We start from the raw sequence: 515,763 nt of genomic DNA on the forward strand, positions 1-515,763 counted from the left end.
CTCCCCCGTGGAGGCAGGAAGGGTTAGAAGTCAAAAAGTCTGTCCAACTGGAAGGGCTGGAGAGGAAAGTTTAAGGGGCTGGAGGAGGCGGGAACGGCTTCCCAGAGCTAGGAGCTGCGTAGGGAGCTAGAGAGTCAAGGCCAGATGAAGACCCAGAGGTCTGGAGGGGCGGCTGACCTCTCCCCCTAGGCTTCGGCCGACAGGGGGCGCTGTGACCTCCTCCGCGCCCTGCTAGCTGGATTCCTAGCTGCTTTCCGCTGCTGTAGTGTAATGCGCGCTTGTCTTTCCCCTCCACGGTGCTCAGGTGCCCGCTGGTCCCGCGGAGCACCGCCGTCTCCCTTCCTCTTAGGGGTCCCGGGTTCAGCCCCTTGCCTGGATCAAACTGGGCAGGGGCTTAGTCTGTGGAATGAATGGATGAAGGAACGAATGAATGAAAATGAACGAATGAATGAATGAAAAGGATTCGTCCCACAGAGCTCCGCGTCTCCGCGCGCCCCCGACATGCGGATGCCAAAGGTGCCGGGGGTCGGATGCGACGCCCGCGCCCTGCTGAAGTGGGGGCGGCGGGGACCTTCTGGCCAGCTGGCTGCAGGGCGGGAACTGCCCAAACGCAGTTCCCAGCTTCACCCGGTTTCCGCGGCGCCCCTGCTCATTCGGGGCTGCCTTACTCCCCGGTCTCCAACAGCCTCGCTCTCGTAGATTCACCCGGGCTCCGCCAGACCCCCCACACTCCCTGGACTCCCCAGGTCCCCACCTCTAGCCAGGCGGGAGGCGGGAGACTGCCACCTCTCCCGCCCCCGCAGGCCACCCCCCCCCCCCCCCGCCTCCATCCCCGGCTGCGGCGGCCGCCACCGCTGCCAGCGCGTCCCGCCGACTGCCGCAAACCTGGGCTCAGGGAAAGGGGGTCAGCGCGGCGAGGGCGCGGGGAGCAGGTCCGGGAGGGGAGGGGAGGGGAGGGCGCGGAGGAGGCGAAGGGGGAGCGCGCCGAGGGGCGAGGCGCGGAGGAGGGACCGAAGGGGAGGGGAGAGGCGGGGGAGAGAGAGGGGAGGGGACACTAGGCGAGGGGGCGGGGAGCCGAGGCGGGGAGCTGCGCGGACCGAAGGGGAGGCGGCGGGGACGCCGGGCGGCTGCGGGTCCGGCTGAGTCGGGAAGCGGCGGCCGGACCAGCCCGGGCCGGGGAGAGCGGGAGCCCGCGGGGCCGGGCTGGGCTGCGGGGCCGGGGAGCGCGGAGCCGGGCACCTCGGCGCCGGGCAGCGACACGGGAACCCGGCCGCCCAGCCCGCGCCGCCCCAGCCCTCAACCGCCGGCCGGCCCCTCTGGGATGTCCCAGGGACCCAGGCGTCCGGGACGGTGACCGAGCGAGCCCGAGGATGGGACGGCGCCCGCAGCTCCGGCTCGTCAAGGTAAGAGCGAGCGGGTCAGCCCTGGAGAGCGGGCGTCCCCAGCCCCCGGACCGGCGCGGGGCGCGGGTGGGCTGTGGGTGTGATGGGGGTCACCGGGGAAGGCTGTGCACACACAGGTCCCTCTCTCTGGACCTCTGGAGCCGGCGTGGCGGGGGCGGGGAGGACTCAAGTGAAAAAAGACATCATTGTGGCGAAGCTGCGGGGCTGTTGGCGGAGGAGGGGGTCCGCCCACCCGGGCAACCGGCTCTGTGCGGAGAATCGCTTTAGGCTCTGGGAGTGAAACTTGGTTCCATCTCCCACCCTCCCATGCAGACCCCGACCCCGGGTCGGGAGGCTCCGGAGATGGGTTCCTCGCGGACCCCAGCACGCTCTCAGCAGCCCCCCCACCTCTCCGCACGCCCCCGCCCTGGTTCTTGGGAGCTCCTTCCTGCCCCTTCCCCTGCTCGTTAAGCTGCGAGTCTGGGGAGATAAATGTCCCCCGTGTCTCCCGGCCTTTGATCAATATCGCAGTCTCCGGGGAGGAGACAGTGCATCCGGCTGCGGTTACAGTTGCTGCGCGGCGGCGGGCCGGCGGGAGCACCTCGCTCGCTCCCCGAGCCTTTGCACTCGGGGTCCCTGCGCCGTGCGGCTGGCGGCTCCTGCTTCTCCCGCTCCGGCCCTGTGGCGATGCGATTCCGGCGCCCGGAGTTTAGAAAAGTCGTCCGATAGCATGACCAGCGTTTGCCGGCTCAAGTTCGGGGGCGACGGGGCTGCCCGAGGGCGGCGTAGGCCGGGGAAAGGCTGGGGGTGTCGTCAGGCCGGCCCGCGGGTAGTGACAGCCGCCACTTCAGTGCCCAGGGCTTCCCAAAGCGGTTCGGCTCGCCGGGTGTAGGCGCGTAAGCAGCCGCCGGAGGGAGAGGTGGGTGGGCCTCGGCACCGCTGCCGGGGAGCCCAGCTCTCGCCGGAGGATCCCGACTCCGCAGGGTCCGTGTGGACGGCCTGGGCTACAAATGCAGACAACACCAGCTTGACTGGGTTCAGAGCATTTAAAAGCGATTACATTGAAAAGAATTGAATGGATTTGGGGGAGGGGTGCGGGTTGACTGAATTTCAGTTTTCTAGCAGTAATTAAACCAACTCTAGGTATACCAGCTCCCAAGTGGTTCCAGTTCAGCCAAATTCTTTAAATGTAACAGCGGCCAGGGCAGAGACGTTACCAGTTACCCAAGCTTCTTCTCCATCCTCTCCCTCCCCTCCCAAATATTTATAAGTTGTTTTTAAAAACTGCTGAGGGTCGGGCTGCTTGAACCCATGTCCCCTCCTCCACCCATTAACTGAGGACGAGCGGTGAACCCAGAGATTATTTTCTGGGTGATCAAGACTGGGGGAGGAAGGTAGGAAGAAAAATACCCAGAGAGGTTGAATAGATGGCATTGAATGGGAATATTTTCCGAAAGGCTAGTGTGTACCCAACCTTGCTCTGAATTCACAAATCATTAAACTGAATTGGCTCTTTTAAATGGATTCAGAGAACTGAACTGTAGGTTTGGGGTTTTTTGTGTAGTTTTTGTGTTGCTTTGTTTTTTAAGTTTACGTGGTAATAGCCGAATGTTCTTTCTCCGGCCTTTCTTAGAATCCTGTGTAATTCTCTGCTTAGAATTGTCACGTTTTCCTAAAAGAACAATTTTTTTTTTTTCTGTTGTTATGTGTGTGTTTTTCTTACTAGATGGTGAGATGTGTATGCCCTTTATGTCTGGCCTAATGAACGCAGTAGGTGTTCAATAAATACCGAATGAGGGAGAGGCAGCGAATGAATGGCCAGCTAATGCTCATTTCAGTCAAATAATTACTTGTTCCTTCTATTTATGTAGCACGTACAACTTGCGGGACATTGTTCTACCTGCTTTGCAAATATTAAGTTACTTAGTCTGCTTAACAGCCCTGGGAAGTAGGGATTATTACCGAGGCACAGAGAGGCTAAGTAGCTTGTTCAAGGTCGCACAGCCAGTGAGCGGTGGAACAAAAACTCAAACCTAGGCACTGTTGTTCTAAGGGTTTGTTTTGTTAGCTTTTATCAGCAAATGTTCTAAGCCACTTAAATCTCATCCTAGACCTCTGCCAGATGAGAACCCAGATAGTTCTGTCAGTCTGTAATTATTATATTTTTATTGTTGCTATTTTTTTAAGCAGGCTCCATGCCCAACATGGGGCTAGAATGCACGATCTTGAGATTAAGAGTCGCATGCTCTGGGGGCCTGGGTGGCTCAGTCAGTTGAGTGTCCGACTTCAGCTCAGGTCATGATCTCATGGTTCATGAGTTCGAGCCCCGCGTCGGGCTCTGTGCTGACGCCTCAGAGCCTGGAGCCTGGAGCCTGCTTGGGATTCTGTGTCTCCCTCTTTCTCTGCCCCTCCCCCACTCATGCTCTGTCTCTGTCTCAAAAATAAATAAACATCAAAAAAAAAAAAACAAAAAAAAGAGTCGCATGCTCTACCGACTGAGCCAGTTAGGTGCCCCTAGTTCTGTCAGTTTGAATTTAGGGGAATTCATCCAGAATCCAGTTTGGTCCCCAACAAGTCAGCCAGTGTTGGGAAAGGACCACTCTGGGACCCTTATTGTGGGCTGAGCACTGCCCTGGCTACAGAGAACTGGGGGGAGAGTGTGTGGGGAGAGTGTGTGCAGGTGAATGTGTGTGGATGCAAAGGAGGGGACAGGTGAAATATTGTCTCTGCCTCCAGGGGAGAGGGGGATCGAGCACCTCTGGGTTACCCACCCACCAGCTGCAGCTCCTTGCAGGGAGACCCAAGTGTGGCTCTAAGAGGTGGGCTCTGGGAGTGTGAGGGTGAGTTCTTCTTATGTTTTAATGTTTATTTATTTTTGGGAGAGAGAGGAAGGAGAAGGGGCAGTGAGAGGAGGACAGAGGATCCGAAGAGGGTTCTGTGCTGACATCGCGGAGCCCGATGCAGGGCTCGAACCCATAAACCGCAAGATCATGACCTGAGCCGAAGTCAGAGGCTCTACTCACCGAGCCACCCAGGGGCCTCAAAGAGAGTGAGTTCTGAAAAGGCTGCTGGTTTTATTGCTACTGTTCTTGTCTTAAGAGCAATCTCACAACGCAAGACAAAGTCTGGAAACCAGAAGGGACAATTATTACCCCCTCACCCTCCTAACACAGCTACTGCTATCATTTTTGAGATAATCCCTGTAGGCCCTTTCTCAAGTGCAGGTTTGGGCACCGCTGTGGCCATCGGGCGCACCCCGTCACTTACTGTGTCACAGCGCAAGTCTGGCCCATCCTATTCTGGAGCCTCCAGAGGGAGCTTGTCAACATCTGCCTGCTGCTTATGAGTGGATATACCTTGGATCCCTATACTGGCGCACATTTGGATCATTTCCAAATTCTTTCTTTGACAGGTAATCTGGAGCCAGTTTTTGAGGGAGGCATTGGCAGAAGGGCAAACAAGTGAGCCCAGGGCGGGGCCACAGGCTGCCTTGCTGGGTGGGGACAATTGGGCTGGCCACAAACGAGGTGCAAAGGAGGAGAGTGGGGCTGAAAGCCAGGCTAGGACATTTGGATTCGATACGAATCTCTAGGGAGGGGTCTGTCCAGTTCCCAAGGAGGATACAGACCCGTGGAAAAGCAGAGGCTGTGAGGATCAGCCCAAGTGGAAAATCCGTTTCTCACCCTCTCTGACATTTGCTCCTTGGACAGCGTCAGCAGCCAGCGGGGTTCAGCTGCACAGAAGGAGTTTGGAGGGTCCAAGGGACCCTTTGGCAGCATCCCCAGTGCCCATGACGCGTGCTGAACCCATAGACCCGAGCCCTGACCATGGTGTGGCCGGAAGGAAGGCGTTAGGCACAGGGGCTGGTCATGCAGCAGTTACGGGGTGGAAAGACCATCAGCCTGGGATTTGGCAAATCTGACTTCGGTCTCAGTTGTGCCTCTAATCAGCTGTGTGACTTAAGGTAGGTCACCGTCCCTCTCTGAGCCGTGCTTTCCCTGTCTATAAACAGGGGTATTGCACTCGATTCCCGGGTACCTTTCATGTCTCTGTGAAAGATCTGTGTCCAAACACTCCTTAGGGCCATGACCTTACATGGGAAAAGTGGGGTGCAGCAGATTCAGTTCCCAGCTCTGTTCCTCCCCAGCTATGGGACCTTGGTACTTGGTATTTGGGCTCAGTACCCTGTATAAACTTGAGTATCCATCCCTGGCTATGAAATGGAGGCAATACCTAACTCAGAAGGTTGAGGTAAGGGTGAGAGAGTTCCCGCATGGAAACCCCCTGGGGTAGCACCTGGTACAGAGTTTGTTTTCAGAAACAGGTGCAAGGATTGCTTGCATTTCAGATCAAATGGGATCATGCAGGAAAAGCAACTTGGAGGAAGAGCTCTTGGGCGTTGCTCAATACGTAGCATTTTTGCGTCTTTCCCTTTCCACAGCACTGAGCCTCCCAACCCACCGCATAGAGTAGGCATTTCACAAATGTTTGTTGACGGGATGGATGGCGTTTTTGTTGCTCCTTCCGGTTTACCACTGCGCGATCACAGTGGACGCCTTGCTGTTCCCCCGAGAGGCAGATGTCGTATCAAAACCACCCTAGCAGAAAATCCATCTCTGATGCAGAAAAGAGTGGAACCGCCCCTGAAGGACACTATTTTAAAAAGGAAGGAACGGAGGAATGGAGGAAGGGAGACAACTCGCAACAAATAGCCAATAGAGCACCCCAGTGATTTAGAGGATCCTTGAGAGTAGAGCCTTGGCTCGTGAAACTCTAGCCCCTTTGCTGTGACCGGAGGCGAGCTGGCTGGCAGCAGGTGACCTGGAGCCTTTCTTGTGTCCTCCTCTGTGCAGAGCGGGGTGGGGTGACCTCTCCCAGCTCTGACTCTCCCCTAACCAACGACGGCATCGACAAAAGGAAGCGTGAGTCCATTTTGGAGCTAAGGCCGAGTCTCCGTTTTAGCTACAGGTTTACATTCAAAGAATGAATTTGTTAATTACAAATGACCCCTGTCTGCTTAGAGTCTCAGAGTCCCTTGGAACTAACATCACCCAGTCCTTTTTCAGTGCTTGTCTTCAGGCTTGCTCTCGGTCAGCCCTCCCTCACTGCCCCCCAGTGTGGCAGCCAGCATCTTCTCTCACAGGTGGGAACATCCCGTGAAGCAGACGGGGGCTCCAGGCAAGTAAGGTCATCTCTCTGAACCCCAGTTTCGTCATCTGTAAAAAGGGAGAAAAGAGTACCCACTTTATGGGATTAATCACCATGATTTCGTGAGATGTCAGGGGTGAAATTCAGCACAAATGTAGTGTCTGGCATATAGTAAGTGCTTAATAAATATTCACGATAGTAGTCACTTAATAAATCTTGCCAAATTTTATTAATCCAAAGAGGACCATCGAAGGAGGGGTGAGGAAATGGGAGGTGGAGGAAGGAGTGCTTGGCAGTGGAGAATCTTCCCCCTGCCCCAGAGTCCTTTTCGCAGTCCCCCGGGGAGAAGGGACGGGGTCACCTGCTGTCAGCTGAGGGCAAAGGTCAAAGGAAATCAGCTCTCTGAACATCTGACATATGTGAAGGAATTTGATAATAAAAGTAGAGGCACGTGGGGAGGATAATACCAAATGATTAACTCACTGATGCAAACAATGATTTTGAAAACAACTAGCTGGAACCTATTAAGCCACAGATTATTAACCTTTTCAGAGTAAGTGGTGTCTACTTCGGCAAAATGGAGAGAAGACAGGTGGGGAGGACCGGAGGGAGGAAGCTTGGGGAGCGTAGACGTAAGCTTCCTTTTCTGTGAAATGGCCACGTTGAGATGCGTTTCTGGGAGACAGGTCCCGTGTCCACAGAGCTGCCGACTCAAAGGCTCAAGCCAGACGTGTTCTTTGGCAACTGTCCGTGCAGCAGCCGTGAAGCTGTTTCAGGGACAAATGAAGATATTGCCAGTGCCCTTCCTGCCCTATAAACACAGGTGATTTCATGATCCCACCTTGGCCCTGCTGCGACCCCCCCCCCCCCCCTCCCCCCCCGTGAGGTGCTTAGAGGAGAGCTTCGTGGGGTAGCCCCCCCTCCACCTTCCATCGGTTCCGACCTCCAGCCAATCTGGTGGTGAGCCAGGGCGCCTAGGTCAGAGTCCAGGACAGAAACTGGCCAGACTGGTCCAGCTGCTTCCATAGCTTTGTTCTAGGCTGTCAGACTACAATTTGGAGTGTTCAGAGGTGGTGGGGCTATCCTGAGGCACAGTGGGAGACTTAGGGGACCTTTGGGACAATGTTCTGCCCAGTGTGTTTGGCAGGTACCCGGAGGCTAGGGCAAAAGATGGCTGCGACATTTCATTTACGGCAGGGACTTTCTTCGCTTTGATCCGTATTTCCCCAGCCTCCTTGGCAGGGTGTGGGAAGGGCTCAGGGGTTTCCAGAGGTGCCAGCCCTGACACTGCGAGGATAGAGCCGGGTGGGGAGAGGAAAGGAGGCCAAGGATGTGGGGCTGGGCTATGCAGCCTGGAGGAGGCAGCTGGGTCCAGAAGGGGGTTGGCTACTCAGGGAGAGGGTCGAGGAGAAAGCTAAGGCACAGTCCTCCGGGGTCCAGGCCTCCTGCACGGGGGGCCCCCAATCCCACTCACAGAAGCAAAGACCCAGCAGGCCATGGGCCTGCTCAGGATGGACAATTGTATTATTACATAAGATGTGGGCATGCGGACAGACAGCGAGGGAGAGGCAGACAGAGAGACAGAAACTAAAGGTGATGCAGAGGTGAGTACCTCTTGAGCCAGAGGTGCTGGCTCAAGTTGGCACAAGAGAGAGAGAGAGAGAGAGAGATCAGGACCAGAAGGGCCTGGAGGACAGAGGAGGGAGGAAGAGAGAAGGAGAGGGAGAAAGAGGTGGTAGCACGAAAAAGGACCTGTGTGTCATTTTTGGCCGTTCTGGCTTTGTACTTTCTCCGTAGCGCCCAAGAGAATGTGTGCCCTGCTTTGGAGGCCAGAGATAGCATTTCCCCTCTTCGTTTCTTCCAAGAACTACCACTCCACCCCATCGCTAGCCTTCCCGGGGAGCAGGGATGCTCTGAGGCTGAGGCTCGCTGTGTGGAGGCTGCGGATGAGTGTGCGCAGACAGGAGTGCTCCCCTCCCCCTCACCAGCCTCCCGCTGCCCCCCCCCCCCCCGCTCCCCGGCCCCTGGGCTGAGTTCTCCTCCCCAAGTTCAGAAGGAACACAGCCTGCTGCCTTTGTGGTCCCAACTGATTACACACGCAGTCTGTCTGTCTATCTTGAGCCACTTTTGCATCATTTGCAATAGCGTGCGCCCACCTGCTACCCCCTCAGATGGTCACACCCCGGCCTGTCTTCTCTAAGCGCAGTCAAACCCGTGAGGTGCATGGCACCCACCAGCTCGAGGCCAGGGCCAGAGGACTGACTCCCAGAGGAGCAGCCGGGCACCCGGGGGCTGTGGGTTCAGCAGTGGACGGTCACTCTCCGTGGTCACCCCCTGGGCCACACGTGCCTGGCTGGGAGGCTGAGAGGCTGGCCCTTGGACAGAGGCCTGTGTCCTAGGCTTGGCCTGCGCCCCTGCTCTCCCCCCTCTTCCTGCCCTTTCTCTCCACTTCACCCCACTTCTCTTGGCCGGATGCCTCTGTGCCAGGGCTCACACCCATGACCCCATGGGGTCCTCCTGTCCCTCTCTAGAGGTGAAAGAATCAGACGCTCCCAGCAGCCATCGATCCTCTGTCCCTCCGCCTCGGTCACACTGCCCCCTCCCCCCAGCCAGAATACTCATGTCTAACTGCCACCCTGCCTTTGGCCATGCTTCTGCCCCCCAGTCTCTGCACCAATCCTATGTGACACGTCTACCAAAGTCGTCTTGAACTATCCCTACCCCCTCTTCCAGGAAGCCCTCCAGTCGAAGTACATCTCTCACTGGTTGTTCCTGTGCTTCTGCTGGGTCTTCTCCTTCCTCTCGTGCATGGTGGGCTCTCAGACAACAGGGGCCCTCCTCCCACAGATGCTCCACACGTTCACTAGCCAGACCCCACACGGACCCCTGGTCACTCACATCCCCTGAGCCCCTGTTCCCGCCGTAGATTGGGAGCTGTCAGGGCCGGAGGAGTCTCTTAAATTAAAATAAAAACAAAGGTCTCCGGCACCTAGTCCAGTGCTCCACGCACACACGGCGCATCATGGATGTGGAATTTAGGCGAGGGGTCTCCCTGATCCTGCCTCCTGCTGCAAGAGTGTCTGTGCTCGCAGAGGTGCTGTAGCGACAGGAGACACAGAAATGACAAGCTAGACAGATTCCTCTGCTTCTGCGTGTGGATTTGTGACTCAATGGCTTATCCAGCCCTACGCTGTCAGTGCCACTTAGTAACATTGAGCAATTCCGGCCCTGCCCGGTGTCCCAGCCCGGTCCCCATAGCACTGGGGGCATCTGTCCACATGAGAAAGCAAGGGCATCACTTTGCATCATGAGGGTCTGGGCAGGGTCAGTGGGAGACATTGCTAGAGGGAGATTTGGGGCTGGGCTGAGGACAAAGGTGCAAGAAACTTCTCGGAACCTGGGGTCTTCATTTTTTTTTTAATATTTATTTATTTTTGAGAGAGAGACAGAGTGTGAGCAGGGGAGGTGCAGAGAGAGAAGGAGACACAGAATCCGAAGCAGGCTCCAGGCTCTGAGCTATCAGCACAGAGCCCGACGCGGGGCTCAAACCCATGAACCGCGAGATCATGACCTGAGCTGAAGTCTGACGTTTAACCAACTTGAGCCACCCAGGCACCCCCTGCGGTCTTCAGACAGCAGGGCACTTAGGTCCTCAAGCCGGGGCTGGGGAGGAGGCGTGGTGGCGGCCCAGGTCTCCCTCCACATCCCTGCCCTGGTTCTGCTGGTAACGAGGCAGGAACAGCCAGGGAACACAGACGTGGGCAGAGGACTCGGGAGGAAGGTAGTGGGTCCATTCTTGGCTCCCTCCAGGGGATCCCGTCTCTCAGTCCAGATCCTAACCCCTCCATTCCCTATGGGTGGGGGGCAATCTTTGGTGTTATTCCCTCCAGTTTGCTGGGCCCCGAGAGCTGTGCCACGATGGCTGCAGCCAGGCTGTGAAACGCGAGGCACACGCACACCCCCGAGAAGCGAGCAGCCCCAAGAGGCAGCACTGACCCTAACGCTGAGGCGGTAGGTGCCCACCAGGTGCCACCTCCTGGGCAAGTCACGCCACCTCGCCAGGCTTGGTCCTCATCTGGACCATGAGCGAAAATAAAAGGAAACGCCTCTGTGCTGAGGGGCCCATCCCCAACCAGACTCCCTGGGTGAGACCCCCCCCCACCCCCACTTCTTCCGGGAAGGCCCCTCACCCCAGCCTCTGCTGCCCTGGATGCTGGCCCCAACCACGGAGCCTCCTCCAGGGGGCCTCCCGGATAAGCCGGCCTCCATCAGCTCTCCTCCAGCTAAGGCAGGGCTTCTCAAACGGGCTCCAGGGAAGGACCACGTGGATTTTTCCAGTCTGTGGCGGACTGGCACCTGGTCATCCTGCAAGTGATGACCGTGCGGCCTGCACCACCCGACTGCCCTGGAGAGGTGGACATCAGAGCTGGTCTAACCCTGTTGTTCAAGGAGATCAGTCTTGTGACGACACGCAGGGATATCACAGCAAGGACAATTCACATCGGGGTTCCCAAATGCTTACTCTCGGGGATAGTCTGCAGCTAGGCACCCATGCGGACCACCGTTTGAGTAGCACTGGTCTCAAGGCCTCCCCTGGAGCCAGAATATATGGCCTGGAATCCGTGGTTCGCTTTTCATGGGAGCCTGGCGGCCGGCCGGCCTTGCTCCGCACCTGTGCACCTCCTGCCGTCAGGACTCAGCGACAGGGCCAGAGCGGCTCTTTCGGGGGCAGCAGTGGCTGGGGGCCTGAGGCAGCAAGAGCTCGTGGCCAGGAGGGCAGAATCCTTCCGCTTCCTCGGAGCCCTTACCCCTGGCAATTCTGTGCGGGCCCCTTCCTCCTCCTGGTTTTCACTCATTAAGCTGCACCTTGTCACTAAGGTCGGGGGAAGACTCATGACCTTGAGTGGTCGCAGTGCTCTGGGGAGACAAGGGAGGTCCTTCCTCTGTGGTGGGCTCACCCCAGTGCTCACAGAAATCAGCCCCACGTTGGCTCTAGGCCTTGGCCCCGGGTTGCCCAAGATAAGGGAGCCTGAAGTCTCCCTTGCTCCAGGGCCCGGCTCTGCCTCCTGCCTCCGAGATGCCGGCCCTGGGGACAGGCTGCTCCAGAGCCCAGGCTGGGCCAGCCCGGCCTGCCTATTTGGGGGAAGAGGCGGCCACACGATGCCGTCCCTGGGCGGCTCACTTCCCTGCATTGGCTGCACCGCGGGCAGGCACTTCCTGCTTCGGCTTTGCACCTCCCATGCATACCCCGGCCTGGAGAAGCCGACTGGGCAGCACGAGCAGGGAGGTGAGGGACCTCCTGTCTGCCCAGCTGGCCAGGCACCCCCATTCCCGAAGGACCCCGGCCTCCAGCCTGAGGCCAGGAGTTTCATAAATGACTGGTCCAAGGTCCCCCACGGGGCATTTGCTGGATGGAGTGAGATCAAGGCCTCTTTTTGTCTTACAGACCTGCCTCCCTTGTTCTCCCATTCTTCCCAGGGTCCCCTCCCCACACACCCCCCTCCCCACCACCTGCTTTCCCCCCGCTCCCAGCTTCCATGATGGGCTGGCAGGTGCATGTTTTCGGATCCGGGAGGACGCTGCAAAACCCTCCAGCCCCCGGTTTCCAAACCTCAGCACTGTTGACATTTGGGGCCAGGCCATTCTTTGCCGTGGGGGCTGCCCCCCTGCATTTGAGGGTATAGAGCAGCCTCCCCAGCCTCTAGCCACTAAGCGCCAATAGCACTCCTCCAGCTGTGGCAACCGAAAACGTCTACAGACATGTTTCATGGGGGACAAAAATTGCCCCCAGCTGAGAACCACTGGGTTAGTTCAGTTACCCTCACTTCTGGTGAATCACTTGGTGAGCATTAAATAATAGACTCCTGAGTTTCCCCTCAGATCTGCTGAACCTGACTTCCTGGGGTGAAGCCTGAGACACAGAATTTTCTACCTCCCAGATGCCAAGGACTGTCTGGAAACCTCGGATTTCATCTAATTTGCTCCTTTTACAGGCAAAGAAACAGACGGGGCCATTTTCTATCTCATGGATGAGTATATAGTTATTCCTAATCGCTGCCGTAAATGACCCTGCTCGATGGGGTTCGGTGGTCAAGGAGCCCCTTGAAACCAGCCCCTCACGGCCTTAGAAGGCAGCTGCTTCTCCAGAAAACCCAGCCTCAAAACCTTTAGCCGTTTTCTAATAGGACCTGATTTCCACACGTCAGATGATTTCACTCTGCCTTCCCGGCCCTCTTCACATCCCTTTTAAGACGCGGCTTCTCAAAGGATATCCCCTTTTTGCCGACCCCGAAATCCTCCTTGCTTTACTCTTGTCGCAGAGCAGGCTGAGCCGAGGAGGACACAGCTGGTAGTGACACCTGTGTTGCCGGTGACTTCACACACTGTCCCCAGCAGCTCAGCTCCGTCTCCCAGAGGAGCAGCTGCCTCTCCCACGCCCTAAGGGGTGGTTTCCCAGTGTCTGGGAGCCACTCACGGCTTCCAAGAGCAAGGGGCCGGATCAGAGCCCCATCCAGGTTCCACTTCTCTCTGAGAACCAAACTTAACCCTTCCTGAGTCCCCTGACAGCGTCTGACTGCCACTGCCAGCTCTTGGGAAGCCAGGCTGTGGCCCCGAGCCAGAGATCAAGAGGCAAAGGAAACCTATACCTCTTCTTCTGGAGGATGTATGCTGGGGGGAGGGGTGGGGAGTAGGGAAGGAGGCAGGACCGTCAGGGAAACAGGCTGTCCTGGCCAGGGGTCCAATCCTGGCATGGAACACGGCTCCTATCCCAGGCCCTCCGCTCACTGTGGTAAACAACCTTGAGCAAGTTACCAACTGTGCACGCATCAGTTTGTCATCTGTGCAGTGGGAAGAGAATAAAGGCTCCACCTCTTGGGGTCCAGAAGGATTAAAAGGGAAAAATGAGAGTCTGGCACCGTGCAAGCCTTCAGTAAAAGCTAGCGATTAGAGGAAAGGAAGAAGGAAGAAAGGGAGTAGGGAGGGAGATGGAAGGAAGGAGGGAAGGAAGGAAGGAGGGAAGGAGGGAAGGAAGGAAGGAGGGAAGGAGGGAAGGAAGGAAAGAAGGAGGGAAGGAAGGAGGGAAGGAAGGGAAATGGAGACTCGTGAAGACTAAGAGAGCTGGGGAGGTTGAGACCAGGACAGAGAGGGGACGGTGGGTGGGAGGGGGCAGGGAGGATGAGAGGCATGAGCTGTGGGAAAATACTAATGAGTGGATCTAAGGGGGAATCCTACCAAGAGAGGGTGAGAACGAAGGCAGAAGCAGCAGAAAAGGAGAGCAGACGGGGATGGGACCGGTGCCGTGTTCCGGGCGCCGCCGCCCCCCCACCTCCCTTCCCTGTGCCCAGCGAATCCCCACCACACACGTTCACAGGTGGATGCTGGCGGCTAGGAACAGAGCACCGGTGCAAAGCGGGTGCGCCTGCCCTGGGTGGTCCCGGGGGACCAGTCCAGGAACTTCCGGACAGGAGGGCCAAGTCAGGAAGGAAGCCACTTGCACCAAGTCAATAATGGTTCTCATAACCGATCGTTAACGGCGTACCATGTGTTCGGCCCCAGGCTGTTTTAAATGCACCCTGTTGTTGAATCTCTTCAAGAGCTTTAGGGTGTAACTATTTCATCCTTATTAGCCCCATTCATAGACGGGGAAACTGAGGCTCAGAGAAGTTAAGTCACCCAAGGTCACACAGGAAGGAAGGGGCAGATAAAAGATTCCCATGTGGAATTTTCTGGCGCTGGAGTTGGAGATCTGATTTCTACTCTCCCGTATGTCCTGAAGGCAGAGCATATTCGGACCTGGAAAGGAATGTAGGGAACACACCGCCCTCCTCATTTGACAGATGAGGAAACCGAGGCAGGAAAGGGGGCAGGGGAATGACTTGTCCATGGAACAAGTTCGCCAGAGTCAGAACAGGATCTCAGCCCTGCACTGCCCACCCCAAAATGTTTTTGCCTTCAGAGCACCCCTCTAAGGAACTAAGAGCTGAGCGTCCAAGAGAGAGCTCCTCGCGGCTAGAGGAAAAGATGCTGGCGAACGGGAAATAGGAAATGTCCTGGTGGGGATAATTACAGGACCTCGTGGTCAAAGGAGACAGAGTAAAAACCCGCCTGTTCATTCATTCAGTCAGTCAGTCATTTATTCGTTCAATGCATAGTGGGACCTACTCTGTGCCAGGCCCCCCCGTGGGTACAAAGTCAGCCAAACAGAGACCCTGCCCTCGGGGTGCTTATAATCCAATGGCCAGTATACCTGGAATCTTTGGAAGGGTCTGTGTACATCCAGAGCTGGGGTCTTGTAGGTCCTTGCTGCCCCTGGGGTGGGTGAAGCAGGCACCCAGTGCTTTCGGCTGTGCTGAGAGAAGCAGCAAGGGGAGGGGGCAGGGCATACCTTGAGCCCAGGACCCCAGGGAGAAGGCGTGGGGGTGAGGAACACCCCAGAAATCCCCCCTCCCTGATCTGTAGGCAGGAGATTTTCCTTTCCATTTTTTCCTCTCTGCACAACAGCAATTTCAGTTAATTAAATGTAACAATAAATTATTTCTCGTCTGCCTAAAATAATCTTTCCCAACCCACCCACTTTTGGGGAAACACACAGGCTCTTTGCCTTGAGGTGGGGACAGGCTGTGGCTGTTACAAAAAGAGGCTGTCGTGGGAGGACCTGGCCGGGGCAGGATGGGGAGCGGAGGCTGCTGAGGGGGCAAAGGCCCTGGGCAGTCACGAGGGCCGAGAAAGGGCACGTGGCCTCACTGTCCTTTGTTCCAAGTCTATTTTTACCCCGGCTGGTGTCCAGAGCACCTCTGCGTGGATCAGAAAATGCACCCCGGAGGGTCTCAGTTCTGCTCGTGCACAGCCTGCAATTCTAGCTCCCGGTGATCCCTCTGTTTGGCACCTCTGTGCAGGGCGGAAACCACAATTGCACGTGGGCCCTGCCTCTCCCCACCACCATCACTCTGTGTCTGTAGATCTATGCCCTGTAGGCACAGACCTGCCTCTGAAGAGTTGCCTGGGCATATGTTTTGCTTCTACAAACCAGATCCCAGTTTTTAAATGCAACAGGGGAGCTAGCTTTTTAAAGGAATCCTGATTTATGACCTTCCTCTTTTTCACATTTAGATTTTCTTCTCTTGGCTTTACTTAAAACAGGCAGCACCTTGCAAACCAGTTACCTGATAAGAGGCTAATATCTAAAAAAAGATAAGGAATGTGTCCAACTCACTAGCAAAAAAAACCAAAAAAAAAAACAAAGAACAAAAAACAAAACAAAACAAACAAACACAAATAATCCAATTAAAAATGGACAAAGGACCTGAATAGGCATTTTTCCAAAGAAGGTATTGAAATGGCCAGCAGGTGCATGAAAAGGTGCTCACTCATCATCAGGGAAATGCTAATCAAAGCCACAGTGAGGTATCGCCTTCTAGAATAAGTACTATCAAAAAAGAAGTAACAACTATTGGCGAGGATGCGGAGGGCAAGGAACCTCCATACACTGTCGCTGGGAATGTAAATTGGGTCCGCCGCTGTGGAAAACAGTATGGAGGTTCCTCAAAAAATTAAAAATAGAGCTTTTGTATGAGCCAAGAATTCCACTTTCTGGATGCATATCTAAAGGAAATGAAATCATTATCTCTAAGATCTGTGCCCCCCCCCATGCTCATGGCAGCATTATTTACAATAGTGGAGACGTGGAAACAGCCTAAGTGTCCATTGAATGAATGGATAAAGACATTATCATCTATATATATATAGAGAGAGAGGCTTGTGTTAGTTCAACTCTCTCCATAATCAAGGAAGATTCTGAGGCCCAGAGTGACCGAATTATGGACTCGGTCCATGGACACACGCAGAGAACTTTAAGTTTCAGAAGTGATCTCTCTCTCTGTTTTCCCCCAAGTGGCCTACCTCCCTGGGGTACAGGTAGGAAAGACCGCATTGCCTAGAGGCCCAGGTGACTCACCCAAAGTCACAAAATCAGGGGCAGGACTGGGCTCAGAACTCAGCAGAAGCAGGAGGGATCCTGTGGAGGGATCACTCTGGAATATGGCTATGGCTTTGTCCCTGGCCCCTAAAAGAGGTTTTCCTGGGGGCCATCCCAAGCCCAGCATCAGAGGTAGTCATGAGGGTGGCGGGGGGGTGGGGGGGGTGGGAGGCAGGCCCTTCTCCTTGCTTTTCATGAACTCCTGGGTGGTGGGGGCAACCCCCCCCCCCCCCCCCCCCCGCACCTCCAGGCCACCCCTCTTCTCCCTCCAGTGGCCCTTCCGGACCCTCCCTAAAAGGTTAATCACCCAATCATCCCATCAAAGGAAATTGCACTTTTGTGCCTTAAAGAGCGAATTGAGCTTCGGCAGCATAGTTATTTATGGTCTCTAATAAGCATTTCTGGGTGTGATTAACCTTTATGCCAGAGTCACACTGGGAATTGGGATGGCAGCTTCAATTCCAGCCACTGCGCTGGCCTGGGGGTGGGACACGGGCAGCAGCTGTCAGACTCCCACCCCCCACCCTCCCTCTCTGAGAGCCCCTGCACCCTTCCCTCTCCTCTGCCCATCCCTTCTTTCCATGCCCTGCCCTGATCTGGGCCATCCGCCTTCCTCCAGCTACTACCCGCTTGAAAATCAGACCCAGGTGGCCTGCCCCCTGGATCCTGGCCCCCACCCAGCTGCTAAAAACAGCTCTAGGACCTTGCGTTCTACTATAAACCCCTATAAAATAGAGAGCATGAGACCTGCCCCGCATGCTTTCCTTGGAACAGTGCTCCTTCCTGTCAGGGACCCACTGGGTCCTTGGACAGTCATGCTGTAAATCCAGCGGCAACGCACCCTTGGCCTTCTCAGATTTAATGTCCAAGGTTTGGCTCCTTGGTGAGTGGAGGAATTTGTCACTGAGGCACAGGTTTTATTTGGGGCCTTGGAGCTGCCGGGCTTCTGTACAGAAGCGAGGCATCACCTAGTGAGTGAGCCTAGCACTCCGCCAGCTTCAGGTTCCTGGTGCCATTTTTGGTTTTCTCTACCACCTGTCGGGAAATAGTAAACCTCCTAAAGTCCTAAACACTCGGCTTGTCAGAAATGGTTCTGAAAGGAGAGCCAGCAGCTAGAGTTAATGACCGAGGGGAGAAGCTAGCAGAGCGGCCCCAGAAAGTGGCGGTCCTAGGCCAAAATCACTTTTGGTCCCATTTGGTGGAGGGCTGGGCCTCTGATGTGACCTCACCCACCGTAAGCTCTGGCTATGTATTTTGGGTGGCAGACCTCCCTGAGCAGTGGAGGGAGCTCTCTCTGTGCCCTCCCTGGGAAAATGGCTGTCAAGACCCACAACACGGTGCATTTAATTACAGGGTTTCACAACTCCTTGTGTTGCTCGTGGACCCCAGATTAAGAACTCACAGCCTTAGGGGCGCCTGGGTGCTCAGTCAGTTAAGCCTCCAACGCTCGATTGTGGCTCAGGTCATGATCTCGCGGCTTGTGGGTTCGAGCCCCGCGTCAGGCTCTGTGCTGACAGCTCAGAGCCTGGAGCCTGCTTCGGATTCTGGGTCTCCCTCTCTCTCTGCCCCTCCCCTGCTTGCACATGCTCTCTCTCTCTCTCAAAAAAAATAAAAATAAAAATAAATAAAAGTTAAGAAACAAAAGGGGCGCCTGGGTGGCTCAGTCGGTTGAGTGTCCGACTTCGGCTCAGGTCATGATCTCGCAGTCTGTGAGTTCGAGCCCCGCGTCAGGCTCTGTGCTGACAGCTCAAAGCCTGGAGCCTGCTTCTGATTCTGTGTCTCCCTCTCTCTCTGCCCCCCTGCCCCACACACGCTCTGTCTCTGTCTCTGTCTCTCAAAAATAAAGAAACATTAAAAAAAATTTAAAAGAAAAGAACTCTCAGCCTTGGAAGGAAACAAACAGTATCCTGGAAATTCTGGGGGCCTGTTCCTCTCATGCAATAATTACTTGTGGATGGAGCTAGAAATCTGGTGAATGTTGAAGAGGAGATCAATGTGTGTGTGTGTGGGGGGGGGGAGAAATACACAGGAAAACTCTGGAAGTGTTCATGGAAGTGGATTGAGGAATGAGCTAGAAGCCTTTACAGACCCTTCCTCAGAGAAAAACGTGGCACAGGCACCGATTCTGTACAGAGCCGACCTTTCCCGAGAGGAGAGGGTGATTCAGGAATTTTAAGAAGCGTTTTTTTCTTTGCATGGTGCAAACCCTGTTGGTAGAAAATGCCTTTGGGAGCCATCACCTGCGAGGAAATGGAAGGACTGGGGTTACAGGCAGCCAGCCAAGGACAGGCTAGCCCTTTGTCCTTTGCACGGCATGTGGTCTGGTTTCGTGATGAATCTGGATTCACTCTGCTCCTCCGTGAACCCTAGGACATAAAGGTGCTAAGCTAAGACCTTCCTGCCTATGTATTTGCCATTAATCAGAACCAAGGGGAGTAAGTGCTTTGGAGCGTGGTGATTCCGGGCATTGAGGACCAGCCAGAGGTTCGTGACAGTGGTGAGCACCTGGGTTCAGCGCATGCGCAGGGGGACATGGGCACATCGACAGGGGACTGAGTTGCTTTGCTTTGGAGTGCTGGGGAAGGAGCTGCCACGGGGAGGGTTCCGGAACTGGCTTTCCGGGACTGCGGGGCTCACGAGGTGAGGCGGTGGGCCAGAAGGGGGGGTGCGCGGGCCAAGAAATGCAGGGTCAAAGGTGCGTGGACAGTAGCGGGATCCCGCGGCTGGGCAGGGACAAGTGATTCAATGTGGCTAGAACACGGTGTACTTTCGAGGGGGGTCTGAAAGACCACGGCACGAGCACAAAGCACGGCTTCAGGATTAGAAGGACTATGGTGGAATGTCTGGTGGCAGGGCTGCTACTTTCAAATAGGGGGTTTCCAGTTTCTTTAAGTGGCCTGCGACTGGGGCCTCACTTCCATTGTGTGTGTGTGTGTGTGTATGTGTGTGTGTGTGTGTGTGTGTGTGTGTGTGTGTGTGTGTTGGAGGTGGAGACAGAAAGAGAGAGAGAGAGAGAGCGCTGGGTCCCTGCTGCCTGTGCTGAGCTGAGGACAGGGTTCGTCAGTGAGGACACTGCTGTTTGCTTAGCTAGCGAGAGCCGCTGGCTGGCCTAGTGGCTCCCTCCTCTCTCTCTCTCCTTCTGCGTTTTCATTTGGAAAACGAGGGTAAAGATAGTTCCCCATCTCTCTGGGGACTGCGAAGTTTAATTACTGATTAATAAGGTGTTGGAAGTTCCTTGGGGCCAGACAGATGAATGGGTTTGTTCTAATCACTCCCAAGTCCTAAGAGCCAGTTAACTGAGCGTCCCGAGTGCTGGGCACAGACCGGGGGCGGGGGGGTACAGGGCTGGGGGTGTGCTTGTTAGCCTGGAGCTTGGCCCAGCAAGAACAGAAAGACCCCCATGATGTGACGGAGTGTGACAGGAGTCCAGCAAGGGACTGGAATAAACAAGGCTCAATAAGGACACAGCGATGAGGGGACATGTGGGTGAACCATTAGGCCAAGAGGGGGCTTCCTGCAGGAGGTTGGGGGCAGGACAGACTCCAACCAGAAGTGGGGAGCATTCGATTCCATGTTGGGATGGAAGGTAGGAGTGAAGGGAGCAGAGCCCGCCTCTATCATGAGACAGGAGTGGGGAGGAGCAGGTCCCAGGGCAGGTGGGTGGCACTAATGGGGGGGCAGGGTGGGAGCGGATATTCATGGCTAGTGAGTAGGGAAGGCTCGCTTCTGGGAAAGGGCAGGTCAGGTTGCTTCTGAGGACTGGGGGAAGGTCCTGAGGTTCGAAAGGGTGAGTGGGGAGGAGTCCAAGGGAAGGGAAGATATACAACATGGGGAGGGATGGGATAGGGGGTGTCCAGCTTGGGGAGCTCAGGGCAGGGCCGGGACTTGGGTGAGGCGAATGAGTCATTCTCCCCAAGCACAAAATATAAGGGTGTCCAAAATCTCATAATCATGATAAACAATATTTTAATATTATCACTGATTTTCCCTTTTACCCCAAGCTCCAATACGCCCAGACTGTTACTGAGTTTGTCTTTTTAAAAAAGTTTTTGAGGGGCGCCTGGGTGGGTCAGTCGGTTAAGCATCCAACTCTTGATTCGGGCTCAGGTCATGATCTCACGGTCGTGAGATCAAGCCCCGTGTCAGACTCCATGCTGAGTGTGGAGCCTGTGTGAGACTCTCTCCCCCCTTCCCACCCCTCCCCCTCTCATTCTCTCTCAAAATAAATGAATAAACATTGAAAGAAATTTAAAAAGGCAGACAGAGCTTTGCTGGACCTCGGCACCCACGTCCAACAGATGGAAGGAGGAGGCTGGTTACAAGGCCCGCCCCCCACCCCCAGCCCTCAATGTGCTTCTTAATACCCTTGAAAATCAAGTCCCAGGGGAGACAACTGCCTTGCCACTAACCGATGACTCAATAACAATCAACGTGACCTGTTGAGTGCCTGTTGTAGACCTGAAACACAGTGTAGTGTCAGCACATTTGAATGCAGTGAACAGAGGACTTCTCTATACACACTGCCTCATGGGAACCTGGGAGGGAGGGCCATTTACAGGTGAGGAAACCGAGGCCCAGAGAGGCCAAGTAACCTGCCCCTGGCAACACAGGGCTGGATGCCATGTCTCTTTTGACGCTAAATCCATGGGAGGGTGGTGGCCTCAAAGGGGACGCAATGATGGTGGGAAGGTGCTAGTTGAAGGGGCAGCCCTGCTGGTGTGGGGCCCATGCCACTCTCCTCCCAAGTGACCTAAATTCTGGAATCAGAGTGACAGGGAGCCCCCGGGGAGGATAAGGGGCAAAAGTTCTCCCTGGAATAAGGCAGGCCCCCTTTCCAGACACAAGTACCCCTTCACTCAGTTTCCTCATCTGCAAACGGGGACAGCCATGCCGGCCCCAGGGAGAGTTAAGTACCATGGCAGATGTAAAAGGGCTCCGTGAACCTGGAGGCACAATTTGTAGCGACTGGTAATTAGCTGGGTGGGTATGAGAGCCTGAAGCAGCTCGTTAAACTGGGCCCGACCGCCTGCAGCCCGGGAGGGAGGCCGGCAGGTGCACTATTAAAGAATATCTGTGAGCCCCCGAGTGCTCAGCAGGCGGGTGTGAGTGTGTGAGTGTGTGTGTGTGTGTGCGCGTGTGTTGGGACACAGTTGGGTCATCCTTGGGATCCCATGGGGATGGAGGTGGCTGCCCCGGGCACAGCCTCAGTGAATGTCAGGGAGAAGGTTCACCATTGTCCTGGGAACTTGGGCTCCCGCTCTTGTTACCAGCCTCCCTTCCAAGCCCTTCCAGGCACAGATGACATGGGGGCAGGGGGAGGGCAAGGTGGGATGGGGTGTCTGGGAAGAGACATGCAGGAGACAGAAGCGAGGGGAAGCAGGAAGCTCACGGCACGGTCTCACCCTGTCCCTCGTCTCCCTGTGTCCACAGGCCCTTCTCCTCCTGGGGCTGAACGCCATCTCCGCCTCCTTCCAGGACCAGCCCTGCGAGAGCCTGTCCCTGGCCAGCAATATCTCCGGTGAGTCCCCCTCCCCTGATCCTGCAAGATCCCAGGTCACCACAGCCCCCCCACCCCCTCCCCGCCCCCGGGTCCCCCAGGGCCTGCACACAGAGCCATGCCCTAAGGCAGGGGCAGCAGAGGGATTTCCTCTCCAGAGCTGCCCGCAATTTGTCAGGTCTCCGCAGAGCACTGTGGGAGGAGCGTGCTAAAGTTGGCGTCAGTAGGGTGGGAAGGAGAGCTGCGGTGAGATCACAGCATCTACCATGGGCACAGGAGGGTCCTGTGGCAAGTGCGCCACGCGGTTATCTCCCCGGCTCTGGGGTGGGCCACAGGGGAAGTCGCCCCAGCCCTCGCCGTGAGAACCAACAGAGCGGAGGGCTGGGCGGTGACTCAGGCACCCGCGAGGAAGTCAAGGCTGCTCTTCTGTGCTGCTAAAAATGCCCAAAGCGCAATACTGTAGGGTGCTAGCTACACGCCAGGTACTGTTGGAGGCGTTTGAGATACGTTACCCCCATTTTCACTTACACCTAAGGAAACTGAGGCTCAGAGAAAAACGAGTAAGTCCCAGAGCCAGGATTTGAGCCTAGGCGGCCTGGCTCCCAGATACACTTTTTAACCCCGTGCTCTATGCCTCCTCAGTAGAAACTACTGCATAATTGCAGATATTACTAATGACTTGTATACACACACCATTGACAAAGCCCTTTGGGATGATTATCTTACTTCTCACAAGAGTTTAAGACTCGGCATTTGTATAGGTGAGGAGACTGATGCACGGGAGAGCCAGGTCTTTGGTTTCTGAGGCCACGTCTTTGCCAGCTTCGGGTGTGGGCCCCTCACCCTCGCCCCGGCCACTCTAACCAGGGTCCTGGGGGTGCTGCTGCCCATGAAGGTGAGGGGGGCCCCTGCACCCGAGGGTCTTTGGGAGGCTCGCTGTTCTTTGGTGACTCCGTTTCCTCTTCAGGTCTCCCCTTGATTCAACCCAACTCATTAATTGAGCAGCTACTGTGTCCCGGGCCCCATGCAAGGCATGAGAGGGACAAAAAGGGGCTCACGGTCTGGTCTGGGAGTCAGGCCCACATCACATGTACTATGGAGCAAAACGCAAGGGGCATGCTGGCGGGGAGGTGGACACTGTGCACCAGCCGGGAAGCAGAAGGCATTGGTTTCCGATCCTGGGCCTGCGGGGAGAGGAGGCTTCCACACCTTGGAGCGGCTGCCTCCTGGCCTGCTGGTCTCTTACTGTGGGGGGAGCCTGGGGAGGGGAGAGGAAGAGCACTGGGCTTGGAGAAGGCTAACTGGGTCCATGCTTAAAGTGGCACCGTCCTGTCCTTCTGCCCCAGGGACCCTTCTAGTAGCCACAGAAATGAGCATGCCCTTGACCCCCTTGGGCCTCACTTTGCCCAGACTGTAAAGTCAGGGAGTGGTGTAACTCCCAAGGATCTGTAACAATTAAATGCACTAAGTTTTGTGGCAATATGTCACAAACTATAGAGAGCCTACCACTACCGGGTATTATTTTTTTTAAGTTTATTTATTTTTTGAGAGAAAGAGACAGCGCGTGAGTGGGTGAGGGGCAGGGAGAGAGGGAGACGCAGAATCGGAAGCAGGCTCCAGGCTCTGAGCTCTCAGCACAGAGCCTGACATGGGGCGCGAACTCATGAGCGGTGAGATCATGACCTGAGCTGAAGTCGGATGCTTAACCAGCTGAGCCACCCAGGCTCCCCACTACTGAGTATTATTTATTATCGTTGGTAACACGAGCAGGCTTTTGAAAGTGCTTACTGTATAGCTGGCATTGAGCCATGAATTCCTCTCTACGAGGAAGGTGGCAGGGAGGATAGACCGGGGGTGGTATGAATCCAGGAAGGCTTCCTGAAGGAGTAGGTTTCACAGTGAGTCTCTGAGAGACTGCGTGAGCCGGCAGAGAAGAGCCAATGCTCTGAGCCAAAGCTAGAGTTGACTGAAGACCAGCAGGTGGGTTTGGTGGAATGAGACGGGAAGAGGAAGCCTGGGGAGGTTCCGGGAGCCCGGAGCATCTGGCTGTAAAAGTTGGCTAAGCTAGGCCATGGGGGAGAGGAACATTCTTGAGCAAGAGCCTGGAGTTCTAGCAAAGAGAGACAGGGAGGGAAGAGACCAGGCTGAGTCTGAGATGAAAGGTCCTGCCCACAGCTCCCCGTGCACTGGGGCCAGGTCAGCCCCCATTAACCTGCTTGTTGTGCCCTGGAGGAGTGACATCTCTGAGCCCACGCTGGTGTCACCTGTCCTGGGAGGCAACAGGCCATGATGAATATCGTTCATTCCCCAGTGATTTGTACTCTGTGCCCCTACCCTCAGCCCAGCCCAGCCTGGCTGGCTTCATGGCATATAATCCATCACCCTCCACAACAGCCTCTGATAACAAGCTATTTATCTTCCAGTGCCAAGACCTACCCAGACCGATGGGCACTGGTAGAGACAGATGGTGAGGGTGGGGTGGAGGGACCAGGACAGATGGATGGGCGTCTGGCCGGGGAGGCTGGCACTGAGCTGGGGCCTTTGGGGGTCCTCTCACACGCCAGGAGCAGGGAGAGGGTGGGTCCCCAGGGCCAAAGCTCATCATAGACTTGGCAACTCATAAAATCATGGCATGAAAGTGGCAATGCCAGAAAGTAATAGAATTATTGACTAGTGACATCGGAGACAAATGAAATGATATTGTTGACAAGGATCCAGGGTCATCAGTTCCTATCCCGTCTTAAGGTCCTGAACATTAACAATAATTAACGATAGCTTATGGTTATTTAGTGCCTACTATGTGTCAGACCCCATTCTGAGTACTTCAATCTCATTCAGTCATCACAACAGTATTGTCAGGAAGTATTTTATCCTCATTTTATGGAAGAGGAACCTAAGGCTCAGAGAGGTTAAGTCACTTGCCCAAGCACACACAGTTACTCAGCCGTAGCCCCAAGATTTGAACCCAATGGGCTGCCCCGTATGTGGCTACCCGGAGAACCACGGTGCCCAGGGCCCGGGGTGGTCGGTCATCTGAGTGTGCAGAGTCACCCCTGCAGTTTCCCATACCCATAGTGGGTTTACACACAGCCCCCGATTTCCCTCAGGACCTACAATGCGCCTGGCACTGTACTAGGAGCCGGGAATGCAAAAATGGAGAGCCTGCAAACCCACGGGACAGGAGGCTCCCGCCCACTTGTCCTGATGAATCGCATACCCTGCGGAGGTATCTTTCTGTTCTGTCCAGCCCAAAACAAGGCAGCCCAACCGCAAGGCGGCCGAAACAACACCAGGACTCTCTGCCTGCCCTCTGCCACCTTCCCCGTGCTGGCTGACCCGGGCGAAACCCCTGCACATTCATCCTGACTGCGCCTTCCTCTGAATGGACGAGCATGTGTGTTTCAGAGGCTTCCCGTGGGCCGCCCGGCTGCTCCCACTCTGGCGAGCCTTGGCCGAGTCCCTCTCTTGAGCTTAGACCTCACAACAGCGGGGCTGTCGCTAAGTGCCCACCTACTGTGGTTCATTCAGAAGCCGCTGATGGGAAGACCCAAAATAACTGGGGACAAGAACCAGATTCAGGTTACCTTCTGAAGGTATCTAGGATCTGCTGAGCGCTTTTGGACCCTGAGCCTGCTGGGAGAGGAATTATGTAATGGGGGGGGGGGGGGCGGAACCCGCACCCGATTGTGCACAAGCATTAAGTAGGCCACCTTCAAAGGGTTCTCATCTGTTGTTATAACAGGCCCCCCAGGACCCTGATTCAGCAGGGATTTTGTCAGAGGCAGGGAGGAGCCCCCCACATGGTTCCTTTCCCCTCTTCCCTCCATTTGCATGGATTTGGGGAAGTCTGACCGCAGTGCTCCAGTGAGTATCGGAGGGTGCATGTGTGGGGGTGGAGGAAGATGCAGGAAAGTTTTGTGCATTACTTTAGCCGGCTTAGCTCCACCCCTGCCTCCAGAACAAAACTCTGAAGGGATCTGGCTGCCTCAGGAAGGGGTGAGCCACCAAGTTACAGGAATGTTAACACTCCAGACATGCCAAGTACACGCTAGCCTCAGGGCCTCTGTGTTTGCTGTTACTTCTAACTAGAACACTCTTCCCCCAGATGTGCACATGGCTCCCTCTCTCTCTTCCTGTAGGTCTGTCTGCCTAAATGTTGGCACCAAATTAAAATAGCTGTCCTGGCCGTCTTTATCTCCTTGTCCTGCTTGCTTTTTCTTCATAGCATTTCTCACTGCTTCACAGATATGTCTGTCTATCTGTCTGTCTGTTTGCCGCACCCCCTACCTCCCACCCCCAACTAAGAGCAGGGCACTTAGTTTATTCATTACTGTATTCTCAGCCCCTAAAACAGGTACTGTGTCCCCAGCTCCTAGAAAACTTCTTAGATGGTCGGTCAAAACTTGTTGAATAAAGAGCAAAATCATCGTTCCTCCCCATCTATAACTTAATTGGCCAGGAGGGGCGTCCTGGGACAGGACGGTGTGGGGAGGAGTTGACTTAAAATAATAGCTCAGGCTTCCTGCACCTGGCTATTTGCAAGGCTGGGTTACTCCGGTCCAAACCGCTCCTCACCCCAGAACTATGATATCCAAACGGGAAAACACCCGCCAGGAAAGCAGGAGGGATTGGGCGTTTGTGCCAGCGGGACCTGGAGGGGACATTGGCTCAAGAATCAGAGTCCAACAGCCCTATGTAGGCCCGTGTAGCCCCCATGCTGAGTGACACAGAAACTTCCCTTCCTTCCTTCTCCTAGGAGATCCACTCCCTCCCCGTCCCCAGCACCTCTGGAATTACTTCTCCCTGTACCTTTTCCTCCTGGCTTTCTGTCTGCCTTTCCCTGTTTTGCTCCCAGTGTCGTTGTCTCCTATTTCCTCTCTCCCCGCTCTCCGTCCCCACTTGCTCCCACCCCTCCTCCCCCCCTTTCCTTCCCTTCAAGCGGTTAAAAGGATTGAATTAGCGGCGTGAATTTCCCGAAGCACCCTTCACACTGCAGGGTACACAGCAGTGTTCAACAAATGTTGCTTCCCCTGCCCGCCAAGTCCTACACACCCTTCCTTGGAGGCCCGGGCTCTGCCCGATCCTCAGGGACCACGTGTCCGCAGAGCGGTGAGCTGGAATCCCTGCGTGAGCCACCAAGGGCTGTGGCCCCAAGGAGGTAGAGCACTTTGCGGGAAGGCTGAAAGTCTGCTGTGCCAGGTTCCGCGCCTGAGGCCCTATTCGGCGCCTCCTCCTACCCTCGACCTCTGGGTCCCCGCCTCTCCTCTTCCAGCCTCCCTTTCCTCCTCTTTTACTGCCTATCCCTTCGTCCCTCCCCAGCAACCACAAGGCCAATCCCCTTAATTCTCCTGCAGGGGTCTCCCAGCCTGAGCCCCGCCGCCGCTCCTGATTGGCCTTGTGCATCTGACCCCGCCCCGTCTGGCCACGCCCCCAAGCCACCCTCGGGCCCAGTTCGGGGGGGGGGGGGGGGGGGGCCCGCTGGTAGGCTGGGTGGTGGCTTCTCTTCTTCCTTCTTGCAGCCTCTCCTTACCTTTCTTCCCGATTCGCACAGACGTTCATTCCCTCTAGGATTTTCTGGGCTCTTCATGTAAAGGTCATGTCCCCCGCCTTCTGTGAGCTGCAGGGAGGAGGCAGGGAGAGAGAGTGGGAGAGAGGCCCTGAGCAAGCAGGGGCCAGAGATGGTGCAACCAAATGCTATGAGGGCCAGTGACCCAGACCGGGGACCTCTGTGGTGCAGTGGGAAGAGCCCTGGGCAGGTGTCAACAGCCAGTGTTCAAACCTTGCTTCTGCTTCCCAGTGTTTGTGGAACTCTGCATAAACAGTTTGACTGCTCGGGCCCCGGTTTCCTTCCCTGGGAAACGGAATGAGCACTCGTGTTAGCAGGCGGTGTGAGACCTGTAGTAGGTGCTACCGACTCCTAATCTATACCAGACTAGGGGCAAATAATGTCTGCTGTGTCCACTTCCACCGCATACCTCCCCACCAGCTGTGGAAGGGGCAGGGCTCTGGCCATTGGCTGGTACCTGGTCCTCGAGGTCAGAAGGGCCATCTGCCTAGTAGCCAGTTTCTGCCTTGGCTCTAGTCTGGCCCCGGCTGTGGCTCGTGTCCAGTCCTGCCTGCCCTCTGTTCTTTGCCAAAAGGGCTCCGGGGAAATGGCCAAGGCAGAAGAGAGAAGGACAGGGAGGGGGGTAGGATCTAGACCTTACACTGAGAGAGCACATTAGACGAGTTCCAGATGCTGCCACACGTGACATTCCATTTAGTGTCCCCCGTGCCCAGCTCAGGAGACACTGCGAATGAATGAGTGGGTGAGTGAAGGAACAACTGTCCGAGGAAGGTACAATGGTGTCGTTAAATCGGAGGGTATATGCAAAGTACCTGGCAGGTGCCTGGAGAACACAGCCCTCAAAAACGTTGCTCCCTTCCCTGCTGTCTCCTTGACTTTCTCCCCTCCCCTTATTGGCACAAAATGTGGCGTAGAAAGAATACGTGGGTTGGCGTCGAAAACACCCAGCTACGTTTCTTGGTTCTTTCGCTCATTGACTCATGACTTCGAGCAAGTCCCTTAGCTTCCCTGTGCCTCAGTTTCCTCATCTGTAAAAAGGGACTAAGGACATGGCAGGGTGGATGAGGATCAATGAAATAGACGAAGACGGGCCTTGAAAAGGCAGAGCATGGGGCGCCTGGGTGGCGCAGTCGGTTAAGCGTCCGACTTCAGCCAGGTCACCATCTCGCGGTCCGTGAGTTCGAGCCCCGTGTCGGGCTCTGGGCTGATGGCTCAGAGCCTGGAGCCTGTTTCCGATTCTGTGTCTCCCTCTCTCTCTGCCCCTCGCCCGTTCATGTTCTGTCTCTCTCTGTCCCAAAAATAAATAAACGTTGAAAAGGCAGAGCATGGCCCATGATATTATCCCTCCCTCCCCATGGCCACTTGCCTCCAGCTTCCCCCTCCTCTAGGCTCAGCACTATAGGCACGACCCAGGAGAGATTAAAATCTCAACCTGCTTTCCTCACTCCCCTCCCCGTCCCCCTCCCCAGCAACCACTCACAGAGGCTCTACTGTGGCACAACACCAAGGCTTGGCCTGGCCCGCCATCTCCTCGTGTCCAGTCAGCCCCGATGCAGACTTCTTCCTCTTTCAATTAAACCACTTGGCCTCAAGGCCTCTGTCCCTAAGCCCTGATTCATAGGAACGCCTCTGAATAGCTTCGATGAGCAAGAAACACCAGCAGTGGGTACGAGTGCCGCTCAGGAGTGCTAAAGGACACCACCCTAACCCAGGCTGTTTCCTGAGAGACTGAGTTGCAGGCTAATCTGAGGAGGAGATGATGGCAGGTGGGCCCAGCCAGAGCTTGGCAGCTGCCGACGCCTGGCCCTGAAGAGGCTGCCCTTGCGTTGGTTCACGGCTCTCCCTGGTTTGCCCGTGCCTTCTTGTGCCAGTCTCCAGAGTTATTAACCCCCTCCCATCAGGATGGGCACACTGGCTCTCAACAGGACTGGTGTGCCAACCTTATGTGGAAGAGGGCATCAAAAGGCAGAGAAGGAAGGGACAGCGTCAGGAGGGGTGCGAGGACCACCCTCGGCCCAGCCTCCACCCACTAGAGACCAAAAGCCTTCCTACTCATTCCAGAAGCATTACTGTGGCCCAGCTCTGCCCCAACAGACGCACATACATACACACACGCGCACGCTCCTCTCCAAAAAGCTCTTCAACAAAGGGAAAATATTGGGAAGGGGGTTTTGACGTGCGTTTTTGAGTCACAGACCTCTTTGAGAATCTAGTGAAGGCCACGGTCCCTTTCCCAATTAAGATGCATGTATACACCAATTTTTTTTTTTCATTTAATTTCAGAGTCTCTACAAACCCTTAAAGCTTCCAGTAGAGAAGACCTTCAAGGGTCTTGATGGCTGAGATTAAGAATTTCTGATCAGATCCAACTTCTTAATTTCACTCTAAAGACACGAAGGCTTAGAGAGAGCAAGCGACAGGCCTGTGGTCACACAGCAAATTAGTGGCAGAGCCCAGTCAAAAGCCGGTGTTCCAGGCTACTTCCCACTCCGGGAGGTGGTGTCTCCTTCCATTTTCTCCCCATAGTTCCCTTCTCGATCAGTCCTCTCTTAGGGCCCCACACAGTCTAGAGCACAAACACTATGCATTCAGTAAGTGTGGTTATCAGGCCAGGGAGAAGCTGGGCCAACTTCGGAGCCAGAGCAGATGTGATTTGGTTCCGTACATGTGTGAGGGGGCTAGATCAAGGTTCCGGGCTGTTCCAGACTGTGAAGTCTCGGAGGTCCAATCTATACCAAATGAGGGGCCAAGAGAAGTGTCTTCAGGCTACAGAGCAGCAGAGCTGAAGCATCTCCAGCATTTTTTCTAAATGCCAGCCAAGACCTCAGCTTTTAACACCACCTTCAACTGTCTCTGTTCCTCCTCTACTCTAGAACCCACACTGGCTCCCTAGTGTCATAGCATCAAATTCAGATTGCTTTCCCTGATGTCTCCCCTGCATAGGGTGAGCTCATCTCTACACTGGGGTCATTGCTCCCATCTTGTTCCCAGTTGATGGGTGAGTGTGGGCAGGTGGGATAGGACACCGGAGTAGGGATCTTGCTCTGCCTCACCAGCTGTCTCTGCCCCCCAGGACTGCAATGCAATGCATCCGTGGACCTCATTGGCACCTGCTGGCCCCGGAGCCCTGCGGGGCAGCTGGTGGTTCGACCCTGCCCTGCCTATTTCTACGGTGTCCGCTACAACACCACAAGTAAGGAAGCCTCTGGAGGGCGGGCCATCTGCCGAGGTGGGACAGGATGGGAAGAGCTTGGGACTTGTTGGGGGGGAGGGGGGATAATAACGATAATGGCAATACCATAATACCTCTCATGGATACAACCACCATTTACCAAAGGCCAGCTCTGTGCTCTTTATTGCTAATTCCCATACTATCCCTGGAAGATGCTATATATAACTATACAGTTTTCATCATATACCGAGGCCTCCAAGGCTCAGAGAGGTTAGGGGACTTCCCCAAGTTCACCAGCTGGTAAGAGGTGAAGCTGGAGCTGGCCTGCACGTCTGTGTGACACTTTCTTCTGCAGTTGACAGACTGGGTTAGTTGGGATAAGCCTATCACAACCCTATGAGGTAGGGCAGGAATCTCCAGAATAGCCCCAACTTTGAGCTCAGAGAGGTTAGGAGGTCTGTCCAGGGCCCTGCAGACCAAACCCCTGCAGGGGGCTCAGTTTTAGGTCCACAGGCAGGGCGTTTGGCCTAGCATGCAAGCCCACAGGTCTGCTGGGAGTGGGGGAGAACTGCCCAGGGTCTGTTGGATACTCGATCCCCATGTAAACACCTCGCTACCCTGAGGCCCTGAGCCTCCACCTCCAGGCTTTGCAGCAACTTGCTACCCTACCTGTCACCCTCAGAACTAATTTGCTCTCCCCTGCCAATGACTCACAGCTCCTGCTTATCAGGAGGACAGCAGCTGTGGGCCAGGGGCCCTGTCCCATCTGAGGGGAGGGTGGGGGTCCCTAGGGGTGGGTTCTTGGGGCTGGTGAGCCTGAGCTCAGAGGCCCACGGGGGCACCGAGGGTGACCACAAACACCAGGTGGTTCACTCGGAGACTTGCCATGTGACCTTAACACATTTTCCCCCTCTTACGGCCCTTGGCCCCTGGTCTGACGATGGAGAAGGCTGGATAGCATGGCTTCTAAGACTTTGTTCAGCTCAGAACTCCCACATTCCTCCTTCTGCCCCCTCTCCTTTACCAGCTACATAAAGGGGTTAGGGTTGGTGGCTGCAACCAAGGAGGGGTGGGAAGTCCCTGGGGAGGCTTCCAGTTAGGGCGGGGAGCCAGTCCACACAGCTTCACGTGTCTGCAACCACATCTCGGACCCTGAGAGTAGAAAGACTGAGTGGGTGCGAGAAGTGTGGGTAGGGGGAAGGGCAGAAGGACCTGAGAAGAGAGCTCGGGGCTCGAGCTCGAGGCTCGGAGCCTAAAATTTAGTAGGGCCCATTTCACAATTAGGAAACTGAGGCAGAGGCTGACAGCCGTCTGAGGTCACAAAGCGCCAGGCAGGGCCACGGCTCCACTCACAATGCCACAATGCCCAGTCCTTCCGGAGCTCCCAGGAAGGAGGCGGCACTGGGGCTGGTGCGTGGTGGGGACAGGGAGGCTGCTTCCAGGGAGAGAGAGGCCCTTCTGTGTCTCCACAGTTGCCAGATCCTTCAACTTCACCTCCAAAGTGATTTTCACGTCCAAGACTACTTTCCCTCCATCGCCGGGGCCATGGCCCCAGTCCAAGCATCTAACCCTGTCACACCCTTGCTTGGAGTCGAGCCTTCTGCGGCTCTCCATTGCCTCCATGGTCAAGTCCACACTCCTGAGTGGGGCCGGCCAGGCTCTCTGTGGCTACAGTCCTGCCACTCCCCATGAGCTCCGTCCACTCCTGTCTCCAAGGTGACTTGGCGTGACCCCAATAAAGGCGTTGGTGCCTGGGCACGTGCTGCTTGATTAGCCAGCCCTGCCTCAAGTGGAAGCCGGGAGTCCTGGGTTCTAGCCCCAGCTCCGCCCGTAACTGGGCCTCAGTTTCTCCACCTGCAGGATGGGAGGGAGGTTTGAGTGAGGTGCTCTCTCTGCTCCCTTGCTCTTCCCTCTCTGATCCCAGGAGAGGAGCTGGGCGATGGTCCCTGGACGTGGAGGCGGGGCCGGAAGACTCCCCCAGCGCCAGAAAGATGAGGAATACGCCCGTGTAATCAGCAGTGACCGGGAACCCAGAATTGTACCTAATCGTTAGGCCCTAATTAATTCATTTGCTGATGAGGCACTGCCAGGACTTCCAAACCTTTTCCGAAATGCCCTTCCTCCTGCTGTATCTGATCTTCAAAGGGATGGGAAGCTTTTCCAAAAATAATCCATTTTCCCAAGACTCTCTGGGAGGACTGCTCAGCTCAGCAATTAAAGACAAGGAGGTCGCCTCCTCCCTGGCAACGACTCGCTGCGTGTTTCTTTTCAGGATCACCTCCTCCCTTCCCGCCAAAGCCTGCTCCCTCCGGATAACCTGTCCTGAGAGGGCTCCAGGCTGCCCCCCTCCCCGCCGCCGACACGCGGGGTGCCAAGGGGGAGCTTGAGTCAAGGAGGCATCTCTGTAACCCCAGCCAGTACCCACTCTGATAGGGATCAGTGACATGTCCTGAATCTCACAGAAGGTTATACGAGCAATAGTTCCGAGACAATAATAATGAAAATAATAGCTCACACTACGAGCCGGGTAGACCCCAAGCACTCGGCACATGTTACCTAAAAATGCTCGCTCAACCATCGAGGCAGGCGCCCTTGTGAAGTTTGCTCCTCTCTTGCAGATAAGGAAGCTGAGAGGTTGTGTGGCTTGCCCAAGGTCACGCAGTTAGGAAGGAGTGGTGCCAGGATTTGAACCGAGGCGGCCTGGGTTAAGAGCCATGCTCTTGCTTAAAGCAAGACCCCATCCCTGTCTCCCCTCCCCCACCCGCATGCCTCTGCCAACCCGATCTCTGCCCAAAGTCCCTTCCTTTGCAGACACCCCAGAGCAGCCTGTGGTCCCAGGCACATCCGGTCCGTGGCAGACACACTGGATTCCCCCTGGTTCCTCGCCTCCTTCCAGACCTTCCTGAAATCCTAGTCGCTGCGCCCTCAGCCCTCTGGTTGCTTATCCCTCATTTAGCAATTAGGAGAGAATCAGCAGCTCCTTCGCCAACTCTGCCCAAGGGCTCAGCTCAGCTGGGTAGGGAAGCTGGGCAGAGCTTGAAAAATGCATTTAGCTTCATTTCCCCACTGGCATGCAGAGCCCAGAGGGAGCACTTTAGAGAGACCTCAGCCTTGTGGTCCTGAAGGCCAGACCATGGCGCCCTCTTTCTGGGAGACAGGCACATCTCCCCCCCGCCCCCCACCGCCCACCCCATCATCTCACTCTTGTCCCGCTGCTGTCAGGCTTCAGCTCAGATCACAAGGCTGCTCCCCATCTCTTTAGAAGGTGACAGGTTCCGGGCCACAGTCCAGTGTGGTGGCTGCACAGACCCCCACACCTCCCGGGGCTGCCCTCCTGCCTTTTCCTCCAAGTGCTACGTGCCAGGCTGGGAGCTGGTTGTAGTGGATCCTGTGAGGGCCACCACCCGTGACATCCCCCAGCACACTCCTGCCACCTGTCACTTTCTGTCCTAAGAGGCCTTCACCTTGGAGGAGCCCACCACATGACCCTCCAGCATAAATCCTGCTGTAGAGCAACGTCACCACGAGGACCTTCCCCAACACCTGCTCTGCGAGCCCCACCCCATGTGAAACGTTTCTCAGAAGGGCACCTACCACATAATCTGTTGCCATATAAGGCCTTGCAAGGGGACAGCCACAGTAAGCTGGTCAAGCCTGCCCGTGGGCCAGTCCCGTGAACATGATCATGGCAACCTGGGTGGGCAGAGCCTTGGTCCCACAGGCGGGCACTGGGGCCTTCACTGAGCCCCCAATGGGGCCGGTGGGCAGAAAGGCAGGTGGCTTCTCTCCTCAACTTCAACCCCAGAGCCCCCAGCAAGCAGGCCCTTGTGTTGGCCCAGATGGATGGATAGATGGACAGCCCAATAGACAGATGCCTGGGTTGCTCTTTGGGAGAGGAGCCCACGCATCACTCTGTCTCTCTCTCCTTTTTCCAGACAACGGCTACCGGGAGTGCCTGGCCAATGGCAGCTGGGCCGCCCGTGTGAACTACTCGGAATGTCAGGAGATCCTCAGTGGGGAGGTGAGTCTGCCCGTGTAGAGGGTGGGTCAGGCCCCAGCTCAGATCTGGGTCTGCTGCACGGGCACCCGACCCGTTGAGTGGCCATCTCCAGGGGAGGGGAGCCAAGAGGGCAGCCACCGGCTCTGACACAGATGAGTTGGGTCCTTGTTCCTTCCTTCCTTCCGTCTGCATGCACTGGGACAGCTTTTCCTCCGTTCTTCACACCGCCCACCTGAGCTGCACATCCAGGTCCAGCCGGGGGGAGGGAAGTGGGGTCAGGAAACATAGTTGGGCCAGAAGAATTGGGTTTGTGGGGTGGGGGAGAAGACCACTCAGCCTCGTGGGGAGCTCCTTACCTGGTGCCCAGTAGAGGAAGTGGAAGGAAAGGAGGCAGGGCTCACGGGCAAAAAGCCGGGTCAGCACACCTCTTGGAGCCCAGCTCACGCCCACAGCGGGATGCTGCGGGGGAGGCAGCGAAGGCAAGGCATCTTCAGCCCCCTGTTGCATCCCACCTTGACCTGCGGGTCTGCAAAGCCTGAGGCGGATGATGTGTCTCCAACTGTAGGTCGGGTGGCCAGCCTCCCAGCCTAAAACAAATAACCCTCCCCCACCCATGAGGGGCAGGCGTCTGTCACCTTCTTGAACCTGAGCAAAGGTGGACAGCACAGCGGCTCCCAGCCTCCCCCCTGCGTTGGAGCCCCCCAAACGTCAGGAGAAGTTCATGGTCCACCCAAATCCCTCCTGCTCGAATTTAAGCCCGGTCCTTCTAGTTGGCTACCCTGTGGCTCCCACCCCGTCTGCCATGACAGGGGTCTGTCTCCCCCTCTCCACCAGTGGGTGACTGAGCCTCACCAAGTCCCAGCTTCCTGATCTGTGAAAGGGGCGGGGGTAATACAGTGTCTGCCCCCTGGTAGATGTCTGCCTGCGTCTTGGCCTTTGGAGGGCGCTCCATCCACCTGCCACCCTTCTGCCTCTCCTCTCACCTGGGGTGAGGGGGGTGGGGGGGTCATTGGTGAGGAGACCGGTAACACAGCCACCCCTACCTCTGGTTACGGACTTGTTGGGAACAACCCCCCCCCCCCCCCCCCCCCCCGCTTTCCCCGGCAGCTCCTGCTGGCCGGGTTGCCTGGCATTCTGGGTAATCAATTAATTTAATTACTGAAAATGCCATTCCCTTCTGCCAGCCTCTCGCCTCGCCAGACCCCTCCCCGCTCTCAAGACGCACCCCCCACCCCCCATCCACTCCCAAGCTATGGAGAAGAGGAAGAGAAAAGTCTCCAATTAATGGAGCAGCAGGCTTCTCACTCTGGGCCTGGGGCTAAGCCCTAATTAAGCACCAGCACCCTAGGGGATTGCAGATAATGGATTTGCAGAAGGTCTGTCTGTGAAGTGGGGCTTGCGAGGGCTCCCAGAGGCCAGGCCAGGGAGGAGACGGCCTACAGCCACCACCACCAGGGGACGAGCTCCCAACTAGTCCGTGGCCCAACCTGGGGCAGTGGCACTGACCACCCCCCACCAGTGCCACCCTGCACTGGCCCCCGCTTTCCACACCAGCAGCCCCCGGACACTGTCTCCCTTCACTGCAGTGACATCCTCCCCCCCACTGCCCAGACTCATCCCCCCTCCCATGACACTTGTACACAATCTGCTCCCCTCCCCCACACTCTACTGAGCTGGGGAGCCTGGTCCTTGGGGCACATCGTGAGGTGACATGAAAGGGATTCTGGGGTGTAGGCTTGTGGGCTGGGGCTCACTGCTCACAGCGATGCTAGTTGGACCAGAACTTCTGAAACGCTTAAGAATCACTGGGGCTTCTTGCTAAAACGAGGATTCAGACGTCTGACAGGGCTTCAGATTCTGTGTCTTCAGATTCCTGCAAGCTCCTGGGTGATGCTGGTGTCGCTGGTCTGGGGACCCCACTTGGAGGAACAAGGGGCTGGAGTGCCCACCGGTGGGGTGAGGGAGTAGCTTGGAAACCTGCTGGTGAGGAGGAGCCACAGAGCAGGACGGCCCGGGGGCGGGAGAGACACCAGGGCTGGGATACTGGACAAGAGCAGCGGGGACCCGGCAGGGAGGATGCACTGAGTCATCCTGAACAGGCATCGGGACAGGTCTGACGCTGCCACCGTTGGGGACAAGGTGTGTCTTGCAGAGTCTGGTGGAAGTCGGCCGGGCGCTCGTTACTTACTGGATTCTGGTCACTGAGGGTGCGGTGGAGGGGCCGCTGCCCTAGGGCCACACTGTGCCACCTTCCTCAGGGCACCAGCCGGCCCTAGGTCTCCAAGGGGAACAGGGACAGGGTGCTGGTCAGGTGCCCAGGGACTGGCTGTGTCCGTTGTCCTTCAGGTATCCTGGCCGCTTCTGCAGTTAATGGTGGCTATCTCCCAGGTGTCATTGGGGTCCCTTGAAGTATCACTAGACATCTCAGGATATTGCTGGCCGTTCTCTGTGGGTGTCATTGACCACGTCTCAGTATTCCTGACCATGTCGAAGGGTGTCCAGCTGTCTCTTGAGCGGCTGGTAGGTCTCCTGGTAATGCTGGCCATCTCTTGGGGTGGCCCTGCCGTGTCTCAGGCAGTCTCCTTGGGCTCTCTGCCCTGTCACCTCACAGGCTGCCCTTTCTCAGGCTGCATCAGGCTGGTGTGGCAGGAGGCAGCACAGGGCCTTGTAGCCGGAGGAGTCACCCAGAGGCGGCCCCCATGAATGGTTTGGCCCAGTTTTCATCCTCGGGGGAGTAAACCTCTCATTAGCCCCTCCGAGGGTCCTGGGCGTCTGTTTTCGGTCCCTGCTTGTCTCCCGGAAAGGCACCATGGGGTAGAGGGGAGGAGAGGTCTCTAAGGCGACCTGGATTCCCATTGCTGGCCAGGCAGCTTGGGCTGATCACGCAGCCTCTTCAGCTGGAGAAACAGAGACAGAAGGACAGCCTCAGAGGGCCACTGTGAGAAAGGAAAGCAGTGACATCTGTAAAGCACCTGGCACAGTGCCCAGCACACAGTAGGTGCTTAATAAATCCCACTCATCCCTCCTCCAACCAAACGACCCAGGGTCAACCTGCTGTGGGGGTCCAGGGGCGAGTGTGGCTGATGGCAGGTGGCGGTGAAGGGGTTCCCTGCATGTCCTGTTCATGCTGCCCACCTGGGCAAGTGAGCAAAGCTGGGGCGTCATGCCGTTCTAGCTCCACAGGTACTGTTATCACCCAGGGGCTTCGCCGCACGGATTTGTGGGAAATTTTTTTTAATTTTTTTTTAACGTTTATTTATTTTTGAGACAGAGAGAGACAGAGCATGAGTGGGGGAGGGTCAGAGAGAGAGGGAGACACAGAATCCGAAACAGGCTCCAGGCTCCGAGCTCTCAGCACACAGCCCGACGTGGGGCTCGAACTCACGGACCGCGAGATCGTGACCTGAGCCGAAGTCGGACGCTCAACCCACTGAGCCACCCAGGCGCCCCTGATTTGTGGGAAATTTAATGAAAGGAAATTAAGTACAAGCTCCAGACAGGCTGCATGTGTGCATATCTTCTGGAGTCTCTGGGTTTGGCTCTATGCCAGACTCTCAGAGACCCTTCCCATCTGCACGGTGCCAACAGATACCCTCTCTCCCACTTCTCTGTCTGCCCCCGCCTCTCTGTTGTCTGTCCCCATTTATACCTCAGTGGGTCTCAACCCTTCTGAGCTTGAGCCGCTAATGTGGTTTCCTGCCATGTTCCAAACCAGCCCCTTAGAACAGAGCTTCCTGGGCCTTCCGGACCTCAGAGGTTTTCAGTGAGGACGTGCCTTCAGGAGGGGTGTGGTGGGCTCTGGGAAGAGCAGGGGAGGGAGGGCTCGGCCTCTTCTCGGGTGCCTGCTAGGTGGCCGGCTGCAGAGGTACATCCTTTGTTCTTGGGTGAGTGAGTTTGGGCCTCAGTTTCCTCATCTGGAAAGTGAGTAGGGCTGGACTCGATCCCTTAGGACCAGCTCTGATGCCCATGGATTCTGGAATTCCGACAGGAAGGTCTGTGGAGAGCCAGGAGCTCTTCAGTAGCTCTAAAAGGTTGAACGTGACCTTTGTGAACTTACTCATGGCCTGGCCCCACCCCAGGACCCAAGAAGGGGAGGGGAGGGAGGTGCTAACAGGGACCCCCTCACACCCCCGCCCTTTGCAAAGCCGGTTGCTTTTCAACAAAATTTGTCCTTCCTTCACACAGTTATGGAGCTCTACCGTGTGCCCCTCTCGGGACCCAGGAAAGGGTGAAGAGGGGCTTTGCTCTTGGGGGGCAGAATCTGCATAGAGCTGGGCAATGGGGACCACCAGTCCCCCATTATGGCATGGGGCCCACATCTGCAGTCTCAGCACCTTGCCAGTCTGGTTAAGAGATGGTTTGAGGCTGAGGGACCTTGAATGAGTCAACATACTTCTAGGCCTGTTTTTCTGCAAAATAAGGTATAGACTCCCTTCCAGCTCCTCTACATGGTGGCCTTAACAGGTTGAGGAGACAAGAGATACGAAAACACTCTGGACGTGGAAAGGCTTCATGCCTCAGGGAGCTTACTTACTCCGGAAAGAAGAGACCACAGCACTTCTCAGCTTCCTTTATTTTATGCAGTGGTAACACTGAGGCGGGGGGTTAGGGGGGGCTTCATTATAATCCCGGGAAGGGGTCCCATTCATTCCCAGCAGACCCCCTGGACCAGGGGTAGGACCTGGAAAGTGCGTTATGGAGCCTAGAGAGTTCTTATGGTCTGTAATGATTCTGTGGATGCAACTGCCCTTCCTTCCGTGGCCACTAGGGGTAGGTTCCCTCCGCGAGGAGGGATTCTGGGTAATCAAAGAGATGATGGCTCAACTTAGAAGAGGAGGAGGGGCGCCTGGGTGGCTCAGTCAGTGAAAGTGTCTGTCTCTTGATCTCACAGTTCATGAGTTCAAGCCCCACGTGGATCTCTGTGCTGATGGTGCAGGGCCTGCTTGAGATTCTGTCTCTTCTTCTCTCTGCCCCTCCCCTGCTTGTGCTCTCTCTCTCTCTCCCTAATAAATAAACTTAATAAACTTTAAAAAAAAAAAGAAATGGATGAGGAAAAAAGTCCTAGAGGGTTGGTGTCCGTGCCCAAGAGGGTCACCTGGGGATCGAACAGAATGGAACCGTGAGGGCTGTGCACACGTCTTCATTTACGTGGAGCAGGGAACCCTGTGTGATGTGGAGACCCGAGTTAGCTGGGATTTGTCTAACAGCATGGAGCAGTGGGCAGAGCATGGGATTCAGGGACAGATAGACAGACACAGTCTCAAACTGGACGGCCCTGCTCCAGGGCCATGCTTGACCATAGTCAGGGCTCAGGAAGGCGAATAACTATTATCATTATCAACCCTGTCTCAGCCACCTAAGGGGGCTATCCTCACGTGTCCAGTGGGTGCAGGGGTGCAGCTATGTGGGAGCCTCACGTCTGTCCCTCTCTCCTACCTCAGAAGAAAAGCAAGGTACACTACCATGTCGCTGTCATCATCAACTACCTGGGCCACTGCGTCTCTCTGGTGGCCCTCCTGGTGGCCTTTGTCCTCTTTCTGCGGCTCAGGTGAGAAAGACTCAGTGCTGGCCCCAGGCCCTGAGCAGGGTACAGAAGTAAGATGCCGGAGGGCCGGCACTGGGCAGGGAGCACTGGGCGCCCTGCCCCCTCTCCTCGGTGGGAGGTGGTGACAGATACGGGAGCCCCAGGTCTCTTGGAGCCTCTGGCAGGGTCATTTCTGCCCCCCCCCCCCAGCCCAGTAACTGCTACGGGGCTCACCTTAGGCCACCCACACCCTTGCCAAAATGCACCCATTTGGGAGGCCAGGAAGGTGGAGGCCTTTGAGCTTGGACTTGCCTGGGTCCAGAACTACTGCCAAGGACGCAGGTGGCAATGCCAGGCAGGTCTGTGCCAGGAATGGGGGCAGGAGCAGGAGCTGAGCATCAGGCCTGAAGGCTCAGAGGGAGTCATCCCACTGGAAACCTCTTATGTTTTGTGTTTTCTGACCCGGGAGCTGCGGGGAGGGGAGGGGGCCATGGGAGGCACCCCCTTCAGCAGCCCCGGGTCCCTGGAGCACTGGCAGTGTGGCCAGCTCCGCCACCAAGCTTAGGTCTGGGTGGGTCTCAGGTCGGAAGGGCCCTGGGGGCATCCAGAGGGCCCCTGCCGCCACCTCCTGGTATGACACAGCCGGTCAGCCCTGCCCTCGCTTTCCCCATCCATACGCCTGGGCTGGAGTGACGCTGGCGGCCTGTCCCTCATCTCTCCTTTCCTCCCCTGGTTCCTGGCACCCCCCCCTCCCCTGCTGCCCCCCAGGAGCATCCGGTGCCTGCGAAACATCATCCATTGGAACCTCGTCTCGGCCTTCATCCTGCGCAATGCCACGTGGTTTGTGGTCCAGCTCACCATGAGCCCCGAAGTCCACCAGAGCAATGTGGTGTGTCCTGGGGGGGCAGGCCCACGGTCAGGGGAAGGGTCTGGGTGGGACTGCCCTGGTGGGAAAGGGGCCCAGTAAAACAGGAGCGGTTCCCTGGGCAGGGGCGGCGGGGGGGGGGGGGGGGGGGGGGGGTTGAATTTGGCCGATAGGAGGCGCCAAGCCCAGGGTGGGGTGCCGCCGCTGCCACACCCCTGTCCCCCATCTCAGTGTCATCTCTGGGTGGGGGTGGGGCGGCAGGGCTGGTGCAGGTTGGTGACAGCCGCCTACAACTACTTCCACGTGACCAACTTCTTCTGGATGTTCGGGGAGGGCTGCTACCTGCACACGGCCATCGTGCTCACCTACTCCAGCGACCGGCTGCGCAAGTGGATGTTCATCTGCATCGGCTGGGGTGAGCGCACAGGCCCCCTGCCCCAGCCGGGCTCCCCGCTCCTCACCCAGATCTGGCCAGCTGGCTGGGGCAGGGGGGAGCTGGGAGACCGGAGCCAGGTCAGGGCAGTGGGGTGAGCACCATTTGGGGATGGGGGGCAGCAGGAACACCCTGAAGGAGGCATGCTGGGCAAGTGAGTATGAGCTCGACCCTGGGGAACCCCTGCCCACTTCTAGACCCTGGGCTGCCCTGGGGTCCTCCAGCCCTGCGTCCTCCAGACCCCACCGATGGGCTCTGTGACAGCCAGTCTCTCCCCAGGTGTGCCTTTCCCCATCATCGTGGCCTGGGCCATTGGGAAGCTGTACTACGACAATGAGAAGTGAGTCACCTCCTGCCCTTCGCTGCCCTCAGGGCCCCCTGAGCCCCGAGGTCCAGTCTCCTGGCCCAGCTCTGCCTGACATTCCCCGAGGACCTTCGGCCACATCACCTGCCCAGTCAGGGTCATTATTCATCCATACAGGGAGAGTGCTGGGGGCTGGACTCAGTCCGAGGATCCCTAGCAGTGCTGTGCTCTAGGTGAGGCTGGATGGGTAAATTCAGGCTCCTGTATCCGTCTTGCGATTTCACGCCATATAGAACAGCATAAGTGTCCCTGGAAGTCTCTGGAGTCAGATTGCCCAGGTTCTGAATCATGGACCCGTCATTAAGTAGTTATATGGCCTTGGGCTAGTTATTCCAGCGTGCCTCAGTTTCCTCATTTGTAAAATGGGCATCCTAACAACAGTGCCTCCCGCAAAGGGTTTTTGTGGGGATGACACGAGTTCCTGTATATGGAAGCATTTAGAATAATGTCTGACACTAAAAATATTAAGACTTGTTTTACAAAAGATTCCATGGGTTTTGTAGAAATTAATCTTGATGATCTCATAGGGTCCTTCCAGCCTCCAGCTCTGACGTCCTGAGATGACTTTGGTCTCGGGTGTTCCCAGTTGCCCCTGAAAATTAGACTTCTGCTGCAGTGATTCTCAGCCTTGGCTCATGTTGGAATCATCCAGGAAGCTTTAAAAAGTCCGAACGCCCAGGCTTGACCTCCCAAGGGTGGGACGCTTACATCTGGTGGTGGTCTGGAGTGTGAGCACCAGGAATTTTAGGGGCTAAGATTGAGAGTCACTGAGAGAGAGAGGCAGAAAATATGGTTATAGACAGCCTGGGAGGTGCCAGCACCTTCCATGCCAAAGCATTCTCAGGGGCCCATTGTCTGAGTGGGGTTCCAGCTGATCTCCATCACAATGACAAGTCCCCCCTCCGCCCTCCTAGAGGGGAGGGGGCCGCCCACAACCTCACTGGGCTGGACAAGGAGCCTGGAAAATGATACTCATATTTACCAGGCTGATCCTTCCTGACTCCGCCCGGCGGGCTCTCCCTTCGTTGGCACAGCGGGCAGGGTGGGGGCCCGGGCCGGGAGAGCGGCCAGCTGCAGACACCGCTGGGGGGCCTGGCAGTAACGCTCCGGATGTTGGGGTCCGGCGCAGGAGCATCGTAAACCCTGGGCGATGGTGCCTGTGCCTGCAGGTGGGCAAGTGATTACAGGCGAGGACAGGAAGACCCAGGGTGTGTGAGTCTGCGTCTTGGGGGAAAAAGGACGCCTGGCTTAAGAAAGTCGGTCTGAGTGGCTCTGGAGCGCCATCTGGTGGTAAGGTGCTGACACTGCAGCAGAAGGGATCCAGGTGTGAGACGCCGGAAAGAATTTGTAGACCCTGGGGTTAAGGTCTAGACCTGGCCCCAGACGGCTTGCATTTGGTCTCCCTGGTGTCTTTCGAAACCTTGAGTTTGTTTCAAACCTTTAAAAGGTCAAGAGGTTTCACATAAAAATCTCAGCGTCTGGTTTATGGAAGCATCATGAGATCCAGGCACCGTGGGTCTGTATACCCTGGGGGCCGTTGTCTCTGCACAAGGACATGGGACTTCCCATGTGCCCCATCCCCCACCCCCCAAGAGATTTCTGGAGGGACATTCAAGAAGATGAAAAGCGGTTCTGCCTCTCCAGCAGGTGGAGCCTGTGGAATCTCTGCCTTGAGGCTGCAATTAAACAGATTCGGAGGTCATTAGCTATTGGGGAACCACTGCGTGACAGGGGCAGAGAACCACTAGTCAGTGGGCTTGTGCCAGAGCCACAGTGGGGACAGAGGGGACCAGTGGTGTGCTGAGCCCTTGCCTGTGCCGCTCTGTGCTCTGGTCCACAATTGCCCTCCCTGCCACATTGCGTGTATCCAGCTTTACATCTCATAATAGCGTGGTGTCCATTCTGCAGATGGAATAACTGAGGCACCGTGGTGGAATCTTGACCTTCTGCCAGGGTTGGAATCGAGGCACCCAGATCCTGACTTCTGGCCCCAGTCCTGCCCTGGCCAAGCACCGCCCCTCCCCATACCACCGAACCGGACCCAGAGGGCCTCCCCCCTTACCTTCTCTCTGTGGCTTTCTAGGTGCTGGTTTGGCAAAAGGCCTGGGGTATACACTGACTACATCTACCAGGGCCCCATGATCTTGGTCCTGCTGGTAAGAACCTGGGGGGGGGGGGCAGGAGAGAAGGGTGCCTCCTGTGGACTGACAGGGTCCCCGTGCCTAGAGGCGGGGGCACGGGGCCAGGAATGTGTAAGCATGAACGAAGGTGGAGGGAGAGAAGCAGGGGCACCAAGAGCAGACTTGAGACAGCCGAGGCCCTGCCCCGTCCACCCGCCCTCCCCCCAACATTTTGCACACACACACAGACACGCCCACACCATCCCACCGTGTGCTCAAATTACAGATCAATTTTATCTTCCTTTTCAACATCGTCCGCATTCTCATGACCAAACTCCGGGCGTCCACCACATCTGAGACCATTCAGTACAGGTAACCCGGCCCGCCTCCCTCCCCCAATCCTGGGGGCTTCAGAGAGCCAGCCTCTGACCCAGGGTCTCCCCCCAACAGGTCTGACAGTCCCTCCCAAAACCCCGGCTCCCCGTCTCAGACATTCCTGGGAACCCGGCACCCTGCCCCCAGACCCAGCCCTCTTCACCACCCGTCCCGGGATGGGCTGTGACTCTGGGCCTCCCCACCCCGCCTCACCTCAGGAAGGCTGTGAAGGCCACTCTGGTGCTGCTTCCCCTCCTGGGCATCACGTACATGCTGTTCTTTGTGAACCCCGGGGAGGACGAGGTCTCCCGGGTCGTCTTCATCTACTTCAACTCCTTCCTAGAATCCTTCCAGGTACCACCGCCCGCCCCTCGCTCTGGCCCTGGCTGTCCCCCGACCTCCTGCGGTGGGGATTCTTCCAGGCAGGGCTCTGGAGGGGCAGGAGGCTCTGGAGAGGAAGGGGGTGGTGGCCTGGAGGTTGGGTGGGGCCACACCTGCCGCAGGCCCTTGACCCACCTTCTCTGTCCACCCCAGGGGTTCTTCGTGTCTGTATTCTACTGTTTCCTCAACAGTGAGGTAAGGACGCCGGGGTCCCAGAGCTCAGGACGGAGGGGGGCCTGTTGGGACCCGAGATTGTCTGCAGCCCCCTCCTGCCCTCCACGTGCCAGCCATTTCTTCCCCGCCCCTGGGTCCCTAATGGGGATGCTGCAGGGAGCCGCAGGAGGGTCCCCGCCACCTGCCCACTCTGCTCCTGGAGTGACAAGCCCACTCCTTTGCCCCCATAGGCATTTGATACAGCCAAGGCTTCAGCCTCATCAATGAGTCTATGAAAAGGCTTGTTGAAACCAGGAAGGGCTGAGCTCTTGGGCAGGGCGTGCATGCATGCTGAAGGTAGGAACTCTTCACGGCAAAGGCCATATGACGCCTTCGTGCGGATGAGCAAAGGGCACCCCTCCTCTAACAAATCTGCAAATAAACAACATTGGCGATGTGAATGTCACCACCTCCCGGGTGGCCCGTGCATTTCACACCTGCATCCCGAGCACCTGTGGACCCATCACACGTACAGCTGCTTGTGGCAGCCGGAAAGGAGGGGTGGGACCTAAGACCCGGGCTCGGACATCATGCTCCGCTTCGTGCCCACAGGTCCGCTCTGCCGTCCGGAAGAGGTGGCACCGATGGCAGGACAAGCACTCGATCCGCGCCCGCGTGGCCCGCGCCATGTCCATCCCCACCTCCCCGACCCGTGTCAGCTTCCACAGTATCAAGCCGTCCACGGCCGTCTGAGCTCGAGGGCCGGGGAGGGGAAGACGGTCTCCAGGCTCAGCCAGCCGCCCTGTCTGTGGAGGGGATCAGTGCCTTTCCACACCCTGCACCCCCAGAAGCATCTGGCACGGGCATCCTGGGGGGGGGGTCCCCCCTCGCTGAACCCCCAGCTGAGCGGGAGTTCAGCCTATGAGAGCAGACCCAGTCTGGGCCAGGGGATGACAGGAAATAGCCTATAAAGACTGGGCCGGTCCCACGGCTCCTGGCTCCCCCTTGCCCCAGGCCCCCCTGGAGGCGACATCAAAATGGAGTAGAAGTGGCCAGGTGGAAATCCAAAGTAGCACACGGGTCCCTCCAAAAGGTGTCTTCTCCCACGGCACAAGATGTCAGCCCACTGGAGACCTGGGGCCTGTCCTAGCTGCCAGGGGCATCATGGGAAACTCTTGTGACAGCATCCCAACCACCATGATGGCACCTCTGGGTGTTGGCAATGCCTTCCAATACCGATGGGAACCAAGGCAGAAGCCCTGGCGATGTCATTATAGATCAGGTGACATCATCAGGCAAACGGCCGCGCCACTAGAATCCTCCCCAGCCACCGAAACTTCATCTGGCCCTGTGGCACTTCCAGCAGAAAAGCCCTGCCTTGCTGCCTTGCACCGTTGGAACTTTACTGCCCCGCAGGCCACTCAGGCTCCCCCTCCTTGGCCACACATAATATTTGCACCCTGATTTCTGCACCTCCTGTCCCTGGTGTCTCCCCCTCTGTGGAAAGACGGGGGGGGGAGGGTGACCGCGTGGCTGGTGAGCAAGAGCCAGGGTGTGCCCCAGCCAAAGCCAGTCTCCTCATCAGGGGACCGAGGCTACTCAGGGCCACCCTGCCACTGGCTTCAGTGGTCTGGCCCTGGGGACAGCCTCTCTGCTGGTCACAGGGAGTTTGTGGCCCCCAGATGTCCTCTGGGGCATCATGATTAGCTAAGCAAAGATAGAAGGGGCAGGGCACTTGGCCTCTCTCTGCCTGAGCATCCTGGAGCAGGACAAGTGACTCTAGGGGCAACCAGCCAGCCCCCACTGGACCCTCCCGTGTCTAGAGGTACCGGGCCACTAGAGCAGGGCTTTGGGAGATAAGGGTGTCAGCTGTGAGGGCATGGCTGCTGTAAATAATAATATTTATCTTTTCTACCAGCATTTGTGAAGGTCTGGACTGTGCGGGGGTGGGTGGGAAGGGCGCAGCAGAGAAACGGAGGCCACTTTGCAGTCTTCGGGGCCACTGTGGGGCTGGGAAACCTGATACCACTCACACCCATCAGGCTGGGGTGTTAGGTGCCGCTGGGGGCACGGGTCAGCGGAGCCCAGCCGATAAGGACGCCTCTTCAAAGGGGTGAGTCATAGGGAGAGAAGGGCCATGGGTGAGCAGTGCTGGCCAAGGACACCATGGATGGGACGGGGGCCACGGAGACAGTTTGAGCAAGAGTATGGCAAGGATACCAGACAGGAATGTGTCCCAGCCCCAAGGCAGCAGGAAGTAGAGTTAGGGAGGCCTTGACTGTCCCGGAAACAGACCCAGAGACAAGGTTCCCGGAACCAACTCAGGGAAGGGGGGCACAGGCAGTAGGTGTGGGCATGAGGCCAGGAAAGGGAGGCAGCGGGAAGGGGGCGATGGCCACACCACAGCCACCGCTGCAGGCGGCTGGAACGTAATCCTGCTGCAGAAGCGTGGGGAGCCGGAGTGGGGCGCACCCGCCTTCAGCCATCCAAGGGGCCGTCTGGGAGGAAGGCTGCTCCCTGGGGGTGCTAATCTCCCTGCACTGCCCCCAGCCTCACAGCCACACAGGCCGCAAGACCAGGACCGAAGGCCCAGACAGAGCGGTGTGTGGGAGCCACAGCCTGCACTACCAGGGCAGGGGAGGGGGTCCCACACAGGCTCTCCACCAGCCTGGGGCTTGCTTCTGGGTCTCCAGCCAGGGACGCTGGGAGGGGACCAGGGCAGCAGGACGGAGATAGGGTGACAGCTTCCAGAGCAACGGAGGGGGGGTTGGTGAGAGAGAAGCCCTGGAGAGGGACGCGCCTACCAGGAGGGACCAGAAGCGCCTGCTGAGTGTCACAGGGCCATAACTGAGGCACCTTTCTCCACTCTGCCTTTCACCCAATGAGGTGAGAGAGCAAGGCTTCTCCTACACAAGTCAGGCTGTGGGGACGGGCACTTCCCAAGGACGGAGGAGCCCGGGAGGAGTGGGGGACATCGTCAGGGGGTTGCATGGACCAGAGGTCCGGAGGGGCCAAGCTGGGGCAGCGCCCTCTCTCCTGCTTGAGCCTCCTGGTTGCGGTGGCTGATGGTGCCCTCTGAGCTCTTGCTGTGCACTCAGCACCCCAAGACGCGGGCCAGCAAACAACTGCAAGGCCCAGAGCAGAGGACACCTCCAAGAGGAGGCTGATAGTCCCCAAAGAAGCTGCCTGCAGGGTCCCTGAGCAGGCAGGGCCTGGTCCAGATGAGCCTCAAGACGCCTCCCATTCAGAGACTGTAAGGGAGGAGGGGCCACCTGGAGCAGGTGCCCAGAGTTTAACCCTTCCCAGCCCACGGCCCCGGGGGTCCAGGGTGAGGGCAGGACCCCAGATAGGGTTTCTGAGGGTCACTGTGCCCTGAGGTTCAGCTTGTGGGCTGGGTGAGTGGGAGTGTGACGGACCAACAGACACACACGTGGCTTCACTGGGGGAGAGGCCGGCAGCTGCAGCGTGGGGGTCACTGTGGGGCAGGCCCCTCGCTCAAGCCTGGAAGAACTTCTCCACACCACACCCAGAGGCGGTCTTCCCCTCAGGTACTCGACGCGAGCCCATTTCTCCTTGGGACCCTCCTTCATGGGCACAGAGCACCAGTGGAGGAAAAACGCACCGTGGGGTTTTGGTTTTCTGGTTCCTGCTCCTCCGCCTCTGAGTATGACATGACCCCTTCCCTGAGGTCCTCAGTTCCCCCCCAACCCCACCCCCAGGCCTCCTCAGTCCTTCTGCTGTGCTGGGGTCAGATGCCCTGGGATAGGACTGGGGAGAGAAGCAGATGTGGGAAACACACGCGTTAGGGAGGAAAGGGGGTTTTAGAATCCAAATAATAATACCTTAATTGTGGGCATTTGTAAATTTGCAATCTGCAAAATCCTTTATAATATTTATTATCTAATCTTCAAGTGACTCACAGAGGCAGGAATCATCCCATTTTACAGCCAAGGGAACCGAGGCCTGGTGATTCCTCTGAGATCAAAGGTCCTCTGGGTCCACGTCCAGGGTTCTTTCCACGCCTTCAGGTGACTGAAGTTACTGGGCTTGGGCTTCAGGAGGCCAGGACAGATAGAGCAACTCTGGGAGGGGCACGGTGGGGTGGGGGTTGGTGAGCAGGAGGCCTCAGGGCTTCAGATGGTCTGGCTGGAGATAAGTCCCAGGTGAGGAAGGGACCAGCCCAAAGATGCCACAGCCGATGTCCAGCTGCTGAGCTCAGCTGGGTGGGAGTAGTGAGGATTCTGTACATCCACCCTGATTCCCAGCAGGCCCTTCCCACCTTCCCAACATTCACCATCCCTCCACTCCCTAAAATGATACTTAACTGCAGCCCAGGCCACCAGAAGCTTCTGTGGGTCTCCCTGCACCCACCCAGGCTCTGCTCAGTCCATGCAAGGGGTTCACTGGCCTCCAGCTCAAGGATCTCTCAGGATCATTTCATCGGGCCCGACTTCAAACTCAACTACCCACCCTCAGTCCAAACCGAAGCTGGCTTCTGCATTCCAACGCCAGCAATGTTATCATGGACTGAGTGTCTACTGGGTGCCTCTCACTTGTTGACCTCACCTACGCTTCATACCACCCTGTGAGCCAGGGGCTGTTACCCCCATTTAACAGATGGGGAAAGTGAGGCACGGAGAGGTTACAAGACCTGCCCCAGAGCACCCGGCAGTGGCATGTGAGCCCGGGCTGGCCCCGCTCAGCTTCTACCTTGTTCTGCCCACATGCAGAAGGAGTTCTTTGCCCCTCTGATACCCTCCCTGGGAAAATTCCTCAGTGTCCTTAATTTGTGGACAAACAGCACGCAGACACAAAGCCAGATGTCAGAGCTGGCACCTGCAAAGCACGGGCATCAGGTGGCCCACTCCCGAACCCAGCCTGGCCTCCAGGCTGGCCACAGGCTGCCAGCCTCCCTGTCCCTGTGTTATCCCAGAGCATCACTTCCTATCTTGACCTCTGACAGCCCACAATCTCTGTAGATCCTGCCGGTCGGGCTCAGGCCCAAGACTGGCCTGCACCATGTGTATTTTTCAAAGCTTTAGGTGTGTCGGAAGCATCAGTGAGATCATCTTTTGGAGAGAACTCCAGAGACCACCTTCAGTCACCAGATTGCCACCCACTCACTCCCCCTGCCCTTCCAAGGGGTCCTGGAAAGATGGCTGCCGCCCAACCTCCTTGCCCACTGGGCCAAGGCAGGTGGGGACAGAAGCAAGGGTGAGGGCCATATGCTCAGGGCCTCAAGAGGAGACTGGGAAAATGCAGCCGGCACCCCGCTAGGGTGGGGGATGACATGGAGGGAGACCTGTGGGTGCTCCTATCTCTTGCCTTCATTACTGGGGGAGTCGAGGAGGGAGCACTATCTCTAGAACATGCAGCTAGGACAGCACTGGGCCAGGAAGCGAGGGCAGTGAGTGGGCCAGGTAAGCTGGGCTCCTACCCCACCCTTCCTGAGCAGCCACACCGGGCTAAGGCCCACTATGCCCTTGCTGCCCCAAGCGGATGAAGATAAATGCTCCAGGTGTCCCCTAGGTCCTCTAAACAGAAGGCAGAGACATTGCCCCTGGCCTACCCTGGACTGTGACCTTGAGATCCCAGGCCGTAAGAAGAGCAGCAGGGAGGGGGCAGAAGCTACGGACACAGAGGATGCCCTCAAGGAAAGGGATGGAATCTGGAGGGGGTGGGTGCTGCTGTAGCTTGTGTGATGGCACCTACCAGGGCATTGGTGCAGGCCACTGTCTGGGCACCAAGCAGCCGCAGAGAAGAACACCTCCAGGGCTGTGGGGGCGGGGGGGGGGGGTGGTCTTTGGGTGCAGAGATTGGATAGACACTTCAGTGAGCCAGGTCCTAGGAAGAGCCTCAGAGGGAATGAGCCTAAAGAGAATCCTTTGAGCCCAGGGCACCAGGAGCCCAAGGGAAGGGAAGGAGCCTACATTTCTGAACCCCAAATCAGGGCACAGACTGGTCTAGTTCCAGAACTGTGTCATCACCCCAGTGGGAACCCCATTCCCATTCAGCTGTCACCCCCCATACCACCTTCCTAGCCTCTGCCACCGCGAACCTGTTTTCTGTCTCTGTAGATTTCTGTATTCTGGAGATTTCATAAAAGTAGAATCATACAATATTTCTCTTTTTGTGTCTGGTTGCTTTCACTTAGCACAAGTTTTTTTTAACATTTATTCATTTTTTTGAGAGCCAGAGAGAGAGTGTGAGTGGGGGAGGGGCAGAGAGAGAGAGGGAGACACAGAATCCCAAGCAGGTTCCAGGCTCTGAGCTGTCAGCACAGAGCCCGACGCGGGGCTCGAACCCACGAACCGCGAGATCATGACCTGAGCCAAAGGCGGCCGCTTCACTGACTGAGCCACCCAGGCGCCCCAGCATAATGTTTTCAAGGTCCATCCATATCACGGCACGTATCAGAACTTCATTCCTTTTTATGGCTGAATAATAGAGAGACCTCGCTCTATCCATTTATCCATTGGAGGACATTTGGGTCCTTTCCACCTATCCCAAGCTGCTGTGAATGGTCCTGCTGTGAACATTCACATGCAAGTTTGTTTGGTTGTTTGTTTGTTTTGAATACCTGTTCTCAGTCCTGTTGTTATATACCCCAGGGCTGGAATTGCTGGGTCGTATGGTAACTCTACGCGCTTCGTTTACTGAGGACCCGCCAAACCGCTTTCTAAGGCCGCTGCGTCTCCCACTCCACCAGCAACGTTAAGAGACTTCCAATTTCTCCGCATCTTCGCCTGAACTTGTTACCATCTGCGTTTTTAACCAGAGTCACCAGGGGTGCTGGTCGTTGACTTTTAAGAGACTCAAGACTCCCTATGTTGGGAGAGCAGAGCCCTGAGCGAGGGTCTGAGCTGAACATCAGGAGCTGGGGGCCTGCAGCCCTCAGAAAGAGGCTGGCTGGCCCTGCCGTGCTCGGACCTGGGTGCTGGGGTGCAGAGAGGTCCTGCTTCCCTAACTGCCCCTGAGCGACGGGAGCCCACGAAGGAGAAGCTAGCAGCCTCCCTACCCCGCCCCCCATCCCTGGGCCCTGCCGCGTGTCCCCGAACCAGCTGGGGTACGCTCACCAGTCTACTGGCTTTGTTCCCTAATGTATTTCTGACAGTTCCCTTGTCACGGAAATTACTGTTTATAATCGAATTAAATGTTGTCGCAATGGATGAAACGGAATGGCACAAACAAGGAGAAATGTTGTCGCTCATGAAAATTCCGTTGAAAGACACGATCTGAGTCACACAATCAGCTGTCGACTCAGGTGGCGGTGAGACAAATGTAAAGAAATGCCTGGGTGGGAGGAGCCTGACAGAGTCCACGTGATTCTAGTTGCCGACCACTTTGCGAGGTCCTCTCAGGCTGCCCTCCACCCCCAAAGAACCCAAAGCTGGATGTTGGGGACGGTGTCTCATCAGCATGGATTTCACAAGGAAGGCGACTTAGAACTCCAGGGGACGGACCCATAATCAAAGCAGACGCCTTCAGAAGATCAGTGACTGTGCACCTTGTGAAAGTTAAAATAAAATGTGCTTCATGGGTCAAACTGTGTTCCCCAAAATGTTCTAAACCCCAGGGCCTACCAACGTGACTTTATTGGGAAGTAGGGTCTTTGCAGATGTGATTACATTAACATAAAGTCATCGGATGGGCCCCAATATAGCACGAGGGAGAATGCCGTGTGACCAGAGGCAGAGATGGGAGTAATATGGATTGCCAGCCACCACCCAGATGAGGAAGGGGTGAGGAAAGGGTCCTACCCAGAGTCTGAGAGGGAGCATGGCCCTGCTGACACCTTGATTTTGGACTTTGTCTCAGTCAGCTTGGGCTGTATAACAAATACCATAGACTGGGTGGCTTAAACAACAAGCACAATTTTATCCGGTTCAGGGAGGTTGGGAAGTGTGAGGTCAAGGTGCCAGCTGAGTGGGTTCCCCTTGAGAGCACTGTTCCTGGTTTGCAGACAGCCGCCGTCACACCGTATCCTCCCGTCACCTCTCTTGTGTCTCTTGTGAAACCAATCCCATTCCTGAGGGCTCCACCCTGATGACATCGTTACCTTCCAAATGCGTCACCTCCGAATACTAAATGTAAAGTATGGAGGTGACTTTTTAAGGAGTCCCCTCTTCAAGTGATTTTTTTTTTCAGCAAATCCATTGCTACCCAGTCCCAATCATCTGGGACAAGTGGGCTGACCACTGTCCCCTGAGCACACTGCTCAGAGCACAGCAGGGGTAGCCAGAAGCTCCATCACCCCACAGCCTGGATTTCAATCTTGTCTCTATCACCCATGTGTCACCTTGGAAAAGTCTCTTCACTGCCCCGCGCCTTGGTCCCTTCTACTGAAAAACAGGGTCAATTATAGGGGTGCCTAGGTGGCTCGGTAAGTTAAGAGTCCAACTTCGGCTCAGGTCATGATCTCACAGTTCAAGAGTTCGAGCCCCACGTCAGGCTCTCTGCTGTCAGCACAGAGCCCGCTTCGGATCCTCTGTCACCCTCTCTCTGCACTGTGCATGTGCTCTCTCTTTCTCTCTCTCAAAAATAAACATTTAAAAAGAAAGAGAGAGAGAAGAAAGACAGGGTCATTCATTCACACATCCCACACATTTTCTGAGCATCATTTGCTACTCCAGAATCTGAGAGCAGCAGAAAGATAGACAATGTCCCTGTCCTCATGGAACTCGACCAGGGAAAGACAGAAAGTAAACAAGGAAATGCACAAACAAAATCTTGAGTTGTGGTAGTGAAAGCTAACAAGTGGGCCTGCTTGCTCCTGGCCATGGTGGTGGAGATAACGTTGGAGCCAAGGCCTGAAGGATGAGAACAAGCAGCAGGTGAGGCTTCCGGCCCGGGGGCAGAGCCGGGTAGCTCCCTGGACAAGGGAGGTGTGAGCAGGGGGGGCTGGATCTGAGGGCGGGGGGCTGGGGCCTGTGGGGTGGGCTTCTCTGAGCTCAGGTTTCCTCATCCATGAAATGGGAATGTTCAGGTAAGTTTAAGCTGCTGTAACAGAGAGATCCACAAGAAGCCAATGGCCCAAGGAAGGTAATGTATCTCACAGTGAACGTCCCCCCCTCCACACACTGTTCCATGTAGACATCCGGGGTCCCAGTTCCTTTCCTTCCTCTCTTTCTGTCCCTTAGGACAATTCCTCCTCTCCATAGTCAATGGCCTGCCCATGACTGGCTTGTGAGAAGGGAAGGGACAAACAAGGAGCCTCATGGTCTCTGTTCAGGCTTCTGAAGGGCTCCCATCATTTCTGCTCAATTCCATTGGCAAGAACTTGACCACATGGCCATTCCTAACTCCAAGGGAGGCTAGAAATGAAATTCTGGTCATGTGTCAATACAAAGAGGCATGGACTTTGAAGGACAGCATGCAGCCTCAGGCCGGTCGGATATAGCAATACCTCTTTGCAAGGGCCCACTGAGTACAGATAAAGTATCTGGCACTTAGTAACTGCTCAATAAAAGTCTGCAATAGCTTCAGAAACTCTCTGCTCAATGTCCTCATTTCTTGGCCGCTGAAGAAACAGGTGCAGAGAGAAGAGGCATCTGCCCAGTCACCCAGTCAGTGAGGGGCCAAGTTGGTCCAGACTTTGTGTCTGGGATCCTCCATCCCATCCTCCCACCTCGTATTTCAGATTACCTGACCCAGACCCACCAGGGACTGAGCAGAGTGGGGACCCAGGTGACCTCTCTGCGGGAGGCAGTGTTAGGGAACAGGATCCTGAGAGGGACCCCGTGCTCCAAAGCACCACCCTGAGCCCGGGCTGCACCGCTTTGTGACTAGGTAGGTGGGGCCCGGGTTGGTTTCCCAGACAGGAGGCAGGGCTGCTCTATGACAGAGGGCCACACCCACCCCCTGGGAGAGGGGACCCCGCTGGGAGCCGCTGCCACGTTGGGATGCAGCAGTAGGTGGCTGAGGAGGATGGCGTTCCTGGGATTCTTTCTCCTCCTCCTCCTCCTCCTCCTCACCAACACCGCTGCCCGGGGGGAGTATGGCGTGGTCCACGTGGTGTCAGAAAATTGGAGCAAGGACTACTGCATCCTGTTCAGCTCCGACTATGTCACCCTGCCCCGGGACCTGCACCACGCCCCACTCCTGCCCCTGCACGATGGTACCATGGCACCCTGGTGCCCAGGCAAGGACTCCTCCCGCCAGGTCCGGCCCGGCGCCCCCCGCCGGCGGCCCCTCCGCCACACCACCGCCATGGTCATGAGGGGCAACTGCAGCTTCTACGCCAAGGGCTGGCTGGCTCAGGGCCAAGGCGCCCACGGGCTGCTCATCGTGAGCCGGGTCAACGGCCAGCAGTGTTCAGACACCACCCCGGCGCCCCAGGACCCCCACCAGCCCCTGCCCGGCCTCACCATCCCCGTGGCCGTGCTCCGCTACAACGACATGCTCGACATCCTCCGCCACACCCACGGCAGCGCCGAGGTCCGCGTGGCCCTGTATGCGCCCCCGGAGCCCGTCCTCGACTACAACATGGTGATCACCTTCATCCTGGCCGTGGGCACCGTGGCCGCTGGCGGCTACTGGGCCGGCCTGACCGAGGCTGACCGGCTGCAGCGGCGCCGGGCCCGGGGGGGAGGGGGGCCCGGCGGTCACCACCGGCAGGAAGCAGTGGCCGCCCCGCGGGGACAGGAGGAGGAAGACGAGGGCGCGCCGGTGGACTTCACGCCGGCCATGACGGGCGCGGTGGTCACCATGTCCTGCTCCATCATGCTGCTCCTCTACTTCTTCTACGACTGCTTTGTCTACGTCATGATCGCCGTCTTCGGCCTGGGGGCGGGCACCGGCCTCTACAGCTGCCTGGCCCCCCTGGTGCGCCACCTGCCCCTGCAGCAATACCGCTGGCCCCTGCCTGGCCACCGCGCCTGCCTGCAGCTGCCCCTGCTGCTGCTGGGCGGCCTGTGCGCGGCGGTGACCGTCCTCTGGATCGCCCACCGGAACGAGGACAGCTGGGCGTGGCTCCTGCAGGACGCGCTGGGCGTGGCCTACTGCCTTTTGGTCCTGCGGCGCGTGCGGCTGCCCACGCTCAGGAACTGTGCCTCTTTCCTGCTGGCCCTGCTGGCCTTCGATGTCTTCTTTGTCTTCGTCACGCCCCTCCTCACCAGGACCGGTGAGAGCATCATGGTGGGGGTGGCGGCGGGCCCGGTAGATTCCGTGAGCCGCGAGAGGCTGCCCATGGTGCTCAAAGTGCCCTGGCTGAGCTTCTCATCCTTGACCTTGTGTGACCAGCCCTTCTCCATCCTCGGCTTCGGTGACATTGTGGTCCCTGGCTTTCTGGTGGCCTACTGTCACCGCTTTGATGTGCAAGTCCGTTCCCGCCAGGTCTACTTTGTGGCCTGCACGGCGGCCTATGCCGCGGGCCTGCTGGTCACTTTTGTCGCCATGGTCCTCATGCAGATGGGCCAGCCCGCCCTGTTGTACCTGGTGTCCAGCACCCTGCTCACCAGCCTGGCCGTGGCCGCCTGTCGCCAAGAGCTCGCCCTCTTCTGGACAGGCCAGGGCAGAGCTAAGACACCCGCCCAGGCTGTGGCCGGGCTGCGTGGCGCCCCTTCATTTGGCTCCGCGCAGAAGCGGGAGGATACGGCAGACGTCCACACAGCCAGCAAGTTTGAGGGGGCCGCCAGCCACCTGGCAGGGAACTCAGACACCAACCTTGAAGAGGACACAGCCGAGATTGCCACCATATCCGAGGATGAAGCCGCTGGTCCGGATGGCCACAGCGATAGCTCCAAGGGCTGGAGCGATGCCAGCCTGGACACTGACGAATTTCCTCGTGCCTCCCCTGGGGCCTCGGAGGAGCTGATTCCTCTGATGCCACCGATGCCATTGCCCTCAGAGCCGGGCCACGTGCAGGCCCAGGCCCACGACGCCGGCCTGCCCTGGACGGGGCTCCACGAGAGGAAGGGCTTGAAGGTAAAGGAGAGCATGTCGACCCAGGCTCCCTTGTGAACCAGCACCCGGAGACACGTGCCTCTAGAAGGTCCGGCAGAATACCTCAGAGCAAAGCCACACGCGGTCAAAAGGAAATCAGGGCATTAAAGATATTCCGTGTCTACCCAACAGAGCTCCATTTTTTGCTGGGACTGTAAGAAAGCAGTGGCCACAGAGTAAGTCCATGTAAGGCCTGGAGGGTTCTTGGGAGAGGTGCCAACCCCAAATCGTGCAGAGTGGGAAACAGGCTCAGAGAGGGCACAGGACTCACACGAAGTTACTCGGCAAGGCCAGGATTTGCTCCCAGGGCTTACTGGGCAGTGACTTCCCCTCTCCCCCACTGCCCACCCTCCACGCCAGAGCCTCGGCTCCTCAGCTTGGTGGACAGGTCCCATCCCTCATCACCTATCTTTTCCTCATGGTCGGGTCCAACTGAACCATTACTGCTCCTCGACCACACCCCTGGCTCCCATACTTCCCTCACCGACTCTGGACATGGACCAATCCCTCTGGCTTCAGCAGTTCCATATTCAAGATGGGACTTATAATACCATATCTACCTGGAGGCAGAGGCATAAACAAGATGACCTCTTGAGTACCCCCGTGGTTTTTTAGGCTGGATGGTGCGGTTATATGTTGCTTAAGCAGAGGAAACAAACCCGGGGGTCAGGAAGGCCTCCTGGAGGAGTCTATGTTGGAGGTGAGGGAATCATATCCACAGAGGCAGTGTGGTCCAACGGTTAGGGTTCTTGAACCAGCTGTCCCCCCAGAAATTCCAACTCTGCCACTGACCCACAGTGTGTCACTGAGCAAGTGATTTAATCTCTTAGGGGCATGGTCTCCTCATCCGTAAAATGGGATAATAATAACAACTCTACTTATCATAGGATTTGGGGAAGGTTGGAATAGTTGGCTTATGTCAGGTGACTGACATAATGCTTTATGAATGTTCATTCTGTTTCTATTACTCTCCTAAATCCAATGCCCACAAGCCTTTGAGTTCTGGCCACAACTTCCCCCCCAAGCCCTCCACACCCTGCACCCCTGCCCTACCTCCTCGGGTCAGGGAGTGCACACCAGACCCCCCCACACCCATCCTCCCCCAGTAGGGTTCCCCCACCTGGAACTTCCTGCTCCTCCCACCCCCAGGATTGGGACTGGCTGGCTCCTTCTTCTTCCAGTCCCATTTCAAATGCCCCCCCCCCACAGGGAGACTTTCTTTGAAGACCCTTTCTAAAGAAAGCCCAGCCTCAGTCACTCTCCCCTACACCTGCTTACTAGTTTTCTCATCTCCCCCAGTCCAGCATCAGCTTCATGAGGGCAGGGACCACTCTGTCTTGTTCATCCAGGTGGTTCCAGAGCCCAGAACAGGGATGGTATGTCGTTAGGCGCTTCATTTGTTTGTTGGAGGAATGGAGGAATGGATGAATGAATGAGTGAACAAATGAACGAACGAATGAATGAGGGGCTGATCCAGCATGAACTATGGAGGAAAAGGGGACAAGGTGGAGAAGGCCCCACCGTGCAGGCCACCTCCCTGGGCTCCTACAGGGCCTTGGTCAGTGTGGCGATGGGACTCTGAGGGGCTGGCTGGGCCCTGGGTATGCAGGGGTGCAGGTAACAGGCATCTCGAAGAAAGCCCCCTCACTGACCCCTCCGCAAACGGCACCTGAAGGCCCGAGCCGGACAAGGGCAGAGCGTGGAGTCTGGGCCAGGACACTGACCGGCCGAGCTGGCAGCTCCTCCCACTGGAGCCGGCAGCCATCTGGCCCGGACAGAGGGGCCTCCACAGGCCCTGGCTCACCCCCAGCCCAAGCAGCCTCCCCACTGCTGCCCTGCGTCACTGGGCCTCCCAGGGGTGGGCTACATCCCTGCACCAGGCCTGGTGGGGAGGGCTCTCAGCCCCCTCGCCCCCAGAGCGGGGGACAAAGGACCTGTCTCCCAGGAAGCTGTGGTCAGGGAGGGGCCTGCGCAGTGGGTGTCCCCATGGCGGGGCCTACGCCTACCTCCAAGAGGAAGATTCTCAAGGGGAGGGTCTGGGGGGGGAGGCCCCACCCTCCATCCACGTCTGAACTGGACTCAGGGAAGGGCGAGTCGGACTCTGTCCTCACGGCCCGACCCGGCAGAGGCAAGCATTCAGAGGACACGCTGTCTAGACAATGGGAAGAATAATACGATCTACCTAGGGGCTGCGGTGAGCACAAACCATACGGGTCAGGGGCTGAGCCTGGGCCCCAGAAATCTTGTAAGTGCTGCTCCTCTGGTGGCCCACGGGCCTCTGCTCCCGCCTTGACCCCAGAGCCAACGTCTCCTTTTAACTGTGGGCTCTGCCTCACTTTGCCGGTCTGCTTCCCAGAGACTGGGTTGAAGCCAGGTGGCCGGACCAAGCCGCCACCTGTCAGAGGTGCCCAGAGCTGGCAGCCCCCCTCCCCCAGAGGGCCACAGGATGCTTCACATGTGCACACACACACCTGAACACGCGTGAAGATATGCGCACACGTCCATACAGGGCCCTCGGATACACATGCATATACACACACGTACTTCCACACGCATGTGTGGGCCCGGTACTGGGCCCTCGCACATACCTGTGCACACATGTGCACCTGGGCTGTGACCTGTTGCTGCTGTTCCCTTCCGACGCAGCCCTTCCCCACCAGGCCCGCCTGGGGCCTGAGGGAGTGAGGGTGCTGATGCCTGGACTTCCCACCCCAGAGGGCAGGGCGGCCCTTTCCTGGTGAGGCAGACATTGCAATGCGATGCTCAGACGCCCCTTCAAGGAGGGCTTGTGGTCGACAGCGCCCTCTAGGGGCCGTCTCCTCATTCCGGCCCAGATTGCTTTGCAGGAAGATGGGAGACTCGGAGGGCCAGCTCATGACCAAGCAAGACAGCGGTGCCAGGGCTTGGACATCTGCCCCCAAGCCCCGCTACCCCGGCAGAGATGGAGGCAGGCCTGCCTCCTTGTTTGACGGCCCCGCCCCGCCTGCTTCCTCTGATTCCTTGGCATTCCTGACTCCGTCTTAGCATCTGCTTCTGGGAGAGCTCCACCTGTGACAGGTGGAGCCTAAGACGGGGCCAGGGCAGAAACCAGCTTCCTGAGGCCACATGCAGGGCTCCAGGTGGCCGAGGCCTGGCGCCGGGGCCGTGCTTTGCTCGGGCTACCCAGCCTTTCTCTTTGTGGCCTCATTTAATCCCGGCAAGAACCCCATGAGGTGAATAGTGGCAGCCTTGGCCTTTTTGAGTTAATGAAGAGTTTGGTGCCCTTCTGGATTCCCTGGAGAGTGAGAACCAGCAAGGACCCATGAGGTGCTCTAATCCATAGATGAGGAAAGGAAAGCCCAGAGAGGGTCAGGACCTACCCAAGGTCACACAGCAATGGGATAGCAGAAATAGAACACAACTCTGGTCTTCTACCTCCCAGCGCAACAGCTGGGGCCAGCTTCATGCCTCAACACCCCTTCCTGCACACATCCTGGTGTGCAAAGCATTCTTCTTCCAGGAGAACTCGGGGTCTACTCAGCCCTCTACCCTGTGCCTCTCAGGAGGTACAGCCCTCCATTCTCCCTGAGGAGTAGTTGTGCGTGTTGAGAAGGAAGGTTTGTGATTCAGGGTGAAGCGTCTCCTCAACCAGCGCAGGAGGACACAGCTAGACTCTGGGTCACTGAGACCTCAAAGCTCAGCACGGCTATGCGCTCACCCCGTGACACGGAACAACCAAGGCCACCCCTCTGCGCCTCAATACCCTCGTCTGTAAAACGGTTTTTGCTAAGACTTACCTTGCAGGTTTGTTATAAAGATTAAATGGGGTGAGGTAGGGTATAAACAGCTAACATCTGCCAAGCACTGACAACAGACTAGGCATACACATTATCGCATTACAAGAAACCAGGTTTTAGAGCAGAAATCTCTAGGACAGCACTTAAATGCCCCCACATGCCATCTTTCCCAAATCAGCTTATAGTTCCTCAGGATTGAGCTCCCAGAAATGGAGACATCCTCTTCTTTTGGTCGCTCCTTCCAGGCCCAGTGGGATGTGGTGGGTGGGCAGGTGAACAAGGACACCTCCAGCAAGCCAGGCAGGTGGGTCCCTTTGTAGTTAGATGGAAGCAAGGAAGGTTCTGTGCCTTTTTTTCCAGCAATGCTGAATTTTAAGCGCTTTTGTGCTGCCACCTGCTGGTCAGTAAGATAAGAGCAGGCGGGCTCACACCCTAAGGGCCAGGGAGGGGCATTCCATTAGGGAACTTTGGAATAACCACAATTAGGGATGATATTCCAAAAATATATACTAACCTACTCATCAGCAGAGTTCTGAAGCTCCTCGGGCCCAGGGGTAACGCTTTAGAAGCTTGTTGTGAGAAGGTGGAGGTGTCCTGGAGAAGGGTCTGAGAGTATTTTGATATTTTATGAAATGAAAAAGCTCCAGCACAGCACCGCTGAATGTCCTTAATGCTTGGAGATGGTTCACGCTCTGAGGCTCATCCCCTCTCATAGAACCAGGCCAGCGTGGGGCGCCTGGGTGGCTCAGTCGGTTGAGCGTCATGATCTTGGGGATCGACTCCGGTCATGATCTTGGGGTTTGTGAGTTTGAGCCCCACATCAGGCTTGCTGCTGTCAGCCTGTCAGTGCAGAACCCGCATCAGATCCTCTGTTCACCTCTCTTTGCCCCTCCCCCGCTTCCACTCTCCCCAAAAGAAATAATTAGAAGAAGAAGAAGGAGAAGAAGAAGAAGAAGAAGAAGAAGAAGAAGAAGAAGAATCAGGCCACCATGAAGACGTGTTTGTGGCCGCCAGCACGTAGACCATTGTTGGGAGATTGGACTCCGTATGGGCCTCCCACCCTGAGGCCAGACCTCATCCTTCTTCTTGGAGGCCCATAGATGCCCTTCCCACACACACCTGAGCAATTATTCATTTTGTTTGGGAACACATCCGTGCTCACCACTGGTTCACTTTCCAAATGCTTAGTTTTATCTTTAGGAGTAACTCTTCCCAGGACTTAGCCTCTCGCCTCTAGGACTGCCAACAAGAGCTCCACCAGGCATGGAAGTCTGCGCCCACCTGGGATCGGGAGACATGGTCTCGGAAAGATCCCAGGAAGGGAAGCTGGAAAGGGAAACTGAGGCTGCTGCTGGGAGACCCTTGGGCTGCTAGAATTCTGGGGTATTCTGAGAAATGCCTTTCAGTAGCTTCCCCCAGCCTTTTAGGGACTTGAATAGTAGAGAAGATTGGCAGGGAAAAAGGTGTGTGAGGTCTGAGTGAGAGTGTTAGCAGAGCCTCCAGACATCTTCCAGAGCTCTCCAGAACTGAGGACAGAGAGAGAAAGCAGCCTGCCTGAGGTCACAGAGCAAGCCAGTGACAAAGGCAACCAGGAACCTGGAAACTCACCCAAGAATCCTTCATAAACAGGAGACCCTTGCTGGAATGCAAATGCTTGCCTCTCAGGGACTGCTTCCTGCAGCCCAATGTCCCCCACATACTCGGTCTTCTTAAAGCAGGAAGCCCCTGAGTCCAAAGAGAAAAGAATTACTCTGGGAAAAATCTCGGGCCCCTCATAACCCAGCCTGGGCAAAGCCTCACCGTGCCTGCAGTTCTGACCCAGTCAGTGAAGTGAACTTTGGCAGGAAGGGCAGGTCTCCTGAGAATCCTGGCCGGTCACAGCTCAGGATCTCCTCCAGGCCATCCACTGCTGCAGCCAAGAGAGTGTAAGCCAAGGGCGGGTCTGATCTCCACCCAACCTTGCTTAATCCTTAAAGCTGACTGTGGTCAATTGAATAATGTCCCTCCAATAGGTATCAATATCCTAGTCCCTGGAACCTGTGAATGCTCCCCTCCATGAAGTGGGGGGGGGGGGGGGGGGGGGGAGGGGGAGAGGAGGACTTTGCAGATGTGATTAAGCTAAGGATCCTGAGATGAGAAGATTATCCTGTATTATCTGAGCAGGCCCTGAGTGTAATCACAGGAGTCCTAATATGAAAGAAGCTGAGAAGTATTGCACGCAGAAGTGGCTTGGGCACTGTGATGCTGGAGGCAAAGATGAGAATGATGTAGCCACACGCCGAGGAACACCAGCAGCCACCAGAAGCTGGAAAAAGGAAAGAACCAGTTCCCCTCCATAGCCTCCAGAAGGGGCACGAGCCTGCTGACCCCTTGATTTCAGCTGGGGGATACTGACTTCAGACTTCTGGCTTCCAGAACTGTGAAAGAATAAGCATCTGTTGTTTTAAGCCGCCGGCCTTGTGGTAATTTGTTACAACAGCCACAGGAAATTCATATGTACTGGTCCACAAACATCCCTCACACAGGCGCCTATGTACCCAGCACTGTGCTTGAAAATGAAACATTTTACAGAACAGAGGAGACAAAGAAGCAATAAAACAGCAAAACTCCCAGTCTGTGTGTTTCTTTCTGCAGAGGAGAGCCAAGCACAGGGGAAGTCAGTGAGGGAGAGGCAGGGATTGGGGTATGAGTTACCATTCTCAGGGCAGACTCCAGGGACTTCTTTCTATTGTTATATTATTGCACTCTGGAGAAAAAGTAGAAAGGACAGGAGAGTAGGGGGGAAACACAATCACTGTTAAAATTTTGGTATATTTCCATCCAGTCATTTTTTTTTTTCCTTTCAGAGGTTTTAGTGTGTTTCACTTACATAGTTACCATCAAACTGGATATACACATTGGATATATGCAACATTTACATAGTTGCAATCACATCGGACATGCGGTCAAATTGGATATACATAGTTACAATCAAATATGCATACCAATATACATTGGTATTTTGCTATAAATATTCTATGTAACCCTTGAACCTTTATTTGGAGCAGGTTATGTAGTATTCTATAGCAGATATAACCACATAGACTTTATATTCTCTTATGGATGTTTGATCTGTTTCTTACAGCCCTATGAAGAATATTTTTGGCTGCAAATTACTTTATATATTTGAGAAGGTGTCTGTAAGATAGATCTAGCCATTTTATTTCTGGGAAACTAGGGATACGAAAACCTTTGAAGGTTGTCATTCATTTTGCTGAATTACTTCCCAAATCATATTTGTGACAATTCATCCTCTGTGTATGCTGTAAAGTAGGGAAGTGATCATTTTACCACACCCTCACCAGCATCTTTGTTAATTTGATATAATGAGAAACAGCATCTCTTTAAATTTGCATATCTCTGATTAGTAGTGAGGTTAGATCTCTATTTCCTTATTCTGGTTTATTAATGGAATACTCTCCATTCCGGGGCTTACCGCGGAGTCTGACCAGTTACCACTTCCTATTGATTCGGCACTAGGAAAATCTCTAGAATCCATTTTCTCATTCCCATTTTTACAAACTTATTTGAAGACGTCACCTCTCACCTGGGCCATTGGGATCTTTGTTACAGAAAAGAGAACAATTGTTCTTTGTCACGTCCCTCCAGCTGAAAGACTTCAGATGCCTCTCTACTGCCTGTCAAACCAACCCCCAGCTTCTCAGTCTGGTGTTGAAAACCAGCCACAACCAGGTTTCTCTGCCAGCCAACTTTGCCTCCTACCAGCCTCCAGCCTCTGTGTGTGTGTGGTTCCCTGTACACGCTTATTCTCACTACATGCCTCTGCCCCGCTGTTCCACTCACTTGGAATGTGTTTCTTCCACCCTCCTCTGACTCCTGTGTACACAGTATCCACTGAGATCCAGTCCACGCTCCCCAACACCCCTGTGCAGGGCCCTGTCCAAGGTCCTGGAGATGAGCAGTCACAGGATGTATAGTTCCTGACTCAGAGGGTTTTACCGCCAAAAAGCAGGTGGAAGAGGGCACAGATACATTCTCACTAATTAGGAGCCTTTTGGCTTTAAGAAGTATGTGTCTACTCAAAATATCTCATACAAAAAGAAGAACTTATTGGAAGGATATGAGATTTCTCAGGACACAAGGGCCACCAGCTCAATTGGGCCTCTGGGGAATTATAAATTAGAAAGCTGTCAGAAAGCAAAGCTGCCCTCTCTGCCTCCCAGGGCTGCATGGTTTCTGGGTATCCACTTCCTCCCCGCTCCTCCCTGAGCCAACTGCCTCTGTACATGCATTTTGCTCTTGGCCCACTGTGGTACTTACTGGCCCCAACTCTGGGGTACTGGCCTCGATCATGGTCTCTTGGCCCAGGGATCACCACCAATGGGCAATGGTTTCTATTAAGACACCACTCAGAATCTCAAGGGGGAAAAAAAGTATGTATTAGATTTACTCTATTTGGGCAGGGTCCTGTCCTTGGCTGTTGGTGAGCCCATGGGTCCTTCACTCGGGTGCATACCCCTGGCTTAATTAGCTGTGGCTAGAGATGAAGGGCAGGGGGAGCAGGGTCAGATGGTAAAAAGGGTTATCAGAATCTGAATTTTAACAAGGCCCCCAGGTTGTTCATGCGTTTATGAAAGTCTCAGGAGCACTGCCATAGAGCAGCAGCTACCTGTATGATCTCTGATCCATCACCTGGGAACTCACCAGAAAGACGAATTCTGAGGTCCTTCCCCAGGCCCTGGAGAAGGTCTGGGAAGGAGCTGAATGTTTCACACAGGTGCTGTAAGCAAGTTCCATTCCCTGCCCTCCATTTGCTACAGAGAAAATTCCCATCTTCTTTCCATGATGAAGAGTCAGTGTCTTGCTCTCCACCTGTCACCTGTGGGTCTGCCAAAGAGAAACCACCCCACAGCTGCTCTATATAAATGTAACACATTGGCTCCATTCATACTGGTCAGAGGCATGTCACCTCTCCCTGTGGCCCTCACTTTCCTATTCAGGCAGCAAAAGGGCCAATGATGTCTATTGTCCCTTCAAGGATCATGGGTTTTAGTGTCCTGGTTGGTTCCCCCCTGTGTTAGTATCATGTGGTTGCTGTGACAAATGCCACAAACTGAGAAGCTTAAAACCACAGCCTGGAGGCCAGATGTCTGGAATTCAGGTATCAGTATAGCTGTTCTCCCTCTGAAGGCTCTAGGAGAACCTTTCCTTCCCTCTTCCAGCTCTGGTGACTCCAGCCGTTTCTTGGCCTGTGGCCACATCTAACTCCAGTCTCTGTCTCCATCTTCACATGGCCTTCTCCTCTTCTCCTCATATCCCTCTGACTTTCTCTCATGAGTGCACCTGTCGTTAGATTTAGGGACCACCTGGGTCACCCAGGATGATTTTAACTGGAGATTCTTAACTAATTATCTCCACAAAGACCCCTTTTCCAAATAACATCACATTCACAGGTTCTGGGTAGACGTGTATTTTGGGGAGGCCGCCATTCAAAACACTACACCATCCTCCCTTCCAAATGTTTGGGACCAGACTAGGGGCAAATGGTACCCCTGTCTGATCTCCATCTTTGTCTAGAATAACTGCAAATGACAAGATTTCTCGTTAGCCCCATATTAGAGCCAGAGGGAAAAGAATTTCAAAGAAACAAGGCACAGCCCCTCTTCTCAAGGCACCAGTGGTCGGGTGGGACCAGAAGGGCCAAGAGGGATGACACTGTTGCACCCCTGACCATGGCAGTGCCCACCCTGGCCCCTATCTCCTGTCAGTTTCTGGAGCTCTGGCTGGAGGGTGAGAGAATGCCCTGGGAGGAAGTCAGAGCATCCTGGATAGCATTCTGGGAATGGCGGGACCCCCAGCACTCCCAGTTCTGCCTGTGCAGGAGGTATTATGATCGCCAGAACGGCAATTAAGGAAGGGATAATCCGCCAAATGGTGATTCTTGGGCCTCGGCAGCCAACATTCTTTGTAGTCTGTCTCAGGGCCAAGGAAGAGGAGACTTTCCAGAAAGTGAGCTGGTCCAGAAAAGGCCCATCCCAGATGGCTGCTAATGTCATTAGTCCAGTAATGCTGAGTGAAACGAATGAGCTAGCCTGGCCCCACTGTGCTTCTCTGAGGGATGCTGATAAGAACATGATCTCCCAGGTAGGGACCACCAAGCATGGGACCAAGGAAGGGAGAGACAGGAGAACTGAGGACAGGGTGTTCATGTTGGGAAGAGGGAATCAGGTCAGACTCGGGTTCTCTTCCCAGCTTGGTTACGAATGAGTTGGGTGAGCTTGGAAGTGTTCTTAAATACAGAACCTCTACACATCATTAGAAAAAGACAAACAATCCAACAGGATATAAGATGGGCAAAGAATTTGAGCAAGCATTTTACAGAAGAAACACAGATGGCCAAAATACATATGAAAACATGTTCAATCTCTCTAGTAATTAGGGAAGCAAAACCGAAAACGACCAGAACATGAGTGGTAAAGTGGGTGACATCTGAATAAAAGTTGAAGTTTAGTTAATAGAACCGAACCGGCATTCATGTCCTAGTTTTGATCACTGTGTTAGGGCTACATAAAATGCTAACATTAGAAGAAGCTGGATGCAGGGTCTCTGAGAACTCTGTTGTCACAACTTTTCTGTTAGCCTAAACTTTTTTGCCAAATAGAAAGGTAAATAAGAACTACCAGAACAACGATGACAGAAAAGAGAGAGAGGTCACTGTCTACCCAACAGAGCGGCAAGAATTACAAAGATTAGAGGGGCGCCTGGGTGGCGCAGTCGGTTAAGCGTCCGACTTCAGCCAGGTCACGATCTCGCGGTCCGGGAGTTCGAGCCCCGCGTCGGGCTCTGGGCTGATGGCTTAGAGCCTGGAGCCTGTTTCCGATTCTGTGTCTCCCTCTCTCTCTCTGCCCCTCCCCCGTTCATGCTCTGTCTCTCTGTCCCCAAAATAAATAAACGTTGAAAAAAAAAAAAAAAAAAGTTCGCTTAAAAAAAAAAAAAAAAAAAGAATTACAAAGATTAGAAAGATCCAGAGCTGGAGGTGGTACTGAGGAGGAGCCGGCTGCATCGCGCACCTTGGGTGGGAGTGTGATTTGATACAATTGTTTTGGAGGACACTTGGGCAGTATCGGTTACAATGTCATTTTGCGTGCCCCTTGACCCAGGAATTCCAGAGCTTACGATTTACCCGACCACAATCTTTCTACTTGTGTTCAAAAAGACATGTCCAAAGGCATTTGCCACAGCCCTATTTGTAGTAACCAAGAGCAACCTAAATGCCCAGAGGAAATGCACAACACAGGAAAGGTTAAACGATACACTGCATCTAGCCCTGAAATATTACATAGCAAGTAAAAAAGAACGCAACGCATCCACATGAACAAAAAGGAAAAAGCTTACAAAGCAAAAAAAAAAAAAAAAAAAAAAGAAAGAAAGAAAGAAAGAAAAGTATAATCTCACTGGGGCACCTGGGTGACTCAGTTGGTTAAGCATCCAGCTTCGGCTCAGGTCATGATCTCACAGTTCATGGGTTCACATCCCGCATCCAGCTCTGTGCTGGCAGCTCAGAACCTAAAGCCTGCTTCAGATTCTGTGTCTCCCTCTCTATCTGCCCCTCCCCTGCTCATTCTCTCTCTCTCTCTCTGTCTCAAAAATAAATAAAACATTTTTAATTTTTTTTTTTAAAGTACAATCTCAGAGCACCTGGGTGACTCAGTCGGTTGAGTGAGCATCCGACTTCGGCTCAGGTCATGATCTCACAGCTTGTGGGTTTGAGCCCTGCATCAGGCTCTGTGCTGACCACTTGCTCGGAGCCTGGAGCCTGCTTCAGATTCTTTGTCTCCTTCTCTCTCTGCCCCTCCCCCGCTCACACGTTGTCTCACTCTGTTTCTCAAAAATAAATAAATATAAAAAATAAATTTTTTTAAAGTGTAATCTCACTGATGCAAAGGAAAAGCACAAATAAAACCACACATGCCTAAATGCGTGTATAACAAATGTGTCCACCACCCCCAAAAGCTAGGAAAGATACCCTCCCGACTGGCCCAAGTTTCCTCTGGAGAGGCCGGAGGGAAAGAGATTCTTCTGGAGAGGCCGGAGGGAAAGAGATTGGGGCACGCAGGGTGGGTAGGGTGGTGCCAAAGGGGACTTTTACTTTTTTTGTATTCTTTGCATTTTTAACAATAAGGCTTTCACGTATTACTTGTGCAGTTTTTTACAATGTTTTTAAACCAGTGCTAACCTTCTCTGACCTGCAGTTTCCTTATCTTTAAAATAAAGGAGGTGGTATTACAGTGTTACGTGTCAATTTTATCTCAAATTTTAAAGATTCAATTGATTAATTAATTAATTTAATTTAATAACTGTGTTGGGTCAGGGCCCAACCTCTTGGGTTGCTTCCAGCTCCGAATGTCTCTAACTTGAAGCTGGGCTGTGTCCACACCGTCCCCTCCGCACCCTGCCCACACCCCCTTCTCTGTAGTCCCCACACTTGCCAGCTTATTCCTGACTTAAGGCTTTCGAGCTTGCCGTGTCTCCCAGATGGCACGCTCTGCCCCCATCTTCACAGCTGGCTCCTTCTGGTTATTTAGAGCTCAGCGTAACGGTCACCTCCTTGGGGCGGCCTCAAGGTAGCAGTGGGGAAGGAGGGAAAGGCAGGGCCAGATCAGAGGGGACTGGCGGACCAGGGGAAGGAGTGAGGATCTCAGCCTCAGGTGGGTGGGAAGTCGGGAGGGATTGGGTACTGGAGGGGCAGGGTGAGGGGAAGAGGGTGGGATGACGCAAGGCTGCCTCCACAGCTCATCACAGCTGAAAGTCTGTCTCGTTCATTTTTGCGGGCAGAACGTTGGACATAAGGTAGAACCTGTCCTTGAGCAATTGGAGGTCATTTCAAGGTAAACAGAGCTGGAAGAGGAGGGGAGCGTCAGAGTGAATCTATTTCAAGTGAGTTTCCTGTTAATGTTGGTTTATACTCCTCTGTAGCACAGTGTTTTTCCGTCTCCTGGACAGTAATGGCCCTCCTCAATTCACTTAAGACTTAAAGTATCCTGTTTTGACCTCTTCTCAGATCCTGTTCTCAAAAATGTCTTTCAACACAATGGCACGTCATCTCTTCTTGCCTCTCTACTTCTTCCCCTGACCACTGTTTTCCACTCATCCTCTTTTCCCCAAACTTCCTAAGATTTTGGCCATTTCTCCATCCCCCTCCCCTTCCGTCTTTCCCCACTTACCAAGACTGAGATTCTTTGCCCTTCCATAAATTCTCTTCCCAGAGGCATTTTGTTGCTGGTCCTGCCCACCCTTCCAGAGTGGTCATTGGGCTGGACACACCTTCCATCGATTTGGCTCCACGCACATTTCCAAGGCTGGCTTCCGTAGGCTGAACGCACAGAAAAGCTTCCGGAACTTCCTCCTCCTTCTTTCTCATCCACAAGCCCAGCCTCATGAGTTGTAAATGGTTACCTGCAACTTGCTTGGGTAGAGAGGGGGGGCTGTGGGTTCAGCTGCAGGGAGGGCAAGGGAAGGTCCGGGCAGGGACTCAGACCCTATCAGGCCTCTCCCCATCTTGTTCCTGCTTCTCTCAGAGGCACTTTCTCCATGAGACTAGAGCCCTGGAAGGGGTGGAGAGGAAGGGAGCATCTTCTCCCAGTTACAGCTAGACGGAGTCCTGGGGTCAGCCCAGTTTGGATCACAAACCCACTTGCACAGACAGAGAGGTGGACACCATTATAAAGGACCCCATCAGAACCACATGGTTCAAACGGACAAAAGGGATATTTCTCTCTTTTTTAAAAATGTGTGTTTATTCTTGACAGACAGGGAGACAGAGCACGGGCGGGGAGGGGCAGAGAGACAGAGGGAGACGCAGAATCCGAAGCAGGCTCCAGGCTCCGAGCTGTCAGCCCAGAGCTCAACGCAGGGCTCGAACTCACAAACCGTGAGATCATGACCTGGGCCTAAGTCTGACGTTTAACTGACTGAGCCACCCAGGCGCCCCCAGGCGGATATTTCTTCTAAAGAAGAGGACATACATCTCCAAGAAAAGGGGAGAGACTCCTAGGCAGACAAAACAGGAGGTGTCCACATTCTCCCATGTCTAGCCCACGGCCTGGCCTCCCTGTATATGAAGACTGATTCTTTAACAGGCAGACAGACCTTGAGAGACTGGCTGGGACCACTGGTTGTTCTTGCTGTCCCTCCTTGAGCAGCTGCTGCCCTCTGTAGCACAAGCCCAGAGTGCACTGGCTCCCGATTCCATCAGCCCCCAGCTCAAGGCATTCATTTCCAAGGCATCCTGGATGCTGCCAAACCTGATTTTTTTTTTTTTTTTCAGCAGCCAGTCTAACTGGAAGAAAGTTATTTTAGATGTTAAAATGTCAGATTTGGAAGGTCGGTTGTGTCAGAAAATGCCTCATTTGTGTACAAAGGATGGGCCCATGCTTCCCTCCAGGATGCTGCCTTTCCTTTTTTTTTTTTTAATTTTTTTTTTTTTTAACATTTATATTTGAGACAGAGAGAGACAGAGCATGAATGGGGGAGGGTCAGAGAGAGGGAGACACAGAATCCGAAACAGGCTCCAGGCTCCGAGCTGTCAGCACAGAGCCCGACGCGGGGCTCGAACCCACGGACCGCGAGATCGTGACCTGAGCTGAAGTCGGCTGCTTAACCGACTGAGCCACCCAGGCGCCCCAGGATGCTGCCTTTCAAAGAATCAGATTTTTTTTTTTTTTAAGAGCTAAGAGACCCCCGGAGGTCATCTATTCCAATCCCTTTATTTACAAAAGAGGCAACAAGCACAGAGAAGTTGAGCATTTTGCCCAGTTCGAACAGCTTGATAGTGGCATTGGCGATTAGGAATCTTAAAAACGAATCGACACTAAGGGTCTCCACCTGATGATGTTTGCACACACAAATAGGACGATGAAAATGATCTCGGACAGACCTGCCTCACTTTTTTTCTTTAGGTTTAAAGTTTAAGCCATAGATTTTTTTTTTTAAAGAAGTTCCTACTTTCTTTTTCTTTTTTTAACGTTTATTTATTTTTGAGACAGAGAGAGACAGAGCATGAACAGGGGAGGGGCAGAGAGAGAGGGAGACACAGAATCGGAAGAAGGCTCCAGGCTTTGAGCCATCAGCCCAGAGCCCGACGCGGGGCTCAAACTCACGGACCGCAAGATAGTGACCTAAGCTGAAGTCGGACGTTTAACCGACTGAGCCACCCAGGCGCCCCTTTAGATTTTTTTTTTAATTACATGAATACTGAATCTAATTTTTCTCATCTACAAAATGCTTTATCTTTACGTGCCTTTGATTTTCAGTGGGCAATGGATCTTAGCTTTACATTTCCCTGCCCTTTGCCTTCTACTTGGGAGTTCAGGGACATGGGAGCAAACACTTCAGGGCCCCAAGGGGATTGGGGCAGAAGAATTCTTTGTAAAAGAGTCGCTTCCGTCACTGGTCCACTCTTTCCGGTTTATCTAGTTTGGTCTTCACATGTGTCTTCCTTAAAGAGACACACTCCCCTGTATTTATCACGTTCAGTGTCATTTTTCTTCTTTAGTCTGTTCATAATTTTGATTCCATGTCCCAAACCAAAAGTCACTGGCCCAACTTGCAAGAGAAAGCAGTTATTGTGGATGAACAAGCAAAGCACTGGGCCCTGAGATGCTATTGTTACACACAAAAGCCCCTCTATGACTTTGTGAGAGTCAATCTCCCACATCACACAGCACGAGAAAAAGGGCACTCACTGTGCTCACGCTCTGTTTAACCCTCCCGAATTTGTAAACAACTGAAACATAACACAAACAAGTTTTTTTTTTTTTTTAGCTTGCTCGTGTTTTTAACTCAATAAACTGTTTGTTAATTAACTTCACGAGCTTTTCTTTTTAACCCCAGATTATGTCTGCATGAATGAACTCCACGGGCTGGTTTGAATCGGATGGTTTCTTTGAATACGGCTGATTTCTGTGTTTGTGCCTTGTAACAGTCAGGATGGGCGAGACTGCGGTGGAATAACAAAAAAACCCCCAAGTATCCATGGCTTACCAGAGTTTGTTTTCTGCTCAGGTTACATGTCTCGTGAGGATCTTGTTACAACAAGGATCTTACAACAAGATCCTCACGCAGAGATCCTGATGGAGGGAGGTTGCATCTTGTGACGAGCTTCCACACTCACCTCAGCAGGTGGCGAGAGCTCTGGAGGAACTTTCACCAGCAATCGAATGTTCCAGCCCGGAAGTGACATCTGTCACCTCCCTTTACAACTCATTGGTCTGAAATAGCCCTATGACCCCATGCAACCACTGGGCACTGTGCCACCAAGAGCGCCACACAGACCTCACCCCCCCTCCCCCAACACACACACACATCCCTCACAAGAATCCCATCTTTATACTGGGTCCAGGTAAATGCCTTTCTGGGGACAGCCCAGTGCCAAATCAATTGGTCAAACATTTAAGTACTAATTATGAGGAATTTCTAGTAGGTTTTTAGACAACCAAAGTCATAGAAATTCTTCACCTAATTTTATGGTATATAAGTTGTACCTCAATATTAAAAAAAAAAAAAATTCACCTGCTCCTCCCCGGGGTTGGTGGTGGTGGAGGGGAAGTCAGAGGGGTACGATGACATCTAGTGGGTAGAGGCCAGGGATGCTGCCATATACCCCACATGGCTCAGGACAGGCCCCACAGCAAATGCTCACATGGTCCAAAAGTGGATTCGCTGAGAAATCACACCTCCAGGTAGAAGGCACACAGGAGCATCCATGAGACAGCCTGTGGCCGAGCCTGGCATAGGGTGGTGACCAGATCCCACTTTTGATAACTAATTACAAGTGGCCTCAACTCTCCCAATATGAGTAGCCCTCCCTCTCCAGTGGTGACAACACAAAATGTCTCCAGACAGCGTCATAAGTCCCCAAGGGCAGAATCTCCCCCAGTAGGGAACCCTGATCAGAAACAACACCAACCTTTGTTAACAGCACCATTTCAGCTGTGCTGCAGAGGAACCCTGGGCCGGGAACTGTAAGACTTGCCTTTAAATCCAACTCTGCCTTGGGGCGCCTGGGTGGCTCAGTCGGTGAAGCATCCAACTTCGGCTCAGGTCATGATCTCGCAGTCCTGAGTTCCAGCCCCGTGTCGGGCTCTGTGCTGACAGCTCAGAGTCTGGAGCCTGCTTTGGGTTCTGTGTCTCCCTCTCTCTCGGCCCCTCCCCTGGCTCATACTCCGTCTCTCTCTCTCTCTCTCTCTCTCAAAAAAAAATAATAATTAAAAAAAATTAAAAATAAATAACTAAATCCAGCTCTACCTTTATATCACTCAGTGGCTTCCCTCTTGGGGCCCCAGCTTCCCTCTCTGTAAAATGAGAGGATTGATCAAGACAATTCCTAAAGTGGATTCAGAACTTCTAGAAGGCTCTAGGGTTTGGGTTCTGGAATTTTTCATTCCAGCATCGTTCCAGGCATAGCCTCACCCTCTCCCCCAAAACAATAGTGGGGGGATGATTTCAGCTGCACAGTAGCACTGTCCAGATGAAAAGAGGCGGGGGCCGTGGGGGACCGCAGAGCGTGGAAGGCCAGCAGCCAGTGGAGAAAGAGAAAGATGGGGAAACGCATCAGCAGTGGAGCTACGGGATGCATCAAAGTCATTTCCTGGGCTGACCCTGGGCTGATCCTGGGCTGACCCCATTAAAAAGCCACCTGGGACCCAAGGAATAGACAAGACGAGAAGGGGCTGGTAAAAGATTTTTGGAGAAGAAGTTAAGAGGATAAATAGCGAGCTCTGTACACAGAGAAAGGAGCAATGCACCTGAGTGGGAGGGAAGTGTGTGTGTTCGTGTGCGTGCACGCCCGTCTCTGCTGTATCCTTACTAATGGCAAGAGAAATTGGACAGTTTCAATTCAGCTTGAATCTGCCTGTAAGCTTTAAAGAAAATCATGATCACAGGATTATTAGATTTGCTGATCTCTTATTGGCCTCCTGACTCTTGTTCAGCTCCAATCAAGACAGGCATGAGACAAGGAAAGGGAGAGGGGTGCCCTCTGTTCCTTGCCAGCCACATTTCCTCCTGGTCCATCTCAGAATCCAATAAAGCCAGCAAAACTTGAAAGGGAGTGAGAGGTATTTAATAAACGGCTGTTCAGTCTGAACAATGATTCAGGGCTTTTAGAAAGCTGGAAGAAACAAGCCAGATGGCCTTTTTCACTCTAGATCCCCTAAAAAGGGCATATATATATATATATATATATATATATATATATATATATATATTTTTTTTTTTTTTTTTCTTTGTGTTAGGTTTGTACTTGTTTGGGTTTTTTGTTTGTGTTTTTTTTTTTTCCAGATGCATGAACAGTTTTTTGGATTGCGAATAAACTGAGCTCCCAGGCTGTCCTATATCCACAGTCAGCACCTGTTTCTTAGAAATATCTCACCCAGTTGTTCCTTTATCCATTCAGTCTGCCAGCCACTCACTCATCAGCTGTTTCTGAAGCACCTGCTGTGTGTCAAGTACTGTGTTATGGGCTGAGGGTACAGAAAGGAAGAGAATTCAGCCCTGGCCTCCCAGAGCACCGCACTCAGATAGACACAGGCATGTGCACAAGCAATCACACCCCAGTGTGGTCAATGGGACATCTGGGCAACACCTGGCCCTGAAAGGGAGGGCTCAGGGGAGCTAAGTCTTGAAGGACAAGTAAGAGTTATTTTTGCAGAGGGGCGCCTGGGTGGCTCAGTCGGTTAAGCGTCCAACTTCGGCTCAGGTCGTGATCTCGCGGTCCGTGAGTTCGAGCCCCGCGTCGGGCTCTGTGCTGACAGCTCAGAGCCTGGAGCCTATTTCAGATTCTGTGTCTCCCTCTCTCTGACCCTCCCCCATTCATGCTCTGTCTCTCTCTGTCTCAAAAATAAATAAAGGTTAAAAAAAATAAAAAAAAAAAAGAGTTATTTTTGCAGAGATGAGAGATGGATCCAGGCTCACGAAAGGCATAAAAGCAAGAGAAAGTGTGGTGATTCATTGAACCATAGAGAGTGTATTGTAATTGGACGGTAATGTTCAGACAGGAGATGGTCAGGCCACCCCACGTCTATGGTGCCCAGGAGCTCTGCCCTGGGCCTCTGTCCCCGGTTACCAAACTGTGGTTCCCATTACTCACTTTCCCATTATTCACGGTAGCTATGTTCTCGAAAGTCGCCATGCACACTGGACTAGCAAATATCAAGCCATACTGCCTGTAGGGGAAATACAGGCTTAGGATCTTACAGACCTCTGGTCACAATGTTCTCATCAGATGGATAACACGTACCCCGGTTTTACACGTGTCTCTGTTTTTTTTAATTTATTTTTTATTTTTTAACTTTTTATTATTTATTTATTTATTTATTTTTAACTTTGTTAACGTTTATTTTATTTTTGGGACAGAGAGAGACAGAGCATGAACGGGGGAGGGGCAGAGAGAGAGGGAGACACAGAATCGGAAGCAGGCTCCAGGCTCTGAGCCATCAGCCCAGAGCCCGACGCGGGGCTCAAACTCACAGACCGCGAGATAGTGACCTGAGCTGAAGTCGGACGTTTAACCGACTGCGCCACCCAGGCGCCCCTATTTTTTAACTTTTTAAAAATTTATTGTTGAGACACAGAGCACAAGTGGGGCAAGGGCAGAGAGAAAGAGACACAGAATCCAAAGCAGGCTCCAGGCTCTGAGCTGTCAGCACAGAGCCCGATGCGGGGCTCGAACCCACGAACCGTGAGATCGTGACCCAAGCCAAAGTCAGATGCTTAACCGGCTGAGCTGCCCAGGTGCTCCCATGTGTCTCTGTTTTAAAACACCTTATTTAATACATATGGATTCATTAATGTTGAGCTCATGGCCAACAGCTCATACCTGAATGATGCTTGCCTAACATACATAGTTTCTTGGTGAGGCACGTCACAGCCTTCCTGTGCTTACAAACACTAGACAACACTTCAGCGTCATGTTTGAGGGCCATTTTAAATGGCGAAATCACCAACAAGTAAACACAAAAATGCAAAAAGTGTGGCACCAGACTATGAAAAGACACTTGTTTACAGTGTGCGAGCTGGAAGGAGAAGGCAGAGCATTGCCTTGTTTGACCTCAGCTGGGAACGTGCCCAGTTGGGCCCATCACATTTTTTTGCCACTCTGCCCATGTCCGTGAATGACTGCAAAATGGCGCGACTATTGATTTTGGGGTTACAAATACATTCCAGAGAGTAGGCAAATTGACAAATCTGGAATCGTGAATAAGACGGATTGTCTGTATTTCCAAAACGTAAATACAGACCTCTAAATTCTTGGAACTGCCAATGACCACTTACTCAACAGAATATTTTGATTCTCTTCATTTTGATTTTTCCAGTAATACAGGAGAAAGGCATGAGCGAGTGTAGGGCTCTCTATCAATTTAAGACTAAAGATCTGGGAACTCATGTAAAGCAACATTACACTAGAGCAGTGTTTAGAACAGACCATCGTGTGTCATTCTAGAAGGGCAGCCTGTCAGAGGGTGACATTCTCTGATGCCAGGGAAACCAGACTACTTAACCTGCAGAATCATTCCCGACTGGAGCAAAGGAGAGTGTCTCAGAGCCCCAGAGGTCTTCTCTATTATGTCAACTGTCAGCAACCACGTTGTCTGTATTCATATATGGAGGAGCACCAGGAAATCACAGCATCGTTGGGCCCGTTGCTGTCAGGAATGCGACAGGCTTTGCCCAGCAATGTTTTAAGAACAGTCTGGGCAGCCTGGTGCTTCAGAATTTTCTGGAATGAAGTGATAAATACATTCCCAGGAACCCTGCCAGGGAGATTATTTATTTGAAATGCTAGACACAGGACTAATAGGTTTTACTTACTATTTTCAAATACAGGTAGTCTCTTATATAGGAAAAAAAAATGCTGTAGAAACAGTACCCTCAGTTTAATCTCCTAGCTGACCCACTGATGTCATCAGGGACTTTTCTTTATCATTAAAGAGTATATGTCATTATTTAGGATTTGATCTTTAAAGGATGTGTGCTACTAACTGCCTAGCTGATATTTAATGCCAATTTTTTTACATTTCCCCAATTAAAAATTTTTTTTTTATTTTAGGGGGAGAATGAGCATGTGCATGCAAGTGGGAGAGAGGGTCAGAGGGAGAGAGAGAGACAGAGACAGAGAGAGACAATCTTAAGCAGGCTCCATACTCAGCACAGAGCCTGACGTGGGGCCCGATCCCATGACCTTGGGATCATGACCTGAGCCAAAATCAGGAGTCGGACATTCAACAGACTGAGCCACCCAGGCCAGGTGCCCCTGCATTTCCCCAATTTTTTAAATGTAATTTAGTAGACAATAGATTTTATTTTTTCAAGTAAGTTTAGGTTCACAGCAAAACTGAGTAGAAATTACGGAGTTTCCATTTGCCCCCCATTTGCCCCAACACATGGCCTTGCTCACTATCAACATACGGCATCAGAGTGGTACCTTTGTCACACCCCACGAACCTAGTTGACACATCATTATCACCCAAGTCCACAGTCTACATTAGGATTCACTCTCCATGTTGTCCATTCTGTGAGCTTTGACAACCACACAATGATACGTACCTACCATCATAGGATCATAGAGAATAGTTCACGGTTTTAAAAATCCTCTGTGCTCTACTCTTCCCTGCCCCCCAACCCTGCCACCCACCCACCCACCCACCCACACAGCCACTGACCTTTTACTGTCTCCGTTGTTTGGCCTTTTCCAGAATGTCATATAGTTGGAATCAGTATGTAGCCTTTTCAAATTGGCTAACCCTGAATGTGTAAGATCAAAGTTAATAAGACACTTGCAAATTGCCATGCTGTGAGCGGCTTGAGGTCTTGGTCATAGGTGTCTTAGATGTTGAAAGCATGAATGGATGTGTCTCCAATTAAAAAAAAAAAAAAAGGCAAGCAGATTCTCCAATTAAAAAAAAAAAACTCAGAACACTAATAATAATCACTAGTAGTACTTAACAACTTAGTATTACTTGGGAAAAGAAATGATGATGATATTTTCTCTGAATAAAGAACAGCTTGTAAAACCTAAGGTACAAATGTCAAACTGTGTCTCTCTCCCTCTCCCTTTCTCCACAGATGATAGATGGAGAAAGGCAGAGGGAGAATGAGATTTGATTCAGATCTTAAAATCCTAACTATATCCTCCATAGAGTGGGAACTTTCCAAATGATGGCATGGTTTAAGTGAAAGGAATTTCTGCTCAGCTTTTTCAAGTTTTGTGTTTGGCGTCCTCTCTGAGCATTCCCCAAATTACCTGACACTCCCCTAGGGCTGGGTTATCCAGAGTGTCTGAGCAAAGCCAAATATAAGGAGAGGATGAGCTCACGGATCCGTTATGCCCTGTCCCTATTTCTAGCCCCCAGAATCATCTTTGCTTTTTTGACAATAGAGCTGCACTGCTGAGTCATGTGTAACCTACACCTTCGTCTGAAGTTCCTCCTGCTTCCTGCCGGAACCCCGGGGAGCATAGCAAGGAGCCATGGCCTCAGCAAGGAAATGGAGGGAAGGAGAGGTGATTAGAGGCATTTGGGAAATATAAAGACAGATAGGAAAACTTGAGCCTAAACAGTAAGTGGTGAGAGGTACGTCCAGAGCAATTAAAACATGGATCTGCCTCACTTTACATAACTAAGGTGTTTATAAATTTACATGTAAATCAACCTGCATTCTAACTGCAACTGGGGGAACTGACATTTAGGCAAATCTGGTGATGGTGCCTTCTGTACTGTGATGTATTTGTCTGTCAATATCCACTTTCCAATTTAGCTGTAGTATATTGATAGTTCCCTATGTTGGCTTTGAGAGAGGACTGTAGGTGTCTCAACAAAACACCTCGCCTAGCAGACAATTAGGCAGGACAAATACATTTGAGGCTGGGTATATAGCCCATGAATCTGGGCCTTTGGCTTTATATCGAAAATAAAGACACGTTGGTCTTGAAAGCTGTCACATGTCTCAAAAGCAAATGTCTTGTTATAAAAAATGTTTTCGGGGGGTTCCTGGGTGGCTCAGTCGGTTAAGCATCGACTCAGGTCATGACCTCAGGGTTCATGAGTTTGTGCTGTCAGCACAGAGCCTGCTTCATATCTTCTGTCCCCCTCTCTCAGTCCCTCCCCCACGCATGTTCTCTCTCTCTCTCTTTCTCTCTCTCTCTCTCTCTCTCTCTCTCAAAAATAAATAAAAACACAGGGTGCCTGAGTGGCTCAGCCAGCTAAGCGATTAAGTGTCTGACTTTGGCTCAGGTCATGATCTCGTTGTTTGTGAGTTTGAGCCCTGCTTCCGGCTCTGTGCTGACAGCTTGGAACCTGGAGCCTGCTTCAGATTCTGTGTCTCCCTCTCTCTGCCCCTCCTCCGCTGGCACTCTGTCTCTCACTCTCTCTCAAAAATAAAATGAACATTAAAAAAATATTTTTAATAAGCAAAAACATTAAAAAACATTTAAAAAATAAAAATAAAAATGTTTTCAGGACACTATTTCAAAAAGAAAGAATGGGTTGCTCATTCAGAGGAATTACCAAGTGAGATGGCCTCCTTGCATTATTGTGGTTATTAATTGATACCCCCTCCTCCCCCTGGAGCTGATATTAATCGGCTCACAAGGCCCTCTCTAATAAAGACTACATTTCCCAGGCTCACCGGCAGCTTTGCAAGGCCATGTGAAAATCCCGGCCTGCAGGATGTTAACGAGAATGTCATATGTGACTTGCAGAAAATATCCTCAAAGGATAGAGATGTTCTCATCTTTATTTCTTCCTCCTTTCTGGGGATGTGATGTTTGGAGTTTAAGCAGCCATTTTGGACTCTGGGGGAGTGAAGGGTTTCAGGACAGCTCCCGCTCCCACTCCATCCCCAAATGTGCCACTTTGGCATATGGATTATTTTGAGCTGAAGGCACTTGAGACCCTGTAGGCTCAAGAGAAACGTTTTATCCTCCCTTACCTACATAGAAGAATCTAAATTGGGGTTCTTTCCCAGAATAGGGGTTATTAGCAGAGATAAATTGTATCTGAGTGACCCATCTGTAATGGCAGGGCAAACATCTAATTACCAAATATCTGCTCTTATTGTCCTGTGAAGTGCTTTTCTTTCCTCTGAAACCCCAGACCCCCTACCCCTTTCTGTTTAGTTCAGAATGACATATATACCTCATTTTACCTGACCTGTCTTGGGAACTTCCATGTCTACCTGGATTCCCCACATGCATGTAAATTGATATTCTGCTGTTAATCTGTCTCATGTCAAGTTGATTCTTAGTCCAGCTAAAAGGACCTTTGAGGTGACAGGAATTTTGCTGCCCAAAAGGAGTGTGCTAAGGATGATAGAGAAACCAAACCGATGGACATGGGCTCCAGGAAGGTTTTAGAATTTTTTTTTTTTAAGTTTATGTATTTATTTATTTTGAGAGAGAGTGTGAGCACGAGTGGGAATGGGCAGAAAGAGAGGGAGAGAGAGAATCCTAAGCAGGATCCGCACGGTCAGCATAGAGCCCAGCGAGGGGCTCAATCTCACCAACAGTGAGACCATGACCTGAGACTAAATCAAGAGTCATCAAGAGCTGGACGCTTAACTGGCTGAGCCACCCAGGGACCCAAGGTCTTGGAACTTCTAAATCAGCCTTTGACTCCTCTTTGTGGACTTCCATGTAAGAGAGAAATAAAATTTTCTCTTATTTAAACCACTGTTGTGCTGCATTTTTTTGTCCGAGCTAAATCTCAGACTGACCCAGTCATAAAGAAAATGATCATTTCATCTCATTGTAGACTTTATTTAATTCAATTAAATGGACTTATTAAGCCCCTCTCTACATAGAAAAAGAAGATAGGGGTTGTTAGCTTGAAAGGGGAAAAGCTCGTCTTTATTTTTACAACCTTTACTGGAATTTTAACATATCAGTACTGAATGTAGTATTAACAGTACCTGCGACTTTGTCATTAATAGATATATATTTTTTAATTATTTATTTTTGAGAGAGAGAGAGAGAGAGAGAGATACAGAGCACAAGTAGGGTAGGGGCAGAGAGACAGGGAAACATAGAATCGGAAGCAGGCCCCAGGCTCTGAGCTGTCAGTGCAGAGCCCAACGCAGGGCTTGAACCCTCGAATGGTGAGATCACAACCTGAGCCAAAGTCAGATGCTTAACCGACTGAGCCACCCAGGTGCCCCGATAGAAAGATATCCAATGATGCCTTCTCTCTTTGGAACTTAATTTGAAATTTGGCTGTCATCTTTCTCTAGTTATCTACTACCTACCACAAGGTCCGCTGACATAGTCACATGTGTGAGAATCTTATGATAGACCAAGTTCAGGTTCTTTTCCCAAGGGTCTTTTTCATCCCGAATATAAGTCAAGATGTGCATGGCAGAAACTTCCACCCTAATCCTTTCTCTTCTTCTTGGGTACACAACTCTTCTACATTTGTTGGTGTGCCTTGCAGCTAGGGGTGGCCACGTGATTAAATTACAACACTGTGATTAGACGCTAAATTACAAATGTGATTAGACGCTATGTCCAGCCTCTAAGACAGCCAGTGTGCTTCCTCCATTTGCTCCTTCTCCTTCTGCCAACTGGACCCAGCACACCATGACCCAGCCTCAAGCCACACAACAAGACTCTAAGGAATGGCAGAGACTCAAGATGCAGGGAGTCTGGGTTCCTGGGCCTCATGTGGAGAAGGCCACCCACCGACCTGAAACACTGCCCCCTAGGCTGCGAGGGAAGTGCTGTTTGAGCCATTACATTCTGGGGTCTGTTTATCACAACAGTTTAGCCTACCTTGACTGAAATAGTATATGAATAGATTCGGTAGCAGACTGCCAAAATTCTTTTTTTTTTTTTTTAAATTTTTTTTTCAACGTTTATTTATTTTTGGGACAGAGAGAGACAGAGCATGAACGGGCGAGGGGCAGAGAGAGAGGGAGACACAGAATCGGAAACAGGCTCCAGGCTCTGAGCCATCAGCCCAGAGCCCGACGCGGGGCTCGAACTCCCGGACCGCGAGATCGTGACCTGGCTGAAGTCGGACGCTTAACCGACTGTGCCACCCAGGCGCCCCCAGACTGCCAAAATTCTATGCGTATCTGGAGCTCAGTTCCAGTCCCACGTGGGACACTATTACACAAAGAAATTGAAGTCCAGAGAAGTTAATGAATTTACCTAAATCATACAAGATGGCTAAGATTAGGACCTAACTCTTCTGAAACCTAATCCCTATGTCATTCCACCTTCTATGGTTCTGTAGGGTGGGCATAGAATGCTGAATGTGGCCATGAGATTTCTTTTTTGTTGTTGTTAGGTTTATTTATTTATTTATTTATTTATTTATTTCTGAGAGAGAGAGAGAGAGAGAGAGAGAGAGAGACAGAGTGCATGAGCAGGGGAGGGGCAGAGACAATCCCAAGCAGGCTCTGCACTGTCAGCGGGGAGCCCAATGTGGGGCTCAACCCCACGAACCATGAGCTCGGCACCCAAGCTGAAATCAAGAGTCAGACGCTCGATGGACTGAGCCACCCAGGTCCCCTGTGGCCATGAGATTTCTATTTCAGCAAGAGGGAAGGGCAGGGAGAAAGGGACGGGATGTATTTCTTGGCCTGAATTAGTCAGCCATTAGCTACCTATGGTGATTAAATTACCTGGAAAGAATACCGACTCCACATCATATACAGTTAAATGACAGAATGACAGATCTGTTTAGGGTTGTTTTGAGCACTCATTACTTCGGTTCAACGTAGACAAATGTGATCATTCAGTATCTTGGCACCACAGTGTCATCAGGCCCCTGTCAGTTCACAATTACCTAAATCTTAAAGGAAACAGGAAATTTGAGTGAGGATGACTGTTAATTTGACTGTTACATTTTATTTTACGTATAGAAATAAAATCATGTGTAGCAAAAGCATTGATAACGAACATGATGATAAAATGGCCACTATTTGTTGGCTCTGCATGTGGAACTTTACCCATATGCACACACACACACACACACACTGTGTAAGAATATATATATATATATATATATATATATATATATATATAAATTATATAGATTTTTATAAAGAAATGTATATATAAGAGTATATATTCTCATTAAAAATTTTTTTTAATGTTTAATTTTTTATTTTTGAAAGAGAGAGACAGAACATGAGCAGGGGAGGGGCAGAGGGAGAGGGAGACACAGAATTCGAAGTAGGGTCCACAGTCTGAGCTGTCAGTATGGAGCCCAATGCGGGCCTCGAACTCACAAACTGTGAGATCATGACCTGAGCCGAAGTCAGTCGCTTAACCGACAGAGCCACCCAGGTGCCCCTATATATATAGATTCTCATTGAATTTCTGTATCATCAGCTTTGCTGTGATGACAGGTCTCAAAATCTCAGTGATTCACACGATAAATGTGCATTTCTTACTCATGTTATATGTACTTCCTTGTGTGTTTTTTCCATTCTGGGACCTAGGCTGAAGGTGCAGCTCTACAGGACATGCCATTCTGGTGGTGAAAGAAAGAGCAAAAGTAGTAGAAAGTTGCAATGACTCTTAAAGCTTCTTCTGGGACAAATTTACATAATGTCCATTAATTCTAGTAGCCAAAAACCATCAAATGGCCGAGTCAAACATCAATGGGGAAATAGAAGGCAGAGGCAGTGCAGATCACACAGTAACAGGTAAGGACATATAATAAACCCCATACAGGAAAAAGGGAAAGAAAACAATTGGCGACAATAACACAACTTCAGTGCTACAAGAGAGCTATTAATTCCACTCCCCTCTTCACTTTGGGAAAGATGAGTAACTCTTCTAAGCTCCTTCTAGGGGTTGGAAATATCCCTTACAGTTAGGGTGACTAAGGGAGGCTTTGGTAAAATTTGAGCTAAGGTTTGAAGGTTACCTAGGACATTGGGGGCGGGGTGGGGAGAAAGGGGAGGGGAGAAAGAGCAAGGACTTTGTTAGGCAAAGGAAAACCCCAGAGTAGAGGTGGGGAAATGCCAAACAAGATCTGTTTGCCACAGAGTAAAGAAAACTGGAGAGACATGGGCTCCTTGAATAATGGGAATTGAAGGCTAAGGAGTTTAATTTCATTTAGGGGGCAGTTAGAAAACTTTAGATATTTTTGAGCAAGAGAGCACCATGATTGAAATGATTGCTTTTAAAGACTGATCTGATTAGGGGGTGCAGGGTGGGCTATACAGGGAGAAACAGAGCAGGGAGACCAGTAAGGTGACTACATTTCCAGAAACAAAGTAGCAGCGTTGAACTAGGATGGTAGCAGTTGCAACAACAAAAAGGTCAGTTCTGGAGACTCAGAACCAGTGGTTTAAGAAATTAGCGCCCCCCCCCCCATCATCTACCAGTGCTCCTAATAACAACATATTAATCTTGTGTGAATAAAGCATTTTTAACAGCCTACTTTTTGTATTAATGTGTAATATACACTATTGGGCTTTTAAGAAGAAAATATAAGTGCTATGTGAATTAAAGCTTCAAGACAAGTTCCCATACCCCTAGTACAAGATGGTTGTCACCCAAGCCCCGAACATATAAAGCCCCCCTCTGCCGGGGAAGGGGGGGCGTTAAATTAAATGTTGGATAGACCAAATAAGGCCAAACAAAGTCGGGGGACTGGGGGACCGGATGAATAAAAGCCACTGGTCAGTTTCAATTTGAGGTGTGCTATCCAGGTGAGAGTCTCCAGCAGGCATTTGGGAAATTCAGACCCTAAGCTCTACTTACAGTATAATGGTGTTCCAACAAACAAGATAAAAATAACTGTGTATGTGAAAATGCTTTGCAACGTGGTAAGCGCCATTGGAAACTTCATCTAATTTAAAATTTTATTCTAGGATCCAGGTTATGTAAATAATAGACTTGAGTACTCCTTATTTAAAAAAAAAAAAAACCCAACACTACTGTATTACAACTACATTAGCCTGTTTAAAATTTTTTTAATGTTTATAATTTATTTTTGAGAGGCACAGAGACAGAGCATGAGCGGGGGAGGGGCAGAGAGGCAGACACACAGAATCCGAAGCAGGCTCCAGGCTGAATTAGCCTGTTTAAAATGGATTTACTAGGAATTCACGTTGGTCAGTAACAAAAAAGGCGGAAAGAAGGCAGGTAGAAAGGAAGCGGACTCAGGGAAACAAATCTCCAACGAGGGAGACCATTTCAGGGAAACTCGGGGGGTCGGAATGCCCGGCCAGAGAAAAGCAGGGCGAGCCCAGGGGGAGGCCTTGAGGTCCAGGCTGGACGGACTGGGGAGCTACGTGGAAACACGCCCAGGACATTTCTGAAATAGGACATCACCCCCCCCCCCCCCGGGACAGGAAGAATAAGGGGCAGCGGATCTGGGGACGGAGCACCAGCCCCTTGGCGAACCCAGGGGGCAACCGAGTGACTCTCCCAAGGGCGGAGACCCCCTCAGACAAGACAAAGGCTCCAGCCGCGGGAGGAGACCCAAGGTGCGCGTGCGCCACAGAACGCGCGTGCGCTTGGCGGCCAGCGCCGCGGCCCGAGGTGCGGGGGGGGAAGGGAGACAAGGGAAGGGAGGCGTCAACAGGAGTGAGCCAGGCGGCGGGGGAGGGCCGAGTGGTGGGGCGCTCTCGCGCGCCCACTGGTGGCCGGAGGAGAGAACGCCCACGGAGCGCTCGATGCCCACCCCTCCCTTGGGGAGGCTCGCGCTCCCGCTGCTCGCGCCTGCGCCGCCCGTCGGCCTCGGGAGCGCGCCCTCTCCCTGGTGCGCGCGCTCGCAACCTCCGCCACCCACCAGCTCCGGCACCAGCAGCAGCAGCGCCGCCGCCGCCGCCGCCCACCTTCTGCCGCGGCCACCACAGCCACTTTCTCCTCTCTTTCCTCTACTGTCCTCGCCCTCTGTCGACTATCAGGTAAGCGCGTAGCTCCTAAATCTGCCTCCCCGTCCGCCCCCTTGCATCCCCATGCTGCCAGCTCCTCGCCCCCTGCGCAGAGATGGGTTTCATGAGGTAAGCATAGGTCCGAGGCAACAGCGGGGGCCCCTCCTTGCGCCCTGTGCGCCCTGGAGCTGGGACCGGGGCGTCTTGGAAAGAGGACCCATGCAAGGGATGCACCTACGCGTGTGTGTGTGTGTGTGTGTGTGTGTGTGTGTGTGTGTATGCGTGTGTATGTGTGCTGAGGGGGGTGTCCATGCGACAGCCGGCAGAGGTTGAGCGCGAAGGGTGGGGCGCGGATGGTGGTGACCTGGGGGAGGGGGCTGCTGTGCACTCTGGATCGTCACCTTTTGCCGCAATGGGCGTGTGTCTATGTGTGTGTGTGTGTTGGGGGTGTCCAATGACGACCCCCGAAACCGAACCTGTAATCCAATTTCTCTGCTTCGGTTTGCTATAAGCCCTTCAGGAAGGTATGGATCCGGTTCTAGAAAAGATGACTCCCTGCCTGCCCCTCCCTACACCTCCCCGGCAGCAATTCCATTGGGGCTTTCGCTGCCCCTGATTTAAGGCGGTGGCCCACCCCCCCCCCGTTTTCCTCCTTCAAAAACCCGCAGGGGACATTTGGGGGCTGGGAGTGGAATCGGGGAGATGGGGAGGGGTCCAGGCGCTGTCACTTTAGTCGCCCTTCCCCCTGCGCGCTCCTGGCACCGAGACGCGAGCAGCGCCGTGCCCGAGAGAAGGTAGTGCGCGGATCCCGATGTGGAGGCTCGGAAAGGCGAAAGGCTGGAGTCACCTGGCCTTGCAATGTGGAAAGACTCGGCATCGGCGGATCCCCGCTCGCTCGCGCTAGCAGCCGCAGCCCCGCACAGACGCGCGCGGGGGCTGCAGGTGCATTTCGGGGCGGGCCCCTTTCTCTGCGCTCTGCGCCTGGCGTCCAGCGTGTGCGCTCCCTGTCGGAGGCGCGGGGCTGGCGCGCAGGGCTCGCCCCTCACTGCGGCAGTGGGTGTGGACCCGGGTGGGCAAGGAGGGGGGAGGAGTAGGCTGTGCCTCCTCCCACTCCCACCCCTGCTTTTTTTCCCCTCCAAACGCGAGGTGCCATCTTTTTGCGGCGTGTCACGTCTTTACGGTTCCGTGCCAAGCCGGGTGGCTGGGCTTTGGAGGACAGGGCGAGGACTGTAATTAAAGGGGGAGAGGGGTCATCAGAGCTGGAATCTTGGTGTTTTGCTGTGGGCTTGAGCTCTGGGGGCGTTCACCCGGAATCTTTCTCGGGGACTAGCTGCTTTGTTTGTAGGGCTTACGTGATCTGCGTTGCCAGCCCTAGTTTTTTGGCTCTTATCGATGAGGGTGTTTAACCAAGGCTCCCGCCCCTCCCCCTATTTTCCGCCCCTCATTTTCGAGCCCTTTGTTAGATCTCGGGCTTGCTGGGGTCAAGGAACTCGAGTCACAGCCCCGAGGGCATGCCTGGAACGGGCGTGACCCCGCGCGGCCCCCTCCTGGAGCCGGGCCGCGCGCCAGGAAGCGTCCACCGAGCCGAGGGGCTGGGATTGGAGGTCTCCGAGATCTCTGCGGGTGGCCGCGGGGGGACCCTCTGCGGGGTCCCTACACCCCAAGAGGCCTGGGAGGGGCCACACTCCACCAGGCTGCCCACCAAGGGGCACCGGCGACACTCAGGAGGTGGCGGGGACAGCGCGCAGTCGGAGACCCTCTCCGCTTCATGCCCTGTTGCTTCTCACGCGGGAGAATGTGAGGAGGGGGCAAAAGGGTTCGTCGGGTGCTTCGGGCCACACCCATTTTTTCCAGAGGTGACTGGGGGAAGGGGGCACGGAGGGGAGGTTGCTATGGAAACCACACGCGTCCCGAGAAAGGACCCTGGGGCGTGGCCCCGCCCCTTCCCAGCAGAGATTGAGAACCCTAGGGACTGGCGAGGCCGCGGCCCCTCCATCTTCCGGAGGCGGCAGGAGGGAGACCCCCTCCCCTCGACACACACACACACAACCCTGACTGAGCCGGTGGCTCTTCCTCATTGGCCTCCGGCGGCCGCAGCCACCCAAATCAGCGTCCCTCATGTATTTTTTATTATTGTGGCCGAATATTATTTTGGAAACGTGCGAGATTTTAACTTAAAAGCCCGAGTTCACCGCGACCCTTGAAACGAAGCGGGGGAGTGGGGAGCGGGAAAGGGGAGCACGGGCCTCCGGCAAAGGAGTCCGAGCCTCGCTCTCCTGCGAAGAGCCTCGTCCGCCCGGTTTTCTGGTTAATTCTATCGCTGAAAACTGATGCGGGGGCGCAGTTCCGAGAGGGATGAGCATCTCTGAAACCGAATCATCCACACGAGCTGCACAGATTGATCTGAATGTCCTGGAAATGGCCCGGCTCAGGGTCGAGAGTCCACCTGGGGCCAGGCCGAACCTTCCCGCTGTGGCGTCGGAGATCGGAGCCCGGGTAGTGCCCGGCCTCCCTGCAGAGTTGGGTCCGCCCCGGGCGGGTTGCAGTAGAGGCTCAAGGATCGCTTCCAGGCTCTTCTCGGCTCGCCCCCCTCCACCTCCTCCACCCCCGCTAACTTAGAGCTGGGCTCGGAATTCTGGTTGTTTGCAGAGCGAGGGTCTCGTAGCCGCCCTGAGAACTGGTAGTCCATGGCCAAGGTTGCCCAGGGCGGACCCCGGGCGGAGAGGTCGCCTCCTGTCGGTTGGGGGAAAGGGAGCTTTGCGGGGAGCGAGCACATTTAGCTCAATGCTTAGGAACAAAGCGCAGTCCAGACGTCCGTGATTTTGCTCCATTTTGAAATGTGTTGGCGCTTTGGTGGGGCTGTCGGTAGGCAAGGCCTGGGGGGCTGCTAACGGAGGAAATATCGGGGCCAGGGGCTGGGTGTTCATGCGCAGATCGGGAAACACCATCCCAGCTCTGAGCGCGGCTCTGAGCGTGCTTGAACTAAACGGCTTCCCCACCCCGGGATCTCAAGGGATGCAGCATGTGTGCCCACGCTGCGACAGGAAATGTCCATGCACCGATCCGAGGGCCATCGACTCCTGTCCCCAATCCCCATCCGGCGGGAGCTCCTTTACGTCCCGGGAGACCTCACTTAGCCTCTGGCACCCAGGAACCTTCAGGCCCCGGCTCCAGCTGGGCTGAGTTGGGATGGATGATGGAACCTGCGACAGCGGCCTGGCTCTCCAAGCCACCTTGCCTGTGCTCAAGCGGGTGGTTTTTGTTTTTTGTTTTTTGTTTTTTGTTTTTTTATCCCCATCCCTTCAAATGACATGTCCATAATTAATTAAGGTATTATTTTGCATTTTATGATGCTGCTTAGGTTTGCTAGGGAAGAATTGCTTATCCATTCCTCCATCCCCAAACTGTCTCTCTAAACAATAAACAAATTACCACCCCACCCCACCCCCATCCCAGTGCCTGGTCTGGAGTGACTCCTGGAGCTGATCAATTCCTTGATCAGTAGTTGCTTCTGTAACGGGTTGTGTTTACTGCAGTAACCTGGCTTGACTCTTGGGGTTGCCTTTGGATAGTTTGCAGGAGAGTTTTGTTGGCTTTGCTGTTTTTTGGACGAGTGACAGTCCATGACTGTGTGTGCCTGCCCTACACAGACCTCGTCTGCACCTGCCCTTGATGGAAGGGCGTGGCTTTTAACTGGTTTCTGGTATTAGGCTCAGCATCCTTGACAGGAACAAAAGAAATGGATTATTCCCATAAATTGCAAGAAGAAAACTTAGAATCAGTTAAACTGAGAAGGGTCAGATCTATTCCATTTGGAGAAGAGCTCCTTCTACTGAACATGACCTTTGACCCCCATGCCCTTTGAGGGCAGTGCCAGCCTGGAGGTATGACAGGATTGTGGTGCCCTTTGTTTAGGTTGGATTTCCTTTCTGCCCTTTTAACATCAGTTCATGAAGCCCATTTGTTGACCACTTTAAGAAATTGTGTTTTATTCCCCCTTCCTTCAGCATTTATGTATATGGTCTGAGTGGCTTCACAGCTTGTGTGTGTGAAAGGATGTTAGTTTTCTAGTGAAACGTGTAATAGTTTTCCAACTAGATAGTTTTGTCCTTACTCCACCTTGAAAAAAGAATCACTCAAAAACAAATAAAAACATGCCCAGGGGCTTAATACAGTGCTGGACATCCAATAGGTATTTGGTCCATACCCATGTAACAAATCAATGGGTAAAATGGGAAAATGCAGGTCAAAAAGGTGGCAAAGAGAAAGTAGAATGGGAGGGGGGTGCCTATTCAAGGTCATGGCATCAGGAAGGTTTGGGAACAAATCCAGTCCAGTTTGTCCCTTGCTCAGTGTCCAAATGGCACCCCTCAACCTGCTTCTGCCCTTTGGTGCACCTCCACACCCTCCCTCCCCTGCTTCCGAGCCACCCCCCTTCTCGGTACAGCACTTCCCGGCTCATGTCACCCTCGTTGTCCAGAAGAGTGCTGAAGAGGGAGGGAGGGAGAGAAACCACACAATACTGCCCTGCCATCTCTGGGACTGTAGGTGCTCCCGGTACCCGAGGTCAGAAGGACGGAGGTGGGAAACCCCATCGGCCTCTGCCGCTCCCCGTCCTCCCACCCAGCCCTTTTCATGATCCCGCTTCAAAAACTGCCCTCCGACACCTCTACACCCCCAGAAATATCCACCTGACTAGTCACCCCTAACTCACCACCCTAGGTGCTTCTGCCAGTGCCTTGCAGGAACACTCGCATGGAGGGGCACCTGAGCAAGTGTTGCAAGGAGAAGACTCCTGCCTCACCAACCGGGCTGCAGCAGAGAGAGAAACCTGATCTTCCAGCCGGGACTCTCCGCTGTTTTCCTGTAAAACAGTGGGTCTCAGCTCCTGGGGCCATTGACATTTCTAGAGACATTTTTTATTTTCACAGCTCGGGAAGAGTTGTGGCATCTAGTGGGTAGAGGCCAGGAATGTTGCCAAAGGTCCTGCAAGCCACAGGACAGTCTGCCACATCAAAAAGTATCCGACCCCAAATGTCACTAGTACTTGAAACATTGTTACTCTGGTCCTCTTAACGTGGCAGCTTATGTTCCTCAAGTGCCTTTAAGGAGGCACTGTTCTAAGTGCTCCCCAGAGATGATCTCATTTAGTCCTCACGGCAGCCCCCTTTGGTAGTAGGTGCTGTTACTGTCTCTGTTACATATGGAGAAACTGACGTACAGAGAGGTTTAGTAACTCACTAAAGGTCACACAGCCAGGGAATGGTAGAGCTGGGATGTCTGACACTAGCCACCTCCCCTTCTCAGCTACACGTGGCTTTAACAGGCCTTCGTGGGCTAGCCTGGAAACCCAAGCGTGCTCTGTAACATTGACCCAGTGAGAGTATTCAAGTTCCAGAGCCACTGATTCACAAAATGAGCTTTTGAGAGAGTCTCTAATTGGAACACGATCTAAAGCTCACAATTTCTGATCTAGCCTTGACACGTGGAGCAAGGGATTTCACTCAGCCTCTGTGCCTCTGTTTATAAAACAAAGAGAAAATATCCCAGGGACCTTAAACCCAGGAAGCCCCAAACCCAGGTTTTCAAGACCGCTCTATCATACAAAAGAGCAGCTGGGTCTGATTGACTCAGAGGAGGCTAGAAATCAAGACTGGGGGCTCATGACATAGATTCCGCTATGGCCAGGGTCAAATCACTGAAGTTTTAGGGACGGCAGATTCTCATCTTAGGTCCTGCCCTGTGACAGATTGAAGCTTTGGCACCAACCAGTGGGACCAGCTCTGAGCCTGTGGCTGTGAGTTGAGTTGGGTGGGCGTGGAAAGGGCCTCATGCAAGAATCTCGGGGCTCCCTTGGCAAAGGTGCTTCCTGCTTCTTGCTTCCTGGGGCCCAAGCTCTGCAGGAAGTATTCCTTTATACTGTGACATAGAGGGACTGCCTAGAATCCTTCATCCCCAGGATTCACTGCCCCTCCACCCTGGGAGAAGTTTGGAGGCCACTGTAATCCCACAGCCTCCCCTGTACCCTGTGTGGGCAGTCAGACATATACCATACCCGTCGGTCTCACCCCAATTACCTCGCCAGAAGGGTTACTGTCCAAGAATGCGTTTCCTTCTCCAGGCGCCATGTTCCTGCCACCTCCAGGTTCCTTTTCTGCACAGATGGACTCTGCCTGAGTGTGGGGAAGCAGTGTGAGGCCAGCTCGGATGGGTTTTGAGCTTTTTGAGTTCTCTGATTCGGAAGCATTCTGCAGGTGTGCACCTATGTGGGCTAGAATCGGCTTCCACAAAATACAAATTTGAATGACTTCCAGGTGGATTATCTGAATTTGTTTTTGCTTTGTTGACATTTTAACGGGTTCTGTACTTGCTCCAATCAGGGACGCTATTGAAAGAATCCCCTCAAAATGTATTTTGTGCCTCAGCTGTTGAAGGAAGGTTTGTGAATACCTTGTAGGCAGACACCGTTTCTTCCTCAACAGGCCCTCAGTTCAGGGCACTGTCCGGCGGCAGAGAGAGGTATCACATTTGGTCAGTTGTTTAAGGGTGTGGACTCTGATCAGACCTCTTGGGTGCAAATCCCGGCTCCCCCACTCACTGTGGGACCCAAGCTGTGTTGTCCCCCAAGGATTTGGTGTTGTCCCCAAACTGGGGTATGCCAGTACCTATCTCACTGGTTGCTGTGAGGTTTAAAAGGGGGTGGGGGGTGATGCAGTGCTTAGCCCAGGGCTTGGCACCTAGTAAATTGCTCAGTGAATGGTCTCAAGGGCAGCAGCTTCTGGATCAACGCTGGTGACTGGATGAATGTTCAAAGGCATCTACCGACCCTAGTGATGGAATCCTTGTAACAGATAAATTGTTACACTGAGTAAGGCTCGAACTACAAGTAGGCAACTGCCCAGCTACCCCTGGAGCCAGGCTGGAAGTGGGTTCCCCGACTTCACACACACCCGTGTTTAAATGTGCAGACAGAACTCTTGCCACAGGCAAGCAGAATGACTTGTCATCTGTTGTCCGTGCTTCTGTCCTCTTCCTTCCTGAAATCCACTCCACGCCAGGAATAGACTGTGTAATCAACATGCCAGCCTGAGCCGGACCACGCCCTCCCACCATCCCGGGAACGGTGACCTGGCTTAGCTAACGCACAGGGTTCAGAGCTCTTACTTGTAACTCACTGAATAAAAAGTGAGCGAGGATGGGCTTGGGAAGGTAATGGAAGGCAGTGGAGGAGATGATTTACAGATGCGTTGAACTTGGTAAACTGGTAAGCAGGCTTCATGGTCAAGCAGGAAATGTTAAACAAAACAAAATGGACATGTTCTGAATCCAGGGAACTCCCAAGCCTCTGATAAGCATGTTCATATCTGAATTACTAAATCTGGTTTAACAAGCCTTCTTATCTATGAAACGAAAACTGAGGGTCATAATACGTTAGTTTTTCAAAGCCATTACATCAGAAAAACCATTACAAAATGATGCTCTTGGTGTTTGGATCAGCTGGTTGGAATTTCTTGTCTTTTTTTTTACCTAAGCCACACTCATAATACGTTGGTTAGGACTTCAGATTTTAGCTCCTTGGAAAAAGGGCTTACACTACAGAGGAATCTGAATGCAGAATCTCTCTAGCATTTTACTATTTTGTTCACAGTCTGTAACATTTTGTTTGACAGTAAAAAATTACTCATCTTTTTTTTTAATCTTTATTTATTTATTTTGAGAGAGAGAGAGAGACTGCACTCGAGGGGCGGGGGAGGGGCAGAGGGAGAGAATCCCAAGCAGGCTCTGCAGCAGTATCAGCAGGGAGCCAGATTCGGGGCTTGAACTCATGAACTGTGGGACCATGACCTGAGCCGAAATCAAGAGTCAGACACTTAACAGACTGAGCCACACAAGCGCCTCCAGAATTACTCATCTTTTTTTAAATTTCTTAAAAAAAAATTTTTTTTTTTAATGTTTATTTATTTTTGAGAGAGAGAGACACCGTGAGCTGTGGAGGGGCAGAGAGAGAGGGAGACACAGAGTGGGAAGCAGACTCCAGACTCTGAGCTGTCAGCACAGAGTCCCACACGGGATGCGAGGCTCAAACTTGGGGCTCAAATTCATGAACTGCGAGATCACGACCTGAGCCGAAGTTGGACTCTTAACCAACTGAGCCACCCAGGTGCCCCCAGAATTACTCATCTTTATGAAATTTTTCCAAAGCCTTCAACTGGATTTTCCTAAAACAAGTTAATGGTTTTAAGAGTTTGTCTTTCATTTTGCACTTGAATCTCATTAGCTTGCATCTTATTTAAATGACGGAGTTATTGTAACAAGTGTGAAAGATTGGCTGTGGTAGGAGGAGGCCTTGGCTGTGGACATCAGGCCCTGTGGACCCAGCCGTGAATATTTACAGTCCTTCCTTCCTGCTTCTTGCATGGTGACAGCTAGGACAGGACCTACTGTGGAGACTTTGGTATTAAGTGAATGGTGGGCAGTCCCCCACCCTCTCCCCCCATCTTTTCCCTGCCCACCAGGACTAGCTCAGCACTTTGAGTCCATTCACATAGAATCCTGGTTTAAGGGAGTGTTGCAAAACTCTCCCCATCAAACTCAAAATAAACGTAAATCCCTCTTACTATATTAATTCTCCATAGTGAAGGAATTTTAGATCAAGGTCCAACAATTAAAAACCATTGTAAATCAGCACGTTAGAATTAAATCTGAGGCTGGTGAAAATAGTGTTCCATTCATGGTCCTTCCTTTGCTCTTGTCCGCTGTCCTGCTCAATCAGGCATCCAATAGAAGAGGGACACAATTATCTCTGGTCCCAGCTTCTGGTTTTCCTACCCACCTGTGGCCTGGTTTTCTATATTTCGAGGAAGGCTGGATGATGTTGTTTTAGGATTAGTCTGCAGTTGTAGCACAGAAAGGCCAGGATCATCTGGCCACTTTCATCTATATGCCCTCCTCCCCAGGACACCAAGGGGATTAGAAGACCCCTGGGTCCATAATTGCTGTCATGTGATCTCTAGCAGACACATAATGCCAAGAAGGAAGTGCTGGGAAAGACTAATTCATTGAAACGTGGAACTGTTTCCCTCCTCCATGGCAAAGGACCTGAGTTAGGACCAGTGTTCTAAATTGTGTGTCAGCCGAATTGTCCTGGACCAAGTCCAGTGCAGCCATATATTTGAAGGTCATTTCAGAGATGCTTTTTTCCAAACCATTATCTTAACTCACGCTCCCTCTCACAGCCTACCCCTCAAAAAAGAGGCTTATTGGATAATTAATAATCTAAAACCAAGTGCTTTCATGCCCAAGGGAAGTTGACAATGTAAAAAATCTCTTTGGTTTAAAGTATATAGACATATACATATTATAATTGTATATTTAACTGTGAATATTCACTCCCTTATTTGTTGTATGTCTAGACTTTATATATTGGGTTTGCCGAACACCTGAACAGCTTTCAACTTTAGTATTAGTAACGCATCCGAATTTAAGTCAAGGTATATTGGGGCACCTGGGTGGCTCAGTCAGTTAAGTGTTTGACTTCAGCTCAGCTTATGATCTCTCTGTTCGTGGGTTCTTACCCCGCATCGGGCTCTGTGCTGACAACTCAGAGCCTGGAGCCTGCTTCAGATTCTGTGTCTCACGCTCTCTCTGCCCCTCCCTCACTCATGTGTGCTTGCTCTCTCTCTCTCTCTCTCAAAAATAAATAAACATTAAAAAAAATTTTTTTTTAAGTCGAGGTATGTTAATAAGCCAAGCAAAGGATGTATATACAAGTAAGATAGTTGTATATACTTTGCTGTATTGGGGTTCGGTAATAATTGTGGTGTAGATTCATGTGAACCTGTCCCTTTCAAAGTTGCCCGTTGCCAAGAATAGCAGTTTGGAAGTCACCAGCCTTTCTGCCATCCACTTTTGTCTTGTCTTTTCCTTAAGAATAGGGAAATTCCACACTGATCCCAACCCACATGCAGCAGCTGAGTTTCAGCTGGTGCTGTCACCACAAGCCCAGTTTAGAAATGAAGGATTTCGCAGAACATCCCTAAATCCGCTTGAATAAAGAAGCTATCGGTGACAGACTCACCTGAACCTGCTTTAACCCTATTTAATCTTTCCCCAGGGTTAATCCTGTGGGATGTGCCTCCTGGGCATCTCTACTGGGTTCAGTTCTGCCTCCTGTCGTTCTGAAGTCCCTCCCTTTTTAACACTGCAGGGAGTGATGGCTGCACTCTGTTCCCTGCAGAGTGTTAATAAAGACTGAATAAATTGAAATAAATCCCTTTCAGTGTCACTAAAGTGCTATAAATAATTATGAACCAATGCTTGATGCCTGATGGGAAATGCACGGGAAAAAAATTTTTTTTAACTGGCAGGATTCATGTTATAAGTTGACAATCTGGGCCAAGTGAAAAAGAACTTAAAAAAAAAAAAGATCTCCTTATCATTTATTGCTGGCAAAAATGAATTCCAGAAGTTAACCATCACCTCATTTTGTTATCACCCGCTGCGTGGGCTTGCCAAACCCTGAATTTAATTGCAGCCTTTCCTACTTACCAACTGAGAGACTTGTGGGGAAGTTAAAGATTTCCTGTACCTCCATTTTTGTATCTGTAAAATGGGGATTGTGCAGTCCCCCAGCCCCAAGTGGATGATAATGTGGGCTCCCTTCTCACTGGGTAGTTGCAGAACTGAAATAAAACCATCTATGAGAATTCATTTGAGCTTCTCAGAAGACAGGTCCCACAGGGAGTGGGGATCCCTCCCGGGAGCCAGAGTCAGGCGCCAGACCTGATGTCTCTTGTGGGTTGAGTGGAGCCTGATGCCTGAAATAGTACACCTGCTGCCCCCTTGCCCCCCTCTTGCGGGCCAGACGGTGCAGGCTCATTCCCAGGGGTGAGCACCCGTCAGCAGGGCCTGCGCCCAGGATGGATGGACAGGCAGCTGCAGTCTAGCCTGTACAGGTCGTATCTGTCCCCCTCTTCCCAGAGGAGGCCTAAAGCCAGGGTGCGGGACAGGACAGTGGGTGGAAGTGCCCGTAGCATAACCTCAGGTGATATCCTGCCCTTGCCAGTGCCGACTTCTCTGGAGAGGGGCTGGAGCTTTCCTGACACCCCCAGATGGAACGTCCTAGGAGCCCTTCCATTTTCCCTGGAGGTTTTCAGTTTCCTCCTAATCAGACAGGGACTTGGTACAGAACCTTCTATTTCTAATGAGGCCTGGGAGCAGCCTCTTCCGGCTACCGGGTGGTTAGCCCGGGTCGGGAACCGATTAAGGCAAGAGTGATTGAATTAAAGGTTGGAGTTGACAAGGGGGGGTAATATTCCGTTGGCTCTTTGGTGGCAAGAAGCTCGGTGAAGTCTCATTCATGGAAGCACTTGCTCTTGGGATTTGAATTGACTGGAGCTGGGCTGCCGTCTAGCTGTCTTTGCCCAGGGAACGGAGAAACCCGGTTTCTCAGGCGTGTGCATGGTGGGTAGTATTTCAGGGCAGGTGTGTAACCCCAGCCCGACTTCCCTACTTCAGACCAACTTAATGCACTGCCTACGGGTCCAGATTGGTCTTATTGTATGAAGATGCTGATAATAACGGTACTAGCCAGTTGCATTTATTTTACTAAAAACATTGCCTTATTTAACCCTCACTACACAACCCCCGCCCTCTGAGGCAGGGATTATCATCCCCATTTTGCAGGGCAGCAGACTGAGGCCCAGAGAGATCTCGGCCGGGGACACAGCCAGATCACACTTCTCTGCAGCTCCTGTGCCTCCTGCCTTCAGTGCCTCCCCTCTGGGTCCGCTCTCCAGGCCAACAGGCATGTCTTTAGTGCTAATGACCAGAGAAACTGTGCCCTCCAGCCTCCCTGAATGGGTCGTATGTAACCTGAGCCTGGAGAAGGTATCTTAAACCGAAAGCTAGCCTCTAAACTGGGCTGTTGTTTCATGTTGCCGGTGACGGCAGAACCAAATTTAGTGTCGTGGGCAGGTCGACAGTTATCAAACAGAACAGCTCGTTTTTCTTCCAGTTCACATAAAGCATGAAAAATCTCCACCCCTGCCACACTTCCGTGGAGGGGTATGTGTGACCCAAGGCTGGCACAGGTGGCCAGGAGGGGTCCGGTGTGTAAACTCAGGGGAGATGACATTCAGGTTCCCGGGCAGTGTCTACAGGGAGAAATTTCATTGAAAGTGGGCATTTTCCCTGGACCAGGCAGACGGCTGTTGTTAGGAAAAAGGGTCAAGGTGGGAGGGAGGATGGGTTGCAATACCCAGCCTCCTGGTGTACCGTCTGATCCCCTTCATACAACCATCCACTTGATTTCCCCCATGTCTACACCACTGTGGTTCATGCTCTAGGACCAGGAAAAGGGGGAGTGATGGGGAACAGAAAAGGGGGGCTCACACAGATGGGGTTGGGTCACACATATTACATATTTAGAATTTGCAACCTCACCAGGTACTTTTAATGGTATTGAAATACATTTCCCACAGCCACTCTTGTATCTGCAACAAGCTATTTCTCAGTTCTGTTCTTGCCTCCCACCTACTCCGCCAATTTGTTTTAAGTTTATTTTTTTTATTTGGGGGGGAGGGGCAGAGAGTTGGGGGAGGGGCAGAGAGAGAGGAAGAGAGAGAGAATCCCAAGCAGGCTCCACACTGTCAGTGCAGAGCCCAATGGAGGGGCTCAAATTCACGCACCATGAGATCATGACCTGAGTCAAAATCAGGAGTCAGATGTTCAACCAACTGAGCCACCCAGGCGCCCTCCCCAAGTTTTCTTGTTTTTTTTTTAAATCCACTGGCTATAAAGGCAACCCTATACCATATGTGAGATCCCACCCTAGTTTCTGTTTTGTTGGATTTTTCTGGGGGGAAAGACAGAGCAGTAATCATTTCAGTCTACAAATTTTATTCAGGGTGAGTAATACAAGTTGCTCTTCAAGAAAATTCTTAAAAGCACCCCAAAATGGGGCCACCTGGAAGAACACTGCCAGTCTTAGCACTGAGCACAGGCCTGCTTAGCTCTCGTGGACCCGGGTGGGAGCTGCAGGTTTGCACACAGCCCTGGAAGCAAAGTCAGGAGCATGGGGACACTGGGCAGAGGGCAGCTCTCCTGGTCGCCCTTTGGACAGGCCAGAGTGTGCTGGCTGCATCTGTGCCTCTGGGTGCAGGGACCTCATCATCAAAGGCTATGGCCACATAATAGACACCAGAACTTCCAGTAGAACAGACCCTGTCCCCCGTGGGCCCAAGTTTGCAAAGAACACTTAGGATGATGAGGCTTTCTGTATGCCCTAATATCTTTCTAGTTTGGACTAATTAGGGAATGGTCAGTCTCATTTAAAAACCTGAGTTACCGGGCGCCTGGGTGGCGCAGTCGGTTGAGCATCCGACTTCAGCCAGGTCACGATCTCGCGGTCTGGGAGTTCGAGCCCCGCGTCGGGCTCTGGGCTGATGGCTCAGAGCCTGGAGCCTGTTTCCGATTCTGTGTCTCCCTCTCTCTCTGCCCCTCCCCCGTTCAAGCTCTGTCTCTCTCTGTCCCAAAAATAAATAAACGTTGAAAAAAAAATTAAAAAACAAAAACAAAAACAAAAACAAAAAACCTGAGTTACTTTAACACTCTTATCTAGGTATTTGGGAGAGGGAAGTACCGTAGGAACATTTTTTAACACATAGGCATGAGGAAGAGCTCACGTCTGGGTGGCCTATGTGATGTGATGTCAGGACTCCCCATTCCCCAAATTGCTAATAAGCAGATAGTACTTTACAGTTGATATGATCTCATTTAGTTCTCTCTTTTTTTTTAACGTTTATTTATTATTTTTGAGAGACAGGGAGTGAGCAGGGGAGGGGTAGAGAGAGAGGAAGATAAAATATGAAGCAGGCTGGAGGCTCCGAGCTGTCAGCATTGAACCCGACACAGGGCTCAAACTCACGAACCATGAGATCATGACCTGAGCTGAAGTGGGACACTTAACCACTAAGCCACCCAGGTGCCCCAGATCTTATTTAGTTCTTGATGTGAGCCTGTAAAAATTCTTTTCCCCTTCACAAATCATGAAACTGAGGTTCAGGGAGGTTAAGTGGGGTTCAGGAAAGCTAAGTGGTACTTCAGATCACATGGCTAGTTTTAGACCAACAGGGGATTTGAACCCAGGACTTCTGCTTCTCAAGAGCAGGCCTCACCCCTGGCTTTTCCGTCCGTGGCTCTCCACTGTTTTAGCCTGAGGGATCCTACCAACTGCCAGTTCCTGAGTAGAGGGTAGGGGAGAGGAGACCTCACTGCTTCCCACACCCCTCCCCAGGACAAAAAAAAAGTTTTATATATGTATGTATATATGTGTGTGTGTGTGTGTATATGTGTGTGTGTGTGTATATATGTGTGTGTGTGTGTGTATATACACACACACATATATACATACATATATACATACATATACGTATATATATACATACATATATACATACATACATATATATACATATATATACATATGGCAGTGACCTGGAATTTTAGCCTGAGGATTTGTACATTATGATAAATAAACGAAAAGATTGCTTTTCCTTCTTAAAAAAAAAAAAAGTCTATTCGGCATAAGATATGTTTGGTGTGTGGTCATAATTTGTGTCCCCCCAAAAGTGCTCCCTGCACCCCAGCAGTGGGGAGCAAGGAGCAGTGCAGGTGAAGGGAGAAGATGAAGGTCCAAGTCACCCCGCTTTGGGCCATACTGGTAGGGATGCCCTGATGGTTTGCTTCGTGGTCATCACCCACATTTCCAGGGATGCGGAAGACCCGGAAAGAGGGGAAAACCTCCATGGTGTTAACACAGACCTGCCTAAGTAACACATCCTGTAATACAAGTTTTTTTTCATAACTAAAGGCTAAAAGTGGTTGCTAGAATTTAAAGGTAATTAGTAAATTAATGGGGTTTCTCTCTATATGACTAGCTTCAAAGCAAATTGATTAAAACCCTCCTCCTTCACATTACTTCACATTACTTGGTGTCCATTATTTGGTGTTTAATTTCCACAACGTTATCTCATTCCACTTTTTTTGGGCTTCCCCCAGGGAATGAGGCTCCCTAACACATCCATCTGTTGGCCAATGTTTTGTTCATCTTTGTATCCTCAGTGCCTAGCACATGAATTCTGTGCACGTGGCACAGAATAAAGGCTCGGTAATTGTTTGGTGAATGAATGAATGGATGAGGGAGTGAATTCAGTACTGATGAAAACCTAAGGCCTTTCTTTTATTTTTTGAGTATTTTTTAAGTTTATTTATTTATTTTGAGAGAGAGAAAGAGCAAGCGAGGGAGGGGCAGAGACAGAGGGAAGGAGAGAATCCCAAGCAGGCTCCGTACTGTCAGCACAGAGCCCAATGCAGGGCTTGAACTCACAAACCGTGAGATCATGACCTGAGCTGAAACCAAGAGTCTGATGCTTAACCGACTGAGTCACCCGGGCACCCCAAAACTTAAGGCCTTTCTTAAAGAGACTTGCAGGTATGTAACTCATATATTTGTGAGTGACGTGCCACTTTATGATTTTAATACCCAATCATTTTATATCAAAACAATTCTGGGGCACCTGGCTGGCTCAGTTGGTGGAGCGAGCATGCAACTCTTTTTTTTTTTTTTTTTTGGTAGTTTTCATGTTTTTATTTAAATTGCGGTTAATTAATATATAGTGTAATATTAGTTTCAGGAATAGAATTTAGTGGTTCATCACTTACATACAACACCCAGTGCTCATCACAAGTGCCCTCCTTAATACCCATCACTCATTTAACCCAGGAGTGTGCAATTCTTGATCTTGGGGTTGTGAGTTCGAGCCCCTCATTGGGTGTAGAGATTACTTAAAAATTAAATCTTTAACAACAACAAAACAATTCCAACACTATTTTTTCTCTTAATGCTTTCACACAAATGACCTGGAGTGGGGGGGGGTACAGGTCAGCATTTTGAGTGTTAAAAGGGGAAATATGTACACTACTTGCCAGAATCTTTTAAAAAGCTAAGACTTTGTATTGGTCTAAGCCTTGAGATTCTCCCGAAAACCCGAATGAGCCCTGCTTCAAAGACCAAAGATGTTGATGGGCAGGACTGGGTGTGAGGCCTGGTCCCTAAGCTCATACTGGGAGGGGTGGTGAGCAGGTGAAGGTGAGCCACTTAAGTCCCTGCCTCCTGGGGAGAGGCTCAGGCCCAGGGAGGGCTGTCAGAATTAGCGAATTAAAACCCTGGATGCCTGGTTAAATTTGGACTTCAGATAAACAACAGTTTTTGTGTTGTTTTTTTTTAGTATAAGTGTGATGGGCTACATAAATGCTCCCCAAGGATATCGGATCCCAATTCCCAGAACCTGTGACTATGATCTTTGCAGATCTTTGCAGATGTCATTCAGTGAGGGATCTTGAGGAGAGATTCTACTGCATTGTCTGGGCGGGTGGTAAATGCAGTCACTTGTGTCCTTACAAGAAGGAGGCAGGGAGACGAGAAGACCCTGTGATTGATGATGGAGGCACAGGTTGGAGCGACGTGGAGTGATGTCGATTGCAGCAGCCATCAGGAGACGGAAGAGGGAAACAAAGGATGTTCTCCTAGAACTTCCGGTAGGAGGGAGACCTTGCCAACACCATGATTTTGTCCCAATGATCTGATTTTGGAACTCTGGCCTCCACAACAGTGACAGAATAAATACCTATTGCTTTAAGCCACTCAGTCTGCAATTTATTGCAGTGGCTCCAGAAAACTCACACACAAAGTATGTCTCACGCAGTCTTTGGGACATACTTACATTTAAACAGTTGTTGTTTATCCAAAGTTCAGATTTAACTGGTTGCCCTCTATTTTATCTGGCAACCCTGATTGCCAGGGCCAAAGAAAGGGGCTTTAGTAATTTGCAGGGAAGCTGGTTGAGGCTCTCAGGAAGTGGACATCCTTACACTAGGAGTCTTTGTGAGCATTTGTGAACACAGTTCCACTGAACCCATTTGAACTTTACTCTGGACAAAAAAAGGGGGGGCAATTAGATAGGTGTTAATGATTTATTCTTTCAACATTCACTTGAGCAACTTCCTATAAAGCAGCAGCTCTGTGTGAGGGCGGAGGGGTAGGACATGAATTGATCCAATACCTGATGAATCCTGCCAGATAAATCCCGTGAAATATTGATAACACCCGAGCTCGGGTGATTCCACGGCACGTTTCTGATACTTGAGCTGCCCCTGGGAGTCCCGCACCCTTCCTGCGGGGTGGCGGGGCCCACGCAGAACCCGGGCGGTCCCCGGGCCCTCGGGTTGTGAATCCTGCTCGCAGAATCCACATTGTTAGAGCTTTAAGGGACCTTGGGTCATCCAGAACAAGCAGGGGGTCCTGGGACACCTCAGAATTGCCCCAGACATCTTACCAAAATACCAAGCCTGGGAAAAGAGAAAAACAGATAGTTTACAGGAAAAAAGCAAGAAAAAAAAAAAAAAAGGTGGGGACTGAAAAGATGCTCGACTTCACCGGTTATAAAGGACCGCTGATAAAGCCACAGAGAGATGCCACTGTCCCGTGGATCAGGTAGCAGAGATCCGGAGGGGAGGTAACCCTGCAGCCGGCTGGTGCATGCTGTCACCTCCTCTGGAGAGAAATGTGGCTGATCCATCAGATGCCTTTTGACAGAGCATTGCCACTTCTAAGAATTTATCCTCGGTATGTGAGCAAAGGCATCTGTGGGAGGATGCACTGGGGAGCCGTCTGTTATGCAAAAGTCTGGAAATAATGGATATGGAACTGGTTAATTAAAGTGTGGTCCCCCCCATCCGACCGAAATGCACTGCTGTGGTCGACAAGGAGGAGCTGTTCTGTGTTCCCGCTTGAATAAAAAAGAGGGAGAATGCCTGTCAATGAGGCTGTGTATGTGGAGTCTGGCTGGGAAGAAAATGAAAATCAGGTTTCGATGTAGCCTCTGGGGAGAGAGATTGTGGGTGCTGGCAGGGAACGTCATTGTCACTCACTCTGAACTCTTTTCAACTGTTGATGTTTTACATCGTGTGTATTTTTTTTAAGCTAAATTCATAGATATGCTCAGGCTCATATTTATGCTCACTTCAGACGGATGAAAATATCTGGAAGGAGGGTTCTTTCAAAGGCCCCCCCAGGGGAAGCTGACAGGCATGACATCCCTGGTGGAAAAACTCTTCATCCTCTAATTTCAGAGAGATGGAACCTCTGTGACATTTGTGGGCTAGCCTGGGCGCATCACTGTCTTCGACGAAGGGCCTTCCGGATGAGTTACAGGAATCCGACTTACCAGGAGCACACACACTGTGGGGTGTGTGTGTGTGTGTGTGTGTGCAGCATATCTGAAGTGTGTAATTGAACACACAGAGCACCTGCTGGAGCACTCCCTTGTGATAGAGGTGGATGGGGCAGGAGGACAGGGGAGGTGAGCTACTGTGTTATTTAAGTGCCCAAGCCTTGTTGTGCTTTGGGACAACCCAAACTAGCCCCACGAGCCACCCTGGTCCCCAGAGTGCCTAGTAGCCTGCTTTCCAGGTGAGCCGCCCATGGATGAGTTCTCTGGGGCGAGGCTGGATGATGCACCACTTTACAATTTTCGTGCCCAATCCTTTTATATCAAAAACAACTTCAGTGCTGTTTTCTATCTTCTTGCTTTCACACAAATGACCTCATCTTCCCTCTGCTAGCCAGGTGGCACTTACTGTTTGGAAGGGGGGAAAAAAACGGAAGCTGCCATTCTAGAACCTCAGCAGTGGGGACAAAGGTGAGGGGCTTTCTGGCCGCAGCCCTGCCTCAGGGGACCTGGCACCGCGGCCTGTCTCCCGTGGAGTAACTTTCATGAGCAGCTCCACACTCTGCTCCAAGGCCTTGCCAGAGTCCCTCCAGAATCCCCCATGTTCCTCGAAGGACATAGAATGCGGCCCCGAGACCCTGCTCTTTGGGGTCTCCTGCACCCAGAGAAGCAGAAAGACACTTCTAGTCTCCTCTTTTGGGTACAACAGAGCAATTCTCAGAGACATTCCAATCCTCAGAGGGCCTCATTTCAGTTTTAATTACCGTGTTGTCCGTTGGCTCTCTCCAGAGAGGCTGACAGGCACAGCCACGGCTAGAAGTTCGTGCCCCCCAGCCCTGAGCATCTCCCACTGTTTGTTAGTTAAGGGTCACTCTGCTTGGCCTGTAGGACCCTGAACTCTCAGAACCGTGGAGGTGGAAGGACCCCCAGGGGCCACCTGGTCCCAGCAACTAGCCACTGCCCAGACCTCCCCTGCTGCCTTCCTGACAGAAGTGCTCTCATGATGGCCTCTGTTGACGATGGCTTGTGGCCTCTGTCACACGATGAGATGGGCGGGGGGGGGGGGGGGGCATGGAGGGAGGACGAAGAAGGGGCCAGCAGGTGGAAGTGTTGGGAGGTGCCCCAGATGTGTGACATCCTTAGAATGGATCACCACTTTCCCTTCAGTGCCTTTTTTCCTTCTCAAGGGACCTTTCCCCCCACACGTCTCCTGCTCTCTGAGGTTATACTGAGAAAAATCCACAGAGGTGCCAGTGCAAGGTGTTAAGGCCCACGAGTTTGGCATTTTAACAGAAGCCAGAGCCTCTTGAGAAATGAGGTAACAGCCCAAAGAGGGAAAGTGACCTCCCCAGAGCCACACAGCACGTCCATGGCAAATCTCAGCTAGCACAGGTCTCCTTCCTCCCCTTGCACATCCCCTCCCAGGCTCCATGTGGCTTCCCCGGCAATGGCTGGAGTGCCAGAGGGGGACTCTCAGACCCACCTGGCCAGTCGTGGCGTCACCTTTCGCTACAGCAGCCAGGCTGAACTGGCTTTACTCCTTTTGAAAGGAGAAGCATACACCCTGCTTAAAAACGCCTGCTAATTTTCCTAGAGAAAGTCCACAATTCCTGGAGGATGCCTGGGTGTCCCAGGTGGAATGGCTTTCCCCTCTGGTGTGCTTAAATAACAGAAGCAACATTTGTTGCTGGAAAATATCCATTAGGTTAATGAGATTTTTCTGCCCACGGAGATGAAGCACTTCCCAGTAGTGGGCATGCTGCGGTCGGACACGTCGCGGTGTGAACAAGAACTTCAGAACCGCCATTCCATTCCGCCCACCCACGTGGTAAGCCCCGCGAGTGGAGTGGGCTCATTCATTTTTCTGTCCACTTTGGCCATTTGCTCCCTTGCTGTCTCCTGGAGTCACCTTCCTGTCATTTCCAAAGTCTGTGCATCCCCTGTTAGCACCAAAGCTGCTCTGGAGGCTCCTGGAAGGTCAGCCCTCCCTGCACCTGCCTGGCCTATTCTTAGCAGCTCAGTTTTCCCCAAGTATTGTTTCAGTCATTTATCGTTACCATGTCTTACTCAAGAAACGGACATGAGATGCTATTTATTTACCTACTTCTTCCCGCCCTCCTGAATTGCAGATGAGGTGTGGTGGCAAGGGTGCACGCCTGGGAGGAGGGCACACCAGGCTTGACGCTTGGCTGTCCCCTCCTGGCTGTGTGACGTTGAGTAAGTAGCTTGACCTCTCTGAGCCTGGTTCCACATCTGAAAAATGGGAATACTAGCACCTCTCTCTCCGGGCTGTGGTAAGGAGTGGCAATGATTCATATAAATGACGGGGCACAGTGAGCGACCAGCCCTTAGTTACACTCCTGAACACCTACCGTGATAATCTGCAAACATGCCCCTGTGTTATTAAGCTCTCGGAGGCCAGGTTGTGGAACTGAAGATGGGTTACAGAGGGACTGTCACTTTCTACCTTCTGCACTGCATATTTTCCCAAATCCAATAGGTCTGTATTTCTTTTGTGTGTGTGTGTGCGGCTAAAAATTTATCATATTAGTAATGATTCTCATTATCAAAACTTCCAACAGCAGCATGAATTACTTTCATAATCAAAAAGAAGTATTTTGAAAAAAATTTTGAAAATTTTTGAAAAAATTCACCTCAGTGACTCCATTTTCCACTCTTCTGGTGTTTTTGAGTCTTTGCTGCTCTGTCCACCTTCCAGCTCCGTCTGACCTGTCCAGCCCTGCCTGTCATCACCTCTCCACCCTCACCCCAGCCACGTTCCCCTCCACCCGGGCAAGGTGGAACTGGAGGAAAGGGCTGCCCCTGCTGCCCTCCTCCCAATGCACCCTCACCCCTGCTGAGGCCAGAGCCCCTCATCCTGGCCCCTCACCTGCCCCTACTCTGGGGAGGACCCTGGAGGTTTCCTCAGACCCGGTGCAGAGAGCTCCGCTCGGGTTAGTTCCTGTGGCCGCACTCACAGACGAGCTTGTGGGAACCTGTGGGTTCTAACCAGAGCTGGCTCTTAATTACTCTGCCTTGTTCGCGTTTCTTCCCTTCCCTTCCCTTTACCCCCGTCCTCCACTTCTGGGCTCTAGCGGAGGTCAGTGGGCTCACAGCTCAGAAAGATTCAAAGGTCTCAAGGTGGGCCTGGCAGCTCAAAGCTGCTGAGGTCTATCGCAGACATAGACTCTGTTACTAGGCCTCTGTGGGCTAGCCTGGGCACCTGGCTGCCTTAGACCAGAGAACCTTCCAGATGGGCTGTAGGTAGAAAATGCAGGTGCTGGAAGTGTTTTTCCTGGGCTCTATATGCACCTGCAATGCACATGCTTTGTACAGATCCTAGGCCTCCTGTTTTTGTTTTTGTTTTTGTTTGTTTCGGTGATGGATTGGGCTTTCCCCCAAGCCCTCTGCTCTCCTGTGCCCTGACGCTGTTGACCAGCTGCCTGGCTGGAGTTCACAATAGCAACAAAACAAAAACAGTAATGACTAAACAGTCATCACTGTATCGCCCCACTGAATTTGCAGATTCTATCCATTTTTTCACCGGGGGAAACTGAGGCTCAGGGTGGCTAGGTAACCTTCCCGTGGTCCCTCAGCCCTTAGGGGCGATGCTCAGCAGTACAGTGGCCCCTTCCTCCTCCTCTGCCTGGAGGACACTCCAGCCTGAGCATTGCTGCCTCAAGGGGCTTCCTCTCCCCAGGCTGTATACCTCCTGCCTGGCTCTCCAGCACTGGGCCTGATTTCAGGGGCTCAGCTCTGCCCCCCTGACCTTTCTCTGTCCTTCAAGGACACCAGACTGGAGTGCTCTGGCAAAGTATGGGGTGGCTGCACAGGGCACGTCACCTGCAAATGCCTCCCAGTGCCTGGAAGTCCACAGACACACTCCTCAGCTCCCCACCAACCCGCAGAGGACATATCTGAAGTCCTGAGACAGTGGGGCGGCTCCACAGGGAATGTGAGCTGCAGACCTCAGCAGTTAGAGAGACAGCTGACTGGCGACACGGAGCCTTCATCGCATCTGCCCCTCATCTGCTGTTTAGCACCTGGCACACTGTGGATACTTAATACTAATTAAATTCATAATGAACGTCAAAAAGGCCAGCATGGGGTAAATGTATGCATCTTTGCACAATAGTTCTACAGCGTGATGAATGAGCCATTAATGGTTAATAAGGGATAAATGTGAATGTGGGAAAATCTGATTGCAAAGGAGTTTCCTCTTTCCTCCCCTCCCCAGATTTTTAAATGAAAATGTAGGATAATTTCCCTTTGGTTGTCCTTGTAGTAGGATTTATGATGAAAAGAACAGGGACAAGAACTTTTACGTGCTTCTCCGTATAGACTTGGGCACAAATTTGGAGTGTTTCTCAGTCGGTGAGAACCAGCGCAGAACAGGCCGTGGGGAGTCTTCTCTTCCGGAATGGACAACCAGTGTCCCTTGCAGGAAAGTCCTCTTCTCCAGACCCAGAGCTGATGCCCTGGCATCCGTTTTGGGAGTGTGTCCTGTAAGACAAACTGGGTCAGCTGGGTCAGAGCATGGAGGCCGCTTACTCTTCTCAGTGCACACCAGCCAGCTCTGAGAGTTCAGGACACTCAGCCCTCCTTCCCGTAACAACCCCCTCTGGGCAGCGCCTGGGTGGCTTAGTCGGGGAAGCACCGAACTTTAGCTCAGGTCATGACCGTGTCGGGCTCTGTGCTGACAGCTCAGAGCCTGGAGCCTGCTTCGGATTCTCTGTCTCCCTCTTTCTCTGCCCCTCCTCTGCTCGCACTCTGTCTCTTGTCTGTCTCTCAAAAATAAATAAAAACATTAAAACGAAAAAAAGCAACCCCCTCTGGACGGAAGACCTTGGAGGAAGCACTGTGCCTGGCCTGGGGTCACTGGGCTTGGAGGGAAATCAGAGGGGGTTCATGATTGCTTAGGTAAGTGGGTGACAGTGAATTGCTTGGTGCCCCGAGGGACAAGGTGTGAAGAGCCCAGACAAGAAGCAGGTCACCAAATGCCCACACAGGAGTGGCACTCGGGAGGCCTCAGCCAATGATAGTGTCGTGTGGGAGTGTGGCTCCAGTATGGCTAGATCATTCCAACTTCTCGAGATAAATCAGAAATTGTACTTTGGAGGAAGATATCAGGGCACGTGGCTGGCTCAGTCAGTAGAGCATGTGACTCTTGATCTTGGGATTGTGAGTTCAAGACCCACGTTGGGGGTGGAGATTACCTAGAAATAAAATCTTAAAAAGAAAAAAATATCCACTCTCTTAGCAACTTTAACAAAAAGGAGAAGAAGAAGAAGAAGAAGAAGAAGAAGAAGAAGAAGAAGAAGAGGAGGAGGAAGAAGGGCACCTGGGTGGCTCAGTCAATTAAGCATCTGACTTCAGCTCAGGTCATGATCTTACAGTTCATGGGTTCAAGCCCCTCTTCAAGCTCTGTGCTGACAACTCAGAGCCTGGAGCCTGCTTCAGATTCTCTCTCTCTCTCTCTCTCTCTCTCTCTCTCTCTGCCCCTCTCCCACTCAAGCTCTCTCTATCTCTCAAAAATGAATAAATGTCAAAAAAGAAATTGTATTTCAATTGAATGTCACCATTTTCAAGTGTGAGTTACTAACTTAGAAGATTTAAACTAATATACTTATGGGATGTTTGTCTGGTTTAAACTGTATCTGGAAGGATTCAAGCTAGACAGCAGGAAGAACTTCCTGAGATGGGGATTTTGAGAGCTTGGGAGAAGCATATCATATGGTCCTGCTCCTGCCAGTTTGGAATTGGGGTGACAACCAGGAGTCGCTTATGGAAAGTCATTTCCAAAGGAGTGACAGCAGATCCCACTGCAGAGTGCTGGGGCTGGGAACTGCCTTCATCTCTGTGGCAGAGGCCAGCCCTTTGTCTACTTTGGGATATTCTGGTGCCATCCTATTGGAAGGGAGGAGCAGGGACTGAAGATTCCCCTTAAGGAGGTCCAAAGCACCTGAGCCCATGACCCTCAGCAAATGGTTTTTGCTGACGGATACTCCGAGTCCTGTCTCTGGTCAATATCATGACTGGCCCTGGACGACTCAGCCTCCCGATCCGAAGGCCTTATGTTTTGCTCTTCAAGGGTTCCATTGATCTGATACTTGTTGGTTGCTGTCTTTTAACGAAGGGACGTTTTATCAAAACTCCCAGCCAAGGTGTCTAAAAGTTCTAAAAACGTTCAGCACGTCCAGTTGAAGGCCTACTATGTGCCAGGCACTAGGCTACTTGGAACCACTCAGTCCTGGCCCATGAGAAACTGAGTCTGGCTAGGGAAGAAACACACACACACACACACACACACACACACACAGGGGTTTTATAAGTTAGTTTTATATGTATGGTAAAGGTGTTATTATGTTGAGGCATCTTGACATACTGTTCTCTTACAAGAGAGGACGCCTGGAGCAGGTGTTACCTGAAGGCTTCTCTCCAGCATTGGTTGTCCTCTATCATGACTCAGGGATTTTCACTGAGCATGGGATGGGAATGTGTCTCAGAGATGAGAATGATGTTGGGACTGGGTCCCCACCAGGATGTCAGACCAGGCTAGGACTGGTCCCCAGAGCCATCAGAAGAGAATTGTCCCTCTGTGGCCGATTTAGCCCAGAAGTCCCATAGTGTTTACTCTTGAGACAGCTCCAGGGGACAGGCAGCTGGATGTGGTCTGACTGTCGCAGCTTTGCTTATGGGCACTGAGGGAATGCTGGGGGCCAGCCTACCTCCAGGGCTCTGTGTGATTCTGTTTTCCTCTCATAAAAGGGAATCTTAGTTTTTCTCATTAAAATCTTCTCTCACCTCTGCAGCACCTAAGGAAACCGCAGCTGTTCATTGACTCAGCCACTGTCACCACCGCGTGGAACCTTGACCTACCCACTTTAGTCTTTAGGAATAGTCCCCTTCTTGAATGATACAAACCGGTGAGGAAGTGGAACTCCACTCTCACTTCTGGGAAACAACTTGTCCTACAGTTCTTCTCACATGGCAGTGAGCTTTTACGCACACACTCGAGCCAAATGCCTGGGTTCAAATCCCAGCCCTGCTATGTTCTAGCTGTACGTATGAGCTTGGGCAGGTTGCTCGACCTCTCTGTGCCTGAGTTTCCTTATTTATAAAATTGGTGTAAAAATAACAATACCCACCTCATAGGGCTGTGAAAAGAATTCAGTGAATTTGGGTTTATAATGTGCTTAGAAAAGAGACTTGCACATAGCAAGTGGTAGCTGAGTGTTTGGATTTAAAAGATCCTTCAGTACATTCTCTGGAATTCACAAGTCCCCTTTTTTGCATTTCACAACTAAGCCCTGTCTGCCTTGAAATCCAGGGTGAGACAGGCCTATGCAAATCTGCAGGAAGAGGAGAGAGAACACCCCCCGCCCCGCCCCAGTCCTTGACAGTGACCTCAGGACATAGCCGTGGCCCCATCAAGTGTGCAAAGTCTGGAATCTCCAAAGCCCATTCAGATGCCGGTGCAAGGCCACATGAGCTTCAGTCACCTGTGACTCTGAAGGCTCCTTTGCTCAGTCCATCCTCACTAGCAAGGGTCACGGGGAGTGGAGGAGGGCGTATCGACTCCCAAATATGGGAGAGTGGTGGGCTGGCTTCCCAGCCTCCTCCCCTCTGTTCTTCTCTTGCCTGTTCATCCATTCCTTCCTCTTTGAAGGCAAAAAACACCAAAAAGCAAAAACAAAAACAAAACAAAACAAAACACAGTGCCCAAGGCAGGGGAGAAGGGCCCCAGAGCTCCATGACCTCACAGACCTGGCTTTTCTGCCGGGGTGACTGTGATGTCATGCCCTCCCTCCCTCCCTGGCCACGCAGCCCCTGGGGCCCGCAGGACAGATGCATCAGTTCCATCCCTCCCGTAGACCTTTGTGCACCCATAGCCCCCTTGCAGCCCCCGCTCAGCCCATCTCTGCCCGTAGGGGCTGCTCCTGCCGGTTTAGAATCCAAGTAACAATCAGGAGTCGCTTATGGAAAATCATCCCAATGGAGTGACAGCACGTCCCACTGCTGGGCCTGGGAACTGCCTTCATCTCTGTGGCAGAGGTCCGCTCTTTGTCCACCGGCTCCTGGGCAGAGAAGCAGCTGCGAGAGCCCTCCCTGTTTCCTTAGGTAATGTTGCTGCCCTTCCCTGGGCAACACTTGGGGACCGGCACTTCATAACACACCCAGTGTCCCCCCTGCATCTTCCTAGCTGCCTGGATTTTGGAATTGAATCAGATCGAGACTGGCCTGCAGAGGAGGCCGATCTCCAGACCTCAGTGCAAGAGGGGGTCAGATTTTCCTAGGAAAACTTGCTGCGTTGTATGTGGGTGAATTTAATTTTGACTCCTGCACACCCCATTAGTGCCTTTCATCCCATGATGCCTTGCTCTTTCTTTTCCTTCTCTCTCCTTGTCCCTTGTGTTGGACATGTGATAGGAGTGCAGACATACATGTTTGCAGATTTGTTTATTCATGCAGTGACCATTTCAATGCCTGCCGTGGGCCAGGCAGAACGAGAAGCTCTGAGAGGTGGGGATCCTCCCCTCCAGGGCCGCACCTCCCTCTGCCTGCGGCCCTTGGTCCCTGCCCCCGTTCAGAGATAGCATTTACTCAAGTCTGCCCCCATAGGATGCTAGTGGCAGGAGGCAGTTTGGCAGGATGTATAGAGAGGCTTAAAAATACTGCTATCCAGGGGTGCCTGGCTGGCCATCCTAGCTGGCTCCTCCTCTTCCAGCCAGATTGTTCTTTTTTTTTTTAATTTTTTTTCAACGTTTATTTATTTTTGGGACAGAGAGAGACAGAGCATGAACGGGGGAGGGGCAGAGAGAGAGGGAGACACAGAATCGGAAACAGGCTCCAGGCTCTGAGCCATCAGCCCAGAGCCCGACGCGGGGCTCGAACTCACGGACCGCGAGATCGTGACCTGGCTGAAGTCGGACGCTTAACCGACTGCGCCACCCAGGCGCCCCTAGCCAGATTGTTCTTAAAGCATCCTCAACACCAGTGGCACCTCCACATTCTCCCAACGTGCCCACCCTCCTAGCTGAATCCAGGCTGGACTCGGCCCTTATTCTTTCTACTATAATCTCTGTATCAGTCAGCAAGGCCAGGATGATGCTGCAGTGACAAACAAGTCCCAAATTCCAGTAGCTTCACACATCAGGCGACACTGCTTCTGTCATCTTCCAGCCTTATGGGTCATCTTTTAGGTGATTGAAAATTTTCTGCAGCCTCCTGCCTTGGGGCCTTTGCATCTCGTCTCCCCTCTGTGTGGACTGTTCTTCCCTGCCACTCTCTTCACCTTGCTAACTTACCCATATCCCTCAGGCCTCTGCATAAACATCGCTTCCTCAGGGAAGTTTTCTCCCACCCCCCAGGCCACCCAGGTGCCCCTTCTATGCTCCTGTGATCTTCTGGCCTTTCTTGTGACACTTGTCTCACTTGATTGTCCACTGTCTCCCTCAATGGTGCCTTCACAAGGGCAAGGACGTGTCCGTGTCACTCAGGGCTGTGGCCCCAGCACCTGCACCCTGGTTGCCAACCTAACTACACATGAGATTCATCTGAGGAGCTTTTAAAACATGATGCCCAGGCCCTACCCCAGGCCAGTTGAATCCTAATCACTAGGGTGGGTCCAGACATTAGCAGGTATATTTTTGAAGCACTGTAGGGAATCCTCTGCTCAGTTGGTTGAGCATCTGACTCGATTTCAGCTCAGGTTATGATCCCAGAGTCATGGGATTGAGCCCCGTGTCAGGCTCCATGCTCCATGAGGAGCCTACTTAAGATTATCTCTCCCTTTGCCCCTCTTCCCCCACTCTCTAAAATAAAACAAACAAAAAAACCAGGATGGGAAAGATATTTTCCTAGGTAACAATATGTTAATTTCATATTTCACTTCAGCCAAGCTTTATTATGCACCTTACATGGGGCAGGCTCAGTGCCTGGGAAGGGTATGATTATACCCATTGTACAGACCAGGAAAGTTACTGTAGGTGGGTGGGGCACAAATAAGCAGTAAAGGATTGCAATAAATATTAGCTCCACCATCAGTCAAAAACAAAACCTCCATTACTTTTTAAATCACTGCTTAGGCCTTTCTTCTTTCCTTATTACTCTCTCCTACCTGCCATCCGGTCCCCTTACTTCTAAGTACAGAGGGTTAGGATGACTTATTCTTCATTACCCACAGTTTGCATGTGTTTATTAAAAAGTTTTTATGTTTATTTATTTTATTTTCAGAGAGAGAGAACATGAGTGGGGAGAGGGAGAGGGAGAGGGAGAGAATCCTAAGCAGGTTCCATACTGTCAGCACGGAGCCTGACGTGGGGCTAGATCCCATGACCGTGAGATCGTGACCCGAGCCGAAATCAAGAGTCGGACGCCCAACTGACTGAACCACCCAGGCACCCTGCACGTGTTTATTTAAATGTCAGGAATACCTGGCCATTGTCGGCTGCTACAGATCTCTGAAGCACACACTCCCAGGGGAACTGGTAATGGGTGTCCAGCCCCTGCTGGCAAGCTGTCCACCCTCTGGCAAGCTAAGTTCCTTTCTGGAAAAAGTGTGGTGTACTCTGCATAGAGAAATCCCTGTGCCTGACCACCAAGGCAGCCCTGAGGCAGGGCAGGCAGACGGGCGCCTAAGCCCCATGAGGCTTTGGCTCTGTCCCTGGAGAGTATTTTATGTCATTGTTGAAAACTACGTAGGAGAGCTGAGATGGTCTCAGGTATCAGAAGACAGACACAATTTTGCTTCATCTCAGCACAGCCTTTAAAGGTGGGGTTACAGTGTCACATTACAAATGAGGAAACTGAGGCTCAGAATGGTTAAGTCACTTGCCCAAGATCACACAGCCAGTAAATTGCAGAATCAGAATTTGAACCCAGGTCTTTCATCTTCAAAGCCTGTGTTCTTTCCATTTCCCTCTGGTCAATTTTTTTAATTTCCAAGATCGGACTCTTCCTCTTTTCGGGACACCTGCCTCCTGTCCCTAGAAAAACGTACATACTGTTAGAAGCTTTTCTGGCATGAGCCCACTCCAAATTCGCTTAATTTTGCTTTGTCATGCCTGCCCGGTTCCCCCCGCTGGGAGACCGGGAAGTAGGTCATGGCTACAGGGAGCACATGCTCTGGCTGCTGTGAGGGTGGCCTCTGGTTTCGAGGCTGGGCAAGGGCCAGACCCCAATGCAGCACCACCCTCTGTGGGCCCTGCTCAGGTTTCTCATCCCTGGCCCTGAGAAGTCTTCATGAACCTTCACATCGTTGAGTTTTACATGGAGTATTGCACATTAGCAGGGAAATTGATGGTTCAGGGAAAAATTAACCTTCATTCTCTTGCAGATCTGTGGATGGTTGAGCCTGGCTGATTGTGGAAGGGGTTGGCTCACCCATCACAAGCCACTTTGCAGAATGGTGGTATGAGCTGCTAGGCACCTTGTCACTTCACTTTCCCCTCCTTTATATCACAGAATGATCTTCAGAAATAACCATGAAATGAAATGATAGTAATAATGGCCAGAAAAGAAACAGAAGGAAGAAAATGTTTCTCTGACAGAACTCCATACATATAATTATGCCACAATTACAAAAAAGAAAAGTAAATATTATGGTACCAAATAGGACAAAAAGCACAAGTACTTATTAAACTGTTATTATATCTACGGAGGTTTGATTGTTGGTTGCAGCCTGATATAATGATAATTTATGTAAATCACTGTTCAGTTACTAATAAGTGAATTTTCATGAAAGTGAGACATCTACAGAAGTTGCCTGTAATTTAGCAACCACTAAATCATACCACGGAGGTACTGCTTTACTGCTTAATTTTTTTAGTTTTAAACACGATAACTCAACAATTAAAAAAGAAGACGTTTCCATTTGAAATATATTATTCAGACTCAGTAAAATATATCACGTGTGAGTAAAAGTTGTACTTACCAAGCACAAATATTACACTTGGCAGTTCACACTCAGTGTCGCTCTTTTAAATTTTAAACACAAATAAAAATCTCCATGTGGCCCCACGAAAGGACAGCATTAAAGTAAGTCAGCTCCTAGGCGGCCGAACTACCTTGGTTCATGCTTACAACCTACTTCCTAAATGCAGGAACGTGCTGTCTCACTAAGACTGAAGCCACAAATGGTGCCCGAAGCAAGCTCACAATTCTGAACTGTTAAGAACTTTCTCTTGCAACAACCGTGTGGAGCCAACTCCACATATGTTGGGGCCAATTATGTACCTGGGAGTTCTCCAAGTGACTTCTATGGAGAAAACCAGGTTTCCTAAAGGGTACGTTTTTTTTAAAGTGCTAATGTAAACCTTACATACGTGTTATTAACACTCACCGGCAATGACACCGATTGTTTATAACTTAGAGACCAAGAACACATTTTTGAGGAGGAGTATTTTAGCACAAATACCGTTTAGGATTGTAGGCACATGACGCTCATAAAACCAGGCTGGCTGTTAGTCGGTTTTATTATTGATTTTGGATTCTCTACAGACAGTCCACCCCTTTATTACCTTGCCGTGTGGCAGCCACTTTCTCCACCTCACCCTTGGTCCCCACATTGTACTCCAGCCCCTTGTCCTGGTGGAGCCAAAGGGAGATTATAGAACTTTGCGGACAGTCCTCCTAGGACTGAGGAAACTGAGGCAAAGCCTTGTTTGTTCGGGGAAGATAAGGCCACTTGCCAGATCCCAGGTCCCTTGACCTTCTTCCTGGACAGGAAGAAGCCACTCTGGCTTGAGGGTTCCCTCTCCCAGTGCTCTCAAGTGTATCTGCACCTTAAAATGTCTTCTTGTGGAACTTTTGCTCTGTTATATTTACTGCCTTAAAAAAAAAAAAAAAAAACAAAAACGAATAGATAAACCAGAACAGGTTAGGTTTGAGAAGATTGAAGTGAGCAATGGGTTTGAACTACATTCCTGCGGGTTTTTCTTAGGAGGAATGATCTCTCCAGCCATTCACAATCAATTGACTGAATTCAGAAAAAGGCTTCCATTTGTTGTTTACACTTTGCATTATTGGTTTGTTTCCTTAAAATACAATCATTAGTGGTCATTAGAATATTTAAAAGGAGTGTGTTGGACCTAAATGATGCATGAATTTATTCTTCTTTTCCGAGAGTAGTTTATACTGTGGGTTTTTTTTTTTTTTAATTTTTTTTTTCAACGTTTATTTATTTTTGGGACAGAGAGAGACAGAGCGTGAACGGGGGAGGGGCAGAGAGAGAGGGAGACACAGAATTGGAAACAGGCTCCAGGCTCTGAGCCATCAGCCCAGAGCCCGACACGGGGCTCGAACTCACGGACCGCGAGATCGTGACCTGGCTGAAGTCGGACGCTTAACCGACTGCGCCACCCAGGCGCCCCTATACTGTGGGTTTTAAATTAATTTAAAAGAACACTTTTCTTGGACAGTTGCCCAAACGATACCATCAGCCATACAGTTGAGAGTGTGCCCCCTGCTGGTGCTTCGGTCACTAGACTTTTGCTGGCTGACCGCCATTGGCTAGAAACTGGTCAGCCTAGGAGCAGGCAGGGACTTGAGCATGTGACCACGCTGTTGTAAAGTCATCAGTTCTCTGGAGAATGGAAACCTGCTTTCTGGCACCATGTGCCTCCATCTGCTCTAGGAGGCTGATTTCTTGTCTTCCTTTGCTGTCGACTAGCTGGGTGTCTTTGGGCAACTTGCGTAGCTTCTCTGTTGCCTCATCTGCAGAGTCAAATAACCTTCTTACCAGACAGAAGGTGGACTCTGAGCGGAACGCCTTTTTGAGTTTCTCTCCTCCTAGAAGGACCTCTGATCCTTCAAGCTGTTTAACAACCACAGGTTAATAATTGGGAAAAGCAAAGGGAACACTTCTGTTCAGATAAGCATGCACATTTTTGTCCTCTGGCTGGACAGTGACTGTGGAAGGAACTGCCTGCAGTTACAGCCTTCTAGGGCAGACGTCTCTGGAGAGGGCTGCTGTATCCAGGAGCCTGTCACTGGCATTTGAAAATTGACTGTGGTCGGTCTGCTGACTCTGACAGCTAATGGTGTACTGAGAATTATCCCTCCAAAGAGGCCTTTCCATTGCCTCAGGAGACGCCAGGCATCCCCTCCTGGGTGCTGTGATGCTGCCTCCTCCCTCAGTCCCCACCCCATCTGTTCCCCTCTTCTTCCCTCCCCAAGCCCTCCTTCCCCTCGCAAGGCTTTATGCTGCTGCAACCTTTTCTAATGAGGAAGCTCTGGCCAGGACCTCTTCAAGCTTAATTATGTAACCTGCCACTGCTTCTGGTTCAAGGATCACCCTTGAAAGGCGGTCAGAGGTGGGCACACGGCCAGGGCCAGTTTACTTACCCCCCGGAACTCAGGCAGTGCAGGAATTTGCACTCTGCAAGAATGAGCAGCTCCACTACCAGCCCCGGAACCAAACCTGCAGGAAGAACGCTCTTCATTCCTTGTTAATTTCCAGCAAACAGGACCGTCACAGAGAGAGCTTGTTGGCTGCTCTGGCTGCACAGGGAACTGTTCTCCTGGACGTTGGCTCGGGGCCTTTAGCTGGCGCCTGGCCTTAAGTCTCTCTGATCTGGGCTTCTCCAAAACGTCTTGCCTCTCAACCATCACCCTCTTGACCAGAGGTGCCCCTTTGCCTGGAGATGATCCCTTTGCCTGATAATGACCCTGTCACCACCCTCTCCAGCCAAGAAGAAGGGGTTTGTTGCTCTGGGCCTGCTCTCCTTTCAAGTCTTAGCCCAAGTTCGCCATACTTAGCTCACAGAATCAGACTCTTGGGGGACAAGCCAATCTGCCTTCTCTCTTCTGGTCTGAGACTGTGGTTATCTTTTTGTCTTCCCTCCCAAACCGCATCTGAGAGAGCAGGGAGCACACTGTCCATCCCTTTGTCCAGCCTGGAGCCTCTGCACGTGGTAGGCAGCATTCCGAGAATGGAGTTGCCCATGGAGGTCGCTTTGCTCTGAAACTATCCCTGTGTCGTTCAGTATTTGTATATGTTTCTCCTTGGCCAGACTGAATACACCAAAGGGCAGGAACCACATCTGCTCCTTTTTCTGGGTCTCTGGTGGGGGCTGGTACGTGCCTTCCCCATAATCTGCTTGCTGACCTAGTCCCTGCAGTCCCCCCAGCTGCTCAGCCAAGGCCAGGCCACTGGGGTTGCTCTGTCCTGTTTATATCATCCTCTCCCTGCCTGGCCTGTTCTGCTGTCCATAAGGTATCCTGGGGCCGCCTTCCGTAATGGAGGGCATGTGTGCACAGGCATGGGCATGGTACCCCACCACACACACATACACACAGCCTCTAAGCACAGCATCAGTAATGCATGTGTGCACAGAAAGCTGCTATAAACTTCAGTACACAGCTGACATGCCTCAATCAGCCCCCAAGCCTCCCTCCACGGTGTGGTGATTGACGAGCCTCTCACTTAGGAGCCCATTTCTCTCTGCCTGTTAATAATAGATGCTTCCTACAACCTCAGTGTGGCTGCTTTGATTTAAAAGTGATCTTAACCGAAGAGACTAACGGGTGGGTCTGAACTTGCGCCTTTTAAGCACAAAGCATTACTCTTAATTAACAGGATTCTATCCTTTGATTAGGAAAAGGCCCTCCCCCCCATCACATCATTAGCTACCCACATCTGGACAGCTCCCAAAGCAGACTCCTGTTTTGAACTAAGCCCAGGTGTGTTCGCGGAACACCCAGAACGCTGTGAGAGCCACGAGTGCCATTTCAGCACACAGAATATGCAAGCCTGGGGCTGTGTGGCAATCAGTGTGAGAAGCCCGGAGGGGTGACTCCCACCCCATTTCCTCCCACCTGGGAGAAGAGGTCTCTTCCATACACCTCACCATTCACAGTGGGAAAAGATCCCTCCTCCTACAAGGGCCCACTCCTAGTCTGCAGATACATACGGGGTATGAGAGCACATTGGTTAGCTGTCATCAGTGCAGTTCCTGGGTCAGACTCCCCACCTGATTTATTTCCTTCCTCCACCACAGACCAAGGGGCAATGTACTACTTTGTTTGTGGCCCCTCCAATGGACGGTGCAGAGGCTGGGGCCATAGAAGGGCCAGAGGTGTGGGGAGGAGCTCTCTTGCACCTCTGGCCTGCTCCCCAACTCTGCTGGCATATGGGAGAGAAGGGAGGAGGGGGCCCGGCAGGGCAGGTGGAGAGCCACCATTCTGGGGCTCTCCTGGTGCTCAGTGGGACAGAGCAAGCCCTGTGGGCTTTTTGCATCATTAAGCTTGAGTGGAGGAAGGCCATGCCGTCGAATAGAAACTGATTTGGAGGCAAGCAGACTTCTTCACACCCAGGCTTTGCCACTGTAGCAGGGGGAGCCTCAGACAAGTGCCTTAACCTCTTGGAGATTCAGAGCCGTCAACAATGGCGCTGTTAATACCTACCTCACTGGAGGGTGGGGGAGACCGAGGTGTGGCACGTACTTCAGGGTCTCCCATGATGCCGGCACATGGCAGATGTGCTGTCCCAGTCCATTTCTTTCCTTCCTTTCCCCCAAATCCAGTTGTCGTTAAAGTACCAGTCCATATGAGTGAGCAGACTTACTTGTCTGTTTGCTTCGGTAACTGACTGCTACCAGCGTAGTGCCTTAAACCAACACAGACGTTTATCTGACGGTTCTGGAGGTCAGAAGCCTGACGCAGCTCTCACTGGGCTAAAATCAAGGTGTCGACGGCACTGCACACCTTTCTGGAGAATCTAGGGGAGGTTTGCTTTCTTGCCGTTCCCAGCTCCTGGAGCTGTTTACATTTCTTGGCTCATGGCCCCATCCATCTTCAAAGCTGGTGACGACCAGCTGAGTCTTTCTCATGTCACATGGCTCTGACGCAGACTCTCCTCCCTCCATCTCCCACGTAGAAGGACCCTTGCGATTACACTGGGCCCACCCAGATAATCTAGGGTCAGCGCTCTATTTTAAGCTCAGCTGGGCGACAATCTTAATTCCATCTACCTTCTTACTTCCCTTTTGCCATGTAAAGTTAACAGATCCGTAGGTTCCGGGGGTTAGGACATTGAACTTCTTTGAGAGGCCATTCTTGCCTACCACATTAACTAAAGGCAAATGCATAGTTTTACTTAAGAGAAAAAGATTTAATAATTAATCTTTTCAAACCAGATCTGGAAGACGTGGGGTAAGTATCTTTTTTTTTTAGTTTTTTTAATGTTTATTTATTTTTGAGAGAGAGAGAGAGAGCAGAGGAGGGGCAGAGAGAGAGAAGGAGACACAGAATCTGAAGCAGGCTCCAGGCTCTGAGCTGTCAGCACAGAGCCGATGCAGGGCTCGAACCCATGAACCTCGAGATCATGACCTGAGCCGAAGTTGGTCAGAGTTGGAGTCGGTGGCTTAACTGACTGAGCCACCCAGGTGCCCCTAGGGATAAGTATCTAAATTAGGATACAAATAATCCAAATTATACTTGATAATACCTTTGGTCACATTGTACTTTTTTTTTTTTAACGAGGTTTTTCTAAGTAAAATCAGTTCCGTTTGTATCCTGTTACAACATCTTAACTAATTTTATATTTTTTTCACCTAAAACAAGCCTTTAATCACTGGCTTCAGGTGTTTAGACACTCTTGATCCCTTGGATATTACTTACAAGTGCACATTTCATGGCTCCCTGGAAAATGCTGTCCACACAGTAAGCCACAAGAATGAAAAGGAAATCACAGAGCTGTTTAATCATAAACAGTCTTCTACATGGTTTCTAATTACTCTGCTCTTTGTCTTGAACTGAGAACTGTGGGTGACAGGGTGACAAGTTCTTAGATAATCATATGATGTGGCTTCATCCTGAGCCCCCAGGCACCCAGTGACAGAGCATCTACTCCCAAAATGTCTCCAGGGCCACATGTGAGAAGAGCTGTGGACTTCATGCATGGCCTGCATTGGTGACAGCTTCTCTTGACATGACATGTTCCCTCTGAGCATATTTCGGATTCTGATGTCCTTATCTCTCTTCAGTAAAAAGAAGCAAGTTCAGTGATCTGTACGCAGTGAACTTACCTTGTCGTATTTTCGTTCGTTGTTGGTGTAGCCTGAAGGAATCAGATCATTTCTCTCCTCCCTGACGGGAAACACAGATTGATGTCCTAGAATTGTGACGGGGATTCAAAGAGAACAGTGAAAAGTAAAATCTATGACTTGGGCAAAGATAGCCTGTATAGCAAAGACGTGGTATTTTTTAAGTAAACAGAATAGCATCTGACCTGTAGTATCAAACACATGGGTTTGATGTTATGGAAAACAGTGGTTTTCTATCTTACTTGGGGTATCCTCATTGAAATGTCCCCCTGACTTAGGTTTGTATCCTGGCTTCAGTGCTGACTAGCTGTGTGACCTTGGGCAAGTCACTTCACCTCTCTGTGCCATAGAGGGGCTCTTTCTTTCCATCCTTCTTCCTTCCTTCCTTTCTTTTTTAAAATTTTCTTTAACATTTATTTATTTTTTAGAGAGACAGAGACAGAGTGCCAGCTGGGGAGGGGCAGAGAGGGGGAGACACAGAATCCGAAGCAGGCTCCAGGCTCCGAGCTGTCAGCACAGAGCCCAACGCGGGGCTCGAACTCGCGAGCTGTGAGATCATGACCTGAGCCTAAGTCGGCCACTTAACCGACTGAGCCAGCCAGGCATCCTGAGGGCCTCTTTTTTAAGGTCCATTCCAAGCTTGAGAACCCAGAATTATATGAATCTGTCCTAGCCAAGCAGGGGCTCCCGGACAAATGCCTGGAGAACAAGGTCTGCTTTGGGGGGAGGGGGAGAAGGAACAAAAATAGGAGAGACCTTGATGACAAAGATGACAAACTTAAGGTCATTCCTGGTTAGCCCGACACCCAGCCGACATAGCAGTTATATCCCATTCATTTTGGTCACTTGAGGTTTACAAAGGGGTGGGGGAGATTTTGAGTTCCTTCCCCGATCACGATCACAGGGGAGCATTCTCTCCTGGGGGCTGTCAGAGGTATGGCTGTTAGGGGGCTGGGTGGCCCCTACGAGGGAACAGGCTGGCTGTCAGGTTTGCAAGACAGCATGAGCTGTGAGCTTGGGAAGTGCTAGCAGTTCATGTTGCCCCATCTCCCCCCTCCATCCCACCAACACCCATCTCCCTGCCCCCCACCCTCATTGGTTCGCCAGTTTAGTGAGGACCTTCTCTGGGCCGGGTGTGGGCCAAGCGCTGAAGCCACGGTGGTGAAGAAGGTGGCACGGCCCTCCCACCCTCAGGACATTAACCCTCCTGGACCAGTGCCAAGCAACCAGAGAATCACAACACCGTGCAACAGGCGTTTACTGGGCACACTTGAGGGCGTCTGGCGGAGCCAGGAAGGGCTTCTAGAGCTTGAGTGGGAGTTAGCCAGACGCAGGGGAGGGCAAGTAGAAGAGGGCTTTCCTGGCTGGGAGACGAGCACGCACAAAGGCCCGGACATGAGAGAGAGTGGCGTGGTGAGGGCGGCACATGCCGTTTGACAAAGTGTGCCGTGTGGCCTTAAGTGCACATTCTTTCCTACGTCGGTCTGTGAAGGTACATGGAGGACCTAGCCCGTATACCGAGCACCGCACTAAGAACTGAGCTGTTTACCGTGGTTTAAAAAGACAAGTGCAGGAGTCTCCACCCTCAGAGAACCTCTAATGGGGAGTCTAACGGGGTACAATTAGAGTATGAGGGGACAAGTATGATGGTGAACGCTGGACCAAATGTGGAGTGGAGGGAGGGCAGGGAGGTCATAGGATCCCTACCTGTGTCTCAGGAACGTGGAGGTTTCCAGCTTAATCCCACAGATGTGGGGTCAGGGACATGTGTGGTGAAGGCTTCAGAAGTGAGGGCGTCGTGGTGTTTCCCCTTCCCCAAGACACCGGACGTGTGTGTGTGTGTGTGTGTGTGTGTGTGCACGTGCGTGCACGAGCCCCTCCCCAGCGATCCCTGCCTCTGTCGGCATCTGCACACCCTGAGCTTTGGGAGGACAAGATGGTGAATACAGCCCGGGCCTGATGGCTCGGAGGGCCCATCAGAGGCCCGCCATCCATCTCTGTGGCAAAACAGCCTTCCGGGTGAACAGCCTGTTTCTTCCCATCCATTTTCCCTCCTTTCCCTGCGCGTAGCCAGTTCTGTGTTTTAATGGATGTGACCTTGCGCCTCCCCCGCAAAGGTATCTTCACCTGCCACTCCCTGCTGGCCCACCCACCTGGGGCGGTGCCCTGTGGCCCAGCGTTTTTTCCTGGGCCACCCCTCTGCACTGTGGGGAGCCACAACCCCCGCTCCGACCAAGGCCAGGACCTCTGCTCTTCCCACAGAAGAAGTGAAAGCTTCTGAGATGGTACAAACATTGCAAAGCCACCTCTGTGGTTTGTTTTATCACAGAAAAACTTGCCCCGGGGGTTGGATCTGAGCCAAAGCCAGACTGCCCAGAAGAGAAGAGGTTTGTGTGCAAGCGTCTTAATCTCAGACGGTCCTCGGAGTGAACCACTTTCGAGCCGTTCAGGCCCAGGGCTCCAACTCCCCGCCCACAGCAGAAGGGCATCTGTATTTTTCGATTTAGGAAAAGAAAATAAGCTTAATTTCGAGCCTCTTTTGCAATGTTTTAAAAACATCTTTATTAAGATAATAACTCACAGACCATAAAATTTGCCTATTGAAAGTTACACTTCAGTGGTTTACGGTATTCCTTTAAGATGTTGATGCTGATGGTAATTCCTGAGACCCTGGGAAGACCCAACAGCAGCTCAGATACAGGCAGGGGAGACAGCACTGAGTCACATGAATGCCTCCCGCTTATGACCAACAGGCGTTCAGGGTCTCCCCTTGGCTTACACCCCCAAGGTATGGTGTTTCCTCATTTTCCATGTAGAATTTATTTCCCATTATGTGTCTAAGTTTTTTGTACTTCTTTCTTGCTTCACGCTGATAACATGGAGTCATACGCATTAAGTGCGTACCTCAGGGGCACCCAGGTGGCTTAGTCAGTTACGTGTCTGACTTTGGCTCAGGTCATGATCTCACAGTTCGTGGGTTTGAGCCCTGTGTCAGGCTCTGTGCTGACAGCTCAGAGCCTGCTTGGGATTCTCTCTCTCTCTCTCTCTCTCTCTCTCTCTCTCTCAAAAATAAACATTAAAAAAAAAAGTGTCCCTGAAAGACTACACATCAGCTGTTAGCAAACCCGACCCCTTGGTCTTCCTCCCAGCATTGATTAGCCTTTCCCATCCAGGGGTCCCCACTGGCCCTATAGGCCTTCACCCCTGTCAGGTGCCTTTGGTGGTGCTTCTACGGCCTCAAGTCAGAGCCCCACATGCACATGTCACCCTCAACAGCCTCTGTCTCCGTGATCGATCACAAAGTGGCCCCGATGCCTAGAATCAATGTTAAGTGTCTTCCAGCCTTGCCCGTGGCTGCAGGCAATTCGTGATATTTGAATCGAAGGAGAAGTGCACTGTGGGAAAATCCTTGGCTGTTACAAGGATGGGTTGCATTGCCAAAATGGGATGGTATTTATTGCTTCTTATCAGATTATAAACCTAATATATGTCTATAAAACAGTATAATAAAACACAAATGTAGGGGTGCCTGGGTGGCCCAGTCGGTTAAGCGTCCGACTTCAGCTCAGGTCACCATCGCACAGTTCGTGGGTTTGAGCCGCGCACCAGGCTCGCTGCTGTCAGTGCAGAGCTGGGAGCCTGCTTCAGATTCTGTGTTTCCTTCTCTCTCTGCCCTTCCCCTACTCACGCTCTGTCTCTCAAAAATAAATAAATGTTAAAAAAAAATAAAAAATAAAAAATAAAACACAAATGTAGACCAATGAGAGAAAGTCTCCCTAATTCCACTTCCCTTTCCAGAGAAAACCTCTGTTCAGCACATAGCCTTTAGGACTTCTTGTATGCATATATGTGTGTGTGTGTGTGTGTGTGATTTTTGTTGTTGGTGTTTGTAAAAATTCTGCACAAGCACATTTCTAAAGCTACTTTTTTTTACGTGGTATTACAAGGTGGAATTCTCTCCATGCCTCTGTGTTCCTCTCCCCCATCCCTCTTACAAAGGAGTCAGCTTCATGCAGGGTGCTCCAGGACACGATTTTGGCCCTGTCTCCAGGCGTCACGGGACCAGGGGATGATCTCACTGGGTACGCCATCTGCCCTGGCTGGCCAGAGGCTGCATCGGGAGGGCCAAGGGGGCACCACGTGTCGTTAGATCTAAAGTGGGGTGGGGCTCTGTGCCCTGTGAAGACTGTTTAGTCTGAAAATACAAACAGGATACAGAAAGGTTTGGCTAAATTAATGGGTGATAAGGTTGTCATGATAATAACCATAGGTGGAGCTTACGTAGTGTTGTCCAGGAGCCAGTGATGGTCCTAAGCACCTGACACATTAACTCACTTAAACCCCACATTTTATGGACAAGGCAGTGGAGGCTCTGAGAGGTTGAGTGACTCATCCAAGGCCACCCAGCTGGTAAGTGGCAGCCTGGCCTTAGTGTGTGTGCTTGTGCTTGACGCCCCTGTACCACACTGTCGTTGACTCTGGCCCTGATGCCGTGTCAGGGCACCTTTGTCAAGGGAGGAAGTCAGGGATGGCGCGCCTGCCCAGGTGTGGCATTTCTAGCGTGTGGTTCTTGCACCCTTCTGGGATGGCGCTGAGCTCAGGCTGCTCATTACTGAGGGACAACTGCTAATTAGCAACAGCCTCCCGCCACCTTCCTCTCCCCCGCGTCTTTCAGAGATGTCCTCAGACTCAAGAAGTAGAGATGAAAACATCGTAAAAACGACTGCCTTTCCTCCTTCATTCTTCTCTTGCCTCCCTTTCTTCTCTGTGGCTCCCATCTAATGAAATGTCCCGGCAAACTCCGGCCTCCCACCCCACCCCTGGGCCCTGCTCCCGGCAAGCTGAGACTTGGTGCCGCAGGGGTTCGCACGCCCTCTCTGAGCCTGTCCGTCATTGTCGGGGCACCTGCATGGGGAGGAGTGGGGGCACAGACCCCCTCATTCTACTTTTGACATTTACCTTCTCTCCACTACTTCTGAGACCTTTCCGGAAGGCCTCCCTCGTTCTTCCTCTTCTCCCCGGGCTGCCCCGATGCTGCCTCTCCCCTCTTTGGGCCGTTATTCCCCCTCCTTCAGGGCAGAGGCACGGCCCAAGGCCCTCACATTGGCCCCTTATCTTATCCCTTCAGGCTAAGCCTCCTCTTTCTCGTCTTCAGGTACCTTCTCCTGTTCATAACTCACCTGTCATGACAACAGCATCTTACATGAGTCCAGAACAGTTAACTAAAGTGCTCTCTCTCAGGCATGTTTCCATTGACCTTCACAGCCACCCTGTGAGACAGGTATCATCATGCCCATGTTCCAAATGAAGAAGCCGTGGTACCGAGAGGGCAAATGACTGGCCCAGTGTCAACCAGCTAGTGGTCCCTACTCAGCCTCGAGCCCAGGGCTTTTGACTCCACACCAGGTGTCCTTTCCACCCAAATCCATGGAGAGCTCTCAGCTGAGAACAAGGGTCCCTCAGGAAGATTGGAGCTGATGCCTGCATCTCAGAAGCCATGGGCTCAGGGAGTCCAGCCATTCATTCAACTGATCAGGTTGGACTCAGTGTGTGTCACAAAAGGAGTTGGGGTTGAGCGGCCTCTAGGTGCACCTGTCGGGGAGACACAAAGATAGCATCTTAAGATCAGGAGACCTTGCTTCATGGAGAGCCCCAGGGAGGGCGGCGAAGCAAAGCATCCTCCAGGCTCACATTTGGGCTTAGAGTAGAGGGGGCAGGGTGGAGGCTGCCTCCCCAAACCCTGCTGTGAGGGTGAGGCTGGGCAGTGTTCTCAAAGTGCCTTGAGAAGGGGGCAGCCAGAGTGCCATCCATCAGTGCCAGTAATGGCTAATGGTGCAGCAGGTGCATTTCAGAACCCATGATGCTCTTTGGCACATGGCCCCAGGGTGCCTCTGAGAGGCTTCCTGGCACCCGAGGCGCTGCTGAGGCAAGAGCCTGACTGAGGAGTCCCATTCATCAGATGTGGCCACGTCTTCCTGTCTGAGACGCCACTCTACCCTGCCTGGGGTCAGTTCTGGTGCTCAATACCAGCCGACTTCCCATTCCTGAGCTGAGCTTTCCAGCAAATGGCCACACACCAGACTCTGTCCCCAGCTCTGCCACGATTTCTAGGTCCATTGGAGGTCCCTCAGCCTCAGCCTCTCTGTGTCTCAGTTTCCCCAGCTGCAAAATGGAGCTAAGATTGGACGGGTGCACCTCGCAAAGGTGTAGTTGGGGCGGTTCCTCCTACATTAGGACTGTGCAGTGGAGCTTCATGGTTCCTGGTGGAGGTCTCCAGAGACCCACCCAATGTCACATGCACCCAATGTCACACGCACCCTAGGACTACACATTCAAAGCCACATGCGGCCTCCCCTACTCCCCAGCCTGAGCAACTGAGCCTCAATACATAAAAGGGAGATAAGATAATAACGTTCCCTACTTCACATAGGTTGTGGGGAGGATTAAATGAGATAAAAATGTGTAAACAGTGCCTGACTCTAGAAATACCCGTTCTTCCTAAGGGATGATTATGGATGGCTAAAAAAAGTGGGGGGGGGGGTCAAAGTTTCCCCCACCTCAGCACTTTTTAAGTGTAATCTTGTGTTGGTTTGTAGACTGTTTGCTGCCTGTTGGAGCTGGGAGGCAGACACAGCTGTGATGCTACAGATTATATCCACTAAAGATCAACCAGAAATAAAGCTTATTAATACAGCATATTAAGTGAATAAAATAGGCTATAGAGCATAGTCTCATTTAGGGAAAATTCTATGTGTGCACAGAAGAGGTGTCCGCGAGGAAGTTCCCTAACAATGTTAAAAGTGGTTATTTGCTTTACTCTTTCACATTCTTGTATTTAACTTTTTAATGATGACTATGAATCACTTTTATAAAACAGTGCATTCTCTCTCTCTCTCTCTCTCTCTTTCTCTCTCTCTCTCTCTCTAAAGATTGAGTGGTTTTCCCAAGAAAAACAGGTTTTTTTGCTCTGATTTTCTTGGCTGACATCAGAAGAAACTCTTCCTTTTCCATTTGGTGCTCTGAGTTCAGGGGATTCATCTCAGGTAGAATTAAAGTGGTGGCCAGGGACATTGGCAGTTCCTGAACAGGACAGAGCCTCAGCAGCCTGTCTCTACCACCCATCAGGATGTCACACGACAGCACTGTCCTCATTGAAGTCTGATCAAAAACTTACCAGAAAGGGGGTTGGAGGGAAAGAGACTGTGTTTCTGTAAACAAAGGCCACCCAAGCCTGACACATCACCCAGCCAGATGTTACAGCCCCATTTCACTATACCAGCCGTTACAAAGGAGGAGAGAAGGCTTTAGTGAGCAAAATAAAATGAAATAAAACAGAAGCCTTAAGCTTAACACTAGAACTGTCCTCTCAGACACAATCTGTGAATTTTCTTACGATGGTGGACATTAGCCAGCTGACATCAGCCATGACACATTGTGTGTGCACAGCAGCACCACCACCCCCCAAAAAGCAGCCTTCATTCATGCTTTCATACAACTGTTGATTGTTCTCTTTGGATGGACGCCCAGGATTATTCCATTTTCTTCTTACCAACCTAAGTCTTCCCTCACTGTGAGCTCCTTTATCCTCTCTCCTCTTAAATTGGCAGTTATGCTTAAAATCTGGGTATTTTTTACTATTGTTCAAATTTAGTTCTAGAACATTCTGTGGCACACTGTGCTATGATGTGACCATGAGCTCACATTTTAGCGCTTCTCTGAGGGAGGAGCCATGTCGTCTTACCCTCCTGCAAGTGAGGACTTCCCTGTGCCTGTCTCTGTGCTGGGCACCACCCATGAGGGGCAGGGGAGGTGAAGGCGACACAAAAGGAGACGCGGCCCCTCAGACCCTCACAGTTGGGACTGGCTGTTAGTGAAGGGCCTCTGAAGCATCATGGTTGCCAGGAGTCAGCCTGAAGGGCGCGTTGATTTAAGCCCTTGAGACTCTTTCTCTTCCTTTGGGTACGGTTGGCTCCTTGCTTCTTGAGTAGAGGGATTTCCTAATGACCTGGGACCCAGACTTCACCTCACTCAACCCATGAGATGGGGATGCATTGCCCTTTCACTAATCTCTGTGTCTTAAAGTAAAACCGTTGGACCATAAGCACTAAAGAATAGAGTGTAAATACAAAGAGGAAATTTTCTTTTAAAAAATTGTTTACTTTAATTTTTAGGAGTTTATTTATTTATTTTGAGAGACAGCACAAGAGGGGGAGGGACAGAGAGAGAAGGAGAGAAGGAGAGAGAATTCCAAGCAGGCAATGTGCTATCAGCCTGATGCAGGGCTTGAACTCACAAACGGTGAGATCATGACCTGAGCCGAGATCAAGAGGCAGACACTTAACTGACTGAGCCACCCAGGCACCCCCCTAAAGAGGCAATTTTCAAGGGAAGTGAAAGGTTTAATTTAGTTGAGCAAGTGTCCTGGTATTCCTAATCTGGTATTTCAATCACTACTGTATTTAGTCTCCGTTAACAGACCGCTTAAGGAGGTGAGACTCCGTGTCAGGCCACCTGGGCTTTGAACCCTGACTCCATTACATGCCTGCTCTGAGACCTTAGGCAACTTACTCAACCTCCCTGTGCCTTAATTTCCCCATCTGCAGAAGTAGGCGTAATAATAGAGACGGGTGTATGAATTAAATAAGTCAATACCTGGAGACGCTTGAAACACGGCTCCTGTCATTATGAGGAATCCTGTTTTCCACCCTAGTGCACTGGCTCCTTCCTGATGGTACAAAAAAGGGACCAGAGCAAAGGAAAAATGGGATGCAGGAGCCAAAAATAACCTTGAGGAACAAAGTTCACTGGAAGGTTATTTTTAGATTCTAGATTATCTCTACCTGATCTTTCAGCTATCTGAGAGAAGAGGTCCACTTAGGGTATTTGTTTTTTTAATGGCAGCTTTATTGAAATACCTACGGTGCCGTGAAATTCCCCCTTTAAAATGTACAATTCAGTGTTTTCAGCATATTTGCAAAATTGTGCATTGTCACCACTCTCTAATGGCAGTGTGGGATTTTTAAGCCGAGGGGGTCCAGGGGCTATCACCCTTTGTCTGAACGGAGCCAGGGAACAGGACGGGCGATTCCGCTTTCCGCTGAGTCACAGCAGGCACCCCGGCGGGGCCTGCGGTCATTGCTCCGGGAGAAGCCCGCCGCCCGCCAAGGCGTCTGCTGCCCCCTAGCGAGGCTGCTGCTTGGCCTGAAATACCCCTGCCCTTGAGGTTCGCTCGCGGAGGTGAGATTCAGACTCTCAAAGCTCGGTTGGGATTGGGTAGTGAGTCTGCCAGCCCTGAGCACGGAGAGCCAGGGTTGCCCTCCGCTCTTACTCCAGCCCGGACAGCGTCATTTCGCCCAGTCCTGGAGGGGAGGAGAAAAGGGTTGTGCTCTTTAGACTGTTGGGAAGGCACCAGTAGGAACCAGTAAGATGTAGTAGCCTCGAGATGGGTTTTATCATCAAAAGATCAAAGTTCAGACCCTGCTCTGCCCCTTGCTTGCTGTGTGACCCTCAACAGGTTACAGAACCTCTGAGCCTGCTTTCTCGTCCAGGGAGTGGAGACAATGATTCCTCTCATGAGGTGGTTGTATTACAGAGAAACTCTCCCTCTCTCTGAAGCCCCTGTGACTGGCTTATAGACAGGGCTCACATAAATAGATGCTATTAATACTCCAAAGCTGCCACAAGGGTGTCCAGTGTGGCCCTGGCTTATCCAAGGAGCTTTCTAGAACCTGAGTTGCTGATGACCAAACTGCATTGCTGTGGGTAAGAAAATGAGGAAGAATAGGAAGGATGGCAGTAGGCGCAGGAAGGCCATTTCGTCTTCCTCTACATCGGGTGAAGACTACCCTAGGTCAGAAGAAACCTACAGACCCCCGGGGGAACCGTACAGGAGGAAAGACCTGGGTGGGGAGCGGAAGGAGGCATCAGAACTGCCAGGAGTCCACGTCCCAGAGGGCAGCAGGGCTGAGGGAGCGGTATTCAAATCTAAGTAAGGTCCCAGGCTGCCTCAGTGGTCTTGGGCAAGTCATTTAGTCTCTGGGGGCCCTTTACCTGTCTCGGATTTGGGTCCTGCCCACCTCTCAGGTTTGTAGCGAGCCTCAATGTCGTCATGGAGAAATGTCCAGGAAAACAGCAGATGAGCTCCAAATAGTGAGCAGGGCCCCCTGGCGGTGTTTCAGACGTCACCTTTCATCTGGACTAGGTGCCTGGGGTTCCCTCATCCACCACCGGACACCTCAAAGGGCAGCCTAGGAGGCTCAGAAAACAAAGGTACCTCTTCAGGTAAGCTGCATAGAAGACGTGAATTCTGCCGGGCAGAAAATTTGCTCCGTCTTGCGGCCTGCGGAGACCCTATTCTTTGGGAGCAAAAGGGACCCGGGGTCTCACCTACACATCCCTGTGCCCCATGGGGGCCCAGCCTTGGTGAAATGAGGAAGAAGTTGAAGATTTCCTGGGGGGCCCTGCCCTTCTCTTTCTTCTACCATCCCCCCTTCCTGCCCACACCTTTTTCCTCCCTCCACCCCAATTTCACCATTATCCGATAAAAGTCACAATAAAAATTCCATGTTAGCTTGTTTCCGAACTTGTAATTTATTAAAAGACTGCAAGTATCCATCAAAGGATAAATGGGTAAACACAATGTGTTATGTCCGTACAACGGAATCTTATTAAGGAATGAAGCCCCAGCGCGAGCCACAACATGAAGGAGTCCTGAAAACATTAGGCTAAGTGGAAGAAACCTGTCACAAAAAGGCCACATATTAAATGATTTCAGTTATCTGGAATATCCAACAAGGGTAATCCATGGAGACAGAAAGCAGATTGGTGCCTGGCAGGGGGTGGGGGTAGGGGGTTCAAGAGAAACCACTTCATGGGCACAGGGTTTCTTTTTGGGGTGATGAAAATGTTCCCAAGCTAGTAAGAGATGATGGTTGCACAACACTGTGAATGTACTAAATGCCACTGGATTGTTCACTTTAAAATGGTTAATTTTGGGGGTGCCTGGGTGGCTCAGTCGGTTCAGCATCTGACTTCGGCTCAGGTCATGATCTTGTGGTTCGTGAGCTCAAGCCCTGCGTCGGGCTCTGTGCTGACAGCTCAGAGCCTGGAGCCTGGAGCCTGCTTTGGATTCTGTGTGTGTGTGTGTGTGTGTGTGTGTGTGTGTGTGTGTCTCTCTCTCTGTCCCTCCCCCGCTTGCATTCTGTTTCTCTCTCTGTTAAAAATAAACATTAAAAAAAATTAAAATATATATATATATATAATCGTTAATTTTCGGTTGCGTGACTTTCTCCTCAATCAAAAGAAAAAAGGAAAAAAAGACTGAGTAACCACAGCCCTGATTGGATTCAGGGATTCTGGGATTCTCTTTCTCCTTCTCTTGCTGCGCCTCCCTCTCTCTCTCAAAATAAATCAACTTAAAAAAAAAAAAAAGTGGCCCTTTTTAGTTTCCAGGCTTAACTCAACTTTTGTGCCTTTCCTACAATTTCTTCCCTACCTCCCACCCCACTGCCCTTAAGTCAGTGCCGGGGAAAACAAGAGGTAGAAAATGAGGGCGGGGGTGGTGGGGTGGTGGGAATTGGTTGATTTAGAAGAATAAGAAAGCAGAGTGCAGCCTTAAGAAAACAGCTCCCAGTGTGTTTATTTTCCTGTCTGTGTGTCCCTCTTAGATTACAGGGATCCGTGGGGTGGTGACCATGTCTCGTCTGGGCTGTGTACCCACCTCGGGGGTTGTGCTTATTTTTGTGTTTTCCGTCTGCTGTCCTTGGCTGCAGGTCTTAGGGCTGGGATGTGTGGCGGTACCATTTATTGGAAGAAGAGAACTTTAGTCAGCGAGCCCGTCTGTGCAGGGCATAAGTGGAAGGTGGGCTTTGGGACTTCTCGACTTAGCCGGGAGCTGAATGTGGCGAGCTGTAGTGCGTATGGGTCCCTGGTGTCTCACGCCTCCCAGGCTCCTTTGAAAGAACCGCTTTCTCTAAAACCTGTGATTTTAAAATATCAGCAACAGGAGCACCTGGGTGGCTCAGTCGGTTGAGTGTCCGGCTTCAGCTTGATGATGGCTCACTATCTGACGGTTCGTGGGTTTGAGCCCCGCATGGGGCTCTCTGCTGTCAGTGCAAAGCCTGCTTCAGATCCTCTGTCTCCCTCTCTCTCTGCCCCTCCCCCACGCTCTCTCTCAAAAATAAATAAACAATAAACATTAAAATATGAGCAGCCACTGAATTGGGGGCAAACTGACCTCAAGAGTAGGGAAAAGAGTAGAATGCCCTCCCTCACCCTTGCATTCTTCTCCTGCAAACCCTGCTGAATCCTTCCAGCTTCTTTTCACAAGCTCATTGATGAGAGATTTTCTGCTAAGAGATCACATCTGTCTGATCGAGGCCCAGAAAATGCTTCTCCCGTTTATTCCCCTGGAGACGTCGAGGGGAACCCATCACTTCGGGGCCAGTTCCAGCATTGGAACGGTGGCCTGGTCACCTCCACTGAGGAAACCCAGAGGCCTTCATGAGTCATCAGCACGATGAGGGCAAGGGTCCTGTTCACAAAGGCAGCACAAAGGACAGCAAGACGTCGAGAGTGAGCTCAGCACCAGAAAAATGCAAATGACACCCCCCTACCTCCACCCAGAGAGATTTGGGAACCGGAATAATTGGGAAGACACACACTATGCTTTTGGGTAGGAACGCTAAATATTCTGAAGAGAGCAATTGTTATCATTTTGGCACAAAATATAAGCCCAAAATCCCAATGGAATTTTGAGAATTTGAGAAAAAATGTTCTAAAGGACACCTGGCAGAGAAAACATGCAAGAAGGTCAAACAGGGGCACTTGGGAGGCTCAGTTGGTTGTATCCGACTTCGGCTCAGGTCACGATCTCACGGCTTGTGAGTTTGAGCCTCGCGTCAGGCTCTGTGCTGACAGCTCAGAGCCTGGAGCCTGCTTCGGATTCTGTGTCTCCCCCTCTCTCTGCCCCTCCCCTGCTCACGCTCTGTGTCTCTCTGTCTCTCAATAATAAATAAATATTAAAAAAAAGAAAAAAAGAGGAAACCAATACATCAGAGTTTTACTTGTATACCTCCATCCACCATGTTTCAGGAGGGGAAGCTTGGTCATTGAAAGGAATTGATCAAACCTAAAGAGCAAAACCATGAAGCTCAACTTCTCAGCCTTCCCTAAATCTTTAGCTGCAGGTTGAACAAGGTGCCCTGAGCTGGCTGGCCTGGCTCACCTGGGCCAGTGTCTCTAGCCAGTCTGGGAGGCCTTGAGCTTCTGGGGCGATCCCACCGCTCCAGGGTGAGGCATCTGGTGACTCAGCCAGATGGAGTGACTCATGGACCAGTCTTGGGGATGAGCCATTGGGCGGTGACCGGGGACGCTCCGAGAGGCTCCACCAGGGAGGAAGATGCTATTTCCTAGAGCTGAGTGGGGAGCAGTAGTTTTCTCAGATAATGGAACTAGTCCCTCTTAGAAGAGGGGTTCTGATGTTTGGGGGCTAAGGGAAACAGACCATTAGGATAGAGGTCCTGCTAAGCTCATTCTTTAAAAAAAAAAAAAAAAAAAGAATTCATTTTGGGGGCACCTGGGTGGCTCAGTGGTTAAGAGTCTGACTTCGGCTCAGGTCATGATCTCATGGTTGGTGAGTTTGGGCTGTGCACTCTCTCTCTCTCTCTCAAAATAAATAACATTAAAAAAAATAATAATAGCATAAGTAATTTAAAAGAACAATATCGGGGCACCTGGCTGGCTCAGTCACTAGAGCATGTGACTCTTGATCTCGGAGTCATGAATTCAAGCCCCATGTTAAGCGTAGAGATCACCTAAAAATAAAATGTTTAAAAGGAAGATAACAAAAAGAGGAGACTCAAATTACAGAGATAAAGATGAAAAAAAATGGAATAAGCCGAAGTAGGATGGATGAACCAGAACAAAATGGCATACTCAAAAATCTAGAATTCACAGTTATGAATTACTTTTAAAATAAAGCACTAAATATTCTCAATAAAGATGAGAACAGAGTATGAGCAAATGACTTTCTAGTGCGTTCTGTGGACGTGAAGTACTGTCTCCTGCTGGGGCTCTAGGGGGCGATGTGTGCATGTGTGTGCATGGTGCTGTTAGGGATTTCTAAGCCCGACCCCCAAGAACGCACACCCGAGAGGTCTGGTGGGGGACCCTGAGGTGAGTGGAGGCCCAGCCCTGACCTCCGGGGGGGCAGGCTGGACAAGGGTCAAGAGTCGGTTTGCCTCGCTGTTGCCTCGTGATGGAATGATCCCATTGCGTCTCTGTGCGTCATTTTCCTCACTTGCTGATGGCGCCCCTCTCCTGATGGGCCTTACATTTTAATGGGAAGAAAAATAAATAAGTAAGCAAGCTACTGGTGGGCAGCATTTGTATTTTAATGAAGTGGAAAGAGTGCTGGGCATCACGAGCCAGGCCCGGGAACCTGCCCACCTGGTGGTTCTGAGTTATGAAGTGATGTGATGCAGGTGAATTAAAAGTGCACATACGCATAACGGGCAAGGCGGATGAGGTTGAGCATCCCTCGGGGAGGGGATGGGGGCGGGGATCTGTCTGCCCCCGGGAGGTGGGCCCTCTCTCCCCGCCCCCACCCCCATCCCCCTAGCGCTTCGGCCCCTCAGCCCAGCTAGCCCGTCCTCATCCTCCCATCTCCCTTCCCCAGGTGGGCCTTGACCCAGGATGGCTGAACCCCGCCAGGACTTCACCGTGATGGATGATCATGCTGGGACGTACGGGACGGGGGAGAGGAAAGACCTCCCCTCTCAGGGGAGCTACACCCTAATGCAAGACCACGAGGGTGACGTGGACCAGGGCTTGAAAGGTGAGTGCGCAGCCACGCATGCGCAACAGGTGCCTGGGGGGCGGGGCGGGGTTGGCGTGGGTGGGCGGCCGCCAACCTGCTTGCTCAGGAAGGGGCTGGCCCGAAACAACAAGCTCTTGAAAGGAATTTTAAATACTTGATTGTGTCAGTAGAGTGAAGCCTCATAATTTGAAAGGGCCAAGATAACTCAAAATGTGAGGCCGTTTGAAAACGTACCCTTCCAAAGAAGAGTCTGACACGTGTGTGGACAGTGGCATGACAAAGATTGCAAGGGGCCTGTCAGTCTGATTAATACCCGGTGCTCTCTTGAGTCTTTAGCCCAATCTATTCACCTTTAGATCAGCAGCATTCATGAACATGAAAAATACTGGGCTTTGCATCTTATTTTTATCTCCTCCTTAAGAGCCTGTCTGGGCCCTCTTTCAGCAAGGTCAGCGCTGAGATTCCTGCTGTGCCTATACTAACAAACTGGATCCTCTAAACCTCTAAATATTCTTTTTTTATTTTTAAGTTTAGTTATTTATTTTCAGAGAGAGAGAGAGCGCAAGAGTGCACGAGTGGGGGAGGGGCATAAAGAGAGAGGGAGAGGGAGAGAATGCCACACAGGCTCCTTGCTGTCAGCGCAGAGCCCGACACAGGGCTTGAACTGATGAACTGTGAGATCGTGACCTGAGACGGGCCCTTAACCGACTGAGCCACCCGGGCGCCCCTAAACCCCTGGATATTCTATAATACAGTCTTTGGGCCAAGTTTTCTCGACCTCCTCCTCTCCCCCACCAAACACCTGTGTTTCATGTCCACGGAGTTTGGGGAGTCCCGTGGAGGGCACCAAGCCCTCTCTCCTGCTTCTCATGCTGTCCTCTCTGTCATTTTGCCAAGTGATACCCAGTGTAAGAAGACCTCCATTCCTGCCCTCCAGACCCGTTACTGAGGAGACAAAATAGCAAACAGCCTGCTATTCTCTTTCAGTGCTAAAAATAATAAAAATACTTTGCACCCTGAGGTGTGGAGCAGTGGCTGGAGGCGGTGGGGCTCCAAAGTGGGAAGGGTGCTCTTCTGGGTGCATCTGTCTGGGAAGGTTCCCTGCAGGAGGTAGGGTCACCAGGAGGACCCCTGGGTTGGGGAAGCACGAGGAATGATAGTCCCTGCTCGCAGGACTCATTGTGGGGCCTGGTTTCAAAGGCGACTTCTGTCTCTCCGTTGAAGCAGAGAGCGTAGGAGTCAGAGGAACCTGGGAATCAGACAGGTGGGCTCCTGGCTGGTAGAGGAAGAGTGGATATACTGTCCTGGGGAGCTCAGAGGCTGCCCTCTGGCCTTCTTGGGGCCTCCCAGCCCCAGGTGCTGGGGGAGGGGAGTGGGGGGAAATACCCACACCAGCCAAGTGTCCCAGGGGGCCAGATCTGCCCTCTGGGTGTCAGGCTCCAAATGGTGGTGAGAAATGTACGTCCTTACCTCTCCCAGGCCATAGCCTGGCTCCAGCCAGAGCTGCTAAGGTGCAGCTCCCATGGAGGGCAGTGAGGGAATCTGCTTTCTCCTTTGAGTCCTGCTGGGTGCCCTTCCTCCCTTTGTCCCCCACTCCGTTCCCCCCACCCCCGCACCCCGTCTCCTCCTCTCCCACGGTCTCCTTTTCCTCCTTCCCTCTTTCCCTTCTTGCCTTGATTTTCTTTCCCCTGCTGTCCCCCTCCACCCCCGTGGCTCTACAGCCCCTTCCCATTTTCTCTCCCCACCCCGACCCCAGCCATGTGGAATGAAGGGTACTGGCCCCCAGGACCTCAATCCCAAAGGTTAGTGGCACGCCGCTTTCTCCCTGCAGCCCTACCTGGCTGAGGCAGCTTCGGTTGGGAGCCAGAATTTGCCTTGTTCCCTGATCCCCTGATCCCCTGATCCCCTGACCCCTTGACCCCCCCTCATTGGGGCCCTGAGAGCTCCTTCTTCTGAGGACCTGAGCCCACACATCCACGTGCAAGTCTCTGTTCTGTGTCATGAGGACCATTGCCGCTTCCACAGTCAAGTGTCCCAATTTGGGTGATAAAGTTTATGGCCACCCTGCTTATAAGGGAACTTCCTTAAAATGGTAATTGGGGCATTTTTCTAGAACTCTAGGATTGCAAAGGCCTTCACCACCAGCGTCTCAGGCGATGCTCACAACAACTGCTGAGGGCAGATGTCACTTTCCCCGGTTGACAGATGACAAGCGGAGTTTCCTCTCTGAGGTCAAGGGCTGATATGCGGTGCTGCCCCATCAGAGGGACGTCTTCAGCTCCTTGTCATCTGTTTTGCCCCTTGTCACTCAGCAAGGTCCCCTTGGAACTTCCGTTATTAAACCCTCATGGGTGGAATCCAACTTAGAATTCTGCCTGGTGTGAATTATGCCAGTGACATTCTGTTTAGGGTAGGCTGGTATTAAAAATTAAATTTAAAATACATACAGCGTTGCAACAAATATACCTAATAGTATAGGATGTTAATAACTGGGGAAACTTGGTGTAGGGTATATTCTCTGTAGTAGCTTTGTAATTTTTTTTCTATAAATCTAAAACTGTTCTTAAGTAAAAAGTTCGTTAAAAAAAAAGGGAAAAAAAGTGTTTTTTACCATTCATATTTTTGGGGGGAGAAATGAAATTCAATTTGTAAAGTTAGAACGAGTTTACAAGTTATTTTGTGTCTCAGAGTTGTCTAAGGTATGTTTGCTAAAACTGCTCAATTCTTTAACATAAAACACGATCGGAAGTTCTGTGCTAAAACAAATATATGATATATGATGTGTGTGTGTGTGTGTGTATGTGTGTGTGTGTGTGCAGATTTTAAGTTGCTAGCCTTTTTGTCACTGCTGTGAAAGGGAAACATTTGTAGATAGTTTGCTTACCTAAAGAGTATACTTCCCAAGAAAGCAAGTGATACTTAAGAGATTTCCATCACTCCCATCAAATTTGTTCTTGCTTCTAAGGATTTAGGAGTGATTTCTATATGGGGCGTGAGCGGTATAACTTGGCAGAAGCTGTGTCACTTTACTAGCAACATTTTAGATAAGTGACAGACTATTTGGAATCATGACAAGAAACCACGTATAAAATACTAGAACAAAGAGTATCTGTGTGGAGGCTCAAAGTTGGACAAGGACTGGATACAGCCAAGAGCCTCCAGGTGGGTGAGGTGACAGGTGGTTAACTGATAGAGGAGTGCACCCTAAGGAATTAAAAGGTGTTTAAGGGTTAACTTGTTAGATCTTCCAGCTAAGACGTTCGGAAAAGGCTTCTTCCTCCTCCTTTCTGTCCCTCCAAGAAATTTAATAAGGCTAATTCTAATGATAAGGATGGCAGGCTCCAGGACAGAGTGGGGGAGGGGCTGCTTGGGGGACAAGCATGCTTGGGGCGCTCTCCATATGCTCTTGTGCTCTGACAGTCAAGCCTGGTTAGTAATAACAAGACCCAGCACACAGTCTGCAGATGCTTTCTCGCCATTTGTCCAAAGCCTTCTGGAGGCAGTTTGCAGGTTTGTGTAAGCCCCAGGACCAGGGAGCTGTGGGTGTGCTGGAAATCTGTTTAGAATCGGTCCTTCTTTGGCCGGACGGTCGCCCCCAGGGCTGGGTATCCACTGGCGGCATTTTAGCAGCGGGTGTCGGATCTCTCAGTGCAGTGGAACACCGCTTGCCCTTTGTCGTCTTGGGGTTCTGCTTTGTACACAGGCCAGCCCCGCAGACCCTGCCCTCACCCCCAGGTGGAGTGGCTTTCCCGGGCTCCACCAGAGCCTCCTTGGCTTCGGATTCTGAAAGGGCAGTTGTCTCCGTAGGTAACTGTGGCTGACGTTTCAGGTGCGACTCCAGTCCTGCTGGTCAGTACTTGGAGATCTTTCTAGGAAACGAGCTGGGTGAAGCCCAGACACACGATCCGACGTCCAGTTAGAAGGCACTGCGTCTGCCCTTTTCAGAGGAAGGAGTTGGATCGGACTGGGTTTCCAGGCGTTCTGCTTGTCGCCGATGAAGGGTTGCGCTCTCCCATGAGCCTCTCGGTCAGGAAAGACACAGCAGCGGGCTTGGTAGTGTCGGCTGCCCTTTTGTCGGCATGAGGCCGAGTCTCTGATGAAACCGCGGGCTGGTTAAAAGGCAGTTTCGCCTCTTGTCCGGGAACGAGCACCTGCATCTTGGCCTGATGACCCTGCTGTGGGGACACCGTCGTGTCGGGATGGGGGTGGGATTGGTCCCCCTTGTGACTTTATCACGTGGCCACGCCCCATCCATCTGGGTCCCGCGCTGGGTGGTTTTCGGCTCCGAAGGACACTGCTCCCCATTTCCTCCTGCAGTCGGAAGGAGGGGTGGGGAGCGGCAGCCGTTCTGAGGGGCTCATTGTGTATGTTCCAGAGTCTCCCCTGCAGACCCCCGCTGATGATGGATCTGAGGAACCGGGCTCTGAAACCTCGGATGCTAAGAGCACGCCGACGGCAGAAGGTGGGCCCTCCTCTCCTTGCCTCACTGAGACAGCGCCTCCGTGCCTCCAGCCTGCGCTTAGCCGTGCTTTGAGCCCCGCGTGCTACCCTTCCCAGCTGCGTCCGCTGCTGCCTCTCCCGCTGGCTGACGGCCATGCTTGTTCGGTGCTTTGCAGGATGGGCTCAGGCCCGGGAATGTCACGGGAGCCAAGCCCTGCTTAGGTGCCTCGCTCTCCGGTGCCGTGTTTGGGCCCCTTCATCGTGTGTGTGCTTTGAGGCAACCGCGTTTGGAGAGGCCGGGTCTGTGGCCGAGCGGGGCCCGAGCAGAGCTCCACAAAGCCCCTGCTCCATGGCAGCTGTCCCCCCACCCCACACTCCTTCAGAAGCCCCCGCCCCCCTTCCTCTTCTCTCATGAGCCACCAGGTCCCAGTGCAGCCATTTGGGTGAGAAAGGGGGCGGGTCGGTGCACATCTCCAAGCTCATACTTTGGGACTGATCTGGTCTAGTATCCTTCATTTCTTGGGCTCTCGGCATGGTCCAGGGCTCTGGACCTTGGCCGAGGTGTGCATTCCAGCACGCCTTCTGACCTGTCCTCTCTAGACGTTTGGTGTCTAGGTTATTATAAAGCTCCTCATGTATTTCCTGAAGAGCTCCTTGGTCCTGATTTTGACCACCTTTTCTTGCTTCCCTTCTGAGTCAGTCAACACTGCATTTGGTTTTAGGTAATGGAAAACCAAACTAGCTGGGGCCTAGATATGAAGAGGTTTGTTGGTCTCACTTAATAACATGTCTGGATGGCAGCAGGTCTCCAGCGTGATCAGTGCTCTTCTGTCTTTATCTTCTGCCATCTGTAATGGTTGGATTATTGCCTCGTGGTTACAAGATGGCTGCTGCACTTCCAAGCATCACATCTGCCTTCCAAGCAAGAGGAAAGTAGCAAAGCCTGGCTAAAGGGGCCCTGAAATCAAATGTGTTTCCTTTTTATTAGGAAAGCAGTTTTCCTGCAAGCCCCGCCTAGCCGACTTCCGCTTATGTCTCATTGGCCAGAGCTGAGTCTCATGGCCACGCCTGGCTGTAAGGGGGAGGCCGGAATACGGAGCGTTTTGCTTTCCAGACTCATAAGTAGGAGAAATCAAGGGATAAGGGCATTGAGAATGGCTCTTAAGTAACCAGTCTGAGGTATCTGCCCTTCCATCCCCCCCCATTCATCCCCAGGGAGGTTCATGGTTCTCTTCTCAGTACTCTCCTCCTCCTGGCTCTGCCCATGACTTTGGAGGCTGTCACAAGACGAGAACGTGTCCCGGCATCTCCCCAAGTGTCCACCTTTGAATGAATTGAGAAAGTGCCTGCCAATTGCTTGGTGTAAGGGACCATCTGTGGGGGAGAAAGTAGGTGTGGCCCTGCTCCCCCCCCCCCATGCCCCCCCCTCCCCCCAGGTTCTCAGCCTAGTGAAGAGAATACCCAGGCCAAGGGCTCTTTGTGCTTCTTCTTAGAGCTGCTGATGCAAGACATTTCCCGCTGATCTGGTTAGGACAGTTTTGCAAGTTGCTACCTCCCTGAGGTCGTCAAATACTAATGCCAGACTTCATAGCAGCCTCCCAAATCATGGTTGTCAGTGGCCCCATCAACATTATTCTGGAAGGATCTTCCAACCAAGTCTTGCTGCACTCTGGATCCTGTACATGTGTGGGCCCCGAGAGTTTCCACTCCCTCCCCACGAGGAAGGGGACTCTGCTGGGGCTGGGCTTGGCCAGGCGGCTCCGCCTGCTCCCGAGACGACCGTGATTAAAATGGATTCCATTTGACTAAATTGACTCGGACTCTTGGAAAGCTTTCAAAGCTGACAACTCCTTATGTCTGCCTGGAACAGCCTGGGAGTATGCCAGGGCACTGCTTGGGGAGGACTGCTGAATTGGAAGGTGCTCACCTTGATGAGAGGCTGACAGCAGCTCCTGGTGGTGGGTTTTTAACTGTGGCCTCTGCTCTGCAGGTGGACCATCTGTTAAGCCTGTTGTCAAGCACCCAGCTCTGGATGGGACCAGCCTGTTCATTGCCACCTGGGGGAGTCTGTGCTTTTAACCGTGAGTCACGGACTCACAGGGCAGGGGGCTTAGAGCTGGACGAGAACTTGAAGGTCACCTGGCCATGATATTCCCATTTTGCAGATGAGGAAACTGAGGCCCAAAGGGCAAAGGTCTTGCTCAAAGCCTCACGGCCATCTGATTTTAGACATTTCCTCTTTAAAACACCTGGGCCCGTCCCCGGCAGTCTCTTCTGCTGCAGCATCCACACGGAGGCTGTCCCCGGCAGATGGCCTGGGCATCTCATGAGGTGGTGCCACCAAGCAAGATATTCATGTGCTTCCTGGGGAAACATCAGGCAGGGGCGCGGCTCTGGGTGTTGCTTTGTGGTGTTGCTTTTTGCATGCCGCCGAGTCCCCTCCTGCCTCCCCGCCCCTGCCTGCTCCCACTCGAGAAGTAAGGTGAGGGGCTTGGCCTGGCTTTCCTAGCCTCCTTAAGGCGACTCTCGGTTTCCAGACGCGACAGCGCCCTTAGTGGATGAGGGAGCTCCCGGCGAGCAGGCGGCCGCTCAGCCCCACACGGAGATCCCAGAAGGAACCACAGGTGAGGGTGACTCACGTGGCTGGGTGGAGGCGGCCCTGGCCGGGTGCCCGGCTGCCCTGCAAGGGGGAGTGGGTGCGAATAGGGGTTATGCTGTCTCCCAGCGAGGCAGCAACGTGGGAGGACTCCCGGTTTCTGGGAATCTTGGGTCATTCCAATCTTGGTGCCTTGATGGCCGATGGCTTCCGTGGCTGCCCGCCAGCCTCCCAGAGGAGGGAGGATCTTCTGGATTCCGTCCAGCTTCTCCCTCCATCTCAACCGGCACATCAGCTCCAAGCTCTCTGCAGGGTCCTCCGAGGCAGGCTGGTGGCAGATCACCCCTGGACTCAGTCCACCTTCCTGCTGGGGCTCTGCCCAGTGACAGGGTCACCTCCTAACAGACAGTTTACCGCCTGGGGCACCCAAGCGTGTGGCAAGGTCTCATGACTGACCCACGCCTTTGGAGGATCTTAATGGGATAGCCCCTAGGGAGCTCAGCAGTGTGACCTAGCATCCATTTGTAGAACTAGCTTTTTCAACGTATCTGCATCAAAGAGGCGTGACGAGACTGTCCTGTCAGCACAGATGATGGGGGTCGCACAGATGATGGGGGTCGCGCAGACAGGGCACCTACCAGAAATGGTGGTGGCCTCCAGCCCCCTGGGACCCTTAGGAAACGGCTCGCTGAGCCCAGAGCTCTGGCCGCCGTCCCCCTCTGGTAATGTTCTTTGTGCTTATGTAAATGCTCAGCTGTTGGCTTCTGGATTGGGAGGGCACTGAAGAAGATGTGCAGAAGAGTTCCAGACAGGATGTCACCAGCACTGGAGAATGGGGAAAACGTCCCCAGACAGGAGTCTTGTTTCCTTCCTGAAGACGGTGCTCACAGCAGCTTTTTGGGAAACGGCAGCTTTTTGTCGGGGCTCCATTTGTTGAGAACCCCCATGCAGAGGTCCAGCGGCAACCGCCCCCTCCCTCCACTTGTCAGAACTGTTTCTGCTTTGTGAGTTGGTCTTTTGAGATGGATGGAGGCGTATTCTTGAAGCTGGATGGCCCTCGTCCTTGACAGTGAAGGTCGTTTGAAGGCTGAACAACGATGAGCTCTTGGATAACCTGATTTTTGTACCCCACCCCCACCCCTGTGCCTGTATTGTTTACTCAGTGGGAGAGCCCTTCCCCTCCAGGGTGAAAACTGTAGCCCGCTTCTGACTTTTTCATCACTGCTAGGCGATCAAAAGTACTTTAGTCTCGTCGCAAAACACCGTTTGAGACTGCTGGTTAGAATGTCTGGTCCCATCCAGTAGCCCAAGCTCATTCAGGGTTGCAGCCCCCCACTTTGGGGCTGGGGAGGTGGAGGGGACGGGAGGCAGGAAAGTTCGTCCTGGATCAGCACTACTGTGCGCGGCTTCACCCTCTCTGCAGCGTTTAACGTCGACTCTTTCTTTTGTGGGCACCTGTTTGGAATCCTTCCAGACTCCTCCATCCCAGTCATCCCCCAAAGGTCCCTCCCTCTGCCCTTGATTCCAGCAGGCACTTTGCTCTCTTCAGCCCCTTGGAATCTGAAGATCCCCTCCAGCCTTCTGCTGAAGTTGGCTTGCTTCTATTGGCAGCCCACCGGCCATGGTCCAAGGCGCCTCCACGCTGCTGCCTCCCTGTGTCCATATCGGGTCTGTGGGAAACACAAGGGCATGCTTTGCCCAAGCAAACTTGGCGTGTGCAGACTGACCACAGGGCTGCAGCCACACCCTTTGCTCCGCCCCCAAAGCGGGGCCAGCCCATCTCTCCTCTGGTTTTCCCAGGTGGGATTCTGACAGCGGTCCGCCGTGTCGCTAACCACAGGGGATACACACCAAGTGTCTCCGAGTGGTGCCTTGAAACCCTCCCTTTGGGGCTGAGGTGGGTGGTGGCCATGCAGCCCGTCCTCCACGCTCCCAAGCCACCCTCTCCACACTTTACATCCTCAACGAGATAGGGAGGATTTAGATTCGGTGGGGGAGGTTTTCAGCTGTTGACCTGGATGATGTGTAACCTAGTTTCATCCTTGGTTAGGTGTCTTACATTCTTGAAACTTCTCCTTTGAGGCCTACTGGGGATGCAGCATGGCCGCCCCACAGCAGGAATCCCTGCCTTGCTGGGATGGGAGCCCCTGCCTCTTGGGGCTTCAGGGATGCGGAAAGCCCGTGTAGCGATGTGATGGCCCAGCCACGGCCACACACCCTACCTCCTCCCTTTGGCCTCTCTGAGCACCTCCCTTGCTGGGAACTGGGGAGTGAGGGGGCGTCAGGGTTATCAGCAGCCTCCAGTGTCTGACACGCACCGGGGCCAGGATATTGCAATTCTGCACCCGCGTGTGAGTGCAGTGACCTCCCAGTGCCACAGCAGTGATGTCATTCCCATGTGTCCCCCACCCCCTTCCCCGTGTTCTCCGTCTCCAGGACTCTATGCCACTTAGCTGGACCTGCTGTCACTCTGAACCTTTCTACCACAGCCTCGTCAGAAACTCAGACAAAATCTGTGCTTGAAGCTGTCATTGTTTGACCTCGTGGGTGGCACAGTGTCAGCTTGCGGGGGCCCGAGAGCAAGGTCATGTTTATGATCTGGTGGTTGGGGAGCCCACTGCCAGTCCCCTCACGGCCCTCACTGCCGCTGTTTTGGGACAGCCAGCGGGCCAGTGTTTATAAGGCCATCATGCAGCTGTCCAGCGACCCAGAGAATCTTTCTTTTCCCTCCTCCATGCCCTCCACGGCAGGCCTGAGCTGGTGACTTGGCATTTCTGTTTTAGGCGTGAAATCGTAACCATCTCAGGTCTGGGAGAAAAGACTCGTGGCCCAGCCAGCAACTTGTAGGCATTTCTTAGGGGTGGTGGTTTCCCTGTCTCCATCCATCAGGGCATGCATGTTGGTTCTTCTGGCATCATGAGGCAAGTGCACGTCAATGTGTGCACCAGCTTGCTTTATAAACTCTCTTCTACGCAATTGTATCTGTTGTCCTGGAGCAATGTCCTGATTTTTCACGGCGCAGAAATTGGCATTGCGGTAAAGCTTACTGATTTTGTCACTGTTGATGATGTGATCTTCTTCATTTGGGGTGAGCCCAAGACACCCTAGACGCTGCTCACTCCCGGCCTCCTCCTAACCAGGTGGCAATTACTCCTGGCAGGTGGTTACAGGGGTTTGCCCAGTAGTTTGGAGAAAAGAAACTGCACAGCTGTGGGGCACTTCCCATACGCCCGGCATCTCACTGAACACAGTCATTCAAATTCTCGTTTTCACCCTCACCGTCGTCCTCCGAGACAAGCCGTTTTCATCACCTTGGGGGGTCTAGGTGAGGAAACAGAGGCTCCGAGAGGTTAAGTAAATGGCGGTGGCTGGATGCGAACCCCAGCCTGACTCCACAGCCCACGCCTAGTGCTTTCCTGCACCCTGAGCGCCCCCAGAGCACTGGCTGGGGCTGGGAGTGCACCTGCCGCTCGGTGGTGGTTCCCGTGGTGATGGTTGAGCAGTAAACTGCTTCTCTGACCTCACCCACCCTGCGTGTCTTTGTTGAGTGGGGCACTCGGGACCCTGGGCCCACTGTGGAGAAGGTCTTTCCTACAGGATCATGGTCACCTGCAAAGTGTGTGGGTACGGTGGGGTTCATTTAATAACCTGCTTTTGTAGACATCCCCAGCAATAATATTTGCAAAAAGCCAGAGGTTCAGCCCCTTGGTACTTACTCATAAGATGTGCCTTTCCTGAATGTTTTCAGAAAAATACTGGAAGATGTAAAGAACTTGGTTTCTGGCAAACAATAACTGTTTTTGCTTATATCTTCTTCATTTGTTGACACATAAACCAGCTGAAGAAGCAGGCATTGGAGACACCCCCAACCTGGAAGACCAAGCCGCCGGACATGTGACTCAAGGTCAGTGGGCTAGAATCGCCTACCACAACCTGGGGGTCAGGAGAAGGGAGATGGCAGCATTCAGATGGGCTCTACCCTGCAAAGAAAACTCGCACCTGGGCCCTAATTCATGGGTCCAGGAGGTTCTTATCAAAGATGGGCTAATCAGACATAGAAAGAACTCTAGACACACACACACACACACACACACACACACACACACACCTCTTTTTTTTTTTTTTTTTCCTAACACTGTTTCTGAGTTATTCCTAAGGTATTTAGTGTCCTGAGAGAGGCTGGCCCTGTCCAGCCTGGGGAGTCAAGAAAGAGTGTCCAACAGAAACTCACATGTGAATGATAGGTGATTTTCTCCTCAGGCTGCCCTCTGGCCCTGTCCCAGGAGCAAGGCCTCAACCATATCTCCACCAAGCAATTTCTTTTTAACTTTCTTCTGTGCAACATTCAGACCTTATTATGATTTTCTTCTCAGGAACCAAAACTGTGTTCAAGGAAACCAACTTTCTGTAATCATTTAGCCCAAATGTTTTAAGAACTTAATTTTATATTAAAGATTCCTTATCAGGGTGCCTGGGTGGCTCAGTGGGTTAAGCATCCGACTTCAGCTCAGGTTATGATCTCGCAGTCTGTGAGTTCGAGCCCACATCGGGATCTGTGCTGACAGCTCAGAGCCTGGAGCTTACTTCAGATTCTGTGTCTCCCTCTCTCTCTGCCCCCACTCACTCTCTCTCTCTCTAAAATAAATAAACATTAAAAAAAACTTAAAAAGAAAAAATTCCTTATCTCAGGAAATAGAGACCTCTGATATAATATGGCACTGAGTTCATTTTCTATCACCTGCTGCATCGATGAACTGGAGAGTCTACTGTATCATGTGGAACTTTCTAGACTGCCAGAGAGCTAGAAAGACACTTTTTTTCTCTCCAGAAAGTGATACGGGATTTGTCCAACATCTAGTGCTGGCATTGGGGCCATCTGGCTTTAGGAAGACTCTGGGCCCAAAGAAGTGTTTCATTGAGGGTTGTTGGTGTTTTTTTAATGTGTATTTATTTTTGAGAGAGTGACAGGGCATGAGCAGGGGAGGGGCAGAGAAAGACAGAATCTGAAGCAGGCTCCAGGCTCTGGCGGGCTCCAGGGCCGAGCTGTCAGCACAGAGCTCGAACCCATGAGCCATGATATCATGATCTGAGCCAAAGTCGGACACTTAACCCCCTGAGCCACCCAGGCGCCCGTTCATTGCCCCATAGTGGGCTAACTTCATTTCGCATAGCATGGAGAGGTGTGTTTTCACTCTTAGACTCACAGAGAGCTTCAGAAAATATTAGAAGGGATAATCAGTGTAAGGAAGAACCCCAGTCTGTGTGTTAAATAACTAGAACCCTGCCACCTGTTTCTTTCAGGTCATGATTTTCAGGCTTAGGTGAAATGAGAGGCTTTTATAACCACTGGATATGACCATTTATTTCCATAGAAGTGGATTTGAGTTTTTTCTACAAATATTTATTACAGGCTAGGTCTTCATGTCCCTGCAACATATTCCATGCAATGAAAAGATCAGGCCAACATCTTTTGTGGAAACTTTGTTTTCATGCTCACTCAAATTTTTAAAAAAAATTTTTAAATGTTTATTTATTTTTGAGAGACAGACAGAATGTGAGAAGGGGGGGAGGGGCAGAGAGAGGGAGACACAGAATCTGAAGCAGGCTCCAGGCTCTGAGCTGTCAGCATAGAGCTCGACACAGGGCTCAAACCCATGAACCTCGAAGTCATGACCTGAGCCAAAGTGAGATGTTTAACCAGCTGAGCCACTCAGGTGCGCCCCTGTGCTCACTCAATTTTTACATTTTTTTCCCATCAGTGGCCTAGAATCATGTAGCTATAAAGATGAACACCAGGTAGGCATTTGCAGTGGGAAGTTGGCACCAGATCTGGAAAACGTGGAGGTTTCTACCTCTGATCCTAAGGAGGACTTGATTAGGACTGCTGGTCCAAATTGATGAGCCCTGTTCCCTCCAGCGAAATCGGACATGCTCGTGATCCACAAACACACTTTATTTGCTAAAGGCCTGTAGTCAATTTTCAGATTTAGAAAGAGCCATCTAACAAAAGCATAGTTATTACATCTTACCCTTGCAGTTTCTGCTGCAGAAAGAAGGCCTCTGGTAGCCCATGTTCATGAATACCTGCCAGACAAGGACATTTTAGGATGGCACTACAGGAAGCAGAGTGTCAGATAAGGGAAGGCCTTACCCATGTCCTGTCACACGGAGGGGTAGACCTTTCTCCTGTGTCATGAAGACCAGGCCTCCTGACAGGGATGTGGGGGGAAAGTTTATCCAGAGTCCTGAGGCCTGCACACTGTTTGCCCAATATTGTTTACCTTGGACCACCCCCCCCACCCCCCCGCTGCAAGATGATTGCTATGTTTATTACTTACTGAGCACTTCATAGTATTCTAGGAACTGAATACAGTATTCTCCCAGCCTCACTCCTTCCTCCAGAAATATAGTTGCACGATGATCGGTTCAGTCAATACACACACACGGTACAATCAAATATTGATGACTTTTCAAGACGTGTTCACTATTTGTGTTTGGGGGCCTTTTTCTCTTTTTTTTTAATGTTCATTTATTTTGAGAGAGAGAGCACGTGAATGGAGGAAGGTCAGAGATAGAGGGGGAGAGAGAGAGAGAGAGAGAGAGAGAGAGAGAGAGAGAGAGACTCCCAAGCAGGCTCCAAGCACTGTCAGCACGGAGCCCGATTTGGGGCTCAATCCCATGAACCATGAGATCGTGACCTGAGCGGAAACCAAGAGTCAGACGCGCAACCGACTGAGCCACCCAGGCACCCCCCTCCTTGGTCTCTTTTTTAATGAAGGTCATTCCAGGTCTTACAGTCTTTTAGAGAACAGTAACGTCCTGACCGAGAGCAACTTCTAGAAAGCTCTCGGAGGAAAGCCTTTTCCAGAAGGCAAGGATGCATGGCTCGTCTGGGAGGTGGGAAGACTAGCATTTGCCTCAGCCTCTGGTCTGTTGAGCTGGTTGGTTGCTGAGAAGCCATGGTGCTGAGGCACCTGCTCAGGTTGTCTGGTCCCTGCGTCTCTGTCATTTGGGCTCTTCTTCCCAGCGGCTGACCAACAGTCCCAGTGAGGTGCTGCAGACCCTGCAGAAAGCAGAAATGAGCCTATTTTCCTGATAGCAGTTCACCAGGCAGCATTCCGTCGTTGGTCATCGCTATGTGGCAGGCACCGTGGTTGATGGCAGGAACAGGAAATGAATGAGATCGTGATCACGAGGCCCTGGTGTCAGGGTAGGGGTGGAGGCGAGCCAACAGGCAGCTACAGACTCTGCCCGGGTGGGGAGAGAAGACGGGCACGTGTTAGCCGTGCGTCCACAACCGCACATGGATTCTCCACCACCCTCCCCTCAGCTCTTCCAGCCCCCTGAATCTTTGGGGTTCTAGGTTTCGTTTAGAGGAATTGTATGGGTTGTCCTGCTGGAACCATATGGGAGGATTAAAGGGTGGGAATTTAAAAAAAAAAAAAAGGATGTTTATTAGGAGTACCACAGAGCATGCCTCTCCTGTCCTTAGTACACGGTCAGGTTCTTTAAGGAGTGTTCGCGTGAACGCCACCGGGATGAGCCAGAAAGGGTGACGTGACCTCCACCAACCGCCAGCTGTGTGACCATGTGAATGCGGTGGTCTCACGGGCTGGCGATGTCTTTGTCACGCAGGACCCTTTACGGCCACAGTGGTCTGCTGCACCTTATGCAAAAGGCCCGTACTTGACCCATGAGCCAGATAAATCTGAATTGTGCTTCTGTGTATAGGAACCTTACGGTTCCTGATGACGATAAATTTTGGATTTTCCAAATCTATCAGAGCGTGGAGCTTGAGGCTGGGTTGGTTTAGGGGCACCCGCTGGTTTCATTTTGCAAAAGGGGGAAACACAGAGAGAGGGAGAAAAAAGAGATCCTTGGGGCACTCAAGCCAGGTCCTATCTAGAGGCCAGAATCTTCAGGAAGCTCAGTGTCCCTGGAGAGAAGGAGAAGCTTCTGTGGCCTAGTGGATTCAGCACAAGGCAGCCCTGGATGCTGACGTGCTCCGAGGCCACCCAGAGCCGGTGACAGAGGGATAATGCTGGTGCCAGCGGGGCCGTAGAGGTCACCAGGTCCAGCACCCCTATTGCAGATGAGAAAACTGAGGCGCAGAGAGGGGAGGTGCTCACCCAGTGTCACCCAATGAGTCAGTGTTAGGTAAGCCAATAGAGCTTTCATTCTGAGCAAAGGAAAACAACAAAGATGAGCCCAGAGCCCGCCTTCCTCGTTCTTTGTTAGTTGGCCTCGTGATGCTGTTTAAACGTCCTTTTCTTATTTCAAGAGCGCGTTCCTTCTCTTAAACAATTAATGCATCCTTGCCAACCATTTGCCATTGCTGCCTCTTCAAACCCAGAGGAGTTGAGAGTTTCCAGCCAGCAGAGGGAGGTACCTTCGAGGCCCTTGGCCAATGTGTTTAGCTCTCAGGATCAGCCTGACCACGGCAGAGAAGCTTCCGGGGCCTCCGTGCTGCCTGTGGGGGAGAAACAGCCAGAGGCCCCTGTGGTCTCCCACCATTCCCAGCATCATCCCATCTGCCAACCGCCTTCGCCAACAGGTGGCCCTCAGGAGCCCCACCAGGAGTGGGGACCAAAACCAGGGGATGGGGTCGAGGGGGGTCTGGCCTTTCCGAAGCCCGCCTCCCCTGGATATCTCCAGACGGAGCCTGGGAGTGTCAAGGCTGTGCAGGAGATCCTCCTTGGGGAGCCAGGGCACCAGAGAGGCGAGGCCGCCGACCTGGGCACCCCAGGTCTGCCCCGCCAGTACGCGCCCGGGGCCCCCATCCTGCCTCATGGCCCAAGGGAGGCCACACACCAGCCTTCAGGGACAGAACCAGAGGACACAGAGGGAAGTCGTCATGACGCGGAGCTACTGGAGTACCAGCTTGTGGGAGATCTGCGCCAGGAGGGGCCCCCTCTGAAGGGGGACCATGGCAAAGAGAGGCGGGGGGGCAAGGATGTCGATGAAGACCGCGATGTGGACGAGTCCTCGCCCCAGGACTCCCCTCGCTCCCACGTCGCCCCAGGTCTGCAGAGCTCCCCAGTCCGAGGCGGGCCACCCCCCCAGACAGTTTCCAGAGGAGCCACTGGCTTGTCCGGCTTCGCAGCTGAGGGTGCCATCCGCCTCCCTGTCGATTTCCTCTCCCAAGTTTCCACAGAGATCGAGGCCTCAGAGCCCCCCGGGCCCGGTTCAGGGCCCACGGCGGAAGGGCAGGACACGCCCCCCGGGTTCACCTTCCACGTGGAAATCAAAGCCAACGTGCAGAAGGAACAGGCACGTTCAGAGGTGGATTTGGAAGGGGCTGCACTTCCCGGCCCCCCTGGAGAGGAGCAAGAGCCCCAGGGCCCTTCTGAGGGAGAGGACACAAAAAAGTCGGACCTTCCAGAACCGTCCGAAAAGCAGCCTGCAGCTGTTCTGCCAGGGAAGCCCATCAGCCGGGTGCCTCAACTCAAAGGTCTGTGTCTTGGGCTCCTTCGCTCCTTCCTGGTGACCTCGTGTGCCACCCAGGCTGCGGGCACTGCCACCAAGCTTCCGGCCCTTCCTTGAGTCCTGCTGCTTCCGAGGTTCCCAGAGAGAACCACTCAACCGACCAGCCGGGCACTGCTGCGCACCCTCCCGTGGCCTCCTCCTGCCCCTCAGGCTCTGGTAGCACGTGCTGCTCTCACGCTTGCCCGCCATGTTGCATGTCACCAACACCCGCCCGGCGCTTTCCGCCCCGTTCGTTTCTCTGGCCACTTGAATTACAACGGTCCTCCAGCCCCCAGCTGGTCGGTGTGCCGCCCTCCCCAGGGCGGATGACAGCCGGTTCACTTGTGTGCCCTAAATTCATTGTCTAGAACCCTCCCAGCCCTTCCAAGGGGGCATAAGGAGCCCCGCTCTGCAAATGAGGCAAGTGAGGCTCAGAGAGGGAACGTAACTTGCTGAGGGCCACCAAGCAGTAAGTGACAGAGCCACATTGACAATCTGGGCGGGTCTGCTGTGCACGTCACACTCTTCCCTGGTCAGCACAGCACCTTCTGGAAGGTTCTCCGAGCCCAGAGACACAGAGGCCGTGAGCCTGGCCTGTGCTGCTCTTGTCAGCGGACAACACATCACATACAGCACACGACACACGTATGAGGATTTGGGGGCAGCCGAGAGCCTGTGCTGAGCCTTCGGTTTAACAGCCCCCACCCCTGCCCGCCCTGCCTTGCGGCAGGGGAGACAATGAGCAGAAACAAACATTCCTGTCCCGAATCTCCTCCTCCCCCGCCCTCGGCAGAGCCCGGGGAACCCTGTGCTGGGATTGCAGGGGCCTCAGCCCCAGCCCACTCTACCAGAGCAGCCCTTGGGGAGCCGGAGAGGTGGGAGGGGAGGTTCCCCCATGTTGGGGTCTCTGTGTCCTGTCAGGAAGACGAGGAGGCCAGAGGAGGCCTCCAGGCTACAAGTTGGGCGCATTCATACCTTTAGGACCTCTCGCGTGTTTGGAGGGCCCAGAAATGGGTGTTACTTGAGCCATCCATTGCAAACCTCTATTCGATTTTTATTAGATTTTACTTGTCAAGAGAACTTAGAAATGTTGTAGATAAAGGAACCTGTATTAAAGTTGAAGGCCAAAAAAAGAAATCATATATCTTATTTTAAAATACCCTAAATTCCAAAATACTAGGGGACAAATACCTGTGATGCGGCAGATTATAAGAGCGTTTCCTGAAATGGTGTTTTATGAACACTGGCTATCGATAGATGTATCCAGGGGAAAAAGAGTTCCATGGTCCAATTAGTCTGGGAAAAACAGGCTAAGCCAAGTGAAGCGAGGTTTGCTGCTGCAGGACTTGTCAGAACCTTTAATATTCAGTTGCACATTATGACCCTCTGAGAAAGATACAGAGTATGGATTTCCCAAATTTATGTGATCCCACCTGCTAACATCTCCTGGAAGAGGACCCGTTCAGTAGCACCCGATTTGGGAAGTGCATATCTAGCAGCTGCTTTTGTTGTGACATGGTGGCCGTGGTTGATTTGGGCAAAAGATGTGAATCCAGTCTACCTGGGTCTCTTATGAAAACGCATATTCCTAAGCCCCACCTTACACTTACGAGTCTTGGGTGGGCCCAGGAATCTGTGTTTTTTCAACCTGTCCCAGTGGTGCTGCTGAGCAGTACGTTGTGCAAATCTCTGGGCTAGATCATCAGTTCGGGTCACTCTAGAAATCCAGGCTCCAGTAGCCAGTGTGAACCTCCAAGAGACCCCATTGGCCTTTTGGCAGGGGGAATATGATATTGAAACCAAAGATGAAAATCTATCCTCAATTGTCAACAAAGAACGTCAACCGAAGGAAAAGATGGGTTAGAGATGGTGCTGGTGGACCTGTGGTTTCACCAAGGGGTGCGGCTTTTACACACAGAAGCCGGCAGTGTTTTGTTTCCAAACTCCAGAATTGATCTGCTAAGCTGTTCGACAGTGACTAGTTTGTAGCTAATTTGGGAAAATGGCAAGGATGTCCATTGGACAATGGAAATTTTCCTCCCCTTGGGAGGGTCTGTAGGTGGCAGTAAGACCTTCCCGGGCTGGTGTGGAGTGGGCTTGTCAGGGGGCAGCTGGGGCTGGCGACTGTAGCCTCCCTAGTGAGGGACAGGCTCTGGGCAGACAACTCACTTACCCTGAACCTTGGGTGCCAGCATGAGTGTCGGGGGGGGGGGGTCCTACAGAAGGTCGGAGCATAGCTGAGCTTCCCCATCTGTGGCCCTGGGGCCTCCAAATGCCCCTCCTTGGCATGGAGGTGGTCCCCGCTGGAGGAGGTTGACCCTGGCTAAGACAGGAAAGGAGCCCGTGAGATGGGTCTGCGCTGTCTCCGATCCTGATTTGCCCCCGTGTCCGCGTGTGCCTGGAACAAGTTTTCACTGCGCCCCCTCTGCATGTCCCCACCCTCGGCCAGCCTGCTCCAAGCAATGACCCCAGTGTGCTGTGTTGATACTAACAACGAGAGACAGATTGAAGGGGAAAGAAAATCAACTGAATGCCCACCAAGCCCAGCTGAACCAAACACGTTGCACTGATCCCGAGAAATCAGCGTTGACTACGTCCGGCTCTTTCTGGGAGCTGTGCAAATGGGGGTAACTTACATTCTCATTTTGTATCTTATCAGCTCGCATGGTCAGTAAAGGCAGAGATGGGACGGGAGCTGATGACAAAAAAGCCAAGGTAAGCTGATGAAACCGTGAGCCTCTGCCAACATCCAGTTTATCGAGAAGCCGTGCTTATCTGAATTAATTTCTATATGTAACACGCGCAGAGCATCTGCCGCGGAAGGATGACTGTCATTAAAAGTGCTTTGTAGTTTCATGCAAACTTTTCAAGTTCCAGCATTTATCCATTTTGATGCTTCTGCCAGGGAAGGGCGGTTGGCAGGTTCATGAGTAAGAGCTCCTAACTGCAATGCCATTAGCAGAATTGAAATGCGATGTTCACAGTAAACGAAGATACGTTTGAATTTTCTGCAGTAAAGTTTGAATCTTACACTACCCACTGCAGATCTAGGATCAGCAAACATATATGTACACACACACACACACACACACACACACACACATTTAAGGTGTATAGAGAATATCATTTACTCAGGTGGCTGAGGGAGTGTTGATCAAGGAAGTGACCTCTCACCTAAGGTGGAGGGTTCTGGAAAAGCCCAAGAAAAGAGGACCAGTGAGGTAGGCCGTGAAGGAAAGGTAAAGGAGGGCTGCCGAGGCAGAGGTGGAAGCAGCATTCTGAGGAGCGGGAACAGCACAGCAAAACCCGGAAGCATGAGGAAATGATGCATGCTTTCAGAACTCTAAGCAGATGGGTTGGTTGATTGGTGTGGAGTGCCAGGAGGGGCTGACGACGCTGGGAAGGATAGTCGAGGAGGGAAACGCGATACACGCCCCTAAATGCTAAGTGGACACGTGGTGCAGTAGACGCCATCTTGAAATCTTGCCATGGGGCCAGTTTGACGTAAGCTTTGGTCGGTCTTCAGAAACCAACCCGAGGAACCGTGAATGAAGCTCCTGCTCCCACCAAAAATGCATCCACGGCCATGCTGGCTTTCTCAGGGCTTTCTGTCAGTTGTAGTTTCCTCCCTTAATGACTTTGCATCCTGGAAAATTCTTCTGTCACTGGACAGTAAGGTTTCCCCAAGAAAATCCCCCTGTGGCTCTAGGTGAAGACCTAGTTTTCTTAAAGGCATCCAAAATTTCCAGTATAAATTCTGCCTGAAGCGTCTGGGTCCTAACTTGTCCCAGAGCCTCGATGGGGTCTTCAGATGCCGAGTGTAGCCCTAGGAGTTGGGTGGCATGTGTTTTGCCTGCCCTGTAGGAAGTCAGGGTTTGCCATCACCAGACCCCCTGATGAGGCAGCTGGGAGCTACCCTAGGCCGTAGCTGTTAGGCAGTCGTGATGCACATTAGGGGAATCCCAGCCTCATGCGTGCATGCCTTCCTTTCTTCATGCATTTGCACACTTGGGTAAGACATCCCCGCCCTGGACACCGAAGGGTCAGTTCTTTCAGGAACCTTGGCCAGGTGGGGAGTGCTGTTGGCAGAAGGGGGCTTGTGCAGCTGGAGAAGGAGGAATACCCACCCGCAACCTTCCTTGTCACCAGCTCCAGGACCTCGGCCTGTGTCCCTCCCCCCACACCTTTCCCCACCCCTCAGGCCTCCTCCTCACCATGGCTGGCTGGCACAGAGGGCCTCAGCCATTTGGGGGGATGGGGGTCCAAGGCCAATGAGGAAACACAACCAAGAAGCCTAATGAAGTCTGTGGTCAGGACCCTGCTTGGTAGTTCTGACTTCCTCTCTGAAACACATCTGGACTAGGCCTCTGGGTTTTATGCCTGAAGGTGTGACCCCTCCTCCTCCAAGCTCACCTCCTCCAGGCGACCAAGCTTCCCAGTCAGAGTACCCCAGAGCCAGTTAGGACAAGCAATCGTCAATCAGTTTCCCTGTCCTCCAAGGGGCAGCTCCGTCCGTGAGGTCATCTGCTCCACTGACCAGGCTGTATCCTTAGGTAGAGTGTGTTCAAGAGTGAACACTGGCCAGATGAAGATTCGCCAGATAGTGTTAAGATACGTTTTGTTTGAGACGTTAATCAGAAAGTGTGTGTGTGTGTGTGTGTGTGTGTGTGTGTGTGACCTGAGGTATGAGACAGAATCTTTAAGACTTGGAGCAAGCACAGTCGTGATTTTAGCAAGCATGATACTCTCAGTGTGGCAGAAGGCGGCCAAGGATTAGCAGGCCGGCATGAGTTCCTCACCTGGAATTTAGCAGAAAGTGGGGCCCTTCTGACCTATGACACATTGGGGATGTTTTCTTGAAAAACACCCTAAGAACCATATGCTTTGGCAATCTCCATTAACTCTTTGGGCATGAAACACCTTTAAACCAGTGGTCTCCAAAGTGGGGGTGGTGGGGGGCGGCCCAAGAAGATCCAATGGACTAAAGAACATTCTAGAACTCCCATTGGGTTTTTTTTTTCCTCTTCTCGTTTAAAAGTTCTGTCATACATACGTTTTTAAATATACATCCTATGTTGGCATCATAGTATACATATTTCACCTATAAATAAGTATGAGGACGTTAGGGTGTGTGGCTGCTTTCTGTTCTTAGGGACGAGAAGGGTGGATAAGGGTACGTGATCCACACAGTTTGGAGATCACTGCTTTAAACCATGACCTGCCATGTTTATTTTTAGTTACTGTCCTTTTTCAGTTTGTTCCCCTCCCCCATGTGCTGACTTTTATTTTGATTTTATTTATGTTTATGTTTAAGACATCCACACCTTCCTCTGCTAAAACCCTGAAAAATAGGCCTTGCCTTAGCCCCAAACGCCCCACTCCTGGTAGCTCAGACCCTTTGATCAAACCCTCCAGCCCTGCCGTGTGCCCAGAGTCATCTTCCTCTCCTAAACACGTCTCTTCTGTCACACCCCGAACTGGCAGTTCTGGAGCAAAGGAGATGAAAGTCAAGGTAAGGAAACCGCCTTTGAAAAGAATCAGGCTGCTCTCATATGGTTTTCAGATGTGTGTTGTTTTTAGCCACAAAGACCTTCCTTTGGATAAACTCTTACCTGGAAGCACCGTGTAGAGCAAAGACAAGTCTGGTTGAAAGGGGAAAGGGGGGCGTGGCACCATTTATCTCCGCTTCCGTTAGTCCCTCAGAGCAGCCCCCACAGCACCCCATGGGACCCTGATTTGAAAATCCCCGCCCTTTGGCACTGGAGAGAGCTTCCAGATTGCCCTCATTTGGGTTGGACACAGCAATGCCTGTCCCACAAGGTCACTCCTCTGCCGAACCATCTTGTGGTCTTTGGTGAATGTCCGTTTCTTTTTTGAGTTTGCGTTATGTGTCAAGGTCAAAGCCAGTAACTGCCTGCAGTCAGCAGGCTGTGCCTGGGGGCTCTGGACCTTTGGCCGGTGGGCTGATTGGTGCTGGTGTTCACCCCGCCAAAGGCTCTCAGCACACTCAGGAGTCACTGAAACCTGAGGGCTGTTTGGGAGAGAAGAAAACAATGACCTAGCTCTGTTAGCGCTCGAGGTCAGGTTCATCGGTGTCTCCGCGGCTCTCTGGTGAAACCAACCACCATCAGTCAGATAAATAAATCCCTACAGAGAATCAGAAAGTGGCTGTCCATATAGGAGTGTCCTGCCCATGATGGGCCCTGGGTGGATAAAGAGCTTGATCCTCACTATAAGCCCTGTTGTGTTTTTTATGGAACACATTAGCACAACTCATGCTGATGCCTGTTGTGGAAAATGGTAGTCAGGGCATGTGGCGTTTGGGTGGGGCTGTGGGTTGGTGTACCGGCAAACCCATGAGACTGTAGAAGACATTTGTCGCATCCTAGTAGGCGAAGGGTCGTTTTGGATCTTAGCCTCATTTTGAATCGAGGAGGTTGAGTGGGACTGGCACTGACTCTAGGTGATAGTAACCTTCCCCGATCGTAAAAACCACTGTGCCGTGCTTCGGTTCACAGGGGGCGGACGGTAAAGCTGGAACGAAGATCGCCACACCCCGGGGAGCGGCCCCTCCAGGCCAGAAAGGCCAGGCCAATGCCACCAGGATTCCAGCGAAAACCACGCCCTCCCCAAAGACCCCACCGGGCACCGGTAAGAAGAACATTCTGGAATCCACGTCAGGGGCAGCTGTCAGCATGTGCCCTCCTCCTCTCCGAAGGCCCCTGACAGTTAGCCACTTCTGGTAGCTGACGGGCACCTACAGTTCACTAACCGCCAGATGGCTCATTTTCTTTGTAATCCTTTTGACAATTTTCCAAGGTAGATCATTGAATCCCCACTTTTGATCAGTGAAGAAATCAAGACCCTAAGAATTTGTATGAATAAGTCTAAGCAGCTCACTTTAAGCATGAGGAGAATGCAGCCGTGTGATTAACAGTGGCAGGATGGGACACCTGGGTGGCTCAGTCGGTTGGGCGTCCGACTTCGGCTCAGGTCATGATCTCACGGTCTGTGAGTTTGAGCCCCGCGTCGGGCTCTGTGCTGTCAGTTCAGAGCCTGGAGCCTGCTTTGGATTCTGTGTCTCCCTCTCTCTCTGCCCCTCCTGCACTCACGCTCTGTCTCTACCAAAAAATGAATAAACGTCAAAAAAAATTAAAAAAATAAAACAGTGGCAGGAAAAGAGATTGGCTGAGGTTCTCTAACCCCCAAGTCCCGGGCCCCCAGGAGGTGTTTTTCAGCCCCCTAGTGAGACGAGTGGCTCCGTGTCTCTGGATAGGTCACTATGGGTGACCTCACATTGGGTGTGGCCCTTGCACACTTGAACTTGCTGGGAGTGGGCCCTTTGGCAGAGCACCTGCCCGCTGCCCGATCCCCTGTGCCCGTGTGAGTAAACCCAGTTAGTTTGGGGAACCAGGCAGGGAGCGATTCCACTCCTGCTCCTAGTGGTGCTATAAAGTGTAGAGTTGCCTTCTTTGGGGGATGGGAGACAGCCGGGCTCTCCCACAGCCCCCGGGGGTCTGTCCCAGGCAACTGGGTTTAGATTCTGCACAACTCAAGGGGCATCTGGCCTGTGTTGGCTTTAAGGAGGTGCTCAGGGGCCTGTGGATGTTGTACGGGTCTCGAGAGGCCTGGACTAGTCAGTGGTCTCTCCGCCCTGCGCTGGCCCAGGCAGGGAGCTCGGAGCCCTCGGTGTGTGTGTGTTTTTGCTGTGGTGTTTGCCTGCTTTGCCCTGGGGTGGTGCCTAAGAGGACGGCTGCTCATTAACACGCATTGGTTGTTTCTCCTTGGATGTAATTCATTTGATAACAAGGGTAATTCACAGAATTGTGATTGGATTTTGAAAGTGATTTTGATCCTGCTTTTCTTTACTTGGCCTTAAGCTAGTTGACTCACACAGCTGGGAACATGCATTTCTCTTCCGGTCTTACCTGCTTTTGGGTGGCAGCTTCCTGGTGCGCACATCTCCCCTGCGGGCCACCTCACCCTGTCTCCTGCCAGTCGGGACCCCTGCTCCCTGAACACATTCCCTGCCCGGCTCGCTTCCGCCGTCTGGCCTGGCTGGGCATGGCTGGTGCCTACAGACAGCATGAAGAGCTCACTGAGGCCCTGTTTAAGCTTCATTATAATGAGTCTTCCTGTGGATTTTTCTTTTTAAGCTACCAAGCAAGTGCAGAGAAAACCACCCCCTGCAGGGGCAAAATCTGAGCGAGGTAATTCTGAGGCCGCTTTGAGTGCCCCGTGGGGCACTTTGCTTTTCGTGTGTGGCCATTTGCTGGCTTAGGTTTTTAGAGCGGAGGGGAGAGGACCTGCTTCTGAAACGTGCATTTCCCACGTTGAACCTGAACGCAGAACCGTCAGAACTCCTGCTCCTCGTGTGTGGCATATGCAGACGTGTCTGTCTGATGGGGCTTTTTATTCCTGCGTGTTCTCGTTTACTCCAGCTGAGGCTTTGGTGGGGGCAGGGAGCATGTGTCTCCAGCTGCTGGTGGGTGCTGGAAGCTTGGACCAAGGTTTAGGTGTGAAATTCCTGCGGGCATTTATTAAACACACATGTATTAAACACTCCCCCCTGTTACTACATCCAGCCTTCAAATCAGCACTGTGGGCTGTGACCGCTCTCCCCATTTTCCAGATGGGAATACAGGCTTAGGAGGCTGAGTGGTTTGCCCACAATGTGCAATTACGTGGCGCAGAAAGGGTTTGTAACTAACACCAAGCCCAGTGATCAGCCTGTGTGCCTGGAGGCTGGGTTGGGGGGCGGGGGGCGGGACAGGGGGCTGAACCTGGAGCGGAGGCCCTGTCTGTTGTTTCCCCATGTGGAAAAGGAGGAAAAAAAAGCTTCATCTGTCCTGTTACCAGAGCTTGATGACATTAGGAACATCCAACAGATGTGGAAATTCAAACTCAAAAAAATGGGGGTGGCTGTCCTCTTGATGGGAGAAGTCGCCTTTTTGCTGCCACATGATGCTTCCAACCAAGAGCCATCCTTCTCCAGGCTGGAGCCTACAGGTCCCTGTTTGGTACAGAAGGTTCCTGGCGCAAGGGGCCAAGGGATCTGGGAAGCTTGGAGGCGGCCGTAGAGCCCAGACACCCCCAAAGCTGAGGGGAGCCGGGCCCTCACACCGGCACAGCATTCAGCCCCGTGGCTGTCAGACTCCATTGTGCTCAGGAGTCCCCAGGGAGCTTGGGGGGCACCTGCGTGGGTGGCTCACTGGGTTGAGCGTCCCACTTCAGTTCAGGTCATGATCTCATGGTTCACGAGTTCAAACCCCATGTGCGGCCCTGTGCTGACAGCTCAGAGCCTGGAGCCTGCTTCGGATTCTGTCTCCCTCTCTCTGCCCCTCCCCCGCGAGTGGGGGCTCTCTCTGTCTCTCAAAAATAACCAAACATTAACAAAAAAGAAGAAGAAGAAGAAGGAATTCTCCTGGGAGCTTGGGAAGAACCCATAGTACAGGCCTTCAGCCCAGGAGGCTCCGTCATGCCAGGTCTGGACGGGCCCAGGGATCTGCATCCTATGGGTCTCATTTCTGACTCGAGGCTCTGGACGTTCTGATGCAGGGGCCCCTGGGCCACACTTGGAGAAACACTGCTTCATGGGGCAGAGGGAATAGTAACTATGGAGTGGACAGGGGCATGGGAAGTGCAGGGGGGAAGCTGCTGGGGAGCCCGGGACTGAGTCTGTCGGGGAGAGAACAGTCCCAGCAGCCTTCCTAAAAGTTTGCAAAGGCGCAGGGATCACTGCGCATGGGCGCAGCGGGGGAGGGAGCTGTTGGGGAGGGCACGGCGGCACGAGGCAGCGTGGCTTGTCTGGAGAGCTAGAGACGGGTGGCCACGAAGCAGGCGTACATTCGTCGACCCCACTCACCACAGAGGAGTCGGGGAGTGTGCGCAGGGGCCTGCTGGGATAGAGGCCTTGAACTTGCTGAACAGCTTAGAAGCCACCCAGTGGGCAAAGGGTCTAACAGACCCAGACAAGGGCACCCCCCTGGTCCTGTCACTGTGTCACCCTTACTCGGGGAAGGGCCATGTAGAATTGTGCTGGTTTTACAAAGCACATCTACAGGCATCTGTGCCTGGCGCCCCTCACTGCGGCATTATAATTCTCTCCCTGTTTGAGTCGAGACCCCTGAGCTCTGAGAGGGAACATGACTTCTCTGGGACCACACAGCGTGTTGGAATCTCTCTCTTGACTCCAGGGCCGTGGGGCAGAGATGGTCCCCTCGGGGAAGGCTACTGGGTGGTCCTTGGTGACCACTCTCTTGCTTCTCTGGGAAACAGGGAATCTCGGTCCCTAAGCAACAAGGCCCAGAGGAAGAGACATTTCTCTAGAAATGAGAGCAAGGACAGCCTCCTGCTGGTTTAGCTGAGCTTCTGGCCTTGTTCCCACCTGCCTAACTGGCTCTGAGTCTGGGAGTGGGCCCTCAGGACAGGCAGCCCCCCCCTACCCCGGGCCTTTGCTGGCTCCCACCCACCCCAAGCACTGGGCTCACCCCCTCCTCTCTCTCCAGGTGAATCTGGGAAATCTGGGGATCGCAGCGGCTACAGCAGCCCCGGCTCCCCGGGCACCCCCGGCAGCCGCTCCCGCACCCCGTCCCTGCCGACCCCGCCGACCCGGGAGCCCAAGAAGGTGGCGGTGGTCCGCACTCCACCCAAGTCGCCATCTTCAGCCAAGAGCCGCCTGCAGACGGCCCCCGTCCCCATGCCAGACCTGAAGAATGTCAGATCCAAGATCGGCTCCACCGAAAACCTGAAGCACCAGCCAGGAGGCGGGAAGGTAAGGGCGCTCAGAGGCCGGCTGGGTGTGTGCCCATCCCAGGACAACCAGGAGAAGGTGTGTGGGTGCCCCCCACAGTGACTCTCACCTCACATGGCACCCCAGTCCCTCTCGGATCTCTTCAAGGAAAGACGGCACGTCATGGTTCCATTCTGTTTGGGCGTCCCCACCAAGCCGTGAGTGCTCTCCCTGCTCAGGGGAGAGAAAGTACTGGTTCTTTCCTTTCCTGTTTGGGCCTCTGCTGACGGGACAGTATCTGAGACGACAAGGGTTGGTTGTCTCTCCATGGGGTAAAGCCTGGGCGTTCTCAAAGTGGAGGCACCCGCAGAGGTTCCCCAACCTTATATTTAGAACATGATGCAAGCAGTCTACAGGTGAGTGCCTCTGGCATTCGTTAGACGTTAGGTTAGGTTTCTCTCAAATCCTCAGTTCTGAGGAAATTTGGGGTGCCGTTTGGAACAAGCAATTCCTCAGAGCCGGTGGGCGCTCATGAAATCTTTGGGTTTCCTAAAGGTGGAGAGACGTGAGCGTCCAAGGGCGTGAGGTGGTGGGAGATAGGGACTGACCTGGACCCCCTTCCTCCTCTTCATGTCCCTGCCCCCCCCATTGTATGAGTGTCCTAAGGCTGACGTAGAAAATACCACAGACTGGGCAGCTTATATAACAGAGGTTTATTTCCTCACAGTTCCGGAGGCCAGAATACCACGATCAAGGTTATCAGCAGGACCAGTGTTTTATGAGGTCTCTGCTTGGCTTGTGGATGTGGCCGCCTTCTCGTGTCCTCACGTGGTCTTTTCTCTGGTGCCTCTGTGTCCCAGTCTCTCCTTCCTGGAAGGACACCAGTCATACTGGATAGGGGCCCACCTCTTTAAAGACGTCATCTCCAAATACAGTCGCGTTCTGAGGCACTGTGAGTTAAGACATCAGCATATGAATTTTGGGGGCCACGGGTCGGCCCGCAACAGCCTGTCTCCCCCTCCAGCACCAGGAAGGGGAGTGGAGAAGGGAGAATAGGTGGCGTGGATGGGGGACAGAGGACCACGACTCCGCTCTTAGGAGCACAGATGTGCTTGGCCTCCTGGGCTTGGGCCGTCTTGGGGGGCGACGAGCCTCTGGCTGTGCTGGGGGGAGCATTACGGCATCTGGAACCAATGTTTCCCTTCTAGTTAGAACCATGTGCCTCCCCCACAGCGGGGGCCTTTGCAGTATTGACGTTATTTATCGCTCGTGGCTGGCGTCTGGGTCACCGTGAGGGGAGGGCGTCTCAGCGCTTTCTGTCCATGTTGGTGCCTTAATTGAAACCCTGTGCCTTGGTCCCCATGGAGCCTCAGGACCTCTCCCTGGCCTTTCCCATCCCGGGGCTGTAGAGTCCTGCCCAGTTGGGAGGCCTGGGTGCCTCCTGGGGTAAAGCCCTGGGTCTCATGGCCACTGGTCTTTGGTCCACAGAGTTGGCCTTGTTTACTTCCCGTGTTTACTTTTCTGCAGTGTTTGCCTTGGCTGCTCCTTGTAAACATGCCCATCTCCTTCCAGAAGGGGCTGGAAGCTGGGGCAGCCGGGGTGTTGACTTGAAGTTGGCCCCTCCGGGAGGTTCTCGGCAGAGGGATCTGCAGGAATAGTGTTTCCGAGGTGGTGGGGTGTTGGCCACTGGTGGTCGCACAGGCCCCTCAGCACCGACAGTGTCTGGTGTGTGTGCCCTATTCTCACGACATAAAGTGGCCGTTTGCTCCTCGCTTTGAAAAAGGAAAAACAAAAGTGACCGTTTGCTCCTCGCTTTGAAAAAGGAAAAACAGGGGCGCCTGGGTGGCGCAGTCGGTTAAGCGGCCGACTTCAGCCAGGTCACGATCTCGCGGTCCGGGAGTTCGAGCCCCGCGTCGGGCTCTGGGCTGATGGCTCGGAGCCTGGAGCCTGTTTCCGATTCTGTGTCTCCCTCTCTCTCTGCCCCTCCCCCGTTCATGCTCTGTCTCTCTCTGTCCCAAAAATAAAATAAATAAACGTTGAAAAAAAAAATTAAAAAAAAAAAAAAAGAAAAAGGAAAAACAAAACACCCGCACGGCCAGTCCTGCACCTACAAGAAGATGGTGGCTGTGACCAGCATTTCACAATGACTCGTCACTGAAAGAGAGAAACTGTCACCATCAGCATCTCCAGCCCGAGGGCTGTCACACAGCAGCAAACACTCACTTCTTCCTGCTGGCCCCAGGCTGCACCTGCATCAGCCCAGGCTGTACCCCCACCAGCTCAGGCTGCACCCCCACCAGCCCTGAGTTCCTCCGACATCAGCTTGGAAAGCGTGGGTGCTCCTGGCCTGGCTCCAGCAGTTCTGCAGAGAACTCGGGGCCGGGGCTGAGCATGTCCCACTGGAGACCCTTCCAGGGCCGGAATCTGCCCCTTGCACCCAGGACTGCCCCGTCTGTGGGGGAAGAGGAGTCCAGTGGAAGAGAGCCAGCAACCAATGCTCAGCGTGGAAATGCTCCCAATTTGGGGCGCAGGCACAAAGCTGTCCACGTCTACCGAAGGGTTAAAGGGGAGAGGGCAACTATCCAGGACTCTTTGGGGGAGGAGGCAGGAAAGTGGCAAAGGGAGGAGTAACAGCTTCTCTTAAATCCCATGGAAAACCCAGAAAATTTTCTGAAACAAAGAAACCTTCAGCCATGACAAAGAGCAACACTAATCTCCCGGGGAAATGAAGGGAAAAGAAACAGGAAAGAAGAAGGCACATGGGATCCACAGAGAAGGCCATTAAAAGGCCCCGACTGCAGGTCTCCTGAGGTCTCCTTGAGACCTTTGGGGGCCCTGTGGTGTCCCACAGTGTCCTGCATGCAGCAAGTTCTGTGGGTGTTTATGCTGCAAAAGGGTCAGCGCTGTGAGTCTGAAGAACAACGCAGCTCCCTGCATAGATGCTCACACCGAAGGAGGAGGTAAAGGGTTCAGTTTGCAAACCTGCAGAGACTGAAAACCGCAGAGGATTGATGTAAATCCGTGGTTGGAAAAAAAATGCAAAACACCTGTTTACTGCTCTGTACTTCGCTCTGTTTTCACGATTTGCTGTTGTGAGCAGGTATTACTTGAAGAGTCCGGAGTGAAATTATTTTTTTTAACGTTTATTTATTGAGAGAGAGCGTGTGCGTGAGAGCACAGGCCCGGGAGAGGCAGACAGAGAGGGAGACACAGAATCTGAAGCAGGTTCCAGGCTCTGAGCTGTCAGCACAGAGCCTGACACGGGGCTCAAACTCACGGACCGTGAGATCGTGACCTGAGCTGAAGTCGGACACTCCATGGACTGAGCCACCCAGTCGTCCCAGAACGAAATTATTTTTGAAATCGCAGATAAGCACTTGGCCACTTTAACAGAACCAGCTGAATCCACCAGGGGCTGGGGGAGAAGGGAAGGCAGGCCAGCCACGCAGACAAGCATACAGCTCCCTGGGGGAGCAGCCCTTCCGCCTGACTGCTAGAGGATCACCTGAGGGCCGGGGGGTGGGTTGTTTGAAAAATCTTGGTGCCAGAGCCTTCCCCCGGCCCATTAGGATCTCCCGGAGAGTCTTCCCAGATGTTCCCAATGTGCAAGCTGAGGCCCAGTGTCCCCAAATTCTTATCCTGCTGGCCTCTGGCCTCAACCCCCACTACTAGGGTCTCCTGCGTACCCTGGATCTGATGGCCGGTTTTTCCTCTTTCAGTCCTTGACCCTGTTTTCAGATTCCCTCCACCTGCCTCAGTAGGCTCGTTCCCCACCCAGGCCAGCCCCTGTGTCCTGCAGCCCTGCCCTGGGTTTGTCCCAGCCCTGTTTGTCCCAGCCCACATTAAAAGAAAAACAGAAGGACATAGAAAGTCCATGTAACTGAAAGGGGAAATTTTTAAATACCAGGAATTAAATTAAACCCACACCACTGAGGGTCCCCCACACTAAGGGTCCCCCACACCACTGAGGGTCCCCCACAGTGAGGGTTGAGGGTCACCACACTGAGGGTCACTTGACCAGCATCACTGAGGGTCACCTGTGTTATGGACTGTCCCCCGCAATGTGATATGTCACCAGCAAGTCAGACAAGACAGGACAGGCCCGTTTTGGAACCATCGTTGGTCTTTGAGTGCCAGGCACATGGGCCGAAGGAAGACAGTGAGAAACTACACCCTGGAGATGTTCAGACCAAAAGCAGAATAAAACTAGAAGTCACAGGGCTGGGGTGGCCAGGGGCACATGGGTTTAGGCTGGAGTTTTGTTCCTTTACACAAGAGCTAAGGGGGGTTGCCAGCCGATAGAGGGAGGTCCCTGCTGGGTCTGCGGTGAACCAGCTGGGAGTTTGCCCTGACAGGACAGGAGAGGACAGAGGAGGAGGAGGGCACTGCCCGCAGGGAGCCAGCCTCAGGCTCCATGGTCAGTGGGTCCTGGGGACTGAGGTTGGGAGAATCAGAGTTGAACAACCGGGCGGGTGAGGGCCCAGCAAGGTTAAGGCAACGCCGCGGAGAGCCCTCAGCAGCCCTTCTGTGTCAGTGGGAAGCACAGGGGCCCCAGGGACCGCCCAGGGTGGGAGAGGAGGAGCTCACTCAGGGCCAAGGCTGCCTGCTCCGGAGAACCAAGGCAGTGCCCGTGGCTGCCAAGGGTGGGAAAGGATTACAAAGTCATGGCGGGAAAAGGGCACGGGGGCCCAAACATGGGGTGGTCTGGTTGGTTCTGAGCAGGTGGAGCTAAAGTCACGTTCTCTGAGGATGTTCAGGCCAGTGGCTGGGATCGGCCAGGCAGGACCGAAACCTGCAGGAGCTGAAGGGCCTTGAAAGCCTTGGGCTGCAATATTCCAGGCAACCACAAGATGACGACAGAATGCTGTGTCTGTCTCCATCCTGGAGAACTGAAGTCTGTATCTTTAACATTCATTATAGTCAGTGACAAAGTCCCAGTTCTCATTTTAAAAAGCAGACACGTCTAGGGGTGCCTGGGTGGCTCAGTCCGTTAAGCGTCCGACTTCGGCTGAGGTCATCATCTCACAGTTCATGGGTTCGGGCCCCACCTCGGGCTCTGTGCTGACAGCTGAGAGCCTGGAGCCTGCTTCAGATTCTGTCTCCCTCTCTCTCTGCCCCTCCCCAGCTCATACTCTGTGTCTCTGTCTCTCAAAAAATGAAATGTTAAAAAAATTAAAAAATAAAAAACAAAACAGACACGTCAGACCTTTACATGGAGTAAATTAAGTCAATTTGTACCTGGGGTAGTCTGCCTCTCCTGGGTCAGGGCCAGCTATAACTAAGCTAAACCTGAGCTAGGGTGCCAGGTCCTGCAGAACAGGGCTGGGACCCTCCCCTGGGACAGCCCTGCAATTTCCTGACCTTCTGGGCATCTCCCCCTGCACATGGCATCTTTCTGAACAATCTTGTATAAATCCCATCGTTTTGAAGATGCACTGGGTATGTTGACCCTAGTGGAGCCAAGATGGGCCCACCAAGCACCAGGCCATGCTGGAGACAGGCCTTTCCGGGGATAGCCAGTGGACACTGGGCCAGCCTGGGAGCTCCTGGGGGAGGACTGGGCCATCTGGAGCATCTTGAGAGCTCTGAGCTCAAACGGAATCAGATCAAGGCCCAGTGAGGGTTTGGGACAGCTTCATGTCCTTTAGTCACCCTCCACCCCAGCCTCTCCTCTAGGATCAAACCCTGACCACAGGAAATTCTCCCTTGACTGTGAGTCCCCGAGATCAAAATTTGGAGCCTCGAAAACATTGTTCTGTCCTTTGATGAGGATTTTCAGTGTCTGGCCAGGGCTGAGGGTCAATATCACACATATTGTTCTAGCTGAGAAATTAAGTTTCAGGATTTCAGTTTCGTAATGCCAACTCTTTTATCCCCCTTCTGTAAATCTAACATTCTGTAAAGGGTGTTGACTTAATTTGACGACTAACAGTAATTCAGGTCTGCTTCGTCTATTGCCAAATCCCACAAAAAAACTTGCTGCCCTTTTTTTCTTTTGGTGTGGGACTGGAATAAGAAAAAGCCACATTAAAAAAAAAATTGTATGTATATTGCAGATCTTATTATTGCTTAATGTCACTTGCTTCATTTGATGAATCTCTTTAAATGGATTAGTTCAGAAAATAACGTTACCTTCCTTGAAAAACTGGTTTTTATTGTCAGATAAGGAGAGTTAGGTAGCCCATCGAGTTTCCCTTTTTGCCTTGGCTTCCAGGAAGCTCAGAGTTCAATGTAATGATGTCTAATTGTCAGTCCTGATGACCTCTGCTTCTTTTACCATTATCCTTTTAATTTTGTTGTTTTGCTATTTCATGTGTTTGCGTGTGTTTTCTAATACTAAACAGCTCCAATTCCTTTGTGAAAGGCAAAGTCTGCTTCTGGGACTTATCCAGTGGAAAGTGATGAGTAAAAAATGATCCCCACAGAAGGAGTTCATGTCCCACTCCTTAAAATCTGAGGGTGGCCCGAAGGGATTCAAAGATACTATGCAGAGGGCGGCGGTAGCTCCTTAAGAAGCAGTGTGAGAAAGCCTGTTCCATTTGCTGCCCCAGCACAGGCCGGGGCCGAGGCACTGTCCCTGCAGCCCCTTGCTGGCAGGAGAGAATTTTGAGGCTCACAAGAGAGTGTTGTTTGTACTTGGTGTATGAGAACCCCGGCTTAAGGACCGCTGGGACGAAACTTTGTCGTCACGCAGGTAGGTAGGTAGCCTGTGGTTGTACCACTGACTTGAGAAGGTTGCTTAACCTCCCGGGGCCTCAAGTGGCCTCCTCGTCACTAAGTTAGGGGCACGGCAGGTGCGAAGGATGAGGTGGAGTTAGATATTCTCCCAACCCATTCACCCCAGATGAGGGTGGTGTTTACGTTAAAAAACAGAGAAGAGGGGCACCTGGGTGGCTCAGTCAGTTGCACGTCCCACTTGTGATCTCAGGCCATGATCTCACGGTTCCGGAGTTCGAGCCCCGCATCAGGCTCTGCACTGACAGGGCGGAGCCTGCTTGGGATTCTGTCTCCTTCTCTCTCTGCCCCTCCCCTGCTCGCAGTGCTCTGTCTCCTCCTCAAAATACATATACTTTAAAACAAACAACAGAGAAGAGAAGACAAAGGAAGACTTTGAATATATAAAGATGTAAACATTTGTAGGAAAAAAGTCACCTATGAGCAAAAAGGGGGCAAAGGAGCAACTCTGTAATAAAAAAAAATGCAGAATAAGCCAACGATGCAACCCCATTTATTTAAGTCAAAGAAAGCAGACCTATTCTTTACATGCCTGATGCTGGGAGCTGTGCAGTGAAACGGACTTTCTCAGCGGTGCTCACAGGGTAGAGTGACCCAGCCCCTTCAGGAAGCTGCTTGCAGAGGTGTACGGAGAATTTTTAGAGTATTTATTACTTTGACCCAGAAATTCTACTTCTGGGACTCTGCTATGAAATAATCCATAATATGGAAAGAGCTCCTTGCAGAAGGATATTTGTGGTGAGGCTGTTCCTGTTATTTAAAATGGAATCGATACAAATGTCTGATCACACAGATAACACAAAATGGAATAGAACCTATTATTTCTTAACAAAGTTTTTTAAATTTTTTTTTTTTTTTGAGAGAGAGAGAGAGAGAGAGAGACAGCACAAGCGGGGAAGGGGCAGAGAGAGAGGGAGACATAGAATCAATCCAAAGCAGCTCCAGGCTCTGAGCTGTCAGCATGGAGCCTGACGCAGGGCTCGAACCCATGAACCGTGAGATCATGACCTGAGTGGAAGTGAGACGCTTAACCGGCTGAGCCACCCAGGTGCCCAGAATAATCCTTCTGATGACTGTAGACAAGGCAGATGCTTAGCGGATGATGTTACTTGTTAAAGCAAGATACATTATTGTATGTAAGTAATTACCACCATTTATATGTACATGATGGTAGTTTTATTTATATATGTGTGATTTCAAGGGAATATCACAAAATGAAATTGTGGTTGTGGTAGGGTGGCAGGAAAACCGTTTTTTGCTTTGTTTAAACTATTTTTCAAAATCATAATGTTATGTTACTTTTCTAATGAAAAATACATAGTTTTTTATTTTATTTATTTTTATATTTTGAGAGAGAGAGAGAGAGAGAGCATGAGAGTAGGGGAGAAGGGCAGAGAGAGAAGGAGAGAGAGGATCCCAAGAATCCCAAGCAGGGTCCACACTGAGGCAGGGCTCGATCCCACGACCCTGGGATCATGAGCAGAGCTGAAATCAAGACCCAGACACTCAACCCACTGAGCCACCTAGGCTCCCCCATAGCTTTTTATTTTAAAGGAACATAAAAGAAAATGAAAAAGGGAGGTTAGGGGGCACCTGGGTGGCTCAGTGGGTTGAGTGTCTGACTTCAGCTCAAGTCATGATCTCACAGTCTGTGAGTTAGATCCCCACGCCGGGCTCTGTGCTGAGAGCTCAGAGCCTGGAGGCTGCTTCGGATTCTGTGTCTCCCTCTCTCTCTGCCCCTCCCCTGCTCGTGCTCTGTCTCTTTCTCTCTCTCAAAAAATAAACATTAAAAATTAAAAAAGAAAGAAAGAAAAAATGGGGGGTTAGATATGTGCTTACCAGGTTTTTAGATCCAGACCAGGAAAACGAAGGGAAAAGGATGGGGTCCGAGAGAAGATTACTCTGTTTTTATTCCGTCAGGCTAAGGACATCTCAAAATGCTAAATATGGTCTACTATCAATGTAATGTAATAACTAATAATTTAATAAAGGAAAGGCCATTTCCACACCAAAAAGTAGGATGGACAGAATTTTGCTATCACGTCCTCATTTCCCCATTTTGTGAGGACCTGTGGCACCCTTGATGGCTGACTGTGGCTCCTGGGTCAGAGTTTGGGACCCTTCTACCCGCAGGAGCCGGGCCAGGGCTCCGACCCCCAGCCACAGCCATCCTCACGGATCCTGCGTCTCTGGAGCAACGGCCCCCGCCTGGCCACGCTGAGATCTCGGTGCCATTGCCAGAGTTTCAGGGAGCCACGCTGGCTCTTACTCGGGAAATCCAGTTGGCCGCTGTTATCAGCGATGAATGGGAAACTAAGGCACAGTTTGCAAGCAGGGAGCGCCTGTGGGGCAAGACACCTGTGATAAAGAGGTTGCCCAGCCCCAGCAGAGGTAACGGGGAGGTCTCCTCTGTGCCATGGTCGTCTGTGCATTTCCATTGTTAGACAAATCGGGTAAAAAATCACTCACCGCTAAAACAGTGATATCCCCGCACCGCCTCCCTGGTGCCTGGAGAGAGAAGCCTCTTAGAAACACAGGGGTGGGGCGCCTGGGTGGCGCAGTCGGTTAAGCGTCCGACTTCAGCCAGGTCACGATCTCACGGTCCGTGAGTTCGAGCCCCGCGTCAGGCTCTGGGCTGATGGCTCAGAGCCTGGAGCCTGTTTCTGATTCTGTGTCTCCCTCTCTCTCTGCCCCTCCCCCGTTCATGCTCTGTCTCTCTGTGTCCCAAAAATAAATAAACGTTGAAAAAAAAAATTAAAAAAAAAAAAAAAGAAACACAGGGGGACCACAGCTTTCTGGACCACAGCTCCTCAGGAACATGTGCCCGCTTCCCTTTAAGCCCCTGGCGGCCTTGTGGACAAGGGCGAGCCGATGGATAGAAGGTCAGGCACCTACCCTGCCTTCCAGGTGCCAAAGCCCTCACATGGAGGGGTGTCTGGATCCGTCTTCTCCAGAGTCATCTGTGTCTCTTCCCCGTGATGGCAGCGATCCCCAAACCTCACCGTGCGGCCGAAGCACCAAGGGGAGACCGAGATTCTAATTCTAGGTCTGGGTGGGGTCTGGGATTAAAATAGAGGGAGATCTATCTGTATGTAATCGCAGTGCCCACAGGCTTGAGCACAGCCACAGAAAGGTCTCGCGAACGTTCTGGCGGGCCTGGTGGGTGTGCGAATGAGGACACAGATGGCACTTTTTATTCATTCATTTAAACACGTCATCGAGCACACCTCGCTCCGGCCCAGCCTGGCGGCCGCTCAGCTGCACTCTCCAGGCCTCAGATGTGCCCTCTGGGGGGCCTCCGTGGTACAGCCCTTTGGTGAAGGGAAGAGCTGCTGCCTCCCGGTGGCTGTGCTTTGCAAACCCAGCTCGGTGAGGTGGAGCCTGCCCCGCCCGCAGTCACTCACGGTTCCGGAACCGCCTTCCTGGGGGGGGGGGGGGGGGGTGCTGCCTGGAAGCTGTGACTCAGACCTCCTGCCCTCCACCTGGAGCCTGGTCCCCACCCTCAAGGCAGGAAGCGGAGTGTGTCAGGGCAGAGCAGGTGCGTCTGGGCGTGATGTGACATTCATCCTTTTTTCTGGCTGTCGAAGGTGCAGATAATTAATAAGAAGCTGGATCTTAGCAACGTCCAGTCCAAGTGTGGCTCAAAGGATAATATCAAACACGTGCCAGGAGGCGGCAGTGTGAGTATCGTCACACTTTCCCTGGGCCCGTTCCGTGGTTCTGGTTTGTAACAAGCGGCATGAGAATATACACTTGTGAGACATTGCAGAGAATAAACCGCCCTCGGGGGCAGAGTCTGTGCCCCCCAGGCTCCCTGCACCCGTGTCCACGGTTCTAGGAGGGGTGGGACCCCAGCACCTGTGGGGCCCCCGGCCTCTGCAGAACAGGAGGATGGCTGAGCCTCTCTCCGGCCCAAACCTGGAGGCCAGGTCCTCACGGCATAATACCCCGGGTCCACCCCACCCACCGCCCGGCACGGGCTCCTGGGAGCCCCGCCGCCCGTTTGAGGTTGGGAGGAAAGGGGCAGCGTCTGAGACTGGGCTCTGTCCCCTCGTCCCCCGTGGACGGACAGCCCTGTGGGCGGCTGGCACGTCCGTTCTGATGATCAGACGCGATGTTTTGCTGTCCTCACTCAGAGCAGGAAAAGTCCAGTCCCTGCTCGTGTTTGTCTCCTGCATCTGCGAGGGACGAGCAGGTCCCCAAGCCTCGGCTCAGGTGTAAAACCGGCCCCTCTCCTGGCAGAGACTTCAGGGGAAAAATAGCCCCCAAAAGTGCACAGGGGACCCTGCCTGCGGCGCTTGGGAGTTGACAGAGAAATGCTGCCTTGGAGCCTTTTACATTTGGCTCCCTCCAAATGTCGTGGGGACGCCTGGTGTCCCTAGTGGGGGAGTCCCTGAGGTTTGGGGCTGGCCTCCTCACCTCTCACCTACCCACTCCATCAGCTCTGCTGTTCCCCTCCCGGCCACTCCGTGGTCACTCACCGTGGGTACGGACTGGGCCTCCCGCGGCCGGGCCCCTCTTCTCTGCGGCCCCTACCCCAGCCTCTGGGTTGACTGGAAACCACATTTAAACACATCAAAGTGGGAGGGTCGAGCCCCTTTGAGGTCCACCCCCGGCTGGGGGGACGGTTTCTGAGAGCAGTGCCTTGCTCCTGGCTGGCAGCCAGGAGGGTGGCAGGGGGCGGGGGACAGTGGTAGCCCCAGGCGGGCTGTCTCTCCAGAACGTGCCCAGCCTGGGCCCGCACCTCTGCGCCCAGCCCCGAGGTTTATTCTTGCAATGTGAGTCTGTCTCCCGCCCTGAGCTGCATGGCGCTTCCGTAACGCTTCCTCACCAGTGTCTGCTCAGCGTTTTCCTCTGTGTCCCCAACCCTGCTCTCCTGTCCCGCTGCTACCAGAAGGAAGGGGAAGGTGTGAGGACCACCCCCCACCCTGGCCCACAACCGTGGGCTCCGCGCAGAGTGCTGGTTGCTGTGTTAGCTCCGCCTGGATCTCTGGTATCACTATTGCAGACCTTGGCTCTGGCCGGAGGAGCGAGGCCTGTTCTCTGGTTTAACTCCTGTCTGGTCGGCCGGCAGGAGGCTGTGCTGGTGGGGCCTGGGCTGTGGGGTCCAGAGGTAGCTTCAGGCGTGAGCTCGGGGCAGACGGTACATTCCCACTGCTGATGGCAGTGCCCAGGACATGAGGGGACTTCCTCGAGGGCACCTCCTGTGCTCCCGCCCTCTCTGCCCGCCTCCGGCTAACCTATGTGACCCGGCAAAGAGCCGCGGGATATCTCAGGCTGGCCCTGAGCATTGTCCTTGGAGCGTGGCCACTGCTGGTTTGCAGTAGGAACCTTCACAGGAAGCTCTTCTCCTGGTGGAAGGCGGCTGGGGGTTCTGGGCACCTAGCCAGGTGTTTTGGGGGCGCTAGACCCCTGGCCTGGGCCCTCCGGCCTCTGGCTTGTGGCCCTCCCTTCCCTAGCCTGGAGGGGATGTCCCAGCTGGCAGGCCCAGCTCCCTTGTCCACCTTGGGATCCTCCCTGCCTCCCGCGGGCTCTGGGCTCCACTCCAGGCCTGGCCTCCTCCCCCGCTCTGCCCCGGGGCCTCCACTCCTCCTGCCGCCCCTGCACTGGCTCCTACCCTCAGGCAGTCCTGTCCCCTCTGCCTCCTTCTGCACACCCTCCTCTCCCCAGGTTACCTCATCCGGGCTGAGGGGAAAGAGGGAAGTCTGGGTCACAGAATTTACTTCCCTCTCTCTCGTGCCAGGAGGAGCTCCCGTGGCCCCTTCCCTGCCTCTCAGCGCGCTGTCTCCCAGACCCTGTTCCCTCAGGACTGTTCACCCCCCGCCCGTCCACCTGCACGGGTGCCGGCTGCCACACCTGGGCTCTCCCCTTGCCTCACTCCACAGACACAGGCCAAGGGCGCCTGTTGGCCTCGGTCAACTCTCCATCAAGAAGTGGCAAACGCCAGCATGATTTTAATTAACTAAAATCATTTGGAATTGTTCCAGGTGATTTAGACAGAAGTAGATCTCCCTCCTTTTTTGTCTGGCTCTCTGGCTGGAGGCCATCTCTCTCCTGGGCAACTCCGGGCTCCCACTCCGTGGTGACTGGCCTCTTGTGGCCTCACACGGGTGGTTGCTGGAGGCCCTGGGAAGTGTCCCTCAGTGACCATCCAGGGACCCCCTCACAGACACGCCTTTCTAGAGGCTTCCTCCAGAAAACCCATCTGCCGATGCGGGGTTCCCTGTGGGCGATCCCATCCAGGGAGTCGGTTCTTGGGCTGAGATCGGTGGGGCGCTCAGCGGCTGTCGTTCCCCTCGGGAGGGTGGGCAGTGGGCAGTGCGGCCAAGCTGCGTGCTGGGCCCCGGGCCGGTTCTGAGCCCTGTGTGTGTCCGACCTGTGCTCCATCTCTCGGGGACTGACCTGCTGGGTCCTCTGTGCCGTCTGCCCGTCTCCTGCTGTCGCTTTGCTCCTTGAGCTCGAGAACCGAAATGTCCAGGACGCTGTGTTATCCAGGTGCCAGCGGGCTCTTACCTCCAAGCTGCCAAACCGCTCTGGGTGCTGCTTGCCGAAGGTCCCCGCACTTGCCGCGGTGCTGGGCTTTGTGGGAGCCTCTCCTGGGAGGAAGCGCCCCCACCGACCCCACTCTGCCCTCTCCTCTTTGAGGACCAGCAGATGTGGCTTTCTGGCTTGTCCAACAAGATTGTCCAAGTGCAGAACAAATGGATCCTATGGATCCCTCCTTTCTTTGTCCCCACCGAATGCAGTGTCACTTTCAGCTCAGGAAACAGTGACTCTTTTAAACGAACGGTGTGGGCCCTGCACAGTGACAAATACCCTTGTTTTCCCCCTGTGGGACCGAGGGCACTTCAATCCCACAGTCATTCTCTGAAGACCTACCTCCCCTGGGGCAGGGCTGGCAGAAATCCAACAACACATATTCCCACCATGACCGGGTGCCTTCCTCGCGGCGGACAGGAAACGCCGTCCAAGCAGGGCCTGGACTTACACGGCTGCTTTTCGTGGGGTTACACCCGTAATTAAATCATCCTGTTTTATTCTCTGTCTCTCCCTCGTCCTCTCCCGCCTCCAGGTGCAAATAGTGTACAAACCAGTGGACCTGAGCAAGGTGACCTCCAAGTGTGGCTCGCTAGGCAACATCCATCATAAGCCAGGTAGCCCTTGCAGAAGGCGGGGAAGGTGGTGGGGGGGGGAGGTGCGGGACGGGACTGGGTGGTGCCTTCTCCTAAAGTGGCTGGGAAGGATTGATGGGCTGGGCTGACGAGGGGAGCATCGAAGGTGGAACTTGCTGGGCCCTGGGAGGGGTGGCTCTCCCATCTCACTCCTGAGCAGGGCGCCATGGTGGCCAAGCCAACGTGACGAGGGGGGGCGGGTCCTAAGCCCTAACCTGGTTCTCCAAGCAGGCTGCACACAGAGCCTCTAGAGCTGGGGACAGGCCTGATCTGGCTCCCGAAGGCTGGCCTGTGGATGTTCCAGTTTGGTTCCCAGCCCACACAGGGGACACGTCACCGCCTGCGCCAGCCATTGCCAAACTCCGGCCGTGACTTTGTTTCGACAGTAAATGCCGTTGGAGCTCTGCCATGCTTCCCTCCCCGCTCCCCTTCCCACACCACAAGAAAATCAGAGCTATCTGGAGATCTCTCTGCGCTGATGGAAATGTTCTAGACCTGCTCCGTCCAGTGCGGTGGCCCCCAACCACACGTGGCTACTGAGCACTGAAAATGTGGCCAGCGCAGTGGACAAAATGAGCTAATTGTATTTAATTAAAATTTAAGTAGCCACATGGGGCTGGTGGCTACCGTATTGCCCAGCGTAGATCTAGATTCTAACTCTTGCCCGGGGGTCCAGAGTGGGGACTTCTGCCGTGGGCCCGGTTCAGAGCTGAATCCGCACTTGCTGAAGCATTCCTGTGGGGAGGGGAGACAAGGCTGGCAGAGATGTAGTCCGGATCGTCTCTCATCACGTTCTGGCTTCCCTTAGACTTGTTGTGGGAGTTTGGTCTCTCCCAGCGAAAACCATCCCTCAGCTGTGCCACCATTCACGCCATGAGCAGCTCTCTTGGGTGGCCTTATCCTTCCCCAGAAAGGAAGGATGTCTGTCTGTCTCCCTCTCTGGCCGCGTCTCCCACACTCGGGTGCGGCGCCTAGTGTCCGAGGAGGGGGAGGGGTCAGGGCCCTTCCTTCGTTAGGGTGCATTTTGCCATTTAGTTTCACTCCGAGGCCTTGCAGGGCTGTGGCTTTACAGGAAGTTGACCAAGAGAGACTTCACTCTTTGGAAGCCGACCACTTTAGAATTTAGAATCTTTTCTCCTACCCTGAGTTGTCATTGACCTTTGCATGAACTAAGGAGGAAGAATTTGTTGAGCAAATATTGATGCACACCTTGGTTAGAGAGCAAACTGTTGTCCAGCCCTTGGGAAGGGCTCTTACCTGTGCCCAGACTACCTTCTAAATGAAGGACCGTCTTGTCTACTCCGAAGGATTGGGGTCTACTTGGAATGGCTTGCTTAGCCCTCCTTCAAGGCCTGGTGCCCCCGTGTGTGTTGTGTTCCAGGAGGCGGCCAGGTGGAGGTAAAATCTGAGAAGCTGGACTTCAAGGACAGAGTCCAGTCGAAGATCGGGTCCCTGGATAACATCACCCACGTCCCTGGTGGAGGGAATAAAAAGGTAAAAGGGGGCGGGGTGGGGAGGAGGCTGCATTTAGACATGGCTGTTAATGGAGTGCGGTGCACGAATCTGGTCCGGTTTTCCAGAGAAGGAAAGCTGAGGGGCCTGAACTAATTGGCTTCCTGTGGATTCTCAGCGACCACCAGGACTCATCGGGTGAGCCACCTTCGCCGGCCATTGCTGTCACCTGGGAGCCTTGCCAGATTTGATGCCCAGACCCCACCTGGAGATTCTGATTGGTCTCAGGTGCAGCCTGGGCACCTGGAGTTTGTAAAGCCCCCAGGTGATGCTTTCATGCCCGGAAAGGTGAGCGCCGCTGTCCTCCGTGACGGCGGTCGGCCCTGTGGTTGGCAAGCGTCCACGGAAGGAAGTGGCCATCCATCCCCAAAGCCAACCCCAGCGCACCAGAACGAGTAAGGGGAGCGTAACCTGATTTTGTAAGTGGGTCACTAGGCAGTCAGAGCAAAACGGTGATGCTGAAATCCAGATTCCCGCAGAGCCCCTGCCTGTCGGTCACAGAATCGTCCACGGGGAAGGCTGCTGGACCCAGGGCCTCGGCGATCCGGGCAGTTTCTGGAGTCCTCGGGTCTCGCTGTGGGAGCTGGGGGAAGGGGAAGCCAGGGCTTGCGGCCCTGAGCAGGCTCCCTCCGGGCGCATCACAGGATGTGGTCTTATGGCTGTACTTCTTTGCTGCAGAAACGCAGCCAAAGCGCTCTCTGGGGGGTTCCCACCCACTCCAGCGGCCGTGAACTTCTGGAAGTGGCTCATTTTCCAGTTTGCAGTGCCCCCCAGCAGCTGACAGAGGGGTGCTGGAAGGAGAAGGGGTGTCCCAGAATGGGCACAGACTCTGAGACCCGACCCAGCGTGAGAAAGGGCACTGGCCAAAGTGGCCCAGCTGGTTGGAAGTGGCAGCCGTCACACCATTCATTCTGAATGGACATGCCCCGTGCCGCGTGTGAGGCCAAAGCCCAAGGGGGCGGTTCTGGAGAAGCACTGGCTGGTGTGGTCTTACTTAAAGCAGAGGCCGCAGACTGAGACCTCAGGACAGACCTGACCACAGACGAGCTCCCCAAAGGCCGGGGCGCGGAGGGCGGGGTACTCACGCCCTTGGATGGCCTTGCGCTCTCTGGCTCCCCGCAGCACCCCCTGTCACCCCCCCAGCCCCACCCCGGACAGCAGGGTGGACCCGGTTCCCCAGACTGGGCTTCCAAGGTGCAGAAATATCATCTCAGTGCCTGGTCGCTGGTAAAAGAGGGGCCGGGAGGCCGCGTGCTTCAAGGGAAGTGAGGCAGGGCCCAGTTCTCTGAGGTTGTGGAGAAGGTTCTCTGCAAAAGCCAGGTGGCTCTTCTAGCTTCTGTCACCTGACCGCCTCCCCGGTTTAAGGCCTGGGCATTGGCGATTCCCTGGGTGAAGGAAGGTCTCTGCCCATCTCTGGAAGCTTCTATGTCCTGAGCAAAGCTCTGGGCTTGACTCTGCTTGGAGTTGGGACCTGGGCAGGCCGGGCAAGTGCTCTCAGCTCGTTTCTCCCTCAGCAAAATGGGACCGAAATATCCACATCCCCGGGTGGTGCTGAAACCCAAAGGAGATGGTGTTCTGGAAGGTTCCTGGTACTTTGTAACCAGCTAAGAACATGACTCAGAGTCAAGCCAGAGTGTGAACTTCGGTTTTAACTCACCTCTGTGCTGGCTGAGAAAGGGTGGGCCTGGCCCTGCCCACCACTCAGAAGTCACTGTCCTGACCCCAGAGTGTCCCTGCCTGTCTAGTCCTCCACTTCCTCCTGTGATGGGCAGGAAGCTCTAACAAGCGGTGGAGTGCAGGACCCCCGTCTCCAGAGCGCCCTTCAGTTTGGGAGATTTGGGGACTTATACCCACGTCCAAGCCCCCCCCCCCCCCACCACAACGGGGGCTTCTCAGCCGGGGTCCACGGACTCCCGAGTCTGTGCAGAACGCTTGTGGGTCTCTGAGCGCCTGCCCGCTTGTGTCCATCTTTCTGGCTTCGCCAGATGCACAAAGGTCTTAGGACCCAAAAAAAGGAGAGAATTCCTGTCTGCCACTTCCAGGCTCAGCAGGAGCTCTTATAACTGCTCACATCTGCGACACAGGCTCTCTGAGGGTCGTGGGCATCCTCTGGAGCTAAGTACCTCTGGCCTCCTGGCCCTGTCATTGTTTCTCTCCTTGAAAAAGGACTTTATGGCACCATCGTTTCTAGCACACCTTCCAGGGCGGTTCACGCTTGCCGCCACCTCCAAAGTCCTCAGTCAAAGGCGAAGGGGAGGAGTGTGTGTGGCTCACGGCTGGACGGCAGTGACTCTGGGGATGTCCCTTAATCATCTCCAGCTTCTCCTTCATGCTTTACTTTGCAATTGGGTAATATTTTTTTTTAGAGAGAGGGCACCAGTAAGCGAGGGGCAGAGAGAGAGAGAGAAGCGGGGCCTCCCCCGGGCTCATGCGTTACCCGGAGCGGGGCTTGAGCTCACCCCATGGGTGACTCGAACTCGTGAACTGTGAGCTCATGACCTGAGCCGAAGTCAGATGCTTAATGACTGAGCCACCCAGGCGCCCCATGCAGTTTGATGATATCTATTAAGATAAAATGCACATGTCTTTTGACCTACCAGCCATTCCGCTCCTAGGATACGGTTACACGTGTGTGAAATGACGTGCACACAGGGCTATATTCATACACGGCGCCAAGGGACGCGGGTGGCTGGCAGGCAGGCGCTGGAGGACCCGCGCGCAGGTTTTCACTCCGGGACGGTGACCAGACCAGACCACGGTCACCGTGGGGGGCCAGCAGGACTTGCTCCCCTTCCTATGGCTTAATTCACCCCTCCTCCCCTCCCCCCCCCAACTACCTCCTCTCTCGCAGATCGAAACCCACAAGCTGACCTTCCGCGAGAACGCCAAAGCCAAGACAGACCACGGGGCGGAGATCGTGTACAAGTCGCCCGTGGTGTCCGGGGACACGTCTCCGCGGCACCTCAGCAACGTTTCCTCCACGGGCAGCATCGACATGGTAGACTCGCCCCAGCTCGCCACGCTAGCCGACGAAGTGTCCGCCTCCCTGGCCAAGCAGGGTTTGTGATCAGGCCCCCGGGGCGGTCAATAATCGTGGAGAGAAGAGAGAGAGTGTGGAAAAAAAAAGAATAATGATCTGGCCCTTCGCCCTCTGCCCTCCCCCAGCTGCTCCTCACAGATCGGTTAATCGGTTAATCACTTTAACCTGCTTTTGTTGCTCGGCCCTGGCTCGGGACTTCAAAATCAGTGACGGGAAAAAGAGCAAATTCCAGCTTTCCAAATTGATGGGTGGGCTGGCGATAATAAAATATTTTTAAAAACATTTAAAAAGACGACCACACCCACCATTTCCTTGGGCAATTACTTTTGATTCTTTTTTTTTCCCCCTCTGCCTAGAAGAGGGAGGAGAGGCTCTGCGAGCTGCTTCTGGGGAATCTCAAGGGACTGCGGGCGCCCCTGCTCTGCCCTGTCCTGGGGGTGTCACAGAGGCAGCGGCAGCAGCAACGGATTTGAAACCGGGTGCCATGTGGGAGCCGCGGGGGCGGATGTCAACTTTGTGGTGGGGGTTGGGGGAGGAGCCCCGGAGAGGCTGAGGCAGGGGAAGGGGGGGAGGGAGAAGGCAGAAGGGACAGTGTGGGAGTGGGTGATGGGGGGGGGCGGGGAGCCACTGCTCTCTGCCTGGAAGGACAGCGGGAAGGGCAGACCGCCTCGGCCGCCCACAGCTCGCTCGCGCCAGGCGGCCTCCCTGTGCTCGGTGGCCCGGGGTCCGCCGCGGGGCCCGTGTGCCACTGTCCCCGCGGGCGGCCCGTGGGAGAAAGGCTCCGGTTGGCGGGAGGAGGTGGTCGGTTGGCGGGAGGGGGGCACCCTGTGGATCGCTTCCTCGGAGAAGACTGACCTTGACGTCCCAAGCGCTGGCCTCTTTCTCCCTCCCCGCAGGGTGGGGGCCCCATGGAAAAACCCTGTTTTATTGAGTTCTGAAGGTTGGAACTGCAGCCACGATTTTGGCCACCTCACAGTTCTGGGACTTTAGGGCTAAACCAGTTCTCTTTGTAAGGACTCGTGCCTCTTGGGGGCATCCGCCTGTTCCCAAGCCTGGGCCTCTGGCATCCCTGGAGCGTGCTGGGGTCTGGGAGGTGGGTCCTGAGCCTCCTGTCCCTCCCGTGGCCACTGCAGCCACCTGTCCTCCCTCCCGCCACCATGCCCATGTGTCTGCTGTGCGGAGCCCAGTCACTGCCTGTCCCCCTCATGATGTCACACTGTCCCGAGTTCCCAGCCTCACCACGCCCCTTTCTCAGCACTGGACGTTGTTCAGACGCAGGAGGCACCTGCTCTCAAATAAAGGGGTGTCTGAGCGAAGGCAAAACCCAGGCACAAGGTGAGATCTCGGTCCCTTGGTTTAAGTTATAACTCACCCAACCGGTGTGTCCCCTCACAATGAACCTGATGACCGTACTCCCTCCCTTGCCCCCCACCTCTCCTCGCAGACGTGAGCCAGGGTGGGCTCAGCAATGACCCGGGATGTTTTGGCCTTGTTTCTACTTGGAGAGCCTTTTCCTCCCAGAAGGCCTGGTCCCCTTCCTGAGTTGAACTGGCAGCAGGTTGGCCGTCCTGGGTCCAGAGGTGGCAGCAGGTCAGGCAGGCAAGGCCCCTGGGGCAGGGCCACACTCTGTGCCCCGATTCCACCCGAGCTTGTGACTGCCGGCCTCTCCGAGGGCCCCGCCAGCGCTCAGCCCTGCATACCCCGGGAGGGGAGCACGCCCCCTCGGAAATGGTTCTTCCCCCCACCCCCCCGCCACCCCCCCCCCCCCCGTCCCAGCTGGAAGCAGTGCTGTCTGTCCTGCTGGAGCAGCTGAACATATACATAGACGTCACCTTTCCCTCCCCGTCTGCACCCTGTCGCGTTGTAGTCTGATTTGTCTGTTTATGCTTGGATTCACCAGAGTGACTTTGATAATGAAAAGGTTAAAAAAAAAAAAAAAAAAAAAAAGGACGCATGTATCTTGAAATGCTTGTGAAGAGGTTTCTAACCCACCCCACGGGGGTCCTAGATGTCTCTCCCTCCCACACGGGGGGCTTGGCTCCGGGTGGCCGGTGTGGCTCTACCCGGTCACAACCTCCTGATCTGAAAGGCTTCCGGGGCATCTGGGACCAGGTTCTGACATTGGAGAACCTTCAGCTTGGAGGAAGGCCCAGAGCACAGGACTGGGACAGGATCCTGGGGCAGAAGCTACGGCGCCCCCTTGCCGCCCGGCTGGGACTTCCCTTTGTTGGGGCAGAGAGAGGTGGATCTTGTGGCCGGCCTGGTCTGCAGCGAGGAGATGGCCCTCTCCGGTCACAGCCAGAAGCCCCCAGCAGCCATGAGGGTCTTACGACACCCTGTGTCACAAAAGAAAGGAACCCGGGACCAGCCGGGGAGAGGCCTGGGGTCCCACTGCAAGCTGTACCCCTGGAAGGGCAGCCCCAGCCTCCCCACCAAGCGCCCTCCAGCCACAGCAGGGCTTGGATGGACTGGCCGCCCCGGATGAGCCCCGGGGGCCCGCGCTGCCTGACTGCAGCAGGGTGACAAGTCAGGAGATGCCGTCCCCAGAGCCTTGGTGGGGACCCCCGCTGACCTTGCACAAGCCCCGTCTGCTGCCACAGGGAGAGGAGACAGCCTTTGTGGAAAATCGCCATTTTAAAGAAATTCAGCGACCTCAGGCCCAGTTCTGCCACTTCCGGTTTGGGCACCGTTTAAGGCACCCCTGCGGGCTGGTGGGCGTCCAGGGCCGCCTTTCTAGGGCTGGCGGCTTCATTTGCAGCTGGAGCTTTCCGTGCAAGGAGTCATCTGGGCCCAGAACTAACCCGCTGTGAGGCTCTCTGCCGCTTGGAGTCCCCAGCTGCCCTTAGAAGGGTTCTGAGGAAGGGAAGGGAACTGTGGTTCGGAGTTGGTAGCTCTTAGAGATGCGGCCCCGCAGCGTTGCCACGGACTCTGGCTGCGCCTCTGTCTGCACTTGCCCTACCTTATCCTGAGGGCCTTGCTCAGAGGGCTCCAGGATCTCCCTCGTCGGGGAGGGGGGCGGGGTGGGGACTGCTGGGGTCGGCCTAGAGATCACGGTCTAGGGTGACCAGGTCAGTGAGGCAGGGAGATTGCAAAGGGATGCTGGCTTGTGACCTTCAATGAGGACAATCCCCCCCTCCCCCCGCCACCACCAGGCTGGGCACTCTCGACCACCCCCTCCCCCCCCCCCCCCCCCGTTCCCCCGACGTCTGGTCCGCGTCCCCTGGGTGGGCTGTGCTGTGCGCCTGGTTCCTTCAAGCTCTCCACTCACTTATCCGTAGTTCTATTTAAACGGACTTCAACGCGGAGACTGTATCCTGCTTGCGATTGCTTGTCGTGCTTCTGGGGGGAGGGGGGAGGAACCTGTAAGATAGTTACCATGGGCAGAGGGAAGTCTTGGAGGGCAGCAACCACCGAGTAACCCTTTTCTTCGGACCACCCACGTTTGCTAGAGGTCCCTGGGGTCCCGCCAGCCGGCCCCGTCTCCTTCCCCGCCAGGGGCAGGCAGTGAGGCTTGGGGAGGAGTCTGGAGACAGAGCTGCCCCCTCACGGGGGTCCCCGGGCCCACAGCCCCGCCTACCGCAGACCCCGGCATCCTTCCATCTATCCAAGCCGCCGGAGCCTCCGCGCCACCTTTCCCACCTGCTGCTGCGGACGTGCAGCCTGTGCTAGCGGCTGCTGAGAGCTCTTCCTTCTTCCTTCCCCCCTCTTTTGTCTTTGTCCCCAAGTCAGGCCATCGGGTGGGGATGAGGGTGGAGGTGGAGGTGGTCAGCTCGCCACACCTGCAGACCTGTGGCTTCGAGACTTCTGGTTTCTCTTCAGCTCTGAAAAGGGTTACCCTGGGCACCGGCCCAGAGTCCCCCCTCCTAATGGACTTAGCCCCGTGAATTTGCAGTGTTGGGCAGGACAATCTCTGGCACTCGCAAGTCCCATGATTTCTTTGGTAATTTTGAGGGTGGGGGGAGGGACATGAAACCATCTTAGCTTAGCTTCCTGTCTGTGAACGTCCATATGATGTATTGTGTGTTTTAACAAACGATTTACACTGATTGTTGCTGTAAAAGTGAATTTGGAAATAAAGTTATTACTGATTAAGTAAGGTCTCTGTGCATGGATTCAAAGGACAAGAAAATGATTCAGGATGTACGATGTGCAAGTCCTTTCCTAACCTTAGAGAACTTCGCTCCCAGCAGGAAATGTCAAGGTTGCTAAAATCTCTCTCTGGGGCCTGCAGGTGCAGGAAGAGTTCTCAAGACTCGTTCATTTTCACTCGATTCTGATTCTGGTGCTGGGAGTCCGACCGGATCCAACTCAAAGAAAGGCCAGTACCCTTGTAGGTGGGCTTACAAGGCTGCACTCCCAACTCCAGAGTCTGTTAAGACCCACACCGGCATATTCAGAGGGGCCACGGCTGCAGCGGGTGTAGGAGATCTCGTTTGCTCCCAGAGGCCCGGGGCTGGAGCAGAACACTAGGCCCGCCAAGGCTTAGATTCCTTCCAGGCTTCCGGAGCCGCATTCCTCTCTCCTTCGGGTCCTCATTAGATTGGGGAAGGAGTCCGCTATGCGGAGATAGCAGATAGCCCCTAGCAATGCCACAAAGAAAACAAATACCAAACACTAGCCATATTAATTCCTGTTCTTTAGTAATTAGGTCAAGGTCCTAAGAAGGAGCCCTTCAATTTTCATACAAAGTTTCAAAATACCGGTTTTCTCCGCTTTCCCCCTTGTGCTCACTCCAGCCACTGCGGGCAGAAGCTTAAGCAGAGAAGGTCTTAAGTGCAGCCACAGACGCAGGAACAGGGCGGCCAGAGAGAAGGCTCCCTCACGACTCGGCGCTCATCGCCAGATGACTACCGTGGAAAAAGGGAATGAGGCCTGCCGGCGTCTTTCTCTCGTACATACAAAACCCAGCCCGTAGGCTCCTCAGAAGAACGATGCTACGAAGTATGTACATTCTCACTGACCCCAACCCCAGAAAAAGCGGTGAGAGGTGGGATCTCCCTGAGAGCAATTCAGAACAGTTCTAAGATGTCATACTGCTGGCCTCACTAGAGAAGGAACATCAAGAGGCAATGACCAATTGCTTACACCCAACAAAAAATTTATCTACACAGAGCCCCCTATACCCTGGGCACCCCTTACTGCCCCCCCACCCCGACTCCATCCTCTCCCTGGTGACCATCAGGTGGCCCTGCCAGGTGCCCAAGGACGGAACGGAGACTTCCCAAGGTTCAGAGCAAGTCCAGGGACCCAGAGAACTAACTGCTCCAGTGGGACAGGGTCCTAAGCTGCCACCCCCGACGTGGACCCGGTCCAATGTCAACAAAGGCCTGGCAACACAACGTTCTGTAACTTTTTTTTTTATTTTTTTCAATTTTTCCTTCCTTTTTTTTTTTTTAAGCACTAGTCTGTGCTTTGCGAACAGAATCAAGACATTAACAAAGATCAGCTTCTCTGAAGAAAAGCATTTCTATAGAACAAAGACAGCTACATGTTTCGCTGCCAATACACAGCTCAAAGCAGGAAAAGAAAATATTTACAAAATACAAGGTTTTTTTTTTTCCATTTTTGTTTTTGTTTTTTTTTTTTAACAATGCTAAAAGGGTTATTCAGAATTTTCAACCTTATAAATAGAAGAAGCACTTTATGCATAGGGATATGGTGCATTATTGTTTTTAAAGAAACAATGACAAACCCTTTAACTTGCAAACAGAATCAAAAAAAATCACTAATGTTGAAAATTGTGAAAAAACCCCAACCATTAAGCAGTTTGTCTACTATTTTATACGATTACAAAATGGCAACAAAAAAAAAATAAAAATAAAAATAAAGAAGTTCTTATTGCCCCCCCCTTTTGGTGATGTGATCATACATGAGACAGGCACGAGGTTGACCAAGGGGGGTGATGAGGGAGTGATGGGAACCACAGCTAGGACCAGACAACGTTCCACAGGCAAGGGGAGCATGGGAGAGGAAAGGCTGGACACCAACAGGGAAGTGCGTGTGGGGGAAATGGGACCAAATGAATCCACGACGACAGAATCCTAGAGGGGAGATGACTGCTCGCGTCCCTGACCCCCCAGTTTGCAGAGGAGTGGGAATGGAAGTAGCCCTAACCCCACCTTCACAGACGGGGGACACAGTTGGTAAAAACATCCCGGTGGAAGGCCTGGTGTGTGTGGGTGCGCGGGTGGCATCGGGGAGCAGAGAGGGAGCGCAAGGGGCGGGGCAGGGACCTGAGCAGCCGCAGTCACGTTACTGCAGTGGAGGAGTCAAAACAGAGAGGACCAAACGCAGCGGAAACCCAGACTAGGTCTCCAAGATCCGGATGACAAAGGGAAGCCGTTCTGTCGACTGAGAGTTCGGAACAGGTGGCGGTTATGGCCAAGGGGGACCCGGCCAGGAGGGCCAGAGCTGGGCCGGGCTGCCGATGGGAGGAGAGGAGAGGAGAAAGGGTGAGAGTCCAGAGTGTGCTGTTCTCCCCCTACCCTGACCTCAGGCGGCAACGCTGAGCGGGGAGCTTGCCATTCCCTCTGCCCATGTGGCTGTCCCACCCTGTCCACAGGTGCGGGGCGGGGGCGGGGGGGGGGGGGTGGTCACCTAACATCGCTAAGTCCAGTGATTCAACAGTGCGGAGGATGTGCCAGGACCAGGCCAGCAGGGTCTTATCCTGAACTTCTGTTTGCCAACTGGAGGAAGTGCTCAGGTGTGTGACAACAAAACATGGAAACCAAAACCAAACAAAACAAAAATCAAAACAAAACAAAAATACCAAAGTAGAATCTAAATTCCTTAAATTCACTAAAAACTGTGAAAATTTCCGGCATATGATGTTTGAATATCAAACGCAGAGATTTCTGAAGCTTTAATGCCAATAGTTAGTGAGTCTGTTTAGATTCTCGTATCCCGCTCATCTGTGAGTTGGACGCTGAGCTGTGACTGTTGTCGCCAAATGCCGACTCTTGAGGGGGACAACGGGGGGCGAGGTGGGGGCCACCTCTGCCTCTCGGCCAGTCTTGCTGCCTGAGGTGCGCCGAGTACAGCGGGCTGCCCGTTCCTGTGCATCCAGTTGGTCCTCACACTCCGTCTGGGGACTGTATGCCAAGGGGAAGGTTCGCCGTTCCCACGGCTGGACGGACTGTGGGGAGACAAACCGTCATGGTGAGAAGCTGGTTCCAGACTACGTTCCGCCCCAAGGCCCTGGCCCGAGACGCGTGGATTCAAGTCCATGACCCATCTCCAGACTTCCTGGAGCGGTCCAGGAAGAGCCCTTACAGAGCCGGCAGTTCCATGGCACCTTCAGAAGATCGATTTCAAGTGCAGCCCCTTGTCCCCTTTAAAATGGGGAGGGGAGGGGCGCCTGGGTGGCGCAGTCGGTTAAGCGTCCGACTTCAGCCAGGTCACGATCTCGCGGTCCGTGAGTTCGAGCCCCGCATCAGGCTCTGGGCTGATGGCTCGGAGCCTGGAGCCTGTTTCCGATTCTGTGTCTCCCTCTCTCTCTGCCCCTCCCCCGTTCATGCTCTGCCTCTCTCTGTCCCAAAAATAAATAAAAAACGTTGAAAAAAAATTAAAAAAAAATAAAATAAAATGGGGAGGGGAGTAAAAATAAATAAATAAAATAAAAGTAAAATAAAATGGGGAGGGGAGTCCTATGACGCAAACCCATCTTCAGCAGGGGCTGTCCCCCTCCCCTGCTCTATCTCCCCACCCTGCCAACCCCCACACAAAGGCCGTGCGTCCCTCACCTGTTCATCCAGCCCCAGCTCCGGTGTGGAACAGCGGGTGTCTTCACTGGCCAGGTGTCGTAGAGCATCCCGAGCCACAGGGGTGAGGGGCGCCGAGTGCAGTTCCGGGCTAATGGGGCTCCTTGGGGACTGACCGTGGGAGAACTCCGACAAAGAGTGGCTACTACTGACATCAGGGGAGGCGGGCTGGGGGGTGGAGGGGTTGGCACTGCCCAGCTGAGGGGTCGTCCGGCCATCTGATGACCTGTAAGACCTGTACACCAACGGGTGCAAATCTGAGTGCCTGGGTAATGGGGGATGACGCTCTATCTTGGGCGGATGGGGAGGAGGCGTGAAAAGGGCATCCCAACCAGAGGAGCCGAGGGAGATGGACACCCAACGGTTCTTTCCCAGAAACCACACGTCCTCTCGTTTCCTGCCACCACCATGTAGGGGGCGGGGTGGGCGGAGGGGGCACACAGGACAGTCGTAAGAGCCCTGTGTGCCCATCATCCCAAGAGAAGGCCACGGCTGAACAATGCCAGGGGCTACTCTCTGGCACAGTGCCCAGTGAATTCCCAGGAAAGGGAAAGCAGTCTAGACTTTGAAAACTGTAGTCAAGGGAAAAAAGGCAAAAACAAGAGCCCTAAATCTTTCTACTTGAGAATCCTGAGGGCTTCTGCCACTGTTACAATAAATGGAGACAGGATGGGTCAGTTCTTTTATGCACGACCACCACCCCCCGTTCCACTGTCCTAAGGAAGGTTACCCTGGGTGAGGCCTCCAAAGCTCCCCTGGTTAAATCACCACGACCCGCAAATGGCCTCCTCATGCCACAGACACTACACTTGGTCTTAGCCAAAAGGCCGAGAAGCGATGCGATCCTAATGCCACAGACAGCTGGCGCCCGGAGCCCAGGAGAGCATGAAAGTTTGCCACAACTGGACAGTCATCCAGAACTCAGCAAGGACCCAGCCACGGGACCACGTGCCCTCATCAGTTCCACCAAACACTAGGAACTTCTGCGCTCAGGGCCACTGCCAGTGGAGGAGTATGCAGAGCGCCTGTGGGGCAGTGGCAGTTCCACAGACACAGCGGCCAACTCCCTGCCCACCCTCCCTTCACAGGCCTGGCCACCTGAGCCTGCCCCATCACCTGCTGCCCCGCCGCTGGGGTGGCACACTCGTGGTCCACAACCACCGAGCCCTCTCCATCTCCTCACACTTGGCATGTAAGGCGGCGAAGGCTGCATCAGATAGATCCTCGACCTGCGAGAGAAAAGCTTCACTGATCCCCTCTCCCCTCCAGCAAGCCGAGTTTAAGTATGGGTGGATCAATTCTAGAACAAGCCCCAGCCCTTACTAGGCTCTTCCCCATCCGGACAGGAATGCAATGCGCTTGCACTTGACACCCATGGGTCTTGAGGCACTTGGGATGTGTGCACGTGTGTGTGTGTGCGCGCGCGCACGCATCTCCTAACAGAGAATGACCATGCTGTTACCTCCTCATTCTCCTCGTCAGGACTCCCCTTCAGAGACCGAAGATCGACCTCCCGCCAGCTGCAAAATCAAGAAGGGACAATTGTGAGGGCTAGGCAACCGGGGCAGAATTAGCGTGTCTGTGCAAAGAACGAGAGCTGGGCACCTGTGAACGACCCTGCCCTCTCACGGCTCGGCCTTGGTAGCCCCCAAGGCCTCTGAAAGAGGCTCCACACTCCAATGCCCCAACAGGACACAGGCTGGGAGACTGTGACAAACTCAAGCAAAGGGACTGTTTAGAGGGGACCACCGCTATTCAGTCCCAGCTGACTGCCACTCTGTGAGAGTGCCTGTACGGGGCTGCCCAATTTCTGAGTTGTCAACAAAGGCTAGAAACAAAGATTCATACGTGAAATCCTGCTTTGATGCCGACAACGAACTCCTCAGTGCTGTCAAACAAACATAGCTGCAGCCAGTTTGTGGCCTGTGGTCTGGCTGGTGCTCATATAATAGAGAACTGTATATAGAAACAATTTCACTCCTATCAGGTTAAGACTTTCTCTTAAGGAGAAGGCAAAACCTAAGGCTAGAACCCCAAGGTCTGTGACAAAAAGGGGAAAAGGCCAAGAACAGGAAGAAGAGGGAGAGGAGCCAATTATCTAGGGCCCCTACCTGGGGGTAAGGATTTCCTTGTATTGTAGTTTCTCTACACGAGTTGTTGCAGCAACAGACATCGGGATGACAATGTTGTTAATGTCGAATGAGCTCTCTCCCCTTCTCCTCCTCACTGGCTGCTGTAAGACGAAGGTAAGTTTAAAAGGGAGGCGCAATTTTGCAAACAGCAAATCATACACCTAAGACTTCAAACATTACTGGATCACCAGCCCCCAGGCACCTGGTCCTTGGGTGGGGGCCGGCCCTGCAGCAGCCACCGTCTACATCAAGGAGGTGATCTGCCACTACAAGGTCCTCAGGAGAAATGCGAGGTGGCCCTGAGGAGCACCTCCAGCTTTATGGGCTCACGCGGAAAAAGACTTCAGCTGAATTTTACAGGGTGGGCATCCTGGGGCCTCGAACCTAGTGCTGAGGTTCTGACTCCTCTGTATACACCTTTATCCCCTTCCTTTAAAGTCATCCTTTCTGTTTCCCCCGTTTATCTGTCACTCAGACCCATAGTGGCTCCTAATGCTTAACTGGGCCTAGTGAGGACTCTCCAGGTTAGAAATGCGAGTTCCCTTATCGGGAAAAGACCTCAGAGGACAGGTCCAGCTCAACAGATCCTCTAACCTTGGACATCACGATAGCCCTTCCTCCTTATAGATCTTGAACTCTTCAGCTAAGTCTGTACCCACCATGTGCTCAGCCTATGTGATTTCCCCCTCTTTCTGGCTGTTATTCTTGGGGAAGGGTGGAGAGCTTTCTAGCTCTACCAGTGGAGCTGAATGGAGGAAAATGCAGGAAGAGGACCTGGCTCCACAGTTTCTTGGAGAATGGAGATTTGCTTCTCCAGGAGGCTGAGAAGATCAAACTCTCAGGAAGAAAGAAGACTAACAAGGATCCACTATCAGAGGAGGAGGTGGGCACCCACAGCAGCCCGGAGGCCAGAGCAGGAGTAAAGCAGGGAGCCGGAAAACCTGGTTTCTTCCATGGAGGAAAAAGTCCACCAGCTGCTTGGGCCCAGATAACAAACACCCCACCCTGAAACAGACACCGGCAGCCGAGAGGGGCCGGAGGCAAACGGCAGGATGCCACACACGCTGCCATGGTGACAATACAGCTGGAAACACCCGAGAGGCTGCACTCAAACCCAAGCCCCAAGTGTGGTCAGCTCAGAGGGAAGGGGTTAGCGAACAGCAAGATGCGGAAGAAGCTGTTCCCTACAACTAACCCGTCTACTACTCTGTTCCTGGAGGGCGATACAGGATGAATTCATCCCATCATCTCGGGACATTCAGAGAATGTGGTTAAAGGCAGTATTTTCCGCGCCAGGATTTTGGCTGCGGTCACCTATGATCTCAGGTTACCACGATGTCTTTTCACCTCAACATCCTTCTCTATCAAATGAGAACAAACTGTCATCTGCCTCACAAATTTAGTGTAACTGGTTAACCAGGATGTTCAAAGACTTTTGTAAATCTTCCCTGGCTGAGTTCTGCAGCTAAGGATTAGTGACTTCATGCCCAAAACCCTCTGCCACTGTCCCATCTCTTTTAAAATTACACTTCCCACTACAAGAAGTGTACCTTAAGGAAGCCTCAAGAGATTGTTTTCCCTAAATCTTGGTCAAGAATGAATGTGAAGCTGGTGGAAACAGGTGTGTATATTCCCTGAATCTTGTGGGCCTGTTATTAGTAGCTTCAAGGGAAAGATATGGGAGTGGGCCCAAGACAGCACCCTCGGAGTCTGTCTTGTTATCAAGCTTTCTACTATGAAAAAACAAAAATGGTTCAATAGGCTTGAGTGCCCTCCTCCGCCAGGCACTCACTTGGTCTGACTTAACTACTGTCTCCCGTTTAGAGCCAGTGGTGCAGAACGGGTGATGGGGATGGAAAGTGGTTCCTCAGAAGCAAGGAGGAGGAGTGCGTTACCAGGCAAAAAGGGGGATGCGGGTCTGGGGCCCCTCCTCTATCAAATCAGAATCTTCAGAGATTTCCTCTTTTTTGACCACTGAGGTGATACTGAGGTATACACCGGCTTTTGGAAAGCCCGCCGTACCTACCTCCCCACCCCCAACTTTCTCCAGTGTCGTCTAGCTTCTCTACCTCATTTTCAGGATCTGGCCTACTATTCTTCTTACTACAAATAAATCCATATTCTTTGAAAACATTTGGCAGTGACAGCCTTAAGGGTGAGCACAGATACAAAATGTGTACTCAATAAGAAGAAAAACTGTCAAGTGATCCAGGCCTAAGTTAACATCCTCCAGACACAGGAGGGCTGGCCGGGTGAGTGAACACTGAAGTCCCCCCAAGAACTGGTCAAGAGTTCAAACTTGAGAATCAGAGACAGACTCTCTGTCTTTGAAATCCTCTGGTTGTCTGAGACCCTCTGAAGGATAATGGAGTTCGTGGTTAAGATACCACATACCTATTTAGACAAAACTTGTGGGTGTAGGAGGTGAAGAAGGGAGGAACGAAGAGGTCATTCGGAAAAAATTGTCTGACTTTTAAGAGCAAAGACAGAACAACAGGAGCCCGTTTTGTGGGCTTGGGAGTTTCTTGATGTCCACTCTAAAGGGGATCCAAAGCACCCACACAGGGGACCTCCGCGACGCCTGGCCTCAGGCTTGCACTTAAGAGCTGGCTGAGCGGTCAGACTGCCTCGGTTTGAACTGCATTTGTAAGCCTCACAAGTTGCCTCACTTTATGCAATTTACTTATTAACCTTAGAGAGCCTCAGTTTCCCTGCCTACAAAATGAGAATCCTCAATACCACTTACATCTCAAAGGGCACGATCAGAACTGAATGAGGTAACACAGGTAAAGCAGGCAGAACTGACACAATAAACGTCGTAGTTGCAGCATTTTATTATTACTATCACCACTGCTATTGTAACTACCACCTAAAGGGCCCTTCAGCAGGCACAGAGCAACTACAGGTGCATGTGTTCCAGGAGGCCCACACCAAGGAAGTCAAGTATCAGAAAGCAATCAGCGGGACCGTGTCTGCAACGGCCATGTGAGCAGCACTCAGGACAGAGCGTGGCGCCAGAAGAGCTGCCCGCCGCCCTGCGCGCACCATAGGAAGTACTGCAGGCAGGGCCCACTGCACCTGTAGTTCCGCTCTGGGGCCTGAGAAGCGAGGCTCTGCCTTCTCCCTCCCTTCCAGGAACCCTAACGTCAGGGCTGGTTCTCAGCGCTCCAGCTCCCCCTGCCCCCCAGCATAACGAAAACAAGGAAATGAAGTGCCTCCAACGCTCCTAAGTGTCTGTCCTCCATTCCTCCTCTCGTGGGAACTTCTCGGACCCACAGGATTAGAGCCGCGGCCCGGCGGAGTCCCATCTGAAACCCAGCCCCACAGACCTGGAACAGGCCCAGACCGCCTTCAGAGTCTGTCTCAGCATCAAGCTTCCTACTATGAGAAACAACTCAAGGAAAACAGGTCAAATACCACTACTGTGACAAAAAATGGCACATCACGGCGAGCCGAGTTCCCCCCAAATCCCACCTTCTACCTTGTCCTCCAGAGCCAGCCACTCGGTGAACCGTGGCTGCGGAGGGACTGTGCAGCCGAGCCCAAGGTACTTACAGACGTGCTGGCCGTAACCTGTGGGCTAGAGCTGGTGGGTGCCGAGGTGTCCGATGAGGTGGAGAGCTGTCGCACCAGGGGACTGTGCGGTGGATGTTGGGTGGCCGCCAAGTAGTTGGAACTGCTCATGTCCGTGTGATGCTTCAACACTGCAGAAGTCAACAAAAAAGGAATACGTGGCTACCTCAAACGGCTCTACTTCTAGCACAAGTTACAAATGCCAGCAATTCATAAAAGCAAAAATGCATTCTAAGCCTAGAGGATAAAAAGATGAAGCAAACTGGTTGACGGGAGGTAGGGGACCGGGCAGAGGTTGCTGTAGCAGTAAGAAGTGACCTGCACTTAGAAGCAGTAGGGTCCCTCTACTCTGCCTTCCTAGAAAGTGAAGGACAAAGCTGGGGGCAATTGAGAGATGCCCAGGCTGCCCCAGAAAGCCCTGAGCAGATGCAAATGCAGGTAGAGGTGCCGGGCCTGGCCCTACCTTCACTTCTCTCAGATGAATGGTCTCGCAATCTCATTTTGCTGTGGTTTGGGTCGTGCACAGGTGGCGGTGGGTTGAGCAAGCGCTCTGCTTTGGGCGCTGTCACTCGCTCCACCATAGGCACGGCCCCCACATCGTCTAAGTGCTGCCTGTGGGTCCTGTCAGGCCGGGTTTGGTGATGGGACAGCTCTGAAGAGGGGAACAGAAAAAGAGCTGTGAAATCTTCTCTCAATCTTTTCTTATTTGAGTTCCAAGCTCTTGAGTTCTCTCTAGGCCAATGATGGACACTCAGGGCAGCAGGAGAGTCCTCTGGGACCGAAGCTTCTAGCAAACAGCACAATGGCCAGGATAGGCCAGGCAGCCCACAGGGCCCTCAACCAGAGAAATCTGACACCAGCTACAGAAGACGGCCTGCCCACACATGGACCCAATGCCATGCCACTGCTAGCTGTTCCTCGAGCACTCTGGGTCCTGTCCCGAGATGCATGGTGTCTGGAATAGCTTTCAGAGTCCATCTGAGAACATCCGAGACAGGCAGAAGTAGACTGTGAGCTGAATTTGTATCGGTCAATTGCCTCTCCCAACCCCGACACACTGCCATAGCAAAACAGTAACGTTTATAAAGAATTATAAAGTAATTCTTTATAAAAGAATATAAAAGGAATAGAGAAGTAACTGGAGGAAGACTCTCTGGTCCTCTGAAACTTACTGGCTGTTGTTAGGAAGGAGTTGACCAACTTGTGCCTGTCTTTACGAGTTGGATCTGGCAGGCTGCCTGGCATGGGTGCTCTGTGCTTAAGTGAAAACTTTTTGGGAGGTTTGATTTTGTCAAAAGGCTTGTTCTGCCACTGAGATTTCAGCATGCTCTGGAAGTGCAGGCTTGTGGGAACATCTGTAAGGAACACGAAACACTGCGGGTTAGTCCAGACACCTGGCCTCTGGGCTCCTCTCTCAAGAAGAGAGGTGTGTTCACCAGTACCCTTGGCTCTCCAGTGGGCGGGGATCTACAGCACACCCTTCCTTTACGTGCCGAGTGGCACGATGACCCAGCGGGGCAAAAGCACTGTCATATGGAAGGTCTGTTGATCGGAACTTTACTGAAGGTTGTTTCTTTTCCTCACAAGCAAGTCACTTTTGCCTTTTATTTTCATGTTAAACGAACACCCCATCTAAAACACCTTCTGTTACACGGATGGAGTTTTCCTTGTTCACGTACTCTGCTAAGTTTGTTAAACTACTGGTGTGAAAGACTGATAAGCATCCCGTTTCTACCCTCCTGGAGACTAAAACATTAAAGCCTGATCCTACCAACACAGTTATTCAGGACATATTCATTCAAGAAATATTTATTGTCTGCTGAGTACTATACCCTCCTTCCTCCCTAGCTCCTCACCCCTCACCTAGGGATGATCTATTTTTTTACCTGATTAGTTAATATTCAGTATCATAAATCTCTTAAGCTTAACTGTGATTTTTTACCATTTTCTGATTCACCATTTCTCATACCTTTCCGTTTTCTTAGTTTCATTTATTTTCCTAACAATGGGGCTTTGAGCAATTTCTTTAGAAAAAATATTTCCAGAACTAAAACCATTTTTCTCTCAGACCTTTAAAGCTATTACTTCACTATATTCTAACACCCAGTGTTGCAGACAAGATGGAATCTTATTCTTCCTGAATAGTAGGCAGTCGCTTTTTCTTTTAAGCTTTGCAAAAAAACCCCAAAAACAAAAAACCTCATTGTGGTATTACACTGACTCTATAGGTCAATTTGGGGAGAAATGCCTTCTGTCTGCCATCAATTCCAAGCCTTTCAAGCCATCAATGTGGTGTATCTATCTATTTAGTTTTCTTTAATTCTCTCTCAGCAGGGTTTGGCAGTTTTCATTTTAGAGGTCTTATACCTAAGAGTTAATTTAAAATATGTATTTCATTTTGATGTAAGCACCGTTAAGCTCCTTTTTAAAAGACAAAACAGGTTCAGAAAGGTGAATTAACTGTTCAAGGTTACACACTTTAGTATTAGTTAACCAACATTCAAACTTAGGTTTGTATAACCCTAAAGCCCACACTCTTAGCCACTACACCATGAGACTATTCTTTGGCCCAGGGAATGGAGAGATTTAATTCTGAGGTGGAATGTGCTAATAGCAGCCAAACAGATTAGGAAAACTACTGAAGTTTTTAAAGATAATAAATATTTGCTATACGTCCAAGTAATGAGATACAGTCTGTGAGGACAGTGCTGTCTTCTGAAACTTTTTTGCATAATCATTCTTTCCCACACTTAAAAATTCACCTACTCCAACCGTTAAAAGACACAGATCAGCTTTCAGCAATTTCAAAGTTGGGAAGATCCCAACCAGGCCAAGGACATTGGCTCTCATGGTGTTCCCAGCCCTTCCACTCCTCCCTCAAGCCCCTCAATAAAATGGTTTGATTCCCCCTGCCTTCCCCAAAAAGGTCAAATGTTTAAACAAAAGAATTTCCTATTAATAAACAATCAAGAACTGAGTTAAGGTAATAGTGGCAAATATTTTTTACTCTAATTCAGAATGGTTAGGGAAAAGGGTGTGTAGGAAATAAAGCATTGTCTAGAGGCATTCTGAAAGCTGAGCTGAACTGGAATGCATAAAGGCCCCAGAAAGGGGAAAACACTTCCTCTATATCCCAGGACACCCCTTTGTCAACAGAAGAATTGGCAAAGTCTATATGATGGGACAACAAAAGCCTTGTGATTTCATTTTTTCCTTTTACTTTCCCCAGTCATTGCTCTCCCAAACCTGAAAATTAAGCCAGGATAAAAGGAGGTAGGGAAACGAGCAACCTGATTTATAATGCAAACAGCAACAGACTGGAAATAAGCAGGCCTGGAGTCAGGTCCTAATTCCAACACCGAGTTAGAAGGCAAAAACAAGAACCTACCACTTGGCTGCATTTAGCTTCATCTGTGAGAAGGGGCAGCAGGCCTAGAGCCGGGCAGGTGACATCCCAGCACACATACTCTAGCTCTCCCCTCCTCTGCTGCAGACAAAAGCTAAACAATCAGAATACTCTTTCCTACTGTATCCCAAGACCTCAGATCCATCTCAAAAAATGACTTAGTTAAACCCAGAAAACTGCTATGAATCCATTTGAGTAAGCACAGGAGAGGAATTTGTTACCGCTAGACCAGAATGACTACGTTTTGTTTTTTTTTTTTTTTTTTAGTGTTTATTCATTTTTGAGAGAATGCGACAGAGAGAGCGAGCGAGCAAGTGAGCGAGCACGTGAGCCAGGGAGGGGCAAAGAGAGAGGGAGACACAGAATCTGAGGCAGGCTCCAGGCTGTCAGCACAGAGCCCAGTGCAGGGCTCGATCTCAGGAACCGTGAGATCATGACCCGAGCCGAAGTCAGATACTTAACCAACTGAGCCACCCAGGCGCCCCCAGAGTCTCTCAGCTCTTAACATGTTATGTCAGACACTTCAGTTCCACACCTAATCCCCTTCCCTCACTTAAATGCTCTGAAGTAGAAGCTGCTGCAATGGGAGAATACCAATCTGAGCCCCAGAGTTGAAGTATTAAGCAGAATCGAGAGCAATTTCCCCTATAACCAACCCCACTGCATGGGCAGTTAGGGATAACAACAAACTGCTGGAAGGACTCAGGCTGCTATACTTTGCTAGAAGTTTACTGTGTGTTAACTGCTTTCATATAAGAGTGAACAGGAAGTCAGTTAAATCCCCCAGTCAATGAACAAAAATGATCTCTTAGGGACTGATGGTCTTAGTTCATGCTCTAAGTGGTTAAGTAACAACACCTGGGATCCACGTAAAGCTGAAGCCCTGAAATGGATTAGATATGCAGGACCTGAAAGTGAGCAAGGAAAGGGTATGAAACAGAAGAGAATACAACAGGGACTCATTTGGCCAGAGGACTTCACACATTTTGTACCTGTACAGGTAATTCTTCTGTGATGAAGAGAAGAGGGTGCAGATACTTGATTAGGTCAACAACAACAGGAAAACAGAAGTGTTAAGACAGGAAATAAGAAATAGAAGGAAACGAATACCATTTTAAGCTACTATTTCCTCAGACAAAATAAAAAGACTTTGACTTTACTCTCACCAGGGTCTGACATTCCAGGATTCACTTAACTGTTTTGCTCATTACTATCCACCATTTTCTCAAGCACATTTTCTAGGGTTGTTTTGTAATACTCCCTTCCTCCTCCTGCTGGTAAAACTGCGGTAGCCTTGTACATAGAGTCTTAGTAAGCTCTCTCACAACAGCACAGATCATCTGGCCAGCAGGTGGTGCTCTTATGAAGCCCAAACTCAAGTTAACATTCTTTCCTCCAAGGGTTTGTACATCCTCTACATTTCAAGCTAAGGATTAACTGGCTTGATTAAGTGGGGTGACAAGAATTCTATCATCCCTAACCACACTTAATGGGAATGTTGGAGGTGTGGTCAACAAGGGAGACAAGTCTAAAATGAAGAGGTGCAGGTGGTTCCCAACCTAACTACAAAGAAACTGGTGTGGAAACATTAGTAAGACTGCTTGAAAAGCCTGCCATCTTCTAGCTTCTAGACAACAGGCTGTAAAAGGGTGGCCCAGAGGTCAGGTCTGGTGCATGTATGTTTGACCCTCACAGTATTAGGCCGGCTGCTAAGTCTTCACAGTTACTTATTATTCTACACAATGATATATGGGGAATCTTGGAGGTGCTTCACATAGAATAATGGTGCCCTTTAGAGTTGGGCATATCTGTGGCCCTGAAAACCTTACCATGCTATTTGTTTGGATCAAAGCAAAAATATCCCAACAGGAACAATATTAGAAATGCTAACAGAGTTCCCCAGGTCAACCCACAGAAAGTCTAATTCATCCATAGGCAAATATGTTCACACATCCTCTTTACAGGCTCCTAAGGAGATTTAATGACTATCTCTCTTGTCTAAACTCCAATGTCATGGTTAGGAGTTGTGTGAGACAGGGAGAAAAAGAGATCGAAAAAGCATTTAAAGGCAGGCAGGAAAGCGAAGATGCTAAAAACCAGAGAAAGGTCTTTCTCCCTCAATGCTACCTCCAGTTGTTTGAAATGGGATGGAGTAGGAAGTGTAAGGGCAGCACTCAGATCTATAGATATGAACCAGTCAGAAGGAAAAGAAAGTGTTGAAAGGGAATGGGTTCCTCCAAGTAGAGATGTTGACTGAACAGGAGACATCACACAATTGAGTACATGTGATTGGGGGATGGGAAGGAAATTCACAACTGTATATGGTAATACTGTTGACAAAGAAAGATCACCATGTTTATAAACTGGTATGCAGGGAGTATGGAAGAGGCCTAATCGGAACCATAATATAACTATTGACTTCAGGCTTCCTTATTCAAATATGAGACAATACAATTCAGTACTGTGAATCCTGAGACAGTAACCCAAGAAACATTCCTAGGTCTTCCTGGTGGCTCTGTCTGCAGTTACAATCTAGAAATGGGTAGAAACCTGATTTCTCTTAATAACCCAGCTAGGAAGAAGCATGTTACATAGTGAAACAAAGGACAGGCAACAGATGACCCAAGTTTGAATTCTAGAACCATCTAAACTCATTAGCCATTTAGTCTGAAAAAGTACAACCTTTCTAAGCCTGTTTCTTGATCTCTCAAACTGAAGTTAACACCTTACAGGATTAGTGTGAGAAGCAGATAAAACTAGTATGAGAAAGGTGCTTTGTAAACCATAAAATGCTATACAAATAAAATCTTCAGTTACACGAGCTATAATCCAAATGCAAGAGAAGGTAAAAGCCAATGACCCTGGAATCTGAAGTACACAGGAAGACGTGTTAGTGTTTTCTACTCACTGTGTGCTAAAGTTTATTTACTGCTCTACCACTCCTGACCTAAATAAAACCCTGCCTAGCTTGCAAGCCATATGATTCAAGTTTTCTAAACATTTCTACTCTTATTAGAAGTCCTATCGCAACAGGAATATTAGATCATGCCCTTACAGTCAAGGGAGTTCTGATAACATGGCCTGGAGTAGTTACAGGATTTAGGTAGCCAAAAAATAATTCAGTCATTTGAAGAACACATAAAGAAAAGGGGATTATAGTAAACCAATGTTTGACCAACTATTAAATAGAAGAGGGCATTCTCTAGGATAGCTATCAGTCATGCTTATTTTTTATAAATAAAGTTTTATTGAAACACAGTCATGCCCATTTGTTTACATATTGTCAACGCTGCTTTTGTGCTATAGTGGCAGTCATATAGTTGCAACCCAGGTTATACAGAGGAAGTGTGTCCTGCAAAGTCTAAATTATTTAGCATCTGTCCCTTTAAGTAAATGTTTATAAACCATTCGTGCTAAATGCTTCTTTTTTTTTCATACCACCAAGTAAATCTTAAAATCCCACACTAATTCTGATTCCTCAGACTCCTATTTCAATTACCCTCCTTTCAAAAACTTGTACAGACTACCTTTGGGTGTTATGAAGGACAGAGTAGGGATAAAATACGGTTCCTTCTCTTTATGTACACACACCCTGGAAAGCCAGTCATGTAAGCACAGCGATACATACAGCCCCAGTAGGAAGACATTCTCTCAAAAGAGTGCTGCCCTTCCTACTTACACCATGGCACACACAGACAATGGACCAGGTTGCTTGTGGCTGGAAGCAACTGTCCTTAGGCCCACCCACAGCCACTTGAAAGGCTGGGGGGAAATCTCTCTCCTGGCAAGGTGCAATCTTTTAGTAGCACATTCTGGTCTGGCACATCTGCTGCACCCTATTTGCAAAAATTCTAAGGGACTCTGGTGAGTGAAATGGATTCTCTGGATGGCACGCGGGTTGTACCAGGATGTTGGCTGACTTTCTTTCACTTGAATCCTGTAAGTCTCAAGAAAACTTTGTATCCTGTGGCCTTTCTTACCATCTGGAAATGCTAGAACTGGGTGAACACAAGAGTCCAATTGGGAAAGGCGTTCCAACAGAGGGGCTTCGTAGTGAATTTCTGGGGGCACGGTGACGGTGCTGCCTGAGCCACACAGCGCACAGGAGGGGTTCACATCACAGCCAGAGCGCATTGTGCTGTTCCGGTGAACCTGCGAAAAGCCAAACAAAACACAATTCGTTGTCTGATACAAACCCAGCTCTCACTCGTTATCCCAAAGATTCAAAAGACACTTTCTAGATACCTGTATGACACTACTAACAGAAGTTTGATTCGTTTGTTAGAAGATTCCCTTTTTTGCACCCTAACCCTTCAAAGTAATGAACTTGTTTCTTCTTCAATGATGAAATCCAATTATTTGCAGCCCTAAGTGCTCATCTAGGTGCCAAACTTGTGAGCTTAAAGCTACTGGACATGACTTGCTTTCTTCAGCAATTTCATCCACCTAAGGGCCTGAATAACCAATCACACGGTCTCCTGTGCTTTTCACAACTCCTTCTGAAGACTTTAGGTAGTCTCAAACCAAATGACAAGTTTTCCAGGACTACACAGAACTCATTAGCTACTTTATTTAACCCAACCTAAGACCTACTGTTTTAAAGTTCGTGCCTGAATAATGAAAATAAATTTGGTATGGTGAGTGTTGACACCCGGAGTCTTTGTGTCAGATTATTAAATCCACGGGGACAAAAATTATTTCCATTAAACTTCCTCTGTACACACGTGGGTAGGATAAGAAATAACCTCTCCTGCTAAGTCCACAGCGAAATGAAATCTAAATCTTCAAAAGACTTAATTCTGTTTTTAAAAGGCGGGGGTTAAACAATTTTACGCTCTGAGAAAAATTTAGGTCATGCTGAATGCAGGATCCCTAGGCTCTCGTGTCAGGGTGAACAACTCCAGCATATGCCAAATCGTGATCTATGAAAAGTCATCTGGGCAGCATAGAGTCCTAGAAGAAAAGGACTTGCCTGTGGAACAGCACCATGAGAAGAGATGCTCTGAGCAAGGGTAGCATCAAAATTCTGTTAGCAAAAAGGCTGTAACAACTGTAAGAGCTGCATTTAGGTTCAGGACAAACATCTTTTTTTTCTTTTTTTTAATGTTTATTTTTGAGAACGAGAACAAGCAGGGGAGGGGCACAGAGAGAGCGGGAGACAGAGACTCTGAAGCAGGCTCCTCGCTGTCAGTGCAAAGCCCAACACGGGGCTTGAACCCGTGAACCATGAGATCATGACCTGAGCTGAAGTCGATGCTCAACCTACGCAGTCACTCAGGCGTCACTACATAGACATCTCTTGAAAGCTATTTGCCTTTACAGACATGTATAGGAGAAAGATAAATATGAGAACAATGCGGTCTTCATCAACATTCCCCAACCGCCTCCCCTTCTTGCAACCATGTACATGGGTGGCATGCAAAGAAGGGGCTGTGGGGGCACTTGGGTGGCTAAGTCGGTTGAGCGTCTGACTTCAGCTCAGGTCATTATCTCATGGTTGAGGAGTCTGTGTCCCGCATCGGGCTGTGTGCTAGCAGCTCAGAGTCTGGAGCCTGCTTCAAATTCTGTGTCTCTCTCTCTCTTTCTCTCTGCCCCTCCCCCACTCGTGTCTGTCTCTGTCTCAGAAATAAGCATTAAAAAAACTTTTTTAAAAACAACAACAAAAGGGGCTGTGAAGGTCAGACTGGGTAACTTGCACGAAAGTAAAAGAATTCTAATAAGCTGCAGTTGTAGATGCCACTGAAAGGGAATCATACCAACCAAGCATGATACTACTGTGTAGACAACATTAACTGGTACTGTTTTGGGAAAAAATATCCCTTGCACTCTGTTTAATCAGGGTTGGCTTTTGGAAGAGATAAAGAGGTAAAGAGAGAGAGTATATGTTGGCAGAGACAAAAACCACACACCACACTGTGGATGAATGGGAGGATTTAGGTAATTAGTTAGGATCTAAAAATTGTACCAAAACTTAAAACATTAAAAAGAGATGAGAAAAAGATACCAAAATCAAAATAACAAATCTTAAAATGGAGGTATGTTTTTTCCCTCATAAACTAACACACAACACCAATTATCTCTCTATATGAAAAATGAACATTTCATTTTATGGCTACAGTTCACCCTTGAGTCAACCAACAGCTAACAGATGAGGTATAGAGTAAAAAGAATATAGCAAGGATAACAAAGTAACACTAAAAGATTAAACCAAAGCTGAAATTGCCAAAAGAGGAAATACATGCTAGAAACAGCAAATTTAAGAGCTGTTCTTTGGGAGCTTTCCTTTTTTCTTCCTTCCTAAATCCACCTGAAGGGTGAGGTGGACAGGAACAGACAGATTAACTATAAGACTGGATTAATGAAGAGAAAAAGGAATAAATGCATATGTATAAGAACTCAAAAAAGCACTAGTTAAGTGAAAATCTGGAAACCATGTGTGTATATGTAATATGTGTGCACACTTATGCATTTCTATAATATTCAAATGTTACATATTTTTGTATTCCATCTAACAAGGGAATACCATACTCATGCCTATAAAAAGGTAGAGGCTCAGACAAGTGTATTTCCTTGGTGAAGTCTTTAAGAACATTAAAGAAGAGACAATCTTCTATTCAATTAAAATGGCTGATACTGACATAAAGAAATCATAATTCTATTGTCCTTTGAGAAAAATAAAATTCTAACAAAAATTTGACTAAAGTTTTGTGCACATATGTAATTTAAACATCAATCTCACTTTTGAACGAAAACCTGCGAAGTAAAATATTAATAAACACAAGCTAAAAGTATAAAAAATATCTTTAATACAATTTATTGAAAGATAAATTTTGAACTCTTTTGAAGGACGGTTTGGACAACTTTAAAATTACTTCATTCATGGGAATGCAAGCTGGTGCAGCCACTGTGGAAAACAGTATGGACCACTGTGTAAGGGTGAGTACTCTGGACTCTGAAAACAGTACGGAGGTTCCTCAAAAAACTAAAAATAGAACTACCCTAGGACCCAGCAATTGCACTAGTAGGTATTTATCCAAGGGATATAGGTTTGCTGTTTTGAAGTGGCACATGCACCCCCATGTTTATAGCAGCACTATCAACAATAGCCAAAGTATGGAAAGAGCCCAAATGTCCATCGATGGATGAATGGATAAAGAAGATGTGGTATATATATACAATGGAATATTACTCAGCAATCAAAAAGAATGAAATCTTGCCATTTGCAACTACGTGGATGGAACTGGAGGGTATTATGCGAAGTGAAATTAGAAAGACAAAAATCATATGACTTCACTCATATGAGGACTTTAAAAGACAAAACAGATGAACATAAGGGAAGGGAAACAAATATAATATAAAAACAGGGAGGGGGACAAAACAGAAGAGACTCATAAATATGGAGAACAAACAGAAGGTTACTGGAGAGGGGGTGGGAGAGGGAATGGGCTAAATGGGTTAAGGGGTACTAAGGAATCTACTCCTGAAATGATTGTTGCACTATATGCTAATTTGGATGTAAATTTAAAAAAATAAAAAATAAAATTACTTCATTCACACATGCTTTGCATAAATGCACAGCTAGAATTTACCCTACAGATATGCTTATTAACTACACAAAGACCCACATTCATAAATAAATAAGATGCTAAATTATATGCATGAACCTATTTATGTTTTTCTTTTTTTAATCACAATGTGTATTTTACAATAAGAAAACAAATTTTAAGGGGCGTCTGAGTGGCTCAGTCAGCTAAGCGTCTGACTTCTGCTCAGGCCATTCTCATGGTTCATGAGTTCAAGCCCCACACTGGCTTCTCTGCTCTCAGTACAGAGCCTGCTTCAGATTCTCTGTGTCCCTGTGTCTCTCTCAAAAATAAAATAAACATAAAAAAAAGAGTATTTTAATACTTAAAAAAAAAAAGAGAGAGAAATTAAAGAAAACAACAAATATAAATGACCAGGTGGAGATTTCTGAATATCAAGATTATTCAATATTAGTAAACCAATTAACACAATTTTATTTGTGTATTTAACTGCTCACTCAATACCTTCACAGCTATTATATAGGCACCTCAGTTCAAAACTGAACTCCTACTCTTCCCAATTTTTTGCTGCTCGGTCCTAAATCTTTGGACTCATCCTAAACTCCCTTCTTTTACGAAACCCCATTATCCAATCATGATGTAATCCTATGGTCTCCATCTTCTAAATGTATCTAGAATCCAATTGCTTTATATACCATCTCAATTGCAATCACCCTGATCTAAGTCAGTATCTGTTTTCGTATGAATTGTAAACTTTTTAAAAATGTTTGTTTATTTTTGAGAGTGGGGTGGGGGGCCGAGGGAGAGCAGAAAGAGGTGGAGATATAGAATCCGAAAGCAGGCTCCAGGCTCTGAGTTGTCAGCACAGAGCCTGACGTGGGGCTCAAACTCATGAACCGTGAGATCATGACCCGAGTCAAAGTCTGGTGCTTAACCGACTGAGCCACCCAGGCACCCCTGTTATATGAATTTCTTAAATAACTTCTAACTGGTCTTCCTGCTTGCCCCTCCTTCCAACTAATCAAAATACAGTAGTAGGTGTAACCTTGGCTTACCAGTCCTCAGCTCAAAATGCTCCAAAGGCTCGTCATTTCATGAGGAATAAGAGCCAAAGTTCTTGCAATGGTGCACACAAAAGCTTTATACCATCTGTCACCTCTATTGCCTCTCTGACCACATTTCCTTTTATTTCCCACTTCTCTCCTTGCTCAGTTCCTCTGACTGCTTTGCTATTTTCTCAATATGGCAGGCAAAATTCTAAATCACAGGCCTTTGCACTTGGCTCTTCTATTAGTTCCACTGTCATTCCTCTCACCTCAGGTCTTCTTAAAAATGGCTGTTATTTAGAAACATGTAAGTGAAAAAAAAAAGATTCTATTCTTGATTGTAACAATAAAAAATACTCTAGCTAAGCTTAAAACCTGTAAACACAAAGTTTTAAATTATTATTTATTTCTTTTGAGAGATCACAAGCGGGGGAGGGGCAGAGAGAGGGGGATAGCGGATCTGAAGCAGGCTCCATGCTGACAGGCTGACATCTGTGAGCCTGATGTGGGGCCTGAACGCACGAACTGCTAGATCATGACCTGAGCTGAAGTCGGATGCTCAATTGACTGAACCACCGAGGCGCCCCATAAACACAAAGCTTAATTTTTACAGCTATTAATAATCTATAAATTAACCTATAATTTTAAACTCAGTAGGTTTTGGTGGGGAAGGAGAAAGGCAAACAAGAGTTAAATAACCTTAAAAACTGCAACTGAAAGAATATATGCTTAAAGGGAAAAGTCCCCATAGAATTTCTGATAAGCAAAGATAGAGGGGAGTAATTTGCCCTACCACATATTAAAAGTATTTTAAAGTTACAGTAATTAAGATACAGAAAAGTTAAACACGAGAACTAGACCAAAGAATATATGACAGCTTACTGTGTAGCAAAGCGGATTATTTCCAAATGAATTAAAAAAAGAAAAAAAAAAAAAAAAAGGAAAAGATGACCAATGGAAAACTGTGCGTTAAGGACACTTCCACAGTCCAGGGATCACACAAGACTCCTACAGAAAACATGCCTTCCTTAACCCTTGCCCCAGATGAGCTCACTGTGAAAGATTACAAATCATACAAAACAGACTGATGTGATGCAGTCAGCAGATGCAAAAATGGGGAGAATCTGTCCTCAAGAAGCTAAAAATGGATTAATTTCTTAAAAGTAATTTCTGCATCCAACATGGAGTTCCAACTCACAGCCCTGAGATCAAGAGCTGAATGCTCTACTGACTGAGCCAGCCAGGTGCCCCTGGAAATGGAATAATTTGAAAGCAATTTTAAAATAAGTATATTAAAGTTGTTCAAAGAGATAAAGGAAGGAATAAACATCATAAAAGAACAGGAAAGGATGAAAAAAAAAAAAAAAGAAAAAGGATGTTTCTGAAAGTAACCACAAATTCTGAGTGAAAAGCACACACTCCAGTAAAAAACCAAAATACAAAAAAATCCAAACTGACAGGTTCGATAGTAAAGTAAATACAGCTGGAGAGAACCCTGATGACTAGGCGGAAGAGTCCAAGACGACAGAAATAAAACACAACAAGCCAGAGAGATGGAAATGGGAAGTGGACAAAGAAAGAGAGAATGGCAAGATCTATGACAATCTAATGATACAATACCGTATTAAAAAAGAGAGGAAAAGTTTAAAGAAATTAACAATTTTCAAATTTTCAAAACCCAAGACAGACAAGAACAGACAAGAACTGAGAATGAGGGTGTAAGCCAAGACCTTAAGTGGCTAAAAACTAATTCATACATCTAAATATACCCTTAATACTGCAAAACATAAAAACAAAACTGAAAGTAGGGAGTTGGGGAATTTAAATTACTAGAGAGAAGGTACAGATAAACTATAAAAGAAGGACAAACTGACATCAGAATTTTCATCAACAATAATAAATACTGGAAGGAAATGAAGTATCTTCAAACTGCTGAATATAAAAATTTTACATGCAGTTAAACCATCACTCAAGAATAAAGGCAATTTATAACTGTATATATTTACAAATACACATATGTAGGGGCACATGAGTGGCTTAGTTAAGTGTCCAACTTCAACTCCAGTCAAGATCTTGAGGTTCGTGGGTTTGAGCCTCACATCAGGCTCTGTGCTGACAGCCTAGAGCCTGGAAGGCGCTTTGTATTCTGTGTCTTCCTCTCTCTTCGCCCCTCCCCCGCTTGCACTAGCTTGCTCTCTCTCAAAAATAAACATTAAAAAATTTTTTTAAAAAAACAGCAACAAACAAACACACATATGTATACATTCAGACACAAAATAAAGACTGGCTTTACAACTCCTAGATCGCTGCTGGAAGGCTACTAAAGGAGGCGCTCAGCAAGAAGGATAGAGTGGGACGTAAGAAGCTCCAGAACAAATAAGAATGGCAAATGTGTTGGTAAATGTTAAGTATGAATTTACAGATGACTGATTTGGGTGGGGTTGAAATTCAAGGTAAAATATTAAAGATCAGTAATAGATGAGAAAAAAAGATGTTTTAAAAAGAGGCATTCTATGGGTGGAGGATGGGTATTAGGAGGGCATTTGTGATGAGCCCTGGGTGTTATATGTAAGTGATGAACTACTAAATTCTACTCCTGAAACCAATATTACACTATACTTTAGCAAACTAGAATTTAAATAAAAACTTGAAAATACAGACATAAATAGAGGAGTTCTAAAGTCCTCTTGTTCCAAAGTAGCAAGAAATGAAGATTCAAGTAACCCAACAGCAGAAAAGGCATAAAAACAAGGCAAAGAGAAGACTTAAAAAAAAATTATGGTGGGGCGCCTGGGTGGCGCAGTCGGTTAAGCGTCCGACTTCAGCCAGGTCACGATCTCACGGTCCGTGAGTTCGAGCCCCGCATTGGGCTCTGGGCTGATGGCTCAGAGCCTGGAGCCTGTTTCCGATTCTGTGTCTCCCTCTCTCTCTGCCCCTCCGCCGTTCATGCTCTGTCTCTCTCTGTCCCAAAAATAAATAAACGTTGAAAAAAAAAATTAAAAAAAAAATTATGGAAGAAAGATTCCAAATATAATAGTAATCAGAGTAAATGTAAATGTTTAATTCACCTCTTAAAAACACACCAAAAACAAATGGACACAGAAAAAGTGAAAACAAAGAGATGGAAAAAGGTGTATCTAGCAAGTACTTACCAAGATCCCTAATTAATTAATTAATTAATTTTTAAACGTTTATTTATTTTTGAGACAGAGAGACAGAGCATGAATGGGGGAGGGGCAGAGAGAGAGGGAGACACAGAATCGGAAGCAGGCTCCAGGCTCTGAGCCATCAGCCCAGGCGGGGCTCAAATTCATGGACCGCGAGATTGTGACCTGAGTCGAAGTTGGACGCCCAACCGACTGAGCCACCCAGGCGCCCCCCCAAGATCCCTATTTAAAGTAAAAGCATTGTTAAGAGACCAAAAGGGGAACAATATAATGATGAAAGGAAAGATGGCAAAGAAGAAATAACAACCATGAACTTGTATGTACCTAACCAGTCATCCTGGAACTATATCAATATATAGGCATTAAAAAAGAGGAGGAGGAGAAGAAATGGGAGGGAGGGAAATAAGAGAAGTTGTTTAAAAGTATAAATTTGTATTTTACTAGATAAAGAAGCCCTGGAGATCGAATACACAGTACAGTGATTATGGAGACAACACTACTGTATTATAAACATCAAATGTGCTAAGAGACTAGAATCTTAATTATTCCCACCACAAGGAAGAAATGATCATTGTGTGACATGATGGAGATGTTAGCTAAGGCTACAACTGGCAGGCACACTGCAATAGCAATGATCAAATCAACATGTTGTGTATCTTAAACTTATACAATATTACATACCAAATACATTGCAAAGACAAATAGAAAGCAGACCAAAGGACACAGAAGATACAAACACAATGATTAAGCCCAAACTAGAAGTTAAATTTAGAGCCGTGAAGTTAACAAACAGGTTATGGATATACTCACACCCAAACACTGTCTTTTTTAAGGAAATGTGGACTCTACAAAAGATGAACTGAAATTATGCCTACCAACACGGAGATCTTGAGAAGACAACAGTGAATTTTAAAAAACCCACCAAGTTGCAGAATATGTACACCATGATGGTATTTATATAAATTTTTTTATGAACGTTAAACTAAACAATACATACTGCATTTTGCTCATGGATACACAGATGTGTAGTAAAAACCTAAGTGCCTGAACTGGGAGTATACATACCAAATCCACCATAATGGTTACCTCTGGGGAAGGAAGCAGGTAGAGGAGATGACAGAAAATAAAAGAAACATTAATGTTTATTTTATTTTTCTTTTAAATATTAAAAAAAAAAAGTCAAGCTTAGTAACATTTAAGGTGGTTATGTACACAGATGTTTGTTACATCATTCTTTGTACTTTACAGAATTAAAAAAAAAAAAAAATAGGGAAGGAGGACATTAAATCTGGTAAATTTTTCCATACTCAGGGAATTGAAATTCTTCACACAATAAATTCAGTGGTGCAGAAGAGTTCCAGAAAATTGGCAGTGGGAGTAAAATGAAGTCCAACTATTTCTAACTACAGCACAGGTATGCTAAGTATGAAAAGTTGCTGAAACCCAGGAATTGAATTAGTAATAACACCTTTCCAGATTTAGAATTGAGAAAAAGATTCAACCATCACATGAGTAGCAGAGACAAGGCCCAATGGCCAGTGTACTGAGTAGAATAGTGCCCCTTACCCCAGACCCCATCCCAATCAATATTCATGCCCAACCAGAACCACAGAATGTGACCTTATTTGTAAACAGGATTTTGCAAATGTGATTAGTTTAACATGAAGTAATACTGAATATTAGTCTTAAATCCAACAACTGGTGTCTTTAATAAGACTATGTGGGAATGCCTGGGTGGCATCCGACTCTTAATTTCAGCTCAGGTCGTTATCTCATGGTTTATGGGATCGAGCCCCACGTCAGGTTCTGCACTGACAGTGCGGAGCCTGCTTGAGATTTTTTCTCTCCCTCTCTGCCTCTCCCCTACTCACACCCTCTCACTCACTCTCTCAAAATAAATAAATTAACATAAAAAAAAAGACCATGTGAAAACACAAAGACACAGGCACACCGGGAAGATGACTGTGTAAAGACAAACGCAGAGATAAGAGATATGCTGCCACAAGCCAAGGAACGCTAAGGACTGCTAGCAACCACTAGAAGCAGGAAGTGGCAAGAAAGGATTCTTCGTTAGAGAGCCTTCAGAGGTAGCAAGGGCTGCCACCTTGATTTCAAACTTCTAGCTTCCAGAACTAGGATGGGAAACACACCCAGCTACTAAATTTTTCTAGTCATAAACACAAAGTCTGGATAAATTGACTCATTTTTTAAGAATAATGAAAGAAAAAAATCCTCAGCATGGGGACGATGAGTAGAATACTGCAGAACAAGGGAAAAGGAAACAAATCTGAGAAATTCAGAAAAAACACACCCCTGGAAAACTGTTAAACAAGTTTGGTGAAACAATCAAACTTCCCACATCTCCAACAGAGTCAAAGACAACACAGGCTCTATGGCATGGAAACAGGGAAGATGAAAGGCAATAAGATGACATAAAAAGGAAATATAAAGTCTGAAAAGAAAAAAAAAAATCTTAACCACCCTTGGTAACAGAACTAGAACCTACCTAAGAGGTACTATAGGTCAGACTGACGATCTGGAGAATTAAAACAGGACGTGAGCAATAAACTTTTCTTTCTTTCTTTACACTATGGGAGAACCAAAGAGATGAAAACAATGACAGAAATGTTAACAGCTAACATCTGAATACTTATTATGTGCATTCAAACTAGTCCAATCACTTCCCACGTTTAATTTAATGATTACACTGAGGAGCAGGTAGTAAGAGCTAAACAAACAGGATAGAAAATAATACAGAGATAACTGGAATACTTTAGTTTGTACCTGTAAACTCAGGCGGACCACAAACCAAAGCTATAATAGAAGAAAACTTGATAGAGTGAGATAAAAAAAAAAACCGCAGCAATATCCATTGCAGTTTTGCAATGATGGAAATGTTCAATATTTATGTGACTTAAAGATGGTAGCGGCTAGTCACATGTGACTACTGAACACTTGAAATGTGGCTGTGCCACATTTTTTATCTTCATTTAAAATAGTCACATATGGCTACGGTAGCTACCAAACTGGACAGTACAGAGCAGAACTGGTTACCAATATAAAAGAATGACAATAAGATCATCTGAACTCTATGCCAAAACAAAACAACAAATAATCACCCCCACTGCCAAAAGACAGTGGAACAGTTTTAAGGGACAAAGGTTATGAGCTAAGAACCTGAAACACGGTCAAACTTGTTCTAATCCTGAAGAACTACAAATTCAAATTAAGAACTCAATAAATGGGTATATTAAGGTATAAAGAGAACTATCAATAAATAATGAAATGTTACAATCAAAATAAGCCTAAATAAGCCTTTAAGTCCAGTTTTAAAAATGAATATAAAATGGAAAACTTTTCTATTTAATAAAATCTCCATTAAAACCAAAGACTTTTGGGGCGCCTGGGTGGTGCAGTCGGTTAAGTGTCCGACTTCAGCCAGGTCACGATCTCGCAGTCCGTGAGTTCGAGCCCCGCGTCGGGCTCTGGGCTGATGGCTCAGAGCCTGGAGCCTGTTTCCGATTCTGTGTCTCCCTCTCTCTCTGCCCCTCCCCCGTTCATGCTCTGTCTCTCTCTATCCCAAAAATAAATAAACGTTGGAAAAAAAAAAAAAAATTAAAAAAAAAAAAAATGCCACCACCTAAATCTGCTTTTATGATGTTTCAAAAAACACACAGAAAACAAATGCTTAAAAGTAAACGGGGGAGAAAAATCCCATACTACATAACATTAGTATCAAGGAAAGTAGAATGTAAGGCAAAAACTACTGGAGACAGAAGCCATAAGTCACTAAGATATGACTGTAGAGAACCCCACACTAGACACCAATGACATTAAAACAAAAAACATAACAGACTACAAATACAAGCAGAAACTACACAAACCGTACTGTAACCAAATGCTATAAAAATTAGTAATTAAATAACAAAAGGTTGAAAAAGAAAAACCATTTAGAATTTGGAAACTCAATTTGTAACTCTTGGGAAAAAAACGCAAAAACTCAATGGCAACTTACAAATAGCAAAAAGAACACTTCACACATCAAAGGCTGTGGAATGCCATCCAAAAACTACACTCAGAAGAAAATTCAAAAAGTTAAGTGCTTTTATTATTACAGAAGAACAGAAAATAAATTAACCAAGCATTTGAATAAAAGCAGAGAGGAGGGGGAAAAAAAAATCAAGACCACAGGAAGCAGAAATTACCAGCAAATAACTGATCTTTGAAATGACCAATAAAACAGGAAAACTGCTGACAGGATTAATGAAGAAAGAGAAGACAAATATAATTAAGACTGAGAAATGGACATAACCACAGGTACCAAGGATTTAAAAATTAAGAATGCTTTCTATAAAATTCTGTATGACTTAATTTGAAAAATCTGATAAATGGACAATTTTCTGTACAATAAATAGGTGTTAGTCTCAGATGGTTTTTGACTTAAGTTCCAACAAATTTTAAAGAAACTGATACTTCCCAGAAAAATGTGTTAAAGCTTTCCAGAGCACAGCAAATGGCAAAGTATCCAAATTCATTTTAAGAAGCTACCCTACATCAAAGTTAATAGTGAACTTCTAAAAGGAATGACATGCCTCACTACAACCAACTATTTCTTAACACTGTTCTGAAGTGTATCTAGTCAAGTAAAAGGAGTAAGAAGTGTATAAAGAGGTATCACATTGCTTGCTGGTGACAGATAGACTATGTAGAAAATTAAAAATAATCAACCAGAACACAGAGTTCATAGAAGTGTTCAATTACAAAACTCAACAGCACTCATGAAATAACTCTAACAGAAAAGATCTCATTTGCATCACAAAATAACATGAATGTAGGAAATATGTAAGAATTGAATGAAGAGATAAGATACATACATGGAGAAATTCTGTTCCTTTAATACTATAAATTACATTAATTCTCTCTGAAGGAATTTCCATTAGAAACTCAATACAGTGCACATGAAAAATTCTAGTACCAAAGCTCTCTACTCGTCATTCTCTGTTAATCAGAGTATTAGTTCAAGCACTGAAAAAAATTCTTTTAGCTTGAGGACAGTTTACAAATAAAATATCAGAGCTTCAACTTCTATGTATTTTATCTCAGCCTTTCAAAATTTATTTTGTGTGTGTTTTATAATAAACTACAATTTTCCATATTGCACTCTTGCTCCTGCCCAAAAGTTCAACTAGTATTGAAAAGTTAGGCTTCCAAAATTTATCACAAGAAGCCCCTGTCAATAAAGAACATATTTTATTTGATACCAAATTACTCACTTTTAATACAAACTCCAAATCACTTTAGTTCTTTAGTTCTCATCCACAAATGTCACGACACTAGGCCTTAAGAGAATGTCCTACTGATATGTAATGTCCTGTTATGTCCTCAAGTGTGATACACGAGGAAGTGGTAGAGGACCACTTTAAAGAATCCAACTTTAAAATAAAACCCAGAGCAAACATTCCTACATAATTATCCTCCAACAGACTATAAAATTCCAAAATCACACCAGAACACTGTCAAATCGTCTGATAAGAAATGCTACCCCTATGTTTATAGCAGCATTATTTACAATAGCCAAATTATGGAAGCAGCCCAAATGTCCACTGACAGATGAACGGATAAAGAAGTGGTAAGTACACACACACACACGCACACATGCATATGGAATATTACTCAACTATAAAAAAAAGAAATCTTGCCATTTGCAACAACATGGATGGAGCTAGAGAGTATAATCCTAATAAGTGAAATGAGTCAGAGAAAGACAAATACCATATGATTTCACTCATATGTCGAATTTAAGAAACAAACCAGAGACACACCAAGAAACAGATTCTTAACTATACGGAACTGATGGTTACCGAAGGGGAGGTGGGTGGTGGAATGGGTGAAATGGGTGACAGGGATCAAGGAGGGTACTTGTCATGATGACCACTGGGTGATGTATGGAATTGTTACATCACTATATCGTTTACCTGAAACTAAGATAACATTGTATGTTAGCTATACTGGAATTAAAAAAAGTTGTATTGATCTCAAAAAAGAGATTAAAAAGAAATGCTATTAAGGCCAATCCAAAAATCTCAAGGCATGTTATTTTTTTCTTTTATAATACTATTCGTACTGGGACCCCTGGGTGGCTCCGTCAGTTAAGTGTCCAACTCTTGATGTCGGCTTAGGTCATGATCTCACTGTTATGAGATTGAGCCCTGCATTGAGCTCCATGCTGAGTGTAGAGCCTGCTTGGGATTGATTCATTCTCTCTCTCTCTGTCTCTGTCTCTCTGTCTCCCCCTCTCCCTCTCCCCAGCTCATGTGCACAAGCTCTCTCAAAATAAGTAAATAAGCATTAAAAAAATAGTATCTGTACTGTGATATACTTAATATACAAAATAACTTTACCTAACAAAATAAAAAGCAACCCTATATTGGCCCCACATTTCTTTTAAAACTTTTACTGATTTGAAATTTCAGTATATTAGAAACTAATGTTTTAGATTGAGCTATAACTATACCTCATAGAAGCAGCAGGATAGGAAATAAACATAGTGATAACAGGTTATAAAAATTTGTCACTTGAGTGTTTCTTCACTGGCCTAATTGCTAACATCTACCATACCAGACCCCCAAAAGTGATGAAATACATAATAAATAGCAATTAAGGGCAACTTGTTATCATATGTACTAATATTACAATAAAATCACAACAATAGGAAATAACCTCCACATTCTCCCCAGGCTTTACAGATTTCCATGGAAGATAACCCCACGCTCCCAATCTCAAAGCTCTCTGCCCTCCCAACTCTGATACTCACAACACCCTAGTGATTCTTCCTTAGGACTAGTTTTCAAAACTATTGCATCCTGAGAGCTTTGGAGCCTTCAGACTATTACTTCCACTAGGATTACTATTGTCACTAGTCTTTCTTTCTTTCAGACTCCAGTCTCTCTTATCGCCAATCTACTCCAAACATAACCTATCTGTACATTTATCTTTTACAAAAAAAAAACAGCTTATGATACTTCACTGCTCAAAACTCTAACCTAAAGTCAACAGTTTCGTCATTTAAAGCCTTTCATTATTTACTGACAGATTTCAATCCTGTTTATTTCCAACAAGTTCATCTTACTAAATCCTTTGTTGTAGTCACTGAATTTAAGATACTAATGACATAAAAACATACTTTTAGAGGCAAAAAGAAATGTGCTACTACACTAAAAGTACATCTCAGCTGTAAGATATATTGTAATTTCAGAAATGCTGGTAAAACTTGATAGAATAAAATTCCAGCTGTGATTCAACTAAGATGACTGCTCTGTAAAACTGAATGAGTTCCCTAAAGTGAGTTTTATATTTGGTTCTAGCGTGCACTAGAGATAATTTAAAATATGTAGATAAGCCAGTAACATTGACATTAAACATATGTTTTTTACATTCTCTACATGTAGATATACTAGTAACCATCTATCCTGCGTAGGTAGAAATGTGGTGGGAAGGGCAATAACAAGGGTAATTTGAGTTAATCCAGAGAGATGTAGTTCCTGTTTTATTAAAATTCTTTTTAAAAAAACTTGGAAGCAAATCTTATTAAAGTATGAACTCAATGCTGTTTAATAATATCAGAGAATGGCTTATCTGTTACCTTCTTTGCTATCTAGGCTCTGTCATTAGAAAGTAAGCTCCATGAAGGCAAGCACTTTGTTCACCAGTGAAACCACAAGAATACCTGGAGCACACTAGGGATTCAACACAGTGCTGAATAAATTTGCTTGGCAAATCCAGCACCTCAAAATGATAAAAGACAAGATGCCTGCTCAACAGCAAATATCACCAAGCAAGAAGACATAGTGAGCAATCAAGACAGAATGGCCTTTGCCTCCAACACTGGCAGAACTCCAGTATTTCTGCTACAACCAGCAAATGGTTTATTTCCTGAACTCAATTGGTTTCTTTTGTCTTATTTACCATGTAGCTTACTTTTGCAGGTCAGGATGACTGTGTTTTAGAAACCGACGCTTGGGGGCATCTGGGTGGCTCAGTCGGTTAAACATCTGACTTCTGCTCAGGTCATGATCTCATAGTTCAAGTCCCGCATCAGGCTCTGTGCTGACAGCTAGAGCCTGCTTTGGATTCTGGGTCTCCCTCTCTGCCCCTCCCCCACTCATGCTGTGTCTCAAAAATAAACACTAAAAAAGAAGGAGGAGGAGGAGGAGGAGGAAGAGGAGGAGGAGGAGGAAGAGGAGGAGGAGGAGGAAGAGGAGGAGGAGGAGGAAGAGGAGGAGGAGGAGGAAGAAGAAGAAGAAAGAAAAAGAAAAAGAAATAGAAACTGGTGCTGGAATCAAAGGGTCTTTCAGTATGCTTTGTATGTCTCTTCACAAGTACATTTGATTTTAGGCATGGACCAGAAGAAGCTATTGTCAAGAGCAGGGAAGGTTTGCTACCATACAGATAAAAAAGAATCCAGGAGGCCACCCTACACCACAGAAAATTTTTACAAAATCCCTAGATGTCATGACACAGTGAGACTAGCAAACTGCCCCGAGAAAGGACACTACTACCCCTTGAGATTTTTTTGTTTTTGTTTGGTTGAGGTTTTTTTGTTGTCAAAAGCATAGAGACATGATCAAAAACGACTTTCCTACATTTGACAGTAATATACAGTTTTCTTGCTTTCTCAATATCAACTCTTTAACCTCTGAGAAAAAAATTCTGACTTATAGGTCTATTCATAAAAAATTGAGACCACAAATGTCAATGTGAGAAACTTGCCAAATACTCTTCTCTTTTCTGTTATTTTGGTAATGCAGGCATTCTAAGGAACAGACATGAGAAAAATGGTACAATCCGATAGTTAATTTTTACTGTGCTTTCCTTAAAAACAAACAAAAAAGATAAAGGCAAGGTTATCGGGTCCAACTGCACACTATAACAAAACAAGCCAAGCACCGATAATCCACTGTCTAACCAGTAATGGTTCTGACAATTCTTTCCCCTCTTCTTATGTTATCACTTTTCTCATCAGCAAGTGTATTGTAATAGTTAGCTCTATCTTAACATTTCCCTTCAAATAAGTGATTTCTCCGCTCTCCTATACAGCAATATTGAGTTATCTAGAACGTTTCTCAACTGAAGCATTCAGTTCTCTTTAATGCTTTGAATACATCTCAACTCCTTGCCCCCTTTCTCTCCTGAACCCATTCCACTCCAAGCAGAATTTCGCTCTCCTCCCGTTAGCAAGACAGCTCACACGGACCTCGAACAACCCTAACCCTGCCATACACGATGGTCACTTCGCACCTTTCCTGTGCTGGGCCTGCCTGCGGCACCTCACACACCACCGCTTGTTCCTCACTGACCCACGTTCTTCATTCGTCTTCCATGTGCCTTACTCCCTTCAGTTTCCTTCCGCTTCACCAGTCACTCCTTCCCCGTCTCTTCCTTCCCCTGGCAAGGCCTCCAGGCCCCATTCCATCGGAGCTCCCGGGCAGTCCCTGTTTCCCTTCATCTGTTGCATTTTTCTCCCCAGCACTTAATGCTATAGGACTTACCATTATACCTAATTTATTATTTTCTGTCTCTACCCACTCGAGTATTTCAGGAGGGCAAACATTTTTATCTGTTTTTGTTTAGTGTTGTATTCCCAGAGCATAGAACAGACCCCGCTCACTGTAGGAGCTCAATAATATTTGTTGAATGAGTGAACACAAGTGCTAACAGTAACAGCCACTCTGTACCAGGAACGTATCAGCCAGACATCCCAATGAGCAAGTTACATACGTTTCATTTAACCCTCAAACCACCCGAAGAGGTCACTGAGGCCTGGGGCGAAGGGAAGGATACGGGGAGAGGAGTGTGGGGGTGGTAAACGTGCTCCAAATCACAAAGCTATTAAGTAGCAGTGTCATGATTCAAACCCAAGTTTATCCTCTTTAAAGGTAATGCTCTTAACCACTGCATGGTATGAATTTTACTGAAGTATTATTTCATCAGTTTTGGAATGAAGTCCAACTGTGCTATTTGAAGAGGCAGCAATCAAAAGTTTCCTACACTTGTTAACTGACCTCCATTCATTTAGTCACATTAATGTAAAAATTTTAAGAGAGACTCTTATTTGAAAGGAAAGCATGCCATTTTCAGTGATAACAGGACAAGTAGGAAGCACGTTACCCTCCTTCAAAGTGTTGATGGCAGCACTTAAACCTCTTCTTCCCCATTTCTATTAATAAGTTCAAGTCAGTGGTTTCCAAATCTGGCTGAAGAACCATCTAGGAGTTGTTTTTCTGAGAACAAGGGTCCCAGGCCCAACTTCAGAACCCAGTACTTTGTCAAGTTCCCCAGGAAACTTGGGTGGTTAGTGAAGTTTGGAAAACACTAGTTAAATGAACCAAAGTTGGCAAAAGACTAATAATTCTATCTGAGCATCTGGCTCACTGTTTAACAATGACCAAGTCTCAACAGTACTAACCTTCCTGGAAAGAGGAACGATGTTGTTGGGTCGAACAAGCCTTCGTTTCTTACAGCTCAGTACAGGACGTGTTCGGGCTGCCACACAGGTGCCATCAGTTGATGAAGAAACTAGATTCAGTCTTTGCTTTTTTTGTAATTGTTCCTCAGCATCAGAGATGTCACCTGGAATGTGGTCTGCCAAGATAGGCTGAAGACTATACAATGGGAAGGAAGAATATTCACGTCTCAGAAGACAAGGAAACAAAGCCTTTGATACCGTTTCAACCTCCTCTGCTTACACATGTTCACAGACACAAACAAGTTCTAGGACAGATGCACATCACTTCTTGATGCTGGTATCTGCTAATCTAAGTGAGTGAGTGAGTGTGTATGTGTGCATGTGCACGTGCATGCAGTGTCTGTGCTGATCTTTAAGACTCTTGGTGGACAACAACATCATGTCTGAATAGTGTAAGTCAGTAAGTGACAAATTCAGGTTCCAAGTGATAAAGTTCTCTTCTACAACAGAAGCATGAATGAAGAATTAGCTGTAGAAAACTGCAAGTGGTAAGAAAATGATTAATCCTGCAAATGTTAATGGGCTACCTAAGAAATAGTTCTTCTATAAAATTCGACTTTCAGGGATGTATACACATTGTTCACTTGTAGAGGGATTCCTTCAACTTTCATAAATACAGATTTACAAACACAGCCTTTAGGGATCTAATCTGTCCTAGAGTAAAAGATTTTATGTACATGCTTCTGAAGAATTCTACCAAGACTAGGACCAACCATAACGACTCACAATAACTGTAGGACCTTTTCTTTTTTCTCCATGGTGAGTTAATTTTAGGCTACAGTAAGTAAAAGGGAAACACATTAATATGCTAATTAAAATATACTTGCTACTGTAAGATGCATGCACAGTATTATTAAGCAATAAGGTTTCTGACTTTAAACCAGGGTTAGTCCTGGCTAGGGATAACTAAGAGTCCCAAATTCATCATTTACGAGCCTACTGAGCACAGGAAGTAGACACAAAACTTACGTGTTAATAACGCCATTGACAGGTCTCAATGCTCCACATGATTTAGTAGACAATGACTCTGAATGACCAGAGGCACCATGGTTTTCCAGGGGCTGAGAAACAGACTCGATCTAAATAAGGAGAAGAAAGTTAAAAATACATTATAACATTTAACCAACAGTATCCAGAATGAAAAGCAGCACCATTTCATCACTTAAATGAAACATCTAAAATTTCTGATATCAACTAAAAAAACTCGTATGAATGAGGAAAAAGAAAAATTAACTAGGAGAACTGGCTTTTGCTTTGGGGTGAAGAAGGGTAAGGAACCAAAATATTTTAACAGACTAATAGTAAGTGCCTACTTACAGACTAATAGTAAGTTCCATGATTACAGACTAATAGTAAGTTCCATGATTCCATGGAACAGAAGCTTAGCAAAATAATTACATAGTAACAAGAGTCTTCAACTAAGGGTCAGGAGGGAGGAGAGAATCCCAAGCAGGTTCCACAACCATGGGATCGTGAGATGAACCAAAATCAAGAGTCAGATGCCTAACCAACTGAGCCACCCAGGGGTCCCAAAACAAATTTATCTTTCTTATAAAAATCTGGGGGCGCCTGGGTGGCTTGGTCGGTTATGCGTCCGACTTCAGCCCAGGTCATGATCTCACGGTCCGTGAGTTCAAGCCCCGCGTCGGGCTCTGTGCTGACAGCTCAGAGCCTGGAGCCTGTTTCAGATTCTGTGTCTCCCTCTCTCTCTGCCCCTCCCCTGTTCATGCTCTCTCTCTGTCTCAAAAATAAATAAACGTTAAACATTTTTTTTAAATAAAAAAAAAAATCTGAAGAAAAAGCACAAGTCATCAATAATCACATGACCTACAGATAACTGCTGCAAACAGCCTATTTTTTCATGCCTACGTATACATATACATATATATACTTAAATGCCATAAATCTTCAGTGTGAATTTTACTGATTTGGGGGCAATTCAGTCCCCAAATTAAAACTGAAGGCAACAGAGAAAACATGATTTAGCACAGAAATGTTTGTCACAGATAAGGCAGCACACAGCAAGCAGTCAAGAGCATGAACCTCACAGAGGGAAATGTGCCTAGGTTCCAGTCCCAATCACACAAGCAGGCACTGAATAATCAGAGGACCGTGGGATATTCTATAATCACACTGAAATCCAAAAGCAGGGCCCTGGGGCAACTAGGTTCATCATTCATTCCCAAATGTAAAGCGCTTAAAATATTAACCCCATCCTCCAACAGCATTCCATCTGGAAAAAGAAAACCACAGCTCACAACACACGTAAATTTACTTAAAGCTTCTTAAATATCTTCACACTGCCTTAAGTAAAAGTAAACATTCTCTATCCTGCAGTCCAAAAGGCTGCAAAGACAGAGAGTGGAGATACATTAATAAACACTTTACAAATATTAAACCCACATACTAATTTAAGCTTGATCACTACTACTGCAGTGGTTTACATCATTAGTATTTTCAGGAAACTAACACATGACTCATATCTGTTTTCCAACGAGAAACTGTAAAAAGGATCAAAGAATTTAAAGGCTCTCCTATCCAGAAAGCAGGAGTTATTACTGAGCTTTCTTGAATTTTATGTGGTACATACATCCCACAGCCAGAAAGAAGAGAGCAGAAAAGCTGCAGTGTAGAGAATTTCTGTTAATTTCCCTTCTCCCAAAAGCAGAGGTTCAGGGGGTGACTTTTTGGGAGTTAAAAGTAGCAAGGAAGGTTAGAAGTGATTTCTTCCCTGACTGAAAGGGCTAGGTATATGGAAAAGAATTCAACTTTTATTCCTGGATCAAAATAAATTACTTTTTGACTTTATATGAATTAGTTCATGTTTCAAGCTCATCTCAATGATACTCAACATAATCTTGCTTAAAATCACCAAAATATTGCTGGCCCGTAAACAGTGTACCAGTCATTTCCATGAACTAGCAACATGGCCAGGAAATTGTGCTAAATAGGGAGCGGAATCTTCTGAAAATTCCACTTCCATCAAGTTAGTTAGCTAGGCTTCCATTTTTGCATATATAAAATGGGACTATTTTGTGCCTCACTTTCCTATGCCTCTATACTGAGGTTAAAATATATACAATTGTATGAAAATAATTTTGAATTATTTTTTAAGTTTGCATTTTATATATGTACATATATAAATATGTTTGTATTTTATATATGTATGGATATAAGTATGTTACCTCTACACTCAATGTGGGGCTCGAACTCACGACCCTGAAATTAAGAGTCACACGCTCTTCCGACAGAGCCAGCATGGCGCCCAAGACTTACTTACTTTGAAAAATTTCAACCAGCATAATGCCTAAGATTTATATTTACCTACACCACTGAAAACAGGCAGCTGGAATCTAAAGAAATAAAGTAACTGCAAAAGCAGTCATAAATTCTTATTATTCAACTTATTTATCCACAGTCCAATTTATCTTAATAGTCCTAATTAGTCATTAAAAAAATATATATGGTAGAGCAAATATTCCCCAGCCAGTATCTACCCCTTTATTCTCTATCTCAAAACCCTTGTTGGGCCAATGCACTATTCATTAAACCTGGTGACTGCAAAACTTCAAACAACAACAAAAAAAGAAGTTGTTCTTGCTTAACCAATGGTAGGAAGATAATACCTTGAACTGTTTAAAAAGAAATAGCAATAGTTTACATGTTTAGCATGCCTTTCTTCTGAGAAAGCATTTATCCTCTGACTTATCACTGTCACTCCACGAAGGAAGGAAAGGGTAACAGAACAAGGCTTATTTTACAAATTGAAACAAATAATGAAGTCATCTGTCAAAAGCCACAGAAGCAATATTTTGCTAAAACAAACAAGAGAACTTCAATTTCAAATATTCACCCAGTAATTACCTTTCCTGGAAGAAAAACAGGTATATAAGAAAATATACTTGTTACCTGCTCATTTGCACAAAAGAAAGGTAATCCAAAAACTAATGAAAATGGCCACCTAAAGGAAGTGGGAACAGAATGGAATGAATGGGAAAATGGGAACAAGGCAGTAGGAATGATGGTCTTTTGTACAGCTTGGATTCTTAGAACTATAGTAATGCTTCACATACTCAAAAATAATAATAAAGATCAATTATTGTGTTGGGAGAGAAAACATGGAATACCAGTATTAGAATAACTCTAAAGAGGTAACAAAAACTTAACTGCATTACAAAACAATTACATCTCACACTAAAAGGATAAGGAAAAAAAACTAATTTAAGTATAACTTCAGGAAATAGTATTTTGACTGCGTATTATAGGGCAAAGACATTGTACACAATATTGCACTCTGTTTAATAAATACATTTCTCACAAGGATAGAGATGGCAACTATGAAACTACTTTCTGTGATAAAAATGAGTATCAATGAGGAAGGCTGTGGTGTTGGACTGGTATTAATATGCACTTACAGTTTTTAACGTATATACAAATGGGTAAATAAACACTGATAAATGTGTATGCATGCATGCTTTAGCACACGTGTGTTTCCCAGCTTTGGCTGTTGGGAAGTCCCAGACGCAATGACACCAAGTAGCAATGAGCACAACTAGTACTCAGATCTTGGTTTCTAAACACTGTTGTCCAATAAAAAGAACCAGGGCTGGAGCAGGTAAAATACAGGATGAGTTCAGAATGTCTTCTGGTGCCTGAAAGTGAATACTCAATAACCGAGGGGAGCATGCTGAAAAGACACAGGAAACAATATGAAAGAGGCCTGGTACCAAAAATTGAGCATGAATGAATCATAAATAGGAACAGATTATAATCCATAAAATGAAATGAACCTATTCTGATATAAACATTACTGAATGACGGAATAAATACCTAAATAAATGAGGGAGAAAAGACAGCTCTTCCTAACAGAATTCCAATTAACAAATGTAGAAAACAGAAAAATCACCATTTAGTAAACACCACAGTAATAACTGTTGTGGGCAAAACCCACTGGTGGATGATAAAATTGTGGAATAAAGTATAATGAGCAACAGAATATTGCATAGTAACTCCCTAGGAGATACATTCATTACAAAGGGAAACATACTGACTTAACAGTGGGGAAGGCTGGTAGGCACCACCTCAACCAAGGGAAAAAAGGTATCACCAACCAACATCATGTACCCCCAATATGGTGCACTGAGAAGGGCACAGTAGCACTTCTGCGGTGTTCCTTACAAGTGCGCAAGCTCTAATAATGAGAAAACGTCAGATGACTCTAACTGAGGGAATATTACACGAAATAACAGACCAGTATTTCTGTATTAAGGCCATGAAAGACGACAAAGACTGAGGAACAATCACAGACTAAGAGGAGATTTAAAGAGACAGGACAACTAAATGCAGTTATGATTGTGGACCCTCTCCTCCTGCTCCCCCTGCCAAAAACATTAGTGAGAAAACAAGTGAAATTTGAATAAAATCTGAATAGTACTCTGTCAATGTTAATTCCAGGTTTTGGTCTTTGTACAATGGTAGTTCAAGTTAACAACACTATGGGAAGCTGGGTAAAGGATATGTGGAGACTATGTGCTACTTCTGTAACTTTTCTGTAAGTTTAAAATCTTTTTTTTAAAGTTTAAAAAAAGAATGAAGAAAAGTTTATCCAGCATTAATAAAGCAAATTTCATTCATACCCAAATGTGGCATCAATCTACAGCTTCCTGTCACCTACAGGATAAAGTATACAGTTCACTAAGATAAACACAAAATCCATCATGAATTGGCCCCATCATCCAACAGTCCATCAAAGAAAAGTATCTGTAGTTCCTCTATCACACCAGGCTCTCTCAAACCTCTTTCATATCCTACATGCAGTACCCTCCCTGTAAAAACTCACTCTCAATACCATCCTTCAGCAAATGTACAAGGACTCAGTGCAAATACAGTACATCCTTCTCTATTACCTTTCCCGACCTCCCTTAGAAGTGAGAATTCTTGCCCCCCAGACTCCTCGGTTATAGGTCTGTTGTACCACCATGCAGCCCTCAAGGGAAGATACCTGGTTATGCTAATAGGTGTTTTCTAGACACACAGCACAGCCTGGAACAGCAAGCTTTTTACCAACCATTTATTATGGACCAAATACTGTTAGAAGCACATTGTACTTCCTCAATACTTAGTTATCAACAACTCCACCAAAGAGGTACAGAAACAGAGCCACTCCTACCTAAGGCCCTTGAGGGCAGATGTGTTAGGGAAATTTACACAGACTTTTAAAAAGTCACACATTGTATGTTCTGGGTAAGTGCTTCAAAATTAAATATAAATCCAAAGCCAAAGAGTGTGTGAACCCAAAGAGTGAATTGTAATGTAAACTATGGACCTTGGGTGACTGTGATATGTCACTGCAGGCTCATCAACTGTAACAAACGTACCACTCTGGTGGGGGATATTGACAACGGAGACTACCCGAAGCAGGCGTGCCATGCTGGGGCAGGGGGTATATTAAGACATCTCTATCTTCTGCTCAATTTTGCTATCAACCTTAAAATGCTGCCCCCAAAAATAGTCCTTTAATTTTAAAAAATCAAATACATTAATATTTCTGCTTCAAAAGGTATGCATAATTAAGAATGTAAAGTCTCATCAAGTTATCACTTCAGGTCAAATTTTGTCAACAAATGACCTGATGGAGACCTTAGGGAGAACCACTTCTGCTTCTCACAGATCTTTGGAGTTTGGAGATGCAGATAAAGGGATCTGGACCTGCAGTATTATTCCTACTTTGCACAAGAAGGGAAGTGTGGGTGTTGGGGAGGGTGGCGGGGGGAGGTAGAGTTCTACGAACATCAGTCAGGTCAAGTTGGCAGTGTTGTCTGGATCTTTTACACTCACATTTGTTGTTTAGTAATTCTGTCAATTACTGAGTTACAAGTGTGAAAATTTTGAAATATAATTATGGATTTGTCTATCCCTTTAATTTGCATATATTTTATGCTTCATGTATTTGAGGCATCCACCTTTATGACTCTTCTGTCTCCTTGGTGAAATGATCCCATTATCTAAAATGTCCTTCTTTATCTCTGGTAACTGTCTGAGAATTGTATCTCTGGTATTCCGGTCTTAAAAACGATTTGCTAATATTAATACACACATAGTAGCTTTCTTATGCTTACTGTTCATAAAGTAGATAGATCTTCCCCTGCTTTTCTTCCCCACTGATCTGAGTTTCCAACTGGTATTATTCACTTTCATCCTAAAGAAAGTTCTCTAACATTTCTTTCAGTGCACATACTCTGCCAACAGATTTTTCTCAATCTCATCTAAAAATGACTTTATTTCACCTTTATTTTTAAAGACTTTTTTTGGCACCGCTCCCTATTTTAATGATCCCATTCCACTATTTTCTGTCCTCCACTGTTTCAGAAAAGAAGTCACCAAACATTACCAATGTTCACTTATATGGAATGCATCTTTTGTCCCTCTGGCTACACGCAAGATTTTCTTCAGCATTCATTTTCACCATGTTGTATTTCTCCTGCTTACTATTTTTGGAGTTTCTTCAATCTGTAAATTTTTTTCATTTGAATATCCAGTCATTATTTCATCAGCTCCAGCCCCCCTACCTCCTCTGGAACTCGAATTATACATACTTACTGTTCCCCCAGCACTATGTTCATCTCTGAGCAGCTCTATGTTCAGTTTTTCTGTCTTCTGGTTGGATAATTCCCACTGATCTGTTATGTGTACGGATCCCTTCTTGTGTAAGTTTTCAATCTGCTGTTTAGTATACCAGTAAATTTTTTACTCGGATACTGTACTTTTCAATTCCACAATTTTTTTTTTTTTTTTCAACGTTTATTTATTTTTGGGATAGAGAGAGACAGAGCATGAACGGGGGAGGGGCAGAGAGAGAGGGAGACACAGAATGGGAAACAGGCTCCAGGCTCTGAGCCATCAGCCCAGAGCCTGACGCGGGGCTCGAACTCACGGACCGCGAGATCGTGACCTGGCTGAAGTCGGACGCTTAACCGACTGCGCCACCCAGGCGCCCCTCAATTCCACAATTTTATGTTCTACAAGTTCCACGTGATTTTTTTTTTTTCACCTCTTTGCTGATATTTCCCCATGTTTTTGCTACCTTTTACTTTAAATCTTCAAATATATTTCTATAAGTTTTATTAAATGTTTTTATTTGAGAGAGAGAGAGAGAGAGAGAGAGTTGGGGAGGGACAGAGAGAGAGAGAGGGAGACAGGATCTGAAGCAGGCTCTGTGCTGTGTGAGCGCAGAGCCCCATGTGAGGCTTGAACCCACGAAACGTGAGATCATGACCTGCACCGAAGTCAGAGGCTTAACTGACTGAGCCACCCAGGCACTCCTTCAAACATATTTCTATTTAATTCTACTATGAGCCATTTCAGGATCAGTTTCTATCATCTTCTTGCATGATACCGAACACAGTTTCCTGTTTATTGTATATGATATGTTACTCTGAATTCAGTTAAATTTCCCAGAAGCATGTTGATTTCTGCTCTAGTAGGCAAATTTCTAATTGGTTACATATCAAATGAACCTTGATTTTGTGTAACTAGTTTCAGGCTTTCACAGAAACCTATCAGGGTTTATTTGGGATTTCTTAATCCTATGGTGGGTGAGTTCCTTAGTCCTGGGAAAGTCTTTAACTCCTAAATCATGAGTCTTCTTTGGTTTCAGTATAAGGCCCTAGTCGAAGGTATTTATCAAGTCTTGCTGGAATTCAAACTCCAAATTCTGTTCTTTGCTGCAGCGGGCAATGACTACATTCTCTACTCTGCTCTTTCAGCCTACCAACTGCTGCTATCTACTTGGCTCTATCTAAACTCTACGGAACTCTGTGGATCAGGGGTTAAGTCAGTTGAAGGGTGAGAGTTACTTACACAGAATGTGGGACTAAGCCCTCCGCCCCCATGAGTCCCTCTCTGCCACTCCTCCCTCAGTTTCTAGCTACTTGGCAGCTATGACCTCCATCCTCTGACAATATGAAAGCTAAGGAGATGGTGGCTATCTAGTTGAGTCCAAAAAACCCTGTACCAACGGGACAGAGGAGGCCCTGTGAGAATATTTTGTCAGAAATTTTGTTGACTTTCTTTGGTAATTTTTAACTGTGTTCTTCCTACCTAGTAACAGGCATAGGTTCCAAGTTAGCTCTATTCACTGTTTAATTCTTAATTGGGGGAAAGGGGACTACTAATTATTCAAGAGAGTGAGTGGGAGGAGAAAGAAGGAAAGGGCATGTTTTAGAACATGGGAGAACTCTCAATAGCTTTAGACAATCCCCCTTTCCAGGAACACACCCTTTTTTGTTCAGAAGGCTTTTTATTTCATATCAGAATTTATTAGTGCAGCAGTTGACTTTATCAGCACCTGCAGATGCAAAGCCAGAGGCCCTTTGGTTTCTCTCTTCTGCCTACTCTTACCTTTCAAACTGCCTTTAGTAAGCAGTCAGATTGAAGTCTGTTTGCGTTAAGGGGCATTTTTCTAGGAGTTCCTCCCTTCTTCTACCTCAATACTCTACTCTGTGGCAGAAAAACAAAACTCACTCCATCTCAGGGAACATTTCCTGCTTGTCTCCATGGCTCAAAAAAGGCTCACTCGTGCATCCAGTCTCCCAAATCACTTAGTTTCTGCAATATCTGTACAACGCCCACAACCAAAGCAGATTATATATTGCGTCCATCAAAAAACACTCATTCAGGTTGGAAATAGGCAAAAAGATGAAAGTCCTTTCAGTATTAACACTTGAACATCATCTAACAAGTCCACTAAAGGGTCACAGGACTCTCGATGAATTACTTAAATTTGTATTACTTACTATTTATTTACACTGGATTAGGGCTTAGATGCCTTAAGTTGGATGTCTATTTTCAGAACACTGAGGAGTTAAAATTGATCTGTGTTTAGTTGAGAACATGACTCCAAAGGTAATGGCTTTATTATTCTTACAGGGTATTAGAAGTTTTGTAGGCTCCTGAGTAATCCTATTCTAGCACCCATCATTCTCACTGTCATCAGTAAGTTACACTGTATTTTTCTTTAGAATTTTGTCTAACTTCTTAAAACTTATTTTGACCGTTGAAAAATTTGCTTTGGCTTTTTCGTGAATTTCAGAAATGAAAATGCAAAAATGAACAACACAACAAAACAAATGCCTCTGATGTAATTATTTTTACACCACAAGTCTTCAAATGTTTTCTTGAAGGGAAGGAGGAATTAAAAAAAAAAAAAGGCAACAAATACTTCCATTTTGGAAAAAAATTGTTGATGTGCAGACGCAAAGAGACTAGCTGGTTTAACGCACGATTTCAAAAGCCAACACTCTAGCCTACCAAACACACTGCTGTCACGGGACTTCGGAATTTCTAACAAATGACTTAAATCAAGAAATACTAATATTCATAAAAGCCAAAGAGCTTCTGGGGCAAGAGGGGAGGGAAAAGTGAAAGAAACAAATAAAAAAGTGCTCTTGGGGATTCAGAAATTAAAGAAATTAATTTGGATGTTGAGAGAAATAGAAATAAAGGAAGAAATCATGGAAGAGGGAGACCTGAGCTAGGCTCTAAGGATACAGAAGATTACAGAAAACGACAGCTTCATCCTCATTACAGAACTAAAGAGGGTAACTCAGAGCACTTTCAACATCCTTTTGAGTTAAACCTCTAGTCCCACCTTTTCATCTTATGGTGGCCTTCTCAGAAAGGTTGTCTTTACTCTTCAAAGGTAGCAGAGCCACGTGCTCTCCCGACTCTCAGTAATACTCCATGATGCCTTACTTGCTCTAGCTGTAATGTCTTGAGTTAGGAACTGTTTTTTTTTTTTTTTTTTTTTAATTTTTTTTTTTCAACGTTTTTTTTTTTTTATTTTTGGGACAGAGATAGACAGAGCATGAACGGGGGAGGGGCAGAGAGAGAGGGAGACACAGAATCGGAAGCAGGCTGCAGGCTCCGAGCCATCAGCCCAGAGCCTGACGCGGGGCTCAAACTCACGGACCGCGAGATCGTGACCTGGCTGAAGTCGGACGCTTAACCGACTGCGCCACCCAGGCGCCCCGGAACTGCTTTTAAATTCAAGGTCAACTACAGAGCTGCAGGAGGGGACCTGTGCTGCTCTACTCAGGAATTCAGACCTTGAAATGTCAAAAGTGATAAAAGGGGACACAGTCCTCTTCCTTCAGCCAATGCCAGGATACCTGCCATACAGAATGAACTGTGTACTGATGCTACCCCCTGAATTCTCACTCACCTCCCCTTTTCTGTCTTTTACACTTACCAATTTATCATTCCCATGATCCGTCTTCACCTCAGAACTAAGTGGAAGAAATAAGTCTGTTGGTGTATGCTCCGGGGGAGGTGCCTCCCCAAGAACTATCAACCCCTGCAGGACAGAGAGAAAAGCAGCATAAGTGAGTGGTATTATAAGTCACAGATTTAATGAAGGAGTTACTATGACAAGGGTTAGGGACAGGGGACTGGTTTAGCAGAGGCCTCTTCCCTTCTTCTCCTAGGGTTCTGAAACAAAATACACTACACCAGCAGCTTTACTTTCCCAAGAGTTATTTCAACAAAAAGCCTAGCAGTAAGTAGCAATGAGTAAGGCCTAAGTCAGACCCAAACTTCCCCTTTTCTCCACCTGAATGCTGTGACCTACACAGCTTGTTACCTTTGGCATCTTTTTATTCACATCTTTCAGATCTGGAATCTTTATCAAAGTATGGTACTTTTACACTGTATTATTAACTAGACTAGACTATAAGAACAGCAGCAATGTAATTTTCTAGCTAACCTGATCACAGATGTGGCTTAAGCATTACTGTAAGTGCTACAAATATAAGTGATAAGTAAGCCAACTATTTGAGCAGCCAAAACTACTACAAAGGTGAACGGTCCAGTCCCTATATTACAAACCAAGAACTTAAAAAACAAAAAACTGTTCCAAAGGCACCTGTTTCTCATATGCATAAAAATCACCCCAGATTGGGTTCCTGCTCCACAATTTCAAAATCAGATCTTATGTTCATCCCAGGAAATAAAAAATGTAAAAAGAAATTTAAAACGACTCCACAAATCCTATCCATAGTCAGCAAGGGCCCAGCTTGGTAAAGGCAGAAATGAGCTTGCTGTGAAAAACAAACAAAAAGCCACACACATGAATCTCCCCATGAACTCCAATAGAGGTAACCAAAATCAAGTTCTGATACTGTGTAACAGAAAGACTGAGATGAAAGTAACGAGGGCTTTAAGTCTTTGGTTCTCCTTCTCTGATCCAGAAAATAAGGAGGGCGGACTGATAAGTATCTCTTAAAGGTAATTTTGTATTAGAATCACCTGGGGAAACTCATCAAGCTAATACTTGCCCAGTTTCAACATCAAATCTACTCAGAGTCCCTGGGGTTAGGGATGGGTATTCTACAGTTTTAAAAAACTCCACTGGTAAATCCTAAAGCAAGTTCTAAATTGAAACACACTAGAGTTGATCAGTCTTGACTCAGCATCAGGGTCCCCCAGTAAACATTCTAAAATATAGATTTTAGGGCCTAGAGATTTTGACTATTGATTTGAGCTCCCTAGCCATTATGACACAAGCTCTTATAGGCCAGTGAACCACATGATCCATCCAAGAGATGGATCCCTTTCCTGTCTAACTCAAAAATCTCTATGAAATAGGGGATGCAAAGAGATGAAATGGGGTAGGGGGAGGGCTGACATTAAGAAAGGACAATGGGGGCACCTGAGTGGCTCAGTCAGTTAAGCGTCCAACTTTGGTTCAGGTCATGATCTCACAGTCTGTGGGTTCGAGCCCTGAGTCGGGTTCTGTGCCGACAGCTCAGAGCCTGGAGCCTGCTTTGGATTCTGTGTGTGTGTGTGTGTGTGTGTGTCTCTCTCTCTCTCTCTGCCCCTCCCCAGCTCATGCTCTGTCTCTTGCTCTCTCAAAAATAAATAAGAAAGGACAATGGAATTCTACCTCAGTCCAAACACACACACACACACACACACACACACACACATCAAAAAACACACCCCACAATTTAAAAAATAAATATGAAAAATAAGTGTTACAACACCCTCCTGGCCCCGCCCAAAGGGAAGAGAAACAGCATTTACCTATCCTGGAATAAGACTATGACCCGCCCATGTAGAAAGTGAAGTGGAAACTCCACAGAAAAGGGGAGAAAGGTCATTAACTAATAATAAACAAGAAACATGTGCCCTAGACTTCAAAATGAAGTTATTCTAGCTATAAGAATTTCTGCCGCAAAGTACTTTGTCTCAATCACAAGCATAAAACAGATTTCATAAACTATTTGCAAGAGAAAGCTATCTTGCACACTTCCATTCTCAAAATACTGCATTCAATATCTTCCCTGCTTAAAAGCCCTGGTTACAATTATGCCAATCTCTATCCCCCAGAAAATGTCTGAATGTATACGAAGTTGTTATCACTGAGAGGTGGGGGTTATTACAATATAGTTACAAGTAAACAAATGCAATTAAAGATTACAATACTACCTGTTCTTATGTCCTTTGTTCATACTGGTTCTTGCCTTTAAAAAATATTTATCTATCCAAAATGTCATTCATCCTTTTTTTTGTTTATTTTTGAGAGAGACAGAGAGTGAATGGGGGAGGAGCAGAGAGAGGGGGAGAACAGAATCCAAAGTAGGCTCCAGGCTCTGAGCTGTCAGCAGAGAGCCCAACGAGGGGCTCAAGCTCACAAGCCGTGAGATCATGACTGAGCTGATGTTGGATACTTAACCAACCTTGCCACCCAAGTACCCCTGTCATTCATCCTTTCAAAGACCTTGTCAGATCCAAATCCCATCTCCAAGAAAATGTCCCTGGTTAACTGAGCCCTACTTGCTCTATCCACATTACCAGAGGTCCTAAAGTATTGTGATTGTCTTACGTTCTGTGTATCTGAATCTCATTTCCAGAGCAGAACCTTAGGTCAAAACATTCATTTTATTTATTGTTGCCTCAATTTGTTGTTGTTATTGTTTCAGTTTATTTTGAGAGAGTGAGAGAGAGTGTGAGTGGCGGAAGGGAAGAGGGATAATCCCAGGTAGGCTTCGCTATGTCAGCGCAGAAACCCTATGTGGGGCTTGATCTCACATATAGTGAGATCACGACCTAAGTGGAAATCAAGAGTCAGACGCTCAAGTGACTGAGCCACCCAGGCGCCCCAATTTGTTGCTTATTAACTAATGTTAAGCTCTTAAAGACTTAGACAAAATACATATATATCTGAATCCCATATTCCCTAGCAGAGTCATACACCAAGAATGGAAATATGTAACAATTATTTTTTGAGTTTTAGGTTAAAAGGTTTTTTCTTTGAATAGGAAAATATTAAGTTTATATTAATTATAGCCAGAAGCCTAAATAATCCAATTACCAGGTATAAAGTTACTCCCTCAATTTTTTTAGGTGAGAAGGTAAGTCAGGAATAACAGCCAATATTTTCCAAAGAGAAAACTTTTTCCTTAAACCCTAATTTCTTAAAATAAACACCTCTCTGAGAGACAACAAGGATACTCTCCTGAGACTTTATGAGACCTCGTAGGGCCCATTTATTCCCCATCATTTTACAGACCCAGAGAGGATGCAGGTTGAAGATCATGTCAACAGGCCAATCCATGGCAAAACTAAGGCTAATGGCTGGGTTAAACTACTGTTGTTTTTTTATTCATTCAAATCAAGCCATCAATTACCCATTTATCTACATTTGTTAGTTGCTGGGGATACAGGAAAGAAGGAGAGACCTATCCTTCCACCCCCACACCACCTGAACCCATCCCATAAAATGCTTACATTCTAATACTGGGGAAGACAGACAATGAACAAACAAGTAAGTAAATTTTATGCAGTACATTAGAAGATGTTAAATGCTAAAAATAAAGGGACAGTGTAAGGATTAAATGGGAGTGGGCACCTCAGTGCTATTACTGCACTCTACAATAGACAGAGCAAACTGGCAGAGGCCAAGGTAAAAAGACCAGGAGAGTCTCCCCATCCTTCTTCACTGCTCCCCGAGTCAGAACCAGGGTCATGCCCAAGCTGCCCAGGCCTAGCAAACTCCTATATAAGGATGAAAGGAATTGGGATGGGTTAGAGTTGCACGCAGTCTTAACGTAGCCTTATAAGTTATTTCTCTGTGGAAATGCAAAGCTGTCATGTATGTCAAAAAAAGGAAGAAAAAATTAATATGTACCAGAATTTAAAAAGGAAGGAATGGTAGAAGGAATTATGCTAAGCCTGATGACAAAACAGGGCAAAAGAAAGCAAGCAAAAAGGGAAGAACAGAAAAAAACTTAAAGTTGTAGACTTGGGTTAATTGCTTCTCTTTCACCAATTTTGTATAACAGAAGGAGTCAAAGTACAAGATTAAAAAACATCACCTCTTAACTTATAATACAGAATTAAGATGTAATTTCACCTACTTGCTCCCTTTTTCATTCTGAGTAGGTCAATGTCCCTTACCCATCTTAAGATAAAGCAGTGACCTCACTAATACATCAGCTCCACAAGAACCATCCTGGGCTACCACCCAGGCAAGACCCAGCTGTCCACAATGCCTTATAACCCCACTGAGATGGGAAGATAAACTGCTTAACATCACTTTTGAAGACAATGGTGTATTTCTAGGCTTCTGCTATTCCATTCAGCTCCTTTTCTATCCAGAAGCTTCAATGCTCTTCCACCTCTCATTCCCAATAATATGTCCATTTTTAGTTAGCAGCTGCTATGTAATTTCACAGATCAGTCAAGGAAGAGATAAAAGAAAAATGACATGTTTTGTATTAGACACAGATGTTGAAGACTGTGCTACGAGAAAGAAAGTCTCCTTCAGCAACAGAACCCATCTGGTCCCTGTGCTTTTCCCCCTCAGTTTTATGTAGCAGGTATGAAATTTCAATGAAATTAGACAGAAAATGCTCTGGACTCAGAAAAACTGCTCCAGGTTCAAATTTAGCTCTGCCTCTTACAAGCTTGTAAGCTGTAAGATTTGCTTTGTGCATTTAACATACATGAAGATACCCGTATACAGTACACACTCCAGGTACATACATTGTTTTCCTTTCTCACTTTAAGGCATGGGAGTTTTAAAATAACAAAACAAAACAAAACAAGCTCACTGAATATGAAAATTAAAATACAATAGTTGGGGAGCCTGGGTGGCTCAGTTGGCTGGGCATCCGACTCTTGAATTTGGCTCAGGTCAGGATCCCAGGGTCATGGGATAGAGTCCTGCACCAGGCTCTGACCTGAGCCTGGAGCCTGCTTCAGATTCTCTTGGTCTCTCCCTCTGTCCCTCCCCGGCCACCTCTCAAATTAAGGGCGGGGACGGTGGGAGTAAGTAGCAGAGTACAGAGGAACTCCTAAACACTATCTTTTCTCCAAAAAGCAAAAGGAAATCATGACTACCAAAGAAACTCTCAAGACTCTCTCAATCTGGAAGTTAACACTTAACTTCTAACAGAAGAGAAATTGGTAGTCAACTAGTGGTAGTTTTCAAATGCTTTCTTTTTTGGAATATGTTACTTTAAGAAAATTAACGTTAACATGCTACAAAGAAAATCTTTAGAAAGAAAAAGCCTCATCCCCTAATTCCCCAACCTAAGACAACCTACAATTGACCACCAAACCTGGATTCATCTCATGAAAAGGTCTGTACTACCCAGGCAATCCTGGCAAATCTTGGAGCAGGATGGGAAATGAAAACATCAATCCACTTTACTAAAACACAGGCAGTTAAAAACCTCCCATTTTAATAACTCAAAAAGTAGCCGAGCACTTGAAGCAACTGCCAACTTGAGCAACAGATGCTCACATCTCAGCTCTGTGATTACATGTTCACTTGACTATGAACAAACTGCTAACCTCTCTGACCCTCCACTGGTATACCTTTAAATTTGTAAGTAACAGTAAAATGCTTAGCACAGTGCCTGGCACATAGTAAATGCCCAACAACTTCTATTATTATAGTGATATGAAGACTAAATGCCTGTTACTTTATCTTCGGGGTAAATTTCATTGCTTATATGTCATACAGGCTTGAACAGTAGCCCCCCAAAATTTATATAACCCAGAACCTAAAAATGTGTCCTTATTTGGAAATAGGGTCTTTGTAGATATAATTGGGTTAAAATGAACCCTTTAGTGTGGGCCCTAAATCCCAGTATGACTGGTGTTCTTTTTTTTTTTTTTTTTTTTAATTTTTTTTTTCAACGTTTATTTATTTTTGGGACAGAGAGAGACAGAGCATGAACGGGAGAGGGGCAGAGAGAGAGGGAGACACAGAATCGGAAACAGGCTCCAGGCTCTGAGCCATCAGCCCAGAGCCCGACGCGGGGCTCGAACTCACGGACCGCGAGATCGTGACCTGGCTGAAGTCGGACGCTTAACCGACTGCGCCACCCAGGCGCCCCAACTGGTGTTCTTTTAAAAGGGAAGTGTGGACACAGACACACAGAGAGAAGACAGCCACGTGAGGACAGAGGAGGAAAGTGGAATGACGCAGCTATGAATGCAGGAACACCAAGAAACGCCAGCAATCACCAGAAGCTTAGGAAGAGGCAAGGAAGGCTCCTTCCTTAGACTCTTCAGAGGGAGCATGGCCTTCCTGACGCCTTGATCTCAGAATTCTAGCCTGCAAAACTGTGAGAAAATACATTTGTGTTGTTTTAAGTTTACTGCTCGATTTGTGCTTTTCTACAGCAGTCCCAAGAAACTAATACATTTGTTTTAAACAGACATTGTATAAATAAAGATATTTAATAAAGATGTCAATTTTCTTGAAATATTACTTATTAGGACATATTATTTATTAGGATCATCATTCAACTTTTACTCTTCCTGTCACAATTTTGTAGCATTGTGTATTCAGACTGCAGAGCAAGAAAATATAATCATGAATGCCTTATTTTACAGACCATGAAAACTGAGGATCAGAAAGGTTCAGTGGCTTTTCTTCCCAACCTCATATAGCTATATGGTAGCAGAGAGCACGAGAACCAAAGATTATCAAGTCCAAGCCTGGCATTTCTTTAATACATTATATTCTGAATAATGAAACTTTTGGATAGTCAATATATGTACAAAACCCCAGAATACTTTCCAGATATTTAGAAATACCTAACACTTTTGAAAGTTTCCTAAAACTGAACATAAAAGTACCCATGATGTGATTTAGCTAAAAATATTTATTATGGTATGCTTTGTAATATAATTAAAAAAAAATTTTTTTAATGTTTATTTATTTTTGACAGAGAGAGAGAGAGAGAGAGAGCGCGCGCGCGTGCACGCGCGCGCGCTCTCGCATGAGTGGGGGAGGGGCAGAGAGAGAGGGAGACAGAATCTGAAGCAGGCTCCAGGCTCCGAGTTGTCAGCACAGAGCCCAACGTGGGGCTCGAACCCACAGACCGTGAGATCATGACCTGAGCTGAAGTCAGACGCTCAACCGACTGAGCCACCCAGGTGCTCCTATAATTTTAATAACAGGCGTAATTAAAACCGCCACCAAAATAAGGTAACAGAATGTAGTCCTTAAAATGTTTCCCCCCAAAAAGCAACAAGAAGAGCACTCCAGGGGGATTTCTGGAATACAAACTTAGATGACGTGTGTGGGAGGCCGCAGACTTTTACTTCAAACTCATCACTGTACCTTGTCAGCTGGTTACTCTTTAACTTTTGGCCTACTAGTTAATTTAATGCATACAGTCCACAGTACAGCAGTTCTCTGGAGGTTTTGACCAGCACCAAGGTGGGAAAAAAAGTGTTGCGACACTTATTTTAGGAACAGTCAACTCTACATTTAGACCAGAGTCCAGTCATGGAGACTGGCTCAACTACCACAAAACTACCAGTGTCACTATCCAAGATAAAAGTTCTATGAGAAGAATCAGGACTCTGCAGATAGGAGGACACAGAAAAACCAAAATCTTGTAAGAATGTAAAATCCATGAAAGGAGGATTTTTATTTATCCCTGTGACCCCCTGTAATGAGATCAGTGCCTCGTACACAGTAGGCACTCACCTGTGTGCTAAACGGATGGCTTTTCCATGCACATTTATCCCTCAGTCAAACCCAAACTGAGTAAGGGACTTTTTTCTAAGTTGATTTTTAAGAAGAAAAACTACCACACTGTCACTATCAAAGAGAAAAGTTCTATGGTAAGAATCAGGACTCTGCAGATAGGAGGACACAAAAAACCAAAATCTCAAACACCAATGTCTAATTTCCCTGGAACAATCTTTCACAAAAAACCCTATTTTTCCTCAAGAAAGCAAGGGAAGCTTAGTGGTAAAACAGAAGTGCATCAAAGTAAAAAACCAAGATGAAATCCTAGGTCATCATCGCTTTTCCATAAATATAACAAATATGAGTTACATCAATGGCTTACATTATATAGTGTCTTTTTCTTATGTTTCCTATTAGCCCAAATATAGGAACTGTTTTGTTCTAAACACATGTTCAATTTAACATTAACTAACAGTGTTGTCTGCGCTATACTAAACAACATCAGGCCCTTAAACAAATTAAACCACTACAGCAGATCACATTAAACCATGCTCTTTGACACAGCTAAGAGTTATTGAGGGATGGGAAAAAAGGGATAATGGTAGTTTTTAACTGGTCTGAAAAAGACCAGACATTTATCTCTTACCTTATTAGCACGTATCTGCTTATAAATATCTGTTTGCTGCCGAATTCGATATTCCAAGTCAGAAACATGAGCCTGAAGCCAGTTCCAGCGGCTGACAATAGCTGCTCGGTCTGCAGCCCATCTCCACTCTGACCTGCGCCTCCTAAAAGGAAAGAAACTGAGTGAAATCCAAAAGTAGCAGTAAGATTTACAGCAAATGGGACAGGGAGGGTTTTAACATCTAAATGCCCGTATACCAACTGACTCTAGTACCAAGAAAAACCAAGACTCGTGTGTGTGTGTGTGTGTGTGTGTGTGTGTGTGTGTGTGTCAGAGGACACACGTGGAGGGCACTTCACATATAGATATTTCCCAAATTAACTAGTTCCAACTGTCTTCTAGTATCCTGATCCTGCATAAATTTCAGAGAAGAGAGAGAAATATTCTCAGGAGATTTCTCAGGAGACAGCGAAGTATTTTCTACTTTAACATAAGACATATAAACAATAAAGATTATCTACACAGCAAATCCAAAAGACACCGCATATTATTAAAGCTAAGAATTCTTAGAATGTAACAATTAAAACTGTTCAGATCATGATACAAAAACTTGAAGGGCTGCTATGTGCCGACATGTAGAAAATACTCATTTTTTTTAAAAAGCACTATTCACAACACCAACAAATGCTAATGCCATACACAAAAGATCTTTAGAATAGTAAAAGAATTTAATGAAATACTGTTTATTTTTATTAATTATTGTATCTATCAACATGACTAAATCTCAACAATATGGAATGGAAAAACTGTAAGAAAACTAAAAAAGAATAAACATAAAATAAGAACAGTTGCCAATACATAAACAGTAAGTATAAAAACATGCATAGAACTGACACTCAACAATTGAGGATTAAGGTCCTGAGAAGGGGAATGGAGAAGTCAGATTTTAGCTTGACCTATAATGTAATAATTGATTCTTCTTTAAAAACACGGGTGCCTCAGTCAGTTAAGTGCCTGACTTCGGTTCAGGTCATGATCTCACGGTTTGTGGGTTCGAGCCCCACATTGGGCTCTGTGCTGGTAGCATAGAGCCTGGAGCCTGCTTTGGATTCTGTGTCTCTCTGCACCGCCCCCCCCCCCCCCAATAAACATTTAAAAAAATTAAAAAATAAAAAAGGGGTACCCGTACCTGGGTGGCTCAGTTGGTTAAGTGTCCAACTCTTGATTTCTGCTCAGGTCATTATCTCACGGTGGTGAGACTGAGCCCCACAATGGCCTCTGTGCTGGGCATGGAACCTGCTTGGGATTCTCTCTCTTTCTCTCTCTCTCTCTCTCTCTCTCTCTCTCGTCCTCCAAATAAATAAACATTTAAAATAATAATAAAATAAAAACAAAAGTCTGGGACACCTGGCTGGCTCACTTGGAAGAGCATGCCATTCTTGATCTTGGTGTCATGAGTTCAAGCCCCATATTGGATGTAGAGATTACTTTAAGAAATAAAAAACTTAAAAAACACAATAAAAATAAAAACAAAAAGTCTGATAGAAATGACAACATTTTAACATTCCTTAAATATTAAAGCAGGTATATGGCACCTGGTATATTCTGTAATCAAAATATGTAATAATCCTCCACAAAATTCTTTTTCAACAAAGCAGCAGTCACTGACCACAGCCCCACCTCCAGTCAGGATATACATACTCATTACTAAAAATTTTAAGTGGCTATTAAGTGAACTTTCACAAAGTCTACTAATGGGGTAAAAAAACAGCATAATGTCAATAATAAAAGAGAATACATCTAACCGTGGTAGGGTTAGAAATGAGTTAATTCTTTTATTTATTATTATTATTTTTTTTTTTCAACGTTTTTTTTTTTATTTATTTTTGGGACAGAGAGAGACAGAGCATGAACGGGGGAGGGGCAGAGAGAGAGGGAGACACAGAATCGGAAACAGGCTCCAGGCTCTGAGCCATCAGCCCAGAGCCCGACGCGGGGCTCGAACTCACGGAGCGCGAGATCGTGACCTGGCTGAAGTCGGACGCTTAACCGACTGCGCCACCCAGGCGCCCCTATTTTTTAATGTCTCTTTCTTTCTGAGAGAGAGAGCGAGCACACAGGGGAGGGACAGAGGAAGAAAGGGACAGAGGATCTGAAGCAGGCTCTGTGTTGACAGCAGACAGTCTGATGCGGGGCTCGAACTCACAAACCACGAGATCATGACCTGAGCCGAAGTCAGATGCTTAACCAACTGAACCAACTGAGCCACCTAGGTGTCCCAGAAATGAGTTCTTAATTACACCATTATAATTAAGACCAAGGACAGCAATGGTATTTTACTAACTTTTATTTTATATGGTCCAAAATAAGCCACTCAGGCCAATCACTGTCATAAAGTATTATCCAATTATTTCTCTTTCAGAAAGAAGGTATTTTATAGTACCTAATATTGACGGAATCAGTATATGATGTAAAGATACTTTTTTAAAAAGTATAATTATCTGGATTAATGTTGGCTGCAGGTCTAGTTCTAGCTCAAGTTCAGGAAAGAACCTCAAGAGGTAAAGTATAACCACTTGAGGATCATTCCTGAACTATAAAAATGTCCTCCCTTTTCTAAGAGGCAAGGCTAGTTAACCTGCAGAGCCACTTTCGAACTCTCACTCCTCTACAAGATTCACCCCCTTCCTATCTGGCAAAATCTCTTGGTTTTACAAATCATTCATTCCTGAAGCTACCACAGCACCAAATGCCCATGTACCATATCACCAATGGGCTACTCCAAAAACCTCCTCAGCTACTACTCCTAATGTAAGTCATACACTTCTTTTCCTAAATAAACTCCCCTCAAACCTCATTTCTTCCATCACTTTTATGTGTAAGGAACCGTACAGTTCTTGTGGCTTCTTTTCAAATCTTAAGCTTTCAAGAAAACAAAGTGTAAGGGGAGTCAAATATTGTAAAAGACAGCAATTCAAAGACAAAAAGTGATTAAAAAAACTAACACAACACCCATTTAATGCCAGTTTATTCACAAATTTATTTTAACTGACAGTGGCTAGCCAAAACAAAACCCTAATGTTGAAAGTTAAAGCAAAAGAAAGAATGACTTCTTGGCAAATTTACAGCACTTCCTCCTTAGTCACTCTTGGTGGACAAAGAATCCTGGCAGTCTCTCCCAATGTTCCTGAACTTAGCTCATAACGCTTCTCATGACAGTGTTTCAGGACACCAAGCACTCTAAATTGGCAGAAAAGATGAAACCTATTTGTTATCTCTGAATTTAGATACATCTTAACCAAAAGATTTCTTTTTTTTTTTTTTTTCTTTCTTGTCTGATGTCAAGGCGGGGCGGGGAGGAGAGATAATAAACCCAAACACTTTTAAATCTGTTTGAAAGCCTGAGAATATAAAAGGAAAAGAAAATTACTTAAAACATTTCAGTTCATAAGAACTTTGATGAGTAAGTACTATTTTTCTTTGATATTAAGGAATAGCCCTTCTAAATTTTCCTAAGGTCAAAACTAACAAGCCTGCTATATAAGTATTTTCCTAAATATCAATAATAAACTGAGTCTCCTAGTAAGATTTTTTGGAAATTGGCTAATAAATTAAAGATAGGCAGCATTAAGGGAATACTGAAATTCCCAAATTATGAACAGGTTTCATTCTACAAATACACTTGTCATATGACAGTTTAGAACTGGAAGGGATTTTCAATAGGAAGTTGTCACAGTATTATAACATAATTAATGAAAAATGGAAAACCTTACCCCAAATGTCCAAAAAGTATCTTGTGTTTAAAATATCAGCAATAGGGGAGCCTGGGTGGCTCAACTGGTTAAGCTTCCGACTTCGGCTCAGGTCATGATCTCGCGGTCTGTGAGTTCAAGCCCCGCGTCAGGCTCTTTGCTGACAGCTCAGAGCCTGGAGCCTGCTTCTGATTCTGTGTCTCCCTCTATCTGCCCCTTCCCCACTCATGCTCTGTCTCCCTCTCAAAAATAAATAAACTTTAAAAATGAGAAGAGAAGAGAAAGAAGAGAAGAGAAGAGAAGAGAAGAGAAGAGAAAATAAAATAAAATAAAATAAAATAAAATAAAATAAAATACCAGCAATATGGGCAAAAGCTAAACTGTTAGCAAAGGTGAGAGAGGTACACAGTTAACGAGTCAGAGGTAGCTATGAAGACGTTACCACACTCCAGTGATAGAGGAGAACATAAAACATTATTGCAAGAGTAAGATCTTCACATCTTTTTTTTCCCCCCGTTTCAGACACAACATGCCACAGAATCTCAGTTTACCAGGGGTAGAGGTGGATTTCCCAATATTCGAAATGTAAATTTATTACTCTGATAACTTACAGATTAAAAACAAGAGGCATCGATTTAGTATCAGTCATACAAACTTCAAAGAAGAGCACATAACTAAGGTTGCAGAGTGATGATTATTCAATGAACTGGTTTTTACTGTAGTCCTTACAAATGATGAATAAAAAGATATGGATTCCAAAACAGAGGAGTCTTTCAATTCTTTCTTGTTGCTTATTCTGTGCTAACAATTAGTGAAATAATTGTTTTAACTGTGTTATCTGTGCAGGACACTGGAATTTTTTTAATTTAATGTTTATTTATTTAAGCAGGGAGAGGGAGTGGGGGGGGAGGGAGAGAGAGAGAGAGAGAGGGAGAGAGAGAGAGGGAGAGGGAGAGAGGGAGAGGGAGAGAGGGAGAGAGAGAGGGAGAGAGAGAGGGAGAGAGAGGGAGAATGAATATTCCAAGCAGGCTCCATGCTCAGCAGAGCCTGATATGGGGCTTGATCCAAAAACTGTGAGATCACAACCTGAGCCTATATCAAGAGTTGGACGCTCAACCAATTGAGCCACCCAGGTGCCCCCTAAAATGCCTCCCAATCTATTATTCTGCTGTGTGCTTTACTCCAGTTTATATAAAAATATCTGTCTGTAAATACCAGGCTACTATCTGAGTGGGAATTCATTTTAACTCATATTTTGCCACTTGCTTTTATAAGCATTTTATGGTAAATTTACTTTGTCGCCACGTGCCGTATAAAAAAAATCTATTAAAATTTTACACTCTGGATTGATTTTTGGTTACATAAATGCAGGAAGATACAGTGCCAATATTTCCTTTGGTAATACCACATGAATAATATATTTAATGTTGCCAGCTATGTACCAGTATTTATTTGTATAAAACTATACATGCTGTATAGATTTCTTTTTTAGCTATGTGAATTTATACTTTAATGGTTCTTTTTAGTGGGTTAGAAGAATATTACCACATATCCAGAATTTAGGATGATTAATAGGATCCAAGAGTATAGAATATTTATGGTACTTACTTGAACAAAAAGTCATTTCCTCTAAAAAAGCTCTTTTATTTATAAACACTTTGAAACTACACAATGGGAAAGCACTTGAAAATTTAGGGTTCAGCTTACATGTTGGCCAATACGGAAAACGAAAAAGTGAGTTTTGTTTTTAATTTTTTAAAAATCATCTTGAATGGTGATTTTAATGGAAATGTTTCATTAGAAGAGGAGAAACAGATCAACACAGGGACTTTTATGTAAGGAGGCTTAACCTCTCTTAAATGTGGCAACCAAGCTCCTCCTATTTTTACTACAAATTAGGAATTATACATTGAATCCTCAAAAGGTATCACTGAAAAAAACCTCTCCCATTGCACCAGAAGAGGTAATGATCTGAATCAACTCAGAGGTGGTTACTAACTTTGCTTTAAAAAAAAAAAATAAATAAATAAAAAATTAAGGAATGCAATTTCAGCTAACAGAGAAAAGATAAGAATTTGCAATACTATGCCCCTTACCATACCCGCTGCTAACTTACTGTCAATGAGTTCGACAAAAGAGGTTACTAATATAACAACTCTTTCTATTTGATAAACCCTATCTTCAATGCCTACAGGAGAGCAACAGCAGTGGTAGATACCTCCTTTTTCTCAAAAATAAACTAAAGCAAAAGCTGACTTATCTGAAAGTAACACTAAAGCTAGGCACTGAATCATGTCATACTTGACTTAGTACAGTCTTAAATGAAATCACTTCTTTCTAGACAAAGACGGAAAATGTGTAAATCCAGCAGAACAATGCTGGTGGGTGATACTTTTCCCTGATCCAGAATTAAAATTTTTTTTCATTAAATAATCATGAACATGCTAGAAAGACCTGTAATCCCATCTTTGATTCTATTTCATTTCTATTTCCAGTTCTTTCACCTATATAAAAAAAAGTTCTAGTACCAAATTATAAGTAAAAATGACTGCCCACAGCAAGCCACATAGTACTATGTTCAAAAACTGGCACCTAAATTATTTCATAGAGTTATGTGCTATTTCCAAGAATGCAAGAAAATCTAAGACACCTACATTCTGAATCTCCAGGTTCTTTAGATGACTTATAAAACGAATAAAGTAAAATTCAGATGATCACTGAACACACAGAATATACAGTTCCTAGATTCACAGTATCCAGGGCAAGAGTCAGGATCACAAGAATAGAAAATCTTGACATTATTGAGAGCCATATTTAAAAAATGTATATACAATGATTCACTACCTAGTTCAAAAGCAGTATGAAACCAACAGGGGAAAGAGCAGGAACACAGGTTAAAAGCAAGTTCTCACTTTTATTTACTTTATGTGAACCTAAACATGAAAACTGGCCTCTGGAAATAACTGCAACATCTGCCTCACAGGAATGTGGCATTCATAAAATGATAAAATCCTAACTGCAAAGTACAATGTGTGTATTAGAAAAGATTAAATAAACATAACTTTGAATTTCAACTCTGTCTCGTAAAAGATACAAAAGAAGGGAAAAGAGAAATAAGGAAATCTCAAAGAGGCAGACAAATATAGGAAACAGAGGTTTTCAGTTAGCAGAATTCTGAATTTGAGTGTTTGGCTTCAGAGTCATCCAAAGGAAGCTCCACTCTACACAGCAAAACTAAAGTGCAGTTTCCCTTGAATAACAACACGGAGTTAGGGATGCCAAAACTAACTAACTAACTAACTAACTAACTAACTAACTAACTAACTAACTGCCTTCTAATGACCGGAAGCTTCACCGATAACAACAGTCAATTAATAGACATTTTGCATGTTATGTGTATTATATACTGTATTCTTCCAATGAAGCTAGAGACAATATTAAGAAAACCATAAGGAAGAGAAAATACATTTATAGTACTGTATTCATAGAAAAAAAATCCACGTACAGTGGACCCTCCCAGTTCAAACACATGTTGTTTCAAGATTCAACTGTAGTTCATTAGAACAGACCACTGTATTCAGCGACAACTTCAATGACATTAGCCTCTGCCCAAATATACAGAGATGGAGGAAATAAAGTACAGAGGGAGGGGGGCAGTCTACCATCAAATATCTTTCATGTTTTAGCTGTAAAATAAAAAACTTAGAGAAGAATGGGCTAAGAAACGGTTTGTATCTGTCATTCTAACTGGTTATTACAGTTTTCTAGAGAGGTTTGTGGTAGTAATAGGAAATAAATGTACCAGACCAATTCTAAACTGCCAATTCATCCTGATAAAGACTCTGGGGGTTGAACATTTACACTTGACCCTTTTGTCCTACGGCCTAAACCAGATTACCTCTGAAACTGAAAGGAGATTTGTGTATTTTGGCATATTATTTCAGCCAAACTATCAACGATCACAAACTCTTCCTCCTCCTCCCAATGCCATTTGATAAATATTTAAGCACCTATTATTTACTGCCAGGGATTGTACTAGGTGCTGGGGATACAGTAATAACAAACAAGAACTGTGGCTCATTAAGCTTAGAGTTTAATGGGCAAGACAATATTAATAAACAGATAATCATGCAAAATGTTAAGAGATTATAACTATGACATCAGATCTAGAAGATGTCTCTGTGTTATAAACATTTAACCTAAGCTCCAAAGAATAAATCAGGACTTGGACAGGCAAACTTACTGTGGACGAAAGGTCTCAGGGGTGGTGAGGGGAATGTGGGGAGGTGTAGAAGATACTGAGGGCTGTGGTGTGTCTTAACAAGAAACAACATGTATACAAGATTGTGCAGCTGGAGCTTAGACAGTGAACAAGGGGAAGAATGCACTGGAGTTGTTGACACTGGTTATGGGTAGGTGGGGCCAGATCCACAAAACTCTGTAATCTATGTCAATTTTATGAAACAGTATTAAGCAGTCTTGGTCTTGTCCTATGTTCTTACATTTATCTTGGACTCTTTTTAAATGAAAAATTTCAAATACAAGCTAATGGATAATGAATTCCCACATAACCATCAACTAACTTCAAGAATTATTAACTTTTTGCCAATCCTATCTCATCTATAACATTTATCCCTCATCTCCATAATTCTCAAGTAATCCCCACTATCAGATCATTACACCTGTGTATATCTCCACATGTAGCTCTAAAAGGTAAATTCACTTAAAATATAGTATACTATATACTACACTATATATACATACACACATAATACCATACCATGTATCATATATTTGTAGTATAATATGCTATAAACTTTCATAATTTGAAAAACAGGAACTCCTTAATGTCAAATATCCTGTACTGTCTCAATTGGTTTGTCCAAATCAAAGACAAGTAAGATCCACACTGCATTTGGTTAATGCATCTCAAATTTGGAACAGATTTCTTCTTTTTCTCCTTGCAATTTATTTGTAGAAAAAACAGATCTGTCCTTTTAAGGGACAAAAAGTGGATTTTACTGATTGTTATCCTTGTCACAAAGCCCACACTTTTGAACTTTATAAACTCAATCTTTAAACTACTTTAAGTTTGTTATTTAGTGTTTATTTAGTACAGATCAAATTATTGGTGCTTTCGAACATTTCATTTTTACATGTTTAAGACTGAGGTGTGCTAAAACACACCCAACCTTTAGAGATTTAAGTACTCCAAACTCTTCTCAATGCCCATTTCTCAGGCTTTTTATTAATCATGGTAACACACACATAATATATAATTCTGCCATGCACAGTAAAAACAAAAAATGTAACAATTCTTCAGCAGAGCCCCTAGCAGCACTCAGATCAATCTGTTTGTCACATTCAATTAAGTCTCCAACCTGACAATATCCAGGTGCATCTTTTATGCCTAAAACTCACCTTCCTCTGGGGACATCTTTCCTGACAAACTTTAGCTTGGAATTGATTACTTTGTATTCTTCAAGCTTAGTGTGACCCTCTTCTTTTGTTATTTATGTGTTCTATATTTCCAAGTCATGTCATGAAGACCTTGATCGGCCTTCAACTAGATTATCCATGCCTCTTTATCGGCACTACCTACCATATGGTTTTAACTGTAGATCAATTTTCAATGATTATCTGTCTGCATACATGTAGTTTACAAATAAGAACTTCCAGGAAATCTAAAACATATGAGACTTATTCAGGCAATGGCTTGTCCTGCTTAATTTTCAAACTGTAAAAAACAAAACAAAACAAAAACCACAAAAAACCTCACCTAACTGAAGCTTGAAAGACCCAGAATGCCTTTGACACACTGAAGTATTCCAATGGAGAAAGAGCATGACAAAGAAGGATGGAAGTGGCTTATAGTTCCTCTTGGCTGGCTGTAGGACTAGACAGAATCTGAGCGTGAAGATTCAGAACAAAACACTGGCCTAGTTACGGTGTCTTTTTCAGAGAATGGGACTCTGTTATGTTTCAAGAATAAAGCAAAATGACAAAGTTAATACTGAAAGACTCTCAGTTATTCAAAAACTGCTACCCCAGAGTGGCTACTCCAGAGTGAACCAATCAATTTTCTGTCTACTTTTCTGCCTATGGAGTCTACTATTTTAGAGTGGATTCCATTTTAGAACCTTTCAAAAATCAAACTGAGGTTAGAATATTCCTAAACAGTTAAATAAACCCACTTGTTCAAGAGCTCATAAATTAAAGTATTAAGAGTAGCTATTTTTTGATCTAGCTCACTCACCTAAGCAGGAGACTGACAAGGAGCATATCTTACAATTTAAAAGTACTTATTGTAAGCAGCAGGGGACTTAGAAACTTCTCATAAACATCACAATAAAGACTGAAAGGGAAACAATCCTATCTTCAGCATTTCCCAACACCCCAGCCCTGGGAGTTAAAGTGGAGGATGACAGGCACTTCTTATTCCATGGGGGACAGTTTGCTTCTGATTATCTCTAAAACAATGAAAATCTATGGATTCAGCCTCACAGAGTAACTATATAATAACAGAACTCCTATAGGGAAATGTTTTTAATCCTCACTTTAATAACAAAATAGAGCCTGTTAGAAAGAATATAGTGTATGGAGTTAGTAAATGCTAAATTCCAAATCCTGGCGCTACCATTTAGCTAGCTAGCTATAATCACTGAGCCAGGTATGGAAATATGAAAGAGCCAACATTCCTATCAATGCTCAATGTCCAGGAATGATGTTCCAACTTCAGTGTGTATAAGAACTATCGGAGAGTTAAAATGAGTCCCAGGGACTTGCATGAAAAGAAGCCTCTTGGATAGTTCTCAGGCAAGAAATGTGCAAGACCATACTTTCAGAAACATAACTCAGAGCTACTGAGGTTCAGAAATGAAAGGATTCATCTTAAAGAACATGAAGTTGAATCAAAAATCAATTTGTTAGTTAACTTAACAGTTCTTAAAATAGAAGAACTTCTGGTCCAGGAGAGATGGTATGGACTCTTCTTCCAGCACATCCCTGCAAAAAACACAGCTAGAAGCCCTGGAAATAACCCAAGAGGCAACCAAATTTTCGAAAAGCTCTGAAAAGTGGGAAAAGGAAGAGGAACTGGTTAGGGACTTCAAGACTAGAACAAGAGTGTGACATCGCATCTAAAAACTCCCATTCAATCAAAGGTAACCCTGGCCTAGAATTTCCTAACTTCCGGCCTAGCAACAAAAGTGGCCCAGAAAGGCTCATCACTCCTCTGGATGGAATAGGAATACCAACCCCACCCCCAACCGTATCAGGCAAGCTCTGCAGCAACAGAAAAGGGGAAGGATCAGGAGGTCAGCAAACAATACGAGGCCAGGGGAAAACATTATTACACTTCTCTCTTTACTTTTTACAACAAAGACTCATTATGTCTAATCTCTCTCCTCCCATTCTCTCTTAAATCCAAGTTTTCACCCCCACTAACTGCACTGAAACTGCTATTCAAGGTCACCAATGACCTCCACTGTCCTAAATCCAATTCTCGGTCCTTATCACCCAAACTATCAGCAGCATCTAACACAGGTGATCACTCATCAAAATATTTTCTTCATTTGTGTTTCAAGACATCATATTAACCTGATTTTTCTCCTGCCTTTTTCAATTCTTTTTAAGACTCCAACTGCCCACAACTCTAAACCTTTCTACACTCACTTCCTAGGGGACCTTATCAAATATCATAGCTTTAAGTATTGTCTACATTTCTAACTCTCAAATTCTTACTGCTAGCCAGGACTGCTCCCCTGAATTCCAGATTGCTGTATACACCTGCCAACTCAACACCAGCACCTGAATGTCTAAGAAGCATCTCAATCTTACTATTCAAAACTGATACTCCTTCTTCCCCATCCTTTATACCTTTCCAAACATGCTTCAATTGGATTGATGTGTCTAGGTGAAAAACCTTGGTGTTATCCTTGACTTCAAACCCCTTACCCCGTCTTATCTCTCTCACAGACACCTCCTCCTTCCCCCAACACACACACATCCAGTCCATCAGCCAATTTTACTGGAACTATCTTCAAAATATATCCAGTATTCGCCAATACTTTTTTGTCACCTCGCCATCACTACTTTGGTCCAAACAGCCTAGATTATTGCCAATTGGTCTGGCTCTCATCCTTGACCAAATTCATCTATTCAGTGTTAATATAGCAGCCAGAACACTGTTGTACAAAAGGTAAGTTAGAAGACGCCACTCCTCTCCCCAAAATCAATTCTTGTTGCTTCCCATCTGTCAAAATGACCAAAGACCAAAAACCAAAACCACTAAAAACTCCCAAGTCCTTACAATGACCTGTATGGCCCCAAATGGTCATGCACCACCTACTACCACCCCTCCCTGCTAGCTCACTGGCGTCATCTCCTACTCTCCTGGCTCATTCCACGTAGTCACTGCTTTTACTACTGTTCACTGAACTTGCCAGGTTAGCTATCAACCACAGGGCCTTTTAATTGCCATCCCCAAGCAGACATCCTCACTTTCTTCAGGTCTTTTCCTCACAAGTCACTTCCATGAAGACTTTCCTTTATTGCCCTATCTTAAAACTGCAAGCGTTCACCCTTCCCCAAACACGTAATTCTCTCTCCTTTTCATCCCTCCTCCTGTAAAATATTTTCATTATCTATCTTATTTGTTTCCCCCCACTAGAACCCCTTCTGGAAGAGTAGGGACTTTTGTTTACTAGCACATCCTTGGTGTCTTGAACAATGCCTGGCACGGAGTTGGTAGTCCAATACGTGTAGAAAGGAAGGAGGAAAACAGGAAGGTAAAGAGGGGAGGAGACAGGTTAGAACTGTGGTCCTAACTTTTCCTTATGATACATAAAAACCAAAGTAATCCTTGAGTGAAGCTAACCTACTTTCTCATTTGGTGCCAACTGACCTCCACAGCCTGGGACATAACTCTGTCCTCTCCTGACCAAAATGGGTGACAAAGTATCACAAAATGAAAACTGCCAGCGAGGTATCTGACCCATATTAACACCAACAGTACACCACTTGAATGGATGCTTACTGAGGGGATTATAAATCTTCTAGATGCTTTTACAAGGAAGACCAACTTCTCACATTTCAGTTCCCACACTCTTTCAAACGGTTTCCTATCGAGTTAGCATCATGAACTGTAGGACATACATAAAATATTCTAAGTTTCCTTCATTTTGAACATTCTTCCACATGACTTGAAAATTATTTTGTCAGGTTCTTCTTTACCACATACTATATAAATCTACTCCCTGCCCACCCCACCCCACCTTCAAACCCTGAAGAATTAATCTTTAATGACCTAGTCAGCCCTCAGAGATCAAACCAACCTGCAGTAAAGAATGATTAAAGGCACATGGGGTGCCTGGGTCGCTCAGTCGATTAAGCATCCAACTTCAGCTTAGGTCATGATCTTGCGGTTCATGGGTTCGAGCCCGGCGTCAAGGCTCTGTGCTGACAGCTCAGAATGGGAAGCCTGCTTCAGATTCTGTGTCTCCCTCTCTCTCTGCCCCTCCCTGCCCCCTCAAAAATAAATAAAAACATTTAAGAAAAAAAAGAATGACTGAAGGCACAGAGAAAGACACTTTCACTGTCTTAATAATTGAGAGATATCAGTAAGCAGTATTAATGAGCACAATGCACGAGCATACAGTAAGTGCTCAAGAAATGGTAGATGCTGCTGCCCTTCCTAAGTTCTGACTACCAGGCCTGGCTGACTGACTAAGCTACCACAAGATGCTCTATGCCCTTCTATCTAATGACAAGCATTTGTTTTTGCAAATGTGTAGTCCTTAAACACACTTGAGAAACAGGAACGTGACACCAAGTATCTTCTGCATATGGAGGACTGGAAGATGATGAGGGAAAGAGATTCACAGACAGATTATCCTGTAGTGGTCCCTCGCTGAAAAAAAAAGTGGATGATACACTCACCACCAATTCAGGATCACTGACAAGTAACCACAATACCTGTTCATCTTAACTCATTAAGAACCTGTTCTTGTAATACTCACAAAAACAAAAACAAAATAAACCTAAGCACACAGGAAAAATCTTCTTTGTGCTCCTAGAATAATGGCAATATAGTTATGTTAGAGTCTCTGATTTTCAACTGGTCTGAGAAAAAGCAGTGATCACATAATAAGGAGCTCTTACGGTTTACTTCATTTTACTATTTCTTCTTAAGTAACAGAAATTATAAAAATCACAAATATGGTACTTACTATGTACAAAACACTGCATATCACATATATTAATTCATGTAATTTAAAGACTCTCTCAAATAGGTATTATCATCACCCCACTATACAATGAGGAATTTAAGAAAATTAATGCAAAAAGGTGGAAGTAATTTGTCCAAGCTCATACTGCTAAGAATCTGAAGAGCTTCTCAGTTGGTTAAGTGTCCAACTTTAGCTCAGGTCATGATCTCCTGGGTTCGTGAGTTTGAGCCCCACATTGGGTTGTCTGCTGTCTGCACAGAGCCCTCTTTGGATCCTCTGTCCCCACCACCTCTCTGCCCCTCCCTCACACTTTCCTTCTCTCTCACTCTCAAAAACAAATAAACTTAAAAACAAAACAACAACAAAAAAAAGACTCTGAAGAGCCAGGACACGACTTAGGCACCCAGGCCCAGAGTTCCTATTCTTAACAGCTGGGATAATATAAACTTAAGAGAGTATCATTGCCAAATTAACTTTTTCAGAAATGAAGTCAAAAAGGGGGAGTGTGCTTAACTCACTAAGAAAAGGCTCTTATAACAAAATTCTTTCCCTTAGTTATAAGACTCATACAGACTCTGTAAGTCTTAAGATTTTGATGAAGTTATGATGCCAAGTCTAAATCTAAATCACTCTCTCAAAGTGCCAAAAAATTTAAAACCAAAAGAAACCTCAGAGATTATCTCTAAGCATCTCAATTTTTTAAATGGTCAAAATGAAACCAAAATGGGTCCCAACAGAGTGAGTCAAAAATCAATTTCCTGTCAGTCAAGCTCTTAAAGCAAGTTATCAGAAAAAGATGCTCAGAAGAGTTTGGCATGCCAACATGAGCTTAAAATTACATTCTGGGGGCACCTACGTGGCTCAGTCGGTTAAGCATCTGACTTCGGCTCAGATCATGATCTCACAATTTGTGAGTTTGAGCCCCACATTAGGCTCTGTGCTGACAGCTCAGAGCCTGGAGCATGCTTTGGATTCTGTGTCTCCCTGCACCACCCCCTCTCTCCCCCTACCTGCTCACACTCTCTTTTTCAAAAATAAACAAACATTAAAAAAAAAAATTTTTTTTTAAATTACATTCTGATTTGGGGTGCCTGGATGGCTCAGTCAATTAAGCATCCAACTCTGGCTCAGGTCATGATCTCACGGTTTATGAGTGTGAGCCCCATGTCGGGGTCTGTGCTGACAGCTCGGAGCCTGGAGCCTGCTTCGGATTCTGTGTCTCCCTCTCTCTCTACCTCTCCCCCACTCACGCTCTCTGTCTCAAAAATATGTTTATTAACATGTTTGTTAACATTTAAAAAACTTACATTCTGATTTTAAAAATTATTTTGGCTTCTTTAACTAATTGGCACTGGTAACTAGGACTCAAATGTCATCTCTTAAAAATTTAACAACCACAAGGGAAGGGAAGCAAAAATAATACAAAAACAGGGAGGGGGACAAAAACAAAACAGACTCTTAAATATGGAGAACAAACAGAGGGTTACTGGAGGGGTTGTGGGAGGGGGGAAGGGCTATATGGGTAAGGAGCATTAAGGAATCTACTCCTGAAATCATTGCTGCACTATATGCTAACTTGGATGTAAATTAAAAAAATATTAAAAAATAAAAAAAATAAGATAAAAATTTAATAATTATTTTACTGACTCAAAAATAAGACTACTTGATCAGTACCACCTTCTCTGACATTTCTATACATATACATTATGTATAAAAATACATAAAATTAAGACAAATGATCTATTCTTAGAAACAAGCAGGAGCCACATGAATAATAGGAAAACACACACTGACCATCCAAACGGCAACATCTATACTGAACTAATAAAGAATTCCACCATTGAAGGAAGTCAAGCCCCCAATCTATTCCATACTTGCATGGCCCTCAAGTCTCCTCAATCGCAAAATTGATCTTTCGGGTCCTTCTAGCTCTAAAATTCTACTTCCTCTTTGCTCCTAAGTGTCACATTACAAACAGAAGACTCAACAGTTTGTTCCCAGTTTAAGGCATATTTGCACGTCCTGCAAACAAGGTGCCTACTAATTAATAACAAACCAAAATAACTGGTGTGTCAAAGTAACCTTTGTCTCTTTAGTTAGCTTTTATGAAGCTACTTATCTTTATCCTAATGAGTTCCTGCACTAGGAACTATGTACTTATCAAATTTTACTGTTAAGAACCCTGATTCCATTATTAGCTTAAACAGACCCTAAGTAACACATCATCTAAAACTAGAACATCTATCTAAACCAGACTCATTAGGTATCAAAAAAAGAAAAAAAAAATCTTATTCTTACATATGAATTCTAAAGAAGGAATAAAGATACTAATTTCCTAACTTGCAGAACACTAAGCATGCCACTCTCAAGTTTTCCATAGGAATATTACATTTTTGATAGTTTATAATAATGCTTCCCCAGTTTAGTGATGACCACGTGTTAACATTTATTACAATCTTGTAATCAAGACAAAATGTCTCTAATATACCAATTCAATAATTCTTGATATGAATGCTTAAAAGAAAAAAAGAATGGCGAACCATTTTTAAACTAGATAACAAAATGAAAACAATGCCCGATTAGACTCTTGACTGACAGCTGACAACTTTGTGAGTAGAACTAGCTACAGGGAAGAAAAAAAAAAAAAATTACATCACTTTGAAGATTCAGTCTGGATAAAGCTTTAGAACAATTTTTCTTTTATGGTCTTTCCTTTTAAAATTAGACACGCTCTAAAGATCTGTCCAGATAGAAAGAGGTTGATCTCATTAGAATTTTTTACTAAACATCACAATTAAGTTTGCTCCAACATTTCTTTTTACAATACTTGGCTGGTTTTTTTTAATAAGGCAAACAGAATTATTTTAAAGAACAGAAAAAGTTTGCAGTTGCTCTTTCTTCCCTATTGCAAAAGAAGAAAAAGTATAAAGCTGTAGAGAACAGTCAACAGTTCTAGATCAACCCTTCCACCCCAGCCACCAATTATACAGCTCATGAAAGCTAAACAGAAATCCTAGGGAAAATAAACATTTTAGAGATGAAGGTGATTTTAGAGGTGTATTACATGATGGCACAGGCATATATAGCTTTTCAGACAACTATATGTGATTTCAAAATAAAGACAAAAACTTCACCAGGACATTACAAATGAGAAAGTTTATTTGTAGGACATTCCCACTCCCATCAAAAAGTGTCTTCAAGCAATCCAAATATCTTTAAGGGAACCAACAGATAGGGTAAGCAGAAATGCTATGGCAATTGCCAAACATGCACATACAACTTTTAACGTTTCCCCAGGGATCAACTAGGGTTATCATACAGGATGGCCATAAAATGCTTAAGCTGTTCATAGACACCAGGCAAACGCTATAAAAGTGCTGGAAAGTGGGTTATTCATCAGGCTATCACCAGTGTGATGCAGCAGGGAAAGAGCCTCCAGGGTTGAAAAGTAGAACAGAAACAGTCTGGTTCACTTTACATTTTCTGATTAGTTTTAGAATTCATATTACTAATTACAGAACCAAAGAAGAAAAGAAAAGAACCCCAGGAACCAAGTCTTTCACAGATAAGACAACTGATCTGCCAAGACTTATGGTAGAAAACTAGACCCAACTTTCAACTGAGAGGAAGGACTTTGTACCACACAAAAATTAAACATTTAGTAATTTAGATTCTGTGAGGAATAGCCTGGTTACACATCTAGTAAGTAGTCCCCCATTATTTATGGCGGATATGTTCCAAGACCTCCAGAGGATGCCTGAAACTTCAGATAGTACTGAGCCCTATATGCACTATGTTTTCCCTGTAAGTATGTACCTATAACAAGGTTTAATTTATAAATCTGGTACAATAAGAGATTAACAACAATAACCAATAATAAAATAGAACAATTACAACCATATACTGTAATAAGTTATGTGAATGTGGTCACCTTCTTTCTCTCAAAATACTGTACTGTACTCACCCTTTTTGCGATGTGAGACGATAAAATGCCTATATGATTAAATGAAATAAAGTAAATGATGCAGCATTAGCCTATTATTGACCTGGTGATATGTCAGGAGTATCAATCTGCTTCCGGACCTCGGGAAGTGAAACTGTGGGTAAGCGGGGGGCTATGGTATTCCTCAAAGGAAATGCTGATAAAGTCGAATAACCCATTAAACTATTAGAATTTTTCCTATTAAGGCACTAAACATTCAAAGTAGTTCAGGAAGATACAGAACTCAATTCACTTTCACTGTGTGACTCCTCTGTTCAGCCTCTATCAGTGACTCCCTTTCACAGTGCAATATCAACTTTCCCATTAAAGTCTTCATTAACAGTCCTCCAACTTCTATTCTCCAAGAGAGTTCAAAAACTTTTCAAAGGGTGAGTACAAGTTCCATCATTTTCTTTCAAGACTTGGTATCCACAAATTTTTTGAAGTTTCTTTATTAGAGTGCGCAAGCAAGGGGGTCGTAGAGAAGAGGGGGAGAGAGGATCCCAGGCAGGCTCCGCTATGTCAGCGTGGAGCCAGATGAGGGACTTGAACTTACAAACCATGAGATCCTGACCTGAGCTGAAATCGAGAGTCAAATGCTTAACCAACCGAGCCACCCAAGCACCCACCCTCAGGAATTACTTTATACAGAGAACAAAAACAGGTCTATAAGCCTCTAAAATATTTTTTTAATGGCAAACAATCTCGATAATCAACAGTAATGCTAGAATATTTAAATTACATTTTTAAAACTGTAAACAGGTTTTAAAACATCCAACTTTGAAAAAAAAGTACCGTAACAGCTTTAAGAGATAGCTGCAAATTCTTTGACACTTCTTCCATTGAGAGGTAGGGTTCTCTCTCTCCCCCTTGAATGTGAGAGGGCCTATAACTGCTTACCAATAAAAAATGGTGAAAGTGATGCTAGGGGACTTCCCAGGCCAGGTTAGAAATGAACAGACTGATTCTGCCCTTGTTTGCTAAAACACAGAGATGCCATGTAAGAAGTCGGATAACCCTGAGGCTGTTATGCAGGTGCATTTGGCCAGTGGGTCCCAGCTGAGCAAAGCACTCTAGGCTTCCCTAACAAGGCGTCACACATGAGTGAAGATGCCATCTTGGAAGTGACCCTCTAGTTGACCACCAGTCTTTGAATCTTCTCCAGCTAAGCCCGTGACATCCTGAAACAGAAACAAGCGATTCCAACGGTTTCCTGAATTCTGACCCACCGAATCTAAGACAATATGATAAACCTTGCCATTTAGTTTGAAGTGGCTTATTAAGCAGCAAAAATAACAGAAATAGCCATTATCCAATAAAGTTGAACATGGGCATACTTTACCACCCAGTAATCCCAGTAATTCTATATACCTACCAAAAACAAAACCCAAAAACCTTTAGCACACATATACCAGGAAGCTTTTTCAAAATAAGGGCACTGAACATTATTTATAAAATAAAATAACTCAAGGGAAAACCCAAACACACACCAAGAGGAGAATGGATAAATTAGGGTATGTTTGCTCAGTGGAGCAATGAAAACGAACTACAAGTTAATGAAATAGCCCAGATGAATTTTAGTGACATAATGTTGAAAATCCAAGTCCCATAAAACAACTTACAGTATACTCTCTTTTGTAAAGTTTAAGGCTAAGCAAGAGTAACCTAGAGATCCCTGGAGAAACTTTAAAAGCCGTGTGTACATGTTTTACCATTGCCTTAGAATCTTGTTGGAGGGACAGAAATGCTATTTGTTTTCTTCCTTGTAATTGTTTTAGGCAAACACAGATACATGATGCAACTAAAAAAAGAAAAAAAGGAAAATGATAACTTAGGATTGAAAATGGGGGTGGATCTTACTTACAGATAAGTTCTTGGTATCGGCAGTCACTGAGCTGGGCAGTGGCATCACAGGTGTATGTTGCTTTTGAAATAAAGCCATACATGGACCAGTAACAGTGTCATGAGCCCAGAGGTCTAAATTAGAAAGAAATAAATACACGGGCACCTGGGTGGCTCTGTTGGTTAAGCGTCTTGACTTCAGCTCAGGTCATGATCTCACAGTTTGTGAGCTCGATCCCTGCGTCGGGCTCTGTGCTGACAGCTCAGAGCCTGGAGCCTGTTTCGGATTCTGTGTCTCCCTCTCTCTTTGCCCCTCCTCACTCATGCTCTCTCGCTCTTTGTCTCTCAAAAAATAAATGATAAAATAAGAAAAAAAGAAACATACACATATACACAGGAGTACATAAAATAGGGAGGACATGCTATGATAGAATGGGGGTTAGGGGCAGGAGTATCCACATTACCATTAAGAAAAATGCCTTTTCTAGTTTAAGCCAGCAGATATTGAAATCCAATATACCCTCCACCAATTTCCTTTTAGATACTCATGAAAATAAGAATGTTACAATTTCACAGAGCAAGAAACTAAGAATGCTGATTAATCTTTGAGTACCCAGAGAAACACCCAATAATCAAAACTTCTGAGAAGCAGCATTAAGGCAAAAAAAAAAAAAAAAAGAAAAAGAAAAAAAAAAGTAGGGACACATAAGGAAAGACAGATTTCCATTTTCAACCACTGAATCATATACAAAATCTTCAGTAACCAAAGACAGTACAGGGATCTACTGGCCAACCCCTTCAGCAAACTTCAAAACAAAACAAAACAAAACAAAACAAAACAAAACACCCCTCATTTCTGTCCTTCATTAAATTTCAAATAATGAAATGAAAGTTAGACAAAAGCAGGTAGAAAACTGTATTTGATATCCAAAGATGTTCAGCTGACAATGAGAAGATGGCTGAAGCTGATAAAATGATGGGGAAGTGGTACTCACTGTTTCTAGCAAGGAAAGGACCACAGACTGCACTGGGTTATCCAGGAAGCAACACTACTCATAATGGAAAGGCAATGTGATATAATCAGACAGAAGATCCTTTCTCAGGCTAGCACATCTGAACACCGTCAATATCAGCAAGTTGGCTGGAGACTCTACTCAGTAACATATATGAAGCTGGAAATAGCAATTTAAAGCAACCAGGTCAACACTGAGAGGAATCCATTAAGTTGTTTACTTGAAAACACCAGGACCTTTGCAAAGGCCTTTCCTCCTAGGCAATGTCATGGGCTATCTTAAAATCTCAAGAGGAAAAAAAAAAAAAAAAAGAGGTTACAAGAGGTACAAAATAAATGCGCCCAACTAAAATTCTTACACCCTTCCAAAACTGTTTTTAATGGTCTTCCCTTCCTTTGTAAGCATGAGCACATGTACATACACACACACACACACACACACACACACACACACACACACACCCTAAAATCATAACAAAATAGTCTTCCTCCAGGTCCTCAAGCTTAAAAACTTATTCCTCTCTCTCACAATTTAGTCTACCAGAAACTCTTTTGGTTCTACCTTCAAAATACAGTTAGCCTTTGAACATGGGCATAAGGTGAGCTAACCCTGAGCAGAACACATCCATGTATACCTTGTGACTACCCCAAAACTTAATTACTAATAGCCTACAGTGGACCTGAAACCTTGCCATTAACATAGTCAATTAACACATATTTTGTATCTAATATGTACTGTATACTGTATTCTTTCAATAAAGCCAGAAAAAAATGTTAAGAAAAATAAAATACATTTATAGTATTATACTATATTTATTTTTTAAAAATCTGGATATAAGTAGACCTATACAGTTCAAATCCATGTTGTCCCAGGGTCAACTGTACATCTAATCTCAGACCATTCCTGATCACTTCAAGCAAGTGATCATCTCCCACCTGGAAATGGCATCAATCTCCTGAGGAGTCCTTCTTTCTCAGACCTACCTGTCACTCCTTTGGCTCAGGCCCTTCCCATGGAACGCAGAGTAAAACAAGCCACAGTTCCTATAAAGTTCCTGGCTAGTTCACATCTCCTCTCATTTTCTGATTTAAACTGATTTGATTTGGAACACCTTTTCTGCAGCTAGCCCAGATATCCTAGACACTCCCTTATTTACTTGAGGTCACCTTATCAAAGAAGCCTTTTTTGACTGACACAAATTAGTAGAGCTGCTGCTGTTACCACTACCCTCCCCCAACCCTGTTTTGTTTTCCACAGTACTCACCACCTGACATATGTGTTTACTGCCTCTGCTCCCCTAGCAAAAGTTCCAAGAGGGCAGGAATTCTTGTATGTTTTATTTACTAATGTAGCTCCACAAGTTTAATACTCTCCTCATACGTGAGCATTCAATAAATGTTTTAAGTGAATACTGGTGGGTGGAGCTGAGAAAAGGTGTATCCTAAATACATAGTCGTTCCTGTGCATATAACCATGTACATGCTTGAAGACAGCCAAAAATCTTCAGGGGGGGGGGGTTATGACAGATTTGATCTAATTCCAATTAAAATCCCAGCAAAAATTTTTTGAGGGAATTTGACAAAGATGGATGGATTTTAGTAGACAAATTTAAAACTTCTGCAATTCAAAAACCATACAAATTAAAAGACAAATAAAAAGCTAGGAAAAACAATTTGCACTTACAGTCAATTCAAAAAGATATAAGCAAATGATTTCAGATTTGTTTATATGAAAAATATAAACGGCCAAAAAATACAAAGCAAGGGTTAAGATACATTACTAAATCAAAGCAATTAAGAATTTAAAGGGGGAGGGAGCACCTGAATGGCTCAGTCATCCAACTCTTGATTTTGGCTCTGGCTCTGATCTCATGGTTTATACGTTCGAGTCCCATGGCAGGCTCTGCACTGACAGTGTGGAACCTGCCTGGGATTCCCTCTCTCTCTAAATAAACTTAAAAAAAAAAAAAAATTAAAAAGTTAAAGGATGCCTTTTTTTCCCTATCAAAATGCAAAGTCTTTAAAAATTTAATCTAATATCTGCTAGGTTTCAGGAAAACATTAGTGACAAAACAGCTGTTCAATTCTGGATAATATAACTCTTACCAAAAACTAAAACTGTCCCTATCCCAAGACTAAAATAAATTTCCTCATCTAGAAATTCAACCTAAGAAATTCAATCTGTGCTATGAAGCAAGCTTTACTTAAAACAATGTTTTTTAAACTCCTACATAAAAGATCACAACTTAGGTCACATCGTTGGAGTTGGTTTTATTAGCCCATAAGGGGATCAAAATTTTTCAGTTTGTTGCCAACACTTTAAAATCTATTACACCTGAAGACAAGATGATGTGCCAATGCTGGGTCTGTAAGTGTCTCAATGACTATTAGCTAAACAGTAGACGGTCCCTTCAGATGTGGCATATGACTCAGTTCAAAATCATCCCCATTCTAAAAATTTGATTCCTTTATATTATCTTACCAGAGTTGGAAACCCTAATAAGTCAAACTTTGAGCCTGCAGGACTCTCTAAACACATACTGTCGGGCCCCACCCCCAGTTTCTGATGTGGGGTTCCAGAATTTACATCTCCAACAAATTCCTAGGTAGTGATAATACTGCTGGTCCAGAGAAAGCACTTTGAGAACCTTAGATTAATGAAGCTTCCTCCTCACCCAAGATAGAGAGGGGCCCAGCCTCTGTGAATTCGGTGAGGGGGGGGGGGGTTGGTGAGGAGAGGGGGAGAGGCAGCGGCATAGAAAACCTGATGGATAATTTAACAACCACTGCCTATAGCCGTTTTACCATCACTGCAGATATCACAGCACCACCTCCTTCCTTAATTACCAGAGGTGGAAAACCCGCTGCCCCACATCAAATTTAGTAATAATCCTAGATTAAATTCTTAGTCCTATTTTTTAATCCTATATTCTTCCTCATGGGTTTTATCTATTTTCCAAGTTTTAATTACCTCTTCTACACATCATGTATAAAACAATAGGGCCTGGGGTGCCTGGGTGGCTCAGTGGGCTGGGCATCCGACTCTTGGTTTCAGCTCAGGTCATGACCTCATGTTTCGTGGGTTTGAGCCCCTGATAGGGCTCTGGACTGTTGGTGCAGAGCCTGCTTCGGATTCATTTATTCTCTCTCTCTTTCTCAATAAGTAATAAACTTAACAAAAAAAATCTGTAAAAATAAAATACTTTACAGTGCCAATATTTTATGACCAACAAAAATGTGTATTACCAGCCCTAATGTTTTCTACTGAATTTGATTTTTCTCCAGCTGGTCACTATATACAGTAGCTACCAATCTGTTGAATGCTTCCTTTGTTCTGGGCATTGCTACGCACTCAATATAAATTTCATCATTTAATCATTATAACAACCCTATTCAACAGTGCCTGCTATCCCCATATTGCAGATGGAGAATATGAGGCACTTCACTTGCCCAAAGAACAAGACAGACGTACATCTGAAACCTGACATTCTGACCCCAGAGCCCTCAGTTATAACCAACCACTGCACTCAACTGCCTTCACCATCTGAAATGCAGCATCAACAACTTCCAAATGTCATCCCAAACGAGCTCTTCCTTTAAATTGGTCAATATTCTCAATTTCCTACTCAGATGCTCAGGTATGAAATCATAAAGTTATTTTATTTTATTTTTTTTAATGTTTATTTATTTTTGAGAGTGAACGAGACAGAGCACAAGCAGGGGAGGAGCAGAGAGAGAGGGAGACACAGAACCCGAAACAGGCTCCAGGCTCTGAGCTGTCAGCACAGAGCCCAATGCGGGGTTTGAACTCACAAACCGTGAGATCATGACCTGAGCCAAAGCCAGACGCTCAACCGACTGGCCACCCAGTCGCCCCTGAAATCATGAAGTTCTTGAAATAATTAAGTCCCATTACATTTCACACCTGTCCTTTTCCTTTTTAATTCAATTAACCTAAAAGTCCTTTAGTCATTTCTTCCCTTGGTCTCTAAAATAACCAGTCCTTAAAATAACTCTTTCTGCTTCCAGTCCTCCCCCAACCAAGGTTGCAGTACTCCTCAGCCTCTGGGTCAAAGGCCAACTGCAGGGAATTCAACTCAAGGTCTTTACTTATCTCTTGGACTCATTTTTCAATTTCCACACACAGACAAGCCTTCTACTTAAAACACACCAATACAGACAAAGAACTTTCCTTATTTCGGAAGGAGAAGAGAGAGGTATTGAGACAGAAAAACTTCAAGGAGAAACCTAAAAAAAGTATCATTTCTAAGTATAAAACCACAAGCTTTGAAACTAAAACATTCAAACATCAAACCCCTTTTTCATCTACCCATTAACAGATTAAAAAGAATCCTTAAGTATACCTTAAATTTTATACAATGTTATTATATATCAATTACATTTCTATAAAGCTGGGGGGCCGGGAACTACCTTTACTGTTGAGCCATCCCAATATAATAAATACCAACCACGGTAAGCTTCACTCTAACTCTAGGGTCAGGGTGGCCAAAGTTTTAGAGACCGGAACAAACCTCCTGTTTGAAATGAACAAACTCCAAGTTGTTTGTCACAGGAGAATCATGGTTTTAGCTTAAATGAAAGCAACACAATTTCCTCAAGTATATTTATACAAGCCACGTAGTTTCACACAATAGAACAGTCTACCACCATGATTTCTTAAGAGTCGTATCTGGCGAGTGAGATACTAGCAACTACTTTTAAAGGTAGTGCAATAGGTATATATCTTAAGCAGATAAAATGAGAGAAAGGCATCACTTAAAAAACATTTTTTTTTGAGACAGAGAGAGACAGAGCCTGAGCAGGGGAGGAGCAGAGAGAGAGAGAGAGAGAGAGAGAGAGAGAGAGAGAGAGAGAGAGAATCTGAAGCAGGCTCCAGGCTCTGAGCTATCAGCACAGAGCCCAATGCAGGGCTCGAACCCATGGACCGTGAGATGAGGACCTGAGCTGAGGGCAAGTGCTTAACCGACTGAGCCACCCAGGTGCCCCAAGAAAGGCAGCACTTTAAAGAAGAAAGACGAAAGGTGCAACTAGACAACTAGAATCCAATCTTGATTCCGCTGCTTATGTGTGACTCTGGGCAAGTGCCCCCCCCCCCCCCCACTCTGACCCTCCGTTTCTTTTCTGAGAAACTACCTAACTTCAGAGTTGTGGTGATTATAGAGATTTATGTCTTTAATGCCCCTAGCATAAAAGTACAGGCACTGTAAGAACATTAACATTTTCCTTTCTTCTTTATCCTATCATCTAATGTGTTAAACAGGGGTTATTAGGATTATCAGTAATTTATTGTTTTGTTTCCTATGTTTTTAAATGTTTTAATAAATTATTTTTATAATGAAGTATTTTATAAATAAAATTTTCTTTTTAAAAATTTGCATCAGAAAAAAAGAAAATACACACCCAAATGATTTTGTATTTCTTAACATTTTTCCCCTGGCTCCACAACACACAACATGCATAATAAACTCTCAACATAAATTAAATCTCTCATCACAAAAAGCAACTTTCAGTAGAGACAAGCTATATATTCTCAATATTACCCTGGTTTCTACCCACAACACGATGTCCCAAAAACTGAAAATCACCTAAAAAGCAACATATTTTATATAAAAAACCTTGAAATTCTTTTAAAATTTTTTTTTTAACGTTTATTTATTTTTTTGGGACAGAGAGAGACAGAGCATGAACGGGGGAGGGGCAGAGAGAGAGGGAGACACAGAATCAGAAACAGGCTCCAGACTCTGAGCCATCAGCCCAGAGCCCGACGCGGGGCTCGAACCCACGGACCGCGAGATCGTGACCTGGCTGAAGTCGGACGCTTAACCGACTGCGCCACCCAGGCGCCCCAAAACCTTGAAATTCTTGTAATGCTATTTCTCAATTACATAAGGAAGGAGACATTCCACTATAACATTAATAACACTGTATGTCTTTGTGTGAGATCAACAAAATAAAAACACGTTAGTCCCTGCCTTTTAAGATACAACATTTAAAACAAAGTGATATCCAATTCATCCTAAACTCATCCTCCACAGACAGGCATAAAGATGGAAAGTCAAGACTGTGCTAGCTGTAATCCTTTGAAGGGACCATCCACCTATAAAACCTGGCAGAGGTCCGAGGAATGTGTAAATGACTCTGCAAAGCAAGAGACGGTGCAGATAACAGACTGAACAAAACCACAAAAACAACGAAAAAATCAGTGAAATCATGTTTTTAAGCCTGTTGCCACATATGATTCTCTTATTTCTCATATATGTCACTTACTATTCACAACAACTTACTGAGCTATAAGATACTGGTCATGTCCAGGGCAAAAAATTATGGCAAGAATGCTATAAAGAGGGGTAATCCTTACTTTGGTCGAGGAAAGAATTCAGAAGTAACTGAGCTACTAAATAAAAGAGAGGTCTACTCTGGGCATCTAATTGGTATGAAATTATGTTAGAAACAGATCTGAACTGGGGGAAGGGGGAAAAGGCAATTTGATGTGCTACTGCAAAAGAAAAAAGACAGGCCTTGGCGACAAACCAAAGACTAAGACTGGAAAAAGCATGAAGGCATATATCAGCATGACTGCTTTATTTAAATTAAGAGAATTTATTTATTTATTTTTTTTAATGTCTGTTTATTTTTGAGAGCAAGCAAGCATGAGCAGGGGAGGGGCAGAGAGTGAGAGGGAGACAGAAGATTCAAAGCGGGCTCCTCACTGAGAGCAGAAGAGCCTGATGCCGGGCTCACAGACCGTGAGAGCATGACCTGAGCCAAAGTCAGACGCTTAACCGACTGAGCCACCCAGGTGCCCCAAGAGAATTTATTTTTTAGTATAGTTTTAGGTTCACAGAAAAATTGAGCAAAAAGTATGGAGTTCTCATCCTCCACTGCAGTTTCCTTTATGATTAACATATTGTATTAGTGTAAGACATTTGTTGTTACTGATGAACCAACTGATACATTATTATTAATTAAAGTCCATACTTTACACTATGGTTCACTCTTTGTTTTGGGTTTTTATAACTGTATGACACATATCCAGCACTACGTTTTTAATGTAGGATACTAAATTCAAAGAGAGAAATGTTCTAGCATCTCAATATCCTTATCACAGTATTATAAATGAAACTCCTAATCATCCCGCTGCCCTCACCTACTTTTCCCACTCTTAATCTCTGTAAAGAACACTTTTCTACTGCTGGTTGAGACTAAAAAAAAATTTTTTTCACCACCCACACATCTAAGCCCATCAGCAAATTCTACCTGTTTTGCTTTCAAAATATAACCATAATCGAACATCTCACAAACTCTACCACCCTGAACACCCTCACCTAAGCCACCATCCCTCTCTCTCACTACAATATTAACGGTAGTCCCCAGTTTAACTTGTTTCCCTACTCCTGTCCACAGCAGTGTTTCTTTCAAACTAGGTCAGATCATGTCACTGTTCTACTGAAAGGTGACACTGGCTTATCCACCTTGGAATAAAAATGCAGTAAAAACTGAGGTAGGCTTTGCCTATGGGGCTTTTGCACCTGCTGATGCCCCTGCCCCAAATGCCTTCCCCATATCTCACATGTGACTACCCTGTAATTAATGCTGCATTCCTTCCCCTCCTTCCCTGCGCTTCTTATCCCTCCTGTCTGCTTTATTTTTTCTCCACAGAATGTATCACCATTTAACATAACATATATTTTACTTATTTATGATCTTGATCCCCAACTAGAAAATAAGGGCAGGGACTTCTCTTTTATCTGTTTTGCTCTCTACAGCAACTACAAAGTACCTGGTCTTCAACAATAAGTGATGGGTCCTGAAAGTGGTATCATTGAGTACTGGTAGGAAATTAAAACCAGAATTAACTGCCAGCACCTACAGCCTAAACAGACAAAGTCCCAATTATCGACAATCTAGTGACTGATTCTGGAAATACAAAAGTTCCTTCACTTTCTTAAAGGTTTCAGAGGTTCTTCTATTAGAAAAAAATGTCCACAGTCTAACATGTTGGGCTTTTGTCTTCACAGAACTTCCCCCATCTACTTACTAGCCCCTTACACAGTCACTAAGTAAACGAGACAGGAAGAGATTATGGGTAACGGACACAAACATTTAGGCTGCTATAATAAAGACAAAGATGTATTTAGCCTTAAGTGCTTAAAGATAAACAAGCATTCACAGTGTGAAATATGAAACATTTCTAATCATATTCATAACAAAAATGTTACAAGATTACATGGCTGAGAAATATGGGAGAGGGATCTTCTATCAACTACAAGCATGGCTAGAAACAGTAAACTAAGCCTAATCAAAATCAAACAACTTATATTCATTATCAAGCTTCAATGTAAATAAAAGTAAGTACCTCTCCTAAATCTGGAGTTTTAGACTTCAAATACATCTGCTTATATAGGGGTACCACTCAAAGTCCGAAGAATCAGGTGGCAAGAGTGGAGACAGCAGAACCATAAAATACTATACATACAGTAACACATCTCATTATTCTTTATTCCCTGCAAGACAGCCCATTCAGTGGGAATCTCTCATAAAATGGGCAAAATAAGAAAACCCTGTCCTTTAATACAATAAAACCAACTCTTATAGAAGAATGCCCTGACTAGGGGGCACAGACTCTTGATTTCGGCTCAGGTCATGATCCAAGGGTTGTGAGATTGAGCCCCAAGTCAGGCTCTGCACTGGGCATGGAACCTGCTTGGGATCCTCTCTCTCCCTCTGCCCTACTTGCTGGCTCACATGTGCGTGCTCTCTCGTTGAAAAAAAAAAGGGGGGGGGTGCGCCTGGGTGGCTCAGTCGGATGGATATGTAACTTTGGCTCAGATCATGATCTTGTGGTCTGTGAGCTCGAGTCCCGCATCGGGCTCTATGCTGACAGCTCAGAGCCTGGAGCCTGCTTTGGATTCTGTGTCTCCCTCTCTCTCTGACCCTCCCCCGCTCATGCTTGGTTTCTCTCTCTGTCAAAAATAAACAGTAAAAAAAAAAATAATAAAAAAATAAATGCCCTAACCCTGACTAGGAAAAGAGGAATTAAGGAACGATGTAGTAGAACCAACACTTCCAGCCCTTCAGATCAATTTGTATGATTGTTCACCAATATCCATTTCATTTCAGTTCCCAGGCTTTAAAATCTCAAAGGACAGAAAGTGATGAGTATACTACATGATGCTAGCATTAGTTAATATTAAAAATAGCTGCCACTTATTGAAACCTCAAGGGCCTCATACTTGACACGTATTATTTTTTAATCTTAAGAACTAGCAAATAAATATTATATTCCAAGGCTATTATTGTATTCCACGGACCAATCTGAACAAAGTCATCCAGTTAATCAATTACAGCAGAATTCAAACAAGTATAACTCAAAAGTCTGCTTTCTAAAACATACCTCAGTAAAGCTGTTAAAAAAAAAAAAGTCTGCATTCTTTCCACTAGATCACACTGCTTTTCTTAGTCAAAACTGAGATCCTTACAACAGAAATAAAAAGCATATCTTTATATGGTTCTGGAAAATATCAAGGCGTTATCTGTCAGAATATTTTAGCAAAATAAAGGAAAGGGGCTTAAAATCTGAAAATATTTACCTACTAAGAATTGCAATACTTTCCCCCAACTTTATATTAAATTAATTTAGGCCTCAATTTTCCACAGTCCTTTCCTCCAAGATATAGGAGTACCCTAAAAGCAAATACATAAATAACCCAGTTATTTATTTCCTTTGGTAAGTGAAAAAAAGTAATGTGAAAATGTTTCTGCTGGTACTAATCAACAATGCCCACCACAATATGGCATCTTTCCTTCAAAAATTGGTCATGGTCATTCCCCAACCTCTAAGTAATACATCCAATTGGGTCATCATGTTAATAAAGAAGAAGAGAGGGAAGCCACAGGAAATTCAACAAGTAATTTATAACTGGCTCGCATTAGATTCATAAGATGGGGTCCAGTCAGAGGTCAAGTGACATGATGGGATTTTCGAAGCCAGCAACAACCATATTTAATTGTCTTTACACAACACCATCACTTTCCTGTAAGAGAGTTCAAAAATTATTTTCACTCCAAGGATAAGAAGGCCAATCGCAGCTCAAAGTAATCAGATATTCTGAGAAGGAATTTAATTGTGTTCTTTGGAGAATTTTCCTTTCCCAATAATGGAGAAAAAAAATCACGTATGACTCAAATGGAGAGAAAAAAAGAAAATACAAAATGAGCTGTAAATCTATGCTCATCATCTTCAAAACAGCATCAAATAATAGTAAGAAAAAGTAAAATCTGATGAATGAACATATAGCACCTCTCTCTCTATTATCCATAATAAGACGTTTTCCCAAGCCAATTACTAGTTAAAGTACCTGAAAAGAGAGAAAACTTCATACTTCACCCTTATCTAACTATGAACTCAGTGTGGGGTGCCTGGGTGGCTCAGTCAGTTATGTGTCTGACTCTTGATTTCAGCTCAGGTCATGATCTCACCATTAGTGAGATGGAACTCTGAGTCAGGCTCTGCACTGACATCACGGAGCCTGGTTGGGATTCTCTCCCCCCAGATAAACAAACATGTCACACACACACACACACACACACACACACACACACACACACACACACACACACACACACACACCACTGCAATACATGAATCTACATGAATACAATATCTACATGAAGGACTTAAGAAAAAAAAAAAAAAAGGCAATTCCTTCCCTAGTTCTTTAACTAGGACCAAAGGTCCTGCGCATATCCTCAGCATCTTTAGGAACCACTCTCAAAACCTCTCCTTGCTAGTTTATGCCCTGGCCAAACTGGCAGAGTCCAAAGGAGCATTCTCTGGCAGCCTCTTTTCATGGAACTCTGTCTTTTGCTATACTCTTCATAGTTATAATTTTAATCATCTAATTCAAGCATTTTTTAAAATGTCTATTATGGTTCAAGATACTTTTGTTATTGTGGTGAACAGGACAAAGTCCCTAATAGGAAGAAATTTACATTCCAGAGGTAGAGAAAGACAATACAAAATGTGTGTGTAAGTAAGCAAAAATGTGTGTGTGTGCATGTATGTATAAAAATAGCACTGTGATGTGAAGCTGTTTGTAACTGGTGGTCAGGAACAGCTCTTTAAAAAGTGGCAGGGTTGGGGTGCCTGGGTGGCGCAGTCGGTTAAGCGTCCGACTTCAGCCAGGTCACGATCTCGCGGTCCGTGGGTTCGAGCCCCGCGTCAGGCTCTGGGCTGATGGCTCAGAGCCTGGAGCCTGTTTCCGATTCTGTGTCTCCCTCTCTCTCTGCCCCTCCCCCATTCATGCTCTGTCTCTCTCTGTCCCGAAAATAAACAAACATTGAAAAAAAAATTAAAAAAATAAAAAAATAAAAAGTGGCAGGGTTCTGAACAGTATGAAGAACCAAACAAAGGTGACAGGAGACCTGCACAAAAGATTTCCAGACAGGGGCAGCTAGATGGCTCAGTTGGTTAAGCATGCGACTCATCGTTTTGGCTCAAGCCATGATCTCACACTGGGAGTCCAAGCCCTACGTTGGGCTCTGTGCCAACGGTGTGGAGCCTGCTTTGGATTCTTTGTCTCCCTTTCTCTTTGCCCCTCCCTCTCCAAAATAAACATTAAAAAAAAAAAAAAAAAAAAAGATTTCCAGACAGAGGGAGTAGTAAATGTACAGACAGGAGTGCACTAGAGTAAGGGTAATAAGGCTGGTGGTGTTGGAGCACAGTGAGCTAAGGGAAAAGTAGTAAGTAAAAGAGGTAAACCAAAGCAGACAGAAGTTAGATTCTATAGAGCTTTTGTAGCCCATGATTAGGAGTTTGACTTTTAGCTTAAAGTATGATATGAAGGCTTTGGAGAAATTTGAGCAGGGAAACAATATGCTATCATTTACATTTTTGAGCTCACTCTGGCTGTGGTGTGAATACACTGTAGGTGATTAATGACAGAAGTAGGAAGACAAATGAGGAGGCTGCTGAGGTTGTCTGGTCAAAAGATAACAATAGCATGGACTGGTTTGACAGCAATAGAAATGGGAAATTACATTCATAATGTAATCTGAAGGCAGAGCCAACAGATTTACCAACGGATCAGAATGTGGAGATGAAAGAGAAAAATCTGATGCCTGTTGTCACCCCTATAAGAAAGTATCTAACCACTATAAAAGCCAGGAACATGTTCAGCTTATTCAGGTCCAGCAGCAGTGTTGTATGTTCTAGCTGAATGAACTAACGAATAACAGACTATTTCTCAAAAGAATAAAAATACAAGCATTTACTTTTTTTGCCGGCAAATACAGGGGCAATGTCAGGCATAGAAATTAAGTACCTTAGGAGAAGAAGGGGAAGTTAAAAGATTCCCAAATAAAAGAAACTGGAGACCTGTGTGTCACTGAACTTGCAAATTCACCTCAAAGGACCACCTGTCCGAAAATGGAATATATATGAAAACGGTTCATTTTAGGGAAATGAATCAGTGTCTGAACAACATTGCTTTTTTGTGAGTTACAAGATTGGCTACACCATCTGACATGATTATTTAAACTGACAAACTTGCTTCATCAAGTAGAGAGCTAGAGGTCCTTGGAGTCCCGTGATATCAGGAATCTGATACATCAGTCATAAATCAAAGCATGTTGAATTTTTTAAGAGACAAAATAAGCTTAGCAAGCAAACTCTGTTAAAGAGGAAAATGAAAATTATTTTTTAAATGACTCAAAGCCTACTCATGTAGTTTGCAAATTACAGGACTAAATTTCTATGATTTTTTTTTAATTTTTTTTTCAACGTTTATTTATTTTGGGGACAGAGAGAGACAGAGCATGAACGGGGGAGGGGCAGAGAGAGAGGGAGACACAGAATCGGAAACAGGCTCCAGGCTCCGAGTCATCAGCCCAGAGCCCGACGCGGGGCTCGAACTCTCGAACTCACGGACCGCGAGATCATGACCTGGCTGAAGTCGGACGCTTAACCGACTGCGCCACCCAGGCGCCCCTAAATTTCTATGATTTTAAGTAAGATTCAGATTTGACCTCCTTCACCTCCTCTGTAGGAGCTACTTGGGATGGGGGTTGTGGGGAACTATTTTCCTCCAAGAAATTTAAAAACAGAACTTAAGGCAGTATTTCTCAATGCTGGCCATACATTAGAATTATCTGGGGAGGTATTAAAAAATGGATGCTGGAGACCCACTCCAGATAAAACTAAATTTAACTGGGTGCAGGGCTTGGACTTTTTCTTTAAATGCTTCCCAGATAATTCTATTTAGCAGCTCAAGTTGTGAACCACCAACCTACAGCAATAAAGATCAAAGTAGTGTTTTAAATAAAAAACTATTACAGAAGCTCAACATCTTTTTTTTTTTTCTTTAATGTTTGAGAGAGAGCAGAAGTGAGGGGAGAGCAGAGAGAGTGAGAGGGAGACAGAGGATCTGAAGTGGGCTCTGCACAGACAGCAGACAGCCCGATGTGGGGCTCAAACTCACAAACCATGAGATCATGACCTGAGCTGAAGTGAGGCGCTTGACTAATTGAGCCATCCAGTTGCCCCAAAACTCAACATCTGAGTCAACAAAGTTGAGCCCTCATATTAACATGTAGCTCACAGTGGGCATTTTGCAAAGCAGATAAAAATACTTGACTTGGAATGGTAAATAGTTGGTTTCATAAATACTCAAACAGTTCAAGTAAGGACAGAACAGATTTTTTAATTTTTTTTTAATGTTATTACTCATTCTTTGAGAGAGAGACACACTGTGAGCAGGGGAGGGACAGAGAGAGAATCCAAAGCAGGCTGAAGGCTCTGGGCTGTCAGCACAGAGCCTGATGCGGGGCTCGAACCCACGAACCACAAGATCAGGACCTGAGCTGAAGTCAGCCACTAAACCAACTGAGCCACCCAGGCGCCCCCCAGAATTTTTAAAAATAAATAAATAAAACCCTGGTTAACCCCATCCACATTTCCCAGCAACAACACTAGACCAATACACTAGAGAGGTATTCAAGGTCTTCCTGAAAAGCTGCCTAAAATCTCTAGAACAGCAATTACTGCTGTAAAACTAAAAACATTTCCAGCCATCAAAACAAACAAGTTTCTTTCTTTTAATTTACTTTAATTTGAGAGGGAGAATCTCAAGCAGGCTCCACGCTCAGTGCAGAGCTCTACTTGGGGCTAGATCCCACAACCCTGGGATCATGACCTGGGCCTAAATCAAGAGTTGGTGTTCAACCAACTGAGCCACCCAGGTGCACCAAAACAAATTTCTTTAAGAAATTTTACAGAGCATGGGGCACCTGGGTGGCTCAGTCAGTTAAGCATCTGACTTCGGCTCAGATCATGATCTCACAGTTCGCGCGTTCAAGCCCCACGTTGGGCTCTGTGCTGAGGGCTCAAAGCCTGGAGCCTGTTTCAGATTCTATCTCCCTCTCTGCTCCCCCCCAGCTCTGACTCTGTCTCTTTCTCAAATGTAAACAGAAAGGGAAGGAAGGAAGGAAGGAAGGAAGGAAGGAAGGAAGGAAGGAAGGAAGGAAGGAAGGAAGGAAGGAAGGAGAAAGGAAGGAAGGAGAAAGAAAGAAAGAAAGAAAGAAAGAAAGAAAGAAAGAAAGAAATTCTACAGAGCACAAGAGAGCAAAGCAAAACCTTGGTTAATTAACTGATACACCTTTCCGTCCTCCTGAAAACCTGAAGAAGGCCGCCATAGTTTCTTTTTAATACGCCCTAAAACCCTCAGTCCTAGTTTTAAAGGACAAGCTGATCTATGTATACCTCATTATAGATGTTCAAACTGATTTTTAAAAATTTACTTATTTTGAGAGAGAAAGAGAAAACTTTCTAGAACTGGTGAACTGTGAGATCATTACTGGAGCTGAAATCAAGAGTCAGACACTTAACCAACTGGGCCACACAGGTGCCCCTGATTTTTAAATATCAGAGAACTGACTGATCCCTATCTACCATCAATGATAAGAGAGAGGGGGTAAAAGGTGGGAAACAATCTGGTTTTTACAATGATTTAGATCCTTCTACAGTAAATTAATTCAATAGTCAAAATGACAGCTGAAGAGGAATTCAAATAAAGTAACGGAAAGATTTTAGGGCATAGTATTAGGTTGAAGGGGTCTACACCATTGTTCTTATTCAACCAGTTTCAAGAAAATTGAAATCAGAACACAGGACCTTTCACTTAATGTTTATACTTAAAGTTCATCTAACCAATTAAGAATTTTCTCGGGGTGCTGGGGCGGCTCAGCCAAGCATCTGACTTTGGCTCAGGTTGTGATATTGTGGTTCGTGGGTTTGAGCCCCAGGTTGGGCTCTGTGCTGACAGCTCAGCTCAGAACGTGGAGACTGCTTCGGATTCTGTGTCTCCATCTCTCTCTGCCCCTCCCCGGCTCACGCTCTGTCTCTTTAAAAAAAAAAAAAGTTAAAAAAAATGTTTTTAATTTTCTCAATAAAATTATTTAATTAGCATTGCCTTATTTTAATTGTTTAAATGCAGCAAGGTGGTAAGGAACTTGAATGCCATGAATAGATGAATGTCATGAGTACACCCTATACATTAAACCTGAATGCCTAACTGGTACCTGCCAAAATGATTACAATATCCATCACCTTCACCATCTGGAACATTACAGTGTAAACAGCATTCTGCTGAGCACTGTACAATGACCAAAACACTGGGTCCATATCTTCAAGAAGCTTATTAATTTGAGGAGATAAGCAAGATAGCAATAAAACACATATTAAAGGCTTACATCAGGAAGTACAAATCAAGTTCTGAATAGCAGTTCCAGCCTTGGGAGTCTCAGAAACAACAACAACAAACTGTTGGTAAGCCAAATAATTAAGAAGAAAAACTCTATGTGGGAAGCCCAAGTTAAAAGCCATTCATTTGGGTCAAGAGAAAGGTGGTTTGTGTCTATGCAAGCAGAACAGGGCAGTCTCAACTTTGCCATTTACTAGCTAGCTGTGGGAACTTCAACAATCTACCTAACCGTTTAAAAGAGGTTATTGGGGCGCCTGGGTGGCTTAGTCGGTTAAGCGTCCGACTTCAGCCAGGTCACGATCTCGCGGTCCATGAGTTCGAGCCCCGCGTCGGGCTCTGGCCTGATGGCTCAGAGCCTGGAGCCTGTTTCCGATTCTGTGTCTCCCTCTCTCTCTGCCCCTCCCCCGTTCATGCTCTGTCTCTCTCTGTCCCAAAAATAAATAAACGTTAAAAAAAAAAATTACAAAAAAAAAAAATAAAAGAGGTTAAAACTACCGATCACCATGAAAACCAAACAATGTGAACATGTAAAGTGCTCTGTGCCATGCCTGGGACATAGTCTCAAACTCTGGCTATTACCACCACTGCTGTCAAACAACAGTGGAATTTGAGGGCTGGCAGGATTATCTGTTTATCAAGTTGAGTGGTTTTCATGGCTTGGATCCCAGATGAGCAGTAGCAGCATCACCTGGGAACTTTTTAAAACCCACATTCTAGGGCTCCACCTAAGACCCATCAAATCACAAACTCTGAATTTTGGGCCCAGCAATCTGTGTCTTAATAGTCTCCAGGTGATGGCAATGGGCACTAAATTTCGGGGACCAATGCTCTAGTAAAATCTCCTAACTTTACAAATAAAGAAGTAGAAACCTAGAGACTAAGTGACTTGCCCAAAATAACAATAATGGAGAGATTTAGGGTCCATTACATGCCAGATACTATGCTGGACACTTTATACTTGTTATCACCCAAACAGGGCAAGGCTTCCATTTTACAGAAGAAAAACTGAGGTTCAGGGGAGTAATTTGTTAAAGGTTGCTCGATTATTATTCATCATTTAATTATTAAAATATTGGTAAAACTAACATCTCATTTAAACCTAAGTATGTGATCCCCAAATCTTTACTAGAACTATTACTACCAACCTGTACAAGGGAGCAGTACTGAAAGAGCCTTAAGACTCCTTCAATCAAGGACATTAAGTCTTTTTACACCACTTCAACTGCAGTAATGTTACTATGAAACATAACCAGAAACTACTACTACTTTAAAAAGCAACTCTCAGAAGAGAGGTGGTAAACTGTTCTGCACTCTAACCAGGAAGAGAAGAACACAACATACTACAAAAACAGATAAGAGACAGAAAGAAGCATATGTCAGAGTGTGGAGACACAGATATAGAAAAGGTAATTTTGCAGATACCCAAGTATAAAAAAAATCTGCTACTCAATCTTCCTGATCTAGGCTCTTGGGAATAGGGAGAAGTTTGATATAGTGAATTATCAGCTCACTAGGGTGGCTACAGATTTTTAAAAACTCAATGAAAATAACAAGGTGTTTTTACTCTAAATTAACTGTAAGAATTTTTAATTATAAAAATTTTAAGTAAACATATCTGGTGACTTAAATCCCACATTAATTTAACCAAGTTAAATATTATCAATTCTTCTGCAATCTCCAGTGTCATTGTTTAAAAGGTACAAGAAAACAGAAAAACAAAATCCATCATTAATTTCTACTTTCTCTATTATCTTTATTCACACAATACGTACTGTTTGCCAACCTTGTGTTAAGCACTGAGCTACAGAGTAAGTACCATTAACAGAGCTTACACCATAGTGGATAAGAGACAAAACAATCAAATACATTAACTTATTAATTTGAACTTATGGTTAGTTCTATGATGCAAATTGGATAAGGGACAAAATTAATGGGGAAAACCATCTTGGAAAAAGTGGTCAAGAAAGGCATCACTGGCAAATTTTAAGCCGTTTCCTGTGAAAGAGAGTAAGACAGCACGTTAAGAGCTGAGGAAAGGGTGTTTACAGGGAAAGTAGGTGCAAGAACTCTTGAGTTAGGAAAGAATTTGATTGGTTCAAGGAAAAGAGGCTACAGTACCAAAAAGTAGGGGATGAGACTGAAAAAACTATCGGGAACAATGGCATCTTGTAAGGCCTTAAAGGCTATGGCAAGAACTTTGGGTTTTTCTCCTAAGAACAATGGGAAACTTGTGGAAGTATTTTTAAGCAAGGAAGTAACAATATGTTTTAACATGTCCATTCCAACTGCAATATGAAGAACAGATTTAGGAAGAAATAGTAAATACAAGGAAACCAGTTGTGAGATTATTACAGTGGTTCAAGGAGAGATAATGATGGCTGAGGAGATGAAGTTAACAGATTCGAGAGATTTTGGAGACAGAATCAGAAAGTCTTTTTTTTTTTTTTTTTTAATTTTTTTTTCAACGTTTATTTATTTTTGGGACAGAGAGAGACAGAGCATGAACGGGGGAGGGGCAGAGAGAGAGGGAGACACAGAATCGGAAACAGGCTCCAGCCTCCGAGCCATCAGCCCAGAACCTGACGTGGGGCTCGAACTCACGGACCGCGAGATCGTGACCTGGCTGAAGTCGGACGCTTAACCGACTGCGCCACCCAGGCGCCCCCAGAATCAGAAAGTCTTGTAGAAGAATGAGCATAGGAATGATCAAACAAGAACCAAGGTTGTTACAGACTAAGATCCCAACCCTAATATGATGAATTTAGGAGGTTGGGACTTTGTGAGGTAATTAGATCATGAGGGTGGAGCCCTAATGAATGGGATTAGTGCCCTTGTAAAGACAGATGCCAGAGAGCTCTCTAGCCCTCTTCCCTATAAACAGAAAGTAGGAAGTCTGCAACCCTGAATCCGAGAGTGCCGATCCTAATATCTCCATGTATAGCCTCCAAAACTGAGAAATAAATTTCTACTGTTTATAAGCCACCCAGTCTATGGGTCTTTGTCATAGCAGCCTCAACTAAGGCAAAGGTGACTCCTAGACTTTGTTAGGTACTGTAATGAGGGTGGGATAGGGAGGTGGAGGTGGAGTTGGGGTGGGTGAGCTTATTCACAATAGAGTAAGCACAACAGAATAAGACAGACATTGGATATGAATCTAAATTCAGAAATGATATATAGCTGGGCCTGAAAACTAAACCCTTAGGCACTTTAACATTCAAACAGTAGGGAAAGAAGAGGGGCCACAAATCTGTATAGAGAGGCCTATAAGGCAGAGGGGAAGGGAGAGGCGAGGAATGTACCATATTGTGATAATTAAATGGATTCAAGTTGATATCCCCTTTATGGTTCTGGGTCTACCCAACCCTTATCTCAAAGTCAAGTAACAGCTGGACCTAATTTCTACTCTTTGTCCCATCCATACTATTTGTCATTCCTTCATATCTTTTTCAACAAACACAGGAATACTTTAAAAAAAAAAAAAAAAAAAAGACTGGGGCACCTGGGTGGCTCAGTCGGTTAGGCATCCGACTTCGGCTCAGGTCATGATCTCGCCATTCCTGAGTTCGAGCCCCATGACAGGCTCTGTGCTGACAGCTTGGAGCCTGAAGCCTGCTTCGGATTCTGTGTCTCCCTCTCCCTTCGGCCCCTCACCCGCGCGCGCGGTCTCTCTCTCTGTCTCTCTCTCTCAAAAATAAACAAACATTAGGGGTGCCTGGGTGACTCAGTCAGTTAAGTGTCCAACTTCAGCTCAGGTCATGATCTCACAGCTTGTGAGTTCGAGCCCTGCACTGGGCTCTGTGCTGATAGCTCAAAGCCTGGAGCCTACTTCAGATTCTGTGTCTTCCTTTCGTCTGTCCCTCCCCTCCTCACTCTCACACACTCTCTCTCTCCTTCAAAAATAAATAAACACTTAAAAAATTAAAACTAAATAAACATTAAAAAAAATAAAAAGAACAAAACCAGTTAGTATCCAAAATCTATAAAGAACTTATCAAACTCAATGCCCAAAAAACAAATAATCCAGTGAAGAAATGGGCAAAAGACATGAATAGACACTTCTCCAAAGAAGACATTCAGATGGCCAACTGACACATGAAAAAATGCTCAACTTCACTCATCATCAGGAAAAACAAGTCAAAATCACCATGAGATACCACCTTACACCTGTCAGAATTGCTAACCTTAACAACTCAGGCAACAACATATGTTGGCAAGGATGTGGAGAAAGAGGATCTCTTTTGCATTGTTGGTGGGAATGCAAGCTGGTGTAGCCACTCTGGAAAACAGTATGGAAGTTCCTCAAAAAACTAAAAATAGAACTACCTTACAACCCAGCAATTGCACTACTCAGCATTTATCCAAAGGATACAGGTGTGCTGTTTCTCAGGGACACATGCACCCCCATGTTTATAGCAGCACTGTCAACAATAGCCAAAGTATGGAAAGAGCCCAAATGTCCATTGATGGATGAATGGATAAAGATGTGGTATGTGGATAAAGAAGATGTAGTATGTGGGTAAAGAAGATACACACACACACAATGGAGTATTACTCGGCAATCAAAAAGAATGAAATCTTGCCATTTGCAACTATGTGGATGGAACTGGAGGGTATTATGCTAAGTGAAATTAGTCAGAGAAAGACAAAAATCTTATGACTTCACTCATATGAGGACTTTAAGAGACATAACAGATGAACATAAGGGAAGGAAAACAAAAAGAATATAGAAACAGAGAGGGGGAAAAAACAGAAGAGACTCATAAATATGGAGAACAAACAGGGTTACTGGAAGGGTTATGGGAGGGGGGATGGGCTAAATGGGTAAGGGGCACTAAGGAATCTACTCCTGAAATCATTGTTGTACTATATGCTAATTTGGATGTACATTTAAAAAAAAAAAAAAAAAAAAGAATAAGACCAGAGGGGACAGTAAAAGAACTATTATCTTTTAGAGACAGATTCTGAAATATTTAGACGAAATAATGTTGTAGAGAATTGGCTTCAGAATAATCAAAGTATGTATTTGTGGGTATGGTGGAATAGTCTAGGTAAAACTAGAATAGCTATGAATTGATGCTTGTTGAAGCTGGGTGATACACACAATGGGGTTCCTCTCCACTTGTATATAAGATGACATTTTCAATAATAAAACATAAGGGGGCTAAGGAGCGGCAAACACCAGCCTAAAGGAAACCTCTTGATGTTATCCAGGTAAAGATACGATCAAGGATGCACAGGGTTGACCCAGACATTCTAAAAGATAAAAGGCATGACACCAATGAACTTTAAAGGTGAAAGATTTCTTCCTAAACCATGTATTATTGTCTTAAAATGTGTCATAGGTGCTTAAATCAGGCATATATCTACCAAAAGAGTGACTCAACAATTCTCCAAAGGGCTATAGCAAACTAGGCTCTACACAACACTTTCATTTCCTAAGACAACTACTTGGATTTAATAAAATTTCTTCATTTTGAGACTCTTTTACCTTGTGGAGCTATGAAACATTCACACATAACAGAGCAGGCATCAAATGTTCCTATACTAGTTTAAAAAAAAAAAATCAGTCATCACACATTCTGTGAGATGCACTAGGCCCAGTAGTTAAGCGGTAAGGAACTGGGCACTGCATGTTCTGAGTCACAACCCTATACACTAACCAATTAGAATATTGTATTTAAAAAAATAATCCATAGTAATCTTCACATAAAAGACCCAAATTTCAAGATAAAAATTCCTAATCTATACATTCTTTAAATACAGTATTACTTTCTTCTGAATGCTTTGAACTCTATATAAGCTAGAGACCCTTATCTTGATCAAAACCTTTTTCTGCAACCTGGGTTATTTTGAATTCACTACAAAGTTTAAATTTTATTTTACATACACACACATATGCTCACATACCCACAGTCATCCCTCTTAGTAGTAAACAGAGATGAAACAAATCCATACTCTCTTTCACAAAAATAAAAAATTTCCCCCAGAAATGACCTAAAATAATCCACAGGTAGAAGAAATTTGGAAATATCAGGACTCCCATTTAAACGAAATCCTCAATGGTAAATAAAATGCACGACATAAATGCACTAAGTAGACTGGTTGCCCAAAGCCCAATCGCCCCACATTTCTTCCTGATGTCATATCAACCAAACTTGTAGGCCATTCTCTTTGCCCACCCCACTCAGGCCCTCTGTTCCCAAAAAGTTTTGTGAAGATTCAGAAGGAACCAAAAAGGGAAGGGGACTCTTTCATTAAATTTACACTGTATCATTCCTCCTTAGGCTCAAAATTAAATAAAACCAAGGGAAGAAAACTAGAAGGTCAAAACACTAATGACTTTGAAAGCAAAACACAAGTGCAATTTAACTGCCAATATGGATCAAATTATGTCAGCCAACACACAGTATTTCCTAGAATCTGTAAATTTAAAAAAAAAAAAAAAGCACTTTTCATGGTTACTTTTATTTTCTGGGCTGGGAGTTGAGTCCCACAAACCAAACTTAAAATACCAAAAAATCACATTCTTCAATTATTTCCAGATTAAAATACCTCTCCTGAACACTTGTTATTTGGGGTGGGGTTATGACAGAGGTAGAGTACAGTGACACAGAAATAGAAAGCAGATGCCCCACAGGAAGTGTGTCAAACCCTTCTTCCAAAACATGCTGATCTCTTCTTCTGGGCTTCTGTTCACATTTATTCCCTCAGCTTACTTCTGTCCCCCAGCCTTCCTTCTTCCTTTTTTTACTCTGATTTATTCTCTACCCAGTCCTATTCTCTCTAATCCCTAATAGTTGAAATAGTATTTCATGCAAAGCATTCTCTGAACTATTTCCAGATATTCTAACCAGATATCATCTGCCCATTTCTCTAAACCTTAGAAGCTTATTACATTGTTTAGAGTGCATAGCTATCTCTGCCCTTCATTCATCACAGTGTTATATACATATATCCAATTTTGCATCCTCAAAATTGGACTATAGCATATATATCCTCAGAGCCCAGCAAAAAATCTTTGTAATTTTTTAGCAGACACAATATTTATTGGAGGAAAAGGTGAATTCGCCCCTCTAGATAGAAACAATTGTCATAAAAGTTTTCAATGTGCACTTAAACAATTTGACAATGTGCCTTTCATCTTCCTGTTTTGAAAACTGATTTCACAAGAATGATTCATCCTTCAGTGGAAAAATCCAGATGAAATGGTGGTTGAAGAGTGTTATAATCATTTCCCAGCCTTTCTAGCTGCCCTCAGAAGTAAACAGTGGCTCACTGCCGCTAAGACTTGTTAAGTGATCTGCCCCAGGTACCACAAGCTATCCAGGAACAGAATTCACATTTCCTGACTCCTGACTTAACTTCAGGAGAACACTGCTCCCTCTCACTTAAAGTAAATACCAGCCTTCAGTTCCCTAAATCAAGAGCAAACCTGGTTATCTGGATATATAGTCATCCAGAGGTTCCAAGACCTTTAAAAACACTAAACCCAATACAAAGATGAGGTAGTGCTTTTCACCTGATCAGAGGCCTCCCTCACCAGACAGCAAGAACTGGAGTCCAGGGATCAATCATCATAGTAACCCACCAACATACTCACAAGGTGAGGAGAACTCATGAGTAACAGAAATACAGGACTCACACAAATTTTACCTCTAACCAGGAATCCTGTCACAGAATTCATTAAACCTATTCACACTCCACCGCCTCCAGCTGCTTAAGAATCAATCCTAAAGGCACCCAAGTATTACCATTAACTCTGTAATTTGCTATGAAATCTGAAGTTTTTGAGAAGAAACTAGTGTCAATTCAGTAAAAGGGAAAGCAAGTAAAAGAAAAACTCAGTCTTTATTTGCTACTCACCCCCAAACCTAGGGTGATACATGGGACATCACTGGAACATAATGTCTATTTACTAAGTGAAGGAAAATTTTCTTCATCTTCATTAAAATTAACTCACAGTATTCTCATTATTTTCTGTCCCCTTATGGCACTTACCAAATCTTTGGAACCAAGTTTAAAAATCTTTCACAGCTGGGGTACCTGAGTGGCTTAGTCAGTTAAGTGTCCAACTCTTTTCAGCTCAGGTCATGATCTCACGGTCTGTGGGTTCGAGCCCTGCATCAGGCTCCACACTGACAGTGTGGAGCCTCCTTGAGATTCTCTCTCTCTCTCTCTCTCTCTCTCTCTCTCTGTTCCTCCCCTGCTCGTGCTCACTCTCTTTCTCTCTCAAAGTCCATAAATAAACTTAAAGAAAAAACTCTTTCATAGCCAAAGAAATGTATAGTCCCTAACATGCTTTAGATATTATGACAAATACAATTAAATGCATGCTCTCATCAAGTCATAGATTCCTCAAGACACTTTACAATTTCCATTCTTCTTTTTTTTTTTTATCTTTAACATTTATTTCTCCACCAGGATTCTTCTACCCATTATTCTTCCATCTATATGTCCACATGGGTTTCAAAGCATTCAATGAATTCCTTACTATGTATTAGTCAGTACAGAGAAAACCTAAGCTCTGGAGTGATACAACCAGAGTGATACAACCCTTATTCTAGCTATTGCTTTTAACCCACAACTACTAAGCTACGGGACAGTGGTAAGTTACTCATGATGTCTAGTACTCATTTTTCCTATCTGGCATAGTGTCAGTAACAGGCACTAAGTGAGTGTTAAGTTTCCTTCCTACTTCCCTATCCTATAATAGCACCCAATGACTTTGGAAACTCACTCTAACAACAGAAAGCATTCTTGGAAGACACTGTTCTTAAAACACACACACACACACACACACACACACACACACACACACACACACACACACACACACACTTAAAGCACTTTTGGTCCTGGTCTAAGAGCTGCCATAATTATTTAAGTAAATCAGTATAATGAAGAGTGATAAGAAGGATTTTCTACTTTTTTACATTTAAAAAAACCTCATAATAAAATTTTAAAGTATTAAATAAAAGTCAGCATCTCCTCTTCTTCTATACCCATCCCCACTTTCAGAAATAGTCACTGTTAATACTCTGGTGTATGTGTATTTTTGTTACCAAAGTTCTGTTACAGATACTCAAAGATAAAAAATAGCAAAGAAAATATCACCTGTACAACCACCAAAATTTAAAGAATATGTTTCCATTTTAAAATTATACACATTTTCATCTCAAAACACATGATGGGCAAAGAATAGTTTTTACAATTAATGATGGTGAGACAACAGGCCAAAAAAAAGGGGGGGGGGGGAGCCTGGGTGGCTCAGTCGGTTAAGTGCCTGACTTCGGCTCAGGTCATGATCTCACGGTTTGTGGGTTTGAGCCCCACATCGGGCTCTGTGCTGACTGCTCAGAGCCTGGAGCCTGCTTCGGATTCTGTGTCTCCCTCTCTCTCTTCCCCACCCCTACTCTCACTTTGTCTCACTCTCTCAAAAATAAATAAATGTAAAAAAAAAAAAAAAAAATTAAAAAAAAAAAAAAGGGAATGTGGACCCCTACCTCACACCATATACAAAATTAAACACAAAGTGGATCACAGGATTAAGAGTAAAAACTATAAAAGTGGAAGGAAGCATAAGAGTAAATTCTGCAGGTCCTTGGGTTAGGCAATAGTGTCTCATGCTATGACACAAAAAGCAAAAGGAATAAAAGAAAAAAAAGGCAAAATGGACTCTGAAAATTTAAAACTTCTGTGTAATGGACATATCAGGAAAGTGAAAACAGTCCACAGACTAGAAGAAAATATCTGCAAATCTGACAAGAGATTTGTATTTGGAATATATAAAAAGCACAATTCAACAATTAAAAACAAGTAACAAGCCACTTTATTTTTAAAAAAAAAATTTTTTTTTTCAACGTTTATTTATTTTTGGGACAGAGAGAGACAGAGCATGAACGGGGGAGGGGCAGAGAGAGAGGGAGACACAGAATCGGAAACAGGCTCCAGGCTCTGAGCCATCAGCCCAGAGCCCGACGCGGGGCTCGAACTCACGGACCGCGAGATCGTGACCTGGCTGAAGTCGGACACTTAACCGACTGCGCCACCCAGGCGCCCCGACAAGCCACTTTAAAAAATGGGCAAAAGATATAAATAGGTATTTCTCCAATAATATACAAATGGATCAACATCATTAATCACTAGAGAAATGTCAATGAAACCACAATGAAAGGCCACCTCACATCCACCAACATGGCCAAAAAGGCAAACAATAAAAAGTGTTGGCAAAGATGTAGAACAACTAGAACCCTTATCCATTGCTGGTGGGAATGTAAAATCATACAGCATGGGAAAGTTTGTCATTTCCTCAAAAATTAAACATGGAATTAATTACCATATGACCTAGCAATTCTACTTCCAAAGTACACACCTGAGAACTGAAAACAGGTCTACAAAAAACTAGTACATGAATGTTCCTAGCAACATTTTTCATAATAGCCAAAAGGTAGAAAGTCCAGCAATGGATGAACAAACAAAATGTGGTATAATCATACACTGGGATATCATTTGGCCATAAATAGGAAATACTGATACATGCTGTATCATGTATAAACCTTGAAAAATGTTTTCATTATGCCAAATGAAAAAAAAGCACAAAACTAAAGGCCACATAATGTGTGATTCCATTTACGTTAAATGTCTACTAGCATAGGCAAATCCAAAGACAGAAAGGTTAGTTAGTGGTTGCAAGGGGCTGTGGAAAGGAAAAGATGGGGGGAATGATTGCTAATGGGTAGAGGGTTTCTTTTAGAGATGATGAAAATGATTCAGAATTAGTGATGACAGCTGCACAATCCTGTAAACTACACTGAAACACACTGAACTGTACACTTTTAAAAAATGGATGTTACAATAATATGAATTATACCTCAATTTAAAAATAATAAAATTCTTTCAAATCTCTGTATCACATCACACTAAATGTGAATTGGTACCTGGCAACTCATGAAAATGCTGTAACACTAAAATCTGCCAGCTTATATAAAAGAAGATTCTACAAAGATATTTCATATAACTAGAAATGTATCATGTCTTGTTGATTTAGTTTTTTCTTTTTTCAATCTGCTGTGCAACCATCAGCACCATCCATCTCCAGAACTTTATTCGTCTTGCAAAACTCAGACTCTACATCCAATTAAATAGCAACTTTTGATTCTCCTCTCTCTCCAGACCCTGGCAAACTTTCTGTATCTTCTTTCTGTGAGTTTGACTGCTTTAGGTACCTCATGTAAGTGGAATCATACCTATCTGTCTTTTTGTGACAGGCTTATTTCACTCAGCATAATGAGGACATAACGTCCTCAAGGTTCATCCATGTTGTAGCAGGTGTCAGAACTTGCTTCCTTTTTAAGGATAACATTCCATTTTATGTTTATGCCATATTTTGTTTATTCATCTGTTGAAGGACATTTCAGTTGCTTCCACTGACTTTAATTTTTATGTGATCAGTAAATATCTGGAGTAAATGAATTTATCAGGAAAAAACCAGATTATGCGGATTTTTGCACAACTCTGTGAATACACTAAAAGCCAATGAAGTATACTTTAAACAAGTGAATTATATGGTATATGAATTATATCTCGATAAGACTATTAAAATACACACACACACACACACACACACACACACACACACACACACTCTTATTCATTCATATTAAATGAAGATGAAACACAGCCTAGTGCCAAATAATCAGTGTGAAATATTTCCATTGCTGACCCTGGAAATACCTGCTATCATTTTATAATGCTTCTTCTAGCCAGTATTCTGAACTGGATTAGGAATAAAAATCTTTAAACAAAGTGATCTAGCAAGAGATTTCATTACAGAAGGGCCACTCAGGTGAACAAAAATCACCCAAAACTTCACCTTTCTCCATTAATACTAATAGTAAATTGTTTTGACAAATTACTTTTGTAGTTTAGGAGAAATGAAGAGCAATCACAGCCTCCACTGTAGCAGTGAAACTAACCCACAAAAGTCATGAATTATATATTCTATCCCACCCCTTTCCTTCTGAATTTCAGATTCTGAAATAATTCAAGATGAAACAAGTAATACCCTTTCTTTGCTTCTCAAATCAATGGTTCTCAAAACCTGGCCTTGCACCAGAATCACCTGGTGGGGCTTTCTTGTTAAAACACTGTTAAACCTCATCCCCAGTGTTTCTAGTTAAGTAGACCTGGGGTACTGTCTGAGAATTTGTATTGGTAACCTAAGACAGAAATTCCTAACCAGAACTGAAGTTCCTGGGTCATGTGCGTTCTGCTGGTATGGGGACCACACCTTGAGAACCACTGTTAAAGTTAAGTCTAGAGGCAAATTTAAAGGTCTAGATATAATTGATAATATTAGTATGGTTTTATGACACTTTAGTGTATATTTGGGATGGAAAGTAAAAGGCTGAAGGTAGAAGGGTTTTGCTCGTGTGTTCTTTTTTTTTTTTTAAAGTTTACTTATTTATTTTGAGAGCGAGCGAGTGCATGCAAATGGGAGAAAGGGCAGATACAGAGGGAGAGAGAGAATTCCAAGCAGGCTCCACGTTGTCAGTGCAGAGCCCGAGGTGGGGCTTGATCTCAAGAACTGTGAGATCATGACCTGAGCCAAAGTAAGAATTAGACGCTTAACCGACTGAGCCACCCAGGTGTCCCTTCTTTGGTATTTTTTAAAAAATTGTTTATAGAGTAGAGTTAAACCATGTAGGCCAATATAACTGAAAGAAGCTGGGCCTCTCAAAACTTATAATGGATACAAAATAAATTGCGTTCATTGGTATTTGTCCTTAAAAAAAAAAAAAAGGTCTTATACACAGTAACAACTGATATACAGTTCTCAGGAGAAAAATATTTCAGAGAAAATCAGGAGGAATGCAGAGGCCTACATATCAAGGGACACTGGTAATTTTACACAGTAATGAGGTAAAATTACCTATTATTTTGAGGGCTACCACAGTGAACTAAATACTTGAAAAAATGTTTTTTAGCTTCACGTCTTCTGCCCCTTCCTCTGTCCTACTAAGTGCATACATTTGTGAGATTCTTCATCTTAAAACATCTATTCCATTATGTCAGAACCCTGAACAAAAATGTTTCTATTGCTAAAATGAAAGCAAACCTCCTCTCAGGCCTTTTCAGACCCTCCACCATCACTCCTACCCAGGGGTTTCAAGTCACCTCCCTACTGCCCTAGCACAATTCAGTAACGGCCATTGCAGTTCTGTGATCCAATCCAGCCATTGACATTAGTGTGCGGTTCCAAGGATCAATGCCACTGATCACTAACAACACATATTTGAGCTAGGAAAAAGGAAGACATAGTTGTATGCCGTAAGAATTTTTTATTTACTGGCTGAAAGTCAGCTAGGCCAAGTAGGTGGGTTACTAGATGTGAAAGAGCGAAGTCTGGCAGTTTCTGGTCACATTCCACTTCCCAACATATGGTTTAGACACCCAAACTTGACTAAAATCTATCCACCCCTCCCCCTCAACAGTGGGAACCTAAGCCAGCTCAATTTTCAAATTATAAAGCTACTTTTCAAAGGTGAATAGGTCTTACTACACAAGGAACATACACATTTAAACTCAGAGGCAATCTCATGGAACAGGGTCCATACACAAGTTCTGCCACTAGGAAACATTTCACAGAACTCTAGATTTAGATGTAGACAAGAAAACAGCCAAAGTATTCTCTTCCTTCAAAGCTGTCTGCACATCTAAGTCAAGTTCACTGAAGGGAGGAAAGAGGGGATGTATAAGGTAAATAAATACTTCCAAACAGTATCCTGAGTTCACAAAAGGTCTCTCATACTAAGCTCAAAATATTCCACTGGGCTACTAAAAACACTGGGTGAAAAATAAGAAAAAGAAGGCAATGTTCACCTTAGATTACAAACAGTGGAATATAATTACACTGTTACTCTTTCTTGTTGTTTTAAATTACTGTACATGAGTGGCACAAAGAGCAAGCTTTAATAATCAAACATCACCTTCCAATCCTTCCCAGACCTTTATGAATTGACCATTTCTCCCAACTAAATTAAAATTTGAAGAGAAGTAAGCTCTTTAGATCATCAAGCAGAAGGTTCTCACAGTCCTATCTCTTCTGGAAAGATAATAACCAGTTGAAGAAAAATTAAACTAATCAACTACAGATACATCATATTAAAGCAGTCTCTACTTTAGACTTTATGGACAATCCGTATTTCCACAGCTGGCATCAAAAAGCCAGCTGCAAAGACAAAATGAGGAAGACTATATATGAGAAAGACAAAGGTTTAAGTTGACACCAGGCGGGATAAGACTGCCAAAGCAGCTGAAAATGCAATAATAAAAGTACTGTTATCAGAATATGGGCTGGTGATTACATCGGACTCTGTAATACCACTTACGCCACAAGACTGTTCTCACAGATAGATCCAGGGAGAAACACAAAAGGAAGTAACAAGTATGGTCTATCAGACCTAAGAATGCTTAAAAGAAACCAGCTATATTTAGACAGAAAACAAAAGCACATGGATTCATTAAATGAAATAATCCAGATTAGAAGTGTTTAGTATCACAAGCTAGTCAAGTGTCAGTCCATAGGTAAATAATGCCTTTTATATATTTGAGCAGGTATCATGAGAAGACATACAGTGAGGGAGGAGAAGAAACAAAGTTAGCACCATCACTGAAGTTACAGGGGGAAAAAATTTTCCCATAGGTATGTAAAGGCCTTCCTTGTTGTCCAAGGAAGCAGTGGTCTCTATTCAAACTAAGTATGCGCAATCCTTTTAGGAGAGTTACTATAAAGGGTTATGAGTGAGTCCGTGCTACATATATGATTTCAGTTGCTAGTTTGCCACTGACAATTTAACTAGAATTCAGTTCCTCCACCTGTAAGAGGAAGAGAGTAGTGCAGGTACCACCCAAGGCTCCTTAAAATTCCTACCAAATCCCATGATTCTAAGATCATTACTTATGTAAAAGAGGAAAAATGAAACCATTTTCATCAGAGCACATGGACTGGCCAGATTTAGTTTTCAGGCCACAGAACTATCACTTCAAAAGAAAACACTGGCAGTATTTTAAATAAGGATGCACAAACTTTTATGATATAATTTATTGTCAAATTGGCTTACATACAACACCCAGTGCTCATCCCAACAAATGCCCTCCTCAATGCCCATCACCCACTTTCCCCTCTCCCTCACCCCCATCAACCCTCAGTTTGTTCTCTGTATTTAAGAGTCTCTTATGGTTTGCCTCCTTCCCTCTGTAACTATTTCTTTCTTCCCTTAGACCACGGTCTTCTGTTAAGTTTCTCAAGATCCACATATGAGTGAAAACATACCTTTCTCTGACTTATTTCACTTAGCATAATACCCTCCAGTTCCCTCCATGTGCTGCAAATGGCATGATTTTATTCTGTCTCATTGCCAAGTAGTATTCCATTGTATATATAAACCACATCTTCTTTACCCATTCATCAGCTGATGGACATTTAGGCTCTTTCCATAACTTGGCTATTGTTGAAAGCACTGCTAGAAACACTGGGGTACATGTGCCCCTATGCATCAGCACTCTTATATCCCTTGGGTAAATTCCTAGTAGTGCTACTGCTGGGTCATAGGGTAGATCTATTTAAAAAAAAAATTTTTTTTTCAACGTTTTTTATTTATTTTTGGGACAGAGAGAGACAGAGCATGAACGGGGGAGGGGCAGAGAGAGAGGGAGACACAGAATCGGAAACAGGCTCCAGGCTCCGAGCCATCAGCCCAGAGCCTGACACGGGGCTCGAACTCACGGACCGCGAGATCGTGACCTGGCTGAAGTCGGACGCTTAACTGACTGCGCCACCCAGGCGCCCCAGGGTAGATCTATTTTTAATTTTTGAGGAACCTCCACACTGTTTTCCAGACAGCTGCACCAGTTTGCATTCCCATAGTTATGGATAAATTTTACCAAAAGCAATAGTTCACACAAGTCTTAGAAAAGGGGAAATGTAAACAGACCACCATTAGTGCCTACTAGATGACAGGCAGTGATTTTCATTTACATTATCTTGTTTAACATTTTAAAGATGTGCAATATTACTATCCAGCCTTTCACACATCGCATGAGAATTTAAATCACCAAGATATTTTTCCTTTAAAATATTTATCCTGTCATTTACCCTTTCAACCTATTAGAGAGAGGAACAGGAGACATGCATGTATACAATTATAAATTGCTTATCAAATGAATTACTTCCTATTACTTGCTGCTTAGTCTAGATTTTTTCAGTAGATAAAATACCAAATTAAAAAAAAATATTTTTTTAGTATTTAGTATTTTTGTTATTTGCCAGCAATAAAAACTTCTAATGAAAAGTAATGCTATTCATAAAAGCATTAAAAAAAGTACAGAATGTTCAAAAATGCCCTTATAAAATAGACTATAGGAGTATAAAGGAAACTGGACAATCCAAATTCTGGATGGTAATATATACTCTTTTCAAATTAACATGTAGGTTTAATGCAACTTCAAAAGTCCCAAAAGGGAAGTAATATAAATATAAATGGTTCTCAGACATTAGCTGGCTATTTGGGAAATGAGGTGGAGAGGACTTATTTAGATCATAGCGTGTAACAATAAATGTTTTGATGAATTAAGGGGCTAATTTCTAAAAATAAAACCACTAAAACCATCTAGAAGAAAACAGGAAGAAGTTCTCCTGTTAATGTCTGGAAGAGATGAAGGATTGCCATTATTTTAGGTTGAGCAAGAAAACTCAAGAGAAAAGATCAAAAGACAAAATTTTTATTTTATTTTTTTAAAAGAGGCTTTAAACATTTTTTAAATGTTTATTTATTTTTGAGAGAGAGAGAACACACGTGTGCGCCTGCACAAGTGGGGGAGGGGCAGAGAGAGAGATAACAGAAACTGAAGCAGTCTCCAGGCTCTGAGCTGTCAGCACAGAGCCCAACACGGGGCTCGAACCCACAAACAGTGAGACCATGACCTGAGTCAAAGTCAGATGCTTAACCAACTGAACTACCCAGGTGCCCCAAGACAAAAATTTTAAATATTTATAATTTGTATCTTACCCAAGCTTGTTTCCACTATTTTCAATTATCTTCACTGTATCAAAGTATTATAAAAATGGACAAGACTCCTTTTAAAACAGATCAGAATGTTCAACCTCACTAATAATTTTAAATGCAAATTTAAGTAAAGATGTTATTTTTCACCCATTGGTTTATTAGCACACATTAAAGGATCATTCTCCATGTTAACTGAAGTCTGGTTAAACAAACAATCCCTACACTGCTGGTATAAATGAATACAACTGACAATGAATGAATTAACCCAAGATATACATGCAGTCTTTTTAACCGTTCAAACCCTCTTCTGTAGATTCTGACAACTTAGTACAAAAAACAAGAACTTTAAGCACAAACAACAAATATTAGAAAACTTCATCAACAGAGTAATAGTAAAGCATAAGTATGCAGTAAAGAAAACCTTTTATGCCTTCCTTTTTCATACTATGTCCAATCAAATGGATACCAAAATATTGCAAATTTTTAAAAACCCAACACCACAAGGACACTGCAAAGACAAACACATTCATATAGCAACAGTACACTCAAACTAAAAAGTCCTCAAAGGCCACGAGACAAACTAAAATTATGGGACCTTCAGATAAAATGGAAGGAAAAGCAAAAAAAAAGTAGGTTAAGAATACCTATTAAGAGTCAAATACCATATTATATGCTCATACATTAAAATTACCACAATTCCGTGACTTACGGTCTTTCCCAGAAGGAGAGATGGGAATACTTGAGGTCCAGAGCGGTTGAGTGACGTGCCGAGGACCACAGAACTAGTCAAATGATAGAGCTGGAACTGAAGTCTGATTCTAAATCACATGCTCTCCACAGTACTCTAAATGAAGGGAATGTTTTCTACAGTGGCATCACGTAACACGTAACTTTAGAGGTAAAACACTTGTTTCATGTATCATAGGTTTCATCACTTGTTTCACAACAGAGGTTGTTTTTTTACACAAGGTATTTATTACTTTGTCATCAGGAAAAGACAATAACTTTTCTTAATTAACCCAAGGAAGGATAAAATATAGAACTATCATTTTCAAAGGTTTGCCTTCCCAGTCCTTTCAAGATCTCTATTATTCCCAACAGCAGATGCAGATTATATACAATTCTAGATTTCCCATGGTGTGCCAAAACTCTAAGGGGTAATCAAGAAATGTTTGTTGAATGAATGAATGAATGAATGAACAAATACTAATTTAAAATAGAACAAGAAATCCCAGGTCTCCCCCATAAGTACAAAGACCTACAAAAGCAAACTTCTGAAATACCAGTAGACTACTAATTCCATATTCAAACTTAAACCAAAATTGAACCAACTCTGCCAATATCTATGGCTCTCTAAATGAACTCAATACAAAAATACCATGGGGAACCATGGGGAGCGATCACGTATCAAAGTAAAGGTGTTTTCTAACCAATTATGATAACGAAAGTACTTAAGAGAAGGTTCTGTTGAAACTTTATAAACAGCCAGAAATTACAGGTGTAGGTTGCCTGTATATGACAGTTTATGAAGAGCACCAGTTACAAAGAGGCTGCCCCCCCCCACCCCCTCAAAAAATGTAGCTAGGGACACTACACAGCACAAAATAATCCCCAAAATGAAATTAAGACCCTTTAGAACAGCTGGTTATAATTTTACTTTTGCAGTCCCCTCCTTCAGAAAGGAATGATAATGACATTGCATTGAACTTTCTATGTGAGAAGAGAGAATATCAAACCTTCTAGGCCAAATTTATTGCTAACGTATGCTTTTTTCTACACAGGACAAATCGTGCTTCTAACTCCCTTATTTAAAGTTATTTGGAAGGCACACAGCAGATAAAGAATAAAGTATCAAGATAAATACTAATCTGTTTTAAAGTTCACTAGGAGTCAGATATTCTAAATTCAGTTTCCAATTCTTAACAGTGGAAACACGGTCAAACTCTATTAGATGGTGAAAAGAGAGAATCTGGCTAAAAATAGATCTTTTAGGACTGACAGGTACTATACAAATTCCACCTTCCCATCCAAAAATCTGCTTAGAGTCTGCTTTAAACCCACTCTACACAAAGAAAAGCCATGGGGAGTGATCATGTATCAAAGTAAAGGTGTTTTCTAATATGACTTAAGAGCACTGGTAAACTCAGTTAAGAGTCCACGTTCACCTACTGTCATGTGCCAACTCACCCTCAATGGGCTCCATCTCTATTTTAAATATAGACACCACCATCTGGCCTTTCCTATTTTTTAAGATTCTTCCGAAGACAACTCCACTGATTTATGCAACAAATTTTCTATTCCTACTTAACCAATTTGATAATGTAGTTTCTGGAAACAGTTCTAAATTCCCCAGAACTCCATCATCAGGAATTGTGAAAAGATAATAGCTATCCAGAAAATTATCTTCCTGAGGAACAGAGCTGTGCTCTGCCAAAACACAGCCTTATTTTCAGGGCTAACCAATGCTTAGGTCTGAATTTTCATGAAATAAATGCTTGTAAGATTTTTTTTTAATTAAAAAACCATGAATTGTCAAGCTGGTATAGCTTATAGAATCCCCATCTGTTATGAAGTAGGAAACCAAACTATAAAACTTACCTAAAGTGTGTCTAAAATAACTTTAAGCTCTAAATGCAATGATGAGCATGGAGGTGCTCCATCCACATTAGCTTTTCAAAAGCCTTTTGTTCTCCATTCTGGATAGCTAAAAACATCTCCTAAAGAGACAAATCAGTGTACCTTCATATAAGCAACCCCACAGGAAGCACTCATTATTAGGACACTGTGAAAAGCACTTTAAATGCATCATTCATCCACAAGCTTCTGAAAATACTATCGCCTCATATATGAATAGGCTTTTAGTTTTTACAGAAACATTCACATACTCATTTGATCAAATCATTTGATCAAAACAATAGGAAAGAGGGCAAGCCATCAAGCCATGCGTCACCTCTAACTTACAGATAGACTGATTAAGAAGGGCTATATGGCATAGCCAAGATCACAAAGTAACTAACTGACTCAGCTGGTACATGCTCCTTTGACAGTCCAACGCTCTTCCACTTTCCTCTATACAGACCCTAAGTGTAAAACTGAAACGTATCTATCACAGGAATTTGAAAGGCCTAAGATTCTTCATATCTAGATTGTTTCTTCTTTCAATTGACTAAGAAATGTGTTGCTTCAAATTAGAATGACCTGGAAAAGTCACAGTACCTGGACGCAAAATCACGATCCAATTAAAAAAAAGTAAATGTGCTCAAATGTAAAAAAAAAAAAAAAAAGAAAAATGAAAAAAAAAAAAGTATGTGTTTTTTTTGTATTACTGGTTTAAAATTCTAAACATGTTTTAAAGAGTGGAAAAATCTCAACTGGTAAGATACTACATAACACATTATCTTCTGCTTGACCAACTTAACAAATGTATCAAAATGTTTATAAAAACCAAAAACTTTGGTCCGTATGGAAATAGGTCTGGGACAGAATTTAGTGGTTTTCCACATGAAGCAATATCTGGTAATAGAAGTCCACATGGCAGTGTTTTCTCCAAGTTTGGTACAAGGATCACAAATATTACTTTTACCCATGAGGTAAAATCTCTGGCAGAAAAAGGCCTAGATATCTGTATTTTTTAAGTGCTGGGGTGATTCTAATGAACATTAAGAACCACCAGGGTACAAACTGAGGACAAGTTTAGGGTAAAAATAACCTTGGCCTTGGTAGCTGCACAACTTGGGCAATTACTTATCCTAAGCCCTGGTTTTCGCAATGTTAAACAGGGGTGGTAGGGACAATTTTCCTACTTCACAGAAAAGTCCTAAGGCATTAGAGGAGATGGTTTATAGAAAGTACTTAACATACAGTTTAAACACACAGTAAGTAATAAACAGCAGCAACTATGGTGGCAAATTTCCTCTATTTATAAAGACTTAACACTTTTTTTTTTCAACGTTTTTTATTTATTTTTGGGACAGAGAGAGACAGAGCATGAACGGGGGAGGGGCAGAGACAGAGGGAGACACAGAATCGGAAACAGGCTCCAGCCTCCGAGCCATCAGCCCAGAGCCTGACGCGGGGCTCGAACTCACGGACCGCGAGATTGTGACCTGGCTGAAGTCGGACGCTTAACCGACTGCACCACCCAGGCGCCCCAAGACTTAACACTTTTAACATTAGCAAATAGCATACCAAGCTTTATACATTATTTTGTCATTTCACTCCTTCCCCTACAACTCCCAAAAGAAAGTACCATTTTAAAAATGAGAGTCACGGGATTTGAAGGGGATGGGAAGGAGGGCACAAGTCAGCATCCTTTCCTTCAAGAACAGGCCAAACTGGAGAGTTTGGTCACATTTCAAGGACTAGAAGTTAAGCATTATATACAATTTGTTATGTTTACATATATAATCATCACCTATAGGAGTGAGAAAAACCCACTCTTAATCATAACAGGAAGGAATTATATACTGATTATCAAAAGAAGGGAAAATTCATACTCCCAAAGATCAGAGCTCTGAACCAATATTTCACAAAAGGTGTTTTTTGTTTTGTTTTGTTTTTTAAGAGAACAGCACACAGAATGGCTTACAATTTAAAGCCTACTCTATCCCAAAACACCATCTTCAGGGGCTCTTGGGTGGCTCAGTCGGTTGGGCGTCCGACTTTGGCCCAGGTCATGATCTTACAGTTCGTAGGTTCAAGCCCCCGTAGAGCTCTGTGCTGACAGCTCGGAGCCTAGAGCCTGCTTTGAATTCTGTGTCTCCCTCCCTCTCTGCCCCTTCCCTACTCACGCTCTCTCTGTCTCTCAAAAATATATAAACATTGAAAAAACAAAAAAAACCATCATCCTCAATCACACTTTCAAAAAAAAAAAAAAAAAAACCAAAATAAAACAAAGACAAAACATGATACCTTCCTCTCCCTAGAATCTTGATAATCTAATCGACTGCCAAACTCAATAATCCTTCTCTGATCCATTTTCTCCTTTCTTTTTCTACTACTAGGGCTATTGCAATTCTGGCTCTCATTTCATCTGACATGAAGGCACAGGTTTAGACCCTGGCCAGAACAACAGTGCTCAACAGGATTTCTGTCTCCACCCCTGTAATCCAAGGGCTGGCAAACTTTTTCTGTATAGGGCCAGATGGTAAATATTTTCAGCTTTGAAGGTCATAAAGTCTCTGTCTCAAGTACTCAACTCTGCCACTGTATAACTAAAACAGCCATAGACAATATGCAAGTAAATTAGCATGGCTGTGTTCCAATAAAACTTTATTTACAAAAACTAACTTCAGGCCAAATTTTGCTTACAGGCCAAATTGCTGATCCCTACCAACCCAACTGACAACAGCTTTCTCAAACTCTACCGTAGATCATGTTATTTCTGGTCAGAAGTCCCCTTTCTTCAAAGAACACTTCTTAGCCTAATACACAAAGACTTCCTCCATATGGGTCTTATTTTCATTATCAATGGCTTTTTCCCTTCCCTCCACCTACATTACAGACAAATTGATTTCCCTGGTGTGGTTCCTTACAGTTCCCCAATTCCATGCTTTTACTCAATCTGTATACAGAACTGATGACCTTTCTTTCCCTCCCTCTGGAACACCTACACCTTCCTTGCTCTCCTCACTCCAATCCAAATCTATTATATCTTACCCATCCTCCAAAAAAGTCCCCTCCTCTTTATCAAGAAACTCTTTCTTAGCAGAACTTCCATGGCACCCTATTTGTCCTCTGTGACAATGACTGTTTTAGCTCTTATACCATGGTAAATTGTGTATCTTAGCTCTCTTAAGATTGTGGACAGGATTTATGACTCATCTGTGTGTTTCCCATAGTACTTTATACTCAACAAGTATTTTAGATAACAAATTATTACTGTTTTCAAAGAAAATATTCCTACAATTAAAATTCTTGACATAACACACAGCACTTTTAAGGGAAGAAGCCTGAGGCCTTCTTGTTCTGTATTAATAAAGTATATTGCATAAAAACTAATGACACTAGCTTTACAAATTATGCCTTCAAAAATCAGTCTCAATCTCATTAGTCAGAAAGCAAAATAGTAAAGTGGGAAGAGCATAAAAGGACTGGATTCAAATCCTAGTTCTGCCATTGTTGAGTCTCTACTTCCTCCCTGGTTAAAAAGATATTAACGCTACCTACGCCTGGGGGAAAGAGGAGACCAGACTAGGAACAACTATTAGCACATAACAGGCATGGAGTAAATTATTATGCATTATGATTTTCATATAAATTGAAAGACACCTAAGTTGATTGCAAGGTCCCTATTCTGTCCAGCAAACAATGGTGAACATCCTCTCTACTCAACACTATGAAGAATAAAGACATAGATGGTCCCTTGTTATAGAGAAATTCAGTCTGGTGGTGATCCTTTCACAGATAAGTAACACAACATATTGAGTGTTAACCTTCCAGCTAATTCTGAAAAGAATGAATGAAGATTATTTTGAAATTATTTTAGGCATAACTCTAAACATTTAACAATGAGTTATAATCAAATCAAGTTCCTATCAAATTAAAATGTCAAGCTTCTTACAATGGCCTACAAGGTTTTCTGATTTCCTTTTCTACTGCTCATTCTACACCTGATTGTCATATGTGCTCATTCTACACCTGATTGTCTTATGTGCTCGTGCCACCTGGGCTTTCTTGCTGAAAATTCAACAAGCCAAGCTCAGTCCCACCTGAGGGCTGCTGCACTTATTCTTTTCACCAGCAATGCTCTTCCTCAAAGTCTTTACAGACTTCCCCTCTTCCTTCATTTAGATCTCAGCACACACCTCACCTCCTCAGAGGCTTTCCCTGACCACCCTATTTAAAACAATCACCCCCACGAAGCAACCATCACTTTCAATTTCCTTACTTGGTTTTATTTCTCATTATAGCTATTGTTAACTAGCCTTTGGTCATTTATTCATCATCTGTCTCTCACATTAGGGTAAAACTTCATGAAAAAAGCAATTTCTTATTAGCAGCTGTATCCCTAGCAAATAAAATAATGTCTGGAACATACAGCATACTCGGATACACAACTGTTATTGGTTAAATGAATTATACGTGTATGAGAGATGAGGCATAGTCCTTCATCATCACAAATTACATAGCTTCTTATAATCAACTGCTTCCAATTAAATCTAGCAATGTCAAGGCTACCCCTAGGACAGAGGTTCTTAATTTGTAGCTTCAGGGAGTCATTATACTCATTTTTCTGGGAGGGAGAAGTCTCCAGCATTTCTTTAAAGAGTCCCTAATCACAAAAACATCGTAGGAGCAATGATTCACAACTTTGGCTACACCATGGAATCTCCTTGGAGAATTTTAAAAATACAGATGCCTGGGTCCCACCCCAGACATGACGTGTGTTATCTGGTCTGGGTACAGTATTAACATCAGGTTTTGTTGCCTTTTTTTTTTTTTTAAGTTACCCAGGTGATTCCAGTAAACAGCAAAAACTGAAAGCTGCAACTTGGAAGCAACAGATATTAAATGGATCTGATTTCTCAAAGCCACTTATATATGGAAGAAAATAAAATTTAAAAAATAAGATTTCTGAAAGAATTAGCTCCTCTGGCAAACATATTAATATACAAGTGCATGACTAGTTCTATGTCATAGAATCATTTTACATAAAGAGTAATCTAACTCTCTAACTTAAATATTAATCTGACACTGAAATTTCAGACTTTTACCCCCAGAACATAAATCGGGTTTTTCATTTAAAACACACTGATTTCATACAAAAGCTCATTTGTTAATAATATACTAGCTAAAACCTAAATACATCAAAAGAATGACAAAATACTTTCTGATGACTAATCAAGGAGCATATTACAACTATGAAGAAGTCCTTTGTAGTTTTATTGCTAAAAACTTCTTTGAAGCAATGTACTTGTACCATTTAGCCTCCACTGCTATACAGTATGACACACAGTGGATTTAGGTGAAATTAATATTGACAATACACACAAAAGAAGGAAGGAGATGGGGAATTTCAGAGATTTGTTTAGATCATGCCAACAAGGACTTGAAAAGAGCAAGTGTCAGACAAGACCACAGGTGGTACTTTTTTTTTAAGTCCAATAAGCAAACATCAAGTAATGAGCCAATTCATCATTTTTACCAATCCAGATTATTACAGGTTATTGGTTTTTATATCCTCACCCGAGTAGCCCCTTTTAAAAAAAGTGTTTAACAGGGTAAGAGAGCAAAACACCAAAATGCTACATAGTTGTAGAAAAATAAATCCAGCAATGCTAAAGTCCATAATGGCAAATAATTTTAAATGTTGGGATAGTTAGAATCACCAAGGAACTTGTTTCACCTACCCTTCTTGTCTGGACTCTTGATCATATAGAGAGATTTGCTGAGACAGAAGCACCAGATCATGAGCCCACTTGATACAGAACATCACAAACTTGAACAACAGTTTTTAAATCTAAAAGGCATTGGGGGAAGAAAGACGGACTACACCTACCTATGAAGTCTCCAGGGTTTGACTTCTTGGTCATATTGTCTTATTCAGTTCCCCTATCCAGTAAGCCAAGTAAATTTAGTGAGAAAATGCAGAGACAATTGCAAGTACATAATTCCACAGCCCATTTTAGTTGAAGAGACTGGGCTTGAAATGCAAAGAAAACATGAGTAAATGCAAAATGATCAGACTTGGAAAAAATGTTAATTTCCCTTCTATAACAATGGGCACAGGGGAAGCTTTAGCTTGCTATGTCATTTTATGCTACAAAAAGTACTGTCCTCTTATTAGTAACTTTCTCTTTTTATCAAGAGCCTATGGAAAACAATGTTCTGGGATTAACTAGTGAATAAATGAAGCCATAGATACACATTCCCAAAATGTGGGCTGGAAACAAACACAAAACAGCACAGGTTATGAACTCCACTGGCTGTTTACAAAATGTTTCCACGTACAGGAGTCTCATATAATAGGAACAGAACTGCCAGCATAGAGAAAGAGGAGATGAAAACGTGGAAGGGCCATCTGGAGATATAGGCATCGAAGACCATTGTGACCATCAAGTGATGAGGGTCGCTTATTCAGGAGCAAGTTACAAACTCTGAAAGCCTGCAACCCACTCACTCCTTTTAATTTGGTGAGACAAGAATAAACAAAAAAAGAAAATATCAGTAAGAAGATGAGAGAGTAGCTAAGAAAATCTGATCCAAAAGGAACTGCAAGGTGGGGGAAAAATTCAGCCCCAGGAGTTTGTTGCCTAAATCAGGACAGGTAAGAGAGCAAAAAGAGTTGAACTGCCTATTTCATGAACAACTTCATATGCCTCAGTATGCAAGGGCTTTAAAGAGACAACTCCTGGGCACCTGGGTGGCTCAGTTGGTTAAGCGTCTGACTTCGGCTTAGGTCATGATCTCACTGTTCGGAGTTTGAGCCCCGTGTCAGGCTCTGTGCTGACAGCTCAGAGCCTGGAGCCTGCTTCGGATTCTGTGTCTCCCTCTCTCTGCCCCTCCCCTGCTCTCTCTCTCTCTCTCTCTCTCTCTCTCAAAAATAAAGATTAAAAAAACTTTTTCAAAAAAGATAAAAAATGTTTTTGTTTTAATTTTTTTTTCAACGTTTATTTATTTTTTTTGGGACAGAGAGAGACAGAGCATGAACGGGGGAGGGGCAGAGAGAGAGGGAGACACAGAATCGGAAACAGGCTCCAGGCTCTGAGCCATCAGCCCAGAGCCTGACACGGGGCTCGAACTCACGGACCGCGAGATCGTGACCTGGCTGAAGTCGGACGCTTAACCGACTGCGCCACCCAGGCGCCCCAAAAAATGTTTTAATAAAAAAATAAAATTGCAGTCTGACGCATCACTGTCCATCTTCATTCACTGCAAACCCCTAAACACTACCAGAACACAGTTCTGGTATATTTTCTTAAGGCTGGTGACAAATGTGTGGTTGGGAAGAGGTGGGGGGGAGTAAACAAGCAGAGCAAAAATACTATTATACGGTTTACAAGATGCCTTCTCAAGATTTGATCTCAGCTTTGGTTTCTTCATCTATGAAACAGATACAAAACTTAACATAACTAGAGAATATTATCAAAAATGGAATAGCTATATAGAAGAGCATTCCAGGCATCCAGGATAATAAGTGCCTTTCCCTTCCAAAGAGAGATAAAGACTAATCCAGTGGATCTCAACTGAGGGTGATTTCCACCCCCCAGGACACATTATTTTTGTCAGGAGACATGTGGCAATGTCTGGAGACACGTTTTATAGTTACAACTAAAGGGAGGGAGGGAGGGTGCTGATATTCAGTGGGGAGAAACCAGAGATTGTGTTAAACATCCTACAATGCACAAGACAGCCCCCTCCCCCACAAAAAAGAGTATCTGACCAAAAATGTCAGGAGCACCTATGTTGGGAAACCCTACCCAAACAAATTCATTTCTGGAAAACCACACAAACATGGAAAAGAAGGGTAATGGAGTATATATAGTCCCTACAGTCTATAAGAAACCTATTTTCGAAGGTAGTCTAAAAACAACAATACTATCTTATGGCAGCTGTTACTCAAATGACAAATTAAAATGTCACAAATGTCAGGAAAAAAACTTGTAAATGTCAGAAAAATAGATTGTCCTCCCAAGCATTATTTTAAAATGCAGGTAAAGTGTCAATGAGAACCTATGAAATTCATTTTTATAAATAGTAGTAATAACACTCAAGCCTGAAGTTAAACTGGCACACTCATCTATCTGTGACAGCAGAATAAAGTGAGACAACTCTTTCAGAAAGCAATCTGGGGTAAAAACAGCCACAAAAATGATGCCATCCTTTGCCAAGAGAACCCAATTTAAAAGAAAGAACACAAGTTCTTTGCAAAAGTACTCAATGCATATTATAATGCTTAAAATCTACACACTTAAAATCTAGATATCATTACTATTTTTAATGTGCCAGACCCAGGAATGGACACAGGCATTTTACATATATTATTTCCTCTATCCTAACAAAAAACCCATATGCTAAGTGTTATAAATCCCATTTTACAGAAGAAACTAAGGTGCAAAGATCACAGAACTAGCAAATCAGAGAGCCTAGATTCAAAGCCAAGTGGAGCAAGTCTAAAGTTTCGCACACTGTGCTACACTGAATGCAATAAGTAACTGAAGTAAAAATTTGGTGGGAGTATTATGAATTTAGCAAAAATAATCATGACCACTTCTTAGATACATATGGAATTTTACACCTAAAAGGAGAACAAAGACTTTTCAAACACTCATAAAAAGTTTAACAACTGACCATGTAACAGGTCACAAAGACATAGTTCAAATTCCAAAAATCAGAAAGCATTCAGGCCACATTCTTTGAACACAATGCAAAAAAACCCTAGAAACCAACAATTTTTAAAAGGGTAGCAAAAAAGAAAAAAATAGATGGAAAAATTTAGCAACCCATCTTTCTAAGTAATTCTGATAAAGAAAAACCAAAATTGTTCCATTTAGAAATGAACAACACGGGGCGCCTGGGTGGCGCAGTCGGTTAAGCGTCCGACTTCAGCCAGGTCACGATCTCGCGGTCTGTGAGTTCGAGCCCCGCGTCAGGCTCTGGGCTGATGGCTCAGAGCCTGGAGCCTGTTTCTGATTCTGTGTCTCCCTCTCTCTCTGCCCCTCCCCCGTTCATGCTCTGTCTCTCTCTGTCCCAAAAACAAATAAACGTTGAAAAAAAAAAAATTAAAAAAAAAAAAAAAAAAAAAAAGAAATGAACAACAATGAATATATGACAGACCAAACTCTTAGAATTTGGCCAAAGAGCTAACTCAGAGGAAATGCTGTAAACTTACATGCTTATGGAAGAAAATAAGACAGACTGAAAATAAATGACTTAAATGTGTAACTTAAAGCAGCTTAAAAAAAAAAATCCAAAGAAAGCAGAGAAATGAATAAAGATAAATACAAAACCAATGAAATAAATATTAACAAAAGATAAATTCAATCAATATAATCAAAAGTTTCTGTAAGAACCTCATTTATAAAGCAGAAGACTCTGTACCCAAGAAAAGAAAACAGAAGTGAAAGAGCAGATATAACAACAGAGTAAAGTAATACACACAATAGATCTACGAGAAGATCCTAAGAGATTTCCAGGTAGAATTTTGTGGCAATAAATTTTAAAATCTAGGCAAAATGAGTGATTTTCTTTAAAAATGTTGCTGGGGGAAAAAAAAATGTTGCTGGGGCTCCTGGACGGTTCAGTCAGCTAAGCGTCCAACTCTTGACCTTGATCAGCTCAGGTCATGATCTCACAGAACAGGAGTTTGATCCCTGAATTTGGCTCTACGATGACAGTGTGGAGTCTGCTTGGGATTCTATCTCTGCCCCTCTCCTGCTCGTGCTCTCTCTCAAAACAAACAAGTAAAACCTAAAAAAAAATTTTTTTTAATTAAAATGTTGCCAAAATTGGGTCATGAAGGAAGAGATTTAAAAACCTTAAACCAATAACCATAGAAGTAATTTAAATGTCAGCAAAGACCCATTCAAAATTATAAAATGGCCTCTATGCTGTTCAGACATTTCTAGCAAAATGTTAGCAAACAGATTAATCCTTGTCAACTACTTCGAAGTGAAGAAAAAGATGGGAAAATTTACCAAATCAGTTCACGAGCTTGCCATAACCACAGCCAGCCTAAAAATACCCTTTAGGTCAGTCAAGTTATGAAGATGGGGGAGGAAAATCAGTACTCCATCCCCACAAAATCACCTAAATCCCATTTGACATATATTAAAATAATAATCCAAATCATCCAGATAGTCAGTATCTGATCATGTTTAGCCTAAGAATTCCCCCCTGGAATGCAAACTCCAGAGAGAGCAGAGATTTTTTTTTTCTTCCCATTTTTGCTCATTGCTCTTTCTCCAGTGTCTTGAAGAGTTCCTGGCAAATAATAATGCATTCAATAAACACAAAATCTAACAACTGAAAAGGAGAAAACAAAACATGACCATCTATCATGCAGGTGAATATTCATCTAGTAATATCAAACAGAAATAAGTCAAAGAATTGCTAAGAGTAGGAAAATTCAGTAAGGCAGTCAAAGAACAAATCAGCATATAAAAATCAATAGTTTTCCCATATTATCAACAAGAAATTATCTCATTCTTAGTAGCATTAAAATCTGCAAAATATCTACAAATAAATTTAACGGGAAATGTGCAGGGCCTATAAAAAAGTATAAATTTTACTCTAGATATAAAGGACCTCAGTAGAGGAAAATATCACAACTCTGGGAAGACCTAATGTTGTCAAGATGTCCTATCTCCATTCAAATTAATGTACAGTCACAAAACAGTCCTAATCCAAATGGATTTAAGGAAGCCGATAAATTGATTATAATGTGGAAGAAGATAATGAGCAATAGCACCCTCACAAAAAAATACATATAATTTTAAATAGAAGAGTGCAGTTACTCTATCAGTATTTAAAGCTATGGCAAATAGTATATTTAGGGACAACTGGTCATCCATGGAGGGGGTAGGGGGATTAAAATGTTACTTCAAACCATACACAAAACATAGTTACAGAGAACAGACTGGTGGTTGCCAGGGGCAGAGGGTTGGGGGTGGGCAAAATGGGTGAAGAGAGTCAAAGGTAAAAAACCTCCAGTTCTAAAAATAAATCATGGGGATGCAATGTACAGCATGGCAAGTATAGATAATAACACTGTATTGCACATTTAAAAGTTGCTAAGAGACTAAATCTTAAAATCACAAGTAAAAAAAAAAAATTCTGTAACAATTTATGGTGACTGATGTTAACTAGACTTACTATGGTGATCATTTTGCAAAATATGCAAAAAGTGGGGTGCCTGAGTGGCTCAGCTGGTTAAGCATCAAACTCTTGATTTTGGCTCAGGTTATGATCTCACAGTTCGGGAGTTCGAGCCACACATGGGGCTCTGTACTGACAGTATGGAGCCTGCTTGGGATTCCCTCTCTCCTCTCATGCTCTCTGAGTCTGTTTCTCAAAATAAATAAACTTTAAAAATAAGCAAAGAAAATTTGAAAGGGCAGCCTTTAAAAAAAAAAAAAAATATATATATATATATATATATGTATATATATATATATATAGTGAATCATTATATGTCACTTCCATCTCAGTTAAAAAGAAAACCAATTTTAAAAGCTAAACATAAAAGTTACATATAGTCGCTCCTTTTCTCCAACAAAAGGCCTTACACTCCAGATAATTTCATTACATTTCTTTCCCTTCCCAAACACTGACATACATCTTTTCTTGCCTCTCCCAGTTCCATCAGTATTTTGCCAATTTTCTAGCATGAAAATCCAGTCATGTCACCAAGTTTACTCAAGTGTGCAATTAATGAAGTATGTTAGATTTGGAGTCAAGAACTATAGTACAACCTTGACTCTTAACCTAATAATCTTTAGCACCATCATTTGATCTCTCTGTCCTTAGGTTTCTCATCTGTAAATGACAAATTTGTGCCTATTCCCACAGTAAGCTCTATATTTTAATCAGTCTTGCATCTGTACCTATCTTTCCATTCTGTGTCCATCGCTCTGGTTCAAAAGACTTTTTTTTTTCCCCCAAAAGACTTTTTATTCACAGCTGGGCTACTTGCCTTTCTTACCCTGGCTCCAAACTATCCTACATATCCAATCCATCCACCCCACATCACTAGCAAAGATTCTTTTATGTGCACTCCAACCATGCCATTCCATGTTAATAATTCTGCACTATTCTTAGGATAAAGTTCAAATGCACCAGCCTTTGACCAAAGCTTAATACTCCAATTTCATCTTCTACTTTCTTGAAACTTTTATGTCTAGCGGATAGCTCTCTTCTCTGTTATCCAACACAACCTCTTCATCTGAGGTCCCTCATCCTTGGACCTGGAACATCCCATTTTCTCTTGGAAACCTAAGTGTCATCCCTATTCAAACTAAAGTTCCACTCTTCTCAGGTTTTCTGATCCCCTTAGCCCACAGTAATCACTCCTTCCTCCAAGTCTCATCTCAGCATTTGGTGCTGTACCATGTTATCTAATTACAATTAAGGCATTCACTGCCTAATTCTTTTTTTTTTTTTAATTTTTTTTCAACGTTTTTTATTTATTTTTGGGACAGAGCGAGACAGAGCATGAACGGGGGAGGGGCAGAGAGAGAGGGAGACACAGAATCGGAAACAGGCTCCAGGCTCTGAGCCATCAGCCCAGAGCCTGACGCGGGGCTCGAACCCACGGACCGTGAGATCGTGACCTGGCTGAAGTCGGACGCTTAACCGACTGCGCCACCCAGGCGCCCCTCACTGCCTAATTCTAATGCTTCCTTTTCTACTTGAATGTGGGAGAAAAAAAAAAAATCAAGTCACATAAATTATTCCTTGAAGGCAGGAACCAAGTTCTCAATTCTTAAGTGTTTTCATCATTCCTTATTTTACTATCAGAGAAGTGTTTCTCTTGCCCTTTAGGGGCCAGGTTAATCTTGATGATAGATGATCCGGAAAGCCTAGTCTCCAAATAACTGAGTTACCTTGAAAATTTTTATATTTATTATTCTTTGCTCAGAGAATTCCAGATCTCCTTTTCTGGAATTGTCACAGGGACACTTTTGACTATCCCCAATGATGACACATCTTGGTTTCTATTGATATTATCAACTATAGCTACTCCTATAACTGATGAAGGATTATGTGTTAAAGGAATAGAAGATGTAGCTCTTTGAAGGCTAGCCTGCTGGGAAACACCCAAGAGCAATACTGTATATCTTACCCTTCCATAAGTTTGTCAGCCAACCTTAATGTTTATGGATGAAATTAATTTGTCTCATCTAGTAATACCATTACACTATTTAGAATAAACCATGGAAATGTAAATAATCTAACACTGCTTTGAACATTAATGGAAATAATAACCTCTTGCACCTAATAAAATGTAAAACCAAGAACAGTTGAGCCTTAAACAACATGGGTTTGAAGTCTGCAGATCCACTTATACACAGATTTTTTTTCAATAAATACATTAGTATAAACATACTTTCTCTTATTTCCCATAACATTTTCTTTTCTCTAGCTTACTTTATTAGCTTATTAAACTACTAATTATTACTATTACTATATCAGCTTATTTATCTAATACATATTACATGCAAAATATGTGTTAACTGACTATACTACTGGTAAGGTTTCCAGTCAACAGTAGGCTATTAGTAGTTAAGCCTTGGGGGAGTCAAAAGCTGTATGTGGGTTTTTGACTACATAGGTGGTTGGCATCCCTAACCCCCATGCTGTTCAAGGATCAACTGTGTGTGTGTGTGTGTGCGCGCGCACGTACATATACATAAATATAGATATAGATCACATCAATGTCTTGAATGTACACTTGCAAATATCAAAGTCACCTCATACTTTTCAAGTCTGAGACCCAGTTACTATCAAGTTATCATTAGGAACAAATTAAGAGAATTCTCAACTGGGAGGAAAATTATCGCACCAAGAAAACTTCCTGCAAATATAAAATTAGCCTTTCCACTTAAACTTCCAAGTCAACGTTCTTCTGTGAATGCTTGAATGTATTCACATAAGAGATCAATTTCAAATACAGCTGGGTAGAAGCAAAATGAGTCTTAAGCAACTCTCACTCTGTTTTCATCTTACAAAGAGAAGACTGGCCTGTCTTCCAGCCTTGTGAATAAAGATCTTACAAAATTCACTATGCAAAGGGTGCGCCCAAAGAATACTTGGTTGAAAAAGTCTGCTGGGGAAGTGCCAATTTAAAAAGAAAAACATTTTCACCCAGTTGGAAATCTAGAAACAGTGGTTACAGCCACTCAGCTGAAAACTCTTAAGATGTGAAGAAAAATTTTTTTAGAAAAAACCCAGATCTTTTCATCCTCAGAGTGAAATTCTATGAAAAGCAACTAAATGAATCAATGGAAAAGTGAATTAATGTTAACTTTATGCACCTAAAAAGCAATAACTAAAATTCTGCCTTTGTTATTTGACAGGGTCAAAGGGCAACTGGTCTCTTATTCTATATAGATGAACTCTACAATCTGTAATGGTTTCCAATCAATTATTTCTGGGAAAGAAACGGGAATAAAAGAAAACTTTTGTTGTTTTGCTCGAAAAAGAACCAAAAATGAAAAAGTTATATTGTTTTGCTTACTTTGGGGGAGGGGAGAGACAGAGGATTGTTTTTCATTAGGGATATTTATTTCCAAAGCATAACACTCTAATAGCTTCATTCAGCAAAAAGGATACCCTTCCGTTAAAGACCTCTGTCTTCACTCTCTCACTATACCCCATCCTCAGGGTCCATACTTTATTTTCAGGTTTCTTCAATGCCTTAAGTGGAACACTTAAGAAAAAAGGAAAAAAACCCAAAAACATGACAGTTACTACAGGCAAACACACTGGCACCAGGTTGCCTCATGAGAGAAACAAGTGAGGGGACTGCTGCAGCCCTGCCACCAACTCCCTGATGGGACCCAGTGCGCAGACTCCCTACGGAAATACAGGCAGTATGAGCTCCATGGAGATCACCTGGCCATTCGGCATACCTCAACAAGTCGTACGGTGTGCCTAACAGTGACAAAAGTCTTTCCCATCCCAGTCTGGGTCTCATCATTACAAAACCACAAGTGACATTTTTTTAAAAAGTATATCTTAGACTTTATAAGTGAGGCACCTAGGAAGATTAAAAGACAAAATTAAAATTAACAATTCTCAACGGTAGTCTAGAATTCTTTTTATTATATTGCTCCCTCTCTGGTATTAATCTCACAAATGCCAAGAAAAATAATAACCTCCAGTTCACCCTTCAGGTTTTCTGGTGATTATCAAATCAATAAACATAAGATATTGAATGTTAATCATAAACTCCATACTCAGACGTGGAAACAACAAAAACTCATAGAAGCGCGTGGAAAACCAATCAGGCTATTTAACTGCTATTTTATGCCTTTCAACTTCCTATAATAACCAGACTTACCAGAAAAAGAACTTTTGAGGAAAATACTTCAATAAACACTAAGTACATGCTTAAAATTCATTTAACAGCCTTAAGCACAATGCAAGACTAAAGGAAAAAGAACATAAAATACTTTTCATATTTTAAAAGATTTCTTTTTCCAGCAACTGGGGAAATAAGGTTTTTCCATATAAGTTGAAATATAAATTCAGTTAAAATACAAATCATCCCCTTAGAATGTCAAAGATATTTATGTTATCCATTTGATGGGAAAAATTATGAACTAGGTCACTTCTCTGGATTATTTATTACAGTAGGGGAAAACAACTTACCCTTCCCATCATCCCTCATGGTCAGTGCAATGGCCATCACTGTACTGGACAGTCAGGAGAGGCATCTAAAGAGCTATATGACTTCAGCTTGCTCCATTTCTCAAAACAAAATCTTCTTTCTGCTCCTTCCCAATCAGTTTAGAAGAAAAATACTAGTAGAAAGAGCAGGTACAAGGAACTAGCTTTTATCTTCACTCAAATAAATTATTTATCATGTCTATTATCTTAGGCCTCAACCGTAAAATGGGAAGATCACCTTCATCATCTGGAGGTCTTAAATACTAAACAGGATACCAAATGTAAACCACCTAACATATAGAAAGTGTGATCAATACGCACCAATTCTCATTTCCATTTCTTTTTTTTAAAGTCACTCCAAGGCCGCCTGGGTGGCTCAGTTGGTTAAGCGTCTGACTTCAGCTTAGGTCATGATCTCACAGTCGGTCAGTGAGTTTGAGCCCCACATCGGGCTCTGTGCTGACAGCTCAGGGCCTGGAGCCTGCTTCGGATTGTCTCTCCCTCTCTCTCTGCCCCTCCCCCACTCATGCTATGTCTCTGTCTCTCAAAAACAAATGTTAAAATAAATTAAAAAGTCACTCCAGACAATTCCCAGATGTTATCTCTGCCCTAGAACAATGCCCCTCCCCAACCCATACAACTTCTATTCCAATAAAAGAAATAAAGAACAGGTTATTGCAGGCTAAAGGGTGTATCTGGTTAAGATACAGACAGACCATTTACCTTTCCTCAAAATTTATTACCAAATTACTTAATATTACTAGAAAGTCTCTTGAATGTAAAGTTAAATGCCATATTTTACATTTGGTAAATTTCTTTTCATTGACCAAGTCTAAAGGGCAATTTGATTGTTTCCACTAATAGAGCTTAGTGTTTATGTCCCATAAACTGTTTACCCATGCTGTGGGTAAACAGCCTAGATTAATACCTTGATTTCTTCTTAGCTTTAAGATATTAAGCAAGTTATTTAAACTTTTCATTCCTCACTCTGAGTCTGTAAAACTAAGACAATACCTATATCTCATTGTACCGTGAGGACTAAATAAGTTAATGAGTATAAAGCACTTTTAACACTGTCTACACCTCAAAATATTCAACCAAGGTAGGCTATTATTTTTTTTCCTAACATGTTTCAACTCTGTTGTACGATTAGCAAGGTAGGTTAAAAATGCTGTTCTCTAATTCAACCAAATCACTTTCTCCTGGGGCTCTGTGATCTCCCAGGTTTCAGATTAATTTAGTCCCAACAGTCTTAAGCTCTGTCTCCCCCAGTTTCTATATTCGCAGGATGCGTCTCTCAAGTGCCAGAAGAACAAACAGGAAGAAAAGGATTAAAGGGTGACCAAAAAAATAGTCACTACACGTATACACTATCATTCAATCCCCTGGCTCATGTCCTCTATTCTATTAGACAACGGTAAAACAACTTAAAAGAAAATGATTTAAAATTGAATAAACTCCTCCTTCCTAGTTGTCACTCCTCAAATCCTCACCCCCCCCCCAACCTTTTCTCCACAAATCCTCTTACCTGAGAGTTCTGAATATAATCTATACAGTTGTTACAATACTACTAAATAGGCTACCAGAGCAACCCACAACATTCATATTTTATCAACAACTTTTCAGTATATTCTGTTTGAGGAAGAGACTCTCCAGACACTTTTATCAGACTGAAATTGTTTTCAAAGCGACTTTGTTTACTATTGTGATGCAAAACCCTTCTTTATAATTAAACAAATATAAAATCAAACAGGCTAAAGTGACCACAAAGCATTAATGGCAATCAGAAGCACAGTCACTTGATATATGTTATATACTGCACCCTTTAGTTAAAATTTTAAGAAACTCAATGTTCTCTTTACATTGAATATATGACCATAATTTTCCCAGATACATATGGGAAACAGGAAAAGGAGAATGAACTGACAGACATAAAAGGACATGACCTGAGATATAAATTTCTAACTTGCAAAATAATCTGGTCCATTTTGGTCTTTGCTTAGACAGACAGTAGAGAAACTAATTGGGTTACTATTCATTTGATATAAAATGTGGCCCCAAGCTTTCCCTTTTCTAGTAAAATAATTTAACATGAACATGGAACCTAACAGGGTGCTCTGCAAATGACCATGAAACCTCTGGACATACCCAACAGCCAAAAAGTGTTGAAATGAAAATTAGCTAGTGCCCACCGCACTGAATAAGGCCCTCCAACGGTTCCTTCTCCATCTCAACATAGTCATCCAATCCAGTTACTCCTGCCAAAAATCTAGTAATCATTCATAATACCTCTTCCTTCTCTCTCAACATCCACTCATCACATCCAATCAATCACAAATCCTAGTCATCCTACCTCCAGTATCCAATTCATTCCTTCCTGACAAAGGCTGAGTCTACCATTCTTTTACCTGGTTTACCACAAACACCTAACTGGTCCCCCAAAGTCTACACGCACTTCACTCTTCACACAATTAAGAGGGGTCTTTAAAAAAAAATCCAATGATGTTTAGACATCACAATAACATTTTCGGTTAAGCGTTTTGACTCTTGGTTTCAGTTCAGGTCATGATCTCATGGTTTATGAGTTCAAGCCATGCGCTGAGCTCTGTGCTGACAGAGCAAAGCCTGCTTGGGATTCTCTCCCTCTCTGACTGCCCCTCCCCTGCTTGCGTGTGCATGCTCTCTCTCTCTCTCAAAATAATAAACTTAAAAAAATGATTTTAAAAGTGAGATAACCGGGGTGCCTGGGTGGCTCAGTCAGTTAAGCGTCTGACTTCAGCTCAGGTCATGGTCTCACAGTTTGTGAGTTCGAGCCCCACGTTGAGCTCGGTGCTGACAGCTCAGAGCCTGAAGCCTGCTTCGGATTCAGTGTCTCATTCTCTCTCTGCCCCTCCTCAACTTGTGCTCTGTCTCTGTCTCTCAAAAATAAATAAATGTAAAAAAAAAAAAAAAAATTTTTTTTTAAATAAATAAATAAAAGTGAGATGACCAACAAAACCACCTGTATGACCTGGCCTCTAGCTTACCTCTCTGGCCTCATTTCTCATCACTCTTCTTACACTGTTTTTGAAAGTATCAAGCATCTCCCATTCCCAGGCCTTAGCATATGCTGACTCTTCAGTCTGTAGCACTCTCCTTCTTTACCACCAATTAATTTTCATCATTCAGGTCTCAGCTTACTTATTACTTCATCAGTATACTTGCTATAATATCCCCACCCATCTTCATTAGATGTTCCTGATATGCACCCCCATAGCACTCTGAACTTGGTTTCTGTAGCACACATAACCACTGCAAATGTATCATTAACTATGTGATTTACTTAAACAATTATTTTCTCTTTCTAACCTATACTGTCCATGAGGGCAGGGCAGAGCAGGGACTGTGTCTTACTCACTACTATATATCCCTACCACCTAGCACCCTCAGCACATAGTAGGCATTCAATACATCTGATAAATGAGTTCATCAATTCCAAAGTCTCCAATGTAAGGCTCTGAGGTACAAGTCAACTCTTCACTCTCTGTATACCCAGGATTACTTGGAAGCTCATTTCCTGATTTTTAACACTTGCTGGAACATGCAAAGGAATACAGAAATGTTCATTTTTAAGACACTAGTGAAGAACCTGGACCCTCATGAGCTATTAGGGTTATTTTGCAAAATGTATTCTTCCAGTCACCCACAGCTTGAAACTCCATCTATGATGATCCCTCTTTCATTGCCCCCAAACATTCACTGTTAAGTCCCACTACCTCTACTTCTGCATCATCTCCGCAATTTTCGCCTTCCTTTTTATACATTTATCACTCTTACCTATATTGCTAGGTCTCTAAAATATTCTCAGTCTAGCCAACAAAGCCCAATGCCTTTTAGCCTTTGTCCTCTATATGTTATGCCTTCTACCTGTACTGACCTACTTCGGTAGACCACAACCAAAACAAAACTTCCTACCAAAATCCTAGCCACCTTTCAAGGCTCATTCTAATATCCTTTCTTTCCAGTTCCATCAACCAGCTGTGACCTCTTCCTATTTCACTATGTCATCAAACATTTGCCTTATATTACTGGGTGCCAGGCATTGTGCTAAGTACTCACCTTTGCTTTACACCATGTCTCCAAATCTAAACTGTAAACTTCTTGAGGAAGTTTATTCACCTACCTCATCTCTTGCATCTTAAACATTTACTCAGTTAGTACTTATTACATGACCACTTTAGCATGATGGTGAAGAGTACTTTCACTCAATTTTAGAGAATGAAAACACCAGTCACAAGGCAACAGAAAACATTTGCAGCAACCAGACCTGCAGCAAATGGGTAATCCCTAAATTCCTCGTTGCCTAACTTCTCTCCTTCAGAATCACACAAGAAACACCAAGAATAAATTCTATCTACATACTTAAGGGGGGGGGGGTAGGGGGAAAACACAGAAGCTATTTCTGTCACTGGATGTCATATGAAGTCCAGCAGAAAAACAAGGGGCATTAAATCAACCATCAAAGATGTTCCACAAATTAAAGTTTACTCCTCTCTGAAGTAACTTCTATAAAAACAAAATGGAATTATTCCCACACATGTATACCACAGAATAACGATTTCAGTAATCACTTTAATAAGCTATTTAAACACACACACACACACACACACACACACACACACACACACACACACACACACACACACACACACACTAAGTCATTAAAAGAATCAAAGCTAGGAGCACCTGGGTGGCTCAGTAGGTTGAAGCTCAGGTCATTATTTCACGGTTCATGAGTTTGAGCCCCGCATCAGGCTCACTGCTGTCAGCACAGAGCCCACTTAAGATCCTCTGTTCCCCTCTTCCTCTCTGCCCTTCTCCCACTTGTACTCTCTCTCAAACATTTAAAAACAAAGAATCAAAGCTCTAAGTCACAAATCAAAAAGGTTGTTTTGTTTCACGTTACACCAGTGACTTATAGGGAGGGACTTTTGCTTCAGTTTCCCCAAATGCAAAAACAGAAACAAACAGTGCTAAGAACAGCTCCATCCACCCATGTTATGTAAAGATGGAGTGGTCAGAATTCAAAAGTGTTTGAGTCTCAGAAATTATCTAGTCACTTCCTTCATTTTTATTATAAAAGTAGCTAGATGATTAGCACTATGGCTAGTTTGTAGCAGAGAAGGGTTAGATAAGACTTAGTTCTGGCTAATACTACTCTCGCTCCATCATTCTGTGAAAGCATAAAGAACAGGAAAATAAGGACAATTTATGTTGACTACCACTGTTAGCAACATCACTCGTGTGTGCTTAATAAATTCAAATAGGAAACTACAACGCAAAGCATCCTGGCTAGAGTATCTCAAAAGCAAAACCTACAAACACACTAGTAATTCATTATACACAATGGAATTATTCCCACATATGCATCCCACACAGTAACAAATTCAGTAATCACTTTAATGGACTATTTAACACACACACACACACACACACACACACACACACACACACACACACACACACACACACACACAGGCATTAAAAGAATCGAAGCTAGGGACACCTGGTGGCTCAGTAGTTGAGCCTCCAACTTCAGCTCAGGTCATTATCTCACGGTTTGTTAACGATTCCAAGAGAATGAAATTCCCCAGAAATAAAGAAAAGTCACTGCAATCAAGATAACCTAAAATTCAAACAACTTCTTTAATATCACTAAACTGAGCATCTAGTTTATTTTTTACCCAAGCTTGATCGGAAACAGACCTCAGGAGGCTATCAAATAAAACATAGGTTAGCGTAAATTAAACCAGAAATAAAAGCATGAAAATAAAACAAGAACAAGAAGAACAAAATGAAGCCAAGAATGAGGCTTGGAAAAAGGTACAAGACCTACGAGCCTGGCTCTAAACTTCGAAAAGCCAATAGGAAAACAGAAACCAAGCGAACAACACAAATTATAGCATCCAAGTAACAGAAACAGACGTAAAAGCTTAGGAAAAAATACACTTAAGTCTTGGTTGTGTTATCTTTCTCCCTGAGGTTCTTATAAAGAAGGCACTGTGTAATATAAAGATATATGCGATATATGTAAAACAACAAATATTTCAGTAGTCCTAATTAAATGTTTTATGGGATTTTTATAATGATCCTCAAGATAAGCCTATAGTAACAGTTCAGAAAGAAGAAAATATTTTTTTTAGGAAAAAAAGGTTTACATAATTAATGTCCAGGTACCCAGAACACTACTGACCTAAGAAAGCATTTAAGAGAATATCTGGGGGGAAAAAAAGGTATTTTCCTAACAGCAAGCATTTACTATAGAAGTTTCTAAGTACAAGGGCCAAGAAAATAAAAACCAAATTTAGCAAAATTTACTGGTCCAGGAGTTCATAACAAAACAGCAGAACAAAACTCTTAAAGAGAAGGTGGAACATAAAGAAAAACTAAAGTGGAAAAGATGTGCACACAAACACACATGCCCACTCAGTAACTGTATTACATCCACAGGAGATAACTAGATGCTTTTATTTCTACTTCTAAAGTTAAGAATTAAAAATTAAGGTGTTTACTGAAACATGTGCCTTCCTTGCTAGTTCCTCCATCAAGATGATAATATTTAAATTCCTCCTCCTTCCACAGTGATGTTACTAAACAACGATAAAGGTCAAACCCAGTGTAGTGCAGAATTTCAAAGTAGTTACATATACCAAGACAGGAAGACATAGGAAACATTTCAGGATGATTTTCCAAAAAGAACTTAAAAAGGTATAATACCAGTTTTAAACTAAATAAAATCAGTTAACCAAAAGGTTAATCAATAAAGAGGAAAAAACTTCTCTAAAATACCTCATCTGGCAATATAGTTTACTAACTATAAAGTATAATACAATGATAAACATACATTTTGCCAAAAACTCAACATAAAAATCAATCATTTCTACTACTGCTAGCATGTCCCTATGACTTACAATGGATCACTGTTTTTCCTTTTGGAGGTAGGAAAGAAGAAAAAACACAAATTCTTGGTGAAGGCTGGTCATTTTCACAGAACCATCCACTTGCAACTTAAGCACCATCATTTAAAAACAATTCATTTCAACAACCTCATGTGCTAAATATTTTCATCATGGCTGCCTAGACTAAATCTAGCTGTCTCTGGCAGGAGTATTTCAGCAAAGGAGTGAAATATTAAGCTACTAGAAGGGGAAAAACAGTTGAAATTCACCAGATGGGTCAATCTCCTGCAGAGTTAACTAACTTCTTACTGTAGGACTCAAGAATTACAAATTATAAATGTGGTGAAGAGATCTGGGAAGAACTATTAAATCACACACTCGTACAAAAGGATTCTCCGCGTCCAAACAACTATTTCCCCATCCCTGTTTTTCTTTTTTAATCAAAGTAATGCCTCCATTCTCAGTGGCCAATTGCTGAAAAGCTGTAAAGTACTCAGGTCAACACCTGGCTAAATAGCAGCCTTAGGAGTCAATCTGGTGACCTGGCTCAACAAGAACTTTAAAGTACTTATGCTTTACTGGTCGTTTTAATTTAAATTCAATTATATCATAAAGAGCAAAAAGTTTATTTACTCCATAGTACTTTTAGTGCTCCAATTTTCCTTACTTTAATATGATCGGGTACATGGAAATTCAACTTTTTAAAGCATTGTTTAGTTGACTTAATTTGAAAAAGATTCAAATGATTCCAAAGTTTCCTAAAATGATCCCTTAGCTATCCTTACACTTCACAACCTTCCAATCAACAAAGCATTACGTGATAAGAATGCTCAGAATTTAGTAGGTGAATGGACTAAGCCTAAACAGTCTTTTCAAATCAGTAGATTATTCCCTGGAAGAAAAGTTCTCTCTTAGGTATTCTGATCTCACTGAATTGAACGGTTTCCCACAACATTACCAAAACTTAAAAATGTTTTCAATACAAAGTATCCTGAAAACAATAAGCTTACAGATTCTAGATTTTTTTCCCCTCAAATACACAAAGTACATGAAACTTAAAATGCTTCAACTAAAGTATTTATTTCATGAAATTACTTTTAAAACATAAAATATTCAACGTTAACCAAGATTTTTTAAAGCAGTGGCTTATGCAACAAAGTCAGTGGGATAATGCCACAAATATCTGCAAGCTGATTTAAATTACTAATCCATTTAAGGAAAGATAACTATGCTACAGCAGTAGCAAGCCACTGAAATAGATCTACTTTAGATCTGAATACAGAAGTGGACACTTGAGTACAATAAGCTAACAAAAGGTAATGAACTAGGAACTAGATCTACAAAGAAGAAATTCCAGCAAAATAATCCAGACTTTTCCCCCTGAAACAGAAACCAAAATTGCATATTCAGATACAGCACAGTTATCCATGTGAATAATATAAACAAAATCGAGAAAAAAGGAAATTTACTTATGCTTAAAGCATGGCTATCTCAACAGTCTCCAGCGAAAATCTTGGTCACCTTTATACCACAGGCAAGGAAAACCCAATTATTCCAACATATCCATCTATTTCAGCCTACTTTAGTAATCCAACCTTAGTAACATCCCTGGCCCAAAGAGAAAATGGAAGGAGTCAACTCTCCTGCCCCTCTTTTCCAACATCTCGTGCTTCCCTCTCTCGTAAGTCTAACACTTATTTTAAGTAGATATAAGGCAGGCTGATTTATCTTTAAGGAGATATGCTATACCCCCTTGCTTATCTGGAAGGAGCCAAATGCAGGACGGAAGGACATGAGTAAGGTACCTCTGGATTCACCGTGCCAATTTGGAGCGCCACCCAAAGCCTGTGTAGAATTTTTCTCAAAACAAGAGATTTAAAAAAAACCAGTAAGAACCTATCCCAAATATGTCAATGTATTTAAACTTAGCTGAGAGAAAAATAAAATCCAAATGTGATCAAGATGGGCTCTTTTAGGAAGTAAATCAAGTTGTGAAAGCAGATTGTATTTGGAAGCAACCCATAAATAAAATACTCTGAAGCATTTTCTGATTATTAGTCTTTAACAGGTAAGGAAATCTCAAGTATTAAAAGTGAAGACTGGGTACATTCTCTGCTGAAAGTTCAATTAAAAGCAACTACGGGGTGCCTGGCTGGTTCAGTCAGTACAGCATGTGACTCCTGATCTCTGGGTCCTGAGTTCAAGCCCTATGCTGGGGGGGTGGAGTTTATGTTAAAAATAAATAAATAAATAAATAAAACCAAATTCCAGCTTAGTTAACTACATCAGCTGAATTTCTGTCCCCACTTAACCAGAAACAACAGGATCTGAAGTCAAGTTATAGAAACCTACAAAAATACCCTACATACAATTTCAAAAGAAATCTAACCAGTCACTCTGAAAGAGGTATGTAGTTTCACAAATAGGAGGTCTTCTAGTTTTTTTCTTAATAAACAAGATCTACAGCAACATAACACTCTGCCAGAAATATCTTTCGTTTCTCCACTAGCAGGTATATGCATCCACCTACCTAAAATCAGAAAAAAGACAAATGGAACATAGGCACCTACCTACAAAGAATCCTATTCTCCCCATGGTGGGAATTCACTAATTCTTTCTCCCTTGTCCCAACACTTCTCAAGAATGACATTATGCACAGGTTTTACTCACAGGGGTACATGGCGTTGCTCAGGATCAGCTCTGGTCAGTTCTTCCTCTTCAATATCAGACTCTCCTCCTGAACTACTGTCGGTGACGTCTGAATCAAACGCTCGCTCACTGCACCTCAAGTTAGCTATACCACTAGCTGTAAATCTCTCCAATTCTTCTGAAATTGAATCGCTTTTCAGGAAATTGCTAAGTCCTTCTGAAGTGGTGGTCTCACTGGCAGCTTTTCTCAATGCAGCTTCAGCCTTTCGAGTCAGCATCAACTGGCTCCGGGGCCTCAAGGATTCCAAGTTTGGCAGTTTGCTCCAAGTCTTCTCTAAAAATCCACCCAGCTGATGCTGTATATGCCTCTCCACCTGCTTGGCTTGCACAACCTGTAAGCGCTTCTGTAACCTGCGGGCACGGCTCTCAATATCGGCCTGCCTCCGCAGTAAAGCTGTTATCCTTGTGTCAGAATCTAAAGCACTGAAAAGAATGGAAGACAGGGGAGACTTTTTATCCTCTAACTTGACACCCCCCAAGTTAGAACCGGAGTCTGTGCCAGGTGATAACCTACTGCTTCCTTGAAGTGCCGGCTGTTCCATGGAATTTACAGAAGATTTGTTTGCAGTGCTATTATTGCTAAATATAGTTGTGTGTTCTACATCAAGGCTTCTATGTGGAAGAGTGCAATTGGTCATACCCCCCTTCAAGTCCCCAGATTCAGATGCCACCACTTCACCCCCCTGAAAAGAAGATGAAGTGAGAGCTCGTTTTCCCCCATTGAGGGGACTGGAATTGTCATGATCAGAATGTGTTGAACTTTTAGTCAATTTCTTAGCCAACCCATTTACAGGTGCTTGTGGCAGAGCTGTCTGACCACTCGTATTCATGGTTCTGAGATTTTCTAAGGAAAACTCCAAAACTGGCTGTCTCCCCAACAGCTCAGCTCGGAGTTCATAGGACTGAGATAAGAGAGGATGAGATTTAAGGACTGTCTGCTTGCTGAAGACACCTTGCAATTTCAACGACTCCTTTGAGGGTACAGATGTTACATCGGAGCAGAGATAAGATGCCACCAATGGTTGCAGCTTTCCCAAGTCTTCCTTGGTAGGATTATTTCGGAAGTCTAAACTGGGATCCTCTGCAGCAATGGCTTTTCTTTTGGTTCCGTTGGCAGCAATAAGGATGTTGGCGTTGCCGTTATTTTCGGCACTGCCAGGGGACAAAGTGGAGGATGGGGGAGCCAGTTTGAACCGGATATGGTGTGCTTCAGCTGCTGCGTCAGTGAGAGCGGGCGCCATCGCAGCCATTCAGCACAGAGAGACAGGAAGTCCAGCCTCTCCCGGTGCCGAGGCCAGTTCCACGGCCCCTTACCGCCTCCCCAGAGAACAGACTAAAAGAGAAAGAAAAAAAGGAAGTTAGAAATATACGCACACTAGAAAACAACACACGTTTTTAATACAAACACCACTTGAGGCTATAATTCACTCTGCCTCCAGAAAGAAAAACACTCAGACTATTCTGGATACTCGAATATGGGGATGGGGCAGAAGAAGGACAGGGACAGGACATTTCCTGCACAGAGAAAGAATTCCACCCTTCTTTTTTTTGTTCCTTGTTACCACAGATTGAAAGCAGCCAAAATAGAAGTTCCATTCTGAAAGAATCAGATTGTTAAAGTTAAATCATCTGCGTGAAAAAAAAATAATACTTTACAACTTCTTGAAATTGGTGGATTTAAAGCAAATGTATCAAATGCTTAGCAATTAAACAGAGAAGAATTAGTAAGGAACTCCCCAAAAAGTTGCTATGCAAAATGTCACAGATCTGCACATCTCTCTAGCCAGAGAATACAGTGCTTATCAGCTTCTCGCTTCTCTGAAAGATAGTTCATGCTAAAGGCTTAACTGTATCACATCTGTATTACCAGTTTGTTTCATCAAGTTTTTCTTTCACTGTCCTCAGTACAGCCCACCTCTCAAATTAATTGCCCAATTCGTTTCTTTTTCTTTACCCCAAAATTTCTTAAAAGAATAGTATAAATAGCTGCCTCTGCACTCTCTCTCTCATAATCTGGCTTCTAATCCTACTGCTCTGGCAAAGGGCACTAGTGATCTCATTATCAAATCCAATGGTCAAATCTCTGTCCCCAATCTATATAACTTCTCTGAAGCATTAGGCAGTGCTAACCACCCCATTCTTCTCGAAATGCTCTTTTCCTGATGTCCTTGACACCAAGGTCCCTTCTGCCCTTCTCTCTCAACTCGCTTCCTTAGCAACAACCACTAGTATAGTGCGGCCTCCTAATTCTCCGCTTGCTGAGCTTCACTGATCAACATTCCTACCTCTAGGATCCTCAAGCTCCCAGAAACTCAAAATTCACTCTCTTCCTCCAACACACTCCTCACCCTGTTTTATTATCTCCGGTAATGGTGCTGCTTTCATTTAGTAGCCCAAACTAAAAACCTCAGTCATCTGCTTCTTCTATATCCCCTTTGACTTAACTGGTTTAAGAGCAAAAGGAAATTTATGTAAAGAACTAAGCCAACTATTTTTTTAAGTTTTTTTGGGGGGGGGTTTGTTTTAATTCCATACAGTGTTAGTTTCTGGTGTACAATATAGTGATTCAACAATTCCGTGGGGTGCCTGGGTGGCTGAGTGGTTGAGTGACTCACTTTGGCTCAGGTCATGATCTCGCGGTCCATGAGTTCGAGCCCCGCGTTGGGCTCTGTGCTGACAGCTTCAGAGCCTGCTTTGGATTCCGTGCCTCCCCCTCTCTCTGCCCCTCCCCCCGCTCGTGCTCTGTCTCTCTCTCTCTCTCTCTCTCTCAATAATAAATAAACGTTAAAAGCCTTTTTAAAAAAAAAAACAAAAAAAACAATTCCATACATCACTCTGCTCACTATGATGGTTAACTCCTTAATCCCCATCACCCATTTACTATTTACCCACCTCCCCTCTGGTAACCTCGGTTTGTTCTTTACAGTTAAGAGTGTTTCTTGATTTGTCTCTTTTTCTTTTTCCCTTTGCCTGTTTGTCTTGTTTCTTCAATTCCACAGATAAGTGAAATCGCATGCTATTTGTCTTTCTCTGACGGACTTCCTTCACTTAACATTTATACTCTCTAGCTCCATCCATGATGTTGCAAATGACAAGATTCCATTCTTTTTTTGTGGCTGAATAATATTCCATTGTGCATATACATGCCACATCTTCTTTATCCACTCATCACTTGATGGACATTCAGGCTGCTTCCATATCTTGGCTACTGCAAATAATGCTACCATAAACATAGGGGCTAAGCCAGCTATTCTTAAAGCACGGTCTACAGACTTAGGAGCTCCAAGACCATTTCAAGGGGCCACAAGATCAAAGCTATTTTCATATGAATACTAAAACATTATTTGCCTTTTTTCACTGCATTGAAGTTTGCAAAGAGGGTACAAAAACAAGGCTGAGCAAAACTGCTGGTACCTTCACATAAATCAGATACAGATTTATGTGTATCTCTTAAACTGGATATTAGAAGAATTGCAAAAACAAACAATCCCATTCACTAAATTCTTCTGTTCTGGTAAAAAGCTATTTTTCATAATATGTAATGGGTTTCTCATTTTTAAATGAATTGGTAAATAATTATTTTTCAAACTTCTCAAACTTTCTAATACAGCAACTATTGATAACGCAAGAAAGCTCTTTGTGGTTCTCAACATTTTCTAAGAGTGAAAAGGGGTCTTGAGACCAAAAAATTTGTAGATCACTGAACTAAAGCAACCTTCTCCACAGTAAAAAATAAAGAAGGGCAACTTCCAATTTGGTCAAACATTTTTATCTCTAGATCAATACCAACATAGGAAATTAGGCCCTATAGGAATACACTAAGATTCTTTACAGGATGACAATTCAAATTACAAATATTGAAATATTTAAGTAAATGACTGAGAAATACCAATACACTTAAAGACCAAATATATCTACTGCTCCTTATACTTGCCAAAAAGTTTCTTGTTCTAAGATTGTATTTTAATGAACATCCTATGGATAACTAGATCTTCTAGGGCTTACAGAGCCTTATGGACCTTTCGGGCATACGGCATTCTATGTGACACAAACTGTTCTATGTCTACTTTTCCTATTTCAAATTTTAAATTTAGCAGTAATTCCTAATATGGCATAAATAGTTGTGCTATAGACCAACTGGTAAACAAACCAATGTTTAAGTTATTCGTTCAAAATACACTGAGTTAGTTTTATAACATGCAAAGAATTTTCTCCCATAAACAAAAATCACTCTCAGGTCTTTCCCATCAATTCCATCTCCTCCTCTTTTGAATTCATACCAATACACAGTTGATACTAGCAATGAAGGAAAGCACATTATCAGTATAAGATGATCGGTACAACGTGTGAGAAGAGTAGTTGTGAGGAGTTGTAGCCTACTAACCCAGAGCTCTGCAGTTAAGTCTCAACCATGGCAGGAAACAGCTTCCCCGTGGGGATCCAGGCAAGGACACAGATGTTACATAGCTTACACAAAACTTACTCAGGAAAACCCAGGTTCACCCAGCACACATAAAAAAGGTCATAATTAACATCACACCACAGAAGGTACTTAAGCAGCAAACATTCCAAGTTATTTTAGAGTTATACAATTCCTTAAAGTTCACAACTTAAAAATCTGCTGGCTCGAATCCCATCTCTTTCAAGATTTCTCTGACCCTCAAAGTACATCTGTGAACTTGACATTAATCACGTACATCTCAAAGGCAAGAGTTTACTTTGTTTACACCCGCTCTCCTTGGTCTCAATATCCCCACAGGATGCACTGCAAAGAGTAGTTACTAAAACAATCATCTAAATAAGTAGGGAGGAGGAAAAGGACAGAAGGGGAAAAAGCGACCTCTTCAGAAGGAATTCCATTCCTAACTCCTAAATCATTATCTTTCTATAGCCAAACAATACTGTTTAAAAAAAAAAAAAAAAAAAAAAAAAAAAAAAAAAAAAGATTGAAGTCTTCATCCCTCCCCCTTTTTATAAACTTTGAAATACTATACTGTGATTCAATCTTACCCCAAAGGCACTCACTTTGTAAGTATGCTGAGATTCAATATTACCCCCAAAGGCACTCACTTTGTTAAGTAAGGGGAACAGGTCTGGGTTCACATTCTGGCTCTACCCTCATTTAAATTATTTAACTATGCTGTTCCTCAATTTCCCCATCTGCAAATGACAGAGCCTACCTCACAAGACTGCTTGATGATTAAATACTCTCCAAAAAATAAATAAATAAATAAAAAATAAAATAAAATACTCTCCATTACTTACTTAGCCTAGTGCCTGACAACAACACCCATTATTTGCACTATTATTATAACCTATAGACAAAAAACAAACATAAAAGGAATTTCAGCAAGACTTCTTAATGCACAGGAAAAATAGAAAGTAAGTAATCTCCTAAAACATTGCTGTACCTGAAGACCCGTGCATGTAAAAATGGACTTGGCAAATCTAGTTAGCACTCAATATTAGCTGTACCTGCCTCAAACAACCAAAGCTTAGAATTTTAATTTTTGCTATAAGTTTAGATTTCCTTTTTTTATTTAGATTTGCATTTAGTACTTCATGATGATGCTTACAATAAAAACAAAACAAATCAAATGCCCAATAATTCACTTAAATTCTGGAATAGCCAGACAATGGAATATTATGCAACCATGAATAATAACCAATGTAAAACAGTATTTCCTGACTTGAAAAAGTGCTTGCTTCACTGTTAAATGAAAAAATAAAAAGGCGTTACAAAAAACCAAAACGTATACTATGGCCTCATTTTTGTTTTAAAAGAGTAGGTGGTAAGATTCTTTTGTCTTTTGTTTTCTAGTGTATATAATGTCTCCAGCATAAACATGTATTACTTGTATAATAAAAGGAAAAGAAGCAAAAAGAAAATAATGCAACTTCTTAAAGAGCCAAAGAATCTGAGTAAGGCAAAATGTCATGGCACCGTTCTTAAATTTAACATACTGAGCAAAATGTTGATTAAAAGGAATGATTCCCATCCCACTTGAATCCCAAAAGCTTCACTCTTCAATAATTTATAGCAGAGAAAGATTGTCAAACTTAAGCAATTTTACAAGAACAGAACAGCTTATGATAAATAACCTTTCTCCAAAGAATACAAAGTATTAAAAGCTACAATTAACTTATCAATTCTCATAATAACCTGGGCAGTAGGTTTTGGGCTGGGATTACAACTTCCAATTTACTAGTGGGAATAGATAATAAAGTTGTACTGCACATTCTTAATAAAGAAACCTAAAGTATCCCAATTTTTAGTTCATCTATAAATCACAATTTGACAAATAAATACAGATGGAGTTAATGTACCTGCTGTCACTGACATTAAGATTCTGCAGTAAACCTAAAGACACCAAAAAAAAACAAAAAAAAAAAAAAAAAAAAAAAAAAAAAAAAAAAAAACACAACAAAGAGCTATAAAAGATTGAGCTAGATATTAATGGTTTCTCTCCTAGTTCCAAGGAAGCATTCTAGGGACTGGAAGATGTCAGATAGGTTCAGCAGACAAACACACTTAGGAAAAACGTTCCTGATGGAAATTCACAATGCACTTCATCAGACTGAATGCTCAAATGCCTGCCTTTACCAAACCAAACACTTTTTCCCCCTATTATACCTATTAGTATCTTGCAGAACATTGTTCTGAGGGATACAAGTTGGGATAAAATTCAAACATGTGACTTTCAGGGTCTCTTCCTATGCTTATGACTCTTAAGTCTAAATTGCAACATAGGTTCAAGGGAAAACTTCCACGTAACACAAGTACACTGGGAAAGCAAAAAGTATACCCCTCAGGCAGTTTCCCAAGCCCAGCACCATGAATATCTTGTGCCAAATCTTATGAGTGGGGAAAGGGGACTCTCCTGTGTGTTGTAGGACATTTAGTAGCATCCCTGGCTCCACCTACTAGATGCCAGTAGCACCCTTCTACCAATTATGACACCTAAAAATGCCTCCAGAGCTGTCAAATGTCCCCTAGGGGGTAAAAAATCACACCTCTCATTAGAAAACCATTGCCTAGATACAGACTATCTACATGTAGATGTATTCTTCCCAGAAAGCAAAACATATCCCGGTACTTCAACTATTTCAAGTCAGACCTCTACACCTACAAATGAAAACCTTGCCTTTATTCCTCTTAAGTTCCCAAGACAGGACTCCAGGTATACAAGAACAACCCAGCAGCATCCACCCTGCAAAAATGCAGAAACCCAAGGGGAGGGCTTTGGTCATTTGACTGGCCAGCAAACCACACTTTCACTGGAAACAGAAGCACAAATCAGATGGGGAAGAAAAGTATGCCCATAATGTGGCTTCTACTAACCTCTTCCCCACCATTACCTCATTACTCTGCACAAAGGTGAGAAATAGGAGGAGGAAAAATGGTTAGGGAAGTGTCTGTGAAGTTGTCAAAATTTCAACTGAAACTTGAAAATTAGCTAAAATGTCATCATGTAAAAGGCGAAGGCAAGAGAATGGTAAATGTGGCATTCTAGTGAAAGGAAACGGCATGGGAAAAGGCAAGGCTGTGGGAAAACATAGGACATCCTGGAGGTTAAAAGAAATGATCAGTTTGCTTGAAATATAAAGTATATTTTAACAGAGGAAACAGTATAGAAAAAAGTGGAAAGGCAGTCTGAAGCCAGATCATTAATGGACAACCTTGAATAACCAGCCCTTACTCAGACTTAAAGGCAGCAGAATGTCATTAAAGATTTTTCAAATAGGGAGTAACATGCAGAACTGTGCTTTAGAGACCAGCTGGATAGGATGGATTAAAAGAAAGTAAAAAGGCAAAAACCATCAATGAAGCTACTGCAATAATCCAGACAGGGTGCAACACGGACCTCAACTAAGGTGTTCACCACAGTAGGAACAGCAAAATTTCCTTCAAGCTTAAATCCAGAAACTGGAAGGGGCTAAAGTCTGCAGAAGGGCCAAATAAATAACAGAAAAAGAAAAACGTAAAGGATCTTATCTCCTTCATGATAAAATCTTTCCATTTATTTCTAATGACGCTATTCAGGTTTCATATATTCTCCATTCCTAACATTATCAACCCCAACCCAGCCTGGGGCCTTATTAACTCACACCTAAATTAGCCTGACAGCTTCCTGACAGCCTTGGTCCTTCAATCTGGTCCATACCGTTTTATCACATCACTTCTCTACTCTGGAATAGCTCCTTGTACCTTTCTCAGGAGTCCAAATTCTCCAAGATGAAACTTAACACAATATCACAGCAAATGCATCAGGTTGGGTAGACCTAGAACTCCCCCAGATTCCCAAAGCCATAATCTTTGCCTATGCTGGTGCTTCTACCTGGAAGACCCTTCTAACCTTTAGGCTCAAAATTTAATTAATCCTTCAATACATGGCATTTCCACAAAAACTTCTGCAGGCTGTTTAGATTGCCATCACTTTCTTCCTGCTTAAATTGTAAAACTCATTTAAAGTCACCATCACGCAATTCAAATTATCTGAATATTCCCCAATTGTCAATTTACAAATTCTATTTCCACGGTGACAAAGTTCCTTAACATCCTTCTGCATGCTCACTAACTTGATCTAAAAATTGGAACATAGTAAGCACTTGTAAGCACTTACTGACTGGGCTAGAGCATTCAAAAGACTTGGCTAGGTAGGCCTTCAAGTATAAATAAGATTTTGCTATGCAGAGAAAGATGAGGAAATTCTTTTTTTTTTTTTTAATTTTTTTTTTCAACGTTTATTTATTTTTGGGACAGAGAGAGACAGAGCATGAACGGGGGAGGGGCAGAGAGAGAGGGAGACACAGAATCAGAAACAGGCTCCAGGCTCTGAGCCATCAGCCCAGAGCCCGACGCGGGGCTCGAACTCATGGACCGCGAGATCGTGACCTGGCTGAAGTCGGCCGCTTAACCGACTGCGCCACCCAGGCGCCCCAGGAAATTCTAATCAAGAAACCAACACAATCAAAATAATGGGAAAGGATCTGAGAGATGATCTACAGAACTTGCTGGATGAACCAAGAGGTACATGTACACCTTCTCAAGAAGAGGAAGAATGCAGCAAGTAGTGATCTGTAATGAGGTATTGAAAGCTACAGAACAGGACACACTGCAAAGTACTTCTTTTACATGGAAACAAATGTTTTGTTATAGAATACAATAGAGAATAGGAGGCAAAATTTTTATGATAAAACCCACTATTGTGGACAGTACACCACCCCAGTCCCTAACATGTGCCCATGCCAACAGGGCTTCTCATAACTGAATACGGTTTGTAACTACTAAGGGAAACAGTTCTCTGACTGGAGGACAGATTATTACTACGACTGCTGTTCACAAACCTTAACTGACCTTTTACCATGTCATTGTACTGCCTTATACATATGTTCTCATTTAATCCTCACAACGTTATAAAGTACTCTTACTCGCATTTTATAGATGAAGTTTGAAGCTCCAAAAGTTAAGTAATGTGTCCAAGATCACACAACTACTAAGCGGCAGAGGCAGGATTCCAATTCAAATCTCCAGTTCTAAACCCCATGCTTTTAACTACTATACTAAGTAGTTTAAGGCTAGGTTTAAACTGGAAGGGGCTTGGGGCACCTGGGTGGCTCAGTCGGTTAAGTAGCTGACTTCAGCTCAGGTCAGGCAGTTCATGGGTTCAAGCCCTGCATCAGGCTCTGTGCTGACAGCTTGGGGCCTGGAGCCTGATTCGGATTCTGTGTCTCCCTCTCTCTCTGCCCCTTGCCTGCTCGCACTCTGTCTCTCTCTCAGAAATAAACATTAAAAAATATATATATGTAATTATTTTACATATATATACTGGAAGGACCTTAACTGCTGGACACTAGACTTCGAATTTTGTTTAGTCTTTAGAAGAAAGCCAGAGAGGGAATACTGAATCTCTCTAATAAACATTTTACAAAAATGCCTACAACATTCAAATTATTGCACTAAGTGCCTACAAGGTTGATAAGGGCCACTTAAGACAGACACTACTATGTGATCAGAGAATCCCAGGGGACCTTAAGGGACCCTCACACAAACGGAGTCAGTAAGGTCATAAAAGGCTTCCCACAGGAGACAACATCTACATTGATACCTAAAGAATAACTAGGGTCCAGCATCACTCATACAGTTACTGCAAGCGTCCCACATGCAAATCCACTCCCTCCCCCAATACCAAATCCAAAACCAATTCCGGCCCCTCAACATGCCCCATGTGAGTGAATCCTGATCTCAACTACTGATTTACCATCTATCATAAATACCTCATTTAAATATATACTAATGCCAGATACAAACAACAGAAAGACTACTGGAGTAGTTTCATTAATGCCAAAGATAAGAGGATAGAAAGTACATGCACAGGTAAGCCCAGATGATAAAGCACTGTTTTGCCTACAAAGATCAAGGAAGGCTTCCAGAAAAGGAGGACATTCTGACTGAATTTTGAAGGTTAAATAGGGAGGGTTCAATAGACAGAATGACAGGCACATTCATTTCATCCTTAATGCCACTGCCTTGTTCAAAGCCTCGTTATGTACTACAGTAATTCAAGCAGTAATAATCTCCCAACTGTTCTTTCTTCCTGTCTCAGCAAGCCTTCAATCTAGCATCCACTACCAAAATGATTATTAGAAAGGAAGGAGAAACAGAACATAAATCTGACTATGCTGTGCTCCTCTTAAAAATCCTTCACTGACTCTAGAGTAAGGATGAATCCAAACTCTCCACACAGGATATATCTGGGCCCCTTTTTATACTCAGCCTCATCTCCAACCTGTCCCCACTCCAAACACCTGAATCTTATTTAGAGTTTCAGGCTCTTTCCATGCTCTTGCACCTTTGCTCACACTTTCTTTTCAAGGTTCAGCTCCAAGAGATCACATGTCCTCTCAAGTATTCACCATTTATTTCAGGTTGAATTAGGGGTCCTTCCCTCTCTAGGGTCTTATCTGCACTCCCATGATACCCTGGGCAACAGTTCATGATATAAACTCCCCATCTTGTCATCCTGTCTGTCCCCTCCTTCCCTAGATTATATACTTCTTAAAAAAAAAAATGGGGGGGGGGTGTAGAGGGAGGGTTATGGCTTGTTTTATCTTTATTCTCTACAGGTGGTCCCATGCCTGGCAGAAAGTAGACCAATACATGTTAGTTAACCCGAACACTGTATGTTGAATGCATCAGATGGAGATCCACCATGAAGTTAATGGATATGTCTGATCATAAGGTGATAACAACCTAACAAGGAGCAGGCATCAACTGAATCTAGGACAGACTTCATCTACCTCAAGTTCTAGTCATTTACAATGCCAAGCACCTGCACTCAGACTAGCAAACTTTTTAACTGTACTTTTAAAACTATTAAATTTGGTTACATAAGCCTTTTGAAAGCACTATCTATCAAAATTTTTCATGCCATTACCCAAACATTTACCTAGTAACTGCAGTCTAGGAACCTATCCAACAGAAATAGTCTCATAGATATAGAAATATCATAATTCTTTCAATGAAGAATTGTAATACAAAAAAAAAAAAAAACCCACAACACTTAAAAAGGAACACTAGAATACTATGCAGCTGTTTAAAAAAAGAGAACTGGGGGCGCCTGGGTGGCTCAGTCGGTCGAGCCTCCGACTTCGGCTCAGGTCATGATCTCACGGCTTGTGAGTTCGCGCCCCGTGTCGGGCTCTGTGCTGATGGCTCAGAGCCTGGAGCCTCTTCAGATTCCATGTCTTTCTCTGCCCCTCCCCTGCTCAAACTGTCTCTCTCTCTCAAAAATAAACATTAAAAAAAATTTTTTTAAATAAAAAAAGAGAACTGTATGTGTTGATATGAAAAAAATCTCTACGATATACAGCAACATGAAAAAAAAAAGCCACTTAAGTATAATCCCATTTATGTTAAAAACTATACAAACAGATAGGGCACCTGGGTGGCTCAGTTGGTTAGGGTTCCAACTTTGGCTCAGGTCATGACCTCGTGGTTCTTAAGTTAGAGCCCCGCATCAGGCTCTGTGCTGACAGTTCAGAGCCTGGAGCCTGCTTCAGATTCTGTGTCTCCCTCTCTCGCTGCCCCCTCTCAAAAATAAACAAACATTAAAAAAAATTTTTTTTTTTAACTACAGAAACAGAAATTTTTTTTGAAAAATGACTATGTATCAAAATAATGGAGTTTAGGGGTGCCTGAGGTGGCTCAGTCGGTTAAGCATCTGACTTCAGCTCAGGTCATCATCTCATGGTCTGTGAGTTCGAGCCCCGCATCGGGCTCTGTGCTGACAGCTCGGAGCCCTGGAGCCTGCTTCGGATTCTGTATCTCCCTCTCTCTCTGCCCCTCCCCTGCTCACGCTCTGTCTCTGTCTCTCAAAAGTAAATAAACATTAAAAAAAAAAAAAGCAAGAAAGAAATACTACCATCCTTCTTTCATTCCCTTGGGAGGTCAAAGGAAAAACTAAGAGGTAAGCAGTAAATCAGTAACTGCAAAAAACAGCAGTCCAATTTCTTTTATATATGCTTGAGGTCTTCAAACATCCTCAGTTCTCCACGGTAATATATGAACAGTTTAATGTAACTTCCCTAACAGTTCAACTTAATCAACTAGCATTTTTACAAAGCCTCTCTACTAGCAAACATCAGAAACTTTGTGGCAGTCACAAAGGCCAAATAGGAGTAGCAAAAGAAAGCCTGGGATATCAGTTTTTAGCAATTTTTGGTGTAACATCCTAACAAAATCATTATTCATCTGTTTTATTCCTCAACACTTCTCCAACTGAATTTAACCAGGTCTGACCTTAAGCTGCTCCCTTTTTAAAAAGAAATTAAAAAGTAAGGGACTCCATTAAGTTTGATGCCACTCAGAAACAACTTTTTCCAAACAAGGGCAGAATATGCTGTACTTAAAATTCAGAATGAGATCTCATTTGGGATTCCTATTCAAGTAACAAGAACCAGAGTTTTTGATAACATTTAGATAAAACTGCACTGAATTCACCTCCACCTTACATTTCCTGACTCTCAAAAGCTTGAGGGGCAACCGTAATTCTTAAAAAAAATTAGGACTAGAGAAAAATGGGCAAGTTTACAATCAACAACATAAAATATAAAGCTAAATAATTCCCAGCTAAATTAACTCTCTAGAAGCATTAGGCATTCAAATGTTAAATTTTATAGAGCTATCTTATAATCTTGGAAAAGCAAGGCTTGCAGAAGGTAACATTTATTAAACAACTATCATTTGCCAGACACTGCTACCCAACAAATCAAGAATTTAAAACAACTCCAACCTTGAAAGGCCTCTTTGCATAAAAACTTAAAACCTTCATACACAATATTTAACTTTTTCTTTCAAACTACCCAAGCTTGTTTGTTTTTCATTCACGAACATGAGTTGTGTTCTCTACACTGAAGTTGGTTTCCTCATACTCTGCATTTTAGCTCTACCTTTATCAAAGAGGTGAAAAAGCTTAACACATAAAAAGTATCTACTTCAGTTCTTTTTGGAAAATCACACCAACTGGCTAATTTTCCTCTATACGTTTCACCCTATGTTATAATAAACAGGCTACATGGCGTATCTTAGGAACAAATGATAACTGAGTAACTAACAGTGACCCTTCCACAACAAGTCTTTTTTTCCTATGACACACAATCTGCAAGCAACACCCAAGGACCTTCTTGTGGCCTTCAAAAGTTGGGGACCTCTAGTACAGCGGAATATTTGTCTTTTCTAACTATTACTGTGGTTCACTGAGTTGATGTCACATTCCAAGGAATAGGAAGTACTGATGAAAGAGTCTTATTTTGTGTTATGAATTATTACACTCAGGCAGGAGTATTTTTTGCACAACTTTTAGTATGCCCAAAGAAAGACTAATAAGCACTTAAGATAGAAACTATAATTCAAACATGTATCTTCACAAGCAACATGAAGACTCAAAAACCAATCCGAATTTAGCTTTCCAAAGAGTAAAGTCCTATTTTTAGGAAAAGGACATGGTCCAAGTACTCTTTGCACCGACACAGTACGCAGGCCAGGTGTATAAGGCCATTTTATTTGAGACACCTGCACTGTACTCCTTCATAAAGTGATCAAATAGGGCACTAAAGTAAAATATGCTTCCTGAGACCCAGAACAGTCTAACCAATCAAAGAAGAAACTTACTTAAAATAGAGAAAGAGGGTAGAGAAAAGGTGCCTTAAAACTCTAAATAAACCACTTAATGATGAGATTTGGTTTTGTTCTGGGGCAATCTGCCACAGACCACATACTTACTCTGCACTACTCCCTCCTGTCCAAACTCAAGGGAGAGATCCTTTGGAAAAAAAAAAAATTAATTTTTTAAAATCCCTCTCTCTCTCTCTCTCTCTCTTTCTCCCTCTCTCTCTCTCTCCAGGAAGGAAATCACTTAGTTTCTGTGTCTTAATGGCCTCACCAAGAAGAAAAAATAACCTTTACAAAACCCCCCAAGGAAGCTAAATATAAGAGGAGTAAGCATTACTCTTTTAAACTCTTTAGAAAATCCAATACGGACTAGCATCTTTTTACATTTTAAAATTGCTCTTCCAGTAAAACAAGGCAACTAAGCTTTACTGCACTCAAAGCTAAATGCCTTCTCAAACCAGCATCACCACCCATAATGGCCCTATGTTTACAGATTACATAATTCAGGTTATATCAAACAGAACAAATCTAAAACTTGTTTTTCACTTTAAAATACAATTAAAATCTGTGGTCAACCCAATAAAATGGAGAGGATGTACAGCCTCTGGTTATAGTGTAGCATTACTAGAAAAGGAAGAGTATTTTGGCAGTGTTTGAAGAAGGGAAAAAAATGGGAATATTTTCCTTTCTTCTCACCTTGATAAAAGCTCAAAAGTGAACTTGTAAGGCTTACTCATTTTCCAGCTTCCAGAATTTTCCTCAACACGATAATGATAAGTCTAACAATCAAAGAACGCTCTGCAGGTTTAACCATAGAAATAACGTGTGTAGGCAGGAATAAAGAAAATCAGACAAAGATTTAACATCTCACTTTGGTAAAGCACAGTCAAATACTAACGTTCTGAATAAGGCTTTCAGTAAAGATGCAGGGACACTTCTAAAAACTTCATTCAACAGATTCATATAAGTGAAAGGACCAAAAACCCGATCGTACCACAAAGCTCTATCAATACTTAGTTGATCACTCACCTATCTACAGACACAAATCAAAAATACTTATATACAGTTAAATGTAGTAGTCATCAGAAACCAACCATCTTCACCAAAATACAGAGGTTAACAATCTTTGTCATATCTAAGGTTTCCCTCTGAGTAGTGCATACTTGAGAAATAAAAAGTTAACCACCTCAAATCACAAGATCACTAACAAATACATCAAACACAAGAAAGGTCAAAGAAACTGCATACTTTGTTGGATAAACATAGCGGAAATTGAAATTCCATGACTGAGGACAGTTACCCCACATATAATACATTTTTTAAATTCCCAAGGGATGAGCATTTTTACCTTGCCTTATTTTTAGAACTACACATCACACTGTACATATCACATGACATGATGTAACTGTTAGCAAAGAAAATGGCCCAAACCATTGAAAATATACATTAAGAGGAAATGAATCAATGCATACTTAAGAATCACTACATTTCACATTTACCTTTTTTATTTTTGAAGATGTTTCCTAACTCTATTACAGTAGACTTTTTTATTAACTGGAAAAGTAGCTAGTAACCTATGTAGGAACAACAGAAAAATGTACTTGATATTTTACAAAATAGGAATTTACCCAATTACTGGGAAAACTGATATGAAGAAACAGATAACAGAACATTCTTCCAAACCTCAAGAATTAAAAGCAAAAATTGTCTGGATCAAAAATGCAACAGAAACATAATGTAATACTCCAGTTGGAGAACAATTATTACTCAAAAGTATTCCCTGTTGTTAGGAGAAAATAAAAATAGTTTTAACTGACAATGCCTGCAGACAACTGAAAATTTCTAAACTGGTGAGACAGTTTATTAGAAAAGGAACCAAGTGTATGGTATAGGAGGGGGGGAGGAGAAAAACACACCCACTTAAGCCTTTGTAAACAGTGGTACTTAAAAGACCCAAGAAGCTGGGAAAAATCAAAACTACAGATTATTCTAAAAAGTGTAAAAGATATTCCAGTGTACTAGTGTCCATACTCGAAAGTGCTTTAGAGACAAAGTTCAGTAACAATCTATAACTATATCATGATTATGCAAGGCGAAGATTATGTAATTTTATCATTTATTATAAATGTTCTCCTACTCTCAAACTAAAACAACTAAAACGTTTTCATCTCTCCGATGGGGAGGGGATAGTTTCTTCTGGGCTACAGTTTAAAAATATAAACACACACCCCAAAACAAACAAAAAAACACAATGACTGCTAGCCACGTGACAAAGGAGATGGCAACACCAGGATTGTGAATGGAGGGGAGGGAGGAGAGGCAGGACGACTAGGGAGATTTCTCGGAACTTTGGGGACCTCTAGATTCGGGTCTCTCGACCTTTAAGGTACCAAACTCTAGCTCTACAAGTTGTACGTTAACATTCTCAAATACAGTCTTATTAACAGATCACGAAAAATGCTCTAGTGACCTCCAGGATAAAGAGGCGTAAATCAGAGGAGGAAAGAGAGCAATTTAAAGTGGCGCCATCATGTCACCCCCTTTCCCCTAAGGCAATCAATAAGCAATAGTTAAGTAACGTGTTTCTCCAAAAAAAAACAAAAAACAAAAAAACAAAAAAAAAACAAACCACCACACTGGGGGCCCGACAATGGAAAACAAAAGGGTTTTTAAGTAAGACATGCGCTTAAGGTTGTTTATCGTATGGAAAACAATCAAACTATTTGCTGAAGAATCAAAAGACAGCCGGAAAACAGGCCCCCCAAACTCACTTAAAAGCAAATAAATGCCTCTTCCTCTTTGGATTTTTTTTTTTAAACAAACAAACACGTCCGCCTAAGAGAGACTAGATCTGAAAACATAAGTGACCTCAATATATAGACAACAAAAATAATAAATAAATGAAACAAATAACCATCTCACAACAATCAGAGTTGTGATACACACCGTGCACCGCGCAAGATGTGTGTTACGAGCAGAAAAAGGCCTTCTGCAGTCAAGAGAAGTTCAAGCCAAGAGCCAGAGTTTGTTTGGGGTTTTTTTTACGGGAATAAATCGTGTTCTTAAGGCCGCATTTTTAAATAGAACGCCAAAGGAAAAGCTGGCGAACGAGGCGGCAGCTGGTAGAGAAGGGCCCCCGCACACCCCCGCCCTTGGGGCGACTCCCAGCCCCGGACCCGCAGCGGGGAAGCCCGGTGAGGCCATTTAAAGTTCCGGGGATTTTTCCTGCCCTGCCCTGCCTTTCTAGTTACAACTAACAAAGAGAGAGAGAAATGGGAGCCACAGGGAGAGCGAGGAGAAGGAGAAAGGGCAGCGGGAGGAGGAGGAGGAGAGGAGCAGCAGCAGCAGCACCTACCACGTGATGGAGGAGCGTTGCCCGGGCGGATTCAGCCCCACAAAATGGGCGCAGTTTGCAAACAGCCCCCGGCCTGGGCGCCGAGGGCCGGCGGCGGCAGGCGGGGGCGCGCGGCGGCGGCTCCGGCCCGGGCCCGCCGCTCTCCTCCCCCCCGGCGCCCGGAGCCGCCCTGACTTTCCGGGCGGGGGGGGGCGAGGCGGAGGGGGAGGGGAAGGCGGCGGCGGCGGGGAGCGGCCGCTTTTTCTTCTCTTTCGGGCCCCTTCTCCGGCCTTCCTCGGCTCCGGCGGGGCCTGGGCACCGTCGGGGACCGCAGCCCGGCGGGGAGGACTGGCGGGCGGGGGCAGAGGGTGAAGCCGCCCCCCCGCCCCGCACAAACAAGCACCGCCGTCTGCAGCCCGAGCCCGCACCCCGGCCGCCACCCCCGCACGCCTCTTCCCGGTCGGGGAGCGCGCTCCGGCCGCCCCCCGCGCCGCCGCGGTGAGACGAGTCGGCTTCGCTACGGTGCTCGGTTCTCCCGCCGGCTCGGCGAGCGGTGGCGGCGGTGGCGGCGGCACTGGGAAAATGGCGGCCGAGCTCCTTTTCCCTCCCCCCCTTTAATCTGAAGCGGAGGGAGAATGGAGCGAGCGAGCGAGCGGGCGAGCGCCGGGGACACGGGGAGGAGGGACAGCAGCGCCTCCGCCGGCTGCGGCTGCGGCGGCGAAGGGCCGCTCCGCCCCGGCGCGCCGCCAGGGGGCGCCCGCCGCGCCACCCCCGCGGGCCGCCAGGAGGCGCGGCCGCCGCCGCCTCAGTCATGGCTCCTTGCCGCGGCCGCTGTTTCTGCACCTCCATCTGCGGAGGCCGCGGCGCCGGGACCCAGCTGCTCCCAGACGTGCGGCCACGGCACGGGGCACTGCGGCAGGCGGGAGAGGGCCCTCGCTCCGGCCGAGGTGAGGCTAACCTGAGGCGCTGACGCCGTCACATTCCCTCCGCGCCGGGGCTGGCGGGGCCGCGCGCAGGCTATGAGGGGGCAAGGCGGGCAGGCGCGGCGGAGCAAGAGGACGTGAGCGAGGAACTGTTTGCACTGTGTAGTAAACAGGCTAATGCAGTCGGTGCCACACTATTCCAGGGTTAAACGCGCGCTGAATCGGGTAGGAAACTCCCTGACCAGCGAAGCGCTTTCTGCCGCCCTTTGTCCTAGGCGACTGCCTCGATACACTGCAGCACGCCTGGGCACTAGCCCCAGCGCAGCGCTCCGCAGCCGCCAGGGTGGAAAAAAAAAAAAAAAAAAAAAAAAGGCGCACGTCGTCATTGCGCAGGCGCAGGCCAGGGCCCGCGCCGGGCCAGCCCGAGAAGGGACGACCGGGAGCTAGAGGGGAAGTGATGACCCATCCGCGCCGGGCCCGCTGGGAACTGTAGTTTTCGTTAAAAAGCACGCGTCTTGTTTTGGGTGTCATGGTTTGGCAGATCCGCCAAAGCAGGCAAATGGCATTACACAATGAGTATTTATGCTTCCTGTCGCCACCAAAAGGAAGTTCACTGCTATGCTAAAAGTTTAACAAAGAACTCCACAGAGAAACCAAATCTCACAACAAAAAGCAAACTTCCCACTTTTCCTACCAGAGTTGGTTTAAAGTGGTGGCACTTTATCTTTCTCATGACCAGTTTGTCGGTACAGTATTTTATTTGTTTCCCAAAACAGGGCCTTACAATAATGGAACCTTTTCTAGATTAAAAAAGTTAAGCAATATAACGCAAAGTGTCACATTTACACAAAGTATAATTCCACCATCCTTTAAAACCAAAAAAAAAAAAAAAAAAGTTGCCGAAAGATTATTTCAGTGGTTTGAGATTTTAAAACAGAACTCTAGGATTCGTCAGAATGTGCTTTAAATGACTGAAGGAAAAAATGATTACAACAATTAAATCATCAAATTCAGCAAGACAGGAAGGGTATGCTCTACTATGAAAAGGAAGATAAGAAATGCTCAATACTGTTTTGTGGCTTACCAGAACCAATATCCGGTGGTATGCTCACTTCTGCTAGCCAAACAAACACCCTCTCGGTTGTAGTCCTCCCACAAAGTTACCAGCAACTATAGCATCTACACCTGTATGTCAGTGAGCTCCCATTTGTACTCTTAAAATCACACTACAATGAAGTCACGGTCAAATTACACAAAGAATAAACTAATATAAGTGTACCATCCAAAAGAGATGCTGGTCTTGGCTTTTTATAATCCTGCGAAAGAAAATTTAGTTGATTAAAAAAGTATACACATATCTCCATATAAATAGGAATTCCATAAAATATAGCAGAAAGGTGTTAAACACAGACCAACAGATGGCAAACTCAAGTCCTAATCTAAGGATTCTGAAATCTAAATGAGCCAAATGAAAAACACCGAATAAGGCAAAGCCCCTTCCAGCATATACTTAAAAATATTATGTTCAAAGACACCCACCACAAAATAATTAATCTTACTACTGATTAGTAAGTGGACTGGGCCTAGTCCTAAAACTCAACTGTGAGATTTAATTAGGCCCCCAAATAACGAAGATTGTGAAATACTTTTTTATTCAGTGGATTAGGAAAAAGGTGGGAATGCTCATTTTAAAACATGCTTTTTGGGGAAAAAAAAATTCCAACTTTCCCATTCTCTCAATGTTTAGCCCAAGAGCCAGGAGTTCACAGTGTTTATGGCATTTAAATCAGTCAAACATGTTTTACATTCTTATCTCAAACCAGATGTCTTTTTCCTAAGGCACCAATTTTTACAAATAAAAAGATTCAAAGGTAAGCCACTAAAATGCAAAAATCTTAAGAAGAGAGATACATTTTCTTAAAATTGACCCCAGAAACACAGTGGATGTCAAGGCTGATTAAACACACACATACACCCTACTATTCATATCACTCTTGGAGTAGTCATTATGGTTGACTCTCAAAGTTGATATTTGTATTAGTTTAACCCATCCCCTCTGCCAATGATTGGTTGGGAATGGGCATGAAACCCAATCCTGGCCACTGAGACATGAGTAGAAGCCCACTGGAAGGCCTGCTAGAGAGAAGTGTGAGAAAAGCATCTTCATTCCTAAAAATGAAATGAGAAACAGTTACCTCTTCTTTAGACTGTGCGAAAAATGACACCTCAAACTGCTACAGTCACCCTACAAGAAGCCTGAAGATGCCACAATCCTCATCAAAGGGGGCAGAATGGAGAGCTGGCAAGAACTTTTCAGCATTAAGCCATTAAATCAAATAATCCTGACCTCTGCTAGACTACTGGACTTCCAGCTACACAAGAACAATGTAACAACATTTCTTTATTGTTTCAGCCAATTTAAGTTAGGTTTTCTATACCTGAAGTCAAAAAAATTCTAATTAATTTCTCATATTTTAGAGCACCTATATTATATTACTTGGATTATTCATATTGTCATATTATATAAAACCTTATTTATTCCTCAGAAAAGTCCTTTCCTTCTATATACAACTCTGTACCCATCCATGTCTTTATATGTTCTTTCTGCCTAGAAAAAGAAGACCATCCCTCCTCACAACCATTCCTTGTTCATTCTTCTCCCCCAACCCACTGCGACTTATTTTTCCTTCAAGACATGTTCCACCATTTCATTTACATACCTTATTTAACAAGGTAGATAATTGGCCCTATAATAGTTAAAGGCTCTCTATAATTCCTTTGAGGTTGTTTTCATCTATCAGTCTTACCTCTGAAGCTTGTCTGAAAGCCCTAAAAGGCAGGAACTATGGCTATTCCAACTTCAGATTTATAACTCTCACCTGTACAATAAACATATCCCAAGAAGGCACTCTCTAATAACTTCACCATATATATATATATATATATATATATATATATATATATATATATATATAAACAAGCCAGATAGTCCTAAACAGAACATTCTTAAATTTTTTTTTTTTCAACGTTTTTAATTTTATTTTTGGGATAGAGAGAGACAGAGCATGAACGGGGGAGGGGCAGAGAGAGAGGGAGACACAGAATCGGAAACAGGCTCCAGGCTCCGAGCCATCAGCCCAGAGCCTGACGCGGGGCTCGAACGCACGGACCGCGAGATCGTGACCTGGCTGAAGTCGGACGCTTAACCGACTGCGCCACCCAGGCGCCCCCTAAACAGAACATTCTATCACAAATTCAGTACTTCATATGTCCAAACTAATCTCAAAAAGACAAGGGATTGTTTTGTTTTGCACTTTAAAAATATGTATTAAAACTAAGGAGAAAGTCCTAAAGCCTAAACCATTTAGTTTCAAAAGAACAGGGACCCAGTTTCTGTTATTTATTGTTGCATCATTACATCCTGGGGACCTAGTCCAGAGCCTTGCAAAAGGGGGCACTTTGTAAGAATTTGCTGAATAAATGAAGAAAGCTATAGTGTGGTAACTAAGAATATAGGATCCAGGGGTAGCCCTAGATTTTACCTGCCTCCTTGACTTATCAGCTGTGTTACTTTGGGCAAAGTACTAAACTTATAAGCCCCAGTTTCTGCTCTGCAAAAAGGAGATAGTGATGCCTACCTCATAAATTTAACTATTATCGTTATTAGTTAACTAATGAAGCTATTTTCCCAAGTTCAATAATTGAAGAGGTTAAAATATGAGATAAGGTCAGCACCTCTTCCCTAATTCAAACTTCAAATCCCTATCTACACACTCCAGCAAACAATGTTTTCATTCATAAACTCAGATAACACTATCCATAAAAATACTTTGAGCTCCCCGAGAGCATATTCTAATTCTGAAAAAGATTTACATTCATAAATCCAAACCACATAAAAAGGTAAAATTCATTTATTCAACAAAAATTTAGTGAGTATCTATTAAGCTCAAGACCCTGTTCCAGATGTCACAGAAATGAACACGTCAATCTATTTAAGACAACATTAAAATTATATCATGAAAGAAACAACTTTAAACTGAAATTGGTGCATGCTCTCATGTTAATATGTTATCAGCTAAATATTCAGTAGAAAGCTAGAATTGAATGAACTGAGCCAATAGTAAGAAATTTAAATCAAAGAAATTTTGGATGTAGAAGGAATATGGAAGGTCATCTAGCTAAACCTCCAACTTTTATTAGTGGGAAAACAAGGTAAGGCCAAGAGAGAACAGTTAAGATTCTACCCTAAGCCCCACAGCAGAAGGACACAATGGGATCAGAGGTCAGTCTCCAATTCTCACTTTCCCACTATATCACCTGCCTTCCAGAGTTACATTCTCCCAACAGAAACATGCTACTTACTTGACTAATAAGAACTACAAATGTGACAAAGATATTAAGCTCAAACAATAGTACCTATTTCATAGTTTCACAAGTATCAAGATTTAGCCAGATGTCAGTAAAAGAAAATCCTCACACTGATTACAAGAATTATAAGGCTCAGAAATCAAGATTTTTTTTTCATTAAGTGGAGGTCTCAACTCATTCAAAATATAGATTCTTATGTATTCAGTCCACTAGCAACAAACTTTCAGTAAGATTAAACAGCTTAAGGCATGTGAAAAACTTTTGTAAATGGCAAAGTAGTATAAGAATGCATGGCATTCCTTAGTTTCAATCCCACCTAAAAACAAGATAAATTTCTTCTCCATACTAGAGATACAGACTGTCAAATTTACATAAAGAAATTACCTTACCATTTCACCACAGAAGTGATCCAATAACTCACTAAGAAGAAAAACTAATCTTAGGCAGTAAGTAATAATAATTGTTACTAATAATAATAACTAAAGTCACAGGTTAACTCTGAAAACACTTCTAAATCTATAAATACTTTATTTAGGGATAACTCAGAAGATAGCAACTGAATATAACTGTAACACTTAAACAAGTCGGGTTCTTTCACACCAGCTACATTAAGATCTAGGTTTTCTCCTCCATGGTACCAGATTTGAAAGTAGCAACACAGGCACTTACTTCTTTCTAATGCGTGCAGTTTAATGAAGACTTTATATGAAATATTTTAATAAAGTTTCTCAAGTTGTCAAAAACTACACTGATTATTTAGGTGGATTTTAATTAATTCTGCTGCTTTAAATTTTAATATAGAACATTAAAAAAATTCTCAAATAATTAGAATTAACCAAAAAAAGTTCATTGACCAAACATAACAAAAGGAGTACTCCAATATTCTGACTTAGCTGACGAGGCAATGTCAAATGAAGCAATCTGTCTAGGACCTAAACACTGTTTCAGATGATAAACTTAAATGTCAGAATTTGCCCAAAATTTTCCAAGAAACTGCCTGGCTTCTATTCTAAATGAAACATAGAAGTAAACATGCAGAAGAACTTCAAGGCAGCCATGAACAGCCAACTCGTGGAAGGCCTGATAAAGAGAGTCAGAGGGGGAAAAATGTTCAAAGAGAAAAGGAGACAACAGGTGCACAAGGCAAATGTCACTTAAAAAATTTTTAAGTCCAGGGTGCTTGAGTGGCTCCATCAGTTGAATGACAGACTCTTGATTTCGGTTCAGGTCATGATCTCATGGTTGTGGGATTGAGCCCCAGGTCAGGCTCTGCACTGGACACAGAGCCTGCTTGCGATTCATTCTCTCTCTCTCTCTCTCTCTCTCTCTCTCTCTCTCTCTCTCTCTCTCTCTCTTTCTCTCCCCTCCCCTCTCCCTCTCTTTGCCCCTCCCCCACTCGTGGGTAGGCTCTCTCAGTCTCTCTCAAAAACAAAAACAAAAACAAAAACAAAACTTTAAATCAGTTGCTAAGTCCAAAGTTAAGATGCAACTTCCAAAATCTCGCTCTGATGGCAGAACAAACCTAGGGATTTTGGAGACACCACACGTGTTCCCTCCATTGGAAAGGCACACCATTCTTGAAAAGGAACATACCTTTTTAAACCACTAATTTCTGGATTCTTGAACCAGGTTTTCATGTACACTCTGAGCACAGTGATATAAAATAGGGGGTAACTGAAGCCAATGAATAATCAAGAGAGACACCTTGCTGGAGTGTCAATTTCATCAAAGATTGTAGTAAAATTGCATATACTTTTATTAAAATAAACACAAATATATTATGTAGCAAAATACAAAATTCTCATTTTTTTCAAGATAAAGGAGTCTTCAGAGAAATGTCCTTTTCGTAAGAAGTTGCTCTGGACAACCCTAGACTGAGGGTACTTTAAAGGAAAGTAGGAGAAACAATGCTTTAGATCATTTATGGATAAAGATGTATCCCAAAAAAATCCTGAACATAATCCCTCCATAAAGATAATATAACTTGGAGAGATCTTATATAAAAATTGTCATGGATACAATATTACAAATGAGTCCATAAGCTACTGAGAACATGACTAGAATTCAGGAAATGCTAAAGTCCTTGGCTTATCTCTGTCACTCATTTACTAAGAAATCAAATATAATCTCCTTAACAATAATCTTTTCTCATTTCTGAATTAGACAAAAATAATAAAATACAATATTTGGTATTTTCAGCCATATTCCAAATTAATTCCCACAATCAAATTTAGACACAAATTTATCTAACAAAACTTGTCCCAAATGAACTAACTTCAACTAGCAGAACAAACAAATTTAATTTAAAAAATAAAACAGCTAAATGAAAGTATAACTTCTGAGAGACCTTGGGTGGCTCAGTCAGTTAAGCATCCAACTTCAGCTCAGGTCATGATTGGTTCATGAGTTCAAGCCCCACATCAGGCTTTTTTTTTTTTTTTTTTTGTGCTGCCAGCACAAAATAAAGGTATTTATTTTTATTTATTTTGAAAGAGAGAGAAAGTGCATGTGCTAGCGTAAGCAGGAGGATGAGCAGAGAGAGAGAGAGAGAGAGAGAGAGAGAGGAGAGAGAGAACTCCAACCAGGCTCCGCATGCTGTCAGTGCAGAGCTTGATGCAGGGCTCAAACCCACAAATCACAAGATCATGGCCTGAGCCAAAATCAAGAGTTGGATGCTCAACCAACTGAGCCACCCAGGTACTCCTAAAATAAACATTAAAAAAAAAAAAGGGTTTTTTTTTTTTTTTTAATGTTTGTTTATTTTTGAGAGAGAGACAGAGAAGAGCATAAGCAGAGGAAGGGGAGAGAGACACAGAATCCGAAGCAGGCTCCAGGCTCATGAGCTGTCAGCACAGAGCCCGACACAGGGCTCAAACCCACAAATCACAAGATCATGACCTGAGCCTAAGTCGGATGCTTAACCAACTGAGCCACTTGGGTGCCCCTAAAATAAACATTTTCTGTAAAAAGTGTATCTTCGTTGCTTCTTGGCCTTTTGGCTAAGATCAAGTGTAAAAAGTGTATCTTCTGTGGTATCAAGAAGAAAAAAATGTTCTGTGTAGGGGAAGGGATTAAACTCACATTTCCTATTATAACTATACTGGCAACATCAAAATGTGGTCTTGCTGGTAATATTTAGCCTAAGTCATTAAATTTTTATAACATGACAACAGTAATACTAGCGTTCCTGCCTTGGAGGACTTTCTTTTTCAGTAAAACTGGATATCCCCTTAAAGCCCTAACATTCATTTCCATTCATTCATAAACATTTATTGACTGTCTACCAAATGCCAATCACTGTCGTACCTCTGGAAAAAAAAATACTAAGTCACCATCATAAGTTATGTGGTAGCCAAGAAAAACTCCTTCTATTCATTGACATTTTAAATGGTTAAAAATTCAAAGCTAAGAAATCATAAGAGAACAATTAGCAAAATTTTAGTGCTTTATGCTTCCAACTCCATTCTCTTCTGATCCCTTTTGTGAAGCTTGCCTAAACCACCCCAAGGATGCTAAAATTAGGTATTGTTTAAGGCATAACCAGAAAGAGGTAACAGAGTACCCCAAAATAAAACCAAGAGAAGTTAAGGGAACCAAGTAGGAGGCAAGGATCTAAAGTAGTGGACTCAGAACCTCTACCCTGCATGTCTCAAGATAGGCAAAGGTCTAGAAGAGGAAAATTTGTGACCTAATCCAATTGTACTTAATTCTGCATCCCCCTTTTCATTCTCAAATATTTGTGGGGGATGCTTTTAGTTCTGACTGCCATGGATTCAAAAACACATCATTTCTTAAACATTAGTTATGTTAACTATTATCTCCATTCTACTAATTAGGCAATTAGAATTTGCTACTGCTAAATGAATGTCCAAAGTTAAGCCACAATTATTTCGAGATGAAGTCAAGAACACATCTCAACTCACTTGATAAGGCTGTTATTACCCTGATGCCTAAAGCAGAGAAAGACATAAAAAGAAAAACAAACAAAATCAAAAAAACAAAAACCACACTTCAGACCGATATCCCTTATGGATATAGATGTAAAAATCCTCAACAAAACACTAGCAAATGAATCCAGCAACATCTAAACAGGACAGTACACCTTTGCTAAGTGTGACTAATCCTAGGAATTCAAGGTTGGTCTATAACCTGAAAGTCAATTAATGTAATACATTATACTAATAAAGGATTAAAACCACACGATCACTCAGTTGATGCAGAAAAAGCATTTGACAAAATCCAATACCCTTGCATGATAAAAACACACAAGAAACCAAGAACTGAAGAAAACTTCCTCAACCTGACAAAAGGTATCTATGAAAAAACCACATCTAACATCACAGTTAATGGAGAAAGACTGAATACTTTCTAAGATCAAGAACAAAACAAGGATGTCAGCTCTCACCACTTTTATTCAACACTGTACTGCAGATTTTAGCCAGGGCAATTAGGCAAGAAAAATAAATAAAAAGCATTCAAGTTACAAAGGAAAAAGTAAAATTAATCTATTTGTACATAACATAATATTGTATATAAAAAATCCTTAAGGAACCCACAAGTAAACTGTTAGAGCTAGAAAACAACTCCATCAATAGTATAAGATGTAAGACCACTATACAAATATCAGTTGTATTTCAATACACTAATAATGAACAATTTGAAAATGAAATAAAAAACAATTATTACAATAGCATCAAAAAGAATAAAATACTTAGAAATAAATTTATAAAATTTGCACTCTGAAAATGACAAAAATTGTCAAAAGAAGTGAAAGAAGTCCTAATTAAGTGGAAAGACATCCCATGTTCATGGATTGGAAGATATAACATTATTAAGCTGGCAGTTACCCCCTAAATTGATCTATAGATTCAAATCAATCCCAGAATATCCAAAATAATCTTGAAAAGGAAGAATGAAGTTGGAGGACTCACACTTCCTGATTCCAAAATCTAACTCAATGCCATAGAAATCAAGACAGTGTGGTACCAGCATAAGGACAGACATATAGATCAATGAAGTATTGTTGACAGTCCAGAAAAAAGACCTCACATTCATAGTCAATTGGTTTTTGACAAGAGCGCCACAATAATTCAAAAGGGAATGGGGGGTAGTCTTTTCAGCAAACAGTGCAGGGATAACTGGATATTCACATGCAGTGGAATGAAGCTGGACCCCTAGCTCACACCTTACACAAAAATTAACTCAAAATGGATCATAGACCTAAATTTAAAAGCTAAAATCATAAAATTCCTAGGAGAAAACAAGGGTAAAATCTTCATTTTTAGATTCAGCACTAAAGTACAGTAACAAGAAGAAACATGTAGTTTGGACTTCATGAGAATTATACATTTTGTGCATTAAAGGACCCCATCAAGAAAGTGAAAACATAACCCACAGAATAGGAAACAATATCTGAAAATCATATGTGACAAAGGACTTCTTTCCAGAATATATGAAGAAATCTTATAACTCAACAATAAAAAAGACAATCCAGTTTTTAAAAAGGGCAGGGATGCCTAGGTGGCTCAGTCAGTTAAGCATCTGACTGACTCCTGATTTCGGCTCAGGTTGTAGTCTCACCGTTCATGAGTCTGAGCCCCATGTCAGACTTTGCTCTAATAGCGCAGAGCCTGCCTAGCATTCTCTCTCTCCTTCTCTCTCTGCCAATCCTCTCCCCCCTCCAAATAAATAAATAAACTTTAAAAAAGGGGGAGGGGAGTTTTGACAGAAATAGACATTTCTCCAGAGACCTACAAATAGCCAATAAACACATAAAAACATCTCATCATCATTAGTCATCAGGAAAATAAGTTCAAAGCCATGAGCTACTACTTTACATCTACTAGTATGGCTATAATCAAAATGACAGACAGTTAATAATGTTGACAAGGGGAGTGCCTGGGTGGCTCAGTCAGTTAAGCATCTGACTTTAGCTCAGGTCATGATCTCACAGTCCATGAGTTCGAGGCCCATGTCGGGCTCGGTGCTGACAACTCAGAGCCTAGAGCCTGCTTCAGACTCTGTGTCTCCCTTTGTCTCTCTCTCTGCCCCTCCCCTACTTGCGCTCACATTCTCTCTCTCTCTCTCTCTCTCAAAAATAAATAAACCTAAAAAAAAAAAAACGTTGACGAGGATGTGAAGAAATTTGTAGGTGTGAATGTAGAAGGGTGTATCTACCTTGGAAAAGTTTGGTGGTTCCTCAAAAGTTAAACAGAGTTACCATATAACCTAGCAATTCTACTCCTAGGTATAGACTCAAAAAAGGTGTCCAAACAAAAACTTATACAAGAATGTTTATAGCGGCATTATTCATAATAGCCAAAAGACAGAAACAACCCAAAAGCCCACCAATCGATTAACAATAAGCAAAATGAGGCATATCCATACAATGGAATATTATTTAGCCATAAAAATAAATGAGTAAAGTATTGATCTATGCTACCACATAGATGAACCTTGAAAACATGCTAAGTGAAAGAAGCCAGCCACAAAAGAACACATACTGTAGGATTTTATTTATATGAATGTCCAATATAGGCAAATTACAGACACAGAAAGTAGCTTCGTGATTGTCAGGGGCTGAGGGACAAAAGGGAATAGGGAGTGACTGCTAATAGATATAGGGTTTCTTTCTGGGGAGTTGAAAATGTTCTAAAATTAGAACGGTGCATCTGTGACAGATGCACAAGCATGTGAATACACTAAAAGAAAACAACTGTACATTTTAAATGGGTAAATTTTATATGTGAAGCGTCTTTCAATAAAGCTGTAAAAACAAAAATGGATGGAGCCAAATAATACTTAATTTCTAAACAATTTCACTTTCAAAAAAAAAAAAAATGCTGAACCGCTTGCAAAAATGTCAAGAGAAGGCAAGCCATACTTATTTTTCCCCCTTAAGAGATTACCTCAGAGCACCAATTTGCCTTCATGTTACAGTAGCAAACTCATTACCAGCAATATACATAAGAAAAAAAATGTGGTTCCCATCAAACCTGACTTACTCTAATATGAGAGTGAAATGAGGAAGACCCAACATGTCAGCAATACAATCAGTCATCTATAGGAAAATACAAACTAGAACCTCAATGAGTGAAGAGGTTAAGGAACACAAAATCCTATTACTGGAAAAGTCATCTTCAATGAGATAGGATTGGAACGTATTGCTATTTTAAAAGCTCAAAACAAAAGCAACAATATTATACTCTGCCCTAAGAATTTTATAACAGATGGTTGGCAAGTCTTCTATACATGGGTAGTTCAAGAAGAAAAAATTTGGCATTGTCATCCCCAGCACTATTTGGAATATAAATAAGATACCCTGATCCACAGATCCAGGATCTGAGAGGAAGAGTATATGTTGAGCAGGAAAGTATGCTGATCAGTCAACTCATTTCCAGGCCAGGTTAATCATCTGTCCCCCTCCCGCCCCCCATAAATCAACAATTCTTTTTTGTTTGTATATGCTCCAATATAAATGTGTTTAGCATATAAGTCTATCCCCAGCAATCGTCAGACTGATTAAATGAATGCTGAACTGGCATTCAAGTTCTAGCTCTGCCACTAGGTACCTATGTGACTTTGGGGAAATGGCAGCACTGCTCTCTGTCTTGATGTAGAAAACAACAGAGCTAGACTAGTTAAATCAAGGTTTCTTTTAAAAAAATTGTTTTCCATGTTTATTTATTTTTTGAGAGGGACAGAGACAGAGTGTGAGCGGGGGAGGGGCAGGCGGAAAGGGAGACAGAATTCGCAGCAGCCTCCAGGCTCTGAGCAAGCTGTCAGCACAGAGCCTGACGCTGGGCATGAACTCACAAATTGCGAGATCATGACCTTAGCCAAAGTTGGACGCTCAACCGAGCCACCCAGGCGCCCCAAGATTTCTTTTTAACTCTAACACTCAATGATTCAGAAACCCGAAAACTACAAAAATAACAATAATGTGGGGTTCAACAATCTATGTGTTTAACAACACAAAACTTCTTTGGGAGGGAACTGATAGAAAATTTTAAGTAACACAATAATGCTTTCCCAAAAATAATTAGAACCTATAACATATACAAATTACAAAACTTGGTTCTAAATTATAATCAGGAACAGACATATTATGACCCACTAGGAACAGAGATACAAAGCACACTTAACCAACATTCTGTAGAGTGAGGGAAAATTTTAAATGTTTATATTGAATACATTTACCTCCCTGCCTCCTCTCCTTTCTGCCTAGCCCCTTCTTGTCCTAAACACATTCATAAAAAAAATGTGCTTATCAAAAAAAATGTATTATATGGTTCCCTATTTTTGGCAAAAAAAAATGTAGACTTTAGATAAAATTAACATTAAGAAGCAAATGCGTAATACAAAACAAAGAGATGGACTTTACAATACTGTCCTGAACGCAAGGGATTAAAAAATTAGGAGCTCAACCCAAATTTTGTAGAAATGTTTATATTTTGAATCGCTAACTAGTCTGGGGGTGGGGAAGGGGAGGAAAGGGGCTAGTGGAAGAAGGAAAAAACAACTTACTCAGAATAGAAGGACAAAAAGTGAGGAAAAGCAACAAAAGATGATAAATTGTAGCTGAGCAGGAGCACTAAGACATACGGAGGCAAAACAATTAAAATCTTGCAAGAAAATGCAAAGCCACAAAGAGGGGGTTTAAATATATGAAAAACAATATGCCAAATAAAGACTGGATGGGTCACTTGATAAATAGGGTATAGACAGTGATAAAAACAAAACAGCTGATAACTTTAATTTGCTTCACTATTTATTTACTAAGGAAGTTTTGAGGGAAAAAACCCTATTTCTAAATTACTCTTTAAGACATATAAATAACTGATAGCCTATCAAATTCATCATTAAAAAAACCAGATGCTTCCAAACTAATATATCAGATGTTAGGTAGTCATGGAATCCCAAAGTATCCTCTGCATTTTAAAACAATGTAAGTATAAAATTATAAAACTGCAGGGAAGAACTTAACTGGCCAATAGTCATGAGAGGAGTGACCTCCTATAAGCACCAGAAAGATGGAATCCAGACCTGTTTCCTTTATCAACATTTATCCAGCCCCTTGCTCAACTCCTGGCACATTTAGGCACTCAAAATATATTTGCAGAACAAAAATGAACAGAAACATGCCATCAATATAACTCCCATGTACTCAAGAGAAGGGCGCTGGCTGCGAGCTTCAAACTGACCAAGCTGGCAAACTGCTAACAGGGGATGGGACCAGAAGACACATCAGCATGAATAACCTTCTGAGGAAAAGACATCACAGCTTCTAAAAGAGGAAATCACACCATACCAGTCTACCCAAATTCTCTGAGAAGAAAGTAAGCATGTGAATATAATTCATGTGGGCTTTTATAAAAGTCTTGACAAGATTCTAAGTAAAAGGTCATTTTTTGTAAGCCTGAGTGACTCCAAAATTGTGAATATTTACCATAGATAGGTTGTGATTTAGACAGAATATTATGGGTAGATGCTGAGGCACCTCCCCAAACGAAGAAGTATAAGCACAAGACTGATCGTAGGTAGCATTTTTGGAAATGCTATATGTGATATTTGAATGAATTATATTAAAGACACGAGGAAATTCCCCATTTTGCAGATGGAATGACGAGCTCCCTGATAGTGAAATAATACAGAGCTGTAAAAATAAGGGAACGGAGAGGCGGAAAGGAGTTTTAAGTGTATCAAATGAGAAACATTTGCAAAACCTGGGATTTATTTTCAGCTTAGAGAATACGCTGGCAAGCCTGAAAGTTGTCCAAATATCTAAAAGATCTGTCCAGCAGAAGAGAAACTAGAGCTGCAGTTCCTGTGTGGACAAAATTGGGCCCAAAGTGGAAATTGCAGAAGGAGCACATTTCAACTCAACATAAGGTCAAGCTTTCTGACCATCAGACCTAAGTAAAAAGGTGATTCTTACCCTGAATTACCTCTAAGAGCCCAGTGAGATAGAGGAAGCGAAGATACCACAGGCAAGAGAATGGCAGGGATTATTACAGCATGGACAAATGGAAAGTAAGGCACCTACAGGGAGAAAACCTAAGTTGTCCCCAAAGAATTCATGGCTTCCAGTCAAAAAAATGAATTTTTGAATAATTATAGGATGTTCCCCTAAAGATACTGTGATGTTCTGTGCAAAGGCAGAGGAAGGGATGGGGAGGGGTTGTTAAGGAAAAGACTAAAAACAGAACATATTTTCCTATCTTTCTAACAAATAATAATTTGGCTATATCTCAAAATGTAGTTCTGACTGGTTACCATAAATCCGGAAAGGCAAAGCAATGCTAACAAGGATCCAAAGTGTAAACAGAATGACTAAGAGGCTGAAGGAGGTTTCCCCAGAGATTACAACTTAAAATCAATCATCTTCAACGGAGAAACATGAAAGCCAAGGGCACTATGACCAAAATCTGAAAATGTATCAATATGGCAAATATACTAATTTATTCACCAGATCTCAGTACAATAAACTAAGCTTTTAAACTTCAAAAGGTAGTCTTTTTGTCCACAATAAATAAAAAGAAATGTGTGGAATGTGTTATCACCAAGAGGGATTTAGGGTTAAGAATACTCAAGAAGTGCATAAACTTATGTATATTAAGTCCATTCTGGGGTCCTACAGGATACAAGTGATACCTTAAGTGAGGCCCTAAATCTCTGGGGTTAATGGCTTATGAGGTAACAATGCCTCACCTCAAAACATGTCTTGGTGACAGAATAACTGGCTAATGACCTCTGTCTAACAGACTCAGTGAGGTCTGTTGCTATAGTTCTTTTAATTCTTTTATTTATATGTGTTTTTATATTTTTCTTTATCTTTTATACATTTAGAATCCTTACATAGCTCTATACACAGAATTTTTCATTTATCACACACTCAACATTCTAAGACATTAAGTTTTCAAAAACACTGTTTTATGGTTGTATAATCATCCATCCTTAAATATGCCATAATGTACCGATTAATCTCACTGCTCATTCAAGTTTATTCTCAGTCCTCCCCAGTATAAATAGTGCTACAATGAATACCTTTGTTCACAAATCTTTCTGTATATCTCTATTTTTCTCCCTCTTAAGGTAAATTCCTAGTAGAATAACTAAGTTAAAGGACACCTTTAGGTTTTTCGATACATGTTGCCAAAATACCTTCCAGAAAAATTGGGCCCAATGCACACTTCACTAGCAGTTTTGGAGACTGCCCCTTTACTACCATTGACGACATAGTTCAATTGCCAATTTGATAGGTTAAAAAAAAACAAAACTCTATGGGGCACCTGGCTGGCTCAGTGAGTAGAGTTGTGCCTCTAGTCTTGGGGGTCATGAGTTTGAGCCCCACAGTGGGGGTAGAGTTTACTCAAAAAAAAAAAAAAAAAAAAAAAGTATATCATTTTAATCTGCATTCCTTTGATTACTTCAGAATAAATATGTTCCTTATATGCCTCTTGGCAGTTGTATTTCTTCCTTGTGAACTCTGACTAATTCTTTGTCAGTAAGGCTTTTCTTACTTTCCTTTGGCATAACAAACTTTGAAAACTGGTGATGCAGTCACATATCAGTGACTTCGGCTCCCCCTGCTGGCCAAAAAATTACTACATGATCAAAACCTAGATACAGGCTACAACCACAGTTGACCCTTGACCAAGAGTTTGAAGTTCGTGAATCCATTTATACATAGACTGCCTTCAATAAATATATTGGAAAAATTTTTGGAAATTTGTGACAATTTAAAAAAACTGGCAGAGGAGCCACATAGTCTAGAAACATTAAAAAATAAATAAAATGTTAGGGTATATCATGAATGCATAAAATGTATATAGATACTAGTCTATTTTATCACTACCACAAAATATATATGAACTATAAAACTTAAAATTTATCAAACTTACATACATACAGACTGTACATTATCTTTTCATTTTTGATGTCTACTATTAGTAATATATGTAACACCTGCAGTATTTTGTCATATAAGACAATATTGACATAGATACTGACAGATACATGATTCATCTTATAAAGAGACAATGTAAACTGATAATACTGATACAGTAAAGTACTGTAAATGTAAATGTATTTGCTTTTATGATCTTCTTAATAACATTTTATTTTCCCTGGCTTACCTTACTCTAAGAATGCAGTACAGAATACATGTAACATAGAAAATACATGTTAATGAACTGTTCATGTTATTGGTAAGGCTCCAGTCAACAGTAGGCTATTAATAAATTGTGGGGGAGTCAAAAGTTATATGTGGATCTTTGTACAGGGTTGGCGCCCCTAACTCCTGCATTGTTCAAGAGTCAAACATATAAGCTTGTCCATATTCTGGATTGTTGCTAAAAACACAGTTTTTATACAGTGATAAAACAGTTCTGTGTCTAAACTCAACAGAGCACTGATGAAAAAGGAGGGAGGGGACACCTGATCACTAATAAAGAATTCTAATCAGTTCACTACCAAATACACTACGTGGTTGGAATATCACAAGCCTAAATAATATTCATTTTCCTATACTTTATTCTAATAATGTGAAAACATTCTAGTTACCAGGTGACACTGGCTTGTTGGCAAATTGATCTCTTTTTCAAAAGCAAAACTAAGAAAACAAAAACACCTATGTCCCATTCAATGGAAATTTAAAACAAAAACTTCCTTGCAATTCTTATTCCAAGTTACTCAGCTGCTTACACCCAACAAGCTGGGTCCTACATTTCCAAAGGGTAAGGCCAGGACTGGCGAATGTATGTGACTAACTCAGCTTTTTGATTGATACCCTCCTAAAGAAGTACTTCAACGGGGCAATGTAGTCCTTAGACCATCCGTTCAACATACACTCACTCACCAAGTGCCATAAACAGCAAGCTGTGATAGTAAAAGACAAGACTCAAGCCCTACTCTCAAAGGACTTGGAAGCTAGATGGGTGTGAGAAGTAAACCTGCAATCACTGTACAACAGAAGTGCCAGCTATGTGCACACACACCCAAAGGCAATGCCTGGGGACACAGGAAGCTGTCCGTGTCAGCTACTATGCTGTTACTGTTATTATCATCACTGTTATTAAAGAACTGGGAGAACTAAGTTTCTACAACAGGGCAGAAGTCACTTTAAACAGAAGCAACTGCTTATGTAAAGGCCCAGGGGCAAAGGAGCAGTAAGATGCACAGAAAGAACTGCAAGCAATTCAGCACCATTGAGTTCAGGGTGCCCAGAAAGGAGACAGATGATCTGGCAGGGGCCAGATCACCAGGGCCTGGATGCTTGGCAAAAGCATTTGAATTCTACCTAGATCAGGCATATGATGACATGATGAGATTGATATTTTATAAGGATCACACTGGCGGCAACTTGGAAGACAGAAGGCAGTCAAGTAGAATGATCATAAGGTGACAGAGGTCATGCAGGCAAAGGGTGACAATGGTCTGAACTCAGGAGAGAGAAGTGGAGGAGACTAAGAAAACATTGTGAGCTAGGATCTCAAGAACATGGTGACCATGATGCCACAAGGAGGAATCCCGACTTGGGTGACTGGGTGAGTGATGGTACCACTCACAGGGACATGAAAATGGGCAGAGGGGGAAAATGGACCGGGGGGGAGTAGTTGATTAGGTCTTTTTTTTTTTTTTTAAAGTAGGCTCCACGCCCAGCCAGAGCCCAATGCAGGGCTTGAACTCACAACCCTGAGATCAAGACCTGAGTTGAGATCAAGAGTCAGACACTTAACCAAGTGAGCCACTCAGGTGCCCCTGATTAGGTCATTTGGAAGTGAACATGGGACAGCCAAGTAGAGATGTCCAGGAGGCAGCTGCGTGTAGGGGATCAGAGATAAGAAAACCATTTATATCTAGAAAAAACACATTTGCAAATCATCACTATATGGACGGTGAATGAGACAAAAACTGCTCTTAAAATGTCCCCGAGAAAATGCAAAGGGTAAGAGGAGAGAGGGCCAAGCTAAGGCAAACAGTGATGCGAAAGAAGAAAAGAGTCCACAAAGAAAACAGAGCAGCCAGAGATGACAATGATCCAGAAAGAGGCTGAAGTCACATCATCTGTACTTTACTCTGTGTCAAGCACCCCTCCATGTGCTTTCCATGTATTAACTCATTTCCTCCTCACAACAGTCCTCTGAGGGAGGTGCTATTATTTTTATTATTTTTCCCATTTTTCAGATGAGGTAACTGAGGCACAGAGACATTAAATAATTTTTTCAAGGTAATACAATAAGTGGAAGAGCTGAGATCTGAATCTAGGATTCTGAATCCAGAGTCCATGTCCTGTGTCACTCTTCTACACTGCTTCTCAGAAATGAAGACAAGAGGCCAGGAGGGACCACCACCACCACAACCAGGGGGGACGATCCACAGTGTCAGAGACTACAAGGAGGTCTCAGAAGATGGCCAAAAGGGATCCTCTGAATTTGGCAACAGAGATGAACATGTAAGGGAACTCACAGGTAGAATCTAGCCAAGAACCAATGGTTATAGTGTAGGGTTTTGTATTCTTAAAAAAGTAAGAGACTTGAATGTATTTATAAGCTGAAGAACAGGAGCCGACAGGGCACGGGAGGCTGAGAATTGGTTGGGAAAAGAGACGACTGACAGCCAGAGGTCCCTACAAGGAGGAAGAAAATAGCTCAAGCGGCCAGAGGGGTGGGCCTAGCATGGGAAGAGGCAAAGACAGACACAGGGACAGTGGACCCGAGAGGGCTTCTTCCCTGATAGGCTTTGTGTGCTCTCTGACCCAAGAGACAAAGTCACTGGGGGAAGGGCGATTTCCTTTATAAGCAAGGCAGCTAGCTGTCTGACTTCCAAAGAAGCCCCCACAGTAAGATGCTTCCGGAATGATAATGTTAATTAAAATGTTTTATTTGATTCTTTTAGCCCTGTTTCCACTCTCATCTGGCTGCCTCACTTATCAAATTACAATCTAGGCGGAAACATTTCACAAGATGATTTCTAAGGAAGAAAAAAATCCAGCAAAAACTTAAATCACTAGGCTGTCCAGAATAAAAAGATAATTTTTTTAAAAGATAGTATTTTTCAATCTCTTCAAGTCAAGTACCTGCATAATTTTTTGAGCTTCCAGAATTACGATGGCTACTCCTTGTCCTCCAGAGCAAACCAGTCAACAAGGCCCAGCACTGCTCTCCTACTCTCTACCTGCCTTTTCTCCCCACCTCCAGCCCCTACCTCTGGTGGTCTGCCTAGGCCTCATCAGCACTCTCTGGCCTAGATGAATGGCTCTTCCTCCCATAGTCCAAACAATTACCCAACACTATGAACTCCTTCTCTTCAGGGTAGGGAGATAGGAGAAGGAATTTAGGAACCAGCCTCTGATGACAACTCACAAAGCAATTTCATAATACGTATTTATCCAGAACAGTCCCAGAGCACTGTAAAAATCTGATAAAAGCAATGGATGCTTCCTCTCCATAAAATGCACAAAAGCAAAACCAGGCTGCCAAAAACTTGCCACTCTTCATATATTTTATCTATAGCAAAGTCCTTCCAGCTATCACTAAAGATCTATTTACTTTTCCTTGGCAAATAATTTATATAAGCTTAGTTTGCCAGTATCCCAATCTACTACAGAAAGAAAGCATTAAAATAGCGGGGAGAGCTGCTGGAGGCTGGAACAAGAACAAGGACAATAACCGCCTGACACTAAGGTAGGAAGTCATGAAAGTAGATGACAATAGACAAAAGAATATAGAAAATAACCCAAGAGTGGATGCCCCGCTGGCTCAGCCAGAAGAGCATGCAACTCCTGATCTCAGGGTCATGGGTTCAAACCCCACGTTGGGTGTAGAGATTACTTAAAATAAAAAATAAAATAAAATTTGAAAAAGAATAACCCCCCCCAAAAAAAAAAAAAGAAAAAGAATAACCCCAGAGTATGTAATACATACACACTAGTCCACTCACTTATACAGTATATTTTTTTGGTCTCTAAAGGCACATTATATTTTAGCCCAGTACAGTAACTGCTAGGCATAGTGAGGATGTTTCATAATTCTGGATTATTATTAAAAGACATAATTTTGTTCAAGGTGCTTCCTTTAAGGAGGCAGAGAAGCATGTAACACCTTTAGAAAAATTTTCACCTCAATGTTAACTTTTTAAGTCTTAGCACTAGACGTTTCAGGAGAAGGAAATCATTAAACAAAGGTGCATACAGGCCAGTGGCGAAAAGTAAGGTTTAAAAACAAAACAGGTTGGCAGCAGTTAGATCATCAGAGGTCTACATCCTACGTTAAAAAGTTTGAACTTTACCCTAACGGCAAATAGGAGAGGAATGGAAGCAGAGGACTAACCAAATCAGTCAAGCCACAGGAGGAACTTGCTCAAGGTCTTGCTATTCCTGGGGGGACCCATTCTGTCTACCCAAAAATGACAGTTTGAAGCCAAATGTTAGAGGATAACCACGCCAGCTTCTTCAAATATGGCATCTGATTGCATAGAAAACACACAGTGAGGAGGCTGTTAATTCCACATTACTGGGTATCCTTAGCTCCCAAACACCTAGAGACAGACACATGGGCCTAAGGAAATCCCAAATATCAATTTGCACAAAGGATGAGACATGGAGAGCAAGACTGTAGTCTTGACCTTAATTTTTCAAATCAGAATTTTACTCAGTTTAAAAAAAAATAATCTAACCTTGTAAAATTTTGATTTTATATAAACCTAAAGTTTCAATGGTAACAAAAATCTATACATAATAAAGATAAATCCATGAGAAGCCTAAGGAAATAATCTACTTCTTTAAATCATGTTCCCAATTTGCACCAAAATTTTCATTTCCTATGTATAGATAGTTGTTGAGGGTCTGAGGGTCTGTCACCCATGATGAGGGACGAAAGTCTGTGGGGCTGACAAGGCTACTGGATGTTGTTATGGGTTGAACTGTATGCCCCCAAAAGAGATTTTGGACTCCTGATGCCCACTACAGCAAAACTGGAAATAGGGTCTTTACAGAAGTGATCAAGTTAAAATGAGGCCATTGGGGTGGGCCTTAATCCAGTATGATTGTTATCCTTTTTAAAAGGAGAAATTTTAAACACAAAGACATGCACACAGGGAGAACTCTGTATAAAGACTGAAGTCATGTGGCCACAAGCCAAGGAACTACCAGAAGCTAGAAGAGGCCTGAACAGATCCTGCCCTAGTACCTTCAGAGGGAGCACGTCCCTGCCCTCAGACTTCTAGCCTCCAGAACTAAGACACAATACATTTCTGTTGTTTAAGCCACTTAATTTGTGGCACTTTGTTATGGCAGCCCTAGCAAACAGATGTCATAAAGAAAATTAGCAGCTCATGTTTAGTGAGCACACACCAAGTGTTTTTCTAAGAATTTTGCAACAGCAAACTCTTAGTTCTTCTGAAGTCCACCCTGGGATCTAGATACTGTAATTATACCCTTTATACAGATGAGGACACCAAGGCTCTAAGAGGTAAAGGAACTTGCCCAACATCAGCGAGAGCCCCCACTCTTACCACCAGGCTATAAGGAACTATTATTAATAATAATTATTGTAATAACAGTAGTAGTTCACTAAGTCAGATACCATGGCCTTTATAGCTATGATATACACAGCAATATTAATATTATTTCCAATACAAAGAAAGACTCTGAATCTCAGAGAGGTTAAGAAATTGCCTAAGATCACACAGCCAAGAACATGATAGTGTATCTAACTACCAACATGAAGGAGTAAACAAAGAAAATCTTTTTACTAAAACTTTAAGAGCAAGTAAAACGTGTAAAGGCCTGACCTTCCAATTCAATACTAGAAATATACATCTATAAGCTGAAAATTCGTCAAGATCTCAGGAGAATATGTGTCCTAGATGACAGTACCCTTTGTGTATATATATCCCTTCAGCCACTGTTCAAAGGCCATCTGCTCTCTCAGCTGTGGCCCTGGCTGTTTCTCTGATTTCCAGACACAGGACGAGAAGAGATGTAAAACTGAGATACTGTTTTTGAAGGATTTTGTAAATTTTGTATTAAATTTTTTTATTTTGATACAAACATCAGAAAGTATAAAAAATATAGTACAGTAAGAAATCTCCTTCTCACCCTGTGCTCTACCTGCCCAGTTTCTAGACTTAACAGGTAACCAAAGTCACCATTTTGTTTATTCTTCTAAAGTTTTTTTAAGGGCTTATACACCGAGACAATACAAATTTTCTTTTCTCCTTTTTTCTCCTCCAAAACACATAAAGGGTAATATAGCACACATGCTATTCTGCATCTTGCTTTGATCACTTAACTATGTACCTTGGAGACCATTCCATATCATATTGAATTATATTTTAGTTCTGCCCTTTGGTCAAGAATACTTTAATGTTTATTTATTTTTGAGACAGAGAGAGACAGAGCATGAGCAGGGAAGGGGCAGAGAGAGAGAGGGAGACACAGAATGTGAAGCAGGCTACAGGCTCTGAGCTGTCAGCACAGAGCCCGACGCGGGGCTCGAACTCACGAACTGTGAGATCATGACCTGAGTCGAAGTTGGACGCTTAACCGACTGAGCCACCCAGGCGCCCCTGGTCAAGAATACTTAAAAAAAAAAATTTTTTTTTAATGTTTTCATTTATTTTTGAGACACAGAGAGACAGAGCATGAGCAGGGGAGGGGCAGGGAGAGAAGGAGACACAGAATCTGAAGCAGGCTCCAGGCTCTGAGCAGTCCGCACAGAGCCCGATGTGGGGCTGGAACTCACGGAGTGTGAGATCATGACCTGAGCTGAAGTCAGATGCTTAACCGACTGAGCCACCCAGGCGCTCCTGGTCAAGAATACTTTTTACTTGCTTCCATCATAGTTCAATCACAATTCAAACACAAGGCAACCAGCAGTCCGTAAAGCAACCTGAGGCAAGTGATGGTGGTGTCATAGCACATGCCAGGGCCCATACAGCTCTTCTCCCAGCCCCTCATCTTTTCTTTGCTCTTTTCTCCAACTTGCCCATTTCTCCTCCCCCTCCTCTCCATTCCTTTCCCATCTCACCCATGTCCCAACCCTGACCACTGGACCTAGGAACATCAAACATCATCCATAGTGCTTAGTCATGGCTAGCAGTGAAAAAGCTGTAGATCCCTGATATATATAAAGGGGTACATAATCTCCATGGGAATTTTTTTTTTAACATTTATTTATCTTAGAGAGAGAGAGAGAGAGAGACACAGAGCGCAAGTGGGGGAGGGGCAGGGAGAGAGACACACACACACAGAATCCGAAGCAGGCTCCAGGCTCGGAGGTGTCAGCACAGAGCCCGACATGGGGCTCAAACCCTCAAGCCATGAGATCATGACGCAAACCGAAGTCAGACGCCCAAGTGACTGAGCCACCCAGGCGCCCCATTTTTTTTTTTAAGTTTATTTATTTTGAGAAAGAGAGAGAGCATGTGCACGAGCTGGAGAGGGGCAGAGAGGGAGAAAGAGAGAGAGAGAGAGAGAGAGAGAGAGAGAGAGAGAATCCCAAGCAGGCTCCCAGCTATCAGCACAGAGCCTGAGTCGGGACTTGATCCCACAAACAGTGAGATCATGACCTGAGCCGAAAAAAAGAGCTGGCCACCCAATCAACTGAGCCACCCAGGCACCACTCCATAGTAATTTCTAATTAACAACAGTGCCTTAACCGCCTTGAGGAGTTTTTGTTTGGCATTCTTTTCCTTTTGTTATCTTTCCTTTGGTACTTTGGTTGGTGAAAAGGGTGCGTATTGGCGCTATTTTCTAAATGCATGGAAACAAGCACATACTCAGGTCTAACATGTAAGTAATGCCTGATATAACTGGAGTTCATTCTGAAATATGACAATGAGAAACAAAATATATGAGCTATAAGAAACAAACATTTTGTTTCCAAAGTATACATTTTAATTAGCTGACCATTTTTTTTTTTTTTTTTTTTTACTTAAAAATAAGCAGCTGTAATCTGAAAATATATCTCAGAAACATTTTAAGGACATTCACAACAAAAGAGAGTTCTCTCTCCCTTTTTAATTTTCTATCCTTCAAATTCAATGTCATCCTCTTCTTCCCAAAAGCTGCCCTTTTTTTCCTGCCCAGATGAAACACTATAGCTTTCAAGATGGTTTGTTTCTGTTTTAAGTAATAAAAGGAATAGGAGAATGATAGCAAACAAATTTGTTTAGACTCAAAAGAGGTCTTCCAGTGATCAAAGAACTGGTGAGGCAGCCACACAGTAGGTAACAGGTGGTAACTCACACAGTATGGAACGCTCACTTCCATTCTGTTTGCCTGCCAAGCCAGAGGCCTTTCGTACAACTTCAGAGGTTGCTGTGGGACTATATTGTAACACACCAGGTTCAGCGATTTAGAGTTAACATTTTAAACATCATATACATCTTCAAAACCAGGCCTCTAAGTACCTAATAGCTTAGTTAAAACTAAGGTGACTGTAAAATAAAATCTGATATATTGGGTCTCAATTTCCTTAGGTTTCTAGAGAACTGGTACCCATTCATAGCCCCTCGCCTACTTCCTGAAGATAATAGGGGCCACCAGGTCCTGGCACTAAACACTCGGTGCCAAAGAAAAATACTCTTGTACAAGGTCCTCTAATTCTCATGGGTTCAGGACTGCTGGCTGGATTCCCCATGCAACCCCTCCAACTCTACAAAGAGAATGGCTGGCAACAGTGTCACTTTGGCTTCCTTTATACTAATATAAGCACTCATTATCCAACAATAGCAGCTGGAACATAAATGAAGATGAGAATTCAGTCTACATTGACCTAAAGATTTCCCTCAGTCTAAATATTTAGTTACACAGACTGCATTATTCTCTGATTTTTCCACTGCATTAACTTGGAATTCCACAGGGCAGACCACCACACAATAGTCTCAACTACACTAGGATTTAGTTCGAAAGGAAGGCAACCTGTGCCACCTGGTAAAGCTGGCAGAGGGTATATCCATCATGCCTTACCTTTCTCTCTCCATCATTCCTCCCATTTTCCTCCCTGCATATGTCTTAAGCTTTACCCTCTGTTTAGTCCTAACGCAAAGTCCTTTGACCACCTACGTACAAGAGACAGGAGGAACCAAGAGACTGGAGGACCATGATTATCAATGAGGGCTTTTTCATCTCAAGATCATCTAGCCACACCGTCCAAGAAATTTATCTTGTGAGATGAAACTCGACACAAAGTGCTACCCGTTTGAGAAAAATAGTGTAAATTCAAATGCACAGGACCAGGGGGCAGTAGGAGAACCCTCCAACAGAGTACGGGTAAACCAACAGGTCTTAGAACGTTCTCATCTACTTACTATATGAAGTTTCAGAGTAAACAAATGGTTAATGACACATCTTTTGTAACACATGAATCAGCTACAGATTTGCAACAGTGGGACACACCCTAGTACCTATGACTCTAAAGTACCTGTTTGAAAGTAGACCTGGATGTTTGACTGTCAATCCATCCTATGAGATTGGAACAGAATTTTTACAACTGTGTGTGGGTTGTCATGATTTAAAGTTAAAAAGTAAACACATCATTATAATGGAAGTTAATCTGAGAACTTCCCTAATACTTTAACACCAATAATCAAGAACAGTAAGTAGCCAAAGTAAGGAGTAACTAATCAGTCCTGGAAGCACACACAATAGGAGTTCTGGAAGGGAAAGGAGTGTCAGACAAGAGGGCTGAAGAGCTGCAGATTCAAGGATTTTAGAATATTCTCAATTCTAAAGAAAAAAATAATAAAATGAGAACTTTAATTTTAAAAACAACACATCTTACCTTGAGAGGCATCCAAAGAGCAGTCATAGTGTCACAAGAGTTCAGACAATACTCAGAAATGAGCAAGAAGGGAGTCTCTGTAGTCCCTCAGCCACCAAGTATGAGCAGGTAGGAAAATTTTTTGTTTCAAGAAGGTATCTGAAAGAGAGGACTTTCAGTGAGACTAAAAACTAATCAAGAAGCCAACAGTTTAAGCTATCTGGACAGAAATTCAAAGTACTATTTGCCTCACCATCCTAAAAAGATGTACAAAACACAGTCCGCTTAGAAAAGGGCAAATGTGTGTATGTATATCTCCATCTATATGCAGAAATGTATTTTACATAAAATGTGGATTAAATGTGTAACACTTTAGATAACATAAAATTGCTTATCAAATAAATAATTGGAAAACCAAAAACCCAGATGAAAAAATGATTATCCAGGGTACTTCAAAAACACTATTGAAAAGTGATTTGTTAACGGACCATCTAAAAAGACCCTTGCCACATTTAATTTTATCCAATAAATTAAAACCTCTCTGATCATCCTGATGGTCCTAAATTTTATGAAATTTAAGTTTCAGAGCCCATTCTTTATGAAAAATCTATTCTTGACTTAAGTGCTGCAAGCAAATAAAAGGCCCTTCTTTCCTAGGGATCTTTAAAAGCAGACCAAACAACTTAATTTTGAGGATGGGGAGCAGGCAAGTTTATGTGGAGGAAGGAAGATCGATTAAATGACCTCTTGCCGGATCCTTGTTCAAGTCCTAGGCCTGGATGAAAATTCCAGCTTAACCAGTTACTGTTTCGCTTAAAATGGAGGCTTGCCCGAGCAGGGACAAAAAAAAAAAAAAAAAAAAAAAAAACACACAAAAAAACAAAAAAAACCCAGCACCCCCACCCCGCAAAAATAAATTTTGAAAAATCAAAGGCTACAGTACCCTGATTTCTTAAGAAAAATTAAAAATAAAAACCTCTGGAGTAGATTTGTTCTTGCTATGCGCTTGTCACTTCTGCTTCGAAGACTTGGCATCACTTTCCTCACCGCTCATCGGATTTGGGGGGAGGGCGGAGTCGGGGCGGGGGGGGGGGGGGAGTTTGACTCTTGACCCAAGTCTCAGGAGGGTTTAACAGACCCTCCAAGATCCTCACCGCAAAAGCCAAGGGGAGAAGAGAAAGGGGAGAGCCCGAGTTCCCACCCCTCCCCCCACCTTGGACCCTAGTCCCAAACCTAGCCCCCCCCACCTTCCCGCTGAGGGGCGACTCCTTCGGCCCCATCCCCATTGTTAGGGTGGGGGCGAGTGGGGGAGTGGGCTCAGGGCAGGGGCGCCGGCGGCCGTTGCCCCGGCTTGCTTCAGGAGGGGCGGCCCGCGGGATGCAGCTTCCCTTCCTCTCCGCGTCGGTCCGTCCCACCTCGGCTCGGCCTGGCGCCCCGGGCTCTGCTCGGCGCCCCCGGCCCCGGGCCCGGCCCCGGCCCGCCTCCGGGCAGCCAGGGCCCCCCGGCCCCTCGGCCCGCAGCCGGCGGCCCAGGCCTGCGGGTGGGCGCGGGGCGGGGGTCCCGGTGCCCCACACACGCGTCCCCGCTCCCCCAGCCCAGCCGCTTCCAGGGCCCTCGGCGGCGCCCGTTCCCCGGGCCCTTCGGCCCCCTGCCTCCCGGCCGGGCCTCCCCCTCAAACTCCCGCAGTCGGGGCCGCCTCCCCTTCCCCACCATCACCCCTACCGACTCGTGCCCCCACCCCCCCGGGCACCAGTGCCAACGGCGACTCCCCCGGCCCCGGACCTACCTGCACGGCTCAACCAAGCCTAGAAGTGGGGGCGGGGAAACCTTCCGCCCTCCTCTGTCTCCCATTGGCCCTTCCGGGGCACATCGCGAGCGCCATTGGCTGATGGGGGATGTCCGTCAGAGCGCTGGGGCGGGACAGAGTGGGGAGAGGGATGCTGGTGCCTCGGCGTCTCCGTCTCTGTGTATCTCGCTGTCTCTGTCTCTGTCTGGGCTCTTGGAAACGAGAGACATTTGGACGAGAGGACTGGAAGGGGGCCCGAGGCGGGAGGAATAGAAATAGGAGCCCTGGCAGAGCTTCCCACCAGTCTGCCACTCCAAACCCCTACCTAAGTGCCCTGTAGATCCTCTTCTCCATCACCCCCAACCCCGGCCCCTCACCCCTGTAGGTTCTTCATCCAGGAAGCGACGCGATGAAAACTCGAGGCCGGAAGGCCACAGGGGGAGATTTTATACATATACATAAAATATACACGTACCAGTACTTATATATAAAGTCAACCACATATATGGTCACGAGGGCCTGGAGAGGAAAGGGCACTCATCTTGCAAACAGGGAAGGACTTGAGATAAAGCCCAAAATAAGAAGGGATCAAAAATCACTCTAGGAGCTAGGAACAGTGGTTTCCTCCTGGGAGGGGAACTGAGTGCCTAGGAGACCAGGTGGGAGGAAGACTTAACGTTTCACTGCATATCCTTTTGTATCTTCTGATTTTTGTGCCATTCACAAAGGCTCCAGGGTTTTTTGTTTTTGTTTTTTTTTTTAATCTATTGATTTATACCTTTAAATAATTCTAAGGCCACAAAGCCAGGAGGACAGACAAGATGGTCGTCCAGGCAAAGTGGGACAACATGCAGGTGTGGAGAGGAATCGTAGTTTTTAATATGTTCCTTCCAGATATCCGTGATAAAAGCAAGTGGAGATGTCCCAGAGGCAGGTGGGGTTATGGAACTGGGAGAGGGTGGACAATCTGGACTAGGGGAGATTTCCAGTTCTCCACCAAAATATGGTGATCAATGACATGCTAAAGGATAAACTCCCCACAGAAGCTTAAAAAGACACCCGCAGTTAAAGTCAGGAAGATGAGAAGAAACAGGTGATCAGCGAGGTAAGAAAAAAATGCATGTTGAAAATTAAGGGAGGGAGGATCTCTGGAAAAATAGAATAATAGAAACCGTGAGAGCCTCACCAGGCTTGAGGGTCACTTCAGGGACCCTCTTCAGGGTCATTCAAGAAAAAGGAAAGCCAAGAAAACACCTGTAAAGCAGAGTTCTTAACTTTTTCAAACAGCGGAAGCTTTTGGCAGTCTGGTGAAACATATGGACCCTTCTCAAAATATTTTGAATGCATAAGAAACATACCTACAAATTCAAAGGAAGCCAATTATATTAGAACAAAATATTTTTAGAAGTGTGATATAGTAATATATATGCTTTATATTAATGTATTAAATAACAAGATCTAATGGCAGGCCTAATCACCACCATAATTTTGAGGCAGTAGATGAGCATAAATAATATTTCAAGATACTTGCAACAACTGTCATAAAATAGGAAAACAGCTATGATTTCTGTTAACGACAAGGTCACAGGTACCACTAATACTGCTTGGCTTGTTGTCTCCACCCGGAATTGAAGGTAATGCTAATTTTCATTAGACCTTGGCAAATAAAGGCATATTACTTTTCCTGATCAAAGTTCATGAGTTTCCTAATCTGTGGACAGATTAAAAAAACGATACCCTACAAAACAGACGGTCAAGAAAAACAAAAAACAAAAAACAAAAACCAATACCCTAAAGAAATCATTCTTCCCACCCTCCACACTTCCACATAGGAATGTGACTCTGCCTTCACCCCTTGTCTCCGTCTCTCTCTTCCCTTCCCCCACTTGCTCCCAGCACTCTCTCTGACTGTTCACAGATGTCTAATGTCCCTGTGACACAAAGAACAAGAGGTTCTGAATGACATTTGGAAGAGAGGTACACACATCTTGTCTTTCCTCAGAGAACAAAGAGAAAGTTATGAGGTATGTTGCGGATGTGATAAGATGATGAAAAGGAGCCCAGGATGGGGTATCATTCATGCCCAAGAGGGAAAACACATTATAAACAGAAAACATCTGTATCAGCTTAGAAAAAACTGTTTCCCTGAGTTGATGAATTTTGCTTAAATCAGTCCTAGGAAACATCTTCAATCCAGCTCCTTATTTCATCTGTCTGTAAAGCGGTGGAGGGAAAATAGTACCTACCTCCTACGGTTTTAGGAGTATTAAATAGTTAATACACATAATGGATGTAAAATAGTACCTGACACAGGCTAAACACTCAATTTTAATGACTATTGTTGTTGTTGTTGTTTTATATTTAGCCTCTTGCAAACCAGGTCATTCCATGAAAATTCCTGGTATGATTATTTGTATTAATGCAAATGAGTAGCGATAAGGGGTTAACCCTGAACACTTGTTTTTCATTTAAATTCTTCAAAATTAGAATGCTCTACTACTCCAGTTACATTTTCATTCCTCTAGTGGGGGAAAAACCTCAGTGCCTCTTTAAAAGGATTGTAAACTCAGAAAAATATTCTGGCTACTCATATTACAAAGAGCTAATGTCCATAATCCTGTATCTAAAGACTTTCTACAAATCAATAAAGGCCAGCAATCCTCATACCCTGCTAGTGAGAATGTAACTAGTACAGCCACTTGGGAAGACTGATATACTCGAAGACAATTGGAGATATGAATACTCCAACCCAGCAGTCCCACCACTGGATACATATTATAAGGAATTACAGAATTTTATGTGTTGGAATTACTGTACAAGGACATCCATAGCAGCACTGTTCCTCAGTGCCCCAGACTAGAAACATTCCAAATGTCTACAAACAGGTAACTTAACCATAAAATGGTTAAGTCGTGGTATATATGAGCAATGAAAATTAATAAATTATGATTATGTCGTAGTCAACAACACGAATAAATTCTTAGAAAGATAATATTGAACACACACAAAATAGCAAGATCCAAACATTATATATAGTGTGAGTCCATTTATATAAAGTTCAAAAGCAGGCAAGACCAAACTATATTGTTGAAGGATGCATATGCAGGTGATGAAATTCTAAGGAAAAGGAAGTGAATACAATAAAAGCCCGGAGGGCCAGTAGGGGGCAGAGGGAATTTTGTCTGGGAGTGGGGGTTGTTCTCAGGGGCTGGCAATATTCTACTTTTTGATCAGGTAATAGGGTGAACAAGTACTTGCTCTATAACTATTTGTTAAAAGGTACTAAAAAAGTTTCATATATTTTTTCTGTATGTATGCTACATTTCACAGTGAAAATATTTTTAAAAATAGCATCTCTTTAGAAAAATGGACAAAACGGGGCGCCTGGGTGGCTCAGTCCGTTAAGCGACCAACTCTTAGTTTCAGCTCAGGTCATGATCTCACCGGTTGTCCGACTGAGCCCCGTGAGAGGCTCCGTGCTAGTGGTGTGGAGCCTGCTTGGGATTCTCTCTCTGCCTCTCTCTCTGTCCCTTCCTTGCTCGTGCACGCACGCTTTCTCTCTCAAAATAAATAGATAAACTTTTTAAAAAAGAGAAAGAAAAACAAACAAAAGATATGACAGAAATTTCACAAAAAGGAAAATAGTAATGACTCTGAAACTAAAGATGCTCACCTTCTCTAAAAGACCTGCATTTAAAACTCCACTATTTTCATTTAACAGGTCATGAAGATAAACAGCATTTGCTAATGCATTGTGTTGACAGTGGAGGAGGAAATAGCTATTTCATATATCACTGGAGAAAATATAAGTTGTTCCAATATCTACAGAGGGCAATTAGGCAATAGACATCAAAATGATAAATGCAAACAACTCTTTAATTCAGAAATCCTCTCTCTAGAAATGTATTTATTTATTACCCCAATAGTTACTGAGCACCTACTATGTAACAGGCACTGTTTTATGCTCTAGAATTTAACTTGCTGATATATTCTTTGAAAAGTTTGGAAATATGAAGCTATTTATTTCATTCTTACCATGGAGTGGTTTATGAGGAGGAAGGTTTGAATCTCAACCTAGAATATATATAATTACAATTATATCAGATCACATTAAATAAAAAGAAACAAAGCATAACAAGTATTTTCCCTACCTCCAAATTTTCAGATAATCTGTATAAACGCAGTTATCTGTTTGTTTTGAATTGTTTGTAATAACAACAGATGAGGAAAATAAAAGCTAAGTGCACATCATTACAGGACTGGTTCAATAAATTATGATTTGAAGGCTTCATTGGCCTGTGACCCTGTGCAAGCACACACACACATTCTGCTGATACCATTTTGAAACTCAACAATTTTACTTTTGAACCTGGGTTTTGTACGGGAAGTATGATGGGACAATGAAGCAAACGTATGAGCGGAGGTGACAGGCACAATTAGGTGTCACCATTCTTTGCCATCCCATTCACAAATAGCATTGGTGATGGCCCATGAACACAGAATTCTGGTGGGTCCGTGATACACAGGAGCTCAGCAAAACTCAAAGTGAGTGCAAGGTAAGTGTGTTACATGGATGACTGAAGAGATGGGCCCTGAGAAGCCATGCTTTCCATTCAAACTAGAACTTGCTTCAAACGCAGAAAGAAGACAGTGGTATTCTAAGAAACACGAAAAACCAAGGACACACATCCTATCTTTTCTTACTGGTGTTACTTCTCCGTATAAGCCCATCACTCTTGCTAAAAGGATGCAGAAGGAGAAGGCAGCCGAGTCAGTGTTCCTTACCCTTTCCATCCTTCGTTCCTCATCAGTAAGTGAAAAGCAACGTGTTGGTAGAAAGTGTGTGTATCAAAAAGTGAAATCAAAACATTTGAGTTACTTTATTCAGAGTCCCCACTGTCCTGGTAAGAACAAAATGCACATCTAAGTAAAAGCTACAAAATATAAATTGTATAATTTCGGTGTCTCAACATAGGAGTTAAATGACTTTAAAACTGGAAGACTGGCATCACACAATATAAAGACGGATGGTGTAATTCATCTAATGATTTAAATTTTTAATTTTTCTTTACTTAGATGACATAGCAAATGAAAAACACCATGACAAATCAAGACAGAGACCATGAAAGAAAAGAAAAGGCTTTATATTTTAGTGCCTTTAATGGTAACTCTTTCCTGCTTTTTGAATAAAGGGATCCACATTTTCATTTTACATTGGGTTCCTCAAATTAGGTAGCTGGTCCTGTCCATTGCTTACTAATTTTGTGACATTGGGCAAGTTACTTAAATGGTCAGTACCTCAGGTACCATTTCTGCATAATAATCATACCTATCTTATAGCATTGTTGAGAGGATTAAATATGCTAATTGAAGACAATTAGAATAGTGTTTAGCTTCTACATAAATATTAAATGTTATTGTTATTGCTGTCTTTCTATTATCAAATATACAATGGAATAACATTCAGCCATTAAAAAAAGGAAGTCTACCTACATGCCCTGATAGAGCATTATCTCTGAAATATATTAGGTGAGAAAACAAAAAAGGTATATAAACAATGTTTATGATGTGATTCCATTTGTGGAAGGAAGGAGAGGAAAAAATGTCTTTACATATGTACTTGTATACACTTAAAACATGTTCCTGGAGAGGCACCTGGGTGGCTCAGTTGGTTAAGCGTCTGACTTTGGCTCAGGTCATGATCTCACAGTTGGTGAGTTTGAGCCCCACATCTGGTTCTGTGCTGACAGCTCGGAGCCTGGAGCCTGCTTCAGATTCTGTGTCTCCTTGCGCTCTGTCTCTGTCTCTCTCTCAAAAATAAATAAACATTAATGATAATAAAAAAAAAGAAAGCATCTTTTAAAAAATAAAAAAATAAAACATGTTCCTGGAAGGATACACAATTAAATAACAGTGGTTGCTTCCAAGGAGAGAAGAACAAGTAGCTGGGAGATGAGGAAATAGGAGAATTTTTCTCTCCTTAGACTTTTTTTTTAGTGTTTATTTATTTTTGGGAGAAAGAGAGACACAGCATGAGCAGGAAGGGGCAGAGAGAGATGGAGACATAATCAGAAGCAGGCTCCAAGCTCTGAGCTGTCAGCACAGAGCCCGATGTGGGGCTCGAACTCACAAACGATGAAATCATGACCTGAGCCAAGATCAAGAGTAAGACGCTTAGCCAACTGAGTCACTCAGGCGCCCCCAAGAACAGGAGTTTAAATTCTAATCCACAGTATCTAAAGTAAACTTGGACTTTCCATCCCTTTTTTTTTAATATGAAATTTATTGTCAAATTGGTTTCCATACAACACCCAGTGCTCATCCCAACAGGTGCCCTCCTCAATTCTCATCACCCACACTCCCCTCCCTCCCACCCCCCATCAACCCTCAGATTGTTCTCAGTTTTTGAGAGTCTCTTATGGTTGTCTTCCTCCCTCTCTAAATTTTTTTTCCTTCCTCTCCCCCATGGTCTTCTGTAACGTTTCTCAGGATTCACATAAAAGTGAAAACATATGGTACCTGTCTTTCTCTGTATAACTTATATCCCTTAGCATAACACTCTCCAGTTCCATCCACGTTGCTACAAAAGGCCATATTTCATTCTTTCTCGTTGCCACGTAGTATTCCATTGTGTATATAAACCACAATTTCTTTATCCATTCATCAGTTGATGGACGTTTATGCTCTTTCCATAATTTGGCTATTGTTGAAAGTGCCGCTATAAACATTGGGGTACAAGTGACCCTATGCATCAGCACTCCTGTATCCCTTGGGTAAATTCCTAGCAGTGCTATTGCTGGGTCATAGGGTAGATCTAGTTTTAATTTTCTGAGGAACCTCCACACTGTTTTCCAGAGCGGCTGCACCAGTTTGCATTCCCACCAACGGTGCAAGGGGGTTCCCGTTTCTCACATCTGCTCCAGCATCTATAGTCTCCTGATTTGCTCATTTTAGCCACTCTGACTGGCATGAGGTGGTATCTGAGTGTGGTTTTGATTTTATACATATAGAGAAAATCTTTGTGACTAGGCAGAGCAGGTGAGGTTAAGGAGCCTGTGCTAGTCCCAGATTGGCTTGTTTGGCACTAGATTGGGATAACCTCCCCTGCGAGGTACTGTGCTGGAGGAGCTACAGTGAGTGGGAACACCGAATTCCATCCTTACCAAGTAATTGGACTACTCTGTGTTGAGAATTAAGGTAACAGAGGGTCTGGTGACCATGGGCGCATATCTTAGGGGAGCAAGCAAATTCTGTCCCCAAGTCTTATTACTCCAACAATTGCCCTTAGATCTTATGACATAATAATAATGGCTCATGTTTTCTGGTCAAAGATGACACATATGAACCATTATCAAAAGACCTGTTCCTTGGGGCACCTGGGTGACTCAGTGGGCTCAGTGTCTGACTCTTGGTTTCGGTTCAGGTCATGATGTCATGGTTCATCAGTTTGAGTCCCATGTCCAGCTCTGTGCTGATGGCATGGAGTCTGCTTGGGACTTTGTCTTTCCCTCTCTCTGCCCCCGCCCCCACCTCCTGTGTGCGCTGTCTCTCTCTCTCTCAAAATAAATAAACTTAAAAGAATGGATATATATAAAATAAATAACACCTATTCCTCAAGTTTGGAGGATCCATTCACCTGCATCTGGGGGCCTCACTGTGATCAGTCAGTCTGTCAACGTCAGGAGCCAGGATGTAATTCGGGGCCATGTAACTCGGGGCCATGTAACTCACTAACAGTTAGGTTTTAAAGCAGTGCTTTTACTATGTAGGATCTGAGGCAAATATTTTTTTTAAATAATCTCTACACCCAACATGGGGCTCAAACCTACAACCCCAACATCAAGACTTGCATGCTCTACTGAGTGAGCCAGCCAGGTGCCCCTGAAGTAAATATTTAATAACTATGTCTCAGTTTTCCAATACTAATACCCACCTCCTAGGGTTGTTGTGAAGATTAACACAGATAAAGTCTCGTACCTACTAGGTGCTCAACGCAGGCTGACTGATGCTGCTGGCACTCAGACATTAGGACTCTGGCCGTCTGGATTAAAATATAAGACATGAGATCCTGAGTTGAACATACTGCCCCCGTGTCCATTCATTTGTACTGATTTTCCTTGACAATATCATTTTGTCATTGCCTTTTATTTGTCATTTCCTCTTATTCCCCCTGTCAACTTAGTTAAGTGATCACTTGGCAATGCTATTCAGCAGGGCTGGAGTACAATGCAAGTAGATAGAATATACATTGATTCTATTTATTCCTAAGCGATAGCACAGGTCACTGGGTTCTGCCTCCTGAGTCCCAGTAGCTGACTGCTGCCTGCTTTCAGCAATTAGGTTTTCTGTCCATCTCAACCTCAGTAGCCATTACAGACATCATTATTGAGGACCAGCTATGTGACAGGCACTGCCGGGGCCCAATGCAGTGATAGGACGGGGCCCTTGCCTTCAAAGTTTGCACAGGGGTGGGGAAAACAGGCAAGAATAGGCAAAGCCCCTGGAATGGGCTAAGGGCTGAGATAAAGGGCACTGTGGGGACAAGGTGGGAGAGGGGAAATTACGGGGGCAATGAGAGACAGCACCCACTTTCCAGAAATCGGTAGTTCAGCATGGCGGAAGCATGGCGTTCGAAAAAGGAAACCAGAAGACATCAATTTGGAGTCGTGGTTCTCAAACTTGAATGTGCATAAAACCACCCGTGTGAAAACAGACTCCTGGGCTTCATCCCTGGAGATTCTGACTTAGTTGGTTGGAGGGAGGCTACCAGCAAGGGCTGCTGGTCTGAGGGTCATCCTCTGAGGAGCACTGATCTAAAGAGGGGTAGGGTCAATTGCAGAGAACTGCAATATTGTGCACAGAGGTGTGTGCTTCACCCTAAGCGGGGGAGGGAGGAGCGCCTCTGAGGAGTGTAAGCCTGCAAGAGACACAGGGTCACAGTTACCTTTTAGGAAAATCACTCTCACTCTGCACGCAATACGAGTGAAAAACTCGAGAGAAAGCAAGACTGGAGTCAGGGAGCACAGTTGGGGGCTGCTGCGAAAAACCCTGGAGAAATCGCAAGGAACTGAAATAAGACATTGTCAGTTATCCCTTGCCCTGGGCCGCCGCGGCTAATACACTTGCCCTTAAATGTTTTTGACTCGTGTCCCCGGGGTAGCTGCCTCCACTTTGGGAGAGTTCCGAGTTGGGAGGAGTAAAGGCGAGCCATTCCGCTCCCTTCCGCACTAGGAACCTGTGCAGGGAATGCAAGCAAGCCGTGTCTTTCAGGCAAGCACTGCTGAGCCAGACAGCGGAAGATGGGGCCAAAGCTAAAACACCATGAAATTCTCTTACCAAGATCCAGATTTTTTTTTTTTTTTTCCTCAACTGACCCGTTGGGCCTGGTTGCTGGAAACTGCTGACCCGTCTTCAATTCCGGTCAAGTTGACCACTTTTGCCCGTTTATTCACTGCTTTGGTGGAGGGATGGACTTTTGGGGTTTGCTGCTGTGCCATTTTCGCCAGAGTCCTCCATGAAGTTTCGTAGTTTCCAGTGTACAAGTCTCACACTCCTTTGGCTAAAGTCATTCCTATGATTCTCTTGTTGTTTCCTGCTGCTATTGTAAGTGGAATTGCTTTCTTAATTTCATTTTCAGATGTTTTCCATTGTTCGTTGCTAGTGTGTAGGAATACAATTGATTTTCGTGTGTTGATCTGTTATCCTACAGCCTCGCCAAACTCACTGGTTGATTCCAACAGTTTGGGGGATGTTTTGGCAAAAGAGATCATGTTCTCTGCAAGTAAAAGTGATTTTACTCCTTTTCCTTCCATTTCGGGTACCTTTTCTTTCTCTCTCACGATGATCGCTCTGACCAGAAGCTGCAGTGCAATGCTGGATAGAAGTGGCAAGAGTGGGCAACTTTGTGTTGTTCCTGGTCTTAGGAGAAAAACTTTTTTTTTTTTAATGTTTATTCATTTTTTTTTTTTTAATTTTTTTTTTAACATTTATTTATTTTTGAGACAGAGAGAGACAGAGCATGAATGGGGGGAGGGCCAGAGAGAGAGGGAGACACAGAATCGGAAGCAGGCTCCAGGCTCTGAGCTGTCAGCACAGAGCCCGATGCGGGGCTCGAACTCATGGACCATGAGATCGTGACCTGAGCGAAGTCGGACGCTCAACCGACTGAGCCACCCAGGCGCCCCTGTTTATTCATTTTTGAGAGACAGAGACAGAGTACAAGCAAGGGAGGGGCAGAGAGAGAGAGGGAGACACAGAATCCGAAGCAGGCTCCAGGCTCTGAGCTGTCAGCACAGAGCTCGACATGGGGCTTGAATCCACAAACCGTGAGATCATGACCTGAGCCGAAGTCAGACGCTTAACCGACTGAGCCACCCAGGCGCCCCTTAGGAGAAAAACTCTTAGTCTTTCACCATTAAGCATGTTGTCAGCTGTGGGGTTTTCATAGGTACCCTTTACCGAGTGGAGGAAATTTCCTTCTAGTCCAAATGTGTTGAGTGTATGTGCTTTTAGTTTGTGCATTTATCTATATTTTTTTAAGGTTTCTTTTTTTTTTTTTAAATCCATTTTGAGAGAAAGAGAGAGCCAGTGAGCAGGGGAGGGGCAGAGAGAGGGAGAGACAGAATCCCAAGTAGTCTTTGTGCCATCAGCCGGGAGCCTGATGCGGGGCTTGAACTCATGAACCCCAATATCATGACCTGAGCCGAGATCAAGAGTCCAACGCCAAACCAACTGAGCCACCCAGCTGCCCCTATTTTGTGCGTTTAAAATGTTACTTGAACAAGGGATTCAAAGGCCTGATGAGATTGTCAAAACGCTCCGTTGCACAATTATTGTTAATGGCCTCTGCTCTACAGCAGTATCTTCTGGGGGTGAGTGGCAACTGCGACCAGGCCTGAGCTTCCCTAGTTTGTCACAGGCTCTACCATCTCCTATAATAGCTTTAATACCCAGGCGCTATGGCCTGAATTGTGTCCCTTCAAAATTCGCCTGTTGGAGCCCTCCCCCTCAATGTGACTGTTTTGGGAAACAGGATCTTTTTGGAAATAGTACAGTTCAATGAGATCAGATAGGTACGTTCCCGATCTGATAGGATTGGTGTTTCTATGAGAAGAGGCAAGTGGGATCCCTCTCTCTCCTGCCATGCGAGGATACAACAGGAAGGTGGCCATGTGCAAGCCAGAAAGAGAGTCCTCACCAGAAACCAAGCCCTGCCCATATCTTGATTTTGGATTTTCCAGCCTCCAGAACTGCAAGAAAATTAATTTCTGGTGTTTAAGCCCTCCAGCCTATGGTATTTTGTTATGGTGGTGGAGCCAGCTAAGCCCTGGGTCTGCATCACTCAATTTCTGGCAACATTCTAGTTTCTCTCTCAGCCCCTGGTTTAAATGATTGTGAAGCCAAGACTAGTTTGGAAAAAAGAAAATCAAAATGGGTTTGTGTGTGTGTGTGTGTGTGTGTGTGTGTGTGTGTGTGTGTGTTTTGTTTAGTTCTTAATTTTTTTTAATGTTTGTTTATTTTTGAGAGAGGGGGAGAGAGACCACGAGTGGGGGAAAGGCAGAGAGAGAGGGAGACAGAAAATACAAAACAGGTTCCATGCTGTCAGCACAAAGTCCGATGCAGGGCTCGAACCCATGAACTCTGAGACCGTGGCCTGAGCTGAAATTGGATGCTCAACTGACTGAGCCACTCAGGTCCCCCTTTGTTTTTATTTTCTAAATGTTTATTTCTTTTGAGAGAGAGAGAGAGAGAGGAGAAAGAGAATTCCAAGCAGGCCCTGCGTTGTCAGCACAGACCCCAATGCGGGGCTCGATCTCACCAACCATGAGATGAGGAGCCGAAATCAAGTCGGTCACTCAACTGACTGAACCACCCAGGCACCCCCTCAAAATGGGTTAAAAAAAAATGAATAGGGTCTTGCCTCCAGGAAGAACTAGCTGACGGAGGAAATCGGAGTAAGGAAGTAAGCAAGCTGGGGGCGGGGCGGGGCGGGGGGGAGTTAAGTTTATGGGTCAGAGAGTTGAATCCTGGGAACCAGAGTGTGAGAGATGGAGTAGGTCCTCAGCCAGGGAAGCCCCCTTGCATGATCGTGGGTGGAAGTCTATGGATTTGAAGATCATTAAGAACTGAAGAGGCTGAGGAAAGGTGAGGCATGGACGTGAACCACCCCCCCCCCCCCAGGATGATGGAAAGGAAGATACAAAGACGCCCAAACATAACTCACAATGAAGGGGGGCCTGGAAGGTTGGCAGCTGAAGGAGTCAAGGCAGGCAACAGGATCTCATAGCTGGATGATATGAACCTCAAAAGGAAGACATACCCTTCTTTCCACAGGATTCTTGCCGTGCACACAAACCTCATAATCCAATAAGCCTCTTCTCTGGAGACAGTGTCCTGTAACCAAGTAGAACTTCTGTTTCGTTCTTTTTTGTGTGTTTATACATATTTGCTAATCACAAGGTCTTGATCTAACTGTATGTTTTCTCATTCCTTTGATTGTTCTTTAACTTGCATGGAAGGGAAGGGAAGGGAAGGGAAGGGAAAGGAAGGGAAGGGAGGAAGGATATGAGGCAGGGAATAAAATGTGGCTTCTTACCATTGTGACAATCAAATACCCCATATATTTTAAAAAAGATTTTATTTTTAAGCAATCTCCACACCCAACGTGGGACTCAAACTCATGACCCCGAGGTCAAGAGTCGTGTGCTCTACCAACTGAACCAGCCAGGTGCCCTCAAATACCCCATATTTTTTAACGGTCTATGTTTTAGGTATCCAGTGCTTTATTTAAAAGCATGTATTGGGGCGCCTGGGTGGCTCAGTCGGTTAAGCGTCCGACTTCGGCTCAGGTCACGATCTCGCGGTATGTGACTTCGAGCCCCGCGTCGGGCTCTGTGCTGACCGCTCAGAGCCTGGAGCCTGTTTCAGATTCTGTGTCTCCCTCTCTCTGACCCTCCCCCATTCATGCTCTGTCTCTCTCTGTCTCAAAAATAAATAAACGTTAAAAAAAAAAATTAAAAAAAAATAAAAGCATGTATCATGTAATATGTCCTAAAGATTTGGTTTGCATGTATGGTTATTATTTTATAATATCTCCTAAGTGATCCACTAGGGTGGATACTATATTTTTGAAATTTGGATGAGAAACTCCGGAGTTCCAGGGGTTCCTGGGTGGCTCAGTTGGGTAAGTATCTGACTTCAGCTCGGGTCGTGATCTCACTGTTCCTGAGCTTGAGCCCTGTGTCCGGCTCTGTGATGACAGCTCAGAGCCTGGAGCCTGTTTCAGATTTTGTGTCTCCCTCTCTGCCTCTGCCCCTCCCCCACTACTCACATTCTGTCTCTCTCTCTCTCTCTCAAAAATAAACATTAAAAAAAATTTTTTAATTAAAAAAAAAAAGAAAGGAACTCCAGAGTTCCCAAAGGTCAGTCTTTTGTATCTCCCTCATTCTAAAATTTCTATCACTATTCAGTAGCTAGGGGAGCGTAGGCCAGTCTGAGAAACAGGAAAGGTTTTAGTATATTATGATTTTTATTCCCCTCCAGGGTATTGTCTTTTTTAAAAAAACATTCATTTAAAATATAACACATATACAGAAAAATATTAGATGTACAGTTGAACAAATATTGATAGAGCAAACAACTGTCTAACCAACATCAATACTAACACTAGAAAGGCTGTTGGATTGTCTTCTGGGTCACAACACTCTCCCTACTCCTGAGATGACTATTCCCCCGACTTGTATAGTATTTTTCTTGCTTTTTAAAAAGACTTGTATATGGGGCGCCTGGGTGACTCAGTTGGTTAAGCGTCCGACTTTGGCTCAGGTCATGATCCCCCAGTTTGTGGGTTCGAGCCCTGTGCTGACAGCTCAGAGCCTGGAGCCTGCTTCGGATTCTGTGTCTCCCTTTCTCTCTGCCCCTCCCGCACTCGCACTCTGTCTCTATCTCTCAAAAATGAATAAACGTTAAAAAAAAAAAAAAAAAAAAAAGACTTGTATCAATGTATATGCATCCCTAAACATAGTTTTTTTTTCTCTTTTAAAATAGCTATATAAATAGACTTATAATATGTGTATCATTTTTTTAAAATTTTTTTTTTCAACGTTTATTTATTTTTGGGACAGAGAGAGACAGAGCATGAACGGGGGAGGGGCAGAGAGAGAGGGAGACACAGAATCGGAAGCAGGCTCCAGGCTCTGAGCCATCAGCCCAGAGCCTGACGCGGGGCTCGAACTCACGGACCGCGAGATCGTGACCTGGCTGAAGTCGGACGCTTAACCAACTGCGCCACCCAGGCGCCCCGATATGTGTATCATTTTGACAGTTTATCTTGAAATATTTCTCAGAAAGTTGAAAACTCATACAAAGAATCCCCATCTGTTCTCTATTGAGATTCTTCAAATGTTAACATTTTACAACATTTACTGTATATTTTTCTTTCTCTCTCTCTCTGTGCATACACATGCACGCAAAGATTTTTTTTCAGAATTGTTTGAGAATAAATTGCAGACATAATGTCCCTTTGCCCCTAAATACTTGTGTTTTCTAACAATAAGTCTATTGCCTTCTATTATTTTTTAATTATCAAAATAAAAAAATTAACATCGACACTATTATTTAATCTATGAACCTTTTTCGAATTTTGCTAATTGCTCACTTATGTGCTGTGTAGGAAAAGAACGTTAAAAAAATTCTGGACCGGGATCTGATCCAGTATCATCCACCGCATTTTACTCGTCCATTAGTCTCCTTTTATCTGGAACACTTCTTTAGTCTGTGTTGGTCTTTCATAACTTTGAAACTTGCGAAGATTACAGGTTCCTTATGCATAATGTCCCCATTATGAGTGTCTTGGGTGCCTGGCTGGCTCAGTCGGAAGAGCATGCAACTCTTGATCTCAGGGGTGGGGAGTTTGAGCCTTACGTTGGGTGTAGAGATTACTTAAAAATAAAATCTTTTTTTTTTTTTTTTAAATGAGTCTGTCTTGTATTTCCTCATACTTAGATTCACGTTATGCATTTTGGGGGGAAATTTGTATCCAGAAGTGATGCCACGTACTTCTCCATGCGTCCTATCAGGAAGCACGTAACAGCTCCTTCTCCCATTACAGAGATGAATTTTGATCACGTGGTTAAAGGCAGTATCTGCCAAGATTCTCCACCATAAAGTTATTAAATTTCTTCTTATCTTACGAGAGAGAGAGAGAGCATGTGTGTGTAAGCAAGAGGGGGAGGGGCAGAGAGAGAGGGAGATAATTCCAAGCAGGTTCTGAGCTGTCAGTGCAGAGCCTAACATGGGGCTCGAACTCATGAACCGAGAGATGATGACTTGAGCCAAAACCAAGAGTCGGTCACTTAACTGATTGAGCCATCCATGTGTCCCTAAAGGTTATTAATTTTGAAGGGAAAAATAATAAGCATCTGGTGGTGAGGTACTTTGAGACTATGTATGTATCTGGTTTCTCATTCAAATTTCTGCTTATTAGTTTTAGCATTCAGCAATCATTCTGGCCCAAACAATTATTAGTATGGTGGTTGCCAAATAGTGGTATGTATTGTTTTCTTTTGTCAATTCTTTTTTTTTTTCAAATGTTTATTCATTTATTTTTGAGAAAAAGGGCAGGGGGAGCGAGGGAGGGGAAGGGGTGGAGAAAGAGGGAGAGAGAGAATCCCAAGCAGGCTCCACACTGTCAGCGTACAGCCCAATGCAGGGCTTGAACCCATGAACCGTGAGATCATGACGTGAGCCGAAATTGAAATCAAGAGTCACACTCAGCCAGTGCCGCTCTTTTTACAATTCTTTAAAAAATATTGTGTTCAATTTACGTTTAGTTGACACATAATGTTACATCAGTTTCAGGTGTACAACATAGTGATTCAACAAGTTTATACATTATGCTGTGCTCACCACACGTGTAGCTACCATCTGTCCCCATACAACTGCTAGTACAGTATCATTGACGATATTCCTTATGCTGTGCCTTTCATCCCTGTGACTTATTCAGTCCATAACTGGAAGCCTGCACCTCCCACTCCCTTTCACTCATGATTCTTGCCTCATTCAATCATTACTATCATTATTACAGGACGAGACTAGCACGTGCTTCATATTTACCAGGCATCGCTACCAGTGGGTCAGAAGGCAGGGCATCGAGCCACAAGGATTATCCTCAAACCTTAACGTCGAATGAAATTTGCCCCATTGGGTTTTGGACTTGCTTGGGGCCATTCATTCTTTTCTTTTCTTCTTATTTCTCCCTCTTGGAGTGAGAACATCTATCCTCTCTTATTTTCATTGCATTTTGGAAGCACATAACTTGTTTGCTTTAACAGATTCATGACTGGAGAGGAATTCACCTCAGGATGAACTGTAGTCTCCATATCTGATTTAGATAATATTTAGATGAGACTTTGGATTTTAGACTTTTGAGTTGATACGTAAATAAGCTAAGACTTTGAGCTGTTGGGATGCCTTTTCATGTATTTTGCATGTCAGAAGGGCATGAATTTTGGGGGCCATAAGAAGAATGCAATGGTGGAATGCTTGTGTCCTCCCCAAATTCATAGGGTGACCCCCCAATGTGATAGTTTTAGGAGACTGGGCCCTGGAAGGGAATTAGGTCAGGAAGGTGGAGACCTCATGAATGGGATTAGTGCCATTATAAAAGAAGTCCCAGAGGGCTCTCTCACTCCTTTAGCCATTTGAGGACATAGTTAGACAACCACCATATATGAATGAAGAAGCAAGCCCTCATCAGACACCGAATCTCTTGGCACCTTGATCTTGAACTTCACAGCCTCCAGAACTGTGAGAATGTTGTCTGAACCATCTGGTCTACAGTGTTTTTGTTACAGTAGCCTAAGCACCCTCCTTTTCTTCTCTCCTTCTTTTCCTTTTTCCCTCTCTTCCTTCTTTTTTTTTTTTTTTTAAATGTTTATTTAGTTTTGAGAGAGAGAGAGGGAGAGAGAGCGAAAGAGCATGAGCGGGAGAGGTGCAGAGGGAGAGGGAGACAGATGATCTGAAGTGAGCTCCCCACTGACAGTAGAGAGCCCGATGCAGGGCTCAAACTCACAAACTGTGAGATTATGGCCTGAGCTGAAGTCGGATGCTTAACCGACTGAGCCACCCAGGCACCCCCTTTCTTTTTTCTTTTCTTTCTCTTTCTCCCCCCTCCCTCTCTCTTTCCTTTCTCTTTTTCTTTCTCTTTCTTTTCTTCTTTCTTTCTTTCTTTCTTTCTTTCTTTCTTTCTTTCTTTCTTTCTTTCTTTCTTTCCTTCTTTCTTTCCTTTTCTTCTTTCTCTCTTAATTATTGGCATGGGCTCATGAATTCTTATTTTTCTCCAAATGGCTTATAATTCGTTTATTCATTTCAATTGTATTTATTTGGGGATCAAATGTCTCAGGCTTGGCCAGTGGGAGTCCCTTCAGGTTGGTTCCTGCATCCTTGTGATAAAACTCCATCATTTTGTTTGTTTGTTTGTTTGTTTGTTTTTAGCTCTTTCTTACTTGCTGGCTTAGCAAGATGTGTACTTTTCCTGTCCTAACTCTAGAATCGGCCATTTCTCTGAGTTCTTTCAGTATGAGACCAAGATTTGACACTAAGTGTGCTCATTGCTACTAGGATATCTTTGCCTCTTGGCCCTTTCAGTGGACAGAGGTGAATATATATGCATGTAAATACACATACCTACAACCCCACACATGATACACATATACATGTGCATATGCACATACATATGCATATTTTAGAAACCGTGAGTTTAAAACAATATTTTTGATTCCAATTAATCCCCACAGGGTTGTTTCTTGCTTTCTTCTTCTCCAGATTTACACATACCTTCTTCCCCAGTGAGAACTCTGATCCCTAATGATATCAATGTGTTTATTCATTTGTTCAATCCTGTAATGTATTTAAACAAGTTTCCCAGTCGCTTGACCCATACTACGAAAGCACATCCACTAAAGAGTTCAAAATTTGTTTGTACCTTTTCCCTCTATCCCTACCCTCACACCCCTCCCTACCCAAGGTCTGAGCATATACAGCCAAATACTGTGTTCACGAGTTACTTTAATTCTTCCTAGTGCTTCTCTCCCCTCCCTGTCTCAGGATAGTCACGGTATTCATTTGAAACGTAATTAGACTCATTTGTTTATTTCAATCTTAGTTCTCCCCTTCCATTCTTGTTTTTCGAATGTGTAACAGATTATTATGTCTCAAAGGTGAAAATATTACAAACAGTATACTCAAAGAGGTGGCACTCTCCCTGAATCCCTTCCACGACACTCCTCCTCACCCCTCATTGGTAACCAACTTCACTATTTTCCGGTTTGTCCTTTCAAGTGTTTCCTTTTGTGAAGACAAGCAGATAGATGCATATGTTTATTTCCCTTTTTTTTTCTTACATAAAAAGTAACTCGATCTTTTGCCCTTTGCTTTCACTTAATAACATCTAAAAGTCATTCCATAACAGTTCATAGAGATCTTTCTCATTTTTTTTAGAACCCGTTTAATGCAACGAAACTAGATCTTTGTAGTCAGGTCTCTCTGATGACTGAGTAAGTTTTGGGTTGTAAGGCAGTTGAAAAGAGACTCCAAATGGCTCCGTTTCATAGTTGCATATGAAAATTCAAACGCAGAGTGACGAAGGTGTGGGTACTGGCCGAATACCGCGGGCAGGTGGCATTGCTACAGGTGACCTCATTCTCCCAAACAAGCAGCTTCCTTGGTAAAGTTTCAAACACGCCAAAGCAGTCTGCCCTCCATTTACGCGGTAGTTGCATTCCTGGAAAATTCGGTGAGTGTGGAAACTCTCTGAGCTGTTTCTGCGGCTTCCGGAGCGGAGAGAGCCCGAAAGGCAGTTTCCTCCATCATTCTTTTCGTATAGCTGCGTAGTATTCCACCGTGTGTGCCGGTTCGTCCAACCAGTCTGCTGTGCTTGGGCATTTAGAGAGTTCCCAATATTTTGCAATCACAAACAACCCTGTGATGACTAAAATCATGAACATGTTTTGTTTTTGTTTTTGTTTTTTTGAGGCATAGCTTCACAGTAAGTTCCTAGAAGTGGGGTCGCCGGGTTGAAGAGATGTAGATGAACTTTTGTTGTCGACTGTCCATTGCCCCTTCTTGAGAGTTTTCATTTTGCATTCTCGTCACCAATGTAGGAGAGCACGTTTTCCCACAGCTCGGCCAATGAAGTTTATTGCCAAGTTCTGAATTTTTGCCCAACTATTGGATGAGAAATTGTACCTCAATGTAGGTTGTGAAGTTTAAAAATTTCTTTATTTGAGTATAGCAGACACACACAGGATTCCAGTAGTTTCGGGTGTACAACGTAGCGATTTGACAGCTCAGTGTAGGCATTTTTTTTTTTTTTAAAGTAAATGCTGCACCCAATGTGGGGCTCGAACTCACGACCCCAGGATCAAGTCGCACGCTCCACGGACTGAGTCAGCCAGGAGCCTCTCAACATAGTTTTAATTTGCATTTCTCTTAATGAGTGAAAGCAAACAACTTTACACGGTTAACAGCCATTTTTAAATCTTTTGGGGAATTGTCTGTTCATGTCCTCTTTCAAATGTTTTTATACATTAGTAGGAGTATTTTCCCTTTATTGGTGATATATGAGCAGATATTTCTTCCCAGTTGTCATTTGTACTTTTTTTTGGTCATGCAAAACGTCTTTAGCGTAGTCAGATTCATCATTTTTGTCATTTGTTTTCTGATTTAGGATGGCTTTTCACTTTCTCAGATGCTTTTATTTCTAATTTTTATTTTTTAAAGTTTGAGAGAGAGAGAGAGAGAGAGAGAGAGAGAGAGAGAGTGTTAGCATGCATGGGGGAGGGGCAGAGAAAGAGGGAGAGAGAATCCCAAGCAGATTCTATGCTGACAGGGGCTTGAACCCATGAACCGAGATCATGACCTGAGCCGAATCCAGAGTTGGTTGCTGAACTGACGGAGCCATTGAGGCACCCCTCTCAGCTGCTTTGAACTTTTTACATTTTTTAAATGTTTATTTATCTTTGAGAGACAGAGAAACAGAGCGCGAGCAGGGGAGGGGCAGAGAGAGAGAGACAGAATCTGAAGCAGGTTCTAGGCTCTGAGCTGTCAGCACATAGCCTGAGGTGGGGCTTGAACTCATGAACCCTGAGATCATGACCTGAGCCAAAGTCAGACACTCAATGAACTGAGCCACTCAGGCGTCCCCAGATGCTTTTAAAAGGATATGTCTTTTCTTTAGCTTTGTGGTTGTTTGCTGGGGAGACTTTTCACCAGCAGAAAGGTTTTAACAGATTTTTTTTTTAATGTTTATTTATTTTTGAGAGAGACAGAGCACGAGCAGGGGAGGAGCAGAGAGAGAGGGAGACACAGAATCCGAAACAGGCTCCAGGTCCTGAGCGGTCAGCACAGAGCCCGACGTGGGGCTCGAACTCACCAACTGCGATATCATGACTTGAGCCCGGAATGGGACGCTCAACCGACTGAGCCACCCAGGCGCCCCGGATTATTTTTATTTTTTGAGAGAGAGCAAGTGCACGGGAGGTGGAGAGAGGGACAGAGGGAGAGAGAGAGAGAGAGAGGGAGAGAAACAGAAAGAATCCTAAGCAGGTTGCACGCTCAGCGTAGAGCCCAATACATGGCTCAATGCCATGATGGCGCAATCACGACCGGAGTCGAAATTAAGAGCCAGATGCTCAACCGACTGAGCCACCCAGGCGCCCCCAGAAAGGTTCTAATTTACATATTCAGACTTTTTGCAACAGTCTTGTAGGACATGGATGGCTGTACCTGATTCCAAACAATTTCGTGGACAGAATTCTTAGTTTCAGAGCCCTTATCTGTCAGTTGCACATTTCGTGAAGTTTTAAGAATTTTGCAAGAAAGGTTGATAGGCCTTGTTTCTCTGTCAGTCTTACATTTCCCCTTCTTTCACTGCCTGTTCACTACTGATTCCCCCCCCCTCCCCGAAACACGGCCTCTATGATGCTGCTGCTCCTGACCCCACACATTTTCAAACCTTTCCCTAAAGCGAGGACTGTGATCTACCAAGGGCCAAACTGTGGTATTTTGCGGTTTCCTTTTTCCCCTGTAGATTCCGTGTGCTTCCTCTAAGTCCACTACTCCCTCTGCTCTGTGGGGTGATTTAACCTCCTTCCTCATGCTACGGTAACAGCAGGATCCCGTACTGGAACTTCCCCTGCTACTTACAGGAAACTTGAAGTTATAGTCTTCTGGTAATGAAGGCATGAACCCTGTGTAGTTTTTATTTGTTCTACTTGATTTGTTTTGGCAGAGCGAGGGGCAGATTTGTAATCAGGCCACTGCCAATCGCTTTCCAATTCGAGAAGCCTCAACATGTTTGACAGATACATTTCAGGACCTAGTCAGGACGAAAACCATTGAAACTAGCGATAGAAAGTTATCTTAATTGAGTACCAGTGGTCATAAATGGTAGTTGAAGTGGGAGTTGAGTGTTAGGATTGGCAATGAGATTAGCAAAGGGCTAATATTAGCATAATAGTGGCTTTGAGATTTTTATCATGGAGTTGGAAGTCTGAAAAAATTAAGCATTTTCTTGAACATTGGGAACAAGACAGTGAGCGCTTGCTATTATGGCTGCTACTGCTCAAAAGAATGTTGGTGATCCTGGCTATAGCAGTTAAATAGAAAAAAGAAATGAGGTGGTTGTAAAAGGATTAAAGAGGAATTAACATCATTATTTGAAAATAGTGTAATCTTAAATAGAAACCCCACAAACTCTTAGATGAGAAAATTCCATAAGTTGAATACCAGATCCGTGGTCAAAAAGCAGTAATTCCTTTGCAGCAGTGTGGCAGGGGCTCTCGGCTGTTGAACCAACAACCATTCCCCCTTCTTTGCTAACAAAATCTGTTTGTGTACAAACCCAGGAGATAAATCATGATTTATCTAAACCAGTCAAGGCAAATCCATTCCTTTTTACCAGATTCTAAATTTACCAGCATCCCCTGTAGCCAGGGATGATTCTGTGACCCCAGTCCTGGCCCAATAACATGTAAGCAGAAATCTGCCATGTTGTTCCTGGGAGTTTCCACTTTTTGCAAATGTTCTGGCTTCTTGAAGCTTTAGTTTTCTCTTGTATCAAGCAGATAATATGTGCCTTACCTTTTAGGATTGTAAAGATGAAGTGAGATTATTCTCACTTCAAAGTGATCCATAAATGCTACATTAAAAGCAAGTAAATGCTAGTGTTATTCAAGATATTAAAATGATTATGGGCACAGATGTAGCATTGGTATAAATGCTACAAACTGGCAATAAGTTTAAAGAGTGCCATTATATACAAAGAAATCCCTTCACCCAACCAAGTCTTATTAAAAAACTAAGAACTGGGGCAGTTGGGTGACTCAGTCAGTTGAGCATCTGACTCTTCATTTCGGCTCAGCTCATGATTTCATGGTTTGTGAGTTCGAGCCCTGCATGGGGCTCTGCGCTGACGGCATGGAGCCTGCTTGGGATTTTCTCTCTCCCTCGCTCTCTGCCCCACCCTTGCTTTCTCTCTCTCTCAAAATAAATACACTTAAAAAAACTAAAACAAAGCAAAACTAAGAACTGATGAATTTTTCTTCTTGTGTAGCACCTGGTCCAGTGATTTAACTCACAAAACATTGTGAAGAATCTAGCACCACAGAAAACATGCCATTTGAGTGATTTATAGACGGTTATGCTAATACAGCTCTAGATCAGGGGTTGCAAAGTATAGAATATCAGATTATATATACAGTATCATCTATACTACGTGTATATATGTTAATATATATGTATATATACACACACACACACAAATATATAGATAGTAAATATTAATACTTTGTAGGCCATGTAGACTCTGTGCAACTATTCAACTCTGCCACGGAAGTAGAAAGCAGCCATGGACATGAAAACAAATGGCTATAGCTATAGTTCTAATAAAATGAAATGGGCAACGGGCCAACTTGGCCTGTAGGCCATAGACAATCCCTGTCCTAGACTCAAAGTTTACTGTTCTACAGTGAACTTGTCTCACAGGATCATGTCTTGGGATCAACCCAATCGATTTTCCATTCTATCATCTCTACCCTATTATTATCACTGTATATTTGTACAGTGCAGCCAAAGCACTTACATGGTAACTTAACACATTTGATCCCCAGTCCTCTGTGAGCTAAGAAGGGTCAATCTGGTCTTCTTTGTATTGATCAGAAAAAGGTTTAAGTGTGAATCATTCAAGGTCACAGAGCTACTGAGAGGCAAAATCCATATTTCCTAGTTATCCTGGTTCAGTGCTTTTTAAAAATACACGATTAGAAGCCTTACGTCTACTTCATTGTTCTTCTCAGCTTCCACTGTTACTTCCTTTCTGATTCAAACTTCAGTGAAACATTATGCATTTTTAAGACCTTGAATTTTCTTCTCAACTATAGCTTGTAGCCCCAAATTGAAAATTCTATTTTGAGGATATCAAGTATAAAAAGAATGCTTGTGATAGGGAGGGGAAATTGGTAATAAAAAATTAAAATTTTTTTTTTCTAGTTTAAAGCAAATTCTAGTCATTCAAGGAGAGAGAACACGCTTTTAATTTCAGTGTGAGAGGAAAAACAGAGAGGCAGGATACAGATCAACGCGCCATCCACGGACTATACACATGATATTATTAGCATCTAAATACTAAAATTTCCTCTGTAAAACCCAAACTGTTAGGATACTCTTTAGTAGACAATTTAAAAATGCTAGAGAGGACACTTAACAGTCAAAATTAGACATGACTTGAAATTCCCAGAGGAAACCCATACACTAATGCCAAAGTGTCCAGCCCCATCATCTAATAGCTGACCTGGTTTTCTCTTTTGTAAAATGGAGGGATACCGACTTTATAGCATTGAAGACTGAAAATACTGTGTACAGATCAAGTGACACAGTATATATGGCAAGCTCTCGTTAAATGTGGCTATTTAGCGAACTTTGCGCTTAGAAAGAAAAATAAAACCTATACCGAACCATTAATTAGCAGCTAAACAAGCCAACGACTGCTTCCTGTCTACACTTCTAGTTATCCCTGTCCAGCTGACAGTAAATAGCAGGTCCTAGGGAAGACTATGGTCTTGCTCCCCCTGATCCGACCAATCCCACTTCACGTGTTTTCTGTTACTATTCCTTCTTGCAGTCTGAACAAAACCATTCAGCTCTCCTACACTGTATCCAAGATAATCAGACCAGAGTAAAATTTAGTTTCTATGTTCTACTTCTCTTAGGATTTTTTTTCGTGATTTTTAAAACAGATCCTGAATGGAACAAAAAAGCTTTGTATCCCTTTTAAATAAATTTTGGAAGTCATATATATGATTAAAGAACAAGCAGGTGAGTTGCAAAGTAGCAGCTGCTGGCAAAGGGCTTCTGTTGTTTGAAAAAAAAATATACTCTAAAAATTACCACATTTTGGTCACAATATTAATTTTGAAATTCCAAATACTAAAAAAGGATGTGAGTTAAAAAAAAAAAAAAGTGTATGTATGTATTTGAAGAGGGTGTAAGTTAAAAAAAAAAAAATTAGAGAAACACTGCCCTAGACTTTTGTGGAATGTAAAACTTAATTTTTTACTATTTTGCTGAGCCTTACTATAAAAATACAGATGGCACAGCTGTTGTATATCTTCAACCACTTGATTATAAATTGCTTTCAAAAGTAATTTATTTGGATTTTCTGTATCCTTTAATGAATTGCAAATATATTAACAGAAAAGGCTTTCCCCTCCCCCCCCCCCCCCCCAGGACTGTACAACTTCTGAAATAAGTCAGGAAAAGAAAAAAAAAAAAGACAAAATTACATTGTTTCAATGCAAATAGAACACACACATCACACCCACACTTGCATTTTCCCAGGTTTTCACAAAGAAAACAGGTCACCATATTTCTCAGTGAAGACCCATACTATACTCTGGCTAATCAGAGACTTTCAAACTTTTTTCTTCAAAAAGAGCATTTTTAATAGACTAAATACTGGTTATCACTGAGTTTTTGTTTAAGGTACAACAGCAGCATGGTTCAAATGTAACTTGCAGTTCTTGGAAAAAACAAGAATTTTAAAATAATGAAATACAGAAAAAGTAGGGACCACCTTTCATTATTTTGAGTACCATTGTTCGCTTGAAAAAATATTTCCAACCTTCTAAAATCCCAGAGTTAAGAACTATTTCCAAGGGGGAAAAATATCCAATGCCACAACATAACTTCTGAACAAGAGTGTGTGTGTGTATACATATATGTATGCATGTGAAAAGCTTAGAGTTAAAAAAGGATGTTAAAGTTCTTGTATTTTAAATTTCCTTCAAAGTAACTTCTGAAATTTCAAACATTTTGCTTGATCAAAACGTATGTCCTTTTCTGATTGTTTGATCTTCATTCCAGGCAAAAAAAGAAAAAAAAAAGCAAAAAAAAAAAAAAAAAAAAAAAGCAAGCAAGCCAAAAACAGTTACAAGGTGGGAATAAGGCTTCAAATACCTAAATATTTTGAAAGTAGGTGTGAGGAAAATGAAATCAGGCTAAGCTTGGGCTGAGTGTCCCTCAGCCAGCCACTGCCATGGTGTACCCTCCACAACTATCTTTTTATGCTTGGTCTCAAAATAAGTACCAGAAAGGCTCTCACCTCTGGCACAGGACATAAATTCCTACTATAGAAAAGATAACTATACATCAGCAAATTATGTTCTGAGCTTAGCGTTCTCCAGGCTTTGTAACAGAGCTCAGGTTGAAGCTTTCTATGAAATTCTCTATTTGATACTGTTATAGCGCTGGCTTATGATTTGCCAATTAAAAAAAATAAAAGAGTATAAAATTAAATATTACAGAACTAATGAATAAAATGGAATATTTGTTAGAATCCAAGTGCTAGCCTTTGGGAATTTTTAATGATCTTCATTTACTCCCAAACTTTCTTTTTTCTTATAAATTATTTTTTTAAGCAGCACATATTACATAGATTTAGGTAGGAAATTTTGTTAAATACCTCTCTGGCACCAATTACCTAATCTAAGACTCGGACTTGAATTAATTTATAATGGTATCTAATCCACATTCAAGTGAGATTAATAGTAAATGATAGAAAGTAACTGAGTCTACAGGCTAAAATTTTCTTCACATCTTCTGTAGTCCACCTTATTTTCACAACTTGACTAACAAGTACAGGTAACCAGTAGATAAATTTGTCCTTCATCAAAGAATCCAAAATAATAACCGTAGGCCTGTCATTCGTAAGAAACTATAATTTGTTATATTCTGACATTGGCACTTAAAAAAATGTTAACAACTAAAGTTTCTCTAAAAATTTCAATACATTACAATAAAGGAGATACACAATTTAAGACTTTAAATCTGTTACTGTGAAATTCCAATAATTCCCATTTTATTATGCATAATTAGATCTTTAAAATTGTGGCCATTCCCCAAAGACACCAACCTATATTACGACACACTCAGGAGAGAACTCATCTCCTTCATAAGAATGGTTTTTTTTTTTTTTTCCCCCAGCTAAAAATTTCTAATATCCTAAACCCAATCACTCTTGGTAAACATTTTGGTGACTCACACTACTGAAAATAATTTGAAGCAGAGAGCTGAAAAGAATGGAAATGACCTCAACCAAAGGTAACTACACATTCTTGTACCCTGCTTAAACACTTAGAAAAGTCAAAGGGATACTTTCTTGAACAAATATAGATTCAAGGTCATGGTACAATTTTGATTGTATTAAGGCTTTGCTATCATGATCTCTTTTAAGTCTCTCCACTTTAGTGTTCTCATTTTGATTCTTATGGTGAACATAAATGGTTATTAAGGGCCTTGTTTTGGCTTTTCAGTGGGCAAACACTCTATCATCTCTGAATGTTTAAGGTGATCCCACAGAGCTCAAAGAGAAGAGGCAAAATGGTAAGGGAACAACTTGAAAGTCTGCAATACCAAGACAATGATCAACACTTTGAAGCAAGATGAATAAATTAAAATTCTTGGTTAGACATTAAAGCATTCTTGCCAAGAATAAGTGTACGCTGTATGGAGGGATAGTTGATTCCTACACATGAGTCCCAATATGCCCATTACATTTGTTTATGGGAGACACTGCAAGTTTAAGGTAATTTACATTCCTTGGCAATCAAGTTACTCTGTTATAGGCAATGTCTTTTATTGTTCCATCTGGCACTTGCTAACACCATTCTTGAAGAACCTAGAAATGAAGGTCAGTCACTCTGTTAATCAGGAACAGAACCAAATGAAAACAAATTTTTGGAAAACGACCAAAAAATTCTGGTTCATCACTATTTTCCATACCTAACGGTTCCTTCAAGATAAAACGTTAACTCTTCCTTCCATGATAGCTTTCAACAAAGGGAGATTAAGGAAAAAAAAAAAAAAGAAAAGAAAAGAAAGTTCCCCATCTTACCCCCCTAAATTGTCATTCGTACTGGTGAAAGAGCCAGTCTTGTTAGCAGCTAAATATTGCACTGCCTTTCATTCTGTGTACAGTCAGGGTCCAATGAAAGTGGCACACTCATTGTCTAAGTGATGGATGATGACACTGCCGGCTCAAGAGTGAAGACTCAGTATATGGAGGGACAAGAAACATGTCAGCACTAATCACACATCCAGTTGCAAAAGTCTGGTTTCCGGAAGTTAAAACTCATCACTTTCAGCTGCATGAAGTTGTGTGTCGTCTGCGTCTGTCATGCTGCTCTCCTGGGATTCATCTGTTCCCACTTTAAAAATAAAACAAAAGTCTACAGTAAGGTGTCTGATGAATATTTCTTGTTGGTTCATGAAAACAAGGGAGACTATTCTACGTAGAGATGAGATCTTAAATTAAGGCCCTTAAAATCCTGACATCCTTCAATCAAATGCAATTCAGATTCCTTATTTTACAGCATGTCTGACAAGACTGGTTTACTGCATTTAACCTTTAAGAGTTTTAACAAAGCTACCTCTCCCTAATAAATTCCTTATTCCAACACTAGGAATTAGAACTAGTTCTCCATGACATTAAAAAAAGACTGACATTCCCTCCAACTGTTGACTCCACTCTGGGAATAGTCCCTGCTAGTCCACAGAAATATAGAATATAACCCTCAGTTCAAAAAGGGTTATTGGGATTATAGGAATTATAATTTTAATTACAGCCTTTTGCCAAGTTTTCTGGAAAAAACCATCTTAGTTTGCCTCATCAGAAGTTTCTCAATTCTCTTACTAAAAAATACTATTTTTAAAAAAAAAGTATTTATTTACTTGAGAGAGAGCACATGTGCATGAGTGAGGGAGGGGCAGAAAGAGAGAGGGGGAGAGAGAGAATCCCAACCAGGCTCTGTGCCGTTAGTGCAGAGCCTGACGCGGGGCTCAATCTCGTGAACCATGAGATCATGACCTGAGTCAAAACTAAGGGTCAGACGCCTAACCGACTGAGCCACCCAGGTGGCCCTAAAAAAATACTATTATATGAGGACTTAGTTCTCACTACTTATTTTAAGATATATACTCAATTTAGGGATAGAGTATTTACTACTGCCTTAAACTCTGTTCCTTCCTCTTGACCCTTCAATTAATACATATAAGCCATATTTTTGGATTGTGAATTTGCCAGAGCTTCATAGAATTTGAATAGTTACTGCAAATCTGTCAATACTTTAAAATGTGCAAAACTGGGGCCCCTGGGTGGCTTAGTCGGTTAAGCATCTGACGTCGGCTCAGGTCATGATCTCAAGGTTCATGAGTTCAAGCCCTGAGTTGGGCTCTGTGCTCAGCTCAGACCATGAAGCCTGTTTTGGATTCTCTCTCGGTGCCCCCTTCCACGTTAGTGCTCTGCCTTTCAAAACTAAATAAATGTTAAAAAAAAATTAAATATATTTTTAACAATGTGCACAAATTTATTATTCATTTACTTATCACTTATAATGTCTTCAACATATTGTCACATCTATCATCCTGCCCATTCCACTCTGAATTCCTATGAAGCAGATAAGGCAGGCAGGCATTAGTTACATATTTAAACTTAAACTGAGGTCCAGGTAAAAATTTGCCAAGGATTTGTTAAAGTCACACAGCAAATTAGGTTCAAAACCGAGACTAGTTACCTGACTCCACATGCACTTTGTTAATATATTGCCATAATTTAATTTCCCTAAAATTCCATTTGGTATAAAGAATATACCATGGTTAGAAAAACAAATTAGGGGTGCCTGGGTGGCTCAGTTGGTTAAGTGTCCGCCTCTTGATTTTGGCTTAGGTCATGATCTCAGGGTAATGAGACTGAGCCCCATGTTGGGCTCAGCATGGAGCATGGAATCTGCTTGGGATTCTCCCTCTCTCTCTGCCCCTCCCCAACTTGTTCTCTCTCTCTCTCTCTCTCTCTAATAAACTTAAAAAAAAAAAAAAATTAAAAAGCAGCCCACAAATTCTTATGCAAAAGGTAGCTTTCTGAATACTCAATACTTGAAAAAATGTTTACTCTGTGTCATAAAGTAATATCTGTACTGCTCTGCCTAACTCTGAGTTGATGTTTTACTAGCCCTCTGGTTTGATACACTTAGAAATCTAATTCATATGGATGGTACTCACTGATTTGTTCTTCTTGGGTTATTGGCTCCTCATCATCTGGAAGGTAGCGCTTGTCAATTGCCTCTTTAATCTGGTTATTGGCTCCTTTAGGATCTAAATCCATAGCCCAAGAGAAATTCATCAGGGCGAGGTGCGTTTGACCTAACTTCTTGTAAACCTAAAAATAAACAGCAGCACTACATTTTTCATTAAGTTGTGAACTTCAATTATAAAATCCTAAACATTAACAATTTAAATAGGCTTCTAATTTACACGCTGTAAACCCATTCTGATGAGTAGGTCATTTTCATCCTACAGAAAAACTCAGACTAACTTTTGAGTTACTTTTGATATAATCAGATATTTTCAGAATTCCTTGTCTCTGTCTCTCCAGTAGTGAGCTTCCAATAAATCACATTCTGATTGGATCAATGACAATTGAAAGAAACGGACTATAAGCTGATTAGCAATTCATTTACACTGATTTCAAATGTTGTTATATCAACTCCGAACACCTGTCCACCGTTCTCAGCCTCCTTAACCAGTTGGCATTTAGGGGCCCAGTCTGTAAAGTCCTTACTAGTCTGGCTTTGGAAATCTCGGGAGTCGTTTCTTCTAATTAAGACAACACCACCATTAATTTACTTTTTGGGGGGGATGCCTACATATTTTATGGATAATTGGAAACTAAGAGCTTTCCAAGATATAGTCTCAGTTATGAACTCACGGCCACTGGCTGCAAGTGCTAATATACTTCCAAAACCATAGTATGGTTAGGATATACGGTGTATGTTCTTATTCCTTCATCAGGATATCATCTTCTTAGATCTTATAACTAACTCTGTTCTTCATTCCCAGAGCATTTAGTTCAGAGATCTAGTTGAATTTGCTCAAGAGATGTTGCATAATATGTATAATATTTCTCCTTCAGAAGTGAATGTTTGTTATAAAAGTCACAGTTTAGGACCTTGGCCCCAATCTTTACCTTTCCTATTAAGAAGTAAACGAGGGATTCTTTGGGAACAATTTGTTTCAATTCTTCAAGTTCTTGTAAAGCAGACTGAAAAAAGCAAAGAAAAACAGAGTAGCAAAATTTTACAAAGTTCTAACTAAGCAAGTATTATTTGATTTCCCAAATCATCTTAACTAAAGCTTACTAGATCTTTATCAATGCACTTCCTTATTGCATTAATTCTTGTCATGAAATAAAATGCATGAAAAATACTTATGACAACAGGGACTAAGAAATGGCAGGAATTCACCAGAGTACACTGAGAACACACACACGCAGGTGGTGACAATACTTGCTTTGGTCACCGTTTTATATAAAATAACAATGCTCCATTACACTGTGTGTGTAAGAGCTTTGGAAACTAAGTTGCAGAACAAAATAATTCCGAAATTCTGTTCATAGACCTTCTCCCTGATGCAAGCACCAAGCTTTGAATACCAACCTGCTATTTTAACTAATGATGAAGAGTCTAAAATTTAACCCTCTGAATTAAGTCAAAATTGTCTACAAATCTTTTGACCATCGCTAAAGGGGTTGGGGAAATTGAGAGAAAAGACAGAGAAATAAGATTTGTATTTAAAAGAAAGACATGATGATCAAAAATAAAACTGGGTCCCCAATTGAGATACTGTCTGCTTTTCACCTAAGCAAATGGACAAAAATAAAAATAAACTTTGATATATAAAGTTACTATGGCTGAGGGGAATGAGGCATTCTCATCACTGAAGGTGGAAATGTGACCTGTTGCAAAGCCTGTTTGTGAACTCTATTTAGCATTACCTATTATGTTAAAAACTGCATGTAACCATTAATTCAGCAATCCTGCTGCTAGGAATTTATCCCAGGGACATATTCAAAAAAGTTCATTAAGCCATCTTTGTAGGAACATCCCATTCAACATGTTACTGCAAATCATTAGAAGCAATGAAGGTGTGTCTAATCATAGCCTAGTTAAAATAAATTATGGTCCATCCTCTATGGAACACTAGATCTGTAGGTACTCAACTCTATGCTAAAAAAAAAAAAAAAAAAAAAGATACAATAAAGTATGTGCAATACTATTTCTTTTGCAACAAAACATATATATGACACATATACAAATAGTTATGTGGGTATTCTCATAAACACTTTATAAATACACTTACGTGAGCACATATATGTTTCCTTTTTTTTCTGGCAGAAATCAATACCTATATGCCCCTAATCAAGGTAAAGGTGGCTTACCTTTGGAGAGGGGATGACTGAGGTAAAGGGGAAGACTTTCTATTTTTAACATGGTAGCTTTCTCAATTTTTTGAATTTTCTAAAATAAATATACTTTATTTCTCTTTAATGTCCATAGAGATTATCTACTTTTCTTCTCTATACATACCTCTTTGTAGTAAAACAAAATCCAAAGTAAGTCAGGTTAAAAAAAAAAAAAAAGATAAATACCAAATATCCATCCACAGAAATGTTAAAGTGGAAGAAAAAGCAAATTACAGAATATGTGTAGTTGTATTAGCTTCTTATTTTGTCATAACAAATTACCACAATTTTGATGGCAAATAAAACAAATTTTTTTATCTTATAGTCTGTGCATTAGAAATGCAATTTGAATCACACTGGGCTAAAATCAAGGTGTCTTCCTTTCTGAGGGTTATCTGTTTCCCTGCCTTTCTTCCCAGACTTTTTAAAGGCTGCCCACATTTTTTGGCTTGTAGCCTTCTCACGCTGGTTCTGACCACAGCTGGCAAAGATCCTCCATGTGATCTTTAAGATCCATGTGATTAGACTGGGCCCACCTGAATAACACAGGATACTCTCCCCAACTCAAGGTCCACATCCTTAATCACATCTGCAAAGTTTCTTCTGCCGTGTAAGGTAACATAGTCACAGGAACCAAGGATTAGGGCCTGGACATCCTCGAGGGGTCAATACTCTGCCTACCACAGTAGTGTAAGCCTACTTTGTTACAATTAAAAATATGTACATGATGAGAAAAAGATCTAGAGAAGTGTGTTCTGAGTTGTTAATAATGCTCCTCCCTTGGAGGGTCAGCTTATAAGGCACATTCAACCTCGTATTTTTTTTATACTTTCATATTACTTGAGTTGTTTGGTAACAGGCCTATTACTTTCATAAAAAGCCCCCACAAAGATACAAGGACTAAAGCAGTGATCAAAGATAGTGGGCTAGCAAATGTATCAGAGGATTATAGAATTTAGGTAACATAAGGGGATTTATACGTTGATTGGTATGAGACTTTAGTTTTATTTCTCTGAAAAGGGTGGAAAGGAACCAATCTTCCCAGTTATAAAAAAGTTTAATACAGTCCCATCCCACCCTCCCTTCACCTAAGGCCAAATGTAATTTCTTGGTTTTTGTAAAATTTTTACTGGCATTATCTAAAATGAAAGGTTCATATACAATATTTTTGTGGAAAGCAGTGTGAAAGTAGCTGTGTGGTAGATTCCACAGATTCATTACCATACTAGAGTGACGTGTGACATTTTCTGTAATAAAAAGGATTGAGAAGAGAGTAAAGGCACACACACACACAAACGCGCGTGCACACTCTCTTGGGACAGTGTGTTTGTGTAAAAGGCTGTGTTTTTTACACAAGTATGTAGGGAGCTCTGGTGCAGCCTGAACATTTCACATGTTCCTAACTGCTGGCAACCCATGAGAAATAAACTCAAAGGACCGCTGGGCTGAATGGGTCTGAGAATCACATCTGCCTGTCTAGGAATGGAAGATTTACTACGTGTGGTAAGTCTACGAGGTAGACTGTTCTCTTTTCCTTCCATACTAGTAAATATTGTAAAATATACACGGAATAAAGTCTCAAGATAAAAGATCTGTGGTCATGGATATTAGTTACTTAACGATCACTGTTACACCTGTCCGACATTACTGACAGGGACTGATGAAGCCTGTATCACAAGCCTGGGACTGACTTTTAATACCACAGAGAAGCAGTTCTCACACTTGTTGGGTCTCCAGACCTCTTTATACTCTTAACCTTTATTGAGGAACCTGAAGAATTTTTGTTAATGTGGGCTATAGCTATCAATACTTACCATATCAGAAATTAAAACTTGAAAAGCTTAAAAAATATTTATCCATTAATTTAAAAGTAACAACAATAAAGCCATTACTTGTTAACATAGATAATATCTTTTTAATGAAAAATAACTTTTTCAGAATAATAAGTCAGTAAGAATAATGGCATTGGTTAATATTTTTGCAAATCTCTGGTTGATAGAAAATAGCTGCACTCTCTTATCTGCTTCTGCATTCAATCCATTATGTCATGCAGCTTTTGGAAAATTCCACTGTACATTCGTGAGAATAAGAGTGAAAAAGGCAAATAACATCTAAATATTATTATGAAGATAATTTTGACCTTGTTTACTCCTTGAAAGGATTTCTGGGGACCTCCAGATGTTCTCAGACCACACTTTGAGAATCACTGCTTTAAAGCAATCTTAATCGGAACAGTGCACTCCAATCCTTCACTGCTACACCACACACGGTTCAGAACTGACAGCTTTTCTAACTGTGTGTTGTAATTGTTATAAAAAATTTCATGCATCTATCATACCTCCCCACCTTGATAATCTAATTACAAAGACTCATTGAGAAACAGTGTCTAACATAGTGTCAGAGTTCTCATTTTTGCCCTAAAAAGACTTAAGATTTATAGCACATTAAATGGGGTGATATTAGCAATGCTTTTGCCACAGAGAGATTGAGGTGGCCCTCTAAGACCATTGGATTTTCATTTTGGAGCCAAGACATCTTGGAAGCAATCAGTAACTTTTACTTATGCCCCTTTTTATATTATTTTAATATAGGTATACTGGATACACCGTGCTTCAAAGTAGGTCTTATAATTTAGCTGATACTCAAAAATGGCTATGACCATTATAACTTGAACAATGGGAAAGATTAGAACTTGGGCTTCTTGAAGCAAGTACAGGGCTGACTTAAATGGCATAATATCTGGTAGGTGTGTTGGCATTAAAATGCCTTTAAGAATAATTGAATAAAATCCTTCAACTGAGGAACCTGACCCCATATCTAAAGAGGTTATAGGGTGCCTGGGTGGCTCAGTTGGTTAAGTGGCTGACTCTTGGTTTCGGCTCAGGTCACGGTCTCCTGGTTCTCATGGTTCGTGTTTGGGCTCTGTGTGGGGGGCTGTGTTGACAGTACGGAGACTTCTTGGGAGTCTCCCCCCTTACCCACCCCCCATCCTTCCCCTGCTCACTCTCTCTCAAAATAAACAAATAAACCTAAAAAAAAAAAAAAAAAAAAGAGGTCCAATGAAGCAAAAACATGAAAACAAATGATGAATTACAATTACAGCACCTCAAAGAACAAGTTAAAAGTTGAAAAGTGTTTATTAGATCTATTTTTTTCTTTTTCCTTTTTTTTTGGAGAGTGTGTATGCATGTGGCACAAGCTGGGGAGGGCCGAGGGAGAGAATCTTAAGCAAAAGGTCTATGCCCAGAGCAAAGCCTGACACCGGTTTGATCTTATGACAGTGAGGTCGTGACCTGAGCCAAAGAGTTGGGTGCTTAACCAACTGAGCCACCCAGGCATCCCTAAAAGTTGTTTATTAGATTTAAAAGAAGCTTTTATAAAAGAACAAAAACAGTAAGGACTAGACATCCACTTCTTTGATAAAGAAAAACAGAGTAAGATTAGTGGAAATCACTGAATAAATGACAATGAATAAATTAGATGACTGATCCCTTATATATCTTTATTAGTCTGCAAATGTTAAGAGCTTAATATTGGTCTTGTATTTTTCTTTTTTTTTTTTTTTTAAATTTTTTTTTCAACGTTTTATTTTTTTGGGGACAGAGAGAGACAGAGCATGAACGGGGGAGGGGCAGAGAGAGAGGGAGACACAGAATCGGAAACAGGCTCCAGGCTCTGAGCCATCAGCCCAGAGCCTGACGCGGGGCTCAAACTCCCGGACCGCGAGATCGTGACCTGGCTGAAGTCGGACGCTTAACCGACTGCGCCACCCAGGCGCCCCGGTCTTGTATTTTTCAATTTCAGCAAATGTCAATGTGTACTGGGAGAACTGACTTCTTGGGAGAGTCTACTGAAATGGATTATTTGGTCCAACATTTTCTGTGCACTTAACTTTGGGTTTTTTGTTTCTTTGGTAAGTTTTTACTCTTTTTAGAAAGAAGAGCCTAAATTTATTAAAAAAAGTAAACTGAACTTTCAATCAACACTTTGGAGTCATGGTTTGTGATTCAGTAAATGATAACAAAAAAACCCATGTCACTTTATGCCTCTTTTCTCTTTCTCAATTTTCCTTCTCTTCTTTTCTCAGTATATGTATGTATGTATTTTTTTCAGGCTACAGCTCCGTAATTGGGAAAACAGAGTGAGAACTAAAGACAGAAACACATCAGACTAGATCAAGTAGCCTTGTTCTAAGCTTTTATAACTCACTATACTTTTCCTTTATGTATTCAGCATGCACTTTTTTTGTGATTATTTGATTAATGTCTATTGTCCCTCTGGAAGGGTGCTAGCTGGTGAGCTCTTCAAAGGTAGGAAATGTGATTGCTTTGCTTTTGCCCCTTTATCCCTAGTCCCTGACATGGAATAGGCAGGTACTCAGTACATATTTGTTGGATTATGCACAAACATTCATCTGTCACCTGCTCAGATATATTGGTCTCAGGGGATGGTTTAGGTCTTACCTTTAAGATCTCCCTGATGGAAAAACTGCCGTTCTATATACAGAATCTTTACAAGGGATAATGACATATTCCTAAATAGCCACACACTCATCCTGCATATCAGTATTTCATGAAAAAATAAAAATCACAAAAGAAAATAAATAGCTTTTGAAAATGGGAAAATAAACTATCAGAGACGAAAACTATAAATAAATTTTGGTTTATTAAAAGAAGGGGCAAAACTTAAGCAATAAGATGCTGAAAACCATTAAAATATGTATCTTACCTTATATTTTTCATTTGCAAATAAAACTGAGGCTCTGTGAAATTTGCATAGAGGGTTCTTGGGATCAATAACAATGGCTTTGTTTAGGGTATCCAAAGCCTTCTCAGATTTTTTCAGTGCATGCTGAACCTTTAAGAAGTAAAGATCACATTAATGTTTCCTTTTGATATTTATGGAGAAAAGTGAGAACCAAATACTGTCACTCAAAACCAACATAGAAATAGTAAAATCACTGGGGCATCTGGCTGGCTAAGTTGGTAGAGCATGTGGCTCTTGATCTTGGAGTTGTGAATTTGAGCCTCACATAGAGATTACTTTAACAGCAACAACAACAACAAAAAGATAATAAAACTACTAAAGATGTATGGTCTAACTGGATTTTCCACAGGGTTAGGTGGACTCAATAATTGAATACCTGACTATTAACAGAGTATCTCTAAAGTCTCTTCCAATTCTATCTAGTTCAACTGCTTCACTTTCAAGATGAGAATACTGAACCCCAGAATGTTAAATACTTTGCTCTGGGATCAGAACCCAGGTCCTCTGACACCCAATCCACCATTATCCATAATGATAATCCATACTGATAATTCTATCTGTAGAGCAGATATTCAGTTATTTTTAAGTCTAAAAGACAAGGAAAACCCTGGTTTTCCCTTCACAAGAAAATCTGTACTATTTAGCTAAATAATACTCACATTTCAATAGGTTTATTATGGTCCTCTAAATATTGGGCTTTGCTTTTTTTGTTGTTGTTTATTTATTTTTGAGAGACAGAGCATAGCAGGGGAGGGGCGGAGAGAGAGAGACAGAGAGAGAGAATGAGAATGAATGAATGCAAAGCAGGCTCCAGGCTCTGAGCTGTCAGCACAGAGCCTGAGGCGGGGCTCAAACTCACGAACGGTTAGTTCATGACCTGAGCTGAAGTCAGAAGCTTAATGTACTGAGCCAATCAGTTCTTCTCCCAAAATGAACAGTGAAATCTCAAACTAACATAATTTCCTCACATTGTACGTCCATTCCCACAAAAGCCAAGCTTGCTGAGAGAAAGAGAAGGGCAGAGGAGGGAAAGAGGAAGGAGCTGGGTAAGAGGCAAGAACAAAAACTTCTGGTACCATGCTTACAGAGAAACTAGTACGAGATTTCAGAAAGCAAACAGACTTTTTCTCCTATCAACGTACAACTTATCACCCATAAAAATGGTGATCCAAAAACGGACTCAGTGGAATAATTGGAAATATTATCTACCATCATGCATGGATTTGAATCATTTTTAATATCCTATCCTAGAAACATTGTACAAATCTTATGATTAAAAAAATTAAGTCTCTGTTCTGATTTTTGAAAGATATCTTTTGAGGCGCCTGGGTGGCTCAGTCAGTTAGGCATCAGACTTTGGGTCAGGTCATGATCTCACAGTTTATTAGTTTGAGCCCTGTGTCAGGCTCTGTGCTGACAGCTCAGATTCTGGAGCCTGCTTCAAATTCTGTGTCTCCGTCTCTCTCTTCTGCTCCTCCCCTGCTGGTGCTCTGTCTCTCTCTCCCGCTCTCAAAAATAAATAAACGTTTAAAAAAAAAAGGTATCTTTCTATGACAATATCTGTAACATTGACAGGTATGTGTTAGGGCTAGTATCATAGCCTATTATGAATTTTTTGACCTTTTTTTTTTTTTTTTTAAAGAAAGATAGTAAAAGCCGGACTCCCTTAGGGCTTCGAACTGTGCGTACAGAAGACAAGTGCAGTGAACACAACTTTCAGTCCCGTAGCCAGGATGAGGCCACTCCTCTCCATTCCACCAGATACTGCACCTTTCCAACAAGTGTCACCCAGCGAGCCAACACTTGCTATTTTCCACCATGTGCTCTTCTACCTGCAGCAACAAACTAACTGGGTATGACTTTTTTTAGACAACTGATCAACTCCCAACCTGCTAAGTTATTTGAAATCTCTGTGCTGAGTTCATCAAATTGGTAATCTTTGCCTTCATCATTTTTCTATTTAGTCCACTGAGTCAGTTTTTGTGGTCAGTTGTTACCAGATCAAACAGGTCATGTAGACAGAAGGTATAAGTATTTTGGGGAATGCTGCCTGTTACCAAAATGTTGGAAAAAATTTATTTCAATATCTTTCAAATTTCAAAAAGTGCAGTGGATAGAATGCCTACTAAACGACTGTAAAATACTAAAATCTTCCATCAAGCAACGTGTAAAAAAAACCCAAAACATTCAGCCTATAAATTGCTCTGTGATTACACTTCACTGTTGTCTTAATGTAGTCCTTTTTCTTTTTCTTTTTGAGTGAGAGAGCACTTGCGATCAGGGGCAGGTGCAGAGAGAGAATCCCAAGCAGGCTCCCTGTTGTTGGCACAGAGCGCAAAGTGGGGCTCGAACCCACTAACTGTGAGATCATGACCTGAGCCGAGATCAAGAGTGAGACACTTAACTGACTGAGCCACCCAGGTGTCCCCATCTTAATATGTTCTTTGTATGTGCATATACATACACATATGTGTATACATGTATTATGTGATCTATGCAATAGAAATTACGGGAAGGGGCAGCTTTGGAGTATATATCCTGTAATTCTTTTATGGGAACAGGTGGCAGTGTTTACATAGCAGCACTTCATCTTCAGGCTTGTACTGGGTGCTGTTGCTTGCTATCTATGAAATGTGTCAAACAAGTTTAAAGTTAAGTGTGTTCTGAAGAAAGGTGTGAACAATAGTGTTCATGAGCTTTTAGAATGCTTTTCACTTTCAGTCCTTGTAATCCAGCTGTTTAGCAGCTAGAAGCAATTCAAATAATATGAGCATTATCTCCTGCTAAAAGTAACGTTTTCAAGTTTCCATGGCATATTATGATAGTAAACGTCTCAGTTTCAATAGTAAGTCTATGGGAGTCCCATGAACTTCCTGAAATGTCTGTAGTAACTGTGAGTTATGTTGAATAAGTGTGGCACGAACAAAGTGTTTTATTGCACAGAGTTAAATAGTATGTTGCCTGACAAAGCTATTGCTATTTTATTACAACGTTACCTCTTGTTTTTATAAAATGTACCAAGATTTAATTGATAACTTTATTTTACAAGTAAACAAAAGTTTCTTTAAAAAAATGGTGATCCACATCACCTTTTAAGAATTTTAATTAGTGGGGGGCCTGGTGGCTCTGTCGGTTAAGCGTCCAATTTCAGCTCAGGTCATGATCTCACAGTTCATGGGTTTGAGCCCCACATTGGGATCTATGCTGACAGCTCAGAGCCTGGAGCCTGATTCAGATTCTGTGTCTTCCTCTTTCTGCCCCTCCCCTGCTCATGTTCTTTCTCTCTCTTTCAAAAAAATATATAAATATTAAAAAAAAATTTAAAAAAGTAATTTTAATTAGTTCTGGGGTGCGTGGGTGGCTCAGTTGGTTAAGCATCCGACTCCTCATTTCGGCTCAGGTCATAATCTCATGGTTTAGAGGGTTCAACTGCCCAACTGGGCTCGGCGCACTGACTGCACAAGGCCTGCTTGGGATTCTCTCTGTCCCTTCCCTACTCACGCTTTCTCCCTCTCAAAATAAATGAATAAACTTAAAAAAAAAAAATTAATTAGTTCTGACATACCTATGTCACTCAGAGGTTAAAACACAGGGAACCATTTGTCTTGAAATATTAATTACTGAATTTAGGAGCTATATTAATATGGAAAAGTACTTTCAAAATATGAAGTATCTCATGTGAGTCTTACAACAACCCTAAGAGGTAGGCAAGGTGGTATTACTTGTCATCCATAAAGTAAAAGCTCAGAGAAATGGACTTGCCCAAGGAATGAGGGTACTCCAGTGGTTTCTCTTTATGCCAAGGAAAAAGGTGATATTTTTGGCTCTAAAATAATCCATGATATTGTTCCAGGAATATGAAAAAAAATAACAAAGTCCTAATTCTCACCACAGCGATTAAGTCAATAACCAACACATTTCAAAAGGGAGATTAACTGAAAAATATTTAGAAAGCTACTTACTACTCCAATGTGGCAAAGTAAAACTGAACTTTGAGGGTTGATATCAAGTGCTTTCTGGAAATGCATTTCTGCAAGGCTGAATTTTTCTTGCTTGTAATAAATCATTCCTAAGCCATACCTGAAAGTATAAAATAAAATATAAATTTAGGGATATGAACTTTTGGCTGCTAATTTAATTCAACTTAATACAAGGGTGTATATGGAATCTGGCATTTTAATAAACTAAAGAAAAATACTGGTGGTGTCAGAGAAGGCAAAAACTATCAGTCATGATAAAAAAACCATCAAGACATTTTAGACAAGTCCCTTTTATAAGTAAAAACAATAAATCAAATTCAATCAATCAATCAAATAGAACTTTAGCAATGAAGAAAAAAGAAACTACATCCTTAAACCCATCATTACAATCTAGATTTAACACCTCATTTTCACTAAGTGGCTAATGATGTCTGTGCCAATTAACTTTGTTAAATTCTTTCATTTAATCCTAGAAGGAAACAAAGAGGTACTGTAATCACTCATATTTTCAAATAAGGAAACCAAGTTTAGAGAAGTTAAATAACTTGCCCACATTCATACAGTTAATAAGGATTCTAATCAGAGCCTTCCTTTATGATTCTAAACTCTAAACTCCTAGTAATGCTACTTCCATATTTTTGGTGCAAACGCACGTGTATCATTATAATTACATATGCATAGATAGCGTAATGTTCTGCTTCCCCTCTCACTCACTGTATCAAAAATACACTCCTACAGACTTCAAATTATAAATTTGGAAGGCTATGTAACAATATATTAAGTTGACATACAGGTATTTCTTCTGAATTTTCAAAACCTCAAATGAACATAATGTGACTGATATACATTAAGGAGACCTTTCTTGGCCACTACTAGATAATGATAATGAGGAATAAGCACCAAATTAATGAAATAAGAAAAAAGCACAATATGTTTTCTTACATTTGAGTGGCTTTGCTTACCATTATAATTGTGTTAGGGGTGAAGAAAAGTTATACAAAGCTCTGCACTAACAATGGTGATGGTAGAATAACAAAAGGACTATTTATTGCGGAGTTGGAATAATACATTTCCTTAGTGTTTCATTAGATACATAAAATTACCTAAATACCTCAACATTTAAATTCTTCCTATGAAAGCTCACCAATCTGAATACTTCTTTTTTTCTAACTGAAACAATTATTGTTATAGCAATTTTTGGTATGGTATAGTTTCTTAAGAACACCATTATTGCGGGGCGCCTGGGTGGCTCAGTCGGTTAAGTGTCCGACTTTGGCTCAGGTCATGATCTCACAACTTGTGAGTTCAAGCCCCGCGTCGGGCTGTGTGCTGACAGCTCAGAGCCTGGAGCCTGCTTCAGATTCTGTGTCTCCCTCTCTCTCTGTCCCCCTTCCCTGCTCATGCTCTGTCTCAAAAATAAATAAAAACATTAAAAAAGAACACAATTATTGCAATATAGGGCAGACCCAAACATTTTAAAAACAACACGAGTCCTATTCAGAACTGGATTACTAAAATATTAGAGTGCTTTATGTGAAGACAAGGCAGTGTCAGCAAGCCTGACTGCTTAATATGTCAGCAGAAGCTAGCACCTGTCAGGCCATCTTTCAGGTAATGTGCCTAACTTAGAAATGAGACGTACTCCATTAAAAAACATACATACACACATAAAAAATGTTTTAGTAATATAGTGATTCATATTTAGTGACAGAATGAAAATTCAACTGCTATAATGATTACTTCAAAAGATACAAAAAAACGTCTGACATAAAAACTGTGGCAGAGTTATGATATCACAATTATACTTCTTGTTATTTAAATTGTCAGTCAAGAAAAATATAATAAAATGTCAGCAGTAGATACAGCATTGAGGCAGAAATAAGAACTTTTTCTTTTTTTTTTTTTTTAATTTTTTTTTTTTCAACGTTTATTTATTTTTGGGACAGAGAGAGACAGAGCATGAACGGGGGAGGGGCAGAGAGAGAGGGAGACACAGAATCGGAAACAGGCTCCAGGCTCCGAGCCATCAGCCCAGAGCCTGACGCGGGGCTCGAACTCACGGACCGCGAGATCGTGACCTGGCTGAAGTCGGACGCTTAACCGACTGCGCCTCCCAGGCGCCCCATAAGAACTTTTTCAATGCCTTCTTAGTTTGTTAACTATGTGAGCCAGCTAGTAACTTCCTACATAGAGACATCACTTAATAAACTGGAACACTAAATTCTAAATAAACCTAATGAACTCAACTAGTATCTAATAAACTAGAACACAGCCAAAGAGCAACAACTAGTGGAGAGTTTTCAATGTTTACTTTCTATGATCCAGCAGGTGATTACACCAGTCCTCTCCACTTTCCCAGTTTCTATCCTTTTTTTTTTTTAACTTTAAACAAATTTTTATTACACAAAGGTTGTCACATAAATGGATATTTCTTTACTTTGTATACAATTATTCTTATTCTCCACGGAAAGACTGCTTCTTAACTTTTCATTTGGTGATAGCAAGCACTAAAATCCTGATTTTAACAAATAGTAGTAAAAATGCTGCAGTGATTTAAGTCAAAAGCAGTACATTGGCACATGGCTCTTACATTGCTTTCGGGAATGTACAAACGTCTTATTTAAAAATACAAAATAAATTATCTGTAGGTATGGACAATGATGGCAGTAAACCATTATATGTTTGTCAACTGAAACCAGTAACTGATGATTATAGTGATTTTCTTAAACATCAGCCAGCCTTTTCTTCAGTCATTTCCTTCAACCGACTTCTCTGAAGCTCTTAAGCACTGCCTTCAGCTTCCTGTCACAGTTCATCAATCATGGTAAAGCGCTATTCTAGGAATTAGAACACACCACCTCCCATACCACATCCCATTCCACCCATTCCAGGGTCTTTCTCTTCCTTAGCAATTTTGGGGACTCTGTTGTACTTAACAGAGAGGCCACTCCAGCAGCATCCAATAAAGCAGTTCTTAGTTGGATCAATGATTCCCTTTTCTACCATATTCACAACATCTCCAAGCATAGCATCATAACCAGCTTCTGAGGAACTCTGCATAATTTTCTCAACTATCAATGATTCTTCAACACCTGCATTCTCAGTAATGGTCATTGCAGGAATTTGGAGTGTTATCTTAATGATTTCTATACCAACTTTTTGATCTTCATTAGCTGGAGTTATTGGATCCAAGGCTGGAACGCACCAAAGCAGGGCACAACCCCCTTCCAGAACAATGCCTTCTTCAACAGCAGCTCGTGAAGCACTGAGGGCATCTGTGACTCTTTCTTTTCATTCACTTCAACATCACTTGTGCCACCAACCTTCAGCACAGCTACTCCATCTGAGAATTTTGCCAGACGTTCATTCAGCTTTTCCTTTTCATATTCTCTAGTTGTGATATCTAACTGCTCATTGATTTCTTGGGTACGTTTTTTCAGTTTGAGCCCTGTCACCTTTTCCTTTTAAGAGCATGGCATCATCTTTGATCACAATGATCTCTTCAGCTTTTCCTAAGTCGTGAGGCTGAACATCTTCAAGATTTAGAGTCACCCTTCTTCTCCGAACACTGCACCACCAGTAGCAATAGCCATATCTTTAAGCTGGTTCTTTCTTTTGTCACCAAAACCTGGAGCTTTGACGGCTACAACCTGAAGACCAACTTTTAGCCTATTCAAAACAAACGTACTCAGAGCTTCTCCACCAGCATCATCAGCAATTATGACCAAGGGCTTATGGTGAGCATTGGCAATTTCAAGAGTAGGTACAATGGACTGAACACTAGAAATTTTTCTCTTCACTCAACAGTACATAGGTATCTTGGAATTCACATTTCTGCCCTTTTGATGTATTAATCAAGTATGGAGAAATATAACCTCGATCAAACTTCATGCCTTCGATAATTTCCAATTCATCATTTAGTGGTTTTCCATCCTTTACTGTGATGACACCCTTTCTTCCAACCTTTTGCACTGCGTCGGAAATGATGTAGCCAGTTTGTCTCCATTTGTAGAGATGGTGGCAACCTGAGCAATTTCTTCAGGGGCTGTCACAGGTTTAGACTGCTTAAGTTCAGCAATTACAGCATCAACAACTAACATCACACCTCTCCTGATTTCCACTGGATTAGCACCTTTGCTAGCCTTCTCGAAGTCTTCCTCAGCAATAGAGCTTGCCAGGACAGCAGCAGTAGTGGTGCCACCTCCAGCCTCTTCGTTTGTGTTATTGGCAACGTCCTGAACAAGTTTAGTCCCGTATTTTTATATTTATCTTTTAAGTCAAGTGACTTTGCAGCGGTTACACCATCTGCTGTTACTGTGGGACTGCCCCAACTCTGTTCAATAATCACTATTCTTCCCTTTGGCCCCATGGTAACAGCTACAGCCATCGGCTAAAAGGTCTACACCTTAAAGCATTAAGGTTTGGGCATCTGCACCAAATTTTACATCTTTGGCATCGGCCTGAGTCAGATGAGGAGCCAGTGCCCTGGACGCTGGCCTGATTTGGCAAAGGACTGCAGGTAATCCAAGCATTTCTGAAGGGCAGTGGCAGCGCATGCGGGTGATGAGGCAGGCTGTTGGAGGCGAGTGAGGGACAGAGTGCACGGCGCACATGGCAAAGAGACCGTGTCCCCTCCCTCCCAATCAGTGTCTATCCTAATCACGATGTCAGTGTTCTAAGAAAAAGAAACAAATCAAGTAACAAAATCAATTATTTTCAAAAGGTTGGTAGGAGAAAAGGTTGAAACTGTAGAGTATAAGGATCTGGTATTCCGTCATCATTAGTTAATTTAAAAGTTTCTTAAATGTATACATTTCACATAAAAAATTTGGTTACTAGTTAGCAACCAGTATGTACTATTCTTAAGTATTAGTAACTAAGTTCATGACAATAGAGATTTCTAACAAGACAAATTACTGAGGATCAGTCCTATCAGCAGGACATTGTCTTTGCACTTCATCAGCACTTACCATGCATTGTAATGTCTCGGATTGACTCTGATAGCATTTCGAAAACAAGCTAATGCTTTGTCTAATTCTTCAGTTAACACAAACTCGTGCCCTAGTAGAGTATAGGCATAAGCATAATTTGGATCAACCTGGATAGCTCTCTGGAAGAATTTAATTGCAATATCATGTTCCCGTTGCAAACTGAAACAGTTCCCTGCAGCACACCAGGCCTTTAAAAAAATGGAAACAAAACACAAGCGTATAGTTAAAATTTTGTTTCAATTTTTCTAACAAAACCAAATTTATGACTAAAATCAATGTTTTTTAATAGATACGGTGGATCTTCATTGTTTAAGGATTTCATATTAGCGAATTTGTCTACTTGCTAAAATTTACAGTATTTGTTAAACCCAAATCAACATGGAGTATGTTAGTGGTCACTGTGGGCCCAACATATGAGTGGTCCAACAGTCACAGTCTCAGATGAGGTCAAAAAAGGCCACTCTAGGCCTCCCTGTTTCATCTCTCATAGAGAGATGACCAGAGGACAGCAAGTGGAGGGGCAGCTCAGTGCAAGAAACTCTGGCACTGGGGCCAGGTGGACAGTGAGAGACTCCCAACTCTAGCACCTTTGCAGGGAGGCCTCAGACAAATCACCTTAGTGAACACTTCTGAACCTCGTTTTCTCTTTTATAAAATAAAGAAAATAGAAATCTACCAGGATGAGTTGTTTTTACGATTTAAGAATATAATCTGGGGGTGCCCGGGTGGCTCAGGCGGTTAAGCGTCGACTCTTGGTTTCAGCTCAGATTATGATCTCATGTGAGATCAAGCCCCGAGTCCAACTCTGTGCTGACAGCCAGCTTGGGATTCTCTTTTTCTCTCCCTTTCTCTCTGCCCCTCCCTGACTTGTACTCTTTCTCTCAAAAATAAATAAACTTAAAAAAAAAATTATATATATAACCTGTGTGAGGTGTGTGTGCCAGAAGCAATGGTTCAGCCTTTGCTAACTCAGTGTTCACAGAAACTACTGAACGTAACTATCAAGAATAATGAGAACTGAATTTTTTTTTTTTTAATGTTTTATTTATTTTTGAGAGAGAGAGAGAGAGACAGAGCATGAGCAGGGAAAGGGCAGAGAGAGTGGTAGACACGGAATCTGAAGCAGGCTCCAGGCTCTGAGCTGTCAGTACAGAGCCCAACGCAGGGCTCGAACTCACAAACTATGAGATCGTGACCTGAGCCGAAGTCGGTTGCTTAACCTACTGAGCCACGCAGGCACCCTAAATGATTTTAATTCTAAGCTTAAATATGTTACAAAAGTACCACTAACGATTCCTGACATGCAATGAAATAGTATTCTTACAGGACTGAAGCGTGTAAATGAATTGTGCCTGTGTCTTAAAATGACAATAAAAAGCACTATTTTAATTAGCACTTTTTCCAATCTGCATAATTTCTGCTTAATGAACACCAATTTTGCTGACAACAGCAATGTTCATGTAGCCAAATCTTGATTATTCTTGGATGAAATACATGCTCGTGAATCTGCACCACACACTCTAGTACTTTCTCTTCTCTGAATCCCTCTTGGTCTATAGAGAAGGATGCAAAAGTAAGTATGGATGATGCTAAATGGGGTCTGAATTATTTGCTTCATCCCCACGTGTCAAAGGTGATCAAAAGGCAACTACATAAGCTAAGTGTTTCAGTTAACATACCTCTGGTGAATTTTTATCCATGTCTGTTAAGTCTTTTGAAAGAACTGAAAGAGCAACATCTTTCTGAAGGTGCCAAAGTGTTGTAGAGTAGATCTCCATGCCTTCGACTCTGTAATTCTCAATCCTTCTAACCTCGGAGAATATTCTTTCAGCCTGAAATAAGAAAAAAACTAGTTAAGGGGAAAACAAGTTGATACCATTTACATACATACGGGGAGAATACCGGGTACTGTTCTCAGAAGACCTAAATGCTGCCTTGTTTTAAGCGCTGATGTGAATTAGCCAAATTGAACAGCTTTGACAATAGGTCAAACTAGGTATATACAAATCATGGTAAAAAAGTAAGAACACAAATTGTGAAAGCAAATCTATGTTTCCACCAAACAGAGGAGAAATCTATACAAAATTACAATTTGCAAAGGATGAGTCAATTATTTAGTTCACAAAACACACATTTCTAAGTCTTAATAATGGCTTCACAGAATAACTCTCTCAGGAAAGGTGAAACAATAATGACTTCTGTAACACAAAACTACTTTTGCAGTGACTTCTATTGAGAGGCTGAGTTGAAAACTTTAGGGGAAGGGGCACCTGGGTGGCTCAGTCGGTTAAGCATCCGACTATAGCTCAGGTCATGATCTTGCAGTTTGTGAGTTTGAGCCCCGTGTTGGGCTCTGTGCTGACAGCTCAGAGCCTGGAGCCCGCTTCGGATTCTGTATCTCCTTCTCTGCCCCTCCTCTGCTCGTGCCCTGTCTCTCTCTCTCAAAAATAAATAAACATTTAAAACAATTAAAATAATAACAACAACAACAACAACAAAACAAGCTGTCATGAAAGAAAGAAAGAAAGAAAGAAAGAAAGAAAGAAAGAAAGAAAGAAAGAAAGAAAGAAAGAAAGAAAGAAACTTTAGGGGAAAACCAGGTTCAGTTGGCCACCAGCACTGAGGCATGTTGAGTACGGAGCACAACCTCCAAAGTTGTACCTGATGGGAAATGTAGTCCCAACCTAGTAATTCCCTTTTCTTTTGCAGACCTCTCCTGACTTTAGGGTCCCTCCTCTGCTAATTTTTTCCTCCCTACACTCACAGCCCTTAGAATTGTTTCTCTCACCTTGAAGCTTTGGGTTATACCAAACGAATTAGTGGTTCCCTAGTTTATTGATTCAAAAGTTCAAAATTCTGAAAGTCAAGTTTGGTTTAGAATAAAAAATATTGGGGCACCTAGGTGGCTCAGTGGGCTGAGCACAGACTTTGGCTCAGGTCATGATCTCATGGTTTGTGAATTTGAGCCCTGCATCAGGCTCTGACAGCTCAGAGCCTGGATCCTGCTTCAGATTCTGTGTCTCCCTCTCTCTCTGCCCCTCCCCCGCTCACACTCTCTCTCTCTCTCTCTCTCTCAAAAATAAATAAAAATGTTTTAAAAAATTTAAAACAAAGAATCAAAAAGATTAAGAGTGTTCTTAATGAAATGAAGATGGCAGAAAATAAGAAAATTGGATTTATAAAACTAGGAACTCCAAGAAATGGCCATATACTATGTATAATTAGCTTAATGATTTGTAACTTCCCTGAAATACCTTAAAAGTTATACAGGTAAGTTTTTCAAATCGGCATTGGTTCTAAGAAGATGTACTTAACCACAAGTCAAATATGGGTTCTGCAAATCTTTTGGTTTAAAATTTTTCAGGATCTATTGCTTCCTCTGAAAAGTGTGGCATAGACCAAAAACAAAACCAACCGACCAACCAAACAAAAAAACCAAATTCATGAAATTAAGTTGAAACAAAGGCTTCTGTTAAGTATCTGTGTCACTGCTCTATAGTTAGAGGGAAACAATAAAAATTATGTATTTTAAAGTACCTGTGAAACAATAAATCAGAAATAATTTTGAAAAGGGCTTGCCAAACACAGTTCTTGTGTACCAGTAAAGGGCCATTACCCGAACATGGAACTTCTAGCAATGAATAAGGCTATGTGTCTACAACAACACTTTTCGCTTTACCATGCAAAAATACTCGAGGTGGTATCTTCTGCACTTATCCTCTACCTGGAAGAACAAACACTTCACCCTCAGGTCTTTGCATGGTTCATGACGGGAGGAGTGACCTTTCTCTAAGCACACTTTTTAGAAAATACCACCATGTTATTGCCCTGCGATCTTACCATGCCTCATTTTTTACTTCCTCTGACCTAGTGCTACCATCCTTATAGATTTATTGGCTTACAACCTGTCTCTCTTACTAGAATGCATGCTCTATAAAGGCAAGCAATTATTTGTCTAGCTATATTAAAGTCTAGAAGAGGCTAAGACATAACACGCACTGAATAAATAGAATTGAAAGAGAGCAAAAGTAACTTTATTATAAACTTTAAATAATTTGTATTAGAGAAATTTTAATTAATATATAGGTTTCTTAAAGTTGTTTTTTTATTTTTTTAAGTTTAGGGGTGAGGAGAGAAAATGCTCAGAAGATGAACTAGGGGGAAAATTTAAATTGGAAATTAGAATTTTCTTTGGCTTGATATTAATACTCTCCTTTTCTGGTATAAACAGACTAACTTAAGCAATGAATATAATTAAAAGGGTAAAAGTCTTGTGAAGGACATTGTGTCCTCGATTACATAAAATTTTCTTCATTGCACTTTTCAAGTTTATTAAATATATTAAATGCCAAAAATTCATCCCAGGAGGAACTCTGCATATAGTAGAAAAAAGTATGATTATAAACATCTGTTACATGGTAGTATAGATTTTCAGATCCAACTGAGTATGTACAAATATCCACATAAGAATATATGGATGACTTGGACTCTCTACAAATCTATTTCTTTTTTTGTTTATTTTATTTTTGAGAGAGAGAGAGAGAGAGAGAGAGAGCGAGAATGAATGAGCAGGGGAGGGGCAGAGAGATGGAGACAGAACCCAAACCAGGCTCCAGGCTCTGAGCACAGAGCTCATTGTAGGGCTTGAACTCAAGAGCAGTGAGATCATGACCCGAGCTGAAGTCAGACACTTAACCAACTGAGCCACCCAGGCTCCCCTCTACAAATCTATTTCAAGCAATCCCCCCAAATTTAAATTACTCCTTAAACACAAGAAAAAATTTGACTATTTATAAATTACAAATGCTCAGAAAATAAAGACATTACATAATAAATATTGACCTTTTAGGTCTAGCTGTCTCAAACATAGGCATCTTAATGAAATTTAAATTATCTCTTACCTGCATGTACTCTGACAGTTCAAAATAGGCCCTTCCAATTTGGCACAGTACCCAACCAGTATTGTAGTGGTGAGAAGGTAGGTGGCTCAAGATATATATAGCTTCTCTGCAGTTGTATGAGCACAGAGCTAAATAACCTTTCCCCATTTCACGAAGAAGGCTCATCAAACCTTCTAGGAGAAAACAATATAGTAAACAAAGGAGAAAAACACAGTAAAATAGTTTGGTTTTCTAGAAAGGCTAAATACAAAATAATTTATTAAAAATCCCAACCTCTATCTGGAAAAAAATGGAAGGTACTTTAATGAACATAAAAAAAAATTACTTAAAATAAGTGAATAAAATAAAATACAAAGCAAACATTAAGCATTGACACAGACCTGCTGCTGCTTTCTGCAGATTAAATGCCTGGATCTGAGGTGTGATTGTGGAGATTTTCCCTTCTGAAATGATGGAAGAGTCCAATTTTGTAATTTCCAGGCTATCATTTAAGTTAGGTTGAGTTATTCCTCCTTTGTTAGTTTTACTTTTAGTTTTTCTGTTTGGGATTTTAGGTGGAAACTTCATTTTTAACTTTTTGCTATTCTCCTGTAAAAAAGAGGAAAATTCCACACTTATTAAACTCATGTATTTTAGATTTCCCAATCCTTTCTCAAGTAGTAGACACAAAATAAATGTTCAGTCTTGAATGGTCTATATTTTTCTCAGAAAAGATTTATAAATCAAACATTTTCAAAGTCATTTAACTTTAAATGCAGCAATTCTGAAAATAAATTGTATTAATATATTAGTATGTAAGGTAAATCTGCATTAAGTGTTGCTCTTTTCTGAAAGTGTATCAGTTTCATTTATTACTTAAAAAATTAGAAAATAAATGAATGCAATACTACCTAATCGTCTCAGAGTATTATAGCTAATAAGTCATAAAATTGTTGATTTGTTCATGTCAGAGTTAAAAATTGTCCATATTTGTCGATGGACCAAGAAAACTTACCAAGGGCGTAATGAGGCCCTCCAATTGTGCAAAAAAAACAAAGGACATGTGTTATAGTATCTGACATAACCATAGCACACCATCAAATCCAGAAGACTGGAATTGGTTTAATACTATCAACTAAACTATGTTCTTACTTGGATTTCATCAGTTTTTACATGATGAAATCATGTACTTCTTTTTTCTTTCTTTTTGGTGTGATAAGTCTATGAAATTTTGTCATATGTATGATTTGTGTAATCAACCACGACAGTAAGGATACAGGACTGTCCAACCATTACACAAAGAAATCCTTTGGGTTATACCCTGTAGTCACATTGTCCCTCAAGTCCTAACTCCTAAAAACCACTGATCTGCTTCCCATCACAATAATTTTGTCTTTAGAACAATGTTTTAGAATATTTATTGAAGGACCAAGAAAATTTACAAATGTTATAGACAGCTTTCCCAATCAAAAAAATATTAAAAAATTTTAAATAGTCTCTGAATTTATTAATTAGAGATGGGAGTCATCAATGAACTGAAATTTAAGAGAGGGATGTGTTAAGGAAATGTGACATACAGAAATCTTTAAATTACCTTGGTTGTAGAGCTGTCACTAGTAAAGAGTCGCGAACTTCTTCGAGGCAGTGCGTTTGGGGGAGATGTGATAGTGGGGCTCAATACCTGAGGTGTTGTACTAAAAAAAAATGAGGAAAAGTAGACATTAAAAAAAAAAAACCCAGCTATGACCAGTAACTATGGATTCGATTCAGATGCATTACAAAATATTCATTCATGTTTGCACTCTAGTTTGGTGAGTTTGGTCAGTCTGTCATCCCTCTATGAAAACTCAGGATTTAAAACCTGTGTTACCATAAAATGATGATGATTATACGACCAGTCTTCACTCTATCTGAAACTGCTAATTTGAACTTAAAACAATCCACATAAAAATTCTGGGTCAATAAATGATAAACACATCTATAAACTAATTCTTTCTAGCCTTCATTTGCAACTATACCAAGCTAGAGAAAAAAGATAGTTGGACAGGGACGGTCTAAATGTGGGATATCTGCCAATAAATAAATACCATTGTAACAACTGATACTTGAGAAATAATTTCCCTATAAATTCAAACAACCACATCAAGGTTTATTTTGTTTAGAACAAAGGAATCTAACAACTGCTTGGGCACTTTTTTTTTTTCTTTTTTTACTTTAAAGGCAAACCCTAAGATACAAGGATTCTATTCTTCAAAAGTAAGCAAACTTAGGGGCGCCTGGGTGGTTCAGCTGTTGAGCATCCAACTCCCGATTTCGGCTCAGGTCGTGATCTCACAGTTGTGGGTTCCTGAGCTGGGTTCCACGCTGGCTGGGCTCACGCTGGCGTGGAGCCTGCTTAAGATCCTCTCCTCCTCTCTCTCTCCCTCTGTCCCTCCCCCACATGTGTGTTCACGCTCTCAAAAAAAACGTGAGCAAACTTAAAACCTGGAGTTATCTGAGAGTGGGTAAGTCTACGGGCTTAATGGTTTACAATTTATGGGAAATACCACTAAGTTACCTGGATTTGAGTCAAAGAGGCTTTGGAGAATAAAAGAGATACTGACCAGTGAGTAAAGAAAGCCCACGTGGTCCTTAACCCTTTCAAAAGACAGAATCTCAATGTAGGGATTTCAGCAAAGGATGTCATTTAGGTTGATGAATTAATTTTATTTTATAATTTCTTTTAATTAAGATTATTTTTTTAGAGCAGTTTAAAGTGATAGCAGGGGCTCCTGGGTAGCTCAGCTGGTTAAGCATTGGACTCTTGACTTGGCTCAGGTCACGATCTCATGGTTTGTGAGTTTGAGCCCTGTATCAGGCTTGTGCTGTCAGTGTGGAGCCTGCTTGGAATTCTGTCTCTCCCTCTTTTTGACTCTTCCCTGCTCACACACTCTCTCTCTCAAAATAAATAAATAAACTAATAACAACAACAAAAAAGGTTCACAGCAAAAGTGAGGGGAAGGTACAGAGAGAGCTGCCATATACTCCCAAGTCCCCACACATGCATAGTCTCCCCCACTATCAACATCCCCCACCAGACTGCTACATTTGTTACAGGTGATGAGCCTACACTGACATTCTATAAAGTCCATAGTTTATCACAGAGTTCACTCCTGGTTTTGTTCATTCTATAGGTATGCACAAAGGTATAATGACATGTATCTATCCATCATGGTATCTATCATACAGAATATTTTCATTGCCCTAACCTCTGGGGTCTGCCTCTTCAACCCTCCCCCTCCAACTCCTGGCAACTACTGATCTTTTTATTGTCTCCATAGTTCTGTCTTTTCCAGAAACCAATCCATTTTTAAAAGTACAATATTCTTTATTTGAACAACTATGTGTCATTTACATTACAAATGTGAATTATATGTTGTCAATACTATTACCTAACTATAGAAGAGTTTGTCTGAGAAGTGGGAGGGAATAGTTTGATCCATGGAGCAGTTTATAGGGAGGACAATGCTGAGAAAAAAGCTGAGACTTCTTAAATGCCACAAAAAGTTGTGTAACATAACTCTTGTGGGGGTAGAAGTAAAAACAATAGTAAGAGGATTCTGGGGCTAGGAGTCTGAAGAAGACAAACTCTTCCTCTATTATAATTTTCATTAGGGTTCTGTTAGCTCCAAAGGGCAATTTGACAAAAGAAAACAATGTTCAAAGTCTGACAGGCATCAGAAAAATGAAGCAGGATACTGTGTGAGTTTTGAAACATTGGTCACAGCATGTGAAATATACACATCTCTTTATAACTTGCATCTGTTTAACTAGGAGCTTGAGAAGGAAAAGAATGTGCTCTAGAATCAAGACTGTTGAGGTTTGAGATCAAGTTCTATCACTTATTACCTATGTCATTATGTACCACTTATATTAAAACACTTTTTAAAAAAGCTTTTGTAAATAGTATCATTTTATGGCTCTGTAATAAAATCGGAAATATCCTACCAGTTATAAAAAGATGCCTTGGAAAGATTATAAAAATGATTTTTATAGGTTAATATAGAGAAAATAATATGTAAAATTTTGGGGCAATTTAGCTAAGAGAACTAGGCTATTCTAATCATTTCTAAAAAAACAACTTTCTAAAAAAAGAACAGACTTCCACCGCCAATTGTAATGAAACCCTATGGACCAGATTTACTGTCCCATCTTAAACAACTATAACACCGAACAAAAGATATGAAACAATGTTTTTCAGACATTGGACAGAAAGCACATATGCCTGAGGAAGAGTCCTGAGGACACGGTGCTGGGAAAGGGAACACAAATAGAACTCAGGGTCTCCCTGTGCAGAGAAGAAAATGCTGAGACTTCTGGGTAGTGAAGGCAACTAGAATATGCAGGGCAGAGTACTAGAAAGGGGAGAGCTACAAAGAGGGAGAGCTTCAAAGATCTGCAGGAAGTTTTCCTAGAATCCTCAGCTGAAAACTGAGTAGTGCAACTGTGTGTTATAATAAGGTACGTTATAATAAAGAATTCATTTGGTCTTTGTCTTGGATTCGTGAGAAGCTTCTAAATTCTTTAAATTTCCCAAGTGATAGGAGTGTCTGTTATTTATGGCAGGTCCCTGAATTTATGCTAATGAAATGACTCATGATGGGGCCCTAGACAGTTTTGGGATACTGGGCTGCCCATGCTGAAAAGACCAACCACTGGTTAGAGGGTTAAAGCTTTGAGCTAAGTGTTAACAGCCTGGTCTCTAGGAAGGGGAGGGTGGCTAGGGATTAAGTTAAATCACATGGCCAATGATACAATCTATCATGCCCATGTGATGAACCCCAATAAAAACTCTATCAAAGCTCAGTGTAACTTCCAGGTTGGCAAACACACTGATGTGCTGGTGAGGGGACATATCTTGATTCCACAGGGAAAGGACATAGAAGCACTGTGTTCAGGACCCTCCCAGACCTCAGTCTTACTTGTCTGGTCCTGACTGGTACCCTTTATGATCAAGCTGTAAGTAGAGAACTTTCCTAAATTCTGTGAATTGTTCTAGCAAATTACTAAGCCTGAGAGAGTAACGAGAACCCTCAAATTTGTAGCTAGTTGGTCAGAAGTGAAGGTGACCCAGGAAGCCCCTGAATTTGCAGCAGGCAAGTCAATGAGGTTTGATAAGTCTTGTTGGGACTATGATCTTATTAGCCTGCAGAGTCTATACTAAGTCTGGGTGATTACTACCAGAACTTACTACAGTATTACAGTGAGGAAAACTACCTGAATCTAGAGAAAGAACTACTGGAAAGGAGCTGGCAGAACCATTCTTGGAGCTCACCCTGGGCTTGGAGTAGCCCATATTTTCAATAGCTAGAATTAAGAAACCTCACACTCAACAGGTCATTGAGTAGATACTCAAAGGATACTGCCTCAATAGCGAAGCATAATTAGTCCAGACTCAAGGCCACTCTTGTCGTACCTAACAAAACTTAAAAATCAAGACCTAAAGGAACAAACTGTTAACAAGTAACTACATCGCAGAACAAAACAGAAGTACTTAAAAGAAAATAAAATAGTCTAGCACTCAACAATGTAAAATTTCCAATAAAAAAAAAAAAACTAGGCATACAAAGATGCAGGAAAATATAACTTATATTGAACAGAGAAAAAAAAAATCAATAAAAAACAGACCCAGAAATAACATAGTAAAATAGTAGACAAAAATCATTAAAAAAGCTATTATAGATATATTCCATATGCTCAAAAAGGTAGAAGAAAGAATAGGCATGTTAAAGGAGGGAAGCAAATCAAACTTCTGGAGATGAAAAATAGGACATCTGAGATTAAAAATATCTATACATACTGGATGGGATTAACAGCAGACCAGACGCTGCAGAAGAAAACATCGGTAAGTTGAAGACACAGCAATAACCACTATCCAAAATGAAACAGAGGAAAAAGACTAGAAATGAAAATGAACACAAAACTGGGCTGTGGGGACAACTTAACAGTCTAATACACATACATTTGGTGTCCTAGAAGGAGAGAGGGGGACATGACCAGAAAAAATATTAGAAGAAATAATGGCCAAAAATTAGCTAAATTTGATAAAAACTATGAACTCATAGATCAAGGAGCTCTCGATCTCTGGCCAAGAAAGAAGAAAACTACGCTAGAGCACATCACAACCAAATGACTTAAAAATCAGTGATAAAAAGAAAATCATAAAACAGAAAAAGATAGATTACATATAGAGGAACAAAAATGAGAATGAGAGCAGACTTGTCAGAAACAACACAAGCTAGAAGTCAGCAGAACATCTTTAAAGAAAAAACTGCAAACGAGAATTCTATATCCAGTGAAAATTTATTTCAAAAACAAAAACAAAGGTAAAGTAAAAATTTTTTTCTAGACGTACAAAAGCTGAAAAATTCATTACTGGCAGACTTGGACTATAAGAAATTTTAGTCTTTCAAGATGAAGGAAAAGAATACCAAACTGAAGTTTGGACCTACAGAAAGAGGACCAGAAATAGTAAATATGTGGGTAAATATAAAATAGATTTCTTTTTCTTATTTAAAAAAATTTCTATAGAAGATAAGTATTTAAGGGAGAAACCGCAACAATGCACTGTGGAGTTTATACACATGTAGAAGCAAAATATATGCCAACAATAGTATAAAGATGTGGAGAAGAGCATGAAAACATACTGTTATAAGGTATATGATGTATATGAAGTGGTACAACATTACTTGAAAATAGACTTTAAGTTAAAGTGTATACTCTAAATACTAAAACAGCCTCTAAAAAGACAAAATAAAGAGTAATTGTTAGTAAGACAATGTTATGGGTTGAACTGTTTTCCCAAAGAATATGTTGAAGCCCTAACCCCCCAGTACCTGTGATTGTGACTTATTTGGATGTAGGGTCCTTGTAGATGTAATCAAGTTAAGATGAGGCCATTAGGGTGAGCTCTAATTCAGTATGACTGATGCCCTTATAAGAAGAGGGAAATTTGGATACAAAGGCACACAGGGAAGATGGCCATGTAAAGACAGAGGCAGATACTGGGTTATGCCCCCACAAACTAAGGAATGCCTGAGGCTACCAGAAGCTGGACAATATAAGAAAGGATCTTCCCTTGAAGGCTTCGGAGGAAGTATGCCCTGTGAGCACCGTGACTTTGGATTATAGCTTCCGTGACCGTGAGTGAATGCATTTCTGTAGTCTTAAGTGACCTAGTTTGTAATACTTTGTTATGGCAGCTGTAGGAAACTAATACAATAAATGAGACAAAATGGAATCAATAATACAAAAAAAAAAAAACAACCCATAACTCATACAAAATCATTAATAGTTGCTTATTAAAGTTAGTGTATTTGTTTAGCTTGAAGTGAAATGTATTATTCAGTAAATTACGTTTCCATATTCTTTAGGATTAGCATTTACTCAGCCTCTATCATGTTGTTCTGCAGGAGGCCTCAGGCTCCTTCTCATGATCGAGCCCAGGCAATCACTGTCATCTGTCTGTAAGTTGGCTCTCATGATAAGATTACCATCCTGGCATTTCAGAAATATTGAGGCCTTTTATATAGTCAAGGTATATGCACGTGAGTGTCTGTTTTAAGTCTTATAGTACACATTCACTATTTTAGAAGACAGAGCCGTATTCTTTTAAAACACTAGCTATGATTTATTTTTGAGTGCTTGAACAGGAAAAGAAATCCTATTTAACACCATTTCTGTGTGGAAATGGATTCATTATTTAAAGGTTTACCAAAAGATGATCTGTATACAGAAGTGCATAATAGGGGAAGAGGAGAATGAAATCTATTGTACTTGACCAACGAAGGTCATTTAATAAGAAGAAAATTATTTTGGAGGAGTGTTCAGAATATCAACTAGGGGCACCTTGGTGGCTCAGTCGGTTGAGCATTGGACTTCTGCTGGGGTCTTGATCTTGCGGTTCATGAGTTCGAGCCTCACAATGGGCTCATTGCTGACTGCGCAGAGCCTGCCTCAGATCCTCTGTCCCCACTTCTCTTTCTGCCTCTCCCCTGCACTCTTTCACTCTATAAAAAAATAAGCCTTTAAAAAAATAATTAAAAATTATACTAGTCTTTTCAGTAAGTTTGAAACTTTTTTCTTCCTTCCTTCCTTCCTCTTTTTAAAGATCTTATTTTTAAGTAAGCTTTACACCCAATGTGGGGCTTGAACTTACAACCCCAAGATCAAGAGTCTAATGCTCTACCGACTGAGCCAGCCAGGTGCCCCTAGAAATTTCTAATATGACATATTCAAAACTTGTAAGAGTCATTCTAGAATCTCAGGGAGGGTCAAAACCTGCCTAAAGGGAATAAAGTCATGTTTTATAGCAAGAAAAGCCAAATAATATCAAATAATGACACCACAATAAATACCTTGTTTGTGGGCCAGAACTTTGTGTTTGTGCAACAAGAATTGGAGTTACCTCTCGACTATTTCCGCTCTGTGAGAAGACAGACTTTGTTCCAGTTTGGCCGATTCTGGCAACAGACTGTAAAACACAAAAAGTCTAAGGTTTGTGAATTATAAATTGCACTGAAAATGATAAAAGACACCACGATGCTCCCATCTACATTTTCCCAGTGCAAGATTTCATAATACATACTGTCATCTGAAAACACAAATTAATGTCACAAATTAATGTCAATTAATATAGTAGGATTAACATCAAACTATTTCCTCACCTTAACATCAATATTTTTCTTTATTCTATCTTTTCATTTTTCACTTTAGTTTTTAAAGAAAGGCTCAAACTTCCTGAAAAAATTCCTAAAAAGCCAATTATTACATGTTCTTTAGGTGGAGCTAAGTGTTAACAAGAATTTTAAGACAGCTACTACTCTTAAGATTTATGAACATAAAAAATAACAATACAGGGAAGATTTTATAATCCTTCTTTGACACTTAGTAAAAACATTCCACAGTAGTCCAAAGGAATAAATTAAAAAAAAAAATCATCTCATTATTTCCCACATTCTAAGTATATTGCTCTTAGAATTAACATTTCTTCCTGGTGTGTTCAATTTTTCATTAATTGGTCTCTATTCCCATGGAGGAGGAAAAAAACTTGCTTGCCTCTTCTGTCTCTAATTTATCACCTTTCTTCTATTAATTTTCAACACTTGGCTTCTTTATAAAATGCTCTGTGACTGTTGCATCAGTGGATATTTTTAATTTTTTTTTACTACCAGATAATCTTCTTCCAAATTTACTATTACTTTGATAGGCATTGGACATAATTCTCAAAGTACACATTATAATTAATAACTAATAACTTTCTCACCAGATAGGAAAGCCTTATTTTTGGCCTTTCCTGTATTCAACATCACTGATCATGGCCTCCTTTTTGAGACTGTATAACTTCCAAAATAGTATGGTGTCTTGATTATTTGTCCTATCACTTCATTTGCTGCCCTCTTCTTTCCACCGTTTTTAATTAAGTATGCTGTGTTCCTTCTCTACTCTCTTTTCCTAGGAGAGCCTGGCTATTTTAATAGCTTTAACTACTATTTCCATCACCAGGCCATATTCTTTCCTCTATGACTAACTATCCAGTAAATATTTTCATCTCCTCTGCCCCCGCCTCAAAATAAAACTTTACAATCCTTCCTCCTCTTCCTTCCCCAAGTTGGGAACTCTACATTCACCCAAGGGACAAAACTTAGTCAACTCCGGACCTTCCTTATTTAACAAAGGTGTACTATGTACTGCATACAATATTCAGTTTGATATTTTTAGTTGATACTACGTGCAGACCTACAAGTACAGCTTTCCTAGGAATGTCTTGTAAGAGCAAGGGCAGAAGAGGGTAAGACAGCAGGTGGCTTTATCGTTTGGGCAATGAAATCGCCTACCCATCACTAACTGTCCTTAATGGTTTTGGCCTACTTCACCCGATATGCTAATTACCATCATACTATGCCTCCTTGTAATTATAATAAACTAATTTCCACAATTATACTTCACTCCTATAACGATGCAATGGCGGGTAGTTGTCAACTCTTAAAAATGAGATTTAAAGTAATCCAACACATTAAGTACTTTGCAGCCCCTTTTTTACTATTCTTGGAGTTTCTATTATTACTCATTAAGGAACTATTATAGAAACAAAACTTTACAGACTCTAAGGAGTATTTGGAGTAAAAAAACAAGAATAAACATGTCTCTAGGAGGGTAAAGGGGCTGTATCAGTCACATACTAGTATGACTTATTTAGCTCCATTTCTTAAACATCTATTGAGCATGGCAATAGGCATTTTAAATACATAACCTAATTTAATTCTCACAGAAGGTAACCCTGTACCATAGATGTTTGAAACAAATGGCACTTTGACCTCTACTGCCATAGATCTATATAAGAGAACATTATTTAAAAAGTCTCAAAACTTGTAGTATTTACTATGAGGTTAAGGATACTGTCAAGTATTTTTCATTTTACTATACATTTACTATAAATTTACTACACATCCAAGAGAATCCACCATAAAAACTTTATTTTCAGAAACAGCTGGCTTTATACAAGTCAATTTTTTTCATGTTAATAATAGTACAATTAAAAGACAAATACAGTGGTGGGGACAAGTAAAACAATGGCAAGTATAGTTTCTGTTATTTATATTCAAAGGATAAAAACCTTTTTATTTTTGTTTAAAAATGGGGACATGAAAAGTACAAATCTGAGTCTTTATTTACTTACATGCTGAAATAAACTATTCTTGTGAGTTATGATCTTACACAAAGACCAATCAGCTTTGTATCTCCTGCTATAACCAGCAGCCTATGACAGTGATGACCTTCTTTCACATTTAGGTCAACAACTCTAAGGCAACAGTAAACTTATACAGTTAGATTCTCTCTGAGATTGCCTTTAACAGACTAGAATTTTAAACAAATTTCTTTCATCAGCATCAAAACTACTTTACACGGAAAATACCTTTTTTGAAGGGGCTCCAGTAGATGGCACGTCAATTACAGAAGATGTATTAGTGTAGTTTTGTAAATAGGATCCATCTCCAGGACTTGGGGTTTCTAATGGCAAAATCCCAAAACTGAGAAGAGGTTGAAATCAAGGTGTCAAAAAGTCATCAAGGCATATATAAAGCAGCAGTATACTTAAATTAGAAGGTCTAAAAGGAAGAGAATGGCAAATCAGTCTTGGGGGCAGTGAGGATCTGAGGGGCAGATTTAAAATAAGCTGTGAATGTAGACTATTCCACCCACCATAACTAAAATTAAAAAAAAAAAAAAAAATCAAACAAGGAACTAAATTGAGCAGCAACTACTGATCTCAGGAGATTTATTGGAAATAAAGAAGAACAACTTTGTAAAAGTGAAGACACAAATGACCAAATTATTTCAAATTCCTGGACTTTATGAGATTTAAACGACACTGTTACAGAGAGAGTGTCTCTAGAGATGCTGAATCCACACATGGATTCAGTGAGCTGTTAATGTCACGGTCATGCTGTTTTAGTTAGCTCTCCGGCCCCGGGACCCAATTCCTAGCATCAGTTCTAGCACAGAATTTTTAATTTTGATACTTTTGGATATGTATCCTCTGGGCTGGATTCCTATATTTACACACATATACATATACGTCTAATAATTTTGACAAAATACTTCCTATTGATACTTGATACATGTCAATTCTTCTGTGGTTTGGAAAACAGTACTTTAACAGTAACCACTGCTACCGCTCTGATGAGATCATAAGCATTCCAACATTCCAAAAGGTTCACTGCGATTCACTGACACACAGCCAAAAAGACAGTATCTTTTAACGCATACACTAGATGAAGAAGGCATATTTAAGGGTTTTAAATTTTCCAATATTTAACATTAAATTTTTATCACAGGTATTATATTTTTAACTTCATTTTCTGAAAACAGAATAGGTCTATTACTGACTTACTAAATGCTTCTATTTCCATAGAAATTTAGAAGTTGCTGTTCATATTAATTTATATTACTAATATGAATTATTACAAATCATTTAATATTATAGCACATTTTAAAGTATTTTTTGTTTGTCTTACCTTGGGGTTAATGGGCTAAGAGCAGCTGGTCCTCCTAATAAGCTTCGACCAGTTTTTGGTTTATTTTGAACCTGTTTAGATAATATGGAAGTTCCTGTTCCAAGAGGGACAGTATCTGGTGAAATTACAGCTGAATCAATATAAGACACTGAGGAATCTGTATTCAAGGAGTACTTTGAATTGGAAGATTCTAAATTCAGTCTGTTTAATTCCTGAAACAGAAAATTTCCACCATGTCATTTATGATACATTTAGTTCATTCTTTTTTGTTTTCCATAATATTTGAACACTAGGATAGGATTATACTTACAATTGTGTCCTGGGGTGTTTCTGTAAGAACGGTCTCGGGTTGTCTATGAGATAAACTATGATTAGATACTAGTGTTGTGCAAGAGCTGGGCAGACAGTTGCTAAAGTTCTGTAAAGATGTTAATTTAAATGTTTGGTCAGGATCTGGCTTTTCACCTATGAAGGGAAAAAAAAATGTATGCCTCTGAGGAAACGACAATTAATCTTTTTAAGTATGCATATATCAGTGGAAATAAGGCCTCACCCAGAGTTTTAAAGTTCTCCTGTTTCAGCTAATCAAATTTACTTCCCCAAAGCCCACCTATCAAGTTATTACAAAAATTTTCACATAAAGCTGTAAATTTAGGAAATAAACTATAATAACACTATTTTAAATATAATAAATCATAGGAAAATGCAGATTTCTGTGCTTTTTTAAAGCAGAAAGCAACTAGATCTCATTTTGCTCCAGGTAAGGAGTGATGGTGCAGAACTGAAACCCAACAGACATTACAGTCAAGTTAGAAGCACTGCCATGGATATGTCCACGAGGTTTTAAAATGATCCTCATGCATTCTAGAGCACACATACTAAGACACTCTTCCCCCATGTTGTCCAGGTCTTATTTACATAACAGTTTCTGCTCCAGGAATTCTATTAGTTTCTTTCCTTATCCAGAAAGCTATTTTGCCTAGTGTTATACTCACAATACAACCCATTCTAGAGGACACAAGGCCACATCAGTCCTTAAACATGACTCTATTACCTTATTTCTTGTTCTCAATTTAACAGCTGTTAGCTTGGAAAAATGTTTTTCTTGTGAATAATTTGTATCACTCTCCAAGAATTAAGGAGCTGAGACAAAAAAGAAGAGGAAGCGGGGAACCCTCCCCTAGTCACCTCTACAAACCTACCTATTTCACATAATGATTCAAAGGGGGACCAGAGGAAAGGATTTAAACTAAGGCTCTTTTGGTAACATTCTGATCCTTTGGCAAGCCGATCTGTCTTGCTGTAAAGACAAACACATATATTAGACAAGCTGCACAACCCAAAACATCATAAAGAATTTTTTGGTACAAAAAATTAGGTAACTCCTATATGTGTATTTGTATACACACATACAAGTTCTGAGAGTACTCTTCTTGACACATTCCCTAAATTACTAATTTCCCCTTCTCACCACTCTCTAATCTATTATTTGGGGCAGTTCGAGTCAAAAGTCTGGTGAAAGCAAGCAGAACATGAATTGAACGGAATGCTAGCAAAATCAATTATCATTGCCTTCTTGAGTATTAGAATTGCTTTTAATTTGCTGTCAGAATCTAGAATTACTTAAGGCGATATGGACAATATCCAAATATTTCAGTCTTATGCTTAATTTTTAATGTAATATCCCAATGGTAATTTTGAAAGTGACTTAAATGCTTTAAATATAGTATATTTAAATGATCGGGCTTTCTAATGAAGTGGAGGTGGTAGCTCTTTAAAAAAAAATTTTTTTTTTAAACATTTTATTTTTAAGTAATCTCTGTACCCAAAGGAGGGCTTGAACTCACAACCCTGAGATCAAGAGTTGCATGTTCTGCCAACTGAGCCAGCCAGGTACCCCGAGGTGGTAGCTCTTAATGGAAAAAAATGTTCTAAAGAATTGGGGTGAAAAAATTATCAGATGGTACTGGGAAGAAACAGGTTAATCTAAGAACCAGACTTACCACCAGTTGTGTCCTAAACAGAAGTCTCATGAGCTACTATAGACAAAAAGATCAATAAGCTGTCTACCAAAATACTGGAGTTAAAAAAGATATCTTAACAAGCTGCAAAACCACAACAGCTATGTATCCAGATTACTGGGTGCAATTTTGGTCACAAGACAGGCAAATGATGGCTGAAATGAAAAGCCAGTCTTTGGAGTAGAGTTTTCCCCCACTGGATGTTTAACCTTTAATATTTATAATGAATAAAAATAACCCATCCTTATCCTTTTTTGAAAAAAAAAATATACTGTTTTAAGTTTATGAGAGAGGGAGACCATGAGTGGGGAAGAGGCAGAGAGAGACAGAGAGACAGAATCCTAAGCAGGTTCCATACTGAAAGCACAGAGCCCAACAGGGGCTTGAACTCATGAACTGTGAGATCGTGACCTGAGCCAAAGTTGGATGTTCAACTAACAGCCACCCAGGCACCTCCCTCATTCTTTTAAAGAAGGGTAAAACCCTTCTTTCATGGTTAGGGGCTGATTCAACTCTACCTTCAAAACTTTTATATTTTTAAATGTTTATTTATTTTGAGAGAGAGTGTGCATGCATGCACATGTGTGTATGAGTGGGGGAGGGAGAAAGAGGGAGAGAGAATCCCAAGTGGGCTCCACACTGTCAGCACAGAGCTGGAAACAGGGCTTGATCCCACAAACTGTGAGATCCTGACCAAGCCGAATCAGGAGTCTGATGCTTAACTGACTGAGCCACCCAGGCGCCCAGCTCCTCTAAAACTTTTATTAATCTTGTTTAAAATTTTTTTTAATGTTTATTTAGAGAGAGTACATGAGGGGGGAGAGGCAGAGAGAGAGAGAGAGAGAGAGAGAGAGAGAGAATCCAAAGGAAGCTCTGCGGTATCAATGCACAGCCCATCATGGGGCTTGATCTCATGAACTGTGAGATTATAACCTGAGCTGAAATCAAGAGTTGGACACTCAACCAAGAGAGGCACCTAGGCACCCCTAAAATAATTAGTAATACATAATAGTATTTTTGTGATTTTAATACTTTATTTTGTTTTATTAAACTTTATTTTAAAATAATTTTAGACTCACATACAAGTTGAAAAAAAATAAGAGTTCCCATGTACCCTACATCCAACTTCCCTCAATGACAACATCTGATACAACCACAGCACAATTATCAAAACTGGGAAATTGACAATAGCATAATACTGTAAACTAAACCACAGACTTTATTTGGGTTTCAGCAGTTTTTACATGCACTCATTTATGTATGGTTTTATGAAATTTCATCACACGTATAGATTTGTGTAACCATTACCACAATCAAGATATAGACAGAACTGTTCCAACAGCCCAGAGAAACTCCACAGCTGCCTCTGCACAGCCACATTCTTGCCTCAACTCTCCCCTCTGACAACCACTGATCTGTCCCTATCGTAATTTTATCATATCTATGTGTTTTTTTTTAATTTTTTTTAATGTTTATTTATTTTTGAGAGAGAGAGACAGACCATGAGCAGGGGAGGGGCAGAGAGAGGGAGAGACACAGAATCTGAAGCAGGCTCCAGGCTCCGAGCTGTCAGCACAGAGCTCAACACGGGGCTCGAACTCACGAACTATGAGATCATGACCTGAGCCAAAGTCAGACACTCAACTGACTGAGCCACCCAGGGACCCCTATCATATCTATGTTTAATGAGAAATTCTATTGGTCTGCATCCTCACCAGTATGTGGTACTGTTTTTTTTTTTTTTTAAGTTTTTAATTGAGAGAGAGAGAGACAGAGACAGAGAGAAAGAGAGAACATTAGCAAGAGGGGAAGAGGGGCAGAGGGAGAGAGAGAGAATCTCAAGCAGGCTCCACGCTCAGTGCAGAGCCTGACGTGGGCCTCCATTCCATGACCCTGGGATCATGACCTGAACTGAAATCAAGAGTCAGATGCTCAACAGACTGAGGCACCCAGGCGCCCTTGTCTGTTCTTATTTTAGCCATTTTAACAAGCGCGTAGTGGTTTCTAATGGTGTTTTTTATTAGCCTTTCCTTAACAGCTAAGGATCTGGTACAACTTTTCATGTGCTAACTTACCATCCATATATCCTTTTTGGTGAAGTAGCCATTCAAATATTTCACCCACAGTCTAATTCCTTAGGTTTTAATTTTATTATTGAGAATTCAAGAAACAAAACTGTGTCTACCAAGTTTTTCCTACTTAGCATCTTACACTCCTTCTTAACTAGGTAGAACTGATTATTCCCTCCATTGGATAAAATACTGCTCGATTTTTTTCTTTTTTTTAAGAGAGAATGGGAGTGTGGGCTTAGGGTGGGTGGTAGATAGAGAATCTTAAGCAAGTTCCATACCCACAGGGCTCCATCTCAGGACCCTGAGATCATGACCTGAGCCAAAATCAAGAGTCTGATGCTCAACTGGCTGAGCCCCCCAGGTGCCCCCTGCTCAAATTTTATCACAGCATTTTTATTGTGATGATAAAAACTTACAAACTTTTGTTTACTGCTTCTCTCCTATTCTATTATAAACCTTTGAGGGCAGGGACTATGAGTGATTTATCTTTACATCTCCAGGACCAAGTACTATGTTTAGCCACAAAGGGAGGATGGACCTCAAAGTTTCTCAAATAAATGATAAAAAGAATCATAGTTGCATGAACTAAATTCATTACTCCATGTCTTTTTATTAAGACAAATGAAGATACTGCTACTGTATCTTTATTTACTCCTGTTCTCAAAAGAGTGATGTCATATGAAAATGAGCCCCCAAATTCAGGCAAATAATTTATTCTGTACAAAAAGACATTTTTGAGGTTTTTAAAAAACTACTATTCAAACTAGCCTCGATTTATCTTAAAACAGGTGCTTTCCTAATCCTCAGACAAGCAATCCTCAACCAATTCTCCTACAACATGTAACAGGTGACATTTACACAGGCGACGCACTCCCATGTGTGGATGAACAATTCCCGTTACCTGATTATATCTCCACCCTCTACTCCCCAACCAAGGAGTATTTCAGACTAAAAATGAGTGCGAACAATATTATAGTGATAACTTTGAATTCACTCTCCCTTGCTTTCAAAAGACTAAATTTAAGTAAGTGTAGAGAAATTTTAAATACATTTCAAATGATTTGCAGATCACTGTTATTTCAACAACCATCGTGGAAATTTCTTAGGACATGCCTCCAAATTAGTATGGCAAACCAGATAGGAACTGCTATGCTTTATTACTGAAATTTATCTTCAAGCCTTGTTCTAAGGAGCCGAGGTGATATTTAATATTAGAGAAAAAACTTCACTCATTTCTTCTTTTTCCTCAGTGGATCACATGAAGATATTCTCCTCACCCAAGGTGGAAAAAACCTCCTATGTGCACTCAAATATTAGGTAGTGCTGCTGTGGCTATCATCATTAAAGCAAAGCAGATAGTGACAAATGGGATCAACATCTCCACGACTTTATAAGTTTAATAAGGTCACAGAACTAAAAGACTGTACTCTTCAGCCAAGTGCTATTTGATAAACACAGAAAGTGTAAGTTTTTTTTTTTTTTTTTTTAACCACAAAGAATTCTACCACTGGAAACAATTTTCTGGTAGTGTGAATCACTGTTACTTACCAATATACATGTCCCAACAATGAAAGAGTAAAGCAAGCTGAATCACCAAACTCAGTAACAATATCATCATGGCTTTTCTGCTTATTAAACACTCCACCAGATAAGATCTGTTCCCCTTCTGCAAGCCTTTAAAACACAAATTTACAGATTAAAAAAAGTCAACATAAAAAGTACTGTGTGTAAAGACATCCTTCACTGCCAATGTACTTCCAAATATGGGGATAGATAAAGTACAAAGTCCATGGCACCTTTAGAACAGCAATAGCCATGTATTTAGAATCATTTGGAAGACTGGGAATTTATGGTCTTAAAATTCCAGTCTTGCCTTTAAGAACAGAACCAGTTAAATTGAGTCCCTATATGTACAAATGTAGTGTGAGCAACATACACATTACTCACGTCAAAAGAAATGGAAGGTCTTTATACTGGGGGAAAATGTGTACGGTTGTTCACTAACAGACGTAGTGGTCCTTTTTATGTAGTTCTGTAACTCCTTGAAATAGGAATTTGCAAGAGAATTTAATAACGCTAATTACATGTTAGTGAAAAACTGCATACTTAATGGTCTCACTCGTTTTTAGGTTTATAAAAGAAACCCGAATAGCACTTCATCTCTTTTTATTTACCAATTATGTTTTCTTGATATAGAAAATCACAAGTGTTTCCCAAAGGAAAAAAAAAATACTTGACTTCACTATATATTTTTAGCATATCAGAGTTTATAATGGTATCTCTTTTAAAGTTTTTTTCCAAATCATCATGTGGAAAATACTCTAGTAAGTTTACACTGTATATCCTAAAAATTAAAGGTGATATCTATATTTCTTCTACGGTCAGTGGGACTTTTAAAAAACCATGAATACTTGTAAATGAGATAAGAATGTCCAAGGTAAGAATTGGCTTAAGAAACTAGCAAATTAAATATATTTTTAGGAAGTTAGCATTAAACCTTCGGAGTAAAAATAATTCAATAACAAATGTTTCAGAAATTTTATAGATATTTTAGCTAGTTTTTTAATTTAAGTCATCAGTTAGACACTGGACAAATACAATAATCATTATTGGTCTGTGGAGACTTCAGGAGGCTCATTTGTGTCCTTTCACTATAAACCTACCAACTACATTCACAAACACACTTCTGCGATTATCTATTTATCTAGTCCCTTTTAGCATCATTCCATCTCTTACAGCACAGAACAGAGTTTAACAGAAGATAACTACCTATATCTCTACCTGCCTCCAGATTCAGAATAGGGACAGCTGACATGTTTAATTGTAATGTTCAAAAGAAGTGCTCTCCTGAACCTGCCCCCTCGCTTCAAAGGGGTAGGACAGAGTGGGCTGGAAAGCCAAATAACTACACAACTACCTAGACATAATGAAGCATTAATCTCAGGTGAACAGGTAAGGAGGTTTTCAGGCGTATTCCAATTGAAAGCAAAGGAAAGGAAATAACACTGGGATAATTTTGGGAAATGACAGGAATTAGTTACAACTTAAGTTTCCCCAGAGTTAAATTCTATTATTTATTACCATAACAATGAAATCTCTCCATAACAAAAGTGCTAATGCCACAGGCAACAGTATAAACATTTTAAGTTACTGAAATACACAAATTGCTACTACCAAAAAAGAGGGGAGAAAGGGAGTCAAGAGTTTAATCTATCAAAAGGATTTTATCCAAAATTCTACAGTGTAAGTAAACAATATTAGATAGAAAAGATTTAAAAACTTACTTGCTGAGATCAACACAACATTTTGCAAGCAGGTATTTACACTGCGGTGTAGTACAACTGTGTCCTTTCAAGAGTCTATATGCTTTATATGCCTTTCCTGAGCGGTAATAACAGGTTGCCAATAAAAACAAGGCTTCCTCTGAGTGTACTAAGAGCACATATGAAAAAAAATGGCTATTATTCAGTATGTTGAATGGTAATCACTGTTTATCTGGCAATAAACAAGTTTAGCAACAAAAAATTAGTCATGTTATTTAATATAAAACAATCATTTATTAATCCAAATTTGAATTGAGAAATACTTTACTGACAGAAATCTTAGTTCCCCAAGTCCTGATTACCTTCTTCTTACAAAGAACCAAGGAAGTAATACAATGAAGACAGTCATGGTATTTTCTGTAAATCCTTAACAAAAGTGCGCACTTGTGTGCACACCCGCACGCTCACACCTACCTTTAAATAGACTACCAGTAAACGGTCTTGTTTTTTTGTAGTATTTTTCTAACAGACTCTTTGAGAGAACAGATGTCCAATTTCATGAGAAAGGTGCACTCAGGGTTGCAAAGCTAATTACCAATCTGAGATTACGTTCTACGTTAAAAAAGGACCAGATTTTAAAAAACAAAAAACACTTCTTTCTAACACCAAATGTATACTAAATTACACTCAAGATAATTTAAGACAGAAGAAAAATACTAAATTGTGAATACCCACAGCATTTAAACCACTCAATCGACACACTTAACACTTCTACAGCAATGACAATTATACTGCCTTGCAGTGGCAGGAGCTGAATTATTCAATCTGTCCCCTGGTCTCCATACTAGGAAGGAAATGCCCCTTCTGTCCTAGTTAATGAAATGTGGCATTTCCCCCTTTATTTACTCTTTCCCAAACTGACCATCACTTCACTTCTATCCTTGCAATCTCCCAACCAATCCAGGTGAGAGTCTAGAGAGGCCAACAACAAAGGAGATAGAAAGAAAGCAGGAAAATCACAAATCTGTGCTTCTAAAAATGGGTTCGGTAATAATCTCAGTGGGTTGAGGGGTGTTCTAAGCCAGTGGTTCTAAAAGTGTGGCTGGCCCCTCGACCAGCACGGCATGACTTGGGAGCTTGTTAGAAATTCTTAGCTTCAACCGAGACCCACTGAATCAGTAATTCTGGGAGTGAGGACCTGCGGTCTTGCGTTGTAACAAACGCTTCAGGCAATTCTGGTGCATGCTAAAGTCTGAGAATCACTGTTCCGAAGTACAAGATAAACTTGCCACATCTTAAAAAGTTAACTTCACCCAAAGCTTGGGATAAAAAATTGTTAACTTCATTCAAAGTTTAGGATAAAAAAGTAGGTAATTTGAAAGATTACTCTTACACAGGTTTTTGGGTCATATATATGTATATGCAAGCAAAAACAGAACCCTTCTTCTCTGGTCCCTCTTATGACTTTTCATGAAACTCTAGTATAAAAAAACAATATGCAATGAATGATATGGAGTAAATGATCAGGAACTTTGGCACACATGTTAATGGGGTGTACATAGTATTAATGTTTCAGAAGCAAAAAGAATGAATAGGGAGCTCTACTGTAGGGGGAGCAAACTTCTAATTTCACTGAACTGTAAGTGCTAATTCACACAAATTAGAAAGTGTGATTTCTTTTTGATCTCGTGATAAAGGCCTTGATTCTGGTCACTTTATAAATTAAGTTTTTTAAAAACTCATTGATTATACCAAAAAGCAATGGTTCCCCAAACCTAGTTAAACTTTTAGCCATAACAATGCTTTATCAAATGTTTTGTTTACAAATACTCGTTTATGCATAGGTCCATTTTCACTGCTTTAAAATTCCCTAAGAACATAAAAGTACCAAGTACTCTGTGTGTGTGTGCGCACGATTTTAGTGTGTAACTGCAATTACCTTTTTGAAGCGTGATACCTTAAAATCTACAAGTTCAAATGGGAATATGGATTGGAAGGCTGAGCACGCCTTAAGATTAATGGACGTGTAAGATATTGATGTAAATCTGGAACAACTTGAAGGGTTGTAAAAGACATGGAGAGACATGGGTGGTTTTTGAGGCTCTCCAGAAATAACTTGACAGTCCTAAATACAACTAGTGGGCCAGTAGTAAGGAGTTATAATAAAGCTAAGCTGCAGAGACTTTCAACAAATAGATTTTGTCTGGAACAATAACTCCAACCGATTGATAGTGGCTGCCTCGAGTGCTAAATTCAGAAAGATTCTAAGACTGATCATGGCTTAGGTAGTAAGTGTGCAGAGATCAAAGCAACAGGACCTAGAAATGGTTATAGATGTCTCCATGGCATCCTTTTATTTACCATCCTTTACTTAGAGCCTTAATTAAAATATGTGATTGGGAATTAGAAGGCCCATAATTTATTTTATAATCAGGATTAAAGTGAGAATTGACTCCAGTCACTCTTAACATAATATTGAGGAATCAATCATGTACTAATTAAAGTATGGTACTTCCATATGGTGAAACACTCACCATAGTCGTCCAAAAAAAAAAAAAAGACACATATTTCCAGAACACACTATTAAGTGAAAACAACAACAACAACAAAAAACCCCAAACGAAGTTGTAGAATGATGCTGAAGTCCCTCTTGTTACAAACAGGCTAGGCTTCAAAAACGAAAGGTCATTTCATAGAAGTCCAAAATAGTTAGGAGAGGTTTAAGCTTGCATCTTTCAGATACATTTCCATCAAATAGGAAGGTGAATTAGTCTTTCAATGCTTTCAAGTCAGACAGACACCTCTTCTTCGTGTTGACTTACAATGTAAATGAGCAGACTTCCAAAATGGACCAGTTCTGGCAAGACTTAAAAGTTTGGTGAGGTGAGGGTTCTTGGTCTTGATAAACTCTACAATTATCGTCGAGAACTGCTTACAGGTTAAAGTACTCTGCCTGCTGCCTTGTCAAGAATTCTGATATTGTTAAGTATTCGAAGGGCATAGAATCTATGAAATCATCTATGATTTGTGACACACTTCATCCTGATTATCTTTTAAGTTTGTTTGTTTGTTTGTTTGTTTATTTAGAGAGTGCACGCACAAGAAGGGGAGGGGCAGTGAGAGAGGGAGAGAGAATCCCAAGCAGGCTCTTTGCTGTCAGCATGGAGCCTGATGTGGAGCTTGATCCCATGAACTATGAGATCATGACCTGAGCCAAAATCAATGGTCAGACGCCCAACTGACTGAGCCACCCAGGCACCCCTTAAGTTCTGTTTTTAAAAAATATTTTAATTTACTTTTTAAAAGTAAGCTCTACACCCAACGTGGGGCTTGAATTCAAAACCCCAAAATCAAGAGTTGCATGCCCTGAGCCAGCCAGGCACCCCAATCATCTAAGTTCTTAAATCAAAGAAAGGCAGTACAGCACATGCATTTAGGAGTACAACACTACTAAATTTACAATACCTGAATAGTCATTGGATAGTAATGTGGGTTACACATATATGACAATAGCCACAAGCTCAAATAATTCCATTTCATCACTAACTTTTCTTTTGCGAAGGATTTCAACTACCTGGATCCTATGCTTTTCAGATGCAGCATGATTCATTCCATCCTTCAGAATCATTTCTTTTGTTGAATACCTCATCTACATACACAACTTCAGTATTTTAATACTATTGCCACTTTTTATTTTCTCTACATTTGTTTATATCCTAAATTGCAATATTAATTGGTTTTGTCTTTATTGTATATGATAGGATTAAAATGTTTTAAAATACTTTGAAACTGTGCTTAGAGTAAATATACCACAGGTAAGAGGGCTGGAGGAAATTTTAAAAAGGTTCCTTAGTGTTTGAAGGCGGAAAGTGGTCACACATAAGGAGAAAGCAGATCATGCAGGGCTCTGGAAGCGATCTAAAGATTTAGGGATAAATCCTTATAGCAACTAGACATCTCTACAGCATTTTAAGAAGGAAAGTAAAGAGAATGGGTTGATTTGGGAAGGGGAAAGGGAAGAGGCAGGGAAGAGCAGATATGGGAAAAGCAGTTAGGAAGCTTTAGTAAGAGATAGCAATGTCTTAGATTAGCGTGGGAACATTATGAGTCCAGGCTTACACGCATTGAGTTTGATGTCTGTGAGGTTTGTGTGAAACAGCCAAGTTAATGCAATGAAACATTTGAGTCTCGAATAAAAAAAAAGTTTGTTCGAAGACCTGAGTCTTAATCACTAACACATTATAAAAATGAAAACTATGACAATAAAAAAGCATCATCCTTTTTACTGGCAAGCATTTAACTTTGACAGTAAAAGGTTAGGCCGATGGACCAGACATCCTTTTGATACCCTCCCCTCCTCGCTCCACCCCCATATAACAAACTGAAATTTTTAGGAACCAGATATATTTATTAAATTTTCCAATAATGGCCTACAAGTGAAACACTATGCCATATCATTAGTAGTACTCTGGACATTTCCCCTCAATGATGCCCTTAATATAACCTGATAAACAATTTTTTCTAAAAAAAAATGGTGCCATTTTTAGTCACATATTTCTGTGAGTCTAGGCTCTCGGTATCCTGGCTAAGACAGAGAAGAGAAACAGATGCTGAACCTTTCACTCTGGTTCACTTCTCTTCAACTGAGCCCAATTTACTGAAACTGATATACCCAGTACAATGTCTATATCTGGGCCCATTAATCGTTAAGACAGGTAGAAAACTGGTGAATAATTTTACAGTAACTTAAATATGTTCATATTGAAAAATAAACATTTTGTAGCGTGGGATGCAAAATCTACATCAAGATAGAACACTAGATTTCAAGCAACTGGGAGCTTTGCCCTAGGACCCTCAGAATAACTTAAGGAATACATGTTGACACAATGTCTTCAGCTACTTCTTCTTCCTTGCTTTTCACCAGTTACAACTGCCACTCCCATGCAGTCTCACAGATAGCAATTCTTCATCTTTCCCCAGAGGTCCTGGGTACTTCTTTATAAAATATAATGTACACAAAACTTACAACCGGTTAATTTTCTGAACATAAATAAATCACCTCTCTCTAAGGACCTACCATATTTATTGTATTAATGTATTCTTTGTCCATATAATCTAAGACTGTTTCTATTTGTTCCTAACCACCCATTTCTATTCATTCTCAACAGCTAAATACATTTAATAGCAATTAAAAACCTTAGATATTGCAGTACTACATGCTATCTATTAGGGCAAAGGGGAAAGCTGAATCTATATTGTGTGTTAATTAGCAATGGAGAAAACCTTTGATCAAGGAGATCAGGTATGGCAGTGGGAAGGAAAAGTAGGTGAAGGGGATATGGAGGGAGGTGATACGATTAGGAGTTTTTCCAAACAGCAAGGCTCGATTCACTATGCATTGTGAAATCAATTTGGTGAATTTCAACCTGCATTAAAACAACAATAATAACACTCAGAGAAAATATCAGAGTACATCATATGTAAGAAGAGTAAAAAAAAAAAAGAAATCTGAAAAGCCACCGTAATAGAATATGCTAGGGGAGAGGAACTTGTAAAGGACTTCCTACGTGCCAAAACCACAGATTATTATAGTTAGTGCTGAAAACTATCCTGTTAAGTAGGTATCTCTCTTCCCAAGTTAAAGATGAGGAAAATTAGGCTCAGAGTAACTTCTTACTGAAGATCAAATGACTAATGAACATCGGAGCTGACATTCTACACCATCTGGCTTATAGCACAGTCTTAGGTGGTCTAACTATGGAATTCTTAGGAGAAAGACAAATGGGTGACAAAGAACTACTGAAATTGAGAAATTACTTCAAGAATTTGGCTTTCAATCCATCTACTTCGTTAGCCTCATGCACCATAGGGTGTCCTTCTCTAAAACACAGGAGCTATCGCTAGTGGCATTAGGACGCCACTGAGCAAAAGGGCACCAGGTTACATGTAACATACCAATTCTCATCAACTATTACTGTCAGCCAGCAACACTGTGTTAATAAGAATTATGAGGCTGGTTCAACAGGAACAAGTAGTATGATGGATTAGTAATGTCTATTATGGGTCAGACTGGCCTGTATTTGCTGCTACCCTTGGTAAAGTGGAATCAGAAAGATCTACCACTTACTGCCTGTGAACACTGTTCTCCGTTTCTTCATTTCTAAAATGGCAATAGTAATGTCTATTTTATAGGATTATTGAAAACTAAATAAGAAATTAAGTATTAGAGTACCTAGTACATAATAAGGAATCAATAAATGTTCTTTAGAAGTTACTGTTGTCATTGGTATTGAACTAGGATAGTATCTGCTCCCATAAAATTTTCCCTCATAGAAATTAGACTTCAACAGAGTGGTTAAGTTCAATAGTTAACCCTTGAACAATGAGGGGGTCAGAGGCACCTACCCTGCAGAGTCAAAAATCTGCAGTAATTTTTGACTTCCCCAAAACTTAACTACTAAAAGCCTACTGTTGGGGTGCCTGGGTGGCTCACCTGGTTAAGCATCACTCTTGATTTTGCCTCAGGTCATGATCTCTGTGGTTCCTGAGTTCAAGTCCCAAGTTGGGCTCTGAGCTGTCAGCATGGAGCCTGCTTGGGATTCTCTCTCTCTCTCCCCACCCCTATTTTTGCCCCTCCCCTGCTCATGTTCTCTTTCTCTCTCTCAAAATGTTATTAAGAAAATCATAAGAGGGGCACCTGGGTAGCTCAGCTGGTTAAGCGTCCGACTTCAGCTCAGGTCATGATCTCACAGTTTGTGAGTTTGAGCCCTGAATTGGGCTCTGTGCTGACAGCCTGGAGCCTGGAGCTTGCCCCGAATTCCGGATCTTCCTCTCTCTCTGCCCCTCCCCCGTTTCTCTCTCTCAAAAATAAACATTAAAATCATTTAAAAAAAAAGGGGAAAATCATAAGGAAGAGAAAAATACACTTATGGTACTATATTGTATTAAAAGTCTGCATTCGAATAGACTCACATGGTTCCAATCTGTGTTGTTCAAGGGTCAACTGTATGTTGAGAGAAACTAACACTTACTGAACAACTTTCCAAGTGTCAAGCACTGTATCAAACACAGAAAGTGGATTAAACAGCTTTATCCAGATTCATCTGGAACCCTGCCCCAATTCTATGGGAAAACCTACTTGTTTGAATTTGAAACCACTAACTCACAATCTTTTAGAGCCTAACTATAATAAACTAGAAACTGCCAATCCTTTAATAAGCAAATACAAAAAAGAAAGTATAAGACAGCAAAACATGAGGGTTGCATAGGTATCAATGAAAATATATGTCAGTAGGTTTTGCATTATACACCTTGCTTTTAAAATATCGAGTAGAGTAGGGCAATCTATTGCATTATTTTCTTTCTAAGCTTCTCTCACCTTCTAAATCCTTTCACTGGGACCTCAGACTCCTGTTCCACACACAGATCCTCCCCACTTTCTTTACTGAATTTCCAGTCTCTCTTGAAGGACCTGACAGCACTCTCAAAGTGATTATTTCCCTCATATCCCACTTACATCAGAATCAAGGTAAGGTTTCCTCTTTGCTTCGTAAAACCATTTCCAAGCATTACTCTTTGCCTGTTTGTGAAACTCCCTGCTCCTGAGTTCATACCTTCTCCTCATAACTCTCAGCTACTAAATGCAGGACATTCTGCTTCATTAATGGAAAAATTCTGCACCTGATTCATGGTCTTCTGCTCCCATGTTATTCCCCCACATCTCCCAATTCAACCTCATCTAGATTTCTGGCACTTCTCTGAATCTTATTCACCAATATTCTTCTGTTAACTTTCCTATAGTTTACATTTCCTGGTCCATATCTTATCTGTATTTTTAATGTTCTTATCCCTTGTCCTTTCTGGTGACACATGCCTGGCAAATCCCTAAGATCTACTTTCTTATGCTTGCAGTTAGGTTACTAAGCACTTGCTACTAGAGCAAAATCATACAACTGATCAGAAAGGTTCCACTAGCAATTCATACACAAACATACAAAATACGCAAAAATAAAGCTCATCTACAACCACAAAAAAAATGGAAACTCTTGGCAAGTAATCCAATGGGAACATACACAGAAAGTACAAAAACTGAATTAAGCAAACAAACACCTGAGTAAAAAGAAGGCAGCACTATTTCTTCTTGGGAGGGCTATCTATAGTAATTTAGAGAATTATATGTTTGCAGGTCAGCATTGATCAAAATCTTTGTGAAATTTCAAAGCAATAGTAAAATAGACATAGAAAAATAAAGGATAAAAAAAGGGGAAAGACTTCTTATGAATAAATTGGAAAGAAAAAAATGATGGGTGATAGGCCTTATGAAATATTAAAATATAAAGTGTTAAAAATGGTATGGGGGTGCCTGGGTGGCTCTGTGGATTGAGTGACAGACTCTTGATTTTGGCTCAGGTCATGATCGCAGGATAGTAGGATCCAGCCCCATGTTGGGCTCCATGCTAAGTGTGGAGCCTACTTGAGATTCTCTCTCTCTACCTCCCTCCCCCCCTCCCCGATTTGCACTCTCTCTCTTTAAAAAAAAAAAAAAAGGCATGATATTGGATTAAAAACAGAAAATTAACTAATGGAAGAGAGGAGAAATTCTGGAGACAGAACAAAGCGTTTTTTTTTTTTTTTAAGTTTATTTATTTATTTTGAGAGACAGAGCAAGCATGAGCAAGGAAGGGGCAGAGAGAGAGGGAGACAGAGAATCCCAAGCAGGCTCCATGCTGTTGTGGAGCCTGACACAGCGCATGACCCCACAAACTGAGAGATCAAGACCTGAGCCAAAACCAAGAGACTGATGCTTAACTGACTGAGCCACCCAGGCACCCCAGGACAAAACATTTTTTAAAAATTTAATATAAAACCAAGTAAAACACCATGCAGGAGGGAAAAAAGCATTGTTTAATATACAATATTGAATAAATTAAGTAATAATACCATGATAAATTCTTTAAAGTTTTTTAACCATCAATAACCACATATTAATTGTAGTTGTAGAAAGATGACTTTTCCACCTACTGAAGCAATAGAAGAAAGTATAAATGATAAAGCAGATGAGGTCAACTACATAAAAATTTTAAACATACCAATAGAATTAAGATTAAAAAGCAACAATCTGGGTCAAATAGACAATAAAGATATACCTCATAGAACCAGGAATAAATTTAAAACAAACACTTGAGAAAATACCCAGAATCCCTTGTAGTTATAAAAATGCAAGACAAAATATTTCATAATTCTCAAGCAAGCAAAAATACATTAAATTGATCAAATCTAATACTGAAAGGATTATGAAGGAAGTCTTATGGTGTTGGTCACACCCCAGATTATTTTACCCTTCTCTCTGCTGGGTTATCAACTGGGGAAAAAGTAATTTGTTGTAGAACTGATCACCGTTTGACTTGTAAGTTCCATTCTAGAATATATAGCCCCACAAAATGACATATAAAAGAAAAAAAAAAAGCTGTACCTAATTATCTGTATTAGCATCTTAGAAAGAGAATTACAAGAATTAATGACAGAAACAAAGCATACATAACCAGCACATGTTTATCGAACATTTATTACCATGCCAGAAGGCTGTGCCAAGTGCTTTAAATACATTATCTCATTTCACTCTTCAACGTTCTCAAGCGATTATCGTTAACTTTATTTTATAGATGAGAACTCTGAAATACTCAGACACTGAGTGACTGTCCAAGGTCTACAACTGCATAAGTGACAGGGTGAGGGTTTATACCAAAGCTATAGACTAAATTCATGCTCTTAGCTATAGAATATAGACTCTTTTAACAGAAAACCTAGACAAAAATATCTAAAGATTGGAAAATGATTAAGTAAACCATAGTGTAAAACCTGAAACAACTCTACAGTTATTAAAAGTAGCACATAAGGGAGATAACAGATGCAAGGAAAAGTTTTTATGAACTAGTACCAATCATAAAGAAACAACAAAAGCAATCCCCAGAATCTTGTTATATTGAAGTCATAGGAAAGGACAGAATTCCATTTATTTTATTCCTTTATTGTTTTATAGAAATGAACAGATTACAAACCTTCTGCATACAGTCGTTCTGCAAGAAAAACTGCATCTCGGTAAGCATAGTGGTTTAGTGCTTGCCATATAGCAGCCTGAAAGTAGAGGGAAAAGAACATAAGTACACAAATATACAGTTTCTTTTTTTTTTTTTTTTTTTAATTTTTTTTTTTTTCAACGTTTATTTATTTTTGGGACAGAGAGAGACAGAGCATGAACGGGGGAGGGGCAGAGAGAGAGGGAGACACAGAATCGGAAACAGGCTCCAGGCTCCGAGCCATCAGCCCAGAGCCCGACGCGGGGCTCGAACTCACGGACCGCGAGATCGTGACCTGGCTGAAGTCGGACGCCAACCGACTGCGCCACCCAGGCGCCCCACAAATATACAGTTTCAAAGTAACGCCTAGCGAGCCTGACATATTGTAATCAAATCAATGACCCTAATTTAAGTAATAAAACAAAACCTCAATGTCCATAGTGCAAACTCCATGGCATGTTACACAAGGCTCTTCACAGTATGGCTCCTAACATACCTGAATTTACTCACTCAATTCTCCATGGACATTTAGGCCTCTGTGCCTTTTTGTACTTCCTCTTCCCCCACAGAGGAATGGAGGCTCCCTCACATACCTCCTTTTACAAATTGCTCATCCTTACAGACCCAGCTTAATTAACATCTACTTCATGAAGGTTTCCTGGCTGATTCCTAACCTTTTTGGTTTTTTTTTGGTAAACATTATCTCTTCTAGTGGCGCACTCATATTTTGTTACAGTTATATGTTTATGGGTCTGCCCACCCCACTAAACTACACTGCTCTAAACTAACAACGGTGGTTTAAACAATTTTTCACGATATGCATGAAATGTCATCCTCCACAAAAACTTCCCCACCTATTTTTTAAAATTTTTATTAAAAATTAAAATAAATAAATAGTCTATTTTAGTGATTATCCTAGGGTTTACAATACACATTTTTACATTATCTGAATTTAAATGCAAATAACGTTATACAGAGCCACATGTAGTATAAAATCCTTGTAAAAGTACATAATCAATTCTTCTCTTCCACCCCCTGTACTAGGTTTGTCATATATTTCAGTTTTCTATATAAAAGCAAAATATTTGAATACAAATTTTGTTTTAAAAAGTGGTTACTTCTTACAACAATAAAAAAATGAGAAAAATGTAAAAAAAATTAAAAAAAAATTTTTATTTGAGTGTGCGTACTAATGAGTTGGGGAGAGGGACATGGGGTTGGGGGGAGAGGGAGGGAGACAGAAAGAGAATCCCAAGCAGCCTCCATGCTCTGACCCAGATCATGAGATCATGACCTGAGGTGAAATCAAGAGTCAGCCACTTAACTGACAGAGCCATCCAGATGCCTCTCCACCTATGACCTTTAAAGCAACCCTATTCTCACCCACCCAAGGAAGCATATTGGGAGACATATGAACAAACTATAATAGCACTAATCTTTAATCTAGGTGAATATATTTTTCTTTTTCTAAAGTTATAAAACATAGCTATAAAGTATATAACAGCTAGAATGACATTTTAATTAATAATAAATGAAAACATTTAGACCCATGTACTCACTATCCAGCTCAAGAAATAGATATTACCAATATATTTGAAGCCCTCTCCCACAGGTGCTCATCAGTCACATAACCTCTCTGAAACCACCACTCTGAATTTTGTTAATCTTCAGGTTTTCTTTACAATTTTTATACATTTGTATGTATGTATCATCCTTAAGCAATGCAACACTTTTCCCAGTTTCTGAATTTTTAAATAAATACAAGCATGTTGTATATATTATGCTATAATTTGCTTTGAAATCCAATATTTAAAAAATTCATTCTCAATCTGTGTAGCTAGAATTCATTCATTTTGATTGCAGAATAAATAATATTTCCATTGTAAAAATACATCAAAATGCATTTTATCTATTTACAGTATATGAACATTTGGGTTATTTCTAGTTTTTTTCCAGTTATAATAATGCTGCAAGGAACATTCTTATATTTATCTCTTAGGGTACCTATTTAAGAATCTCTCCAAATTGGGATATATACTTAAGAATGAAATTATGGGGTTGTTGAGTTCATGTTCATACACAGGTTCATCTTTACTAGGTAATACAAATCATTTTCAAAGTGTGGGTTTAATTTACACTCCTACCAAAAACATATGACTACTCATTATTCCACATCTTTGTCTACACTATGTACTATCAAAAAATTTTTTGTTTATTGACTGATTGATTGTAATCTCTATCCCTCTCTCTATGTGGGGCTTGAACTCATGACCTTGACATCGAGTTGCAGGCTCTAATGATAGCCAAGTGCCCCACAATTTCTTATTTTTACCAGTCTGACAGATGTAAAATGCTTATCTAGTGCCTTTAATTTGCATTTCTCTGAATATTAAAATGAGTTCAATGTGTTCAACAGTAATTTATTTCACGTTTATTGGTCTTCTGGCAAATGCCAATTCATGTGTCATTCATTTTTCTGTTAGATGATTTACCTTTTCTTACTATTTTATCCAGAATTTTTGAGAGCATTAAACCAGAGAGGTTTTTTTGTTGTTGTTGAAGTTTTAGTGTATCATATAACACTAATTTTAAGTCTGTTATATAAATTATGTATCTGTAAATTATGTGTTTACATATATTTATGTTTTGCCTAGCATTTTTAGGAGCACACCACCATAGGAGTTTCTTTTAATCTTTCTGGGTTTCTTTTTAACTTCTGGTCTATCACAAGATATAAAAGTCACCAATTGATTAAAAAAATCATCAACTCACAAACTGAGATATCTTACAAGTGATCATGATACAACAGTGTTTATTTTTAGCCATGTATACAGCTCATAATTTGTTGAACAGTTTAATAGTTACAATAAAACCAGCATGGTGGGATTACCTAATGAAACCACTGGCTAACACTGTAACAGTAAAGCTAGATTACATTGTAACAAGTGATTAATATGCCTTGGCTATAGTACAATCTCAAATATTTGAATGAAAAAGCAATGTTTACTAACATTTCTATGAGTATTATTAACTATAATTTTTTATATTCAAAGTCCTAGTAGTAGTTGATGACTTACTTAGCCCAAGGGTGTAGTTTTCTATTTTCTCATGGAGTCTCTGGAGCCTCTTGTTTAAGCTTACTTTCTATACAGTCTAAATTTTTTAAAGTTTCAGGACTGTCTAATCTGACCATTTCCATCCAGGCACAACGGAAAGGAAAAAGGTGGGAATTTAAATTTAATTTAAATTAATAATCTATACTATCACAGGCAGCATTTTTCCCTCTAACGTTACCGTTCTTAATCTAGTCATTTCCTACCACTTTGAGAACTATCTAAAACTGCTATTCAAAGTGTGGTCCTTGGAGCAACAACACTAATATCTTCTGGAAGTTTTCTGGAAGTGTGGAATCTCAGACCCAATCGTAAACCTACTAAATCAGAATCAGCATGATAACAAGATCCCCGGGTGATTTATATGCGTATTAAAGTTTGAAAAGGACTGATCTAAAAAAGATTTATTCTAATTAAAAATATCCCTGCTCAGCAGATTCCCCAAAGTCAAAGAGGCTGTCTCATCTGTTAATTCAAGATGTTATGAATAAAATACTTTCTAATCCTTCAGGCCATGGCCCTTAGCTTTAAAAGAAAGGCTTGAGTTACTCAAGTTCCAAAACCTCTTGTTTGTAGGTCTTCATGTTCCTTCTTGACCCTTATCCATTTCTTATACCTAATAAAACAGCCTACATATTAATAGAAATGAATCACAATATCATCTCCTTTCATAATCCACCCAAATTAGTTGCACTACAAAGAAATCTCCCTCTGGTCTAAAACGTACCATCTCATTCTCCCTCAAAGATTTTCAGAAGTAGTCGACATAACCAAAGGATCTCAACAGTACACATAAAAAATAAGAGAAATCCTAGAATTTTCAGATACTTATAGACTCTGTACTGAAGATAATTTGCTGTCCCAAAGCCTGACTGACCACCCCTACTCATAATTTCCAGAAGGCAAAGGGGTTCATGCAATTGTAATTTTGCCACACTTCAGTTCTCTGCTGGCTGCCACATATGCTTGTTTCCATATGAATTAATCACACAGTGCCCCTCAATCTCATAGAAAGGAATACTTAAAAACTGAAATATCATACTACACTAAAAAAACTCATTAGCAATTGGAGGGTCCTCTCTATTACTTGGGAAGCAAAATAGATGGGAAGAGAAAAAAGAGAAGGCCGTGAATACCAATGGGATTTGCAAAGGAGCGCTGTTATATCACTGTATGATTCTTCCCCAGTCAGAGCCACCTAAATAAGGAAGATACCAAAGACAAGCTGTGCTGAAACAGCCAGAACCCCCAATAAAAATGTTGCATATTGCTGCTAACAATTCTTCCACGTACCATTAACCAAGGATCTGAGGTTCCTGCTCCTTATTACTCCTTGACTTTATTTCTGGTAACATTTGCCTGTGATGGGTATCAACAACAGCCTCAGCTATTTAGAGTACAAAGGTAGACTATGATTGTGTGAGGAAATTTTTTTTTTTTTTTACTGATTCCAGCATGACTTACTATGACTGAAAACAAATGGTGGGGGAGGAGGGTAGTGGTGTCTTTTTTAACTTTTCTGAACCAGAGAGTTCTAGCACTCATTCATTCAATAAATACTCATTGAGTACCAATTATGTGCCAGGCACTGAAGCCTCTATCTACAGCAATTAACAGATAGTTTCTGTTCTCATGGAGTACCTTTTAGAGCTACTCCTGTCTAGATCAGCAGCTACCAATCCTTGCTTGACAATGCTCTACCTCAAACCCACTGCATCACAATCCCTGGAAGCTGGGACTGAGTTTAGATGTCTTTATTTTGAAACCTTTTCACTGGTAAGCATTCAGGGCTCAGAATCATTCTACTTTTCTAGATAAGTAGCTCTCCTTCCTTTTACAGAACCCTCTTATGTAAAAACTTATAAAAGCTATGGACCTCTTTTCCAGAAAAAAGCACATGTACATATATATACAGAAAATCTGTGTACAATGTTAGGGGTTCACAGAAATCCTGGTTCATTAAGTATCACTGGTCCAGCTGATGAGAGACAGTATTAGAGCCTGATACATCATAGGTTTCAATAAATAGTTGTAGAATTGAATTAAATACTTAAAAGGAAGGAGAAGACAAGTTACTGAGCTAGAAAGGTACTTTCCTCCGCACACACCAGGGTCCTCCACCAGGGGCACCGCTGCAGCCAGGAGTAGGAGAGGTGCTCCTTGTAGTTTGAAACGCAAAACAACTTTATCACACAAGGTCAAGGATGTTGGGTTGAGTGTAGATGAAATAATGAATGTATTGGTAAATCAATCTGGGTACATTATCGATTTAAGTAATTCGAATGGGCTGGTTAGTGTCTAACCATCATTTATAGAACTGCACCTAAAGAACAGTATCTAGAATCTTTCCCCTCTTTTCTAGTCCCATTCTGTTAACAATCTTCTTTCAACTCTTAGCCTTCTACGTGGTCTTCCTGCCTGTAAGCTGTAGGTAATCCATTCTGTCCCAGAGTTACATTCTTCAAACATAAATATCATCACTGCTAAACGATGATAGCTCTCGAGAGACCTGGGTTCAAATCCATGTTCCGTGACTTATTAGTTCCGTGTCTTGGGCAAGTAACAATGTCTCAAGTCTCTTGTTTTAAAACATAAGAGTCCATAATGGTTAATATGTACATAATGTTACATAAAGTACATAATGGCTCCTAGTACATACCTAATAATTACTCAAATTTTAGCCGTGCCATCAACATTATCATCGTGTCTTCCTCCCTAATCAAAGCTTTCTAATGTGTTTTTAAAAGTTTCTTTATTTAAGCAATCTGTATACCCAACTTGGGAGTTCAAACCCATGACCCCAAGATCAAGAGCCACATGCTCTACCAACTGAGCCAGCCAGGCACCCCTGTGCTTTTGATTTTTTTTTTTTTAATCAAACAATTGAGAAGGTGAACCTTCCAACAAAAATAGGTGGCACTGGCAAGGAGTGAATATAAGAGCAGGTTTTAAACATGCTACAGGCTCTCTGCTATCTGGCCTACATCTCTGTACTATGACACAGAAAGGACATACGTAAAAGGTAATGTGACAAACTACGAGTGTTTTCCTCAGAGAACTTCAACATTTGCACGGTGGAAGAACTCAAAAAAACGTCATTCAGAAAACAACAGGCTAAAGGGTGTTCAAATCTAATTTGATTCAATTATTTCTTGACTGTTTAACCTCCAGCTTCAATCCATGGCCGATGAAACCTAACTCTAACCCTCTGACACTTTCTAATCAAGATATCCAAGTCACTTCTCTGACCTTCAGTTTTAATCATCTGTAAAATAAGTACAAAAAACACTACCTTTGAGATTAATCTAGCCACAGTACTTGGCTGAATTCTAAACCTCCATAAGAACTTATCTGTCCCTCTGGTGTTCTACCAGACCATCCCATGACCTAGGGTTCTGGAACCATGCATATAGGTATATGTCAAAATGATACTCATTTAAATTAGGCAACTGCAATGGTGATGAAAGGAAGAAACTCAATGAAACATTTACTTTCTAAGGCAGACCTGTCCCCCCCCCCCTTTTTTTAAGTTTATTTTGAGAGAGTGTGTGTGCAAGTGGAGGGGCAGAAAGAGGGAAAGAGAGAATCTCAAGCAGGCTCCACACCCACCATGCATGGAGTTGATGTGCAGGGCTTGATTCCATGACCATGAGATCATGATCTGAGCCGACACCAAGAGTTGGACACTCAACTGACTGAGCCACCTAGGCGCCCCCCACCATTACTTTTAATAGTGTCTTATTTGTCTTCCCTGAATTCTTTCCCACCCTGTGATCCATTTTCTCTCTGTGAGCTTTTCACAAATCAGATCTGATCATATTATCCTCTCACTTAAGATCTTTCTCTGGCTTCTCACTGTCCTTAATGACAAAAATCCAAACCACCAAACCAGGGAGGATGGTATAGTCCGTGCTTACCTCTCCAATTCCTCTTGTATCATGTTTTCTTACGCTGTGTTAGGACAATGGCTTTCTTTCAACTCCTCAAACCTACCATGTTACCTTCCTGCCACAGGCTCTTTAAACATATACATAGTTCACTTTACCTGGTACCTTCCTCCAAACTATGCATATTCGAGTCATTCTTTGGACTTCTTTCTCAGGGAACACTTTTTTGGGGGAGCTCTGATGAGGTCAGGCATTCCTATTACACACTCTTATAGCACTATGTACCTTTCCTTTGTAATATTTCTCACTGCTGTAATTTTACATAAATAAGTAATGTCTTCCTCACTATAAACTGCAGAAAGGTAGAGACTACTTCTGGTTTTGCTCATTATTAGATTCCCAGCACCTATTATGTACTTTTTTTTTAAAATTTTTTTTTCAACGTTTTTTTATTTATTTTTGGGACAGAGAGAGACAGAGCATGAACGGGGAAGGGGCAGAGAGAGAGGGAGACACAGAATCGGAAACAGGCTCCAGGCTCCGAGCCATCAGCCCAGAGCCTGACGCGGGGCTCGAACTCCCGGACCGCGAGATCGCGACCTGGCTGAAGTCGGACGCTTAACCGACTGCGCCACCCAGGCGCCCCTCTATTATGTACTTTTTAAGCAAGGGCTTAACTAATGGATGTTGAATGAATAAACAACTGATCTTTGATTTCTGCCAGTCCTCCTACTGGTAGTATCTTATGTTAGTCTTAGCTTTAAGTTTCTCTGTATTCATATACAGTTGACCCTTGAACAGCATGGGTTTGAACTGCACGGGTCCACTTACATGTGGATTTTTTTCAATAAATACAATATACTACTAAAAATATATCTTCTCTTCCTTATGATTTTCTTGGTAACATTTTCTTTTCTCTAGCTCACTGCACTATAAGAACATGTATATAATATGTATACAAACTATGTGTTAATCAACTGTTTATGTTATTGGCAAGGCTTCTAGGCAACAGTAGGCTGAGGGTAGCTAAGTTTTTGAGGAGTCAAAAGTTATGTTCGGATTTTTCCACTACATAGGGGTCAGTGCCCCTAACTCCTGCCTTGTTCAAGGGTCAACTGTAAGTCCAATAGGTAAGAATCTCTGGAAATCTCTACTGAAAGAAACTCTGTGGCACACAATTATTATTTTGTGATACAAATAATTACCACCTAATTACTCTTTTACAAAATATGGAGATTTTCTAAGAACCAACTTGTTTAATTTTGTTGTAAATGAAAGAACATGGAGAGTAGAAACGATATACTCAGGATTAATTTTGGAGGCATGTGTTCAAATTTGTGTGCCAGCACTTCCAAGAGTGTGACTTGGAAGCCTCAATCTCCTCATCTGGAAAACAGAGCTCTATTTCTTAGATTGTGTGGATTAAATGACATGATACATATACAGTGCTCCTAGTATACGGACTAGCACATAGTAGACACTAAAAACCTCCTCCTTTCCTGTCTTCCAATATAAACAAACTCAATAAAGACACAGTTTCCATTATTATAACATCTCCCAACATATCTGCCACAATTGCTTATTTTGTTAATATATAAGCCACAAAAGACCCAAATGATTCACCAGCTAACTCAGTAGTACTGATCACCAGGAAAATTTGACACATATATGGCCATACACTATGGCCATAAAGTCCTGGAACTTTGCTTTTTTTTCCTGTCTTTTCAATATTTTAAAAAAAAATTTTTTTTTCAACGTTTATTTATTTTTGGGACAGAGAGAGACAGAGCATGAACGGGGGAGGGGCAGAGAGAGAGGGAGACACAGAATCGGAAACAGGCTCCAGGCTCTGAGCCATCAGCCCAGAGCCTGACGCGGGGCTCGAACTCACGGACCGCGAGATCGTGACCTGGCTGAAGTCGGACGCTTAACCGACTGCGCCACCCAGGCGCCCCCTGTCTTTTCAATATTAAATGAACAAGAGAAAAAGTATCATAATCAAGGATTCTATCCATTTCTGATATAAAATCAAGCTTTGCTCAGAAGAATATAATTTTTTATTACCAATTCTTTTTAAAAAAATTTTTTAATGTTTATTTTGAGAGAGCGCGTGAGCGAGCAAGCTGGAGAGGGACAAAAAGAGAGGGAGACACAGAATCCGAAGACAGGCTCCCGGCACTGAGCTAGCTGTCAGCACAGAGCCCAACACGGGGCTCGAACTCACGAACAGTGAGATCATGACCTGAGCCGAAGTTGGACGCTTAACCGACTGAGCCACCCAAGCGCCCCTGTTACCAATTAAGAGGGTGAGAAAGTGATAGTAAAGGCAGCCAACTCAAACTCTCATATACCCCATAAAATTTGCCACTTGGAGAATCCCACATACAGCCACTTGGAGAATCCCACATATCACCACTCTGCTCAAGCACCTCTAAGTTCCTCAGTGATGGTGTCTCTTTGGTAGGAAATAGGGAGGAAATGGGCTATTTTCTAAGGCACTACAGATTAGGAGCTTATGAAGAGCAGGGCTAAGATCAGCCCCCTGGCTAGTCATCTACTTTGGCCCAACTGCTGGTGTGGACCTGTCCCCAAAAGAATATCATTCAGTGCATCATCTCAGGACTTCTACAAATTAAAGCCAGATGGATGAATGCTGCTAACAGGGAGACAAACAGCAACACCACACCCATCCTCAAAAAAAAAAAAAAAAAAAAAAAAGTTTAAAAGAGAATTCCTACTGAATTCTAGGTTAGTCCTAGGTTAGGACCTACGTTAGTCCTAGGTTAGTCCTAGGTTGCATTAATTTAAAAGAGGAATCAACAGCACAAAATGGCAAAATTCTTTCCTTACTTGTTCTTAAACATGTAATATTTTTAAAAATATAAACAAACCTCTGTAACTGTACAACTAATTCAGACCTAAATGTGACCACATAAATTATTTTGTTTTATTCTTGTTTTTGTCAAAAAAGAAGATAGCTGCCTTTTTTTTTTTGAACCATAAAAGAAATGGATAATAAAAGATTCAGACAATATAAGGAGGTATAACGGGAAAAAAAAATCACTGTGGAATTTTCCTGTTATACATTAAAATCTTATTTTTAGAACTTTAATTTAGTTTAGGTCTATATCAGTGGTTTTCCATCTGGGTGATTTTTGCCCCTCAAGGGATATTTAGTAATTCTTAGTGGGGGGCATTTTTGATTGCCACAAATGGAGGGGGCACCTAGTGGGTGGAGGCCAGGGATGCTGCAGAACACTCTACAATACATAGGACAGGGTCCCCCACAACAAAGAATTAGTTTGCCCCAAACATCAATAGTACCAAGAATGAGAAACTCAGGTGTATGTTACCATGTAACTGGATAATTTTACTAGCCCATATGTCTCCCTAACTCTCATCTTGTCCCTCCTTGCCAACAGCACCAGATTAATCTTCCCAAAGTAGTGCTTTCATTAGAAGTCTTCTGTTCAAGGGGCGCCTGGGTGGCTCAGTCGGTTAAGCGGCTGACTTCGGCTCAGGTCATGATCTCGTGGTCAGTGAGTTCAAGCCCCGTGTCGGGCTCTGTGCTGACAGCTCAGAGCCTGGAGCCTGTTTCAGATTCTGTGTCTCCCTCTCTCTGACCCTCCCCCATTCATGCTCTGTCTCTCTCTGTCTCAAAAATAAATAAACGTTAAAAAAGAAGTCTTCTGTTCAAAAACGTATAATGGCTATTACCAATGCCTTAAACCCCTCAATCTGGATGTTATGTCCCCTATAATCTGATTCTACCTGGCTAGCAAAACCTTATCTCTTCCTGCTCTCAATTCCCATTCCAACCAAAACTATAATATTTTATGGTTCTTTTGTTCCTAAACACCATTCTCAATTTTAGGCTTTTGCTCGTGCTATTCCAGGCTAAAACCATTTTTTCCCTTCTTTTTTACCAATCCAAACACTTCCCATCTTCTAAAGCTTTAAGTTCTACTCCATCAAGAAACCCCATTTTTCCAGTCTACAAGGATCTGCTTACTGAATTTCTTTATTATTATCTATGCAATCAAATACATACTGACTTGTAACATTATCCAATTGTTCCTGTTAAACATTCTTAGCTTCCCAACAAGACTAGATCCCTCAAAAGATTAGAGGTTTTTTTCTCCATATTTCTACTGGTTGGCTTCACAAATATCTCCAACTCATTTTGTTCAAAACAGATTGTCAGGGCACCTGGGTGGCTCAATTGGTTAAGTGTCGGACTCTTGACTTCCGCTCAGGTCATGATCTCACAGTTCATGAGATCAAACACCGAGTCAGGTTCCTCACTGATGGCACGAAACCTGCTTGGGATTCTCTCTCCCTCTCCCTCTGCCCCTCCCCTGCTCTCTCTCTCTCACTCTCAAAATCGATGCTGTTAAAAAAAACAAAAACAGGTTAATTATCCTCCTTCAGATTTGTCCCCCCTCACAGGATTCTTCATTTATTAAATGGCACCACCAAAATGAAATCCAGGCAGCAGTCTTGATCCCCACCCTCTCCCATTCAATCAGTCTCCATGTCTCATTGGTTCTACCTCCAAAACATCTCTTGAATGTATCAATCTCTTTCCTACTCCACTACTACCACTTTGGTCTAGGTTACTTTCATCCTAAGCCTACTTTTTAAGTTTTTATTTATTTTGAGAGAGAGAGAGAGAGAGAGAGAGAGAGAATCCCAAGCAGGCTCTGTGCTATCAGCGCAAAGCCCCACGTAGGGCTCCATCTCACAAACCATGCGATCACGACATGAGGTGAAATCAAGAGTCAGACGCTTAACCGACTGAGCCACCCAGGCGCCCCTAAGATATTTTATTCTTGCCTCCTTCTTCCATTACATTTCACATATAGTAGCCAAGAGATCTAACATCTACATCAAGTCAACCCTCTTCTGAAAATCCTTCAATGACTCCCCACACACTTAGAATGAAAACCAAACTCCTTATAATGGTTTTCCATTAATATGCAACTCCAGTCACATTGGCCTTCTTTCAGTTATTTCAGTGCCAAGTGCTGCTATGTCTTAGGGACTTTGCACATACTGTTTTCTCCTTCTGTTATGCTCTTCAAATTACTGTTTCCTTCTCAACCTTCAGATCCCAGCTTCAATGTTATTTGCTCAAAAAGGACCTTCCTGACACCATTTTTAGAGAAGATTTTAGGATGTCTTTCATACCCTTCTGTGCTTGGTACATAGCAGGTACATAACATTCTTTCCAATTTGATTTTTTCGTTGAGGAGGCTTAACTTTTTGCTATTTTCTAGTACCTCTTTTGGTGGTTCAATTGCAAACCTGACACCTGGGCGTAGGTCAAGTCCCTCATTAGGTCTCTCTCCTCACACCCTATTTATAGTGCCCTTATCAGTTTGTAATTACAAATTTGTGATTATTTGCCTAATGCTTTCTCTATATAAACAGCATAAACACAAAAAGGGCTATATCAGAACACTAGTCCATAAAGAAATGAAATTATTATATATGTTTGCAATGACCTCCTCCTCCACCCACATTCCCCAAAGCTTATTCTCCCAGTTCAGGTACGATGTAGCACTGCCTTCAAGATACTATACTGTATATAAATATAAAGTATTTTCCCATTTGCCAAAAGAAAACTTCATAAATGTGTTTCAGCTGGCTTAAGTATATGTTTTTTGAATGAAGATCAAATAGTCAAATGCCTATTGCTTTATCAATTTAGTTACACATACATATTTCTCAAATGACAAATTTAGGAATTTCATCTTTTTCTATTCTCATTGAACAGAACAATTTTATGGAAACTGTTCACATCTATCTTTGATATCAACAAAGCCATTTTTTTCATCTAACACAACCTTCCTGAATATACATTTAATTCTTATTTGAAATATGGTACCCTTTGAATCCATGCTAGATGCTATCCCAGTATATCTTATTCCAAGCCCAAAGTATTCCTTCACTATCTGAATGATCTCTAAAACAATATCATATGTATAGTATCCACTTAGTACACTGCTTATTAAGGCGATTTTTACAAAGCTTGTTTACAACTTCACACTTCCATGAAGTTCTACCCCCAGGAAAAACTGATAAATCCATTAAAATGTCTTTGCTTTTTTTTAAATCCATTTCATCAGGTGAATTTTATAAATATCCAAATTGACACTGATTGAAATCATTTAGGCTGTGTGTCTTCCCCCAAACAATTAAAAATAAAATAATTGACAGAATTTCTGCCTCATAACAGGAGAGTCTTTTGTAAAGACTCAAATATAAAGTTTTTCTATGAGAGACAATTTGGAGGAGGAGCTAATATTTAGGCTGACGCAACTTATCAGACTGGCTATTCCGTGTCAAAAGTTCAAAGAAAAAAAAAGCAAACAGTTGTTCATCTTTCCTCTCAACTTTTTCCGAAGCCTGGTAATATCATGATGCCCCATACAACTCCCCAACTTACTCGTTCCTTTACGTACATGCAATTACTTATCATAGTTAAAAAAAACAATAGTGGGGCGCCTGGGTGGTGCAGTCGGTTAAGCGTCCGACTTCAGCCAGGTCACGATCTCGCGGTCCGTGAGTTCGAGCCCCGCGTCGGGCTCTGGGCTGATGGCTCAGAGCCTGGAGCCTGTTTCCGATTCTGTGTCTTCCTCTCTCTCTGCCCCTCCCCCGTTCATGCTCTGTCTCTCTCTGTCCCAAAAATAAATAAACGTTGAAAAAAAAAATTAAAAAAAAAAAACAACAAAAAAACAATAGTATCTATCTGTCCTATTTTCTCCTTAGTGATTCTTTCCCATGTTCAGCCCTATCCCTAATCAGTTGATCATCATCATCATCGTAGCTAAAGTTGCTTGTTTCTCCCACTGCCAGACCCCTTACTGAAGGGCTTCTTCTACTATAAATTACAACCAAAATTCTCACCTAGCCCCATCCTAAAACTTCTTACCACAGTCCCCAAATCTAATGGACAAAGGTAGGATGGGGGAAGAAAAATGGGACAAATTTGACTTTTAAGGCTCAAAAAGACCTAAGAGCATTACCACTAAGTACTGTAAGGAAAAAGAGGAAACTTGATGGGTACCATCTAGGAATGGGCTACATAGTCTTTTCTTCTCCATGTTTTTATACAAGTTGAGATTGTTATTAAATAGTGGCTATAGGCTAGCATTGAGAGTAGTTTATCAATTGAGAAAATTGGGGGTCCAGAGGAGGCAAATGTATCATTAATGAAGACAAAATTACATACAAAACATGAAACAGAAATTAAACAACTTGAGTGATATACTTGTTCATTTAAGGTACAGATAACTTTTGGGGCACCTGGGTGCCTCTTGCTGTCAGGGTCATCCTCCATGATAGGCGTGGAGGCTACTTAATAACAACAACAACAAAAGATACAGATAACTTCTAATTTAATGTTAGGCCTAAAAAAAAAACAAAAAAACAAAAAAACTTAAAGAGGAATTTGTTTGAAAAGAAATAGCTTTGGAAGCATGGATACAATTACAAACAGGTAAACTTCCTAAGACAGAATTCCACATTCTATTGGTTCAAATACTAATAGTTGCTATATGTAAAAGAAGCAAACTGGGAGATACTTGTATTTCATTCCGGGAAGAAAAATTAAAGGAAATATGGAAGCAGTGATGTATTAAAATATTTATTATTTGGTCACAGGCCTATTAAGGGTAATGTGAAGTAATTTCTAAAATTGATTTGCTTTGTAACTTCAAAAAAAAAAAAGTCCATAACTCAATGACAGCACTTGATAGAGGTCAACTCTTCTATTCAAGTCAAAGATCCTATGGTGAGCTGAGAGTCTCCCAGACCTGGTCCATCAGTAAGGGACAAAAGATTCAGTTTCTTGAGATGGCAGGGGGAAAATGACTGGCACTGCATCACACTTCAAATCCAATAGGGTTTCTCCCGTGCCAACAGAGCACTGTGCGTCAAAGCATACCTTGGTGTCGTAAGGACAGCGAAATGGATGTAAAAACCCTTATTTGTCTTTCATTTCCTGAACGCATTATCAACATGCACAAAACACTCCTGATCCCCATCACACCGGTCACGGGGAAAAAAAAAAAAAAAAAAAAAAACACCCAGATTTGCCGTTTCCACCCCTTCCCCTCGTATAGGTGCTTGCCCCTCAGCGCTGGGCCTCGGGAGTTCTCTTCCCAGATCATTGTCCAGTGGGAAATTCACTGAGCGAGGAAAGCAACGTGGGCTATAGGACGTCTGTTACCAAAACAGAAATTAGTATTAAAAATACCGATCTTATCGGCCCTCCGCCCTCTCACATAAAACAAAAACAAAACCGAACACCACCACCCCCACCACCCCCACCCCGCCAACTTGCCCCACCATTACGAAGATCATACAATCTCTGATCAAACGTGATTCCCAATCATCCCGGGGCAAGGGAGCACCTGGGGCGAGTTTTCGGCCCCTGGTCTCTCACCCCGGCCGGGGGGGCCAGGCCCCTGGACTGACAGGAGGGGCTGGCCCGACCGTGGCCCGGCGGTGGACAGAGGCATTATAGCCGAACCCCGCTCGCACCCGGGGTGGAAGCAAGGCAGGACCAGAGGCAACGCGGGTAAGGTTGCGGGCGAGGCCTCCGAGCCGACGCGGAGACAGGCAGGACCCGGCAGCAGGGGAGGCGGGAGAAGCTGCCGGGCCTAGGCCGCACCAGGCCGCGGAGTGGCCGTACGCGGCTTCCCGGCCGAGGCTTCGAGCCAAGCCTCGGCGAGCGGGGTTATCATTACCTGGACGGGTTCCTGCAGCACCGTCATCCTTGAGGCTCAGGCCCACTTTCTGCAGTGCCTCAGGCCCCCCCCGTAGCGGCTCCGGCCCGGCCAGCCCCGGCTCATTTAAACTCACCAGCGACCGTTACCGGGGGATGGGGGAGGCCGAGCAATTGCCGAGTACCTCCGAGTGGGACACGGAAATACCCGAAGTGGTGAGATCCGCGCGGGAGCCAGACGGAAAAGCCCGAAGGGGACCGGAAATGCCCGAGGCCGATCGGCTGAGGAGGAGACCGTTGCCGGAAATTGTCGAGGATTCCCGGGGACTACCGAGTCCGATCCAGAGCGGAGTTTTCCCCTCTCGGCCACGCCTTCACTCTCGCACGCCACGCCCAATCGGCCACCCCAGGCTGAGCCACGCCCAATCGGCGACCAGCGGGTTGGGCGTGGCTTACCGGAGCGGGCGGGGAGCGTTACGTGGCCGGACTACCGCCTCCCCTCGCCACTGAACCTCTCCGGATCAATTGAGGCGCGGTAGTTTGAGGAGAGGGTAAAACACGAGAGTTTGGGGCTGACTTTAATTAATCAAGAAGTATTTGTTGAGTTTAGTTCATTCATCATTCCAGAAGTACCTATTCAGGGCTCAAGGAAAATAGGAAATTTGGAAGGATTGCCAGGCTTCAAAGACTGGTAAGGACATGGGCTGTCCACCTTGAAGAGATTACGGTCTCTTTAAGGGAAAGACAATGTAACAGACTGCTACGTTATGTGGTGCCCATTGTAAGCGACGTAAAAATTCAGAAGAGAGGGAAATAAATTGGGATTAAGATGAGAAAAGTTTCAGGGAAGGAAAAAGGGAGACTTAAACTGGACTCTGAAGGATAAGTGGAATTAGAAGAAGAGTGTCAAGTGAAGGGAAGCAGAAATGAGATCAGTCTGGTAAGAGTTAAGGCATTAACTGGAAATAGTTACATAGATGACCAGATCATGGAAATTGTTATTCCTGATAGGAGAGGCATTAGGCGTATTGGGAAATCTAGAGGCTGGATTTTGAATGTCATCTCTGGCACCAACTAGTTTTAGGTCCTTAGGCAAGTCACATTTCTGATTTGTATTTCCTTAGTCTGAAAATAATGATTAAAAGAATTAAATGGATTGATGTATGTGGTTGTGTCTGACGCACACAGTAGGCTCTCTCAAGTTTCCTTCCTGCTCCCTCTCCCCCCAAAACGTGTGAACCAGGGAACTATTAACATTTTGTTTTTTGATAGATGATGAAAGCAGTTTTTGAAAGTTGATTGTCTAATCTGGACATCTCTATGCTAGATGTGGAACTCATGGTATAGTCTATGATGTGGGAATTTCCCTTTCTGGTTCTCAGAAACCAGATGAAACAGGTTAGAATGGATTCCTTCCTTCCTTCGGGTGATGTTGAAGGGAGGGTTTTTTTGTTTTTCAATACTAGTTAACAGAGCTATATCTGTCACCACCAACCATCTCTAGTAACTGCTTATTTGTAGCACCATAAAGGGTAAGTGCCAAGGAGATCTTCTGCCCTGTGCCCTGTTTTTGTTTTTTTGTTTGTTTGTTTTTAGCAGGATTATGAGTCGTCTACACTGTCCAACTGTGTAGTCACTAGCTATTTAAAGCTTAGTTAAAATCAAGTGAATTAAAAATGAGAATTTTCAGACACCCTAGTCACATTCCAAGAATTCAATAGACATACGTGGCTAGTGGCTCCCATACTGGGTAGCACAGATATAGAATATTACTGTCAGTGGCTTGACTGGGGCTGGAGATCCAAAATGGCCTCACTCACGTTTGGGGCCTTGGTGCTTGCTGTTGCCTGTGCCCCTCAGTTCTCCACATCTCCACATGACTTGTGTCTCAGCGTTGGCCTCTCATCAGTCGGTAGGCTAGCCCCATTCTTGACTTTGTGGCTGGCAACCAAGAAGGTAAAAACTGAAGCCAGGAGGCCCCTTAAGGTCTAGGTCTGTAAATCAAACCCCATCACTTCTCATTGATTAAAGCAAGATAAAGGGCTCGCTTGGATTCAAGGGGAGGAGAATTGATTAAAGCAAGATACAGGGCTCGCCTGGATTCAAGGGAAGGAGAAATAGACTCTAGATGGGAGAAGTTGGCAACATGACACTACAAAAGGCTTGTGCCACCAGAGGGATTGATTGCCGGACCATCTTTGGAAACAGTCTACCAGATGTGAGATGAGAGAATCTGTAATGGTGATGGAAAGGAGATGGGCGAGAGATATCACTCTTAAAATGTGATGCTTTTAGCTGGTCATAACACTCCACCTTTATTCTGATTAATGCAGAGAGCGCTAAGACTATTGCTTTTATTATCGGGATGACTTCTAGTAAAGTAGACTAAAGTTGTTATTTGCATTTTTAATTGGCACATGACATTATTTGCCCATGCTAAGCTTGTGGTCGTTTTACACACACAGCTCTTCTACATACAACATGCAGCCAGTAGATCTTTGTGCAATAGATTCTTGTAAACTTGAACGTAGGAACTTGCAACACAGGATACATAATGATGATATTTGGTGTGTGAAAATGTGTATCTAGAGTCAGAAGAGTCTCTGATGCTTGGTGTTCTGGCTCTTAAACTTACAATTTGCTTCTAAAATCCCCTGGGATTTTTTTTTTTTTTTCCTCCCTAAAAAAAGGCATCTCTTTTCTAACTGTTCTTCACTGGGCTAATACATCTGTTGTGGTTTTCTGCTCATCCACAGCAAGGCCACATTGTTTGAAGTTGTGCTTTGATGGGATCTTTTAAAGCATTTTTACTTCCTTCTGTGTTCCTGATTGACCTACTTTAACTTGCCATCCAGCAACCACTTAGGCATCCTGCTGTCATCCATTATCCACATAATGTTTAGCTGGTGAACGGAGCTGGGTTACAATAAGCATTATTCCAAACATGGTAAATTATCTCTTCTCCTTAGCCTGCCTCTTTGTCTGTTTCATGTTCACTCAGATTCAGAGGCCGGCTTTTAGGGAACCGTTCAAGAAGCTAGACTTGGTTTTCTTGCCAAGATGCAGGTCCCACGAAATACATAGCCCCCAACAAGATTGCTCTTCTGAATTCCTTCAGTGACCCTTGTCTGTACCTCCTGTTGTCCCTGTTCATGCTGCTGTCGTATCATCTTATATTACCTGACCTTGAGGCATTTACTCCTGTGTTGGCTCCTCCCTCTTGGTTAAATCATCCCTTTCCTTTGGCATCTCTGATCACACAGTCTCCTGGTTTTCCTCCTACTGCTCTGTTTTTATTAGTTTCCTTTGTAGCCCCTCTAATGTTAGAATGGTTCAGGGGCCTGTTCTAGGCCTTCTTCTCACCCCTATGCTTTTTTCCTTTCCAAACCCATCCGTTCTCTTGGCCTCCGCTCTCATAAAATTGTTCCAAAATCCGTACCTCTAGTCAGACTGCTTCTTAGAACTCCAGACCTGAGTGCCTAGCTGTCAGCTGGACATCTCACAGGTTCTTGTTGAGAATAGAATTCCTTGTTCCTCATACTTGAAGTACTTCCCATCTCAGTTTAAGGTATCACCATCCTCTCCATTACCCAAACCTGAAACCATGCTCTCTCTTTGACCCTACCATCTAGTCACAAAAGCCCTACTAATTTTACCCTGAATATACCTTCTCATCTCTTCCTGTCTCCAGCCTTACCTACCCTCAAAAACAAGTCTGATCATGTCAGGACTCCCTCCTAATCCTCCCCTCCCAACTCAGGATTTCCCATTGCTCTCAGGAGATCACTCAAACCTGTTAACTTCTCTTCTAAGGTCCTCCACGGTCTAGTCTCTGCCACTTTTTTCAGCCTTGCCTCACTTCCCTGTTATACTCTATATTCCCCAAAGGGGACCAGAATATGTCACTTTGGCATAAGGATTATTTTGACCTGAAAAACACTAGGAAGCAACAAACACAGAAAGTACTCTTTGCTTTCCCCCATTTGCCTAAAATCAGGACATCAATTTCCCTTTGTGAAGTTGTTTCCTCTTCCCCCCTCTCCTGTACCAGGAGGAGGAAAACAACCATTATCACTAGAGACAAGGAGCTGGCACTGATTCTGCACAAACAAACTTTACTGAAATAACCCTTATCTTCCATTAGTTCCCCCATATATTTACCTTTACACAGCTTACCACCCCGCAAGCCCAAACTTTTCTCCTTTGTTTTGTCACTTCTCCACAAATTTATTGCTGTTTGCTAAGATGTTATGTAAGCCTCAAGTTCTGTTCTAACCACCTCTTGTTTTTAAACTCTTATTTTTAAAATTCTGTTAATCTGTCTTTTGTCAGTTTAATTTACAGGGTCCATGATACAAACCTAAGAGGGTAGAGGGACGGTCACATGAAGCACATAGCAAGAAAGTAGCCATCTACAAGCCCGGAAGAGAGCTCTCATCAGAAACCAAATTTGCTAGCACCTTGATCATGGACTTCTAGCCTCCAGAACTGTGAGAAAATACATTTCAGTTGCTTACTCCACCCAGTCTGTGGTATTGGTTATAGCATCCTGAGCAGACTAATATGATCAAGATTATTTATGTCATATCTCCCGAAGGGAAGGCTAAAGCCTTACATGTCTCTTTATTGTTTTAGGAAAAGAATTACATATTTGGTAGATGCTTAAAAAATATTGACTGATTAAAGTGGAACCCTTTACACATATTACTTCTTCTTCCTAAATCACTTTGCCCTTATTCTTTTTTTTAACAAGGAGAAGCTATTTAGTTAGTTATAATTTGTTTTAAGTTTATTTATTTTGAGAGAGAGAGAGAGGGAGAGAGAGAGTACGTGAGCAGGGGAGGGGCAGAGAGAGAGGGAGAGAATCCCAAGCAGGCTCTGCAGTGCCAGCGAGGAGCCCGATGCAGAGCTTGATCTCGAGAACTGTGAAATCCTGATCTAAGTCAAAATCAAAAGTCAAACGCTTAACCGACTAAGCCACCCAGACACCCTTGCCCTTACTCTTTAGCTAAATTCAACTCATCCTTCAGTCCTCAGGCCTTGATATTACATCCTTAGAATATTCCCTGTCCTACCTAACCAAAATTATTAACTCTACCCTGCAATTCTCTCTCACAACATCTTTATTCTTTTCCTTCATAGTATATATGGCAATTTTAATTATATTTGTTTAATATAAATTCCTTGAAGGTAGGGACTTTGCCTCACCCTGCTGTCCTCATTATCTAGTATAGTGCTCTGCACAAATATAAAGTTATTAAAATATTATAAGTATATCTGATGATTAAATGACATCACTACTCAGTGTTATCCCTTATTGGTCATAACTTGATGCTCTTTTGAGTGTCCCTTTCTGGACCCAGAGAACAGGCTGGTTTTGCACATAGGTCCGTAAGGGATTTCACGTCAAAGCAGTCTGAAGTGTTGAGGCTAATCAGATGCATCCTGGTTGAGGTGAGCTCTGGGACGGTCTACATGGCTGATGGCAAGGAGGGCTAGACAGACTTCAAAAGCACAGGGAAGAAGATAAATGGTAAGCAAATTAGCTTGCCTGCAGTGGAGGCAGTTTAAGCTTGGTTGAAGTGGTGGTGTGTGGGACAGTTGATAAGCTCTGGGTTCCAAACTGATGACTTTAGGTTGATAAAATAGACCTACGGAGCTGCTGGTGGTGATTGAGCTGGGCAGTGACTTCACGGGAATGGAATTTGAGAAAGATTATGCTAACAGCTGAGGATTATGTGAATTGGAGGAGAAAGACAGTAGGGGCCAGGAGTGCAGCAAAGAGGCTGCTAGGGAGATAAGGCAATTCTAAATTTCCATTATTCTTGGATGGTTGCGACGTGGGATCAGCGAGCCCAGCGGTTGAAAAAGAATTCTTGAGACATTTTATGGTGCAAAAAGGTGTTTTTATTGTAGCACGGGAACAGGACCCATGGGCAGAAAAGGCTGCATTGTGATTGTGAAGAGTGACTGATTATATAGGGTTTTCTATCCTATGGAGGTGAAGGTGATGCTAGGTCTCCAGGAAATGGAGTCTATAGGTTCCTGGAGGTCTATCACTGAGATTGTGTTTTTCTTGTAAATCATTAAGACAGTTACAAACTATAATGGAGTTTCATGTCCTACATGACTGTGATCTTTATCAGTTAACCATTTGTTTTTCCCCTGTCTTTGTTCTTAGGTAGTTACTAGTGCCAATATATATATATTCCACCTTAAGGCAGTGGGGAGGTTGCCCCTAAAGGGGGGGATTGCAGGATGTCAGATTGTGTTTTGCCCTCAGCTTGCCTTTTTCTCTCTCATAATTGAATCTGAAAAAGATGGAAAATGAAAATAGTTACAAGTTACTCATTTACAGCGGGAAATATTCTTATCCAATTCCTTTTTTTAAGGGCATTCAGATTCCAACCAGAGGCTGCTTATTGAGTACAGACAGATCAGAAGAATGAATTCAATGATCTTACCAGCTATGATCTCCTTTTCCTAAGAAGGCACTTATATGCCTGATTGCTAGATAAAAAAATATTTCTATTATCTGGAGAGGATGTTCACCAAATAATAGATTCTTTGTTTCTCCCCTTTTTAAATGTATATATTTTTACATTTATTTATTTTTGAGAGACAGAGCACAAGTGGGGGAGGGGTAGAGAGAGAGGGAGACACAGAAACGGAAGCAGGCTCCAGACCCTGAGCTGTCAGCACAGAACCCATTTGCGGGGCGCGAACTCACAAACCGTGAGATCATGACCTGAGCTGAAGTCAGACGCCCAACCGACTGAGCCACCTAGGTGCCCCCTCACCTTTAAAAGATTTTTTTTAATATTTATTTTTGACAGACAGAACGTGAGTGGGGGAGGAGCAGAGAGAGAGGGAGAATCCGAAGCAGGCTCCATCCAGGCTCTGAGCCATCAGCACAGAGCCCAACGTGGGGCTCGAACTCATGAGCCGTGAGATCATGACCTGAGCCAAGTCAGACGCTTAACCAACTGAGCCACCCAGGTGCCCCTGCCCCCTCCCCTTTATAGCTTCTAGGCAAAATTTAATTTTTCTCTAAATAATTGCATAGCAATGAATTAAATGCAGACTTGATTCTGTTCCAGTCTGGAGTCTCTTCTATAGTTGTCACAAATAGAACCTGTTGTTGTTTGCTTGTTTTATGTGTCACAAATAAATGATTTGGGACATAGGTGATGAGCTAGGTTTAAAATATACTGAGTTTGAAATGCTCAGGTGAGAAATGCCCAAATTTTAATTGAATATGTGAAGCTTGAACAATTTAAGAAAGAAATTGAGGCTGGAGATAAGAGATTTTCCCGGTTGAACTAAATGCATTCTATTTTGGTTATATAACACCTTCTAAAACCTCTGTGTGAGTATTTGTCATTACATTAAAACTATTTATATATCTGCATCTTCCACACCAGACAGGAAGCTCCTTGGGAGCAGGGATGGCCTCTTACTCATTTTAGTAAAAGTAAGTGCATACTGTAGGTGTTTAATAGGTGTTAGCTGAATGAATGAATGAATGAATGAATGAGAGTAAACTGGATAAAGGAGATACAGGAGAGGAGGGTCAATGACAGAACTTTGGTGTGATAAGTACAGCAGAGAAGGCCCAGAGACAAGACCACTAGATCTAGCCACAGAGAAGTCAGGGAGGAAGTCAGAATTTAAGAAGTAAAAGAAGAAGTTGGTAGAAAGGAAAACCAAGAAAAGAGAATCATTTTTAGCACTAAGAACATCTCCCCAAATGCTGAGACAAACTGCTTGCTAAGGGGTAGAGTCTCTTTTTCCTTGCTAGGAGCCATCCACACTGTGGGTGACAGGGCCAGCTGTCATTGATGCTTTCTTGCTCCCTTCCCCGCTTGGGGGCCAGGGCTCTCCATGGAGGAATCCTTATCAGCTCTACCAGCTTCCACTGTTGCCTTACAGTAGTGTCCTGGGTTCTAGTCTCGGGTCTGCCATGACCTTGGTCTAGTCACCCCTTCTATCTGCGCCTCTAAAGTCCCTTGCAGCTGACAGGATGTCTGGGGCGGCGGGGGGGCAGGGGGGGAGTGTGTAGTTTGGATGACTGGTGAGGGTTCTGACTTGCTCCCTGTTGCTTTCAACTATAAATCACTTTGCCAGACACCAGCTGTCCTGCCCTCTGCTTTAGATTCTCAGGCGGACTCCAACCCACCTGTTGTTGGAGCCCCTCCCAATGTCCTCCTCCAACAGCTGAGCTCACAGATACAGCACTAGGCAGCACTGCCTTGATCACAGCACAGAAACTAGCTTCAACCATTTAGATGGACTCTCGAGTGATTAGGCCAAATGTGTAGCATTCTCCACCTGCACTAAACAGCCAAGGAAATGAAGTTGGACGGGATGATTTAAAGCGCTCTGAGGACTAGTCCTATCATGGTCTTTGAAAAATTGCTTTTAGACCCTTTCATTCTTTCTCTGCCTTTACCTTTGGTGCTCTGGGTTTTAAAGGTCATGGAGACTTCAGGTTTTCATTGCTTTTTCCTTCTTCCGTGGTCACAAGGAATCTTAGATACAGGGGATTGGGTTAATCATTCTCCTTAATTTATAGCCTTCTTTCATCAGTGGTCCATGCAAGGCCTCTCTTGTTTAATTTTTTATTTGCGCCCTTTTATCTCACTGTTCCATCCCATCCAAACAACACTCACCATAAGCAACCGTCAAATATTTTTATTTTAATTTTGTAATGTTTATTTATTTTGAGAGAGACAGAGAGAGAGAAAGGGAGGGAGAGAGTGTGGGAGAGATACAGAGAGATGGAGAGAGAGAATCCAAAGCAGGCTCCATACTCAGCGGGGAGCCCAACACGGGGCTGAATCTCATGAACGTGAGATCATGACCTGAGCCGAGATCAAGAGTTGGACGCTTAACTGACTGAGCCACCCAGGCGCCCCAACCCTCAGAGATTTTTAACGTGTATTTTTTTGTTTGTCTGTGTTCTTGAATAACACGTAATGCTTCTAGTATCCATGTACTTAATAAAATTTAATAATATATCTTATTCCACCCAGTAGAGCCAAATGTTATTTCAACATGTAAATGATATAAAAATTATTGATAAACTGTATTAAATTATTATTATTTTTTTGCTACTAAGTCTTCAAAACCCAGTGTGTGTTTTTTCTTATAGCACATCTCAGTGTAGATGTTAAATTTTCGTTAGAAATACTCGATCTGGGGGCGCCTGGGTGGCGCAGTCGGTTAAGCATCCGACTTCAGCCAGGTCACGATATCGCGGTCCGTGGGTTCGAGCCCCGCGTCAGGCTCTGGGCTGATGGCTCAGAGCCTGGAGCCTGTTTCCGATTCTGTGTCTCCCTCTCTCTCTGCCTCTCCCCCGTTCATGCTCTGTCTCTCTCTGTCCCAAAAATAAATAAACGTTGAAAAAAAAATTAAAAAAAAAAAAAAAAAGAAATACTCGATCTGTATTTAGATTTTGTAATCTCACAGTTGAAAAAGTAGATTCACATACTAAGTTGTTTCGAGTGTACTTTAAAATTTTCCAATACCTGAATCAAGTACAAAAAAAAATCACTTTCCTCTAATATTTGCCTCTAAATGGACAAAATTGCTTCATCTATTTTAAAAGAATTGATTTGACTTTGAAGCAAAAGCAAATCAGTATCAAAAGTATGTCCAAGTTAAGTAAATTCACTAACTCTGTGTCAACTCAGTATTACCAACATGAAATTCAAGGAGATATTGCATAAATTGAAAAGGAACTCTAAATTTATTAATATCAACGAAACATTTAAACTTTTCTTGCCATTTTTGCAGCCCGTTTACATAATGCTGTTGATTAAAATCTGCATATTTATGTTAGAGAAATGTGTATTAATTTGCATTGTGAGCGGCTTCAATTGTAGCAGAAATTCTTATACCTGTCTAGCTAGCTGAGTTGCAAATAAGTGTTTTCTTTCCTTGGAGCTTGAGTTGTGGCACATTCATATGCAGTATGCCATCAGTGAGATTATATGCAGGTATTTTAAATTTATAGAAATGTTATTGTGGTTTACATCTTATTCAGCTTCTTACTCATCACTGTGTTTCTTCTGGGTATACATCTAATCTTTTGCTTCTAACTGACATGTGGCATGGTCTCAGTGATGGAGACCCACATTGCTTCCACCTCCTGCCACCGTAAATCATGCTTCAGGGAACCTCTTTATTCATGTCTCTCCTGAACTCGGGTGAGATTTCTGTCAGATGTCTACTCAGCTTGATTGCCCTTCTAAACCACAAAGCCCTTCTACCTCTATCCCCTGTATTTCCTAAATTTTCTGTTCCTTTGCCTTTTTAAAAAATGTTTATTTTTGAGAGAGAGAAAGAGAGAGAGAGAATGAGTGGGGAAGGAGCAGAGAGAAAGGGAGACATAGAACTGGAAGCAGGCTCCAGGCTCCGAGCTGTCAGCACAGAGCCCGACACAGGGCTAGAACCTATGAACCATGAGGTCATTTCCTGAGCCAAAGTCAGACATTTAACTGACTGAGCCACTCAGGTGCCCTAAGAGAGACACTTTTTAAATTGTAATTCATCTGTCCTGAGATTTTAGGGGATGCGGGAGAAAACAACTGTCCAAAGTTCAGTTGCCCCCTCGCTGTTTTTTTTATCAGTTCTTTACAAGCACAGTACATCTTCAGTGCCCTGATGTACCCTAACCAGCACCTGGATCATAGAGTTGAGTCACACTGGCGATGGGGCATCATTGCATGTTCGAAGGCAATAGTGGAGGGAAAGACAGATCAGGACCCCAGAGCTCTTTTTTTGTTTTTGTTGTTCCACAGCCATGCCTGGCCACATCTCTCTGCCACACACACACACACACACACACACACACACACACACACACAGACACACAGACACACACACACACACACACCAGTTCAAATAGGGCTCCCCTTCATCCAAGCGGCTTCTCACAGTTCTCTTCATTTCTTGTTGGTGTTTTTCTCTGTATAATTCTTCTGCTGTTGACCTTGGAAGAGGGAGCAGCAACCACACTATTTCAGTCAGGAGGCAAACTCAAGGATTTTGAGCACTTGCTCTGGGTTAGACACTGTTCTAAGGATGTCACCCACATTAACTCATTTAACTCTCTGAGGTTATATTGGCTGCCCCATTTTATAGATGGGAAACTGAGACATAAAGAAGTTAATTAGCTGGCTTAACTAACTGAGTCAGGACTCTAACCCAGGCAGTCTGGCACCTGAGTGGTCTCTCTTACCCTCTGCCAATTTACCCAGTGCCCTGTATGGGGACAGATTAGTGTTGGCCAGGGCGTTGCCCCATGATGTCTAGTTTATGAGACACTGGCCAGAAGAGAGGAGGGAGGGGTGACTAGGACAAGGCATTAAGAGCCAGGCCTGCTGTCAGCAGCATTTGATCCCAGGCAGGAGACTCTGATGGATCTCTTTCAGGACAGGACACAGGCCCTGCGTGGTTAGAGGGGAAGGGAGAAGTGTGAGTGAGCGTGCGTAAGCCCAGCCTAAAGGAGGCCTGATGTCAGTTCTCTGTGCATCTGTCTCTGAATTTGACATGGGGCATAAATGGGTTGGTGTGAAATTCTGTCCTGCGTTTTCCATCTACTGAGTTTGAAGTCCTTCCAGTGGGAGCATCTGAGTGTGCTGGCACAGCTCTGGCTCAGGAACCATTCGAAGCCTCCCAGAGGCACTGGTTAGGCTGCCAGGACCTGCTGCCACGCTCGCCTCTTCACACCCTGCCTCTTCTTTCCTTCTCTCTTTCCTTTGCTCTAATTGGTCCACATGTATTGGGCGGGGAGGGTGGGGGTGGTGGTGGTGGGCACTGTCATAGACCCTGTGCAGGATACTCTGGATGGACAGGAAGGTATAAGTCAGTGACCGTGAAGCAGAATGGGGACCATAAAAGTGAACCCTCTGACTCCAGTAATGGGCCCTTGTGAACCATGGGCATCATGAGCTATGGTAATAGCAAGGCCAGCCTCTGGTGTCTTGATTCTTGATGCATGGCTCTTTCTGGAAAACCACACTCTCCTCTCGCTGCTGCTGAAGTGCCAGATACTTTTTTAGCTGGTGTTGCTCAAAGAGAATCAGAAACTGGTTTGAGGAGTGTCTCCTCTCCTGCTGGAGTGCTTGTGGCCTAAGGTTTCAGGCAGGCTGGCACCTCGTCTGAGTGTGGCTGACAGGCAGGCCTCCTGGCCCCAGGGACTTGCTACATGCTTTCTGAGCCACAAAATATGTCACACTGTGGGTACCCAGCTGCCATCCTTCTCCCTCCCCCATTCCCTTCCACTTCTTCCTCTTTCCTAAACCTACACTTTATAATCCCAGTAGCCTCTGCCGCCTTACCTGTGCCTCCCCCTGTGGTCCCCTCTTCTGGAATTCCTTCTGGAAAGTCTGAGAAACCTGAACACTCGTCTAGCTTCATCTGCCTGGGAAAGCAAAATGAAATTCACAGCCAGGAGTGCTTCCAGTGTGCGAGGGGTGGTTTGTGGTGCCTTGCATACGATATTTCATACAGATCTCACAACAGCTTGAGAAGGAAATGTTTATTGTTGAAGGTCCTTAGGGTGCTGGGCCCAAGATTAGGAAATGCAAAACGGGGATTCAGCCCTATGCTTGTCTGCCTCTAAAGCCCTCCCCCGCCACCACACCCTTTCCATGTCTGGATGTTCAGTGAGCCCCATTCGGTTTTCCCAGTTTTCTAACCTCATAGTTCTGTTCCCAAGCAGGTTGGATATTTTACTCCTCCTTAGAATTAAAAAAAAAAAAAAAAAAAAAGGAAAAAAGAAAGGGCGCCTGGGTGGCTCAGTCAGTTGAGTGTCCAACTTCGGCTCAGGTCATGATCTCATGGTTTGTGGGTTTGAGCCCTGCGGCAGGCTCTGTGCTGAACGCTTGCTCAGAGCCTGGGGCCTGCTTTGGATTCTGTGTCTCCTTCTCTCTCTGCACCTCTCCCCTCATGTTCTGTCTCACTCTGTCTCTCAAAAATAAATAAATGTAAAAAAAATTTTTTAAAGAAAAGAAAAACAAAAAGATAAATGAAATTAAAGGAAATGCTCAACTCTCTCACTTTTTAAAAAAGTTTATTTTATTTATTTTGAGAGAGAGAGACAGATAGCAGAGAGAGGAAGAGAGAGAATCTCAAGCAGGCTCTGCACTGTCAGCGCAGAGCCCGATGTGGGGCTCGAACCCACGAACAGTGAGATCATGACCGGAGCTGAAATCGAGAGTCTGATGCTTAGCCGACTGAGCCACCCAGGCGCCCCCCAACTCTTTCTTTTGAGGATCAAACTTCTTACTAGAATGGTTAGAATAACCTATTTCTTAACTGGAAGGGGACGTATGAGATCATCCCATTCAGTGGTTATTTTTAGACTCTTAAACCATAGAATACTTTCTTAGAAAATGATCCTGGGGCCCTGGTACATAAAACACACAGGAGTGCTGCTGGCTGAAATGGCAGGGGGAGCTCCGAACCTGGCCTCTCTGCGTCCTTTACAGCCGGAAGCAAGTTAAGGAAGCCTTGGGTTTCTGTTGAAAACTGTTTGAAAGCTCCTGATTATGTCTCATTTTAGAGATAAGCAAGCTGAGGCCCAGAGAGGGGGAGTGGCTGGCAAGGTCAGGGCTAGTGTCTGGGTCTTCCAGCTTCTGGCTTGCAGCCTTCCACCAAACCCCAGGCCCTGTGTCTTCACAAACCCTGCAGCACACCTGGTCCAGGAAGGGGCTGCAGTGGGAGTAGAGGAGGGGAGAGGCTGGGCTTCCACTCTCCTCCTTCCTCCTTATCAACAACCTGGGCCCCCAAGCCCGTGGGGAACGAGGAAGTCAGGGAAGGGACAGACAGGGAAAAGGGAAGGGTGCAAGGGGAGGCCCTGGGAAACAGGTAACGCAAAGGAAGAGAGAAGGTGAGGCAGAAAAGGGGTGGGTGAGGTGAAAGAGCTAGCAGCTGCTTGCTGTCCCAGACGGGACCAGCACTGGCCTAGGGTTTGCGTTCCCCCTTGGGCGAGTCTGGCCCCTTTTCCTGCCTCAGTTTCCTTTGAAGGCTTCTCTGCTTACCAGTGGTGAAAGCACACCTAGGCTACGGGAGCGGTAGGGTGGGGTAAGAGCGCCACACACCGGGGGCCAGAATTAGCTGGCTCAGCTGTGCCTATAAATAGCTGAACGTCTTGAGGCTGCTTAAAAGTCTCTCTGGGCATTAGGTTCTTCACCTACAAAACCAGGTAGGATAAGAGCAAGTCTAAGGGGCCTTTCGTCTAGGAAAGATCTGGCAAATGGAGCCTGGGCTTGGGGAGCCTGGAGAATGGGCTGGTGCGGGCTCCCGACGCCTGGATTTGCAGGCTTAGGAGCTGGCAGGGAGCCGGTGTTGTGGGAGTCTAGCAATCCTGTTTTATAGGCAAGTAAACCAGACTTTTCTGCTCTCAACTTGGTCTCCTTATCTTCTGAACTGTAGAGTCTTAAAGTTCAGCTGAAAGCAATTCTGTGCGGTGGATGAGTTTTCTGAACACTTTATAGACTTTCAACGTTTTTTACAAAAACAGCACACGCTCGTTATAAAAATTTCCATTAATATAGGAAGTGAAAAAAGTACAAAGCTACAAACTGCCGTCCTGTTCCCTTCCTCAACCCCCTCCCCGCCCCAGGATCCCAGGGGTGTTTCTTCCTACCAGTTTACTGTGTATCCATCCTGAGCTTTCCAATGAACACAAACGTATCTGTGTGCGCGCACGCCCGTCCCCATAAATGGGATTATGCTATCAATGATTTAAGCATAAACTTTAGAATCGGACACACTTGGGTTGTAATCCAGCTCATAGCTAATTAGCTGAGTGACCCTGTTACCCGACCACTTTTGGTTTCAATCTCCCCAGGTGCAAAAGAGGAGTAATAATATTTATTTTATAGTATTGTGGCAAAGGTTTAATGAGATTTTATATGACAGCACCTAACAGTACCTGGTACACAGTAAACACCACACACACACCTGCACATGCACACACACACAGAGTCCAGGGGCACAGAGCGAGTTAGAGGTGTAGTGACAACAAGACCCAAGTTTTCTGACCTCCAGTCTCGTTGACTTTCAGCCACACTCCCTGCCTCTCACCTAAGACCCCCCCCCCAAGACCCCCCCCCCCCAAGCACAAGTTCAGTGCTCAGTACTTGTTGAAGGCATGATTGAGGTTGGTGGGGTGAGGGCAGATAAACCCAGGGGCTCGAGATCGGTGCAGCTCCTGGGTTGCCTGCTCTGGAGGATGGAGGGCTTTACCCTGTGGATAGGGAGGGTGTGGGGACAGCGTGGGTTGACTGGACCAGCTGTTGCTTCAGGGCTCCAGCCCGGAGGCAGAGCCGAGGCCCCAGAGTGGCTGTCAGCTTAAAGGAGCCTGGCCTAAAAGGAATGTGCAGTGGGCTGCCTCTGCTCAGGAGGGGCTAAAAAAAGCCTTACCCTCCCCTGGGCTTTGTGTGAGGGTTATCAACTGCTCAAGTCAGCTCATCTCTCTGGCTGGACTCTGGCATTTTCGAGAGGGTCTGTTTTCCTGGCCCCTCTGGGTTTCCACTGATTGGCAGGAAGGGATCAGCCTGTCCCAGAGGTGGAGGCCAGGAGGAGTGTGAGGTGTGGAGGGAAGGGGTGGTGGGGGGAGGGGGGCTTGTCGCCCCAAACCTGGTGACAATACACAGTTGTCAGCTGTACCCTGCCGGTGTTTCTTCCTTTTATAGTCAGAACAGTTGCTCTTGCTCTCACCCAGCCCCTCTGTGGGGGCTCCTGCCCAGGATAAAAGGGGAGGGAGGCGGCCCGGCCTCCTGTCTCATCTCCCAGGCGCCACATCTCTTGATTCCTTCCTAGCTCCCACCTCCACTGAAGATCCCAGCAAGACAACATGCCTCCCAAGAAGCCTGAGCCTAAGAAGGAAGCAGCCAAGGCCGCCCCAGCCCCAGCCCCTGCCCCAGCTCCTGAACCCCCCAAGGAACCTGCCTTTGACCCCAAGAGTGTAAAGGTGAGTGAGCCTCCGCCACTGGGATGGAGGTGGGGATGAAATTCAGGATCCTGTCTGTCCTGGACCTTAGAGATCTACTTCCTGGAGACTGGACTGGCATGAGGGCTGTGGCGTCCATGCCCCACATCACAGTGCGTGGGGCAAGGGAGCCAGTGTTGGAGCTGGTGAGGGGTATTTGGGGTTGTAGGTCTTTCCCCTCAGCAATGGATTTCTGCTCTGTCACCCCAAATTTACCCAGCAGAGTTGGGAATGGCAGGGAGGTACAACCAACCGACCATTCAGCCTTAAATTTTAAGGCACTGGGGGAGCCACCATAGCAAAGAAAAAGAGACTGGCCCTTTTCTCAGAGGTAGTAGTACAATATCTTTCTGGAGAAGAGACACATAATGATAACTGCCCGCGCAACTTGGATTAAGTGATTTAAGCAGTGAGGAAGCAGGGGGTCTGGGAGAGGCTTCATCTGTAAGACCCTTGCAGTGGGTGGGCGATGGGGGCAGAGAGGCTCCAGATAAGGGAGAGGAGGCCTGCTTCCCTCTCCCCTCCCCTCCCCTCCCCAGGTGGTTCCCTCCCTCGGTGGCCTCAGCCTGGGCTCCTGGCTGGAGTGTGCAGTGAACTGGCCCCTCCCAGGCTGAGAGCCTCCCTCTAACCTGGTGAGGGAGTGGGGCCTGGTTCCCTCTGCTGCCCCAGCCCTCTGCCCTCTCTGCCCTCCCTGCTCCCCCTCGAACTGGAAGGTTCCTCTTCCTGGAGCTGGTGTAGACTCCGCCTGCTGACTCAGTCACTTTAGGCCTCCCAGCTGTCTGGCCCAGCTGCTGAAGGAATGGGACTGGGAGGGGATGGGCAGAGGAGGGAGGAGTCAGAGGCCTCTGGAGAGTGAAGCAGTTCTGAGCCTTGGCGCCAGAATGTAAGAGGTCAAGTGCTACTGGTATGAAGAGCTATTAATAACAGGTTGGGAGTGGTGGGCCTCTGGGGATAGCCACTAGGGCAGGTCTGGGGGTGGCGAGGGATTAGATCAAAATAAGAGCTCAGGACTGGGTTCTGTGACAAGGAGGCAGGGAAACTGAAACTCTGGGCTCTAATTTGGATGACCCTCCCTGGCTCTCTCAGTGTTCCTCCCAGCACCCACAGCCCCCCGAGACCTTGCAGTTGTGCCAAGGACCTGAGGTTGATCTATGGTAATCACTACAAGGGTCAGGAGTCAAGCAGAACTGGGTTGGCCAAGAAACGGAGGCCGTTGCACGTCCCTGGGCTTGGTTAGGGTCCACGTGAAGGCAATAGTGTAAGACCTTGAAAGTCCCTGGGTCATTCATTACTCCCACTATGGGCAGAGCCTAGCAAGAAAAGCTGACTATCTCCCACCCCCATCAGGATGCTTTTATTTCTTTAAAAAACAATTTTTTTTTAAATAAAGAGAAAAACAGGGATGATGACTTTATTTTTAGTTTTTGAGAGAGAGAAAGAGCGCGCGAGCCCACAAGTGTGAGCAGGGTAGAGGCATAGGGATAGAGAGAGAGAGAGAGAGAGAGAGAGAGAGAGAGAACCACACTGAGCTTAGAGTGTGACAGGGGCTCCATCCCATGAACCTGGGATCATGACCCCAGCCCAAATCAAGAGTCAGATGCTCAACCGACTGAGCCACCCAGGCCCCCAGGATGCTTTTATTTCTGATTTGTTCTGATAATGCACTACTCCTGTGCCTGGTCCCTGACATCTGCATGGCAGGTGCCTAGTGATCTCAGATCAGAGCCACCCTCCCAGTCTCTTTGGCCTGTCACTTCTCTCCATCTACCCACCTCCCCCAGTTTCTCACCCCTGGTTGAAGTCCTCTTTCCCATGTCTGGAGCTTCCCATCCTGAGGGTTGTTGAAATTGCTTTAAAGTGAAAAAAGAATTTATGTATCCTTCATGAGGACTGTTTCCCCTATTATTGTACTTCTCTGGTTCCTTTGCTTAGAAGACTCTTTGCTCAAAGATAGAACGAAAGTAAACTTAAGCCCAAAGTGTGTGGTTATATATTCTGATTTTATGTTTTCATACTAATTTCTCTTACACATTTACTCCTGGGGCTTAACTCATTACGATGTAAGACAACCACACCATTTCCTCAGAAAGTTCATGCAAAGCATCCTTTACCCTATTTTAGGGGTTCCTCTACCTTCGTGACCAACCCCACCTTCGCCAAAGCCCGTTCCTGGTCACAGCCAGTTTCTTTCCCAACCCACTGTAACCCCTCCTCCGCTCTCCTAGCTCCTTCCAGTCACCCCCGGAAGTCCTCATTAATGGAGGTCAGCCTGTGGGGGGCAGAAGTGGGCGGGGGGGACACATCACAAGTGGCAGAGTTAGGACTAGAAATGGCTGTCCTTGAAGATATGCCAGGAGTGGTTACCACTGCCACTGGGAGGGTGGTGGTAGATAAGGACGATGAAGTGACACACAAAATCCCAAATTACAATGATGACTCATGCTTGTTCATTGCCATTCATTTTCAGAGCTTCCCACCTGCCTCTTCTGTACTCAGCATCGGATTATCATGAGTTGTGGGGGCGAACCCAAAATTTATTCGTTTGCTCAACAAATAGTCTTTGAGCCTCTACCCTGTGCCAGGCATTTCTGTGAACAGTAGCAGAAATGCCTGCCCCTCGGGAACCCTGGCCTCAAGGGCCCCCCCGCCTGGGGACACCTAGAGGCAGGACCGCAGGTTATGAAACATCAAGGGTCCACCCAAACTAGTCTTGCTGTCCCAGTGCCTAAGAGGGAGAGGTGGGGGTGGAATGGGGTGCAGAAAGAGAAGGTGTGATTGGAGGAGGTGGATCGCCAGTGGGAAAGGGAGGCCGAGGGTGAGGAGCGGTGGGCGGTGGGAGAGGGATTGCGGGTGGATTGTGGAGTAGGGATGAAAGTGAGTGTGGTTTCTTGCTGGCTGGGATGAGGAATTATTTACATTTGACCCAAAGAAATTACAATAGGGAGTCAGCATAGGTTCTAACATTATCTAGCATACTTCTCTTTCTCTCTTTCCCTCTCATTGTGAGCCATGGCTTCACAAATGGTCCTGACGGAGCTCTGGTGGCTGCCCTATGTGATAGACTGTGAGCCGTGGCTCCTAGTCAGGAGGCTGGGTTCTGTGCTCAGTCTCCTGCCCTGCTTATTGGTGACCTGCGGGAGGTGACTCCGACTGCGATGGCGGAGGCCACTTGTGCTTCGGGAGCCTTCGGCAGTCTCAGCCTTCATTCCTGTGTTTCCCTCCCCACAGATAGACTTCACTGCTGACCAGATCGAAGGTGAGTACTGACAAGCCCACCTCCTCCCACACACCCTCTGTTGCACTTTCCTGGAAGAGGAGGAGGAGGAGGAGGAGGAGGAGGAGGAGGAGGAGGGGGAGGAAGGAGAGCAGTACTTGTAGGTAATAGTAATCACTGTCATCATCATCGATAACCTGTATTTGCCAAAGGTTTTCTGTGTGCCCATTTTCAACTACAACAGGTATGTCCGTCCGTCCTTCCTTCCTTCCTTCCTTCCTTCCTTCCTTCCTTCCTTCCTCTCTCTTTCTCTTTCTTTTTTTTTTTTTTTTTTTTTTTTGAGAGAGAGGGAGTGGGGGTGGGGAGGGTCTGAGGGGGTCGGGGGAGAGAGAGAGAGAGAGAAAGAGAGAAAGAGGGAGGGAGGGAGAGATGTAAGCAGGCTCCATGCCCAGCACAGAGCCCCGGGATCATGACCTGAATGGAAACCAAGAGTCAGATGCTCAACCGACTGACCCACCCAGATGCCCCTAAATGTGTTATTTCTTAAGTGCTTTACGTGGATTAACTCACTTAACTCTTACAACAACCTGATGAGATAGAGACTGTTACTCCCCCCATTTTACAGTGATAACACTGAGGCACAGAGAGGTTTGGTAGTTTGCCCAATCTCACACAGGCAGTTGGTAGTGGAGCCAGGATTCAAACTCAGGCAATCTGATTCCAGACCTGAATTCCCACCTATTCTGCCAGACTGCCTGGAACATATTACATGCACAGCACAAATGTCTTTTTTTCCCCTCCACCCCCAAAACCTATTCAAGATATTTAGAACTCCCGTTTCTGTTCCTGGTATTAGAAAGCCCTCCTTAGGTCACCGGCATCCTCTCCCCTCACCCTGTAGCCCACTGAGGTGCTCACTCACTAAAGGGGGAAGGGTCAAGGGTGACTTTGGGGTGCTTAGTCCACCTGTGATCCCCACCACCAATCCTTCTCCATCTTTGATGAAGACATAAAGTTTTATTAAGTGCAGCTTCAAGAGAAGGGTCAAGATCTCCTACCCTCCGACCTGATTATTGCCTATCTCCTGTAGGAGTCTGGTGTTTTGGGAATGGAATGTTTCATCATGTGATACCTGCTTTATAGCTGGGGCTCACTGCCATTGCAACTTATCCCTCTGTTTTCCCCACCAGATGCCTCCAGGACATAAAATCATGGGAGCTGGGAGGGACCTTGAAAGGTCCTCTGATCCAACCCCTTGATTTTAAGCACATAACTATATTTTTAAAAAGTAGACTAATACCTGCAAATGGTTAAAAAATATATATACTACTTAAATATAAATAATGAAAAATAAAAATATTTTCCCTTTGCTTTCCTCTGATGCTGATCCCTCTCCCAAATCCACTGTTGATAAGACTACGTGTCCTTTGAGAAAAATATAGTGATATACCAGTATGTATAAAATGTATACATATTGAGTCATGTGATACATACTGTCCTATACCCTTTACTTAATGCATATTTGGATTTACTAATATATAATATATATTACTTAATACTGTATCTTGGTATCTTTTTATAGTTTATATAATTTTTCATTTTTAAAAAGAATTACATTCTTTTATTTTTTTTAAGTTTATTTATTTATTTTGGGTGTGTAGGGGCAGAGAGAGAGAGGGAGAGAAAGAATCCCAAGCAGCCTCTGCATTGTCAGTGCAAAGTCCTACTCAGGGCTCGATCTTACAAAGCATGAGCTCATGACCTGAGCCGAAATCAAGAGTTGGATGCTTACCTGACTGAGCCACCCAGGCGCCCTAAGAATTACATTCTCTAAAAAAGAACGGATGCACCTTTTAATTTAATCAGGCTAGCAGTGCTAGACCTTTAGGCTGTTTCCAGTTGGGGGGCATCGGCATGGTTTCCCCAGGGGAACTTCCTAGCAGGGGTCAAAGGATACATGCTTTTTAAACTGTAATAGCTATTGCCAAATTGCCTTTCCAAAAAGTGATGCCAGTTTACCCAAACACAGGGCATGAGAACTAGTGGATGCATTTTGAAACTAGTGGATTCAATCTGACTCTGCTTTTGCAACACCCTGTGGATGCTCACTTTTCAGTCAATAGTCTGGGGTGCAGCGAAATACTTAAAATTGACTTCAGTGTATTTTATTTTATTTACTTTTTACTTTTTATTTATTTTTTAAATTTACATCCAGGTTAGTTAGCATATAGTGCAATGATGATTTCAGGAGAAGATTCCTTAATGCCCCTTACCCATTTAGCCCATCCCCCCTCCCACAGCCCCTCCAGTAACTGTTTGTTCTCCATATTTAAGAGTCTCTTATGTTCCCCCCCCGCCGTTTTAAAATTATTTTTGCTTTCCTTCCCTTATGTTCATCTGTTTTGTATCTTAAGGTCCTTATAAGAGTGAAGTCATATGATATATGTCTTTCTCTGACTAATTTTGCTTAGCATAATACCCTCTAGTTCCATCCACGTAGTGGCAAATGGCAAGATTTCATTCTTTTTGATTGCCGAGTAATACTCCATTGTATATATATACCACGTCTTCTTTATCCATTCATCCATCGATGGACAGTTGGGCTCTTTCCATACTTTGGCTATTGTTGATAGTGCTGCTATAAACATGGGGGTGCACGTGTCCCTTCGAAATAGCATACCTGTATCCCTGGGATAAATACCTAGTAGTGCAATTGCTGGGTTGTAGGGTAGTTTTATTTTTAATTTTTTGAGGAACCTCCATACTGTTTTCCAGAGTGGCTGCACCAGTTTGCATTCCCACCAGCAGTGCAAAAGAGATCCTTTCTCTCCGCATCCTTGCCAACATCTGTTGTTGCCTGAGTTGTTAATGTTAGCCATTCTGACAGGTGTGAAGGAGTATCTCATTGTGGTTTTGATTTGTATGTCCCTGATGATGAGTGATGTTGAGCATTTTTTCATGTGTCAGTTGGCCGTCTGGGTGTCTTCTTTGGAGAAGTGTCTATTCATGTCTTTTGTCCATTTCTTCACTGAATTATTTGTTTTTTGGGTGTTGAGTTTGATAAGTTCTCTATAGATTTTGGATACTAACCCTCTATCTGATCTGTTGTTTGCAAAGATCTTCTCCTATTCCATCAGTTGCCTTTTAGTTTTGCTGATTGTTTCCTTCGCTGTGCAGAAGCTTTTTATCTTGATGAGGTCCCAGTAGTTCATTTTTGCTTTTGTTTCCCTTGCCTCCAGATACGTGTCGAGTAAGAAGTTGCTGCGGCCAAGATCAAAGAGGTTTTTGCCTGCTTTCTCCTCGAGGATTTTGTTGGTTTCCTGTCTTACACTTAGGTCTTTCATCCATTTTGAGTTTATTTTTGTGTATGGTGTAAGTGGTCCAGGTTCATTCTTCTGCATGTCACTGGCCAGTTTTCCCAGCACCATTTGTTGAAGAGACTGTCCTTATTCCAGCGGATATTCTTTCCTGCTTTGTCAAAGATTAGTTGGCCATACGTTTGTGGGTCCATTTTGGGGTTCTCTATTCTGTTCCATTGATCTGAATGTCTGTTCTTGTGCCAATACCATACTGTCTTGATGATTACAGCTTTGTATTACAACTTGAAGTCCAGAATTATGATGCCTCCTGCTTTGGTTTTCTTTTTCAAGATTGCTTTGGTTATTCGAGGTCTTTTGTGGTTCCATACAAATTTTAGGGTTATTTGTTCTAGCTCTGTGAAGAATGCTGGTGTCATTTTGATAGGTATTGCATTGAATATGTAGATTGCTTTGGGTAGTATCGACATTTTTTTTTTTTTTTTAAATTTTTTTTTTCAACGTTTATTTATTTTTTTTGGGACAGAGAGAGACAGAGCATGAACGGGGGAGGGGCAGAGAGAGAGGGAGACACAGAATCAGAAACAGGCTCCAGGCTCTGAGCCATCAGCCCAGAGCCCGACGCGGGGCTCGAACTCACGGACCGCGAGATCGTGACCTGGCTGAAGTCGGACGCTTAACCGACTGCGCCACCCAGGCGCCCCTCGACATTTTAACAATATTTGCTCTTCTTATCCAGGAGCATGGAATATTTTTCCATTTTTTTGTGTCTTCTTTAATTTCTTTCATAAGCCTTCTATAGTTTTCGGTGTATAGATTTTTCACCTCTTTGGTTAGATTTATTCCTAGGTATCTTATGGGTTTTGGTGCAATTTTAAATGGGATCAACTCCTCTATTTCTCTTTCTGTTGCTTCATTATTGGTGTATAGGAATGCAACCAATTTCTGTGCATTGATTTTATATCCTGCGACTTTGTTGAACTTATGGACCAGTTCTAGCAGTTTTTTGGGGGAATCTTTTGGATTTTCCATGTAGAGTATCATGTCATCTGAGAAGAGTGAAGGTTTGACCTCCTCCTGGCCAATTTGAATGCCTTTTATTTCTTTGTGTTGTCTGATTGCTGAGGCTAAGACTTGCAATACTATGTTGAGCTTTAGTGGATTTTAATTAAGTATATACTTTTGTGTAGACACAAGCATAGTGGTACTCACGAGGACTAGAAAGTCAACTAATGACCACAATTTTTCATTTTCCAAATGGGAATCATGGTCAAAGCCAAGGGGGATGGCTGGTTGCCTCTTTCCTCTGTGAAGATTTTTAGGGCTGTGGCCTAATTCCTTTCAGTCTGTCATTCCTCTGGCCTTGAAGATGTTTCTTATTTTGGATCGGAATTGTTTCTGTTTTAATTTTACTCTTGCTAGCTCTTCATTTGATCTTTGATGAAGCTGAAGATGGTTTTCTTGTGTTATGCTGGAAATAATGTTATTTGGAATGAAATTTTGGTATTAGCCCTAATTCTGCCACTCTTGGCCACGAGACTTTTGGCAAGTCACTTTTTTGAACGTTAATTTTCTTATTGGCAAAGTAATATTTGGTTCTTTCCAATTCAGAAATTCTGTGACTCTTTTCAGCATGTCTTAGCTTTATATTCTCCAGGTGATATGGCCCCATTAAAAAAAAATGTTTAGGGGCGCCTGGGTGGCGCAGTCGGTTAAGCGTCCGACTTCAGCCAGGTCACGATCTCGCGGTCCGTGAGTTCGAGCCCTGCGTCAGGCTCTGGGCTGATGGCTCGGAGCCTGGAGCCTGTTTCCGATTCTGTGTCTCCCTCTCTCTCTGCCCCTCCCCCGTTCATGCTCTGTCTCTCTCTGTCCCAAAAATAAATAAACGTTAAAAAAAAAAATAGCATTTCTTTAAAAAAAAATGTTTATTCATTTTTGAGAGAGGGGGGTGCATGAGCAGGGAAGGGCACAGAGAGAGGGAGACAGAGGATCTGAAGCCAGCTCCACGCTGACAGCAGAGAGCCTGATGCGGGGCTAGAACTCACAAACCTAGAGATCATGACATGAGCCAAAGTCCGATGCTCAACCGACTGAGCCAATGAGGTGCCCTGGCCCCATTTTTTTATGCCGCTTTTTTTTTTCCCCATAGGAGTTAGCTTCTAACTCTTGATTTACCAGTCCCTCTCCAGATTTCCATATTCTTGTAGGAAGGAATTACCACCTTTGCTCTTTGCACTAGTAAGCACCTGACTACTACAGACTATTGAGAAAAGGTTTCTTCTGGGCCTGTGAACATCACCTCTCATGCACCCCGTGATCGCACTGGCTTTGTCTTCTACCTAGTAGCAGCCCTAAACTCCAGTGTTTGGGGTTTCTGTGCATACCAGGACTCTGCAGCAGGCTGGAGTTCAGCAGGTAAAGCAGGTCCTTCCCTCCTCCTCCTCCCTCCTCACTATTTTCTTGGTGCCATGAATCCTTGGTCAGAAGTCATGGGCACACTGGCCTATAAATGAGGGTAACAATACTTATAGCCTAAGGTTTTCGAAAGATTAATGAGGTAATCCATACAACATTATTAGTGCAGATCTTGGTCCGTTGTAAGTGATCAAATCGCAGGTCATCGTGCTTATTACTTCCCCTGTCAGGTTCCACCCTCCTAATAAGTATCATTATGTTCTTCTTTGATGAGGAGACTCCTTTTATTAAACCTGACCTCACTCTTCTGAATGAACTAGAAGATCAAAAAGTCTGGGTTCAGATTCGGCTAACATACATTCATTGAGCACTGAATTTGTGCCAGAAGCCATGCTCGTTGCCTTCAATGTTAAAAAAAAAACTTTTTTTTAAATCCTTCTAACAGAACTGTGAGGTGGGTGTTATTTCCTTTTGGCAAAGGAGGAAACCAAGTTTCAGTGAGGTTAAGTGACCTGGCCAGGATTGATAGTTGAGTGGTAGTAAGATAATACTACCACCATTGTTCGAGCATTTACTATACGCTGGCCATTTTGTTAAGATTTTTAACATACGTTATTGTATTTAATTTGAATGTAATTTATGAACCCTATGAGGTAGGTGCCATTTATGGAAGAGGAGAGGTTTATGGAGATTAAATATTTACTTGCCCAAGGTCACACAGCTAGTAAGCAATGGAAATGGAATTTGAACTCAATTATTCAGTAATTGCAAGACATATGGTTTTCTATCTTTTTAAATTCTTACAAAGCCCAATAAAGACTTGCGAGTAAACATCTTGGGGAACTTGCTTTGATGTGCAGAATGATTTGTAAATAATCCATAAGCAGCCTCTAAGGAATAAGTGTTTCTAACGTATATGGCGAGGATTTAAAGCAGCTTTCTTCCTAAGTGGTTCACGCATTCTTTGGTTTATGTTGTTAATCTATCTGCTTAGTAAATCATTTCTTTGCCATTCCCAGTCCAGATTATCCCCAGTAATGAACTAGTTGAATCCAAATTAACGAGGAATTAAGGTTCTTTGCAAAAGGCCCAGGAGTGCCTTAATTCAGCCCTGCCTCTTTGATACCTAACCTGGTACCTTCAGGAATCGAGTCCTAGCTCTGAGCTGGCTCCAGAACTAGGGAATACAATAATAGCCACCATTTGTTAATTCCTTTATTTTTTTTTTTTTTAATTTTTTTTTCAACATTTGTTTATTTTTGGGACAGAGAGAGACAGAGCATGAACGGGGGAGGGGCAGAGAGAGAGGGAGACACAGAATCGGAAACAGGCTCCAGGCTCTGAGCCATCAGCCCAGAGCCCGACGTGGGGCTCGAACTCACGGACCGCAAGATCGTGACCTGGCTGAAGTCGGACGCTTAACCGACTGCGCCACCCAGGCGCCCCTGTTAATTCCTTTAAAATGCACTAGACAGCATGCTTGGTGCACTTGGTAATCCCCACAGCGACCCACTCAGGTGGACATTGTATTCCTGCTTAGAGCTAAAAAAAAAAAAAAGAGGGCCGATTAAGGCTAGTAGTTTGCTCAAGGCCACATGCAGGTCAGTGGTAGAGCTGGGGTGGTCTGACGGTCTCTACCAGGTCAGCTTGTCTGGCCTGGAAAAGGCAGTACTGATAGTAGCCAGCTTTTGAACAGGTCTTATCACTTTGCAAAGTGCCTCCACACGCTGCCACCTCCTTTGACACTCACAGTGGAGCCTTACTCCCTGTGTTTGCACAAGCAAACAGTCTTAGCTGGGCTTATTCTAAGCTACTCAGCAGAGCCAAGATGAGAACCCAGGAATCCTGACTTCTGAGCTAGTGCTGTTTTCATTTCCCTGACATTTTCCACAGGCAGGCACCTCCCCTACAGCAGGAAAGGGTGGATGGATGGGAGCCATGGAGCAGGGGAGACATTGAGGTTATATGACCATGACTGATGGAAGAGATCCCAGGCCCAGTGCTGGAGCAGGTCATGTAGTCTCCAGGATGCCCCTTTGATTGTCAGAAGATGGTGTGGGGTGGCTTCCAAGGAGGGTTTGGAACGATGGCCGAAGGGAAATACTGAAATGTTTTATCAATCACATTGACCTGCTCTTCAGCCTGGGTGGGTGGCGGCTGATCAGCCTTGGCCCAGGGGCCTGCAGTCGGCTCTTCTCTCTGCAGAGTTCAAAGAGGCTTTCTCGTTGTTTGACCGGACGCCAACTGGGGAGATGAAGATTACCTACGGGCAGTGTGGGGACGTGCTGCGGGCCCTGGGCCAGAACCCCACCAACGCCGAGGTGCTGCGTGTCCTGGGCAAACCTAAGCCTGAAGGTCAGTGTGGGCCTTGTAGCTCACCTCCTGGTGTCTGTCCCGCTGGCCCCTGGGGCTCTTTCTCCTCTCCCACTTTAACCCTTCAAGACCAGCCCCCCTCCCCAGGTTAGGAGCTGTTCTTGTTTTCCCTGTGAGGTCGGAGCTCCTGGAGAGCAGGAGTGACATTCTGTTGCTTCAGTGTCTTCCTCTGACGCCCCAGGGTGCAGGGAGGTGAGGTGGGGATCTGACCACGAACCACTTGCCCGTACCCCTGCACCCAGTTGCTCTTAGTTGAGGTGACACCACCCTGAAATGTCCTGTGACCACTTGTTTCCAATGAGGGTCAGAGCACTAAAGATTGCAAATTACTTGTTTAATAGAAGTTGGAGCAGACTTCAGATGAGCTCTGTAATGATGCCTCTTTCACTCATTTGCATTCAGTAGGTTTTGGGGGATGAGTTTCAAAAGTGATATAAGGGAATGTGTCCCATTTGTGAATATCACTTGTCATGTGTGGGTAGTAAGGTTAACAGCTGCTCCAACACACATGTCCTTCTGAGAGGTGTAGGTACTAGGTGGGGCAGGCAGACCTGGGCAGAGCCCCCAGCTGGGCGGGGGGCTGGGATGCATCTCTAGAGGCTTCCTGGGCTCCATCTGGATCCTTCCCCTCCTCCTCTTGCTGGTGAAGACAACAGTGTGGGGTGAAGGATGTGGGCAGGAAAGGGTCAGAGGACCAGCAGTCCTGCCTAGAGGTTAAAAGATGCTTGGAATTTCCATTTTTGGAGGTTCCTGTGTTGTTATAAAAGAAAGAATTGCCAACATTTGCGGTATTTTAAAATTAAAGCTTTCAACACATGTCAACATGGGAGAAGTGGGTTAGTTACAAAAGGATTGCAAATTTATAAAAATTATTGATTCAGAGTTGTTCCAGGCAATGTGGTCTAGTAATGAGACCCAAAGGGAGAATTTTGCAAAATTCTCTTTTTTTTGCAATCCTATTGGTTTACCTCTGTGACATGCCTATCACATGTCACAAGTCTACCTTGTGAATGTGAGGCTTGGTTCTGTGACCTGTTGGGCCCCCTCAGATCCTGCTGAGGCCACCCTCAGCTCCCCTGCCTAGCTGGCCACCCGGAACTGAGAGGTCTGGCTGGGAGTCATGGCGGCTTTCCCCTTCTACCCCGGTCCTGACCTGGCAGAGCTGCGACCAGGCCCCCTGCTGACCCTCTGCTCCCATCACATTGTTTCCTTCCTGCCTACAGAGATGAATGCCAAGATGCTGGACTTTGAGACGTTCCTGCCCATCCTGCAGCACATCTCCCGCAACAAGGAGCAGGGCACCTATGAGGACTTTGTGGAGGGGCTGCGCGTTTTCGACAAGGAGAGCAATGGCACCGTCATGGGTGCCGAGCTTCGCCATGTCCTTGCCACCCTGGGTATGCAGGCCGGTGGTGCCCGAGTGGGAGGAATGGAGGTTGGGAAGTGCCCGGGTGGCATATGTTGGGGGCGTCCAAGGGCCCTTGCGTCCTTAGGATCACATCCTGATTCAGGCCCTGTCTCCCCAGGCCCAAGGCTTCCCCAACTGGGTTTGCTCAGCTGGCTTGGGAGGAGAGGAGAGCAGGTTGGGAGAGCAGACAGGGATGAGGCCTGAGACGTGGGACCCAGGGCCCCTGTCCTTGTCTTTGCTTCAGTCACTGAGGCCCTGGTCTGCTTGCCCAGTGCTGGCTGTAGGGCAAAGGGAGAGGCCTCGGGGAGTAGGAGGGACCTAAGACCCTTGGCTCCCCTTCCAAAGCTTGGATGTCCACCTCCCAGACCTGGGGAGCCTTGGGCCTTGAGACTCAAGGGAGTGCTAGGGTTTTGCCTGTCCCTCCTTGGCCATCTGTAACTCAGAGTCTACTTCTCCGACCCCAGGAGAGAAGATGACCGAGGCTGAAGTGGAACAGCTGTTGGCTGGGCAAGAGGATGCCAATGGCTGCATCAATTACGAAGGTATCGGGTCATGCCTCACTCCCTCGGACACCCAGGCATGGTGGGCACGGTTTGGGCTGGGCAGATCTGCAGAATAGGACGGAACAGATCCAGGGCCTGGAGGCTGTGTGTACCAGATGGGCAATGGTCAGCTCTCGGTGGATGTTCTTTTCCCTCCTTGCAGTGAACAGCATAGTATAATGGAAAGAGCACAGGGTTTGGAGATAGATCTGTGATAGACTGGCCGTGTGACTTGGATCAAGTCACTTACCTTCCCTGAGCCTCAGTTTTCTCATCTGAACAATGGGGTGGTGCTGGTACCTTTCTCAAGGTTGCAGGGATTAGCAGAGAAAACGTAGCTCATTTTGTCCATGTCTGAGTGTCAGCGGTGAAGACACAGGGCAGAGGTTCCTTCTTTTCTTCCAGCTGCTCCCCTTCAACCCCAAATAAGAGAAAGAGTCACAGTCTGGAGAAAGGGTGGTGGGGAGGTTGGAAGTCTGGCAGTATATGGGAGGGGAAGAGGTCCTAGGGGCTGGGAGGTGCCAAGTGTGTGACTGATTTCTGTTTTCTTTCCCAGCCTTTGTCAAACACATAATGTCTGGGTGAAGCAGACCCGTCTAGGGTGAGTGCGGCCTCTCCCTCCTGGTCCCTTCTGGGGTGTTCCAGGGGCTCCCAAACACCACCACATGCCGTAGAGCTTTTCTGTCCTAATCCTACCCCAGATTAGGGGTAGCGGGAAACCGGAGGGGGTAACCGGAGGGGGTCACCGGAGGGGGTCATGATGGGAGAGCAGCTTCGTCTGTCTACCTATGCTCTCTGTGCTCCTGCCTCCTGCCCTTGCTCCCTTCCAGCCTGGCCATGCGCTCTCCCTGGTCTTTGTACCCTATCTCCACCCCCATCAGTCATACCTTATGGCCTCTCTTAGAGGCTCTCAAGGCAAGACCATTTCCTTAGGCCTGGGATCTCCTGTGCAGGCTCCTGCAGTGAAATCCAGGTCCTGGGTAGAAGAGAGAGTGCTTCTGGCCGGTGCTCTGGACTCTGTTCCTGTTCACTCCCCATCCCCTGAGCTCCCCTGGGCTTAGGGCCATCCTGATTGGGGTATGGGGTTTGTGATAAGGGGCTGGGGTTCATCTAGCACTTTCTTTCAGGTGCCTGGCCCTTGGCCTTAGCCTTTCTGGGGTGAGTTAAGCAAGAGGCCCAGAGTGACTGAGCTGGAACTGGGGTCCTGGACTTAACCGCTGTGCCACAGCCCCAAGGACTCCCTGTAAATAAACAGTTTGAGCAAGCCTGGGCCAAATTCTCTGATTCCAACCAGTCTCTGAATTTTTTTTTTAAAGTAATTAATTGAGGTGTGTGTGTGCGTGTGTGTACGTGTGTGCGTGTGTGTACGTGTGTGCGTGCGTATGAGATATGAGGTTTCATGCATATTCCTCAGAGTAATGAGTAGTATCTGGGAGCTGGGAGACAATATACATACAATATAGAATTTCCATCTTAACCATTTTTAGTGTGTAGGTCTATGGTGTTAAGTATATTCACACCGTGGTGTAACCAATCTCCAGAACCTTTTCATCTTAGAAAGCTGAAAATTCTATGTTCATGAAACACTAGCTCCCCATTTCCCCCTCCCCTGAGCCCCTGGTGATCACCATCCTACTTTCTGTCTCCATGAATTTGACCGCGTTAGATATCTCACGTAAGTGGAGTCATACAGTATTTGTCTTTTTGCATCTGGCTTGTTTCACTTAGCATAGTGTCCTCAAGGTTCATCCGCGATGTTGCCTATGTCAGAATTCCCCTGTTTTTTAATGATGAATGGCATTCCCTTACAGGTATGTACCACATTTTGTGTATGGTCCGTGTTTCTTGACGTGGGCCCCTGTAGGTGCCTCTTCCGCTGAGTACAAAGCCCCTGGTACCTGATCCAGCCCTGCGTGTCCTGGACATCTCCCTGACTTCGCTGCTCAAACCTTGGGCTCCATACCCAGGACTCCAGCTCAGGGCCCTGGAAAGTGTCAGGGTCAGAGGGAGCACAGACTTCAGCCTGGGAGGGCAGGGGAGCAGTGGAGGGCAAGTGGCAAGAGGAGAGAGATGAGAAAACCAGGCTAGGGAAGGCGATGGAGGATGTGATGAAGTTAAAGACACACACCCAAGAGCAGAAACACTGATATGGGAGCTCAGGGACCCCCTTTCCCCTGTATGAGTGTCCCTATATCCCTGAGAACCCTCCAGGGTGGATCAGATTCTCCTCTCACAGCCTTTCTGCTGCCCTGCTGGGGCATCCAGCCACAGAACTTTGTGGAACATCTATAAATGCAGCCATTGTTGAGATTCCATGGGCCCAAATGGGAAGATTGTTGTGGGAAGCAGAGAACCGCAAGCCCAAATTTGCCCTTCTCAGAATTTATAGTCTGTCCAGGAAGAGGAGACCAAGGCCCATGTACAGGCCTTCTTCTTTGAAGAGGGCTCCTGCTTTGGGAGTAAACTGGTTGAATCATAAAACCAGAGATCTTTATGTAGTTGTGAGAGGGGTCGTTGACTCCAGTGGTTTTTTTTTTTTTTTTTTAATTTTTTTTTCCAACGTTTATTTATTTTTGGGACAGAGAGAGACAGAGCATGAACGGGGGAGGGGCAGAGAGAGAGGGAGACACAGAATCGGAAACAGGCTCCAGGCTCCGAGCCATCAGCCCAGAGCCTGACGCGGGGCTCGAACCCACGGACCGCGAGATCGTGACCTGGCTGAAGTCGGACGCCTAACCGACTGCGCCACCCAGGCGCCCCAACTCCAGTGGTTTTTAAACTGTTTTAGCTCCAAAGCCTTTTGCTCGAACTAACTTCTATTCTATGGGGAAGCCATCATGAAGCTGATGGGAACCGAGCTCTCCGGCTGAGACAGCGGGCTGGATTCCAGCTTCTTGGAGTCTCTAATTGGGCTCCTTGGAGCACAACCAGAAGACCACTGATTGAGCCAGACCTAATTGTAAAAATAAAAGAAATGGATCAATTGAAGTGAAGTGACTTATCCAAGGTCACAGCTAATAGTAGTCAAGCCCACTTTCCCAGAATCCTATCTTTTCCCCATTTTCAACACCAACCTGCCTTTGAAATTTTTTTTCAAGTTAGGCTCTCGGGAGTCTTTCACTCTTGTTTACTCCCTCCCGTTCTGACTGCTCTTTTTTTGACCTTATTTATTTCTCCTTTTTGAAAATCACCCTCCCCAACTTGAAATCTGACATTCTTCCTCCACGTTGGGGCCTCATCAGATTTCCTCCTTTCTTTTCTTCATGAAGTGTTTATTGTTCACTATATGCATTTCTGAGGAACTGGGGCTAAGGCTCCCAATGATTACAAAACTGAAAGTGTTTTCCCTGCCAAAGAGTAGCGTATGGTCCAGTTCAGCAATGACAGAAGCATCCAGGGACTAACCAGGAAATGACTGCCCAGTGGCGTAACAGCAGCAGGATGGCTTCATCCTTGTAACTTATGGTGTAAGTTCCAAGAGGCCTGTAAGAAGAGGAACCAGAAAGAAGTGAGGTGTGACAGGGAAGATTTTCCTTGGGAGATGGGCTTGAAGTGAGACCTTAAAGATGCCCCAAGGCTGGTGCTCAGCCCCAGGGAGAAAGAAGGTCTCGAACAGGGATTTTACCAACTCTTTCAATAGACACTTACTGGGTGCCTGCTGTGTGGATGGCACTGGCTTGGGCCTTGGGGATTCACTGTCCAGCCATGGTCCCTGCCCTCATGGAGCCTACAGTCTAACGGGAAGACAGACATTAAATGGTTGTAATCACGTGACAGGGAACAGCCAACATTTTTGGAACACAGTAGCAGTTATGCTTGTATTTGGCTGTGAGTCACGAAGACCAAAAGTGGCTTAAAAGAAACAAAAGTGCATCTTTCCCTCCCGTCGAAGTCCAGAGGCTGGCCGTCCAGGGCTGGGATGGCAGCCATTCTGCACAAAGCCCTCGGGACCCAGGCTCCTTGTACCTTATGGCCCCGTCGTGTGTGACCTCTCTTCATGGTCTAACACGGCTGTTCTGGCTCAGCTACCGCTTCTACCGGGGGAGGAGCTCCGGAAGCATTTCCTACCCGGTGAGCCTCCTCGGGCACCAGCACGACCTCTGTGGTGGTGGGCTTGTTCATGCGAAGACAGAAGAAACCCCTGTCCTCTTAGTCACCCCTTCCCTCCCCAGCCTCCCTCCGGCCTGACGCGCCAGTCAGCACTTGCCCCACCAGGGAAGAGGTGTGGGTGAAAGGCGACCTATTTCAAATTTTTCTTCGGACTGACTTCCAGGATTTCAAACCATGACCCGGGCCATGTCTTCGTCTGCTCAGGCTGCTGTGACAAAATGCCACAGACCAGGGGGGCTTAAACAACAGGCGCTTATGTCTCACAGTTCTGGGGGCTGGAAGTCTGAGATCAGGGTGCCAGTCTGCTTGGGTTGGTGAGGACTCTCTTCCTGTCTTCTTGTCGTATCCCTAGAGAGGAGAAAAAGTGGGGAGAGAAGGAGAGGGAGAGAAGAAGAGAGGCAGAGGCTAACCCCATATGAGGGCTCTACAATCATGACTTTGCCCAAACACGGTTATCAAAGGCCCCACCTCCAAATACCTTTACATTGGGAGTAGCAAGCTGGGGCTTCAACATATGAATTTGGGGAATTCAATTTGGGAACTGAATTTGGGAACATAATTCAGTTCCGTAGCAGACCATATACTCTACAGGAATAGGACTGAGCCCACTGTGGTCCCTTCTGCCACCCTGAGGGGGGGCCGACTGTTGACCTAAGAGGGTGGCCCTTCAAGGAGGTCGAATGAAGGTTGGGGGAAGGGCCATCCCAGATCCTGTGCAGATGGGAGGAGGGCTCCGGCCTGGGGCTAGCAATGCCATCGTCCCCGTGGGGTGATGGCCAGTGATGGCACACGGAACAGCTGCTTTTGTGGAAGGATGAAGGTGACTGAATGTGCCCACAGGCCAGACTTCCCGTCTCCCAGCGCCTGGGACAGTAAACACAGACCCTGGTGTAGCTTCCTCACCACCCCGAGCCCTGCGGACAGATGCTGCAGAGGAAGCTTCCTGCTCCAGCTCAGAGAGGATGGGCAACTTCACTGAAAGTTCCCACCATCAGAGGGGATGAACCAAAGCAGGACACAGGGAGGAGATTTAGGGAAGGTTCCTGCTTACACTCTCCCCTGCTCTGCCCCTTCCCCACCGCCTGTCCAAAGGTCATTGTGTGCGTCCTGGCTCCTAAGCCCAGAGCCTGTCCTGCCCCCTGGAGACAAAATGGGGAAGGCAGTCACTAGGGCCAAGGTGATTACGGAATGGGGTCTGCTGAGGCCACAGGCAAATTTCAGAGAGATGACGATAAAGAGCATTATCAACTTAGCGAACACCTACTATGTGCTGGGCGCTGTGCTAAGCACTTCACTTTTTCTCATAGCAGCCTGCGAGATAAGAGTCCTTATCCCTGTTAAGATTTTTAAGACGTGACAGAGAATGACAACAAGATCTATTCTTTAGTCTCTTAATTTCTCTGCTCCAGTCGAAGGCTGTAGCATGGTATAATATTAATATTCCCAGAACGCCATTTTCATCAAGTTGCTTCCTCAATTAGGACTTCCAAAACCTCCCTAAAAGCTACTGGTCACTCCCAAACTTTTCTGTCAGTTTCTTCATTTATTTGGCCCTACGCTCCTAGGGACACCACTTGCTGTGGCCAGCTGACCTCTTTCCCCTCAGTTAGCTCCCCCATTCTGCCTCCTCCTCCTCCTCCCCCCTCTTCCTCCTCCTCCCCCCTCTTCCTCCTCCTCCTCCTCGTCTCCCTCCTCCTCCTCGTCTCCCTCCTCCTCCTCCTCCTCGTCTCCCTCCTCCTCCTCCCCGTCTCCCTCCTCCTCCTCCTCCTCCTCCCCGTCTCCCTCCTCCTCCTCCTCGTCTCCCTCCTCCTCCTCCTCCTCCTCCCCATCTCCCTCCTCCTCCTCCTCCTCCCCATCTCCCTCCTCCTCCTCCTCGTCTCCCTCCTCCTCCTCCTCCCCATCTCTCCTCCTCCTCCTCCTCCTCCTCCTCCTCCTCGTCTCCCTCCTCGCCTCCACGTCCTCTTGATCCATCTCATTCCTCCCTCCTGATGCGTGCTCTTCTTTCTGCGCAAATGATTCCCACCCTTCAAGACCCAAGTCAGGCTGCCCCCCCGCCCCGCACCCCCAGCTTTCCCCGCTGCCAGAGGTCTGTGCTAATTATCGATGGCCACAATTTAGTCTCCTTAACCCAGCTGTCAAGTTGGAACCCAAGATATCAGAGCTAGAGGAGACCCTGGAGACTTCCAGTGGAGTGTAATCACCTGAGAGCAGCATTTCGCGTAGTGACATCACTTGCCTGGTTGGCGTTCTGTAAAACGTCCTTGGTTACCAGGGCTTTCAGGTGGAAGGTGTGTTGGTGGAGGCTGCCGGTGGTGCAATATCCGCCTCACACCGCTAGATGGCAGAATTGCAGCGGCATGCTTCCGCTGGGCGCCCAGGTGTGATGCACAGCTGGACCCGAGAAGCGGAGGAAGAGGAATTCTCAGGCTGGGCTGGAAGGAACCCTAAGAAGTCACTCGGTCCATCACTATGCCTTCAGGAAAATGGGGGTTTTATTCACTTGCAAAGACTCACAACTATTAGCCAGCTTGCTTCAGTAACCCCACAAAATTTTGCAAAGAGGGGTCAAAGGGAGGACACTATCGCGGACACGTCCAGTCGGCTCCTAAGTCGCATCCGTGCTCGTCTTCAGTCCCACAGGTTGCAAAATGAGGAGGATGATGAGCTCATCGTTAATCCCTTGCAGCTTTCTGATACTGACCATTTAGAACTCGACAAACTTCTTGCTATTCAGTTTTGGTCCATTTGCTCTCTTTTCATCGCCATTGTGGTTCTAGAATTTTCAGGGGTAGAAAGCATTCACTCAGAAGAACTATGGAGTGCACTGTAGTAGGTGCTTTGGGAGATTAACAAAACAAAACAAAACAAAACAAAACAAAACAAAAGTTTTGAGTTTAAGCTCTCTTGGAGGACAAACGACCTGTATGTGAATAGTTAAACTACGTTAAAAGACAAAATAGAAGAAAGGGCACCAGGCAGTATAAGTCTATGTATCAAAGGAGAGGCTTGGGATCCCACAGAGCAGTGGGAGCTCAGAGGAGATGTAGTCAGGGAGGGTTTCACAGAAGAGGTGTGGCAAGCTTGGATCTCCACCAACTAGAACCAGTCTCTGTCTTTTAGGACTTGGTAAAAAGAAATAGGGAAGAATGAAAGGACAGGGAGAAAAAGAACTGGAGAATGGGACGAGAGGCAAGCAGAATGGAAGAGAGATAGAGGGGTGAGCAGGGACCACACTCTGGAGTGATGTGCACCAATTCAGAGGTAGAGAAGACATATAAAAACAATCTAAAGGTAAACTGGGAAAGTACTTTCTTTTCTCCCCTAACCTTGTAGAACCACAGAATTATAGACTTCCAGGCTGGGAAGAGACCTCTAGTTCAAACTCTTCCATCAGAGCTTTGTAACATCACTACCCATCGTTCACTTGAATACTTACCGTGATGTGGGACTTGCCACCTCTCAAGGTAACCCATTCCATTTGAGAGAAACTCTGATATTCTTCTTAGTAAGAATCTGATATTTACACTTCTGAGATTTCTATCAAATGGTCCTGGATTTGTCTTCCAAAGTAACCCAGAAAAGATGTAAGAACATTCCCCAAGACAGAAGTTGGCATTTCTTCTTTCCTCAGCTGAGGGCCTGCCAGCAGGTGCTTGTTCCAGGCCCAAATCCTTGAATCCATTTAACGTGGCCAGTTGCTTTCTAACTTGTTCCATCTGGGGCTCAGTTCTCTCTTAGCAGTGTACTTGCACACTTAATTTTTTTTTAATGTTTATTTTTGAGAGAGACAGACATGAGTGGGGGAGGGGTAGAGAGAGGGAGACACAGAATCCGAAGGCAGGCTCCAGGCTCTGAGCTGTCAGCACAGAGCCCAACACAAGGCTTGAACTCACAAATGGCGAGATCACGACCTGAGCCGAAGTCGGACGCTTAACCGACTGAGCCACCCAGGCGCCCTACTTGCACACTTTAGAGTCTGGAAATTAATCCTCTGGACAGAAAAGATGTAATTGAGGTCAAAACTGCCAGCACAAAGGACTGCACTCTTCCTGTTCTTCTTGGCTCGGAACATATGCACATCGTATTCTTATTGATTCTAACATTAAAAAAATTTCCTCATTTAGGACTTATGCCTTCTTGGCCTTGTTCCTCACAGCCCCGTGCCCCAAGTTTATGTTCACAATCAGCCCTCCGCTGCCCCTCCTTCCACCTGTACGGATAAGAACCCTCAGAACCTCTTTCCTCAGCTCCATCAGCCTCTTTGGAGCTCCTTCCCCACCTTTTTCCTTATTTAGTTGTTTGCGATTTGCTTTTGAATACCATCCATTCCGCTGGTGCTAGGAACAGAGATTTAACCATAAAAGGCCCTTGTGGGCACATTCATGCTCTTTTTCCAAGAAGATTTATATTTTTCATCATATTTTCAAAGGGGTCAGAGACCCATAAAAGGTTAAGAACCATTGTTTCAGAGTCTTTGTGGGATTCTGTTTATCTTTTCCCTCAATGTTTTGACATTGCATCTGGTGTGGCCAGAGTTCCTTCCAGGCTACCGTGACCTCTAAGATAGCTCACCCCCTTCTCGAAGGACTCTCTTCACTTCTGCCTCTCTCCCAGACATCCCTGAGTCACACTTAGGTTTAAAGAGGCAATTCCACTTCCTCTGTGGCCCCACTTTGAGCTGACTAAATGTTCCTACCGAGCTGGACCCACGTGGGTGTGCACCACTGCCCCCCTCCCGGCTGGAGCTCGTTGAATTTCTACCGTCACTTCTCTTCCCTTATCACATTCGATGGCCTCCTCTGGGCTTCCAGACAGGGGGTTCCCTGTGGATGGGAGTCTTCTGGGTGGTCAGTATTCTCATGCCTACTCTCCTAACCAGTTTCATTTTTCTTAGACAGAGTCCATTGTCAAATGGAGATGAATCCCATCTCATAAATTTTTGGTCATCCCCAAGACAGTATGTGCAATTTCTACAAGAACTTAGTCATTCTGTGTTTATATGAATCTTACCTGGTGCCTCTGGCAACTAAGGGCCACAGTCAGTGTGGAGATAGGGGCTTGGGGTTGTCTGCGTCTCAGTTTTCTCTGTGGCACGTGAGACTTTGGTCCCAGCCCTTGAGGACCGGGAACCGCACATCTGGCTGGGCTGGTCTCAGGGCTCCGTCAGCCTCCTGACCCTCAGGCTTCAAAGGAGATTTAAAGGTAGCCCCCTGGGCCCTACCACCCCTTCTCCCGTTCCATCCCAACCCACGCTCACTCTCTGAACTCAGCTCCTCTGTGCCCTACATGCTATGGAGAAGCCAGGGCCAAACATCCAGTGTTGACAGCGTGGTTACCAGGTGGAATGTGAAGAGTTCCACACTGACTTCATGCGTTTTACTGCTGGTACTGCAACTTTTCGTTTGCCTTAGAATTTCATCTTTGTGACAGTTTGCCAGGGTCTAGTCTCTTGTACTGAAAAAGCTGGCATGGTGCCAGGCCTTTGTTGTTTAGGAAATTGAATAGAATCTGGTCCTTGCCCTCAAGGAATATCGAGACTGATGGGTAAGCTAAGACATGTTTTGTGCTCAAACACGAAAACATCAAGCAGAAGGCAAAGGCTTGTAAGACTGATACTCGCAAAGAAGTGGGGTGGGGGGAGCTTGAGAGGGAGAAGCAGGCTTATTTCCAGTTAGGAGATCACAGAAAGCTCGTTGGAAGGGGAGGAGCTGGCATTGAAAGAGTAGAGGCCGGGGGGGGGGGGGGGGGGGTGGTTTTGATCCCACCCACAGAAGCGGTAGAGCAGTGGGTTAAGAGTAGAATCTCAAGGGAGTAGATCCCAAGCACTTGGGTGGCTCAGTCGGTTGAATGTCCGACTTCAGCTCAGGTCATGATCTCATGGTTTGTGAGTTCGAGCCCCGCATCGGGCGTGTGGCTGTCAGTGCAGAGCCCGCTTCGGATCCTCTGTCTCCCTCTCTCTCTGCCCCTCCCCTGCGCATGCTCTCCCTCTCAAAAATGAATAAACATTAAAAAAAAAAAAAGAGTATAGTCTCAGGGTCACAATGGGTCTATGCTCAGGAGCGGTGTGACCTCCAGCAAGTTTCTCAACCTCTCTGAGCCTCAATTTCCCAATCTACAAAATGGAGATAACAGTAGTACTGACCTCATTTGGTTATTAGGAGATGGATTAGTGAATGAATACATGTAAAACACTTAAAACACTGTCTGTCACTGTTTGAAGGATTCAGTAACTATTAGCTCTATAGGGGAGAAGAATATTCTAGGAAGAGGGAACAACTCCAGCAAAAGAAGGAAAATGAAAGAACAATTCTTCTTTAAAAAAAAAATTAATTCCAGTGTAGTTATCATATGGTGTTATATTGGTTTCAGGTGTACAAGATACTGATTCAACAATTCCATATATCACCCAGTGCTCACCATGGCAAGTGCACTCAAGAGCTACTATGCTTTTGGGAATAATAAAATAATGATAAAAGTAATAAATATACCAAAATAATAAAAATACCTTGCAAACAAATGGAGAAGAAATAATGTTCATTAGAATACAATTGCCTTTACTGCATACCTATCCTGTGCTAATGCTCTTCTGTGCTTTCCGTGCAATGTTCATTTACTGTTTTTTTTTTTTTATTAAGATTTTTTTTAAAAAGTTTAATTATTTTAGGGGCGCCTGGGTGGCGCAGTCGGTTAAGCATCCGACTTCAGCCAGGTCACGATCTCACGGTCCGTGAGTTCGAGCCCTGCGTCAGGCTCTGGGCTGATGGCTCGGAGCCTGGAGCCTGTTTCCGATTCTGTGTCTCCCTCTCTCTCTGCCCCTCCCCCGTTCATGCTCTGTCTCTCTCTGTCCCAAAAATAAATAAAAACGTTGAAAAAAATTAAAAAAAAAAAAGAAAAGAAAAAAAAGTTTAATTATTTTAGAGAGAGAGAGACAGAGTGCACGTGGAGGAGAGGCAGAGAGAGACAGAGACACAGAGTCTGAAGCAGGCTCCAGGCTGTGAGCTGTCAGACAGAGAGAGACAGAGAGAAAGAGAGAGAGAGAGAATCCCAAGGAGGCTCTGTGCTGTCTGCACAGACCCTGATGCAGGGCTCGATCTCGCAAACCATGAGCTCCTGACCTGAGCCAAAATCAAGAGTCAGACGCTTAACCGACTGAGCCACCCAGGCGCCCCATTTCTTCTTTCCAGTACTCTTCCTGGGGCAGGCATGATTATCCCCATTCTACAAATGAGGAAACTGAGGCTGATAGAGACTAAGTATCACAAGAGCACTTAGAGAGCGAGCAGAAACTTCAGGAATCAGACCCGCATCCATTTACTGCCTAAGCCTGGGTTGAGTTTCTAGCTATAGTCCCCTTGCCTTCCTTGGATCCCCCTTCCCCACCCCTGAGTCCCTCACCCCACAGCTTTGCATATACAAACCTGCCAGCAGGTTAAACCAAACAAACAAACAAACAAACAAACCACGGCTACAAACTCCAAAATACCAAGGTGATTTGGAGTAAGGAAGTGACCAGAGACCCTTCCCAGGGAGCAGACCTCAAAGGAACCGGGGAATGCTACTCCGGGCTCCAGTTGAGAAAGTGAGAGGAGGGGACACCTCCCCGGTGACCCTGTCCCTTTCTTTGTAGCATCTGAGGCGTCTGGTTGAGCTGAATTTGAGGGTTGCTGGGTGGGGGAGATGGGACAGGAAGAGAGTATTCCAGGGCAGAGTCGGAGAGGCAGTGAGTCACTGGTGTGATAAGATCTGCCGCTTGGGTGGATAGGTTACTAAATTTCTTTTTTCCTACAGGTTTGGACTTGTTAGGAGTAGTCCTGATACACAATCACTCCAGCATTTATTTGCCTTTTTTTTTCCTATCTTGATAAGAAATACAATTAAAAATTGCTGCAGATAGATAGGACTGGGACTTATGGCTTAGAGCCTGCATAGCTCATTTCTTGAATCTTCAGCGAGTTTATCATGTGCTTGTCCTCCATGTGTTGCCACGCTCCAATTAGTTTTTGAGGGACTTTGAAAGTTCTGTCCCCCTGCCTCAAAGGGCACCCATGGTCCCTGCCAGAGTGTCCCAAATGTCCATTATCAACCACTTTTAGCGGGCGTAGGCATTGAAGGGTCCTGGGTGTAGCTTGTTAATTGAATGTTTGGGCTTGGGAGTTGGAATGCCAGGGTTTGGAGCTGAGGACTATGGTTTATCAATGAATGAGCTTGGGCGAGTGGACTGTTCCTTTCTGTACTTTATTGTCCTCATCTGAGAAACGGGGATAAAAACAATACTCATCTTGTTGAGGGGTTCTGTGAGGATTTTACAAGGTAACATGTATGAAGCATTTAGCACAGTGGCTGTGACATAATAAGCCCTCAATTGGGGCGCCTGGGTGGCTCAGCTGGTTAAGCGTCCGACTTCGGCTCGGGTCATGATCTCACGATTCGTGGGTTCGAGCGCCACATCGGGCTCTGTGCTGACAGCTTGGAGCCTGGAACCTCCTTTGGATTCTATGTCTCCCTCTCTCTCTGCTCCACCCCTGCTCGTGCTCTGTCTCTCTCTATCTCAAAAATAAATAAGCATTGAAAAACAACAACAAAATAAACCCTTAATAACTGTTGGCTATGAAGTTGTTACCACTCTGTCATCTTGCCTTATTCAGTGGATTGCCCAGTAACAGTTCTGAGGCAAGAGGAAACATCACATTTTGTGATCCGGGCAAAGGAAAGCTCCAGAAAGAACAGGGCATTCATTAAAGTAGGATGGTTTCAGTTGAAGATTTGATCACATACAAGTTCCGCTGAGCATTTAAGGGTTGCGGGTGAGGGTGCAAGCCCCTAGGGAAGGACCAAAGAAACAGGATCAGGAGGACAGATGAAAGGTGGTTGGGAGAAACTAGCAAGGGATGGGGAATAAGGCCCTTGGGGTGGTCACAAGTGTGAGCCCCTGAGGGGAGGAGAATGGAGCAAGAGGGATGGAGAGAAGAGTGGGGGGAGGGAGGGCCAGAGAAGTGGAGGTGTTCTCCTGCCAGGGGTCCTGGTGAGGGTGAAGGAGGCATGACTCTCCCCTTCCACACCTTCCTCGGTTCCTCAGGCCTCGTGGCTTCCAAGTCAGGGCCTAGGACCGCAGGTCTTACTGGGTTGGAAACAGCCAGAGCCATGGGGAAGTGAGCCATACTGCTGATCACACTCCCAGCTCACCGTCATCCCACTCTTTGTCATTCTTTCAGGGAAAAGCTGAATCCCAGGGGCCCTCTGTTCGGCCCAGACCTTGGTCTAGTGCCCAGGTTTTTCCGGTGTGGCTGCCGTATCTCAGAAGTCAGCCGGGCATGGCTGAGAACTTCTTATAATAGTCAAGACAGGAAGTGGTCAGGACCTGGAAATAGAGCAGTCCTAGGGGGTGGGAGGGTAGGGAGAAGGCTTTTCTGGTGGAAAAAGGCCTTGGGTGCCTCCATGGGCCATAATTCCCTTGCGTAGACTTCCTGGGCTTGACCTGGACTGCAGGGACCCTACGGGTAACTGTTTCTTTGTAGACTTCCCAATTTCATCTCAGAAATGGGCAGCGCGAGAATGTTGTATTCCAATAGGAATTTCTCCCATTAACATGGCAATGCCCACCTAAAACATTTGGGGGTGTCTGCCATCCTGTACCCACACTTAATGTGTGGGAGACAATGGGTTGTAGAATCAGGTCAACTGTTGTGTTTTTTTTTTTTTGTAATGTTCATTTATTTTTGAGAAAGAGAGAGAGAGAGAGATGACAGAGCGTGAGTGGGAGAGGGACAGAAAGAGAGAGAGAGAGAGACAGGATTCAAAGCAGGCTCCAGGCTCTGAGCTGTCAGCACAGAGCCCAGTGCGGGGCTCAAGCTCACAAACTGTGAGATCATGACCTGAGCCAAAGTCAGATACTCAACCGACTGAGCCACCCAGGCACCCCAGATCAACCTGTTCTTTGTTCTAGCTTTACTACCTTCCACCTGGGTGCCTTGACTACTACTGCTACTAATTGCCTCTTTATCCCTCCAAGCCTTACTTTCTGCCTCTGTTAAAAGTTATTATGCGGTTATTATGAGGATTAAGGAAGATGATCAATATTTGTAAAGAAGGAGGTATATAAAAAGAGGAGGGTATATATGCAATGTACTATTGTATATGTGCCAAAGATCACCCATGGATCGGTACAGGGGCAGGGAATCTGACCTAGGAGCTGTCAGAGGATGCTCAGTTTGACCAGCAACAGCCTCACCCATAGCCTATAATGTCCTCCCACCTTAACTGGGCCAACATTGCCCAGGGGTCTAGCGATAGGAGCAATGAAGAAGCAGATGGGTGTCTTGACTTGTAGGCAGAATCTGGGGATTTTGACTAGGAATCCAGCAGAGATGAGTTGATCCTAAGGTGGAAAAGCTAACTCACATTTATTGACTACTTACTACATGCCAGCGACTGTGCTAACTGTCTTACGTTAATTTTTTTCCCATCTAACTCCCATCTTGCAGATGAGGAAACTGAGGCCGAGTGAAGTTAAGTAACTTGCCCCAGGTTACTAACAAATGGCAGAGCTAGTTTTTGAATCCTGGCCACCGGACTATGGTGAGTTCAATCCTGACATTACTCTCTCTTAAGAGGGGGAGTAAGGAGAGCCTGAAAGGGCTAAGACATGTGTCTGGAGCCCAGCTGCAAGCTTGTATTCACTGGAGCAGAGACTCAATGACTGGGGATTTAGAAAGACACAAAACAGGAATTGGGTGTCAGAAGCCAAGCAGCAGCTCTGTTATCAGAACATGGTGTTACCCTGGCTTCAGGGTTGGTTGGGGAAAGGGCCTGAATTGGTTTCAGATGGAGTGTAAGCAGTTACACGATGCCTTCTATGGGCATAGAGCCTGAATCCTTGAGTCTTGGCCAGGTGGTACCTTGTATGCTGAGCTGGGATGCAAAGTCCTTGGCTCTCACTTTTTTTTTTTCTCAGCAGAGATAGTTCTGGTTCATGAGAGGATGCACCCCAAGACAGAAGTTGATTGTCTTGGGCCCAACTGGGCTCAAGCCCCAGGAGGGCGGGGCCTTGGTGTTCTTTGCTACTGTATCTTGAGAAGGACCTGGAACATAGCAGGTACTTGATATGTGCTAGTGAATGAATGTACAATGCCAAGGCTGAGCTCCTCTCTCCCCAACTATCCTGATAAAATCTAGGAGTACTTTCTCAGAGAGCTCCCCGGAGTCTAGACATTCCAAGCTATACCAGTTTTAGTCATTGTGGACTCTAAAAAGCCCATTTTCCTTCAAGCCAAAGGAACAGCTAGGTCAGCCTTTTCTCAATGGACAGAAGGACCTCTGCCAAATGTGTAGGAGGAGAAGATTCTGAGCCAATATGCGACTCCACACTTAGTCTACTTAACTACAGGAATGGATTTGCATTGAGAGATCTAGTCTTTCCACAAATAGTAACAATAATAATTACATATTCCTCCGTGCTTTTCAGAGCCCAAAGGGCTTTCATATCCATGGTCTCATAGAACCTCATAACGATGTGTGTGTGTTGAAGGGCGGGGGTTAGAGTTAGAGTGGGATTGGTGGTGAGGAAAAGGGCAGGGACAAGATGGGTTATTTTTTACAGATACAGGAAATGACTATAGAGAAGATTTGGACTTTTTCAAGATCATGTAACTAGTATGACTTTTAAGGCAAGCATGACTTTTAAGGCAAGAGGTCTAGGAAATGGCCAAAACCTGGTTCCTCCAATGAAGATCTGAACAGGGGTGGGGCTTCCCCAGTGGGGCAGATAACTGGTGAGAGCACAGATAAAGGATCCCTAGTTTGGTGTCAGCTCAGCTATGGTCAGGCAAGGGGCCAGATAACATGATTTTTGCCTCTTAAAGGGGCAAAAGTTTTGGAGAAGATCTACATGTCATGCCTTCAACACCCCTCCCCTCCATCCGCAGACTCTCAAGAAGACCACGGAATGGACGCTCTGTGTCCACCATTGTTGCTCAATTAATATTTTATTTCATTATTTATTTACTTAATTAAAATTTTTAACATTTGTTTATTTTTAAGAGACAGACAGCATGAGCAGGGGAGGGGTGGAGAGAGAAGGCGGGGGGGGGGGTGGGTGGGTGGACACAGAATCCGAAACAGGCTCCAGGTTCTGAGCTGTCAGCACAGAGCTCGACGCGGGGCTGGAACTCATGGACCACAAGATCATGACCTGAGCCGAAGTCGGGCGCCTAACCGACTGAGCCCCCCAGGCGCCCCAATAATTTATGAAAATTAGTTAAGAAATTAGTAGAAAGTAATTAGTAGTTAAAATTAGTTGCTAAGAAAGTAAGAGAAAAAATAGAAGAGAGTCTTTTACATGCTGAGGTCCTACTGGGCAATGTAAAGATAACGAACTACAGTTCCCGGTCTCCAGGAGCTCGTTGTTCAGCAGCGGTGGAGAGGTGAGCGTGAAAAAACTCATAATCACAGAACTTCTGCTTCTGACTCTGACAAAGTGGTGTGGGGCCCTCTCTCCCATGGTAAACAATACATTTAGACCAAATGTTTGAGGAGCTGCTTTGGACGCCGAACTAAAACCATCAAGGGAAGGGAAACATGTGCGGTGAGCCCTACGGCTGCCCCACTTTCTGCTTGGGGGGGGACTGTCTGGATGGCATGGCGAGGAAGTGAACCTAAGAAGGGCATGGTGGTCTCACCCAAGAGCACAGCTTAGAGCTGGAGGCTGCTGAGGGGGCTGTCCTCTGTGGGGAAGATTCTTAGAGTGGAAGTTGCTGACTGGAGAGGCGCCCCCAGAAGTCTGCGTGGGTGTCCCCCGGGGTCTTTGGATGAGGGAGAAGCAGCACATGTACATGGTGAGGTTCTGGAAGTCTTAGCAGAAGGCAGATGGGAGCTGAACAGAAGTTGCACATCGCCTAGAAGTTGCACATCGTTGGAGTTGCAGCTCAGTCGGAGTGCAGAGACCTCACTGAACAACTTGGGTCCCTAGATGATACAGGAGGTCTACGCGCTTTAGGAGTAAGGACCGTGTTCTATAGTCAAAAATAGAAACTACTAAAAATAAAAAATATATATAAAAGACTAGTCTTGTAAAGGAATAAAACCAAGCTTGACTGCATCAAGATTATTTGCCAGTAATTTAAATGCCTAATAGGACGACACTCAACGCTCTTCGAGGGAAGATCACATAAACTCTAAAATGAATCATCTACAATGTGTAGTATGCAGTCTAATATTACTATGTATTTGAAGAAGCAGGAAATTGGGACCCAGTTTTTAAAAAAAGCAATCAAGTAAAACAGTCCCTGAGAGGAGTCAGAATGAGCAGACAGGCATTTTTAAAGGATTATAAACATGCTTAAGGACATAAAAGGAAACATAGATATAATAACTGAAGATATGGTGAATCTCAGCAGAGAAACTGAAACTATAAAAGAGAAGTGAAGGGAAATTATTCGAACTTAAAAACACAATGTCTGAAAAATTCCCTGGATAGGCTTAGCGGCATATTAGAGACTGCAAAATATAGAATTGAGAGACTTAAAGAGAGATCAATAGTCTAATCTGAAAAACAAAAAGAAAAAAGGGATTAAAAAAAAAGAATAGTGCCTCAGTGGTCTGTGGGATAATATCTAAATACTTATAATTATATAAATAATTATAAATATTTAGGTGACATCTAAAATATGTGTAATTGGAATTTCAGAAGGTAAGGAGAGAGAATGAGCAGAAAAAATATTTGAAGAAATAATAGCTTAAAAGTTCCTATATTTGGTGATTGGAGTGCCTGGGTGGCTCAGTTGGTCAAGCATCAGACTCTCAATTTTGGCTCAGGTCATGACCTCATGGTTGGTGAGATTGAGCCCTGCATCGGGCTCTGCGCTGACAGGGTGGAGCCTGCGTAGGATTCTCTCTCCTTCTCCCTCCGCCCTTCTCCCCCATGCACACGCTCTGTGTCTCTCTCTCTCTCAAAACAAAAAAAAAAATTTTTTTAAAGTTCCTATATTTGGTGAAAAATAAGCCACTTACATATTCAAAAGACTCATCAGCCCCAAGCAGGATAAATACCAAGAAAACAACACCTATTCGCCATATAGTCAAGCTGGTAAAAAAAGCAAAGATAAAGAGAAAACTTAAAAGCAACTAGAGACCATCCTGAGACAGTTTGAGCAACAAAATAATGATGGCCCTGCATTATGACTTGTGGAATAAAATAAATATCCACGAATTCATACTGATATAAGTAAATAATTAAAATTTTGTTTTATTTATTAAAATGTTTTTAACGTTTCTTTATTTTTGAGAGAGAGAGAGCATGAGTGGGAGAGGGGCAGAGAGAGACAGAGACACAGAATCCAAAGCAGGCTTCAGGCTCTGAGCTGTCAGCGCAAAGCCCAATGCGGAGCTCGAACTCACAAACTGTGAGATCATGACCTGAGCCGAAGTTGGTCATTTGACTGACTGAGGCACCCAGGCGTCCCAATAATTGAAATTTTAAAATAAGAGAAAAGGGGCAACTCTTCCTTATTGTGGAACTCCAACTGCTAGCAGTGAAAGGAAAAAAAGGAAGTAGAAATCACTCTTAATCAAACACCATGGGACCGATAGCAGTCAAGAACCATTAACAGGTGCTAAAATTATTGAAAGTATGAAGAAAAACATATTTGTATAGAATTGAAGTGTCTTTCCATAAAACATTTATTAATTACAAAAAGGAAAGCAGTAACTTTATGGTGAAGAAGTCTGGCACACACCACCTGAACCATGTGACCGAGGTTAACATTGTGGTTAACATTGACCGAGGTTAACCAATGACCGAGGTTAACATTGTAAGTAACAAGACATACTGTCATCAGGTACCACCTGATATGACGTGTCCACGAGCACATCATTACTGTGGTATTCTGTCTAGAATCCCTCAATACAATCATGAGAAAACATCAGACCAACCCAAACCGGGAAACATACTGTAAAATAACTGGCCTGACAATTGACACAAAAGTGTCAAGGTGAGGAAAGAAATAGGCTGAGAAGATGTCACGTTGGATCCTGGACTGGAAAAAGGACCTTAGTGGGAAGATTGGCAAAATCCAAATATTGTATCTCGATTCGTTAATACTATTGTGTCCATGTTAATTTCCTGCGTCTGATAATTATGACTTGGTAATAAGATGTGGACATTAGAGGAAACCGGGTGAAGGACTGGAGAGAAGTCTTTAGTATTTTGTAATTTTTCTGTAAATGATTTCAAAACAAATAAACAAAAACCAAAACCAGAGGGAAAAGACAAGGGAACCACAATGGTAGGGGTGGCTGACTGCTCATAAGAAACAGTGGAGGCCAGAAAACAGTGGAACAGCATCTTTAAAGTACAAGAAAACCACCTCGTCTACCGCTGTCAACATAGAAATCTAGATCTAAGAAATATTGCAAACCAGCAGGAAACAAATGAATATTGAGCATATTTGTTGCCAGGAGACCTTCACTGCAAGGTTTGTTAAAGGAAGTTTTTCAGGCTGAGGGGCTGGGGAGTGGGACAGCAGGTTTGTTGAACCTCTGGTGCCAACAGAGCTAGGCTGAGGAGACACCTGGGTGATTGGGAGATTGGTTATAATTGTGGGAATTGAGCAAATAAGTAAATACGTGGGCAGACATGTGACCAGGCCGTGTGATCTGGATTTTGTGCCAGGGCAAGGACAGCACTGTGAACATGGTTTAGAGACTCTTCCCCAGCGGAGAGAGGCATGTGCAGCTGGTGTCTCAAACCCCGGGTCAGAGAGCCCAGCTACCCTTTGTGGGCTGGCTCCTCCTCTGTCCCCTTCAACTTGCTAGTGACATTTCTGCTGATGGGTGCTGCTCTTTTGCTGTATCCTAATGTTTAGGAGGTCTGAGGAGGAAGTGCCCACCTCTGCAGAGGGTGGGGCTGGAGGAACGGGCCCAGACAAGCCTACCTGGAAGAGATTACATCGGGGATATTTTGAAAGAGAAGTGTAATTTCCCAGGTGGAAGATTTAGGAAGGTCAGTCAGATGGAAAGCCATGGAGTGTCTGAGAATGCCAAGTTAACCTCCTGGGCTAGGGTGGGAGATGAGGCTGGAAAGCTGAGTCAGGGCCAGGTTTCAGGTATCTTGCCTGTCTCAAGAGAGGGCTTAGGGAAGCCCAGGGGCAGGTTGAAAGCCCTTAGGGGAGCCCAGGAGCTGGAGAGACTTCCATATCCTCTTTGATGCATCAGGTTTGGTTTTTATGTCATTAGAACTACCAATTGCGTCAGGAGCACCAGCCCCAGCCCCTGGCGGTCTGCTGCTCACATCCACGGCGTTTTGCCCCTCTGAGCCAGCTGGTTTCTGGTCTTGGGAAAGACCCAGAGACCCAGGGGAGGGACTGGCGGGGGGGGGGGGGGGGGGGGAGGGAAGGGGGGGGAAGCAGAGAGTGGGAAGGAAACCTTGGAGGAAAATACGATAAAGCTGCAAAGCCTGTGAGTTTGCGTTTGGAGGAAGTGTATTGGCCCCTGTCCTGAAACGTTGATCACTTTCCA

At 44.9% G+C, this 515,763-nt stretch overlaps 6 protein-coding genes, 2 long non-coding RNA genes and 1 pseudogene across 41 annotated transcripts; 4 read left to right on the plus strand and 5 right to left on the minus strand.

Moving 5' to 3' along the window:
- The first annotated feature begins 1,112 nt into the window (after positions 1-1,112).
- CRHR1 (corticotropin releasing hormone receptor 1) lies at positions 1,113-45,920 on the plus strand. Of its 2 annotated transcripts, XM_086687600.1 has the most exons (13): positions 1,115-1,403; positions 21,937-22,024; positions 30,643-30,762; positions 34,677-34,762; positions 40,183-40,289; positions 41,034-41,154; positions 41,392-41,545; positions 41,843-41,903; positions 44,011-44,083; positions 44,334-44,419; positions 44,641-44,776; positions 44,957-44,998; positions 45,569-45,920. In XM_086687600.1, exons 1-13 carry the CDS (start codon positions 1,371-1,373, stop codon positions 45,707-45,709), a joined length of 1,248 nt encoding a protein of 415 aa, XP_086543726.1. In that variant the 5' UTR covers positions 1,115-1,370; the 3' UTR covers positions 45,710-45,920. The 2 variants fall into 2 exon arrangements, with proteins under 2 accessions (XP_086543727.1, XP_086543726.1); XM_086687601.1 differs by lacking the exons at positions 44,641-44,776; positions 44,957-44,998; positions 45,569-45,920 and adding an exon at positions 44,498-44,625 and having other exon boundaries at positions 1,113-1,403.
- An 8,893-nt stretch (positions 45,921-54,813) lies between these two features.
- SPPL2C (signal peptide peptidase like 2C) lies at positions 54,814-57,028 on the plus strand. Its single transcript, XM_025925836.2, has one exon. The coding sequence runs from the start codon at positions 54,884-54,886 to the stop codon at positions 56,915-56,917; it is 2,034 nt and encodes a 677-aa protein (XP_025781621.2). The 5' UTR covers positions 54,814-54,883; the 3' UTR covers positions 56,918-57,028.
- Positions 57,029-86,460: 29,432 nt separating this feature from the next.
- On the plus strand, positions 86,461-187,504 carry MAPT (microtubule associated protein tau). Of its 17 annotated transcripts, XM_086687608.1 has the most exons (15): positions 86,461-86,598; positions 137,580-137,738; positions 142,096-142,182; positions 144,698-144,784; positions 148,595-148,660; positions 153,902-154,207; positions 156,881-156,936; positions 159,536-159,733; positions 160,740-160,872; positions 162,378-162,431; positions 164,730-164,995; positions 175,276-175,368; positions 178,761-178,842; positions 180,242-180,354; positions 183,224-187,504. In XM_086687608.1, exons 2-15 carry the CDS (start codon positions 137,597-137,599, stop codon positions 183,437-183,439), a joined length of 1,899 nt encoding a protein of 632 aa, XP_086543734.1. In that variant the 5' UTR covers positions 86,461-86,598; positions 137,580-137,596; the 3' UTR covers positions 183,440-187,504. The 17 variants fall into 17 exon arrangements, with proteins under 17 accessions (XP_086543734.1, XP_086543738.1, XP_086543735.1 ...); XM_086687612.1 differs by lacking the exon at positions 175,276-175,368; XM_086687609.1 differs by lacking the exon at positions 162,378-162,431.
- LOC147574454 (uncharacterized) lies at positions 108,960-112,638 on the minus strand. Its single transcript, XR_015244221.1, has 2 exons — positions 112,358-112,638; positions 108,960-109,358 (listed from the first exon to the last, which is right to left on the minus strand). It is a non-coding gene; the product is annotated as an uncharacterized LOC147574454 (long non-coding RNA).
- Positions 187,505-190,259: 2,755 nt separating the features above from the next.
- Positions 190,260-370,269, minus strand: KANSL1 (KAT8 regulatory NSL complex subunit 1). 5 transcript variants are annotated; one of them, XM_086687604.1, is made up of 16 exons: positions 370,181-370,269; positions 368,416-368,553; positions 323,791-325,162; positions 242,209-242,350; positions 233,814-233,918; positions 223,535-223,644; positions 222,506-222,701; positions 204,264-204,435; positions 198,050-198,232; positions 197,341-197,529; positions 196,860-197,008; positions 193,284-193,405; positions 192,635-192,692; positions 192,289-192,401; positions 191,155-191,407; positions 190,260-190,547 (listed from the first exon to the last, which is right to left on the minus strand). In XM_086687604.1, the coding sequence occupies exons 3-16, from the start codon at positions 325,077-325,079 to the stop codon at positions 190,320-190,322; spliced, it is 3,309 nt and encodes a 1,102-aa protein (XP_086543730.1). In that variant the 5' UTR covers positions 325,080-325,162; positions 368,416-368,553; positions 370,181-370,269; the 3' UTR covers positions 190,260-190,319. The 5 variants fall into 5 exon arrangements, with proteins under 5 accessions (XP_086543730.1, XP_086543731.1, XP_086543729.1 ...); XM_086687605.1 differs by lacking the exon at positions 370,181-370,269 and adding an exon at positions 369,371-369,456; XM_086687603.1 differs by lacking the exons at positions 368,416-368,553; positions 370,181-370,269 and adding an exon at positions 341,358-341,497.
- LOC147574455 (uncharacterized) lies at positions 259,306-273,636 on the minus strand. The gene is made up of 2 exons (XR_015244222.1): positions 268,878-273,636; positions 259,306-268,640 (listed from the first exon to the last, which is right to left on the minus strand). It is a non-coding gene; the product is annotated as an uncharacterized LOC147574455 (long non-coding RNA).
- A 23,478-nt stretch (positions 370,270-393,747) lies between the features above and the next one.
- CDC27 (cell division cycle 27) lies at positions 393,748-466,030 on the minus strand. Of its 8 annotated transcripts, none has more exons than XM_086687631.1 (19): positions 465,892-466,030; positions 450,118-450,193; positions 440,081-440,228; positions 438,345-438,470; positions 433,906-434,003; positions 433,014-433,168; positions 432,704-432,915; positions 431,602-431,716; positions 429,044-429,159; positions 422,242-422,341; positions 421,049-421,256; positions 420,669-420,838; positions 417,447-417,599; positions 415,747-415,955; positions 410,759-410,876; positions 406,758-406,886; positions 400,755-400,829; positions 399,791-399,883; positions 393,748-397,941 (listed from the first exon to the last, which is right to left on the minus strand). In XM_086687631.1, exons 1-18 carry the CDS (start codon positions 465,916-465,918, stop codon positions 399,809-399,811), a joined length of 2,310 nt encoding a protein of 769 aa, XP_086543757.1. In that variant the 5' UTR covers positions 465,919-466,030; the 3' UTR covers positions 393,748-397,941; positions 399,791-399,808. The 8 variants fall into 8 exon arrangements, 7 of the variants coding, with proteins under 7 accessions (XP_086543757.1, XP_086543753.1, XP_086543754.1 ...); XM_086687627.1 differs by having other exon boundaries at positions 399,791-399,947; XM_086687628.1 differs by having other exon boundaries at positions 420,669-420,841.
- Positions 413,144-415,736, minus strand: LOC112862924 (60 kDa heat shock protein, mitochondrial pseudogene; annotated as a pseudogene).
- MYL4 (myosin light chain 4) lies at positions 465,588-496,408 on the plus strand. 6 transcript variants are annotated; one of them, XM_086687636.1, is made up of 9 exons: positions 466,427-466,560; positions 470,202-470,359; positions 481,707-481,857; positions 485,104-485,131; positions 493,027-493,176; positions 494,418-494,591; positions 495,067-495,144; positions 495,701-495,745; positions 496,272-496,408. In XM_086687636.1, the coding sequence occupies exons 3-8, from the start codon at positions 481,741-481,743 to the stop codon at positions 495,727-495,729; spliced, it is 576 nt and encodes a 191-aa protein (XP_086543762.1). In that variant the 5' UTR covers positions 466,427-466,560; positions 470,202-470,359; positions 481,707-481,740; the 3' UTR covers positions 495,730-495,745; positions 496,272-496,408. The 6 variants fall into 6 exon arrangements, with proteins under 6 accessions (XP_086543763.1, XP_086543762.1, XP_086543761.1 ...); XM_086687637.1 differs by lacking the exons at positions 466,427-466,560; positions 470,202-470,359 and adding an exon at positions 465,588-465,722; XM_086687635.1 differs by lacking the exon at positions 470,202-470,359.
- Positions 496,409-515,763: the final 19,355 nt, after the last annotated feature.

The sequence above is a fragment of the Puma concolor genome, chromosome E1, assembly GCF_028749965.1.
Source record: "Puma concolor isolate L17-30 chromosome E1, mPumCon1.1.hap2, whole genome shotgun sequence".
Lineage (NCBI taxonomy): Eukaryota > Metazoa > Chordata > Mammalia > Carnivora > Felidae > Puma > Puma concolor.

Coding starts and splice junctions, on each gene's coding strand:
- CRHR1 (XM_086687600.1), top strand. CDS start 1,371: ATGGGACGGCGCCCGCAGCTCCGGCTCGTCAAG. Junction 44,777..44,956: donor CCTTCCTAGAATCCTTCCAG/GTACCACCGCCC, acceptor TGTCCACCCCAG/GGGTTCTTCGTGTCTGTATT. Junction 44,999..45,568: donor ACTGTTTCCTCAACAGTGAG/GTAAGGACGCCG, acceptor TCGTGCCCACAG/GTCCGCTCTGCCGTCCGGAA.
- SPPL2C (XM_025925836.2), top strand. CDS start 54,884: ATGGCGTTCCTGGGATTCTTTCTCCTCCTCCTCCTCCTCCTCCTCACC.
- CDC27 (XM_025926154.2), bottom strand. CDS start 465,918: ATGACGGTGCTGCAGGAACCCGTCCAG. Junction 450,194..465,891: donor TGCTGCAGGAACCCGTCCAG/GTAATGATAACC, acceptor CTCTACTTTCAG/GCTGCTATATGGCAAGCACT. Junction 410,877..415,746: donor CCGAGACATTACAATGCATG/GTAAGTGCTGAT, acceptor TTATACTTTCAG/GTATGGCTTAGGAATGATTT.
- MYL4 (XM_086687637.1), top strand. CDS start 481,741: ATGCCTCCCAAGAAGCCTGAGCCTAAGAAGGAAGCAGCCAAGGCCGCC. Junction 485,132..493,026: donor CACTGCTGACCAGATCGAAG/GTGAGTACTGAC, acceptor TTCTCTCTGCAG/AGTTCAAAGAGGCTTTCTCG. Junction 494,592..495,066: donor CCATGTCCTTGCCACCCTGG/GTATGCAGGCCG, acceptor CTCCGACCCCAG/GAGAGAAGATGACCGAGGCT.
- KANSL1 (XM_086687604.1), bottom strand. CDS start 325,079: ATGGCTGCGATGGCGCCCGCTCTCACTGACGCAGCAGCTGAAGCACAC. Junction 242,351..323,790: donor GAGCAACGCCATGTACCCCT/GTGAGTAAAACC, acceptor CTTTCCTTTTAG/GAGGCGCAGGTCAGAGTGGA. Junction 197,530..198,049: donor CTCCTTCCTAACAACAGCCA/GTAAGTTTCAGA, acceptor TCCCCTCTTCAG/AGCTGTCCCATCACCAAACC.
- MAPT (XM_086687608.1), top strand. CDS start 137,597: ATGGCTGAACCCCGCCAGGACTTCACCGTGATGGATGATCATGCTGGG. Junction 137,739..142,095: donor CGTGGACCAGGGCTTGAAAG/GTGAGTGCGCAG, acceptor TGTATGTTCCAG/AGTCTCCCCTGCAGACCCCC. Junction 142,183..144,697: donor GAGCACGCCGACGGCAGAAG/GTGGGCCCTCCT, acceptor CTCGGTTTCCAG/ACGCGACAGCGCCCTTAGTG.